The sequence below is a fragment of the Notamacropus eugenii genome, chromosome 1 (assembly GCF_028372415.1).
Source record: "Notamacropus eugenii isolate mMacEug1 chromosome 1, mMacEug1.pri_v2, whole genome shotgun sequence".
NCBI lineage: Eukaryota > Metazoa > Chordata > Mammalia > Diprotodontia > Macropodidae > Notamacropus > Notamacropus eugenii.
This window is the reverse complement of record NC_092872.1, coordinates 199059113-199624373: the sequence shown is the minus strand read 5'-3', so window position 1 is coordinate 199624373 and position 565261 is coordinate 199059113. Positions and strand designations below refer to the sequence as shown.

The 565261-nt window shown below is 39.6% G+C and overlaps 6 protein-coding genes and 2 non-coding genes across 14 annotated transcripts; 5 read left to right on the top strand and 3 right to left on the bottom strand.

The window, feature by feature from the left end:
• Nucleotides 1-79127: 79127 nt before the first annotated feature.
• Nucleotides 79128-379249, bottom strand: GRK5 (G protein-coupled receptor kinase 5). 4 transcript variants are annotated; one of them, XM_072623961.1, is made up of 16 exons: nucleotides 379007-379249; nucleotides 252292-252387; nucleotides 175653-175765; nucleotides 164949-165026; nucleotides 131132-131232; nucleotides 125859-125951; nucleotides 119417-119480; nucleotides 117666-117806; nucleotides 114260-114450; nucleotides 111620-111657; nucleotides 108345-108434; nucleotides 105827-106035; nucleotides 90356-90493; nucleotides 89652-89789; nucleotides 85936-86067; nucleotides 79128-79971 (listed from the first exon to the last, which is right to left on the bottom strand). In XM_072623961.1, exons 1-16 carry the CDS (start codon nucleotides 379056-379058, stop codon nucleotides 79873-79875), a joined length of 1773 nt encoding a protein of 590 aa, XP_072480062.1. In that variant the 5' UTR covers nucleotides 379059-379249; the 3' UTR covers nucleotides 79128-79872. The 4 variants fall into 4 exon arrangements, with proteins under 4 accessions (XP_072480062.1, XP_072480064.1, XP_072480069.1 ...); XM_072623963.1 differs by lacking the exon at nucleotides 125859-125951 and having other exon boundaries at nucleotides 379007-379215; XM_072623968.1 differs by lacking the exon at nucleotides 252292-252387 and having other exon boundaries at nucleotides 379007-379189.
• A 30505-nt stretch (nucleotides 379250-409754) lies between these two features.
• Nucleotides 409755-419013, top strand: PRDX3 (peroxiredoxin 3). Its single transcript, XM_072623952.1, has 7 exons — nucleotides 409755-410130; nucleotides 411406-411535; nucleotides 413182-413323; nucleotides 413871-414006; nucleotides 415035-415138; nucleotides 416958-417123; nucleotides 418082-419013. The coding sequence occupies exons 1-7, from the start codon at nucleotides 410095-410097 to the stop codon at nucleotides 418133-418135; spliced, it is 768 nt and encodes a 255-aa protein (XP_072480053.1). The 5' UTR covers nucleotides 409755-410094; the 3' UTR covers nucleotides 418136-419013.
• A 462-nt stretch (nucleotides 419014-419475) lies between these two features.
• Nucleotides 419476-447889, top strand: SFXN4 (sideroflexin 4). Of its 2 annotated transcripts, none has more exons than XM_072623943.1 (14): nucleotides 419476-419653; nucleotides 420765-420830; nucleotides 423863-423934; nucleotides 425750-425776; nucleotides 425868-425922; nucleotides 429968-429993; nucleotides 431680-431733; nucleotides 431816-431872; nucleotides 431988-432053; nucleotides 433535-433625; nucleotides 437136-437251; nucleotides 438140-438225; nucleotides 440579-440696; nucleotides 445854-447889. In XM_072623943.1, exons 1-14 carry the CDS (start codon nucleotides 419615-419617, stop codon nucleotides 445929-445931), a joined length of 951 nt encoding a protein of 316 aa, XP_072480044.1. In that variant the 5' UTR covers nucleotides 419476-419614; the 3' UTR covers nucleotides 445932-447889. The 2 variants fall into 2 exon arrangements, with proteins under 2 accessions (XP_072480044.1, XP_072480048.1); XM_072623947.1 differs by lacking the exon at nucleotides 445854-447889 and adding an exon at nucleotides 443624-443716.
• Nucleotides 447890-456434: 8545 nt separating this feature from the next.
• DENND10 (DENN domain containing 10) lies at nucleotides 456435-486396 on the bottom strand. Of its 3 annotated transcripts, none has more exons than XM_072623922.1 (9): nucleotides 486373-486396; nucleotides 483659-483855; nucleotides 479835-479914; nucleotides 478516-478664; nucleotides 477394-477505; nucleotides 467613-467713; nucleotides 465711-465818; nucleotides 461835-461929; nucleotides 456435-458044 (listed from the first exon to the last, which is right to left on the bottom strand). In XM_072623922.1, the coding sequence occupies exons 2-9, from the start codon at nucleotides 483785-483787 to the stop codon at nucleotides 457868-457870; spliced, it is 951 nt and encodes a 316-aa protein (XP_072480023.1). In that variant the 5' UTR covers nucleotides 483788-483855; nucleotides 486373-486396; the 3' UTR covers nucleotides 456435-457867. The 3 variants fall into 3 exon arrangements, with proteins under 3 accessions (XP_072480023.1, XP_072480012.1, XP_072480016.1); XM_072623911.1 differs by lacking the exon at nucleotides 486373-486396 and adding an exon at nucleotides 486161-486266; XM_072623915.1 differs by lacking the exon at nucleotides 486373-486396 and adding an exon at nucleotides 486161-486238 and having other exon boundaries at nucleotides 483659-483875.
• Nucleotides 486397-519838: 33442 nt separating this feature from the next.
• Nucleotides 519839-557866, top strand: EIF3A (eukaryotic translation initiation factor 3 subunit A). The gene is made up of 22 exons (XM_072623904.1): nucleotides 519839-519968; nucleotides 530898-531088; nucleotides 531300-531436; nucleotides 533502-533665; nucleotides 535520-535719; nucleotides 536034-536242; nucleotides 537334-537505; nucleotides 541566-541670; nucleotides 542111-542209; nucleotides 542883-542999; nucleotides 543457-543642; nucleotides 545661-546008; nucleotides 546294-546398; nucleotides 546489-546602; nucleotides 547847-547969; nucleotides 549161-549314; nucleotides 549751-549935; nucleotides 552193-552278; nucleotides 553061-553764; nucleotides 554940-555126; nucleotides 555514-555698; nucleotides 556601-557866. Exons 1-22 carry the CDS (start codon nucleotides 519920-519922, stop codon nucleotides 556822-556824), a joined length of 4044 nt encoding a protein of 1347 aa, XP_072480005.1. The 5' UTR covers nucleotides 519839-519919; the 3' UTR covers nucleotides 556825-557866.
• Nucleotides 538364-538493, top strand: LOC140521866 (small nucleolar RNA SNORA19). The gene has a single exon (XR_011973145.1). It is a non-coding gene; the product is annotated as a small nucleolar RNA SNORA19 (small nucleolar RNA).
• Nucleotides 542604-542734, top strand: LOC140521865 (small nucleolar RNA SNORA19). The gene has a single exon (XR_011973144.1). It is a non-coding gene; the product is annotated as a small nucleolar RNA SNORA19 (small nucleolar RNA).
• A 3541-nt stretch (nucleotides 557867-561407) lies between the features above and the next one.
• Nucleotides 561408-563902, bottom strand: NANOS1 (nanos C2HC-type zinc finger 1). The gene is given in 4 exon segments (XM_072623933.1): nucleotides 561408-563233; nucleotides 563236-563403; nucleotides 563406-563513; nucleotides 563516-563902. Coding segments are annotated over 4 exon segments (1257 nt in total). The 5' UTR covers nucleotides 563607-563902; the 3' UTR covers nucleotides 561408-562343.
• Nucleotides 563903-565261: the final 1359 nt, after the last annotated feature.

Here is a 565261-nt window from a genome sequence, read left to right as displayed (position 1 = left end):
ATGATAATTCTGAAAGAGTGCAAGATCCCCACTCATGGAAGAAAAATGCAATTGAAATGATAAAGTCAGGTGAGTACACCAATGCATTTAGAAAAGTAAGGGGTAAGAGCAGAAAGCTTTTGAAAATAACTTTCTTTAGGGTAGGAATTGTTTCTTATTGATCCATTCATACCCAAGGTGCTTAATGAGTGTTTGATAAATCAATGAATGAGAAGAAAAATTAGGTGAACAGTTCTTTTAACAATTAGGTGAACAGTTGATTTCCAGTACATTCCAATCAGTCATGTTTTGAGAGTGATGATACTGGCTGTTTCATAGGGAAAGCCACCAGATCAGTTCTTGCCCATAAGGAGCATGCTGTGCCAGGGTTCTGGGACCACAGGACAAACTTTTAATTTCTCAAAGAAAAATTTTCAGCCATTGTGTGTTTGAGGAGACATAAAAGCTTCCTTGTAATATTTATTTTTAATAGACAATTGAAGTCACAGAATTTTACATAGAATAAGTGTTCAGTACATATCTTATGATTGAATGAATGAGACTATAAAAAATATAAATGTTGGATAAAAATGATGTGTAAAGACCCTTTTAGTAAACAAAATAGAAACATCATGTTGAATAGCATGAATGCACCACAGAGTTTATGCCAGTCCTGAAAATTCTTCCTGTTTTCTCCTTTCCTCATCCATCTTTTTTTTTTTTTTAATACAAACACCATTTTTCATGACCATAGAAAACTTCAGAACTAGAAGAGACCATGGAGTTCTTTTAATCTAAAACCAGTGTTTTAAAGAAATTGTAAAGGATTTGTACAGGAGATTGAGGGTCAGACTTGTTGGCAGCTAGGTGGTGTAGTGGTCAGAGCTTTAGGCCTGGAGTCAAGAAGACTCATCTTTCTGAGTTCAAATCTGGCCTCAGACAATTGCTAGCTGTGTGACCCTGGCCAAGTTGCTTCACCCTCCGTTTCCTCATCTGTAAAATGAACTAGAGAAGGAAATGGCAAACCACTATAGATCTTTACTAAGAAAATCCCATATAGGGTCACGAAGAGTCAAAAATGACTGAACAAAGAGATTACAAACAAATGGCAGAGCTGAGACTTGAATCCATGTCTGCTGACTCCTGAGCCCATGCACTATCCACTATGCCATGGTCCTTCCTAATGAAGCCCCAGGAAGAGTTCCAAGACTTCTAGAAAATGAAGTAATTTGGGTTGAGGTGATAAGGACCAGTCATTCCAGATGAGGTAGTTCCCCTAATGCTTCAGCAAAGTTTCAGCCCTAACAAATGTTAAGTAGGAAATTGAAGCAAAAATTTGTCTCCTGAAACCATCAGGTGAGTAAAAGTTATTTGAGAAACTTGAGTTATTCAGGTAGTTTTCTAGCTATTATTTCTAACCATTAGACTTCTTCTTTCCTTTGCATGTCTCTTTCTCGCACAGTCGCCACCACTGTAAATGGATTGTAATGCTACATCTGTTGTTTTACTGTGGAATTACTTTAACATTTAGCCACTTGCAGCTGAGGAGCTTTTCTTTCCATCACTGGGAGAACGCTTTCAAAACGAGAATTCCTCTTAATAATAATAGCAGCTTTTTATTTGGAGATTTAGGGAGATAAAGGTCTTCATATCCTCAACAACTCCATGAGACAGATACTGCTGGTATCACTGTTGCCATTTTACAGGGAAAGATGCTGAGACATAAAGAGGTTAAATTATTTGGCACCATTCACACAGCTAATGCATATCAGAAACAGGTCTCACCTACTTCCAAGTTCAGCACACTTTCTAATTCACCATGTTGTTTCCTCGTAGGAGGAAGCCAGAGGGAAGTCATGGAATTAATGAGAGTCAGTGTTCATGGACTGAAACAATAGTGGTAATAAGGCAGCCTTACATGGTGGCTTTGAGGACCAAACCATAGCGAAAGGAGAACACTTTACAAGACTTCAAGTGCCACGGAAACCAATGTTAATAGCGAATGTAAATGTAAATCGTTAGCAGTAACAAGTCTATAAAAGCAAGTCTCTAACGTTGGAAGTTGTAGAAGTGGTGAAAATCTAAATTGGCAGGAGCTCCCTTACAGGGACTTCTCTAAGATAATGAAATTTCAGGCCCTGACCCAAACAACAACTCACATTTCCATAGTGTCTGAAGCACGTAGCACAGAACCTTACAAAGGTCATGTTTAATAAATATTTGTTGAATTAAATTTGTTGAAATGAAGATTTACTAAGCACAACTTTTTAAAACTTTTATTTTTTCACTTAAAAATCAATTTTCTCTCCATCTCACCTCCCCCATCCATCCAAATTGAGAAAAGGAAAACTTCTGTGAAAATACGGATAGTCAAGCAAAACAAATTCTTGGATTGGCCATGTCTTAAAATTATATGTATAAAACAGAGGTACATGGTATAATAAATGAGGCCAGTAAGGATTTTTTTAGCACCCCTATGTGCCAGGCATGAGAAAGCTTTTATTATGATCAGGGCAGCTAGGTGGCATAGGAAGCAGAGTGCTGGACCTAGAGTCAAGAAGACTCGTCTTCCAGAGTTCAAATCTTGCCTCAGACACTTACTAGCTGCATATCCCTTGGCAAGTCACTTAACCATATTTGCCTCAGTTTCCTCATCTATAAAATGAGCTGGAGAAGGAAATGGCAAACTACTCCAGTATCTTTGCCAAGAAAACCCCAGTAGGTTCACTAAGAGTCAGATGTGACCTATTGACTAAACAACAACAAATTATGATTTGCCCAAAACTGTGATAACACTGAGTAAGTGAATATAAATTCAAAGACAGTCTCTATTTTTAACTTTCATTCTGAAAGGTGAAGAGAACACATATAGGGAAGTTGTGGCCAGGATGGGGCAGTTTGTTTTGGAAAAGTAGCCAAACAGAACTAATGGAAAATGCAGTAATCTTGGCTGGAAGGAAGGAGTAAAGTCATGGGAGGAAGAAGGGTTGGGGGAAAGGGGAGAGGGAGAAGGAGAAGGGAAGGGAGAAGATCAAGAATTGTGGTCTGGCCCCAGGTTTTTGGCCAGCTGACTGCAAGGGAAGGGTACAGCTATCACAAACTGAACGTAATCATGAGCTGTTGGAGCCTTGTCTGGCCCTGACCCTCTTGAATGGTCTTTCTGGGGAGATTTTGCTCCTACACTAGGACCTGGTGACATTATCCTCTCTCCATTTCCTCCCCCTTCTCTGCCTCCCTGCTTCCTAGCAAAGTAACATTGCCTACCCTTAGGTATTCACTCTCCTCCACCCCCTTTCAGTCATTTTTAGTTGTTGTCTTTACTTTTATAATGTATTTTGTCTCCAGAGAAAGAGAAACTGATTTTGATTGAATGTTTGCTATGAATGAGTAGACTATTCCATGGAAAGGATCAGAGCAACCCCCTAGAACAATAGCCATAGACAACCTCCAGCACCCCTCTCTCTGTGCAACCTTTTCTTTCGCTTCCCCTGCCACAAATTGGAGGCTTCCTAAAGATACAGGTACAGTAAAGACAGGCATAAGGGAGTAGACACACCCTTTTCAGTAGCAATGGCAATATTGTTTTCATTAGGGTTTCAGGATTGAAAAGGGAGCAACAGAAGGCTTTTGGAGTTTCAGAATGGTGGTTGAGGAGGTAGAGAATAAAGTATGCACTATATGTAGTGGATCATGTCACCAATGACAACAATGTGGTGGAGAAGGACCTAGCACTGAAGTTTTGGATTTGAAATTAAGTCCTCCAGAGCATGGCCTTTGTTTCTATGGCAAAGTAGCTGTTGAGACAGTGACTGGAGAATATTTCCATTTTATAGATGAAGAAACTGAAGTACAAAGAGTTGAAGTGATTTGTCCTTGATCATATAGCAAACAAGCAACCATCTAGAGTGCAAACTAGCCTAGATTTGAACTTTTTTGACTCCAAGACCTATGATCTTTCCACCATTTTATGTTGTTGCTACAAAGCGTATGACCAGTCATTTGAGTACATCTCTACCTAGGATTTCTTTTCTCTTCCTATAGAAACAGGGTGCTAGACTTTATAAGCAAACCATTCAAACTGATGATATTTTAAAAAATACAATGAAAATTAGTGTCCTAATTGAAATGATGGACCATTTGCTTGAGTCTTGGGACCTTCATGAAATGAAGAAGATATCAAGTGACTAGGAGAAAGCAAAATGGGGAATTTGACCAGCAGGAACATCTTTGGAAAGTACATGCTTTTTATACAGCATATGTTCTTTGATGTACTATGGATTTTTAAGTGGATTCACTTAAAGTCAGGCTGCCAAATTCTGTTTTTAAGTTGAGGAAAGAATGTTTTATTTACAGACTTTCCAAAGTATAGGCAGGCTAGAGATATGACTCACGTTCTGCCATTATTTACTCTTATCTAAGCTGCCAAGATTCTCCTGCTTGTATCTATGTAAATATTGAGTAATCTTATGTAATTGGCTGTTGAACATTTTCCTCCCCTGTCTCTCCCCCCCCCCCCCCATCCCCATTACTGGAGGTTTTTTAAGCAAAGGCTGCATAACCATATACAGGGGATGTTGTAGAGGGAACATGCTTCATCTAGGGGTTGATCTAGATGACCTCAGATTCCTTCCATTCTGAGATTCCATTATTTTAAAATTGCCTTTCTCTACACGGTCAATTCTGGGTGCTGCAGCATGGTTCTTGAGGATTCTTGTAAAGTAAAGGTATTAGAATTACAAAACCATAGAATGCTAGAGCTGGAAGGCAGAGACCTTAGAAATCCCCGGATCTAACTTTCTCTTTTGGCAGATGAGGAAACGAAGGACCTGAAAGGGAGTAGGCTTTGTCTAAGATCACAGAGTCAATGTCGTGGCAGAGGTAGGATTAGAATCTGGATTTTCCAGCTTTCAAGCCACAGTTTTTCCTACTATACCATGGATGTCTCCTTTTACCATGAAGGACAGAAGTTGGATAAATAGAGTCATAGAATTTTGGAAATGGAAAAGACACCAGAGATGGGTCATTTTTTTATAGGTCAACAAGAAGTAGTGACTAGTTGCTGAAAACTGAAATGAAAGATACCTTGGGGAAAAGTGACAATTAGTGATCAAGAAGGAAAGGAAAGACAGGCCTAGGTTAGTTTGCACTCTAGATTTAAGGAGAATTATTTCGGAATTCAGAGGAAGGCTAGGTCATATCCTGCGGTTTAAATTATGTTGGAGAAATCAGTCCAAGATTTATGAGCAGCTTCTGGAAATAAGATACTGTAACTCAGACACAAAGTGTTTCAATGAGAAAGAAAAGGGGTAGCTAGTTAAAGAAATCACATACAATCTTTATTATCATACCATGTTATAGAAATGCTTGTTTTACCCCATAAATTAAAAATAAAAAGATCAATGTGGATGCACAGGGAACTCATCAACCAATCAGGATTTTTAAAAGACACTTGGCAGGCATAGGATAAGATATGAAAGCATGGAAGAGAGACGTTGTCCTGGAAAAAGAGCACTATAGCATAGATATAGAGTAACAGATTATATTTTTAAAGCAATTTTAAAGAATTTGAGGAATATCTAATAAGGGCAAAACAACTATTTGAAATGGATGGAGTGATGAAAATAGACAATGGAAGTGAAGCAGAACTAAACTCCAATCATTTCCTTTTTTTTTTCCTATGGAGAAAATGTCTTTGGATGGTAAATGGGGAGTAAAAGGAAAGTAGGGTGATTATAAGAGAGAAGCTAGGAAATTTGTCACTAAGGGATGAACACCATTCTTTGCATACCCAAACAACTGAAGAACGTGGTTGCTGAGTTGGAGTTGATTTTTGGGAAATCATAAAGAATGAAAGAGATATCTCAAGATGAGAGAAAAGAAGTTGTGATTTTCAAAAAAGGGAAGAGATTAAAATCTTTTTGACTTCTTGACAAAGCACCTTGGTTTTGAATTCTAAAATTTTAGTACGTATTATTAAAAAATGGTTTGTGATCATGTGGAAGAGGAAAATGGTGCCAGCATGACTTCATCAAGAACACTCACTCCATTCTCTTTACTGACAGGGTTACTAGGTTGGTAAATCAAGAGAATGTCACAGACATGGTATACTTAGATTATCACAAAGCATTTGATAAAGTTTGTTGTGTTATCCTTGTGAATAAAGTAGAGATATAGGCTAGATTCTGTATTGGATGAATGACTGAACCCAAAAAGTAGTTATCAATGAGTTGAAACCAGCTTAGAGAGAAACTCCTCTGGAGGGTCCTGAGGATCAGTCCTTTTGTCTGTACTGTAACATTTTTTTTTCAGTTACTTATCAAATCTGCCAAGGCACAAAGCTGGGAAAGGCAGTGAATAGTTAGAATGTAGGGGTCGGAATCCCAACAGATCACAATAGCCAGAATGATGAACTGAATCTAATTAAATGGAACTTTTAAAAAAGTCCATTGTGCAAGTACAGGATGAGAACACAGTGACTAGACAATAGTCCAAATTCAAAACAGTGTGTTTTGGTTTGTTGGATTGCAAGTTCTTTATGGCAGCAGTGAAACAAATTCAGTAATAGATTGTATAAAAAGGGATGCAACATCCAGAGTAAGGGAAGTGACAGTCCTACTGTATACTGACCAGGTTAGACAACACTCATACACTTTTCTTCAAAATGGCAGAGGGAAGACATTTGGACCAACAGACAAATACTTACAAATGTCATTCTTCCTCTGGAGACCAATAAGAACACAAATTCTTTTTCTGGGAAAAAAAAATAACTCCATGAAGAGGACATCTATTGCTCCTTAGCAATAGTGACTCTTATGTTCAGTTCTGGGCATCACTTTTTAAGGAAGGATGCTGTCAAGTTAATGTATACCCATCCACGATAGAATAGAAGGATGAAGAGACTGGAGCCAGTGGTAAATGGACATGTTTAGCCTGAAGAAAAGAAGACTTCAGGGAAAAAGACACTCATCGTTTATTTTAAGAAGACTATCACAATATATTATTTTATATCATATATTCCTGCTGATATTTATACTACATACGTAAATATTTATATTCATACTTATATATGTTATACATTATTTTAAGAAGACTATCACAAGAGATCAGACTTGACTCCAGAGGAAAGAAGCAGGACCACCAAGTGGAAGATGCAGAAGAATGCCTTTGGGTTCAGGATAGAGCAGAATTTCATCACGATTAATCTGACCAAACACGGAATGAGCTGCGGTGGGAGATAATGGGCTCCTTCTCATAGCGGGTCTTCAGGTGGAGGTTGGATGACCACTCGTTGAGTGGAGAAGATTTTGGGTCATCCTGGGCTTTGGACTAGTTGGCTTCTGAAACCCCTTCCAACTCTGAGATTCTGTTTAGTACTATCTAATAACTAAGTGAATTATAAATGTAAGCCAGTGTTATGCCTGAAGAGTTCTTCTGCATGCATCTGTGAGTCTCAACATAGTCTCCACAGCAGACTCCCTTTAAAATAATTCATTTTGGGAGATGACAGCTCTCACCTCTGTCCCATTGCCTACATTGTTTGTATTTTCAAGATTATTTAAGGAAGATTTTTTTCTTCATCCTAATTCCAGCACAATTTACATATTGTTTTGCAATTCAGGCATGAGGTTTTCTTTTTATTTAGGCTCTGCAACTTTGTTTTTTCAACTGCTATGGAGCTGCTATTGCTGAAGAGTAACAGATGTCCTCTTAATGGAGTTGTCATTTTTTTCCCTGAAAAAGAATTTGTGTTCTTATTGGTCTCCAGAGGAAGAATGACATTTGCAAGTATTTGTCTTTTGGTCCAAATGTCTTCCCTCTGCCATTTTGAAGACAAGCTGGAGAAGATACATAATATTGCTTGAGACCTGATAAATATCTGTGATCACTTTTTTATAGGTGGTCATAGTGAAATGATAAAGAGCTTTAATAGATAGAAGCATGCACAGCCCCTGTCTGGATGATTTTCTATTCAAGGCACAAAGCAAAATAAGAATCTGCCTACATTTTCCCAGGTGAGAGAGGACTAGAACATGAGTTGGGAAAATGGCACAAAATAGGTATTTACCTTTTTCCAAAATTCAAGCGTATGTAGAGAGATCTGACAGGTTTTTTCTAGAAAAATATAATAACTCAATTTCTGTGGTGCTTTAACATTTAAAGGTGTCTTTCTTACAACTTTGTGAAGTAGATAAGGCAAGCTTTCTTTTAAAGTTGCTATTGATACTTTTTACATGATCAGTTTTACTTAACATCCCTCCTCCGTCCCTCCCAGAGAGCCAACCCATATAATAGATAGTACTTTCTAAAGAAAAAGAAACAAGGGGTGGGGGGGGAATCAGCAGAACCAATCCTTGAAAACATGTGTAATGTGCAACACGTGTAGACTTCCTACCTTTAGAAAGGGGTGAGTCAGGAGTGTCCCCTAATATCTCTCCTTTCGAGTCATGCTTGATTCCTAATTTTGCTACATTCATTTCTGTTTTAATCTTTGCTTATGGTTCTTTCCATTTGCATTGTTGTCATCATTGTGGATCATTTCTTGACTCTGCTTCCTTTACAAGTAAGGATATTTACTCTCATTTTACAGATGAGGTAATAGGTACAGAGATGTCAAAGCTACTCAGTGTCCATGTCCCCCAGGTAGTAATGATAAGATCTAGAACTGAAGCTCAAGTTTCCAGAGCACATTCTCCACACGACAGGTTTGAAGGGATCTTAGAAATTATTTAGAATCTTTGAGTTGTATAAGTCAAAGGGTCTTTGTCCGAGAATGATGAGGTTAAAAGTTGGAACTTAGACATTACTTAGCCTAAGTCTTTCATTTTAAAGATGGAGAAGCTGGGTTTCACAAAGACTAAGTGTTTTCCTGATGTTATTCAGGTAATAAGTAAGACATAATGGAACAGTGGATTGAACACTAGATTTGGAAGGCTTAATTTCAGATTCTTCTTCTGTCACTTACTGTGTGACTTTAGGTGAGCACTTATATTCTCAGTTTCCTTATCTGTAAAATTAGAGAATTAGCCCAGATGACCTTTAAGGTCTCTTTCAACTATTGATCTGTGATCTTATTATTCTTATTATCTTATTATTAAGCTGAAGTATCAGGAGTTGAACCCAGGTCCTCTGACTGAGGAGTAACTGGCACAGGGGAAGCATGTTTTCGGCCTAGTCAGAAAGACCTTAGTTCAAATTCAGCCTTAGACACTTAATAGCTATGTGACCTTGGGCAAGTGACTTACCCCTGTTTGTCTCAGTGTCCTCATCTGTAAAATGAGCTGGAGAAGGAAATGGCAAACCATTCCATTATCTTTGCCAAGAAAACCCCCAATAAGGTCATAAAGAGTGAGACACTGCTGAAAAATGACTAAATAACATCCTCTGATTAAATTCTTTATAAAGGACATCAGCCTAACCCTTTCATTTAATACTGGAGGAAGATCAGGACCAGAGAAGTTAGGTGACCTCTCAAGGTTTAAGCTTTTTGCACAGTTGGAACCAAAACCCAGTCCTTCTCACTCCAACCTTCCTCCCAATTGGATCAGTTTCTCGGTGGAAGTGTTTGTAACTGTCCTTTGTGAGAGGGGACAAACTCTTTCTCTGGTCATTTAAGGAATATATTCTCCAGAGAGAAAAACTGTCCTGATGAATGATTAATAGGATGTCAGTCTTCTCTTTCTTTTTCTCACGGAAAGGCCAGAGAAGGGCCCAGAAAGAGAGGAATTCATTCCTGAATTTTCCAGCTGATGCTCGGAGGGGCACTGGTGAGCTTTGGAGGGAATTTCTGCTTGCCAGCTACAGAGGGGAGGGGCCTCACCAGCAGAGTACTCATTTAAAGTCTCCAAGTCCCTTTCTCCTCCACCCACCACAATTTCCATTATATACACCTCAATTTGAGCAGATTGGGCAAATTGTTCACAAACTCCTCCTCTTGCTCTAAAGAAATGTTTGTGTGCTAGTCTCTGAGAGTCTAGGTACCATGGTAATAGAGACGTAAAGAGAGAATGGAAGTGTGTTCCTAGAAACTATGCCCATTCAGTTCACTAGACAGAAAGCAGGTTGGAGCTGAAGAAGAGATAGGAATGCTGGGGATGCCAGTCAAGACAGCAAGCTATCACAGCATGCCTGGAGTTGGAAGACCTGGCTTTGGGTCGTAGTGTTTCCATTTATGAACTCTGTGACCAGTGCCATCCTCTAGGCATCATTTTCTTTGTAAAACAAGGAGGGTGGTCCAGATTATCACAAGGTCCCTTTAAGTTCTACCATTATATGATTCTGAGTTCCTGTCATGTCATTTATCCATGGAAGAGAAAGCAGATGCTCTCTACTTTAACCAAGAAGCTGTCACAAGGAGCAGTGGATGGAAGTGATACACAGATCATTTTGGACTGGATATTTGGAAAAACCTCCCTAAAATAAAAGCAGCACCGTAGTGACAGAAGATGATGGGCTTTGTTGGGCTACGTCGTGGAGTTAATTCTTGGACCTGGTGAACTCTGAGGCCCCTGCAATTCTAAAATTCTATGATTCAGAGACCTTGGACAAGTCACGGATCCCTTCTTAGATGGCACAGTGTAATGGAAAGAGCTACTGCTCCGTAAGCTGGGAGCTGGAAGACCTGGGCTTGGGTCCTAGCTCTTTCACGTAACAGTTGTAGAAATCTGTGAGATGGGTATCATGATACTTTTCCTCTTTAGCAGCTTATCCTCACTATACATATCCTTGTATGTACAAAAAGTATATGCTTACATATATCTCTACTTGATCACCCTGATAATAATAATAGCTAACATTTATATAGCACTGTGCTAAGTGCTTTACAATTATTATCTCATTTAATCTTAACAACAACCCTGAGAGGTTGTTACAGATGAGGACACTGAGTCACCGCAAGGTTAAATTATTTGCCCAGGGTCATGCAGCTAGTAAATACCTAAGGCTAGACTGATTCCAGGCTCAGTGCTCTTGCACCATGCTTCCTAAGGCTGCACAGACTTTGGGGGCAGAATTTCTAAGACTACACTAAGATTTCTATACTAGTAGAAGTGGAAAGAACAGGGAGAGAGCATGAAGATGCTGGGAAAGCCATGTCCTGGATCTAGGGCTGAGCCCAGGACTCAAGGTTAGCATGAACAAGGAGTATCAGATCTCAGTGAGGGCAAGAGCCAATGTTTGCCCTAACTCCTCGAGCAATCTCTCTGTATCTCCCCTCACTTTCAGTCATATTCTAAGAAAGAAGTTGTCTCTTCATGTTGACTCCATTTCCTTTTCTCTCAGCACTTCTCAGTCCCCTGTACTCCAGCTTTTGATCTCGTTACTCAGTTTCTCTGTGTTGATGTTGTTTCCCTCCCAATGTAATGTAAACTTCTTGAAGGCAACAAATGTTCCAGCACCTAGTACAGTACTTGAAACACAGTGGTCACTTCATAAATGCCTGTGAAAAGAAATGAGACAATGTTTCCCTAACTGTCCAATAAAACTACATCAATTTAATACACAAGTTCTCCAAGCTCAGAAAGTTTAAAACACAAACAAACAGCATTTAAACAGGAAAGGAAGTCATTTAGTCCAATGATCTCATTTTACACATGAGGAAACTGAGACTCAGAGAAGACAAGTGACTTGAATAAGGTCCTGCAGTGAGCTAGTGGCAGAGTTAGGAGGTGAAACTGGGGTTACCCAGACCACATCTGAGCCCCTTCAGAAATGCCTCAGATGGTTACCCTCGAATGCTATGCCCTTTGCCTGTAGGAGAGGATTCTTAAAGACTTCTGGTGGAACAGCTGAATCTCTCATCCTTTTGTAAAATGTATTTTGAAAATTTTGTTCTCTGTGTCACTCAAGGTCCTTCATATAAGTACCCACTTTATATAGTCCCTCTTGCATTAAATTCTAGGAAACATTTTATTTCTGAAGATAAATTACTACAAGAGCTACTTTAATTCACTCATTTTTGTCTCAGTTGAAGGAAGACTTTAAGCCAAATTTGTTGCCCGGGAGTTTTATTCAGCTCCACCTAGCTGACTGCAAGATTCCTTCAGATCTCGTCTCTTCCATTTTTTCCTGAAGTGATTTATCATATGCTGCTTTCATCTGTAACTTGCCTCCAGTTCTTTCAGAGGTGCAAACACTCCTGAAGTGATTGTGTGCTTTGCCGTTCTTTAAGGAAAAAAAATTATTGGTATTCTCTTTAAAAAAGGCAGGCATTTCCCAATACTATTCCTCTCTGCCACAACAGACACAGTTGTTGTAAACAACTAGTTTGTAAACTAGTTGTAAACAAAGTTGTAAAATTGTAAACAAAACAAAATTGATAGGTTGAGTAGGTCTGGCAGGATATGCCTCATTCTGCACCCAAGGTCCACCACTTCCCTGCTGAGAGGAAGGAGATGTGTCACTATTTGTCCTCTGAAATTATGGTTCTTGAGATTTCTTTTAGTGTTCCCAGTTCTGATACAGGAGGCAAGGAGACTGAGGTGCCATACTCCTTGCTCTTCCGTTCTACTTCCATATCCACCTTGTCCTCAGCCACTATCCTGCAACAACCTCACCTCCTTTGAGCTCCACTCCATCCCTCTCTGTAACTCAGTTCAGATCTTTCTTGTTGTAATTGATCAAACACTGACTCACTTTCCTTTCTTGCTAATGCCTAGCTTCATTTTCCCCCCAATTCTAGCACCTGCCTTTATTCCTATCTATACTCATCTAGATGTCTCTTTAGACTCCCTAGTCTTGTCAATACCTCAAAGTCAACCCATCTAAAATGGAAGTCATCATCTTCCCTCTAAATCCATTTCTTCTCTAAAATTTCTGTCAAAGACTTCATCGTCCCCTATGTCACCCACGTTTGAAACTTCAAAGGCATCTCTCATTCTTTCTTCTTCCTTCCTGCCAAGGCCTGTTGGTTCTACCTACACACCATCTCTTGCATCTGTATCCTTGTCTCCATTTACATGGCCACTATTCTATGGCTTGTCTTTCATTTCCTCTTGCCTGGACTATTGTAGTGGTCTCCCTGCTTTTAGCTTCTTCCTTCTCCAATTCTTCTTTCACACAGCTACCCAAATAATCTTCCTAGTGCACAAATTTGACTGTGACATTTCCCTGTCAAAAAACTTTTAGTGAGGTCATATTACCTCAGGGATAAAATACAAGTACCTTCAAGGAATCCATGTCCTTAGCCTTGGGGGTACCAATTTCTCTGATCCTCATTTGTAAAATGGGGATTTAATACTTGAATTACCTACCTCACAGGGATGTTGTCAGGAGCCACTATTATTAGTATGAGCCATTACTCTGATTGCATGGGCATTGTTGAAGTCTCCTCTAGATTCCCTAATGGGTAGGTAGGTGTGGAAAAATGGAGCTAAGGATACTGTGGAAGACTTGGTGGGAACCAATGAGATATTTCACTCTTTTACCCAGAACTAAAATATAATTTTATTCATTCATTCAGCTACCTGATAAGTGCTTTCTTTGTGACACCTATACAAAGACAAAACAAAGAAATCATTCTACTGAGGGAGAAACTATGAATACTCAGATAAGTCATTTACAGAATGACTTATTTTTTGGTAAATATTTGCAAAGTAAATAATATTTGCAATGTACTTTCAGAGGGGAGGATGCTACTATCTGCATTAATCTGGAGAGATTTCAGGTAGAGGGAAGCACTTGAGCTGAACCTTGAAAGAGGCTTGAGATGAATGGTACCATAGTCATTCTTTCCATTGTAAACAAAAGAACTTAATTTCCCTCCCTTTCCCACCAACTTAAGAGGACAGGTAGGAATGGACATCAGAAGGGACAAAGAGGTAGAGGCAGGAGGGATTGAATTTCGGGCTTGGGTGTGTGAAGTTATGGAAGGAAAAATAGGAAATGGAATCTTAATAGCAAATAGGTCAACGGCACTGGAGCGTAGAGTGTGTGACTGGGAGTAATGTGAAATTAGGATGATTAGTTGAAGCCAGAAGTCCCTTGGGGGCAGAGGGAAGATCTCTGCTGAACCAACCAGCTCTTCCTTGACTGGAAAGTTATATAAATTGAGATGGTGTTTTCTTAACTTTACTCTGAACTTACTTCTGTAGAGCAAAGGAGAAAGAAGTAACTTTTGGAACACCAGGCACATTGAGCTGATGGTTTGTTTTTCTGCATCTCTTCTCTGCTTGCTGTAGGCACATTTTAAACACCCTTTGAAATTCACAGGAAAATGAATGGCGCATTTGGCAATTTATCAAATGGGTGTTAGTTCTCTGCTCTGTATTCTGTGCAAACAAAGAAATGATGCTACTAATTATATAGCTCTCATCTGATGTACTCTCCTGTTCCCCCTCCTCCCCACACACGTTCCCAAACTCCCCTCAATGGTGTGCTAGAACACAGATACAAATGGTGACATGGTGGAGATGAGGGGGAGGGAAATAGAGCTCTTTTATTTACACGGGTAATAATGACTGCCATAGCATTCGTTCATTCATCAAAGTATCCGATGTATGCAGAGCAGAATCACAGAATTTGAGAGTTGGGAGAGATCTTAGTGACCATCTAATCCAATGCATTTTCTAAAGGAGTCCCCACTATAACATAGTTGTCAAGTGGTCATCCAGTTTCTTCAAGATCCCCAAAGAGGACAATCACATCACATCTTTGGGCAACTCACTCTCTTTTTGGATACCTCTAATTGTGAAGTTGGGATTTGTTGTTGTTTTCTGACAGCAAGCTTCGATTTGGTTCTTTGCAGTTTCTACCTCTTGCCTCTCATTCAGAGGTGGAGCACCTTGTGACCACATGTGGCCTTCTAGGTCTTTTGGCTGAATCCAAGTTTTAGTGAATAAATCCTTTTATTACGGGAATTTGTTCTGTGAAGTTTGGATTTGTTGAAAGGCCACACTTGAGGTCCTAGAGGGCTACATGTGTCCTTGAGTCCCCACCCTCTGCTCTAGTTCTCTTTAATTGTAAATTCTCTCTGGAGCCAAATGGAACCAGTTTAATCCCTCCTTTAAGTGACAGCCCTCCAAATCCTTGAAGACAACTAGCTTGTTCCCTTTGACTCTTCTTATCTCCAGATTAAACACTCCTTATGCCTCCAACTGAGCCTCATAATGACATTGACTCAGAGCCCTCTCTCATCTTGGATGTCCTCCTAGGCAGTCCAAGGACTGGACATTGTGCTCAGTCCCTGGAAGAGATTCAAGTATAAATAACACACAGTTCTTGCTCTCAGGGAACTTACAGTCTAGTAGAGGGAATAAGACACATACAAAATAACTATGATACAAAATAGCAATGAGAGATTTAGTTCATAACAAGTACAAAGTTTTAGAGGAGGGCCAACATGGGAAAGCTTGGATGAGGTCAGTATATTTGGAGCATTATTAAGAGGGGGAGAGAAATTGTCTTTTCAATTTATCATGTCACCCAGTTCCCCAGCCCTACCAGCCTTCATCCTATTGGTCATACCCTCCTTCAGGTAAATCTATGTTATTAGCATTCACTCAGAAATAAGGTTCATACATAAAGAGTTTAACTAGACTAGTAAGAGCATGTTAAAATCATCAAAAAGCAGTCTCAGTAGCAGAAACTGCAGCAAATCTCAATCCCCAAAGCCCAAGATAAAACCTTGTCACTCGAGGCTGCAGTGGTAGAAAACAGGAAATTTGCTTTCTTAATATATTTCTCCAGTCACCTGCCACAGCTGTCCAGGGTTGGAATTTGTTGGGGGTGTAAGCTCAGTTCTCACGTGGACAGTCTCGGGCAGGTAAAGGTGAGAACTTCTAAACCTCAGAGTTCTCATGAGGCCCCCCAAGGAACAGCTGGGAATTGAGGTGTGAGACATGGGCTGTCTCCTGCATTTATGCCTCTTCTCCGTGGGAAACTTGCTGGGGAAAGCATCCCACCCTTGAGATTGGCCCATGGTCTGAGCACACCTGTTGTTGACTAGCTAAGGGCTGAGAGCAGGCACGGTATTCAGGTGTAAACTATGCGGCGGGAGAGCTTAAGTAGGGACAGGAAAGCCTGAAGGTGCTCTTCAGGCTGAGGGGCCCTTAGAGGGCAGAAGGTCCCTCCCCTCTCCCGCTCCCATCCTCTTGCTGTACTATCTTTGCCCCTTGGGAGGAGGAGGATTCCTCTCTCCTGAGGAAGAATTCACCTTATACATGTAACTAAGACCCTGAATAAAGCCTAACCCTTGTTCGACTCTGGAAAGTCTCTTCTCTCAACACATTTATCCGGTTGATCCCCGAAGACCTGGACGACAGGTAAGAAAAGGCTCAGGTAGCCCTTCGCCCTCTAGGCCGAACAGAAATTGATAAGTAATCACTCATGTTTTGCTAGGTAAACAGGTGATCAGTCCCAGGGGACAACCATAGTAGCTGCTTCTCTGGAAGATGGGAGACAATTGCCTAGGTAATGGGCTTATCTGTCTCAGAAAGATGCAGAGATGTCCACTGCTAAACATGCTGACTCCTCATGCTACATAGACCATGACTGCATCCAATCAAGGTTGATCACTCACCCAGAGGAACCTGCCAACTCACAAGTCAAGAGGGATTACTGTCTTCCTGGTCCAGGGTTGGAGTTGGGGTACCAGAGAGCAGGTGCACGGGAACAGTCATACATATCCTCTTTTCTTTCTTGCTACCATCTCTCCCTCCATGTCCTGTTACTTTTTTTGCATCACATTCACAGTCAAGTCAATCTGAGCTATACAGGAATGGATGCCAACCAGGAGGGATCCTAGCATTGGGCACACAAATGTATACTTACATGTTGTCTCCCTCAATAAAACATAACCTTCTCAAGAGCAGAGACTTGTTCGTTTTTGGTTTTGTGCCCCCTGGAGTAATGCCTGGTACATTGTAGGCATTCGATAGTCCTCTTTGGTGGATGAACTAATTACTAGCACTCCTTGTGAAGATACTTCCAAAAGACACACTACTAACCATACACATTTAAAACAATTCTGAACCTGCACCTTTATTTAAAATATAAAACCAAGAAAAAGTTATAATTTAAGGTTTGTTTTTTCATTAAAAAAAACTTTAGTTCATGGGCCAAAAGCCTGTGCTAGTTTTCTTTGCCCTCTGTTTTGAACTGTTTGCTTCATGCCCTTGGTTCCTTCAATTTTTCCTTTCTTCCTCGATTATCATGACTTGCTCTAGAGAAGATGGAAAAAAAAGAGAGAAGGTGCAATAGGATTGGGAAGAGGGGAGAAAAGACAATGAAGGAAAGAGTTCCCTCTCCTAGGGGTGGTGCTTATGCTCTATATAGGAATGGACCTGGGAGGTCAAAACTTCTGGGCTTTCCTGCCAGTGTATTAGAATTATGTGGAATTGTGCTCAGTGTGAGAAATCTAAGGATTGTGGAATCATAGATTCAAATTTGGAAAGGATCTAAGGGATCTGTCTCTTCTTTTCTACCATGCAGCCCCACCTTCCTTCATTCTAGGCTTCCCATAACACTTGGAAGCACAACCTTTTCCTCCATCTTCTATAAACTCACAGAACCTTAGAGTTGTAAAGAAACTTAGAGTTATAAAGAACCTTAGCCCTAACTGAACCCATAAAGAAGCTGAGGCACTAAAAATTGTTTTGACATTAACTGAGGGAAAATACAATACTAAATAAAACAAAAGAAGCTATTGTAGAAAAAGAAAGTAAGGCAAAGGCAAGTGAAATGACTTATCCAGGGTTACGCAAGCTGGCTGAGACAGTTTTGTGGTAGATAAATACTTTTTTAGGCCTCCTCCCAAATAATGAAAAATCAGTTTTCTGAATCCTAGTCTAGGTTAGGGTACCAGAACTCACTTTCTCTAAGATTAGAGAACTTTAGAAACTATATAAGTAACTGGAAAGTACCTGCTTAGTAGATCAATTGTGTGACTCTGGGTGAGTTACTTTACTTCTCTGGGTCTTGGCTTCCTATCCAGCCTGAAAAATTTATGATCCTATTATCTCTATACTGAGGAGCCAGACTAAATGATCTCCAAAAAACCCCTGGAGCTCTAACATTCTACAGACCTATAATTTGGATAGAATGTAAGTTTCTTGAGAATATGGATTCTTTTCCCACATTATTTATTTTATTCTAAACTTAAATAAAACAAGCATTTCTATAACATGGTAGAATAGAAAAAATGATTACACATGAAACTGCAAATCTATTATGTTTCATGTTGCTATTCGTTTAAAATATATAATAAAATTATCATATAATTTTTCTGTCTTCTCTTTGCCCTGCCCTAGAGATAGCTACCATAAGACACAAAAATGTGTATATTACACATATATGTATGTAAAATCATTCTGTACATACTTCTATGTATTATTTCTTTCTCTGATGTAGGTGGCACCTTCCTTCATGGGTCCTTTGTAATTAATTTGGGTATTTATAATAATCAAAATGACATTCACTCAGAGTTGTTCTTAATACAATATTGTCATTACTATGTACAACATTCTTTTAGTTCTGCTCATTTCACTTTTCATTATTTCATGCAAATCTATCCACATTTTTATTATTGCATTCTTTGTTGGGGCAGCTAGGTGATACAGTGGATAGAGCGCCAGTGCAGGAGTCAGGAGGACCTGAGGTCAAATCTCACCTCAGGCACTTGATACTCACTAGCTGTGTGACCTTGGGTAAGTCACTTAACCCCAATTGCCTCATCCTGGGTCATCTCCAGTCATCCTGATGAATATCTGGTCATTGGATTCCGATGACTCTGGAGGAGAAATGAGGCTGGCGACCTGCGCAGCCCTCCCTCATTCAAAACAAAGTCAAGTGCAAGTCATGTCATCATTTCTCTGATGGCATGGTCTTCAGGCAACGAAGGACAAACACACACAATTGCATTCTTTGCACTTAAATCCCCAGCACTCAGCACAGTTCCTGGTACCTGGTGGGTGCTTAATAAATACTTATTAATTGATTGACAAACCCCTGAATCCCTTTAAATGTTCAGGACAATTCATGTAAACACAAACAAATGAGAAAGATTGGACTACTATAGGTAAGTTCCTCCAGGGCTTAGTTTCTTCCTCTGTCAGATAAGAAGGGTGAATTACTACATGGTCTCTGAGATTCCAAAATTTCTGATTCAGTAAACTTCTTTAACAAAATGTTGCTGAGAAGGAATGATTTTGACTAAGCCTCTCTCTTTAGGATCAACTCCAGATAATACCCACTCACCCATTCACCTCTACACACACACACACACACACACACACACACACACACACACACACACACACACACACACACACACACACACATACACACACACACACACACACTTTTATTTAAATAGAAAACTATATAAAGTCTCTATTAAGTATTCGTTATGAACCAGATACTGAGCTAAGTACATAGGACAGAAATACATTTATACTGTTATACATATTTATATTAAATGTAATTATATAGGATATACTTATATATAATAATTATAATATAAATAGCAAGACAATATGAATTACAAAATAAATAAAGGTCGTTCTTTCCCTCATGGAGTTTATATCTGAATAGGGAAGACAATACATAGAGGGGAGCTATTCAGGGGTATGTGGGGAAGGTAAATGGGGAGAGGGGTAGGTATGAGCCTAGCAACATAGATTATAGATAGAAAGGGAATTGGCAGCCTGGTTCCAGGCAAGATATGGTCAAAGTTCACCTATTAGAGTTCTGTGTTCAAGGGGGTCAAGTTCAAGGCTCTGGAGAATGACTGGAATCTACGTGGTGTGGAGATGACTGAGAACTGAGAGAAATGAGGTAGAACAAAAAAAATTTAGGAAAGAATCTTTCTTTTAAAAGAAATCATCCCTTCTCAGTCTTTCATAGGCTCTGAAGGGGACCTCAGAGGCAAGCTAGTCCACTCCCCTCATTTTAGGGATAAGGAAACTAAGCCACTCACTTCAATAATAAGCATGCACGATGGCGTACAAATACAAGCCGTTTAGCTCCTGAGTTAGGGCTCCTTCTATGATATTGTCCTTTGCCCAGCATTTTGGAACTAAAGCAGCAGAAGAGGTAATAGTTGGCCCCTTTCCCCTACATCCTCTTTTCCTCCCCACTGTTTCCCAACATTGGAAGAGTTATCAGTATAATGACTACAGTTTGGTCATCAAAAGTCCCATTGTGAATGCCAGGAAAGGACTTGAGGGATGTTTTGTGAGAGGCTGCCCGGAGTCACCACAGGTATGGAGGGGCAGGGTTATGCCAGTGGTCTCCACTGCAGTCTTCCTTCCGCTCACTACATCATGTTTAAACTGTTTAAGCATTTTCCATTCACTTGGATGAATATTTATGTATCATTTACAAAACATGAACTAAATCTCTCTGAACTGAAGTTTCCAGCCTCAAGATGTCTTGTTATTTTTGGAGTCATCAAGTCCTGGGCAATTGCTGAGGGGAAATTCTTGGCCTTTGTAGCTGGGCCAATAACTCAGTAAACTGAAGGATGCACTGTCCCTTTTAGAGGCCAGCATTGCCCTGTGAATAAAGATCTCTGTGAACGCGCATGGATCCAATGTTTGATGAAACATATGACATTTTTATTGTTTGTTTATTATTTTAACTTTCTACTCTGTGATTGCTTAAAGCTCCCTTTACTATAAAAGAGAGGATTATTATGGGACTGGGTCGGAGGCAGTTTGATTCTCTCTGCATTAATCCGCTTTCAGTTAAATGGGGAACCAAAGAGAGAGCTAGAAATTACAAAGAGGGGCAAGTTTAGAAGTTCCCAGCTTGTTAATGAAGGATGTCTGTGGCGTGGTACCACAGGGGAAACTCAAAGCCACAAAGATGAACATAGCCCAACACCGCTGACTGCAGATGAAAGGGTAGAGCTGATCTTTCTGGTTTCCATTTGGTCCACTCCCATTTGCTGCCAATCACTCCTTCCAGTATATCAGCTTTTGATAGAATTCTAAAGGGAGAAACTTAGACTCTGGATTGAAGTCTTTGTTTCAGGTCACAAATTCATCAAATACAGTGTTCCATACAAATTAAAATGCAGCCTTCCCCAAGACAACCAGATCCATTTAATCACCTTGGCAGAACAGGATGACCTTAGCCCTTTCCTCAAGTTGGGGACTTCATAATTTAGGTCTACTTGGTCGTTTCAGCCTCTTACAACATTCTGGCCTTCTTTGAGCCAACCATAGCAGACTTAAAACCAAGGTGGGTTGGATGAGCTCTTTTGGCTTGGAGAAACCCAAAAAGGCCAATTAACTTCCATTTCAAATCCTGCTGGCTGTGATTCAGCCTGGTCCATTTTTTCCTGTGTCTTCCCTGAGAAGAGGAGCTGTTAGACAAGATGTTCATTTTGTGGAAGGGAGAACCTTTGGGGAGAGGAATGACCTATGGTGGTTTGAGGTTTTTTGTTATTCTTTTTGTTAGCCTTATTTTTTGGTTGTCTCATATGGTTTGTGTTAGAAACAAATCAGTTAAATTGACCAAACAAAAGAGTAGTCAACCAGATGGTTTTCTGCACACTAACCTCTATGCAACCAGCTTAATGTCTCATAATCCTGGATCGGGTTTGGCAGCCTTCTTTTTTTCCCTTTTTTTCTTAAAGTAAGTTTTATTGATGTCTCTTGTTTTTACGTCACTGTCTTTTCTGAACATACCCTTCTCTATCCTGCCCTGTCTCTGGAATTGAATTCTCCATTATAACAAACAGAGCCAAGCAAAAACAGTCACTATAGTAACCACATCTAACAATGTATACAGCACTCCTCCTTCGTAGTCCCCTTTCTCTCTGATAAAAGGAGAGAAGTAGTTTTCATTTTCTGTTATCTGGGACTATGTTTGGTTTTTAAAAATTACTCAGAGATCCATTTTCTTTGTGTGGTATTTTCACATTGTTATGGTCATCTAATTGATCTTTTATTAGATGTTAGTAGACCTTTTAATAAATGTTGCATGTCATAGATCTTGTAGCTCTTCTTATTTTACTGTAATCAGTCCATACACATCTTTCCATGTTTCTCTGAATTCCTCATGTATATACTATACAATAATATTCTATTACATCCACGATTTGTTCATCCACTTTGCAACTTTGCTACCAGATCTTAGTTACCATAAAATGTTCTACTATGAATATTTTGGTATATACGGAAACTTTGTTCTGTCTTTGACCTCCCTGGGCTCAGCAGTGGGCTTGCTGGATCACAGAATAGGGGTCATTTCTCAGTATAATTCCAAATTGTTATCCAGAAGAGGTTAGAACAATTCGCAACTCCACCAACAGTGTTTCAGTGCTTGGCAAGTGTCTTTTCAAAACCACCACTGCTCTGCAAAACTTTTGGCATGGCCTGAATAGCAAAAGGACATATAAACAATTTCATATACAAGAATTAAAAAGGGGCCTGGGAGAATGAAGACTAGGCTAAGATCGTGGCCAAAAAAGTTTGAGGTTTATGCAATTATTGCAATTGCTTTTCGGTCAGGCTCACTGTGTCCAGTGAGGCCACCCAGGAAGAAACTAGACATCCTAAAGATGACCTGGAGGCTTTTTTTCTAAAGTGAAAGAAAATAAATTATGTTATATTTTAAACAAAACCACAAACATTTCAATAATTAATCAGTCAATGAATATTACATGTTTATTATGTGCGTGATTGAATTGATAATTGATTTATGAAATTATGAAATGGCAGCAGGCACTCCCAGTTTATTGGATACTCTCTGGGAAAGACCACAATGGCAGTGGGAAATGGCAATTGTACACTTTAGTAAGGCACAGAGGGTATAGGAGCAAATGATATAGAAAGTACAGAAATAAGTGGCCCAAATGGGATATAGAGGCAGACAGTGTGGTGACAGGGGATGGGATAGTAAAGGAAGGCAGGCAGTGTGAGGAAGAGGATGGGAAGGGGATGAGTCACTTTCATAACTGTGGCAGATTAGAGTTGGGACCCTTAGGAGAAGGAAGAATGTTGGGGGATGGGCAGGAGTTATAGATCTTATTTTTATAGGCTTTTTTTTGGAGGGGAGTGGCAAATAGACTCTTATCTGTACCACCTTGGGGAGTAGTTCATTAACACATCCAAAATCATTTCAGAGTTGTCAGTAAAACTTTAAAATTAACATGTCCATATCATCTGAAAATTATCAGCACCATTTGGTGATCTACTAGTTTTGATGTAGGCTGCCTGGAATTTGTTCAAGATTTACATATCACAGGATCAGAAGGTCCCTACAGCAAACCCTGGATAACCTCCTGACTCAAAACATACTAAAAATTAGTATGGGATTTTTGGTTAATATGTAATACAATTTGTGAATTACGCTCCTTTGGTCTTTGGTACTAAAGTTAGTGCATAACTTCTAGGTTCCCCTTTGCAATCTTACTTCTTGCCATTGTCTTTTTATACTATCTATTATAAACTTACTATACTAGTCAGTGGGACCAGAACAAGATACAGTTTTAATTCACTGGGACATACATATAAGAGCGAGAAGAGAATTTTATATGAAACTATGAGGTTCTATTACATACAACTTATTTTTAAATGTATATTAAAATTGATCAAGGTAGTAATAAGATTGCTCTGTTTGGGTCCCCTTCCGACTCTGGGGTTTTTTCTATCTATTTTTAAATATTTATTGATATTCTTCCCCCCTTTTTTTCTGCATCTCTATCCTATTACCCACTAACTAATCTTCCCACCCTTGGAACAAACTAGTATAGTCAAGTAAAACAGATCAATTCATTGTCAGTGTCTAAAGACATATGCCAAATCCTATACCTCTTGCTCAACTGAAGGAGAGGTTTTGAGGGCCATTAGACTCCTTTCATGTGGTAAAGCACCTGGTTCTGATTCTATTCCAGCTGAGATTTACAAGGTAGGGGGACTATTGCTCATACAAAAACTGACTGAAATTTTCCAGGTTATATGGCAAGAGGAGGTTGTTCACTAGGAGTTCAAGGATGCCTCCATTGTCCATCTCTATAAACATAAAGGAAATAGATTGTCCTGTGACAATCACAGGGGCATCTCTCTCTCTGTCTTAGTCATTGCTGGCAAAATTCTTTCCAGAGTTCTCCTTAATAGTCTGATCTTTCACCTGGAAGATGGTCATCTATCAGTGTGGTTTCAGAAAGGTCTGAGGAACCATTGATATGGTGTTTGCTGCCCGACAACTCCAGGAGAAATGCCAGGAGCAAAACAGAAGTCTGTATACAATGTTTGTGGATCTGACCAAGGCCTTTGGCACTGTTAGTCATGAGGGCTTATGGAAAATTACGTCAAAATTTTTTTTGCCCGAATTAGTTCATCAGTATTGTACGTCAATTTCATGATGGCATATTTTCCCGGGTTCTGGATGGTGGACAATGCTCTCATGCCTTCCCAGTCACCAATGGAGTGAAATAGGGCTTTCTTTGTGCTTGCTCCCATGCTTTTTAGCATGATGTTTTCAGCCATGATGTCAAATGCATTCAATGAGGATTTATACAGCATCAGGGTCAGCTATCACACTGATAGTAAGTTCAATTTGAAAAGACTGTAAGCCAAAACCAAAGTGGAGGAAGTGTTGATGCATAATTTTCTTTTTGCAGATGGTTGTGCACTCAGTGCAGCCTCTGAAGCTGAGATGCAACAAAGCATGGATCAATTCTCTGCTGCCTGTGCTAATTTTGGCCTAATAATTAACACCAAGAAAACACAGGTGTTCCATCAGCCACCACCACACCATCCATATGTGGAACCATCGATTGCAACAAATGGAGAAGTTTTGAATGCTGTGGATAAGTTCACTTACCTTTGTAGTGTACTTTCCAGAGGTTGACACACACATTGCCAAAGCTAGCTCAGTGTTTGGGAGGCTCTGAAGAAAAGTTTGGGAGACAAAAGACAAGAGACTGACTACCAAGCTGAAGGTCTACAGAGCCATTGTGCTTACCTCATTGTTGTATGGCTGTGAAACATGGACAGTTTACCAGTCCCATGCCAGGAAACTGAATTGCTTCCATTTGAACTGTCTTGGGAAGATTCTGAAGATCATCTGGCAGGATAAGGTGCCAGACACTGAAGTCCTTGCTCTAACTGAATTGCCAAACATGCAAACTATGCTTCAGAGAGTGCAACTCTGATGGACTGGCCACATTGCATGCTTGCTAAAAATGTATGCTTGCTAAAAAGACTGTTTTATGGAGAACTCACATGGGGCAGGGGATCACATGGTGGTCAGAAGAAGTGATAGAAAGACACTCTCAAAGTCTCTCTCAAGAACTTTGGATTTGACTGTGCAACATGGGAGACACTGGCACAGGACCTCTCAGCAGGGCGTGCCCACATCAGAAAAGGTGCTGTGCTCTGTGAGCAAAGCAGAATTGAGACAGCACAAAGTAAAGGTAGGATGTGCAAATTTGGAGTATCCACCCCAGGTGTTCACATGGACTATCTATACCTAACCTGTGGTAGAGCATTCTGAGCTAGTATTGATCTGATCAGCCACAGTCAGACACGCTGAAACTTCACTTTATCATGGTGATGTCATTTTGGTCCTCTTTGAGAATGAAGGACAACAACCAACCTCTTGCTCACTACCACTTTTCCAAGTACTGGGAGGCATGTTTCATCATCTATATTTTATTTCAATTAGCCAAGTGGCACAGTGGGCAGAGTGCTGGACCTGGAGTCTGGAAGACCTGACCAGTTCAAATCCTACCTCAGATAGTTAATAACTGTGTGAGCCTGGACAATTCACAACCTCCATCTGCCATGTGAAATTCGGGGATAATAATAGCACCTACCTTCCAGGGTTGTTAAGAGGATAAAATTCAATAATCTTTATAAAGTCCTTTGCCGGTCGTAAAACTCTACACCAATGCTAGCTATCACCATCACCATCACCATCACCATCACCATCACCATCACCATCACCATCATCATCACCAGCATCATCATCGCCTCCTGTCCCCTTTCTTTTCTACTTGAATCTCCTAGAAGGAGGGAAAAGGGAAAATTAAAGTATAATCTGAGGCCCTTATGAAGTAGATGGTATGGTCCCTGTGACATCTCTCCTCCCCTTTTCTCCACCTTCACACCCTGCTCCTTTCCAACGCACAACACATTTTCCTGCTTTCCAGAATGAGGCTACCTATAGTCATCTCCTTGCTTTTCTCTCTTCCTCTTTATTTTATTTTCATCGTTCTTTTATTTAGAGTAGGCTATGTTTACTCTTTCTGTCCTTCAGGGAAACTGGGGAGAGGGCTGCCCAGCTGAGCACTAATGAAGCCCGTCTCCAGGAGAAAGAGACAGTAAAGACAGAGCCCTGGGTGAAATCCAACATTTGTCCCTCCTCTATCCTCCCCAAAACAAGCACAGCACTGTCTGCTTCCCAAGGAGAAGAACCTGGGAGTTTGACCAAATGTCTGCTTCAGTATTTGCTTTGGTCCATCAGGGGGCCTGGGACCTAGGACTTGGGCCTGGACCTGGCTCTTACACCATTGGGAAAGTGGGTCCTTACAGACTGGTAGAATGTCAGAGCTGGAAGGGACCTTGGGACTCCTCCAGTTCAGCCTCTTTATTCCCAAAAGGGAAGTGACTTACCCAGAGTCACATAGCAAATTTATGGTAAAGCTAGGGATGGAGTTTGGATCTCACATCTCCCATCCAGTATGCCATGTGGGCTCATGTAAATACATTTATTTGGTCTCCGTGAGTGTATTATAAGCTTAAAATGATGATGGATTGGATTTTTAGACCTGACCTGTGAGTTCATTGGTATAGGGAACTTGCAGTGAGGAAACTCTCCTCCAATATAGATTGGCCTCTGTACCATAATTAATAATTTTATAGTTATCTGGAAGCAACTGAGAGGTTAAATGAATTTCCCAGGGTCACGCAGCTAGTCTATATTAGAGGCAGGACTTAAAGCCTGGTCTCCCTGACTCAAAGATTGCCTTTCTAACTACCCAACACTGTCTCATTATTAATAATAATAATAATAACTCACATTTCTATGTACTTTAAAGTTTCTTTTACATATATTTTATCATTTGATCCTTTTAACAAATCTGGTTATGTTTTAAACTTGTCATTATTATAAACATTATTATTTTAATTTTATTTTTCTTCAATTAACAAGCATTTATTTTCTTATCCTTTCTACTCTCCCTGATCTTTCAACAAACATACATAGTCAAGCAAAAACAAACCCCACACTGGTTGTGTCCAAAATTGTACATCCATTCTGTATCTGTATCACCTCTCTGATCTTTTGGAATAAAGGTTGGTCATTATTGTATTGATTCAAGATTTATAAGTCTTCTGAGATTTATAAGTCTTTTGAAATTGTGTTGTCTACACTAAATTGTCATTGTATAAACTGCTTTCCTAATTCTGCTCTGTTTTAGTTCATACAAGTCTCTTCATGTTTTTCTTACAGCACAATAGTATTTCATTAACATTCATATACCATAATTTATTCATCCATTTCCCATTTGATGGGCACTCCCTAAGTTTCCAGCTCTTTGCCCCTACAAAAAGAGCTCCTATAAATACTTTTTGGATTTCTGGATCCTTTTCCTCTTTCTGTGATCTTGTGGGGAATAGGGCTAGTAGTGGTGTCATTGGGTCAAAGAGTATGCACAGTTTAACAGTTTTTTAGGCATAGTTTCAAATTGCTTTTCAGAATGGCCAAGACCAATTTGCAGCTTCACCAACAGTGCATTAACGTACCTGTTTTCCCACAACACCCCCAACATTTGTCATTTTTGTATAAGCATCACTTAATCAAAGGAAACTCTATTTCCTCCAAACCACTTACCATATCTCAAAGAACATCAGAAATTTAACTGAGTGATTTTCACTCCTACTTAACCATTCTTAAGAAGACTGCTATGCTTGGGTGACTGTCAATAAGGCCAGTCTTTCTACAAAGGGCAGTCCTACATAAAATGGTGCAGCACAACCTCTATGGCCCTGCTGTTCTGATTAGCAAACACTTTATGACTGTGTCATTTAACCTCGGTTCTTTAGGCAACTCTCTAAAATTATAAATTAAATTGGTAGAGATGGTTTCCTCACTGGAAATTCCCTATATTAATGAAATCAGAAGTCCAGTCAATCCTTATCCCTATTTTCTCTTTTATTATTTTGAACTTCACAAATATCAGCAAATTTGATTGTTTCTACATACACAGGACAGGAGAAAGAGGATGGTATATGAGACTACAAATTCCTATTACATACAATTTATTTTGTGGATTTAGTATCTAATGAATTTAACATGATAGTTCTATAACTCTTCTGCTTGTCTGTATCTCTAAACTCCCTTTGTCTGTGTTCCATGTATTTTAAAAATTCATTGATACTCTTTTCTTTCTTTCCTTCTCCTTTTTGATATCACTATTCCTACCCTTTTTACCCCCTAAAAAATAAAAGTCCTTTCTTATAACATAAAAGTCTCCAGTACTATTTTCATTTTTATATCGTTACATCTCAGAGCATGTTAATGTGTTTCATTGTCTGTTTGGGGATGGGGGAAGCTTCACAGTTTGGGCTTGCTCATTAGAGTAGAAAAATTTTTAGTCTGGGAGGCAGGACACCTGGGACTTAGTATGGACTCCTGCCTCTAACTAACTGTGTGACCTTGGGCAAGTCACTTAATAGTTTCCTTACCTATAAGATGGGGGGTTATTGGTCAAATGACCAATAAAGTCCTTTTTAGCTTTAATGTTCTATGAGTCCATGATTCTAAATGTCTTTTTTTGAAGTCTGTACTCTTTCTACCGACTTACTGTCTCAATCTGCTGGCTTTAGTATCCCACACCTTTCTCTTTAGGGCACTTGGCCTTGTTCTATTCCACAGGATAGGAACCCTTGGGCACTTACATTTCTGAAGCCACTACAGGGAGGAGCATGACAGTTGGTAACAAACTCAAGGCCCTCTCAGCCATGGACCAGGCTCCTGGCATTGGTGAAAAATTGTGTTACCATCTGTTTCACCTTGTAATAGCATTAAGATGTCTGAGAAGGAAAAGAGATGAAGGAAAGTTGGTGTGAGGTGAAAAAAAGCGGGTGGGGGCAGGGATTGTGGATTAGAGGCTCTAGCCCAGTTGGAAAGGGGTTGGTGAAATAAATAGAACAAAATATCCAAAGAATATCTGTGTGTGTCTGTGTGTGTGTATGTGTCTGTGTGTGTGTGTGTGTGTGTGAGTGTGTGTGTGTGTATGTGTGTGTGTCTGTCTGTGAGTGTGTGTGTGTATGTCTGTGTTTGTGTATGTGTGTGTGTGTGTGTATGTGTATGTGCATGAATTTTTTTCCCTATTGAAGGAAGTAGAGGCTTGTGAGGAGAATTAAGCCAGCTCTGTTTTTTGGTAGGAGATGTGTAGTCCTCCTCCATCAAGGCTGGAGAAAGACAAGTTCATCCTTTGAAATTCCATTCTTTCCTTTTTTGCTGATTCTCCAAATACATAGATCTTCACTTACACATGTGGTAGATGGATAGCATAGAATTATGGAACAATCACATGACACTATCTCCCATGAGCCTTTGCATCGGCTGTCTGCCATGCCTAGAATGTGCTTCTTCTTTACTTCCCACTCCGCCTTCTCTGTCTTATTTCAAGATTCAGATCAAATTCTGCTTTCTGTTGGAGGCCTTTTCCAGTCTCCCTAGCTTCTTCTTTTGGATTATCTTCATGTATGTTTGAAAAAAACAGAAATGGGGATGTTCCCCTTTTTAAATCTGTTCCTTCAAATGTAGCAAAAGCATATTGCAAAAGATTGAACACTGCACTAGAGAGAACATCAGTGGTCATCAGCCCTTCATTTTACACCTGAGAAAACTGAAGGTCAGAGAGATGGGGCTCATGAAAACAAAAATATCCATCTCTTGCACGTCAAATCGCACACCCCTCTTTTAGTTATGTTTGTGCTGGAGGGGTGCGTGTATGTAAATGTAGTTCCTCTGTAGTCGCAGGCTAGTGATGGAGAACTTCTCTTGTGAAAGTTCAAATTTGACCCCAAAACACCTGCTTGAGAGCTGGCTGATTTTGTCATTTGAGTGGAAGTAGTGACTTAACCCAAATTCCTTTCCCTGCCATTGCAAACACTCTGATTCATTCTCTCCTTCCTGCTCATCTGGACCAATCTTTTAATTGATCTTTGGTCTCTCCACAACCCCACCCAACTATCATGTAACTGCCAAAGTTGGTTTCCTAACACATTGATCTGCTGATGTCATTCCCATGCTCTGTGTACCAGTAAATCTTCAATGGCTCACCATAGCCTGCTAAAAAATACCCAGCATCCGTAGTCTGGATTCCACCATGCTGATATATACACCGGGCCAAAGTAAACTGCTCTCGTTGTTCTCTGAACTTTTTCCTCCCCTTTCCCATCTCTGTTCATATGATTTCCCACGTCCAGAATCCTTATCCTCCCCCGAATACCAACCTTTTGAAATCTTTCCCATTCTTCCAGACCTATTTTTAACACCGCCTGCTCCATGAAGATTTCCCTAATCATCTGCTCTTGGTGATCTCTTCTTCCTCTACTACCTTCAAACACTCTGTCCGTATTTCTCTTATGTGTGACCTCATTCTGTGTCATATTGGAAGAGGCAGCATAACATAGAGAATTGGACACTGGACTTTGAGTCAGGAATAATAATACTAGTATCATATAATATGTACTAACATATAAATATATGATGGCACATATATAATGGTACATAATAGTATAACAAATACCAACATTCATAATCGCTAGCATTTATACAGTACTCTAAAGTTATATATATATTATCTACATATTATACATTATCTCATTTGATCCTCAAGATAACCTTAGGAGAGAGGTGCTCTTCTTATATCCATTTTACAGAAGAGGAAACTGAACCTGGTTTTGAATCTTACCTCAGATAATTACTAGCTATGAGACCATAGGCAAGTCCTCTAACCACTCTGAGCCTCAGTTTCCTCATAGGTAAATGGAGATATTATTATAATAGCACCTAACTTACAGAGTTGTCCTGAAGATCAAAAGAGGTGATGTGTATAGAGGACTTCATAAACTTTAAAGTGCTCTACACATGTCAGCTTCTTTATAAAGTTCTACTCCCATGCCTCATCATGGTGTAGAGGTAACCTTGGGACCTCAAAGCCTATGCCAGGGGAATGTAAGCGCTGGTAAGTTTTGTCATGATCGTAAGCGTTCATATATGATTCTAGCACCAGTCTGTTTTCTTTTTTTTTTTCTCCTCACTTAGTAGTATTTTATTTTTTCCAATTACATGTAAAGATATTTTTCAACATTCATTTTTAGAAGATTTTGAGTCCAAATTTTTTTCTCTTCTCCCTCCTTCCCTCCCCTTCTCCCTTCCCAAGGCAGCAAGCAATCTGATATAAGCTGTACATGTACAATCATATTAAACATATTTCTGCACTAGTCATGTTGTGAAAAACGAATCAGAACAAAAGGGAAAAAGCTCAAGAAAGAAAAAACAAACAAAAAAGAGAAAATAGTTTGCTTCGATTTGCATTCAGACTCCATAGTTCTTTCTCTGTATGTGAATAACATTTTCCATCATGAGTCTTTTGGAATTGTCTTGGATTGCTGAGAAGAGCTATGTTTATCAATGTTGGTCACCACACAATGCTGCTGTTACTGTGTACAATGTTCTCCGGGTTCTGCTCACTTACCTCAGCACCAGTTCATGTAAGTCACAAAATTTGTTTTCTAAGGACCAACCTAGACAAATATAGAGAGGTAGAGCTCCAGGAAGCTGGGCAGTCACTTGATGCTGTGTTTTTTTGGCCATAGAAACCCATGAGACAAAGATAAATACAAAAGGATCCTATTCCTATGTGCCCCCCCCCGCCAATCACTCCTGCACCAACAGTGCTTGAGGAATGGAAAGGGGAAGAAGTGTTAAGAAACACACAACTTCTAAACCATCAATAAACTTTAATTTGACCATTGATATCCTTTTACAATGAGAAATATTGCCAGAGGTGATGAATTATATCAATCTTAACATTTTTGATAAAATTGAATATAGAAAAAAGGATGAAGTTATAGTTAAATGGGAGAGTAATTCAGAGATTCTCCTTGGAAAGGCAAAGAAAGGAGTTGGCAGCCGAAAGGGACAAGACATATTATTTCATGAGTTATTTGGTCATCATGTATCACAGCAGAAATAATAAGTATTTTCAAAATTTCAAAACAATTTTCAAAATTGCAGTTTACACACAGTTGCTAAGGATTCAGTGGTAGAGAAATCCTACACAGAACTTGATAAGAAATCCAAATTGAATCAATATGGACCCTAATGCTTGGTGATGAAAATTCAAAGATAGGAAAAGTTGAGAGTGGGAAGAAATATATGGGAAAACATGTATCAGGGGAAAGGATGAGAAAGGCCACAAGGTTTGTAGATTACATAGAAACTTCATGCCTTTATTTCATGAGCACTTTCCTTGAGAAAAAAAATTGGAGTTGGACATTAAGAGTTTCGAATAACACCATCAATAATGAAGTAGATTACATCTGAAAAAGCTTATTACTTATGTAGGAGTTATCTCTGATTCAGCTGCATACCATCAACTCATCATAAATAACATGAAAATTAGGAAAAAACAAGAAAACAATAATGGGAAAAATATATGGTTTATAATTGAAAAAATTTAGCTTTAAATATTTAAACAAGTAACTGTCAGTCATAAATGGACAGCAGAAATGACACTGGCATTGACTACAACAATTTTATCCAAACATTCAATCACAATTTAATTGCCATGCCCAAAACCCAAAAGACCCTAGAAAGAAACATAGTCAGCATACACCTGACTTATTTGCCAAATGGAGAAAGATGGTTACCCAAGGCAATATCAAGTTATGAACACATTTGTAAAATCCTACAAAGAAGGGTAATGGACAATCATCTCATAAAAGCATAGAAACAGTGGAATATAAACCCAGTTTAAAGAAAACTTGGCAAGATGGTACAATGGAAAGAACGCTTGTTATAGGATCTGGATTAAAAAACTTGCTTCTGATACTTACTACCTGTGCAAAGAGTCACTTAACTTCCCTTGGGCACATCCCTGGGCCTTAGTCTCTTCATCTGTAAAATGAGATGAACTAGAGGACCAGTAAGGTACATTCTAGCTCTAGATGAATGATTTTATGACAAATGATTTAATAAAGTCATCCTAAGGGCATTTAAGAATGATAACAGGAAAAAAGAAAAAGGAAAAAAATGTATAAAATCATTATAATAAACTCTGGCTTCCTCATAAGCAGAGGAAACACTGTACTTGTATCTTAACATTATAGCCCCAGATGTGTTTATGGAAGAGGAAAGGGAATAAATTTGGGAAAATAGCAGAATTGGACCAAATACAGATAGAGGACACCTGTGTGGGAGGTGACACAATTGTGAAGGTATTGAGGGACTGATATACAAAATATCTGAAGGAGGGGAGACAGTAAAGGTATGGGGAAAAAATCTTGGACCTCATTACTAGTGATAAAAGGTAATTGATAGAACATCAATAACTGCCAAGATATATTTCTACTCTCTCAGTAACACAAAATCTCCAGGACAGACATCAGTATAAATTGATGAGGTTATTAGTGGGTATCATTGATGAGGGAATCAGTAGGGAATAAGCATGATTTTAAAAGCAACATTCAACAGTGGACTACATTTTAACATTTCATAATTAACTTAAAGATGTAGAGAATACAAGACCCCACTATGCTTATTATTTGTTGGTTACAAAACAGCATTTGGTAGAACAAAATGTCACCTTGCAGGCTCTTTTTACAACATCGTGTCTCCCATCTACACATAAAGATCCTTGAAAGGCATTAAAGAGGAAATAGTCCTCTGATAATAAGTATCAGGTGAAGCATAAAACAGAAGGGCATTTGCCCCTGTGATGGAGGAGATCCAGCACAAAATCCAAGTTGAAAGGGGTTTTCTTGTGCATAGGAAGGTCCTTCAGATGTTCCTGTATGCAGAAAAGACCAAGTAGATGAGGAACATCTGTTGCCCAGATTACAAATGCATTTGGAAGGACAATCTATCAAGTTTGCCCATTAGCACATAAAGACGACAGTACAGAATGACAATGATTTGGATCCAGAGATTGAATAGGAGTAGGAGGATGAGCTATTTGCTTTGACTAATTTCAAAGCTCTGTCAATGTCTTCAAGGTTCCCATGATGACAAAGCCCCGACTGCTGAATTTTAACATTCTATTGACATTGCTATATGTTAATGAGATATGGAATGCTTCAGTCTCCAAAAAAAACTAAATCTGAATATCACTGGAAAGGAACATGGTAGATGTGAATGTCCTATGTCATCTAGTCAACAAGGAGTAAAAAAATATCATCAAGAAGATCTATGGATGGGAAAAGAAGATGGGATGCCAGGTGTTCATCCAGAGTGCTCCATTGGTTCCCTCATTGGTACCAATTTGCAGGGTGGACTCTCTGTGATGAACTTATGGGAGAACATGGAAAAGAGTTTCACAGGAAGGGTAGGCATGGATGAGTTGGGGGCTGCATTGTGGGCAGGGAATTTCCAAACTGATGAGATCACAGATTCTTTTGAGTATTAGGAATGCAAATATAAATTATTAGTAGAGAGAGGGCCAGCCTCAGAATCAGAAAGACCTGCATTTAAGCTCAGCCTTTAATGCATATTGGTTATATGATCATGAGAAAGTTCCAGATTCTTCATCTCTAAAATGAGGGGGTTAGAGCTGATGGCTTCTAAGGCCATTCCTACTTTTAGATACAATTGGTCAGTTTCCTCCAGAAAGTCCAGTTTAAGTAAGGGCACAGACCAGTCTCTTTCCTTGCTCTCTGGGCTCCATTTTGACTCCATCATGCTTAGGCTTGGATACCTTCTCTCTCCTCCTTCCTCCTTCCTCCTTCCTTTAATATGTTATTTCCACCTGTTGGAATGTAAGGTTCTTGAGAGCAGAAACTGTCTTTCTTTTTGCTTATATTTTTATTCCAGCATTTAGCACAAAGTAAGTTTTTAATAAATGCTTTTTGACTTGCCCCAGCTACCTCTTTAAGATTATAAGTTACAGATGAGTTTTCAGTCAGCATCACTGGAAGGATTTTTTTTTCCATCCAGTGTTTTCTTACCAATGAAATCACAGATCCAGATTTTTAAAAATGAAAGTTATATGTAGTTGTTTCCCTATTCACCTCCCTATTGAAGGGTTCATTATACTATGATTTCCGTGATTAATTTCATAGTGTTTGGTTTGGAGTCTCTATGACTTTTCTTATGAAGATATTTGTTTCTTAGGAATTCGGTACCGGGAAGTACTATCCTTCATCTGGAGAATTAAAACAAATTGATATTGCTTGCAAGAGAACAGACATACATATATAGCTATATAAATAATGCATATAACTATGTTAATAATTAATGACTTTTCTCTCATGGTAGGATTGTTTATGTTGGATTCTTATTTCCCTTCTCTATATGGAATTGGCATTAGCTTCATATGTAGAATTTCAAGAAAAAACTAAGCTCCTTTATTGAAGCATGTTTGATCTTTACTTGAGAGAATAATCCAAGGCCATCTTGTTGGCAATAACTGGGCAATTAAAAATGGAACTTCCTTTGAAGATACATGGCTATAATAATTCAACACTATGTTGAATATCTCTGTAGTTTGCCTCTTTTGCTTTCAGCCATCTGAGGTCTTCCCTTGTTTTCTCAATTATAACTTCATAGATAAGTATCCCTATGAGCCTAAAAGTTCCCAGAACACTTAGCATCATAGATCAGATGTTTCCCTGACTATCTAGTGTATGTGTGTGTGTGTGTGTGTGTGTGTGTGTGTGTGTGTGTGTGCGCGCGCGCGTGCAAATTGGGGTGGGAGAGGGTCATTCCAATCCTATGCCTCTCAGCACCCTAAGTGCTCAAAGATTCCTAAACATAAGTCTGGAAGCAGAGGGAACAGGTAGCACTTGGCTCCCCAGCAAATCACTATTCTTTAAACTCTGGAAAGTGAAGGAACATCCTTAAACATAGGTGGAAGATGAAGTTTTTCCTGTATATGTCAAGAAAGATAGGCAATCATCTTGGGAGCTTCTGCATTACCACCCCAATTTAGATGAACAGTTAGAGGGCTATATCACATCTCCCTCCCATTTTCAGACTTTGTAAGACTTTGATCAGCTGTTCAAATATCCTTTAATAAGTTTCACTTGGACACATAAGTCTAATGTTCGGGTTTTCTCTGAAATAAGAGTGACCTGGGAACTTCTTAATTTGATGAACTGTGGTATCTGTCATGGAGCTGGCATGTACACTCTGACTGCACGAGGAGGGACACATGTTCTAGTCTCTAGCTAGAGAACATTTGTGAACAATGTCTCCATGTTGGTCCCTTGGTTTCCATGACAGGGTGGAGAGGACAATGTCAGAGATGGTCAGCTACTGAACCAGAAAGCACCACCCCATCTTGGGCCACAAAGAACAAAGAGAGACCTCTTCAGTCCTCTTTGGACATCGTCTCTTTGTTGGTGAGTAGCCAACATCAGCTCTCCCTTGGGTTTCAATTGAGTTAAAAGGATTTATCTACAGTTATCCCTTTGACATCCTGACTTTCCCCATTGTGGTTTAGATATGTTGTGGATGAGTATAAGAAATTAAATGGAATTTTTTGGGGAAAACCACAGATGACTCATGAAAGTCCACAGATGACAGAGAGTCTATGATCAAACACTTAACTCACAATCTACAATAAGGTGCTGTAAGCACCCCATAGAAGGAAAAGAAAAGAATCAGACTTCTTCCCAGATATGAAGAGAGGGTCAAACATTTTAGACACCTCACCCCTCATCCCCATGATGTAGAAGGGATATCTATATACTCTACCTGCCTTCCCAACAGTATGATGGCTATGTGACCATGGTGATAAGAGTATATATTTGCCTACAGGATCCTGAGGCTGGATCTCAAGTCTGCCTCTCTTGCTTTGTGATTTTTTTTTTAACCTTAGCAGTATGTTACTAAACCCTGAGACTGAGAGGCAGCTAGGTGGTATAGTGTCTAGAGCGTGAGACCTGGAGTCAGGAAGATCTGAGTTGCACCCTTACTAGCCATGTAACCTTAGGTAAAGTCAGTTATCCTTGTCTGCCTCAGTTTACTCAACTGTAAGATGGAAGTGGTAATAGCATCTACCTCAGCAGACTGTTGTGAAGCTTGAATGAGATAATATTTGTAAAACACTTAGCACAGTGCCCGGAACATAGTAAGTGCTGAACAAATATTTGTTACCTCCTTCCCTCAGACAAAACAAATTCCTGAAAAGGCCATGTCCGGAACAAGGTGTCTCACTTTGTGCTCTGAGTCCCACTCTGGGCTATGGGAAATATCGCTTTTTCCCTTACCTAGTGTGAATACTGACTACCACAAACTAACTCATTTGCAGAAGTCTCTGCTAACACATGCATGAATTGAAATGGAAAGGAGAAATGCATCAAGTCAACCTCTCATTTTAAAACTAGGACTTGCTCAGAGTTCTCATTCAAATTCCTATAAGGAGTGGCCCCAATTCACTTCCCTATTAGATCTGAAACTCCTTGAGGTCCGGGACCATATCTAAGTGGCCTTTACACTTCTGGCATAGGAGTTCCTATCCTGAGGTCCAAGGTACCCTTCCATGGACAGACTTCAGGGATCTGTGAACTTGGATGGAAAAAAAAATAGGTTTTTTTCACTGACTTCTGAGGTTTCACATTTCTTTTAATTATACAATTTTTAAAAGAATTATTCTGAGAAGGAATCTATAGGATTCACCTGTTTTTTGAAGGGGTCCCTGACACAAAAAGTTAAGAACTCATGGCTTATTGTCTTCTTTCCTCCTAGCCAAAAGTCGCTTCATAGGTCCTCTCGTGTTATAGATTCAAAGACTGTAGATTCTACCTCCTTGATGTCTCTTAGATTTATGACCTCCTCTCTCCAATCACAGTCACACAGCAGGCACTTGCTGACTTGAATTTATGGAATATGCCCATTATAGCATTCAAAGGAAAATTGATGCTTGACAGTTCATCTGGAACACAGTCCTTCCCTACTTGAGTTTACTCTGAAGCGGGCTTAGGTTCACTGTTAGCAGCATGACAGTAGGAACTGAAGGCCATGGCACTATCAATATTAAGGAATAAATACAGTCCACTAAAATTATTGATATCTTCTGATTTTATATCACTTTTATTTCTGCCTATATGCCATCCTCTCCCCTACCCAGCAATATATCCATTGTAAAGAGTAAAAAAACAAAACAAAAAAGAGTAAGGAAAGAGGTAGAAAGCAAATCACCAAAGCTATCACTTCCTCGGTCTGACTCTACGTATAATGTTCCAAGATGATAGTCTACCCCCTACCTCTACAAAGAAGGGAGGTAGATGCATTATATCGTTGCAGAAAATCTATTTAAAATAATAGCTTCATTGACCCTTAGCTGTGGTAACCAACTCATAAAGCCAAGCACTGCAAAGCAAAGTATCTCACAAGTACTTACTAATGGGTATCATTGAACTGCGCTGGTTTCAAGGGCGTGTAATTTCGTACTTGCTTTCCTAATGGCCTTTATCAACAGGGGTGTACTTTCAATTGTGTTGGAAAAGTCTCTTAATATTTTGATAGGGCTGATTGTACTGATTAGCAAACCACCTGGGTTCTGAAGATAGGTTGGAATGGAAAATGTATCTAGCAGGAAATCAAACCCCCAAGTTTTTCCAATCTTATCCTCATAATCATCAGTGACAAATTTTTATTGTAGTCCTAATATTTGGTGGAGTGGTGCTGGCATGGACATCATCTTGAAGCAGCTCCCCAGGTTTAGTCTCAGCTCAATATTGAATGAGTGTGCAGTGGACAAAACACTGGATGTGGAGTCAGATGAATGAATGGATGGATGGATGAATGAATGAAAAAGCATCTAGTAAGCTCTTACCATGTGGAAATGTCATGCTAAGCTCTGGGGGGTTCAGAAAGAAAATTAAGACAATCATTGTTTACGTTCTGATAGGAAACAACACACGTAGAACGTTTTAGCTACAAGCCAGATGGAAAGGTCCCATGGTCCTTAGGGTGCAGCACATCTTTAAAAATGTCATTTCCACTGATAAAATCATAATAGTTTCTGATGTTGTATCATGTGACAATGCCAAGGACTTTACGTGGTAAGAACTTTCTTTTCTGTGTCTTCAGCACCTACTGAAGCAACTTCCAGGCCACATTTTCATGCACCTTGCTTCCCAGGATTGACTTTGAGGGTTGCTCTGGAAGAAAAACAGGCTATTCAGGGATATTGCTTCTCCTCGAGTTCTCCAGTATTCCTGCCTGTTGGGAGAAGCTGCTCAGCAGTTTCTGTTGGTGGCTGGCAAGGAAGGTGGGTTCCCCCTCCAAAATCTTGAGTCAGCTACTTATTACCTGTGTGACCTTCATAAAAAAATGGGAATGGGTTCAGAGCTTAGAAGAGAAGGAGACACAAGATTGGATTCAGTAGTATTGGATTCAGAGATGACCAGCACATATTTCATCCATGTTCAGCCATTATTTGTATTGGGTCTTTAGAAGGAAGCTTTTAGTTTTGAATCAAACACAACCGAGCGGGCTAGTTAGTCTCTTTTCCTGGAAAATGGTGGGAAGAATTCTACAAATGAATATAATCTTTCTCAAGAGCCATCAGTGAGGTGAACATGTGTGGGAAACTGGTAATTTGTCATATTATTTTGCCAGGAGAATTGCTCTTGAGATTTATCAGGAAATATGATTGAGGAGGAAGAATTTTACTTCAGTAAGGGTAGAGGGCAAAGAGAATTTACAATTGTTTGAATAGAGCATCTGAGCAGTGCTGATTTTTGCACCATGGCCCCTACCTAGGTTCAAAGTACAATTTAGTCTCCTTCCTGAAAGAGAAAGGGAAAAGACTAGGGGGAATAATTCTCCACTTTCCAGGTAGTCAGGAAGAATGAAGTATTGTTCTCTGAAAAACTTCTCTTTGATTGTTTCTGAGTCTGTAAAATGAAGGGTTTGGACCACAAAGTCCTATGCTAAGTCAACGAATGTATGACCATCTTGTGAAGAACATGTTGTTGGACAACTGAACTTGAAATAATAGAATACTGTTTAACATGATGAGCCTGGGAATTCTAGATTTGATTAGAGTGGATTTTTTTTCCCCAAAGAGTGCAAAGGAAGGATGATGGGGTCCCATGGCCCCCGATTCTACAGAGAAGTGGTAGAATTCCCTCCAACACAGATCCTCAGTATTCAGATGAGAACTTTGGGGTGTGTTGCAAAGGGAATTTTTGTTCAAGTACCAGTTGGATTGGAAGAGCTCTGAGGTCCCTTCAAATGCTGAGGTGTTATGACTAGAGAAGAGCAAATATTGTTTCAGTTTTCAAAAAAGGGAAGGAGAATCTGCAAATGATTGACTTAGATTACTGGAAAAATTCTAGAATGTCTTATTATAGGGGTGGTTTGTGGACATCTGTAAAGGGAAGTGTGGATGACTAAGAATTACCATGACCTCATTAGGACTACATCATTTTAGAATGACCTTGTTTCCCTCTCTGACAAGGTTGCTTGTCTGGTACATCAAGGGAATACTGTAGTCAGTTTATCTAGGTTTCAGTAAAGCATTTAACAGATTTCCTCATGTTATCCTTGTGGAAAAGAAGGAGAGATGTGGTCTAGACAATATGGTTATATGCATTTGGAATTGGTTGAATGCTCCAACCCAAAGAATAATCATGAATGGTTTGATGTCAACTGAGAAGGATGTGTCTAGTGGAGTGTCCCAAAGCCATGTCTGGCACTGTGTTCCTCAACATTTTTACAAATGATGTGGCTAAAGTAGCACTAAAACTTGTAGTTTCTCACTTCACACATTCTGTCTTTCATCCCATGCCACTTCATAGGTGGTCCCATGCCTGAAATGTCACCTCCTATTTGAGGCCTTTCCTGGTATCTAAAGAGCCCCCTGAAATTACTTTATCTATTTTTTTTTGTATTTATATGTGTGCATGTTGTTTCCCCCAGTAGAAAGGAAGCTCCTCAGGAGCAGGGACAATTACGGTGTATTTTTTTTCTGCATCCCTAGCACCTAGTATAGTGCCTGGCAAATAAATAATAGATGCTTAATATATGCCTATTGAATGAATGAACTGTCTTTTGAACAAATAGCACAAGCATGGGACAGGAAAACAGAGGGATCTTAGAGAGGATCTAATTCAACTCTTTAATTTGACAAAGGAAGAAATTGAGATCTTCAGGGGAGAAGTGATTTCCTCAAGGTCACAGAGAGGTAGACTTAGGACTCGAACCCAGTCAGTCAACAAACATTTATTAAGCACCTACTATGTGCCCACACTGAACAAAAAGAAAAGTTCTTGCCCTTGAGGAGCTTAAAATCTAGTGGGAGAAGATGATACACAAAAGTAAGCTGAAATGGAATGGGAGTGGGGTGGAGAGGAAAGGTATGGGGGGGTAGAATGAAGAAGTTAAAAGGAGTGTAGCCATGTGGGAAATGAATCAAGGGCTAGCTTGGGCACCCACCTTAAATGGGGGTTTGCTCTACCTTTCATTCAGAGGGGACCGAAGAGCAGAGGGGACTGATGAGTGTAAAGTGATCTTCTGTAATGATCAGTCCTCATGACCCCTTATCCAACAGGCCTTCTATAGTGCCATGTTGCCAGCTCCAGTTTCTAGCTAATCTGGTTTTCTTTAGCCCTTCTTAATTTCACCAGCTCCTGGAGTACCAGCAGATATTTTGCGCTGCTCTACCCCTTCCCAAAATGCAGGACGACTTGTCTTTCCTTCACGGACTTGGGGAACTAGAGCTAAATCCAGTCTTTCCCCTCCATTCTCCTTGGCCCTCACCAAGGACATGATGTTGGGCCAGCTGGTCATGGGATTTACAGAAGCAGCTTGTCATTTGAAATTGATCCTTTGGATTGTCCAAAGAAGGCCCAGAATATCTCAAGTCCCAAAGAGCCCTGACCAGGGGTCAGTGATTTCTCACTGGCTCTTTTCCATGCCCAAGGACTGTGTCTTATAGTAGTTTTGACAAACGCCTATGAAATCTCACTCAGATATGGAATTTGCGATAATCATTCTGGGCCTGAAATTTATCCTTATGCTCTTAAAACTGCCATTGAAACCACAAAAATTTTCCCATATAACTCTTCTTCTACTAAACCATCACTTGTAACAAAGAAAAAACAATGAAGCAAAACTTGACAAAATGATCTGTCCCAACAATGCATGCGGCATTCTACACCAGTAGCTTCCTGATCCCCCTCCCCAACATAGGCACACTTTCACTGAGATGAGAAAAGTGTGTTTCATCGCCTGTCCTCTGGAATTTGATCTTTATTTTCTTAATAACAGTAATAACAATAACTGACATTTCCATAATGCTTTAATGTTTATAAAACACAACATTTTCTCATTTGATTCTCAAAATAATGCTATAAGTACTAAAGTTATTATTTTCCCTATTTTCCAGATGAGGAAACAGTCTTAGAAAAGTTCTATGGCTTCATTGTCACCCAGTTGGTGAATATCAGAAACAGAATTTGAACCCAGCTCTCTCTTAACTTCAAGTCCAGCACTCTTTACATTGTGTCATATTGACTCTCTTAATCAATTAACAAGCATTTATTAAGCACCTTCTGTGTGCTTGGAGGGCAGCTAGGTGGCTCAGTGGAGAGAGTGCCTGCCTGGACTTAGGAAGACTCATCTTCCTGAGTTCAAATCTTGCCTCAGACACTTACTAGCTGTGTGACCCTGGACAAATCACTTAACCCTGTTTGCCCCAGTTTCTTCATTGGTAAAATGATCTAGAGAAGGAAATGGCAAACTATTCATTATCTTTACCAAGAAAATCCCAAATGGAGTTATAGAGAACCAGACATGACTGAAATGACTGAAAAACAGCAATATGTGCTTAGCATTAAAGATAAAAATGAATCACTTTCTACCCACAGTGGCTTTTCAAGTACTTAACTTTTACTGGAGTAGAGGAATAAGGAGGATGGTGTGCACATATATAAGGAGATGTAAACCATACATTAATCGGTCCATAGACAAATACTTAAACATCTTACTATGTGTCAGGTACTGTGTTTAGCACTGTGGATACAAGGACAAAAGTGAAAGCCTTGTCCCTCAAACCTAGCCTTTTTCTCAATTTTCCTATTTCTGCTGAAGGCACCTTCACCCTTCCAGTCACCCAGATTTGTCCTCAGTGTCATCCTCAGCTCTTTGCTTTCCTCATTCTGTATATCTAATCAGGTGTCAAACCTTATTTCAACCTCCACAACCTCTCCCTCTCACATATCCCCTTCTCTCCTCTCACACAGCTATCTCCCTAACACAAGCCCTCATTAACTCTTGCCTGGTCCATTAAAATAACCTCCTTAGTTGGTATCCCAGACCCGAGGATCTTCTCCCTGAAAGCAGGCACCAATGAGATTTTTGCAAAGTATCACACCCTTTACAAGGTGCAAAGTGATCCACTTAAAATCTGAAAGTGGAGTATCCTTTATGAGGTACAAATACAACTACTCCAAATCTGAAATGGGCAAAACTTAACTCCTCATCTCTTTATTACCAGCTTCTTGTATCCTGTAATTTCATTGAATGAGACAGGAGAACTCAATTAACTAGAATCCCTTGTTGAATCTTCCTCATCTTTGCTACCTCTGTATTCCCTATGTATATGTGTGTGTATGTATAAATGCTGTCTTCCCTGTAAGCTCCTTGAGGCCAAAGATTGTTTAGCTTTTGTTTCCCTAGCATCAAGAACAATGTTACATAGAAGTTAATTAATAAATGTGTGTTGGTGGACTGATTGATATATAGATCTGGGAGTCATCTGCATAAAGATTATAATTATAGTACAAGGCACAAGCAGTTGGGTAGATATGGGAGTCATCTGCATAAAGATTATAATTATAGTACAAGGCACAAGCAGTTGGGTAGCATTATAAGGGAAATAACCTACCTACAAGGTTAAATTCGCATACAATTGATAAGCTAATTTCAAATCTATTTTTCTCCAGTGTTTATTAAAGCATTTTCCATAAGGAACTTTACTGGAGTGTGTTTAATATTTCTGCTTTTCTGCATTTTTTTACGTCCTAGCACATACTTTTTGTAAAGATGCCATGCAAAACTGAGAAATATGTATACTCCTTACAATTTCTGTTCAATAATGGCCAGAAATCTATCACAGCTAATGCTCTAAAATTTTATTCTTAGCCTTCACTTTTTCCTTATTATTTTGTTAGATTTATCTGTTCCTTTTGTTTGAGACTATTCCTATTTCCTATTCCTATTCTTTTTAAACTCTCAACATTTCCCTTCTGTTTTTCTGCTGTCTTGAATGCATTTCTATTCCAAACTCTGTGATTTACACAATGGTTAGCCTTCCTTTGCCTGATTCAGATAGGAGTAAGGTTCATGGGATGCCTATTGCCCTCACTCCTCCCTCAATGATTTTATACTCTTCTTAGGTTTAACCATGAGAACCTCTTCCCTCTTCTTCCTAATTTTTCCCTAGTATATTCATTTTCCCTCCTCCTTTTCCTTCACATGTTCAAAATAAACAGAACAGAACAAAACCACATGCAGGTCATGAGTTTATCTCTCTTTACTCCTTCTTTGATTCTTGAAGATGATGAGATTATGAAGAGATAATGTTTTTTCCTCCCTACTAAGAGATACATTTTTGATCATCATTGAGTCCCTTCAAATTGCACAGATATATTCACCTTTCTAGGTTTTTCTTGCTTTCAGTGTTTGTTTTTCAAAGATTCTAACTAACTCTAGTTTTCCTAATAGGAATGCTTGAATCTGTTCTATTAAAGGTCCATTTTTTCCCTTCACAGCACTATATTCTGTTTCATAAGTTATTCTTATTTATAAGCTTTTTTATTTTGTCTTTTGATATGTCATATTCCCAATGTTCTTACCTTTATTATAGCTGCTGCTGCATTAAGCATGTGTGATATTAACTGAGTATGTTATAGTGAGCATTTCTTTTCTTCTGTGGATTGGACTAGATGGCTGTTGAGGTTTTTTCCAGCTCTCATGTTCTATTATTTTATGATTCTGGTTCCTTGGTGCTTGCTCTCTTTCTCCTTGGTTGGCTTCTAACAATTTGTGTTTTACATGGAACCTCTGGATTTTTTTGCTATGGCATTTCTGGGTGTATTCAATTTGGAGTTTCTTTTAGGATGTGACTGGTAGATTCTATTTTCACTTTGCTTTCTGGTTATCTTCCTTTTATGATTTATCATATATTGTAGTTTACAGGTGTCTTTGATCATGATTTTCAGAGAATCTGATGGTTCTTAAATTCTCTCTCCTTCTGTCCTATCTCCCAGTTCAATTGTTTTTGATAGAGGATGCCTAAAATGTTCTTTTAATTTTCCAGCCTTTTGTCTTCGTTTTAGTATTTCTTGATTTTTTATGGAATCATTGAATGCTATCTGTTCCATTCTGTTTTTCAGGGTGTCTCCTGGTAGTTTAAGGTTTTCTATTTCTTGTTTTAAATTGTTAATTCTCATTTAAAGTAACTTAATTTCATTTTTAATCTTTAATTTTGACTTTCATTTCCTCATTCTACTCTTTGAGAACTTGTGGCCAATCCGTTTTCACTTCTGAGGTTTTATTTATAATTACTGTGGAGTTGCTTTCTTCTGGGATTTTATCTTGGAATCTCTCAATCCATAGTATTTCTTCACTGTATTAGGAGTTTTCTTTTATTTACTCATGCCTTCCACCTCTATTCCCAGATGGGGATTATGCCAGAACTAAGCTCTGCCATGTCTGGCTATTCTTGGATAGGGTGACTAGGCCCATGTCTTGTTGTTGGGACAATTTCATATGTGTAAGCCATAACTCTTCCTGAAGTGACTGGGTCCTATTTTCCTTTGCTCCCTGAAGTATTGGAGTGGGAGGCTGCTTGGAGTCAAAGCCTGTCAGTAACCTTAGTCTGGGATCCAGAACCAGACCTAGAAATGAGTCTAGGATGTATAGTCCTTGGCTTTTGCCTTATCTCCTGGTATGTCCTCAACATTGGTTTCAAGCACCATCTCCTAGTGAACTCCATGAGCTGGTTTCATTACCCCTCCCCCATCTATCCATACCCATCCCCCCATCTACTGGAAGATCTCTTGGCATCTTTTGTCTTTTATCCTGAGGAGATCCTGGTTTTGGCTTTAGGTCCTGTCTCCAGACAACACTGATGGGTGCCCTGGCTATTGGGACACTCATGATTTCTGTCTCTCCTCCCAGTATGACCCTACTACTGGCTTCTGGCCCTGTCTCCTGGGGGGCACTGAAGCCTGGGCTGGCTTTGGTCCTGTCTCAGGCTCCTTACACAGTCACCTACCGGGAGGTCTGTGGCTTCTGTCTCATCTCCTGGGGAGGAAATTTTCGAGGCAACGTCTTGTTAGCCCAGTTGGAATCACCATCCATGCTAGAGGGTAATAAAATGGAATTTATTTGAAAATATTATATGATTTTTGGATTTTTGTGGTTAAGCTGATACCTCCAATCACTCTAAATTAGAGAACTCTGAGTTTGATTTAGACAAAAAGAAAACCTTTCCTTCTTGTTATTTCCTTCTAGATTATTTCTAGCATGTTTTTTTAGCTCCCACAAAACCCACCTCAAACTACTCTTTGACCAAAGACAAATGAAAACAAATCTAAAACCAGGAGGCCAGTCACATCAGGAGCTCTGGTGGGGCTTTGAGTATTTTACTTAGATACCTCAGCCCCATCTTCATTACATTCCTAGAACTGGTGAAAATATTGAGCTACTGTGGCAGGATGATAAAAATAAATAAATAAATTGTTGAACAATTCAAGACCTTGGAGGAAGCATAGGAAGGGCCAAGGGCACTTTGCCAAAGCTAATATCAAGGTCTTTGTAGGTCATGACAATTCAGGTCAATTCAACCAGGATTTATTACTTGCCTAGTATGAGCAAGGCACTATATTAGGTCCTGGGGAAAAGAGCTGGGATTTATTGTGGTACATATACTAGAAGCATCCATTTTCATGCAAACAAGCTAATCTAAATTCATTTTTACTGTAATTGTTAAAGGAGATCCCTTAAGGAACTTTCCTAGGCAATAGATGTTAGCTTAGTTGGAATGATGACACGTTCTTGGAAGCAATAAAACTCCATTTTTTTTTAGCTACAGAGAATTTAAACACTGGGTCCTGTACACCCCCTATAGGAAACCGATAGCATAAGAGGCCCTCTTCTATTAAACCCTCAGCTCTTGGGAGGCAACATAGTGTTGTGGAATGAGAGCTCAACAGTGAGTCAAAGGACAAGTTCAGTTTCTGAGTCTTCCACTTACAAACTGAATGGACTCAAAGGAATCATGTAATCTCCTTGTGCCTGCTTCCTCATCAGCAAACTGGAGATAATTATAATTGTACTACCGACCTCACAGGAGTGTTGTGAGGATGATAATAGTGACAAAAATAATAATAAGTAACTTTTTTATATAACACTTTAAGATTTATAAGCTACTTTACATACTTTATCCCTAAAGAAGATTGTGGACAAAAGTGTCCCAAAAGAGTCTTATACACACACAAACATGCCTGTAGAAATATCGCTATAGACAGATATAAATACTGATAGATGATAGGCATGTATATGTATATACCCATGTGTATATATGAACTATTTTGTATATACAAGGTACTTATAAATATTCCACTATTGATATTTCCTGTTTCTCCTTCCACCATCCTCTTCTATTATTCTTCCACCTCCTTCTTTTCATTATCATCTTTTTTATCTTCTCCTCCTCCTCTTCATCATCACCACCATCATCTTCTAAAAGATTTATTCCTGTATGCAGATATGACACGGGAAGGATGTGGGGCCAGGATATGGCAAAGGACCAAGTATCTGGTTTTCCATACAGGAACACACATTAGGCAATAGCTATGTTCAGAGCACTCTTCCAGGCAGGAAGACAGAGGGAATAAGAAGCTTAGCCAAGACAAGTTCCATGGAATTCATACTGTAGCACCAGGATATGGACTTATTTTAAGTCAATAAATCAAGACAAAAAGGATCTATAACTGCCTCAGCAAAACATTGACTTAGATTGTAATTCATGTCTAGTAGCAGAGAAGTCTAGGGAGCTGCATAAAGCTCAAGTCATTTAAGTGACTTGTCCAGGGTCACATAGCTAATCAATAACAAGCAGTAATTAATTGTAGGTCATTATATATAATATATGTAAAGATATGTGCATACATACATAATATGCATATACATACACATACATACATAAATACACACACACACACACCTTATATATAAGATCAAACTGAAGATCTACAGAGCTGTTGTGCTGACCTCTTGATTGTATGCCTGTGAACATGGACAGTCTACCAGCACCATGACAGGAAACTGAATCGCTTCCATTTGAACTGTCTTAGGAAGATTCTGAGGATCACTTGGCAGGATAAGGTACCAGACACTGAGGTCCTTGCTGGAGCTGAATTGCCAAGCATTCAAACTATGCTTCAGAGAGCACAACTCCAATGGGCTGGCCACATTGTCTGAATGCAAAATGTAGGCTTGCTAAAAAGACTGTTTTATGGAGAACTCGCATAGTGCAGGGGATCACATGGTGGTCAGAAAAATCAATACAAGGACACTCTTAAGTCTCTCTCAAGAACTTTGGATTTGACTGTGCACCAAGGAAGGCACTGGCACAGAACCGCTCAGCATAGTGTGCCCACATCAGAAAGGTGCTGTGCTCTATGAGCAAAGCAGAATTGAGACAGCACAAAGGAAATGTAGGATGTGCAAATATGGAGTATCCACCCCAAATATTCACAAGGAATATCTGTGCCCAACCTTCCAAGCTTCTATTGATCTGATCAGCCATAGTTGGACACACTGAAACTTCACTTTATCATGGTGAGGTCATTTTGGTCCTCTCTGAGAATGAAGGACAACAACCAATATATAAAGGTAACATTCTATCCAATATGGTAAGAGTGATAATGACGATGATGATAGCCAGCATTTACATGGTGTCTACTATGCCCTAGATGCTGTGCTAAACTCTTTACAGCTATGATTTAATTTGATTCTCAAAACAACTGTGGGACGTCGGCATTATTATTTCCCCTATTTTACAGTTGACTGTAAACTGTGGCAGAGGTTAAGTGACTTACTCAAGATCACACAGTTTAGCATGTATCTGTAAGTGTTTGAAATTGGTTTTGAACTCAGATCTTCCTGACTCCAGTCCCATCACACAATCCAGCAAATATCGAGCTTCCTTTAGCTATTAGTTTGTTGATATGTTGCACGGTCATATACCTACATACAAATAACACTTCAGGAATTCAAAGCTCCTCATTTTTTTGTAAGTTAGTGAGGTTTTTTTTTTTTTGTTAAAGCTGTTTATACAGATTACAATACCACTAAACTCAGCAGATAGTTTTTTTATGCATCATCATGGCTGAAAAATTGATTATCCTGCAACCAGACTTGTCCATGAGCATATCTGAACCTCACTAAGTTAATTTTCAGACAATAAACCCAGCGTCCATCTCATATTTGAAACCTTTCATTTGTACCCCACTGAAATGGCTTTCAAGAAACCAGGGCCATTTCCACACTATAATGAACTAGAGTTACAACTAGGGCAGGGAGTTTGAGGCTTTACCCCAGGTGATAAAATTTAAACGTAGCGAACAACATTTTTTTTCAGCAGGAAAAAACAACTGTATTTAACACAATAAGAATAATCAATTTAAATTGTATGATCTTGCATGAGGATTCCTCCCCTCACTCCTGGCAGGCACGCCAGAGGTGAGCTCCTTTCTGACTCTGCTTGGTCTTCCTCTCTGCCGTAGTAATGATCTCCCCAGTAGGAGCTTCCTGGGATTCTATGTTGTCTTGTATTCTGAGATCTCTCCCCTAGTTCTTTCTTCTACTTTCATTTGACTTTGTCTTTTCAAGTTGGCTCGATTTTGGAGTTTCTTCCATGCTACTTGCAAGTGGAGCACATCTTGCCCTGGTGCCAGATTTGCAAGTCACGACTGTGAAGAAGCACCAGGATAACACTCTAATGCAGGAAAAAAGTGCAATGCAAAAGAGATTATGTACATGTATAAGACAGCTGTGAGCAAAGTGCTATAGAAGATGGGAGGTAATTTCCACATTAGTAAGAGGGAGAGCTTCAGAGAGGAGGTAATATTTCAGTTGGCCCTACAAGGATGGGTCAGATTATATTCCAGGGGTAGGAATTGGGCATTCTAGAAGCTATGGTTACAACTTAGGACCACCAAGTAAACAATTAGACCAGGAGAGGTATAGTTCTAAACGTTTTTTATAAGCACCCAACCTATCCTTGGCAGTTAGGTGGTGCCGTGGACACAGCCCCTGGCCTGGAGTCAGGAGTTCAAATCTGGGCTCAGACACTTACTAGCTATGTGACCCTGGGCAAGTCACTTAACCTAATTTGCCTCAGTTTCCGCATCTGTAAAATGAATTGAAAAAGGAAATTACAAGCCACTCCAGTATCTTTGCCAAGAAAAACTCAAATGGAGTCATGAAGAATCAGATTTAACTGGACAACAACAAAAACGTATCCCTGATTCCTTCCCTAGTGGGTTCAATATCAGTGAATCAGAGCTATAACTTGCAATTTTGGCTTTTAGGGCCAGCTTCATGAAATACACTTGGGGCAAGCAGGAGGATAAGTACTCAAATCAATTTTTAAGGTGAATTCACTGTTTTTGGGAGAGACTCTGAGACACAAGGCTCCATGGTGAGAAACATTCTTAGATCCCAACCCCTGTGAACTGAAACACTAGAACATTGCAAGACCACTGCTACAGAGGCTGCCACAGAGGAAGGAGCAGTAAGGCAAGAGAGTGCTATGCAGGAGTTCATGTGAGGTATGGCCACTAAGTAAAGGGAACATGTCTTCTGGGAACTTTTTATTTTAACTAAAGATTTTTCTCTGAATTTTAATTGCTTCCTAGATGCTGAGTCTAAATGTTTACTGGCAGCACCCCCTAAATGTCTGTGCCTTGCCACACATCTCCATGGCCCCACCCTTGTTACAACTCTGCAGTGGACACTTTGAGTACACTTATTCCACAAGTTACAAGTTTAACCCACATTGCTTCTTCTTATCCTTAGGTCACTCTCTCCTAGTTTCCATCTCAGCACAAACACCCGAGCATGGTAGGCAGAACCCCTGCTTCATCGTACCCAATCCCATTAGTCATTGTCTGGAGGAAAGAGATGATGGTGATGACCAGTTAGGACCTAAATTGATTTCCTGGCTTGGCCGCAAGAGAAGTGGGGCAGCCTTCCAGGTTCCAATGGCCTCCTAACATGGGGCCAGGCAAGGTTCTGACTGCCAGGCCACAGGGTGGGGTATTATATGGGACACAGCTTGTTCTACCTTATAAAGTGGGAGTTCTGCGTTTCTGGGTGGAAGAAAACTAAAAGACAGGGAAAGGGGAAAAACTGAGGTCCCTGAGGAGTTTTTAATCTCTTCTCCTTTGAGTGTTGTTGGGTGAGTTGCTTAACTTCTATGGGCCTCAACTGTCCAGTGGGATTTGGCATTGTGGCATTGTGAAGAATTAATTTTGTTATGGAATTGTAGAATTCTTGAGCTAAAAAGAGATGACCTAGTTCAGCTCCTTATTTTACAATGAGGAACATGAGATTTAGAGAAAAGAAGAGATCGCTCTATGATCACACAATAAGTTAGTGGTCAAACTGGACCTTGGACCCAGATTCCCTGACCCCTGGTCCAGTTCTCTTGACACTGTATCATGATGCCTCTTAGGAAGGTAAAGAAAGAACTTGTTTAAACAGTGTTTCCATGGAGGGCTTTCCATGGAGGGCTTTAGCTCACTTTGCCTAGTGAAATTTTAGTACATTATTTCACAGACACATAATCAGAACTGACATTGGTGAGGTACCTTAAAATTTTTTTGCCAAGCACTTTACATATATTGTCTCATTTAAGTCTCACAAGAAGCAGGAATTACAGGCATTATTGTCCACATTTTACATAAGTGGGAAATGAAGTTAACTTTCCCATGTGCACACAGCTTGTGTTAGAAGTAGGATTTTAACTCATTTTTCCCTGACTCCCAGTCCAGTACTTTTACTGGTAAGATACACCATGTCTCCAAACGTATGGACCATTAGAGGTGGAAGGGGACTCAGAGGTCACCTCGGCTTTGCTTAATGGATAAGCAATGTGGGGACGGTGGGATGATTTTCCCGAGGTCATGGTACTAGTCATGAGAAGGCCAGGATTCAATTCTAGGTCTTTAGACTCTCAGTTCACTGTTTTTTCTATTACATGACTTTCTTCTTATGTGTGTGTGTTCGGTCCTTCATTTTTGAAGAAGACCACGACATCAGAGAAATGATGACGTGACTTGCACTTGACTTTGTTTTGAGTGAGGGAGGGCTGTGCAGGTCACCAGCCTCACTTCTCCTCCAGAGCTATCTGAATCCAGTGACCAGATAGTCATCAGGATGACTGGAGATGACCCAGGATGCAATGGGAGACTTTGGCCTTTTAGGCTAAGGCCTTTTCAGGTACTCACTTAAAGTGAGGCAATGCCCATTCGTTGAATAGGCCTCTTTAAGAAGTAGTCAGGGGGGATGGCCTCTTTAAAAGAAAAGAAAAAAATAGATAAACCACACTGGGAGGAGCAGGAGCCTCAGGGTTGTTGTAACAAGAAAACTGTTATTATTGACATTCACTCTAAGCCAGGAGGGTCCAAAAACAGCCACTGAGTGGAGCTTGGGCAGGGATCCGTTGTTATTCAATCCATGGGCTTCAGAGTGCACTGGGTGTAAGGTTTTAGGGGAGGAAAGACAGAGAGACAGAAAGACAGACAGACAGAGAAAGAAAGACAGGAAGGAAGGAAGGAAGGAAGGAAGGAAGGAAGGAAGGAAGGAAGGAAGAAAGGAAGGAAGGAAGGAAGGAAGGAAGGAAGGAGGGAGGGAGGGAGGAAGAAATCTAGTCAGTGTACCCCAAGTTAATTGGCCTCAGGCTACTGCCCCTCCCAGCATGATTTATCTATTTATTAAGGAGTTCTTCATCTTCTCCAAGGATCTTAATCTCCTGATCAGGAAGAGGCAGGATGAGCTCAAACTGTGGATCATGGTTCCAGTCATCCACATTCTCTGTGGATGTGTTGTGCTCCTCATGAGCTTCCTTGGCAGCGGGCGATGCAGTGGTGGCGGTGATGGTTGGTCCACTCCAGTCAGAGTCTGGTGCTTGTGCCTCCCCACCCTGCGCTTATCTCAGCTCAGCCCCACCCTATATTATTTACTCTGATTGGATCAACAGACGGTATTACTTTCTGAGCACTAGGAGTCTTTTCTAAAACTTTACAAGTTCAGCTCAAATACCAAGTGACCTACTCTTCCCAAATGCTTTGACTGTAATGAACCCAACAAAATAGAATTCTCAAAGTTCTCATCCAACAAGGTATCTCACATGTGTATGTACATATTGTACAGTACCTAAGGTTCTATGAAAGAGGTATAAAACAAGAATACTTGTTCACTTAAAATTTTTACTAGTGTCATGAAGATATCCTGCCCTGAATCCAAACAAAGAATTCCCTACTAATATTGAGATGACATGGAGTCCCATAACACTACAAAGTTTCCTCGATCAACTCTGTAGCAATAGGAATGAGCTTTCTTCTTATAGCCAGCAACAGATAACCAGAGCAGGACATGCTGAATTAGAGTTTGGAGAAAATAAATGAACACCGAATATGTCTATTCTTGATGTGTTAGGCTTAGTAAGCCAATAGCAGTGGATTATAATAAAGGAGAGTAATCTCAATAGTAACAGATACTTACATAGTCCTTTAACATTTGGGAAGCACTTTGCATACAGAATCTCATTTGATCCTGTGAAGGAGGTCTTACTACCTCCAAGATCAGATACGTTAAATGACTTGCCCGCAGTCCCACATCAAGTAAGAATCAGAGACGAGGTTTGAACATAGGTCTTCCTAAGTTTCAATCTAGCACTCTACCCACAGTCATGGGGAGTGAGATGAGTTCCTTTAAGTATCTAGTGTCCGATCATTTCTCATCAGAGTAATTCTAACATAATTTTCTTCCTTCTTAGTCTTGAAAGGTAAAGAGTTCTGACTTTGCTATTGCCAAATTTTGAATGCGCTAATTTCAGGACCTATTGGAAAAGGCTTTCAAATACTCATAGTCTAGGCTATTTCCCTCTTCTAGATGTGAAACATTTCCAAAAGGTGGGATGGCAAGAAATAAGCGTTGTACTCTGAGATAGCCACATTCGGCTCTTCCCCAAATTGACAGTGGGAGCATGGAGAAAAACTTGGAGGTGACCCAGCAGGCCTTCCTCTGCCCCTCCCACAAGGACAGGTACAAATCACTGGCTTTCTGAGACAATCTGTGCCCAAAAGACTAGATAGACTAGATCTTAGACTGGAAGGCACCTCTGAATCTATCTAGTTCAATCTCATCATTTTCAGATGAATTACTAGAGATTAAGTGACTTGCCCAAGCTATACAGATAGAAAAAGTCAGAAATGGGATTTGAACCTAGAGCCTCCAATGACAAAGCTTTTGTCATTGTACACTATAGTCTCCTGTGGAACCAGAGAGGGCAGCTCCTGATACACTGGTTTTGGGGACTGTAGTCCATATTTATACATAACATGGTTAAAGGCTTGAACCAGCAAGCATTCCTGGAATGGGTCACAAAGTTAGGAAGTGCTATTCTCTGAATCAAAATAGAATGTATATGTTAGTGATCAGACTGATGCCAGTATGCTGTTATTTTGGGTTTGATGGTAGGTACTCAAAATGTGTCATTGAACAGTTGACAAAAGCAGGTTGACTTAGCTTTAATACAGCAAGGATATACAGCAAGGATACAGTGGCACTTATCTTTGGTAGGTGCGCTAATCCTCTCCTCCATAGTGAAACCTATGTGTTCATCAGAGCAAAGTATCATGACCCAAGCGATCTTCAGGCATCTACCAACTCTGCAGAGCACCTATCCCATGGGGGGGGGCGGGGTAAGGGAGGGGTTTATGTTTCTAGGTTGACACAGCCAGAAGCTTCCAGTAAGCTGCATAAAGAACAAGGCTTTAGCCTTGCCCTACCCCCGAGACAATTATGCTTTGTGCCTTTTAGGGAAAATCTAAGTTAACTCATGTTGGGGAGGAGAAGGGGAACCCTGGTAGATAGTGGTCCTGTCACAGGATAAAACTGACTATTTTAGAAGTCACCCTCCCAGAGAGATCACTTGTGAATGGATTGTTGAGCAAACTGGAGTTTTTCTCTAACACCCTCAAGGAATTTGAGAACTTTATTTTTCACCAGGATGCCTCCCCCAAACCCATTGCAGAGACACTAATCTAAAATGTAACAAAAATAAAATATACTATAGTTTAACTATAGTATGTCTAATATGAGAAAGGTTGTGGTGTTTGAGTGAAGCCTAGAAAAAGAAAAAATAAAGATTTGTGTTTCAAATTTATCCAGCACTAGCCAGTGCAAAGAGTACCCTGATTCTGATGCTTCCTCCTGGTTATCAGGATCAAATTAGCTCTAGAATGGGTGAGGGGTTCACAAGGCTGCCCCAGATGGATGGAAATGCTTTTAAGAAGTCCAGTTTCCTCTGCTGTAATTCAGGATTTGTATAGCAAACTTCCAATTGATTAATTTGGTCTTCTGAATGGATCTACTCAGCAGAAATGTTCTGTGTAAAACATCTGGTACTAGTTTTCTTGCCATATATATTTTGTGTATGTATTTTTATATGAATGTACATTACATGTATCATATGTGTACATATGCATGTGTTTATATATGTATATGTATGTATTCCAGTACTTCAGTGGATCTGGTATCTCACTGATATGGACAGTGTCTTCATTGATATAGATTACTATCAGTGCCTCCTTATTCTTTTTAACTTCATCATGTTCTTCCATAATTCACAATGGAGGGTCCACTCAACATGCCAGACACCTTATTAAGATCTCCTGCTATTTCCTAGATAACACACAGAATGCTAGTAATCATTGGTTATCACTCACTCTTATTGGTAGCAACCAGCCCATATTTATTTCTGGTGATGCATTTTTGTGACACATCCTTTAGACTACTCCTGTATAATCATCACCAGCTGTTCATGTCCACCTTGCCTCTCTCCATTGCGCTGCGGGTAAACCTCAACTTTGATTCTTGGTAAATTGCAGTATTCCATCTCTCATAGCATTCAAAAATCAGCAGAAGAATATTGGGTTTTTAAAAGATTTATCTCTTTTTCAAGGAGAAGTTTGAGATCATTTAAAGGGCTATGTAATTTCCAAAAGGTAAGTCATCCTGCTCTCCTCCTGTCTTACACTGCTCCTAACTCATTGTTGATTGGTTGTGTTTGTTCAATATATATGTACCAATATATATAGCCCTGTAGGCTAACCATCTTACTGCATATATGTACATACATGCCCCCAAGTTCGTATATCTCTTCAAATCCATCTACAGACCTTAAGGTCTCTGGATTCCATGTAAAGAACAAGACCACAGGTTCTGGCTGTCCCAGTAGATTCTAATGGAATGGCCAATTTAACTGTGGCATAGTTCTATTTGTTTGAAAGTCTTACAGAGAGATGAAATCTCACTAGTGGAGTAATCAGGGGAGTCTCCCTGATCAGTTGAACTGGGATACTTCCCTTGTATCTAAGCCTGCACCCTGGAGTCCTGACCTATGGTCAGATCCCTTGATAAAGACATCTACAACCAGAGACTCTATCTGCTGGGGCTCTGTCAAAGACAGAAAACATAAATATCTGACTGATCAGTAGGTTAAAAGGATAAATCATTTCTGATCTTGCTCTCTCCTCTTTTGAAGATGTGGCTTGGGAATCTACTTTAGGGGACTGCCCCAGTCCAACACATTGAGGGGCAATGGGACTCTCAGTTACACCCAATATATTTTTCTGCATGACAGCCTTTGAAATATATGAAGGCAGTGAGCATATTCCCCAGTCAAAATGTTTTCAGTCCCCCCAATTGTTTCTCATTGGTAAATGTGCCTATGCCCTTTCCCATTTCACTCTCCTGCTAGCCCACATCCTCTTGCCCTTGATTTTACACAGAGCTGGGCAAGGGATCCTGTCTTTTGTTCTTATTGAAGAATTATCTCTCCCATTAGTTAGATTATCAGACCAGGGCATTCCAGTTTATGGCTGGGGTGGAGGGAATGGGGGAAAAGCTGAAACAGAACATCAATAATCCCCATAATTCCACCCATCCTAAGCTCCTTTGACAGGGCTTGAGCTCACTGAATTACCCCAGAGAAGGCAGTCCATTCAGAAGGGTGAGCCTTAGTTAGAACCACAGTTGTTCCCCACCCTAGAGAAGTGACCCTAGTAGACTTCTGTTGGTTTCTTGCTTCACATTAACTCTGAAGGTTCAGACACAGTTGAGTGTGAGGCATTGCCGAAGTCTCTGGCTTGGCCCTTCTGATATCTGCCAAGCAACCATAGGCTTCGAGGGGGTGGCATTTCTCTTCTGATTTAGATCAGCGATGTATAGATTTTTGAGCAACAAGGAAATCAAGAAGCCCAGCTCTGATTCATTTCTCAAGGCTGGGCCAAAATTTTCTTGTTACAGCCAGGATAGCACTGGAGAAGGGAGGCAGATTTACCACCCCAGGAATGGATCTCGAAGGCTGACCTCTCGGAGAAGATCCAACAGTTTTAGTTCATGTACCCTACCCAGCATTCCTGAATACCCAGGTTTCCAGGATGTCAAGGTAGGTGGCTGGGAAGGCTCATTAAGCTGCTGTCTGGATAAGAACCATTCATTCATTCATCTATCAAAAAATGGATTGAACATTCATCATATAAGAGATCCTGCTGTGAGTTTGTAGGTGGTGGCATAGTTCCTGCCTTCAGGAGGTTATAATCTTGAAGGAGGATAAGACCACCCCAGAAATACAAGCAACAACAATTTGAGACAGTAAATGAGTAAATGCCACAGATTATAAGTGCATTAGGAATTCAGAGGAGGAGAGAGAGAGTACTATGGGCTGGGATATTCAGGGAAGGTTTCATAGAGGAGGTTCTGTTTGAATTGAGCCTTGAGAGATAGATAGGATTTGGAAGGTAGTAGTGGAAAACATTGCAGGTAGAGAAAAAAGCATGGACAAAGGCATGGAGGTAGGAAGGGACAAAGCATGGAACATTAAGACTTTTCTCTAATATTTCCCTTCAGTATGATCCTCAAGTTTGGGTCTCTTCTGTTTAAAGTTAGGCAAACCCTTAGATTTCACTGGAAGAAAGTCTTCCTGCTTGCTACTCTTTTCCTTCTTTGCTCACAGTAGGGTCTTAGATGTGGCTCTTTGCTCATCTGGCCTTGGGAGACTTCATGTCACCATGCAGTGCTAGGGTCACATGGCATTAGTGTTTATGCATGAGGTGAGATAGTGGTAGGGAAAAGCACAGGAATGGGCATCCTCCTACCTACCCTGACCAACTATCATCTCTCATCTTTGAAAGAGAGAGACAAAAAGAGACAAAGACAGAGACAGAAGTAGAGAGATAGAAAGGGATATAGGAGAGAAAAAAGAGAGAGCAGATGGAAAGAGCCAAGTTAAGGGGAGAGAGAACCCAGAAGGAGAGGAACATCTCCTTCCTCATTAGACCCCCACAGGCAGCTTTGGGATCCTAGTTCACATGCTGGGCATTGCAGTAGCAGCTGGGTCAGTTGAGGCCACTGGGAGAATTCCACCAAGTATCTTGTTTCATACACTTCAGCCAAATACAGCACAACTTTGGCTGAGAGAAGCCCTAGTTCTTCTGTTCCAAGTACAACTGTTGGACAATTAATATGGAAAAATTAAAGTGAAATGTAATTGAAGATTTTATTGTAAGTTTAATGACACCCAGATATAACGAGTTGATTATTAGGGTGGTAAATTCTCAGCAGCAGCCTTTGGGAGCAGTGAATTAGGAGCCTTGGGAGTTATGAGAGTGAGGGATTTGTAGCTCTGGAGTGATATAGCAGCTTCTTGCATCTTTAAAACACTTTAGGACCATCAACTTAATTAATGTTCACATCATTCCTGCACAAAGGGGTGGAATAGTGTAATAGAAGAGTTGAAGTGAGAGCCTAAAGACCCGGGTTCAAGTCATCCCTTTGTACTTCACTAGATATGAAATCTTAGGTAAAACTGGGAACAGATATCAAAGCATTAACTTCTCAGGATTTCAGTTTTCTCATTTGTAAAAAATGTGAGGATTTAACTAGATTATTTTTAAGGTCTATTTCAGAACTAACACTGTGTGATTCTGGAAAAGTGCACTCCAGTGTATAGCACCCCAAAGAGTATTTTGACTGGAATGCAATGGGGTCATATCCAAAATGGAGTATGCCTCCTCTCCAACAATTCAAACACTATCTTTCTCTGCCTGTCATTCTTCAGAGTAGGGTAGCCTAGTGAAAAGTGTGTTGGTCTTAGAATAGGGAGACTTGGGTTCAAATCTTTACTCTGACACTTGGTGTGTCAAGTGGTCAAGGACAAGTCATGTTACTTCTCTGTTCCTTAGTTTCCTTATCTGTAAACTGGAGACAAAATAACTCGAATGATTCACTTGACAGAATTGTTGTAGGAAACATTAAAGAGCTATGTAAGTATACTATTATTGTTATAGCTGTGGCATAGTAGAGTTGACCTTGGAGCCAAAAAGACCTGGGTTCGGGTCCTTCTTCTGATAGCTATTGGCTCTGTGACCCTGGAGAATTCCCTTAACCTCAAAGTGTTTTAGTCAACTCTGTAAGCCAAGTCAGCGAGCATCTATTAGGCATTTTACTATACGCCAGGCACTACGCCAAGCCCTGTGGATACAAATACAAGGAATAAGAAAGATAGTCCCTCCCATCAAGGACCATACATTCCCCCATCTAATGAGGAAGGACAACATATAAAAGGGAGCTGGGTATGTGTGTGAGAATTCTAATTTCTTTAAGATTATAATTTTCGGAAAAGGGGCTAACTTGCATTGGTAAAAGTTTCCTCATCTGGGTGTTCTCTGTATCAATGATGTCACAAGTCTAATCCTTAACATTATTATCATTGCTATTAACATTCAACTGCTTCCATAAACTTTCCCTGCCATCTCTCTCTTCAGCTCTGTCCTTAGAAATCCCTTCCAACTGCCTTCCTTAGAAGATCCTCCTAGATTGGTGACCCTGCTGATTGTGAAGGTCCCTTTTGTACGTGTATTTTCCCTAGAGCCATAAAATGGAATGACATTCCTTCTACCAAGTAGAGATGGGAAAAGTTAGTGCAAAGCACATACTCCCTCCTGTCCCCCAGGCAGAAGACAAAATGTCCCATCCCTTGCCTCTCTGCAGAGAGGGAGGGAGCTATAGGTGGGAATATTGTCCTTATGTACTCCAGCTCTGTTTCCGTCACTCTTTCCTCTTAGCAACCTCCTTGGCTAGCCTTGCCTATTCTGGTTCTCATGGTTGTTGAACTACTCCCCAGTGGTACATCCAGGTAACTTTCCTGACTAAAGGTAGGAAAGGCTCCCTGGCTTTTATTCCTCTATGTTGGGCATCTCCTTCATTAGAGTATAAGCAACTTAAGAGCAGGAGACTTGTCTTTGCTTTTGTATTTGTATCACCAGAACTTAGTCCAATGCTTGGCATATAGTAAGCTCTTAATAAAGATTAGTAAAGACCCTTTTGTTCATTCATTTTTTCCTCCTTACTTAACAGTACTTTGTTATGAAGAGGGTTCAAGTGGGGGAAGGGGTTGAAGACAGTATGAGGAAGTGATAGAATTGTTAAGAAAAAAAAGCATCTGCAATTTTTTTTTAAAATAAAAAAAGAATGAATGTGGAACAGAAAAGGAAGTCCATATTCTTACCTCTTTAGTAATTTCCTTCTCAGTGAGGGAACACAAAGCTCCACTATGGAAATGCATACGTGCAAATCCTAGACCAGGGGGAGGGAGCCCATGACCTTGAGGCCTCAAGTGTGGCCCTTTGACTGAATTGCAGGTTACCTACCCCTGTCCTATACCAGTGCAAGGGTTATCATAATCCTAGACTGTGATGAGAAGGACACCTTAGTGACAGGAAGTGGGTAATAAACACTACTGACCATTTCTCATCTTCAGTTGGGTCTCACATTAAAGTTTATGCATTATCTTGAAGGGAAGGTAATAAATAAAGCAAGCAATCTTATCCCCTCATAGAACTCTATCTGCTGACTCTGACTTTTCACTGGTAAGGCCGCCATGTTTGGGAAGCTTTCCCTCCTCATCTCCACCCCCTGGCTTCCCTAGCTTACGTCAGGATTCAGCTCAAATTCCACCTTTTGCAGGGGGGCTTATCCTTTCGCTCCCCCACCCCAACTACTAGTCTCTTTCTTTTTAAATTACCTTCTGTCGGCTCTCTATATATCTTGTATGTTCATAGTGGTTTACAGCTGTGAGCTCCCCCGTTACAATGTGGGCTCCTTGAGAGTAGGGACTGATTTTGTCTTTCTTTGTATCTCTAGCACTTTGCATAGTACCTGGCACTAAGACTTAATAAGTGCTTACTGACTGACTCTTGGCCTCTGAGCTTCTCAGAGATGGCTTCTGAGGCTCCCTTCCAACTCTAATTTATTATTTTCTTGACTTAGTCAAATCATATCCTGAGGGACAACTTTTGTTGGATCTGAACCTGAGTTTGAGCCTTATCTCTCATTCATACTAACTATATAACCCTGGACAAGTTACTTAACCTTTTAGTCCCCCAGGCAATTAAGACTATAAATTACAGACAAAATAGAATTAACTCTACAGAGTAAAAGTCTTTTTTGCTGTTGTTAAGTCATATCTGAAGCTTCGAGACCTCATGTGGGGTTTTCTTGGCAAAGATACTGGAGTGGTTTGATATTTCCTTCTCCGGTTCATTTTACAGGTGAAGAAACTGAGGCAAACAGAGTTAAGTGACTTACCCAGAGTCACTTAGCTATTGTCTGAGGCCAGATCTGAACTCAGGAAGATGAGTTTTCCCCTATTCCAAGCCCAGGGCTCTATCCACTGTACCACCTAGTTGTCCTATAAAAAGCCTTTAGAGCAGTCTGTAAGAGTCCTTCCAGTCTCCATTAGTGTTATGTAGTCAATAGCTGACAGCTGAAAGGGGTCTTAAAATATAATTCTGTCCAATCTTTTCTCTTTAAAAATGAGGAAACTGATCCCTGAGAGAGGTGAAGTCACTTATCTAACATCACACAGGTAGTAAGGGATAGAACTGAGATTCAAACCCAGATCCCTTGACTTCAAATTCAACACTCTACACCAGGGGTGGTATTAAAGGGATTTATTTTGTGAAGTTTAGATCCAGTCAAAGGGCTGCACTTGAGGACCTAGAAGGCCACATGTGACCTCAAGGCTACACATTCCCCACGCCTGTTCTACACTGTTTCACATTATCTTTCATAATGGTTTTCATATTTAAGTGGTCTATAGATATATAAAACCCATTTATCATATTATATTGAATATGCCCACTGAATTTAGCTTCTGTCACTTTGGCTCTTACCTCCTGCAGCCAATCTAGTTTTGAATTTAATTAAATTTTTGTTTTTTATTTTTTCTACAACTTCCAAAAGATTTCACCAAATAGCTGCAGAGTGTTGGCCATGAACCAAGATTTCTTGGCTACTGGAAGAAAAGGAAACAGTTCAAGGATGCGGTTATCTCATCATGGTCTAACCCTAGCCCAAGATGCCAGTTACTCTTTGGGGCCCCACTCTACAAGGAGTCAGCCAAACATCAATGGAGACTTTGTGGACCAAAGCCTGGAAGACTACTTCAACCAAAGGCTTGCCGACCTCAGGAACTACAAAGTCAAAGGATCCAACTTGAAGACCCAGGAAAGGGCTGAGGCATCTTCCCAACCATCCCCTCACTTCAGGACCCTAAGAAGAAGAAGCAGTTGTGGTCCTGAATTGTTAGCCAGCCAAGTCAAAGAGCTGACAGAGCCCTACATCATAGAGGCCCAGGCTCCTAATCTTCCACTTAGCTTTGAACCACAGGAAAGTCAAGGGGGCCTAGATTTCCCTAGCAAGAGCAATTACCTGGATATATTGATTTTGAATGCAATTGCCCCATTAGAAATGCTCAAGTAGGTGAATGTCAGGTGTGCCCATTAAGGAGAATTTGATTAGGGAACATTTGTAGGAAGACCCACACCTTTTGTTAATGAGGCACTGGTCCTCAAGGGTTGTGATGCCCTCTGGCTCTGAAAAGTGTATAAAGACTCTCAGGTGAGCTTTTACTTTGGGATTTAGTTTTGGAAGGTTTGTGTGCCAGATGAGATTCTGGGAAGCTGCTAAGCAGCCCCCCAGTTTTGAAAGCCCAGATGTTGGTACTTCTCTCTCTGGTTGCTATGTATGTATGTAATGGTCAGACAGTTGGGTCTGTCTGTTGATCTATGATGTATGTATTACTTATGTCAGACATCTGGATGCACTGTCTGTTGATTTTGATTTCTCTGTATTTTCTCTGATGTTCAGGGTGCTGACTTTTTCCTCTGAACTAAGTAAATGATATATGTGCATGATTAAGGTGATTGTTGACCCCTCAAAAGTTGCCTCTCCTTTTAGAAAAGCAGATCTAAGAACCTATGTAGCATGCCCTCCAATGTGTGCCATGGGCCTTGCTATTACAATAGCCAAGGGTTTTCCCATTGTACTTCATGTTAAGCTGACCATTATTTAAATGGTAAGAGGTCATTTTATATAGGACACTCTTTTTATTCATCAAATTAAAGAAATTAAAATTTTATAATTAATACCTAATTTTGCTTTTAAAATATGTTTTAAAAAGGAGATATATATGTGTATGTGTGTGTATATATATATATATATATATATATATATATATAGTCAAAATACAATAGAGCATGCAAGGAGATACCTAATGCATCCTGTGCATTTAATGCCTCTGACCAAGGCTAAACCATCAGCAGGACCTGAAGACTAGATCTTGTTTTTCAAACTTTTCCTACCACGGATATCTTTGGGGATGTGTAGTTCAGGGATTTGGCAACTTTATGGCCTGGGTTTCACTTAGCGTTCTTCAGATGGACTGTGTATTTTCCAAAATAGCCTTCCTTCTGTTAATTATTTCCTATTAATACTGTATATTTTGCTTCCTGTATAATTGTTTATATGTTGTCTCCTCCAGTAGATTGTAAGGTTTTGAGGCCAGGAACAGTCTTTTGCTTCCTTTTGTATCATTAGTGCTTAGCACAATGCCTGGCACATAGTAGGTCCTTAATAAATCTTTATTGATTGATTGATAATAACAACACTCAACGATTGGAGAATAATTGGGAGGTAGGGAAGTCAACCTGAAAAGTACATACTTGTTACTGACAAGTGTCATACTACTTAGATGTTCTTCAAATCATTGGCTAATGATACATGGCCACAGAGCTGTCCTGGTTTCATGCATAGATGAGTATCAGTTGCTATAAATAGCAAATCACATGCACACTCAAAAATGGTTTGAAAATTGCTCTTTGGCAATGACCCACTCTCAAACCTAGCATCTTACCTGGATTGGAGGTGTAAGGACCTCTATCAGCACCTACTGGTATGCACACTTGAGTCTCCCTATCCTGACAGGGAAGGGAGACGTGAAGACTTGGGATTGGGCTCACTCTTTGTGTATCCATTTTGTCTGCAAGACTGACCTCCCTACCTCTCTGTCCCCTCTCTGATTTCCCAGGGGGAGAGAAGAAGCCTGGATTAGGCTCAGTTTGGTCCACCTATCCCTTTATATTGGACTCTCTGCCTCAGTCCCCATGAGATTCAGATTCATAGTAGCTAAATTTCACTTGGATCTATCCTTGCCCCCATTACACTATTCTCTTGTTTCAAAAAATCCTTGTTTCATAGATAGTATGAATTCACATTGATATAGAACTTCGAGTTTACAAAGTATTTTCCCCCAAACCACCCTGTGACTCAGGTAGCGCAAGTATTATTTCCATTTTACAGATGAAGCAGTTGTGGTTCAGAAAAGTGAAACATCTGTCCAGTCATGTAGTGTATTAATGTCATCCTCATCACAGGGCCTGATTCTCCTACACTACCATTCTCCTATGGTGCCTTCTCTCTAGGACTGAATCATGCGAGCTGAGTCCAGGCTTAGCTGAGCATGATTCCCATACCAGTAGGGTCTCAAAGAATGAATTCCGACTCCATTTCTCAGTGATCTTGCCAGCCACCATCTTTCCTTCCAGTATGTTACCATTGTATTCAGGTCTTTCCTTTTTCCATGTCCTAGGATCTTTAATGGGCAGTACATATAATGTAGAGCTAAAATCACTGACCATGGTGCCAGAGGATCTGGGTTTGTTCCGTCCGCTTTGCCAGCCTTGATGCCTATGGGAAGTCACTCTACTTTTCTGAGCCTCCATTTTCCATTCACAAAATGGGAATAGCAGCATCTGCTCTGTTCACTCAACAGGATTCTTGCGAGGATCAAATGAGATACATGGCCATGAAATGGCTTTATGTCGACCAAGTGCTGAAGATCTTCTAATTCACCAGGTTTTCACATTACCATGGTGAACTAACATTGGGCATTGGAGGGAGAACAGTATCACTGAATCTCAGGGGGATGAGCAGGGAGAAGTTAGTGGCTTGCAAATTCTGCATCCATTGTCATTCACCAACATATGTGGCCTCTGTCATTTAGAATATATTTCAACTACGTGCCATTGGTGGAGATAAGGCTGGCGCAGGGTTGGTGCAGGGCTAGGGACTATTCTATGACTCCAAATTCCTTGAATGTCAAAGAAAGACCATCAAGGCTGGAGCAAATTCCCCCAGACCCCATACTGAGTGGGATCATAAGAAGTGAGGATCATTCTAATCTAATGCTCTCATTTTATAGACAAGGAAACAAAAGCTCATCAATGTAAAATGCCTTGTTCAAGGTCATACAGGAATGAAGGCACAGAGCTGAACTTAGATGTTTCTGTTCTAAATATGATGCTCTTTCCACTATTTGACTTCTCTGCTGCTTAACCTAACCATAGAGAAAGGGCAGCAAAGAGGAGAATGGGGAGTCAGTCCTATCATCCATCTTATAAACAAATGTTTAGGCTAACATACTGGGCCAGAATACATCCTCCTTGGAATCTGGTCTTGAAAACTATTTCTATTGAACACATATTGTTTGTGCTGATGAGACATCGGCAGAAGCTGCTGACAAATGTTCTCAAAAGTTTGTATGAACTCCAAACAACAGGGCTCAGAATAGCTCTTCTTCAAAAGAATAGTAATTAGTCATACCACAATTAGTCATTTTGATGCAGTAATTAGTATTCTGGCTTATAATTGGTTTTTCATTTTCATCCAGGCCTCAGTTTCCCCATTTGTAAAATGAAGGAGTTGGATTAGGCTATCTCTGAAGCTCCTTCCAGCTCTGACAGTCCATGTTCTAAAGTGGTACCTCATGTCTGGTATATGCCCTAAGGTCTACAAAACATTTTTCTCACCACAGTCCCAGGAAGTGGGTATTCAACCACTTTCACCCCTATTTTGCATAATTTTAAAAGCTTTTTTTAAAAAGCCTGACCTGTACTTTCATTGATGCAGGGAACTCTCAATGAAAAAAGGCACTTACTCCACAGAAGTTTTAGGGGATTGTTATGGGCATTGAGAGGGTAAATGTCTTTCTCAGTCACATAGATGTTATATGTCAGAGACTGGACTCCAAACCAGGGCTTCCTGACTGAATTCAGCACTCTAACCATTATATTAAGCTGACTCAACTGATTTTATTGATGAGGAAACTGAGGCTCAGGGAAGTGAAATGACTTGTCCAAGGTCACATCACTAGTAAGCTGTAGAGTCCAGGCTAGAACCCAGGTCTTCCGACTCCAAGTCCAGCGGTCTTTTCACTGCAGCACCTAGCTTTAGCTGTCTCCAGCACTAACTTCCTAGCTTTGCTTTCTGACTAGAATTTTTTTTTGTTCTAAGGTCTGACATTCTACTCTACCTCTGGAGTTAAAGGACCAGGGGTCAAGACCTACCTCAGAGACTTACTACTGGGGTGTCCTTGGGCAAGTCAGTTAACCCTCCTAGCCTTCATTTCTTATCCACAAAATGAAGGGTCTGGATGAGATGACTCTGAAGTTCTCTCTGGCTCTAGACTTATGACACCATGATTCTTTCTAAAATGTTGTCTTTGGGTGAAGAGAACTGGCCCTGAACCAAGCCTGGCTGTGCACTTAGCAGCCAGATCACCTTATGTGCTAACTTTTATTTGTAAAATGGGGATAATAATACTTACACTAACCACCTCACTGTGTTTTTATGAGGAAAACACTTTATAAACCCACTTAGTGCCACAGAAATGGGAGATCTATTAAAAATCTCAACATGGCAGGGTGAGTAGGACAAAGTCAACTGTGATCAGACATCATCTTAGAAACGGATTAGCTTTTTCAGTACGTCTCTTTAGAAGCTGCTTGTTTGGAACTCAGAATTGCATTTTCCCAACAAAACAATGTACTCAGAATAGGAGCTAAATTTACCTTCATGCATACCTGGGTTTCAAAGAGAAAATGTACTTTGAGTCCCAGTGCCTTGTACATGCTAGCCTCATGTGTGTTGAGTTGAATTGAACTGAATTTGCCTGTGTTGCTTAGTCCAGCCCTGCAGGGAGGCCAGGAAAGATGAGAAGAAAACTGGTGATGAGAAAAGTCCTATAGTGTGTCGTATAAACCTGAAGGTCAACGTATGGCTGCAACACAATACAATAAATATTTGTTATAATACAATGCAAAAAATACTTATTAAAGGGTATCTACAGAACACTGTACTAGCAGATTCCAAACTTAGATAAAGTAGTGTTCTGCCCTCAAGTTACTTATAATGTGTGGTGTGGAATCACACAACAATGTGGACAGAAAGTTTTGGTTTTTGGTTTTTTTTTTGCCAAACCCATGACTTCATCAGTGTAGGGAAATCCCAGCACAGAAATTCTCGTCACTGATGCAGGTCAACAATTCCTTTATAATTTATGATCTATGAGAGCTATTTGGGGATACTGAAGATTTAAGTGTTTTACCTATGTAATATTCCAGAAGTGATTTAAAGAGTTATATAAGAGATTTCGAGAGTTATAAAACAGTACACCATGTAAGGGTGTTTGTGCTAGGGGAGGAATCAGGGACATTTTCTTGGAAGGATGGAAGGCAATTTTTAAATTGCTCTTGAAAAGAGGTAAAGCAGTGGTAGATGGAGACCTGGGTTCAAATTCCATTTCTGACACTTAATAGAAGTGTGACTCTTGGCAAGTCACTTAACCAAAATGACAAGGATAGTAGAGAGTGGAGGAACTTCTAGGAAAGGGGGTGGGGTCTGTTAATTCTTGTGTCCTTGGGTAAGTCTTTTCTAGGTCTCTGTTAGCTTTTCTATAAAATGAAGGAGTTGAACAGGATGAACTCTAAAATACCTTCCAGTTCTAAATCTATTTTACGATATTTGCGGAGCTTTAGATAACCCCTTATATCTTAATCTATTAAGCCATCGATGAGTGGTAATGGGGAGTTCTTCACAATGACAAAATCATAGAGCCTTTTTATAGACTCTTCCTTTAATGGATAAACATTTAACAGGCGATGTGAGGGAGAGAAGGCTTTCCAGGCATATAAAACAGATGAGCAAAGGCCCATAGTCTGGTTAATTTCCACTTGTGTTTGAGCACAGAAAGAGTAGACAGGGCTAATATGAGATAAGACTGGAAACATAGGATGGTGCCAAGTTTGGAGGGTCTTTCTTGTTACCAATTGAATCCTTACAGCCTAGGTTTTAATAATAATAAAAATAATAATTAACATTCATATAATGCTTTAAGGTTTATGAAGTGCTTTGCAGATATTATCTCATTTGAGCTTTACTACAATTTGAGATACAAAAATCTAAGATTTTATTATCCCCTCAGAAAACTGAGGTGTAAGTAAGATAAAGGATTTTCCCAGTCATACAGCTAGTATGAGAGATAGAATTTGACCCTAGGTTGTTAGGACTTGGAGCCCAGGACTCCAACCACTATAATAGCAGTTCTAAGGCTTTTTGGTCTCATAATGTCCCTTCACACATTTAAAAATTATTGAAGCCTCAAACAAGTACTTGGTTATGTGGGTTATATCTATCTATATTTAACATATTAGCAGTTAAAAGGGATAAAGTTTCAAAATATTTAGTGGTTGGTTGTTGTCCTTCATTCTAAGGGGACCAAAATGACATCACCATGATAAAGTGAAGTTTCAGTGTGTCCAACTGTGGCTGATCAGACCAATACGAGCTTGGAATGCTCTACCACAGGTTGGGCACAGATAGTCTGTGTGAACATTTGGGGTGGATGCTCCAGATTTGCGCACCCTACATTTTCTTTGTGCTGTCTCAATTCTGCTTTGCTCACAGAGCACAGCACCCTTTCTGATGTGGGCACGCCATGCTGAGCAGTCCTGTACCAGTGTCTCCCATGTTGCACAATCAAATCCACAGTTCTTGAGAGAGACTTGAGAGTGTCCTTGTATTGCTTCTTCTGGCCACCATGTGATTGCCTTCCCCGTGTGAGTTCTCCATAAAACAGTCTTTTTAGCAAGCATACATTTTGCATTCAAACAACATGGCCAGCCCATTGGAGTTGTGTTCTCTGAAGCATAGTTTGAATACTTGACTCGGTTCAAGCAAAGACTTCAATGTCTGGTACCTTATCCTGCCGGGTGATCCTCAGAATCTTTCTAAAGACAGTCCAAATGGAAGTGATTCAGTTTCCTAGCATGGCGCTGGTAGACTGATCATGTTTCACAAGCATATAACAATGAGGTCAGCACAATGGCTCTGTAGACCTTCAGTTTGGTAGTCAGTTTAATACCTCTTCTCTGCCAAACTTTTCTTTGGAGAATTCCAAACACTGAGCTTCTCTGGGCAACCAAATTTTGATATAATTTTCCATAAGCTCTCATATTAAAAATAACAACTATAAACCCACTACATGTTAACATATTTTTAAATTAAAAATAACTATTTCCAAAACAAAAAAAAAATTAGTGAGAAGAATGGAATTGTTTTACATATTTTTTGCAAATCTCTTTAATATCTGGCTTAATAGAAGGCAGAAGGATTCTCATATCTTCTTCTGTATTCAATTTGTTGTGCTTGTTGTTTTGGTTGAAGAAAATTCAGTCTCATACAGATAGGTACACAGGAATATCTTCCTTGGAAAGGAGAGGAGTATTTTAATAGGTTAAATAATTTCAGCATTAGTATGAAAATAATTTTGATCTTGTGAACCCTCTGAAAGAGTTTTTGGGACCTCTATGGACTATAGTTTAAGAACCACTGAACTATTCCATATTGCCTCCATGTTTGACCTGGGAAGCTTCAGCAGTATCTGCCCACAGTTGTTGGGATTCCAGAAACACATTACTTGTATCTTGTGCAGCGAAAGTGGGGATCTGCCTTTTTTCTTCCATTTCCCAGTTAATAGAAGGAGAGATATCCCTAGCCCCAAGTCACCAGTGTGGCTCCACATCCTGTAATAGGGCTAGATCCTTTCAGTCATAGGCTCCAGGCCAGAAGGGTCCTAAAAGAGAATATGGTCCCCTTAGAGGGGAGAAGTGAGCTGCTGAAAGTCAATAAGCTGCTGTTAATAATCAAAGGATCTTAGATTTGAACCAGGTAATCTTACTCAGGTTCCACTGTTCCTTCAATTATTATACAATGAGTGTAGGTAGATGGTTACCACATTGACTTGACTGGAGCAGATGGTACATGCTGGGAAATAGTGGGTAATAATTGTGGGATTTGATTAAAGAAGCTATTGAAAGCTCAGTTCTCTTTTCAAGCCCCACTGGCCAAAATTCACTTACAATTTCATGAACCATGAGGTCTCCAAGGGATTTTAGATTTTCTACAGTTGTTATGATCAGAGCTATAGAGTTCCAAGGAAACTTAGAGATTATCTAGTTCAATTTCTTTATTTTTTAGATAAGAAAATTAGTCTTTCACAATCTAGCCCTGCTCTTGCCTTTCCAGTCTTCTTATACCTTGCTTCTCAACAGTCTTAGATCCAGTGACACAAGTCTTCTGGCTGTTTCTGAACAGACAATTGACCAGATGGAGTAAAAGCCAGTTACAAAATGGAGTTGGTTTGGTGTGGGAATCAAGAACCAGTTAGAATCTACCTCACGAACATTGACTCCATCTTGTGCTGCCATATGGAATCTCCTCCAACTTGTTTTTCTACAAATCATCCATGGGAAATCAGATGGTATAAAGCATCTATAGTTTCATAAGTGCAGATCAATGCAATTGACGAACATCTCTCTACTCTGGGAAAAGACCCCAAAACCTACTTGTCTGTTTCCCCCTTGACTGAAACTCACTCTTCCCCCTCCCAGCTTGGAAAGTCCCAATCTTTCTTCCAAATAGAAATCAGACTATGTAATTTTGTATCCTGGCTTGTATTCTAGTTAATTATTTTCTTATAATTAATTGGTTTCATTTGATTAATTATTTTAACATATAAAAACATGTCTCACTCTCTATTTAGGACCCTTGGACTGACTAGAGAGTTCACTAATGTATTTATTATGCCTGTTTTGCTAATAAATGATATTGCTTGGATGCTTTCCTCTGTTATTATTAATTAACTACCACACATACCATCTCTCAGCTCTAACCATTCTCTCTAGCGTTCTCCGTGCCCAGAATACTCTCCCTCCTCTGACTACTTAATTCTCTGTCTTCCTTTAAGTTCCAACTAAAAACACAATTTCTGTAGGAAACCTGTCCTAACCCCTCTTAATTTCAGTGCCTTGCCTTTGTTAATTAAATCCCCTTTATCTTATATATAGCTTGCTTTGTATTTATATTTTTTGTGTGTTGTCTCTCCCATTATCATGTTACTTGAGGGCAGAGACTGTGTTTTGTCTTATTTTTTGTTTCTCCAGTGTGTAGCACAGTGCCTGGCACATAGTAGGCACTTAATAAATGTTTATTGATGGATTGATTTGCTCAAGCTTATGCAGGTAGTATTCTTTTTACCGATTTTTTCTCTTCATCTTTTTAACTTTACAAAAATTTTGAACTACATTTTATTGATGTGTTTTTTTAATGTCTTCAAAAATTTGCTCAGTATACTTCCCAAATCTCCCAAAGAACTATCCCAAATTAAATTTTTAAAGAAAAAGAAGAGAAAAATCAGCAAAATTGGTCAATACATCGATAAAGTCCCAACATATGGCAATATATCACATCTGCAGATCTCTAACCTTGGGAAAAGATTGGGTCTGCTTTCTCATATCTCTTCTTTATAGCTGAATTTTAAAAAAATTTGTAACATCCACTTTTGATTATTTTGTGGCTACTCTTTCCATTTATATTTTGGTCATTGTATCTAAAGTTTTCTTAGCTCCATTTACTTTGGATCAGTTCATGTAAATCTTTCTATGTTGCTCTGTATTCATCATATTTGTAATTTATTACAATGCAGTAACATTTCATTACATTCATATACCATAATTTGTTTAGTCATTCCCCAAGTAATGAGTATCTACTTTGATTCCAATTCTTTGTCATCACAAAAACTGTTGCCATAAATATTTTGATCTGCATGGGAACTTCCTTCACCAATGACCTCCCTTGGGTATAAGATTAGTAGTGGACTCTCTAGGTCCCCCTAGAGCATGGACATTTTAAGTTACTTTATTTGCACAATTCCAAATTGTTTTCCAAAATGATTGTACCATTTCACAGCTCCACCAATAATGCACTAGTGTGCTGGTCTTCCCAGAACCCCTCTAAAATCAATTATTTCTATCATTTGTCATATCTACCAATTTTTAGGGTACTAGGTTAAGCTTGGGGATTGTTTTGATTTGTGTTTCTCTCATGATTAGTGATTTTTGGAACCTTCTTTCATAAAGCTGTTAATAGTTTAAAATTTTTCTTTTGAGAATTGTTTGTTCATAGCCTGTGACCATTTGTCTACTAGAGAACGGTTTTTGTTCTTAACTATTAATTATCTGTTATTTGTTTATATAACTTGGACACTAAATCCTTATCAGAAAAAAAACTGGATGGGAAGTTTTTTTCCCTATTCAACTGCTTCTTAGGGCATTAATTTTGCTTGTGAGAAGCTTTTTGGTTTAATGTAATCAAGTAATCTATTTTATTTTTGTAATTGTCTTAATACCTTACCTGGTTAGGAATATATCTCCTACCCATAGCAATGAAAGGTATGTGATCTGCTTTTCTTCTATTTTTTAAAAAATGGTGTGGCATTAAATATTAAGATCACATACCAATTTAGGGTGTATTATGGAATATAGTGTTGGTCTAGGCTTAATTTCTGCCAGTCCTTTTCCCAATTTTCCCGTAGTTTTTGTTTTTTTATCAAGAAGGGAGAACTATCCTAGCTAATTTCTGTTTTCTGGTTTATCAACCATTGGTTTATTAAGTTCCATTATTTCTGCTTGTTCCTTGTATTCTGTTTCACTGATCTATTTTTTTAACCAATACCAAATGATTTTGATGATTCGTGCTTGATGTCTGGAAATACAATTTCTCTTTCATCCCTATTTCTTTTCCTCTTTTTCTTTAGTATCCTAGATCTTTTTCCAAATGAATTTTGCTATTTTATCAAGTTCTATAAAGTATTCCTTTGATAATTTGATTGATATAACATTAAAATCAAAAATTAACTTTGGTAGTACTATCATGTTTATTATGTTAGCATAATCTAGCTATGAGCACTGAATATTTCTCTAGCTATATAAATTGTCCTCAATTTCTTTAAGGAACATTTTGTAACTGAATTTATATAAACAATCTGTGTGCTTTATATCATACATTTAAAGCACTATAGATACAAATTACTGGGAAACAGATTGTGGCTTTATATAAAGAAGAACTTCCTAATATAAACAGAGCTCTTCAATAATTAAATGAACTGTCTCAAGAAGTAGAGAATTCCTTGTTACTGAAGATGTTCAGTGAAATTTGAATGATTACTCATTGAGGATTTTTCATATGTAAATTGTGCTTCAGGTAGGACTGGACCTAGTCTAAGTTTTTTATGACCTTGAAGGTAACTTTAACACCAAGATTTTATGATTCTGATTCTGTTCATTTTTGTATCTCTCAGAAGGTAATCCCTCCTGGGGAGAGGGATTCTTTTTACCTTGGCCTTTGTCTGCCGAGCACCAAGCCCAGTATGCTTGCCATGATAGGTACCGAACAAGTGCCTGAATCAATCCCTTTCAATACTGAGCACAGACCCTCGTGGGAACCAGATATTTAACAAACGTTGAACGAAGAAGTAAGCAAATAAAGGTTTAAGCCTTGTCAAGAGCAGTGACCAATGTCAACTGTCAATTGTAAATAATGATTAGTAGCTACAGGTATACATGCAGAACCTATGTGTAGATGATACATAAGCCTACAGAGTGCCTAGGACAAAATGCATGAAATTTCATGTTGTTGTTTTTTTAAATTAAGGAATTTATTTTTCTAAAAACAAAACAAAACAGTGGTTTGATCTAGATACAGCAGCACTGTGACGTTATTAGAATGTACAGAGGATTAGGGCAGCCAAGGAACACAAAAACCACGATCTCCAGAACATCCTCAGAAACAGCTAGTTTTATCAAACAGTGTGAAAATCTTCCAGGAAAAAAGAAAGAGAGACATCTTAAGATGCTGGAAGGATGGTTATTGTTATTATTATCATTATTATTAAAACAAGATCAAAAGCCATGAACTATTAACCAAGAACATTTGCTTTGGAGTGCTTACAAAAATGACTTTCCAACTAACTCATAATAGTCACATCTAAATCCTTTGGAAAAGCCCTTTCCCTCCTGGAGAGAGCACAACATTTCCAAATATGTACATATCTTGACAACAGTAGAGCAGGTTTTGAAAATCAAACTGGAAATATGTCCTTGGGCATGAGTGTGAATCTGCACTGTTGGTGTTTAAATTCGGTGGGCTGACTGGTTGTCTGAGCAGGTGAAGATAGCTTATCTGTCTTGAGAGACGCTTGTGGGCCATGATTTGTGACCTATGTGATGTGAACCTGCACAAAGAAATCTGTGTGCCCTTTACCTTCCTGAGCAAAGACTAAAATGTTAAAAGTCACACCAGGGTGTCCCAGATAAAAATAGAACAGTAACTCAAAGAGGACACATTCAGTTGTTCATCTGACTCCTGAAGTCACTCAGGAGCCATGCAGTAAGGAGGGAGATGTAAGCACAAAGATCACTTGGATGGGATATATTATGTATTTATCATTGGTGGGTGAGGATTTCCTGGGGGACATCTGATTGCCAAGAGGTCTGATGTTTCTCCTAAAATCCAGGGACACCAAGCTCTTGATTGTTCTTGTTCTGCTTGCCAAGGAAGGTTGACTTGGCCCCAACCCAAGACTGATGTTCCTCCAAGGGAAACTGTCCAAGAGGTGTGCTCACTCTGTTGGTTGAGTGACGTGCTAGACCAGTCTTGGCATTGGTGAAACATCTGGCCAACAGCCGGTAAAGGAAAAGAGTTGAAATGATGTGACTTCTTCAGGAAAAGGGGGATGGGAATGCAAGAAGAAGAGTTTCAACACTGTGGATGTTCCTTGATAATCACTCAAGCAAGGCAGAGGAATTTCTGGTCTCTTAAAAGACTGTCTTGACTTCACAGGGGAGGCACTCAAGACAATGGAATTTTAAGGACCTGAGGGCAAATTCTGCTCCCAAGCAGCACCCACTGAAGACAGTGGAGGCAGACATGTGCATGTATCTGGAACACGAGGCAAAATCTGTCCCTGAATTATTACCCTGTAAGGCGTTGATATAATTTAATCAAGCTATTGACTGCTCTTGTTTAAGCAATAGTAGAACCTGGCTCCCCTCCCCCCCCCAAAAAAAACCCCAAAATCAAACAAAACCAGGAATGACTATGTTCCCGTTGGCAAAGAGCAAGACACCTTAGAAGGAAGTTGCATCTTCTTGTTGCCCTTCAAAATGCAGTGGAAGATGGCATGGAGTCAAGGGAGCAGTTGTGGAAATCTGGGCAGAGTTCTATTCTATATTCTCAAATGAGATCATATTTATAAAGCGCTTTAGCACAGTGCTTTGCACATAGTAGGTGCTTAATACATGTAGTCTCTTCTTTTAAGTATTTTTCTTTGATCATTGACACAAAGAGGAAGAATACTCCTGTCTACTATGGGAACTGCCTCCTAGGATGTCAGTTCCTTGAGAACTGTTTGTGTGCGTGTGTGGAGGGGTTTGGGGGAAGCTGTCTCCTCAGTATCTTGGGTGGCCCCCAGAACCACTGAGGAAACTCAATAATGGATCACGATGATGAGTTCAGGGACAACCACTGTCTTACCAAAGACAGAAACAAACGAGAAGATATTTCTGTACAACTCAGGGCCCACTCCTTGGATCTCACCTTAAAGGCACTATGTCAATTGACTAATTGTGCACAAAACCACACCCTTAAAAAGGAATCCTTCCTCATGAAGCTCAAATTAAAAAAAAAAAACCAAACCTCAGATCATCCAAAGATGTCTTCACAAATAACTACTCTTTTTTTTTTTTTTTTGGTCTTAAAACTGATATAGAAAATGAAGCTTGGAGGGGAGGACTTTCTGATGATTGACTCAAGAGGTTGGTGATATAGATGGACAGTCTCTTGGGGGTTACTTTAATGAGGTGCTCTCTTGTAACAGCTGGGCACTGGCCTTTTGGCTCAAATGATTTGGGGGGCTTAGCAGCAAAGTAACCTCAGCTGCGACTCTCATGAACATTTATGGCAGTTACAACAAGAAAAGGATAGCCTCAAGCCTTTCTAGGAATCCATGTTGAGACCTGTGCTTTTGATATAGTCCAAGAGACCCCAGGACTAGAAAGAGAAAAACAGTAGGAGCCCTATTTAAAGTTTTCTTGAATGTTTCCCAGGGGGTTTAAAATCAGCATGGGGTTTCAACACTGAAAACAACGATTACATTTTCCTTGCAGCATGAACATTTTCTCCCAATATTAACTCACCTATAGAGTTATGAATCTCAACAGACTGGGTAAATAGAGAGGAGCCCTTGATGGCAGGTGGTCATTTGGGTTAAAGGCTTCTATAGAATGACCTTCCATTGTGTCACTGAGAACAGAAGATGAGCAAGGTTGTGGGACTTAATACTGCTATTCAAAGGTATTTCCATTTCCTTGGCAAAAATGGCAAAGGTGGATGGTCATATCTACTTCCAATCCAACCCAAGGAAGTGGGATGGCCAATTAGTCCAAGAACTGGTTCAGGAAATTAATACTACAGATTAAAGACATATGAGGGAAATGAAAATATTTCTATTCTCCCGTTTATTTGTAGAACCACCTCAAAATTATACAGTCCAATTTTGTAACTCCCTTTCTAGCATATGCATACTTCCCCAAAGGCACATTCTACCAAAGGGATTCTACCATTTGCTAATGTTGTGACTGGGGCAAGTCACTTTTCATCTCTAGGTCTCAGTTTCCCCATATATAAAATGAAAGGGTTGACTATCTAAAGTCTCTTGTAATTCAAACATTCTATGATTATGAAATTAGGTTGTGAATTTAACTCTTACAAGAAGCTTCTCCCTGAAAACTCAACCCAATTATTATTTTAATTCACCCAAACAAAGTAAGTTCTGAGAGGTCTCCTCCCCAAACAATCCACCAAACTGTAGCCTAGAAGTGCAAAAAAACATGCAAAATGATGGAAGCAACTCCTTGCCTTGCCAATCCTTAAGAGGAGTCAGATTCATCCACTGCTCACTTTACTTTAGGTGGGAGCCCTTGGGGTGCTCGTGTGAGAAGGATAATTTGTTCAACGTCTCTTTGTTAGAAGGGATACTGGGCAACCCAGTGTTAGGGATGAAACTGTTTACATGAAAGCATGACCCTAGATAAGTTACTTAACATTTCTAGATCTCAGTTTCCTCATCTGTAAAACGAGGGGGTGGGACAAGATGACTTCTGAATTTCTTCCAGTTGTACCTATTATCATCTGATCTTCTGACACTGGGATCATCTCCAGAGGTCTTTTACCATTTTGGATCTATTGATCCTGGCTAATTTGTATTTTTTCAGATTCTTGAAAGGGCTTCTTTGTCTCCAACCTCTGGTCTGACTTTGGAAGGGTAGTTGGCACACTTATTTCTTTTTTTAAGTCAGAACTGTCTTTGTTTGGCCTCTCAAGTGCCACCATTTTGGTCACTGGTTCTCTCCATGGGCCAGCCAACTTTTGAACCAGAGAAACCAGGGAAATCCACCCCTGCCTGATATTTGGCTACTTACCAACTTACTCATATCCTAGGTTCTGTAACTAGAGACCCTTTCATTCACTATTCACATAGGAACCAGGAGGAATTTGCATGAGAGGCCTAATTTAATTTCTTTCTGTCCTATATTACTGTGTTCCTTCTCAGAAGGAACATGCATGTTACATGCAGAGGCACCAAAAAGTTTCAGGAAATCTTCCTTCTTGTTTTTATTATTCTCAACCAAACATTAGAACTAATACAGACTTCTCCTATATCTAGGCTTCTTTTTGTCTTCTTAAGACACTTGGAATTTCCTTTATTTCTCATCATTCTTACATTTATCCCTCTTAAAGGAAAACTACAAAAAACCACTAAACCAAACTTTAGGGAAATGCATGGAAACAAGAAGTCAGGACACACTAGGTAGGAAGGACAATATTCTCTGCCCAGGGACCAATGCCCCAAGGTCCTTTGGGACCTGAGCATGCTTCCTCTCCCTGCAGACTTTTTCTAAGGTGAAAAAGGGATGGAGAATGGAAAATAGGATCCTAAATCGCACCACAAATATTTTGATGATCTATGAAAAAAAACCCTGGCACTAAACTCAGTGGTGCCAGCAGGTCCCAGCCTCACATGGAAGAAATTTTCAAATAGGGTTAAGTCACAAGTGTGCCCTTTTTTTCCCTTTTCCTTTTTTTTTTTTTTTAGCATTTAATACAAGATGTTACAAACTAACAGAGACTGTATGCAGTGTTGCTATAAATCAAATATACAAACGAATATAAGTTAGTTAGGAATAAATTGTGCCATCAAATGCATGTATGGAAATATAATCCATTAGTTAATGTGAAATTGGAGTAATTCTCTGCAGTTAATAAAAACAATTTTTCAATTGAGGCTCTGGAAGTCTTGAGTCACATTTTAAAAATCCCCCCCCTTCCCTCCCTTTCCCCCTCAACGTCTTAAAACACATGGCTTTACAACGGCTGCACAGAAAATATACACCCTCAAAGTCTGACTTTCACTTAAATACAAATGTACAAAATGTAAACTGAGACAATAGAGAAATTTACAAAACTTTTCTTTAAAAATAATAAGGACAAAATTCAGTTCTAGGTATGTTGCTATTTAAACACGTGCAAGTTGTCTTATCTGTTGGATTTCTATTGCAATACTCTACAGAGATCAAGTGCCATCACACCAGCTGTCCAAGGGCCCCCTCCAGCAAAACAGACCTGAGTGGGAATTTCTTCAGGAAAATTGGAGGCTCCACTTCCAAGGTTTCGACAGGGCCTCTTTCTGGCTTTCAGAGGGGTGGAAGCATTGACCTAACTCAGTGACGGTGGTGGCGCTTGTTGGCAGGAGCTCTGTTTCTAGAGTGGAAGGACTCGGGCGTGGCCCCATTTAAAACTCCCAGATTTGAGCTGAAACTAGCTGCTTCCAGTAGAGTTTGAACGTACATGGTTGGAGTTGATGTGGTGGTTAAAATTTGCCTTGGAATTAGTAGCACTCTTGGAGTTATTCTGATGCTGGAAGAGAGAAAAACCATGAGACCTACTACAATGACATACAGAGACAGACATCTCATAGCCTAAGCAAACATTTAAAAGGAAGCATCCCCAACTCTCTACAAAGCAGGGGCTCCTTGTTTCTATTTATGGAGAGAAAGGAAGGCAGGCAAGCACAGACTGGGTTACCCTCCCTGTCTCGCCTCTTGCTTGCTCTCCTTTGTTTTATTTTATTTTCTATTTTTATTCATTTTATTTTTAATCTATGGAATCAAACAAGCATTTCTGTAACACAGTATAACAAGAAAAAAAAGATGATTGCCCATGAAACTGCAAATCTATTATGTACAACTTGCAATTCCTTTTAAATATATAATAAAGTTATCATGTAAATTTCTTTTTTTCTTCCTTTCCCTTCTCCCCTCCCTGCCTTCCACCACCATAGATGTGACGGCCATTAGACACCAATATATATGTGTATAATTATGTATATGTACACACATGTGTATGTAAAATAGATGTAAAATCATTCTATACACACTCCTGTTTATCGGTTCTTTCTTTAAATACAGATAACCTCTTCCTTCATATGTCTTTGTGGTTAATTGGAGTATTTATAATAGTGAAAATAATTTATTTGCTCAAAGTTGTTCTTAAAACAATATTGCTGTTACTATATACAACATTGTCTTGGTTCTGCAGCTTTGCTTTTTGTTATTTTATGCAAGTCTATCCACGTTTTCCTGAGATCATGTGCTTTCTCTGTGCAGAATAGGCTTCCAGGAATAATTAGCTCTAACTCAAGTGAGCATTACTTATCGGTGAATGTCTTATGGAGCTTTATAGAATATTCACAACCTGATCCCTGTGACATATAGATTGTTCTTTTAGGAGTCAGAGAGTTTTTCAGGGAATCCAAGCTTTTCAGGGGCTACTTGGGCAGGGACAACATCTCTAGTCTCCAGTAGGGAAGCCACTTGTTTATCAGGTGACTTTATTTATGAATTTTTTCTTAGTGAACTTCTAAGTGAGAACTCTTAGTCACTAACATTTGTCTAATGAGCTCTTGGGTATTGAACACCATAATAGTAATAATAAATAGCAGCTAACCTTTTTATGTAACATGTACTATGTGCTAGGTACTGTGCTATTACATAGTGCTATACAATTATTATGTCATTTTGTCCTCATGAAAACCCTGGGAGGGAGGTGCTATTATGATGCCCATTTTACAGCTGAGGAAACTGAAGCAAACAGAGATTTCAGTGATTTGCTCAGGGTCACACAGCTGAAAAGTATATGAGGCCAGATTTGAACTTGGATCTTCCTGATTCCAGATCTTGCATTCTATCCATTGCACCACCTAGGATTCAGAGCTGAATGGGACCTTGGAGATATCTGGCCCAACCGCCTCATTTTATCAATAAGGAAAGAGATCCAGATAGGCAAAGCAGCCTGTCCAGGGTTATAAAGGGATTAAGTTGGAGAGCTGAGACTTGACCTCATGTCCCATGATTCCAAATCCAGTGCTCTTTCAGTTACACTCCACATAATAGAGAGAAAGAAAGTGGAGCCCAGTGATTGCCTTAAATGTGCTTTTCTAGCCTCCTTGAAGATTTCCACTAGATGACATCCTCCATGGAGAAATTCTAAGGGCTGCAAGGGCATCTGTGTATCAATTTGCTTTCATCAGACTTGTTGAGAAATTGGTGGAGTGAGATTGGAGGTCATCTGATAGACAAAAGGAAGTGGTAGGAAAAAGGGCATAGCAGACCCCTCTGGCTTCCAGCTACTTTGAAAGGGGAGGACCTAGGAAAATGAGTGGCAGCTGTGTTGTCCTGGTGGTGACAACTTGGAACACCTTTAGCTACTAAAGTTTTCTTTTTGTTCAGAATTATTAGCCAAGCATTCATAATATTGTAAGCAGGACCATGATTTCCTTGATGGAAACTCCTGTTCCCCTTTCTTTTAAGGTATTTTCAATGTTCCCCCAACACCTTCTAAGGGATATCTGGTCCAGGCTGATGACTGGAGCCTCCTGGGTGTTAGGAAGTCATCATAATTCCTAACAACTCTTCCATGGAGGGGAGGGTACCTGCTGCTCTGCACTGATAGGACAAACTAGCTTTTCTTGGCTCAAGGAACAGCCGTATCTCCACAGGGGGTGGGGGTAGGGAATGAGCTGCAGGTTTGGCTTCCTTTGGTCAGGTGGGAAAGGAGAGGGAGAAGAGCAATATGAGTGCAAGGGATCGTGGGACTGAGGAGGTAGCCTTCACAGGGATAACAGGAAAGGAAATTTGAAGACCTGCTGCTCCAGTCTCTTCCTTTCTCCTCCCAACTCAATTCAAAAGTTGGTAAATGGCACAAAAGAATTCCATATTACTGGATTTGGGACAAAGAAATATCAGAAGGAATGGAGCAATATCATCTTTTCTAGACCACATCCATGCCCTTGATCTCCATGGCCACTCCCGCATTCTGAAACTCTTCAGGGGTCCTATGTCCCTCAGGGAACCTGAAGCAGGCTGGAGATCTCTGGGCTCTCCCTTTTCTCAGCATCCTCAAAGCAGCTCTCCCCACCCATCTGCCCCATCCCCCAGAAAGTCTTTCCCAAAGCAGCATGGTATCTGTACTCTTTGCTTGGACAGTTAAGCCCTGTACTCTCTGTCTTGTAGTCTACAGTAGCAATGAACAGAAAGGAGAGCTGAGGAGTAAGCAGGAATTGTGGGAAGGGGTCAAAGAATACGAGATAGCTTAGTGCCCCTACCCCCATAAGAGGAATAAACCTTTACATCTGTAATGTACTGTGCTATCCACCATTTCATCTGAGCCCCCCAGCAGTTCTAGGAAGTAGACAGGGCGGGTGCTCATATCCCCACTGTATGTGTGGGAAAGCCTCAGCTTGGAAAGGGTCAACGGACCTCTTTCACATCTCTCCCTCCTCCTTTCGACCCACCAGCATGCAGGCTTTCATTAGTACCTTCCTGGACTATAAGGCGCATTCCTAATTGGGGTCTGCCTCTACTTTCACCCCCCCATCATACCACTTCTCCAAAGATCAGCTTCCTCTTCATCTCTTGAACTCTAGGGAATCTCTTCCTCAAATTTTCTTAAAGCATATGGTCCTGCTTCTTCCCTTGCCCTGCTTACATACTATCTTGTACCCTATCCTTTTATACAAACTCTATACTCTCCTCATCCTCCTAATTACACTGTGAGCTTCTGGGAGTCAAGCATCATGGAGTTTTTCATCTTGTGTCCCCGGTATACTGCACAGTTCACGGCACGTAATACTTGCTTAATCGATGTCTGTTGAATTGAATCAAACACTGCAACCAGACTAATCTTCCTTAGGCCCAGATCCAGTTTATGGCAACACTCATCAAGACCTTCCTGAGACCCTTGATTGCCTAGGACAATGCTCTTCAAAGAATAAGCAGCCATCTTCCTTGAGTTTTACTGGGCATGCCTCAAATCATGTGGAACTCACCCATTCCCTGGCATGTGCATGCATGAATCTCCTGATCCCATCTATGGTAGTGTGATGTGCTGACTACTCACAGCAAAAGATAACACTGTGCTGTGTCTCATCCTACTTCCTTCCATGCATCATGTGCTCCTGCCATTCTGGACCATGTGCCATCGATCCGATATCCCCAACGCTTTCCAGTCTCTGGGCCTTGACTCATCCTCTTCCCTATGTCTGGAATGCCTGATCAGCCTCCTGTTTTGTTTGACAAAATCCTACCCATTCTCCTATTCCTAGTCAGAGCCTTGGAAAGAAAAACGAGGTTTTTGGCTCTTTCGTTTTCCAAAAAGATTGCTCAACTTAAATCTGATTCATCAGACAAAAAAAAAACCCATCCTTCCTGCATTTCTTAACATTTTAAATATCAACTCAGCTCCTTCCAGCCAAGTAAGTCTCCTCAGATTTAGATGAATACTTTGCCTGTGCCTTTTGTGCATTCACGTGCACCATGTATGTGTATTATCTCTTCTCCAGACAGCAGGCTCCACGGGGAGGGAAAGTGCCACATCTAAACTTTGACGCCCCCGAGATCTTGAGCATTGTGTTCTGCTCATAGAACATACTTCATATTTTGCCTGAGATGGAAGTTGACTTGCTCTCTTGCCACTGCCCTCCCACCCACCACCACCAAGGAAAGTCGTGGGGGAGCTAGGTTTAGGACCCAGATCACCTGACCTCCTAATACATTCCCCCCTAGTCCACCTGACTTCAGCTCTTAATTCTATCTCCCCCACCAAGTATTTTCCTGAATGCAAAGTGAGTGAATTCTTGAGGCAGATTATATTGCTGGGTTCTCCTGATTCATGGACTTAGACAGTCAGGACTGGACTAAGGAATCTGAAGAGTCTAAATCAACTCCTGGAGCTTGCTAACCCTCTAACTGCCAGGACTCTTCTGCCCTCCCTGGGACTCTCCCTTTGTGTAGCCCACTGTTTGTCAGGGACAGTCATACGTTATTGGTTTCTTTGATAGTTCTGTTGTACCAATAATCTGGTTTTGCCACTAGCCTGCTCTGTGATCTTGGGCTAGTCACTCCTCAAACTGGTGCCTTCGTTCTACCATTTATAAAATGAGATCCCTTAATCTCAGAGATCCTTCAAGCTCTCACTTTTCTCTATATTTGTTCACATTAGAATTGTCTTTCTTATGCCGTCAACTTCACAAGGTCAGTGGCACATCTGTTTAACTCAGTTGATACAGGGTCTGACCCAGGATCCTAGCAGTTAAGTAGTCCCTAAACCAATTTGTTGTAGGCCACTGGAAGCCTGAAGGAAGGTAGGTGGGTTCGTGGATAAAGCTCTGGGTCTACAGTCAGGAAGACCTGAGTTCAAATTCAGACTCAGACACTTACTAGCTGTGTGACCCTGGGCAAGTCACTTGACTTCTGTTTGCTTTAATACACTGGAGAAGGAAATGGCAAACGACTCCAGCACCTTAGCCAAGAAAACTCCATATAGGGTCATAAAGAGTCAGATATGATTGAATGACAACAAAATTGGAAGCTCATTTATGAAATTATTTCTTCAACTTATTCTGGTACTGGACTCTCCTAGAGAGAGCCTGGGGGATGTCTGAGGAGCCCACTGATCAGTCATGAAGCCCTCCCTGCCCCATCTCTCTGCTTCTAAACACAACAGTCACTCACATATACAGACTGCCTTATGTAAATCATCTGCTATGAACCTCACAAAAACTCTGTGAGATAGACAGCGTGGGTATTGTCAGCATGATGCAGGGGAAAGAATGCTGGATGATTTGATATCACAGGGACTAGGTTTAAATCTTGGTGTTATCACTTCCTCCTTGTGTCTGTCTGAACTTGGGAAAGTCCCTCAGCCTCATCTTAGGTTAGATTAGATGAATTTTAAGGCCTCTTCTAGTGCTGATTCTAGGATACCTCTGTTTTAGAGATCAGAAAGCTTGTTCAAAGTTACACTGTCAGACAGTGGCAAAAGTGGAGTCTAAACTCAGGTCTTCTGTCTCAAATCAACCACACCATGAAGCCTCTCTTGACAAAACACCACCTACACCACCCAATGAACATAGTACCCAAGCAAGTCCTGCACTGTAGGTGAGGGGATGGCACAAAGGAAGTCCTGGGAGGGGATTATTTTCATTTTCACCTCTGGGGCCTCTAAAAATAGCTCAGCTTTTTCCCCCTTGCTTTTTAGATATTATCTCAGTTAATCTGTGACTACTCATAGCAAAGGATAACACTGTGCTTTGTATTTCACTGTGAGAAATTGGTGTTACAGGTGTCATCATATCTAATTTACAGATGGGAAAACTGAGGTTCAGAAGACATAAACTACAGCGATAGAATTTGAACTAAGTTCTTCTTACTCCAAAGCCATCGTTTTTTGTTTTATTTTTACTCTGGCGAGGGAACCAATGACAAAATTTTACTGTGTCTGCTTGAATTCGGGGGTTCCATAGCTGGACTCAGCCAGTCTTACCTGCCGCTTGAATATCCGATGTAGCAAGCCTTTCTTTGGCGGTTCAGGAGGGTAGCTCCGATTCAGGTCAGGTGAAAGAGTACCGTTTGGTCCAAACACATTCAACTCCTTGAAACATTCAGTTTCTATCATCTGGGGAAATGGAGGCAAAACCAGACATACATTAGAGAAGCCACATCCTGTTACTTTTCGCAGGAAGTAGAAAGTTAAAGCAGATAAACTAGCAAGGCCCCTGGCATGTGGAAGAACAAACTGTCTTCTGCAGCCTGGAAGCCTCCTTTCTTCTCTCTTTTTAACTGAAAAGCAACCCCTCACACTAGAGTTCTCAGCCTTAGTTTTTAAGAAATGTTCTTGGCAGGATTGAGGCAGCAGCAGCATGAGGTCTCTGCTAGAGGGAGGATGGGATGCCACCCCACAATGTCTCCTCAATCTTGCTTCATGCTGAGATAGCCAAATCCTGATCGATGGGTGAGAGACAGAAAAATGGGGAAGACAGAAAGCTGTGACTGATGTCAGTGCCCAAGGGGAAATTTTAAAGGAAATTAAAGTAGAAAATTATTATTACAAAGTATTAGTTATATCTTATTATGTATCAGAAAAATTCAACTGGGAGGAAGCCTGATAAAATAGAAAGAAAGGGGAGTTTTGAGTCAGAGCACCTGTGTTCAAATCCTGATTTTTTTTTTTTTCCAGTTGCTATCTGTGTAACATTGGACATAGAAATTGGGTTCTCTGGGCCTCTTTTTACTCATCTGTACTAGTTGGCCTCTAAGGTCTTTCATAACCTTAAGTCTATGATCTTGATGACCTTTATATGGACCTTGTAGGTAATTACTCGATATATATTAGCCTAAACATTTTTCTAAAGGTTAGATGGGTTTTTCCCTAATGAGATGGTACTACTAAAAATAATACTATTGAAAATCACATTTTAGTGCTACAAAAAATAACAAATGCTGACATTAATATAATAGCCTTACCACATACTTTCACTTAATACTTTCACTTGCAATAACGACAACTGATTTAATGCTTTAATGTTTGCCAAGTACCTCACGTGAATCATCCCACTTGAGTCTTACAAGGGCCCTTGGAGGGTCATATTACAACTCTATTATCCTCATTTTACTGAGAAGGAAACTGAGGCCCAGGGATGTCACATGGAGTTGCTTATGTTCAGTTACAGCTAATAATGGTTAGAACTGAGAGGTGTGAACCGAGGTATTCCTGTCTCTGAGCCTAGCACTTTCTCCATTCATTTCATTTGACCTTCACAAGATGGGTAGTGAGATAAAATGAGATATCTGAAAAGCTCTTTTGCAAACTTGAAGAAAGTGCTATAGAAATGCTAGGTATTATTATTACAGACATGCTGGGCTGACTCATGTGGTGGCAGCCTGATTGCTATTAATAGTAGCTTGCCTAGAGCTACAAACCTCTTCTTTCACAGACTGTGAGCCTCAAATTATCCCATGGCTCTTTATAAAGTTTGAGGAGATTGCCAATTAAGGCCGTTCCAGTCACGTTCCATTTTTACAAATGACAGGGATACATTGTGTTAAGTCATTTTTCAGTTGTACCCCATCTCTCTGGAACCCCATTTGGGGTTTTCTTGGCAAAGATACTAGAGGGACTTGCCATTCCCTTCTCCAGCTTATTTTACAGGTGAGGAAGCTGAGGCAAAAAGAGTTAAGTGACTTGCCCAGGGTCACATAGTTAGTAAGTGTCTGAGGCCAGATTTGAACTCAAGTCTTCTGGACTCCAGGATTGGCATTCTATTCACTGCACACCTTGCTTTCCAGTACATTTTGCTGTTATTATTATTTGGGAAAGGAAGGTAAGGGAAAGTCTGAGAACAGTCAGGAAAGCATCTCCCATTTGGACACAAAGAAGTTGGGTTCAAATCTCAGCTCTTTCACTTACTATATGGGTGACTTCGGGTAAATCTATTGACCTCTCTGGACCCTAATTATCTGTAAAAGAGGGGGTTGAACTTGATGCCTCTGAAATCCCTTCTAGCTTTAAATCTATGAACCTAGAAATATTTCTGCCTGAGAAGCTCCAATCTTCCAACAGGGAGGATGAGGAGGAGCTAAGTGTCCATGAGCAAGAAGCCATGTTTCAGGTGGATACTAAAACGGATATTCACCTTCTTTTTCTGGAGTTGGTTAACATTTGTGACAAAGTCTAAACCTTATGGTTAAAGGTGACGATCAAGTCACTGGAGATTGAACACATCCCTCTCTAGTCCCAGTGTTTTGCTTGCTTGGAGGTACACCCTGGCGCCATCTTTGTTCTGGAGATGTTGGAAGCTTACGGGAGTAGAAGATATGGGTGGACTCATTCATAATCATGGGTCTGTGAAGGGAAGTGGAAGAAGAAGAAGAAGGACTGGTGCCAGGACATGCAGCCCACGTTTTCGGAATGCCCAAGACTCATAGTGGGAAGGTGCTGTGACTCAGGCCAGTCTGTTCATCTCAATAGACATCCCAAAGCCATTGGGTGGTTAGAGATTGTCCCTTCCCTCTCGAGTCAAATGCCACATGGCATTCTCAGTGAAGTTAGATTGAGATGCCCTGAATACAGGGGAATTCCCCACAATCCTTTCCCACCCTGTTATGTTTTATCCTAGTTACACTGAGCTTGCTGAGAGACCTGTGAAGGGGAATAGTGATAGCATGGTATATTGTAGAGCACCCTCCAAATGAATGAATCAGACCCAGGTTCAAGTCTATGACTTGCTATTTACTAACTTTCTGACCTGGAGTAAAATTACAGGACCATAGATTTGGAGCTGGAAAGAACCTTTGTTGTGATCAGATCTAACTTCTTTACTTTACAAATGGGGATTTGGAGACCAGAGAAGGTGAAGATGACTTGTCTAAGGTTATACAGGTCAATCGGTCAATAAGCATTTATTAAGTGCCTACTATGTGTTGCGGCAGTGGATAGAGTGCCCAATCTTCCTGAGTTCAAATCTAACCTCAGACACTTACTATGTAACCCCAGACAAGTCACTGTTTGCCTCAGTTTCTTCATATGTAAAATGAGCAGGAGAAGGAAATGGCAAACCACTCCAGCATCTTTCTCAACAAAAGCCCAAAGGGGGTCACAAAGAGTCAGGCATGACTGAACAACAACAAAATTCAATGTGTTAGGCACTATGTTAAGCATCAGGGATACAAAGAAAGAAAAAAGACAGTAGCTGATCTTGAGGAGATAATAAAGAAATTGCACACTTAGAATTCAAATTCAGCTCCTTTGACTTCATTTCTACACCACACTGTTACTTAACTGCTCTATTTCCAGTCTGCCCAGCAGTAAAAACTCCAGCATCCTTCACATGCCAATCCCTAGAGTACAGAATTCAAGACAACTGCCACCAATTTGCTGTACTATAGAGAAGGTTTGGACTATAAGGTTGGAGACCTACACTTTCTATACCTAGTTATAGGGGAGAAGGAGAGTGGATTCCATTTCCCCTTGGCCCCCTTTTCCTTCTCATAAGACACCCACAACCTCTGGAAGTCTGACCCCTATTAGTTTTGTCCAGCAGTTGAAATTCATGGCAATTTGTCCGGTCTTCTGGCTAGAGATTACTGTCCCCAGCTCCCTGTCTCTGTAAAACATAAGGAATGAACACGATCCTCTTTTTCCTCTTCCCTTCCTCCTAGATGGACAGGACTGATAAAGCCCATACCCTAGTTCCCACTCACCTCATTTTGCCATGGAATCGATACAGATCCTGTGGAGAACTTGGAATAGAAATCGTCATCTGTGTGGTCCAGGTTGACACCTTTCACTGTGGAGAACTGCTCAATGTCCAACACATCCTTGCAGTACACGGCCCGGGGCTATGACCCAGGGAGAAACAGAAGGGTAGGGGTTAGTCTCTGATCCCCACTGGCTTGGCTCAGGCTGGGCCCATGGTCCAGTAAAGAGCTGCTGTAGGCTAGCCCACTCCATCTCTGATGTGCACTTAGAATGACAAAGTCACAGACTATCAGAAGTGGGGAAAGGCCCAGAGAAGTCATTTAGTCAGGCCATCACTCAGAGCTGGAAGGGGTATTTTTTCCTCCTCAGAACTCCCCTAGCACGGGCTTAGTAGCAGACTCACAGACAGGACCTTTGAGGCCATCTCATCCAATTGCCTCATTTTACAGATGATGAAACTGAGAGCCTGTAAGATTAAAAGGTCCTGCTGAAGGTAGGATATAAACAGAGTGGAGCCTAGAATCCAAGTTTCCTAGCTTCTGCTACCTGCTCTTTCCACACTACCAGAGTAGGCTCCACACACCTTTACTGCTGAAATGATTTGTGAGAGGAGCGAAGACACTCTCAAGGTGTTGGAGAAGTTGATGTTCCACCAACCTTGGTCTAATCAACCTTGGAAACTGTCAGGGAAGAGGGAGTTACTCACGTCTGGTACAAAGGGAGGGTCCAACATCCCTGCTTCCAATCGCTTGAAATTCATGTTCCTGAAAAACGGGTGTCTCTTCACTTCTGCAGCCCCCTCCTCTCGACAGCCCAGCCTCTGCTTTGCATCTTTGGCTAGTAGCTGAAATCAATAAGGGGAGGGCAATGAAACATTCTGGACCATTCCCTCCAGGAAGGCAGGCCCATGAAGAGGCCTTAGGCATACAGAGCCTCAGAAAGAAATCTCACCAGCTCACAGTTTACCAAGCACTTCCCACACAGCCAAGGAGGGTGACTCTCCCCACCCCTCTTTTATTTTACAAATGAGGAAACTGAGACGTTAGGAGAGAAAGTGACTTGGTCGTAGTTATACCATTAGTTAAGGGACAAAAGCTGAACCTTGAACACAAGTCCTGTGGAAAGATCTGCTGCTTCTAGAAAACACCCCCCTTTTTCTGTTCAGTCGTTTAAATGTGTCTGATTCTGTGACCTCATTCAGGGTTTTCTTGGCAAAGGTGCTGGAGTAGCTTGCCATTTCTTTCTCCAGCTCATTTTACAGATGGGGAAACTGAGGCAAACAGAGTTAAGTGACTTGCCCAGGGTCATACAACTAATAAGTGTCTGAGACCAGATTTGAATGAACCTTACTGACTTCAGGCCTGAGACCCTTATATATTATGCTGCCTGGCTGCCCTGAAAAGAGCCCCCCAAACTACCACGAAAACTGCAAAAGAAATAATCCCAAAGCTGCCTCCTCTGCCGTTCTAGAGCACTTACAGTTTATACCATTCATGTTGTACTTAGACTATCATTTCTGGTATTGTGTGGAGACAGCTAAATGGCTCAGTGGATAAAGTGCTGGGCCTGGAGACAGGAAACACCTGAATTAAAATCTGGCCTCTGACAGGCACTAGCTGTGTGACCCTGGGCAAGTCACTTCACTTCTGTTTGACTTAATCCAAAAAAAAAAAAGATGGATTGGGAAGGAAAGAGACTTAAAGGAGGAAGAAAATAGCAAACCCCTCCCACATCTTTGCCAAGAAAACTCCATACAGGGTCATGAAGAGGGGAATATGACTAAATGACTGAATTACAACAATGATATACATGTCCTAGGTGGGCTTCTGAAGGTAAGGGCACAAGTCGTAAGCATTCATTCATTTATTAGGCATTTATTCAAACCTTTTTTAAGCATCTACTGTATATAAAACATTGGGCTATCTTTGAATCTTCCATAGTACCTGTTACAATAACTAATTTTATTTATTCTCTGTCTCTTTCTCTCCATTTCTGTCAGCTTTTCAGAATTTAGAAATCATGTTTCCTTTCTTTAAACAACTCTGAGAGATACATATCATCATCATCACTGTTATTATTCCCATTTTATAGATGAAGTAGTTGAGTCTCAAGCAGGTGAAGCAAATTACCCAGAGCCACACAGCTGGCAAGGATCAGAGCTGAGACTCAGCTCTCCTGCATCCAAAGCCAATGCTGTTTTACACTGTTACCTTTAGCAGATGTTTGACAAGGATTTACTGATAGACTGTTTATAAAGGCATAATTATGTGAATCTGGGTTTCATGCTCATCTTTTCTTTCATCAGTTTTCCTTCTGCTACATTCTTGGAACACTGAATTACCCCAAATGTGGAAGATATGTTTTTCTTCTCTTGAACCTGACCACATCAGCTTTTTGGTTTCAGGCTCACCTCATGATTTGCCATCATGTTTAGAAAGTAAGGATGCCACATGGCAGAATAGGTGACAGGATTGCGGGAACTGGAATTTAAGTCATTTCCACCATTTTCTTGGGACAGGATATATGTATGCCTATGGAGGCAGAGACTATGCAGTCTAATATCTAAAGAAGAATAGGAAATACCAATCTTTCCAGTCCTAATGGCAACACTGTGGGAAATAGATGTTAATCTAATTGGCCAATTAGAAATACGAGTAGCTGTCAATGGGGAGAAGATCATTGCAACCAAAGCCTACTGGGATTCTTCCTCATTGGGAGGCAAAATGCATTCTACAGTAGGTCTGAGAAAGACTGGTTTACCTTCAGATTTCAATCTACATTTGTTTTCTGATTAATCCAGAAGTGACTTTTTCTGGGAAAGGTTAGATAAAAAGATAGTGTGATGTAGCAAAAAACAATGAGTAGAAACTTGGGTTACTAGTTCCTATCTGTAGGACTATGGGCAAATTATTTAACTTCTCTGAGCTTCATATCTGTAAAATGAGGATAATACTTGACTACTTTCTAGGGATATTGTCAAGAAATCACTTTGCAAATCTTTAAGCATGATATTGTATGAGTTATTATTGGACTGACCTTTCAAGAAATATTATCTCTTCATATTGAAACTTACATAATATTGAGAATATTATTTAATCAAAATTTCCCTGTAAATTAACACATCAATTTAGTCACATATCTAGATTAGTGTGAGGGAGAATATTCCAGATAGAGAAAACCACATTACCAAAGTGGCTATTCCAATTATATTGGAGCAAAGAGAACATGAGGAGGAAAAGTATGAGAAGAAATTAACAAAGTAGGTTGTAGTCAGATTGCAGAGGGCCTTGGATACTAGGAGAAGAAATTCAAACTTAATTCTAAAGGCAATGAGGAGGCAGTGAAGGGCTGTGAGCAAGAGAGAATCATGATCAAAGGATCACTGGGCATTAGAAAGGTTAATTTGTAAGTAACGGATTGGGAACTGATGCGGAGTGAAGGGAACAGAACCGGAAGAACACTGTATACAGTAACAGCCACATTGTGCGATGACCAACTTTGACAGACTTTGCTCTTCTGAGCAATGGAATGATCTAATATAATTCCAGAAGACTCATTATGGAAAATGCTATCCACATCCACAGAAAGAACTATGGAATCTGAATGCAGATACACTAATTTTCTTTCTTTTTTTTTTCCTTTCTCGTGGTTTTCCCCTTTTGTTCTGATTCTTCTTTTACAACATGACTAATGTGGAAATACGTTCAATATGATTATAGATGTATAGCCTATATCAAATTGCTTGCTGTCTTGGGGAGAGGAGAGGGGAGGGAAGGAGGGAGAAAAAAAACTTGGGACTCAAAATTTTATAAAAGTGAATGTTGAAAAAACCCCAAACAAATAAATAAATAAATGAAAGAAAGAAAATTGGGGGGAAAAATAGATTGGAAAGGGAAGAGGGAATCTGGTTAGGAGGCTACTAAAAGTTTCCATGTGAGAGTTAATCGGAGCTCATACTCAATTGGTGCCAATAATAACGGAAAGGAGGAGGACTTAATCAAGAGATAGCTTAGCAAGGATTTAGCAACTAACTGGCTGAGGGTGGGTGATAGGAGCAAAAGGTAGGAGGAGGTCTTTATTCAATTCAATAAATATAGAAAGCACTTTTTAAGCGATTACTATATACAGGACTAACACACTGGGAGAAATACAAGGTTTAACTAAAACACTGTAGCTTATCATGCACAGAAGATAGTCTGGGAGAGATTAGTTTATCTGCAGTTTATGTTTGCCTTCTATGAATCTCGAGGTGACTTTTTAGGGGAGAAGGGAAGATGTAAAGAGAGCGAGTAGGGATGTCCTGTGGAGAGTTTGAGACTTGGGTCTGAAATTCAGGAGAAGCCGGGGGGGGGGCGGGGTGTGTGGTATAGATAGAGACATGGGACTCATTTATGATGATGTGATGATGAAAATTGTGTGAGTGGTGGAGATTGCAATGAAGAGAAAGGAAGATGGCCAAGGTCAGGAACTTGGGAACACATAGCCTAATTTGGGGGTGAGAAGGGTCTAGGAACCAGTGAAAAAGGCAGAGAAGGCATGGACAGGTGGGAGAACTAGAAAAGTACACTCTTCAGGCGGGTGCTGGAGCTGACTTTAACTCACTCATTAAGCCCACAGTTAAAAATTTTCTTTGTGAGCTTTTTACATCTCAGAAACTGGCAAACCATAAGTCAGAGCTTGATTTGTTATTTTGCTAATTGTCTAGCCATAATAAAGTGATCGAGAAAATGTTATTAATGCAGATAAAACTTAAAAAGGTGTCCTATGTGCAGGCTCTTAAACATTTACCAGAGCACACTGACAGAAGCCAAGAGAGTACAGAATATGCTGGAGAAGGAAAGGTTGAGTCTATAGCGCTAAAGGCTGCAGAATTCAAGGAGGCTGAAGACTAAAAAAAGAAAAAGAAAAAGCTGTTGTTGGATAGAGTGATTTTCAGAGAGCACATTTAGTGAGGTGGTTGAGGATGGTAGCCAGACTTCAATGAGTTGAGGTGAATGTAGTTGGTGAGGAAGTAGAGGCCCAGAGTTCAAAGAACTTTTGCCGGAAGTCTGTCTGTGAAGAGGAGGAGAAAAAGAGGACTGCAGCTAAATTCAATTCAACAAACATTCATTAAGAACCTACTATGTGCAAGGTACTCTGTGGGGACACAAAGATAAAACTGAAACATTCTCTATGCTCCTGGAGTTTAGGTTGTTCTGGAGACACACGGGCAAGGAAATACTTGGATAATTTGAAGAGAGAGATCTAGAAAATGGAAGATGGTGGAGAGCAGTACAGAGACAGGGCAAAGCTTAGTGAGAAGGAGGGATCTGAGCTGAACGTGGAAGGCATTTAAGGGTTCTGAGGATGCAGCATGGGGAAAGGCCTCTGTTAAGAGGTGGAGGAAAGAAATGGAATGTTAACTTCAGGGAACAACTAAGAAAAGTCCATTTTGGCTGGAACTTAGAATGAGTGAAAGTGGGCAATATGAACTGACTGCAAAAATGTGTTGAAACCAGACTGTGAAGGGTTTTAAATAGCAGGCTGTAGGGTTTACATGTGATCCCAGACTAGGCTGCTCAAGGTCTTTGAGCAGGGTAATTACATGTGTGAAGCAGAAGGATAAAAAGTTTAATTTTTTTTTAAGACCTGAGGAGTCATGGAAATGTTGGTAGGGGAAGGAAAGGATGGAATAGAGAAGGAAAGGATGAAGAGGCATGGATTAAGATGAATACTGGAGGAAGGACCTGAAGAAGGTAGAAAGAAACGGGTGCAAATAGAAAGCTAGCCTCACTCTTTTTCCTCTTCCTTTGAAAAAAGAGAGCCGGGGAGAATAGGCAGTGAGGCTGAATCAGTTTGAGGAACAGAAGAAGAAAATTTTGGGAGATCCCATCAGGTGGCCTCCACTTTCTCAGTTCATAAAAAAAGCTATCATCTCCTACAAGTATGGAGACACAAGAGTGTGGCTGGAGCTTAAGGAGATGGAGAAAGTTTTGAAACAGTTGCTGTGGGTAATAAAAGAGATAGAAGTATTAGCTTTGGAAATCATGAATTAGAAAATACATTCATTATTCCTTCCCATTCAAAAAAAATTTTAGAACTCTCATGGTCACTTCTCAATAGTTTTTCTGACTTGCTGCTTCCTTAGTCAAAATGTCATGAGCCTGAATCCATGCCCAATCTATAGTGAGGCTTAGCTCCTCAGTAGAATACTGAAAGACTCCTTTGATGATAACAATAATGATAATAATAAAAATTTATATACTGTTCTGTGCCAAACACTTTATCTCATTTGATCCTTGCAATAACCCCGGAAGTGCTATTATTATCCCCGTTTTATAGATGAAGAAACTGAGGCAAACAGAGGTTGAGTGACTTGCCCAGGGTCACATAGCTAGCAAGTGTCTCAGGACAAATATGAATCTAAGTCTTCCTAAGCACTCTATCCACTGTCCATCAATCTGTCTTATTTGATGAGGTTAAATAAATATATCTAGTGAAAGCCCATGTCTTTCCAACAAAACCCACTCCTAGTGAGTCTTTTGTTTTTATTGATTTAGATGAACTGACTGTTTTTTCATTATGGCAGATCAGAGAAGAAAAACGGGGGTGGCGGGGGCGGCTATGCTGATCAAAAAGGGATGCCCAGCAATCTTAGGAGAGAAGAGGCTTTTTAGTCAAATCTCTTCTTTCCAAAATCTGGTGTCTTTTAGCTCCAAACTCCAGCTCCCAAACATTTTTTCAAGGGAAGATTTGACTTTCATGTTCAAACAGTCCTCAGGAAAGCATAAACTTAGTCCCCCAGAAGGAAAGAAAGGAATAAATTAAGGGGATAGGTTTGTTTTTCAGCCTGAGAGGGTGACTACTCAGATACTTTGGAGAAGGGAAGGCAGCAGCCACTGGGATTAACCCAGGACTCTAACGGCCTTCTGTTTCCCAAGAGTCCATGTTAGCCAGCAGGGGGAAGCAGAGGACAATTATGCAGCAGGGGCTCCCAGCTTGGGCCAGTGTAGTTGTATTGTCACACACAAGACCCATGCCTCCAGAGTGAGTCCACTTGTTGAGCAGGGGGGCACTCGAATGCCATTGGGATCTGACAAAAGCATGGGGGCAAAGACTGCAGCGCTACAGGAGGAGCGGTGCTTTCAGATAGTGGATCTTGGCCCAGATCTCAGAAATCTAATCTTGTCACCTAGAGACCTGTACAAACTGCCAAGAGCTCCCCCACCCTCCACCCCCGAGATCACCCAGAGCCCCAGGATCGGGACTCATGAAGAAAGAACTTAGCCACAAGTCAGCAGATGCCCAAATCCCTCTCAGGCCAAGGAGGAGTGATGAGTTGTCTGTGCAGTGTGACCTGACATGCCCTGGCTTGAGCTGCCCTGAGACTCTCCCAGGCAGTGACTCAGGAGATCAACTCAAGAGGGAGAAAGAAGTTGGCTGCTCCCAACTAATGCTTAAAGTTCCCCAGGCTCCTGTCTGCCTATCTCTCTGTAAATCTCTCCATCCATCCCATCAATAAGTCAATTTGTCTTTTTAACATGTTTTATCCCAATTTCATTTGGATATAAAGCTGAGGGTAGAGGATCATATAGGGTGATTCCCCCTGTTATGGGGCATCTTGATTGAAAACATCCCTTCAATATTACCTTACTGCAATTCCTTAAATCCCTACTACTGGTCTCCTTTGAAAGGCTTTCTTAAGCAAATAAAGGTTAGCTGGTCTTTACTCCTGGGTTAACACTGGTTTCAGAGGAGTAACACATTCATTTATCTGATCAACCTGGGATAGGTGGGATAGAGAGTGGGATAGAGACTGGAATGAGGGAGATGCATTTTTAATAGAGAAGAGGTCAGGAGGAAGACATTCTATTTAAATATATACAAGTACATACTGTGTGCAAAGAACGCCAGGGATATGAAATTTAGATAGAACTTCATAGAACTTACACGTTGTTGTCTATGTGGCGACACTGCAGCGAGGTGAAGCCAGAGGGCAGTATGAGGACACTGGGAATTTGTGAAGATAGTGCTAAAAGCAGAGGCATTACCAAAGACTCTCCCTCTATGTGAGATCAGGATGATGCCACTTTACCTTACTTGAAGGCAAAGGTCAGGATCAGATAATCTCTTGAGGTCCCTTCCTGTTCCCTGGCCAATGGACCATTTTACCAAGCCCTGGTCCCAAGATAACTAGGATGAGGTTCTCATCTCCAGCAGGTGTTGGAAAGCAAACAAAAGCCTCCCAGAACTGAAAGTGTGGGGCGTGAGGTGTAGCAAGAGAAGCTTCTGTCTAGCTTTGGGATCTGTGATGCTATGAATTCAGAGAACTCTCTGGGGAAAGGTGAATGGAATGATTGGCCAGAGAAAGAATCTTGATTGGAGACAGAGGGAATGATGGAAAAATTATGCTACTGGATGTTGAAATTACCTTCAATGTAAATTGTTTCTAAGCAAGTTTAATTAGTCATTATTGTTCTATTTTAAGTCTACAATAAATCATTAAAGTAAATAGTGGTACGACTGCTTAAAAAATAAATCTGGTTTTGATTACACAAATAAATAGATGGATCATGCTGTTTTTTGCATTTTTGAAGTTCTGGGCTCTAACTGAGAAGTACAAATACTGTATGGAGGGGGTTTGACACAAGGAAGGAAGAGATGCTTTTTTTGGGTAAAGTAATTTACAAATTCTCATAAGATCATCCCTTTCAGATTTAGTCATCATATAATACCAAAGCCCCTGAACCACTGTGGACCTTGGCCAAATTTTACCTGGGGTCCAGTCTAGCTTGTGCTTTAAGGATACTGGCAGCTCTTTTAATTATCAAATGTTACCCAGCAATATCGCTACTAGGACTATATCCCCAAGAGATCATAAAAATGGGAAAGGGTCCCACATGTACAAAAATATTTATAGCAGCACTCTTTGTAGTGGCCAAAAACTGGAAATCAAAGGGATGCCCATCAATTGGGGAATGGCTGAATAAATTATGGTATATGAATGTAATGGAGTACTATTGTGCCATAAGAAATGATGAACAAGAAGACTTCAGAGAGGCCTGGAAGGACTTATATGACCTGATGCTGAGTGAAAGGAGCAGAACCAGGAGAACTTTGTGCACAGCAACAACCACAGTGTGTGAGAGTTTTTTCTGGTAGACTTGGAATTTTGTAATAACGCAAAAACTTCTTATAAAAAAAAAAAAATCCCAAAGGTGGTTCTCAAGGCAAAATGCCTTCCACACTCAGAGAAAGAAATATGGAAGTCACTCACATATTGTAGCAGATCATGTTTGTGTATGTGTATGTGTTTGTGTATCATGTTCTGATTTGTTATACGATTTCTTTCATTTATTTTAGTCTGACTACATAGCATGACTACAGTGAAAATATACTCAATAGGAAAGTATATGTAGAATCTATACAGAATTGTATGCAGTCGTGGGGAGGGAGGGGGGTAGTGGGGGGTAGGTGGGGGGGGGATAAAATCTCAATTGTATGGCAGTGATTGTTAAACATTAAAAAATAAAAAAAAATTATCAAATGTTTAGGATGGATTATATACCTCTCTGTATTGTATATAAAGTACTATAGAAATTTGTTATAATTCTTTGGCAATCAGCCAAAAAGTGGAGTGTGGAGGGAGTGAGGGCAGGGGAGGGATATTCCTATTGAGAGTTTGCTTGCTTGCTTGATGGTTCAAAACCATCTATCCTCTTGTATATCAAACAAGATTAAGATTAGCCTTTAGCACAGTGCCTGGCACATAGTAAGGGCTTAATAAATGTTTGTTGTTTAACATAAATTGGAGTCACTAAAGGTAGAAAGTCCATTTAAAAATCTCACAGGATTAATCCAATGTCGTGAATGTCACAAAGCAACTTGTGGAGTTATTTTCATAAGATGCTACTGACATTATTTTAAGTTTTGGTTTTTTTTTCAATTATGCATCTGAGGATATAAAAAACTCCCAATTCATTTTTACAGGTGGTCAGAAGGGGTAAATCATTGCATCTTAGATAATGACTTCAAGGAGAGCTTCAAGGAAAGGGGTTTTCTAGCAACTCGGCTTCTGACGGAATCAGTTCCACTGACTGAGAGAATCAATGCATGCTGAATTTTACCCATCCCTCCCTCCCCATTGCCAAGCTATGAGGAATATCGGAAAGGGTCCAGGGATTTCATTAGTGTGGGGAACTCATTAGTATAGGAACCACCTCCAGTGAATGCAAGTTAGCCCCTAATTTGTAGACTTAGAAATTGTCTAGGACACAGGAAGGATTAAGTGATTTGCTAAGTTATACTCTAGGTCAGTGTCAAAGGCATAACTTGAATAGAGGTCTTCCTGATTCAATCCAATATAGACGGCTGCTTTTCTCATCAGGAATCATAGACTTGGAGGGACACATAATCCAGCCCCTTGTCCATTAAAGGCCTACAATGGGGCTGACTTCCCCTGAGCAAGGATGTAGTTATTGAATAATTGCAAATAATATTGTGCTGGCCCTGTCTTAGAACACTTATGAGGTGGCAATGTTACTATTATGTATCTTGTAAATCAGAAGCATTGTGTTGTTAACCATAACATATTAAAAGAACGAAAAGAAGTTCTCCAAAATACTGAGTAGATCTTTTATCAAAAGACATGGAAAGACAAGGATGAGAAGAAATAGTGTGGTCGTGATCTGTATTGGTGGAGTACACTCATGGGTGAGGAGTCAGAAAAAGCAACCATTACCCTCTCTGAATTGACTGCAGAATTGAAGATGCAAGTAGGGTAATAAGCTTTTAGATGAGTCTTAAGTTTCCTGATTCATTCAGTATTTCCACTCACTCTAGATTTCAGAGTGACTGCCACCACCAGAAAATTCTCTCCTCTCTTCTCTCTCCCTCCCCTCATCCTACTTCCATGTGGTTTCAGGGGAAAAGGCTGCCAGATGAATTAAGGTACCATTAGGAGACATCCCCTGCCCTCCATTTGCGCCCAGGAGGCCCTTTCCTTATTTGGATCTATGGTGGACTGTTGTCTGGGGAAGCCATCAGAAGAAATTGTATCAGTTCAGATGTAATGACTACTTCTTGCCATCTTCTCTCCTCTCAAATAACAAAGTAGCATTGGTAGTTCAGAGGCTTGAATAGTCCATTCTCATAATCTGGGAAAGCCATAGCACAAGTGTCATTCTATCTCTAGAGAAAAGTATTTAATAGGAGAGCAAAGGGGTTACTGAGTCTGTCTTCTGAATGCCCAGGCAGAATTCTTATCAAGAAGGATTGGGAGAGCCCAGCTTTCTCCTCTCTTTGCAAACTTTAAAGCACTCTATAAATGTTCGCTACCCTTACGATTATTTCTAAGTCTCTGGCCATTCTGGACAATTAATGCGAATAATCAATGCAGGTAAATTTTCATCTTCAAAAAGGAGAGAGTGGCTTTTTACAGAATTGTAGAAATTAGATATTGGAAGAGATTTCATCTGGTCCTCTGGTTCAGGCTTCTGCTTTCACACAGACAAAGTTTGCAAAGAACCATTCATGCTTTATCTTATTTCATACTTTTTGTGATCTCCTCACAAGCCAATGAAAGAAGCATTATAAATATTACTGTCCCTGTTCTACAGATGAGACAACCAAGGGTCAGATAAGTTCTTTCCTGTCATGCTAGACATGGGGAACTGTGTGTCCCTTCCTTGCAAGCTTACCCAATTAAAGCATCAAGTCTCAGGCCCTGCCTGATATACAACCCTTTCTGAGAGGTTAGGTCTGTGACTACAAGGTCAATGAGAATAGCCTGCATTCATGTGGTTTAATTAACATCTAAATTTTCTCTGATTTTCTCTGTTACAGTCAGATTTTTGAGATGGAATGGACCTTGAGAGGACCTCCCGCATATTACAGATGAAGAAACTGAGGCCCCCGGTGACAAAGGTGCCACCTAGGGCAGAGGAAGGATATGACCTCATGCCCTCTGACTCCTAACTAAGCCAGTACTTTTTCCATTGAACCACTGGGTTTCTCTTATGCTCTGGGAGCAAGTGTCTTCTTTGTGAGTGTGTATCTCTGCATATGCTTATATGTCTGAGTGTGTCAACAGCTATAAAAAAAATTCTTCTACCTCTCTATTCTTACCCCGCAAAACATAGTTCTAGGGATCACTTCAGATTGGGAAGAGTGACCATTTTCTTCAGGGGTCATTGAAATTAATGGGATATAAGAAGCTACCGAATGGACTCATTGATTGAAGTTTTCCAGTTCTTGCATCCACGTCTTTCAAAAGGTCTTCCTTCTCCACAACCTTTATTCTGATTATGGGTTGAAACTTGGGCTGAAGACAACTAGTGGATAGAATGCTAGGCTAGGAGTCAAGAATATCTGAATTCAAATCCAACCTCAAGGCATTTACTAGCTTTGGCCAGTCATTCCACCTGTCAGTCTCGATTTCCTCAACTGTAAAATGGGGATCATAATAGCACCTATTTCCCAGGGTTGTTGTAAAGATCAGATAAGGTAATATTTGAAAGCACTTAGCAAAGTGTCTGGCATATAGTTAGTGCTTAATAAATGCTTATTCTCTTCTTTCCTACCACCCCTTCCCACTCCCTTTCCTGGTTAGGATGCATTTCCTTAAGGATGAAAGCAAATATATTTCATTGAGAATGTGTGAATGTAGGTACCTGCATAAGTTTATATTATTTCTGCATCAGGGAAATATAACCTACTTTTGAGAGGGCTCATTTTCTAAAGCATGTACAATCACTGCCTGCTGCCAATATACATGGAGGCTTGGGGATCTTCCTGAAATTTGGGATGGAGGGGTCTTTTCCCTCCTCAATTCAGAGCATGCTCTGATATCCTGTCTCCTATTAGGTGACTGTATGGGAACAAAAAGCTTCTTAATTAGCTTCTGAGCTGGAACTGGGTGTGCATACCAAAGGTAAAATCAGAAAAAGTACTGCTTTCTTCCACGGTAGTGAGTGAAGTAAGAACTACTGTTAAGTCTCCAGGTGGGAGGTGAAGCAGTAGTAGCAGAAGCAGAAAAAGCAGTGGCTTGCTGCCTGCTGAGTGCTCTCCCCAGCCAGCCCCTATGTGGTCTTTAACACATGATGATGTCTCTGTTTTTTCTTTCCTGATCTGAGGTGGATGAGATCCAGAGATGGAACAGGTCAGGTTTGACCTAGTGAACTTTGAAAAGTCAGAACAGACACCAGACATCCAGCCACTGGGGTACATAACACATAATACCTACAGAGCCCTGAGAGGGATAGAGAGGAGGAGGAGGAGGAGCCTTACTCTGGAGATCTGACTATGCTGGGAGAATGGTTTATAGTTCTGTTGTCAGCTCAAACAATTCGTTTAAGCTGCTTGTGAATGAATGAAACTGTATTTAAACTTCACAGTTATGTGCAAATTCTACATTCCTTGAATATGTAAAAAGGGATCCTGACAGTCAAGATCTTTTCTGATGACATTTGTGATCAAGGCCCAGGCCTCAACAAAGTGAATGAAGAGTGTGCCAGAAAGCAGAGTGGTCAGCAGACCTCTCTCCCTTAAATCTGTTTATCTGTTGGCTGCTTCTGAGGATGCTGACTACCTCTAATAGGTCAGTTCTTGTCTACTCATTTAATACATATTTACTTAGTGCTTATTTTGTGTATTAGATGCTAAGGGTATTACAAACTGTGAATGGAGGGGAATAGCAGGGGGATAATCCAAGCAATGAAGGTTTTAAAAATTGACTTTGATTGTATTTCTTTCGTCAGCTTTCCCTGTATCCATCAGCTTATCTGATTATGTTTCCCTTAGGTTAACTTTAAAATGAAGATGTCTCCATTGAACAGACATATTAAGAGAGAGTAGCCCAAAGGCCTGCTGGTCAGTAGGATGAAACAGGCTAAATTGAAAAAGGTACTAGAGTGGTTCTCCTTTTCCAGCTCATTTTACACATGAGGAAACTGAGGTGAATGGGATTAAGTGACTTGCCCAGGGTCATATAACTAATAAGTGTCTGAGGCTGGATTTGAACTCAGGTCTTCTTGACTCCAGGCCCAGTGCTTTATCTACTGCACTACCTAGCTACAGATAGATAGATAGATAGATAGATAGATAGATAGATAGATAGATAGATAGATAGATAGATGATAGATAGATAGATAGACAGATAGATAGATAGACAGATAGATAGATAGACAGACAGACAGACAGACAGATAAAATGTACTTTCTCTCTCTCCCTCTAGAAAGTTCAGAATTCTCCTTCTAAGCTCTCTCAGAATTTAGGAAACTAAAACAAAAAAGAATGAAAAGAAAAGGCAAAAGGCCCCGCCAAAAGATTTCAGCTTTTTTAAACGTCATTCTTCTCCAGGTGCAGGCAGTTTGGAGGGAAAGGAAGTCTCCCAGGGCAGCACAAACAGGGCTCGGGGCTCTGGCCCTTCCTGCCTCCATGTGGCCCGAGTTAGGGAGCTGCCTGCTGTGGCCAGCTGCCAGCACAGCTGTTCCTGTCACTAGAAAGAGGAAGGCCCAGAGCAGGGCAGCAACGCAAAGATCCCAGGGAGCTGGAGAGCCAGGCGTGGGAAGGAAATGCTAAGCAGTCCAAAGCCACTCACAGACCAGAGCAGGAAGGCACAGGGCTAGGGAACAAGGAACCTGTCCTTTTTATACAGCAGGTTTCCACATTGTCCTTGTGCTGCTTCTAACCTCAAAACATTCCGTGGCTCTCTCCTTCCTTCATGAAATCACAACTCCTCAGCTTGGCCTTCAAGCCTACCCTAGGTCTGACCCCATTCTCCCAAGGTGACCTTATCTTACTGTTCATTAATATGAACCTTGCTTTTTAGTCAGGCTAATTTCCTCACTTCCCCAGGTCTTTAACTAAACTGGGGGCATCTGAGGACATTTTGCTCAGTTGGGGGGGTACTGAAGTCCACTCAGAATTTCTCAGCTCCTACTTCCTGCCTCCATCTTTAAAAGTGGCATGGAGGATTCTGGGGTATCTGCTCTTGTTCTGGGGTTTTTAGAGGATGCATTCTCATATGACTACCTAGGACATCTTTTCATATCAAATCAGCGAGAGGAGAAAGAGGAAAAAAAGACATATCTTCCATTTGCCAGCATTCCCAAGGCTCCTGCCACTGGCTGCGTGAGCTGTCGGTAATATCAAGCCCCCAGTGTAACAAAGCCATTAATTCAAACCATTGCTTGATGGCCTGATACTGACCCACAGATCAGCCTACCTGAGAAGGAGAGAGAAGGAGGAAAAATGAGATGGGGAAGGAAAAGACCTCAAGAGAGCTCTCCTCTGCCTTTAGTGAATTCTAATTTGAGGGTAACTCGGGTAGAAGAAAAGTCCATGAAAAGCAGGCTTTTGACAAAACCGACTGTCTTCTCTCATGAACAAACAGAACAATAGACAATTATCGGTCGTTCCAGATCACCCATGCTTTGTGCTAAATGTTTGTACTTGTCCTATCATTTTTTGGGGTCCCATTGATATCAAGTTCTCATAGCCAGCCCGGTAACTGTTCCCAGAGCACACCATGACATGTTTCTATACCTTCCTTTTAGTTCTCTGCTCACCTGGAATGTCTTCTTGGCTTCCCTTCATCCCTTCCTTCAGGGCCTTTCCCCTCCTCCAGGAAGACTTTCATAACTACCCCAGTCCTCATTAATGTTTTAATTCAATTCAATAAATTTTCAATAAATAAAAAAATTATCAAATGTCTACTATGTGCCAGGCACTGTGTTAAGTATATATTACACAATTTAGGACTTAATTGGGTTTAATCTTCCATCATTCACTCTTATTTCAGGTGTATTTGTCTCTACAAGACTGTAAAGTTTCTTAAGAACTGGGACCGTATTAAATACTTGAAGGAGCATGGGAACCCCCTCTGCCAAACCATAGCTCGCAGTCCCTCTGACTTCATTGAGGAATACAAAGGAGTTACCCAGGCCAAAGGCAAGATGGGAACGCAGGTTTTCCTGACTCCAAGCCCAGCACTTTAGCCACTAATCCAGGTATAAGGGAGCATATATATCTTTTACTTTTCTGTATGTCTCCAACAGTGTCCTACATAGCTTAGGTTTTCAGCAATTATTGTCTGAGTGATCATGGTTCTGGGCCCAGTCTAGATCTTCTCTGCCTTACCCTTTATTTCAGCGTACCTGGCAGGAAGCATTTGAGGAATGAAGGCTTTGGCCCTTACCATTTTACAGATGGACTTGGCTTCATCAGAAAATTTGTGAGAATACACCTCTTCAGCCTCTAGGACTCTCCTGTCCACCTCTTCCCGCTTCACTCTCTCTTTCCTCCCTCGGAAGGGTGACTGTCCGGCAATCATCTCAAAGATGAGGCAGCCCAGGCCCCAGTAGTCTGGACTCAGACCATACCTCTGGTTGTTCAAAACCTCTGGAGCTGAAAGAAGAGGGAGAAAGGATTGGAAAGGATCACTTGATGACGACAAGAGTAAGAGTATGTGTGCCAAAGTGAGGCCAGAACCCTTTCTTGTGTCCAGAGACCTAGCATGGAGGATTAGCACTATTTCCAAACCAGTACATCCTAAAGGATTACTTAGGAAAATACTAGCCTGAGCAGTCCATGACTAAGAGGAGAGGCAGACTCTTTTCTTAAAAGCATACACCCTTACCCCTTTTCCTAATCCTGGCTTGGTCCCTCAAGTTAGCTTGGTTTGTTGTTTTTTTTTCCTATAAGGAGTATCTCATAGATTCATCACAGAGGTGCAAAAAATACAAATCTAGCATGTCATGCTATCCAGGCAAACAGAGACTCACGGATATATACACATGCAAGAACGCAAAGTGGCACATGATGCACTTTCATGGGAACATAGATATCCAGACACAAACATAGATGCACACGTGAGTGCATGCGCATGAAGAGACACTTGTTTGTGTTCACAGATGTGTATATGCTCAAAGGTACAATGTGAAAGTATAGACAAAAACACAAGGGACCAGAAACACAGGCACATACTTGTGAGCAGAGACACAGGTATGCAGACAGACACAGGTGCACATACACACCTGTTCAAATGCAGCCATAGACACTACTCAAATGTGTGTACACATAGGCAAGGCATGGGCGTGTTACTTATTTGTGTGTAAATTAAAAGGCAGTCACCACCATTACATACATGTGTATTCACACAGGAAAGGCATAGACATGTTACACACTTGCATGTAAATGAAGATGCCAATATTAACACCTTCACATATGTGTACACATAGGTATACAAAAACACACAGGCATACACATCAATGAAAGATATGTGGCCATACAGATACAGGTATAAATACATGTGGCACAGGGATGCAGATACTCATCCATGTGAATCCAACCATGTGGGTGTACACACATAGATACATGCATCTATCTATCTATCTATCTATCTATCTATCTATCTATCTATCTATCTGTCTGTGTGTGTGTGTGTGTGTGTGTGTAAGGGTGTGTTGGTAAATGTTTAACCATCAGCTCTCCAGAAAAAAAAATACACAAGACATTTTTAAGTTGGATCTGCATTATTAACATTTTCTCTAACACTTTCTTAAATCAAGAAAACAATAAATCAGACCCTGATTTGCAGCATCTGGCAGCCCTCAATGAATAAATGCTCACCACTGAAAATTTAATACCAGGCTCTCTTCAGTCAGTTTGTGCTAGCGCCAGAAACCTTCTGCATATGTGCATAGACGTACACATAACATCCTCCAATGTGCAGATGGAAAATTGTAGACATACCTACAAGAACATTTCCCAAGTCTGTCTTAGACTACGGATTTTCTGGCCCCAGCATCAAACTGTGAGTTCTGCTAGTCAGAAGCCACACCACTGCAGCAGCCATGAAAGCCTTCTGGGGTCTCATGGGAAGAACACTCCCATTCTCCCACCCAAAGGGGTGGGGAGATGCCAAGTACCTTTCCTCTAATAGTGTTAACCTTGTCTTCAAGACACAGAGCGAGCACATGAAGCCCCAGCTCCTCCTGTAACTCTTGCCCAATCTCTTCCTCCAGACTATAAAGGGCAGTGGTTTGAGGGGTGTGGTCCACAGCAGCCACTGCTGAGTATCCATAGGGTGGTCTTTTGCATTATTAAGGTTTACAAATATGGCTGAGTCAGTGCTTTTGTCTCTAAAACCAATTAATTTCAGATATTAAATTCAAAACAACAACAAACCAACACCCTCTGCTGTCTCACCCATAACAGTGCCAGGGTTTCATACATCTTGGTAAGTGGTGTTGTTATTTTAAACAGCAGGGCTTTCAGGCCTGTGAGGTTTTGGGGGCCTGCCACCTGAGTCCCCAGATGGCTTAGAATTTATGAGGAGGCTGTTCTCTCCCTGTGTCTCCAAAGGTACGAGTTGGCTTGGGACTTCTGGCTCGGGCATGGATGCCCACATAGGGCAAGTCTACTTTTCCTAAAGGCATTAACAAGAGAGGGTGTTCAGTACTATGCGCTTCCAGGAAAACCTCCCTGATTTAATGGCCCAGAGTGACTCATCAGCAATTTCAGGGAAGAGAAAGCTAGGGCAAAGAGGGAGGGGATGGTGGGGGGAGACTGGCTCTAGCCCCAAACCATCTAAAATCCCCGGGGACCCTGATGACCCAATGCTCCCTTCTTACCCAACTGCTTCCTCTGGATGGGGCTCACTGTCTTCCCAAGAAACAGGATGAATAGAAAAAACAGGTGATCAGGATACTTACCCATATAACCTACTGTTCCTACCCTGCCCCGGATCAAGTCTCCTTCAGGAATCTTCACAGCTAGACCCAAATCAGATATTCTGATATGGCCTAAGGAAAAGGAAAAGCATGGGAGAGACTTTATTCGATGACAGATAATTAAAGGGACGAGCTGGTCAATGGTACCTTTTAAAGCAGCACACTCTAATGAATAGAAAATTGTCAGACTGGAAGAAAGGAGACCCAGTCCTATTCCCTGCTCTCTCCCTAATGGACTGTGTGTTCTTGGGTGAGTCACTGTAAAAATCTCTGCACCTAAGTCTTCTTATCTTTAAAATGGGGATGACCACAGGGTCCTAACAACTTCACAGGCTGTGAAGATTTAATGAGGAAATGGGTGTGAGAGCTTTGAAACGCTGAAGCGTTACATAAATGTAAAATTAGTCTTTAAGACCAAAAGGCCTATATATAGTTTGAATGATGCCACTTGCCTCAGGAAAGTTTCGGGCAAGCTAGTTTGAGGACAGAGGAGGTGATATATGGTAGAAAATGCAATGTACTCAGTTTGGGGAGACTTGGTTTCTCATCTCCAGTTCCCTACTTAGTAGTTGTGTGACCTTGGGCATGTGCTAGCCCCTCTAGTCCTCCCTTCTAGAAGTCTTAGTTTCTCTATTTGAAAAAGAAGAGGATGAAAACAGGTGATTTCAAAGATCAATTTCTAGCTTTTACAAAAATGACAGGCTTTCTGGTCTCCAGTTTCCTCATCTGTCAAAGGGGGGAGCGGGCTGGACTGCCTGACTTCTAGGACCTCTTCCTTACCTAATTATGATTCCAAGTTAATTTATATCTGAAAAGGACCCTTTCCTACATCCTCCCCCAAAACTGCTTGACTAGCCCACACCTGAAGACTTCCAGTGTCATGACTTTGCCCAAGGCAGGCCATTCAATTCTGGGATAGATAACTGATCATTTTTCTTTAGAACAGGTATCTCATACAGTGACTTGTACATAACATGTAGCTAACAAATGTTTGTTAAATTTTTTTTGGACCTAGCCAAAATCTGTCTCTCTGGAACTTTTATCCACTGGCCTACAGTTGTCTGCTCTCTGGGTCAAAGCAAAACAAGTTGCATCCTCTTTTGCATGACCAATCCTCAAACATATGAAGCTGTGGGGTAGGGCCCCCCCCGCCGCCCCCGGCCCCTGCTAACATTCTATGATTTGAGGAAGTACTGAACTGATTTTTGGTTTGGCAGATTCCTTCATGGGAAACATGTGAAATTTTCCTGACATTTTATAACAATTTGCTGAAGGGGAAAAATTATAAACTGATCTGAGTAACAACCACCACCCCTGCCCTTTCTGGAGTAGCTGTTTATTTTTTTTCTCTTCAAGAAAGAAGAAAGGAAAATTTGCATCTGGACTGGAAAAGTCTGGGAGATCCAATTAGAAGACCTCATAACCCAGGAATGACCAAAAAACATGGATGAGACCTTGCTCCTGAGAAAGCTCTTTCTCTAGCTCTCCTGCAACCCACTGGGGCCCGCCTGTGTCCTGGCAACAATCTGATCCCAAAGACACGGACACCACCATGGTCAGGGTGAGTTTCCCACATCACACAGGTTTCCGCTTCACAGCCCTGGGTCACCCTCATGGCTTGATTCTGAGAATTCCATCCAAGGTGATGTTTAACCCAGATTAGTCTCTCTTGAAAAGAGCTTCCTGAATTTTCAGAAAAATGCTCAGCCTTCTTCTCAGGCTTCCTCATAAAGGCTGGAAAGCTGGGTTAACAGGTCTGGGAATATTCTCCCAGGCTAGGGATAGGCAGGCAATATCTGGATTAGTAGGGGTCAAGAACAGACCACCCCATGGGTATCACCAGCAAGAGAAGCCCATGTGACCTAAGATTTCTTCCAGCAGATCAGTTCACTGGGACCTTGGCAAATGATAAAGAGGTAACATGGCATAGTAGAAAGAACCCTGGCTTTGGGAACAGAGGACCTGGGTTTAAGTCTTAGCTCCACCATTTACTAAATAACCTTGAAAAGACTACATAACTTGTTTAGAGCCTCAGTTTCCCCACCTTTAAAATGAGGGTGATGGATGAAACAACCACTAGGGTATGAAATAACTGAGGCACGGGGATAATCCTCAGCTGACTGAGGCCAGGAAAAGTCCTTACTCTTTCTACTGCTGATGCTGAAACCTTAGAGTGTACTGCTGATTTTTCAATGGTTTTCCTCCTTCCTTTTCCCTTCTTCCTCTCTTAGGTCCAAGGTCTGATCCTGACATGACTGAACTTTGCCTATTCTTACTGATGGGCAGCAGAGCTGGGTTCTAGGGCTATCTCCAACAGATTCACTGGGTGGCCTCAGTTTCTTCATCTACCAAATAGGGAGAATAATAACTCACCAAAGAGGGCTATTGTTAGGATTGAATGAGGTAATATACCCAAAAAAAGTTTTGAAAATTACAAAGTAAAATTATCAGTCATGATTCCAAAGGAACAAGGAAGACACATGCTGCCCACCCCTTGACAGGAAGGAAAGGGACTCAGAATGAGACAGATTATTGGACATGGCCAATGTCAGAATTTATTTTGCTTGACTATAAATATGTTACAAGGGCTTTTTACCCCCTTTCTGAATGGGTGAAGGTGGGAAGATATAGGGAAAGAAAATAAATGCTTGTTAATTTTTTCTTAAATTAATTTTTTTAAAAAGCCCAGCGTATGATACAGATATAAGGCATTATTTGGTCCTCAGAGACAAAGAGTTTAAATTGTCAACCATCATCATTAATATTAAGGAGCATTACGGTACGGTAGATACAGCTGGAGTTGGAGTCAGAGTCAGGAGGATAAGAATTCAAATCTACCTCTGATACAGGCAAATCAATTACTCTGAGCCTCAGGAACCCTCTGAGACTAAAAGTTATAGATAAATTGTGACCTCAAAAGTAGCAGACATGCCTATACTAATAATATCATAGGTCCTTAACATATTGAGGTGATAGCAAGGGACAAAAAATCAAGAGTGAAATAAGACTAGAAATTTTATATACAAATAAGAATTGGTGTATATGTGTGCAAGAAGGAGAATGGGGGAGAGGAGCTTTTTCCAGGGCTAGTTGCTCATCTAGTACAAGGTGCCCTTGTAGAATTCTAGGATGACAGGTCACCAAAGCCTCTCAATCAGTGTAAGTCAAACCTATGAAAGTTCCTTCTCTCTAAACCTCTTTGGGCCACAAAACTACCAGAGAGGAAAAGAATCTCCCAGAGCCACTCCCTGACTTACCATAATCGTCTAACAGGATATTTTCTGGTTTCAGATCCCTGAAAGGGAAAGATAAGAGTCATTTGAGGGAAGGCATTTTGGAGAGCAGAAGGACGTCACAGACCCAGGCAAGACTGGCTATGCAGGTATGATAACCCAGCCATACCCTATCTGGATCAACCAGGACTTGATGGAGACAAAAGCACTTTCTTTCCTGCTCCCTTGGCTCTAGCCTACTGGTCTCTCTATGTAGCTATCACACCCCAGGTTTATCTTGGTTTTTTGTATTAATTCAGTGAGCAAATATTCCCCTTTGCCAACAGCATCTTTCTGTCCTCAGTCTAGTGACACAGGGTGGGAAGGAGGCTGGTTAAGCACCAGTCTCTGGCTCTAGTCCAAGACCTTGGGTACTTCAGATGATGAGGAGACTTCAACATCAGGTCTACACTGATAGAGATGGAACAAAGTCTACTGGGGTTGATAAAGACTCCTGTTTTCAAAACAGTCTGAGATCAGGACAAGGAAAACTAATAGAGGGATAAAGCATCAGCTTTGCATTGTGGGGAAAATGAAAGTTAGATTGGAGGGGAAAGAATGAATAACATCAAGAATAAAAAAAAAAACATTTTTATTCAAGAGTAAGGACCTAGATAAATAGAGGGGTAGAGAGTTCCAGGTTTAACTTAAAGAAGAAAGGAAGGACAGAAAGGGAACAATGTATATATACCACGTGACCTTTCCTATCTTGAACTTGAAGCTCATGGTTCCTTGATCACTGAAAGAAACTTGACTGGTTATCGGAGCATTGGTAGGGGAGGAGAAATACAGGGCTTCTAATAAAAAGGTTTTTATCTGCTGGTAAATGTATATTAGGGAGACACTGAGGTGTGGTGAATGTGCAGAACTGGGTTCAGGAGGTTTCGGTTCTAGCAGTCCCAGCTCTGCCACTTAAACTGTGGGCCCTGCACTATATTGTCTTCTCTGATTTCCCAAGTTCTCACCTATGACGGGAGATCAATAACACTTATTTTAAAAGTAAACGATTTTGATAGCATTTTGCAGCTGAATCTGGGAACCTGTTAACATCCTACAACCATCTCAATATTCTATCTGCATTGAAACTAATGTTCTTAGCCTAATGGACTGTTTGTTTAACTGAAGCAGCTGTCCTCAAAGGGGGCCGTTAGCACGTTAAACTGTTGTTGTGGAGCCCAGCAAAGCGACCCTTTGGGCCCGTATTTAGGGTTCGTTCTCAAAGGCTATGTGATTTCTCGAAGACAAATAAAATAGCTCCTTGCTGGGCTAAGAACCTTAACAGGGCCAACCACCATTATTTAAAGGTTAGAATGACGTGAGTACATTTTCCTAATTTTCTGATCGATGGTGGATACCAGTCGGGATGTCCCTATGCCAGAAGTACCTCCCCAGCCAACTGCCAGAGGGAGGGTGTGGGTATCATTGTTCTCTCTCACCAGAGTGATCTGTAGGTGGGAATGAGGGTCCCTTCCAGCTCCAGCAGTGTGTGGTTTTGTGGAATGTTTATTTTAAAAGGAATAGGTAAGTGAGCAAGAGTTTCTTCTTTCAACCCTCAGGGAAAATTTTCTGACTGGTTCTCTTTTCACCTCAGTGAAAACAAAGCAAAAACTGAAGAGTGGAGATGGTGCTGGGGGGGAAAGTGTGTGCCTTTGAGAACATTCCTGCTTGTTTTCAAAACTTTCTTGACCCCACAAGATAAACTCCACTCGAGTACACTATTGTGCCGGGCCTCCTTGGTAAACAAACCAGGAGAGTTTACAGGGCTGAGGGCTGCTGGGGGGGGGGGGCAGGATGAGAGTCTGGGAGGGAATGCACCAAGGAAATCAGAGAAGTGATTTGGGTTTGACACCCTCTTGGCTGCTTCTGCCTCCTCTGTAGAAACCCTTCATGGGGTTTTAGTAGCTTGTCATTCTCATTGTGAGAACTAATAAGGCTTGGGTGGGCACTGGGGGAGTGGGCATAGCCAGGAACCGTCCATCCTCATAGAAGGCAGTTTGAGAAATATTGTTTCATGAATTTTGGTTATGTACTTCTCTCTACTCCCTCCCCCCCCCCCCAATACAAACAATAAAAAATAAATTAAAAAAGAAAACTTTAGTGGGCAAGAGCACACACACCACTTAGGGTGCGGACTTATTCTTGTATTTGGGGTAAAATTTTCTGTGAACCTACTGAGCAAACTTTCAGGAATTTGGAAGGATTCTTAGACATAGGCTCTACTGTTGCCAGCCTTCACCAACCTACCTACTTACCCACATACTTACCCACATTTCTGGGTTAACTGAAGGTCCTGGATTAACTTGGTTCATGGGACCACCCAGTTAACAAGGTGGAGAGGAATATATCCCCCCTTGGAAGTGGATGGGGGGAGAGAATGAATTAGAACAACACTTCATCCTACAGTTTCTAGATCACCTGTAGGGAGGCAGTGGGGTAGAAAGATCACTGTCCTGGGGACTAAGCATGGCTAATTTGCCAGGTGACCCTGGGTAATGCATTTCCCTTCTACCAACCTCTCCTCCCCATAAAATGAAGGGGTTGCTTAGGGTGACCTCTAAGAATCTGTCCATCTCTAAATTTCATTCAAGGTCCCACTAGCATCTGGTGGTCCATGTCCTTGCTCACCTGTATACAGTATTTTCTCTGTGAAGATCTTCCAAGCCACAAAGGATCTCTGCCGCATAAAACAAGGCTCTTTCCTCCTCAAAACCAGGATTTCCCATGTTGTAGATGTGGAACTTCAGGTCACCTCCATTCATAATGGTCAGAACTAAGCACAATGCATCCTTTGTTTCATAGGCATAGGCTAAGTTGACCTGGGAATGAATTCATCGGTAACACCATTGTGGCATAAGAAAGACAGACAGTCTTGTTTCCTCTTTTCTTTGGAAAAACCTTAAAGTTGAGGGGGAAAGGGAAGCAGCAGCAACAGCTAAATGATATTCCCTAGAAACCAGCTGGCCTCCCACTGACCCCTGCCATGTTGCTCAGTGACTACAGTCAAATTCTAAGTCTCCAAAAGGTGGAAGTGAGGCAGAATTCCTGGACTCACTAACTTCCTCTCATTCAGTGGATCTCCAAGTGCAAACCACAAGAGTACTGCAGGGGATCTCCAGACTGGGCCCCTGGCACGTTTGCATTTATAACAGGACTATATCTATGCTTTTGTTTCTGGCCTGAAGGAAGCCTTTGCCCAAGAGAGTTAATCAAAACCAGGCACTGTTTCCCTGGCATCTCCTCCAAAGCTGTGCCAGTATTCTTTCTGTGCCTTCCCTTCTGGCGAGGATTTTCACTCATTTTTGCTCTAGCAAGTGCCAGTGGGGGTTAGGGGGCAGTCTTCAGGAGCCTCTCAGACAGTCTATAGGCTGGAGATATTTGAGAACCACTGCTCTAAATAAGCAATTCAGGACTGATCCATTCAGGCTGAGTCTGGCCATTTGGGTCAGCACAAATGCTAGGTGTGCCAGCCAGGGAGGTACAGCCCCTATCTAATTCATTTGAGGTGGATACCAGCAGTGTGTTTGGCCATCTCTTCATCATCTGGGCCATCTGGAGCTGGGCTTGAGGCCTAAGGGCAGGTCACACCATGTGGGATCCTTCCTTTCCTCTCCCTCTAAACATTCTGACACTAGTGACACCTGGTTATAATGAATATCAAAGCAAGCCTTGATCACAAGATGTTATGTTATAACATAAACATCAGGAAAAGAGCACACAGCAGAAGCCTGGGAGGAAAAAGGTATGTGTCACTAAAGGGAAGTGAGAAGGTTGAAGGACTGGGCTTCTACATGCTGAGGCCAGGTGTACTTGAGCAGCTACCTCTTCTCACATGGGTGTCCCCTCCTACCTCCAGAAAAAGGGATGCCCCATAAACTACAGTGAATGGCCTGATTTCCATTCCTCTAGTTGGGATTCCAGTGTAACTCTGTGTCAGCAACACTGGAAAGAGATGGATGTGGCCCTTGGCCACGAACCACTCAGGAACAAGCATGTTTCTACCTAATATAAACCCCTCTCTTCCCTTTCCCAATAGGGCATTCAGAATAAAGTCCCAGGCAATGCATGTAGGAAAGATGGCACTGTGATAGGCATTGTAGGCACTGGTAAGAGTTTATCTTCCAAAGGGAGATTTTATTCACTGAACAAGAGCCTGTGGGGCCAAACAGCCTGCTGGCATCATCTGAATTGTTCCTGTGGGCCCATTCTGGCAGAACAGTCCTCCTTAATGTTCACCATACCGCAGTGGCTTGGTGCCCAATGTCCTCCATGCCTGAAATGCAATCTCTCCTGACCTGGGCAGAATTCCTGACTGCTTTCAAGGTTCAGCTCAAGTATCACCTTCTTTCTACACGATGCTTTTCCAGACCTCCTTTAAAAAATACACTACTTTGTATATATTTAACATTGATTTATTAAAGTACCTATTATCAACACCCCCTCCATCTCATAGAATGGAAGTTCTTTGAGGGTAAAGACATTTTTACTTTTGTCTTCGCATCTCCAACACCAAACAGTGCCTGGCACGTACAATGTATCCAATAAGAGCTTATGAATGAAATGCTTGTTGAACGACACCTCAAGAGCCCCAATTTCTATTTTGTCTTTTCACAAACACCATACAGGCTGTATTTGCCTTTACTGGGTTTAAAGCTATCTCCCCTTCGAGTCTAATTCATATCATGAACTCCTTCTTCAAAGAACAACAGGAGAAACAGTAAATGATGAAGTCCTACTCTCTGACTCTAGAGTGGATCCTGGCCAGAATGCTAGCTCCTAGGTCCATGCTGTGGGACACCTTAAATGAAGTCTCTGGGAGATTTTAATAACCCGTCAGCTTGGTTGAGGTCGGGAAGTACTCCTGAACAAAGAGAATAGCCCTTATAGATTGAGAACCCTCAATCACCCCTTTGGAGATTTCCCCTCTCTTCAACAGACCAGGGAAAAATTCATGACTTTAACAGATTCCAGTTCCTTTGCTGGTCACCAACTTGTATCAATCAATAGAAAGCATGTATCAAGTTCCTGTTATTTGCAGGGGACTGTACTGAGTTCTGGGAATAAAAAGGCAAAAATGAAACATTCCTTACCTTCAAAAAGTTTACACTCTTTTGGGGAGAAAGGGAAGCATCACGTGTGCATGCACACACACACTTATGAGAAGGGCTTTTTTTATGTGCCCCCCATCTCTTCTTGTCCTCCCAAAGGATTTGCTGACAGAAGAAAAGCTGGGGCACAGGGCTTTCTAGCACCATTGGATTGTCCCTAAGTACTTAGAGAAGCTTTAGGTTCTCTACTCACTGTCTGAGCTGGCATACAGCAAGGGTTCATTTACATCTTCAGGTGATAAGGTCCACCCAGGAGGAAGATAGCTAAATGATCCCCTCCTCTCTGGACACATCCCTAAGAAGTCTCCTTTTTACTACCTATATTCATGACAATATTTTAAATAGTCAGTAAAAAGACAACTAATTTTTAGCAACAATAAGAAAAGTGTGTTTTTACTCTAAGGTCCTAAGTGAAAATTTAACATACCAACTCAAGCTCTGTAGAAAGTAGGACTTCAATAAAGTCCTGGGGAATGAGGACAAGAACATGCTTGTTAGGCAAAGTTTGAGACACTTCAATCAAGAATAGTTAGCAAGAGTCTGACATGCAAAGGGCCCATTGTGGATGCTTAATGAATGTTTGTTGATTGCCCAACTGATTTACTGATTGAAAGGAAAGGGAAGATAGTGTTCCAGCCCTCCTGGAGCTTACTGGAAGTATAGTGGATTGGGTGTCCAGTCCCAAGACCACCATTTGCTACCTCTGTGACCTTGGGCAGGTGATTTGCCCTATCTGGGCAGCTGTTTCTTCACCTATAAAACAGAGGGTTTATACTTGTTGATAGGTAAGTTTCCTTCTGGAACCATGACACAATTCTAGATAGGGAGAATAAGACCCAGTTTTATGTTCTCTGAGTGGAGAGGGGGCATAACCTTCTACTACATTCAGTTGTCTCTTCCCAGACTGAATTGTATTCAATACTCACAACAAATTGACTGTTGACTTTTTCTAAAATCTGCTTCTCATTGAGTGCCATGGACTCTCCTTTCCTCTTCTTTATCCTCTTCTTTTCTAGCCGCTTGCAGGCATACATTTTCCCTGTAGCCCGCACCTGACAAGCACAGACCTAGAAGCGAAAGAGAAAAGACAATCAGACTCTGGGGCTTTGCAGAAAGAGCCCTTGAACCGGACGGACAGAGAATTAGCCACTGTTGAGCATGGTCTGATCTAAGATGGTTAGACTTGGATAGAACTCTGAAGAGTCACTGTTGAGCATGGTCTAATCTAAGATTGTTAGACTTGGGTAGAACTCTGAAGATCATCTTATCCAGTCCCACCATTTGACAGAGGAGGAAACTGAGGCCCAGAGGAAGTGACTTGCTCAAGATGGTAAGAAGCAGAAGCAGGATTTAAATCTGGGTCCTCCAGCTGCATATTTAATGCTCTTTTCACTCTTTGAGAATTAAGATATAATCCCCAGCAGACCAAGCATACACAGTAGGACTCATGTTGGATTTGAGAGAGTTTTCCAAGTGGCTTAGATTCAAGGCTTCTTAACCAGTGTTTTGGGATACCCAGGTTGTTACCAATTGAATAAGCAAGCATATCTCAATGTTATACTTCTTGGTCACACAGACTATGGCTGAGCCCCACTGGGCCAGTTTGCTGACAATTAGTGAGATAGACAACATTTATCTTTGGTGTCCCTAGCCTGACTACTTTACTGTTTCCCAATTTGATGGTGCTCTTTAAGTCTTTCCTCCCCATTCCCTCAGCTACTGTTGGTACTTCAGGTCCTTTTCTCCCTTCCCCCAACACCCCCCCTCCCCCAGCCAAACCTATTATCTGGAAAGAGTGATTAGCTACAGCATAAAAGATTGAAAAATTCCCCAAATGTTGTCTATATGCCCAGGGAGCTATAAAGAAGGCTCAAAGCATATAAGCCAAAAGAGCAAAATTCTAACTGTGGAATTTCAGGTATCAGTCAATTTGTAGAAAAGGCATTGAGGAAGGGTTCCTCCCCCTACATCAGCTGCTACATACCTGCTTTGCCCATTTGTAATACTAATTCTGCCTGACTACATGACTTGCATTCTTCTTTTTGTCCTCTTCCTTGCCTTCTCAAATTAGAAACTCCTCCGGTGATCTGATTTATCCTGTTTAGTGGTTTCTGTTGGGTCTGACTCTTCATGAGACTATTGGGGGTTTTCTTGGCAGAGATACTGCAGTGGTTTGCCATTTCCTTCTCCAGTACATTTTACAGATGAAGAAATCGAGGCAAACAGAGTTAAGTGACCTCCTCAGGGTGACATACTAGTAAGTATCTGATTTGAACTTGGGAAGATGAGTCTTCCTGAGTCCAGGACCAGCCCTCCATCCAGTGTGCCCCCTAACTGCCCCCTGATTTATCTAAGGAGACACAAACCTGTGGCTACTGAAAAGACAGCTTTCTTTCTTCTCACCCTCATCATTGATATCATCCTATCTAGGGTTTCCAAAGTCCTCTGCTCCCCTCCCATTCTCTCCCTCAGCAATACTCCCATACCAATACCTGACCCCAAGGAGAGTCACAGCCCATGTGGAAATGGACAAGGGTCTCCTAGAATAAGAATGTTTGAGGAATCCTGGTTGAGAAGCCTACTTGGGGGCAACCCGAGGGAAGAAGGAAATCCAGCCAAAATTATAAATGCTTTAAGTTACAAATATTCTTCATATCAAGTTTTAGAAATCACTCACCTCCCCGAAGCCTCCTTTGCCTAGCACTCGATATTGCCTGAAAGTGTTTTTGGTCACTGGTTGTCTGGAAGAAACCAAGAAGTAAACATTGGCCTTATGGCATTAAGATATTTTTTCCTCCTGTCTTTGAAATAAAAAGGTGAGCCTATAGATTGTAATCTTTGCTGCTGCGGAGGCTATCTAGTATCAGCTCTGCCATAAACAAGTTGTGTGGCTTTGAGCAAAATCACTTGACCTCAATGGCCTTCAGTTTATTCTTCCGTAAATGTGAGAGGCTGGCTGAGATGACTGCTTAGGTCTCTCCATCTCTGTCACCCTAAGGATATATGAACCTCTAGACTGATCACCAATAAAAGGAGAACCACTGCTTCATAGGACACTAGGGAACTATTCCTTTGGGTAGTTTCAGACAAAGGCCAAGAAAGTATGTTGGGGGCTGGGTCTTCCATTCTAACCAGAGACACTGAGCTTTCCTCTTTGTGTGGCAGGCAAGTCACAAACATAGAAGGGAAAAATTGAAAAAGTTTAAAAACTGAATCCAGAAGCTGATTTAAACATACTTTTTTGTATTGTATCCTCTCTCAAATGCAAAGGATAAAACTTGAGCCACTTATTAGCTGGATAACCTTGGGCAGGCTGTTTATTCTCTTGGAACCTCATTTTCCTTATCTGTAAAATGGGGTTAAAAATTACCTAAGCCTCACAGGCTTGTTGTGGGGACCAAATGAGATAATATCCATCAATCTTTTGTAACCTCAAAGCATCATATAAATGTGAGCTACAGGATAATGCTAGGAGTGGTGATAATGATGTATCACAAGGATCACAAGGAAAGGGAAAAGAAAAAAGAAATGAAGTCCAAAGTAGGGCTGGAAATAAAATAAAGGTGATGTTCTGGGGGGATGGCATGGTGCCGAACAGTAGAGTCAAACTGAAATAGAAATGGAGGCTTAATTGTACCTAAGATTCCTGAAGGTTACATGTCAACTTAGAAAATCGTGATGTTAATATAATCTGTGGCATCATCTATCATAAATAATATCTATGTTTTATTGTATTTTTACTTATTTTGTTAAATATCTCTCAACTATATCTTAATTTGATTTGGGTTGTACTCAGAAGTATTGCAAGCTACACGTGGTCCATAAGCTGCATGTTTGAAACCTCTGGTGCAGAGGAAAATAATACTGGAGTTGGAATCTAGAGACCTGGGTTGGAATCCTGGCTCTGCCATAAGGTTACATTGGGAAATTTACTTAACATCTTTGAACCTCCATTCTCTCATCTGTGAAATGGATTTACACTGCCTGCTTCACAAGGAGACCACTTAGGAAACCCTTAAAACCTCACAAATGTGAGTTGTTGACCTAACTACACTTGAGACCAGATTGTCAGAAGAAGGGGAATGCAATGTTTTTTATGCTACCCCCAGTACTAAAGCCCTGGATGACATTTGTGAAAGCAGACAATCTGAGAACACAGGTCTGAAGACTTGAGAATATAGAGATCATTGTTATTCAGTTGTATCTGATTCTTTATGACTCCTTGGACCATGCTGTCAATGAGTTTTTCTTGGTGTGGTTTGCCATTATCTTCTCCAGTGGCTTTAAGGCAAACAGATGTTAAGTGACTTGCCCAGAGTCACACAGCTACTAAGTGTCTGAGGCTGAATTTGAACTCAGGTCTTCCTAAATCCAGGCCCAGCACAATATCCTCTGAACCTTCTAGCTACCCCAATAGATAGATTATGGGTGACAATGATGATATCCCTACCTTTTTAAAAAAAAGCTAAGTGCAGAACTTTTCACTGAAATCACTTTCATAATAAAGTCAAATCTAGTTAGACTTTTACCAATGAACTTAATTCATTATAGTATGATGAGCTGATTAAAGAAATTAGACCAATTCTAGAAAGGCTCAAAATATTCATTTGAATGACACCTACATGGAAAACTAGTCCATACGGGTCAATTTCTCCCTTAAGTAAGCTAAAGGTTAAAGTAAATGTTAATGTTTCCATTTCACTGGAAACCATGCTGTAGGTACATAGCCTATTCCCCTTACAGAACCTCTTTGAGAAACCCAATTTAGTTTCTGGCAGCTCTGTTCAGAATTTATCAAGTTTGACTTAGATGGGATGTCCCAGATGTTCAGAGGGGCATGTGGTGTAATGAAAAGAATACTAGACAAACAGGGAGGAGGCTTGGGTTCTAGTTGTGGGTGAACCACTAATGTATTCCGTGAGTCTTCATCTCCCTGGGCTGCAGTAACTTCCTCTGTAAAAGAAAGGAATTGGATAAGATGACCTCTTAAGGTTGCTCTAATATTCTATGGTTTAAAGATCCTTCCAACTGTAAGAGTATGTGCTTTAGTGATTTATTTGCTGAAGAACTAGAGCTTAATCCTGATAAGTATGAAATAATTGCCTACTCTGCAAGAATCCACACTCCTCTTAATCTTTCTTATGCAAATAAATCAGCTAGAGGGCCTGTTTCATGCCTTAGGAACATACTATCAGCATGTACTCTACACTTAGGCCTTAGAAGCTTTTCCTACTGAGCTCTACTCCAAACCACATCAAGGTCTACCAGCCCTAACAGTTTACGATAGAAGAAGAACAAACAGTAACTCTACATTACCACAGAATCCAACTGCTAGAGGAGGAGTGTAATACAATTTTAGAGGAATTTCTTGGTTAACCTTGGGGGGAGAAGAATCCCTTTAACATTGAAATGGAGAAGCATTAACTGGGCAAGAACCTACAAGTAAAAAGCGGCAAATGATCAAATTCTGAAGATATGTTAACTCTTTAGGAACTGTTTATTCATTTAACAAGCTTTTTTTTTTTTTTCAAAGAAGTTACTATGGATCATGGTTCTAGAAGGGACATTAGAGATTACCTCTTCTAGTGGTCCTCAAACTTTGAGAGTCTGTGACGTCAAATCTATGTCCATAATAATATTAAGTCATGATTTTTCTTTTAAAATATTTCTCTTTTTTCCAACTTCATATCTGTCTGAGGCCAGAATTTCTTCATATACTTCAACCAAAACAACATATCACAACAGATTGAATGCAGAAGCAGATAAGAGAATCCAGCTGTCTTCGATTAAGCCAAGCATTAAAGAGATTTGCAAAAATATGTAATACAATGCCACTCTTCTAACTGTATTTTTTTGTTTTAGGAAATATGGTTGTTTTTCATAAAAGTATCTTATTTATATTAAAATGTAATAGGCTTTTATTTTTAAATGAATTAATAATATTTTAAAAATGATTGATTTTAATTTCTAGTATGGTAAATATCAATAGATACAACCTACATAAATAAAAACTCTTTGGGACTCTCAATAATTTTTAAGAGGGTAAATGATTTGGGGACCAAAGAGTTTGTAATCCAATGCCTTCATTTTATAGAAGAGGAAACTGAGAAGTAGAGACTTGCAAAAGGTTGCTTAGGTAATAGATAACAAAGCTAATGTTCAAATGCAGATCTTCTCTAACTTCAAATCTCTGATGTTCAACTACCCATCACTGCCCCAGTGTAGGTAAGGCACTGTGTTAACCACAAAGGGTACAAAGATGAAATCAGACACCCAACTTTCTAGAAGCTCATCTAGGAGACAGAGAAGACCTGTGTGAATAACAATTACGTAAATTAGAAAATAAATGCAAAGAAGAAGTTGATACCAAGTGTCATGATAAATCTGAGGAGGGATCTTTCAAATTTAATGGAATCCCAGCTGATTCAAGGTAGCAGTTCCCCCAGTTTTCCCCATACTCCCTGCCCCAATCCATGCACACACTAAAAGAAAGAGTTCTTTCCTCCTAACAGTACCACAATGCAATGGGAAATCTTATTTTCACTAATGTCAGCGGATTTTTATGGTGTAATTAAAGCCATCCAGAAAAGATCAAGGTTTTCATAGTTTTTCTTCCCCCTCCCCTTGGCTTCTTTGCATATGGAAATGCTCATATTCATTGATGATTTTCTAGTTCATATTTTTAAAAATTAGAAAGAAAACAACATGCTGCCCAGGAGACCTGGAGACTAAAATTGGATCTGCTATAACAAGGACCCTCTACAATAGAAAAGCTGATTGTTCTAGCACTCTCAATTCAACTTGAATGATAACACTTCCTTTATGAACCCTGTAACATCCAGGTATGGTAATGCTTTATTAATCTGGGTTAATAAAGTCTTTTTATTATTTATTATTTATTAAAGTATTTTTGCCCTGCTTCATCATAGCACTGAGATCCTTGCAAGATATACCAGCATAGCACAGGCTATATCAGCCCCTTCTTAAGTATGGGCCCAATAACACTCTTAGTCTTTAGATCAAAGAACCAGCCTAAATCCAGAGAAACTCTTTCCTAGAAGGCTGACCACCAGGGAAATGATCTTTTCTGGCCATGGCTCCTTAAAAAGATCATTGACTAAGGCACTGGTGGGGTTGGGGTGGAGGTGTGGCTGCTGTTACCTGTGTTAGTAGATGGACTACTCCATAAGTAAGTCATGGGTGTTTTAAAGTATTCAAGGTAGATCACTAAATTATGCAATGAAGGGCTATACAACAGGTGGGTATAAATTACTACTCAGTACCAATCACAGAAGGCAGAATGTAAGAGCTGAAAGGAGCCTTCTATCTAGTGCTGCTGCCTCACATTACAGATAAGGAAATTGAGGCCCAGAATGGGGCAGTGATCAACCCAAAGATACAGTGAGTGAGTGGCAGAGATAAGGAAAGAATTCTAGATTTAGGGTCAGAAGAGACCTAGGAGGTCATCTGGTCCAACTGTCTCATCTTCAGATGAGGAAACTATAATCTAGAGGAGTTAAATGCCCTGTCCAGAGTAACACAAATAATAAATTGCAAAGTCGGGATTTCAAACCCAAGCCTTCCGATTGTGTTTTTAACCACTGCCTTTAAAACCCAGGCCTCCTGACTTTGAGGCCTGGTCTCTTTTGATTAATAGCTTATGTTTGAATAGCAATTTATAATTGGAAAGAATGTTGCTGATAAATTATCTCATTGGATCCTCATAACAACACTGTGAGATAAGTAGTAATGACAGTATTATTATCCCTGTTTTATGAGTGAGAAAATGGTGTATCAGAAAGCTTCGATGACAAGAGGTGGCAGAAGTGGAAATCAAATTCAAGCTTCTGATCCCCACTCACAGGTTCCTTCACACCGCCTTCCTACATCCTGTGGCTTTTCTAAATATTTACTCAGTACGATGTGCCCTCTTGTAGCTACAAAGAAGACTCCACTGAGCCACCCTTGGTTTTTCCTGTAGAAGGGATGGATTGGGGCTGACCCATCAACCATACTCTCAGACTTTCTTGGGATACATTGGCAAGAATATTGGCTGAGGCCAGGCAATGGGAAAAGTAACTTGCCTGATACAGGGATTGAATCTTTGACCATGGCCTCATTGGCACAAGGTCTTATCCACTGAACTAATCAGGCAGAGGCCACATCCTTCAAGGCAACCCAGTAAGGAGGTCACCCTCTCCAGCCCCCAACATGCATTTTCAAGATGGAGACAAAGTTAAAACAGGAACACTCAAAGATAAGAGACTATTGTCTTTAGCATGCTTGAGCAAAGGCAGGGAGAAGAAGGAAGAAGGACTGAAATAAGATTTCACCAGGCGGCAGCTGCCAGTCATCACAGCTTTAGAAGTGTCTCTTCAGAGGAAAGTGGCCAGCTTTGGTGTTTACATAAAACAAGGGGAGGAGGGGAGATGGATCCTGAACTGAGAACATTTGCATCCCCGGCTTCCTTTGCTCCATGATCACAGCAGGTTCAAATTACAGACAGTCTCAGTGGCCTGCAGTGTACGTAAGTCTTTGGGCTTTGTGCAATGAAATAGTTCACCTCAGGAAACCTCTCCTTTGTCCTCTCCTCTGACAAAAGAAGTTCCTGTCATGTTCTTTGCCCTTATACTGCAGGATCACCCTTGTTTGATCCACCAAAGATTTAGCTGTGTATCACATTAACACAAGGACCACACGATATACTGGAAAGGCTACACGTTAGAAGGGATGGCCTGACCTGGCAGCTATATCTAGCCCTAACTCTGCCACTAACTGGTACTGTGGGGTTGTTGGTGAATTCCAATTCCCTGACACTCCTTTATCAGTCACAGAAGTTTGCAACTGGAAATCTAGTCTAGTCATCTAGTCTAGCCCCTCCCTTATAAGGAAGAGTTAAGTGACTTGCCCAAGTCCTCAGTCTCCAGAACCAGCCCTCTTTCCACTGTAGGACAGGTATGACTCATATGCAAAGTACTAACATATCTGTAAGATCAAAGAACTCAAATGACCCACACATGACATGTGTGAGCAAGCCTAAACACCCACACACATACACACCACACCGATACACACCCACACACATACACACCCACACACCACACAGATCTGAGACTTACCTTTCCAACCACTTCCACTGGAGAAACCTGTCAAAATACATGCTATCCAGGTATTCTTGAAATGGTTCTCCACTTAGGTAGTCTAGGACAGATCTATCTCAGATGAAAAAAAGGCACACATTTTATCATCCAGAGCTTGTAAGAAGTCAGGGCCAATTTAAATACTTTAACATGCAGGGGACTTGTCTACTGACACATTTTTGGAGAGCAGAGACAGTGACTTACAGGTGCACAGGACCTTCAAGGTTATCTAGGCCACTCCCCTCATTTTGCAGATGAGAAAACTGAGGTCCAAAGAGATTGAACGTCTTGCCCAAGCTTAAACAGACAGCAAGGGGCAGAGCTAGGTTTCAAATTCAGGTCAACTGATTGTAAATCCAATGCTGTCTTCACTATATCCTGCAGAAACCCTGGCAGCAATATGAGAAGAAAGTGTATCCATGGCTGGTAGTGAAGTTTGCCTGTAACTTGTCAACATGGAGAAATCAGAGGATCACAAACACTGGGGATGGGGAGAATTCTCAGGAATCTCAACACTGCTTTGGGAATAAATTGTTGCAGTCAGAAGAAATACTCATTCTGCAAAGCAGCCCTTAACATTTCTCTCCTAGGATTATGGCCTTCTTTTGAACTGTTTTGCATTTAAAGTTGATGCTTGGTGCTGGTATTGGTGATGGGCTGAAGCAAAATACTCACAAAGCAGTCAAGAGGAAACCTTGAAGACCTTGAGGACACCCTGAAGGCCAACCTCAAACAACATGACCCAGTGGTGGGCAGACAGCTGAGAAAAGATAGGCAGAACAAGATGGCAGTCTTTGAACAAAGATATGGACTTGTCTGAGCTACAGAGGCAGAGTAGCTGCTGGTGGATTTTGCTCAAGGCAGTTGAAGCTGCTGACTTAGGAAGAATTATCAGGGGTATACAGCAGTGTAGAAATGACCATACCAGTATATGATTCTTTTTTGCCACGTCTATGCATCCAGAGAGTAAGTGGCATTTTAAGACAGGGAAAATGGGGATATATATATATATATATATATATATATATATATATATAACATATTAAGAGCCTACTGAGTATAAGATACTGTGTTAGGTATTGGGAGTGATACAAAATTTATATACTAAATAGTTCTTGTCATCATGGACTTTACAGTCTAATAGGGGATGAGAGGAAATAATGTGTAAGAATCCTCTCCTGTCTTTGCTTCTGGTTCTCTGGGCTGTATTACCATGCCTCAGCTGGCTTCCTCCCCTGGAATATTCCTTCACCCCTGCAGTCCCCTTGTCCTATCAGTGAGTTCTTCCTGGAACCTCCATGCTGAAGAAGAGCCCAATCTGGTCATCCTTCATTCCTCCCCAGCTGTGCTTTTCAATCTTCAGGTCTCACCACCGTGATCCCACATGGACACCATTACACACCACCCTCTCTCCCCACCTAGACCCGTTAGATTATATGGTCCTTGGAGGTAGGGTTTCTCTTTCTTTTTGCTTATATTTAGATCACCAGCACTTAGCAGTTTGACTTGCTGATTTTGAAAGCTTTAAAGTGCCGCATGCAAGTCAGCAATCATTATTTTTAAGGAAAATGCATGAACAGCTCTAATAGACAATAGTATAAGAGCATCGGTGAATTACAAATTAAAATTACAAGATAACATACTATGTGGGCTATGAGGGGGAAGATTGTTACATCAGGAAAGGCTTCATAAGAGAGGTAGCATTGGAGTTGGACTTTGAAGGATGGATGACTTAATGGGTGAAAGTGGGGCAAGAAGACATTCCAGGCATAAAAGAAAGCAGAACCAAATGTATAAAAAGAAATTTGAGAGGTTCAAAGGGGAAGAGTAAGAAGTTCAGTTTGGGTAATGATGTTAGAGGTTGGAGGGTGTAGCAAGAGAAGCTGACAATAGTCCAAGCTGAATGTCTGATAGAGAAGACAAGGCAGATGGATGTTTTATACAAAAGGTGGGGCTTTCCATAAAAAAGCTAGGAGAGAAAGCTCTTGCCAATTCTCTAACAACTGTACATGCATACAAATCAGACAGCCATGGAGGTTTCTGAGAAATTCAGAAAATCAAGGAGCTAGGAGTCTAAACTTTACTGTACACTGGGTTCCTCAGCCTGCAAGAGATCCGGGGCAAGCCATGTATTTACTGCATGCTTCTGCCACCCAACTGGGGCAAGGGCAGAGTCTGTCATGCTCTTACAGGAAGATAATTTACATTGGAAAATACTGGTCTGGTGAATTCTGAGGGAAATGATTAGGTTCATACCTTAGACTGACAGTGAAGGGCTACTTCCCTATGAACAAATGCTGATGAAAACAATTTGATGGGCTTAATCCAGGGAAAGAAAGGGAATATTTATTGGGATGTCTCTCTAGGCAATACACGTTGGGTGGTCTGTTTAAGTAGTCAATCCCTTTTAAACAGAATAAACTTTAAATGAGGTCAACCCCAAATGGTACCCTAGAAAAAGAAAGGAACAGTGTGGGTCGCATTTACAAAATAAATATTATACATATATGATACACAGTCTGACCATTACTTCTGTGTGACAATGATCAAGTCACTTGATCACCCTGGGCCTCAGTTTCTTAATCTGCAACATGAGATTGGTTAGATTAAATAGATGATTTTTAAGGTCACTTCTAACTCTAAATCTATGATACTAGTGTGTGTGTGTATATGTGTGTGTGTGCGTGTGCGTGCGTGCGCGAATAATCTTCTACTCAAATATCACAAATATTTGGTGTTCATTTATCTATATCCAGATGCAAGACTTGCACATTTGAGGGTATATTTATAACATTACAAATAATGTAAAAATGCTTTTCTATATATTCAGTCTTTATCCCAAATGTTGAATTATGCTGTTTCAGTCCAGGTGCTCATAAACCAAACTGTACATTTTCTCTCTCTGTCTCTGTCTCTGTCTGTCTGTCTCTGTCTCTGTCTCTGTCTCTGTCTCTGTCTCTCTCTCTCTCTCTTTCTCCAAAGGCAGGATTGTTTCAAACAGACTGGAGGCCTCTGTTTGAGGACATTTTGTTCTGCCCTAGATGATGTAATGGAGATTAGGGAAATGAGCCCTGATGTCATTCTCCATTCTGGCTTGCACTTCAGGCCTCTCTGTGCATTTAGTTATTCTTAACCCTGGTGAGGCTGCAGCTTGTTCAAGGCTTCCAAGAGTACCCTATCTCAAGTCACAAGTTAGTTTTTTGCCACTGGCCCATCTCTTCTAGGGTCCTCGACATCCAGAGATATCATAGTTGACCCTGACCAAGGCAGAGGGAGGGTAAAATGTATAAATATATGCTTATGTTTATATGTATTTATACACACACACACACACACTCACACACACACACACACATATATGTATATATGGATGTACACACATATGTGGAGTGAGAAGAGGGGTAGAGAGGGAGAGATAAAGAGAGTTAAGACACTATGGCAGAGCATGTAGATGTTTTTCTAATGGTGTGTTTCAGAAACACTGACTGCCAAGAATAAACTCATATGATCCTCATTACATACACGTCCATGTGGTTATATTGTAGTGACCACTGCCCTTACCTGCCTGAGGACCTGATTGATTTCATCTCATAGAAACATTCCCCTTTTCACTGCCCAGCCTCTTAAGAGTCAAGACAAAACTTTGCCCCTTGGCTACCCAACCACTTCCACATTCCAAGGCTGTGCGAGCCCTAACGGTTGTCTTTCTCTAGTACCTCACACTTCACTCACCTAATCTGGATTCACAGAAGTGTGATGGCCAACCATCTCAACCAGATGGGAAAAGCTCTCAGCTCATGGCACTGAGAACAGCTGCAGGGTTTGGGGTTTTTTTTCTCTCCTACATGTCTGACCAGTCATTAAGTTCTCCCTACTTAGGGTCAACTTGAGAAGCTGTTCTTGTCTGGGGACTCTATTACATTGTTGTTAGTGTTCTGACTCTGGACCATAGCATGCCAGTACTGTCCATGGGGCTTTCTTGGCAAAGACACTGGAGTGATCCTGTCATTTCCTTCTTCAGTGGATTGAGGCAAACTGACATTAAATAACTTGCCCAAGGTCACACAGTTAGTATCTATGGCTGGATTTGAACTCAGGTCTTCCTGACTCCGGCTCAGCCCTGAGCCACCTAGCTGCCTCTCCCTTTTACATTTGGGCCTCATAACACTGTACATGGAGGAAGGCGAACGGTAGAGTACTAGTGACTGGAGAAAGGCAGCAGGGGGACTTTGAGAGGCAGCAGTCCCACCGGGGTGGAGAGTAGCTGGGTGCACAGACATCTGGAGTGGGAGCCAGAATGGAGAATGACGTCATGGCCTGTCTCTTCCAATCCTATGACATCATCTGAGACAGGACAAAATGTGCTCAAAATGAGGGCATGGGCCCATCTAGGACAATCCTGCCTTTTGGGGAATCAAAGGAATGTGTGTATATGTGTGCACAAGTGAGTGCTCAAGTGTGTGTGGGGAAACACACACACACACATGGTTTATGAACACCCGGCATCAAGCAAGTGAGTTCAGTGTTTGGAATGCAAAATGTTCTTTGGCTCCATCTGGGGAGCAGCTTGGTAGAGCTGCCCTCACTAAGGCAACCTATTTCTCAGCAGACAAAGAGGGAATAAGAAAGAAAGAGCCCCTTCTCCTGCTTTAGGAAAGACTGATGGCTTTTGAAGTGCTCAGGACGGGAAGAGGCTGGGGAAGGGGGAGGGGAAAGAGAAACTCCATCCCATTGAAGGTTTTCTGGAAAAACCAGGCAGAGCAAACTTTGCACATTCCTCTGTCGAAATGGACTGTAGAGCCACTTAATTTTTATTCGCTTTGAAACAGAGATGTTTTCTTTGGACTTGCCTCCTTTGTATCTTTTCACGTAATGTGGAGTCTATGGCTGGTTTGCTTGGCTGGGTGGGACAAGCTGGTGAATACCTGAGACGCCAAGTGCCTGAGTGTGTCCCCTTATAGAATGGAATAGAAATGCTCCTTCCTATTCATACTAATGGAGCAATCTTGACACCCACTTGACATGGCATATCTGAAGCAGCCTGAACTTCGTCTCTTCTCTGGACACAGAATCTCCCTCCTCATCTCTCCACTCATTCTATCCTCTTGCTGTGTGCATAACAATGTACCAGGCTTTGTATCTGAAAGCTGCTGACAATCTTTGGTTTCCCTAGCTACTTAATAGAGGCACATATAATGGAGTGGGGAAGAGGAGCAAAGTCGGTAACAGTGGGATTAACAGGGAGAACTTACTTTGCACAGTGAGAAAACAGTTCTTTGCAGGGTCTCAGTTCAAGTTTCTCCTCCGTTTGGTGGATCAGGTCTTGGCTGACTTCAGTGACATATGCTGGGGACTGTGATAAAGAGAAAATGGAGAAGAGAAGTTGGTGGAGGGAAGCAGCAGGATGAGCAGTCTTTCTGGAGACAAGAATTTCCCATGGTGATCCAAAGTTGACGTCCTCAATAAATCTTGAGTCTGGATCTGGACAAGAAGGCCATGACTCTCAATATTCTTACCCCATGGTGCCTACCTTTCACTGTCTCCTTCCCTTCTTCTTTCCATATTCTAAACTGGGTCTACTTCTAGCCATCAGCTGCCTTGCAAAAGCTTTGGAGGGCATAATGGAAAGATCACGCACCTGTAAGTGATCTCCATTTCCCAGAAACCTTTTCTGTCTTTAAGGCTCATGTCAAATCCTGCCTCCTCTTTGAAATCTTCCCTGATTCTGCCTGTCAACAACTTACCTGGATGATTTTGCCTCATTTCTCCTTTTCTCTGTCCCTACCTCCCTCGTATTGATCATATCTATGTATTTATTTTTATCTCCTCAGTGGAATATAAATTCCTTTAAGGCAGGTACTACTTTCTATCTTTAGCTCCTGCCTTGCGTATAGTAGGAGCTTAATAAGTATCGAAATGAATTCATACAGGGAGACAATATTATAAAGTGGAGCTCTAGCTCTTGTGGCAGAGGACCTTAGTTCAAATTCTGACTTGGCTGCTTACTATCTACGTTACCTTGGGTAGATCAGCTAACTTCCTTCGGTTCAGTTTTCTAAATGGTAAAATGAAGGAGATGGATTAGACAGGGCTTCTTAAACTTTTTCCACCTGTTGCATGACCTGAGGGCATGCGTAGTGCAAAGTGTGCATGCTTTGTGTTCAGAATCAAGGCTGTGGTAAAGTTGTGTGATGTGACACAGGCAAATTCAGCCAGAAGAATTCCTTGGATTCATTACCTGTTTGATTTTTAACTCATTTTTGGTTGTTGCGTGCAGGCACCTTTCACTGCTGCCAATTTTTTGTGACCCCACATGAGGTCACGACCCACAGTTTAAGAAACGCATGACTAGATGACTTCTCAGGTCCCTTCTAATCCTAGATCTGTGATCCTATGAATACATTAACTATAGTCTGTGTTTCTTCAACTCTAAAGTGGAGCCAATAATCTCTGTCCAAGATCCCCTGCAGGGTTGTTGGGAGGCCCAAAGGATACAATGTAACTGCACTTTGAAAGGTTCATGTGTTGGTACAAATGTAAGGAATAATTTTTATCATTATCTTGGGTTGAGTTATCTGGTGTGTGCTTCAAAAAGAAAAATCCATGTGTCTCCCAAAAGAGGAATGGAGTGTCAGTTCAGCTTTCAGATGACAGAGGTAACGTTAGGGAATATTGGAAAGAGCCTTACGCTGATGCTGGGAAAGAGCTGGGAACTGGGAAGTTCTGACTCTGTGGGACCCTTAGTAAGTCCCCCACTTTGCCCTCTAAGTAATCCTTCTTGGGTGCTGCCAATGGCTGATGGAGCCAGGATGGGGGAGAAGAAGTAGGAGTCCCAGTTATTCACTCTCATCCAGATGTTTGGGGAAGCTGACTCATGGCTTATGACATAATCAGCCTTTTTTTTTAAAATAAATTAGAGTGATAATTGGGGTGGGTGGGCGAGGTAGAGACAAATCCCCATTCCCAAAGAATGCTGATTTCATGTGAACAGCTTCCTTGCTATTGAAATGTGAACGTTGTGCTGGTTATAATGTTGAAGCCCACTTGGGGGTTTCATTGGGGAGTTTTAATTTTTGTGTTTACAGAAATAGCCAATTGCATGAACTGAGCATTTTCTCTGTAAATGAAATAAGGGCTCATCTTCCATTTCCCATAGTCCTGAATGAATATCCAGCTCTTCTTTTCCTACTGTCCTTCCTCCCTGGAGCCTTTTCATGATGATGAGCTTCAGCTGCGGCAGCAGAATTACACCCTCCCTCTCTCTCTCACCTCTGAAGATTAGGAGACTAAAATCTATAGGGTGAAGTTACCTGCCCAAGGTCACAGAGTGAATGAGTTTGGGGCTGAGGGAGGAATAGCACCCAAATCTCTTTCCACTTCTCCACATTCTATAGTGAGAAGTTCTGTGGGCAGCAGAGAAGGGACATCAGAGAGAGACCTAATAAGTCACCTGGAGTCTTCCCAGAGGTTTAGTAGATGATCCAGAGGGAAATCTAAGAGAGGAGGAAAGGATGGAGGTGCAGGTTCCTTATCTAATTTCTTTTCTCATTTTATAGTCCCTTTACTTCATGTCCTCCATTCAATCAGGAAATGGCACTGTTGGCTCTAGACCCTATCCACCCAAGGATTAGCCTGAAATGGAGCTCAGATCTTTCAACACTATCACTCCCCCTCAGACCTGAAACTGTTTAGGAAGAAAAAAGCATGTTGCATGCTGTTAACTGAGTTCTCAGCAAGAAGGCTGATGAATGGACACTGCATCTAGGAAAGGATTTGGTGGTTTACCCAGCTTTTGGACTAGCTGAAAATAAAGCTCCCGTAGCTTGGTCACTGGGATGTCACCACCAACCCCTGCTTGACACTCAGCAGAGAGCTCCACATTCCCCTATCCTCAACCTGACTCCAACCTGTCTTCTCAGCATTCTTTCTTGATGGTCACTTCCTTGCAATTCACTCTCTAGATGAGGGGTCTCATTCTTGGCTCTGTGAACTTATCTGTGTTTAAATGTTTTGATAATTACATTTCAGAATAATTGGTTTCCTTTGTAATCCCATGTACTTTATTTTATGCATTTTAAGGCATTATTACTAAAAGAATAAATCCATAGATTTCACCAAACCGCCCAAGAGGTCCATTTAAGGTTAAGAATTTCCTTCTCTAGATGAACTGGGCTACCTGTTGACCTCCTACTAGTTTATCTTGTCCTCTCCCACCTCCAAGCATTTGCATATGGCATCTACCATGCCTAGATTAGACTATTTTCTCAAATATCTGCCTTTGACATCTTTCACTTCCTTAAGATTCAACTTAGGTTTACCTCTTCCAAAGTAGGTTCCTTGACCTGCTCAGCTCAAAAGTGATCCCTACTTTCTTGACTATTTCTTGGTAACTTTTGACACTGTTGACCACCCACTCTTCCTGGATACTATCCTCTCTCTGAGTTTTCATGACTAATGACCTCTCTTGGTTCTCCAACTATTCCTCAGTCTCCTTTGCCTGATCATTATCCATGACCTCATCTACGTCCAGCTCATTCTTGGCTCACTCTCTGGTCTGCTCCACCTACACACTGACTTCCTGGTCCCTTGGGAATGACTCCACCCTGAAGCCTACTCAATGGTGAGTCCTTACCTGGAACCTCCAGGTCATGCGAAGGCTAGCCAAACTGCTTTCAGTTTCACTGGGACCTACTCTACCTCCACCTTGTTGCCTGGCCCCTCATAAGTACCCTCCTTCCTTCCCTTCACCCATTCATAGCTTCATAGGCCTGATAGTGATGCATTCTTGCCTTTTGGCAGAAAGGAAGCAGCTTCCAGGTGCAGAATGAGCCATATACTGTTAGATACACCCAATGTGTTGATTTGTTTTGTTTTAATTGTACTTTTTTTAAAGGAAGAGTTCTATTGATGGGGAGGGAGCAATCATTGGGAAACGACATTGATGTTTTTAAAAAGACATAAAAAGGAACTTCTGATGCCAAGATGGTGGAATAAGGAAGGAACCCTCTGAAGCGCTCTCAAATTCCTTTCCAAACAATTAGAAAATCATCTCAGAATTGATTCAGGAGCAGGGAAGCAGCTAACCAGCCTGGCAGGCAAGTCTGTCTCACTGGGGTAGAAGGGTAGCAAGGTCCAAGAGCAGTAGCAGCAGCCAGTCTCACTATAGGGGGCCATCCATCAGCAAGGGCCCACTCTCCTGCAAGTCAGCAGGCCTCTAGGCAAGTGAACAATCTGTGTAGTGCATCAAAGTCCCAGCCCAGTGACTCTACTCCCAGCACACATCACCAGCCACTCCTTGACCCTGCTGCTGAGCAATAGTGAAGTCCAACCCCAGAGCTAGCCAACAGAGAACCTGTCCCTGGAGCCTACCAGCAGAAAGACCTGTTTCCACAGCAATGCAGCAGCAGGACCCCCACACCTCAGGTCAACCAGTACCAAAATGACTCCTCTAGGGCCAGCCACCAGAAAGACCCAGCAGCGAGGCCCCATCTCAGGAACAGACCAGCAGCTAAACCCCACTCCAGGGGAGGCCAATAGGGAGGTGCCCTTCTCCCCAAACCCAGTACAAGCCAGAAGGGAAGCCTACCCTCCAGAGAAAACAAGCAGGTAAGCCCTGAAGTCCAGTGAAAGTCAGTAGTAAGACCCAGAGTCCCAGAACAAAAAGCTTGGGACACTACAGGACCTGAGTCCAACTCTCACATAAAAACACCAAGTCACAAAAAATGCAGGAAAAAGTGAGCAAAAAAAACAAACAAACAAACAAGCAAACCCCAAAAGAACTTGAATACAGAAAGTTACTATGGTGATAGGTAGGATCAAGGCATAAACTAAGACCAGGACAAGAGTATCAAAACGGCTACATGGGAAGCCTCAGAGAAAAATGTGATTTGGTCTCAGGCCCCCCAAAAATTTCTGGAAGAGCTTAAAAAAGATTTTAAAAAGCAAATTAGATAAGCAGAAGAAAAATTGGGAAAAGAAAATGAGAGTAATACAAGAAAATTATGAAAAAAGAGTCAATAATATGAAAAGAGATATAAAAATTTATAAGGAAAATAACTCCTTAAAAAAATAGAATTGGCCAAATGGAAAAGGAAGTACAAAAGCTCACTGAAGAAAATAATTCCTTAAAATTTAGAACTGAACAAGTGGAAACTCATGACTCTCAATACATCAAGATATGATAAAATGAAATAAAAATGTAAAAAAAAAAATTAGAAGAAAATATGAAATTTCTCATTGGAAAAACAACAGATATAGAATATAGATCCAGGAGAGATAATATAAGAATTAATGGACTACATGAAAGCCATGATAAAAAAAAACAAACCCTGGACAACATCTTTCAAGAAATTATCAAAAACTACCCTGATATATATTAGAACCAGAGGGCAAAATAGAAATTGAAAGAATCCATTAATCACCACCTGAAAGAGATCCCAAAATAAAACTCATGGGCAGGAACATCATTTGTCACATTCCAGAACTCACAGATCAAGGAGAAAGTATTGCAAACAGCAAAAAAGAAATAATTTGAGTGCCATGGAGCTATTACAGTAAGGATTACACAGTTTCCACATTAAAGAACCAGGGGGCTTGGAATATGATATACTGGAAGGAAAAGGAGTTAGGATTACAACCAAAAATCATCTAGCCAGCAAGATTGAATATAATCTTTCAGGGGGGGAAATGGATATTTAATGAAATAGAGAACTTTCAAGCATTTCTAATTAAAAGGCAAGAGCTGAATAAAAAATTTGTTCTCTAAATACAAGACTCAAGGGAAACATGAAAAGGTCAAAAAGAAATAATGAGAAAACATAGCAATAAGGCTAAACTATTTATATTTCTATATGTCAAGATAATGTTTGTAACTCTTAATAACTTTATTAACATAAGAGCAATTAGCAGAAGTATATGTAGACAGAGGGTGTGGATATAAGGTGACTTTAATGGGATGATAACCCTCCTCAAAAAAACAAAATAAAAGGGTGAGAAAGAAATTTGGACTAGAAGGAATAGGGAAACTACATGGGGTAAATCATCTCACATGAAAGAGGCATGAAAAAATTATGATAATTGAGGGCAAGAAGGGGGGGAGGTGTTTGACAAAAACTGCTGGGAAAACTGGAAAACAGTATGGTAGACACTAGGTATAGACCAACATCTTATACTGTATATGAAGATAAAGTAAAAATGGGTACATGTAAATCATAAAGGGTGACCATAAGCAAATTAAGAGAGCATGGAATAGTTTATCTATCAGATTTATGGTTAAGGGAAGAATTTGGGACTAAAAAAGATACAGAGAGCATTACAAAATATAAAATAGATCATTTTGATTATATAAAATTAAAAAGTTTTTGCACAAATAAAGCTAATGCAACCAAGGTCAGAAGGGAAGCAGAAAGCTGGGAAACAATTTTTACAGCCAGTGTTTGTGATAAAGGTTTCATTTCTCAAATATATAGAGAACTGAGTCAAATTTATAAAAATACAAATCATTCCCCAAATGATAAATGGTCAAAGGATATGAACAGGCAGTTTTCAGCCAAAAAAAAGTCAAAGCTATCTATAACCATACAAAAAAGGTTCTAAATCAATATTGATTTGAGAAATGCAAATTAAAACAACTCTGAGGTACCACTTCACACCTATCAGAGTGGTTAATGTAACAAAAAAAGGAAAATGTTGGATGTTAGAGAGGATGTGGAGAAACTGGAACATTAATGCACTGTTGGTGGAGTTGTGAACTGATCCAATCATTCTGGAGAGGAATTTGGAATTATGCCCAAAGAACTATAAAACTGTGCATACCCTTTGATCCAGTAATACCACTACTAGGTCTGCATCCCAAAGAGATCATAAAAATGGGACAAGGACCCACATGTACAAAAATATTTATAGCAGCTCTTTTTGTGATGGCCAAGAATTGAAAATCAAAGGAATGTCCATCCAATAATTGGAGAATGGGCTAAAAAAGCTGTGGTATTATATGTGGAATATTATTGTGCTATATGAAATGACAAGCAAGATGATGCCCAAAAAACTTGGAAAGACTTACATGAACAGATACATAGAGATGTGAACAGAACCAGGAAAATGTTGTACATAGTAACAGTAATATTGTTTGATGAGGAACTGTGAATAACTTAGCTCTTCTCAGTAATACAATGATCCAAGACAATCCCAAAGGACTAATGATGAAGCCTAGTATCTGCCTCCAGAGAAAGAACTGATATTGATTGAATACAGACTGACGCATGCTAGTTTTCACATTCTTTCTTTCATTTTTTTATTTTATTCAAGTTTTCTTGTACAAAATGACTAATATGGAAATAGTTTATGTAATTATACACATATAACCCATATCTGATTGCTTATTGTCTCTGGGAGGGGGAAGGAGGTGGGTAAAATTTGGATCTCAAAACTTTGAATGAAAATATTCTAAAAAATTGGGGGAGAAAAAGCATAAAAAAGCATAGATAAAATGAATACACCTAAGATAAGAAGGGAAGTAGTCAAACGGGAACAAATCTTTGTATCAGATTTCTCTGATAATGGCTTGCTATCTGGGATAGATAAATTGTATATGTGTGTGTGTGTACATGTATACAATGTGTGTATGTGTGTATGTGTGTAGCATACACACACGCATATATAGGACTAATAGTTTTTTTAAGGGTATCAATGATACATTTAAAAAAGGAAAGAGAAGAAAATCAGTTTTAAAGAGAAATGTTCCCTCTATTTAAATATCTTTTACTATGGTGAAGACCATGAGACGTGTACAGGAAATAATTAGAGGACAAGATGTGTCCATACATACTCAGGGGTGATGCTGCTTACAATAGACTCTCAGGATTAGAGGAATTTCAAGAATGGAAAGATAATTGTGGGATAAAGCTAACCAAGTAAGGCTTCCTAGAGGCAGCGGATGATGGATTTGGCCATGAAGGGAGCATAGGTCTTGGGGGAGGGGGGGAGAGAGAGAGAGACAGACAGAGAGAGACAGAGACAGAGACAGAGAGAGACAGAGAGACAGAGAGAGACAGAGAGAGAGAGAGAGAGAGAGAGAGAGAGAGAGAGAGAGAGAGAGAGAGAGAGAGAGAGAGAATTTGTTGAAAATTCCTTTTTGCTTAGGGCCCCAATGAAGAAACTACTCTTTCATTACTGGGAGTGGAAATTGAACGAAGGTATGATTGTATAGTATATAGATGCACATGTGCCCACTATCACAGTTTGCAATGCAGTGTGGTACAGTACAAACGGCACTGTCCTGGTCATCCTAAGCTTGGGTTTCCAGTTCAGACTCAGACACACAGTATCTGAGGGAACTCGGGTACCTTACTTTTCATCTCTGAAAAGCCTGTTTCTTTATCAGGAAATGAGAAGGTTAGATTAAATGATCTCCAGCACACATTCCAGGTTTAACATTGTGTGATTTTATACTATGCTATTGTTGTTTTTGTTTTAAAATTCACAAGAAACACAGTATAATTTAATGGTCAAATTAATTCCAAAAGCATTTATGAAGCACCTACTACATGCCACATGCTAAGTCTTGGTAAAAACATTGAGAACACTCTTGTTCTTTAATTTAGACTTAATATATACAAAAAAAAATCAGACCTACATTATACAAAGTGCTATATCTTAGCTGTTGTCTTCCCCCAACCCCCCATCTCCATTCTACCCTATAATGTAAATTATATATTTACATTACAACCAGGGAAACATTGGTTGATGGAGAGGGACTGTAAACACATCTATCATTCAGGAGAAGTGGGTGGAACCATGCTAGTGTGGCCCCCAGGAGCACTGGTTCCAGAAAACTGCAGAAAGGGCCAAGAGTGGCATGAGCTTTAACCACCAAAGATTTGGTTTTTAGCTGTAGTCAAGAGACAGATGGTTGCCATAGCTTTTGGTAGGCAATATGGTAGCCTCAGCACTTAGCAAAGTGCCTGAACTATAATAGGCTCTTAATTAATGTTTATTAATTGACTAGCAATGTGGGAGCCAGACTGATGGCCAGGAAATTGCAGGAGAGCAAATTCAGGTAAGGAAAGGCTGGACATCCTTAGACCTGATTAGGGCAAAGATACAAAGGCAGAGAGTGTATCAGAGTGCTCTCTAATTTGATGTGTCTATATTCTTTGCAAGCCTAAAATTCTTTTTTTTAAACCTGTTTTACCTTGATTGCTATGAAAACCTTTTGAAAACTCACTTCTGTTTCTGGGTGAGTGGGTGGGATGAGGTGAGGGGGAAGCTGGGAGCATCTCAATTGGGATAACACACATCAAGTGCCTTGAAAATCTTAAACAGCAACGGAAATGTCAGCTCTTTTTATTTTGTGGGATAAGATGTGGTCTGATGGCAGAGATTCAGAGGGGTACATGTGGGTGCACAGTCCACAAAACAGGTGGTTCACAAGTAAAGGTTGAGTTTAGAATACCAGAAAATTTGGGTTTGAGTCTTACTCTATCATCTAAGAGCTGTATGACCACAGATCAGTTTTTAATCTCTCTGAGACTCAATCACTTCTATAAAATGGAACAAATTCTTGCATTGCCATCACAGGGATGCCATGTGGAATGCCCTTTGTAAGCTATAAAGCACTATATTAAAGTGATCTGTTTTATTACCAAAAAAAAAGGAAACAAGTTAAAAAAAATAGCCAATGTGTTGCTGGCATTGTTCTCCAATTGAATTAGAGTCTTATCAGTTTTGTTATTGCTTGAGATATCTTGTTTCTTGATTATCCCTCTTCCCACTTCCAACCTCGAGATTTCAATACTTCAGCTAGTCTTTACTCCTCAGCATCATATTAATTACCAGTACTGCTTTCTAATTCTGGGTTCTAGTGTGTAGACTTCAACAGACATTACTTGTAATGTGACTATTGAGAAAGTCCAGTTTTCTTTCACTCCTCCTCAGCCTCCAATTTGTTTCTAATATGAGGGATGACCCAGGATTAAAGTAGGGAGGCATGCTGTACAGATAAAATCACCAACATAGCACCAGAATCCTGTGAAACCATTCTTGTAACTATGGATCTGGTACATGGCTCCTAAAGGCTCTGCCCACATTAAAGCCCTAATGAGGAGAGTTAACAGGCATAGAAGAATGCATTTGGTTTAATGGCCATTGGGCTAAGCTCAGCCTTTGGCATTACATGAAGTGATTAAGCTGATGGAACCAAGCCCCCTTTCAAGTCAGTCCAGGAAATTACACCTTTGCCAATATCCTGGCTAGCTTGAATAAAAAACTGCTGCCCAGTTTTACATCTGGAACTGAAAAATGTCTCAAACATATGAGAAGGAAAGATGGAGCTGAGACTCAAGAGATTCAAAGGATATTTTCTTTCAAAAACTAATATAGCATTAATTGAACAAGAAAGCGTCAGATTATTTTCCTCAAATACAGCAAAATCGATTATATAAATAGACTACCATAAAAATGCCTTCTTCCACTGAAATGGATGATTCTGCTTAGACAGTGTTAAAGGAGAATTGTCTCCTTTTGGGCTCACAACCCTAGAGAAATAGCCTATATAAAACCATAGGACTTACTGTAGAATTCAAAGCAATCTTATGAAATTTGACATTTGATGGCCAGAAATTGGTAATTGTCTTATGGATCCCAGAATGGTCAAAATTTCTTTATTCCTTTTCCAAGAGGCAAAACGACTTTTGCCCTTCCTCTTTTATTTACCAAGACACAAGAGGCTGTATATGACAGGAAGTTTTCTGTTGAGCCTTTGGTCTCAGGCAATGGGAGAGAAATAGTGGGAAATGTTTCATCTCACTCTACCCTTAAGGCATCAGCTGAGGATATAACAATAACTTGGTTCAGTGGACAGAACACTGGGCTTGGGGTTAGAAGACACGGGTATGTATTCTAATTCTTCTACTTGCTAGCTATGTGACCATAAGCCAAATCAGTGAAGCAGGTGGCCCAGGGAAGTATAAAGAACACTGACCTTGGAATCTCAGGACCTGAGTTTAAATACAGACTATGCCACCTATCCTAGTACCTGGTAGGGACAGGGACAAGTCACTTTACCACTTTAGTCCTCTGATTCCTCATTAGTAAAATGAAGGAGGTGAACAGCTGACCTCTAAGGTCCTTTCCAACTCTAAATCTATGATACTGTGTACCTTTCATTCTAACTATAGGGCTATGAAACTGTCATTTTCCTTGAGCTTCTTCATCTATAAGATGACTGCCTACCTGTCTGGGTTACTATATGATCCAGTGAGGCAATAACATATGTTACATAACCACATGGAAAAAAAATACTCCAGATCACTAATAATAAGAGAAATGCAGATCAAAACAACCCTGAAGTTTCATTTCACAACCTTCTAATTGGTGAAATCAACAGCAAAAAAATGACAACAGTTAATACTGGAGAGACTGTGAAGAGATAGGGACACTAATACATTGTTGGTGGAGCTGGAAATAGTATAGACACTTTGGAAATAAATTTTGAATTATGCAAATAAAGTGAATAAAATGTCTATACCTTTTAAACTAGAATCTCCATTACTGACCTTATATCCCAAAGAAGCCATCAATAAGAAAAAAGTTCCCATCTACTCCAAAATATTTATAGTAGCTCTTTTGGTGATAGCTAAGAATTGGAAACAAAAGTAGATGCCTATCCATTGGGGAATATCTAAACAAACTGTGGTATATGAATATAATGAAATACTGCTGTTCAATAAGAAGTAATGTGTGTTATCAATAGAAAAGCACAGGAAGATACATGTGAACTGATGAAGAATGAAGTGAGCAGAGCCAAGAAAACAGTAACTACCACAAGATAAATGGAACAACACATACACGTGCATGCACACACACATGTATGCACACACACCCCCACACATACATGCATGAACACATGCATGCACACACACATGTGCACACACACACCAAAAGTTAATGTAACATTATCATGGTCAAACAAGGCTCAGAATGAAGAGACACAAAAAGACACTCCCAACCCATCCCTTTGTGGAAGTGAGAGGTCCACATTATACATTATAATTTATATACATATGTAACATTATACATATTTTCGAATTTAAATCTAAATACTGTGTTTTTGTTTGTACCAATTTTCCATTTATACTTTGCATCCAGGGAGATGAAAGAATTAAATTTGAGATAATAAAGTTCTCTTGAATTGGAAAAATAGAATTCTACTTTCATAAATTAACCCAGGTTCTTAGTTCAATAATTATCAGTGCCTCATTTGATTATAGATGTAAGACAGTATAAGTTTTATATGTTTTTTCTTTTTAGCAAGTATTGTTATATAGTAACTAGAATTAACTTTTTTCAAAAAGTAATTATTTAATAATTTGTTGCCTTTTATTTCAAAATTCCAAATTAAGAATTGAACAGTATTGGTGGATTGATTTTCTAGCCCTATAGTGTTCACCGCCAAATACTAACACACTAATTCAACAATATCTTTCACATTATTCATTTTATGTTCAACATATTTGCTGATCACCTACTATGTGCAGCATCCTGTTAAGTGACCTCATTGTTAGTGTCTTCCACCCAGTTTGGAAACTACAGCATTTATAATTTGGGTTGCGGATATGGGAATAAAAACATTTATCCTGCAATTTAGAGCATATAAGACAGTGGTTTAAATTCATTTTAAAGAAAATAAAATGAACAGAAGCTGTGTAGAAGTAACTAAATCAAATCCTTACTATAAATAAATTTTATTTACCATTGTAGACAGTGAAAAATATTTAAAGAAGATTGATTAGGATAAGTATGCACATTTTTTGATAACTTCATAAATACTAAGTTGTATTAATTGTTTTGATGATTAAACGGTATTTATAAATCACCTATATGAAACCTAAAATATGTAGAGTTGAGTCATAAACATAAAGCATACTTTCATAAGCAGGTTATACAACAGCTTGGGGCTTATGAAATGTAGAAAAATGTATTGAAAAAGAGACTTTAAATTAGTATACACTCATCTGGGCTACAAATATGAAGTCAATCTGCTGTCTCAGCAAGAAAATAGAGTTATAAATGCAAGTAGTCTTTTGAATACTGAGTAAATCTACAGAGTAAAACTAATACAGTGAATTTTTGATGAAAGGCTTAGTAATAATACAGTCGATGTTAACGGGACATAAGGTGGTAATCTCTGCATGTTTGCATTTTAGCTACAAAACAGGGACCGTTTAAGAATTTAATATGAATATCAGGAAAAAAGAAAAGTTCAGTTTAAATGCAGCAGTATACCCATTTGGGGTACATCAAAAGCTGATGTTATTTTTCTTGCACTTGAAGATTGTGCTAGAGTGATCAAAATACTACCGCAATTAAGTAAAATTAATGAATCCCAATTTCTTAAAAAAAGCACAGGAACATATGCTTTGTGAAATCATGTCTTAAGGAGTTTGCTTGATACTGTTTCTGTAGCTGAAGGCAAATAAAGATTGTCTGCCTTATCTGTTTTAAAAAAAATACTAGTTGTTATGTGGGATGGATCTTTGGGAGGGGATAAGAGAAGGGATAACTATGATGATGTAAGAAACAGAAAACATCAAAAAACTTATTTTTAAAAAAAAGGATAGCTGAGACACCTGTATTAAGATGTTAACAAGAAGGAGGAAAGATAGCATCCAGAGGGATCTCCTCTGAGCCCTGTGCTCTCAGAAGAAACATCCCTGGGAGGCCAGGTCTGGTTTCTACTGCTTCAGCTAAGGGTTTTTCACTGCCCCCAGCATTCACTTAGATATCTGAGGGAATGTGGAAACCCTGAATACTCTGCGACTGCTATCAGAAAGTTCTTTAACCATTGATTCAAAGGAGAACCTGGGATTATGGAGCTCTGCTAAGAGACTCTGGGAAGAGGCATTAAAGTCCAGTCATGGTCTGAGGCCCACAAATATACTGTTGGAAGGGCAGGAAGTCTTCTTTTTCAATCCTGCCAGATCTTTCTCTCCACCTCCATCATAGGATCATAGATTCAGAGAAACTCAGAGACCATCTAGTCCAACTCTCACATTTTACAGATGAAGAAACTGAGACTGGGTGATGTTAAATGATGAAGTGCTTGGCACATATTATGTTCTAAATAAGTGCTTCTTGACTGACTCCCCAAGGTCATACAAGAAACAGGTATCAGAGATGGGATTTGAACCGCTGACTCCACAGCCAATGCTCTTTATACTCAGAACCTATCTGACTTGTGTCTCATTTCCTCAAGGACAATATAGTGGTATGGTAGAAAAAATGGACAAGATGTTAAGTGACTTGGGCTATAGTCCTGGCTCTGCCACCAACTAGCTGTGTGACCCTGGACAAGTCACTGTTCTCTTGGCTTTCGTTACCTCATCTTTAAAATGAAGAACTTAATCTCTAAGGTCCCTTTTGACATTAGACTGCTGATATTCTTCTGGGGACTCAAATATTAATGGCTAATAATGGCTCAATGTATTTACCCTCTCAGACAAGATTTACATCTAAACAGGGTTTCAATGCCCATAAACAAACAAGGGTGGAGATGGGTATGTGTGTATATCTGTGGAGGTGAGGTGTAAAGGGGTATGGCTAAGTCTGGCATTTCAGACCCTTAGGAAGGCTCCTGGGGTTTAGGAGGTATATTCTTTGAGAGGAGAAGCTTTCCTAAAATTCCAAATAGGTGATAAGTAGATGATTCTCAATGATCTCTCAATGGGCACTTTTGCCCACAGAGAAGGCTGGTCCTGGTTTTAAGCAAAAGCAATCTGTATTTTATTCTGGCTCAGATGCCATAGAGTAGACCACATTGAAGCCCCATTTGAGCGTGTGAAAGAGGATGAGACTTGAAATCAAATTCTGAGTTTCAATCTCAGTTCCATCCTATACTAGCTGTGCGACCCTTAACAAGCCCTGTAGATCCTGATCTGGTAAATGGAGATAAATTTGTACTACCAACCTTAGAGGTCAGTGTGAGGCTACATGAGGTAATGGATATGAAGCCCCATGAAACTGTGAAGGGTTACCCAAATGTGATCTATTACCAGTAGGCCCTAAGGTGATCTGTTTGGAGAAGAAACTGGCAAATCACTCCAGCATCTTTGCCAAGAAAACCCCATGGACAGTACTGGTGTGCTGTGGTCCAGGGGTTACAAAGATTCAGATATGACTGAATAACGAAACGACAACAAACTTGTGTACAAAATGAACTCACACGAAGTGACTGAGAAACAATAAAAGGTTAAATACTCTTAGCAAGTGCAGGTTATCTACAGAATACAGACCAGGAGTTATGGAAAGGAAAAGAACACAGTGTGGTCAGGGAAGGCTTCCTGGAGAAAGTGAAGTTTACAATGAGTTTTGAAGGATGAGGATGATTTGTGGAGGTGTGAGGGATGTGGAAGAGCCGTCATAGGTGGAAGAAGACCAATCTAAATGGAGAATGTGATGCACATCTGGACAAGGGAAACCAAACTTGAAACTCACAGCCCTAGCCAGCTGTAGCCTTGCACTGCTGAAGGGATCCTTCTGCTTTCTTACTCACTGAATTGGACCAACACACAGCTGAAACAATCGATTGCTAAAAAATCAATCAGGAACACTGCCCCCAAACAACCAAGCGATGGTGCTGCAGCCTCTGGGGTAGCATATGTGTGTTCACTGACTGTTTCCTCACTCTCAGCATGATACATTACTGTCAAGAGAAAAAGTAAATAATTTCCTGAATTAGCTAGCATCACTAAGAGCTTTCCTGAGTTTCTGTCTCTGTGGAATCTCTTTGCATATAATTACCAATTTAGCCCACTACTCAAAAGAAGCACACTTTCCGGTGACCTCCTAAGCGAAGGGGAGAATCTTCAGTGGCTCCCCATTGCCTTGAGGATGAAATGAAAACTTCTTAAGCTTGGTGTTTAAGTTTCTTTACAATCTGGCTCCAATCTCCCTCCCCACTGCCTATCACGTCACACCCTTTCACACATTCTACATTCCAATGCATCTACTTGTTGTTCCCCAAACTCAGCATCATCTGCTACTTTCTGCCTCCATGCCCAGGCTTTTCTGAACCCCCTCAGACACTCTCCCTCTTCCTTTCTGCTACTCTAAATCCTTAGCTTCTTTCAAGGCTTAGTTCAGATCCCACGTGTCCTACAACAATTTCCTTTAATCATTAAGTATCTCTCCTTCCTCTAATGATCCTGAAGACTCATGTGTTTGTGTGCTCTCTTTTTGTAGTGAAGTGCAGACTTCTTGAGGTTTGGGATTGTTTCATTTTTCATTTTGAATCCCCAGTGCCTGACACATCATAGGTAATGAAAAAAATGCTTGATGAGTGAAAAAAAAAAAAAAATGAAAGCATTCCAGTCAGGTCAACAAGTACTTAATCAAGGGTTTAATAAGAGATAGGCACTGTGCTAAGCACTGGGGATGCAAAGAAAGGCAAAGACAATTCCTTGGCCTCAAGGAGTTTACAATCTAATGGAGGCGACAACAAGGAAGCAACTGTACAAACAAGATATATAAGGATAAAATGGAGATGACCTCAGAGGAAGACCAGGAAAGGCTTCCTGAAGAAGGTAGGACTTTAGCTGAGAACTGAAGAAAGCCAGGGAAGGTAGGAGGTGGAGACAAGGAAGGGGAAGAGATCATTCCAAACACACTGGACTGTCGGTAAAAATGCATGGAATTGGGGCATAAGAATATTGGATGCCAGGAATAGCATGGAGGCCAGTGTCACTGGATTGTTGAGTATGTGGAAGGGAGTGTGGAGTAAGAATATTAGAAAGGTAGGAAGGGACCAGGTTAGGAGTCCCAAAGAGAGTTTTTATAGTTGATCCTGAAAGTAAGAATGGAGGGACTTGATGATTTGCCTTGTTTCTAGTGTTTCTGGGACCCATCCCCTCCTTTCCTCCATTAAATTCTGGACAATCACAAGTCATGAAATCAACCTACTTTGTTGACTGAAATCTGGGGTTAATACTTTAGCAGCTGAAAGTGCACCCTTACTCTTATTGAACGTGGCTATCAGCCTCTACTTAGCTTGCTCTGGATTAGGGAGAGGACCAAAAACCCCCAAAGACCAACGGATATGAAGGTGGATCCTTCGGCAAGCTTTCAGTCAAGCTGTGAAATGGGAAAAGTCTATCTTCAGGACACCTCACCTCCAGCCTATCTCATCCCATTCCTTCCCAGCATCACTCCAGCAATCAATACTTCTGCTCCTCCTTTCAAGCATCCAATGCAGTCCTGCTCTCTATTACCTTCTTCTTGTGAAACTCATCTGTCAGGAAAGGATATAGACTAGTTTATATATGTGTTCAATTAAATTTGACAAGTTTTTACTAGAATCAACTAAGTGCAAGGCCCTGTACTTCATGTGGGAGCCATGTTCAATTAGAGCAAGGGTGAGCTTTCAGCTGCTACATTATTAACCCCAGAAAGATTGGGCTGGATGACTTCTGAGGTCCCATCTACCTCTAATGAGGCAATTGTCCTCATCTCACCTTCTTTGAGCCCTCAAGCAATGAAGTAAGAACCCTGAGCTTTGCTAGAATTTCTGGAAATAAGTCTTTTCAAATCCCATCATTTTTATAGATGGGGAAACTAGACCTAGAGAGAGCAAATGACCCTGCCTAAGGTCACACAGATTGCTAGTGACAGTCAGAGTCAGAATCTACATCTCCTGAATCAGCAGCCAGTGTTCTATATGTTACATTCCACATGTTCTACTCATGATGCTGCTCAGTTCTGCCTCAGTTCTGGCTTCTGGAGATGACTTTGACTCATTGCGTGTCATTTCCAGTGTTGTTTGGGTAACACATACTCTCACGATCGGCATGTGCTATATTTCAGTTTGCAAAAACATTCCACCAGACAGCTCCACACTAATTAAAAGTGGTTCAGTCGATGGACAAAAGGTCAGGCCCCCAAACTTTCCCCCCTGCTCTATCTCCAGACGCAAGCACTTATGGCTTAATGATGTGTATATTTTCAGATGTGGGCAGCTGACATTCCCTGTATAAACTATTTGCAATTTCTCAATGTGGATTTAGCTTTCAGGAAAAAGTGAGGAGACACCCATGGGTTTTTGAGAACCAAGAAGCTCCCAGGGGGGCCAATGTGGGGCCCCAACGACCGCTGCTGGTTTCACCCCATCTGACCAGCTCTAGGAAATCATTTGATTATATTTAGAATTTTTACAGACACCAGGCAAAAAAGGACTGCACTGCTGGAAACTTCTTTCTGGGGGAGGGAGGGGAGCACGGGAGGGAAGAAGGAAGGGAGGAAAAGAGAGAGGAAGGGAGGACTTGTCCCACAGCTGCATACTCACTACCCTTGACCCTTCCAACACACAGCAAAGGGGAATCTGCGTCAGCCCTGGGAAAACTCTGCACGCGATGTCTCTACAGAAGACATTCCATTCCAGCCCCAGAATTCCATTCCTTAGCTGGGGTTTGGGGGCCTTTAAAGGGAAGCCCAAAACTAAAAGCCACTGATACCCACTAAAGCAGGGGTTCTTAACCTTTATTGTGTCATGGACCCCTACGGCAGTGTAGTGAAGTCTAGGAATACCTCAGAATAATATTTTTCAATGAATATAACAAAACATACAAGATTATCCAGGAAACCAATTATACTGTAATAATTATCAAAAAATGTATTTTATAATAGGGTCCTAGACCCCAGGTTAAGAAGGCTTGCTCTAAATGTTGATGTCAAGCTGACAAGGGATGCCCACTTTCTCCTTCTCCCTCTAACAGGGCAGTGGGTAGGCAGTGCTTTTCATAAGGCAGAAAGGGAGATGGATGGGTGGTACATCGTTTGTTACCATTTTTGCTATAATGGTTTTTGCTATAACATGATTATAATAACTTACACAGGTATAGTACTTAAAAACAATCTATTACCTAATTTCATAAGATCATAGATATAGAAATAGAAGGGTCATTAAGCCCAGCCCCCTCATTTTACAATTGGGGAAAATGAGGCTCAGACAGAAGTGACTTGCCCATGGTCACATAAGGTGTCTGACATAGGATTTGAACCCAGAGCTTACTGACTCCATCCAGCACTATAGCCACTGTACCATGTTATATCTGATTTTACCCATGTCTACCCCCTCCTCCCCCCAACAATATTGGGAATTAGGCAATACAAGTATAATTATCCCTATTTTACAGATAAAAAAACTGAGGCACCAAGATAAATGTGGTGTAATAGGGAAAGGGTTGGATATAAGTCAGAAGACTTGAGTTCTAATCCTGGTTCTTCCATTTACAACCCACATGACCTTGGGTTGGTGCCTCAGTTTCCTCATAAAATGAGATTGGATTAGATGATGTTTAAGGTCCTTTCCAGCTGGAAATTCTATGATCTCTTAATTTCCAAAGCACTGCTAGTTTCATTATCTAACACCCTGTCTTTCAATAAGTGGAATAGGGGATCTGGCTCAGTTTACTCAAATGGAGTGTGACACATCATCCTGAAGGAATGGGATTATTTTACTTCATTCCATTCTACTTCAAGCAAAGAAGGCTGGTGATGGGGGAGGGGTACAGTTCAGGAAGAGGTCCTCTAATTCAGCTCCTAAATCTTTGCAAAGGAGACAAATGAGGCAGGGAAAGACTGGGGAAGTTAACTAAAATTACCGAACTAGAAACTGGATGAACCAGGCAGGCGGAGAACTTGGGTCCTCAACTCAACCATGCACAAACCACACAGTCCAAGTATAAGTAGATAGGGCACAGTTGAAAGCTAGCAAGTCTAACAGAGAATCATGAGTTCTAGAAAGGACTTTGAGAAAATAGAGGGACGAGAAATCTGCCTTCAGATAATGAAAGCATTTATCCTCATTTTAAGGATTTGCAAAGCTCTTGACATCTACTTTCTCTTCTGAGTCCAACTAAAGGCCAGGGAGGCAGGGGTCTATTATTATGGGCATTTTACAGATAAAGACAAGAGAGGTGTGAGAGTTTAAGTGACTTAGCCCTAGTCATTCAGTCAGTGATTGCCTCGGGCAAAGTGTTAACCCTGGTCTTCCAGACTCCAAATCCAGCATTCTATCAGGGAAGTAACTTCCAAGATCCCCTTGTATTGTCTCCTCCAAGAGATTGCCCCTCTGTCATCCCCCCTTTCTCACTTATTTTCGGTCCCTCCTTGTCTACTGGCTAATTTCCTGCTTCCAACCTTAACATTCTACAGAAACTGTTCTCTTCAGTTACTAAAGACTGCAGTGGCCAAATCTTTTCTCAATCCTCATTCTCCTTGACCTCTCTGCAGCCTTTGATGTGGATCACTCTCTCCTAAGTAATTTTTGGGGGCCACCACTGTCTCTCCTGGTTCTTTTCTGACCTATCTGGCCACTCCTCCTCTGTCTTGGTCGCTGGATCTTTCTCCAAGTCATGCACTCTAACTGTAGATGTCTCTCATGATTCTGTCCTGGATAGGAGAAGTCCTCTTCTTCCTCTTGGTGATCTCATCAATTCTCATAGATTTCATTACCTTCCTTACACTGATTCTCAGATCTACCTCTCCTGCCCCTATCTTTCCTCTGATCTCTAACCTCATATCTCCAATTGTCTTTCAGACATCTTACACCACATGGGCTTAGACGTCTTAAACTTAATATGTCCATGATAATATGTCCCCCTTAATCCTTTCCCCCTCCTCCCCCTGTTAGTGTAGAGGCAATACCATCTCCCAGTCCCTCAGGATCTTGACCTAGGAGTCATCCTGGACTCCTCACTACATTTCTCCCCCGACCCCACATCTGATCAATTGCCAAGCCCTGCCAATCACTTTGCGACATCTCCTGAATATACCCCCTTCTCTCCTCTGAGCCTGCCACCACTTTAGGGCAGTCTCTCACACTTCTCATGCCTTGATCACTGCAATAGTCTGCTGATGGGGTCTTCCTGCCTCAAGTCTCTCCCCACTGCAGTCATAAAAGTTATATTCCTAGAATGAAGGTGTGATCCTGTCACCCCTCCTTCTACTCAATGAACTCCAGTGGTTGTTGTTTCCCCCATTAGACTATAAGCTCTTTGAGTTCTTTTTCCTCTTTTGGTATCCCCAGAGCTTAGCATAGTGCCTGACACATAGTAAGCACTTAATTTTTATTGAATTGAATGTTTTAGTTCTGGAACCCAAGCATCCCAACACTCAGCCTAGTTCTCATTCCATTGCATTACAGTGCCTCTAAGGGAGAAAGGAAGTATCACTTAGAGAGCGAGAGGAAGACAGATGCACGGCTACAAATAAGTAGGTATGAAAAGGAGGGGGAAGACCCAGAATAAGAATGGGGGTGGGAGGAAGAAAGCCAATCGGAGTGAGTGGAAGGAGTGGTGCACCAAATAAAATGAGAATGAATCCAATGGGGTTGGGTGAAGAGCTGAAGGGAAGGTGTAAAGGGAACATTATGACTGCCAATAGGTAGGCTTTCTGAAGATTACGGAAACAAGTTCTCAAGAAAACACCCCATATCCTTAGGAATGGAACTGTTCCCTGGGATGGGGCCAGGGGGGTTGGAAAAGGAAAGGAGAGGTATAAATAACCATTTACCTCCTGCCCTTTAATGTGCTCAGTGTGGCTTCTGCTTCTCAATTCCAGATACTTACCCGCTGAGGCTCCTGATGCCCTCTGACTTTACTGGTCAATCTCACATTAATGCTATATGGGACCGAGGCACTTTTGCTCTCATTTGCCAAAGTATAGCCTTGCTTCAGTGGGCAGAAACTCAGTTACAAAATAGGGTAGCAGAATATACTGGGCAGAAGACAGAGTGTGGAGCTAGATGCCATGGGTATCAGTACTAATAATCTTCAGGATTTCTCCAGATTCAAGTTCCTCATTTACAAAATGAAGGGTTTGGATTCTATGATTCTTATGGACATTTGTCACTCTAAAACATAGTTCTAGATGGCCAACGATGTCATTCTTCTTTTTTCCTTACCACCCTGAAAGGGGTGTAAGTGGAAAGCATACTGAATTTAAAGTCAGAGTCATTTGTCACCTTTGTGACCTCATACAAGGCCTCTCTGGGCCTCTGCTTCCATATCTGTAAAAGGAAGGGGTTGGACTAGATGACCTGCTATGGTCCCTAGAGAAGCAATAAGGTACAGGAGAAAGAGCAGTGTATTTGGAATTAGAGGATCTGAGTTCAGATCCTGCCTTTGTCACCACACATATGACTCTGCAAGTCACCTCACCTTTCTGGGACTCAATATCCCCATTTGTAAAATGAGAAGATTGGGAAGAGAGAACCTCTAAGATCCTGTATTTTTTATACTCTGCACCTTCTCAACTCCCTCAGGTGCCTCTCCCCTCTGAATAAGGGGGGCATATTGTTACGGATATATTGGTTGAGGGGTGGAACAATAAACTCCACAACTTTCTGAACTCTTCATGTAACTCTCCATTTTTCATCACTATCCCTGCTTGGTTTTGACTCCATGGAACATCCTATGCCCTGGTGCCAGCTTCCTTTTGTGTGTTGTCTTTTCCTCCTCCTTCAGGACAAGCAATGTTTTTCTTTTTCTTATTTGTATCACCACCACGTAACACAGCGCCTTGCTTATTAGTACGTGATTTATAAATGTTTATTGAATTGAATTTAGTGAATCACTAGATCTATAAGCCTTGGATTCTTCTAGCTCTGAATCTCTGATCCTTCAAGAGCTGGCTGGCTCCAACTGAGGGGACCCTGCTAAGCATACATTTATCTGCAGCCACTGAGACAAGAATCAGGGGAGGGGGGAAGGAACTATTAGATCTTCAGCAAGTCCCTTAATCACCAAGTCTCAATTTCCCAATCTTGAAGATCAAAATAATCATCCCTGCAGTGTTGTCTAGGAAGCACACTCTAAAATGAAAAGTGCTCTCAAAATCCAAGCTATTATCATCGTTATCTCAAAGCTCTGGCTTACTATCAACCGTACTTCTAACAGTATAGCCAAACAGGACAAAGGGACCTTTGGCAAAGGCCAAGCACTAAGAGAATTATTTCCTAACTTGAGGGTTGATTTAAGCTCTGGCTGACAGGGGGAAAAGAACTCCATTCTTCCACCTTCTTAATCAAAACCTTCAGGACCATGTGGAAAAAAAAATCAAACAAACCTTCCGTCAAACTGGCCGTCACAGCCAGTTACGCTGACTGACCGTAAATAGCTATGTCAGAAGACATAATACATGGCTTCCAAACAAAACCAGGACAGAGAGGTGGGGGGGAATGCATGGGGTGTTTGTTGTTGTTGTTATTGTTGGAAAAAAATTCCGGCCATATTTTCACCAACAGAGTACATCAGTGTTTGCATCTCTCCATCTGTTTTGGGGTTTCTTGTGTCAATATTCTGTAGCTCTCTTCAGAAACACCAATCACTTCTCATATGCACATTTTCCCTCCCTCCCCATGGAAAGGCTCTTGCCAAGGGCAACACATCCAGACCAACCTAGGACCAGGATCCAAAAAGCCCTAGGTGTCAACATATACCCAAAGCCATGGTGATTTACAGCTCTAATTAAACCATTTGGAGACACTCGAGGACACCATCAGAATTAACACCAGTGGAAAAGCCCTGACCAACCAATCATGAGCCCTCATTCTTGATTTGAAGTTAGGTAAATGTGTGATCCCTGGCAAAATCATCAAACTGCCCTTCTGGAAACAGGATTGCCATCTGATCCCATTTCCTGAAGGCTAGTACTATCATTTTTAGCCATTAAGTGCCCACCCCCAGTGTAGGCAGGGTTTCCAATAGATTAAAGACTCAACCTCTAAGGGCCTTCGTGTTGTGAAGGGTAATGAGGTAATGGCTAGAAAGTGCTTTTAGATGCTGGGAGAAACACGCTATAGGAAAGTCTATTTCCTGCTGCTCACTACCATTATCCTCATTAGGAAGATGGACCCTGGCTCCAAATCTGTTCCATCTTTGTTTCTCTTGAGGAAAAGTCACGAGGGACTGCAGTTAATGCTGTAGTGTAGGGCATGGCCAAAGAGCAAAGGTGGGCAGAGCCATAACTAAGAGTCTTTACACCTGGAATAAATACCACCAGTCATACCTGGGACAAGCACCCAAAGCACATGCTTAGTTGGGGAGTTGGGGGAGCTATGGAGTTCATCCTGGCTGCTGCCATCTAGGCAGCTTCCTATTTTAATTAATTACACTTGCTAATTAGGCTCTAAGCTCTGAGTTTTTTCTATGTTGCTCAGGAATGGCAAGTGCTTTCAGTCTCCTCTAAATTCATCATTCTCAGACAAAGCTTTAGTCGCCTTACTCTAGTTATGGGGCCAGTCTTGGGGCCACACAGAGCTCTTCAGAGCACATTTAACCCTAACCCTAACCCTAACCCTAAATTCATCGATCATGTGATAAAGAGAACATATTTTCTGAAAAACTGGAAATAATACAATATACAGACTTGTGAGGAAGTTCTAACCAACTGACAGTAGAGAAAGAAAGGCATTTTTTACAATAAGTGTTACAATTTTGATTTGGGGGGAAAAACATGGTACCATTTGTTAATGATGCTAGTAAATCCTGGCTCTTCTCCTTGACCAAATGTTTTGAGAACCACAGCAGGAAGAGACACTGGGTTTAGGATTTGACCTTGTTTGACTCCATAGTGTGAGCTTTGCCACAGGCTGAGGCCCCTGAATGGAATGGGTACAGTTTGGTATTCTTGTTTGGGGTATTTTCTTTCCCTCAGCCCCAACTTCAGCTGTAGGCTCAGCTTGCCCAACTGATCAACCAGCAATATATTTTTAGGGCCTTCTATGTGCCTAACTCTGTGTTAGGTCCTGTAGAGAATATCAAGGTATAAATATAAAGAAATGAACAGGCTTCCTCAAGGGCAAAACTGTTATCAACTCTTGTCTGGTGCCCTCTAGGAGGTTTTAATCATGTTGGGAAAATAAAACGAATACATCTGAAACAATTATCCAAAGCTATAAGAGTTCAATTGTAGTAAAGGGAAGAGAGGAAAATCATTAAGGCCCAGAGAGGACAGGGAAGGCTTCATGAAAGAGGTGAGCTTTAAACTTGATCTTGAACAATGACCAGGATTTGAAGAGACAGAGCTTCCTCTTCGGAGTTCAGGTGTTTTGCATACCTGGAAATCTTTTGAGAACATCACCTTTGCTGATTCTTTGGAAGGAAGGAACGATATAGCTTAGGCTATCCGTAAACCTTTGCCTGACAATTTACCCAGTAGTCTCTTAGAAAAATCAAAGGAAGTCTGGATTAACACCACCACCAACTAACACTTACATAGGGGTTTAAGGTTTGCAAAGCACCTGACGTGTTATCTCATTCGATCCTCACAATAACCATATGAAGTGAGTGCTTTTTAGTATCCTCATTTTACAGATGAGGAAACAGAAGCGGACAGAGGTTAAGTGACTTGCCCACGGTCACATAGCCAGTAGATGTATGAGGTTAGATTTAAACTCAGGTCTTCCTGACTCCAGATTCAGCACTCTTCTCTTACTATTCTACCTAGTTGCTTCATTTTACCAAAAGAAAACGTTGATTTATTGTTTTGTCTTATTGAGGGAGATCAGAAAACACACACACGCACGCACACACGCACTCACGCACACGGGATGAAACTGCTTCTGTCCCAATTCCACTTGTTGTTAGGTGAAACTCTCAGCATCTGAGGCCCAGAGATGGGGAGGTGTGCATGTTCTCTGCACAGCTTGGCCAAAATGAAAGCTTCTAATAGAGAAAAGAAGTACTCCAAAAGGAAGAAAGAATAACTGTTTGCAATCCTTTAAACAAGAGAGAAAGTCAGATTTCAACTTTCAACTTGGCCCAAACCTTTACAACTGAAAAGAGTTTTGTGGAAATCAGGAAATCAGAATTAAGGAAAGGCCAGCAGGTCTTTGAGTTGGGAGAATATTTCAAACATCCAGCAAAGTTTAATGAAGAGCCTCTGGGTTGGGCAATTTTTCATGAGAAGGAAAGGGAAAGAGGGAAGTGACCCAGCCTCCAACTGTCGCCTTCTTGTGGTGTTAGAAGGTGAAAAAGAGAGAAATGTGCACCCCTTGAGCAAGTAGCCTGTCAATTCAAGGATCGCTAGGCATAACCATCCAGACATGATGGAGAAGGGAAAAGTGACACTGTTTACATAGGCACATTCTCTTCTGCTTTATTTGTAGGATAAACAACCGCTGCAGCAGTGGTGAATTCTGATGCTACAAGTTGCTGAACAAAGCCCAGGTGAGATCAAGTCAACGAGGCTCAGGTAATTTACAAGATGAGATTTAGTTCCAAGCTTTCCTCGGTGTTGATTCTCTTTCATTTTGACCTCTTTTCAATTTAAACAGCTGAGTCTTTTCCAAATGAGCATGAAATTGAAATAGCTGTTAGGTGCAATGCACTTTTACACAGGTAAAAATGATACAACCATTCATGCCCTAAACTCCTTCAGAGTCTACTGGGGATTGGGGTAGGTGGCTGGGAAGTTATTACATGTGTCTAAATAAGTATAATCAAAGCTAAAGTGTGATGGGGCAAAGCAGACATCCAAATAAAATGCTCTAGGAACATTCAAGGCCAGAGTGATTACTTCTACCAAGGGAGATCACATAGGGTTTTATGAAGGAGATGTCCCCTGAGCAGAGTCTCAAAGAAAGATAAGGATTTCAAAAGGAAAAAAAAATGAGGAAGGAGTATATTCCTAGCATGAAGGATGGCCTGAACCAATGCACAGAGGCGAGGGAAAGTAGGATCAGACTACAGAAGAGCTGGTCAAGTCTGATTGAATAACACAGCATTCATTAGTATGAAATGAGGCTGAAAACATAGACTTTAGACAGACTGTGGAGTACCAGGGATGGGGAGCCTTCAATTCTTGACTAAAGAATTTGTATTTCAATCCATAGGGCATAGGAGATCATTAAAGACTTTTGAGCCGAGTAGACCTGTGCCTTGAGAAGATCATTTTAGTACCTGTGTGAAGGATAAAGAAAGGAGAAAATGGAGAAAGGAAATCAGTTAAGAGGCTATTATAATAGTCTAGATAAGAGAGGAAGAAGACCTTAGCTTGGATGGTGACAATGGGCATGGATAGCTGAGAACAGAGGCAAGAACTATTATATAGATAGGATCAATGGGACTTGGAGACTAATTGGATAAATGAATAAATAAACTGTGGATCTTCACAAATTACCCTATGTCAGAATGACAAATAGAGTCATTGAAGGGCTGTTACAAAGGTCACATGAATAGAACAGTTATTTCTCTTCTGCAAAGTGCTACTGGGATCCTTTCCCAAAGGTGTGCCCATGATTCCACTATCCTGTGACCTACACAGAGTCATAAAATTATATTTATATTTTCTCAGGAAAAGAAATTCAAATGGCTCTACGGATGAATACTCCAGTGTTGAGGAGATGGGAGTCTCTTCTACTAGACCAGAACCCCTCCCTCCCCACCCTGTGAAAGCCTTTCCTGATCCTCCCCAACTGCTGCTTTCCCCAGCTAAGGAAGGCTAATGTATGTTTATTTTGTTTTATTCTGGTTATATTTATTCTGCATATACTTCTATATATTTATTCTGCATATACTCATATATGTGTATGTTGCCTCCCTCAAGACAATGTAAACTTCAAAGAGCTGGCAACAAAAGAGATCTACATCAATTTAGAAATAGCTAAAAAAATTGTGGCATGTGAATACAATAGAACTTTGCTGTGCTATAAGAAATGACACGATGAATATAGAAAACTATGGAAGAATTTATAGGAACTGTTGCAGAGTGAAGTAAGAAGAGCTAAGAAAACATTATCAACAATGACAACAATTAAATGAAAGAAATGATAACTACAGAACAAATGAACACTGCAGAATTGTAAAGAACAAACAAGACTGCAATGAGAGGGCAGCTCCAGAATAGAATTTCAGAGTTTTTTCAATGGATTGATCAGTTTCATGGATCCTTTTCTCTTCTTCCTCCTCCTTCTCTCTTAAGAAACAGTCTGTGTTATATGGGATGGTTCCCTGGGAAAGGGCATGGAGAAGATGGCAGAGAAATTTAGGTAATATAAAAACAAAAGATACCAATAAAACCTTACTTTGAAACAGAATATAAGGTTCTTTCTTTAGGGCAGGGATTGTTGTATTCTTTATACTTGCATCCCTAGCACTTGACAGAACCTAACACATAGTAGGTACTTAATAAATGCTTGTGGCTTGATTGAGTTACAAGCTAAGGGAATACTTGAGGGAAATGGATGTTTTTTCCCTATCCCTGGCATAGCCCCAAATCCAGATAGATGCCAAAGGCTCACGAGTGTACTAGGAGGATTTCTGATACAACACACTTATCCTAACTGGCCCAAACATTTGAAGACCTCAGGGATTTCACCAAGATGGGGATGGTGCTGGGTTGAATTTCACTAGCATGGCTCAAAAGTGCTGCCTACTGAACAAAATAGCTCAATACCTTTTCCCATTTCATTTTCCTCCCTCCTTACAGAGACATCAGGATAGGCAGGTAGGGAAAAATCTCTAGAGACAAAAGATAATGGCAACAGAGATAAGAGTACAGACCCTTAGCAAAGAGTAAGAATAACATCCTGCTCCTATGTATAACAAATAACTCTTCCTAAATAGATAATGGATATTCCATTTTGAATTTTTTTAAATTCATGATTAAAGATGAATTTAATATTTTCTTACCTGATATCTCCTAGGTGTCTGAACATTTTTCTAGATGACTGTTAAATCAACAGTAGGGAGTTCAATTTGTGGTTGAGAAATAGAGGAAAAAAACAAACTGACAGACAACATATTAGAATGGAGAGCCTTGGACTGGGAATCCAAAGGTCTGGATTCCAGCACTGGCTCAGCCGCTTTCCAGCTATGTGACCTTGGGCAATCTCTTCACTGTTCAGTGCCTCAGGTTTCTCATTTGCAAGATGAAAATGATAATATCAGTTCAACAGGATCACAGAATCTCAAGGTTGGATAGGAACTCAGAGGCCATCTAATCTTCCCCATGCCTGAAAAAAAAATCTTCCCGACAACATAGCCTATTAGAGGCCTCCCAGCTTTTACCTAAAGACTTCTAGGGAGGAGACATACTACTACTGAGACAGCTTATGCCATTTGGAGGTAGCTCGAGCTTGAAAATTCTTCCATAGATGAAACCAATTCTACTCATTTGCATTCTAACCAGCTTATAGGTTTTAGGCTCCATTCCCTTCTCTCTCTGTCTCTCTCTCTTTGTCTCTCTCTCTCTGACTCTCTCTGTCTCTCTGTCTCTCTCTGTCTCCGTCTGTCTCTGTCTCTGTCTGTCTATCTGTCTCTCTCTCTCTGTCTCTGTCTGTCTATCTGTCTCTCTCTGTCTCTCTCTCTATCTCTCTCTCTCTGTCTGTCTCTCTCTGTCTCTGTCTCTCTGTGTCTCTCTCTGTCTGTCTCTGTCTCTGTCTCTCTGTCTCTCTCTCTGTCTCCATCAGGGTATTTACCCCTCTCTGATCCTATGATTCACCACCAATTCTCTTTGTCCTTTCAACGTTCACTGCAAAGAGTAAAACAGTCAAATATGGCAGGTTTTTAGTAGTCAAGGGTATAATTCGTTTGAGCTGTGCCTTGAACTCATTGGGGCAGTTAGATACCCCTTAGCACAGCACTATATACTTATTTTTAACACCAACTTCCCATCCACCATTTTTGTACTGTCTTTTCTAGTTCAAAGTTCATTCTCTTGGGCAGAAAAAAACAGAAACAAAAACAAAGGCCAGCTTCTCTGCCTGTTCTCTGTCATTAGTTATCACCACCCCATCCACTATGGTCTCTTTTTGTTATTCTGAGCTTTCCTTGTCAGGCTTAACTCATTCCAAGCTTTAACACTTCAGTCATTCTCCTTTCAGAACTATCTTATGTTTTTATATTCATTGCTTGTTACCTACCCCTGCATCTATCCTTTGGACATGTCTTTAAAAATCTAATTTAGTTGGTGAGGACAATTCCCCTCGTTCCTCCTCAGAATCGTCTTTACTGACTGTGTTGTGAAGATCAAATGAAATAATGAATGTAACACAGCTCATCAAATCTATGCTCTAACCATTATGAATAAACAAACTGGCCCACTGGAGAGCCTTTACCACTCCTTTCACCCTTTTAGAATCCAGTAAAGTTCCCAGAAGAACTTTTCAGTTTGAACTTGCCTATTGCAAACATTCAGAACATGGTTAGGTGACAGGGAGAAGAGGAAAGGAAGGGGTAGGGAATGAGGGAACTTGCAATTATTATTTCCTTTCATTCAAGTTTTTTTTTTCTTCTGAAAGGTGGATATTTCTCAAAGAGCCAAATAAGAACTTGGAACAGATTTCTTTTGTGCATAAACAGACGGCCCCAGACATGGGCTGATCAGCAATTTCCCCTTTTTCAAGAATAAACTTCCCTGCCTTATCCTATCATTGTTTATAAAAACAAAGGGAAAATCTGAATTTCTAAAGGGAGCTACTGCTCTCCACTCAGTGGAGTACTGAGAACAATATTCAGGCCTGCAAATCTTTGAGAAGAAAATAAACTGAAAGAATACTTCCCTGGCAGCTGTCTTCACTTGGTCTATTTCCTAGCAGCTGAGAGAATGAATGCAGATGAAACCATTTCATTGGAGAAAATTGCTTCAACCAGCCTTTCCATCTTTGTTGGTTCTTGAATGATGCTAACACAGGCCTCATTCAACATCTCAGTTCTGTCTTTATACTGTCCATCTATAATCCATAGAGGACCAAGGACAATATCTTTAAACTTTGTTGAAATCAATACATTTCATGTCCTGAGACACTTTATGTTAGCAGTGGTAGGGATATAGTGTGTGTATGTGTGTGTTAGCCAGGATCTGAGCATGATACGTATTAACTTGTCAACATGGATGACTTGCAAGAGATTCTACATAAAATTAGAACAAAATGGACAGAGAAAGACGAAGGCTTCAAGAGAGTTGAAATCATTCTTCAGGACCACTTGTCAGACTACTCTGGGCTCTAGTATCCTCTCCCTTATTTGAATTCGTATAGAACAAAATCATAGCACTACAAAAGAATCTTAAAACTTTGATTATTGGAATATATGTCAGAGCTGGAAACTCTGGAACTTTAGAATACAGGATGCTTGAAACGGCTTGAGAAAATATCAGAACACAGACTGTTGGAGGAGGAGAACATATTATTGATGGAAGAAACCTCCAGATCTAGTCTTTTGATATAATCTAGTCCAACCCACTCATCTTAGAGAAGAACTTAATCCCTGTACCAGCCATTTGTGAAGTAACTACTCATTCCCTTGTTACAGCTCTTGTATCACCAGACTGATAATCAATGCTTGCTAAGAACCTATGATGTACAAGACTTAGATGCTGGACATACAAAGACAATAACAAAATATTCCTGCCTTCAAGGAGCTTATATTCTACCAGGGGAACCAGTGTGCACTGACAAGTATGATATAAGTTAATTTGTGGAGGGATAATTAGAAGAGACTTCATAGAGGAAGTCTGAGCTGAATATTGAAAGAAGACAGATTATGCAAGGGAGAGATGAAAAATAAATATGTTCCACAGTTAGCTACCTCTTCTACTGGCATTTAATTCCTTATATATTTCTATCTCCTTTCCCCAACTAGATTATAAGCTCAATGAAGCCACAGACCATATTCTTATAGTCCCTTGAGTCTTTCATAATGACTACAATAGTGGGAAAATGGCAGATGATATCCTGAGATGAGTTGATTGGAGAAAAAGGGGAGAAAAGTGAGAGTTTTTCTAATTGGATCCAGATTGAGAGTAATATGTTTCCATGTTGATATAATGAAGACAGAAAGGGACTGACCCAAGGGTGATATTATTTTGGTTCGATATTATTTTAAGACCGTAGGATTATTAGACTATTAAATCCTCATCTGATGCCTCGTCATGGTGTAGAGATGACCCTGGGTTCGCGAATGCTTTGCCAGCAGAGCAGAAGGTCAGTCCTATTCTGCCAAACACTAAAGGCTTTGAGCATAGCCCTGACAACAGATGTCAACCACTTTCCAAGGATCATCTTGGCTAAAGATACAGAGAAACTCATTGCCGGCAAACTGGCCACTAGGAGATGCATTCTTTGTCCACAGTGACTCATTAAGGGGAGGGGGGGGGAAGCTATTTTTTTCCCCATATTGCATGCATGGAGTTGTTAAGGGAGTTCTGATTTCACCTGGTCCAACCTTTCCTCACTGAACAGATAAAGGAACTAGGCCCAGGAAGAATTAACTTATCCAAGGTCACACAGCTCATTAATGACTAAACTAAGGCTTGAACCTCAGTTTCCTGATCCCAGTTCCACACACTTGCAAAATGGAAGAACCTAGTCAATGACAATATATGAAAAAGAATTTTGATAAAATACGATAACGCTATACAAATGTAGATGGTACTATCATCACCATCATTGTTATAATAGACTCCACCAAGGGGACCTATTATCTTTTATTTCATGTTTCATCACTTAGTGTACAGAAATAAGAATTCATGCCCTGAGTCAGTCACTAACTAGAAAGGGTTTAAGACAGCAACCTTTCTTGTCCTACTCATATCTAGGGCCTATTACTCCTGACTAGTTAAGTAAAAATTGGTTCTAAGAGATCCTCAGAAAGGCTTGAAACTGTAGGAAAAAATTTATTGTGGGGACAGAATTAATTAATGAAAAGGCTTAGACCTCCACCCTACTCCTTTCAATTTGACTTGGCCAAAATGTACTATATCACTTCAACAAGAAAGCTGGAGGAGTTATCTAGGCTCCCTGGAGGATGACACACACCACACTTGTAAAATCTTCTAAAGCAGAAGTTTTGGGGCTTGGTTACTGTTATGAGGTTTTAAGCGGCTTTAAGCTGAAGATAATTCATGTGTTTAAAGCCCCACATTTATTGCTTCTTGGCAGTGGCTTCTGCACAGAGGTTAACCCCGGTCAGTGAGGGAAGGAAGCAAATAAAAGAAAGGTTCCAGTGGCAGCTCCTGCCATCAGTCCCAATTCCTTTGCTAGGCTGGAAAGGGGCCACCTTGAACTCCCCTCTGTCCCCAACATTGCAGCAATGACAACACAGGAAAGACTTTTAAGAACATGTGATTCCACCCTCTCTCCCTCCCATCCCTCTCTTTATAGATGAGGGAACTGAAACACCAAGAGGTTAACCAACCGGCATAAGGTCATATAGTTACAGCAGAGAAGGGACTAAACCCAAGTCTCTGGTAGAAAGGAAACTAGGTTTGCATCAGACGACCCTAAGAAGGTTCAAATCCCAGCTCTGAAACTTACTGCTATGTTATGTTGGGCAAACTGTATATCCTTCCTGGGCCTCAATTTCTCCCATCTACAGAATGAGGAAATTAGAGGAGGTGAGCTTTAAAGTATCTTTGAGCTCTAAATCTATGGCTCCTTCCTACCCACCCCCAACCGCAGGTTCAGGGACTTTTTCTTTATACTAGATTCCTTTTTTTTTTTTAATTCCTGGAGATGAACAGAATGGAAGAGCAGGGGCACTAGATCCTTAAACTCCTTTCCCCTGTGCCTCAGCCCATGAATTGGGGCATACCTCAGACAACTATCTCCCAAAGTACCTCTCTGTCCCTTCTACCCCTAGCTTTCTGTGATCCACCCTTAATCACTGAGCTGGTGCTTCCTGAATCACACTCTGCATGTGCTCTTGAAAGATTTGGTTTGTGGGCCCTCTGGGCCAACAAACTCAGTCATATCATGATCCATAGGGGATCTCCTGTCTCCAAAGAGGTGTGACCAGACTCCCAGGCTAACTTCTGGTCCAGGAATCGGCCTCAAGGAGCTGATGACCTCACACCTCTGAAGTCCTTTAGGCCCTCTGAATTCTTTGGGTGAAAAATGATATTTCTGGAGTCTGACTCGCAGTCATGATTCCAGGCTGTTTTCATCCCTGGATTTTGTTCCCTGGGGGTCATTATCTCAGCCTTTCCGAACATGGGCTGTTGGATATTTTTCTGTTCTCTGCTTGGTGGAGTAAGGACTCACATTCTTGTAGTTATGTGTTTTTGGCTGCCCCTTACCTCTGGGGTGAGGTATTTCATCACGATTTCCTTCCCTTTCTCTCCCAGTTTTTCATCTGGTGTAATTTCATACTCTGCCTGGAACAGAAAGAAAAAAAAAATCAATATTTCTGGCTTACATACTTCATAGAAGCATAAGATATTAGATCTGAAAGAGACCTTAGAGGTCAGTCATCTTATCCAACTCCCTTCGTTTTATAGATGAGCAAACTGAGGCACATGAGAAGACAGCTTTCTCAAGGTCACACAGCCACGTAGTGGCAAAGCCAGGCCTAGAAGTAAGGGTGCGCTGGAGCCAGCTCACACAGGCTCTCAAAAGCCAATTATTAACATTTTACTGGGAACATTTACACTGCCGAAATCAGCAAACACGACAAATCTGCCTTTATTTATGTTTCAGTTGATGTCTATACTTAAGAACGTGATGGAGAAAATATTAATAATGCATTTATTTTCTAGAAAGCTAATTGTTGAACATTTACTGATACACTACTGTTTAGAACCCAGGTCTTCTGGCTCCCAGACACTGATATCATGGATATCTATTACTTAAAACTCTTCTACAAGAGGAAAGGGTAGCTTGACATTTAAAGGGGAGGCCAGGAGAATGTCCCATTTAAGGAAAATTCCATAATCCAGATATTCCAAGTTCACAAGAATGGGACTGAAATCCGAAAGAAGACACAGCCTCCTCTGAGGCTCATGCTCCTTGATCCAAGATGGTCTTATTCTCTCATAGCTTAGACATTTGCCAAGGGAAAAAAAAATCAAGAAAATGAGAAGCTTCAGCAGAACTGAGCTTTTGCAACAGCTTCTTTGCTGTGTGTTGGATGAGGGAATTACATTGTTTATAGCTATTAAAAGAAACCCTACCACCCAAAGCCTTGTACTTACTGTGTTAGACATAGTCCAAAAGCATTGCTGTTTAAAAGAAGGTAGGAGAAAATGATCTCAGCAGCAAAGATGAACTGAAGTGCCTTCTCCAGGCACTTCCCTGTAGGTTCTTTATCCCTCCTTCATTCCTTCTTCAAGATAACCTCCCAGTTCTATCCCCTTCTTAGTAAAGTTTTTCCCCGCTCTAGTTCAGTATGCCATCTTGGAAAACAGATGATTTGGGAAGCCTATGGATTTCCCTACAAATACTGGTCAACAACATTAAGAAGTCTGTTTCCTCCTGTCTGAAGATCTTATCCACTGGAATTAGTCAAGATTGAACTACACTCTTTAACATGGGAGACGGACATGAAAAGGGAGGAGGGAAAGAACGTAACTTCGAAAATATTCAGAATCAGGGTAAAGTTGCGGAAAGAGTATCAGATTAGAGACCTGGGATTGAATCCCAGCTTCTCTGGGTCTCATTTTCTTTCTCTGTAAAGTAAGAGAATTGGAGTAGATGATTGGACTCTGATTCTATCTCTGCCCGGGAGACCAAACAAGTACTTAGGGCTAATGAACTAGCCATTTACTAGGACTAGGTGGAGCTTATAGAATTGGTACTTTTAATTGTTTCCAGAGGGCAGAAAGCAGTCTGCTTTCCCTGGATGCTTCACTCTCCCTTTGACTCCTTTCCACCTTATTCCCCCTTCCTCTCTACCAAATGGACAGGTCACATAGTCACACAGTCACACAGAGTCATACAACACACACACACACACACACATACACACACACACACACACACACACACACATACGCCTGATGGCCTGAAGGGTCCTTTGTCCTTTTTTGCATGTTTCCAGGATAAGAGAAGGAAAAACAATGGCTTCCAGAAACTTGTGAAAAGAACAGGATTTACTTTGTGAAATTTAGTAATGAACTATGGATTGGACTGAATAATTTTGATTTTTAAGATAATGAACCAATTGTATATCCCGTTTTTGTTTGATTGCAGGAATTGGGGGTAATATTTAGTTCTTAAGCGATTGAAAGTAATCCAGGGATGTTCAGTAGAATGAGTGCTCACTTGTATATCCAAGTGGGTGAACCTCTCAAACAGTATGACGGTGTTCAGAGAGCAAACACATCGTTCTCATCTCAAGGCCACAGGGGAGCAAGTTATTCCAGACACATAGCAAATCATGACCAAGCTAGGTTGGGTAACAGTAGCAGGACTCACTAGTTTAGTTATTTAGATATCTCCTGGCCTTTTTAATACATTTCAAATTACCCTATCCTGGTATAGCATATCTTAATTTCCATATTCTCTTTTGCTTTGTAAATAAGACCTAGAAAATGCACTCTTATGGTCGGAAGTATGTACAGATAGGGAATGGCAAAGAAAGGGGGAAGTGTATGCTGGAAATGGACTAACACACCATGTTGCAACGGCTGAGAAAGGGCAAGTAATTAGGGAATTATTGCAGATCTATGAATGAAAGGAGTGATATAGACTCAGGGATTCTGAACCCCAGTGTTTCCACTTCACCAGGGAAGTCTGAAAAAACAAAACAAAACAGCAGAAGGTGAAAGCCTCGGGGTCAATATATCTTGTATGTAGCTAGAAGTTTGCTTATTGTTTCCCTGGTCAGAATGTGAACCACTTAAGGACAGAGACTGTTTTTGCCTTTTTTTTTTTTTTTTTTTGGTATCCCCAGCACTTAGCACAGTGAATTAGCTTGTGAATCAACTCTCAAAAGGAAGACCTGGTATGGCACCATGGGAACTGCCCCAGACTACTTTCAAATACTTATTGGAACTTGAGTGGGCAGCTGTTTGAATATCATCGAGGGTAGCTCAGCCCTGCCTGGAACATTGAATGCTCACTATCCTAAAATATTTCTCAAGACCCTTCAACTAAATATAAGTGTGAGGGTCACTGATCAATTTCAATAACTGGCTAAAAATGTTAGTCCTCTGTGTGTGAAACCAAAACCAAATATTTCTTTCAGGTCAGCCACCTCCCAGAGAAAGATCAGCTCAGCAAACCAGCCCTAGTTCCACAGGGGAAGGAACCGGGAGCACATTGGGACACAGAACACCAGCTCTAACATCAAAAGGCCTTTCTTTTCTTTTCATTCAGAGTCCACGTCAGGTCAACAACACTGGAAGAACATTTGCGTTGAAAAACAAGCCAATGGTTTCCAACTTCGTTTTGTAAGTCACTAATGAAGGAACCTATTTCTAAAAGGAAAAATAAAAAAGGACAGACAGAAGAGGGAAAGAAAAAGGTGGAAGATTAGGCCTGAAGGAGAAACTGTAAAGATGCAGAGTAGGGAAAGAGCCAGGCTCTGGGAACAGGAGTAAAAAACATGCAACAGACCCATCCCTTCTCAGGTAAAGCCCTGATGTTTCTACCTAATGTCTTCAAGGTCCATATTTAACTAGTAAATAACAGGATATTCTAACAGCCCTAGAATTAAAATGAGAGCTCACCCTGGTAAACAGTTGTAAGACAATGACCTCAATTAAAGAGAAACTGCGTTTCTGTAAGCAGAGTGAAAAGGAATCTCACTAGCTCTTTTAAGACATAAAAGGAGAGGCTTTGAAACATAGCAGGTAAACAGTTAGCATTGGACTCAGAAAGATCTGGATTCAAGTCCCACCTTTGACCCAAAAGTTGTGTGGCTTTGGGTAAGTAACCTCTAAGTGTCCTCCAGACCACTCTAAAACTATTTGTTGCAGAGGAAAAGGAAGTTAATCACTTGGAGCTCTAGCTTACTTGAAAGAAATCACAGGTTAGATTTTTTTTTTTAAGAAATAATGAGTTGGAGATGAAGGGTTTAAAGTAATTCCTCTACCTAATTTTCTGTTAAAATCTTGCCCCAGAATACGTTTAACTTTTAACAAGCTTGAGGCAGTGAGCTATATAATACAAAGTCTTTGAGGCTTCTTATGTGTGATTTTAGACGTCAGTTCCTTTCTTTTGGCCTCAGTTTCCACATCTGTAAAATGAGGCAGTTGGACGAAATGCTCTCGAAAGCTCTTTCCAGCTCTAACATTCTATGTTCAGCATAGTACCATACTAAGCATATTTTCTTTCAAAAAACTACCTATTAAACATTCAGGTCTGACATTTTTTAGCTATAGAGTCTTTGGGTCATCCTTGCACAATCTACCTCACAGAGTGGTTATGCAGAAAGGTTTTTTAAATCTCAAAGTGCTGTTGTTATAATAATAACAATAGTGAACATTCATATAGTCCTTTAAGGTTTGCAAAGAGCCTCACAAACATTCTCTTAGTTTATCCTCACAACAGCCCTAGGGGCTATTATCCCCATTTTTACATTTAAAACTGAGGTAGTCCCGTGTTAAATGACTTACCCAAGGTCGCACAGCTAATAAATGTCTGAGGTAGAATTTGAATTCTGGTATTCCTGACTCCAGGTCCACTGCTTTATCCAATGGGCCACCTCATTTCTTTGATTACTACTAATATATTCAAGATCTCGTGTAAGGAATGGAGATACAAAGATGCCCTCAGGGAACTTATAGTCTAATAGGGAGAATAAGACAGGCATAGAAATAACTCCACAATAGCAAGAAGCACCACTAATTAATTACCTGGGGATAGCTAGTTGGGAATTTTTCTTCTCCTTCTTTGTCTATCCCCTCCCCACCCCCCACCTCCACTTTTCCACTTGAAAATGAAGCTGTGAATGAAATGGGGTATCTTAAAACTGTTCTCTTATCTTGCCCTTTTACAACATATAGTCAACCCAAGAATAGCCTTGGGGTGGGAAGGGAGGAGGGGGCAGGAGGTGATGCTATTCTGAGATAAGAAGTGAAATCCCAAAGAGCTAGAGAGGGGGAAAGAGCCTTTTCAAATTATTTATGTATACACAGCTGTCAAAGACAAATTTCTGTGTAATGTCTCCATGGAGCAGGCTGTGTGACTAGACGTGTATACTAGAGCCAACATCCTTCATAAACCTAATATTTCATTCTCAAGCTCTCTCTCAACCGACTCTAAACAAATATTGTCATTGTACAGCAGCACCATATAAGATGTTTCTCCATTAAAAAAAAAATCTCTTAAAGATTTTAGCAAATGCAAATGTCCTAAGTTGGTAAAAAACAATTACCTGCCAAGTCTCACCCACCATGTTGATGACTGAAACGGCAGAGGACACTGGGTGGAATGTTTCTTGGCCTTTGACTAACTTTTTATGTCACCTCCTTCACTAGGAGACTTCTTCATACCCTGACAGGAAGATGAAGTCAATCATGTAATGAGGTGTCTTGGTCTCTGACTTTTGTAATCATCAAGCCAGTTAGCTTTTCCTAAGCTCCCACTCAGTGGAGACTCTTCAGTCCATAGATTCTGCTCATTACTATCCCTTTATTTAGAAGAACCCAAGTTTTCATCAACACTGGCTGTGGCTTCCTTCTATAGCCAGACATCTTCAGAGGGAGGCTTACAGATTTAGGGGAGGGAAGGACTTTATAGTTCATCAAGTCGAGTCTCCTAAGCAGGAGGAAACTAAGACTCAAAGAGGTAAAGTGACTTGGCAGGAATGGTAAATAACAAAGACTAGAGTCCCGGTCATCAGATGCCAAATCCAGTGTTATTTTTGCTGAACCAAGTGGGCAGTGAAAATTGAACCAGAGACAGGAGTCCTTAGGGTCTTCATCTATGAAGTGGAAGAGTGGATGATGTAACTGTGTGACACTGGGTAAATCGCTGCTGCTGTTTTTCTATTCTGAAAAATGAAATGGTCATCTGTAATTTCTCTTTTAGATCTAAGATTCTTGGAGAAAGTTTTATGAAAAATCTATGATGTTCAAATCTATAATGTACTTAAAATATCCAAATGTTATCCCCAAGCTGTTTAGTGAAGCAGTACTTCAGCTTTCAAATACCCATAAGTGTCTTCTTGGCATGCTAGGAGGCACCTGGTACATGCCCAGAGAAGGTTCAGATCTAAGGAAAGAGGGCCTGACTCACACGTGTTTGTAGTATCTGGTTGTTGTAATGGGGTAGATGAGAGGATGAAAATTTTGAAATAATTAGCCATAGTACAAAGAGAATTCAACCGGAAGATTTGGGTTTAAACCCCACATACCAGCTATGTGCCAGAGACCAAATTAGATGACTTACTCAACTTGGCAGCTAAGTGGTATAATGGATAAAGCATTGGACCTGAAGTCAGGAAGACCTGAGTTCAAATCCAACCTCATACACTTACTAGTTATATGAGCCTGAGCAAGTCACTTAATCTCTGTCTCAGTTTCCTGAACTACAAATTGAATATAATAATAGAACAGAGCTGTTGTGAGGATAATGTTTATAAGGCACTTAGCACCATAGTAGATGCTTAATAAATTCTGGTTCCCTTCCTGTTTTCTCATCTGTAAAATAGACATAAGTTCATAGAATCATAGATAGAGAGTTGGAAGGAACTCTACTGGTCACCTACCCCAGATCCCTTTCATATTATCATTGAGGAAACTGAAGCCCAAGGAAGTTATGCGATTTGCCCAGTGTCACACTGGTAGTGGGCATCAGAGGTGAATAGAGCAGAAAATGTATTGAACCAGGAGCTGGAGGATCTTGTTTTCACATCAATAGTGTCACCTTAAGCAAACTGTTCAGACTTCAGTTTCCTCAAGGATAAAATGAAAGGACTGAACTTTGTGATCTCTAAAGTCACTTCTAGCTCTATGACTTCCATCCCATTCCAATCTTCGAACAGAATTACAATTTCTAGTCTCAGATAGGTGAAAACTCTTAAAAAGGGAAAGGGGTCATGCCAAGGCAGTAAGAAGGGAGTCATTTCTAAGAGGGACTCATGTCCCTTCTTTCTCATCCTGTTTACACCCCTTCAGATCACCCACCCTTTGAACTGGGCTATTGTATTCCCTTAGGATTCACGACTCCTTCTAGCATCAATTCTTCCTCAGGTTGTTCTCCCAGAGACCAACATAAACATAGGTCATTTTGTCTCATTTTCTAACCCCACAACTATTTTGAGAAGAGATATTTTTGAGATAGCTCTGGCCATGATCTGGCATCCCAGCAGTGACAGTTCAGCTCCTTCTCAAGCAAGAACTGAGACTGAAATGAAATGGTGACAATTCAGTAAAGACAAACTGGGTGTTTTTCATAAATTCACAGAGAAAAGGTAGCACTGCTGTTGTAATGAAAGTTTTACTCAAGACAAGACCTTCCTATGCTCAGGCCAACAACCCAATTGTTGTTTCTAATAATACAACATTCCAGGGAAATGGATAAATGGAGATAAGCCTATAGGCTTGACATCATTGAATCTAACCGGGAGGCAGTTTATAAGTCATTGTCTACCCTGAAAGGTGTCTACTATCAGAGAGTTGCCCATATAGGCGGGGAGAGTGAGGAATAAATCAAGGAAGGCAGTGGTCCAGAATTTCCTGTCAGGGTCTTGTGGCCCCACATTTATTCCAGAGGTTCTCCATTAGATTTGTGAATTCCCAAAAGAATCACCAAAGAGATACTGGCAAAAATATATCCATTTGGAACTTCTTTCATCAAATAGAAATATAGTCCCATGCAGACCTTCTGTTATACCATAAAGGAAAACTTAGTATGCCATTTCTTATCTGTCCCTACCTTACCATAATTCCAAAGTAACATACTGTGTAACACCTTATCCCTAGGTGGGAAAGCAACGAAAATGTCTTCAGAGTCCCTCATGTTCTCATGCTTAGGCTCTGATTACTCAAGTAGTCTGCTTAATGACTTAGAAACAGTATGAGTGGCCATAAAATTACCCAAGCCCTCCTTTTAAAAACAAAACCACAGTACTCTACTTGACTGGAGAAATGCAGTCATTAAGAAAGCCAAGGAAAGTTTCCCTTACCAGGGACTACGTCAGAATCCAAAGAGGACAACTTCTTTTTAAAAAGGCAGACATCATGGAAGTTTCATGGGGAGGTAGTGACTGTGTGAATTATACTTGTTCTGCCAGGAACAGTTCTGGCATCTGCTCATGCTGGGGAGACCCTTTCCCCCACCCATTCACTCCTCATTTCCCATTGGAAAAAAAATTCTTCAAATGAGAAATTGTGCCACCACTGGGAAACTTAATAAATTCTTCATGTGCAAAAGAGGCATTGTAATGGATCTGACGCAAGGTACAGATGAGGAGGACAAGAAAAAGATGCCAATAGTCGATGGGAGGTAGGGTACAAAGTGCCAAAGGGACAGAGTTGGCCTTAGCTCGAGTCACCTTTCCATTCGATACCTTGCATGTGTAAAAATTACTTAGTAAGTCCCTGATGAAAAATAAGCCCTGTCCCACATTTTCAAATGTTGTTGGTGTAGTACCAAAGAAAGGGTTGGTTTGTAGGACAAATGAAAATGGGCATCATTAGATTTTTTTTTTAACCTCATAAATTTTCTCAGTGGGCCGAATAAAGCATGTCACTGGAAAATTCCTCAAGCTTATTTCATATCCGTACTACTCTCATTCAGATAGTCCCCCTCTATGGGTCTCTATACTGCCTCCTCCTCTTAAGAAAGAGGGCTTAAAAAGTAAAATATTGGGTTTCTTTTCTCCAATCCAATAAGAGACAGTTAAGTGGTCTTTTCTTTCTATGACCACAATAAAAAAGGGGGATGAATCCAAGATCCTTTTAATTACCTTTCAGTCGAAGGGTATTTTGAAACCAACTTCTTCCTCATGTCTATAATTTGTGATCTGAGTGGGGTCAGTGCAAAGACTCCTCATAGGACTGCTGTCTCCTCTAGTTATCTTGCTTTCAGAGTACAGGGAGGGTGAAAAGAACAGGAATTGATTAAGTGCCTACTATGTGCCAGGCACTATGCTAAATGTTTTACAAATCTAATCATATTTGATCCTCACAATGATGGGAGGTACGTGCTATTATGATCTCCATTTTACAGTCAAGGAAACTAAGGCAGACAGAGGGTAAGTGATTTTCCCAGGGTCAAATAGTTAGAAAGTGCCTCAGGCTGGATTTGAACTCAGGACTTACTGACTCCAGCCTGGCAGTCTAACCACTGAAGAATCTAGCTGCCAGAGGAGATATACAGGTGCCTTAAACAGAAGCCACCTAGCCTAGTTTTCAGTAAGATCGCAGCAGCAACATCCCTGGTAATAGTAATCTAGCACGGGTAGTAAAGTCCTCTGATTCTTTCCTGTTGTCCACAGAAAGACAAAAGACTAGATTCCTGAGCTAGGAACACAGAGATAAGACATACCTATCTGGAACCATATCAAAATGGGCAAGTTCAAAAAAGATATATCATTTCCTACAACCAGGCAAACTAAGAATCCCAATACTCCACGTGAAGAATTCTCCAGTTCTTTTGATCTTGAGGATATTCCAAATGTGAAAACTGACAGCAGTTCACAAGACAGTAGCCTTGTCTTGCTTAAATGGAAAAAGCAAAAAAATCAATCAGAGCATTAGCATCAGGCAGTCCCTGCTGGTGATTCCTTCCTTTGGAGAAGTAGGAGGAGTGGTGGGGGGAGAAGAGCTTTTCATGTGAAAAAAGGTTTTCTATTGAACCTTGGTAACTCAGTTGGGCAGTATGGTAACCAACAGGAAAACCCACTGGGGATCTCATCTGCATGATAAGATATAGTGTCAGAATGAGCTGGGCAATAGAGCCACTGTTTTCTTCCCTTTCAGAACACATCTGGAGCATTGTGCCCAATTCTGGAAGTTAGATTTTAGGAAGGATGACAAACTATGAATCTATCCAGATGAGGGTGATGGAGATAGTGCCACACAAGATCCAGTGGAAGAAAAATGGTGATCTTTAGCTTGAAGAAAGAAAATGTAGGATGAATGGAAGCTGTCTTCAAGTGTTTGTAGAGGAAGGGTTAAATTTATGCTGTTTGGCTCTGAGAAAGGAGAATTAGGACCAGAGAGAAAAAAATGGGATGCGGCTTGGTGGCACAGCGGATGGAATGCTGGACTTGGAGTTGGGAAGACCTGAATTCTAATTCTGTCTCAGGAACTTACTGGCTGTGTAATCATGAGCAAATTACTTGATTTTTTACAGCCTCACTTTCTTCATCTGTAAATTTGGGTAATAACTGCCTACCTCAAAGGATCCTGAGGATCAAATGAGATATTTGTAAATATATATAGTATTTTAAAAACTTAAAGCACTATATTATTATTTTTATTAAATTAATAAGAAGGAAATTTCAACTAGATAGAAAGAAAAATCTTTCTAATGATTATACTATCCAACAACTGAATTTTTGGCTTTGAAAGGCAGTAGGCTCTCCCTCACTAAGAGACCTTCAAGCAGAAGAAGCTAGATAAATAGTATAGTTACCAAAAGTTGATCAATCAAGTTATCAAAAGGATTCTTGCTTCATATACAGTTGGTTTAAATGGTCTCTGTGGGATCTTCCCATTCCAAGACTCTGTGAGGCAAACCCAGAATCCCAACTACCATGTTGAGGAGAAGATTCACATAATGTAAGAACTAGGGAGACCTTACAAATCATTCAGTGGTTAGTCCAACCCAGTCACTTTAAAGATAAGAAGACTGCAGCACAGAGCAAGGGTGTAACTTTCCTATGCTCACCCTAGTTTATTAGTAGTCCTAGAACTACTACCAAAGCCTTTGAACCAGCAACCCAAGATTCTTTTCACCAAACTAAAAATAGCTAAGCTAGAACTAAGGACTTCTTTCAAAAAAATGATTTATTCTTCGTCCTTTTGAACTTAGAAGATTATGTTGTTATTTTAACATGTTTATCACCAAGGGCTAAAGCCTCAGAAATATCAACAGCATTGACTTACCACAGAGTCAAGGAACCTAATACAGCACTCCAGCTCATGCTGAGTTTCACAGAACTGCCGGAAAAGAAGCCTTCCAATTGGCTGTTTGTCGCACAGACTGAAGTAATCTCTGTCTAGAGATAATAAAAAAAAAGATACATATGGTGAGAAGGGGCATATTTGCATTATGGTGTGTTTTTGAGATCGTTGGATCTTAGCACTACAACCAACTCAGTCCTTGTTCTTTCAGCCCTTGATAATCATCTGGAACAGAAAGAATTTTATGGGATCATGGGATTTAGAGCCAGAGGCTTCAGGGCTGCTTACTCAAGTAGCTTATTTCACAGATGAGAAAATAGAGCTCCTAGATGGAGAACTGACTTGCCCAAGATCATGTAGCTAATATAAAAACTGCATGTTAGAAGAATCAGCTGCCATTAAATCCTTGTGTGACAGAATCATTTAATTCAGTTGAAATTAAACATTTATTAATCACCTCTATTAACAAGGTACTATGCTAGACACTATGGATACAGAAGTAGATATGACATAGAACTTGCTCTCAAGGAGCTAATACTCTAATGGGAGGGAAATGGCATTCTTGCTAGGCTACAAGAGAGGGTATGAGAAATGCAAGGGAGAGGTCCAGGCTGAGTGCTAGGAGAAAAGCAGAGAGATTACTTTCAATGTGTGTGTGTATGGGGGGAGGGGAGCGGGGGAAGGCGCCAGTGAGCCAGTGAGAAAGAGTTATGGAAGGCTTCGTAGAGAAAGTAGTACCTTAAAATAAGATGACTTTAATGGGCAGAAAGGGGGAGGGCAATTCTACTGTAGCCACAGAGAGTAGCAGAGGACCAGATGAAAATAGGGTAGAGACAGTGGTTCAGTTTGATTGGAACACAGAGTAGGTAAAAGTAAATGCTATGAATTAAGCTGGAAAGGTAATTTGGGACCAGACTGTGGGGGACCTTGAATGTCAAGATCTGAAACTGATATTTTTTATTCATTGGGCAAAAAGGAGCCAAAAAAAATCAGGAAAGTTTTTGAATAGAGAAACACCTGGATTAAAGAGATAAATTAAGAAGACTGCTTGAACAACAACGTGAAGAAAAGATTAGAAAGGAAATAGAAGGAAGACAGGATAATCTCCATAGTGAAAGTGCAATGAGATGAGATCAAAACAGAATAAGAATATGAAAAGTCAGGTCAATTTCTGACAAGTGAATTACAGGACTTACTTTCACGCATAGGATTTTGTAACTTATACCAAAAATGCCAGCAATGTTGACAAAACACAGTGTCTACAAATGACATTTTAAAGAGAGTTCTGAAGGAAGTATAGAAAATATTTTTCTTTCATGTCCTGGTTATATATTTCCAATAGAATGGATTTGTCAACTATGTCGAGCAAAACAAAATGTTCAGTGTCTGAACACCAAATTGAAGTTGTTTTTACAGAATTGAGTCATTTTCTCTTTTTATAGGCATCAGCTAACATAGCTGTTTGGAAAGACCTTTCTTCATTCCCCTCCATGTATTCTGCAATACAATGACACTGGACTCTTTCCTCTTCTTCATATAGGATACTCCATGTAACAACTACAAGAATTTTCACTAGGTGCTCCCTGTTTGGAATGCTCTCACTCATTATTTAGACTTTCTGATTCGTGTAGATTTCCACTTTCTGCAAGAAGCCTTTTCCATTCCTTCTTACTCTTAGGGCCTTCCCTCTGAGACTAATCCCAATTTATCCTACATATAGCTTGTTTGTACATGATGATTTGAATGTTGTTTCACCCAGACTGTGAACTCCTTAAAAGCAAGACTATTTTGGGGATTTTATTTTGGCCTTACTTTGTATTCCCAGCACTCAGCACAATGCCCAGCATATAATAGGTGCTTAAAAAATGCTAGTTGATTGACTAACTGACCTATCCTGAACCATTAGAGCTGGAGAGGACCTTAAAACATATAATGCTTACATAAGGTGTTAGGAAAGACTACCAGAGTGTGATCCTAGTCCAAACCTCTCATTTGACAGATAAGGAAACTAAGGTCCAGAAAAGTAAAAGTGAATTTCCCAAAGTCACACAACAGAGCTGACTCTCAGTCTAGTTCTCCTGAATTCAAGTTCAATGTTCTTTTCCTTTCCTGCCATTATTTAAGTCTGCCTGGGCTTTTTCTCCCTTTAGTTACTAAACTTTCTTCCTATTTTATTTTATGATCAATCATTTTTGCAATAAAAATATACAAATAGGTATCCCTATCAGATTATCAGTAATATATTCAATGCCCCTTTCTGATATCCATGGTGTGGATACACACACACGCACACACACACACACACACACACACTCATATTTAAAATGCTGCTATAGTTAAATATATAGCCTACTACTAGTTCATCTTCATTTCTCTATTTTTGATGATTTTGTAAGCTCCCATGGCTTCAATAGTCTTTATGCAGATAAATACCAGATCTATACATCCAGCTCTTATCTATTTCCTGATTCCAGCTACAGGTCTTGTAGGTGTCACAGAGAAAACTGAACTCATTATCTTTCACCCCAAACTTCTTCCTAACTTTCCTTTTTTCTGTTGAGGGTACCATCATTCTTCTAGCCATCCAGTTTCAAAATTTAAGTCATCCTTGATTATCCACTTTCCTTCTTATTTCTCCTTGCTCTAGTTTCCAGATCAGTTGTTTTTCCAATGAGATATTTCACATTTTTCTTTTTTTTCCCCATTTGTTTGGTTTTGTTTTGTTGTTTCTTGAGGTCTCATGGAGTCATTAGCTTCCACTTGCTGAATTCTAACTTTTAAGGAATTATTTTCTTCAATGAGCTTTTGTAACTCCTTATCCATTTGTCCAATTCTACTTTTTAAAGTGTTTTTTTTCTTCAGCACATATTTGTACCTCTTTTCCCATTTGGCCTATTCTGCTTTCTAAGGCGCTATTTTCAGTATTTTTTTGTGCCTCCTTTATCAATCTGTTGACTTTTTCATAATTTTCTTACATCACTCTCATTTCTTTTCCCATTATTTCCTCTACTTCTCTTATCTGACTTTTTAAAAAACCCCTTTTGAGTGCCTCCAGGAATTTTTTTGGGCCTATGACCAATTCACAGTTTTCTTTGAGATTTGGGATATAGCTGTTTTGATACTGTTATCTTTTTCTGATTTTGTGTTTTGATCTTCCCTGTCACTGTAGTAACTTTTTTATGGTCAGGTATTTTTTGTTTGCTCACTTTTCCAACCTATTAACTTTATGTCAAAGTTGGACTCTGCTCCCAGGGTGGAGGGGCATTATTCCAAGTTTTAGGTTTTTAGTGTAGCTATTTTGAGAGCTAGTTCTGGGGGTCTGTAAGTTTTTAGTTCTTGCAAGGTGGTATGACATAAGAACAGACATGGTCAGTACAACTCTCCTGACTTGCGCTCTGGTCTCTGAGGGAACCATAAGCGCTCTTTTTCATCTTGGAACTATGACCAGAACTCCTGTTCCCCTTTGGACAGAAGTGCTTTCACTCCTTATGACCCTAGAATTGTGACTTGAGCTTCTGCTCTCCTGTAGTCACAAGTGTCAGTCCTCCCTTCTGCCTTAGACCTAAGACTAGGGCCCTTGCTCCCTACTCTCTCCCCTCATGAGGACCATAGACTCTCTACTCTGGAATCATGACTACGGCCTCTGCTCTCCTGCAGCTGAAAGGGCTAGTGTTCCTCTCCTCCTTGGAACTGTATGCAACAAGTCCTCAGCCCTGTGTCAACAAAGGGTCCCCTGTAATCTCCTTCTGACCAGCTGTCCAAGTCCCCTACTGTTTGTGGGCCAAGAGCTCAGGAAGTCACAACTGCCACTAATGTATCCTCTCCCAACGTCCTGCACTGTGCTCCAGGACTGACGACCACCCCTGTAAGACAACTTTTCTGCCAACCTCCTAAATTGTCTTGAGCTGGAAGATGGTTTCACCCGCAACCTTTGTGGTTTCTGCTGCTCCAGAATTCAATTTAAGCATTATTTTAAAGCTGTTTGAAGGGGAATCTTAAAGAACTTAGGTAAGTCCCTACCTTTATCCTGCCATCTTGGCTCTGCCCTCCCAAACCACTATTCTTAAAGCACATGTCTAACCACATGACTCCGTTGCTCAAAAAGCTTCTTTGATTCCCTGTTGTCTCTAGGATAAAATAGAATATCTTTCTGTTTAGCATTTAAAACCCTTCACGATCTCTCTTTCTAGACTAAATTCAAATTACTTTCTCTTCAAGCACTCTACATTCCAGCCAAACTGCCTTTATCCAGCAGACAACGTTCCATCTCCTGTCTCTTTCTTTGCCTAGGCTATCCTCCATGTTTAGAACGTGCCCTCCCTTCCTTCTATCTCTTGGAATTCCTAATTCCCTTCAAGTCTCAGCCCAAGTGAACACATATATTACATGGATCCTTTCCTGACCACGCTCTCCCAGATGATCACACTTTCCACCCACCCCCAATAACTCTGCATTTACTTAGTATAAATTTTGTTTATATTTACATGGGTACATGTTGTCTCTCCATGGCAGAATGTAAACTATATAAGAACAAAGGTTGTTTTGTCTTAGCTTTGTATCCTTAGGGCCTAGTAAAGTGCCTGACATATCAATGCTTGTGAATGGTAATTAAATCATATATCCTTCAAACAGAAGCATGAGCATTCAGGACAAGAACACATCACAAGGAGAAAAAACCTGGATCCTTTGGCAATCATTTGACTTTTCCTGTTCCTAACAAGGGAACCAAAATGAATTATTTTGTGTCAAACTTCACTTTCATCAAATTAAAGGGGAAAGGGGAGAAATCAGTGTAGTTTATGTGATTTGAAAAAGAAATTCCTCCTCTCTCCCAGGTCCTAAAAACAAATATGAAATTCCATGTGCCATATTGTGTTTCCTTAAGGGTTCTTCTGACAGACCCTCTTCCTACCATATGGCGGTTGCTGTCAGTATGGAAACAAGTCTGTTCTAAACACATAATACCGTAAACAGACATGTGAGGCCTACGCAAGCTGTCAGTGCCACAATTACATCCATCTCCAAACTGTGGGAACATTCCCATGGAGCAAAATCCTTCAATCAAGGCCATATAATAAATACAGTGATGGATAATCACCAATTAGCACTCTTTTCTTTGCCCCAAATAAAGATAAATGGACCCATCTTTAGGGCCTAAAACATACAAAATGAAAGAAAATCAAGTGAGAAGATCTCAGCTCCTCTGAAATGCTGTTAAACGAGAAGTGTCAAGGGGTTGATTGAGGCCTAGCAGAAGGGGCTGTGAGTCGAGGCCTACAGACACTGTGAGCATCTGCAGGGAAATGAAGCCAACCTCAAGGCACTCTGGGAAGTCAAACTATACTGAATCTCAGGTCTTCTTCTAAAGTGGAGAAAAGGCTTTCCAGTATATCCAAGGAGGGAAAAGGGATCTCCAGAGCTGAAGTCTGTGTACTTGTTTTGGCACAGTAGGGAAGGCAGAACATACCAGAACTGGAGCTGGGTCAGGGTCGGTGCTAGCAGCTCATTCAGGATGGTATAACAGGGTCTAGATTTGTCTGTTTCACTGAAAGAACATTTACTTGATATGCGTGTACATACACACACACACACACACACACACATACACACACACACATACTTTTAAGGTGGGTTTATACATGTTTCTGTGTCCTACATATATCTGTGCACATATAGGTGTCCCATGATCAGGGTTAGACATATGAATAAATGGAATAAACAGATGGCTCCCTACCCCTCTCCCCACTATCTGCTTATACGTCATCGTCTTCAAACAACATTTATTAAGTATCTACAATAATGGTTTTGGCAAAGCAGGAGGTTTTCATGGCAGGTAGGGCATAAAGGAAACTTCCTTCTCCCTTCTCTCTATCTCTGTCTCTCTCTCCCTCTCTCCCTCCCTTCCTTCCTCTCTTTTCCCCTCCCCCTGAAAAGTGCTTCTTCCTTCCCCCTTTACAGGTTCCTGAGATTTAAATAGGTAGTACTAGAGTTGGGGGTCAAGGAATCATGGAGTCCTACACTGGCTCCAATATCACCATAGGCAAGTCACTGCCCTTTCCTCATCTGCAAAATGGGGATACTATTAATAGCTAGCATTGACATAACACTTGAATGCCTGTAAAGAGCTTTGCAAATATTGTCTCATTTTTATCCTCACAACAACCCTGGGAGATAGGTACTAGTATTATCTCCATTTTACAAATGAGGAAATTGAGGCTTTCACTTAATGACTTGCCTTGGGTGACACAATTAGTCCAAGGCTGGATTTGCACTCAGGTCTTACTGACTCCAACACCGGCTCTTCATCCACCTTACTGACTTACTAGCCACCTCACAATAATGATTTCTTTACTTACTCAAGGGGTTGCTGAGAGGTAAACACTTTGCAAAACCATGAAACGCCTTGAAAATGTCAACCATTATTATTACACCGGAGTAATGCATATTTATATTACAGCATCTACCCAACAAGTATCAGTCACTTTTAGATATGTAGACTTGAAGCATGTGGAAGCTGGAGGGGACTTGGGAAATCAAGGTATCCTCCTTATTTGACAAAAGAGTAAACTGAGGCCTAGGGAGGTAAAGGGACTTGTCCCCAAGTGACTTGTCTCTGGGTGACAGCCAGTAAACCACAGAACTTAACATAGCATAATGCCTTGCACACCTGAATTAAATTGCATTGACTAGAACATGTCTCCATCCTGAGGCCAGTGCCATTTCTACTATACTGAAAATTTGTTAATAAAGAACAAATATATGTCAAAGAAAATGTGTTCTCTGCCAATTTTTAAACATAACTCCAAAAATTTCTATTGCTTTATTTAAAGAACAAGAAATTAAGAAAATAACAAGAAACTCAATCTTAGTTAGCAGACCTGAGGCTGTTTCATATGAAAAAAAATGTATGTTACTAAATTGATTTCAGGAAATTGTTTCCATCATCAATTTTCCTCTTGGGAGATAATTAGGATTTCCTGACTTTAGAAAGTAAAGTTCCACATCTGCATATTGATACAATTAAGGGGGTCAGTTTGAGATTGCCCAGCAACACTCCAGATTGGGGAAAGTAGAAAATAAACTGGAAAAAAATGCCAAGAGCATATCACCCCAAGTTGTCCAGAAAAAGACCTAGTGCTCAGGGCTTTAGAGTCTGATTCTGGGGGGGGGTGGGGCCAGTCAAGCTAACAGCAGAACATATTCCACACCAGCTGTGAATATAACACTGTTTGGAAATATGGCTTAACCTCACGAATTCATAGTAGAGTTAAAGAATTAGAACATTATAACTGGCAGGGTTCTTAGAGATCACCCCTTTCAGTTGCGTCTTTTTTATTTATTTCCTAATTTTTGACAGAAGACATCCCAAAACAAACCCTCTTAAAAAATACATTCCTCACCCCAACAAATTATCTACTGTTAAAGTAAAAGGGGTACCCATGACCTTTAACCTTGACAGTATGGTACTAATGTTGGTATTACAATTACCTGGTCTAATTGCTTCTCTACTTTGGTTTATGCTTTCTTCACCCTGCATTTCTTCAGTAAGTCTCCCTACGTTTTTCTGAATTACTCATATTCATCATTTCTTATGGTGTGGTAATATTCCATTGCATGCATAAAGCATGATTTATTAAACTGTTCTGCAGTTATTGGTATGTATTTTGTTCCCAGCTTTTTTGCTTTCATAAATAAGGTTGCTCTAAATATTTTGTACATATGGGTCTCCTATTGATACCAATGAACTCCCTGAAATATATAAGTAAAGGAAGCTCTGGATCAAAGGGTAAAAATAATTTTGGTAACTTTTCCTGAATAATGCCAAACCACCTCCTCATTTTAAAGAGGAGGAAAACTGACTAATTAAGGAGAAAGGTCAGAATAATTATTTAAAGTCTTAACATTTTAAGAGAAATGAAGTTCTTTTTAAACCCCCATGTAACTCTACAGTAACATGACTGCAACAAAACCCATGCCAAATATGTGCCCAAAGAGAATCTGCTTTATTTAATAAGCTATTAAAAAAGATTCATAGTCAGCATTATCAACTGTCTCATCATCACAGAATCATGGAAATTAGAGTTGGACAAGACCTTAGAAGACTAACTTCTAGTTCAATCCTGTGAAAATTTTACAGGTGGAAATACAGACTCAGAAAGAAGTAATTGGCTCAAGGACTCCTACAGCTGGTAGAAGATTCAAACCAATCTTGATCTCCTAACTCCAAGGAGATATATAAATCAAAGTTCTACATACTCAAGTCTGAGGTCTACTATATCACATATCATTGTCATCAACAAACATTTCCTGAGGCCTTATTTATTCAAGAAAATAATCTGTACTATGATGTGTCCTAAAAGATATGGATGGATGATATCCCTTAACTCACGCTATAAGGAATATAATGTGACCTGTGGATACTGGAGTGATTTGCCATTTCTTTTTCCAGTGCACAAGTGACTCATCCAGGGTCACATGGCTAATAAGTGTCTAAGGCTGGGTTTGAACTCCAGTCTTCTTGACTCCAGGCCCAGCGCTCTAACCATTGTGCCACCTGACTGCCTCCTCTTGGTACTTCTATCACGATGCAAACCCAGCAATGGTTTTGTTCTCCTTGAGCCTCATGTAGCACTCTGATTTTTATTTTCCTTGTGCAGTTAACAGGTTCCATTTTGTATTATGGTAATTTATGTATCTAATGTTCCCCTCTCCCTCCTAGATTATGAAATCCATTAATATAGTTGAATTGAATCTACGATGCCTAAAGAAATGGCTTCCTATCAAATCATATTTGTTCAGGGATTTCAATAAAAGCAGGTATTTCCAAATTGTGCTTGAGATTGAGAAAAAATAGCTAATTATTTCAAATACTTTGATTATTGCTTCCTAGGCTTGCTCATTAATTACGCTATTTCCAAAGAAGGCATTTGCTAAGCAAAGTTAAACTTCGTACTAAGCATCTGAGAATAGCTACCAGTTTCACACTGCCATAGTGATCCTGAACTGGAGTCAGAGAGTTTTAAATCTTAAAGAAACGTGATTGCCTTGACCAGTCCTCTTATTTCATGGCGGAAAAAGCTGAAGAAACCCAGAGGGGTAAAGTAGCTTGTCCCAAATCACACAACAAGGCAGTGGAAGAGATGGGGTAGGAACTCACTTCTCCTGATTAGCAGAGCAGTGTCACTTGTTCAAATGTGGCAAATGACCAATAAGCAAAATCTTCCAAACTGAAAACTCATTTAAGGCTGAAATTATTTTGTGTAAACTTTATCACAGAGAATCTGTCTTGTACCAAGAAGGCTTCCAGTAAGAGATAGGATATTCCTCATTAAGAGGATCTGAAACCCAAGCTAGGTAAACAAAGACCCTTTTCATATCTCTTCTCTGGGCTAAACATCATCAGTATAATTTCACAGCATTCAGATTTAATTGATTTCAATTTCAGTGTTCTTTCAATTTATATTGTTAAAGTTATTATATATATATATATTTTTAATTTTCCCTTACTTCACTTTGCACAAATTGAAATAAATCTACCCGTGCTTCTCTGTATATATGATATTCATCATTTCTTACAGCCCAGTATCACATTCATGTACCATAACTTGTTCAGCCATGCCCTAAATGACGGGCATCTATTTTGTTTCCAGTTTTTTGCCACTACAAAAAGTGAGGCCATGAATATTTTAATGTATATGAGGCCTTTCTTTTTTACCATTGACCTCTTTAAGGTGTGACCTTAAAGTGGAATCTCTAGGCCAAAAGATAGGACGTTGTAGTCATTTTCCTCACATAATTTCAAATGGATTCCAGAATGGATGGCCCAATTGAAAGTTCCACTAATAGAGCATTAGTTATGATTGTCTTTCCACAACCCTTCCAAGAGTGAATATTCCTATATTGGATCATTTTTACCTGTTTCCTAGCGTGAGATGAAACCTTAAAGTTGTTTTGATTTGCATTTCCATTCTTAATGATTTGGAACATTTGTTCTTATTGCTGTTTTGCAGTTTTTTTTAATGCTGTTTGTCCATTTCCTATTTGTTCACGTCAAGAGAACGGCTGTTGGTCTTCCATATTTGAAAAAATTCTCTATTTGTCATAAATATTACATCCTTATCAGAAATATTTGATACAAAGATTTTTCCTCCATTTGAGTACTTCCTTTCTTATCCTAAATGAATTAAATTTTTGTGTATGCAAAAGTTTTTCAACTTCATGTAATCAAAATTATTTATTTTATCTTTTGAAGTAACTCTTATCTCCTAGTAAAGAATTCACTGCCCAGTCACAACTGTGAAAGGTATTTAATCTTTTTTCTCTTGTAATTTTTATGGTATAATCTTTAATATTCAGTTTATCTATATGTTTTGAGTTTATCATGATACATGGTATAAATTAATCTAAATCTAATTTATATATACTATTTTCTAGTTTTCTTGGCAATTTTTATCAAATATGGAGTTATTTCCTAGATAATTTATGGCTTTGTCTTTATCATACACTGGCTTGTGGTTTTGACTAATTTTCTTATTTGTCTAGTCTGTTTCACTGATCTACTTTCTCTTTTTTAACTGGTACAAAATGGTTTATATGATTAATATTTTATAATACTTCCATACCTTTGTGTAACCCCTAAACTCCTCTGTATTTAGTATATGGTATTTAGTATTTTAGTAATTGTTTCTCTTTTACCCAAGAACCCTGAGGGTCTTCTCCTCCCAGTTTGATTTTTCTTTTTATTAAAGGTGCCATCCCTTGAGTAACTTAAAGAAGCCTATTCATTGAATGGATATATCTCACTCAAAGTAAGAATGCTATAAGACCTAAGCCTGAAAGGGCCAGGGGCTCCCATTGCATCTTGGGCCATCTCCAGTCATCCTGTTGAATATCAGGCCACTGGACCCAGATGGCTCAGGAGAAGAAAGTGAGGTTGGTGACCTTGCACAGCCCTCCCTCACTCAAATCAAAGTCAACTACAAGTCATATCCTCATCTTGATGTCATGGTCCTCTTTGAGAATTAAGGACAAACACAAACTCCTCTGAGCCTGACACACAGAGAGCGCTGTTTCTCCCTAGGATAGAGTATAATTAATTAGTGAACAAATACCTGTTGATTTCTTACAACGTATGGTATCTTCACTATTCTTATGGCCACAACTCTTGAACAGGCCTTCATTAGTAACCGCCTGGACTACTGGAATAGTGACCTTTCTGCCTTTATCCTCTTACTTTCCCTTCCAAACCACTCTTCATATTCTTGTTGAACTTACCTATGCATAGATCTGGCCATTTCATTTATCAGCTCCAAAGAGGGATGCCCTTCCCTCCTTTCCTCATCCATGTGTTCTGCCATACTCACCTCAGCCAGAAGTGATTTTATTCCTCCTTCATTTGAACTTGACCCTACTAGTTCATCCAGCTTTTTCCCCACTTCATTCCTCTCTTTTACATTCAAACTTCTGGAAAAGTTATCTATGCCCATTGGTTTTCATCACCACCTACTCTCTCTAATTTCTTTTGGGTTGGCTTTTGCCCCCAACATACCATTTAAATTTCCCTCTCAGAGGTTGCTAATGACTTTTAGGATAATGAGATTATAAAGCCAGATGGGGCCTTAGAACTCATTTTGTACAAACTCCTCACTTTATAGAAGAAAAAACTGAGCCCTTGATAGAAGAAATGACTTACTCCAAATCAAACGGTTAATGTTAGAACCGGGACTTGACCCTAGGTTTCTGTCTTCCACTCTGTTTCTCCTCTCAGTACACCATGATGCCTTTATAATGCTTATTCTGCCCTCTCATTCTCTGTGGCTAACACTTTCCTTCCTCCCAACAATGTGTTCTTTAGTCAGTAAACATTTGTTAAGTACCTACTATATGCTAGGCACTATTCTAAGAGTTAGGGATACAAAGAAAGTCAAAAGACAATTCCCATTCTCAGTGAACTCACCACCAACGAAGGAGACAATATGCAAACAGCTCTGTACAAACAAGTTACCTATATACCTATAGGAGAAAATGGGAATAGTCAACCAAGGGAAGGCACTAGAATGAAGGAGGCTCATGAAAGGCTTCCTGTATAAGGTGGGATTTCAGTTGGGACTTGAGGGAAGCCAGGTGTCTAGGTCTTTTCCTCTTTGGTTCAGCTGGAATCTGACTTTATTCATCAGGGTCAGCATTACATACTGAGTATCTCTGAGCACATAGGGCATCAATCACTTAGCATACATATACAGATGCACTATCTTGTCACACCACATAGGCATACACAAATTCTTAGAGTGATGTGGGGGGGCATTCTTTACCACGTGACAACATTTTCATGTAAGCAGTGACAAGGAAGAAGGAATCCCCCTTCTTTGATAGGCTGATTGCTCCCTTTCAGACATGTTTTAGAGAGATTTTTTTTTTTTGCTCAGATTTGGATTGGACTAAATGACCTTTCAACCCAGAGATTTGGGGATGTGGGGAAGAAGGGGGTAGTTTTTCCAAATCAGCACCCAAAATGTTATGGCTTGGCCTGTGAGAATTTGTGTTTCTCCATTTTTCTTATTTAACTTTAAAAAATCCTTTAAAAAATCTGCAATTTCATTGGTGTAGCTCCTCGGCCCACCATGTAGATTCTAACCTCTCAATGCCTCAGCAGGTCATTGGATTGCAGCATTAAAGATGGAAGAGAACTTGAAAGGCATCTAGTACAAGTCTTTCTTTTCACAAATGAGGAAAGTAAAGCTCAATTAAAGTAACTGATTTATCAAAGGATTTGAACTCAAGTCCTCTGTTCAAATCCAGTGTCTTTCCATCACATCATGATAGCTCTCAATAGTTTTAAGTGAGTTGCTATGCAGATATCCTCATTCCCCCTAAGGAAAAAAATCACCCTGTGGCTAGCCTCCTACTGATTAATTCCCCTGATCTAGGGCTAGCTCTTGGATGGCCCCCAGGCCCATCTTCAAAGCCTTGCCAGTTTGGTAGGGTCTATCAGAACTTGAGCTCCAGTGGCATAGCCTTCAAGAACTCAGGATCATCTTCATACTAAGATGAGACATTGGAAGAGGCCTTTGGTCAATGAATAATAAAGACAACTAACACGTTGACATAACCTTTTACAGGAAAGATGCTTTTCTCAAAACCCTATCAGGTAAGTACTGCCACATTTATTATCATTCCCATTTTATAGATGAGGAAGAGAAGTGAAATGAGTTATTTCCCATCACATGGCTAGTACACGATTGGGACAGAACTCAAACTTAGATTTTCTGGCTCCAAGGTCAGCACTCCATGCACTACACAATACTGTCCCTATCTAGATTATAAGCTACTTGAGAGCAATATATAAAATACCGGGTCTACATTGTAGAAATGAGCCAGAAACATTCAGATCCTATTTTTCTAGAGGTTAAAATCTCATAACCTACAGCCAATTCCGCCAAGACTTGTAGTCTCCAGAAGACTTCAAAACTGAGATAATATTGATAGTAAAGATAAACAAATGTCGTCACTGGGTTCATTCTTTTCAAATGACATGAAACAAGAACAGACTTTCTTAATTAAGATCCTGTGGTATGTGGACATTTGGAATCCAACCAAATTTTCCCAACTGAAACTCAATGCATAGTCAGGGGACAGCACAGGACCCAAGAATGACTGAACAACCAAAGCTATGAGTGTCCCAATTACCCCTCACTCTGTGGGCTGTGGGAGCTGGATCAAATTCCCCAGTCTCACTCCTGGATCTATAGGCCTACATGGATGAGAAGGGATCCAAAGACGAGGCTGGATGGGGAAAGAGGCAGAAATCTTCTCAGAACTATTTTTTTCATTGCTTCAATCCCTCCTTGAACCCTGGCCAACAAAAACACACGTTCCATTTCAAAAGTAAGAGCAAAAAAGAAATCGGGTTTTCCTGAGGAAGTGGAAATGTTAAACACTTGAACACTTGGAAACGAAACCACATGTTTATTGTAATAAAATAGAGCTGCCACCATCCCTGGATTCCTATCTCTACTGACCAGCGCTCTTACAAACTCTGAGGGGAGGGGTCACTCACAAGTTCTTGGACGATCACAGAAGAAAGATGAGGTGAGAGGGGAGGCCCAGTGCACAAAGTGCTCCAACTGGAATCAGAGGATGAGGATTCTAATCCTGGCTTTGCTACTTACAATCTGTGTGACTTTGGGAAAATCACTTCACTTTTCTGATTCCCACTTTCCTCATCTGTAAAATGAGTAAAGGGTAGGCTGGATTAACTCTACAATTCCTTCCTGTTCAAAACTTATGATCTTTCAAAGAAGCCTTGAGTCTGTCAACTTTGTTTGCCATAATTTGAATCTAAAACAATAAGCCAACTAGTGAACACATATTTAGCATTGATTAGATATTTACTATGTGCCAAGCACTGTGCTATGTACTGGGGGAAAACAGGAATGAGATTTTAGAATCTCTTTGTCTTAGAACGGCCCCCAGTGGTTGGATTTGGGGGATGAAGGGGGAAAACCAGGTACTGGCTTTGAAAATTGATGACATTTTCAAGTCAAAATATCAAGAAATCAAGGCAGATCTTCAAAACCTATTTCTCTGAAGCTGGGAGAGAAAAAGAGAGAGAGAAACATTTGGATTTTGTTGCCAACATCTGAGCGGGTTCTACTACATAAAGGAACACATTTGTATGTGATCATAAGATGGCACTTTACACCCCAAAAGTGACTCCTATATTTCTAGCTCTTTGCTTCCTCCTTTCCTTTTTGGATGTTGATTTTTGCTGAATGACTTATACTTGTCACATTTCTTTGTGAGATTTTTCAAAAAAAAATTAAGCCAAATTCTTTAGAAGGTCAATGGCACCTAGACAAACCACTTTTATATAAACATTTAATTATGGTGTTGTTTTGGTTCTAGGTTGCCAGGCAGGCAAAGGGAAGGGAGGGGAAGGAAGAAAGGAAGAGGATGAGAATGGGAGGGAAAGAAACTGATATGGATGATGTGGATGGGAAGGGGTTCCATGGAAGTCAGTCCTCTCAGGGGGATGTTTCCAAACAAACCCTTCCACCCACCCCCAATGCTCTGAAAAGAATCTTCACCACAGAATCTCAAAAGTTGGAAAAGACATCAGAGGTCAACTAAATGAGCCTCACCCAGGCAAGAATGCCCTCTGCAACTCATAAATTTGAAGAGGCAGGGTGATGCAGTGTAAAGAATTCTAAATCTGGAGCCAGATTTTGAACCTGGGTTCAAATCCTAATTCAGTACCTTATTAGAACTCTGCAAAGTCATAACTTTTATAAGCCTTCATTTTCTCATCTATCAATGTGGGCAGAGTGGGGTGGAGTAGAGTGAATGACCTCTACAGTCCCTTCCAGCTCTAAATCTACCTTCCTATAATCTTTGGATTTCCAGAGATAGCAAACTCTCTACCTCCTGAGGGGCCCCTTACACTTCTGGACAGAAGATGTAATCCAAGTTATTGCTTATGTGGAGTTGAAATCACCCTCCATACTGCTTCCATTCACTGGTGCCTTTCTGTCCTCTGGATCTGAACAAATTTAAGTCTTCAAATGACATGAAAAATACTCAAAAGGATGAGGATAAAAAAGCTTTTTATGGGATAAACTTTGAGATATTTGAAGATAATTGTCATCTCTCCCAAGTCTCCTCTTCTCTAGGCTAAACAATCCCAGTACATTAAACCACTGCACCCATGTAAAACAGCTTCCAATCATTCTGCTATCCTGATTATCAGCCCCCAAGAATTCTAGCTTGTCACCTCCAATTTGAGACCCCAAAGACACTAGGCATTTTGGGAGCATTATGGGTTAAAAAACACACACATAGACATAGGTGTGTATCTATATCTCTATCTATCTATCTATCTATCTATCTATCTATCTATCTATCTATCTATGTGTGTGTGTGTATGTGTGTGTGTGTCTATATAGGTCTACACATATACATATTATGTATGTGTAAATATATACATGTATATGTATGTGTATGAATATATATGTATACACACACACACACATACACACATAAATGTCAAATTGCTACCAGACTTGGTGCAGACAGCCAATCAGCCCTACTTAACTTAGCTCTTATGCAGCTCTCAAACTCAAGCAATCCCTTAGCCGCAGCCTCCTCAGCATCAGGGACTATAGGAATTTACCACAATGCCCAGCTCTGTTCCTTTATTTGTAGACAGACCAGTGAAAATTTCTCACTGTGAAAAATCAATAATTTGAAGACGGTTTTGCTTTGGGGAGCTCCCTTTGAGATCCCTTTGGACAATCGGGTGTGACACAAGAGTCTTTAGGGACACGTGATTAGCATTAAAGGAACCTCTGACAGTAAAGAAAGCTGTTTTCTGTAAAATCCTGCTCATGCCTCTGAAAAAGGCCTTCAGCTGCTTGGATTACCATGAGATAGAGTGGAGAGTTCTGCAGACTTAAAATATGAGGATTCCAACTCAATGCCTATTCTATTATTAAGAATTTATTACATACAATGCACCACGCTAGATGCTATAATAAGCATTATCTTTGACCTTGAAGAGTTTATTGGGGGAGGGGGGGAGGGAGTCAAAAGAATGTGTAAATAATTAAGTCAATACACAATAATCTGAGGAAGGAAAGGACAGTAAGATCTTCAGGGATCAGGGAAGTCTTCCTAAAGGAGGCAACGCATGAACTGAGCTAGGGATTTTGAGAAGCAGGAGTGAACAGGGAGTGCCTTCTTGGCATCAGTAACAGCTTGTGGAGAGACACGTAGACAGGAGAAGGCATGCCAATTTTGATGGAATAGCAAATAGATCAGTTTAACTGGAACAAAGAGTGCATGAAGGGAAACAGTGCGCGTTGGCTCTGACGCTAAACATGTGTTTATATGTATGTCCTTCGTTGCCAAAAAAGACCATGACATCAGAAAAATGATGACACGACTTGCACTTGACTTTGTTTTGAGTGAGGGAGGGCTGTGCAGGTCACCAGCCTCACTTCTACTCCAGAGCCATCTGAAACCAGTGACCTGATATTCATCAGGATGACCGGAGATGACCCAGGATGAGGCAATTGGGGTTAAGTGACTTGCCCAAGGTCACACAGCTAATGAGTGTCAAGTGTCTGAGGTGAGATTTGAACTCAGGTCCTCCTGACTTCTGCACTGGTGCTCTATCCACTGCACCATCTAGCTGCCCAGACACCAGACACACCACCATGAGGAAGCTTGGTTTTCTAGTTCTTCCTCACCCAGGGGAAATCCTCTCTCATCTGATACCATCACCCTGGTTGTCTCCCATGCCTAGAATGCTCTTCGTCTTCCCTCATCTAATCTGTAAAATGGGGGAGCAGATTAGATGACCTATAAGGTTCCTTCCAGTTTGAAATCTATGATCTTCTCCTCTGTAAAAATGCATTGTCTTCATCTATAAAATTAGGATGATAATACCTGCATACACAAGGGCATTAGTAATTGTTTTTTAGTAATTGTTCTTTAGCACTGTAACACTTTGGGATTTTGTGTAATTGTTCTTTAGTGCTGTATCAATTTGGGATAGCATTATTCATCAAACTGTCCTTAGGATTTGTGGGGTTAAAATTATAATGGTGGCATTCATATCCATCCCAGAATCCTTTGGTCTTTCAAAACTATTTGTAATGGGGGAAATCCTTTGCTTATGCTCTCTCTCTCTCTCTCTCTCTCTCTCTCTCTCTCTCCCTCTCTCTCCCTCTTTCTCCCCTTCTCCTTCTCTCTCCCCCTCTCTCTCTTACTTTGTCTCTGTCTCTCTGTCTGACTGTCTCTCTCTGTCTTTCTGTTTCTCTGTCTGTCTCTCTGTCTCTGTCTCTGTCTCTCTCTCCCTCTTCTACAGAATCAGAGAGCTGTGCCATTGTAATGTCCAAAGGCTATCTTAGAGAACATCTATTCCAGCCACCACTAATCCCATTTCTGAGATCGTGTAGGGATAAAAAATGTCAAGGCTGAAGTCAATAAACCTGGATTGGGGAGTTGACAGGTACAGAACATACCAGAAGACTAAAATTAAACACACACACACACACACACACACACACACACACACACACACACACACACACACACACACACTGCTCTCCCTTACACAAAGTTTATTCAAGAACAGACACAAACAAATTGCTTGTTAAGATAGACTGTAAAAACTATCCGTTTTAGGTACACATAAAGGAAATATAGAACCCAAGAGATAGGTTGAACACTCCTTCCAGTGTTCCTTCAGGTAAGTGGGCTGAGTGGCTCATCTGATGCTGTTGGCTCAGCCAAGACCTGTGCCATACTCTTAAGCAGAGGCACCGATGAGGCCGTGCACATGAAAAGCTGCAAGAAATGGGAACAGGACTAATGAAAGTCAGGATTTAAGCTTGAGAGGAACTGAAGAAACTTGATTTTTTTTTTCTTTTCTAGAGGCAACATGGGGTTATGTAAAGAGCTGGGGACTCAAGGTAAGGAGACTGAGGTCTTAGGTCCAAGTCAGTCCAAGTCACTAGATCTGTGAACATTTGTTCCTATGTAAGACAAGGGGGTTTAGAATATATGGTTTCTAAGGTTCCCTTACATCCTCTTTCTATCTCTCTGAGAATTGTAATCAATTCAATATAACCATTGCCTCTGGAAATAATAAAAATAAATAGCTAGCATTTTCTAGTGCTATAAGGTTTGCAAAGTGCTTTACAAATATTATTTCATTACAGTTACAAATACGAATCTTCACAACAACCCTAGGAGCTATTATTATTTCCATTTTACAGTTGAAGAAACTGTAGCAGAAAAAGATTAAAGTGACTTGCTCCTAAGTTTCTGAGATGAGATTTGAACTCGGGTCTTCCTGACCTTATGCACTCTGTCACCTAGCTGTCAACTGAGTCCCTTACTGATTCATTGATCATAGAGAGGCTCATGGGATCATAGACTCGCAGAAGTCCGTGAGCTCAATTCTTTTGTTTTATGTGCACTTTGGCCAATTAGTGCCATCTGAATGCATTCTTCAGTCCTGGATCAGCAGCCAATCAAAAGGCTTCTCTTCTGCATGTGGTGAACAGACCAGAAACCATACATATGCATGCTCAGAATTGGTGAGCAGGGCTCTTCCTTTGTTCCTTATCATGTTTTTGCAGAAGCAGGCTCCCTGTCATCATTCAAGCCTGGTAGCAGGAGGCAGGGCGCTCTGTGCGTGCTCTGAGATTGGGGCGTTCTTTGCCAGATCCTCTCATTTTAAAAATGAAGAAAATCAGACCCACGGAGGATAAGTGATTTACTCAAGGTTACCCAATTAATGTTGAACCCAAATCCTCTTTCTCCAGAGCCAGATTTTGCAGGCCACAAGTGCCTTCCCAGACCATCACTGTCCTATGTGTGTTGCCTTCCTCTTTAGAATAGAAGCTCCCTGAGGGCAGGGACTACAACTCCCTTTTGCATTAGCACATAGTAAATACATAATAAGTATCTTTCATTCATTCATTCCAGTGCTTAACATTGTCCTTTCTAACATTTTCTATCTAAGGTTTGTTTCCCATGTTCTCTCATTTCCTTTTTTAAGTTTTTTTTTTCTTCTCTTAATGGCCCCTTTTCACATGGGGACTTCACATACTCATTGGCATGTGAAGACCCGCGGGGTCCCCCCTCTTTCCACTATCTAAACCCAGACTTGAAAACATGGATACATTCATCCACTCTGGGGAGAAGGGTCAAATTGATAATAGATTCGTAAGTCAACCTTCCCAAGGGCATTTGCCTTTTAACCAGTTTCTGAATTCTTAATGGCAGAATTTCAAGCAGGCTTGTGGGGGAGACACTTGGAAGAGTCTGCTCCTTTTGTTGGCAGCTCTGAAGGCTGATGTGCTTCTGTTCACAGCTCAAAGCAAAAGAAAGCTGTTAGGATCAGAGCATTTTGAACTAGAAAAGACCATAGTTATCTAGTCCAGCAGTTCTTAACCTGGGATCTGTGACTTTAGGTTTTTAAATATTTTTGATAAGTATTTCAACATAATTTGTTTCCCATGTATTTTATCTTATGTATTTAAAAACTGTTCTGAGGAGTCCATAGGCTTCACCAAGCTGCCAAAGTGGTCCATCTCTCTCTCTCTCTCTCTCTCTGTCTCTCTCTCTCTCTCTCTCTCTCTCTCTCTCTGTCTCTCTCTCTCTCTCTCTCTCTCTCTCTCACACACACACACACACACACACACACACACACACACACACACACACACACACACACACAAACTTTGATCTAGTCTAACCCCTTCATTTTTTTGGATTGGGAAGCTGAAAATCATATAAAAAAGGTGACTTATTTGGGGTTCTACAGGTAGTAAGGTGTAGAGACAGGACTGAATGCCAGGTCAAAATAAACCACTATGCCATTTCTGGGTGGGCACCCCTCAGCTGGCTGCAAAGGGATAGAGTCAGCACAGAGACTATGCCCATCTTACGTTATTCAAGTAGCATTGAATCACCTCCAGCTTCACCTGGAGCCAGTTGCTAGTGAAGCCAAGGCCACAACAGGGCCAGGCCAGGAAGTGGCCCTGGGCAGAGGATGTGGCCAATGCAAACAGTGAGAATGAAAGCAGACCTGGCTCTCCTCCCATTGGAGGGGGCCCCTTCCCTTCTTCCCTCAGCCCCTGGAGCAGCTGGGCATTACTCCTAAATAATTCACTCCCTTTTCAAGCTCAGCCTTAAAGTTGCAGTTGGGACAGGCAGTTTTCATGTGAAAATTCCTAAAGAAATGCTTTATCATCTGTCCTAAAGGAGGGACAACAGAGATACCCTAATTTCTCTGAGAGAGGGTATCTCCTTTCTGAAGATGTAACTTATGCGAAGCCTCAAGGAAATGTTTTACTTGCTATATGCACCAAAACAGACAGCCCCTGTGTAGTGATAAGGGTTCTGGACTGGTCCTTGCCCTGATTCTGGTTCTGGCATGATTTGTGATATCAGCAAAGTCACTTGACTTCTGTCAACAGAAGACTCCTTCGAAGTAGGATTGTTAAGAGTACATCCAGGTCACAAAATTCCAAATTCCAAAGAAACTGGGTTTGAGACATGGGAGCACTTTATCAGGAGAAATTGAGTTTTGAAAGACAAAATCTCCATTGAGAATTCACTTCCCAGAGTTCTATCAGTATGCTATGTGTAAGGCAAGGAAGAAATAAGGAGATAACCTTTTCCTCTGCTGGGAACACCTTCCCTTTTCCTCTCTGCCTAGGGTGCTGGGCAGCCTGGGTTCAGATCTAGTCTCTGTTTCTAGGTATGTGACCAAGAGCACTTATTTTCTATAAATCTGTTTCTTCATCTTCATGCATATAAAATAGGCATAATGATGCCTGGAGAACAGGAAATATCTTTTACCTATTTACATGTCTATAGCTCTTAGTATGGTGCCTGGCACACAGCAGGTATTTAATAAATGTTTACTGCCTGCATGCCTTCCCGAGTGGTGTACCTTTCTTCCCAAGTTATAGTGAGGCTCAAATAAGAGAATACGTGGAAAACACTTTGCAAACTTAAGGGTGCTATCAACATTTCAAGTATTATTATTGTTACCTACTGTCCTTCAAGACCTAGCTCACAATTCCTGCCTCCATGAAGACTCCTTGGACTAATTCCGACTACATTGACATCTTTCTTTTCCCAGCTCCTATGAACTTTAAGTTTATGTCATTCAATTTATTGCTCAGGTTATTAATTATTAATGACAATCGCTCATATTTACATAACACACAGTAGTTTATAAAGAGCTTTCCTTAAAACAACTCTATGAGGTGGATAATATAAAATATAATTATCTCCACTTGGCAGAATAGAAAAATGAGGGCCAACAATGTACAGCAATTTTTATAAGATTTCAAATCTAAGAAATGATTAAAGTAGGGCCCGAACGCAGGTCTTCAGGCTTTAAATACAGTGTTCAAATCACTACATCACACTGCCTCCCTACAAATATTATATTGTACTGTTTGCTAGTATTTCATGTCATTTGATTCAGGCTCCCCTCTTAGATTAATAATAATGACTGATATTCATATTGCCATAAGTTATCTCATTTCTTATTCAATAACTCTGTGAGACAGAGAAAACAAGACATTATTATTCTCATTGACAAAGGATATGTAATAGCCGAGATAATTTTTTTCATTGATCCTCTGACAATCAATATTAAAACAGTGAGGCATAAAAGAAGATTAGGTAACATGCTAAACTCTTTACAAAGCTCTCATTTGAACCTCACATTTGAACTTCACAGCAACCCTACAAGGTAGGTGAGGTTATTAATCCCATTTTGTAACTGAGGAAACTGAGGCAAACAGAGTTTGAATGACTTGTCCACAGTTGCGTAGCTAACTTCTATCTGAGGCCAGATGTGAACCTGGGGCTTCCAGTGCTCTGTCTGTGATATCATCTAGCTGATGCATGTTCACCCAAGATGTATACCATTGTCTTAAGGGAGGTCCAGTTCAAAGTCCAAGTGGAAGAGGGATTCCTTACAGACAATGAGGTCCTCTAGATACCCCTTTTTATGAATGATGCTCTGCTGATTGCTATTATCCCTGGAACACTGAAAAGTCTACAAAATAGAACTTGTAAACTCTCAAAAGAATTTGACCTATTTATACAAGAAAAATCAAATGCATGAACAATGCCTATTTTCCACCCTGTGGAAATGGAGTGGAGGAATACAGAGATGGATGGACAATTCATAGAGCTTGTCCATCAGTATATCATTTCAAGTACTGTGCACACATATAACAGGGTAAGCCTAGAATTGAGTAGAGAATGGAAGGATGGAATGGTTTGCCTTTGGGAAATTACATGGTGGTTTTAATAGCCTCAAGCTTCTCCCTGAAACAAGGATCCATCTTTTAAACATCAATATTCATCCAAGGATGCTATGAAAATAGGACTGTGAATCAGAGAATGAAGGTCTTCAAAGACCCCAAAAGGCAATAAGGTGGGCATGAATAGACTGCAACATATGACCAGTTGTATAGGAGAAGTGATGTAAATTATGTGATTAAGAGATATAAAATCAGAAAAGAAAATTAGTCATTCATGTAGTGAAAGCATGCAACCCACTAGAATCCATTCAATACTACATCAAGATAACTAGGGGAAGGTTTCTAGAAAACTGGGTGGATCCACCAGGTAGTATTTGTGGATAGACATGGAGAAGAGTCACAAGAGATCAGAAGGCATGGATGGAGCATCATCTGTACCTCTGGAAGGAGAACCCACATCAACAAGCTCACATGAGGAAAGTAAGGCTCCATGATGTGAAGTGATTTGCCCAAGAGTGAGTCCGGACTGGGCCTGACACAGATACCCCTCTAGACTTTTTTAAATGTCATCTTAATACTCTTTCCACTTTTGGCCAACCCATAGAGTCTGGATTTTGAAAATCATGGAGTGTATAACTACTTCTGTCAGGCCCAATGGCACATGATCTATGCTACACAGGTGTCTCATATAAATCTGGAAGAACCATTTCTGCATGGAGCAAAGCAGACTCTTTTAATAATCATGTACTAAAAAAGCAAAATGCCCTGCACATTCTCATTTTTATCTAAATAAAACTGAAGTCAATTCATCTTCTGTGCTTTCAAATTGCTTGCCAAATGTCATTTATTTTTGAACTGAAGCAGTTCTCAGTTACACAAATACACACTGAATGGGTGGGGAGAAGGAAGGGAGAAGAGCCTAAAACTCAAAACATACATTTCCTTTTTTTTTTAAGGGCCTGAATAACTGTCTAGACCTTGGAAGTTACATTTGAGCCTGTAGAATTATTTTTGTGCTGGAGCATTCCTCTGTCCCTCTGAATGTCAACTTGGGAAACAGACATTTTGACAGACACTTAACTGACATTGAACAGGCTACATCCTATCTTCAACCACTCTAATTAAAAATAGGACAATGACTGAGATTAAAACAAACAAACAAATCTTATCCCTTAACTAGTTTGAAATTTCTACTCATAAAGCTTGTACTTTTTAGCTGTTTCTCACCGAAGTAATTTTCGAAGGGCTGAATCATTCCATTCCATTTTGAGGGATGATCCAGGCGAGGCCCAAAAAGGAGTGAAAAAATGAATAACACAGTCCTTCTTACCTTCATGGAGCCTATAATCTAATAGAAGGGTATGATAAATACATGAATGAGAATCCAGAACCACTGAAGGCATGAGGTAGAACTCAACAGTCCCCAAACTCAGTTTCACAGACAGGAAAACTGGGGCTTAGAAAGGGCGAGTTATCCATCCAAAGTCACAGTGCTAGTAAGTAGACTGAAACTAGAACCCAGAACGGTGTTACCTTGTGCTGACATCCTATTTTTTCCCCTTTATCAGAGCATTACTTAAATTCAAAGAAATGGAATGCTAATGCTAGGTGTTTAATAAATGTTTGTCAAATTGAATTGGGATTTGTGATGTTTTCTTTCAAATTAGTATGAATGAGTTAATTTGTTAGAGCCCTTTGTCAATAAAACTATGGCAGTGGTATAATGGAAAGAAGACTGTACCTGGAGTCAAAAAATCTGAGGTTGAACATCCCACTGGGTGATTTTGTGTACATGATTCAACCTTTGCATTCTCAAGCATTTTAAAGATGTATCATTAATCCCAACTACATGCTTCATCATCAAGTATGTAACCAGTTGGTTTTATGAGGGGAAGAATATAAGAAAAGGTGGATAATTCTGTGCAAAAAAAATTCATAACTATAAAAAAAACAAAAAAAGATCAATCAAGGCAGCAAGGGAGCAGGTGCCAACTATGACACTAACTAGCTGTGGGATCACGGGCAAGTCACTTAAAGTTCTTGAGTCTTAGTTTCCTAATAGGTGAAACAGGATTAATAATAATTGTATGACTTACCTTGCAGAGTTCTTATGAGAAAAAACACTTTATAAACGTTATAGTGTTCTATAAATACGTGAGCTATTATTATTGCTGATGGTGGGTTGGTGAGTCATAGTGGGTCTTAAAGACCTTTTAAATATGGCTCTTACACATTCATAAAGGGCAAACAATGGAATCGTTTCAATGAAAACAAAGCAATGGTAGGAAAGCTTGTCTGATGAGAGGGATCTGGAACATTTTAAGGGCACAGATAAGCTGGAGAGCATCCAGTGAAGGGCAAATAAGATGGCGTACATTTCTAAGAAGTACAATCTCTAAGAAGTGGAGATGGTTAGCTTGGGGAAAATAGGGTTTGGGGATGATTTGATCACTATCTCCCCATACCTGAGAGTCTGCCAAGTGGAAGAGGGAGTAGACCTGTTCTACTTGGCCCTGGAGTGCAGAATGAGTAACAAGGGTGGACACTGGTTTTGTGTTAGCTTTGACATTTAGTCTCTAAGTAGTGAAAAAAAAATTCTTGACAATTTGGGCCATCCCAAAGTAGAATGTGCTGCTGCTAGAGATAAGTGATTTCCCTACCATTAGAGAACTTCCAAGAAGGTAGGCTGACCCAATTCCTGGAAACTCTGCAGAGAGGATTCTCAGTCATATACAGGGTAGACTTTATGACCTAGGAGGTGTCTTCTATTTCCAAGATTCTGTTGCTCTGTGACCTTTTTCATTTTTGATATAAGTAACTAGATGGAGGTGGTACCTGTAGATATAAGTCACAGATCATTACAACTAGAGAATTCCTAGTCCTTAATTTTTTTTTTATGTGCCATGTACCCCTGTGGCAGTCCAGTGAGGTCTATGGATCCCTTCTAAGACAAATGTTTTTAAACGCAAAAAAGAAAATACATATAATTACAAAGGAAACCAATTATATTGAAAATTCAATTTTAAAAATTTGAAGGAAAAAAAAGAGTTCCCAGACCCCACATTAAGAACCCCTGATCTAGCCTAATCTCCTAATTTTACACATGAAAAAACTGAAGCCATAACTGTCCAGTGGCAGTGCTGGGAATAGAGCTCATGTCTTGTGGTTCCTAGTCCATTGCTTATTCCACCATGCTGCAGCTCATCTTTTTCCCAAGCAACTCACCCAACAGAGGCTAGCATTCACCATATTGCATGGCACAGATAGTAACTTTATTGAAATTACCATTAGGTAGAAGATGTTTGGACTGAATTCAGATGTGCTTGCAAGCTCTCCTTATTTTATGTGGATCTGAAAATGACAGTTCTGCCTTTAAGTCTCCCCTCCATCTTTTACAAAGATGGAGACATGCTGGCTGGGAATAGTCTATAACAAGGTATGGCATCACATCATCACATGGTTCTAAGGCAGGCCCCAAACTGGGGTGAATGTGAGATTTGTTTCTGTGGTGTATGGCAGAATTAAACTGTCCAACCACTAAAGACTCTTGTCAAGTTCTCAAGATGTTGACCTGAAATACAGATCATTTCCCCCCTTCCTGCCGAACGTTATTTAGTCTTCCTTCTCAGTGATATCTTGGGTAATCCACATTGAAAGAATATTTCAGTAAGAGTTGTAATTTGGATGCTGGAAGGTTCTGAAGTCAACAGAACTGTTTCTGTTGTACATTTCACAAAATAAACATCCTGGTTCCAAGAACTCAAGGAGACACGTTGTGAATCGTTTTTGTTGATTTTCCCCCCAAAATGCAAAAGTTTTGCAAAACTGCCCTTGTCTTAACTGCATCTGGTCATTCTGGGATTAAACTGGAGCAAGATCTCCAGTGCCCATATAAAATGGCAACCTCAGGTGGTAAGGGTACCTTTTAATCTCTATGTGAGAGGAAAGAGAATGAAAAGTTCTTATGGCAGTGAGTGTCCAGATAGAACACAGAAAGGGCATCGGGCACCATCTTTGCTTTTTTTTGCCCAAAATGACTAAAAACAAGGTGATGTTAAGGAACTAGAAATGAAGTATAAAATTTTCTCTCAAATATTTTTCATGAAATTTGGTACATAATTTTCCTCTCTATATCATCACCATTGACAAGGGGAGACTGCTCTTTGAGAGCAGAATATTTTTTGCCTTTCTTCATATCCCCAGTGCTTAACACAGTGCCTGGAACATAGCCAGTGTTGAATAAATGCTTGTTGATTTGACTTAGCATAGACTGTATGCATAAAACACAACTAAACCATGGAATTATAGACTTAAGTGACATTTAAAATTTATATATGTTATCTCAGGAGACCTTCACAACAAGTCTATGGTTATAAGGACTGTTGTTAACATTATAGTGCCATAACTTGAGAGAAAGGGACTCTAATTAGAGACTATTTATCCCAACCCCATCATTTTACAAATGAAGAAACTGAGGCCCAGAGAAAGTGCAGCTAGGTGGCTCAGTGGATAGAGTGATGGGCCTGGAGTCAGGAAGACCTGAATTAACATCATGCATCAGACATTTACTGTGTGACCCTTGTCAAGTCACTTAACCCTGTTTGCCTCAGTTTCTTCATCTGTAAAATGAGCTGGAGAAGGAAACGGTAAGCCACTTCAGTATCTTTGCCAAGAAAACCCTAAATGGGGGTCAGAAAAAGTCAGAGGTGACTGAAAACAACATTTAAGGAGCTCACATGGTACATGTGGGAGGGGGGAGTAGACTGAATTTACCTGGAGGAGGAAAGAAATGTTAATAATTAGAAGGACAAAGAAAGGCTTTCCTAAGGAAGTGACACCTGGGTTAAGTTGAAGGAAGCTAAGGATTTGATGGTGAGCACTCCAGCAGCACAGGCAGGACAGTGTAGTGGTGGGAGATAGAAGCTGAATGTGAGGAATGGTAAGTAGACCAGTCTGAAAGAGAATTACATGAAATAAGTTTGGGAAGGTAGGTTAGAGTCAAACTATGAAGGACTGTAAGGGGTCACTGGAGCCTTTTAGATAAGGGAGTAACATGGTCAGAGTTGTACTTTTGAAAGATTATTTTGGCAACTGTGCAGAAAATGGATGAGAGAAAGTAGCAGGAGGGGGGAAAATCAGGAGGCTAGTACCATAGTACAGCCAAAAGCTAATAAGATCCTAAACTAGGATAGTGGCTATGAAAATGGAAATGAGAGGACTGATATGAGAGAAGTGGTGGAGGTAGAATTGACAAGATGTGACAATTGATTATAACTTGGGGTAAGGAAGAGTAAAGGGTTAAAAATGACTCCAAGACTGTAAAAGATGTGCCTGAAAGGATGATGACATTGACAAATAAAATAAAGGCTGAAGGAAAGATGGGTTGGGAAGAAACAGGAAAGGAAACAATAATGAGCTCCATTTTGGCTTTGGACATACTGAATTTAAGATGCCTATGAAACATAAAGGTGGAGAAGACCATCAGGCAGTTGTAGAAATTGAATTGGACCGCATTCATTTAACTTTCAACAAACATTTATTAAGCACCTACTATGTGCCAGGCTGTCAAGCACTGGGCTAGGTATGAGAGATGCAAAAGCAAAAATGAAATAGTCCCTACTGTTATATTATTTCATATGTACGATGTGTCATCTATCATGTATGTAATATAGTTACATAATTTATTATATATTATACATGTAATGCAGTATATTATACATATAGGATGTATAATATTATGTATTATATATGAGAAGGTCATGGATTTTTAGGAAGTTCTTTCTTAGATTGGGCCTTTCCCTGTTGCTTTTACCCACTGGAATTAGCCCTGCCTTCTAAAGCCAAGCAGTATACTTAGAGTCTGCTAAATATCTTTTCAAATATATGAAAATATCATGTCCCACTTAATTCTTCTCTATTCCAGGCTAAACACCCCTTGTTCTGGCAATCAGTCATCACATAGCATGGGTTCAAATCTCCTCACTTGTCCTGTTAATTGCCTCTGAATGTCCTTCAGCTGGTCAATTTCTCTCCTAGAACATGGCATCCACAACTGAGCCCCAGAAGTGATTTGATCAGCGTTTTAACAAACACTTTTTATTAAACCAGACTAAAACCTGATTAGCTTAAACCTCCAAGTCCACCTATAGCCTGTGACTAACATTTCTTTTCAGACTGCCACCTACAATGGGGAACTTCAAATCAAAACAAATTCTGATTAGCTTAGCTTGCTGACTTGCTCAAGGTAGAAGTGACAGGATACAAAGGACATTAATTCCATGTTCATGGAGTGAGCACTGTAAATGCTGGGGGGAAGGGGGGAATGAAGGGAGATAGTGGTGGTACAATGATGGCATTAGGATGCTTAGGAAAAAAATGGGAACTTCTTAGGAAATAAAACAAACTGCCTAAAAGCATTTGCAAGCTGAGAAGATAGGAAGAGTGAATTTATGGGAAGCCCATTTTGTCTTCTTATAACTAGGAGGGAGCAGTGGCTTCAATTACTTTAATTTTTAGTTTCAGGAGGAAATTTCCTACCCAGAGGCATCAATGTTCCAAATGTAATGAGCTCCCACCAAGTCTTATAAACTTGGGCAATCAATCAAGTTGCCAATAAGGATATACAGAAAGGGCACGATGTTCTCAGTCTTTTACTGGTGCTATCAGCAATACAAGGGAGCTTTAAAGAGTATCCCCAAACCTCAAAAAACTTACATTTTAATATCAAAGACAAAACTGGCACATGTCAGATAATTAAAACACCATACAAGACAGACAGAGAGAGAGAAGGAATGGGTGAGCACTCAGGATAAGAGAGCTGACTCCCCCTCTCTACCCCACAAAGTTTAGCACTGCTGTGCTCATGGACATGATCTTTGCCATAGGAAACTTCTGAAAAAACAGTGCTCCATTCCCATCTCCCATCTCTCTTATTCCTCCTTCATGTAACCAATGTCATCCCCAAATCCACTTCACCCAATACCTTATCACCTTCTCTCTTGAACCATTAGACTAAAAGGGAAATTTAAAACTTCCAAAATGGAAGAAGTTCCTTTTCACCATCCACATTCAATGTGTTTGTTCGAGAAGAGAAGGGAAAGAGGGAGAGATTTTTTTTTTAGGGGAAAAAGAAGAGCCAAATGCCTGACGTGAAAGGCAAGTGTGTTTGTACCCATGGTCTAACATTAGAGACATTGTTCAAGAGCAGTTCATCCTTGCAAAAATATTATCCTCGTAAGACTGCCAAGCTCAGTGAAAGCATGGGCTGGAAGCCATGGAAGAAATGGACTTCTGAGTTAAACCTGTCCCAATATTGCTCCTTGCCTAACTTCAGAAAACTTTTAGGGAGATTAGTGCTTTGAGGCCAGTATCGATCTGAGTCCTCTGATATCTATTCTCTCCATCCAGCATTTCTGCTTTAAATAGCTAACTACTTTTTTAAAATCTCTGTTCAGTGTTTCTGCTCCCTGATTTCAGAGGGCCTCTGCCTCCCCATCTCTACCTCTATTCAGTTGGTAGCTTCAATCTGAAGTATCTAGACTCTGGACAAGTCAGCGTATATCTCCCTCAGGTCATAACTATGAAAAAAAAGGAAGTTCAGAGGCAGTAGGTGATTAGAAGTGTCTCAGTATAGTAAGGGGCCAGAACTAATCTTGGGCCACCATGCCTTCTCAAGGATGATGTCAGGTCCTTCTCCTAGTATCCATCTACTAGATTCCTCAAATTCTTCCAAAGACCAACTCACTTTCTGAATTCTCTCTGAAGTTTTCTATGACTGTCAAGGTCTTCAGAGACATCTCCCTCCACTAGCTTGTTTATAATATACTTCCTTATGTTGTTAAGTATCTTTTAAAGGTTATATCCTATCTTCCCAATTAGATGGCAAGTCCCTTGAAGACAAGAGCCAGGACTTTTATGCTTTTGTATCTGTAGCATCTGACCTGGAGCCCTTAAGCACCAAAAAATATTCACGTTGACTTACAATAAGCAACAGCGACTTGGGTGAGGAGCAGGTAGCTAGGCTGATGGTCCTATCTGGAACTCCAAGAACTTTAGCAAATTGGTAAGTCCAATGACTGAGCAATGCAGGCTTTGGGGAGGACCATTCTCCTCATACTAATATCTTATACTTGAGTTATATCTGCCCATTGGATGCCACAGAACAAGTGGCAATGCCCTGTGGCAAATGAGCAACGGTTGACTCTGTAATGGCTTGGGATAGTCCATATGCAACTCAAAGGAATTAGCCAAGTCTCCACCTACTGGCTCGATACTTTTAAAGCCAAAATGAAGGGAATTTTTTTTCTCTCCAATCTCTTAGAAAAAAATTGCTACCCATCAGTCTCTTTCAGCTGTCATCAGAAATAGAGTCTCTGACATAGAGGGGCAAAAAGAAATAGAGGCCACATTTTTATTTAGACAGGAATAGGATTGGATAGAGACACGGTGGAGGGATAAGAGGGGAGAGAAGTTCATTTTCAGAAAAAAAAACACATGAGACCTTGAGCAGAGGGGGCAAACCAGTGTGAACTTGGAGCTGTTATTACTATCATTGAACCTACTTCAGTCAGAATATTACTGGCACCTGGGCACCTCGTACTGGAGACCTGCCGAGCCAAGGACACGATCCAGAATCTAACCCCATCACCCAGGGAGAGAGGAATTCAACATTCAGCAAAAAAAAAAAAAAAAAAAAAAAGTACTCCCAAAGACATTTCCCCCCCAGCATCTCCCAATTGTACCCTCTCTCCCTCTCTCAGGTTTATCACTTCTTTGATGAAGCTCACCTCGGGACAGAGAAGTATGACTTCCAAACAGGCTGCCTCACTATGGCAGCCTTGAGCTTCTAGCTTCCTTGTGATAGACAGATCTGCACTTATTAGTGCAACAGCCCACTTTGAAGGCGACTTCTTTGCTTTAGTGAAGTGATCTTGGGCCCAGACAGAATTTAGCCAGCACCATGAAAAGGCTGCCAGATCCCCTCCAAGGTAGACAACACATCTCCCTGTCTCCTTTTCACTGCTTCGTTTCCAGAGCATAAATAACCCTCACCTGATTCATTCATGGTCAACCTACCATTTTATTACCCAGTCTCACTCTGTCATTTCAACAGGAAAAAAATTATTTACAAATCATTTTCATTGCTTTGGGCAAGTTAAAGCATTTGGAATGACTACTACATAGTTTGGGCTCCCTTTGTCCCATCAGTTTTACTATATCGTCTCTCTCTAGCTGGGAAGCTTTTCTGTTCTATTCTAGTCTAAAGCCTAAGCTATAAGGAGATACTATGATGCAGGCATGTGTTGTCTGAATGTTGCCTTCCTTCTGCAGAAGAAGTTACTTGTCAGTAGGACCCATATTTTCTTTGCTTAGGCCATACAGGTACTCTGTTGAATTGTTGCTTCACTGAAAACTTAACTGTGGCTCCAGAGGAGAAAGTAAGCCTGGTGACTTTGCACAGCCGTCCCTCACCAAATCCATTTCACTTGCCTGTCATGGCATCACCTCCCTGATGTCATGGTCCTCTTTGAGAACAAAGGACAGACAACAACCGCAGAATGAAGTTTTAGAAAGTGAAATTTCTTTTTCTATTAACTTTTACTAAAAAGTTGGAGGTTCCTTCCAACGGTGGAAAAAATCCCCTACCAGACTGTGTTGGAAAAAAAAATCTTTGTGAGGAAGAATATAATTGTGGAAGGCACACTGCGCTTTATGGGATACCAGCAGCACTGTACCTGCCAGGGGCCACAGTCCCCAGTGCTTTTTTCTTTGAAGCATTATCCCTACTCTGGAATCTCCAGATAGTCGTGGGTTGTTGGTTAAGAGTGAGAATAAATCAATCAGCAAACATTTATTGAGCACCTACTATGTGTCAGGCACTGGAGATACAAAGATAAAAATGTAAAAGGACCTGCCTTATAGGAGCATACATTTTATTGGGGGGAAACAACATATGCTTATAGAAGTATACAAAAAATGAATATAAGAATAAATTTTGGGGGAGAGAGATCAAAAAAAGTTTCTAGCAGAAGGTGGATCCTAGGCAGACTTTTGAAGGAAAAAAGAGGTTCTAAGAAAGTAGAAGTGAGTAAAGTGCATTTTTGGAGTAGGGAAAAGCTGTGGCAAATACAAGGAGATGAGAGATGGGAGTGTGATATGGAAGGAATAGCAGGGAAGTCATTTTGGCTGGATAGTAGAGTGCCCAGATGTGAATAATGTATAAGATTGGAAAGTTGTTCTAGGGCTAGGATGTAAAGAGCAATAAAAACCAAACAGAAGACATCACATTGATCTGAGAAGCAACATTGGGAGCCATTGGAATTTATTGAGTAAAGGAATTCTATAGTCATATCTGTCTTTAGAGAAATCACTTTCCCAGATGTGTGTGGGATGGATTGAAGACTAGAGAGACCTGAGACAGAAACATCAACATCCAATAGACTAAAAGAAAGGGATCTGAAGAGTCCAAAGAACACCAGCGTGTGCAGTGTCAATACTAGTCAGACAACACTCAAGAGGCACAAAACAAAGTGGACCTAGAGAGATTTGGGGAGTTGAAGGTATCCAGACCCTTGCCCCTATTTCAGTAGTCTGAAACAGGGAAGAGAAACTGGACTGAAGCCCAACAAAGACTCCAAAAAAAAAAAAGAGAAGAAAAGAAAAGAACACCAAAGGAAGCAAGAAGAAATTGGTTATGAGGGAGATAAAAAGGCAAGTAGTTAACAGCCATCGTATGGAATGCAACCTAATAGTGCCCTCTCCATCACAGATCCCTTCCTAAAAACAAAAACCCAAAGGTAACTTCAGCCATTCACAATTCAAATATTCAAATACATTATAGAAGAGAAAAATCTATTTTTTTAGTCCCTTATTGCTCATGACCATACTTCTAGACCCCAAGTGGTAGGCATTAAGAGCTGCATCAGTCATAGGACCTAGCCCTGTGCTTGGATCACAGGATTCTGCATGGGAAAGAACTCCAGCTTCTGCATGTGTCTACACTCATGGTCTCACAGGCTACTCTAGGATGTACAGCTTGGACTGAAGCTCTCAGCATCCACACTAACTGTGGCTAGGTGGATAGAGCACTAGATCTGGAGTCAAGAAGACCTGAGTTCAAATCCAACCGCACACACCTACCTACTATAAGACCCTGGGCAAGGCATTTAACCTTTGTCTGACTCAGTTTCCTCATCTATAAAATGGAAGGAGGGGATAATGGTACTGTTGTGAGGATAAAATGAGATATTTGTAAACTGCCTTGCAAACCTTACAATGCAGTATAAATGCTAGCTATTATTATCATTTGCCTTCCCCCACCTCCAAAAGATTTTCTTGGACACTCCTTAAACATTCCACATAGAATTCAAGCTCCAGCTCTCACTTTCTCCTGTCAAGCCCCACCCAGAAGACATTTCCCCTACAATCACTAGACTGTTACCTACACAGTTGCCCTGAATGCAAACATGTCAGATTCTCAGCTCTTCTAAACATGGATCAACATTGTGTCTCCTTTCTACCACTCCCAAATGCCCCCGTGGAGCTGGAATCATTTACTTGCCCTATCGCTTCTCCCATGGCAGGTGATGGACAGAGTAGGAAATCTGCTTCTGTTGGTCTCCCCTCTTCCACTCTGTAGCATCCCAAACTCCCAATGCTAAGGGAACTCATGAAAAGTAGGTGTATCTATTGGTATCAAGGAGATCAGATCACTACACCAGTAACGTGTTCCAGCTTCAGCCTTTTATGCGATTCCTGTCAGTGAGGAACCAATCATAGCATAACCGATCTAAACCTTGTCATAAAAGGTAGGATATCAGAAGTACCTCATTGGGATGAGTATGAATGGCAGTCTTGAAAACACTGCCAATCACTCACTATCCACTGGAGCATAAGCATTTCTGCCATGCCTCAAGACTTTCCATTTCCACATTGCTGTAGGACATTTGGGATGTCCATAAGAGCCAGGAAGCAATATTACACTATGCCAGTAGGTGCAATGTCTAACAATGACTAGACTCCAGTCTAGGCACTTTTAAGCACAAGACTGCTGGTTCTATTTCAGATAAAGGCCCTTCCCTATTTTATCAATTCTATCTTAGGCTGAGGAACACCCACATAGAAAAGCCTACTTTTCAGTACTTGTGAATGACTATTTCTCTCCCAGGTAGGTGTTCCTAGAGGGTACAGATCATCAGTACTGGATGGGAGCCATACATGGGAACCCATACAAAGACTAGTCTAGCCTCTTCATTTTAGAGACTTGGAAGCAGGCCTAAAGAACAAAGTTATAGTGAGTGAGTATCATGTTTATTCTGTCATTTTAGGGGAGCTGCTCCTAAATATACATCATTGAGATACACATTACCTTAGGCTATACAAACATCTAAATCAAGTACCTCTCCCCTAAGAGACTCTACTATCTTGCCTTAGTAGCAGATAGGGGTTGGCATTGGATAGAAGGATTGAGTTGGAGTCAAGAAGATGTGTTTAAATTCAGCCTCAGAGACTTTCTAGCTGTATGATCCTGGGTAAGTTATTTCATCTCTGTCTGTCTCACCTTCCTCATCTGTAACATGGAGACAATAACAGTGTCTATTTCACAAAGTTGTTGTGGGGTTAAAAATAAAATTTACAAAGTCCTTAAAATGTTATATTCAGGAGCTGGCTATTATTATCATTACTACTACCTGATGGGAGAAGATATATGAGGTTTTCCAAGTTAGTCTTTTAAAAAGCAGAAAGTAGAAGCTAATAAAGCCTGAAGCTTATTTGTTTATACGAAGCTATACCAAGATGATTAGGTCTTACTAGAAAAAAAATGCTTTATGCTTTGCAAAGTATCTACACAAGGATTATCCTAAATTAATCCCTGTTAAGTCATTTAGGTATTCCAATTTGACAGATGAGGAAACAGGCCCAAGTAAGGAAAGTGACTTGACCAAAGCCATACAGGTAGCAAATAGATATTATAACCCAGATTTATACAGCTTTTCTCTCTTAAAGCCCCAGGTCTACTTTACTATTTCCCCCTTAAACTCTAAAGAAATAAGCTAAGGGTGGGACTTACTGTCTCCATTTTGCTGGTGGGACAAAAAACAAGTCTTAAAGTGGAGATGATGCCTTACTCTCCAACCTTGCAGCTCAGTCACTTAACCTTCTTCTTCTCTACCAAACACTCTTACCGATCTTGGTAAGACATCTGACATTTTATATTCCTATAGGCCCCCTCTCCCTGGATAAAAAGTGAGACAAGGAGAAGAATTTCCTTGACTTCACCTGCATTCCTTCTAAAAATATAACAAGTGGAACGATTTTTTAGGGGCTTATGAGGCCTCTGCTAAAAATAAACCCCCAACTCTAAAATGACATTAACAGGTACCTGGCTATACACTTAACGGGCCTGTACCATCAGCCAATATTTCTGATGAGTTTCATGTTTTCCTAAATGCGTCACTTGTGAACCTCGCCCCTCCAGGACCTTCCTCAGTTCTCTACCAAGAAACTACAGTTAAAAAGAAACAAAGAAAACCTCACTCATGCAAGAAAAACAACCAAAAAAATGGGTAAACCATAGGGAAATCTAAATTATAGAATGTGAAAAGTGCAGACTCAAAATTTCATGTGAAAGAAGGGCTAAAAGAAATATTGGTAGATTTGCTTTAAGGAATAGATAAGTATATAATTATTAACACTCTTTTTTGTGTGTAAATATGATTGCAATGTTCTGTTCATTTGTTTGTCTGTTATACTGAGTTAGAAGTGAAGTAATCTCATTCTGATTGATCTAGAGGGATTAGTCTGTTCTGTTTCTAACCAAGCCAGTTCACCCATCCTCAGGCAGTCTGGTGGCCCCCCATTTCTGGGGGCTAAAATCTGAACATAAAGTCAGACTTAGTGCTGACCTCAGTCAGCTTTCATCCTGCTAAGCTCACAATTCCGGAGCTCAAGTGATTCACCAGCGTGGCCTCCCCAAGATTATAGGCCTTTACCACAAAGTCCAGACTGCTGGGTGTTTGAAAACTAAATTATTAAAATTCAGCTCAATCTTATCTGCTCTGGAGTTTGCTTAGAGGAAGGAAGAAGAGGCAGTTCTGCCACGAACAACGTGTGACCTTGAATAAGTAATTTCTTGTCTCTGAACCTCAGGATCCTCTATAAAATGAGGCTGTCCAACTTGATGAACCTTAGGGCCTTCCCAGCTCTAAGCAGCCACTTTATTATTTTGTATCTAGATTATGTGAAAAATTTGCTTGATTCCAAAATAGTGTAGGCATGAATGAGGTTTTACCATGATGTTGATACGTTTCCCTCGCCAGCTTCGACTCCAGATAGAGGATGGAAAAAACTCTGACCTTTGCTTTCCCTAGCAACCAAGATGTCACTATGTCAGGGACTTGTGATTTTGTCAGGGTGAGAACTCCCCCCACCTCTAGAACTTATGGTCTGAGAGAGTTGCCAGAGGGTTGCTCAAAAAGCTTCTGTGTCTTCTGGTCACAGTAATTCTCTAGAAACCACATGGCTTTTCTTTTTCATCCTGGCGATAATTAAAAATTAAACGAATGCTCCCAAGCCCATGCAAGAACTACTGTCTTCATAACCCTCAGCTACAGACAGTTTGTGAAGCATATTCTTTACAACAGCACAAGTATCAACACCTCCATTTTGCAGAGAGGAAGCAAAGTTTCAGAGTGCTTCAAAGAATCGTAAATTAGGAGATTTTATTTTTGTGTCTCAACCCTAAATAAATAAAATGAATAAATACTCTGGCATCTCAGAATCCATTTATCCCAATTCTCTCATTTTTACAGTTGAGGAAAGTGAGACTTGGAGATTAAATGACCTGTCTTCAGAATCTAGAAACTTAACCAATACAACCCATTGTCTATCCAAACAGACTACACGACATAAGCAGGGCTGAGATGATTATTTTCTATTTTACAAATGAGGAAATTGAAACCCAGGGAAGCGAAGTGACTTTCCCAACATCGCATATCTAGTAAGTGATAGAACTAGGATTAGAAGCCAGATCTCCTAACTCCTCCCTACTATCTCTTAAACATGATCAAGCTAATATATATGCAGAACTAGGTTTTGATTGGCCCTCAGCAAATGGAAGTCTCAGACACTGCGGCTAGTTTTGGTCATAACTGTCTTCAGGGAGAAGAATTAGTCACAAACACCGAACATTGGTGAGGACTTAGAGATCATTTCCCTATTCCCCCAGATGTTCATTTTACAAAATGAGAAAATAGAATCCCAGAAACAAGAAATGAGGATCTCTTCCAAGATCCTAGAGGGTCAGGAGTGAGACTGGGATGTGCAATAAAGACTTCTAGCTCTCAGGCCAATGGGAGCCCACTACACTCTACTGTTTCCCTGTCTTCCCTTTCTCTTAATCTACTTCTGCTTTCCAGACTTTTTTTTTTTTTTTTTGGAAAGCCACATTGCATCATATACACTAAATACAGTGGCAAGAAGTTTCCTGCCCTAAGGTATAGAAACAGTTTTCTCTGCAGATTCATTTCCTTTTGAATCTCTTAGGCCCTGGTTGGTTCACACCTAGACTACTCTGGCCCCTGCCACTGCCAACTCCTCACACCACTGTGGGCTACCAGCAGCATCCTTTCTCCTCTGACTTGGGCCACTGGTCTCCGCCATCCAGGCTTTTCCTTTTGCATACACTGTTTTGTTCCCTTTGCCCCAGCCTCATAGTCCTTTTCTAGGCTGCCCACAAATACTTGAATAATTGCAATCTTCCACTTAACTCCAATCCTATTTGTCTCGGGGCCTCTATCTCTCTGTCTGGTTCCCTCTCTCTCTCCTTTCTCTGTCTCTCCTTCTTTCTCTGTCTCTCTGTCTCTCTCTCTCTCTCTCTTGCTCTTTCTCTCTCTCATATACATACATACACACACGTGCATGCACACGCACGCACACACACACCTCTCAAGACCCAGCTATTCATGGGAACTTCTCCAGATTAATTTCATTCTACAATCTCCATTGGTACAATCCTAAACCTACTCTTTTTCAATTGAATAGGGCAGTTGGCACAGAGTGCTGGGCCTATAGTCAAGAAGACCTGAGTTCAAATCTGGTCTCAGATACTAACTGTTCATCTGTAAAATGAGCTGGAAAAGGAATTGGAAAACTCCATTATTTCCAGTATCTCTGCCAAGAAAATTCCAAATGGGGTCACAAAGAATAGGACATGACTGAAAGTAACTAAACAACAAATTTAATGCATCCAGGTCAGCCTTGGATTATCTATAAGAAATGAAGATCCTTAAGAGCAGATACTATATTCAGTGCTTGTACAATGCCTGACATATAAATGCTAGCCAATTTTTTAATAATAATACTTTCATAGCACTTTAAATTTTTAAAAGCACTTTATATATTATCTGACACTCTAGAAGTATACTGACTACCCTCTTACAGGCAAGTTATTCAGCGTTATGCAACGTATTTGAATTCTGACTGTCATTTACCAGCAACATGACCCTTGGGCAAATCTCTTAACCTCCACAGGCCTTGTTTTCCTTATCTGTAAAATGAGAAGGTTGGACTAAATAACCTTGGAGGTCCCTTCTGGTTCTATGATTCTATGATATTATTCAGCAAAGGACTCAGGGCAGGTGACCCAAGGTAAACCTTGGCTGGAGATTATTTCTTCAAATAAGATAGAGGAGAGAGAAAAGATCTCCTAGTTCCTAGAACCAGTGAGACCGGAGTGAGGAAAGCTGAATGTTAATCCGCAGACCTGCTTCCTAACCCAGCTAACATTCTTTCAGGGGCACCCTGAAGTTTCCGCTGAATATGACAGAATTGGAGTCATACCTTAGGCCTCATTAGACACAAAGCAGTAATGTAATGAACCTAAATTACAGCCTAGAATTAGGTTCCGGGAATGTTGTGTAAATCAACCTGAATACTTCTCTGCTCCTAATTATACTTTAGAGGTAGTACAATGGGAAGCTCTGAACATTTTTATGATACTGCCCAGGATGCCACATTGGCTTTCTGTTTTTATTTTCCCTCTAGCACAGACCCACAGTAACTAGGCAGTACCCTCCTCAAAGAAGATAATTATTTAGAATCAGAGGATGTTAGAGCAGGAAGGGGCCTTAGAACACAGAAGGTTCAAGCTGGAAGGGACATTAGAATGTAGACTGTGACCACTAGAAAGAATCTCAGAAATAATCTAATTCAGCCCTACTATCCTACAGAAGAAGAGACTGAGGACCAGCTAGCTAATGACTGAATTGGCACTAGAGCCAATGACTCCTGAGTTGTAGTTCAGTGTTCTTTCCTCTACAACAGACTACCTCACCCATGCCAATAACCAACACTTCAATTAATCACCTAATGGATATGTTCAATTATTGGGAACAGGTTAAAAAATTTAATGTTACTACACAAAAGCCACTCCCATTCCCATCCAGACAGGATTTCAGCCATACATTTCTTTCCTTCTGTTCCCTGATTGATCCCCAAACTCTTGGGTGATCATCTCTGCAGCTGTACTTTTTACCTTGATGGAACTTTTATTCAATTGTAAGCCATGTAAGGGCAGGCACTCAATCTTCTGCTTCTCTTTTGAGGAGGATTCATACAGTATAAAGAGAACTGCACCTGGGAGATAGAAAGCATGCCTCCTGCCCCCTCCATTTGTTGCTACTTCCTAACTGAGTAACCCTGGGCAAGGAACTCTGCCACTCAGGGCCTCCTGACATGTTCTTCATCAATAAAATGGTAATAATAAATTCCTATTTTATCTCCTTCTCTTTCGGGTTTTTCTGAGGATCAAAAGAGATAATTTAATTCAACATTTACCAAGCAAAGCTGTATACAAAGCACTCAGTAAGGTAATAGGGGAGATAAAAAATTTATTGAAGATATTGTTCCTGAATTCATGAAGGATACAGTTATAGTTTAGTAGGGTTATAAGGCCCATAGGTAGATAACTATGATATACCATAATACGAGATAAGTAGAGTACAGAATTGTGAAACAAAGAGTTGTGAGAGGTCTGAAAGGACATAAGTAAAGTTTTCATGGAGAAGAGAGTACCGAATTAGATTTTAAAAGATAGGTAAGAATTAAACAGGCACAGAAGGAGATGTAGGACATTCTATGCATAATAAATAACATGGGCAACATGAAGCTGGGGAAAGCAAAGAGAATATTTTGGAAACAGAGAGATGGTCAATTTGGCTAGGTTAGAAAACGCAAAGATGTAACAGATACAACGGAAAGAATCCTGGATTTGGAATCAGAAGTCTTTTGTTTAGAATCCCATCTCCGGTGGTTGCCATCTGTATGACCCTGAATCTCTCTCAAACTCTCTGGGCTTCTATTACTTGATCTGGTGGGGGGAAGTTTAAGCAGGGGAGGGTTGGTGTAATGGGGGCTAACCTCAAAACCTCATGACTAGCATATACCCCAAGGAAGTCAAAGACAGAAACAAAGGTCCAGTATTTAGCAATAAAAAACTAGAAATAAAGTTAGTGTCTGTTAAGTGGGGATGATATTTTAAAACTGTGGTATCTGAAAGTAGCAGAATCTCACTGTACAATAAAGAAAAGAACATTAGAAATTCAGAAAAATCTTAGCAGGTGTACCTGAACTAATGCAAATCAAAGTAAATATAGCGACTGCAAGCATGTGAATGAAAAATATAACTAAAAGAAAGTCAAACTCTAAGGTCCTTTTCAGCTCTATATTTATTATCTTGAGATAAGAAATCATAAGAGGCTATAACGTAGTGTGGAGCTGGTCTGTGGCAGGCTTGGAATGCCAAAAAAAGGGATTTAACCTGTAATTGTTAATAAATAGGGAGCCTCAGAAGGTTCTGAGGAGAGAAGAGACGTGATTAGACCAAGATATAAGAGAGACTATATTGGTAACAATATGAAGGTTGGATTGTAGGGACAAGGGCTTGGAGAAGAACACAGCACCTCAGAGTTGGAAGACCCTAGTCTTGGTCAAAGAATACAGGATCAATAATCTTCTCTACAAAATAATCAGACAGTAGTCCTAGGGGCCTTGAAAAACTTCTGATGAAAAGAAACCCACACCTTTTTCCTTACATCAAGCCCAAATTTGTCCCTTAGCAATTTTCACCCTTTGCTCCAAGTTCTGCTTATTAACTACAAGCATAATGAACCCAATGGATAGCCTAGCAAATATCTGAAGGTAACTTTCATGTCTCCCTTAAGTCTTCTCTTTTTCAGGCTAGATACCCCCAGTTCCTTCAACTTATCCTCCTGTGGCATGATCTCAAGGCCCTTTACTCTTCTGATTGCCTTCCTTTTAGACTTCTCACTCCTATCAATTGTCCTTCCTAAAATATACTGCACAGAACTGAACAGAGTATTGTGGTTTAAACCAACGGAGAGTACAGTGGGACCATTATTTCCCAAGTCCTGGACACTCTGCTCCTCTTAATGCAACCCATTATCACATTAGCTTCTTTTGGCTGCCCTATCACACTGCTGATTCATATTGAGCTCACAGTCCCCTAAAACATCCCAGGTATATTTGCAAAGAAATGCTATCTAGCTATACCTCCTCTATATCTTACTTGTAAAGTTGCTTTTTTTCCCCAAAAAATATTTCCATGAGGGAACATAGTAGCAATAGATGTCAACCTTTTGGAAATATTGGACCCCAAATAAAATGTTAACTGTAGCAACAATGCTAGCAGCATCCAGTTTCCATTTCAAATACACTTCTGAGCTATGGAAATGTTTTGATGGAAAATACTACACTTGGCCTGTTAAGAAGTTACCAAGTGAAATGTTTCTTGGCATACTTAGATTGTTTGATTTGGAAAACTCTGGCCCATCCTGATTTGTAAGCAACTCACTTCATTTTTCTGTGGCCACCTGCCCCTATGGAGAAAATGGGGCAGTCCTACTGACCAGATTTCTTGGGGTTTGGGGTAAATTAATATGCTTGAAACTCCTCACAACAAAGATCCCAAAAGACCTGCCTGTTGCTGACAGCAGCTCAGGAAGTGAAATAGAAGGCTGACTGCAGAGAAAGCAAGATTTGAAGTCAGGAAGCTGATTTGGCTAAGGAGGGGATTAAGTTTCCTGTGTATCCAAATCCCTTTATGGATATTTTAATTCTCTCCCAGTCAATCAATCAATCAATCAATTAATCAATCAAATATATATTGAGTAGTTATTCGTAAGTATACCACTGTGTTAGGCACCAGTGGGACAAAGAAGTAGTATAATATAATATAATCATAAGCCCTCAAAAGGCTTACAATCTAGTCAGAGACTTGAGACAACATCTGAGAAACACTTAGGAAAAAAGTATAAGGAGATAATCGTATGGTCTGGTCAATCAGTCAACAAGTAAGTGCCTACTATGTGTCAGACATCATGCTAAGTACCTTCAAAGTGCCTACATTGTATCAGGGAGACAACATATACATTTATAAGTTTATGCAAAACTAAATACATAAACACAAGAAAATTTGGGGGTAAGACACCAGAAGATGTGAAGTAGAGCAATGAAGAAAGACCTCATGTAGAAGTTGGTGCCTGGACTGAGCTTTGCAGATAACTAGAGTTTCTAGAGGTAGAGGTAAAAGTACATTCCAGGCATGTGGCACAGATTGTGTAAAGGTGTGGAGATGGAAGACAGGAAGTAGTGTGTCATGTGTGAGGAGTACCAAGAAAACCAGTTGGGTAGAGTACGTGACTGTAGAGTACTTAAATAAGAGTTACATGTTATTAAGGAGGGAAAGGTAGGATAGAAACAGGTTGTAAAGGACTTCCAATGCCTGAGAGAGGAATTCATACTTGACCTTAGAGGTCCTAGGGAGCCAGTGGTGTTTAATCAGGAGTGTGGCGCAGTGAATAGACTTGCACTTTAGGAAAATCACTTTGGCAGCTTTGTGAAAGATGGACTGGACGGGGAGAGATTTGAGATAGGGAGACTAATTAGGAGAGGCTAAAAATGGTCCTAAGAACTTATCACTTCATTCTTCATTCCTCTCCTGGTTGTGCTTCTGACCCCCTGGTCTTTGCCACCATGCTCAGCTATCTTTTCACCCTGGAACTTTGCTTCACTGCAATATTGTGGTGATTGGCTGGGAACAGGCTATTCTGGATTCTATCAAGTCATTCTCTTTCTCTTTTATCACCAAATAATCATAGAACGTTGAGTTCCAGATCTTTAAAACGGTCTAGTCTAACTCTCATGGTACAAGGGATAGAGCAGCAGGCCTGGAGTCAGGAAGACTCATCTTCCTGATTCCAAATCTGGCCTCAGATACTTACTAGCTGTGTGACCCGGGGCAAGTCACTTAACCCTGTTTGCCTTGATTTCCTTATTTGAAATGAACTAGAGAAGGAAATGGAAAACTACTCTAGTATCTTTACCAAGAAAACCCCAAATGGGGTCATGAAGAGTTGGGCATGACTAAAAAATGATTGAACGAGTCCAGCTCTCATTTTAGGAAGGAGGGAACTGAGAACTGAGAACAGATGAGAATACTATCTAGTCTTCATTGCTAGGGTAGCTCTACTCTACTTAAACTCCTTCTATGTGTTACCTAATTTATTTCTTAGTTGCAAGTGTTAAGGTATTCAAGACAAGCATAATTATTCCCATTAACAGCTAAAAGAAAAATTAAGGCCCAGACAGATAAAGAGACTTTCTTAAGGTCATCATCATACAGCAAGGTTTAACCTGGGAAGTGAGCTCATTTCTCTTGATTCCCATTCCAGTGTTAATACATACTACTCTCACATCCTATCCTGGAAATATGGACTTTGTAAATAGCCACATAAGCCTAGTTGGGACTTTAGATTATACAACCCTTGAGACAGATAAAAAAAAATGACACCCAGGGATACTTAAGTAAATTTCCTTAAGGTAGCAGAACTGGGATTTGAACATAGGTCTTCTGTCTCCAAATCATATACCCTTTCCACTATACCACTCTGAACCCCCCATTCCTGAATATTCTTGTCTCAGACTCAGATACACACACACACACACACACACACACACACACACACAAAAACTCTATAAGAACATAGGATCTTAGAACAGGAGGAAAACTTAAGAGGATATCAAATCTAACCTTCTCATTTTACATAGGAGTGAGCAGAGGCCCAGAGATATGAATGGACCTTCCTGAGGTCACTGAGCCAGTGAGTGTTGTTAATGGTCTTTCCATCAGGAAGAATCTTGCATGCCACTGACTGGATAATTGGAGTTCTACTGAATTCTAGAGAATTATGCTAATTAGTAAGTTCGTGAGGGCACGGTCTATGTCTAATTCATCTTTATATTCCCTTCGCACAGAACTCTACACATAACAGACACTCAGGAAGTATTTGTTGAATTAGAAATGATTCAGCAGAAGTGACATGGTTTCAAAGACCACACTGATGTGAATTCTGAACCACTTCTGGTGATCTTCAAAAGACTGTAGACATAGAGACCCAGACGATAGGACTGGAAAAAGGCCAATGCCATGGTTTCAAGAAAAGGGAAGAAAATGGGATTTACAAACTATAGGCCAGTGAATTGAACTTCTATTCCTGGCAAAATTCTAGTTAGTGAATCTCTAAAGGAAGCACTGATCATAAAGACCCAACATGGTTGCATTAAAACAGCTCAAGAAAGACTAACCATCTTTCCTTTATTTTTTTAAAGGATGAGTAAGTCAGTAGATGAGGGAAATGATGTATAAATAGTTTACTTAAATTTTAGCAAAGCATTTGGTAAAGTCAGTCATGCTATTTTTGTAAACAGGAGAAGAGAAATATGGGTTGCATGGTAGTAGAGTTAGGTTGATTGAAAACTACTCCAAGAGTAGTCATTCATTAATGTTTTATACCAGTTCAGAAGAAGGTTTTCAATGAAATGCCCTAGTAATCTGGGCTGTTTTGCATTTTTATCAGTAACCTGGAGAAAGTCATAGATGGTGTCCTTATCAAATCTGCAGATGGCACAAAATTAAAAAGAAAAAGCTAACAACTTGGGTGACAAAATCAGGATATAAAAAGATCTCAGTAGGCTAGAATGTTGGGTTGAATCTAATAAGAAAACAATTCATAGGAATAAACATTAAATCTTACAGGTAGATTTTTAAAAAAATCAGCTCCACAAGTAAAGACTAGGGGAGGCATGGCTGGATAATAGTTCACCTCAAAAAAAGATCTGGGGGCTTTGGTATACTAAAACTTAAACAGAAATTAGTGGTTAAATATGGCAGCCAAAAGAAGATAACAGAATTTTTGGCTACATTAAGAGAAGTATAATGTCCAGGGCTAGGGACGTGACAGAACCACTGTACTCTTCTCTGCCTACATTCAGTATATTGTATATAGTTCCTGGTACTATATTCTAGCAAAGGCTCTGATAAGCTGAAGGTGTTCAAGAGGAAAGCAACTGGGGATGGTGAAGGGCCATGAGAACATTCCATATGAGGATTATTTGAAAGAACTGTGAATTTTTAGCCTGGAAAAGAGAATATTTAAGAAGGACATGATGGCTATCTTTAAGAATTTCAATGGTTTTTCCATGGAAGAAGAATTTGACTTTTATTCAGCTTAAATTCAGAGGACAGAATGAGGAACAATGGGGTAGAAGTGGCAAGAAGACAAATAAAGTTTTGAGGTAAGAAAAGTTTTCCAACAATGAGGAAATGGCTGCCTGGGTGGAGGTGATTTTCCCCTCTCTGGAAGTCTTCTAGCAAATTACCATTTACCAGGTATTTTGTGGGGGAAGGGGAGAAGGGAAAAAAAGGGGGAAAGATAACATACAATCTCAAACTATTTTCTATGATTCAATGTTGTACATTTCATCCATATGGTAGGTTGTCCCTTTCCACACCACCAATTGGTAGCCAGACTGCCTGCCTGTCCTTCAGGCTCCCTGGCTCACCACCCTCTCCTTAAAATAGCACTTGCTACAAGTGCTAAATGGACAATCCCCATTGGTCTTGACAGTGAGAGCACACAGTCTTTCCACATATGGATGATAAGGATGCTGCGGTGAGATAGGGTTGAGAGGGATCATATGATGTCATTGGCTAGAATCATAGGAGGTCAGAGCTTGAAGAGATCCTTAGGTCATCTAATATGACTTCTTTGTTTTACAGAAGGGAAAAACTAAAGCCAGGAGATAAGTAATGTACTCAAGGTTATGCAGAGAATTAAGAGCAGAGCCAGAATTTGAACCCAGACGATTAGACTCCAAATCCAGCCCCGCACTGCCTGGTCAGCCTTATTCCTCTCCTCTAGAGAACACGCAAAGGGCTGAGCTATCCCCTACTTTCACCAAATCAGGTTACCAAATTCAATAAATATTTAACAAGTGCCCATTTCATGTGACACCCTGTGTTCAGCACAGGGGGAGAGATACAAAAATGACTTAAGATGCAGAATCTGCCACAAGGGGCTTAGAGTTCAGTGCAGGTATCCTAAACTTTTTTTTTTCTCATGGACTCCTTCGGCAGGCTGATACAGCCTGTGATGGTATTGTTTTTAAAGGTATCAAATAAAACACATAGGATTACAAAGGAAATCAATTATATTGAAGTATAGTTATCTAAATATTAAAAATTCCAAGTTCATGTAGCCCTTGAAATCTGTCCATGGACCTCTTGGAGGAGTCTATGGACCTCAGATTAAAAATCCTTGATCTAGTGGGTTAAAACAGATATACGAATAAATACTGGAACTCTAACTGTAGAATCTTAGGATAAGAAGGAACCTTAGAGGTTATGTCCAACCCCCTCATTTTATAAAGGGGGAAGCTGAGACTCATGACTTGTGTGAGCCTGACTTGCTTATCCAATGGCCTTTTCATCATGCCATACACTGAGCAGTTTCAGTCCTAGCATACAAACACTAGGGAGTCAAGCTCCTTGAGGACAGGGATTATATGCTGTTCATCTTCAATCACCCTAGCACTAGCCTCTGCACATCACAGACATTCAGTAAATATTTGCTGAACTGAAAATGATTCAGCAGGATCTATCCAACGTGCAATGTTTGAGACTTTTTGTAAAAACAATTTTTAACATTCGTTTTTAAAACTTTCAGCTCCAAATTCTCTCCCCTCCTCCCTCCCTACCCCTACCCCCCATTCAGAAGTCAAACAATTGACATAGATCCCACGTGTAGTAGAGACTCTTTGAAAGTTCAAACTGCCTTCACATAACATGTATTGACTGCTTCTAATTGTTACGAAGCAGGGACAAAAGAACCCCAAAAATGGTGCCTAGAAACTGCAGACCCAAGTGGGACTAGGTACCTTTAATAGTATTAATTAATACTAGGTTAGTGGTTTAATAGTGGCTTAAAACCACAAATTAACTGCAGATCAAGTCCTTATGGACCAATTTTTCTCTGCTTTTCATTGAGATGAGCAGGCTTTGTTGGTAGCACTGGAGAAAAAGTGCAGAGGAGTTAACTCACCCCTTGAACATGAAACACACACCCTATGCCTTTTTTTTTCATTAGGTTTGAACCCAAGCAGTTTTTTTAAGGGAGATTCACAATGTGCTCCAAACCTAGAGTTAGAGTTTTCATCTTCCCTCCCCAGTATACAGTCAATGGGAGTCAGCAAGCACACCATCAAATACCGGCCTGCTCTAAAGCAGAGGCTCTGTGTGTGCAGTTGGGTGGGGGGGGCAGGTTGGGGGAGGGTATAAAATCCTTCTAACTCCAGCTCACATTTCCCTGAAAGAATTCACCCACCGCAGTTTGGCTGAAGTATTTTCTGATGTGTTTTCTGGTGTTTGCTCTGAAAGGGCTAAATGTTTAATTAGGGCACTCCACGAGTTTTAAATATTATTTTGGCTAGAAAATGTCTATCCTTAACAAACCTGGCCTGGTGTTATCTCCCTCATCCCCTTCTCCCACTTTCCTGTCTTCTCAATGATAAATGTGATCCAGGAGAGTGTGGTCAGTAAATAGCCGGAGCAAACACTACCCAGCTGAAAGCCTTTTCTCCCTGCTCAGATTGTCCAGGAGCATTTTGTCTGGGTCTCTTTTCTGTCTCATTTGTATTGTCCTTATCTCTGTCCATGTCATATCCCACATGCACCACCTCCCAGGGAAACAATAAAAAGCCTAAGCTGCTCCAGGGCCTCCATCATTTTCATTTGCTTTCCCAGCACTTAGCAAAGTGTCTTCCACATAGTAGGGGCTTCATAAATGTTTGCTGTTGAATGAACAAATAAATGAAAGAAAGGCAGACAGAAGAACCCAGTTCTTTACATAAGTCTGGAAGATGGTGGAATAATAAACCAAGGGATGGAAAGGACCTCGGAGGCCATCTTAGTCCAATCCCATTTTACAGGTGAGGAAACTGAGGTCCTAAGTCACTTGCCCAAGGTCACACGGATAAGCATCAGTAGAGAGATGTGAGTTCAGGTGCTCTGACTCCAGAGTCATTGCTTTTGGCAACTTTCTCCAATTTAGTGCCTCCCTTCCAATTCACATGCCATAACTTATTTGGCTTCTCCCCCCACCCCCTCCATTGACAGGCATATACTGTTTTCAGTTTTTGCTTTCTCCATGATTAGGTTGGCATAAATGGATTCTCTTTCTCTGACACTGAGACTGCCCAGTAGGTAAGTGTTCTGGGTGGGGCTTTATATTCAGGCCAGTCCTCTGCTAGCTTAGGTTTGATATTGGAACAAAATAAGACATTTCAACAGCATTCAATGGCAAAAACAGATTTACTTAGTTATCACAAGGAAAGGCTATTATAATAAGGATAGGAATTGAGGACACCTCCAATTGATACAACTGAGTGAAGCTTCCTTGTGGGAGTTACCTATTGTGACCCACCAGCCAAGCATCAGATGGCCTCAGGAGTTCTTTATAACTGAATTGTACATAGGCAATGAGGATGTGAGCTCATAGTTTTTAAAGCCAAGTGCGTCTCAGGAATGGTCTCCACACCTTTTGAGGAAAAATTAGCCTAACTTTCATGGAAGGAGGGGCTAGGATATTACTTCTATCACAGAAAGTGAAGCTGAGAATACTTCTTTAACATTATGGGGGGGGGGGAATCTGAGAAAGTTAAAGGGACCATCCATGGTGATGTAGCCCCTTCATCCATGATTAGTATAACTGACCAAAGAATAAGTGAGATCTACAACTGAACAGGACTTAATATGTCATCCTATCCAATTCATTACCTGGGGTATGACTAGCATTCTGGAAGGAAAAAAGATTCAGTTGGAAAGCAACATTATATTTTATTGGTAAGGGGAGCTCTCTGCATACTTGCTGCTTCTTCCCTATCCTCTTTATGTTCTTGCCACTCTAGAACCTTTCGCCAACACAAAATTCACTTTAAAATTAACTCTTATTGTTTTTCCATCCCAGCAGTTTCCATATTGCTGCGCCATTCTGCCTATGATCACCCTACTTGGTAACAAATAATGACTATTAAACAAGATTGAGGACATAACAATACCATTAGACATCATGTTCAACATTCTTCTCCCACAGTACTTCACATCTTTACCTGAGGAGAGACATGCATTTATTTCATCCTCTTATCTCTGGGGCAGCATGATAAAGGAGTTAGCCAACTTGAGTGTCAAGAAGATCTAGACCTGGATTGAAGTCCTATGTCTGGCAATACAGGCTGTATGATCCCGGGCTTGCATTGTCAAAGAAGTTTCCTCCCAGAGAGTTGCCTATACCAACGAAATAATAGGTGCGGCTGGTCTTCACCCCACAGAAAAGTCTCTGGGGCCAAAACTGGTATTTACAATCATTCAACATTTTATTTATAGTTTAGTGTTCTTATGAGCTCTTTGAGGGCATAAGACTATCTCTTACCTCTTCTTGTATCCCCATTGTTTAGCACTGTGCCTGGCACATACTAGGTGCTTAATAAATGCTTATTAATTGATTAATGGATGTGATATTGTTCTGAATCTACTCACTTTGTTATGTGTCAGTCCCACAAGGCTTCCTGTATTGCTCTGAATTTTTCATCTTTGTCATTTTTAATGATGGACAGGGAGCCAACCTTGAAGCCAGGAATGCCTGGGATCAAATCCCACCTCTGACACCTAACTGGCAGCAGGACCCCAGGTAAGTGACTTAACCTCTTAGTGCCCCAGGCCACTCTCTGAGACTATAAATTGCTGAGAACTGTCTCCCTGTATTTGGTAGATTCTCCTCACCTGGGAGTTCCTTCTAGCACTGAAATCACACGTCTCATCTCTATACCCTACTGGTAAGATAATATTCCAATCCAATTCATATACCACAATTATCTGGCCACTCCCCCAAATAATGAGCATACACTGTTTTCAGCACCACAAAAAGTGGTACTGAATAAAACTGCTATGAATAACAAAATTTCCTGTTGGCAAGAAAAAAAAAAGGAGAGAGTTGAGGGCTATGGAGGAGTCCACATTCTTGCTGTACCCCTTTCATGTCAGACAGCAGGGTCTTGGGCCTGAATAACTCTCTTGGCCTAAGATGCTAAGTAAGAAGGTGTGGGGGAGGACAGAGAGGGGGGAGGAACCTTCAGCATGTGTCCCTGCCATGTGCAATGTGGGCGAGGTGTCTGCAAATGTGACATTCGTTCCCATCTGCCTGCTTCCTCAAGGCCAGAGGGAGGGGGAAAGAAAAAAGAGAGAAAGATAAACCCAGGGATACAGGCAAGAGGACAGGTTTGTAGCCAATTTGCTGGGAAGGAGAGGAAAAATTGAAGGGGGTCATGGTGTCCAACTGAATCATCCTATCCTGCCACCTAGGAGATTTAATGTGATTGCATGGGCTTCATATGAGCAGAAAGCAAGCCAGTTCCAGTGCCAATGAATGAGCTGAGAAAACCTGGGAGAGAAACCTGTTCTTTTTACACACTTGACAGGTGATCTACCCACAAAAATCCACAGGAATCCCAGAGCTCTATTTCATTAGACTGGAAGAATTCTAGGATCTTTTTCAGTTATGACTTTTTATGTTTCCATGGTCTGATGCCATTGGCCCATTGAAGATATAAGTATGCTTTCACCATCCCTCTCACCTTACATTTTTATCATCTTAAGTGCCTTTTGAGTAGATTATCTTTGAGTTAGTGTAATGGCAAGTGAAGTAGGATCTTTTGCTGTTTTTGTTTTAGTGTAATCAAGTGCCTCTGATTGGATAATGTGATTAAAGAAGATCTTCCCCACCCATTAATGGGCCTGGGAAGATTTGTAGGCCCACATCTTTTGTTAATTTCTAATGCACTAGTTCTCAAGGGTTGTAATGTCCTCTGGCTCTAAAAAGTGTATAAAGACTCTAAGGTGCGGTTTTACTTTGGGGCTTAGTTTTTGGAAGAAGGTTTGTGTGCCAGATGAGACTCTGGGAAGATGCTAAGCAGCCCCTTGGCTTTGAAAACCCAGATGTTAGTGCTTCCCTCTCTGGTAACTATGTATGTATATAATGGCCAAATAGTTGGAAGCCTGTCTGTTGGTCTTTATTCCTCTTTTTGTATTTTTCTCTATTGGTGAGTGATACATGTGCTTGATTAAAGGAGATTGTTAACCCCTCAAAAGTTGCCTTTCCTTTTAGAAAAGTAGATCAAAGAACCTGTGATAGTAGGCCCCCCTGTATATGTCAGGGTCCTTGTTTTTATAGTTAGGCAAGAGAGGGTGTTGGGATCCCCATTTTACAGATGATAAAACAGATCCAAGGAGGTTCAATGGTTTGCCTTACGGTCACAAAGCCAATTAGTGGAAGAGTCAAAACTAGACCCCAGGCTTCTTGAACCAGCTAGTCCAGATCTCTTTCCAGTATGCCATGTTGCTTCTCCCTCTGGGCTTCCCATTGGCACACCCCATAGACAACATATCAAAGATAGCTATGCAATTGCTTAATTTCTTGAGGGGTTAATGTTTTCTGGGCTCCTATATATGAAACCTGAACTCTGTCCAATCACTAGTTTTTAGATTTGACTTTACAAAGAAGAAGTATAAAAGTACAAATAGTAGAGACAGCAGAAACATTAAGAAACATGGTCCTTCTTTTCACTTGCTTTCTCCTTTATCCATCTCTAAAAGTTTTTTTTCTATCTCTTAGTCAAGTTAGCAGTGTCCTGGGACAATCTTAAAAAGAAACTACATTAAGGCATTACTTTTACCACTGAAAACCAACTGGGGGAATTGGAATTATATAGCCTAAAGAAGCGAAAGCCAGAAAGTAGGAGGATCAACCTCATTACTTTTTTCTTGAATCTCTAAAGAGCTAATAAAGAGAATGACGACCATTTGTTTCCTTACTCTACAGAGGATGGTGCAAGAAAGAGCCAGGGGCGGTGGGAGGCAGGTCAAATGAAAGGAAGAGCCTAATAATAAATAGGTGTTCAGTCTTGGAAAAGTCAGAGTGAAGAGGGGAAGTGAGTGATGAGATAATCTTTCCCTGAATATGGACTGAATCTTGTCATATTCAGTATGACATACTGTAGATGTACATCTACTTGGATACATAGCAAAGGTTATTATGGACTCATACTTCCTATAGGGTAATTTCCAGTGCCTTACATTCAAGGCTTTCCACAATCTGTCCTCAATCTTAGCTTCTACTATTCTCTATGTGACTTTCCACCCAGACAGATCTAATCTCTGCCCATCAAACATGCTCTATACTTTCATATCTTTGTCCTCATTTGTGTCTGTCCTCAATGCTCCACATGGACAATCCTACATATTCTTCAAGATGCAGCTCAAGCCTTTTCCCCATGAAGCCTTCCTGAATTCCTCCAGCCCTTAATGAATGATCTATCCTCTAGGCTCACAGCACTTATTGCTTCCACTACTCAGTGGATAATCAGGTACTACCTTGTGCCATCTCCTTCAATGTCTTATATTTAAAATTTCATTTTTACATATTTGTGTTTTGACTCTCCAACCAGACTCAAAAGGATCAGACAGTTCTTTCAAGTTAGAGGCCATATTTTCCACTCTTTGTATGACCCAAAGTGCCTTGCACAGAGCCTTAAACGTAGCAGGCACACATTAAGTATCTGTTGATTTGATGTTCTAGAATAGCATACCTTCATGGCTCTGGACTGACAGGTGACTGGCCCTTCCTGAAACAGAGGAATGGATAAAGGAACCTTGAAGATCTTCATCAGCACTGAAAGAAGCAATGGTTATCATCCAGAACCCTAAATTATCCCTCAGTCCCTGTGCTAAGAAAAATAAGCTTTGAGGCAGAGGCGAAGTAGAAAATGGACATATTTGCAATCATAATTGAAACATAGCTTCAGAACCCAACCTCTCTTCATGGGCAGAGAAAAAACTAAATATGGGAGGATGCCACAAAATAGAATGGGACAAGCAAAGATCAGATCTCTGGACTGGAATGGAAATAAGACATCACCAATTCACTTTGCTGTCAATATCCTTCTACAGCCCCGAAGAACGGAAATGACTTGCCCAAGGTTACAAGGAAGTAAATTGCAAAGAGAAGATTTGAACCCAAGTCTTATAACTTTAGATCCGCAGCTGTTTGCACTATCCAACACTAGTGTGAAACTCCTAGAGTTCAACCATGCATGAAAAATCCTCCCTCCTCCTGCCAGAGGGTAGTGGCCCCTCAAATCCTCCTCCTCCTCCAAGGAAACTCTGGGAGGGAATTTTGGAGGGATAGGGGAGGGAGGAGCAAAGTCAGGGAGAATTCAGTTGATTTTGTTTTCCCTCTATAAGCAATTCCAGTAAAAGCAGGTTCTTCAGAACCAATAGATCGAAGGCTATTCTAATCCTTTCTAAGTGGTATTTTATACCACAATTTCCAGCATCTCTTCAAATGACTTGAAAATTTTCTGAAGGAGAAAAACAGGAACCAGCAGCAATTATCCCAGGACTGGAGATTTTGCCCACTGCAGGGAGAGAGAGCGTAACATAAAAAGAAATAAAAAGGAAACGAGATTTCAAAAGAGGTTTCCTGATGATATTTTATGAGTTCTTTTGGAATTCTAGGTTATTCCAAATTTCACCTATGGAACACATTTCTTTAGAAATTTTGGTCAAATGCTAAATTTTAATCCTGGTCAGAGTAGTCAACCCTCCCCTACCCCAAATAACAGCTTGTAACATTCTCCTTTTCAGCATTTTTACTTGCATAAAAGATTTCTGGGTCGGTTCTTGGATGCTTAAGTTCCCAAGTTCCCATTGCCTGAGATACTCTCTGACCCCAGTCAGTTAATACACTTTCACAGAGTGCCTATTATGTATTATGAGGCACTGTGTGGAGTTCAGGGGGTGCAAAGAGAAGCAAAAGACAGTCCCTCAGCCTTCAGGAGCTCATAGTCTAATGGCAGAGACGATATTAAAACAGCTATGGACAAACAAGCTAACACTACCTGTAGTGTTATTGTTGATGTTACGTGCTCCATAAAATAAACAGTGGCTAATGTACATATCAGAGAACAATTACCAAGTGAATGACAGTTCTGCTTATGCTTCTATCAATTATCATAATCACTTTTTAGCTTAAGTTGGGCAGCTAGGTGGAACAATAGATAGAGTGCTAGGTCTGGAGTCAGGAAGACTCATCTTCCCGAGTTCAAATCTAGCCTCAGACACTTAATAACTGTGTGACTCTGGGCACATCACTTAACCCTGTTTCCCTCAGTTTCCTCATCTGTAAAATGAGCAGGAGAAGGAAATGGCAAACCACTCCAGTATCTTTGCCAAGGAAACCCCAAATAGGGTCACAAAGGGTCAGACACAACTAAACAAAGACCCTGGCAGTAATTTCCAAGTTTGGTCTAAGATACTTCAAGGGTTCCTGTGAAATTCTCATAAAATTATCAAAATCAATAACTCTGATGTACCTTCTAGTCCTAAGGTCTTAGGATCTGAAATTAATTGAATAAAGTTTAGTTTAATTAATAATATAGGTTATATAGTATCTATTAAATGGAAATGTTAAAAAAAATCACTTCTAGTATTTTGCAACCACAAGAAAAGTTAGGAATCAATGATTGAAAGTTAGTTGATGCATGGTACCTAATGGGAAATACAATATGGATGACATTCAAACATACTTGTAAAAATTCAAATATTAGTTCATGAGCACTGATGCTTTTAATGAAGAGAGGCAATTTTAATTAAAATAAACATGATTAACATCATCAAAAATGCAAATCGCACCCTAGCTAACATATTTGCTATTTGTTTTTTCCCAGTGAACATATTAGTCCATGTTTTTAGACATGGCAAATTCATATTGGATGCATGTTCTAAAGAGTACTTTGCAGTTCACTAAACTGGGGATATTAGATAAAATCAGGTATTGCCCCAAGTGAATTCTTTGAAAAACATGCCACTATAAATATGTTTTCCTCTTACTCAATGAGCTGAGTTACGTTTAAAGCTTAGATAGATCATTAACTTTGAAGAAGTCATCATCCAAAATATCCAATCATTAAAAATGTCATGTCAGCTGAGACATAGGCACAAATGCATGTGTCACTAGGAATATGATAATAAAAAAATAATAACAATGATAATAATAGCTAGCCTTTAAATAGTGCTTTAAGGTTGACAAAGTACTTGGCAAATATCTCATTTTCTCCGCACAACTCTGTAAGACAGATACTATTAGAGTTCCTATTTTTTAGATGAAGGAATGAAGATAGACAGAGGTTAAATGACTGCCCAAGGTCACACAGTTAGTAGGTACCTGAGGCAAAATTTGAACTCAGGTCTTCCTGATTCCAGGTCTGGCACTCTATCCACTGCACCACCTAGCTGCCCTCAATACCTTCAGGAGCTTTTTGGTGATGATCTTTGGATTAGGAGCAGAATGTAAGAACTAGAAGGAATCAGAAGGTTCATCTAGTCCTCATTTTATAGTGGGGGAAATTAAGGCCTGGGAAAATGAACTGATCTGCCCAAAGTGCCTGAAGTCCTGTCTAATGTACTTTCTACTAAAGCGCAGTAGCTATTTTTCAGTTGAAGTTGAAAACTGACATCCAATGTTCGATTTATTCCATATAACTTTTAGTCTCTCATTCTCTCTAAGTGATAGTTGGGAGGGGGTACTGAAATCATGGTGGAGGGACATATTAAAAAAGTCACACAGAATTCTGACTCTTTCTAAAAGAAGACCACTGTTTTTTCTAAGCCTTGCCTATGTTCTCATTGCTTAATGGACTGAGTCTTATGAAATAAATTCTGTGAATAGAATATGGGCTGAGATGATTTAAAATTATTTCCCCTCTGGCCCTTTATGGTATTGAATGCTGCCAGATCAGGTGACTACAACTTCACTGTTGGCTTTAAGTCTCTATAGATGCATAAAAAGCATATTTCCCCTTTACTGTTAGCAAAAGTCTTTTAAAAAAATACAGAAAACCCCTTCTCATGTTGACTTGTTACAAAGAACTGAATCTGGCAAACCTTCAGGGCACGTTAAGTATGCCAATTTTCTCTAAAACAGCAGCATCTAGTATTGAAAAGTAATGGAAAATTGATAGCAGAAACTGATAGATTTCAGGGAAAGCAGAGGTGGAAAAGAACTGGTTAAGCACTGAAAACTCAATCCTTTATTTGTTTCTTTTTAAACGTCTGACTTTCACATCTTTGAATCAGAACTCCAAAAGGCAGTCCTTGTGTTAAGTGCTACGTTGTTTTTATCTATTTCTAGTACCTAGCATAGTGCCTGGATCAAAATTGGCACCTAGTTCATGATAGTTGAATGAATGAATGAAGGGAAGGAATTGTGTGTGTTTATTGCTGAAGAAGACCATGCCATCAGAGAAATGATGACATGACTTATACTTGACTTTGTTTTGAGTGAGTGAGGGCTGTGCAGGTCACCAGCCTCACTTCTCCTCCAGAACCATCTGAAACCAGTGACCAGATAGTCATCAGGATGACTGGAGATGACCCAGGATGAGGCAATTGGGATTAAGTGACTTGCCCAAGGTCACACAGATAGTGAGTGTCAAGTGTCTGAGGTGAGATTTGAACTCAGGTCCTCCTGACTCCTGCAGTGGTGCTCTATCCACTGCACCACCTAACTGCCCCAAAAAGGGCAGGGGGAAGGAATTAATGAATAGAGGGAGGAAGGGTAGGAAAATGAGGCACTCTGGTCAGGATTGGTGCTTGGCCCTGTATAGTTCAATTTAAAAAAAAAATAAATCAATGGCTTGAATAAAGGTGAAAATGGCATGTTTATCAAACTTGCAGATCAAAAAGTATTGGAGGTTCTGAAAAGGTCTTGACATTCTAGAACATAGGACCTAATCTGACACAATGCCACTTAATAGGAATATATAAAAAGCCTTATACTTGGCTTCAAAATGTCAGATCTGTAAGACCGAATTTCACCACATAATCGTCACCATCGGATAATTGTCACACGCTACTTGTCAGTAGAAAAATTGGTTTATAATCTTTCGTTGCGTAATTGTTGCATGGTATATTTCTGTTCCTCACACTGCTTAAAGGGTAAACAGAGCAGCAATGTATTCACCAGTGGCATATGGATAAGCATTTATCTCTCCCGCATTGTGATCTGGGAGCCTAGAATTCTCAATACACATGCATTGTCAGTATTCAATTTTAGCATACACTCATGAGCATTCCACGCATCCTAATCTTATACCAAAGATAGTTTAGTAATAAACAATTAATAATAAATTTAGTAATAAATTATGTTAAAGTAATGCTGGCACAATTTTTAAAGTTTCACATAATGGTTACACATCACTTTTTTTGCAAAAAAAAAAAATTTTGCCAGAAAATCTATGATTATGCAGTGAAATACAGTAGGGGAATCATGGCTAGACAGCAATTTATCTCAAAAAGATTTCAATGTGTTTAGTGAATTGTAAGCTCAGTATGAACTAGTAATGTGATATGTGGCAGCCAAAAATAATAATAACAACAATGTAGTGTCAGGCTGCTTAGTGCCCAGATCTTGGGAGAGGAGAGTCCCACTGTACTCTGTCCTGGTTAAACTATGTTTTAGTAAGGGCACTGATAAAAATTGGGTGCCTATCAACCAATCAACAAACATTTATTAAGAATCCACTGTGTTCCAAGGACTAAGTTAGGTACCAGGGGTATAAAGACAAACTTTCTTTTTTTTTTAAATTAAATTATTTTATTTGTTTTCAGGGTTCTACCATCACTAAAAGACGAACTTTCTTAAAAGTCTCTGTCCTCAAAAAACTTACATTCTATCAAAAGCCAAAATAACTTGTATTTATTTTGTATCCACATAAAATATTTGTGTAGATACAGAATAAACGCAAAGGCAATTTGGCCAAGAGCAGGAAAGAGCAGTAATAGCTTGGGAATCAGGAAAGGCTTTATTCCCATCCCCTCGTGCATGTTTTCCCTGTCCCAATGATTCTGAACTGCTGACCTTCAATGTCTATACCTTGCTCTCCATTCCCTTACTCCCATTCCACTCAACTCTAACCCAACAATGTCCCACTCCAGATCTGCCTGGTTCTTTTCATTGTGCTCTCTGGAATTCATGCTACATAATTAACAAATTTGCTTTCAAGTCTTTTCCTTTCTCATTCTTTCCATCTTCTGACACTCAGAGAAACCTAACTCTCTCAATGCTTTTCACTCATGTCTCCAAATCACTGGTCTTAGGGAGAGAAGGAATGCTCTTTGGCTCCCAATTACCACTTTCTATCTCCTATTGCTATCACTCAGCAATCTATTCCCAATTGAGTTTCACTCTATCCAAATCTAAAACTCAATCCACATCCTGGTGGCTATTGATACCTACCCCCAGGACATTTTTTTTCTTCCTCAGTGGGTTTGCGTCTGGTCAAAATTTTACTCTCCACAACAGCATACTAGGGGACATCAACATGTGTGTGTGTGTAAATATATGTGTGTGTGTGTATATGTTTGTGTGCATATTCCTTCAACTACCCCAATTTTCTAATTCTTGGCTCTTCCTAGCTCCCATGACCTACTCTTCTACTCCACTTCAGCTACACACAGATGGTCAGACCCTTGATCTTGCTATTACAAGTGTTCTACTTCTATGTTCACAACTATTTTCATCCTATTTCCTCCTAACACCGTTCTTCATACTCACCATGACATCCAATCTCTCTAACCAGTTTCCCTGTCCCATTCTTTCCTAAGATATGATCCCTATAGTGACTACATTTTCCTCTCTTCCCTCTATCAACCTCTTGGTGAATCAGTTCAGCAGTACACTATCTTCAACACTTGAGTCCCTCATGCCATTTTCCTTTTGTTGATCACGCCTCACCAAATCCCAACCCCGACTTACTCGCATCATATTCTTCTTTGCTCCCATTCATGTTCATCTGAATTAGACTTGAGACAATTTACCAAACTGTGTTTATTTATTCCATTACAAATTTATGCTACGTTATCTCAACTGGGCCCTCACTACAGCAAGGCCAACATTCTACTTCTTCCTAATCTATTTGCTATCTCACTCCAGGTATTCCAAATCTCTTTATCCTTGCTCAGGCCTTCCATGGTACACAGCCTTCCTGAAACCTCTCAGCTGAGGACCTTCCTTCATACTTCACCCAAAAAAAAAAGTGAGACTACTGAGCCCTCCCTCTTCCCTCCTCCTTCTCTTCTCATAACACTCAGGCATGTTCTTCTACCATATCCTCTACTCCTGTCTTATATATAAAGATGGCCCTTCTGCTTGCCAAAACAAAGCCTTCTACATGCTTCTTTCATCCCGTCCAGACTTCTCTAGAAGAATGCTCCCATTGTCAGACCTATTCTCTCTGTCTTCCATCTGGCTCCTCCATTGCTACCTACAAACATGCCTCTGTTGCCTCCATTTTTAAAAAGCACTTGCTTGATCCAACACTGCTAATAGTTCTATGTCTCTCTACCCTTCTCATCTAAATACCTTGAAAAGCCATGCCTCCATTCCTATGCTTTCACATACTTCTAAACCCTCTGCAATCTGGCTTCCCATCTCATTATTCAATTGAAATAGCAATCTCCAAAGTCACTAATACTCTCCTAATATCCAATGGACATTTTTTTTCAATCTTAACCCTTCTTGACCTGTGTGAAGTCTTAGACTGCCAGTCAACATTTCCTCTTGAATACATTCTCTGTTTTTGGGTTTCTGTAGCACTCTTCCTCCTGATTCTCCTACACATCCAACCACTCTTTCCTATTCTTTGCTGGGTCTTTATCCAGGTCATGCCCACTAATTATGGGTGTCCCCCAAAGCTTTATCCTGTACTCTTTTCTCCTTTCCTTTTCTAAGATCTGACATGGTAATCTCATCAACTCGCATAAGGTCAACTATAAACTCAATAAAAAAGATTCTCAATCTGCATATATAGTCCTGTTCCCTCCTCTGAGCTCTAGTCTAGTGCCTTTTGGATCTCTCAAATTGGATGTCTCATAAGCATCTCAACCTAAAAATGTCCAAAAGAGAATTCATTATCTTACCCCAAAACCCTTCCCTCCTTCCGGCTTTCCTCTTACTATCTAGAGCAGCACCATCTTCCAAGTCACTGAGGCTAAAAACTTATGTCATCCTTGACTCCTCACTCTTACTCACTTCACTATCCAATTTAATGTTAAAGCTTATTGCTTTTCCCTTCACAACATCTCCTGTTTATGGTCCCTTCTCTGTACTCAGATGGCCACCTCCCTGGTACAGATTTCATTCTGCCACACCTGAATTATTGTAATAACCTTCTCATTGATCCCCCTGCCTCAAATCTCTCTCCACTTCAAACCATCCTCCACTCAGCTGCCAGAGTGATCTTCCTAAAACATAGGTCTAACCATGTCATACACACTCCTCCCCTCCCTTTCAATAAACTCCAGTGGCTCCATATTACCACCAAGATCAAATATAAAATCCTGTTTGGTATTTAAAGCCTTAAATAATCTGGTCCCTTTTATCTTCCCGGTCTTCTTATACTTTAGTCCCCTCAATGCCTTCTAGGATCTAGGTAGCGCAATGGATTGAGTTCTGGGTCAGGAGTCAGGAAGACTCATCTTCATGGGTTCAAATCCAGCCTCACACACTTACTAGCTGGGTGACCCTGGGCATGTCACTTAACCTGTTGGCCTTAGTTTCCTCATCTGTAAAATGAGCTAGAGAAGGAAATGGCGAACCACTCCAGTATCTTTGCCAAGAAAATCCCAAATGGGGTCATAGAGTTAGACACAACTGAAATAACCGAACTACAAAAAAGAAACATGCTACAATCCAGTTGTATTGATCTACTTGCCGCTCCTTGCATATCATCCTCCATCTCCAGACTGCATTGGTATTTGCACTGGTTATCTCTCATGTCTAAATGTTCTCCCTCCTCATATCTATGCCAGAAGCATTTTAACTGAGTTTTGAAGGATGCTACTGGAGGAAACAACAAGAATTCAGGTAAAAATTCAAAATAATTTCTGGACAGTAGGGCACTAGCAATGGGCAGAGGAAGAGTAGGTAGCAGTTGATCTGAGTCTTAAAGGAAGGTAAGGATCCTACGATGTAGAGGTGAGGAGAAAGAACATGCCTGGCATGAGGGACAGCTTAGGCAAAGGAAGAGTAGAGAGAAATGAAATACTGTAAGTCAGAATAGCAAGAAGGCTGTTGGGTTAACATAGTCAGTGAAGGAAAGTAACCAAGATGGTAAAAGACCCAAGTTCATGCCATGTTATCCTGAGCAACAGAATACATAGCAGGTATGTGCCAGATTTCTATGGGTATTTGAAGGATTGTCCCATGGGAGAACAATCCAACTCCACTGGGTCACAGAGAGCAGAATTAGATGCAATAGATAGGAGTCACAAAGAAGCAATTTTAGACTTCATGTGAAAATAAGCTTCTCCAACAATGTCAACTATCCAAAAGTGTCATGGGTCACCTGGGAAAATACGGTGGTTTCCTTCTCCATGGAGGCAACATTTGGAGTCAGAAGACCTGGGTTTGAATCTCAGTGCTATTACTTATTACTTGTGTTACTCTGGGTAAGTCACTTTATTTCTCTGGGCCTCAGCGTCCTTCTCCATAACATCAGGAGGTGGAACTAGATAACCTCTAAGATACTTTCCAAATCTAAATCTAGGCTTAGTAGTCAGGAATGTTGTAGAGGGTCTTCTGGTCCTTATATTATTTAGATTAGATGACCTTTTAAGTACCTTCCAGCTCTGAGTTCTATGACTTAGCCCCTTTTCTCAGGTGGTGGGTAGTGGAGAGAATTGGAGGGAACCTGATAGCAAAAGCTATAGAGGCTGTGCATAAATCCACAGATCTGACCACTAAGTATTAAAGGACCTGTACTAACCATATGGTTGGGTTCATCCTTTCTTGTTGTCGTTCAGTTATTTTCGATCATATTCAACTCTTCATGATCCCATTTGGGATTTTCTTGGCAAAGATACTGAAGTGGTTTACCATTTCCTTCTCCAGCTCATTTTATAGATGAGGAAATTGAGGCAAAGGGACCTCTTGCCCAGGGTCACATAGCTGGTAAGTGTCTAAAACTTATGAAGATTAGTCTTCCTGAGTACAGGTTCAGAACTCTATCCGCTGAATCAACTAACTGCCCCTTGGGTGCACCTTTATCAATCAATAAGCATTTATTAAACACTATTTCCAGGTACAGTACACATTCTTATCTAGTTAACTCATTATTGATTTATTCATTGGTAGATGGGAGCTTCCTTACTCTAGGTTTGGGGCATTTGCAAAATGACCAGTTCTCATTGTTTATTCCTGAGTATATGTTGAGGAGTTATTCACAGAGTTGGCTATCTTCTGGTGGGAGCATTACATATCAGATCTAAAACTGGAAGGGTCCTTATAGACCACATAGTATGGTCCCCTTATTTTGCAGATGGGGAAAACTAACTGATTCAAGGTCTCTCTGGTAGTGAACGGCAGAGGCAGGGTTTGCACACAGGTCCAGGGACATCAACTTGAGCATTCTTTCCGCCATATCATAAACTCATATGATGTGCTATGGTAAGTCCCAGAATCAGGACAAAGAAGATTTGGGTGATTGTATCACAGAATGGCACAGGTCCTTGCTGGTCATTTCTTGTGAATTCCATATATTATAACTAGTTAAGTTCCCCAGAAATATTAGCTGTGCTTTTCTTAAATCCAAAATAGCATAATAGAGATAAAAGTGAGTTTATAGTCTAATAAGTTGGCTAAGAATGGATACAAATTTGAATACGGTAATCAGTATATAAGAATTACACAAAGTGCTGTGAGACTGGCTACAGGAAGAACACTTCTAGCTATTGAAGGGAATGGGGAGTTCAGGAAATGAGGCTGTATGGAAGAGGGGACATTTGAGCAAAGTCTTAAAGGATGAGGAGGCTGTCAGTAGTTGGTCATGGTTTATTATTATTATAAATGGTTTTATTTATTATTATAAATCCTCTCAAAAGCTTCCTCACAAGGTTCTGAACATACATGGATTAACCCTGATGTCGGGCAAGTACAAGAAGGTGATAATTATGGCTCTGGCACTCTCATATGTCCTCACAATCTGCCTCCTGGCCTTATGCTGAACTCTGGTGCTGCTAGCTGTATGACTATGAGCAAGTCAATTCCTCTCTTAAATCTTGGTTTCCTTACCTGTAAAATGGGAGGGTTGATCCAGTTGATCAGTAGGGTCTTTTCTACTCTATGATTCTATCCTTTATATCTTAACTGTGACCCTGACATGCTTCCTATCACCGTCAGTGCCTCAACAAAAAACCAACACCATCAAAAGGAGATTCATCTTCTGGAATAAGAAGTCAATGAGGACTGGAAAGACCACCATCCAAGCAGCAGTTACCCCTGCAGTTTTCTCATCTGTAAGACTTAGATTGCCTCTAAGTCTTTTCTATCTAGGGCTTACTTTGGGCGATTGGTCTAGGAGAGGATGGAAAATCTATAGGGACTTTGTCTCTTAATCTAACTTTATCTTGATGTATTGCCCTCCCTTAGGCCCTAGGGTCTGGGCTATTCGACCCACTCTGTTTGATATAATAAGTGGAAGGATAATAGGATATGAACTCTTTCCCTCCATAGAAGGTAGATGGGTTTCAATGAGCTCTCCATATGCTCTCACCTAGCCTTTGTGGCCAATAAAACATTCAGGAGACAGTTGAGTGGTTTCATGTCCACAGCTAGGAAATAAGAGTTCAACATAAGATAGCTGGGAATTAAATCCAATGACTGACCATGGGAAATAGGAAGGTTAATAAAATGGGAGGCAAAGGGCTTGAGTTCAAATGTTAACTCTACTGCTTTCTATCCACCTAAGTTTGAGCAAGCCACATCACCTCCATTTTTCATCTATAAAATCAGGTGGTTGGACTAAATGACCTCTAAAGGGCCTTGCAGCTCTAAATCCTATGACTGATGACCTCTATTCACCCTGTGAGCATCCTGTGTTCTCCCCAATGGGGAATGACCTACACATTTTGAAAGGGCTCTATTGCTTAGGCCATGATCTTGAGGATGGTACTTGGCTTCTTCGGTGCAGGAACTGATCACACCACGTGTATTTACCAAACATCTGCTACATAGGTATCTAGCACAGTGCTAAGTACTTAGTGGGAAAACAAATCCAAGATGTGATCCCTGTCCTTAAGGCCTTCACATTTTGGTTGGGAAGACAAGACCAATATACCAGAAGCAACTGGAGAACAATATATGCTATTTTCTACTTTCTTAGAACTACAAACAAGTCATCTGACTTTCTGTTATCTAAATATATTTTAAATTCCAAGGCTAGGCAGATGCTTTGCCTTATCAGAATAAGTGAAGTGGTAGAGCATCAGGATTTGAGCAGGCCACAGTGACCCAATGACAGAAGAGACATCAGTAGAAATGAGGGGCCCTGTGCCTTTGGCAATGACTACTAATGAGACAAGTAAACTTTGTTGGCCTTTGTTGGGATGGGCACTGAAGGAGCCTCTATCACAGGTTCCTAGGGGATGGTTTACAAGATATGGCATGATATAAGTCAACCTCTTGTCACACAGACACATGCTCTGTTCTACAGAAAGAAAAAACACAAAAGCCTTCAAGTCAGAAGATTGTGTTTCAAGATTTGGCCCTGCCATTTAGTAACTATCTGACCTTGGCCTGATCTCTCAACCTCTGAGCCTTGGTCTCCTTGTCTTGAAGACAGGATGATCAAACAAGATAATCTCTAAGACACTATACATTCTAAAATTCAAATGCAACCCACATACGAGGATGAATATGAATGTCATGATGCATGAAGCATTTGGAGCTCTATTTGGCCTCAAATCTACAAGACTTCTTCAGTCCTCCCTGACCCCTACTTCAAGCCAGTAAGTGATTCAGGATCTGTTACCGATTTAGGGGAGGGTCAGCTATTAGGTCAAATTCAGGGTCTAGGCAGGAGATAGCTTTGGACAAGACTAAATGATTGTATCTGGTCCAGAGACATAGAGAGAGAGACCATGATATTGATGTGCCCCTGGTCCAGAAAGGAGACGAATGGGAAGGAATGTGGGTCAAGGGCAAGATGGATGTAACAGGAACCCCAGGTTCTGGAATGGAAGTCATCCAAATTCCAAGACATCCAAATGCTATCCAGCAGACCTGCTGAAATGGGATGATAAGGTTGTGTTGATTCCCGCTGGCAAGATACCTAGTTTCTGGCACCAAGCTTTACAAAACACAGGTAATCTCAGCAGGCACAGCTGAAGGATCAAAGACTGCAGACAATCTGGCTACCTCAATTAGTCCATACACCGCGATGTTCTTGTTCTCACTCAAACCGGTCTTTTTATCTGGGCATGGATGACCAATATATCTGCTTTTGAACCTTCTGACATCTACCAATCCTGTCTCCATATGTCTGGCCCAAATTCCTCCACATTTGGGGTCAGGAGGGAGGCAAACTAAGCCTGCTATTTCATCAGCATAGAAAACTCTCAGTGAGAAAACCTCCTCCCCTCCAAAGCAGACAAACATCTTCTTTACAATTAATAAAATGACACAAGTGTTAAATGATTTGTCCATGGTTGCACAGGCAGCATGTATCAGAGGCAGGACATAAACCCAGGTTAGCTGGGAGCAAGACAAGCTCTCACTCTACTGTGCCACAGTGGGACTTTCAACACAGGGATATATTAGATCCCCAAGATCATCGCGATCCTTCCACCAGCATTTCAGAAACCAGAGCTTGAAGTCTGAATAAGATGGGTTCTCTAAAATCAGTCTGATAGGGTGATAATTTGAAACATGTCCTCAAACAACACCCATTCATTCAACTTATCATTCTCATTTCACTGGAATTCCACAGCTGCAGGATATCTGATTAAAATGGGAATACTGAGTTAGTTACAGGGAAGCATATATATGTGTGTGTATGTGTGTATAAATATACATATATAATACATATACACATACATATATACATGTATATATACACACATACACACACACATGTATATAATACACACACACACACACACACACACACACACACACACACACACACACATATATATATACTTCCAAGGAGGAATATTTTCTATCTCTTACCATATGGAGAAAGCAACTCTGATTCTAAATAAAATTATGATCATTAAAGTTTGTCTTTACTGATGGCCTCTTTCCTCCTCTCCAGGTTCTCAGTGTCCTCATGGTCTCCCTTTCCCCCTCATCAAGATTTACTTTTGGGAAAGGATTTGGAACTTATTCAGACAGGTACAAATGCTTGATAGCTCAAAGTCAGAGGAGGGGAGGGAATTTGTAGTTGAATCCTGGTATAATGCATTAAACTGAATGGATGATGTGATAATCCCATAGTGGCGCTTCAGGGATAAGTCATCAATTCATGTGAAAAAACAATGGGGGCTTTTCATAAACTTCAAGCTTAGTGAGTCAATAGTATAACTGTTCTTAGGAAACATTGAGAGAATTATAATCCCTGCAATTGGGAAGTGACAGTCCCACTTTAATCCCCCTGGACAGACTATATCAACAGTACTATGTCCAGGAAGGACTAGAATGTATCCAGAGGAAGATAACCAGGATGGTAAGGGGACGCAAAATCAAGCAACAGTTGAAAGAACTGGGGATGTTTAACCTGGATACGAGATTTAAGATCAACATGAGAGCTGTCTTCAAATATCTAAAGGTCACTAATGGAGAAAAAAGGATTAGACTCTCCGCTGGACTTGCAATAGCCTTCTTTACTGTTCTTTCTGCTTCGAATCTCTCCTCAATGAATATCCGCTAAACTGGTGTAACTAAAAATGCCACTTCTCTGCTCAAAAAGCTTCAGTTACTTCCCATTGCCTCCAGTCTAAAATATTTGTCTTTGCCTTTTGTAATCATAGACTGTAGATTTAGATCTGGAAGAGACATTAGAGGTCGCTTAGTCAAACTCCTCACTTTACAAATGAGAAAACCGAGACCCCAAGTAATTAAGTGACTAAGGGGAAAAGAGGGCAGAGAACGAGTATTTATTAAATGTTTACTATGTGCCAGGCACTGTGCCAAGCATTTTATAAATTTAGCATTATATAAATTTATAAATTTCTTTCAGTCCTTACCACAATCCTTAGAAATAATGCTATTATGGTCCATATTTTACAAGTGAGGAAACTAAGACACACAGAGGTTAAGTGACTTGCCCAAGATCACACAGCTAGTAAATGTCAGAGAGCACATTTGAACTCAGGTCTTCCTGACTTCAGGACCAGCATAGAGAGTATCAGAGGCCACATTTGAACTCAGACTCTAACTCCAAATCCAGCTCTCTTTCCACTGTACAACTGGGAGGACTTCTGACCCCAAACCTTCTTTCTTGACAAATTTTGCATTATTTCTTCTCCTACTTTATATATCCCAGTCCAACTGTCAAATATACCATTTCCCTACATAAGACATTCCACCTGGGCTCCTGGGCCTTTGCACAAGCTGTTCTACATGCTAGAAAAGGATTCCCTCTTCACTTTTGCCTTCTTAGAAATGTCGCTGGCTTCTTTCAATGCTCATGCACTATCATTTATCAAAGCCTTTCTGTCTATTCCAGTTTTAGTTCTTTAATTTCAGTCAAAATGACTTTGTATTTACCTTGTCTCTGTTTTGTACTAGGTTTCTATTCTTTCCCCACAGCAGAATGTAAAGGCAGGAACAATCCACTGTCGCCTACTGTATCCCCAGGATTTTGCATATGATGGAGTTTTAACAAATTTAATCAATGCATTGAATAGTCACTTCATTCATGAGCAAAGGTATAATTACAGGGAAATGACAGAAAAGCAAATTTTATTTCGAGATAAAGAAGAACATTGAGAGCTGTCCAATGACAGGTAACCACTTCCTTTTGATGTAGGAAGCCCTTTTCTGGCCCCCACCCCGAACGATGATGGAATGAATATTTGTTGTAGTATGGTGGAGATGACCCATGCAACAGGTAGAAGTCAGAGCAGATAATGTCTGTTGGCCTGAAAGTCTGGTTAAAGAAAAGGCAACAGGCGAAATTGTATACATTTTATCATTTAATTTCCTTTAAAGTAACGGTTACATAGTACTACGGAGCCAGATATTATCTGACTGCTGATATAAAAATTGGCCAGGCTTAAATCTTGTTTTAGGACAAAGAAGGTGTTCTGTGTCCTTCAGATTTATGGTCTCCATGAGTGCTTAACTAGACCATTAGAAAGGAATTTCTTAACTGCATAAGTTGTAAATACAATAAGATAACAGTTTGACAAAGTTTCAAATGGAAATTACGACCCAAGATGTCTGTGTTTTCTTTATCATTAACATGCCATAACATAGTATATGTCCACAAAATATTAAGATATGGAAAATGTCCCATTATTCAGAAAAGGTGTCTTAGGTTAAAGGTCTCTTAAGGAATGCCAAGTCAGCCCTATTTGGCTTTTGTTGACTTAGGAAGAGGCGCTCTCTGAGTTTGCTTCAGAGGGAACAAAGAGATTATTCCAAAATTTTATATTAAATATTACCTTGTCCAATGCCATGATTATGTGATGAGGGAGTTATCTTTGGGCTAATAGGACCTTCTAGGCAAAAACACAGAATGTATCTCCTCTCCCTACAGGTGTGGGCAGCCCTGGTACCAAGGCAAAATTAAAAGTCACTGTCAATAAAACTAATGGTGGAATTAAAGGGAAGTCCTAGAGTTTTCATCTCAATATTACCCACAGCCCAGAGCTAATTCTCCTTGAAAGAGTTAAGGTTTTTTGCAAATAAGGCTTTCTTACAATGCAAATTAAATCTTTCCCCCATCTCAGAGGGCACAGGGGCAAACACACCAGTGTAATCCAACAAACAGCAGCCACATTCTGTGGCCCAGCCTCCTCATAAACTTCAATCTTTGGGAAAAAACCTTGATTTATTATATAGCTTTTGGACAGTTACTACAGAAAATCTGCCAAACAGCGGAATAATCAACTCTTTCACCCAAGCTGAATTTTTTTCTTTTAATGAAAGAATAAAGTACGCAATCGGTCTGGGCAAAATAAATATAAATTCCACACTTTTAACCAACAGAACTTTCTGCGTCATTGACAAAAATATTTGAAGACATCAACAATATTTTATCATCACAATGACGTTCCAACCTTCAAAATTTGGGTGTTCAAAAAACTCATTTAGGCAATTCACTTATCAACAGTTAATGTAATCTCTTTTTAGACTCTGGCAGGCAGGATTCCCAGAAAAATCCTCCCCCTTCTTCAACATGCTGCCAGCCCATCCCTATGGTGAAGCAAAAATGTAGGAGGGGCAATGGCAAAACAGGCAACAAACATTTATTAAGCTCTCACTGTGTGCCAAGCACTGTGCAAAGTGCTTCCTCCACCTTGGTACACCTCAGTTTACAGGTGTGAGTGTGTGTGTGTGTGGGGGGGAGATGTTGAAATGCTGAGTAGTTTATTCAGTCTAGAGGGCTCACAAAAAGGATAATGTGTAACTTGCAAAGAGTCTCTATCAAAACATTCATTGTTACAGATCATAGCCTTGGAAAGGAGATAAATGAAATGCGTGGCATTCCTTCTTGAAATACTTATCCCTTCAAATACCAAACCATTCTCCATGCTTTAAACACAGGTAGAGTGAGTCTTTCTGTCCAAACCATTTGTTGCCAAATAATAAACATAGAAGGAAATGTGGTTTGGCAGAAAGGACATGTGAACTAAGTATCAGGAGACCTGGATTCTAGTCTGTCCCTTCCTCTCCCCCTACCCCTACTCTGCCATTTAACAACCTTGTGATGGCAGTGGAGAGAGACTAGATTTGGAGTCAAGACTGAGGACTTGAAATCAAACTCTGGCCTCGTCACTAAGTGATCGTGGGCAAGTCACTTAATGTCTTTGAGTTTCAGTTTCTTCACTTGTAAAGGACAGGAGTGGACTAGATGACCTCTAAACACTCTCCCAACTCTAACATCCTGTGATCCTAGACATGTCTGTGGAAAGATTTGACTTCCCTGGGTCTCAGGTGGCCCATCTGAGGTGGGAGAATATAGAAAACAAATTCAAATTATATGTAAGGTCCCCTCCAATGCCACAATTAAATAAGTCTTTAAAATGCTAATATTAATAATAAGCATTAGTAACATGCCTTTTATTATTCTCTTGAGAACTTCATAGAGGACATCCCTAATTCATTTGGGTCATGATGTCAAATAGAATAGGGATAGGAATAGACTGGACCTATAACTTTACTAGCACAGGGAACTTCTAGGAGAGCAAATTCCTCTCCCAATCAGCAGATCAGCACCTTCTCTCTAACTTACAAGCTTAGAGAGTGGCCTAGAAAATTGAGAGCTTAAATGCCCGGGGTCACACATCCAATACATGTCAGAAACAAAATCTGAACCTGGGTCTTCCTAGCTTTGAGGACAACTCTGTATCCACTAAAATAGGAAGTGTCTTTATTTTATGGCTGAGAAGGCTGAATTATGGACTTGTTGGGTGAGGGAGGGTAGAGAAAGACACACAGACAGACAGAGAGAGACAGAGACAGAGACTGCCAGGTATGAAGCAGCATGGTACACTTGAAAAAGCCAAATGTGGAGTCAGAAGACTAGCATTCAGATCCTGGCCCTGCTACTTATTATGTGTATGATCTTAGGCAAATGACTAAACTTCTATAGGCCTGTTTTCTTATCTATAAAATGAGGGGCTTTTATTCAGTGATATTGAAGGTCCTTTTCCAGTTCTAAATCCCATGATGCAGCATTCCATGTGTACATACCATCAAAGCCAAAACTTCAGAAACTACCAGTTATAAGGAAAGAGAGTATTGGAGTAGAGTGCTCTGGAATTGAGATCTGAGTCTGTAATCCAGCTCTTCTTTTTACTACAAAGTCACTTTAATCTCTCTCAGCCTCAGTTTCCTCACCTGTAAAATAGGGATAATGAACTTTGGACTGACTGCTTCACAGAATTATGAAGATCAAGTAAATCAATGGATATGAAAGCCTTGTGTAATACTGTAAAGTACATGAAAACATAAATCACTTTATTGTGCTAACATCAATTCTTAACTACCCGGATTATTTGAGAATTCCCTAAGCTTCTCCTTTCCTTTCACACACAGTGATACTTATTCTATTATTGGGAATAATCCAGAAGAGTAAAAAAAAAATATATAACTCCTCAAATATATAGAAGCATTTGTTGTATTTGAGAAGAACTAGAAGCAACTTCAATGACCAATGCGTTGCGTATGATTAGGCAAACGACAGCGTTATCAGAGTAATGCCATAACAAAAAGTCATTAAAATAATTAATATTATAGTGATAAATATAGGGAACAAATAAATATGGGAAAACTAATACAAAGTGAAAAAAGCAGAATTAGAATAACTATACTTTGACTATGGTTATATAAAAAAAATTTATACAGACACAAAGATGAACAGAGAATGGAAGGAGACACAGAGGGCATCATTAGTAACTGCTATGGATATATACATATGCAGAAATTAAGTGTAAATAGTAAAAACTATTTTTCTGGTTTGGGTTTTGTTTCTGTTTTAAAGTGACTAATATGCTAAGTATAGATACAAAGATGAAATGAAATAGTCCCTGCTCTCAAGGAGCTTACATTATGGGTCTAGAGGAGACAAGGAACAACATGTACCTGCCGTTTAAGTCGATCTTCAACATTTGGGTGTTTAATTTTCTTGACTTCAAGCCTTCATGTCATTTCATTAAGCAACCCTATTTTCACTTTAACGTTCACAACACTGCATATTCCCAGCTATGCACAGTAGAGAAGAAAATCAGAGGCATGCTGCACAAAAGTTTGGGGAGTAGCTGGTATCCTCCTGGGAGTTCCGCTGGTCTTGTTCACCCTACTGCTGTGAAGAGCTCCCCCTGCATTTGTTGTATACTACCATTGTTTGCCTTAAAATTCAATTTTGTGTTGCAGTTATGCCCCCAAAGTACAGTGCAAGTCCTTAGGGCTCTCAGCTCAAGTGTACCAAGTCAGTGAGGTGGCTTAGTGAGAAAATAAAAGTGTTAGATAAGTTTTGTGCTAGAAAATCTGAAGCTGCTGTTAGCTTCCAGTTTGGTGTTCACGATTCATTACATCCACAAAAAAAAGGAAGAAAGCATTCATAAAAGTGTTCGTGAATCTACTCCAGAAAGTGCTAAAAGTGACCTTGAAAGTGCAGGATAAAGGAACAATGCCCTCACACGACCATCTGACACAGTGGAAAGTAAGATTCAGGTTAAAAAAAATGTTTTAGTTTCAAAAATTTTATTTGCCATACCGTATTTATGGTATTGTATATTTCACGTGTTATAAAAAATGAATATTGCCTGAAATCAATGTGGTTGGTTTTTTGTTGTTGTTGAGAGGTTAGCACAGAAGGTCACAGAATTCTAGGGAATTTCTAGTGAGAAAAAAAGTTTTTGCATGTTTCCAGTTCTGTGTGTTGCATTTTATATATCATTTCATGGTTACTGTATTAGGGGAAGTGCACATTATCAGAATTTATAAAGAATTGTATGTGGAAAAGTGTATTTTCAGCAATACCTAGTGAGAGATGACCATTTTTGGTGGTCACAGGAAAATAACCCTCTATTTCCTATAGGCTCAATGTCAACATTCATGTTTCTGACTTTTGCATCATTTTCTAGGACTGACACCCCTATGAAAACTGAGGATTGACTAGATGTACAAAATAAATATAATTTGTTCATCATGTTGAGGCAAAAATGACTGACTTTGAAGGATAAGCTAAGGACTGGGGATCAGGAAAGGCCTCATGTAGGAGGGAGAATTTGATCTGAACCTTGAAAGATTTGAGGCATAAGAAATGGAGATAAGGAAGGTGTGCATTGTAGGCATGGATACACAGAGACAGGAGATGGAGTGTTCTCTGTGAGGAAATGGATGGACCATAAAGTACATGAAGTGAAATGATATGAAATAAGCCTGGAAAGGTGAATGGGGAAAACAATATTTGCCTAACCTATGCCATGAGATTGTTGCAAAAAAAAAAGTGCTTCATAAACCTTGAAGCACTAAAAAATGTGACCTCCCCTCCCTGAGAGCTCTCCCCATGCTTCCCTACACCACTGTGGGGGATAACAGATGGATCCTCCTGACCTCTAAAGACCCTGGATACAATCTTCTTTCAGGGCTTTGCTCTTCTACCAGCTCAGGTACCTTGCACACAATATGAGTCAAAGCACTGCTTTTGGAGAGGGGCCTTCTGGACCAAAATCAAAGAAAAGAGTACATCAGCTTGGCACACAACCTGTCAAATAGCTTCCTCAGTAAATAGCACTTTCTTAAGCAATATCCAAGCTAGGCTCTCTCTCTCTCTCTCTCTCTCTCTCTCTCTCTCTCTCTCTCTCTCTCTGTCTCTCTCTCTCTGTCTCTCTGTCTCTCTGTCTCTCTGTCTCTCTCTGTCTCTCTCTCTCTCTGTCTCTCTGTCTCTCTCTCTCTCTCTCTCTCTCTCTCTCTCTCTCTCTCTCTCTCTCTCTCTCTCACACACACACACACACACACACACATACACCCTCTGTCTTTTTCTCACACATTCTCTCTCTCTGTCTCTCTCTCTGTCTCTCTGTCTCTCTCTCTGTCTCTCTGTCTCTCTCTGTCTCTCTGTCTCTCTCTCTCTCTTTCTCTCTCACATACACACACACACACACACATACACCCTCTGTCTTTTTCTCACACATTCTCTCTCTCTGTCTCTCTGTCTCTCTCTCTGTCTCTATCTCTCTCTCTCTCTCTCTCACACACACACACACACACACACACACCGCTCATCTACTAGTGTTTGGGTTTTGTATCTATTCTGGAAAAAGTGATTTTTTATTAAGAAATCCTTTCCCGGGGACCAGACGATGGATAGTCAAACACAGAGTCCACTGTAAACATGGAGAGAACCGAGAGGCATGAACTGACTCCTAACTGTGCCAACACAAGCTGCAGCCCCTCAGGTTAGTTCAGCCTTCCTGTTTCCTCCGGCTTCTCCTCAGGCCGTACTCCTTGAGACACAGACTCTTTTCAATGCCCCCTGAGGGGAACAGAAAAATTCGAGTTCTTGCCCTGAGTCATGTACGTTTCTCACACATCCACACAGACGAAGGGAAGGCTTGCTTTATGGATCCCGAGGGGAGCCCTAAACTGCTGCACACACACACTTGCCCGCAGCCAGAACCTCAGGGATCTCCAATGAGAAGCCCTGGGGCCCACAAATACCTGGGTTCTAGAAGGGAATGAGGAGCAGGAGGAGAAAGGGGGTTGTAAGGAGGGTAGAAACTCAGAGCCAATGTTTCTCACATTATCACTGTTAAACCATTTTCACCTCGGAGGCTGTGGGAGATAAGATGCTTTCTGCACTTTGGAAAGTCTTGACAAGGAAAAACGGGGATATCTGAGGGAGGCTGTCTGACAACAACTGACATTTATACTCAGAGACTCAAATACCCAAATGGATCTGTGACCCTGTCAATTTAGATGGTCCCTCCACTAATGTCCAACCCTGCCCAGCCTGGGTTGACTTCTCCACGTCTTCCCATAAGTGTGCCCCAGAGAGAGGTTCCCTCAACATGCTAGCAGCCTTTCTCCCTTTCTCCTAATATCAGAGAATATCAGTGAAGCACTCAGGCTATCCATCCATGGTCCATCACCTTTACTTCTCACCTTGTGACATCTTTCTCCAGATCTTTGAGGGTTCATACAGGTTAGAGATGGAAGGGGGATGGGGAAAAAGAAGAACAGGAAGAAGGGGCTGCCTGGCCAGTGGTCTTTCTGCTACACTCTCAGGCTAAGTGTCTATAGATTCGATATCTCAGCTTTGAACACCAGCAGTATTAAGGAATTAACCCCCTTGGTTATGGTAATTAAACTATGTGGTTATTTGGACTCCAAATAAATAGGAATTTATTCTGCTTTCCTATTGAGGTCACATCAATTAAAACACTCTCCATGAAAAGAATGAATGCAATAAACAAATGTTAGAAAAAACTTCAACATATAATTAAATATTATGTAGTAAGCTGATATAAATAAAAAGAACAAAGGAAATATTTTAAACTCTTTCACCCTAGACCACTCTGCCACTCAAGGAAGAACCCAGGGATCTTGTCACAAATGATGGCGTCTAAATTAGGGCAACTACTGTTTTCTCAACAGAGATGACTAGAAATCCCTCCTCCTACAAAGGCAAGTCCTAGGTTTACTAAAACCTCACCAGCTTCTGCCACAGAAACTTCCATCTCCCATAACCAGGTTGAGTGACTAGACCCTGGAACCTTCTCCTTCTCCCTCTCATAGAAACTTCTGGCTCCCTCTTCTTTTCCTGCACAGGAGAGAGCTTACCTATCATCTTCCGGAGATCTTCACACTGGCTAATGTGAGGGAACTTCAAGATTTCCTTCCACTTTTTGCTTTTGCCTTTACGCTTTCCTCCACCCCCTGCAAAGGAAAACAAAAAAAAAGAGAGGGAGCTATTACTCACAGCCTCCAAGAAGGTAGAAACAACCACTCTGCTACAGTCACAGATATGGAAACTGACTCAGGGAGAAGCCTTATCATTTGACCTTCCTCTACACCCTGAAAACATTAGATGTATCATGGGAGGATAAAAAAGAGAATTGTTTTTATAATCACACAAAAATGCCAGACTTGATCAACAAATGCTTATCCACCTTCTAATCTTCCCAAATTCTAGTTATCAGGGAAACAAAGCTGTATTTGAGAGGCAGCATAGGCACTCTCTCAGTGCCCCAGATATCTCTAAGGCTCAAAGTTGCAAAACAGCAGTCAATCTGCATTCATAGAAGGCATTTCCTTACAGGAAGTTTCCTAAATGGATGAAATTAATAAGTCTGAATCAAAAAGATGGTGATTGCCATGATTCTACAAGCATTTGGAATTTCTGTTAACCTATCATTAGTATCGTACACTGGAAAAATCAGCTGGACAAAGAACACCTATCATCCTAACTATGCTATGCTATAGAGATGAATGAGTATTGCACTGAGCTAGTCTATTAGTCTACTGTGTTAGTCCATTTCTTGGACCTGCTTCATGAGTATCACTGATTACGGAGAGACAACGAACTGGCCTGAGAACAGAATAGGAGAAAGAGTGTGGTCCGGCCTACAGGTGGGAAAACTGTGCAGCTATTCCTTGACATTAAAGGATGTCTTTTTAGTAATATTTTTCCAAGGCTGCTTGTTATATGGCTACAAATGAAGAAACATTTTTCTCTCCTAAAAATTAAAATAGCAGGTAACCCAAAGGACAGTGGTGTGAAACATGGTGGGTATAAATAGTGTGCTGGTAAAAGTTTAACACCTGGCTCTTGGGATAGGGGGAAGGGGGAAATGTATGCAAGACACACTTTTAATTTTAATATACATTATTAACATTTTTTCATCTTTCTGAAGTCTAGATAATCCACAAATAATTAATCAAGCCCTGATTTCTAGCATTTCAATTCCGTTGACAAGAGGGAGACAAATTTTCAGCTCATAATGAAAATTTAACAATGGGCTTTCTCAAGTCAGTTTGGGCTTGCCTTAGCATACCTATGATAGGTATAAGCCACATATTACCAACAATGATTTGTGTGCAAGAAGTTGTGTGAAAGATACCATCCAGGAGTGGTAGAATGAGGAAAAGGACTTGGGTTAGTCATGTATCAAGAGTAAGGGAAGACCAATGGGCAGGCTGACTACTGCCGTAGAATTCACAGAATATTAGAAGACCTAGAGAGTAGCCCTAAGTTATTCAGTAGACTGTAGAATAGCAGTGTGGTCTGAAGGACTGAACCTTCGTTTCTGTGTCAGGAGCACTTAGGTCCAATTTTTGCTTCAAACACTTAGTAGATGCATGACCCTGGAGAAATCACTTAACTTTTGTTTCTCAATATCTTCAACAGTAAAATGGGGGAAGGGGATGTTAGATTTGATGGTCTCTTCAGTCACTTTCACATCTAAATCTATCACCAGATTATTAATAGGGCAGTGTGCACAAGAATCACAAAGGACATGGATAGGTTGTGATTGGTACCAGCAGAAAAAAATACCCAGAGAAGTCAAGTAACCTACTGGGAAAATGCCCAGAAAAGGGGAAAAAAATAAGACCATAGAAGGCTACTTTCTTGGTGAACATATATCTCCTCCCTTCCTTTCAGATGAGGAAGAACAATGCTTACCATCAGGGAAAGACATAGAAATCAAGGCTTCTGTATCCCAAACAGGCAAAATAAATATTCAGTGGGCTCAGGACATGGAAGAGCTCAAAAAGGATTTTGAAAATCAAGTTAGAGAGGTGGAGGAAAAACTGGGAAGAGAAATGAGAGAGATGCAAGAAAAGCATGAAAAGCAGGTCAACACCTTGCTGAAGGAGACCCAAAAACATGCTGAAGAAAATTACACCTTGAAAAATAGGCTAACTCAATTGGCAAAAGAAGTCCAAAAAGCCAATGAGGAGAAGAATGCTTTCAAAAGCAGAATTAGCCAAATGGAAAAGGAGGTTCAAAAGCTCACTGAAGAAAATAGTTCTTTCAAAATTAGAATGGAACAGATGGAGGCTAATGACTTTATGAGACACCAAGAAATCACAAAACAAAACCAAAAGAATGAAAAAATGGAACATAATGTGAAATATCTCATTGGAAAAACAACTGACCTGGAAAATAGGTCCAGGAGAGACATTTTAAAAATTATAGGACTACCCGAAAGCCATGATCAAAAAAAGAGCCTAGACATCATCTTTCATGAAATTATCAAGGAAAACTGCCCTGAGATTCTAGAACCAGAGGGCAAAATAAGTATTCAAGGAGAAAAAAGTACCCAGAAAGAAACAGGAATTTATGAATCTATGATTTCGTGATCCACGTCACTGAGATGACAGATTTGTTGAATATTAATGAAATAATTTATTCTTGAAGTCCTACTTGAACTTATCTAAACGCTTCATGAGCATCACTGATGAGATTTACATATCTGATATTTACTGAGAAGACACAGTAATCCTTCCTTCTATTTATTCCAAAGCTTCCAACTTCATGAGGTCTTTGCTAGATCTAATACTCAGGGACTGGTGAAAAATTTCATATCTACCTCACTCATGCCTTATTTGTTTGATTATTTATTTATTTATTGGACTAATATATTTCCTTCCTAAGATAATGGAATCATAGATTTAGGGCCTAAAAGAAACTTAGAAGCCATCTTGTCTAATCTCTTTATTTTACAGATGGGGCTTCTCAGACTTAGAGGGGTTAAGTAATTTGCTGGAGGGCACACGCAATAAGTATTTATTTATGAAGCATCATTCTATTACATACCAGGGCACTGAGGAAACAGACAAAACCAAAGCACTGTCTAACCTCAAGTGCTTTCCAATCTACAAACCCCTTTAATTAGTAGCTCATGTTCATCTAGTAATTTCCAGTTCCAAAGCATCCTTCTCACAACAGTGCCATGAGGTAAGTGATGCAAGTAGTAGCATCTATAAAATGGACATAATAATAGCACCTATCCCTCAGGATTGCTGTGATGATAAAAATCATCAATCAATATTTATTAAGCACCTGGTATGTGTCAGGTACTGTCCTGGGGCACAAAAAGAGGCAAAAGACGGTCCTTTCCCTAAAGGAGCTCACAACTCAATGGAATATCAATGAAATAATAAGAAACTAAAATAATACATAAAATGAGACACTTTATAAAATGCTCTGCCAACTTTAAAACACTATCATGATGATGGCTACTTTCTATTTTAGCTAAATCTATGACTTCATGGATCTAGGGACTTCTTAATGAGGCAACTCCTTCTACAAATGCAGATCATTCGCCCCTTATGGTTTTAAAGAATTATCTGGGGCACTGAGAGATTATGTGACTTTTCCAGAGTCACACAACCAGTCTAAGTTAGGAATAGGACATGAAACCAGGGTTTTAAAACTTTCAGGTTGGCCCTTCTTAACTCTATAGAGATAAAAAAAAAAAAGATGCTAATCCTGGTTGTGAAGGCTCAGGCAAATGATCCCCCATGTCTAGTAGCCAGCCATAAGCCATGGATTCTTTCTTCCCAATTTCTTTTTCATCTATCCCTTCCTTTCTCCTCCCACCATCCTAATTTAGAGCCTTATTATTTCATGCCTAGAACATTTCAATAACCTCCTGTCTGGTATCGCTGCCTCCAGTCTTTTTCCCTCTTACAACCTAACAGCCTACACTGACAAATTACTGTTTCTAATGCCTACCACTAACCACCTCATAACCTTACTCAAGAACTTCAGTGGCTCCCTAATGTCTATAGGACAAGTTTATCATTCAAGGCCTGCCATAATCTAATCCTTGTTGTTTGTCCTTCAGTTTTCTAAGAGGACCAATGACATCATGGGAGTGACATCTTGACTTGTGCATAAACTGGATTTAAGTGACAAAGATGTTAGTCTTGCTCTCTCTTCCAGAGTTATCCAGTGGCAGGACAGAAGTCAAAACAACTGATGATGGCCCAGGATGCAGTGTTGATGCATCCCAGATTGTGTCTTTGATGGCTGACCACACTCTAAGTACTCCACAGCAGTCAGTCGTCCTCAGGGCTGTTGGAGTCATGTTCTCCTCCTCCCGTTGCACCAGGGAAAGTCTTCCTATGCTTGTGGTAAACATTCCCCTAACTTACCAATGTGTCTGAGGCCTGTTGGTCACCCTCAGCCTGATTTAGCCCATCTGCTGCAATGGTTTAGTAGGCTGTGGCCACCATGTATGTTACAGCTTCTCAGAGCCAAGTGAGAGTTGGGTGAAGAGTGGCCACCAAAGGTGGATGAGCAGCCCTCGTACTGAAGGCACTAGTCTTCCTGGAACACCTCCCACACTCCAATTTACTCCTGATTCATATTTCCCACTACTCCCCCATTCATGAAGTCTTTGCTGGAGTCTCACTTGTCTATTTATTGTCTCTTAAAAATATTTTGCATTTCTCTACCTTAATTCACTTGTTCACACCATTCCCCTGACCTAAAATACCCCCTCCTCAACACCTATGCAGATCTCAGTCATCCCAAAGGCCTACTTCAATCGCTACCTCCTCCTTGAAGTTTATGATATCACTTTAATCTGAATTCCTACTTGTTATCTGTCATTTCATTTGACAATTATGCTAAATTGGACTGAGTATTTGCTTATAAATGCTTCCTGAAACGAACAGAATCCCATCCGCATTAATCAATATAATCAATTCTAATCAATTCTTATCAATTCTAATTCTAATACAATCAATTCTATCATTTCTGTGGCAGAAATGACTAAAACAATATAAATGAAAACAGTGCTAAAAGACAAAATTCAGATAATCTGTAGCGTCTAATTTGGGTTCGTTTGTTTGCTGCTGTTCAGGGATTTTTAGCCATGTCTGACTCTTCATGACTCCACTTAGGGTTTTCTTAGCAAAGATACTGGAGTGGTTCTCCATTTCCTCCTCCAACTCATTTTAAAAATGAGGAAATTAAGGCAAACAGGGTTGAGTGACTAGCCCAAGGTCATACAGCTAGTAAGTGTCTGAGGCCAGATTTGAACTCAGGAAGATGTGCCTTTCTACCTTCAGGCCTAGTGATCTGTGCACTATGGTACCACCTAGCTGCTCCCTCACAGTCCCTTACCCTTCTATCCCCCATAGAAAATTAGAAGCTAACTTCTTCAATTCTACTCCACATCTTTTGCATTTTTCTCTCTTTTCTCCACTCACATAACAATCACCCGAATTCAAGCCATAATTCCTGCTTCCAGGCTCTCCTCTCTCTAATCTAGCCTTCCAACAATTGCCCAACTTGCTAAGTCTTCCAGTCTGAAGATGTCACTTCCCCTACTCAAGAGACCTCAGTGGCTTCCTATTACAACTAGGATAAAAATACAAACTCCTCTGCTTGGCGTCAGTCTAGGTCCCAGGCAAAAAAAAAAAAAAAAAAAAAAAGGTGGGGGCAGGGACCCACCAGAAAGGGCAAAAAATATGAAAATATAAATTTAAGTATATAAAAACAAATCAAAAGCATATAGCACATTACTATAATTCACATAAAATGTAATTTTACAAGCTGCAACTTTTTTACAGTACTAGTCAAATGCAAACTATTTAAAAATGACCTACTTACAAATGCAACTGCTTTTTGTTTTCAGTAGAATGTTAAATTTTAGAAAGTTTAGAAAATAAATTGAATTTTTTATAGAATATATGTGCAGGCTATTTAACCTTTTGTAATTAAAGAACAGCCAGAAATTTTAAATATATATTTTATCATAACAAAATAAAAATGTACCCTAAATTGCAACCTTATTCATAGAAAGCTACATATACATATATATATATATGTATATATATATTTAAAAAAACAACAATCAGTTCAGGAAAGTTGCATCTGCATATAGTAAGAAGAGTTTTCTCTGCTCTATTGTCAAAGTGCAGAACTTTATGTTTATATGAAGTAGGTCCTTGGAAATGCTCAGTTCTTGGTAAAAATTAACAAACCATTAATTGAGAATTGTGTGCAATGAATATGAAACATATATGTACATGGTTAAGAATTATTATTAAAATATAATAATATTTTGTTCTTAAAATGTAATTAGTAGCTCTGATTGGTTAAAGCATATAATGTTAATTTCGTATATCATTATTTTCTTTGAAATTCACTGATTTTACAATGGACGAAAAAGATAAAATATCTATGTTGGGTCCTGGGCCCCCTTCTAGAATTCTGAGCCTCAAAGAATTTGTGCTGGCTTACTCACCTTCCCTGCCACAATGGAAGCTCTTTGAAGACCATAATTGTTTCATTTTTTTTGTCTTTGCATTCTCAGAATGTAGCACAGTGTCTAGCAAATAGTAGGCACTTAATAAGTGCTTTATGATTGCCTAACACCTCAGAAAACTACTTGACTATTAGGTCTTTATCACATTCCCTATTCCCAATCAACCTTCACTCCCTTTCCCCTCCCCAAAACATAAATACACAGTCCAACACATATTAATTATACTTGTGCAAACCCCTTTCTTCTGGAACAGTTAGTCTGCAAGTAAAAAAAATGGTAGGGTAGTATTGTAAGTTACTCTTCCTCAAAGACCCAAGAGAGGTAAGATGAGTTCTACTGGAGCTTCTCTTCTACTCCTTCTCTAGCTCCTACTTGGCCCCAATCCCATTTACAGCATGTCATAGAATATTAGAGTAAGAAGGAATTTTTAGAGATTATCTATTCCAAACATCTCATTTTGAGAGGAAAAACTTAGAGCCCAGAGAGTAGAAATGACTTTTCCATAGTCACACAGCTAGGGAGTGATAGAGCCAAACAAAACCCAGGCTTCCTGACGCTGTACCCTATGTTCCTTCCTCTAGCTAGATCAAAATGTGAACTTCTCTGGGAAGGAGGAAGGGGGTGGGGGGGCATAATTACAACCCAAAGCAATTTCAGCCTGTTGGAGATGAGCACACCCCCACTCATAGGACAATCCATTCTAAGCTTCCCAAAACTTTCTCTGGGTAAAACAAACTTAGTTCCTTTATGATTCAATTTGGCTCAAAGGTGGCTTCATATTTTAATAACAAACAAAATAAAGCATGCCTCAAAGAGGTCACAGCTTCCAGACAAATGTTTGGCTTTTAAGCATTTTGTTTGGTTGTTAAATTGCATATTTGATGACTTGAGTGTTGTGACTGTTTATTATTTCAATCTGGAATAATTGTTTCCCAGTATCCTGAGAGCCCGACCAGGAACACTTTGTAAACTCCCTTATAGTAAAACTTTGGACATTGTCTCTCTTAACTTCTTGAGAGTAATTACGTACTTTGAGAGATTGGAGTAGGCCACAGAGGTACTATTGAGAACCTCCAAAAATCTTTATGTGGGTCTAATTAGCAAAAACAAGATGAGGCTGTAAAGTGCCGCTGACACATTATAATTCTAAGGCAATGACCTCTATGAATTAACAAAACGAATAAATCAAACAATAAATCCTTATTGAGCACATACCATATAAAGAACACTGTTAGACATTACGTTGAATGTAATGAACTAGGACATAACTTCCTTGTTCTCCAGAAGCTAGGCGATACCATGATGGAGTTGGAGTCAGAAAGTCTTGAGTTCAAATCCCACCTTAGCAGCGGTGTGACCCTGGACAAGTCACTTAACCTCTCTTGGGCTTGACTTTTACCCTATTTCCTAGTGTAGTTGTTAGGATTAAATGAGATCATTTTTGTAAAGCACTTTGCAGACTTTGACATATCATATAAATGCTAACAATGACTAACTTCTAATGTAGTCAGGAACAGTAAAAGTCAGGAAAAATAATGAACAATTGTACATTGCCCTTATACAATTTCATAAGCTTCATTTTGTGGCAGGGCAACCCCGAGCTGACAAAGACTATGCTATTGGAATAAAAATTGTAGAATTCTTTTTCAACCTAGAAATACATTAAGTATGGATCCAGTGACAGATTGTCCACATGCTAAGTCCAAAGACCAGCCTGGCTAAGTAGGGAAATACCTATCATCAGAAGGCTGGCCATTGGTGGGTTAATTTTTCCAGCTGCAACAACTCAGTAAATGGACAAGATACATGATGGACCCCATTCCTGTGTCCCTCTTCACCTCCTTCTCCATTTCCTCTACTGTTTAATATATGGTTAGCACTTAATAAATGCTGATGGCAGTAGAATAATAGAAGAGGGGAAAAAGGGTCATGGGATCATGTAGTTTTTAAACCATCTACAAATATTAATTTACTCATTGGTATTCTCTGAATGCGTTCTTTGTCCCACAAGTGATAAGTTGACATCACACTAAAATCCTCTCTGCAAATAAAACCAGTAGATAAAAAGAAGTCGCTGCTTAATCACAGGATAGCTCACAGATTCTCCTCAGAGAAGTAAATAAAGGAGTTTGCAGATTGAATTTAATTGCATGCTCTGAAGGACAAGAAACAACATTTCCCAGGGCATCTTATCCAGTAGTGCTCTTGATAAATTTAAACAGAGAGACTGTGACGAACATTGGCGTCTAGTTGTGTATGATCCTTTGTGACGCCAGGGGCCACACATGCCAGGCACTTCTGTCCTCCACTGTCTCCTGAGGTCTGTCCAAGTTCATGTTCATGGCTTCCATGACTTCCATGACATTCAATGTGGACATATCTATCCATCCCATCCTCTGCTATCCCTTTGTCCTTCTGCCTTCAATCTTTCAGGGTCTTTTCCAAAGGGTCCTGTCTTCTCATTAAGTGGTCAAAGTACTTAAGATTGAACATTACTAAAGTTTACTCTTCCAAAAGTTTTTTCAAAGAATGAAAAAGTAGAAAAATGATATGAAGAGCCTTACAAAGTCCTACAAATTAAGTCAAAATATAATTTGATGATCCATGACTTCTTTGTGAAATTGGGCACAGGGAATGATGATAAAAACTTGGAAAATACAGTTAAGGATCATAAAATGGTAGGGTCCAGGGATTTACAGATTACTCTATATTGATGGACATCAGTATAGGATGAATTTTAGAATATTTACTTCATGATGAGAATCAAAGACACTAAATGTGGCGTAGAAAGACTTAAAAAAGAACATAAAAATAAAATTGAGTATATCTTAACAGACAGGAAATGACTAGTTACAGACATAGCAGTCATTTTGGAATCTACTTTATTTGTGCAGTGACCTCACAAATTAGTCAGAACAAAGGTCAAAGCAAAAAACAAGCAAAAAGAAAGAAGATGAAAAGATATCGTATGCAATATAGCAGCTCAAATGAGATCTGTCCAAATAAGGTCATTGCTCTGAAAAATCAAAAAGAGACAAAAGTAAAAGAATTTACTATACCATCATCATGTCTTTGAGACTTTAACCAGTACAATATAGATCTCAAAAGGAGGACTCCAGAAACTGCTGCTAGAAACAAACAATCTTCTTGCCAAGAAAAGATATGGCAATCAGAGGCAAAGTTTAGAATATAAACATATTCACAAAACATTACAGAAGTATAGGATGGAACATTATGAGAATAATAGCAAAACAATATCAAAAAATCCCCCAAAATCTTTTTGATAATAAAATGAGCTAGAGTATCCTGAGTATATTCATACATAGCAATGAAAGTATAACAAATAGGTACACAAATCTACCAGTGTCTTTATAGTAAACTCTTTTCATCTTCAGTAATGATGGATCTATCTTCTTCTGTACTAAGGAAATAACAGAAACACTCAAAAAGATTAAGTAAGGAAAAGTAATTAGACCAGATAAAATACACAGAAGAGAAACGTGGGTGGAGAGGGAGAGTAAGGACAGAAGGACACAATTTTCAAGGCACTCGGTATCAATTTTCAAGGTATCTAAAGTAGGAAGAAATTCCAAAAGAATGGAAAAATTTCAGATAGTTCTTCTTAAAAGAAAAATGACTAAGACATCACCAACTAGTATCTCAAATTTCTATTTCTCATCTCTTCAAACTCTTCAAATGAATTGTTTATACCATTCATAGAATTACAAAATTTCAGAGTTGGAAGGGGTCTAGAAAATGTCTAATAATCCAATCTCTGCCTGAAAAGAAGCCCCTCCCCGTTAATAGCAATGAGTTATGGTCATCCCTCCTCTCCTTTGAAGACCTTCACTGATGGGAAATTCACTCCCTCATGAGGAAGTGCTATTTGGTTGGGAATTTTTTCCTTATATCAAGCTAGAATCTGAGTCACTGAAACTTCTATCAGCTGTTCCAAGTTGTGCTCTTTAAGCTCCAACAGAATAAAATTTTAACTCCATCTTCTTTCTACTCTCATCTAGGAATACCTCTACCATTCTCTATCTGAGTGATTCTTTAAAACTACAATTCAAATGTAGGACTTTTCATTCATCTCTATTAAACTTTATGTTAGCATATTTGTCCCATTAGTTTTATCTGTCAATATTTTTGAATCCCAATTCTATTGGCCAACATTTTACCTATCCCTCCCAGCTTCATACAATCTATACTGTAACCTGAGTCACCAATAAAAACGCTAAATAGAATAAAGCCAAAGACAGATTTTTTTGGAAACTACTACAGATCTCCACCTAGATTAATAACATTCTGCTACTTGCTTCTTTGAGGTTACTCAACTAATCTACTCGATTGTACCTACATCACTTTACAAAGTACGTCCTTGAGGAAAACATGAGAATAAATCAAGCAATCAAAGTCTTTCCATTGATGCAAGGTCGCTTCCAGCTCTTGCACTCTGTGATCTGAATGGGAAAATGGAGGATCATTTGACAGTTTTTTGATATTAAAAGATCCAAAGGAAGGTTTCCAATATGTTGGGTGGATCCTCTGTGTGTGTGTGTGTGTATGTGTGTTAATAAAAAGCCAGGGATACGAATTATACAGAATAAGAAAGTATGAATGAGCTGTGTAGTCTATGAGATGGTGGGCCTACTATGATGAGATCACTGGGACCATCTAAGTACATTCAAGATGCCAGAGGAAGGGCACAGACAGTGGGGTTATACAGGTTCAGAAGAGATTGGGAAGAGGGAAAAAGAGCCAAGAAAAAGCTTTAATGAGATTTAGGTAAGATTTGAGTAGGACTTTGAACAAAGAATATGATTTGGATAAACAAAGAGAAAAGAAGGGAGAACATAATATGGTATAATAGGAAAAGTACTAGCTTTGGAGCCAAAGAATCTGGGTTCAAATCCTGCCTGTGATGTTTGTTACCTGTGTGACCTAAAGCAAGTCACACAATCTCAGTAGGCCTCAGTTTCTTTATCTGAAAAAATGAGGGAGGTTGTACCACATGGCCTCTGAGGTGGGCTATGAACGTTGCACACACTGTACAATGATACTACTTATTAGTTAGTTTTGCTTAACTAGTTTTCTTTGTTATAAAGGGAAGTATATTTAGGACTGGAGATAAGGAGTGGAAGATACATATTTAGAAATAGTTTTGTAGATTAAAAACTGGTAGGGACCTCAGAAGTCCCTTCATTTTTACAATGAGGAATCTAAGGCCAAAGCAGGATAAGTACATTGTGGTATAAATATAAGTCATCGATAGGGCTTATTTTAAGTAAGTAGGTCAATCAATCAATCATGATGATTGGGAGGGGAAAGGGATGAGATTGTGGGATGTTGAACAAATCAATCTGACTACAGGGAACAGAGCATGAAAAGTAATAGTGGGAGATGAGGCTGGAAAGGGAGGTTAAGGCCAAACTATGGAGAGCCCTGAATGGCCAGCTAAAGAATCTGGACTCAGACTTCCAGTGCTCACACCTTTTCTAGGAAGTACAGGCCAAACTGAAAAGTCAACAGCTTTAAAAGCAAATTACTTCACTCCCTATTGAGCTGCCAGGGCTCTGATCCTTTTGGTCTCAAGCCTGGGGAGGAGAAAACCAGGCCAGTAATGGAGAAACATTTCATGAAATCATTGGTCCTGTGACTTGAATTTCATAGGCTATGGGACTGGGTGTAGGGCAGGAATCCTCAGTTAAGCTGGGGACATACAACAATAGCCATTCCCATCCCTCCACCCCCCTCACCCAGCCAAGGGGGAAAAAGGATCCTTATAGTTGGCAATATTCATTCTCTTAGGAAAAAAAGAAGCCATCCAGAATCTGGAAAAAAGGCAGGAAGAGGAAGCAGATTCTAAGCAATATAAGGAGGGTCTCAGAAGGCCTGGTTTTAATCCAAGAAATTCAGTTCTCAATGTAGCTTTGACTTAATGGATACAGAGTTGTTCACAGAAGCAAGAAGGTTTGGGGTTCAAGTTTTGTCTCTAACACACAGGCTGAATGACCCTAAGCAAGTCACTTAAAGTCTAAATGCTCTGGCCAACTCTCTGAGACTATTAGTTGTAAAGAAGGTCTTGACCTGCCTCTCTCATCCAGCGGGTTCTCTCTATCAAGGACGTTGCATCTCCATTCTCTATCCTCATCCCTAAGATTCAGTTTCAACTCAATGCAATAAATTTAACTCAAGAAACACTTACTAAGTACCTTCCCCTTGTAGGTCTTTGTGCTACATGCTATGACGTATATGATGACATATAAGATTAGTTTCTTGCCTTCAAGGAACTTACCATCTAGTAGACAAGAATACAGATTAACTAGGATATGGTATGGGGCAAATGAAAGTATTGCAAAGGGCAAGAGACAAGCGCTACGAGATTCCCAAGCAGAGAGAACATGCATTCATACATTTTATTTTATTTTTTCAAGCAATCTCTCTGTGAACTAGGTAAAGCAAGAATCTGCCTCCTTTTGACAGCTGCGGAAACTGAGGCACAAAATGAAATAACTTGCCCAAAGTCACATCTCAGTTAATGAAATATTTTGGATTAGCACCCAGGTCTCCTAACTCCTTGCTCAGCCCTCTTCTCACAGCACAGGACATGGCACAAATCCTAATACTGATTAAGCCAGACTGTCCATCTCCAGAGCACACTCTAATGAGAGGGAGCCAGCGGAATTCCCCTGCCTGCGTTCCCCCAGAAGCAGCCACAATTAGGTGATGACTCAGAGTAAAGGTTCCCAGGGAAGGAAACCTTTACAAGGGGTTTCTCTTAATGAAACATCTCTTCAAGCAAGAAGGGAGCAACAGCAGCTCCCATGACACATGATGCTCTCATTTGTCACACAGCCTAAAGCAGGAGAGGAAAGAAGTAAAGCCAGGTCCTGAGCTAAGAGAAGGAAAGCTCATATCTTTCATTTGTCTAATGTTTGATCCTTCTCGAACCTTCTTCTTTTGCTTTGGCACAATAACAGCCCTGTAAGGTAGGCAAGGCAATCATGCCTTTTTGGCGACTGAGAAAAGGGAGATTCCAGAGAAGTTAAGGGATTTGCTTGTCACACAGTGATAAACAGGAGAACTCCTTGTTTTGAACTCTCTGTTTATTGTACTATATGCCACAGAATTTTAGAGCTAGAAGGAATGTTTGAGATCATTTTGTTAAAAACTCTTTATTTTACAGATGAGCAAAGTGAGAGGTGATTCTCTCAGGGTCACACAACCGGTTAATGGTAGAAATGGTACTAGAACCCAGAGGTCTTGACTTTCAGGCCATCACACCACAATGACTTTCAAAATCTTCGAGAAGTCTCCAGGTGTTTACCTAACTGGTGGTCTAAAGAGAAAAATGTATAAAACTTATTCAGCTTTCAAAATTGGGATATACAGATGCCAGGTCAAGTGACCAAGTCACCCTGAGGCTCCTGCTTTTAGTGTACATGTTGTATGTATACCACTGTATGTAGTTGTACATGTTGATATGTTTACCACTGCTTTCAAGACCAAATACTAGGCATTGGTCTAGGTTGGTCCACAAGAGAAGAAATAAGTACTACCAATATCTCACCCCCTCTCTTAGCTCTAGAATGGTTGGCCAGGAATGGAGAACAGATTTGGAGAGAGACTAAGGCCCCCCAGGGATTTCCACTGCCACTCCCACCCACTGGCCCTCCCTGATTTCAATGAAGTGGGTAAGCAGTGGCACCTCACTGATTTACTGTTCCAATGATTTCCTTAACCTCTCAACAGCTTTGTAGTTCACAAAAGGACTTCCCACTTGAAAAGGTCTGCACCAAAAAGGGGTTGGGGAGCCAGATTTACTTGAAATCCAAATTATTGTGCTGTGAAAATAGGACTTTTAAAAAAATACATTTTTAAAATTTAAGAAAATCAGTTTCAAATAAATTTCTGTCAAGGTCTCAGGTTTTCTGGTATCCTAGTGACTGCTATTCATGTAGGAAGGAAGGAAGGAGGTGCATTCTGCTCTGAAGGTTCTGTAAATTAGCAATTGTTTCTGTTTTGGCCAGAAACCTTTAGGGTCCTCCCCTCCCAGGTTGATTTTTTTTTTTTGAGAAGGTAAAAGAGGCCATTCTTTGCCTCATATCTTACCTCTGCCTAGGACAAACTGAGACCTGGGAAAGACCTTAGCTGCAAAAGGCCAAGGTCTCCCACTGCATCAGGGCCAAGGCCAGATAATAACAATCCATGTAGGATCTCTCCCTACTCGCCTTCCTCCTGCCCCCAAAGCTTGCGGCAGAGGCATGAGTCATTCGCCTTAGTCAAACAGAAGTGAGTGTGACAATTGTACCCATGATGTAGTTAATGTTAAAGAATTTTTTTCAATTCTTTCTTACCCAGGTGAGCTTTCAGCTTTCAATGTTCAGCTTCCCCCTCAGTGCCCACAGGGCTGGCTTTCTCCAAAGTGTCTCTGTGGGGAGGTGGCAGGCAGCCATGATCAACCAGTAGGATCTGGCAGCAGGGAAGCAAGGTTTTTCTGCTAATCAGAGCCTGGCAGGGGTCCCCATTAGACCTCCTTCTCGGGTTGGCTTCCTCTGTAGTTCCTGCCTCCAGGGCCACCTTTTGCCCAGTCTTCAAATACCAACCCCCATCCCTTCCTTTTCATTTTTTCATAAAAAAACAGTGGAAGCTCCCACCCACTGGCCCTCCCTGATTCCAATGAAGTGGGCAAGCAGTGGCACCTCACTGATTTCAAATCTTCCTTCATCCCACGTCATACAAGGCAGGATCACAATTACTTGGCCTCATCACAACACTGCGGGCGCATCATGACTCAGCCCCATTCAGGAGCCATAACAACAGCATATATTTCTAGAGTTCTTTATCCTTCACAAAACCCTTTGAAGGGGGTAGTCCCTTAGACTAATGCCTCATGGGACTTTATTAGCTGGAACTTAAAGCAAAGGAAGAGAAAAATAGCCACACTGGTCTTGCAAGGGAAGGATGGGATGGTGTCATTAAAAGAGTGCTGGACTACGAATGAGAGGCCTAGGTTCCAGGTCCGGTTCCATCATTTCACTAGCTGAGTTACCCTGGGCCAGTAAGTGGCCTCACTCCTCTCACTGTGAAGCACCACTAAGAAGCCTCTTCAGCTCTAACATTCATTGTGGTGGAGCTAGATTCAACAAATGGTCAGTAGTGCTATGGACAATAGAGTTAAGGCCCCATTAGCCTAAAGATACTTTCCCTTCTACCTTGTAATACTGTCTCAGCTCCTGGGTTAATAGGAAGGGTTCCAGATAAAGAATGCCTTGCAGGGGCAGTATATTAAATTGCTATCATACCTGATACCTAGAATTGGTTTATCCAGATCTCCAGCACAAAGCAGTGCCCTGGAGGAAGGGGACACTAGATAGGGAAGGTTTTGGTGCCAGGGAAGAAAGGGGAAAGAAAGATCCTATAGCTGTAAGAGATCTTAAAGACAATCTAGTCCAATCTCTTCATTTTACATATAGGGAAACTGAGTCTCACTAACAGAGGGATACTAAAGAAACTTTGCCTAGGACACCAACAAGGCTAGGGGTGGGTAGTGTTGTTTCATGACAAGATAATTTCCGTCATTGTCTCCTTGACACCAAACTTTGTAATCTCCATTATGTTGAAATACTTCCCACTCTGGGCCTCAGTACCCACACTTTGTGTCTCTTCTCTCTCTCCTCCTCCCTGTGACAGATATGGAACAAAAGCAGACAGGGTGTGGTCCTTTCTCAGGGCTCTCTGTTTCTAACTTTTAAGGCCTAGGTTCATTCCCAGTGCCAGAGACCATTCTGAGTGAAGACACTTGTTTGGGAGGCTGATCTTCCCTTTCCTGACTCTCTGACCACCCTGGACTGAGAGGCTCTCCCTCCTGAAATGACCATTCAGGGCCAGCTCAAGGACCACCACTTACTGGGCCTTTCCTATTCCTCTGGTTGTTAACGTTCCCTTTCACCCAGATTACTTTGAATGTATTTTATATTTATCTCCATACTTGTTTTCACAAGTAGGAGAGGAGCCCCTTAAGGTCAGAGACTGTCTTGGTTTTTGTCTTTTGTGCCCCTAGCAGGTAGCCAAATGCCTGACACATAGTAGGTGCTTAATAAAGGATTGTTGAGTTAAATTTCTAACCCATGGAAGGTACACCAGGAGGAGGAAGTTTAATCTAAAGAACCACAGAGTCATTCCCAAACTCCAGAGAGATTTATCCAAATATTCCAACACAAAGAGAGGTGAAGAGGACATTTCCTTTCCTCTAGGGAAAAGGCAGGTACCAAAAGGAAATAAAAATTAGAACTAGGGTCTGAGAGTCAGGAGACTTGGGTCCTAGCCCGGCTTCTTCCAGGAATTAGTTGTGTGTCCTTAAACACATCACCTTATCTCTACAGACCTTGGCTTCCACCTCTATAAAATGAATGAAGGAATGAAAAAAAGCTTAAGTACTTCCTATGTGCCAGACTATGCTTTGTATGAAAGATATAAATATCAAAAACCAAGACAGTCCCTGCCTTCAGGAAGCTTCCATTCCTATTGATGAAAACAACACATATTGGGAGAATGGTGGTCAGGGAAAGAGGTTGTTTTGGTATGGGAAGTCACAGAGACAGCCAGTGGAGTTATAGGACTATTGACTGACATATCCATTCTGGTAGAGATGGCAGTGATTACTATTTGCAGAGCAAGAATTAGAAAGAGGGAAGAGGTGTAGCATAATGTGGCAGGTCTAGGGCAGGGGTGGGGAACTTAACTACAGCAAGCCCTCACTGAATGCAAGGTGCAGAGCTGGAGGGGAGGCAAAGGGCAAGCAGATCAAAATTTAGAGTATGAGATGAGAAGTCAAGTTGAATCTCTCCTGGGACAATTCTTCAAACACTTGAAGGTAGCTTTTATATCTCATCAGTATCTTCTCAATTAATCAATCAACAAATATTTATTGAGAGCCTCCTATGTGACAAGCACTGTGCTAGGCACTGGGGACAGAAGTAAAAGAATGAAACAAATCCCTCTCTCAAGGAGCTCACATTCTCAAGGTTAAGCATCTCTTATTCTTTCAAGCAGTATTTATATATTAAAATCCAGAGCAGTGGTGTCAAACTCAAATAGAAATTGAGGCCCCCGACCAAGACATAAGGATCTCTGCAGGCTGCATAATGACTTAGAAAACCACATATGTTTAGCTATTTCTTTTTTTATTAATATCTAAACACATTAAAATCAAATAGGAATTACATTTTAATCTCTTTCAGCTTTTACTTGAGGGTATCATGGGTCACATGTGGCTAGTTGCCATCCTGGTTAGCTTCCTCTGGATGTTCTTGGCTTATCAATAAATGTGGCACCCAGAAATGATCACAATTTTCCTGATCTGGTCTACTCAAAGCACAATACAGCACGACTATAATTTCCTATTCTTGAAAGCTATGTCTCTCTTAACACAGCCAAAAATTGCATTAGCTTTTTCTGGCTGCTGTATCAGCTCTTACTGTGCTTGCAGTCCACTGAGATCTCCAGATCTTTTTCAGAAAATCTACTATCTAGCCATAGCCCCATTTTGTATATGGATCCAGAAGATAATCTTCACAGGTCTAAGACTATATTTATTCTGATTATATTTCATCTGATATGGTTCATATCAAAGTCATAGTCAATTTCATTTTGGTTCCTGACTGCTGTCATCTATCACGTTAGTCAACTCTCCCAACTTTGTGTCCTCTGCAAAGTTGATAATCTGCATTTTAAACTCTTGGGGTTTTCCAAGTCACTGATAGAAATGCTAAGTAGCACAGGGCCCAACCAAGTTGATATTGAACCATTACTTTGGGTCCAGGCATTCAACCAGTTTTTAATTCACCAAACTATATTAGTCTCTACCCCTACATCTCTGCTTCTTCTCCACAGCAGCTCAATGCATAAAAGATTTTGTCAAATGTTTGATGAAATCCAGGTAAATTAAATCTGTAGCAAGTCCCTTATCTATCAGTGTGAAATCACTTGGTCACAAAAGAAAAATAGTCCTAGCTCTGCAAAGAACTAGCTGTATGATCACCTCTCTGGCAGTTTGTTCCTTCATCTTGAAATCTTAGAAGACTGCCTGGGTCATGGAGAGGCAAACTGCTGTTGGTATTATTCATTTGACTCTTGTGGTGACCCCATTTGGGGTTTTCTTGGCAAAGATACTGGAGTGGTATGCCATTTCCTTCCCCAGTTAATTTTACAGATTACAAATTTTACAATTTACCCTGAGGCAAACAGGGTTAAGTTACTTGCTCAGGGTCACAAAGCTAGTAAGTATCTAAGGCCATTTTTGAACTTGGGAAGATGAGTCTTCCTGACTCCAGACCCAGCACTCTATCCAATGAGCCACCTAGTTGCCAAGGTACCTGTCTACAGTCATATAAATCAGAAAGCATTCATATATTTGGCCCAGCGAGGGAATGTATGTCTATTGTCTGAGGAACTTGGCTAAGCAGAGAGACACTTATTACTACCTGATGCAAAATGATGCAATTTTTAGCCACAGCAGCCCTTAAAGACCTATCTGCATGGTTTTAGAGAGGCAGAGATCTGCATCAGTGGTGAGAATGTTGTCAATTTAAAGTTCTAATGTAATTATCTGGTTTGGGGAGTTGGGCAATGGATGGGTCCTATGTTAGATCAGAACACTACTTTAATCCAGTAGTCTTCAAATTACATTCCCCGCAAAGTCTTTTCAAGAATTCCTCAAAAGAAAGTATGGCTATCGTAGAAATAAAGCATTTTGGTTGGATCCATCACCTCCAGGTCCCGCCTCATGACCACACAAGGGTGTGGGTTTCTAAGGCATGGAAACCACAACCAAAAGGATTTTTTTTTTAAACACTGGTTTAGTGAATGAGAAGTCTGGTGGACTTGGCCTTCCCCAAGCATGACAGTAATGCTGGAAGCTGGGCAGGGAGAGGTGGAGAAGGAAGGAAGTTGTGGGGAAGACCAGAAGAGGGCCTGCTTCCAAAGCAACCCAAGACTCCTGACTTTCAGTCCAGTCATCTTTCTACTTTATTACATTTCCTTTTAAGTCCTTCAAGACAGTCAAGGCCAACTCACTGCAAAGAACACAGTGAAGATGGTCCACAGAGTAGATTTGACCCTTCTCTAGAGGTGACTTTGCTTCCAAGATCTATTTCATCAGCCCAATGAATGATCCAGATGGCTGGGTGAACATGTCCCTTCTTTCTCCAACCACAATGAGTCTCAAGGATATTCCAATGTCACTATCTGTCATCCTCTGTGGCCCCCAGAGACTTACATGGAAAAGTATGCATGGAGAAAGAAAAGCATATGTTCCTCCTCCAACCCTAAAACTGATTTTCTTTTAAAATAAGAAGAAGAAGATGAAAGACCTTTCCAAGATGAAATAGGCATCAATTTTTTTCTGATTTAGCTTTTACTCCCAATAGTTTTCACAGCTCAGGAAATACGTCTGGCCACAATAATTAGTATTTCACTGCAAAAATAACCCACTTCTCAGAGCAGAACAAGTTTAGTCCCTTTTATCTTTGTTATTTTCTCTATGTTGAATATGAACAAAGATTGAAGGTGGTGGGTGGGGAAGGCAAGTTGATCACTGAGGAAAATCCACAAACATCTGGAAGTCTGCCCACAGAGCACAAATCTGGCTATTTTGTCAGGGAAACAAACAGGGCAGTTTTGTTCATGAAAAATTCTCCAAGTTTCATTGGGACCATCATAGAGATCCTTACATTTGAATCACCTTTCTTAACAGAGATTGAAAGCACCTTATAAATATTCTCCCTTGGAAAAAAAATTCATATAATATTCCTTTGTAATGAGAGCCAAATGTCCCCATCTTACAGTTCAAAACACTGGAGCATGAGAAAGTTGTCATGGAATCATGGAACTTTTCAGGTAGAAGAGGACTTTGAGAGATCATATAATACAACCCTTTTATGAACAACTTTCTCAAGAGCACAATTTATCCAGGATATTCCTGAAAGAAGACAAAGGCCCACTCACTTCCTGGTGCATAAAGTGAAACCACTAGGATTCATCATCATTTTTATTTATTCCTGAGTTGATCTCCCACAGTGACCCACAATGACTCTGCCTGAACAGAAGGAATCCTTTATCCCACCTTTTCAGACTCCTTTTGTATGTTATCTTATATAAGAACATAAGGTCCTTGAGGGCAGGAGCCTATCAGTGTCTGGAAGAGAGTTAAGAGCTCAATAAATGTTTCCTTCCTTCCTTCCCCTTTATTTTTTTTTTTATAACATTTCACAAGACTCAAGAATGGCAATTCTGCAAAAGGCTACATGGCTGCTGCAAATTCTTTTGATGTTACCAGCTGTCAAGCATCCCTAAGGTGGTATTGATTGAAGATATAAAACAGCCTGGGAATGAAAGCTGATTTATCATACTCAAGAAATTACAATAACAGTCTCTGAAGGATAAGTTTAAATAACTTAGCCTTAGTCACTCGAAATGAAAGTGAAAAAGTCAGGTTTCTGACATCAGACATTAGAACTATTAGACTATATGAAGAAAGAAAAAGAAAAATCCCCAAATTCAATCATGATGAGATTCTGATTGAGTGTTAACATTTACTGCAAAGCTTTGATTTTTCCTACAGTTCAGTGCATTTTGGATTAAGGGCTTGACTATGAATCAACGAAACTCAAGCACTGTTAGAAAAGGAATCTTTTCTCTTAAGAAAGACTTGGACTTTCCCCAGGATCAGTCTACAGCCTTCAAAGTCAACATGGTCATACTGGATGATTAGGTTATAAGAAATGATGAGGAATGAGGAGCTAGAGGGTGCAGTAGATAGTGTTGGACTTGGAGTTAGAAAAACTTGAGTTCAAATCTTTCCTCAGACACGTAATAGCTGTGTGACCTTAGGTAAGTCACTTAACCTCTCTGTCATTCAGTTTCCTCATCTATAAAATAAGAACAATAATAATAGTACCTACCTTATAGGTCTTTTGAGATAACAAAACTTTTGAGATAACTCTGCAAACCTTCAAGTGCTTTAAAAATATTATTGTTATGATTACTGAAAAACAAAGAATAGTTTTGAGAATAGAAAATGTGGGTCATATTTTCAAGTGTGTTTGCTATTGACATACACCAGATATCATAACTGGGAATTGATATAACTGATTTTCAAAAAAAGGCAACATAGATTAAAGCCTTAATGAGCAACACTTTTTTTTTGGTCTCAATCTGCAATTTCATCAGCGTGAGGGAACATCATATGGGGAAACTCCCTCCACTGATGCAGAATGGCAACACACCTAACTTACTATCTTAGAGGATTGAGCAGTTAAGAGAATTTCTCAAGGTCACACAGCTAATATGCCCTGGAGGCAGGATTTGAACCCAAGGTTTCCTAACTCTACTACCAGTCCTCCAGTATTATGTCATACTGCCTCTTTATTAAGTATAGCAAGATTTTGTTTATTTATGATAATCTAATTTGGTCTCCTTGGTTTGGTTTTTTTGATTTGGATTTTTTTGGGGGGAGAGAGGAGAAGGGGAAGACAACTGACATTAAGTGATTTCCCCTGGGCCACACAGCTAGGAAATATCTGAGGCTGGATTTGAATTCAGGGCCTCCTGACTCCTGGACTGGTATTCTATCTACTATGCCACTTAGCTGACCCAGTTTTGTTGATTTTTAATTAAGTCTGAGTAAATTATTAAAGAAATTCACACTGCTTAACTGTAGCACAATGTGTTACAAAGTAGCAAGTACAGAACATACAGCACTAGGCCTGGACTCAGGAAGACATAAGTTCAAATCCAACCTCAGATGCTTACTACCTGTGCAATCCTGGGCAAATCGTTTGTCTCAGTTTCTTCATCTGTAAAATGAGACAGTAACATTTGAAAGGTTGCTGTGAGGGTCAAATAAGATAATATTTGTAAAGCGCTTAATGCAGTTTCTTGCACATAGTAGGCCCTTAATAAACGTTTGTTCCCTGCCTTCCCTTACTATTTATGAGTGATCCTACTCCAGTTGGAATGCTTTGCTCTGTAACTTTGTACAAAGCACTGTGTACATGTGCGTTATAACACGTCAAGGCAAGTATTATGCATCTGCGACTTCCTTGAATTTAGTAACTTCTTATTTCTACCCTATTCCACATTCATCTATCCTTTCTTCAAAGTGCTATAGCATATAATACAGTAGGAAGAACATTTCCATTAAATTAGAGGACCTTGATTCAAATCCCATCTCTGATAGTGTACACGATCTGTGTAACCTTAGACAGGTCTCTTTTGCTGCTCTGGGTCTGTTTCTTCAAACGTAAATTAAGGTGGTTGGACTACATGAGGTCCGAGATCCTTCCTAGCTCTAAATCCTATGAGCTAGATCTGCATCTATATCCCTTCTGTCTTCTGAGACTGATTCTCACATTCCCTAAACCTCCATAAAATATCTCTACCCACGTCTCACCAAATGCACTGCAAATGTAGCACGTATGAAGGTGAGTTTATTTCCTTTTCTCCAAACCCACACCTCTGTCTGAATTCATGACATGTCAGTGGTACCACAACTCCCTTCTTCAACAGTGGAAATGCCCTCTACAACTGTCCCCTTTCACCTCCCATGGCTGATTGGTTACCAAGACTTATGATTCTGTCTCTGTGATCTCTCTCAAATGTATTTCCTCCTTACTAGAAACAAAATGGGTACCTGTTGATTGGGAAATGGTAAGCTCATTGTGGTATGTGAATGTAATGTAATATTATTGTGCCATAACAATAAATATTAGGGATTTTTAAAAAAAACAAGAAAACTTACATGATCTGATGCATGGTAAAATCAGCAGAACCAGGAAAATTTTATATGTATATGTGTAGACATACATATGTAGGTGTGTGTATTTATACATGTGTGTATATGCTTGTAATCATTATAATAACAAAAAAGAAGACAACAAAACTGTGTGCTGTGTAATTATGATTAAGTTTGACCCCAAAAAAGAGATAATGAAATGAACCTCTGTTATTACACTAGAGAAGTAGGGAGCTATGGATGTAGAATGCTGTAGACTTCATTAGACATGACTGATTTTGCCTAATTGTTTAAGAAGGAAAAGTTCATCAGGCAAGAGGAGGGAGTGGGAGAAACTTGGAAATGGTAGTGGTGTAAAGACAGAAGGCAGGGCTATAACTTTTTTTAACACCTCCCCTCCTTTCCCATAGCTATCACTTAATACAAATACTTCTCATCACCTATATGGATTATGCAATAATATCCCAAGAGGTTTTCCTCCAGTCCATTCTTCATATGCTGCCTGGCCAATCTTCCTTATGCAGAGTTCTAATCATATTAGTCTTTTGTCCAGAAATTTTCTAGGGCTCCCTTCAGCAAAGTTTGAGCTCCACTACCTGCTGTTCAAGGCCAGTCACAGTCTGACACTACTTTTCCAGTCTTCTCTCAAATTCCTCTCCTTTCTATCCATTCCCACCAAATTGCACCTCTCACTGCTTTCTATCACACCTTCAGTCTTCCTGCCTAGATCTCTGTGAATATTCTGTGCCCCAGGCCTGAAATGTCCTTCTCCCTCCTCTCACTTTTGAATTCTAACCCATCCTTCATAGCCCAACTCTAATGCTACTTCCTTCCAGAAGCCTTCCCTGACCCTTTGCTCATTTTCTTTCCCCCTTCAGACCTCAGTCTTCGCTTTGTTGTACCTTCCCTTGCATTTTACTTTCTAATTGTTCCATCATTCTCACTTGGCTCTAGCTTCAAGATGCCAAGGATCACTTGTTACATAAACTTTGATTCTCCCCCCCAAACCTAATAGAATGTTTTGCACATAGTAAGCTGTTAATGTTTATCAAATTGAATTTGTTGGACTATGAAGAACATTTTCACAAAGTCAGAGGCCATCCAGTCTCAAAATTGGAATACCGAATAGAGGTGGGAACAGGAAACAAGACTGAAATTCTATTGCTGGACTATGTGCTTTGAGCCTTTGGGTCGGAGTTCCCTATCTGGAGAACAAGAGGAACATTGACGTTCCAGTTGATTAATCCATCAACAAACATTTATTAAACACACACTGCTGGTACCCAGCCAGAGACTGCACTGGGGGCTGGACGTACAATGACAAAAATGAAAAAGTCACTGCCTTCAAAAAAACAATATGGACCAGGATAGAGATATGAGAATTAAGTAGAAGTGAATGGGAGCTGGGCAAGGGGGGTGGAATTCACTAGTATTGAAGGGCAGGGTAGGAAGTCAGGAAAGATTTTATGTAGAAAGTGGAGTTGGAGTTCTGAAGGACATTAGAGATTCTAAGAGGTAAGGAAAGAGTACACTGCGGGCATGGAGGACAGCCTGTACAAAGTCATATCATTGGGAGATGGAATGTTGTCCTAAATAAGGAACAAGAAGGCTGGTTTGTGGGGAACAGAGTTTAAGCAAAGTACGATGAGGCAATCAAGGTGGGTTGGAGCCAGGTTGTAAGACTTTAAATGTCAAAAGAGAAGTTTATTTTTGATTCTAGAAGTAATTGGGACCCACTGGGATTTGTTGAATAGGGAAGTAACATGGTCAGACCTCTGCTTTCAAAGTATCCCTCAGGCAGCTATGGAGAGGTTGGAAGGGAGAAGAAAGAGACTAGAGCAGGGGTGGAGAACCTGGGGTCTTGAGGCCACATGTGGCCCTCTAGGTCCTCAAGTACAAGCTCTGACTGAATCCAATGAAGGCCACATGTGGCCTCAAAGGTCGCAGGTTCCCCACTCCTGAGATAGAGGCAGGAAGACCAATGAGGGGGGCTTTTGCAAGAGTTCAGGTAATGAGTGCATGGACTAGTGAAATGATCATGTAGATGGATAGAGGAACACAGGTATGAAAGATATTGTGAAAGCAGAAATGCTAAGACTTGACAACTCATTGAGTATGAGGGCTGAAGGAGGAAAAGGAATTAAGGCTAACTCAAGGATGCTTCCTAAGCATCAATGACAAATAAGAGCTCATAATCTTAGATTACCTTGTGAATACAAATTAAATTCACTTCCATTTCACTTGAAATCTATCTAGTCATATGGATTATCATATTCAGACCTCACAATTCTGGGTGGGTATCCATTTTACAGTTGAGAAAACTGAGGCTCAGAGAGATTAAGTGACACATAGAATCTTAGAATTTTTGAGCTATTTGACCTTAAAGATCATCGAGTCTAAGCCCATTTGACAGATTAGGAAACTGAAGCCAGAGGAGTGAAAAGAATTGTCTAAGGTCTCATGGCTAATAAATATTAGAGCTGGGACTTGGACCTGGGTCTTGTGACCCAGGACTCTTTCCATTATCTCATGTTATCTCCAAACAGCTACAGAGCACTTTGAAATAAGTCACGTATCATTATTATTTTTTTTAAACCGTCATTATTCTTCCAGTCAGAGGGGAAAAAATATTTCAAGTTCAAGAAGTCCTGTACTTTTTGCCTCTGAATCAACATAGACCAGTATTATGCTCTCCATTTCTCCACCCTTCTTCAGGCACTGTATCTGCTTCCCTGCACCTCTTTAATACAAACAACCCAGTTTCCTCCTCCTCAGGGTCTGAAAGAGGCAGTCCCAATCTTCGGTTTTATAGAGTCAGCATTGATAAAGGTCAGACCCCTGATAACATCTTTGCAGGAAGGAACTGCTTTCTACAAGGACTTTTTAAACTCCTGACCTCCCTTATAAAGTTATTACACCACTACCACCATGTACTCCTGCTGAATCACATGCCAAGTCTGCTTAAAAGGTCAGAAAATTATAGGCATATCTAAGTCTAGAGCTTGAAAGGGCCTAGGCTAGAGCCCATCTCATCATCTTTCCTCATTTTCAGATGAGGAAAACTGAGGCCCAGGGTGTTTGAGTGACTCACCTAAGGTCACTTTGATGCTAAGCATAAGGTTCAGGATTTGAACCCAAGCCCAATTCCAGTTATCTATGTCTTTTTCACTACCCATCTCTTCTTCTCTCCCCATATAATCCGTGAAATTCACTAACACGAGGCTTTTTTTCCATTATGAAATGAAGAGATGATCTTTATGGTCCCTTCTCACTTCCAGATCTATGGATCCCATCCTTCCTTCCACCACCAAGAGAAGAGACACCGACTTACTCTCTGACTTTTAACTCAGCCCTTAAGCAAGTGACATGTGACAAATGTGAAAAGGTAGAGAAACAGAAGGGGAGAGCTCCCATGAACAAAATGCAATGGAACCAAGTCCTCTGTTTCCACAGGGATTTTAGGAAAAATGGGGAGATATTTTAGCAACCCTGACTATCTCCCAAAACGACACCTTCATACCAGTAGGAATTTGTCCATCTGGCTCACATCTGGGAGAGGTCTCAGATGGTGATCCTGGGAACACATTGGACTTGGAGTCAAAGACCCAGCTGTGAATGACTTCCTTCACTAAATTGTCTTGTTAAATATAGATTTTGTATGTATTTCACATGTACATATATGTGTATGTATATGTACACATACATGTTGCCTCCCAGACAGAATGTAAGGTATTGGAAGGCAAGATCTTTGCATCTCAGCACATAGCATAGAACATATGATGCCTGGCACATAATAGGTGATTAATAAATATCTGTTGATTGATTAATTGCTTTACCTCTCTGGGCCTCCTCTGTAAAAGAAAGGGGTTGAAATTAATCATAGTCACCCATTTAGAGATGAAAGAGATCGTAAAGGTCTAACTCTCTCCTTTTACAGTTGAGAAAATTGAGGCTCGGCATCTTATCCAGTTACAGATAGATAGTAAGGGACAGAGCCAGAGTTCAAGCTAGATTCCACACCTAGCATTCTTTCTGCTACATCACTTTACCTAACCAGGACTCTTGAAGGTCTCTGACACTCTGTGGAGTTTTGATGCTCCTCTCTACTGCAGTTACGAACAAAGATTTCCTAGGAGCCAGTTCAGTGTCTGTGGGTAGGTAAACTTCAATTCATTTGGCTGCAGGCTAACTGCTCAGACTCTCTTGTTAGCCTGAGGGGAGGAGGAGAGAGCTCCAGGCAAAAATGGGAAGTAGGTGAAATCAGTCTTCATCTTCTCCAACACTTTTCCCTAATTAAAAGTCAACCCCTTCACATACCCAAGAATTCCTGGGAATCTCCTCCCTTCCCTATTAAAAACAAACAAACAAAAATAAAAACTGAAAACCTGCTGTCAAATCCACTCGATGACTATAACACATAAAAGGTAATAATTCCTCAGGGGAACTGTGTTTTATAAACATCCTTAAAAAATAGAATGCCAGCTGGATGGGAAATTAGAGGTGATCTAGTCCAACTTTCTCATTTTACAGATAAGAAAAGAGAGACGTTCAGTCACTTGCCCAGGGTCCCACAAATAATTTCTGGCAGGGCTGGGATTCTCGTATTTTCATGTTTCTTCAGCCTCTGCAACTAAAGAGATTCTGATAATGTGATTTCAAGCCACAGTCACAGGTGGGAGGGGGAAAGGGCCCTGCCTGGGGAGTAGGGATAGTTGGGTAGGCCTAGTTAAAGAAAGTAAAAATTTCTGCAGATTTGGAACTTTTCCAAAATCTACAGAGGATGCTGGAACACCACAGAGATTTTACATCTGAAACGACATCAATGAACATATGCATACCCTGGGAGTCCATAATGACGCCATTCTGTTCCCCAAAAGAGGGACTTAAAAGAAAAGGACAGAAAGCTTTACCCTGAAGCCATTTAAGGCTTGGGAAAGACTTAGTCCACCCCATTTCCCATCCTCACCTCCCATTTTACCTCTTACCCCAACATTTCATTAGAGCTTTTTACTTCTAAATACAATCTCATTTTATTCTTCAGATAAAGCAGATATGATTGTGCCTATTATGGGGAAAGGGAGGTGAAGAAAAACTGAGATGTGAGATTAACAGACTTGTTCAAGGTCATCCAGATAATTAATTAGTAGCAGACCTGGGACTAGAACTTAGGTCTCCAGGATCCCAACCCGAACCTCTCACTTCTGAATGGAGGCATTATTGTTGCTGCTCACTTGTTTCAGTTGTGTCCAACTCTTCATGATCCCATTTGGGTTTTTCTTAGCAAAGATACTGGAGTGTTTTGCCATTTCCTTCTCCAGCTCATTTTACAGATGAAGAAACAGAAGTAAACAGGGTTGAGTGACTTGCCCAGGGTCACACAGCTAGTAAGTGTCTGAGGTCAGATTTGAACTCAAATCCACCTGACTCTAGAGCCAGCATTCTATCCACTGTGCCACCTAGCTGCCTGCTGGGCAACATAGTCCAGTCCAAGGGAAGGTCCCTGTTGCCCCAAGCTCAAACTCCCAAGTTAGTTGTCTGTGCAATGCTGTGTACAACAGGCTTCGTGTGACTTTTGGTGGCTGCCAAATGACCAGAAAGAAAAAGAGTCGTGAGGGGAAAGCCTCAGCCAAGCTGCCAAAGAGAAGCACCTACATGTGTCCTACTGAACCAGGGTCCAATTTCTTCTCAGTTTATGAATTCTTACCCTACTCTCCAGGAAGAGAATGAACACAACACACACATACACCTTCATAGGATCATAGATTTAGAACTGGAAGGGACCTATAAAGTTATCAAGTCCAACTCCCTCATTTTATAGATGAGGAAACTGAGGTTCAGAGAAGTTAAGTGGCTAAAGGTCACCCAGGAAGTGAGCGTCAGAGGTAGGATTGGAACCCAGATCCTCTGGCTCCAGAGATAGTGCTTTTTGCCTCTCACAGGGACCTGAGAAAGAGAGAACCAAACACAGTCTACAACTTTCCAGGTAGTTGCCAGAAAGATACAGAGATACTTTACACAAGAACATAAATTCTTTTTCTAAGGTGCAAGATGGGTCAGGAACACAGATTTCTGATTTGTAGTTAGAAAACCTGGGTTCAAACAGAGACTCTACCACCATGTAATAGAATAAATAAAATCTATAAAATAATTTTTTAAAAATCTGTAAAGTAACAAGATGGCTCTATGGTCTCAATGCAATGAGACTCCATGATATTAAATACTCCTTCTTTCCTCTGACCATCAAGATTGGGAGCATGCATTCACTCTCTGCTTTGAGCTGGGCAAAGCAATGAAGCAAGTGACATGGGACAACATCCCTAGGCAATGTGTAAAAAGAGCTTGGTACAGAGATGGAGGTGGAAGGAGAGCAGCCCCTACCACATTCGTCAGAACAGAAAAGATCTAAGTCTATGTCAAGAGGCATTTCATAAACACCAAGATCATCCATTGCATCCTGGGTCATCACCAATCATCTTGACTTTTATCCTGCTACTGGACTTCCAATAACTTTGGAAGAGAGAGTAAGGGCGGAGATTTAGGCTGTTGCACCTCACTTAAATCCAATTCACACACAAGTCAAGGCATCACCTGTGATATCATTGGTCCTCTGAAAACAAAGGACGAATAACAGCTTCCCAGTTTGGTTGTCATAGTCACCCAAAGAGCTCAGGGGCACAGGGCTGTCTTGTTAACTCAGTAACAAAGACAATTTTGTGCTACAGAGAGATAAAGTGTAAGAAAACAGTTGGAAAAAATGAGGGTAATTGCCTGGGAAAACGGGATCTCCTGGACAGATCATGGTGAGGGAGGAGGGAGGCAGAGGGGAAGAGAAGCTGCCATCTGAGGAAAAGGCACTGGATTGGGAGTCAGAGGACCTGGAGGCCTGGCTCAGCCAATTACTCTGTGTGAACTGGGACAAATGTCACTAACTTCTCTGGGCCTCTGGTTCCTAATACATAAAATGAAGGGATTGGACTAGGTGACCTCTAGGGTCCATTCCAGCTCTATGATTTTATCATTTCATTCTAGAGCAAAAGTCACACAGGGGCATTTGGGGACTTGGAATTTTTACGTGACCCAGAGCTCCCATAAGGGGCCCTGGATTCCTATCCAGGATCCTCCCTTATTTCCCTCTTTTTCCTTCTCCCAGATATATTTAATGTATATCAATATGGAAAACATGGGTTTAGCTTCTCCAATTAACCCTGTCCTATCCTACCCAACAGTACACTGAGGCCTTGTCACCTCAAGTACACAATTCACCAAAAACAGGCCATACACTAATGGCCTCTTCTGTAGCTGGGCTCATACCCCAACCATACTGTAGCTGTAGAAATGATTGCTGACTCCCTCTATGTGAAGACTCTTTTTCCAGAAGCCAAGTTTCCCTAGGGGGTCTGTCTACAAGTCCAGAGAGACCTCATCATACCACAGTTCTGGTTATTCTATAAGCCAAATCCTGACCCTTGGTAAGTAGTAAGGTGTAATGCTTTCTCCTCACTTGTACTGTAAAAAGACTATAATATAAAAGGCTAATCTGAGTCCCTAGCACAAGCATTAAAGTGATATGAGGGCAATGATTCTCTCATTTTGTTACCCTTGTCTTTGGGATGCTTTCAGAATGGCTGCTTCCTTTGGCATTTACCTATTGGTAAGACTTATAGCACTTTTCCATCCCAAATAGCAAACTGAGTAAAAATAATACGCATTCTCTCTTTTCTCCTAAATTCTTTCCAAAGGTCTCTCTATAGCTATAACAGATTTTCCTCCCCACCCATTATGAGTCAAGTTTAGGATCTCAAGGAGCAGAGATATAACTTCACATTAGGTTAATCTAACTGGAGGATTTACTGACTAATGTATAAACATGAATGTCCTCCCTCATTTAAGGATATAAAGAGATTTGCATCCTAGTCTGCCTCTCTGTGATCGACTTGGTCCTTCTTGTTGCTGTGGAGAAATGACATACATTGGACTACTTCCAGAACCTCAGCTCTATCCAGAGAATAGCCCCACCTCCAAATATCTTGCAGGTGGTGGGGGCCATGTGGTTTTGTCATGAAGTAGACAGGGAGCCGGAGTCTTATACAAATGCATCAATCTTGAGTAGGTCAGATAAAGTTACAACATATAGATTGGTAGAATTCTTTTAGGGTTTACAAGCTGTAGTGATGCATATTAATCATTCATCCTAGTTCTATGTATACCCTCCTCTGATTTAAGGGGTTTAATCAGCCAGCATCACAGGCCAACATCTTTCCAGACCTTAAAATTCCTACATTAAAGCTTATTTTTGGTACTCTCAGAAAAGCAAAGAACTATATTTTACAACCTTTACAACCTCTTAAATTGCTAGGTCACACCAGAGAAGGATGGAAAAAAGTCATCCTCATTCTTTCCACCTCCTCTCATCTCCAACTACACTCGACTGCTCTCACTTTCTCATGTACATTCCCAGTTCTTCTCTATGCAGATAACTCCTAAATCTTCAATTCTACCCCTAACCTCTCCCTAGAATTCCGTTTCAATATTCTTCAACATCCTACTGTATATTTGCCATCAACATGCCTTAAACCAAAATCATTATCTTTCCCTAAAATCTACCGTTCTTTCTAACCTCTATTTTTGTCAAAGGTACTACCATGCTCAGTCACCTTTGACTTTTTGCTCTCCCTAACCCCTCTACATCTAATAAATTGCAAATCTTATCAAATCTCCTTCTGAAATACTTCTAGCATCTTGTCCCAGGGGGTTTTCAATAGGCAAGCCCAAACCAGCAAGCTGACTGTTAAATTTTCAGTGTGAGCATTTATACCTCAAAAAATGTTACAAATCAAGGATTGATTTATATTTTTGTTGATTTTCTAGACTTAAGAAAATAAGGGGAAACTGTTAATAAGGTAGATTGAACTTAAAAGCATATCATGTGTATTCTATTTTTCTGAAGGGCCAGTGTTAAACATTTACCAACATACCCCTGATCTGTCCCCTCCCTTCCTTACCACTGCACATCCTCACTCGGGTCCCCACCTCTTCTTACCTTGACTATTAAAAGTGCCTCCAAAGTGGCCTTCTTACATCTGATATACCCCTTTGCCAATCTAACCTTCATACCAATGCCTACAAAATATTCTTAAAATAGAACTCTCTGGTCATGTCCAAACTTGATAATCCCTAACATCTCTTCCATTCTGTGCTTTCTAAGGAAAAGGGGACAGTCGGGTAAAGGAGTAGAGAAGTTCTGAGCACTGTTCCTACCAGCACAGAGCTCTTTAACCTGGGGTAATTTAACATGATTAGTTTCTTTTGTAATTCCATATATTTTATCTTATTCATTTAAACATGCTATTGTAAGGCAGATCTATAGGCTTCATCAAACTGCCAAAAGGTGTCTTTAAGAACCCTTGCCTTAAAAGAGTAGCAAAATGGTGTTACTGTCCTTTTCTTCATCTCTCCCCCCTCTCTCTCTTTCTCACACACACATACACACACGCACACACGCACGCACACACACACATCATTCTGCTATGGTGATTTTTATCCTTAGGAGTTAATAGTTGAAGGATTTCTTTGAAATTATAAGAATTATGCCAAACAGCTCCAATTTCCAGCAGGTCAAGCAAAAAGTAAATGGGAATTGTGGTTCCATGGTTGAAGTTTGAACAGGTGTGTTTATGTGGCAGCCAGAGGGTGGAGCAGGGAGTGGTGGTTCCGTTCTCCCAGCCAGATGGCTCCCACAGAAGGACGTCTGGAGAAGGAAGGCTGGCAGGGCATCTGCCTATACTATAGAAGTGAAATTTCCTGCACATACTTCCACACCACCACTCCTGAACCAGCCCCAAGGACTTCATCATTTGCAGCAGCACAGAGTTTTCCAAAGTATTACTTTCCACCATATTTTACTGCTAACAAACTGACCCACATTTCAGACTAGCTCACTAGTACCAGAGTTGTTCCCCAAAGTAACTAAAGTTACCAGAACAAACAGACCCATGTTTCAAGCTGAGTTGCCAGCATACACATTGACCTTCGGAGGACAAGGTGGGAGATCAGCTAACTATTGCTGGGCAAGACATTATATGAGAGCTATGGGAGATGCGATGTCCGTCAGTCAATACACATTTAAACGTTTATTAAGTGCCTACTTTGTGCTAGGCAAAGATAGAGCTGTCTAACTGGCGATATAATACACATACCCAAGAAGAGATAACAATATTAGACAATCTATAAACGTCTAATCAGTGTGATATGGTGGAAAACACACAGAACCTCGAGTAAAGAAATGTGTGTTCTCATGTTAGTTCTACTACTTACCACACACACACACGTACACACACACACATACACACACACACATACACACACACACATACACAAAGAGAGAGAGAGAGAGATTCTCACAAAGAATAAAATCTTGCCAAAAATTCTATATCAATGCAAAGAGTATCAGTGCAAGAGTGACACTGCAGACAGTGAAGAATAGAGCACTAACATTCTATGAACTCAGCTTTCTACTGTGAGGCCCTCAGAGCAATAGGAAGAGTCTTTAATTCACTTCTTTTTATCATTTTTCCAAGTCTCAAAGAGATATTTTAGAGACAGAAGACAACACTGAAAAAACTACTCAAGTGTTCCTTTGTTATTAAGATTACAATTTGGAACTCGTTGGGTTAGTCTTTGGTCACATTCACATCCAAGATTCACCTTGCTACCCAAGTTAATTCATAATAAACCATATTAATTTAAAATAGGAAGTCCAAAGAACAATGCCCTTCTAGGCTGCCCCCAAAAATGTATCTTTCCTTTGTTTCCAGTACCTTAAAAGGGAATGATACTGGGAGACACTTTTTTTTTAAAACATGGGATGTGTTGTCATGTCTAGTTCCTCCTCCTACCTCCTTTCCTCACCAACCAAGCCTTTGCCCCTTGACACCAGGCATGTTAGACCACTGATCTGCCAGTGGCTCTCTTACCCAGGTCTTCAGGATAGTTTCAAGTTCTAGAATTTCCATCTCAAGAGAGAGAAACACCTTTTCTTGGAGTTAGAAGAGTTGGGTTTATATCCTGACAAATGTAGCAAAGGTCCATAATGTAGAGATTGCATGATATAATGGAAAATGTATTAGAACCGAATCCAGAAAAACAAATTCAGATCTAAGTTCTTATACATATTAGTTAGGTGTAGGAGGAAAGGTGTGACTTGTCAATGAAGGTTCAGTCCTTAGAGCATGTATGCTATACTCTGTCTAGTATCCACTTTTGTGAAGATTCTTTAAGCCTGCTTCAGAAAACAGCTGACAGAATGGAGGGTCCTTTCCTCTCACCACTTCCAAGCAGTTATCTTTGGTTTCCTCTCCATTTGCTGGATGGTGGTAACTGAGCTGGAACTGAGCATTGATACAAAAGGCAAAAAAAGGTGGCCATGAACATATGATGTTGCTAATGCTTCTGGTTGTGTTGTATTTATTCTTTCCTGATCTGGGATGAATGAGTCTCAGAAACAGAATAAACCAGGTTAGGAGCTTGTGAGTTTTGAAAGGATCATCCAGCAACTGGAGACTATCGCAGAATATGATGGTAGCCAAAGCAACAGAGCCCAATGAGAAGATAACCCTGAGCAGTGGCCTGCTTGTCCCAGCCCAGTGGTGGAATGAGCTGGTAGCTGAAACACCAACCTTGCAAGGATGAGGTGACTTGTCGATTGACTTTGCCACACTCGGGGGAAACATGGTGGGACAAAGAATAGTCATTTCTTTAAGCGTGAATTCATTCTCCCAGGAGACCAAGTGGATGTATGAAGGGGAGAATGTGTCCTGTTTTAAGAACATGTGGTTATTTTTTCATTTCTGCCCTTGCCATACTTTCTCAGTAAATATCCCTTTGTAAAAAGCTAGTGGATATTAGTTGATTAACTGATTTTGAGGAGAGACCAAGTAGTCAAAATGATATTGGTCATTGGTGATCAATATTAAAGAGTAGTAATACAGCAACTGAAAGATTAAGTACTAGAGAAACCACCTCCAACCCCTCAGTGTTACTCCCAGGACCCTGAGAGGAAATATAGTCTGCCATACTTTAAGAATTTAACTTGCTAGTCTGAGTTAGGGGTAGGTTGGGAGAGGAAGCCCAGAGCTCTTATGTACCATATAGATGATAGAGGCAAACCACTTCAAGACAGCTATCACATCTCTCTCAGTCTTCTTTTTTTCCAGGATGAACATACCCAATTCTTTCAACTAATCCAAGTACAATACAGACCCAAGACCCTTCACCATACTGGCTGCCCTTTTCTATACACTCTTCACTTTATCAATGACCTTCTTAAGTCATAGTACCCAGCCCTGAACACAATAGTCAAGATCAAGCTCAATGAGGGCTGAATACAGGAAGATAACTTCCCTACTCCAGAAAGCCCTTGTTCACAGAGCCCACGATTACATGAGTTTTTTGGCTGCCACATCACACAGCTGTTTCACATTGAGCTTGAAGTCCACTAAAACACCAAGAGATCTTTCATGACAACTGTTATCTAGCCATGCCTACCCCATATTATATTTAATAATTTTTTGTGTGCCCAAGTGCAAGACTTTATTTTATACCTATTAAATTTCTTCTTTTTTTAAAGTTTTATTGATGTGTTCTGTTTTTTATATTACAAGCATTTACAGATTACTCCCATTTCATCAGAGGTCTCTTGTAACCACGCATATGCTGTTTAACAGCTGCTCTGGAGGGGGAAAAAAGTATGTATAACACACTTTTGAGTTTAATTTGCATTGTTAGCCTTTTCCCCATCACCTTCTTAAGTCTCTCTAGACAATCGGCAAAGCACTATTCAAGCCCTGATTTTCCAGTTTCCAAGGTGTACATGCTCATAGTCAGAATTTAACAATCAGCTCTCCTGAACCAATTCAAGCTGGTTCCACCACCCTTGCTTTTTTAATGAAGCAAAATGATTCAGTAAAACTAATAATACAGTGACCTCATCTGAAAGTGCATGCAACAGGCCCAAAATAAATCCTCAAACATCAACAGCATTTCTATATTATAATAATAATAGCAACAAAATATGAGAAGTAATAATAGAAAGGGACATCTCATTCCAAATAATAAAAAAATGGATAAAATATCTGGGTATTAACCTCTCAAAGCACACAAAAGACTGGCATAGTTTCAGTTATGAAGTACTCCTCAAAGAGATAGCAACTTAAACAGTTGGGGGAATATTCAGTGCTTATGACTAGGCTATGGCAATAAAAATGACAATGCTAGCTAAATCAGTTTACATCGTAAATGTCATACTAATCACATTACCATGGAAATACTTTATAGAATTTAATGAAACGATAACAAAATTCATTTGGAAAAAGAAAAGATCAAGGTAAATGTTGAGAAGAAGTAAGGATGAAGGGGAAATAGCACTTCCAGACTTCAAACTATATTACAGAGCAACAGTCATTAAAATCATCTGGTACTGATTTAAAAAACAGATCAACGGAATAGATTAAACAAGGGAGAATCGGATACAAAAGAACTCAATAACCCAGTGATCGAAAAAGTGGAAAACATAAATTGTATTGGGAAAAAAATTCCATACTTGATTTTAAAAAAATTTGGGAAAACTGGAAAGCAGTCTGGCAGAAATTAACCTCATACCATATTCCTTAATGTATTCTAAATGGACAGTCAACCTTAATGTTAAAGATTATATTATAAAAAAAAATTTGAAATAGATTACATCCCTTTCACAGTTATATGTAGGAGATATACTTTTTTTAACCAAAAACAAAGATAGAGGCATATGGATCATTTTGATTACATTAAATTAAAAAACTTGTATACAGAAGAAATTATCATACCTAGGATAAGAAGAAAAGTAGTTAAATGGGAGAGGGGGAAGCTTTTTATCAAATTCCTCTGATAAGGATTTGGTATTCAAAATAGGTAATTGTGTGTGTGTGTGTGTGTGCATGTGCGTGTGTGTGTGTACATATGACCAAGAGTCATTCCCCAGTACGTAAATGGTCAAAGGATATGAACAAACCGTTCTCAAAAAAGGACTGCAAAGTATTCACAACCACATGAAGGAACATTCCAAATCCCAAATAGTTTGAGAAATGTCTATCAAAATAATCCTGAGGTTTTACTTCACATCCTGAAAATTGTCAAAAACTGCAAAAAAAAAAAAAAATGGCAATACTCAGCGTTGGAGGTGTTGCATAATGATAGGCACAGTGATAACATTGTTGGTGGAACTGGGAAATGGTACGACCATTTGGAATTATACAAATAAAAGTGATTAAAATGTTCACATCCTTGGCGCCAGAACTTCATTAATGTGTTTGCACCCCAACAAAGCCAACAGTAAGATAAAAGCCTCCATATTTATTTATTTATAGTAGCACTTTTGTGGTAGCAAAGAATTGGAAACAAAGTAAATACTCATTAGTTGTAGAATAGCTAAACAAATTGCAGCATGTAAATGTAATGGAATATTCCTGCACTGAAAGAAATTATATGTGTGATGAATACAGAGAAGCATGGAAAGATGTCTATGAATTGATGCAGAATGAAATAAGCAGAGACAAGAAAATAGTAACTACAACAATGTAAACGAGGAAAAAATGCAACAAGATTACAAAGATAAAGCAGTATTCAAATGAAAAGACTGGAGAGAATACCCCAACCCACCACTGCACATATTCTCAGACTTTTCAATGATCGATCAGTTATGCTCTCCAAAAAAAATGCTATTTGTTACGTAGGGTGGCTCTATGGGAGCGCAAAAAGGAGGGATACTTGAGACAACTATGATGATGTAAGAAACAGAAGACATCAATAAAAATCAATTTTTTAAAAAGTGAATGCAGTCTGTCATATCTATAATACCCCTCTCTATTTAAAAAAATTAAGACATTTATTTTCTCTCCCTCCCATCCCCACTCCCATTCCACTAAAAAAAAAAAAAGAAAAGAAAAACAAAACAGCAAATGTAACGATAGTCAAGAGAGACAAACACATTCAGTAGGTATATTAAAAAAATACACATTTGTCTCATTCTGTACTCTAAATCAATCATCCCTCTGTCATGGATATCATGTTTCATCATTGGTTCTCTGGGATCATGAATGAACATTATATTGATCACAGTTCTTACAGCCTTCAGAGTTGCTTAGCTCCACGCTCAATCTAAGATTAAATTCAATAGAGATGAATGTAAATTTTGCATCTGGGTCCAAAAATCAGCTTCACAAGTTTAAGAGGAGTTCATGCTGAATAGACAGTTCAGAACCAGACTTTGGAGGACCTGGACTGCTAGGCTAAGGCATATGGATTCCATCCTGAAGGCATAAAGGAAGCATTGAAGGATTCTGAGCAAAGAATCAAGTAACTTCAGTGGTATTTTAGCAAGATTAAGCCAGAGGCAATGTGAAGGACAAATTGGAGCTAGGGAGAAGATAACTAGAGACAAGGATTCTAGTCAAGATATTTGTCTGATGAAATGCAGATACCAGAGGGGTGAAGCATAGTGAACATTTGGCTTGACAGATTAACAAAGTCAGAAATAGCAGCAATACTATCATCCAAGCACATTATAGACCACATGGTCATAAAGAAAAATGAGATGTTGGGTTCAGGAAATAGATCATAAATCTAACGTAGTGATATAATATAGTAGTTATGGGGGATTTCAATGATCACTGACAATTGATGGAGTACTCTCTCTCTTTTCTCTTTCTCCCTTTTCTTCCTCCCTCTCTTTTCTCTCTCCACCTTCTCCCCTATCTCACTTTCCTCATCTGTAAAATGGGGGTAGTATTAATAGCATCTATTATCACCCAGGGTTGCTCTGAGGAACAAATGAGATAATAATTTTGAAGTGCTAATAATTTTTTACTTACCTTCATTATAATGAATAATGTCATTCATTCATTCTAATAATGATTCTAGGTTCAGTTTTCAAAAAGATCTTGGCAAACTAGAACACCAAATCAGATCTGATGAGATGAAATTTGACTAGGGTCAAATGCTAAGTCTTACACTTAGGTTTAAAAAAAATCTTACTTCAATCTACAGGATGGGGGAGGTATGGCAAGACAGCCATTGAACTGAAAAAGACCCAAATGTTTGAGTGACATAATGCAAAGTCCATCTAAGCTGACAATCTTGGGCTGCATCAAAAGAGATGCAGCTTCGAAGAACATGGAGGTAATGATACTGTTATACTCAACCCTTGCCAGAAACCCCTTGGAGTACTAGTGTTCAGTTCTGAGAACCACATTTCAAGGAGGGCACTGATGAACTGGAGAGCTGCCAGAGATGGACAACTAGGATAATGAAGAGCCTCAGGTTCATACCAAAAGACTTACCGGAGGACTAGAGCCTAGCAAAGCCTAGCGAAGACTGTGGTGCAGGGAAAGGAGGCATGAAAGCTGTCTTCAAACATCTGAACAGCTTGAAGAGGGAGCTGAAAGGGGGACGGACCAAACATTCTTAGGTTTAACCTAAGTGTGGGACTTCACATTGGACCCTAGTCAAATTTCGTCTCATCAGATTTGATTCGGTGTTCTAGTTTGCCAAGTTCTTTTTGAAAATTGAACCTAGTCATTATTAGAATGAATGAATGATATTATTCATTATAATTAAGGTAAGTAAAAAATTACTTTTCAGCAGAAGTTGCAAAGATATGAATTTAGACTTCATGTAAGTATAACTAGAAGTTGCACAAAGCGTGCACAAAGTAACCTTTTCTGATTCCTGTCAGCTTCATGCGACTAAGTTCTGAAGGACTTGTGCATTTAGATGATGAAGCAACCCCTTTAGTGGCCACTGAAAAGCAAAATTCAGTGACTCAGTGGACCTTTAAAAAGGCAACAACCACCTAGCCTAGCTCACTCTCTCTACTTTCTTCTTTTTGCATCGATAAATTGTATTGGAACTATTGTGAACATCATCCTGTGAAGTACATGAGTTGCCCAGATAAGCCTGAGCCTGGGTTTGGGGTTGCCCCTTCCTTGTTTGACTTTTCTTCATCTTATATGAAAAAAATGATCAATCCCAAGAGGGATGTGAGACTTGGCGGTCACCTAGTGAGATCCAGAAGTCAATAGATCTGGTATTCACTAGGTAAAGCTGACTGGCAGGAGGGGGGACTTCTGCAATGAAGAAGGCCAAGTCCTGGACTGGCTGACTGGTCAGAAGACATGGACTCTGAGCCAGACATGGTAAAACTAAGGTGCAAAGTAATATCTACTGCCTACTGAGCAGTTCCACAAACTGCTCGATGTTCTTAAGAAGTTTATGTACGTCCCTCTTGGAACAGCATAACTGTAGGTATAAATTAAGTTACTGAATCCTGTTTTCAGTCTACTGGTGTATGCTTCCAGTGTTTTGTGCTGAGCATTTCTTTTGTGCACAGCAAATGAACACCTGTCCCATAACTGATTCATTTTGTATCCTGAGTAACATTCTGTTTTCCCCACTGGGGAGACCCTAGACATAAGGCAAAACCTTATGGCTTGAGCAATTTTCCCCTGGGGTACAGGTGTTGTGGACCTAATAAGAAAAAGAGTGTAAACAAGGGATCTGACCCTTCTCCTAGATGGGCTGACTTCCCAGGACTGATCCTCATCTGAACCATGTACATAAGTGCACAGAAGAGGGGTACCTTCCAGAAAAGGGACAGCCATGAATTCCCCAGCACCTTGTACCCGGTAGTAGTTCTTGATCGATAAGGAAAAATTTTCTAACAAGTAGAATGAATGCTTCCTCAGGATATGGTGGCTTCCTTCTCACTGCAGTCAAATAAAAATTGGGTAACTATTAGGTATAGATGTAGGTATACATGTATGAAATGCACATGTGTATGTATATGCATATGAAATCTATATGTGCATATACATATGTGTATGTATCTGTGTCTATCTATAGATCGGAATAAATGGATATGGATACAGATATAGATACAGATGTAGATATTAGAAGGATTCTTTTTTGAGGTATGGATTGAAAGAAATGATCAATAAACAGCACCTTACTGTTCTGAAATTCTAAAGCACCTGCAATAGGGAAATCTCCTCAGAAAAACAAAACACACATTAAAAAAAGGCTAAGAAAAAATGAAAGACTGTTCATGACTAAGAACAAAAATAAGCAGTACAGGATTGTACTACACAAGTTTATCAAAGAAGAGGTGATGGGTTCATTGCTGACAAAAGGTAAGTGCTCTAACTTCAGTGCAGAGAAATGAGCACCAGATCCCAGGCAAGCAACTCAACTCTGAGAGGCCCCTAGTGGGTAACAAACACCCAACTCCTGGAACAACTCAGCTGCCTGCTCTACCTCCAGCTCATCAGAATAGACATTGGATAAATACCATCAGGCCTCTGCTGGCGGAACGGAAGTGAGTTTGACCTTTAGGGCTCAGATAGAAATACCATGAGTTATGAGCACAGTTTGAGGCTGTAACTGAGGGCTGCTGAAGCCTCCCTGGTGACAGATGTCCCATTTAAATTGGAAAAAAAAATTCAGCATCCCAGAATGAATGGAATGTTTCCATACGGCAGTGATTTTGCTAAAGAGTATGTTTTTAAGTGCAGCTGAAAGAGGTTGGCTTTTCTTGCCTTAACTGTGAGCTTTTAAAGGAAAAGGTTGCTTATCAAACAGTCCACAGCCCTTCTTAATGAAAATTCAGGAGCATTCTTTCTCATCCATTATATTCTGGTCTCTACAGAGTGCCTTGCAGACCCCAAAAAGGGATGCCAGCAAAATAAACAAATAAAAAACATCCTTGATCTGATCTTTTCTAACCTCATTCACCACTTGAAGAGCACAGAAAGCTGGAAAAGGACTCTGAAAAAAGCAACAGATGGTTATTGGGCTGGAAAATGGGTGAGGTTAAATAAACTGAGAAAATATAGCCTGAAGGCTGATGGGTAACATCAAGTAGATAGGGAGTTATTATCAAAGCAGAGGTTCCTACTGTTTTTCGCCTCCAGTGGGGGAGAGGGAGCAGAAGTTCACTTAGAGTGCTGTTAGATCTGGGGGATAATGTCCTGATGAATGGCGACTGAGGGAGGGGATAGAAAATTCCCTGTGAAAGGACTGTAAAACAGAATAGATATCCTTGGGTAACTTCTCAAGTGGATTGTTTTTAGCCTTGGGAATCTAGGAAATTATCAATGCCTTACACTCTTCTAGGACTGCACATTTCAATTCCTCTCAGCAAGCCATAACAGAAAGGGCCCCCTCTGGATAGGATTGGGAAGAAAATTTTTTGGAAACAAAGGTACTATTAAAAAAAAGCCAGAAAATTTCAAAAAAAATTTTAGAAGAAAGCACCCCCTGAGAGATAGCATGGTATAGTTGAAAGAATACTAGACACAGAAGCAGGAAATACCTGCGCTCAAATCTGGCCCTGATAGTTTCCAGCTGTGTAATCATTGGTACGTCGCTTGAGTCTCAGTTTCCTTATCTGTAAAATGGAAATAGTAATGCTGACCTAATACTGTGAGGAGTAAAATAAACAATATATGCAAAATACTTTGCAAACCTTTGCAAAATGTACAGATTCTCCCAGAAAGGGACTTGCTCCCCTTTGCAGAGACCTCCAATTCAAGGACCACTTGGGGCACAGCTGTTTCCATGAGTCTTGAAGTTTGTTCCTTCAGGCACTTACCCATCACTGACTCTAGAGAAAGCTCAACTTTGGTGATTCCCTTAGAAAGGCCAAACACCACATTCTACAAATAAACTGAGTGTCAACTTGGTGCCTCACAGAATGTCTTCTCTGTATGTTTTGTTTTAATGAAAAATTAATATCTGATTACAATCTGTTTTTGCTTTGCAGACCTCCAATTCAACTCAAAACTTACCAACCCAAGAATATGTTTTCAGGGCAACAGGGAAGCTTTGAGATGGTGAACATTTTTCCACTATCAATCAAAAATTTCCTTGAGAGAAAAATCACCCTGAAATTTAAAGGAAAAACTAAGATCCGAAGCAACTGATCTGACCTTCCTGGGAGAGCTGAGATTACTATCAGGGGAATACATCTCTGACTGGGGGCAGCTGCTTCTGCTTACCCACATTTTCCCTCATCCATCCCCAAATACTGTGCGAGAGAACAGGGTTTCATGGAAAAAACACTGGACTAGGAAATCCTAGAATCTCATCTGAGCTCTGCCATTAGCAACTTGCACTTGGCACAGGATCTGGCCCATAGTAGGCACTAGACACTTATTTCTAGATATTTATTTCTATCCCTTCTCTGAGTCTCCAATTTCTTATATGTCAGAAAGGTAGGGCAGGTTTCATGACAGCTATCTGACAGAACTTCTGTGAAGATCAAAAGAAATCATAGGGATCTAAAGCATCAGAAAAGTAGAGAGGACTGATAGAACCACAGGGTAATAACAGTATTTATATAGTGCTTCCCAATCATTATCTCATTTGATCCTAGGCAGCTCGGTGGTGCAGTGGATAGAGCACCAGTGCAGGAGTCAGGAGGACCTGAGTTTAAATCTCACCTCAGATACTTGACACTCACTAGCTATGTGACCTTGGGCAAGTCGCTTAACCCCAACTCCCTCATCCTGGATTATCTCCAGTCATCCTGAGGAATATCTGGTCACTGGATTCAGACAGTTCTGGAGGAGAAGTGAGGCTGGTGACCTGCACAGCCCTCCCTCACTCAAAACAAAGTCAAGTGCAAGTCATGTCATCACTTCTCTGATGGCATGGTCTTCTTCGGCAATGAAGGATGAACACATATTTGACCCTCACAACAACTATTGCTATTATCACCCATATTTTACAGATGAGGAAACTGAGGCAAAGAGATTAAGTGACTTGCACAGGATCACACATCTAATAATGGGACTGGATTTGAACTCAGGTCTTCATAACTCCAGGTCTGGCACTCTCTCCGCTGCTCCAGCTAAACTATATGTCAATTTGACTCTGATCTCTTGACATTACAGACCCAAGTAAAATCTTTCACAAGATCTCTTTGGCAAGTGGCACCATTCAAGGTTTCTTATGGCAATACCAGGATTTAGCTCCTGTATCTCTCCGAAAAGGCTCCCAGTTCTCCTACAAGCACTCAGAGGAATCAGACATTTAATAAGGGACAGGCTTTATTTAATCCAACAGAAATAGAATGGACTCATTATAGCCAATTTGCACTCAAGGAAACTCTTCCCCACTTTCCCTCCAGAGACAAACCATTCACATGACTCACAGAACCAATAAAAGGATGGATAGAGGTGTTCATTTGGTTATTTAGGTTCCTTGCTTGTCTCATCTTTATTCACCTTTGGAACCGTGCAGATTATAGAGACTGTAAGCACTGCTTTGTAAGCATGTCTCCCTCTTCTCCTCTATCTCTTTAAAGATCTAAATCTCTTTTCATCTTTTTCTTGTGTTCCTCTAGTACTTGCACATGATGCCATCATGGATGTTCAAGCCTTCCTCAGAGTCTACACATAGCCTCATTTCTCTTTGAAGACTGATGGATCTGTTTGTCTATCTGCTTTCAGCCTTTTTTCTCCATCTTCCAATGATCAACTAAAGAGTTGTTTTGTTGTTCAGTTGTGTCCAACTTTTCCTGACCCCATTTGGGATTTTCTTGGCATAGATACTGGAATGATTTGCCATTTCTTTCTCCAGCTCATTTCACAGAAGAAAAAAGTATGGTAAACAACATGAAGTGACTTGCCCAGGGTCCCACAGCTAGTAAGTGTCTGAAGTCAGATTTGAACTTGAAAGGACAGGTCTTTCTGATTCCAAGCCCAGTGCTCTATCCACCACTACACCACCTAGCTCCCTCAACTAAAGGGTACAAACTATCATCTATCTATTGATCATTCCTCAGGTACCAACTTAATTATCCCCAATACAGCTTCAATGAGTATGCTGCAAACTTGAGCCATAGTCAGACCATCAGGACTGGGACATGTAAAACTCACTCTTTCTCCAGGAGTTGGAAAAGACATGAACTTAGCAATATCTTCTGGTGCGTGCCCAGATATATTTGTTAAAATTATTATTATTACCATTAAAATACAGAACTTGAAACTCCAGGACAATGTAGCAAGTTCCTAATGCCATTTAGACTTTTAGGCTCTTTATCTTTGGAAGAGATTGTTCCAAAGTCAGGAAGCAACAGATATTTAGAGCAATTCAATGAGAGGTGGCAGGACACGGTGGTCAGAAAGCTGGCATCAAAGCTGGACTTGAGTCCCGTCTGTCCCATAATGACTGCATGACCCTGGACACGTCATTTAACAACTAAAATGACCAATCTCTCAATTCAAGAGCCTTCCTTCGGCTGATTATTTGCTATTTATCCTGTCCGTAGCTTGCTTGTATAAGTTTGTCTCCCCCATTAGACTGGAACTGTCTTTTGCCGTCCTTGGCATATCCAGCCCTTAACACAGCGCTTGGCACATGATAGGTGCTTAATAAGTGCTTATTGATAGATTGGGCAACTCTCTAAGATTATAATCAGTTGAAGAGAAGGAGCCAAATGGCATGGGTAGAGGGAGTGTCCTCACCCAGGAGTTTTCTATAGTAAGTAAGGAAATCTATTCTCCACCCTATCCTAAGCAATCAATTGGACAGTGATATTTATCAAGTTTCTACTGTACACCAGGCACTATGCTAGGTACTGAGGTTATAAAGACAAAAACAAACAAGTCCCTGCCCTCAGTGATCTTACATTCAGTTGAGGGAAAACAACATGCACACATATAATTAAGTACAAAATTTATATTATGAAATAATAATAATACATTTACATTATAATATATGGTAATATATCATATTGTATTATGATACAATTTTAGTGAGCAGGTTGGTTGGTTGGTTGTTGTCCTTTGTTTTCAAAAAGGACCAAAATGACATCACCATGATAAAGTGAAACTTCAGTGTGTCGGACTATGGTTGATCAGACCAATACAAGCTCGGAATGCTTTGCCACAGGTTGGGCACAGGTAGTCCGTGTGAATATTTGGGGTGGATACTCCATATTTGCGCATCCTACGTTTCCTTTGTGCTGTCTCAATTCTGCTTTGCTTATAGAGCACAGCACCCTTTCTGATGTGGGCACGCTATGCTGAGTGGTCCTGTGCCAGTATCTCCCATGTCCCACAATCAAATCCAAAGTCCTTGAGAGAGACCTTGAAAGTGTCCCTGTATCGCTTCTTCTGACCACCATGTGATCATCTGTCCCATGTGAGTTCTCCATAAAATAGTCTTTTCTGCAAGCGTACATTTTGCATTCGAACAACGTGGCCAGCCCATTGGAGTTTCACTCTCTGAAGCATAGTTTGAATGCTTGGCAGTTCAGCTCAAGCAAGAACTTTAGTGGGAGGATAGAAAGGTACTAGCAGATATATGGGGATCAGGAAAATCCTTAGGTAGCAGATGGTGCTTGAACAAAGCTCTGAAGGAAGCTAGGGATTCTAAAAGGTAGAAGTGGGGAGGAAATGCATTCTAGGCATGAGATGAGAGGTACAGCCTAGGCAAAGGCAGGAAGACAGGAAATGGAATGTCCTATATCAGGAATAAGAGATAGGCCAGTTTGGCTGGACCAATGTAAGGGGGAACAATTTGTAGGGAGTATGGAAAGTTAGGCTGGAGTCAGACTGTGAAGGACTTTAAATGCTAAACTGAAGAATATTATTTTGCCCTAGAAAGATAATGCCAGGAATGGGAAGACAGACTCATTCATTCATTGATCAAACATTTATATAAAGCATCCACTGTAGATGGTGAGATAATCGTGCAGGCATATGGGAGAGAAAACAGAATCCCTGAACTCCAACAGCCTACTGCCTATTCTAACGTGGGACTACAGGAACAGTCTAAACCTTCCTCCTGGAAAATTTAAGTCCTGCTGTGATTGAAAACTCCTACCAGTGAGAAAACAGGGTCTATAAACAGTTTCTTTTTCCAGACACAGAATACAGCCCCAGATGTTGAATCACAGAGCTTTCTCCGGGTCTTCATAGGAAGGACTCAGATCAAGGGCTGGTGTCTCCTTTAACTCGGAATTCATCCTGCTATTTATCTCCTCTCAAAGCTTCATTCACCTCAGAAGCTGTTCCACACTTGCAGTGCAGTCTTGAAGACGGATGTAATGAGAGGCAATTGGAAGTCACTACCTTGTTGAAGCTCTTTTGTTGGGACATCTCTGAAGGTCAGAATAAAAGCCATTTGGAAAGATTCCTCCCTGGGGTGGGAGGAGAGCCTGGAACTCTGTTTTCTCTCAGCCACTGGGCTCCATTTAGCTTCCAGATAGCTACTGTGCATGTGTAATCCTCCAGCCCCAAAATGGGGCCTGAGAAACATCTGAAGGTCCTCCAGGTCTTGTCTGGAATGCTTCCTCCCTCTGTAGCATCAGTAGCCTTCCTTCCACACTTCAGGGGAGGCAACACAAAAAAGCTTTGCTCATTATACAACAGTGTAGCTATGGGTTTCTATATTCTAATATTATATTCTAATACTGACCTAGCCAGGATGAAATACCAGCCATGCTCTCCTCTAGACATATGTTAGTTTTGTTCAATCATCTTGATCATCCATGGAAAAAAATGAGAAGTTAATACTAATCACCACCATTAAATAATCATATGGGAGGAGGATGAAGTTACATATTAGTCTGCCATTTTATCTGCTGTTGGACTCGCCCAAAAATGAACTTACCTTCCATTTCTTTTATTTAGCCACATAAAAAACAATCTTAGCATCTATCTACATAATAATCTATTAAATATTAAATATGAAAGAGTAGGATAGTGACCTGTCCCAGGGCCACTTCCATTTAAACTTGACCAAATATAAAATGAAAATTAGAATAACAATAACACATCACTGCAGGAAGCAAAAATTTGTCATCTACTGAATATCTAAAAAGGTGTAACCTGATGTCTAGAATTATATATACATTAGAAACTTGTTCTTTCCTGATCTGAAAAAATAGCTGATCCTTAGAATACAAACACAAGCCTCAAAATATCTTTGATTTCTAAAATCCTATCAATATAAAAAAATTCAGTGACTATGATCAAGAAGAGCCCTCCATTTTATGGCACTTAATGGTTTACAAAGTTCTTTTCTCGAAACCCTGTGAGGTAGATAAAACAAAATTTTTGTCACCATTTTACAGATTGGAAAGGTGAGGCTTGGGGCAGGGGGTCATAGGATCATAGAGTGAGTTAAAATGGACCTCAGAAACCATCTAGACCATCAATTACCTCATTTTACAGAGGAGGAAACTGAAGCCAGGAAAAGTAAGTGACTTGCCCAATAGTAAATGTCAGAGGTGGGGAATCTAAATCCAGATTTTTTTTATTCTAAAGCAACTGAATACTCTTTTTAACTAATTATGGTTTGTCGAGGGTTATACAGCTAGCTTTCTTTCTTTTTTTTTAATTGATAGCATTGGGAATCATTCTAGGTCTCCTTACTCCAAGGTATATCCTTTCCTCTATTCCACATTGTCACTCCGATTTAAGTTTTGGGTTCTTCCCCTTGATATCAGGTTTTGATAGTAGAAACAGAGGAATAATTGATAGAAAAAGGAGTGAAAAGATCAAATAAGACAATTTCACAGTTTTACCCAGGGTCCTTTCAACCTGCCCACCTAGTGAGTACCCTACTCATTAAAAAATAATTTATAATTACACCATACCTTTCCTCCCTAAATTCCTGGACCTGACTTCCTCCTTCTTCCTCCCAGGAGAGAGGTAACCAGGGTTAGTTATAATAATAATCACTATTATGTATAATTATAATAATGCAATATATAATTATATTAAATAATATATAATAATTGTTGTTATACACGATCAGAGAGAAATTATGACTAGCCCTAGGTTACACAGTAAGTAGCAGACACTAGAACCCAGATCTTGTGACTTCTAGGCACAAGCTCCTTTCACAACCCCCCCCAAACTGCTTTTCTCACAGCCCATTTTCCCTCTAAGTCTTTCCTTCCAGGCAGGAAGGATTAACAAGAACTAAATGCAGCACCACCCAGAGACAAAAAGCTCTTCTGAAAAGATAACAGACCCAGGAAGTCAGAAGTCATTGGTTTTCCAACTCAGCTTAGCCACCACTCGGTGGTCCTGAGCCAATCGCCAGTTTCCCTATCTCTCTGAAGTCAGGGATAAAAACACTACAGGCTCCCAGACGCCTTAAGGATTAGCAACTTATTGTTGGTAAAGCACTTAAAAAGATGAAGCATGCTACATATTATTATTAAATCACAACAGACTCACACTCTCTTCACCACTTCCAAAGAAGAATCAGGTATCTATTTCGGGCTTAGCATAACAATCAAGTAATTGTTCCTTTTCCCCTAATCTTTTACCACCCAAAGAAGATATTTAAATGATAGATGGGTAAGAACACATTTGACAGCTCTCCTGCTTTTATACATGAAGGAAAAAATACAGTACTAAATATATACCCCGACTGTTCTGGAGGAATCAGGCTGGACTTGGTGGGGTTTGTCAGAAGAATGACTTGTGGACAGAAAAAAATTACATGATCAATCTCACTGAATGGGATGGGGGAGAAAAATAATAGAATCACAAAAATTGACAGCTCCAAGGAACCTTAAAAGAAAGAATGTTAAGAGTTAGAAAACGTCTTAAGACAGAGACAGAGAGAGGAAATAATCTAGCCCCCCAAAACCCTCACTTTAAGGACAAGGAAACTGAAGCCAGTAAGAAGTACCTGGGAAAAATGATACAATTAGTGAGAGTAAGTTTGTGATTTAGAACTCTGATCTCCCTACTTGGTCTGATGTTCTTTTCTGTACAACATTTAAAAAGGCTTATTATACAAAATATTAAATTGGCTGTAGGCTACGTTATATATTGGATAGAGTGTTGGACCTGGAGTAAGGAAAACATAGATTCAGGTTCCACCTCTGATAACTGCTAACTCTGTGACCATAGTCAAGCCCCTTCATCTCTCTGGTCCCCAGATAATTCCTGAAGATTTCTTAAGTTTGCTAAGTTATTAGAAAGCTTTTAGTTTAACTGGATTTAACTGGAAAGAATTCCCAGAAGATCTTTGATGCATTGACATTGTGCCAAGTATTAAAAAGAGCCATTTAAAAAGACCTATTTTGCAAAGAATTTGAAACTAAGAGATTGCCTATAATTTGGGGAATAAATGAATGAATCAAGACAAATTAATGTAATGGAATACTACAGGGCTATAACAAATTATGATGGGGATGGTTTCAAAGAAATTGGCAAAGATTTGTACAGTGATGCAGAGTGAATTGAGTAGAACCAGAAGAATAATTTATACAGTAACAACATTGTAAACACAAATGTTTTAGAAATACTTAATTCTCCCTGGTCAACCAGCACTCCAGAGGACCTGTGGTGAAGCATGCTATCCACCTCCTGACAGAGAAGTTATGGGCTCAGTGTGTATTCTGAAACATCTTATTTTCTGACCAGGACAGTGAAAAAATTTATTTTCCTCATGCAAATTTGCTACAAGGGTTTTGTTTTTTCTTTTAGTGGAGGTAGTGGGAACATGGGAGAAAATAAATTTTTTTGTTAACTGAAAAATATTATATTTAATTTTAGAAATAAGAAAAAAATTGACCTAGTCCCTGCTGTCTATAGTTTACACTCTAACAGTGATAAGGAGTGGGGGAAGGAGCTGTGGAGGTGAGAAAGAATAATATAATTCTATGATGTAGCAAAAGACAAGAGGGCTAGGACTCAATATATATGAGTTCTGATTGCATTTCTTAAAATTACCTCCCTGTGTGACCTTGGGCAAGTCACTTAATCTTTATGGGTCTCAGTTTCCTTATTTGTAAAATGAGGTGGTTAGATTAGATTCGAATATCTTCGAATTCTTACAGTTTCACATGGAAAAACAATACAATTGATATTACATAGAAAAGAAGGGTAAGTCTATCACAGCAAAGTTGCAAACTTTTTGGTTTTGTTTAGTCATTTTTCAGTTATGTCCCACTCTTTGTGATGCCATTTGGGATTTTCTTGGCAAAGATACTGGAGTAATTTGTCATTTCCTTCTCCAGATCATTTTTCCAGATGAGGAAACTGAGGCAAATAAGGTTAAGTGACTTGCCCAGGATCACACAGCTGAATTTGAACTCAGGTATTCCTGACTTCAGGTCTGTCATTCTGTCCACTGTGCCACCCAGCTGCAAGCTTTCCTCTAAAGCAATTTCTCTGGACTGAGTGCAGGCTTGGATGAGGTGATCCCTACAGTGAAATCAAATTCCCATGATTCTAAGCAGAGTTTCCCTACCACTCCTTAGATTTGTACCATGCACAGGTTACCCCAAAGATCACAGGACAAATGCCCTACTGACCTCAGGAGAATACTTATCCCCATTTTCTTCTTCATTTTTCAAGGGAACCAGAATTTCCTCCCTTGCCACACTTCTCAAATGCAAAGAGATGAGATAGGAGCTCATTTTTCTGCCATTACAGCCTCAGAAGCTGAGTCAAGACGAGAAGAAAAACTCCTCAGAAAGTGATCTCACTTCCCAGTAGAAGGCTGCTTGCCTATGTGAACAAGATCCCAGATGTTGTTTTCACAGGTCCCCTACCAGACTCTGGTGCCCTCCTCCCATTTTGGCAGCCCCAGAAGGTGTAAACTGATGTTTGAAGGAAGCTCATTAGAGCAGGTGTTAGTTAAGTGCCTGTTAACATTTCCATTACGAAGTATGCTTTTCAAGGATTTCTCTCTGGGGAATTAAAAAAAAAATCACTTCTGACTGAAAGCTGGCCTAAAAAAGGCATGTGGTTTTAAAAGCCACATGCCAAAACCCTGAGAAAAGAGAAACATATCACTGGTCCAATTTAAGGAAAAAAAATATATATTTTAAAAATCCCACAAAGAATAATTAAAATTAGTTTCAACTATCACCATCATCATCCCTTTTTAAATGTCACTGTGTTTTATGATTTATGAAGAGCTTTCAGCTCCATTTTCTCATTTACCTTCATAACTCTGTAAAGAAGGGGGTACAAATATCCTAATCCCCATTTTGCAGATGAGGATACTGAGGCTCAGTGAGGATAAATGACTTACCCTCAGTCACGCAGATAGTAAATGGCATCATAAGAGTTCAAAGTCTGATGCTCTGGCCCCAGCTCCAATGCCCTTCCCCCTCTGGCTTGTATAAGGTACCAAGGGCACCCAACTGTCAAAAATAAGATTCGTTTGGTGTACCACTTGGGCTTTCATTCCTGTGTCTTTAGAATTTGCTTTTTGTTTGTTTGGTTTTTGAAGGTATGGAGATATGAATCTATTATTTCATTATCATTTCTGGTGTAGAGATTCCACCCCACTGATGTAGATCAGCAAGTTGCCTGTGGCACAGAAATATTTTTATCCCCATTTTGTAGATGAGGGAATGAAGTTTTAGAGACTTTAGGTGACCAGCCCACCTGTTCACACAATTAATGCGAATGGGAGGCAGTATTTGAACTAGGCAGTCATTGGCAGGTCATAGATCTAGAGCTAAAAGACACATCAGAGATCATCTAACACAACCCCTCTCGTTTTACAGATAAGGAAACTGAGGCTTGGAGAGATAAAGTAATCTGCCTAAGGACACTCAGAGGTGGGATTTGAACCCAGCTCATTTGACTACAACCAGTGCTCTTTCCATGGTACTACCCACTTCCCTCAGCATTTGCAGAAACTCCAAAGTGGACCCTCTGTCCACTGCATGAGTCTGTCTCTCCTAATTTTCCTTGAAGCTCCCAAAATAGTGGCCTGGGTGGTAGCAGCCCAATAACAATTAGCGGATGACAGTGGTGGTATCAAACGACACTCTACACTTCAGAAGACCAAAATAGAACATTGTAAAGGTACTGAATCAATTGTGAAATACCACCCAGCGAAGGAGGAGTTCCTTCCTGCTGCCTGCCCTATACAGAGGCTCCAGCCTAAAGCTGAAGATGTCATTGTACTTGGGACTGAGATTCATAGAAGGTGGGCTGAAGTCATACAGCTCCTGACAATTGCAATCAGAAGCATTCAGATGGAAGTACTGAGCAGCTGCCCTTCTAGGGCCTTAAGGTGGAAGCCATGTGTGCAAAGTAGGGACTTGGGGGGTGGGGGTGGGAGGGAAGGTTTCCTGATGCTTTACTAAACAAATTATTATTTCACTGTTTGATTTTGTTTTTTCCTGAAAGGAAACTAGGCTACAGACCAATAGGGCTGAGAGTACTGAACCATAGTAACCAAATTAGTCCAATACATTCATTTTAAAGACCAGGAAACTGAAGCTCAGTAACTCACAGGAATTTGCCCAAGGTCAAGTGACAGGTACATAGGTAAGTGACAGACACATAGCTAAAGCTTGAGTCTTCTGACTTCCCAAGGGATTTTTAACCATTTTTTGTGTGTATCAGGGACACTTTTGGCATTCTGGTGAAACCTATGGACCTCTTCTCCAAATCATTTTTAAATGCACAAAATAAAATACAGAGTATTACAAAGGAAGCCAAGTATACTGAAAAGCAGTTATCAAAATGATTTTATAAACAAGTTCACAGACCTCAGGTTCAGAACCCCTAAGGAATGGAGCATCATTCCCAGGATGCTACATTATCTGCTAAAAGGAACATGGCTTTATTCCAAATAAATGCTGTCTTTATAAAAAAAAACAAACAAACAAACTTTAAAAGTCAGGACTAACTTGCTACTCCAAAAGAGCCTCCAGAAGCCAACTATCTGGGTGACCCAAGGCAAGTAACTTCCTTCCTCTGGCCCTTAAAGTATGAAGGATTTGATGAACTCTAAGTTCCCTTCCAATGCTAAATCTCATCAGTCAAAAAAAATTCTATAAGCATGACCTCTCCAGCTTTGTCTGTCCTGGATTCCCCAGGATCACACCTCATCATACTGTGCCCTGCTCCTCTCTGCCTCCATGACTTTACTCCCTGCCTAGCTGGAATTCCTGACCCAGCTTCCTCTGCCAAACTTCGTCTCACCCATCCTCAAGACTTACCCCCTCTCTAAACCTCTGCTGCCTAATCACATCCTTTGATGACCTTTCCCTTCTAAAAGGAAACATCAGGCTGATGGATGTAATCCATCCTAGTTTATCTTGCATGTGATGACAAACCACCCAAGAAGAGTCTTCCAGTGGTGTATCTTATCTCCCCAATGAAGGTGAGTTTCTGGAAGTCAAGGCCTACATTGGCTATTTTTTTTTGATCCTTGACCATACAACTCTATTTGAAAGGCAATGGGATTCAGAGGTGTGCTTGTTAATATTTAACAGCCAGCTCAGAAAAAAAAATGTACACATGACAGCCTTTACATTTAATCTATATTATTAACATGGTCTTCCTTAAATCTAGGTAATCAACAAAACAATAAAACAAGTCCTCACTTGTAGTGTGGTATAAAAGCTCACACTGAAAATTTAACAATAGGCTCCAGGCAGGGCTAGTTCCATTACACCTCTGGAATAGAAAGAACACTGAACCTGGAGAAGAAAACTTGAGTTTGTCTCAGCTCCACTATTTATTATCTGGGAGATATGCAAGTTGCTTGACCTTCTGAGCCTCAGTTTCTTTGCGTGGAAAATGGGGGTAATTATATTTGCAGCAATCCCACACACATACCTTGCCTCAAGTGATAATATACGTAAAATATCTTGAAAGGACTACAATTGAGACAGCTAAATGATTCAGCCGATAGAGTCCTGGGCCTGGAATCAGGAAGATCTAAATTCAAATCTGGGCTCAGACTCTCAACAACTGTGTGACCCTGGACAAGTCACTCTTTTGCATTAATCCACTGAAGAAGGAAATGGCAAACCACTCCCTTATCTTTGCCAAGAAAACCCCACATGGAGCCACTAGGCATTAAATATGACTAAATGACCGAACAACAAGAAAATCTTAAAACTATAAAGTACTATTTGAAAGTAAACTATGAGCTTATTTTTGTAGGGAAATAAAAACACAGAAGACTCCCTAAAACACATGGAATTTGGCTACCATTCAAATTTATGAACTGCATAACTCTACAAAGAAGTAGAATGTGGTCCTTGTCCTCAGTGAGTTTATAATATAATTGAGAAGATAGGAAATAGATGCAATTATGGGTAAAATATTATTTACATATGTATATATAAAATAAGAGGCTGTCTGTGCTAAGTAGGAAGCAGCCTGGTGCAGTGAATAGAATGCTGGATTTGGGGGTCGAGAAGAAGGGAATTTAAAGCCTTCCTCGGATACTACACCACTCCATTCTAACATTCCAGAGTGCCTAAAGAAGATTAAAATGTCATTGGGAAATATTTAACATAATAAATGAAAATACAAGATATAGATAATGTTAATGTGTGGTTTTCTAAGTCAACATGTGGTCGCAGGGATCCTTACATAGGTTTTAGCATCCTGTTCTATTTGAGTTTGACCCCACTGTATTACACTATCTGTACGTTATATTCTGCTGACCTTTTCCTCTTAACTTAGAGAGACTACCGTGTGTTGGAAATATCAGGGAAGATGTCATGAAACAGTGAGATTAGAACTGGACCTTCAAGGATGGGCAGATTCAGAGAAGCAAAAAAGATGACAAAAAGGTCAAGAGATGGGATGTTAGGAGACAACAAGGAGACAAGCTGGAGCAGAAGTTTATGTAAAGCAGCAGACAGATTCCTAGATTTGGACCTCAGAGGTCATATAAGCCAATCCCCAAAGCAATGCATAAAGTCCCAATTGAAGTTAGATTTCCTTAAATGCCAGGAAGAGGGAAAATACCAAAGATCTTAAAAGGCAGGGACTTTACTCTCTTTTGACCTCTGGAAAGGGTTCCAAAGTTGGAGAGATACAACTGAAGCATCCACTGTTCCTTGGTTAGAATGCCAGGCTTGGAAGTCAGAGACATTAAGCACTTCCTGAAGGGAGGGGGAAAAGAATATTTGTTTACACCCCACAGTCCATACAATTGGGAAGAACTAAAGAGGGGTAGGGGGAAGCTCAGAAATCCTTGACTAAAACAATGGTCTGAAAACATCTGTAAACTCCAAAGGCACACACCTCTCAGAAGAGCTTCCCAGGGAGTGGTATGTGTGTGATTCTGTGTTGGTGCTGAAGACGCTAACCTGAACGACAGATAATCAGCAGCACCAAAAAGCAGGCCTACTTCTAATTTAAAACATCTTGAGAAGAACAGCTTATGAAAAGAAAACATTAGGACCCACTCAGTGTCTCTATTTTCTCATAAAGTTTAAAAATATTAATTTTTCTTAAAATGTCTTCTTTCGCTTAAGGTCATGCAAGGGAGCTGGAGAGGGAATAGGAATGCATAGTTTCTGAAATCTCTGAAAATAAATAGAAGTGAATGGCTGCCTGTTGGAGCTCCAGGAATGTGACCTGATGGTCTCCTTGGGTGTTGGAAACATTTGTTTGGAAAAGTTTAAGAAGATGGTAGACAGCGCTAGTGATGGATGGGATTGGCAATACAAGGGACCCTATATTTCTCCCCAAGGCAGACAGACCACGTTAGTGGTAGGAGTCCAGAGTCATTTGGTAAGTTGGCCGAAGAAAGAAGAGAAATCAAAGACAAGCTAGGCAAGAATCCAAGGAAAGTCAAAGATAAGAGCATAAAACCCCTCAAAAGAAGAAGTTAGAAATCTTTCCAAGTTGACCTTGGAGCCAGAGTAGGGTCAGCTAACAGCTATGAGGAAAGGATCTGGCTACAGGAAGCCCGAGTGAGCTGAGAGAGGCAGGCAGAAGGGACATGTCTGAAGCACAATGTGAAAGCAACCTCAATGGGGGAGCTATGTCAGCAGGAGGCAACCAGCTGGTGAGAAACCATGGGGGCCAGAGGCCCGGCATGAACCCTGGCAATAGGGCTACAGAGAGTGAGCCCAAGTGGCTGCCGTCATCAGTCGAGAAGACAGAGCACGCCCACAGTGCCTGTCACACACACTCCTGCTACACATTGCTTCTTTTGCTGTAAGCACACTGGGCAAAATGCTGATGTCTGTAAGAGGGGTGGGTGTCCTCCAGTCGAGAGCTATAGATGTGAGGGAGCAGTAAGAAGGGGATCCTTGTACTGGAGGCAAAACTGAGATGAATGCTACTTTGAGGATGTACCCTTCTGTCCTCTTGGCACCCCAGCAAAGTACCCAAGGCTCTCAGGAGAGGCAATGTTATAAAGAAGCTACGTAGGATCTGGAAGCACAAGACCCCCCAATCTGAGTTCTTAATCTACCCTTATTTGCTTGTGACTTCAGTCAAGTCAGTTAACCTGAGACTCAGTTTCTTTACTCATGTTGTCTCCGCCCTTAAAGCTAATGTGACCATCAATCAATTAATAAATAAAAATTAAGCCCCTACTATGTGCCAGGCACCATGCTAAGTATTGGGAGTACAAAAAGAGGCAAAAGCCTGTCCCTGCCTTCAAGGAGCATACAATTTAGTAGAGAAGCCAACACAACCAAATAATTTAACAGTAAAACACTATAGAAATCAAAACTGTTATAATTATTATTACATCATAATAATTATTAAGTATAATAAATATAATCTATACAATTTGATATTATTTATTATTGATTTTTATTATGAGATAATAATAATGCACTATGGAAATCTGAGCTATTATTATTCTAAGATCATAGATTTAGGAAGGTACATTAGAGGCCATGGAGTCTAACCACCTCATTTTACAGATGACAGAACCAAGGCCCTGAGACGATACTCAGTCTCTCACTAGAAAATGTCTGTGCTAAAGAGCGTTCTGAATCCCTTTTTCACGCATCTGCAGTCAACACTCTCCAGTGTTCCATTCCTTCACATTCCTGTCTCTGCTAGTGACAGAATCATAACTAGGGAAAGGAGACTGGTGTTTTCTCACAGGGCACTGACATCTGAGGTAAGGATGGGAGTGGGGTCAGCAGGGGGGATGCCATATAACCCTGCTCCTTCATCCAGTTTCAGGCCAGCACCCTCCCAGAGTCCTGTCACTACCATGACTCTCATGAGTCCATCTTCCCCCTCAACCCCAAGACAGCCTTCAGTCTATGCCCTCTACCGATGGGATTATACCCACCACTGAATTATTCTTTGCCCTGCTACCACCAGCTCTGTTCTTACCCTAAGTGAAAGAATTCTGACTTAGAGTTCAGTGGGATGCGAGGACTTTTTAGGTCCCTGTGAGTTCTAAATCTGTGATACTATAACGAGTTGGGCATGAATACTAACAGATATAATCCTTCAAATCAGTTGTGCTATGCACAAAAGTTAAAGTCCCTACCCTCAAGGAGATTATATTCTACTAGGGAAATATAAAATATAAAAAGATAAGTAAATAAAAAGTATAATAAAAAATAAATTCAAAGCAATTTGAAGGGAGAAGAAAGAAAACATGAACAAATAAAAGTTCAGAAAAGGCCTCATGAGGAGGTGGCATCTGAGATGAACCTTAAAGGAGCCAGAGATTCTAAGAGGCAGAAGGGATGAGAGAGAAAGCGACAGAGAGAATTCTAGGAGGTGGAGGATAGAAAGATATGGACAAGATACGACAAACAGCTAAGTTTTGGTTGTAACATGGAGTGTGACAGGTAGGTCTGTAAAATGTCTAGAAAGGCTGGCCTGATGACAGACTTCAGAAAGACTCCTATTTTATCCTAGAGTTGCTTGAGCAAGGGGAGTAATATGGTAAGACCTGTGTTTTAGGAATGTCAATTGGGTAACAGACTAGGGCAGCTGGGTGACACAGTGCATAGAGTGCCAGGCCTGGAATCAGAAAGATTAATCTTCCTAAGTTCAAAGTCAGCCTCAGATACTTACTAGTTGTGTGATCCTGGGCAAGTAACTTAACCCTGTCTGCCTTGGTTTCCTCATTTGTAAAATGAGCTAGAAAGGGATATGGCAAACCACTCCAGTACCTTTGCCAAGAAAACACTAAATGGGGTAACAAAGAATCAGACACAAGTGAACAACACCACCTGTGAAGGATGGATTAGATGAGGGGTAGGGAACCTGCGACCAAGGATTTGTTCGGTAAAATTTAGATTCAGTCAAAAGGCCACACTTAAGGATCTAGAAGGCCACACATAGTTCCCCATCCCTGGATTAGGCAAAAGAGGAACTGATAGCATAGAGATCAATTAGGAAAACAACCTTTTCCAACTTACCAGGGAATAACCTATCCTTTTAATAGAGTCATCTAATAACCTAAAAGTGATACTTTTAGTGTAAATTTTACAATGTGAGGCAAGCCATATGAAGTGAGCCTTTTAAGACTATTCAAAGCATAGCTCATAGAGAGCAGCCTACTTTAGATGAACTAATAAATACTTGTTTATTGATTGACTTCTAGACATTGTTCCAAGACAATAATACATCTAGACTTTAAGACTAGATAAATTAAAACATCATCTCCCAACCTGACTTATGATATGAATAGGAGTACCATGAAAATATGTCAGCGCTAGAGATGCTTTCCCCCAAAAATATTAAGTGTGAAATTATTCCAAAATACTAATTTCATACAGTTATTTTTAAAACTTAAAACAGGTTTGGTTTTCATGAATTGACCCCAAAATTTCCTGTATTGCCCCATTTATCCCAGGGATTTTCCTTCTTCAGAACCCTAGACCACTATTTATGGATTCAAGCAATATATGTCATGTCCCAAAATGATCTCTGGCCAAATTAATTTGGAAAACACAAGACTGAAGGAAATATTTTGTATGGTTAGATCTCCTCTTTAAGTCTATTCCTTCCTAGCTGCCCTACCTACCCTTTCCATAAGAGTTCCTTTAACCAAACAGACCCATGAAGAACATTCATTAGAATGGCTTGGAAAGGGTCCCCTGACATTACCCTAACAGACTGACCAGAGTCAGCAAGACTTCCTGATAATGGTTGGTGTAAGCTCCCTCCTTCACTCCTACAAACTAAAGCTCCCTGACTTTCTCATAGGGCATAATGACATAAGCTTTCTCCCTTCCAATTACAGCAAGTATAAAGCTGAGTTCACAGAGGCCTTCAAGCTCTAGACAGCTGTATTTGTCTTCATGATATCTGCTAGGGACATTTTGCAGGAGCCTTTGCCCAAAATAAAGTAATGACAAAACATGAGCTCCTCAAGGGAAAGGCCCACTCTTGATCTTCTCTTTATATTCCCCTATGCCTAGTATGGTGCCTGCAAAAGAACAGATGCTTGAGAAATGCTTTTTGGATTGGCTAGGGACACTAACATTCCTTCCCCAAAACTTTTCCCAGATGTCTTACGCCATTAAAAGTGATACTGCTGTAGGTATCCTACATACCCTTTCCCAAATAACATCCCAGAAGAGTTAAAAATAATTTCCTTCACAATATCAGAGGCTAAAGGCATGTTAGTCACTATCAAGTGGCATTTTAAACAATGTTATTAAAATATCCCTTTTATCAAAATTGTAGCATCCCTATCTGGGGGAGGGGAAAGAAGAGAGGAGTTGTACAGACAAAGCATTTATTAAGTGCTAGCAAAGAATACCACTGTGCTAAGTACTAGGGATACAAATACAAGCAAACAAGACAGTTCTTGTCCTCTAGGAGCTTATATTTTAATGGGGAAAGACAATGCGCCAGATGTTTGTGTAAAATGAACATGCTTTAAAAAAACATTCATATAGATGCTACATGCAAATGAATTATCCTTTATTTCTTAAACTGTGACCTTGAGAACTATCCATTTCTCCTGCCTATCCTTCAATTTCTTCATTTGTGCAAGTTGACTAGACAATATCTAAGGTTATCTCCAGGTCTGACTCCTATAGCTCTATGAAAGTATTCTATGAATAGATCACCCAGATATGGGTCTCCTATCAAAATAGGGTCCTTTACATGTAGGAGTTTAAAAAAAATTCTTGTTGAGAGTACTGAATTAGGACTCAGAAGAGTTGGAATCTAGTCCTGGATGAGCCAGTGGCTCTTTCTGTAACTCAGTTTTCACATCTGCATTATGAAGGAATCAGACCCAAGGACTTCTAAGCTTCCTTTTAGTTCTCACACTCTATGATTCTGTGATGTCATCTGAATGAGCTCCAATTACAGAAACCTTGCATTTCAGAGCTGGAAGGATCACATTCTTGAAAACACAGACTTCCTTACAAAGAAGAATATGTATCACATCTTAGTTCCCCAAGTCCTGTCTCTATTTCCTCAATTTCCATCCTTCTCCCTAATCAGTCCCCACTCATGAAGGAGGTACATTCCCCTGCACAAAGAGGAAAATCCCCCAAATGGATGTGTGCATGTCCTTCCTTGATATGCCTATCAGGCCAAGTGAAGGATTCCACTATATTTCCTTCATATCCAATCAATTCTTCTCTTGCCCTCACCCATGTTGATCTGTATGTGACAAAGCCCCAAATGTAGCAAGGTCACCGCATCACTCAAAGGAAGGCAGCATAGACATCTCTTGCCTGTTCTTCCCCCAGTCTTCTCCAGAGGAGGCTTTATATTCCTTGCCAGGAGGGGAAGCAAAAGGGCGGAGGTCAGAAGCTTCTACTCTCCTTAGAGAGAGAGGCTACTGGGTTAGAAATACATTTATGTGCTCTATTAAATATTATTAGTCTAGAGTCTAGGAGATGAGGTTTTCAGGTTCAATCTAACTTCTGATCACTGTTTCATTATCTGGGGGAAGCAGGACTCCAAGCTTCATATCCAAGTCCCAATGCCCTTCCCACCAAATATCAGTTCTACAATGAATGCACATAGTGAATAGTCCATTTATTCAAACTGGCAACAAAACAGAAATTAGGGATGCTATACATAGGAGAATATATTCCAGGCAGTATAGAGTGAAAAAACTCTTCCACTGGGAGTGAAGTAATTCAGTTCAATCAAAAGAGAGTCTTAGATCTCCTCAAAAGGGAAGTTCCCCAAAGTGTCTAGTAGGGTGGGGGATAGAGACACGAAGATTTCTATCTCCTCTCCTGTCTTTTCAGTCTTTCTCTTCAGCCACCTGAAGTGGGGTTGGCTTCCTCCACCTTACCTCTCACATAGTTGGAGGCCAGTAGTGACCAGTGCCACTGAAGTGCCTGAAGACATCAGAGCCTGAAAGGGTCCAAAGAATCTTGACAAAGGCTGGAGCTCTTTTACCATTTCCAGCCCCTCCTTCAAACCAGTGCAGGACACTGATCTCCACCAGAAGAGAGAGCTCCATATCAATGGACTTTAGGTCTGCAGTTACATGTATTATTGCTTTTGTCAACAACTGGCACTCTTAAAACTCAGGAAAAATCATTCTTCTATCTCACATTCCCTTCCCATCCCCAAAATGCCTTCCTAAAGGAATGGCAAAAGTCACACAAAAGTAGACATTTATGTTCTCTGAGATAAAGGTGACCACGTTAGTAGAACAGAGAAAGTCCTAAACCAAGAATTAGAAACTCTTAAAAGCCTCACGTTTTCCCTAAACCTTCCTGGACTATTCAGAAGAAAGGCAAACTTGTAACTCTCAGAAACTCTGCCCGCACCCCTTTCATTGCTTCACTTGCCCTTTGTTTAGATGTATATCTATTTAATCTCATATATTTATCTGAAGTTGTGCGCTAGTACTAGAGGAGATCTTGCAGGTCTCTGAGTCACACCAGAGTATAATGCAAGGGGCAATGTCTTTGAAGTCTGAAGACCTGGGTTCAAATCTTAGCTTTTCTACTTACTGCCTCTGTGATTTTTAGCCAATCACTTCCTCTCTTTAGGTTTTAGTTTCATCAAATATAAAATGTGAGGGTTGGACCAGATGACCTTTCTAACTTTAACTTAATGATCCTATAAATGTAACACGCTATGCTGAGGAGGAACTAAGAGCAACACAAAAGGTGAGTAAGATATAGTCTCTGTCCTTAAGGCACTTAGATGAAAGGAACATTTATACATACATATATACATATACACATACATACACACATATACACATATATGCATACACATAAAAATAACTATGCTGCAAAATAAAATTCCATATAAGCACGTATCCACAGCAAAAGCAAAGTGCTATAAGACTTCAGAAGATTGACTCTACTTGTGACAATCAGGGAAGGTTTCATAGAAACATAAGAAATAGACTTTGAAGGATTGTAGCTAATAAAGAGGTAGCTGAAGGAAATCCCTGACAGAAGAAACAGTATGAACATACTTCATGAAATGCAAGTTCCTTAAAGGCAAAGACCGTTTGCTTTTTATCTTTTCATCCCCAATATCTAACGTTATGCTTTGCACATAGTAGGTGCTTAATAGTTAAGTTGAATTAAATGCTACCTCACCAACTAGATTTTATATATTTACCCTACACTTTGTTTCTGCTTTTCAATGTGCTTAAAGCAAAGTCTAGCACATGTTCTGAACTACATTTTTCATTTCTAAACATGAGAAAAGTAGAATTGCAAATTGACACCATTTTGAGATTCTGGAATAAATAAGCCTGTGAAAGCAATAACTGAGAAGCTTTGAGCCTCCCACCAGATAATATTAAGGCTAGGGTAGTAACTCAAGTCATTACTTCGGTTGGTTTTCCACGCAATGAAACAATCCATTAGATGCAGTAGGTCTGGTTTCTGTTGAATCTGTCTACATACCAGCTAATCCACAAAATTCTGTAATTGGCTGTTTTGTTCTCGGTCATTAGTTCAAGTAGAAGGGTTCAGTTCTAATCTTAAACCAACTAAGAGAGATCAAATAGCTTTATGGTTTGATTCATGGGGAAGGCTGAGCTCATAGGCATTTGTTCAAATGGGCTGAATTTTTGGGCACAGACCCAAACAGGATAGATGGTAAATCAGCTACCTCTGGTAACACTTGGAAACCTGCCCAAGAGCCAGATATTCATCTTCATGCCAAAGGCCTGCCCAGGTTCTTCCTCCACACTGAGAAATTCAGACAGATATGTTCCTTTAAAATAAGAAGTCTATATGCCTGTTACAGTGGAAACAGCACTAGATTTAAAATTATTAGACCTGGGATGTCTCAGCTTCACATTCCTGAGCCTTAGTTTCCTCATCTGTAAAATGGGGATAATACTACTTACCTCTCAGGGAGAATTAACATGAGACAATATAAGATAAAACTCAGCAGTAAGAGAATGGGGTGAGGATAGGGGCGTGGACAAGGCCTAGAACATACTTTTCTCCCACTATTCCAACCCTACTAATCTGTGAACCTAGCTGATTCTTAGCATCCCTCTTCTCTGTTCTTATTCCAGAACCCACTACTAGAGAGTCACAAAACCATGCTGACTCAGTCCATGAATTTGCTGCTATCTAACCTCCACTGGGCTCTCACCACTGTATGGTAATGCTTTTAGCATCTCTGAGTGACCATAACATACATCCCTGAGTGAACATAACAGACCACAGGGCCTGTTCCAAATATCTTCTCCCCTCATGTTCCCAAATGAACCTTTACTAATTCTCTAAACCCACCCACCCTTGTCTCCAAATAACTTTTTTGCTTCTGGGCAGTGACTGAACAAATTGTTACACATGAATATAATATAATACTGCCATGCTATAAGGAATGACAGAAATAAATAATTTGGAAAAACATAAGATCACAGTTTTAGAGATAGAAAGGACCTTAGAACATAATTCAGCATTTATTAAGCACCTACTAGGCATTAAGGATACAAAGACAGAAGTGATATGATTCTACAGTCCCTGAACTCAAAAATTTTACATTCTATCAATGGAAACAACATGTGTGTGGAACACACACACACACACACACACGCACAAACCAGTCAGTCAAGTACCTACTATGTGAAAGGGACTATGCGAAGTGCTGGTGGCACAAAGAAATGCAAAATATAGTCTCTGCAAGTTGAAAAGGGGGTTTTAGAAGAAGAGGGAAGGTACCTGATACAGGAGCATGCTGAAATCCAGAGGATTACAACCAGGTGAGAAATGAAATATAAGACAAGTCTTGGCTCCAGCGGCATCAATGGTGTCAAATGTTATACGTAGCATTTCAAATAGATAGTGTAACCACTTCCCTACTGAGAGGATGATAATAAGTTGCAGCAGCAGTCCAGAACTAGTATCTGTGGCTGCATTTGATTTTAGTTGCGTCTGTTAAGATTGTCTTCTTTTACATTATCGTAGTTGTGTGTATTACTAGAGAAAGAAATGGCAAACCACACATCTCTTTGCCAAAACAAATCCCATGGACAGTATAGTCCACAGTGTCACCAAGACTCAGACATGATTGAATGACTGAACAACAATGTTGTGTGTATTTTTCTCCCGGTTGTGCTTTCTTCATCTGCATCAGTTCATGGGAGTCTCTGCTCTGTTTTTTACTATGTCTAAATACATAATAGACATATATATGTATCATGTGTTTATGCATACGTATATTGGCATATATACTCATTTAGAGGCATACATGCACACATATTTGGTAAAGTAGAATTGAGTGGGAAGGCACTACCAGCTAGGGGATCAGGAAAGCCCTCATGTAGAAGGGGATGCTTGAGGTGATTCTTGGAGAAGACTAGCAAGTCTGTAAGACAGAGGGGAGGAGAAAGCACATTCAGGCACGGGGGACAGAAACAGGAAATAAAAGGCTGTGTATGTGGAACAGTAAGAAGACCAGGTCCAGAGAAATTAAATTCCTTGCCTCAAATCATTGGACAGTAATAGGCAAAGATAAGTTGAGGTAAGCAGTTCAGATAGCAGCCTTATGAACTGATGCAGTGAAGAAAACAGGACCAGAAAGAAAATATACACAACTACAATATACAACAATGTAAAAGAATGTGATCTTAAAAGACAATACAACCAAAGTCAAATGCAACGATTAACACTGGTTCTAGACTGATGCTAAAAACCCACTATCTTCCTCTCAGCAGAGATTGGCACACTACACACTTGAAACATTCCTTGTAACATCTGACACCATTGACCACTTTTCCCTTCCTTTCTGGATGGTCTCTCTTCCTTAATTCCAACAATGATTTCTTCCTTCCTGTATGACACCTCCTTCAAGATTTCACTATCCCTCTCCCACCCTCTAGGTATAAGTATCCCCCACCTCTAGCTTCTATACTCTTTTTTCTTTCTACATTCACTTTTTCTCTTAGACAATCTCTTCTAAGCCCATGGCTTTTGCCATCACCTCTTTGCTGATGACTCTCAAACCTAGATCTCTTTTCCCAATCTGTCCTAAAGATCCAGGTATGCATTCCTAACTAGATATCAGAAATCTCACTTCAAATTCCATTAGCACCTCAAATTCAATGTATTCAAACTGAACTTACTTCCCCAAAAAACCTATCCTTTCTCCTCACTTCCAAAATCCTAGTCATTTTTTACTTTTCTCACTCCCTCACCACCACCTCCACAAACATCTAATGTCAGTGTTGTCTCTAAGCCACCAGTTAACATCTGTCTCTTCCTTTCTACTAGCCAGAAGGTTCAGACCCTCATCACCTCTCACCTGGGCTACTGGCCAAGATGCAGTTTGACAATGAATTGGATACATATATGTCAGAAATGAAAGGACACTGAGCAGGATGCATACATAGCTCAGACAGACTCTGATACCACTGTTAGTCTTATCACCTATCTAAGCAAGATCTTTCACCTGCCTCCTCCTCAATTCTCCTCCTATCAATTATACTTTTTCATTCTGGTAATGATTTCTCAAGGATTCTGAGGGACCAACACAAAAATCCTACTGTGATGCATCATTGTAGTATGGAGGTAACCTTGGATTCTCATAGGCAATGTCTGTGGACTGCAAGATCTGTCAAGTTTTGCTGAGAAAGACTTGGAACCAGATGTCTGCACCTAAAGACCACCTAAGCCTAGACAAATGCAGCTGGAGCATTTGACCAGGTTGGCCACTGTGATGGATTCTTGAGCTATGGTGCGCCACAAAACAGATAAAAAGAATTTGAAGGAAACAGTTCTTATTTCTAAGCATCTCTTTGTAGTAATCAGGCAGGTGCACTTATGAAAAAGAGATTATAAAGCAAACCAAAGATTCCTACTACCTTGAATCTGGACTTGGCCCCAGTTCCAAAGAACATCATTAATCATAGAAAGTATAGAGTTCTCTCTATGTTTTTCTTCCCATGTCTCAAATATCCTCACAGTGAAGATAAAATAAATAAAATAGAGAAAGCAAAGGACTAGCTGTCTCCAGGAAGTAGTCACAGAATCTGAAAGTTTTCACCCAGAGGTCACCTTTTCAAATCCTGTCCAAATTTTAAAAGCCCACAAAATGGTTCCTGGTAGAATTAAAATTAGCTTCTAGGAAACTAATACACAAAGCATCCCATTTATTCATTACATAAAGGAAAGAGACCAAGGACTGGGGATAGGAGGCAGGAAGGAAAAGGAAGAGAAGAGAATAAGCATTTACATAGCACCTACTATATACACTGTGCTAAATACTTTACAAATATTATCTCATTTGATCCTTACAACAACCCTGGAAGGTAGGCTGTGTGATTATCCATGAGGCAAATGACTTGCCCAGGGTCACACAGCTTGCAGATGTCTGAATTTGGATTTGAATTCGGTCTTCCTGACTCCAGGCCCGGTGCTCTACCCTACGACATTACCTAGATGTTTTAGATTGAGAGCTTTTTCTAATTTGGGTTTGTTAATTTTCTCTTAATATTTTGTTAGGTGTATTTCCATATAGTTGACTTTATTTGTAACTCTCTATATAATTTTTTATGTATTGGAAAACATTATTCTGAGAAGGGGTCAACAGGCTTTACCAGACTGCCAAGGGAGGATTCCTAACATATAAAAAATGAAGACTCTCTGAACTAAATCAGCTTGCCCTTATCCTTTTCATGCAGGTGGTTCCCCTGCATGGAGGAAAATTTATGAGCACAAATAACTCTATCTTTCTGTATTTAACCAATGCAACCACTCCATCTAGGTTTTCCAAGGTCAAACTGATATTACTATAACCATAATTGTTCATATTTATGTAACCTTTTATATTTGACAAAGGATCTCCTATACACAATTTCATTTGATTCTTATAACAACCCACTTGTTCAGTGGGGGAAATATTCCAAATATCCCATTTTACAGATCTGGAGAGGTAAAGGATTTGCCTTAGCTCACACAGTTATGCAAGGGTAAAGATGGCAACAGAGCTAAGTTCATTTACCTCCTTGTGCTTGGTTATTAGACCCCATGGATCAATTCATGCAGAAATTCAAAAAATAAGGCACTTTCTATGATATCTGAGTTTTATTGTTAACCAAGGTGAATTATTATAGCCATGTCAAGCAAAATAATGAAGTCAAAAGGAGACTGGATTTGTGATCAGAAGACCTGGGTTTGAGTATGGGTTTGAGTCTGGGCTCTGCCACTTACTCAAAGTTTAATCATAGGCAAATTAATTTATGCAGAGCCACACTGGCAATTTTGGAGTCGGAGGCAAACTTTACAAAATACGCCTGAAATAAGCAGTGGAAGCATATGCTCGCATCGACTTCGTAAGACAACTCTAGTAGAAGGATCGGTGGGACAGACCCTGGATACTACTGTGTAGTGGATAGACATGGACCTCGAGAAAAAGGTTCTCCCATGGGGTGAGACTCCAAGACAACAAGGATACTTGCTGGGAAGACTGATGCTGAAGGAAGAGGAAAGAAGACAAAGCTAAACCTAGGAGAAGTTCCCTTATGGTAAAGCCCCTTGTGGAAAATAATTGCCATCTGGTAACTTCTTATTTTAACTAATTATTCTAGCTAACAAGGTGCTAAACTCAATGGTTTCAACACTGATGGAGAAACAGTAGCAGCCACCTTTAAATCTGATTCCCCAGGCATCCTTCCCTACTCATAACTGACTTGCAAAATGAGGGTGACAATCCTCCTACTGAGTGTTTTTTAAACAGAAAGGTGAGAGGAAGTCTGGCACAACAGATAGAAAGCCTCAGAGTTAGGAAGACCAGTCAGTTTAAGATCTGCTTGTGATGTTTACTGTGTAATCCTGGGCAAGTCACTCCACTTTGCAGGACCCAGTCAACTCTCTAAGACTATAAGTTGTAGAATAGATACCAGTTTGCTCACTGAAAGTTCCCTATATTAATGAACTTGCAGGTCTAGACAAAAAAAAAAAAGGATATTATATAAACATGAGCTATTATTACTATTTAGTAATAATGTTATTGTAGGACAGGAACCGTTTCATTTTTCTCTTTGTAGTACTAGCTCCCAGAAGAGTGCCTAGCATGCAGAAAGTACTTAATAAATGCTTGCTCAATTGTTCTTAAATTGAATCCTAATAACCTAACAAGGAATATTTGATCACCTCTCATTGTAGCTAACTTATCTTGAATGGAAAACATACTCCCCTTTAAGCCCATTCACACTACCCAGTAGGTCAGCACAGTCAAAGAAGAGCCCATGAAGGTATTTTTTGCCATATTCTCCCGGGGTTTCAATTACATGCAAATCATTCTAATAGAACAAAGTGACTCAAATTAGGAACTGGCTAATCACCTGCAGCCATGGCCTTCTCCTGAAACCAGCATTTGGGGAAATCAGTTTTCTTCCAAACTCAGAACAAAAACTATGCTTGGAATGTCTCTTGAGCAGGACTGTTCTACTTTGTTTTCTTGAATTTTAAGTCAATTGCTGCTCCACCCCAGACTTTTATCACTCACTCACTCATATTTTCCACCATGGTGGGCGTCAGGCAGCTACAAGATAAAGTGCTATTTGGGTTTCTTCCCCACAAGGAAAATTCCTGTTGCATAATCCCTATGAGGTAACTTTGGACCTCAAAGCTCTAGGGTCCCTACACTTACCCTAGACTCTGACCCTGTGCAAAGCTGAAGCCAAGCCCATGTATAGAAGGTTTTGTGCTGAAATTCAAAGACCAAAAGCCTGAGAGTCAATGGATTCAAATTGTAGTCAAATTGTAATCTGTCTCTACTTTCTCTGCCATGTTGGGGAAACTATTTGTCCTCTCTGGGTCTGTTTCTTTTTATGTAAAATGAAAGGGTTGAATTAGATTATGTCTAAAGTCCCTTCTAGTTTATACATCCTATGGGTTCATGATGCTGAAGGCCTGCTTTCTTCTCTGTCAGCCTAATGATTTGTCCCCATAGGCCCTTTCCACTTTAAATTGGACAGCTTTTATAATTTTGGTTTATCAATGAAAGCCCAAGTCAATAATCACTCCAACACTCCAACACTAAATGTTCCACATGGACAAATTCTGGCCTGAGGTTCATCAGATGGATACCCCTCCTGTGGTACTGTTCCACTGTTTTCACCTTTTGAAAAGAGACACAGTACAAGAGGAGGCAGAAAAGCATGATGGAAAGACAGATAGATTTGGAATTAGAAGACCCGTGTTGGAGCCTCAGCTCTGCCTTGTTGTAAAGTCTTGGTCAAATCCCTTCACTCTCCCCTTCCATAAAAGAAGGTGATAATATTTTTATTGCCTACTTTACTGGGCTTTCAAGAGAATCCTATTAAGTAATGATTGCAAAGCCCTTGGTAACCATAACAAATTATAAAAGTATGAGCTTTGATAATAGTGCTGATGCTACAGAAAACCTATGTAAAGAGCATTGAATGAGGGTTTCAGAAACTAAAGTCCTAATCCTGGCTCTTCCACTAGCTAACCTGTGTGATTTTTGGTTAAGTTTCTTTCTCCCATTGAACTCCAGTTTACTCATATGTTAAGATCTCCTCTACCTCCAATGACCCAATTCTACATTTGTCTCATAAATAACAAAGAACTTACAGGCAGCATGATGTACTGGGAACAGTCAGTAAGATTTAGGTTCAATCAGGAAAATGATAAATGTTGAAGAAGATGTGGGAGAGTTGGAACACTAATTCATTGTTGGTGGAGCTGTGAGTTGATCCAGCAATCTGGAATTATGCCCAAAGGGCTATAAAAATGTGCATACCCTTTGACCAAGCAATACTGCTTCCAGGGCTATATCCTAAGGATCATAAAAATGGGGAAAGGACCCACATGTGTGAAAACATTTATCACAACTTTTTTTGTGGTGGCCAAAGATTGGAAATCGAGAGTATGCCCATCAATTGGGGAATGGCTGAACAAGCAAGCTGTGGTATATGAATGTAATGGAATACTGTTGTGCTACAAGAAATGATGAATAGGAGGACTTCAGAGATGCCTGGAAGGACTTATATGAACTGATGCTGAGTGAAATGAGCCCCTCCACAGCAATGCAAGGATCTAAAACATCCCTAAAGGACTCTTGAGGCAAAATGCCATCTACATCCAGAGAAAGAACTATGGAATTGGAACACAGAATGAAGCAGACTATTTTCTCTTGTGTTATGTTTTGGTTTGGTTTGGTTTTTCTCAGGGTTACTCCCATTCATTTTAATTCTTCCATGCAAAATGACTAAGGTGAAAATGTGTTTAATAAGAATGTAAGTATAAAACCCATGAAAGATTGCATGCTGTCTCGGGGAGGGAGTTGGGAGGGAGGAACAGAAAATTTAAGAATTAGGGAAGTGATTGTTGAAAACTGAAAACAAATAAATTAATCTTTAAAAAAAGAAGAAAAAAAAAGAAATGACAAACAGGCAGACTTCAGAAAAACCTGGAAAGACTTATATGAACTGATGCTGAGTGAAATGAGCAGAACCAGGAGAATACTATACACAGTAACAGCCACAGTGTTCGATCACTGTTTTTGATAGACTTAGTTCTTCATAGCAATGTAAGGACCTAAAACATTTCCAAAGGACTCATGATGCAAAATGCCATCCACATTCAGAGAAAGAACTATGGAGTTGGAATACAGAATGTAATGATTTTTTTCTCCTTTGTTATGTGTTTTGCTTTGTTTTTCTCATGGTTTCTCTCATTCGTTTTAATTCTTCTATGCAACATGACTAATGTGAAAATATGTAGAATCCATATAAGATTGTATGTCATCTTGGGGAGGGAGGGAAAAAGGAGGAAGAGGGGAGCAAATTTGGAATTTATGGAAGCAATTGTTGAAAACTGAAAACAAATAAATTAATAAATTTGTGAAAAAAATTTTAAAAGATTTAGGTTCAAATTCTGCCTCATGCATCTGTTAGCTATGTGACCCTGGGTAAGTCACAAGTTAACCTTGACAAATATCATTTTCCTCATCTGCAAAATAAGGATACTATTTATAAGTACCTCACAGAGTTGTTGTGAGGGTCAGAAGATAAAAATGCATACATATATATGTATGTATATGTGTATATATATGTATTCATATATGTACACACACATATCTTTGTAATCCTTAAAATTGTCTATAAATGTTTTTATTATTATGACACTAAACAAAATTTACCAATACTACAAAGCAAAAAGAAATTTTAAGGACCTAATAGTTCTCTTTTTTCATAATAAGTGCTAAACAAATGGTTGTGGTCACTGAGTTCAGAATCTTAACTATCCACACAAACTGCTTGAGCTGGAACTGGGGTGCATTCACAAGACCAAAGCATTTTACCTCTTTTCTAACTCATTCCTATCCAGCTGCTGCTCAGGTGAAAAAGATGATGCTGTAAACCTTTGAATGATAGGAGGCCTTATTCCCCTACAACCCATCCCAAAGCATCATGTGACCCTTGTTCTTCCTCTCTAAGCTTGTTCTTTCCTGTCTTAGGAAAAGGAACACTGGAGATGGTGATGATCTTGTACTCTTCAAAAGGTCAAAATTGGTTAGCCACAGGGATTAAGTCCATGTTATGATTTACTGGAAGTCAGATGGTAAAGAGCAAAATCCTAAGTGACCTGTTTGAGTTAGTATAGACTGAAGACAACCAAGAGGGAGAGCTAGCATTGGCTACATCAAATTCAAAAGTGAACTTTGTTAGGCAAAAGCTATGCGGAAAGTGCTTTAAATTTGAGCTCATTCTCCCCTAAAAGAGTATGCCCCCAGATGTTGTGGGAGAAATGTTCTGTAACTTTTGTTCTTGCTAAATCTTTGCAGTAAGTATCCCTTTGTAAAAGTTAATTAATGTTAACTGGTTAAATGAAACTGGGGTTTCACTGGCTATTGATACTGGTGACAACACATCAGAATGAAGTCTTGAGCCAATGGCATTAGAGAATAGATACCCCCTGATCCCTTGGGAGTATCCCCTTGAATCCTGAGAGGAAGTTGTAGCTTAGCTTTGCTCAGGCACCTGGATAAGGGTCCCTAGAGTTTATAATCATCATAATCTGAAATATGCTGTGGACAAAAATCAATTCTCACCAATTTTACTTCAGTGACAACCATTTTGTTAATAATTTCAAATAATTTTAAAACTCACTGTTAACTCAAAGTCTGAATAATTTTATTTAAATTAACTTTAACTCAAACTTCCCATCAGATAAATGATTGTGGTTTTACTCCCCCTTCTAGCTGCCCAACTCAAAAATATCTATGGATCTCTAAGAAGAAGGGGAAATGTTTGACATTAATCAACCACCAAGCATTTTTTAAGTACTTACTATATGTCAGACACTACCCTAAGCATTAGTGAGACCAAGAAAAAGTCAAAACAGCCTCTGCTCTTAAGGAGGCGCCAATCTAATGGGAGAGACCAAATATAAATAGATACATACAAGACAAATACAGAGTACATGTAAGATTGATAGATAGCCCTAATGGTACCACAACATAAAACTATAGAAATCCATTCCTGTTTTATTCATATCCTCAGGGAATCCCATTTCCTGTGAAGCAATGACTAAGGTTTTGGTCCTGATTGAGGGGAAGAGGATCCGGAAACAAGTCCATTTCCTTCATACAGTCTCCTCAGACTTCACATTCCAACAAATGAGTAGAATTGACTACCTTCAACCAAATGGATCAGCCTTAGAATGACAGGATATTAGAGCTAAAAAGGCCATCTAGTCCAAGAGTTCTTAACCTTTTCTGGGTCACAGATCTTTGGCAGTCTGGTTAATAATAATATAATATTAATAATAGCAGCTATCATTTGTACAACTCCTTAAGGTTTGCAAAATGCTTTACAAATATCATCTCACTTTATCCTCACAACAACCCTGTGAGGAAGGTGTTATTATTATCCTTATTTGTAGATGAGGAAACTGAGGTAAGCAGAAGTTAAGTGATTTGCCCAGGGTCATATATCTAATAAATGTCTGAGGCTAGATCTGAACTCAGGTCTTCTGACTCCAAGTCTGGTGCTCTATCTGCTGTGCCACATAGCACAGAACAATGCTTTTAAATGTGTAAAATAAAATACATGGAATTACAAAGGAAACTGATGACATTGAAATATGTTATCAACATCTTTTTAAATAAATGTTCATGGTCCATAGATTTAAAAACTCTCTGTCTACTCTAAACCCCCTCATTTTATATATGAGGGACTGAAGCCCAGAGAGATTGAGAAAGTGATAACCAAAGTCAGACAGCTAGTTAATGAATAAATTAGGACTAAAACTAAGGTCTTCTGACACCCAATTTAGTGCTATGTCTACTATGCTACCCCACACTTCCAAGGTCAGAGAGATGAGTTAAAGTAACTTCTTCCATGCCACAATTGAGAGGTCACTAATAGCCTAGAATTTCTGGAGGCTGATGCTATTTCACCTTCTCTAGCTGTCTCTTTTTTGCTAGACTAACAAAATAATCTTGGGTTAATTTAACTGAGTGAGGTAAGGGAAAGAATAGGGAAAGGGACCAAATAATCAATTACCATTTATTAAGCATCTATTAAATACTTAGAAATGAGAAATGATGACATGACTTGCACTTGCCTTTATCATGAGTGAAGGAGGGCTGTGCAAGGTCACCAGCCTCACTTTCCCCTCTTGAGCTATCTGGATCCAGTGACCAGATATTCATCAGGATGACTGGAGATGACCCAGGATGCACTGAGAGACCTTGGCCTATTCAGGTACTCACTTAGAGTGAAGTAATGCAGTTCAGTGAATAAGCTTCTCCAAGAAGTAATTAGGTAATGTCCCCTTTAATGAGCAAAGGAAAAAATAAGTAAATCAAGGTGGGAGGGAAAGAGCAACAGTAAGTATTGATGAGCACTATGCAGGCAGGAAGGTGCTGAAAAGAAGCAATAAGCCGAGTTTGGTTAGTGAGCTATTGTTGTACAATGTATGTGCTTTAGAGTGCACTGGGAAAAAACCTTAAGAGTGCACTGTTAAGGTTTTGGGAGAGGAGAGGAGAGGGAGAGGAGAGGGAGAGGAGAAGAAGAGGAGAGGGAGAGGAGAGGAGAGGAGAGGAGAGGAGAGGAGAGGAGAGGAGAGGAGAGGAGAGAAGAGGAGAGGAGAGGAGAGGGCATCCTCTGGCCATCTTCTTTTGCTCATTAAAGAGGCCATTCCTTAATTACTTCTTAGAGAGGTTTATTCACTGAACCTCATTACCTCATTCTGAGTACTTGAATATACCAAGGTCTCCCATTGCATCCTGGGCCATCTCATTAGCTGTGTGACTTTGGGACCTTAACCCCAATTGCCTCATCCTGGGTCATCTCCAGTCATCCTGATGAATATCTGATCACTGGATCCAGATGGCTCAGGAGGGGAAAGTGAGGTTGGTGACCTGCACAGCCCTCCCTCACTCAAAACAAAGTCAAGTGCAAGTCATGTCATCATTTCTGTGATGTTATGGTCTTCTTCAAAAAAAAGGATGAACACAGACAGATCACATACTTAACTCAAAGACAAAAATTAAAGCCTTTACTCTCAATAAGTTTACATTCCACTGGGGTAGGCAATATGTAAACAGAAGGATATGCAAAACATATACAAAGTCTAATTAGATGAGGAGGTAGGGTAGCATTAAAGATCAAGAAAGGACTCATATAGTTGGTCTACTGTTTGATCTGAGTTTAAAGGAAGTTAGGAATTCTTAAAGGAATTTATCCCCTCTCTTCAGTCTGCTAGTTCCCAAAAAGGAGATAGTCAAGGCACCAACTGATGCCACTTGGCCCACGCCTGGGAAACATAGAAATATAGTGTTCCAGATTCTCAGTGTTCTGAGAATCCCCATTGCCTTCCACCAGGACCCAAAAAGGGAGGAACCTCAAGCACATTGCCTGATTTGCCTAATGGTGAATTGAGCATAGAAGGGTAAGTTGATAGTAACCAGCTGAAATATTCACAGATAACAGGATACATTCAACAAGTCATCTACTCTCCACTGGCCAAACCCAGCATCATGGTATGCAATCTGTAGAAAAAAAGTTGCTTTGATTTTTAACAAAATATGATAACAATATTTCTAAAATAGAGATAAAATATACTTGACAAAGTATACACAAAGAACTTATCTTCCACACTTAGTATCCAGATCAAATATTAAGAGAAGATTATCTTTGGCTGACATTCTATTTCAATTGCTTTATGCTTAAAACATAAGTTACAAAGTAGAAAAAATAAAAAACAACCCACCTTGGCTTGTAGTAGGTCCAGTTGGGGTGGGCTCTCCTGATTATAAAAAACAACTGTATTGTTTCTAAATGTACATTTTTTTAAAAAAATGTAATCTGTTCATTACAACACCCTCTCTCTGCATAAACTTCCCTTAGGCAAATAAGTCACAAATGATTCTGGACAGGATATCCTTTCAAAGATAACCAAAATGCCAGGCTTCAGGGCCCTTTACTGTTCTTAAAGTTGTTTGTTTTTCCTCTGAAAGACATAGGTCCAACCAAAAACACCCTTCTGGTTTGTCCTCTGATTAATCTCTGGGGAATCTTATAAAGAAATGGTCCCTTGCAGAAAGGGGATGATTAATCCACAGTGCCAGCCCCATCTGGGGTTCTTCTTCTCATCCATTCTCTCTGGGTTTGGATGCTTAAGGTCATATCACCACAAGAAACACATAGAATAGTAGGAAAAAAGCACTAGCCTCAGAGTGAGAAAGATTGAATTTGAGATCCCTTTCCTCCTGAATAATTTTGTGACTTTTAACAAGACACTTTACTTCATGGACCTCAGTTTGCTCAGTTGGAAAATGGAAATTGTCATACTTATTCAACCTATCTCACGGAATTATTATGAAGAGGGCATTTTATAAAGTGTCAGCTTCCCTAGAAAAATCAATCCATCCACAAGCATTTATTAAATGCTTAGCATGTGCCAAATGGGAGCTATAATGTGGAAGTATATGACAACCCAAGAAGCTAGCACTGCAGCAGCTCTGGAGGACGGATTCAGTAAAAGCTGAGGAAACAGATAAAGGTCCATGAAACTGGAGTTTAGCAGCAAGAAATAGTGCTGACTTGGGTTATTTCTTCATGAACCCCTAAATTCATGCCTGGATACTTCAGATTGAGTTTGATCCTAGGAATCTAAGAAACTGTACAACTCTAACAGTCCAAGAGACTCTCCATCCCATATATCTAAGTTGAGAGGTGGAGGGGGCAAAGCTCAATAAGTAGCCAGTCAATAAGCATTTATTAAGCACTTGGTATGTGTGCTAAGGAGGGAGTGTTCCTGTCCTCAGGGAGCCCACCCTTTGAGAGACATCTTGCTACAGAGTATAAAGTCCACTGAGCTGGAGTCTAGTCCAGTTCTACCTGGACAAGGCACTTTACCTCTGAGCCTCGGGTTTCATCTCAATACAATGAAGGGACTTGATTATATATTCTCCTTCCAGTTCTAAAGTTCTCTAAATTCTAAGCTTTGGAGCTGTGAATTAGAGGTTTCTGAAGCTGAAAAGTCAACTCTATGTTGGGCAAGCAGTCAGGAAAAGCTGAAATGAATGTGTGAAGTGCTTTTATCTTTGACATTCCTGAAAAGGCATTTTGGGAGGGGGAGATGGAGCAAGGAGAGAGATGGCCTGAACTTGTGATTTAATCCAGAAAATTGGATTGCTATCCTGGAAATTTCCTTCCACTGATAACAGATTGGCAGCTCATCTATAATTTAGAGGCTTAATTAATTTCATAGGGCATTGACAACGACTTGCTCATAATCCCGGAGATGGTTGACGTCAGAGCCTGGAAGGGAACCCAGGTCCAAATTTTATCCAGACTGGCTCTCTACGCACTCACTACACATGATAATTCTCAGCAGCTATGTTTATGATTATATCTGTTCTAAAAACAAGTAACATAAATAGTGCCCATGGAGAACCTCACCCAGAACCTACACTTCTATAAATACAGCTCATTTCCACATGATTTTTGTTTACTGGCTTTCTGAATTTCAAAAAATGTCTAACCTAATTGTATCTGGTGAAGTTACAGGTGACATCCTCCAGGTGCACCTTTTCTTCTCTTTCTCTTTTTGCAAATCACTCACAAGGTAAACTTGGCCAAGTTGCTTCCAGTCTCACTTTCCTCATCTGTAAATTGAGGGGGTTGGATTGGATAGTATCTGAAGTCCCTCCTAGCTCTAACATTCTATGACAATGCTCCTGCTCTCTCTGATTCTCTGTTTTCTTAGTCTGCTCTATCTTCCTTTTTTCTCCTTTTCCTTGTCTATGCTTTGAACCTGTTAATGGTACCCACAGACACTGCTTAGACCTGTTAAGGATCATCAAGGTTTAAACAAGTGTCTGGGTCCTGGCCTGAAGAGTGCTGAGAATTCATTGCAATATATTAGGCTTTAAGAAACTGACAAACTTATTCCTTGTGAATGCTTTCAAACTGGCCTCAACAATTTAACAAGCAGCAACAAGCAGCTGGTCATCTGTGCTGAAATTCAAAAAACCATTCAAGCAAAATAACATGGAAATCGACCAATCAATATTGATTCAATTTGCCAGGCACTGTATTAAGCAAGCGATGCAAAAAGAGGCAAAAGATAGCCCCTGTCCTCAAGAAGCACATTTCAAGAATTGGTAGAAGTACTTTCAATGAATTTACAGACCAGCAGAATCCAAGCCATTTTTCAAAATAATATACTCAATGTCTTTTGAGTATATTAAAAATGAGATTAAAATATCTGACATTTCAGAAGTACTTTCATAAAAAGAAACAACAGACTAATACATACATTACTATATTGATTTATTTGCAGCGTCTAAAATAACTTTGCCTTTAATCTTCAAAATGCCAGTGCAAAAAGACATACACATATTTCTGTCAGAGAGTAGCTTAGCTTTGCAGGAATTAGTCCTGAATAAATGAGAAAGCATGGTCCAAAGAAAGGAATATTGGACTTGATATCAGAATCTGGAGGAGAACCCCCAGCTTTGGCACTTAGTCCCTGTATGACTCTGGGCCAGTAACCCAGTCTTTCTAGGTCTCAGTGTACTCATTTAGAATACGACAGTATTAGATCCAAGGGTCTTTAATGTCTTTCAAGCTTTAATGATCTTTGGTGTACCTTCTGGCTTTAATGAATCTTAGTCATAATTAAACTCCCTTTCCCCCAAGAAACTTCAATCATTTCAGATTTATGGGACAAATGAAAGGACAGATCTCAAAGATTCTACATAGACATTCTCTCTAATCAAGAGAAGTCCAGTGATATCTTCCAATAATCTTGGAAGTGAGCTTAGCCTGGAAGGAGATCATCTGAACTGATGTAAAGTAAAATTGACTAGTGAGAGTGATCTGCTGTGATCATTTTTAAATCTCCTCCCTGCATTGGAAAACCATGTGTACAGCAATAATATAAAGGAAAATAACAATAAAAGATTTCAAGACACTCGGTGAACAAGTATTATTTGAGAGAACTGACAGGGAAACAAGTCACCCTCCTATTGGTGGAGAGATGATGGGCACAAATACAGAACAAAGTATACATTGTCCAACATGGCTAATGTGTTTATTTGTTAATGGTAAGCGACAGCTATATATAAAAAAGAACAGCTTCAATGTCCCCTAAGTCTTCTTGGCTAAACATCTTAATATCTTTCAACCAACAATAATGAATTTAATAATAATAAAACATTTATTTAGATTAATAGTCATAAATATACGTAAATATAGTCAGCCTACTCGAGAAAATATCTTGATTAAAGACCCAGTCCTGCAAATTGACAAATACCAGTAGTGACTGGTGAAATCAAAGAGCTGATAATCTTAGATGAACTCTGGCTACCACCTTGGATCAGAATTCAAAAGCAAAACAACTCTTCATCACACAAGTTTATTTATGCCAAATGAACAAATTAATAAAGTCAGTCAATGAGGAAGAACGAGTTCTCACAAGCAGTGTCAACCATCCTAAAGCCTTCCTATCATCTCAGAAGCAACCATGGGTTAAACAGAGGAAAAAGGGCGATTTACTAGAAAGAGCCTTCTTTGTACTTCATCCCTTCTGAGACAATCTAACCTAAGAAGGAAAAGAAAGTGGGCTAGAGAAAAGCAAATCTGTCCTGTAGAACCCTATAAAAATGATTCAGATAGATCAACTGATTGCAAAACACCAGAGGAAAGAGTGGGATCTCTAAGTGTACACAAGAGAGAAGGTTAATTTACAGAATTATACACTTAGAAGGGAACCCAGAATCCACTCAGAATCCACCAGTCTAATTCTTCCTCTATTTCACAACTGACAAATGGCCATCTAGCCTTTGCTTGAAGGCCTCCAGTAAAGGGGAACCCACTACCGCCTGAGGCAACCCATTCTACTCTGAGGCAGCTCTCATCATTAGGAAATTGTTCCTAATGTCCAACCTCTCTGCAACTTTCACACGTTCAAATTTTGTCCTCGAGGACTAAGCTGAACAGTTTTAATCTCTCTTCATGATAAACCTGCACGTGATTGAAGAGAGCTTTAATGTCCCCTGAGTCTTCTTGGTTAAACATCCTAATATCTTTCAGCCAATCTTTGTAGGATGCCAAGAACTGGTGGTCCTCCTCTGGTCACTCTCCAGCTTATTAACATGCTTCTTTAAATGAGGCAGCCCAAACTGAACACAATACCATACCAATAAATAGTATCTTCTCTAACACAACACTAATTCTGAACAATTTCCCCATGTATCTCGTCAACCATTTTCTCATCTCTCCATCTTGTCCGGAGGCATATCATGAGAGATTATCAAAATGCCTTAGTGAAATCAAGAGGTATAATGTCCATGGCATTGTCCCCATCTATCAGTCTCAACCTGCCAAAAATGAAATATGGTTAATATGATCTATTGATTACTATAATTACTGTTATTATTACTATTCATAATGAGAACAATAACATGGATTTATACACTTCGTTAGGGTTACAAAATGTTTTCCTCACAACAACCCTATGAAATAGATACTGCAAGTATTATTACCTTTGTTTTGCAGACAAAGAAACTGAGGCCATCTGAGGCTATACAACTGGCCCTTAGTCACAAAGCTAATAAGAATCAGAGACAGGGTTGAAAATCAGTATGTTACAGGGACACAGTAACTATAGTCAGAATTAGACAGAGCTTTAGAAATAATTTTATTTTTAATGATCTCATGCTGATTCTTGGTGATTGATTACATCCTTCCCTTTCTGACCACTCACAAATTTTCCGTTAATAACTCCATTTTAGAATTTTTTTCTAGAAATCAGTGTCCATCTTGCTAGTCTATAGTTTAAGGCATCTTTGAAAACACGACAATAACTGCCAATGATAAGCCCTTGAGACTTTCCTATACACCAGGATTTCTTAAAGGTCACTGACAGCAACTTAGCAATGAAATGCAGAAGTCCTTTCAGCTTGAGAGGTGGCTCATCCAGACCCAATGCCCTGAATTCACCACTGGGGGCAGCTCAATGCCCTTATATTTTCTTGTGTTTCTTGTGCGGCAATCCTCTGGCAATCAGTTTCATGCTGTCTTTCCCAGTCTTAAACTGGGAAGATATTTATTTTCCTTGGTGGTTGTTTATTTTTAGAGAAAGAATTTATTATTTGTTGTTAGAGACGATATTTATTATTGAGCAACAAAGAGCAGAAACATTTATTTTCCTTGTTAGAAAAAAAAGAAGTACAAGACTCACTTCCAAATCCAAGGTCCCAGTGTCCCAAATGTCAAGGTTCTGATGAAGATATGATAAAAACAGCCTAAAGCCTGAGTTGGACTGGAAGAATGAGAGTTCTCCTAGGGAATTAGCTTTGCTAAAGGATTATTCCGACACTCAAGCAGGCTAAGAGAAGGGATATGGGAGGAATCCAAAGGGCAGAAAACTTGGAAGTTGCCACTAAGAGTCAAGGCAGAACAAAACATTCATCAAAGCATCATGGATCAATTCCACGACTGTTATAACAAGCATACCCTGCAAAAGGTTATTCCAACCAATATCTTTCATATATAAATACATTACTATCAAAGTCTAGCACAGCCATTAAATGCTAGTGTAAGATCATTCTATTGCCCATTTATAATATCTGTAATTTGGGGGGAGGGAAGGTGTGAGGGGGGGAGAACACAGTTAATAAGAAAATTCCTTAAAAGGAGGTAATCCTTTGCTTAGGACTTTGATTGTATCTCATCAACTGGGAATGAGTTATCTTGGATTATTATAAAGATATTTTGGGTAAGAGTCACCATTTTATGCTAGATCTATAAAAAAAGGGAGAGAGGGTAAGTTGGAGATTCAGCCCTTTCATCATTTTCTAAGCACTGGTGAGGACCAGAGACTTGAGACTTGAGAACTTTGGCATAAACCCTCAACAACTGTAACTATCCACCATTCATCTTATGAGATGGGAGCAGTTGAATAAGTGATAGAATATTGAGAACTCCTCAAATGAGTGCCTGGACCCAGCTCTGAAGAAGCAGCCGCAAAAAATATGTGGAAGTTCCATATTCCTTCAATCATATGATCCCAAGAGAGGGGAACCACACTGACAAATAATGAGAGTTCCTGAGTCATTCCCTTGTAGAGAAAGAAAGGGAATTTCTCAGCAGTTCCCGTCTTGGATTTGTCTCGCTAGGAACCCTAAATCTTAGAGTTCGGGGACAGAGTTCTATAGAGAGAAGAGGAAATTTCCTAAACAATACCAAACTCCTGGAAAGGCCAAAATCTGGGTTTCTAAGATAAGTGGGAATTCCTGGGTAGCATAGGCTTGAGGGTAAAGAGGATTATGCTAATGAACCTCCAAGATGAAGGAATAGCCAAGGGCTACAGCCAAGAAGCAGGAGAACAAAAACAGGAACTTTGTCCACCCCTATTACTAAGACTTATTTAGATGGTGTAAGTCTTTGAGAAGGGGTGGCCTCTCTAGCAACCACCAGTTCATTTTCATTCGATAGGGAATCAAAGGCCTTTATGGTGGTATCATAAGGTTGGGTGCCTATAAATATCCTAGTGCAAGAAAGAAAAATGATGGACAATTGTCTCTCTAGCAACGCCAAGTTGTTTTTTCCTCTTTGAAGAGGAGTTCAAAACATGGGGCAGCATTATGAGTCTGAAGGACTGTGCAGGTCCTAGGGGAAAAGAAGGATTTCACTGGAGAAGAGGAATCATATGAACTTTGTATATTTCCTACTGCAAATTCTTTAGGCTGGGTTTCTGGGATTTTTTTTGTTTTGGGGTTTTTTTTGCATTTTCTATGGGTTGGAATAAAAGTTGTATGTGATTAACTGACAGATGAGTGAAACCTGGATTGCAATCCCAGATCCATGTTACAAAAAGGAAAGTCAGCACTTTAAAACCAACCAGTTGTGTGAACCAAGTTGAGAGACTTGGTTCAACCTCTCTGAGCCTCAGTTTTCTCATCCCTAAAATAAAGAAATTGAACTAGATCATAGCATAGAAGGGATGTTAGAGGTCACCTACTGCACCCCCTTTATTCACACAGGAAACTGAAGCTCAAAGAATTTAAGTGATTTGTCTAAAGTCACACAGGTAAAACTGGGTTGTGAACCCAGCTCCTCTCCTTCCAAATCTGAGTTTAAATTTCAGCACAAGTCTAAGTAAATATGCTGCAGGCAATAAGTACTGTGGGTCCTGATAGGTCATGTCTAACAATATCTGTACCCCAACCTGAGCTGGAAGAAAATATCAACAAATCAATCAACAATTAAGCATATACTATATGTGCTATGCTCTGGGGATGAAAGTAGAAAGAATGAAATAGCATTTACTTACACAAAGCTTACATTCTAATAACAATACAGATGAAGATGAAGAGAGGTGGACCAAACAATGCCCAAGGTCTCTTTACAATTCTAAAAGACTCAATGGCAGAATCTACTCTTTTTCTGTCAATAACTTCAATGGAATGTGACTCAATGTCCAATTAGGTCATTGTGCTTCTAAATGAAATTCCCTGGTCTTTGACCAACAGTTGTCCACCCTCCTTCCTATTCTTTTCCTCTCTCAGACCCTGTCCTTTCCCTACCCACTCACCTGGCCATTCTCCATCTCCTCCCTCAAAGTCACCCTTTAATGGTTGTTTTCTGGCTCAAAAGTTTCTATCTTTGATAAGTAGCATCAATGACTCCAGTAGAGAGTATTAACTCAGCTACATAACAAAGAGTCTTACAGAAAGATTGTTTTTTTCTTTTGCACCCCAACAGCCTTAGTCTCTGCCTCACAAACCCAGTGAATGCTGGACTCAAAGGCAAATGAAGAACCTGGGCCTGGGAGTCTGAAAGAAAGAGAACTAATATTAATATATTAAATAACCAATAATATATTAAATGAACAATATTTCCATCAATAATCACTTCTTAAGTACCTACTATGTTCCAAGCACTATGCTAGGCACTGGAGATTCAAAAACAAAAAGGAAACATTCCTGTCCTCAAGGAACTTAAATTTTATCTGTAATCAGATTTCCATGAGCACCAAAAGATGGAAAGAATGTGAGATAAAATGGTGGGTGAAGGTGAGTTTCTTAACAATAGAGCAAAAGTTCCAGGAGGGTAGTAGAGGTATAATAGGACTATCTAGGAGTTAGTATGAAGTGAATAAGGGTGAGATGAAGGGGTGTTCTGGAAAATGTTTAACAATTGACTCTACAAAAAAAATTATACATAACACTTTTACATTTAACCTGCTTTGTTAATATTTTCTCCATAACTTTCTTCAGTCAGGACAGTCAAAGAAACCATAAAACAAGCCTTAATTTATATTGTTTGCCAATTTTCCAAGGTATAAATGCTCACACTGAAAATCTGACAATTAAATTTGACAAGTGGGCTCCAACAAATCACTGAATAAGACTACAAAGAGAGGAAATAGGATGAAAGAATCTTTACCTATATAGCCATTCAATGGTATGAACACCAGGAGAGTCCAAGTCACAGAATGAGAGAACAAGTAGACTGGAGCCCCTCCCCTACAGAGTACTGCCATTACTGAACATAGTGATGGTAAGAGGGGACATGGTCTCATTCCAAACACTTCAGTACAGGCAGCAGATAGATGTGGCAGGAATTCTAGGTCAGTGAATAACTGGTGTTTGGATCCCTAGACTGAAACTACTCTTCTCCAATATGGTGGGTGTGGGAAGTAAAGTTCTGTTGTCCACATTCCTAGGTGATGGAAGTTGTAACCTAGCATGGACAGGTTAGAGGTCAGAAACTAATGTGCAGGCCCAAGGAGCTGTGTGAGGAAGGGTCTATCAGAGAGGAGAACATGGAGTCACATGGCAGGGGATGGTGTCGAGGGAGAGCCAAAGTTCAGAAAACAGTGTAAGAAGCCCTATCTTCCTGCATGTGTTGTAGTCTTCCTATAGTCTTCCTGTAACCTTACTGGGCGAGGCTACCTGTCCATAATAGACGTAAAGATTAATAAAGGCCTTCCTGATTTCACAACAAGTATTATTCTTTATTTAAGGTGAGCATGTTTCTCACTGTTGGGGGTTTTTAGACAGGCTCACTTCTAACAGTGGGGAATAACAAACAGGCTATTTTGCTACATCATATTTCTCTGCATTTCCTGGACTTTCTTCTAACTTCCTCCAGGAAGCAAAAGAAGGCTCTCTGATTCAGGGAATCCAAAGAGCACAACAGAGACAGAGAGACAGAGGAGGGGAGGAAGAGGGAGGGAAGAAGGGAAACAGAAGAAGGAGAAGAGAGGAGAGATAAACAGAGAGAGAAAAGAAGAGAGGGAGAGAAGGAGGGAAAGAGAGAATGTGTGTGTGTGTGTTAATACATCCAGGCTCAGCTTGCTTTCCCGAGGCATCAAGCCAAGACGTTTGTCAGCGAGATGGTGCATTTTTCATGCATTGTGTCATCATTCATAAAGAAGTTTGCTCTTTGGATGAACATCCTCGCCCACATTTTAGTTGCAGCAGCAGTGATCTTACTTCTCACACAGTTTTCATATCAAGCCCTAGTCTAAAAATGAATTGAATGTGGGGAGAGGATGGTTATTGGACTTGCTATTGCAATTCTCAAAAGTTACATCCCCCAAACACACATCCAGGGAACATAACAATGGAGGCGTTTAACTAGGCTGATTAGCATATGTAAATAAGGACACCAACTAGCGAGGAGCCCAAAATGCTTTACAAAAACCACATTCATTCATCTCCATAGGCCAGAAGGGGAGAGCACAGAAAAGCCTCCTCTACTATCTTTGTTTAAAAGCTGAGGTTTTCTTCTCTGAGCTGGAAGTGAACTTTCTAGTCCAACCCCTTCGGGCCTCAGAGAAGTGAAGTGACGTGAGAGACAGGATCCAAACCCAAGTTTTCCTATTTTAAACCCAATACTCCTTCTAATGTTACCACCTTCAGCACACAAGCATCCACTATTGCTCTGGCTTTTCGACAGCACCTGTGGACACACTTTCTCTTCAGGTTGTAATCCATCACTTTCCTTTTATGGTGAATCAGCAGATGGGAGAGGGGAGAAAAGGAAAATTCTCCTGTCTTCAGATATTCCCTTGTTCACCATCATAAGCTGCCTGCCTTGCCAATCAATAAGCCAATCAGCAGCTAAAGAGCCATCATTCAAAGCTATCTGGCCTATTGCTCCAATGATGAGGGTCACTGGTATACCCATTAACTATTTCTGCGGCCCCAATACTACAGAACTCCTGCATGGCAGTGTTAAGTAAGCACCTACTATGTGCCAGAGTAGGGCAGGTAGGTGGTACAATGGATAAAGTGCTAGACCTGGAGTCTGGAAGATTCATCTTCCTGAGTTCATATCTGGCCTCAGACACTAGGTATGTGACTCTAAGCAAGTTACTTAACCCTCTTTGCCTCAGTTTTCTCATTGTAAAATGAGCCAGAGAAGGAAATGGCAATCCATTCTAGTATCTTTGACAAGAAAAGAACCACAAAGAGCAAGACCTGACTGAAAGGACTGAGAATACAAAAAATGCCAGTGAAAAGCAACCCCGGTTCTCAGGAAGCTCACTATTTACTGTGCAAATGACCATGTACAAACAAGATATATACAGAATGAACTGGGGGTAGTCTCAGGAGGAAGACACTTAGACTAAGAGAACTAGGAAAGGCTCCTTGGAGAAGGTGGGATTAAGAGAAGACTTGCAGGCATGGGGGAGGGGAAGCAAGGAGAAGGAGAAAGCTCCCCACAGTACCAGACCCCATTTTCTATTTAATTTAAGGCCCAGCATAATATGTGATTTGATGGGTTCCCCAATCTACCAACTCTTCCTTAAGGATTCTGGAATTTGCATAGAGAGCCATTCCATTTCCACTCTGTCAGAGCTGGGCTACAGGACTGTGGTGTTCTCTTGAAGTGCCCATGTCATTTCCATTAGGGAAGGGAATGGGGGCCATCTCAAGTCGTCCTGATGTGTATCTGGCCACTGCACCCAGATGGCTCAGGAGGAGAAAGTGAGGCTGGTGACTTTGCACAGCCCTCCCTCACTTAAATCCAATTCACTTGCATTTCATGGCATCCCCTAGTCCTCTTTGAGAATGAGGGACAAATAACAAGGGAAGGGAATAAGCATTTAGATAATACCTATTATGTGCCAAGGACTGTGCTATGTGCTTTACAAATATCTCATTTGATCCTCACAACAACGCTGGGAAGTAGCTGGTATTCTAATCCCCATTTTATGGTGGAGGAAACTGGGGCAAACAGAGGTTAAGTGACTTGCTCAGGGACACACAGCTAGTATCTGAGGCTGGATTAGAACTCAGGTCTTCCTGTCCCCAGGTCCAGTGCTGCCTTTCCACAGTGCTACCCAGTTAACTTTTTTTAACCCACAGAATCAACAGCAACTGTATCTGGCTGCTGGACTGAGTCTGGATTCCAAAGAATAAAGTGACAAAGCTTGCCACCAACAGTTTAGTCTAGAGGTAATGGGGCAAAGGAGGTATGGAACAAGCCTTGAGCTGATTCATGAGAAACTTCCATGATGGTCTCAGAGAAAATATGTCTGGGCAAGGACAAACCTCTCCCTTTCCCTCCTCCAGACACAATCTTTCATTATAAAAAGTGTATCTGTGGGGCCTCAGAGATGGTTAGATAATATAAAAGAAGCAAAAAAACAGCAGCCATTCCCTCTTCCCACCAATGCTACTGGCGATGAACAGGACTATAACAAGGCTAAGTAAGCCTTCATACACAAGGTCCCAGGCTATCAGTCAGTCACTAAGGAGCTAGAGGCCCTTCTGAGTGATGGGACTCCTTTGGGACCACCCAGGAAATCAGTGGGAGATCCAGGTCTCCCAATAGTCTTAAAACAATGGCCCTTCCACAGCTCCCAACCATTCCCCAAGCTTGCTGATAGATATGCAGTCTCAGTGGCTCAAAACAGGAAATTTGCTTGTTTTATTCTAGTCAATAGACTTCATTTCCTTTAACTAGACTGGGAGGCTTTTCCTGCACACCCAGATGTGGAAGTACCTTGCTGCAATAGGAAGAAAAATAAAATAAATACCTTAGTTAAAAGAAATGACACAAAAGCATCTGGGAAGTAAACTATTGCCTTGTCTCTGTGGCAAAGCAGGCCGGATGCACTTTGCCAGGTTGCTACGGGAATTCTTAACAATTCGCCATATCTCAGAATTCTACCTCCAAGAAAAGCTTTTGTCCATTCTCGCCCCTCCTCACCCCAGCATCTTCTTCTGAGTGTGACAGGATATCACAGGAAAGATAAAAATCAAATTGAATTATCCGGAAATTTGAGGAACCAAAACTGAGCAGGAAATTTTACTTCCAAAAACCTTACAAGCTGTCAAAGCAAGAGCTTCAGACTAGCCTCTTCTCCTTCATAAGGTCCATTAGAAACTATTGTAGAAAGAAAGGTCAGCACTTAAAAAAAATGTTAGTGGTTTAAAAGAAAGAAAGAAAAGCTTAAGAGGAAGCTCTGAGAGTGTTATTGTAAAGTTAAAGCATCGCAGAAAAACCACTGTGTTGTCAGTAAACATCCAACTATTGCTGACTTTTTAATTTGATTAAATGAGGAACAGCATTTACAGGGTCTTGGGGATCTGGTCAGGTTCTGCTTTAGTGTGGTTTTAATCAGTAATTCACATGAATAAAAGAGCTCATTCCTTATTTTTTCAAGTGCTGTCAAACTTTTGGATTCCTCATTGACTACTCCTGTCTCAGCATGTTAGGCTTACATTTTTTTTACATTTGTTTGTTTTTTTACCTCAAGCAGTTGCTTCAGGGTCTGTATTAAAAATAAGAGTAAAAATGAGGATAAAAGAAAAGAATAAATCAATATAAGGGAGGAGGAAGTACAAGAGGGATGAGAATAAATAAACTAAAGCTTCATTTTTAAAAATTCCACACGAAACCAAAATCCTTCTCCTCTTCACCACCATTACAAACACGCATGTGCATATGCACACACACACACATGCCAAGATTATCTCTTCACATTTCCTTCAGATTTCCTATACTCATTTATTCCTTGGCTGGTGGGAAAGAATAAAAAGTTCCCCTCCAAGGGGACTTTAATAATGGGGGTCAAAGTCCTAAAAAAATGAGTATTGCATCCCAATTGATAATTCCATAGACTGCCCTTTTTTTTGTCGGTTTTAATAATAAACACTTATGTAGCATTTAAAAATTTACAAAGGACTTTATGTACATTTTCTCATTTGAACCTGAAAATAGTCCTATAAATATTACCATGACTTTTCTGGATGAGGAAACAGACTGAGAGAAATTACATGACTTGTCCAGGGTCACAGAGCTAATCAGTAGATGGGAGGAGCCAGGTCTTATAGATATCAAATCCAGCACCTAAGACATTATACCACTGGTGCCCTTCAAAGACAAAGGTATTAAAGAGTCAGATCAACAAGTGCTTACTGTATGCCAGACACTATCCTAAGTTCTAAAGATGCAAATACTAGTTTTACCATCTCACATGGGGTATATATTTTGACTTTGCAAACAGTTACTAAAAAGAAACACTTTTCAGTCTAGCAGAGGAAAGTTTCTATGCTACCAAATCCAAAAGTAAGTCAGTTACTAGTAGATTTAATGAAGCAGGACAAAGACATACTTTCCTGGGGAAGAAAAAAAAAACCACTTTAATTGTCCCACAAACCTAGGGCCAATAAACACAGACATGCCTCTTGCTTGCTACCAAAATTCATTTTTTTAAAATTGCATATGTGTATAGTCTAACCTTCAATAAACACTATTAACCTTCAAGACTAAGGATGTCAATTGTAAACCCAGCCTGTGAGGTTTTCAGCCATGGTGCAATATTTTAGAAATATCATTCTTGACTGCATAAACTTTAATTTATGAAGTTATTTTTATTTGCTCCATTGGCATGAGTATACTTCAGAGGAAAGTCATTTACTGTGGAAATAGAATTTCTTTTAGTGCCAACCTAAAAATCTCGCCTCCAGGTCATCTTATGTTTTGAACACTTCCAATTCACTTTTTTTCCCCCAAAGCAAAGGAATGCGTTCCCTTTCTACCAAGCCAGCTCTGCCATGTTCCATTTCAGCTGTTAAATGAATCTTAACTCAGATATAATAGCCTCAGTTCCTTGCCAATTCCCATGTCAACATCTGTATAACTGGGGGTATGGGCCACATTCATAAATATCAAAATAACTAGACCACAAAACAACAGCCTCAATGGTTTCATCATTCTTAACCACCAAACATAGGGATAGTTAGGCGGTTCAGTGGATAGGGTATTGGACTTGGAGTTAGGAAGAATTCAGTTCAGATCCTGCCTCAGACACTTTCTAGCTGTGTGACCCTGGGCAAGTCATTTAACTTCTCTGTGCCTCAGTTTTATCATCTGTAAAATGGAGTTAACAATAATACCTACCTCACAAGGTCCTTCAAATTGGTTAACGTGTTCAATGCACTTTGCAAGCCCTGAAATGCCATATAAATGCTAGCTACTATTATTATTAGCTATTACTATGTTGCAAGATGATAAAACAGCTCTTTTGATGAAGTGGTTGGTGACTTAGAAGTAATTTAATTTCCTCAAAATGGACAGACGAGGTTGACAATATGGATATTATTATCCTGATCTTTCAGATAAAGAAAAGCATAGCTCAGCTAGGTCAAGTATTTTGCCTGTGTTTAAATAGCTAGGATTAGTACCCAGGCCTTCTGAATGTAATCCCAAGACTTGTTCCATTGTACCATGTGCTGCATGCTTAGATTCAAATACTCGAAAATGCCACCCCCACCATGCCAAGATCAATAATGTGAGTCTTGTATACTCTTGGACTCATACAGAGACCTGGAACAGTCCTTTCAGGAGGTCATCTGGGTCCTTCTCTGTGTGCCAATCATAACAATAATTTGCTTAGGCATAAGTCTGATGATCTATAAAGCATGCTTGGAAGGAGAAAGCTGACTACCCTAGGATTTCTACAAAGCATTCCTTTAGAGTCAAGGAGCAGCCCTATTGAATAAACAATGTATGTTTTCCATTTCCTACAGCACCTGGTAGGTGGAGATTGGGACCTCAAATATTCATGTCTCTTAATTCCCTCTGAATAAAATATATGTATGATAAGCAAAATATTGACCAATAAGTATTCAATAAGCAGCTAAATCCAGCCCCCTTTTATTTTTTATACTCTCTTAACATTTGGTTGTTTTTTTTTTAATTCCTTAAAAATCTCTTGGAGTCACAAATAAGAACAATTCACACTCACAGAGTACTTTAAGGTTTGCAAAATGCTTCCATCACAACTACCCAGAGAGGTGAGGTAACACATGCATTTTACAGATTAGAAAATCGGCCCCTCAGAGAGACTCTAACTTGTTCAAGGTCGTATAGTCAGTCAGTGTCAGAGATGAGACTCCAATTCAGGCCTCCTGGTTCCAAGTCCAGTGTGCCTTCTGCCACGCTGACTTGCAAAGATTTCAGTAACCTCTCAGTCAACTGCCAAAAAGTATATCTGCTTGGGGACCTGTCAGAAAAGGGTTCAATGACACTGATTTTGATGAGCTTGATTTGGAAAAGAGATGGTCCCACAGGAACCATCTGTGAGACATAGTGTGAGACAGACATTCAAAGTCATTTCTGTCAGGGTTACTTGATTATGATCATCAAGAAAATGATGATGAGAGAGACTTCAACATTTGTATCTGTTGGGCCCCAACAGAGTTTGATAAGACAAAGAAAAAAGGGGAAGAGGGTGGGGAGATTAGAAGGGAAAAGAGCTCTCCTCAATGCAACTTTGCCCTTTGGAGAAAAATTACCTTCTTGGCAGTGGGCAAAGCAAAGAGAATGTAGGGTTGATGAAAGTGTCCTTAGAGAGGGTATTATGTGATATGAAATACAAGGCATCAATAAAAGTTATTAAAGGAAAAAAAAGAGAGAGATGGAATCAGGCTGAAACTCATACATGAGAGCCCTTCTTGCATTTTCCACTCCCACCAAATACTAATTCTCAGTTTTTAGAGCATGGGGATTTCCCAGCACATAAAATTAGAGTCCCAAGTTTCTGGATTTTGCTTTTCCTCTCATATTAGTCAGCAATAAATATTTGTTCAATACCTACTATGTGCCAGGTATTAACAATACAGAGATAAAAATGAAACAGCCCCTGCCCTGGTGGAGATTTCATACTATATCTTGCATCCCAGTAAGGTAACCCAAAGGCCAGGGCACTGAAAGCACTCTCTGTGAAAAGGCCCTGCAGCAACCTCCATCCAGACTGCAAGGGTTTCTATTGGAGCTCCGCTGCAGTTAGCAGCATTGAAGTTTCTGTGGCTTGGGGAAAGCCCAGTCATTTTAATTTTAATTTTTTTAAAAAATAAGCTTCCTAATAACACAGTTTCTTTCCCCCCACCCCCCCACTTCTCCCCAGCAAAAAGACAAGCTTTGAAGGGTGTAAGTCAGCATTTGGGGTGAAAGAAAAAAATAGAGTGGTTTAAACAGAAAACAACATTTCTGAAATACCCTGGTTTTTAACCCCCCCAGAAGGAGCTACTGTGCTTTTTCCTGCCCTTTCATGGTCTCTGTTATTTGCTAGAGGCCAGGATAATGTGGCTAACCACTTCCAAACAACAAATTAGGATATATTAATTTCAGGGCTTGAAATACTCAACAGTCCCTGCAGTCCACTTTTCAATAATATCAAGATTTTCATCCATACCCCCCCACTTCCAAATATGAACAAAAAACAGGACGCCCTTTAGATAGCAAATAGTCTACCAAAAACACATTTCATGGCAGGTCTTTAATCCATCTTTAATTTTTATTTTCTGAAACTAGAAAAATTCCAAAGTTAGAGATTTATCTTGGCTGGAAAAGGGGCTTGGATGAGGGAAGTGACTCTTCTCTGCCAAAGAATGATAGAACAAAAGGGACAGTGAAAGGTCATTTACACCATTCCCCGGTCCTCATGCAGGCCTACCACACAAACCATTCAAGACAGAAGAAGATCTATCCTACCAGTGTTGTGTGTGTGTGTGCATGTGTGTGTTTTAACCTCCAGAGGAAATTCCACAACCTCCCTTGGTGACCTATTTCAATGTTTAATTGAGACCTCACTGTAAGGAATCTCTTCTTTATAGCTAACCTAAATCCTACCAGCTTCAGTGAAAAACCTTATTCCTCTTGATCTATTCTCAGTGCAAATGGAGGATTGTGTGACCTTCCTCTTTCTGGGTCTCAATTCCCTCTCATCTATAAAATAAGAGGGACTAGACAGTTTCTTCCAGTTCTAACAATTGACTGTCTTCCTCTGTGTAAGGCAGGGGTTCTTAACCTTTTTGATGTCACGGGTCCCTTTTTAGGCTGATGAAGGTCATGGAACCCTTTTCAAAATAATGTATTTAAATAATTGAAGGAAATGCTAAATGTCAGAAGTTAGAGAAAATAAAGATGAGCTTTTTTTTCTTCATCTAAGTTCATGAACCCCCCCCCCCAAAATCCATCTACGAACCTAATAAAGAACCACTGGTGTAAGGGGGTCTTCATACATTCAAAGACCTTTATTTAAGCTCCTCTTCCCAACCCAAACTCCAATCTCAAGCCTTTCCTCTAAACTGAAAAATCTCATTTACCTTAATTTTTCCTTTTTACATAGAAAATTAAGAAAATTGAATAAAGGAACATAAAAAGAATTTTCTTCCTCATCACCCCTTTCCCTCCCTCCCACAGGTCAGTAATTACTACGGCAGATTTTAAATGGAAAGGCAGGAAATGCAGAAGCCAAGTCTCATAGCTATTTCAATCATTTAACCCGCCCCCCCCCCCCCCAACTACAGCTCTCTCATGAAGCACTTCTTCTGACAGATAGATAGCCATTAAGAGCTATCCCTTAATAGTTTTTCCAGTAAGAACAAGTAAACACCACAGTAAGAGCTTAAACTTTGGTATTTCCCAACTTACTTCTTCTTCTTCTTTTTTTTTTTTTTATCATGGGAAATTAGGGCTGAATGGAGCCTTAGGGAACATCTTGTTCAACCTTCTCATTTTACACAAAACACTGAGGCACAGAGAGGTGAAATCACTTGCCCATAGTTAGAGAGCATGTTTGTGATGGGATTGGGCCTAGAATCCAGGTCTCCTGATCCATGCTCTTTCCATGACATTGTAACACCAATGTGATACCCACAACAGCCACTATAGATATGCATGCATATTTCCAGGGTAAATTCGCAAAATATAAACTTTCTTCCTCAAAGACAAAACCAAGATATTTATTCAGCTACCAGAAAGCCAATTCCACCATGGTAACAACAAAGTTTGTACACATTATCAATGCAGGGAGTACAGCCATCCCTAAGCCTTCCCTCTGTCAGGTCTCCCAACAAACAAGCTCCCTTAGGCAAAAAACATTCCCTCTCTCACTCATGCTAGCTGCTCTGCTCTGCTCTGCCTGCTCTCTCTCTCAGCTCCACCTCACTCTCTCTTTCTGCTGCACCATTCCTACTCTACCCATTCAAGTTCCTTCCACCATCAGCTCCATGTGACTCAGGCGGTAGGTTGGGCTAAATCTCAAAGCAGGTCACATGGGCCTATTAAGGGACAGGGAAGATCTTCAGATTTCCTTACCATTACAGACACCAGGCAGCCACCTCCTCCATACTTTGTTGGCTTTTTTTTTAACAGACTAAATGATATTTATTCCTAACTCAACTAGCAAACAAACTTGATGCCCTTTGACTCGGTGTGCGTTCTTTAAACTGAAAAATAATATTAGCTCACATTTAGGTGGCACTTTACAGTTTATGTTACAAGTTCTCTTCAACCCTACATTAAGATGAAGAGAAAATAAGCCTTACTTGCCAGAGATAAACCTGCAGTTTGCAGGAAATGATATGGCTTGTCCACGATCACAAGGACACAAAGACAGTAAGGGAAGAAGTCAGCCCTTGAAGGAATAGCTTTGGATAGAGATAACTCTAGTAGGAAGCCCCAGGATAGACCAAAATCTATACTAAGCAATGTCTACCAACACCTTCATTCCAAAAAATCACTATTGTTAAGTTCTGGGGAGGGTTTTCTGTCTGTCTTTACCAATAACTAAAAGAATAAGTAAGACAAGCTGATATTTTTGATATATAATTTAGTATATATTATATATAACATTTTATATATAATATATTGTAATACACAACAGATATGTTATATATTAACAATACATAACATTTATATATAATATTCATAAAATATTATATACATTATATAACATATATGTAACATATATAATATAATATATAATGAGTTCCTACAATAATTTAAGCAAATCTTTCCCTGAACTATGATGGAAACATGGGTTGGCCAAGCGCAAGAGATGGCCGGGCAATTCTGCCAATCGGAGTTCTTGTAGAACTATATGGCCATAGGAGACATGTGTCCCAAGAGGATAGTTCACAGATGATAGTCCTGAACTCCAATATTCTGCATGTTTAAGTGTAGCAGGAGAAGGAAAAGGGCATTTCCTAGGTGGCATAACCTAGGAGACTAACATTATAGACAGAAAAGAGAGATGTACTGCTTAGCATCAGCATCAGCCTTGGAGGTTGCCTCAGGTTTGAGAGTCCCTCCTTCCTATACTTATCTTGACAGCAAAATCAGTGTAAACCAGTTTTAAAAAACTAGAGAAGTGTTCCCTCCATTCTGACCCTCTTCCTCATCAACCTGGGTCACCAGACTCTGATAAGTGAGCTTTTACCTTAGCTTGCTTGAGATACAGACATATACAGAACTTCATGGCCATCTCCTCACTAGGCCACAGTGAAGACATCCTCTTCTCATTTTGAGCACCCCTTTATGTGTTGTCTTCTTCCATTAGAGTTAAGCTCCTTGTGGACAGAGCCTGTCTTTCTAACTTGCAATTTTTTTGATAAATAGAATTTTATTTTTTCCCATTACATGTAAAGATAGTTTTCAATATTCATTTTTATAAGAATTTGAGTTTCAAAATTTTCCTCTCTTACTCCTTCCCATTCCCACTCCCCAAGATGGCAAGCAATCTGATATGTTATACATATGAAATCATGGAAATATATTTTCACATTAGTCATGTTGTGAAAGAAGAAACAGAACAAAAGGGAAAAGCCACACACACACACACACACACACACACACACACACACACAACGAAAATAGAATGCTTGTATCTGCATTCAGACTCCATAGTTCTTTCTCTGTATGTGAATAGAATTTTCTATCATGAGCCTTTTTGAATTGTCTTGGATCATTGTACTGCTGAGAAGAGCATGGTCAATCATAGTTGAATGTGGCACAATGTTGCTGTTATTGTGTACAATGTTCTCCTGGTTCCACTCACTTTACTTTGCATCAGTTCATACAAGTCTTTCTAGGTTTTTCTGAAATTTGCCTGCTCATCATTTCTTATGAAACAACAGCATTCCATGACATTCACATACCACAGTTTGTTCAGCCATTCCCCGAGTGATGAGCATCCCCTCAGTTTCCAAAAAAAAAAAAAAAATTTTTTTTCTACATGTGGGTCCTTTTCCCTTTTATATGATGTCTTTGGGATACAAACCTAGCAGTATTGCTGGATCAAATGATATGCATAATTTTATAGCCTTTGGAGCATATCCAACTTGCATTTTTAATTAAAAGTTTACATCTTGTTTTGATTTTGCCTAAATTTCCCACTTTGTTCTCTCTACCTTCCCCCCAAAAAGTCATTCTATATAAACAAAATCTAGCTTGTATATGAAGTGATTAAAAAAAGTTCTAAGTAAACAATACAGTGAATCTGCAAAGTGGTATAGTGGATTGAGTGTTGAATTTGTAGTCAGGAAGATCTGAGTTTAAATCTAGCTGTGTGACTGGGGCAAGTCACTTAACCTCCCTCAGCCTTAGCTTCCCCACCTGTAAAAAGAGGATAAATAATAGAGCTAGAGTTAAACCTCACAGGGTTGTTGTGAAATCAAATGAGATAATATATTGTCAAACCTTAAAGTGCTACATAAATGCTATTATTATTGCGATTCACATTTGGAAGGGACCTCAAAAGTTACCTGACCCAATCACAGACCCTCAGAGTTAGAAGAGACATAAGGAAGTATCAAGTTCAACCTCTACTTAAACAAGAGCCCTACCTCCCTCTACAACAAAGCCAACAAGTCCTCATCTAGATTCTGTTTGGAGACCTCCAGTGAGAGGCGAACCACCACCTCTCAAGGTAACCCATTCAACTTTTGAATACTTTTTATCATAGAAAATTTTCCTTTATATCAAGCTTAAATCTGCGTCTCTACACCTTCCACTCATTGCTCCTGGCTCTGTGCTCTGGAATCAAGCCAAATAAGTCCAACTGCTCTTCCATAAGTCATTTGTGTTCTGGTCAGAAGCTCTGAGGGTCCTCCACTCCCAGACTGATTTTTTTTAAGTACGTAAACGAGGCTATTTTTTGCCTCATTTCTTACCTAGCCTTAATCACTGAATGAATGTTGCATCAGTTAAACTGAGACCTGGGAAATACCTTAGCTTAAAAAGTCCAAGGTCTCCCACTCCATCCAGGGCCATCTCCCATTGTCTTAATCTATATCTCACCTCTGTACCCAGATGGCTCCAGAGGAGAAAGTGAGGCTGGTGACTTTGCACAGCCCTGCCTCACTTAAATCCAATTCACTTACAAGTCAATATATCACCTTCAAATTATTTGAAAATAACTATCCTGTCTCATCTCCCCCACAAGTCTTCTTTTCTCCAAGTTAGACAGACCTAGTTCGTTCTATCAGCATTCATAGCTGAAACACAAGCCCCTTCATTAGCATCCCCAGAAACCTATGTCTGACCTCTACCTGAAGACCTCTAATGACAGAGAAATCAATCTTTCCCTAATTGCCTACTCTCTGTTGAACCACTGTAGCATCTGCCACATGAAAGTATGAATGTACCTAAGATACTGCTCTTTAACTCTTTCTTTCATTCTTAACAGAATGGAAGTTCTATGCTGGTTCTGGAGTCAGGAAGACCTAAGTTCAAATCTGGCCTCAGACACTTACTAGTTGTGAGACCCTGAGCAAATCACTTAACCCTGCTTACTTCAGTTTCCTCATCTCTAAAATAAGCTGGAGAAGGAAATGGAATACCAGTCCAGTACCTTTGTCAAGAAACCCCTAAATGGGGTCACAAAGAATCAAACATGACTGAAAATGACTGGATAACAAACACAAAGGATGGAACCTATATCCCTGGACAGGGGCCTCAACTTACTATGATCTTAGAATGTCATCTCCAAATGCCCTACTACAACAGGAGCATAACTATAGCACCAGAAGGGACATTACAGGTTATATTATATAAGCCTCTCTTTTGAATGATGGAGTGTCAGAGCTCAGATTCAAACCCAGGTCATCTGACTCCAAATCCAGCACAATTTCTACTGAACCATGCTACTTCTCTTCTGGGGAAGAGAAATCCAATGGGAAAATTCCAAGCATAGGAAAGAACATGCCATACAGACTTCTTGGGAGTACCATATAATGAAAAAGGAATACACTAGAAAAAGAACTGAGCAGTCAGGACCTCTTCTTCCCCACTGGGCATTTAGTGACCGAGGAAGCAAAAGTAGGAAGTTTGTGGTGGGAAGGAAAAGGCAACATTAACTGTTGTTTTTTTTTAAAGATGAAATAAGAGGTATTATAATAATTATTTTAGCAAAATTAGAGTATTTTTACATTTTTAAGCACCAGAATTTTTTTTTCTCAAATAACAAATGAAACAGAGCCCTTTAAGGTTTATAAAATGCTTTACATAAATTATCTCATTTGATTCTCGTAACTCTGTGAGGCAAGTGTCACAAATGTCCCCATTTTAAAGTCGGAAACTAAGGCTTAGAAAGTTTAAGGGACTTCCCTAAACTTACACAGCTACTAAGTGTCACAGGCACAATTCGAACTAAGTATCTCCTAACTCCAAGGTCGACACTATTTCTATTATCATATTTAAGAATATTAGCCAACATTCCTATAATTTCAAGCTATAATTTCAAAACTAATAGGAGGAGTCATTCTATAACTTTCAGTTTTCAAGATAATGTTGGTTACCAGAGGCTAGATACCTATGCCCACTAGAAGGCTATAACTCAATTCTATTGGATATATTGCACATACTTGGACAAGGGAAGAAGTGGGCATTGAAGAAAGTTCTGAGCCCTGTAAAAATGTGGTCAGAAGATATCTAGCCATGGGATAAGTTCCTAGAGCTTGAAGTGAGTTGAGAAGGGAGAGGCTTGAGGGTCCAATGGAAGATGCCAGAATCGCTTCATTGCAGATATAAATCCTAGCAAATACTTCAGTGCTGGCATCTCACAATGTCAGTGTGGCACAAATATTTCTTCTATATTAATTCTTTCTCACCAAAAACTTTCTTTCAACTACTAGGGATTTTGCTTCCCCAATTTAAAATTGAAGTCAATAGGAAAATAAGGTTTACCTCCAAGATATTCACTTTATAGTAAATTGAGACAGATAGAAGTAATGAACGGTTAGAGCGCTAGACTTAGATTCAGGAAAACCTGAATACAAATTCTGCCTCACACACTTACTAGCTGTGTGACTCTAGATGAGTTACCTAACCTCTGTTTGCCTCAATTTCCCCATCTGTAAGAGAAGGATAAGGTAATAATAGCATCTACCTCCCAAGGATGTTGGGAGGATTAAAGAAATAATATATGTAAAAGCAATTTACAAACCTTAATAAATATTATTATTGTCATTATCATTGTCATTTTGCTAAAATTGTACTTGGGAATTCCAGTGTACTAGAAATGACCTATTCCATAAATTAAGGATTATCTTGACTGCAGAAGAGAAGGCAAGCAAGCAGTCAATAATCATTTCTTCAGCACTATTATGTGCCAGGCACTGTGCTAGGTAACAGTAGTCCTTTGGTGACAGCCAAGTGTAGGGAACACAGTTACAGACCCTTGGCTTTGAGTAAGCTAAGTTTCTGTCCATAAAAGGAACACCATACCTGTTCCCTCACAAACTTAAAGGGTTTTATCAAAACAACTCTCTCTTCCCCAGCGGTGCTTTTTCCATAATCTGGGAAGAGTGATCGGGAAATGGAGTGGCATAGTAAGGAGCAAAAAATAGGACATTTCAGTCAGATATACTGCTTTGCAGAGGGCTTAATAGAAATAGAAGGAAAAAGATACATAGGCATAGGATAAGTTCCTAGAGCTTGAAGTGAATTGAAAATGGAGAGGTTTAAGGGTTCAGTGGTTGATGCCAGAATGACGTAAGTGCAGATATGAATCCTAGCATTATGGTATTCGTAATAATGAATCTTCATTATCCACAAGCTTCTAGCCATCCACGCTGTTCATTTTCTTGCCATCCATCCTATGACAGCACCCTCCAGACTACCAGATTTCTTCAGATCCACCCAAACACACTTAACACACTCAGCTTTGGTACTCTAGCCCTGGAGTCTTAGCTGTCCTAACTGAGGAGTCAAGAAGTCCAAATTCCTATAGCCTAGTACTTGCTCTGAGAACTATAGTCAAATCAATACTATCCTGGCTTCTGGGAAAGGAGTGTCAGTCCTGGTGCCCCACCATCCTTATGGCTTTCCAGACCAAGACAAAACACAATTCCTAGGTCATTCCACCCTTAAATGTATTGTTTCTCCCCCATTAGAATAGGTATTCTTAACCTGGGTCATTGGATAGATTTCAGAGGGTCCATGAACTTGAATGGGGGGGGGGGGGAAGTTCCAGCATTATTTTCACTAAACTTTGACTTAAATTTAGCATTTCCTTCAATTATCTAATTGAATTATTTATTTAAGCTCACTAGACTTCATCAGATTGCCAAAGGTGGCATGACACAAAAAAAAGTTAAGAACTCCTACATTAGAATGCAATCTCTTTGAAGGCAGTGGTTATCTCACTTTTGTATTTGGATCTCAAATAAAAAGTCATGTACTTGACACATAGTGAGTACTCCATAAATGTTTTACATTGATTCATTCCTTACCTCTTTGGAGATCCTCAATAACCCAGTAGGAAATGAAAGGATGATTATCTCAACTTTATTGATGAGGAATTAGGCTCAGAAAAGTGAGAGGAATTGCCCCAAATCACCCAAGTTAGTGGCAGATCTGGGATTTTAGCCCAGGCTCATCAAGTCTAATGTGGTAACATGCTGGGATTTTATGTTCTATGGCTCTTTGATGTTGAGAAGGTTCCCGTTCTCTCTCTCTTTGAACAAATGCCATTTATTTTGGGGATCAAGGGAGTCCAAACTTAAGTACTACAATTGACAAATAAAGGAAAGTTTTCTCACATTCTCCTTCCCCTCCCCCAAAGCATTTATCACACATAGGACTAGTCTACAAGCCTCACAGTGGACTTTGTCTTAAATAAAGAACTAATTTACATAGACTTAATAGTGTGTAATAGTGATTCTTAAAAAAAAAACTCTCACCACCTTCCTTCCTCTCATTGAACATTTTCCAGTTCCTGCCATGTTGCTGAACAAGACATGATTTTCACAAAATCCCAGAGAAACTTACTATGAATCTCTGAACAAAATATATGTATTCCCAATCTGTTCCTTTAATATAATTGCCAATAACAATAATAAAGATTCCTGACACTTATAAAATGTTTTATAGGCACTACATTATTTGCACCTAACAATGACTTAGGATGATGATACAAAAGTACCAGAGGTATTACTGAGTCTCAAGAGGGAGAGAGAGATTGGACTCGTGATTTTGTGAGTATGGGGAACTCCCAGGTGAGGAAATTTGCTCTACAATGCAGGTCAACAACTTCTCAAAAGTCTATTCTTAGAGAAAATGCCTAGAGCACTGAGAAATGACAGACAGTAAGTGTCCACATTGAGAGATGAGCCACAGTCTCTCTAGCTCTGAGCCTGACTAGCTATCCTCTATGCCATGCTGTATCTCTTAAGATTTCAGAATGGTAATTTCAGATTGTCCAGAACCACGGTCAGTTCTTGACAGAAAAAGAACAAGTCTCTTGGCCACCTAGACAGGGTTCTCTTTCCTTCATCTCATGGATGATTAAGAAAACTGGACAACTCCTTTTATATTCAACATCTTTATAAATTGAGTTGGAACTAGAATTCAATTATCCTGATTTTATTCCTTACCATATCTTCCAACTTAGAATTCAGGCACAAAGAGATTTTAAAACGATCCCCTAAACAACTCCAACTGTGGAAATAATTTTCACTCTTACTTGGATGGTCAGAAAATAAATTGGGAGTAAATAAATGGAGAACATAGGGAATGGCTCCCAAAATGGGATCATGGTACATTCCAGGGAACAGAGATTGGTACACAACATATGAGCAGTCATGTACAAGAGTAGAATCAGAATACACTCACACATACACACATACACACACACACACACACACACACAAGTAGATACAGATAGCTTTTAATGTAGATCCATATTACTATGATGACTAGTTTTTTCCTTGTTTAATAGACCTTTTATTGATAACATTGGATCATTGCTTGGCCAGCTGTGTTAGTAATTACATGTGTTTGACACACTTAAAAGAAACCTGGCAGTCTGCTTCATTTCCCACCAGGTTGCTCTCCTTTGGACTCCTCCATCATGTCCCTTTTCTGAGTACCTTCCCTCTCCTTCTCATCACCTTTTTTCAGCTCCTTTTTATCACTGTCTTCCCCATTAGAATGTAACCTCCTTGAGGGAGTTTTTATCTTTCCTTTTGCTTGAATTTATATCAATACTTAGTGCAATTCCTGGTATATAGTAAGCATTTAATACATGTCTGTTGACTTGGTAACAGCACACACTTTCTAAAGTACTGCTCCCAAGCCCAGCCAAATACCTGTAAAAAATGGCTCTAAACAAATTCTGGAGCTGCAGAACCCACAGAATGACTGAGTGAAACAAATCTCCAGCTCAAGACATACTGGGAAGTGTCTATCATGCAGAGCACAGTCCAGTGTGGGCCACACCAGCACAGACAGGGTCTGAGCAGGCCTTGGGGAGACTGAATCTCTAGCACCTGTGACAGTTTCCAGACCTCAGGACCCCAAAATGCTGAGGACAAATTGGAAGGTCAGTGGAAACAGCCTGTGGGACCAGTGTGGGAGAGTGGAGTGGTCCAGTCCCAGCCCCAGGGAGGCAGAAGGGAAAAGAGGCAGAGGAATCCACAGCAGCCACAGTAGCTGCAGGGACAGAGACAGTAACTGTTTCTGGAGCTCTAGACCCACAGATTGTGGGGGGATCAAGCGGCTGATAGTATACCCCCCAACCCCACTGGAAGCAGAGAACTACCTTGACAAAGAGCTCAAAAGTCAAGTAAATGGCTGCGAAAATGAGCAAAAATTGAAAGAAGAATTAGACTATAGAATCTTACTTTGGTGACAAGGAAGACCAAAACATGCAAACAGAAGACAATAAAGTCAAAGCTCCTCCATCCAAAGCCTCCAAGAAAAATATGAATTGGTCTCAGGCCATAGAAGAGCTAAATGTGTGTTAACTGACTGCCCAGAAAGTTATGAACCAAGTACTCATAAATGACCTTCCTTTTCACAGATCTTGAACTGAGGATACAAAGGCATCGAATAACAGTAGCTTGGATTCTAAACTCAAACAGGCAATACAGTGTTGGAGAAATCACAGTCAATCACCATGGTACCTACTTTATTAGGTACCTACTATATGCCAGGCACTGTGCTGGGTATATAAAGATAAAAATGAAATGAGCAAACCTTTTCCTCAAGGAGCTTAGACTCTATAGGAAACATAAATGATCTACCTATGTATGTCACACATACACTTACATTTGTGATATGCTAAAGTACATGCCAGCAAGCATACTCTAAAGTACTAGTGATCCTCTAGGACAGAGAACCTTCCCAGCAGCCAAAGTCCATGGGGGTAGGGGTGGAGGGTGGTTACTACAGCTACTCCCACTTCCTCTGCTTTCCACTTTCATCCCCTCAGTAGCTCCTGTGAGACTCTAGTGCAGGAGAAAGGAGGCATGTCTAGTGACTTGGTCCCTGAAGGGTCATCCCCACTATAATGGTCTCTGTTTATTGGAGTCCGATTCTTGTTGGGAGTCAGGATTGCTGTCTCACCTCCTCCTTTCCTCCTCCAAGAAACCTGCTTCTGCCTGATGATTCCAGCATAGTCAAGAAGAAAATCACCTAGGCATTTTTTTGTCCTCTGAATCCTCTGTATACTTTGTTTTCATGGTTCAATCCATAGTATGTGACTGTGAGGCTGTGGTTGATACAAACAAGAGAAAAAATTTTAAAAGAATGTGCCTAATCCTTTATGGTAAAGTACAGAGCTAGGGAAGTAGGATCTGGTTGAAAAAAATGCTTTTTTTGGCAAGGAGTTAAGGCTATAAAGATTGCTCTGTAGTTTAGGGTAAAACTGATTAAAAAGAGCTTGTGCAATGTCTGTATCCTTAAGTAAAACTTCATTGTTAATTTTTCAAAATTGTTTAGTTCTACTTTCTTTAGTTTGATAATACAAATAATATCTGTTATGACTGAATATTCAGTAAATGTTCCTCTTTTTTTAAGAAATAAGAAATAATAAAAATAATGAAATGTGTTCTCTGTGTGTGTGCCTATAGTATCAGTTCCCCAGTCTGTAAAATGGGAACAATTGCATCTGCTTGACATCTCCTTCCAGGGATAACATAAAAAAATGGCAATAAAGTAATGAGACCAACCAAGAGAATTCCACAAGTAGTAAGCACCTACTGTGTGCTAGGAGCTGGTGGAGATCCATTCAAATTACTGTTGACTTCTTCAGAGGTCATATTTATGTATTCCATATACAGAGCTTCCATTGCTACACATCAGGAATATTTCTTTGGGAATGGTCCTCAGAGCTACATAAGAGATTTGACCTTATCACTTTCTAGTTACACCTCCCTTTTTTATAAGAAAAATCATATTACCTAAGATTTGCTTTGAATGACTTATTTGCTTCCAAAAGTCCACCCACAAAGGATGAAATGTACTAGTGCTAAGGTTATTCAAAAAGATTTCTATTTAATTTCAATTTGACAAGCATTTGTTAAGCACCTACTATGTGAAAAGTGAGGGAATATTAGGTGAGAGGAATATTAATACAAAATGAAAAACAGTCCCAGTTTTTAGGGGCTTTCATTCTACAACTTGGAATGGAAGGTCAATCCCAGAGACCTTTGAAGGTTTTTCCTTAAGAGTAGTTAAATGGCTAAAGCTTTGAGGTCAACAAATATGTTTTAAGTGCCTACTATGTTTTAGGAACTGTGCTAAGTTCTAGGAATACAAAGAAGGGGGGGCAGGGAGAAAGGTCCCTGTGCTCAGAGAGTTCAAATATCATGGGGGAAACAATATGCAAACAATTATGTAAAAACAAGACAAATACATGATATATTTGAGATAATCAAAAGAAGGAAGGCACTAGTATCAAGGGGAGTTGGGAAAGGTTTCTTGTAGGAAGTTGGGTTTTATCTGGGATTTGAAGGAAGGCAAGGAGGTCAAGAGATGGAGATGGGAGAACAGCAGTAAAAATGTATGAAGTAAGGAGGCCAGGGCCACTAGAATTCAGAGTAATGATTATTAGGAAAAGAGGTGGAACGTGGATGAGGTCTGGGAAAGTCTGGGAAGGGGCCAAGTTATGAAGGGCTTTGAACATCAATCCAAAGCAAGTATTCCCAAGAGGATAACACTAAGTTAGATTATTAGGTCTACTGGAGTATCTAATGAATACTCTCCTTATTCCAGAGTCATGTGCTTTACAGTGGAATGAACCCTGGACTTGGAATTTAATCACCTTCTATTTCTCTGAACCTTTCTCTGAATCTTCAGATATAAAATATGATATATATTCTTTTTTAAAAGGATAATAATGCTGACACTATTTAGCCCATAGGTTTTATATGATCATACATTTAGAGCTGAAAAGGACCTCAAGAGGTTATTTATCCAATCCCCTCGATTTACAGGTGAGGAAACTGAAGAACATATAAATGATGTAACTTGCACCAAGTGCCCCAGGTAAGAAATAGCATTGTTTGGATTTAAACTCAGGTCTTTTTAGTCCAAATGCAAAACCACACCTCCGTCCCATACCAGACTGCTTCAAATCATAAAGAAAATGTTTTGTAAACCTCAAAGCAGTAAAGATATGTGATATGTTGTGAGTGGCAGTAGTAGTAATTTCTATTTGCACTAAGAACTTTTCAAAACTATTTCACATTCACCTTATTTTCTCCTCACAATGACCATCTGATGACCAGGGATTTATTAATCCCATTAGACAGTTGAGGAAACCCTCAGCAGATACCAGGAGGGTCCCAAGGTCATACAAAGTGTTGGTTATAGAATCAGGACTAGAATTTGGGTCACCTGACTAAGCTTTGTGATTTTTTTTTTCCCACCTGTGGGAGGGTTAAGCACAAAGACATCCTGTACCATTCCCAGAAGCCCCTCTGAATGTTAGCAAATATTCAGGACTGTCAGTTATAGGAGAATAAGCCTAACTGACATAAAACCACCAGAGGTCTGAGGAATGGTTTTAACATCTCCAATTCATTTGTCCACACTTCATACCATGTGCAATTCCAGTATCTAAATGTCATTCTATGGAAATGCTTTTCAAACAAACAAGTAACTAAATAAATCATGCAGATTCCTTGATAGGCATGACAAAGAAATAATGGCAGCTAATCTTTAGAGAGTACTTTATGATTACAAAACACTTTTACAAATTACAAAATACGATTGCAAAATCTTTTTTGGACTTTTCACAACAGCCCTGAGAGATTGTCAATATAAGTATTATTATGACTATTTTACAGATGAAGCAAAGTGAGGCTTACCTAAATCAAGAGAAATGCCCAAAGGTCACAAACTAACAGAATTGTAAAGTTAGAGAAGATCTCAATGTCCTTCTAGCCCAGGGGTTCCTAATCTTTGGTCCATGAACTTTTTTTTAATTTCATAATTGTATTTCAATATAATTGGTTTCCTAAGTAATTTCACTTTTATGAATTTAAAAACATTATTTTATGGAATATTATTGTGCTATAAAAAATGATGAACAGGCAGACTTCAGGAAAACCTGGAAAGACTTATATGAACTGATGCTGAGTGAAAGAAGCAGAACCAGGAGAACATTGTTCACAGTGATAGTCACATTGTGCAACGTCTGATTTTGAAAGATTTAACCTTTCTCAGCAATGCAAGAACCTAAAGCAATTCCAAAGGACTCACGATGGAAAACACCATCGACATCCAAAGAAAGAACTACAGAGTCCGAATGCAGAGAAAAGAAGACCATTTTCTTTTTTTGTTTTGTTTTTTTCTTTCTCAAGTTTCCTCCAATTCGTTTCGGTTCTTCTACAGAACATGACTAATGTGAAAGTAAAAAAAAAACAAAAAACATTATTTTGAGAAAGGGTCCATAGGCTTCACCATAGTCAAAGGGGTCTGTGAAACAAAAAAAAATTATAAACCTTCTAGTTCAATTCACACCTAAAAAGAATTCCCACCATAATATACATGATAAGTGTTCATCCTGCCTCTGCTTGAAGACCTCCAGTGATGGAAAATGCATTACTTCCTAAAGCAGCCCATTTCATTTTGGGGCAGCTCTGTAAAAAAAAAATCCTTACATCAAGGAAACTTGCCGAAATTTGTTTGTTTGTACTTTCTACTCAATGATCCTGATTCTTCCCTTTAGAACAAGGGTTCTAAAACTGGGATGTACTGACCCCCAACAAGTTCATGGATAGAATTCAGGAGGTTTATGAATTTGGATGGGAATAGATACATATATATATACATATATATATATAAGTATATATGTGTGTGTGTATATGCGTTTGTGTATATGCGTTTGTGTGTATTTATATCCTTATTTTCAGTAACCTCTAACTGAAATACTTCATTTCCTCCAAATGTAGGCAACAAATATTATTCTGAGATGGGGTCTCAGAAGAAAATCATGCATTTTACCAAACTGCCAAAGGTGCCTATGACAAACAAAAAGTTTAAGAACCCATATTCTAGAGCAAAAAAGAGCATGGCTCATGACTCTTCCATGTAACATCCCTTCAAATACTTGAAGGAAGAAGCTATCATGTCTCCACCCCACTCCACAGAGTCTTTTTTTCTCTGGGCTAAATATCCCAAATTCCTTGAACAGATCCTCACAGACACAGACCTTACAAAGCATAAAGACCAGGTTAGACCTAAGCCTTCTGGCAACAACTCCTGGGTGCCTCTCACCAATCTACATTGCCTCCCCCCTGCTAGAAGGCAGGCTGCATAGTTGTTTTTACCAAACAGATGAGACGATTTTGAATTTTCTTAGCAGTCTCGATTTCCTTGCTTTGCTTGGTCAGACAAAGTGCCGTGTATTTTTAAACCTTCCAGGAAAAAACACTCATAAAGATAATCCAGCAAAGAGCAATAAAACTGTGTTTATTTTTGACTTTTTATTTAATTTCACTTTCTCTAATTCACTAAGGAAAGACTAAAAGCATAGATGTGTGTGACTTAGATTGCACGCATCAATAAAATTAGCAGTAGCAGGTTTTTATTCCCCTTCATTTCTATTCAGCAAACAAACAGGGTTAATTCTTTCTTTGTGGTATTTCTTATGTTAATGTGCAATGCTTCCTCATCAAATTAACATAAAATCTGATTACAAGGCACCCACAAGAGAATTACCACCCAGGGAGAAAAAAAAATAAACAGAAAAGTCATTGAACTTGAAAGCTCCAAGAAACCTTAGAGATCTGCCCCTCAGCCCCAACCCCTCATTTTACAGACATAGAAACTGAGGCCCAAGGAGGAAAAGTATGTAGTCCAAGACCACAATAGGAGTTAGTGGGAAATTTTCACTTCACCTTGCAACCTTCCCTGGATAGTAACCACAGGATTGCAAAGACTAGTTTCATGCCTTAAGCAGAGGAGAATTTACCTAGAAAAGAGTCAGACTAGTTCTCTGATCCCAGCAAAATAAGCTGAAAAAATACCAGCAATGGGTCATGATGGAAAGAACATTAGACCTGAAACCAAAATGCACTAAATTTCAAAACCAACTCTGCTAACTTTCTAGTTCCATGACCTTAAGCAAGTCACCTCTCCAAGGTTTGGTTTCTTCATCTGTGAAATGGAGGATCTACTATTTATGCTACTTACCTACCAGGGTTGTGGTGAAGATCACATAAAGTGGATTTCAAATGCCTTCTAACTGTAAAGCACCACAGAAACATCACCTTTATTATGATGATTTAATTCATATGTTCTTTGACTTAAGCCTCTGTCATTATCATCAGCTAATATCCACTAACAGAGGAAACTCACAATCAAAAGACATGGGATCTAGTTTGGACTCTTTCATTAAATTACTGTATAACCTTGGGCAAGTTTCTTCATTACTCTGTGCCTCAGTCTTCTTTTGTGTAAAATAGAAGAGTTTGCAACTAAATGATTACCAAGGTCTTTTTACAATTCTGAGATCCTAATGGCACATTAAAGACAGATACAACTCACCATAAAGGGATGTAAAAAAACATGAAAAGATTTTCCCCAGTTAATCTGTTCTATCTCTCTCCTGCTTCAAGACAGAAAGGCAATAAGCCATCCTGAAAACATGGCTAAGTTATTTTTATGTGCTTCCAGGGAAGAAACTTGCACAACTTTCCTTAGTAAGCCATTCCATTGTTGAAGATTTAAGAACAAAAAAAAAACAAATTTTGATGAAATACTATAGATTTGGAGCTGGAAGAGATGTTAGAGAGGATCTAATCCAATCCTCTCATTTTACAGGAAACTAAGACCCCCAAGAGGAAAAATGATCAACTCAAGACTACATAAGTAGAACCTTTTTGAGAATTTGGGATGTTATGGACTGGATCAAGAAAATCACAGAATATTCCAGATATACAGACAAAATATACTTGCACATGGGATTTCCCAGAGATAGGTGTAAAAGCTAAATAGCTATTCCCTGGTCCCACATCAACTTAAAGAAATTCTGTATTTCCCATTAGGAAAGAGATCTTGTAACTCTAGCCTAGGTAAACCACATGTAAATCTTTAGTCAAAATAGTTACAGATGGAAGAACCCATATAACTCTGTGACAGCTGAATGCACGGCTGCCAAGACAAAGCCGACCCCACTGACAAAATGGCAAAGGCTGTAGTCTCTTCCCTAATTGGCATATAAAAGTATAGACCTGATTAAAACTTAAAGACCAAGTAATGATTAGAATGGCTTTTATTTGCACCTGTACTTTACTGAAGGAAATTCTTTGTTTGAATTCAGCCTTGATTTCATTAGTCTAATTTCTGAAAAATACAAACATGACTTGGCACAGAAACAGGCATATGGAATAGGCCAAATTTCAATGGCTTCCCAAGAAATTAAATCCTAATTCTTAGTCTGCTTTCAAAAACTTTGTGCCATGAGTGTGCCTGCATATCATGCTCATTTCCACATAATTTTAAAGTAGCCCCTAGGGGGATTGCACTCTGTTCTGGAAAATATTTCTCTGTCCCATTGTACTGTTAATTTGTCAGCAAAGAGGAAACAACAAGACACAAAATATTAAGCATAAAAATCACTTAGATACATTCTCATTGGTCATATTGACAATCAGTTCTTCAGAGTCTGTCATTTAGTTAATTAAACTCTAACAGCTGAGGTCTGTTTGGGTTTTCAGTTAAACACTTGTTATTGTTCAGTAGTTCAGTCATGTCCAACTCTTCATGACCTTGTGGACTATACTGTCCATGAGGTTTTCTTGGCAAAGATGCTAAAGTGGTTTGCCATTTCCTTCTCCAGTGGATTAAGGCAAACAAAGGTTAAATGACTTGCCCAGGGTCACACAGCTAGGAAGTAGTATAAGGCCAGATCTGAACTCAAATCTTCCTGACTCCAGGCCCAGCACTCTACTCGCTGGATCCCCTAGCTGCCTCTCAGTTAGACTCAAAGGTAGTCCATATCTTATACCTTTTCCTATATCCTCCACAGTTCATACCACAGGGCAGTTGGACACACAAAAATATCCCAACAAATATCCATAGATTGATATCAGGTAGGAAGAAGCCAACCTATGGACTGATCTCAGAAGGATTTTCATAAAATCTGATTGTCACCCAATGAGGCTTGAAAGGTAAAACGATTGAATTGACACACAGCGGTAAAGTCAGTCTCTGGGTTCTCTGTGTTAGAGGCCTTCCTGCTCTCTATCAGGACACTTTTGCTAAGATTCCTGGGAGAAAGAAGGTTTGATATCAAAAAGGCCAAAGCCTGGGGAAGAGTGGCCACTTTGGATAAGACAGAAATTATCACCAAATACAGATGCTCTTCTATGGGAATAAAACAAAACCATTCTAATAAGGTCTCTGCTGCACCCACTCATTCTTGCAGTGCTTTTCAACTACCAAGGTTAAAAACCCAGCCAAAAACAATAGCATAAAATAATTAGCAACCCAACAGTTATTTAAATGTAAACTTAATGCAGTGCTTTGGGCTGTACCAAAAGAATCACCCTCCCATTGAGAATGGATGGACCCATCTGAGGAAATCAATGTTTTCTTTCTCTAACATATATTTTGTTATATGTTGGAAGGAAGGAAGGTTCGCTGAACTCCAGTGACACTCACAGGGAGATGTTTGGGGCAAATACCTCTGCAGGGTGCATTCCCTTCAGAGCAATCATTAGTGGTTTAGAGGAAAAGCAAATGTGGATAGAGAACTAGTAGTTACTAATTAGTATATATCATAGGGCTTGGCATCCTCTAGACAGCCCCATCATCTCTTCCCCTTCAGAGGACATCAGGATGACTTCTTTTTTCTTTTTAAGCTGAGATTCCCTATCTCATTCAGGCTAGAAGCGTAATGGAATCTCCCTGATAGAACCCAATATTGATTGGCATGGAATCTTTAACCTGCTCTATTTTTTGGACACAGGCTGGTAGGTCCCTCCTTGGGCAGTCTGGCTATCCTCCACTGCTGTGGAGTTCACCATACTGTTATTAGGGCACCCAAAGTAGACAGTGTAAACCACCCAAATTTGGGGGCTACCATAGTTCAGAACCCCCAAACCCATGCAACACACCAGCCTTGACTCTGAATAGCAGATTACAAGTATCCACCACTACACTTTTATTTAGAAACTTCTAAGTCACTGAGAATTAAAAGCAGAGTGATAAGATGGAAAGTGTCAGACTTAAACTAGGAAACTTGGCCTTGAATCCTGCCTCCTACATTTAATTGGCTGTGTCACTATGGACAAATCACCTCATCCATCTCAGCCTAAGAGCTCTTGCGTAAAATGAAGATAATGCTTGCACTGCCTGACTCACTAGATTCTGAGAGGAAGGTTCTGTTTTAAGCCTTAGAGCACTATTGAAACAGGAACAGTAATTTTCCTTGTCCCACTTGAATTCAGCCTCTCTACTAATAACCCCACACTTGGGAGGAAAAAAAAAAACCTTCCTAACTAATTACCCTCTTAGGGGAGCTAAGTGGTCCAGCACCTAGAGTGCCAGAACTAGAGTTAGGAAGACCCAAGTTCAAATCCAGCCTCAGGTACTTACTAGCTGTATGACTCTGGGCAAGTCACTTCACTCAGTTTACCTCAGTTTCCTCATCTGTAAGATGGGCTGGAGAAGGCAATAGCAAATCACTCCAGTATCTTTGCCAAGAAAACCCCAAATGAGGTCATGAAGAGTCGGTCACAACTGAAATGACTGAACAAGTCACACTCCAGTATTTACCAGACCAGTCAACCCTTCTGGTTATTCAATTACCATTTCTGGGCTTTGCAGGTAACTCCTTTAGTTTTTCAACCTAACTCTAGGAGATGAGAAACAATTGAAGGCTTTATCCCAACTGCAAAAAGTCTTTGCCGAAAAGGCAGTTGTCTTATCTGCACAAACATTTGCACCAAAGTAATAGGTACTTGAATAGCTCTCAAATATTTGTTTCTACCAAAAATGTCGGGCGGAAAAAACCACCAACATTTGCAAAATGCAAAAAAAAAAAAAAAAAAAAAAAAAATTACTCCATAATCTCAAAAATCCCTGAAAAGTGAACTTGCCAAATTAATGCAATCAAAACAATTTCTTAGATCTTTATGATTTCCAAGCAAACACTCCCATGTGGAAAGAACCTGAATATTCTTGGGGAAAGGGACAAAATATGTCACAGAAAATCACTTAGTTTTTTACCTAACCATCACTCATATTTGTATAGTGATGTACAATATACCCAGCACTTTCCCATACATGTGGTTCTTTGATTCCCATAACAAAACTGTTATGCAGAGCATAAATTTTCATTTTATGTGGAAGGAAAATGAGGTTCAGAGAAATTGACTTTCTCAAGCTCACACAAATACAAAATCAGTACTTGAACCAAAGTTTCCTGACTCCAAGTACAATGTGAGAAGTCCCCTTCCTTATATTTGTTATGCTACCCCCTCTTTAACATTGTTAGAAAGTGAGACACCTTTATATCTCCTCCCAGTGATGGGGACCTTAGAGATTCCCTTTTCTCAATCACTCAATCACAGAGGAGAAACTTTGTCTAACATTGTTACACCAGTGAAATCAAGTTACAATGAATATGAGTACAGGATTTAAGAGGTAGACAGGAATACCTAAATTAATTGATCCATACCCTTTTTTCCCAAATTAAGAAGGAAATGGAGGCCCAAGGAGAGGTGACTTGTCTAATATTGGATAGGCAGAAAGAATTATAAAGCCAAGATTCAAAACAAGGTGCTCGATCTCCAAATTCTGTGCTCTTTTGACTTCATCACTTTCTCCATTGTTCTGGGAGAAAGGACATTAGTCTAACATAATTGTAACCAATTTTAACCCACATTCATGTTATAGAGCACTTTTATATAGTTTATTATGGTTTGAGCTTCACAACTCCTCTGTGGAGTCAGGGAGGCCAAGAATCTCCACTTTTCAGATGAGGAAACTGAGGAACAGATGTCCATCAGTGCCATCTTTGATCTGGGAAACCTAAAGCAAAAGAAAAAAGTCAGTAATGGCCTTCAGTGGGTATAGTCAGGTAGGTTAGAGTTATCACTAAAGAGACACAAATACACAAAAGAACTGGATGTTGTAAGCTGACATTAATTGCATTTTGCATGCTGATATTGACTGTATTTTAGCTGCTAGCTGACTAGGAAGGCTGTGGCTAATGCTACTGGAATATTACTACACAAGCCAAGATTTTTGTGTTACCAGTAGAGTTGACCCTTGGCAAAGCTGTGAATTTGATGGAGTTTTTCTTCATCACTGCACCTCTCCTTTCTGTCTTCCACCCCCCTCTTCTGGCATGATTTTCTCCATCCTATGTGCTTAGTGCCTTCATCTCATAATTCCCTGGTAGCTTAGCACATGTACTAAAAACATACATAAACACACACAATCCAGCAGCATCCCATGCTCTAGGCCAGGGATTGGCAACACCTGAGAACAAGAGTATGTGGTGGCCCCTCCCAGGCAAGAGGCACAGGAGCACTGTACAGTCAAAATAGTGCTAGGTTTGTAGCCAGAGAACTTCTGCCATGACCTGGAGTGAATCCCTTGAACTCTACCAATTTTCTCATATGTAAAATGAGAGACTTGAACCAGTTGAGTCCTAAGATCTGGAGTCAGAAATACCTCTCCAGTATCTCCCACTAATTAGAAAACTCATGTGGCTTAGGAAGGTCTCCAATACTTTACCATAAATTACTTTAATTGAATAGCCAAGTATTGAAGGAGACAGGGGAATGGGGCAATAGTGTGGTACAGTGGAGAGAGTGATGAATTTGAAGTTAGAGACTAGGGTTCAAATCCAGACATTTCATTTGTGACTTTGGGAAAGTTATTTAAGCTCTCGGGGTCTCAGTTTCTGAAAATGTAAAACAAGGTGGTGGAACAAGATGATTTTAAGGTTCCTTCCAGCTTTAAATCTATGATACTATGATTCATTCTGGTTAAAATAAACTATACAGAGAGAAATAGATCTTTAATTAAAGTTATAAGCAAGAATAGGAAAGGATGAAAAATTTTGATGTAGTAACAGCTTTAGGGAAAGGTAGACCTACATTTGGGCTTCGATAAGCTAGGATACATCTAAGTCTCTGTGGGACAAAAGAGAGGGGGCATTAAAAAGTAAAAAAAAATACAGAAAGGGAATTCAGATGGTACCAAAGTTGAATTTCATCTGCTTTGCAATTTCCCAAGTGGATGCTGACCCTAACTCCCAGCTTACCCACAATTTTAAGTGATTGAAGCTTAACACTGCAATAAGACTTTTTGAGGAACCCAGTCCAATCATTCCATCAAGATCCTGGCTTAGTCCAGGCAAATGTCTGACCCATTAGCACAGATTAGTGTGTGTATCACTGGTTCCAAGGAACACATTAGCAACTACTCTTTAATAGGGAATTTCTGGAGACAATGTCATAATATGAATGAGTGACTCCAGCCTAGGAAGTGCTGGGACTTTCAGGTATTGAGACAATCTATTAAGAAATGTACATCTTGTTAAGAAGGTCTTTCAGTCTCATCTTCCCCCTCCCCCAGAATTGTACCGCATCTCTAGAGGTCCAGATTAGATGGCATTATAACCTAAGGATATGAAAGTTTGCTTCTCCATTTACTTCATCTTCAGTCTTCTAGCCATATCCTTGGCAGAGGGAGGGTGGGGAAGGGGGGATTCCACTTCATTGTGGGGGTTTTTATGTTGAAAATTTCACTATTAACACATATTATAATACTAATCAATAAATGACCATGGTAAAATTTAGGTCTTAGGTACTTACAACTTTCTAGCCTTTGGATATCAACAGCATCTTCTTCCTCATTTGTTAAGTCAAAGGCTTATTATCAACATAAACTATGAGTCAATAACCTTTCCAAAGACAGGTGGCAGGTGGATGATCCATTTCTCCTTGCATGTTAGTAGACAGGCATGGACATGAGCCTGAGCATAAACCAGTTCCACACACCATCTCATACAAAGGGCAGATAGATCAGCTAAAACTAGAAATGGGCAAATTAACCTTTGCCCCAGGACACCAATAGGGTACTTACATGATTCTTCCCTTAGCAACTGCCATCTTCACAACTTACCACACAGTCCTCCAGAGGTGAAACTGCCCCCAGCTGCCTTCACCAGAGTCCTATCACTACAAAGTCCCTCTCTCAGGACTTCCTTTCCCCCAACTCTTGTTAGGGGAAGACTCTTGGAGAAATAGGCAAATGAGTCCTGGGAATATGCTTGTGGGGGCACTGTCCTCTGCATTGCTGCTTCTCCCTTCCTCCACATGAATTTGCCCCAAACATAGTTTCAGCTAGTTATAGCTCTGGTGGATAATGGATGTCTACACCAAGAAGGAAAGGAACCAAAGCAGTGAGCAACTAGCCTGTGAGTCACCAAAAAAAAATCAACACAAATGCTGTCAGTATGTGACCCATAAGTTGCCAACTCCCACACCAGAGCCTGAGCTGAAAGCCCAAGTCACAGAAGTATACTATAGGTAAGGTTGTGCTATAAGCTGTGAAAATTTCCCTTCTTAAATCACCTTGGTGGAGATCCATGGGAGATAAGTGATTAGGATTACTGGTCTAGACTGAAGCAGGCATCTGGGCAGCATGGCCCAGTGGAAAGATGACAAGAACCTAAGTTAAAATACATGTTCCAACACTTCTAGGAACCTCAGAGATGTCTAAGGTCGTTTATTTTCTTCTGTAAAGTGGAGATGTCAACACCCGAAATATCGAATTGTGAGAAAAACACTTTGTGCTATACTGGAAAAAGACTAGATAAGAGTTAGGAAAGGCCTGAGTTCAAGCCTTTCATCTGATGCTTGTGTGCCCTTGAGCAAGCCACCTAACCACTCCAAGTCCTCATCTTTAGGAGGAATAACACCTATGGAACGTAGCTCCTAAGGCTGAGATGAGGACCAAATAAGATAACATAATGGAGAGCAGCATATAAATGTCAGCTATTCCTCTTAATAAATCTTACAGTGCTCTGTGAATTCAACAGTAATTCCACAAGCATTTATTAAATGTCTATAGTGACTAAAATAAAAAGAGTCTCTGTCCTCAAAAAGCTTATATTCTACTAGGGGGAGGGGTGGAGAACAATATACGCAAAGAAAACCCAACATGAAATTTATAGAAAACTAAACACAAATAAAGAAGGGGAAAGGGAGACCACTAACGAAAGGAAAGTCCGTGTGTAGAAGATAGCACTTGAGCTGAGCCTTGAAATGCCAAGAAATTTAGGTGAGGAAGGAGAATATTTTAGGCCTGGGCAAAGGCATGGAATGTCATTTAATAGAAATAGCAATTATTATCATTATTGGATGGGACCTGGAGGCTAGGTGGCATCATAGTGTGCAGACTGCTGGGTCTGGAGTCAGGAAGACTCATCTTCCTGAGTTCAAATCTGGCCTCAGATAGTTACTAGCTACGTGACCCTGGGCAAGTCTGTTTGCCTCAGTTTCCTCATCTGTAAAATGAGCTGAAGAAGGAAATGGCAAACCGCTCCAGTATCTTTGCCAAGAAAACCCCAAACAGGCTTACAAAAAGTCACACATTACTGAAAACAACTGAACAACAATAACATATAGGTTGTAGCAAATGCTATAGTATGTCATGTCACATCAGCAAAGCTCTGTTACAGTTCCACCAAAGTCAACAATAGCACATTCTATACTTTCCACAGTTTAAGTAAATGAGCGACAAAATCAATGCCGCCCCCTCCAAGTTGCTAGGGGGCATAATGTGCCCTTCCAGTACTGGTTCAATTTATTACTGGGTTCTCTTATCGAGGGAATGCTACCATTGCTTCTCTAGCCAAACTTCATATAAATTTTTATACCATCACTAACTGAAGAAAGAAAATCTAATTTTCTTATTTGCTTCAATAACAGGCTGATATGTAACTGCTCCCTAACTGGATTACCATGAAAATGTTAAAAATCTCTTAGGATAAAGTTCCTAAAGGAAAAATCATTTGAAGTTTCTAAGGGAGTAAGCTCTTTTTAAATTATCTTTTAAAGTAAAAAAAAAAAAAGCTGTACCCTCATTCTTCATTATGCTACTTCGATGCATCATTCTTCAGAGGAGGTCTGGATTGAACTTATTTTTTCTATTTCACTCTAGTTTTACAGCAGGATTTTGACATCTGCAGGAAGATTCCCCCCAACTCCCATCTTGTGATTTTACTATACTTATACAACTCTAAAATTTTCCTTAATACAATGTTTGTTTTTAAATATTCCACATCATGAGCTTTGAAGTAGAACTCAGGGTATTGCATGAACCTAGAACCAAGACATGATTGCAGCCAGGATAGTCACTTTCTCTTTCAGCCTGAGTCTCCATAAAGGTCTAAGACCTGTGGGTGCTATCATCCAGGATCTATGGATCTTTGACCCTGAGACTAAGTTTTTCTCTTAGGTCTTGTTTTCTCCTTTTTGGTTTGGTTTTGTTTTCATTTCTCATGTTAGGGGGTCAGCTTATTGGTACTAATATAGTCAGCTTTCCTGAAACTCACTGGGCCTCAAAATCATTCCCTGGTAGTGGATTAATTTGGGAGGGTCATTAACTCTTACAAACTACTAAAAATAAAGGGCTGTGAAGTTTCAACACTAAAACAGTCTGTCCCCAGGAGAGGGCATGAATCACTGCTAGAAGCATTTTTGAGTAAGGCTGAAATCTGACATGATGGGACAGGCAAGCTGCATATAATTTGACCTTTAAAGCTTGGGGCAGGGGCACCCTCAGACAAACACTGCAGGGTCCTTCAGGACAGAGCCTCCTTTTTAGTTAGGGTGATCAAAGGCTGTGCTTGGGTGGCATAATTAAGTATAAGTTTTCTTCTAGTATCCTGTCATACCTAAAACAAAAGGTTCTTATTTCAGTCCTGTTTTTAGTGGTTTTCATTTTTACAAGTCTCAGCTTTGATTAAGTCTGTGTGCAATCCTCCTTTGAAAACACCATGTTCCAGAAAATTAACAGTTTCTCTTCCAGGTTTGGGTCCTTTCTCCAAAGGATGGTTTTTAAAAATTATCCCTAAAACTTTTTGCAGGTTGTTAGCAGCTAGGACCATGGTGCAAAACAGTAATCCTCCAAGCCTAAGATAGAGTCAAAATCACAAATACAAAGCTCAGGATCTTGGATAATATATGGGAGGAGGTAGGAGTAGGAAGGCTTTCATTGGTACAGAGCTCTTCCACAATTTTATGGTTGCAATTGAAAACCTGGAAATACTGGAAATTGCCCTCATTTTAATTCCTACTTTTCTATAACACACGTCTGGATTATTTACTACATACACCAATTAATTTCTAAAACTAATACGCTCTCTGCAAAACCGGCAATAAACAAGTCAGGAATTGCTGCCTTGTTTAAAAAGTTGGATAAGAAAAGCTTAAATTTCAAATCTTTTCCCCTTTGTGCAACACTGAAACTCTCAGCATTCGTTGATCACTCCCCAACACGGTAAATTTTTCATTGGTTTAATTTCCTCATGCAAATACTTCATATCTCTCGGGATATAGATTTTAAGGAGAAACCATTTCAAGTGATTAAGGGAATCATCTCGACTTTTTCATTTGCTTTTCATCATTATCTTTTAAAATATACAAGGCGGTCTTTTTCTTCTTCCCTGGCTTCCTTTAATTCCCAACTAAAATCCTAGCCTCGGGAAGACTTTTCCAATCGCTCTTCATTCCAGTGCCCTCCTTCTCTCAACTATTTCCTATTTGTCCTGTAAATAGCTTGCTAAGTATATATTTATTTGTTTGCTGTCTTCTCTCATTATATTGTGAGCTCCAGGACCCCAGTGACTTTCTTTTGCATCTTTTTGCATCCCCAGTGCCTGGTACACAGTAGGAGATTACTAAGTGTTTAAAGACTGTCTGATTTCCTCAGTGAAATAAGTCCTAGACTTGGCATGAGATCAAATCCTGATTCTACCTACTATCTATTCGTTATATCACATCACTGGGCCTTAAGTGATGTCAACTACAGGATGGGGATAAAATGTGCACCACCTACCTCAGCTGTAAGGAGAAGTTGAGACAACATGTGGAAAAGTGCTTCAATAATAAATTATTTTGTAAATATACTGTGTTCTTATCATTATTATTGCACATCTTATTTTGGAACTTTTTTTTTGGCTGAAGAATTTCTTGGTTCCTTTTTCTGCATTTCATACAACTTGAATGATTAAAATGACATTGTCCTTCTCTTTTGTTCCTTTCCTGTGCCCACTTCTGATTTACCCTCTTTGTGTACTAGCATACCTCTGATAAAATCACATTCCACCCTAAATCAACAAAAATCTGTTATAGCATTGTTCAGGCAATCAACTATCATATTATTTTAAATATTTTTCTTATGGAATTATCTGCCCCCTATAGACTATGTTCTCCAAATATTATGCTTTCATGGAACTGAATGATGATATTACACTCATGATAACAATCCCCTACGTGTATTTTACAACTGTGTATCTGCTTATGGTTTACAAAGTATTTTCACATTATTTCTTTTTAGTCTAACAACAACAATGTAAAGCAAACCGGGCAAGTCTCTCTATTTTTCAAATAAGGAATCAAAGGCTCAGGGAGAGGTTAAGTGATTTGCCCAGAGTCACAAAGCAAATAAGTGGCAGAGCTGGGACTAGATCCCAAGACTTCTGATTCCCAGTCCAATATACTATCCATTACACCAAACTCTCCTTCCATTACAATGGTACTTGGAAATAGTTGTACTCCTGACCCTTGGAGAGGCTCTTTATGTTCATTCACAATTTCTAAGTCGTCTAATCTTGAACTCAACACCAAATAGACTGATCCTACACATTGAATTTAAATACTGTCCATATCCTTGGGAATTTTTATAATGATGTGATTTCCCATGGCTGGAGTGAATAGCTGTTGGTATAAAGTCTCTAAATTTGGCCAGATACTCTATCAAGTCAGTTCCTAAACTTTGGTATTTCCTGGGAGTCAGTGAGGCATCCCTGGAAGCTTCATTTCAAATCCACAGCAGGGTACCATTCAGTAAGTTACAGCAAGAATTATAGCAGCTGCCAGAGATGTCCAATTTACATGGGGATTAGTTTGGACCTTCGAAGAGTCTAGCACTTTGGATTTTAGAGACTGAGTCAGAGCAGATGCATAATGTGACACAGCTCTGGGATACTGCCACAGAAAAATACATTGAAAGTTCTCCAGCAGCTTTTTTATGATTTAAAAAAAAAAAAGAGTATCTAAGATAAACTAAAATCATTTTTAAAATAATTTTTCTGGGAGAAAAGCAGTTCTGAAAAACCCCTGTTTTCTGTTCATCTATTTCTAGCTTTCTAATAGAGAAAAGACAATTTACAAAAAAAAAAAGGTGGGAGGGAGGTGGGTTGTACTAAATAGGCAAAACTGCTTTGAAACTCCATCGCCTTTGCCAGTTCGATTCCGTCCAGCACGTCTGAATGAATATTTTAAAGTTTGGATATTAACTATACTTTGTGGTATCACTAAAATAGATGCAACCCCATTAATGTAGCATTTCAAAGACATTCCATTGCTTTAATAGCCAAAACACACAGATGTTTGTGTTCAATTATCATCATTATCTTTCATCAAAAGTATATAGCCTAGGGATGTGGGGAAAGAGGGTAAAAGGGAGAGAGCCGCTGCTTAAAAGAAGACATCCCCCTGCCTATTTCCCGGTTGCTCTCCTATCCTTTCACTTTCCCTTTTAGGATAAACTTCTCTAACCCCTCATTTTGAGCCTAAGAACTATGCAGACCTATGAAACCAGTCAAGTAGCCAAGAAAGTACTGCCACAATGCTTTCTTTCCTACTGTCAGGACATAAATGGCAGTGATCGGATAGAGTTCTAACATCTTTCTTTGTTCATGCTTCTTAGTACTTGTCTCATGTTATTAGGTAGGGCTAGTGGTGATGGGAATAATCATAGAGCTGGGAAGAATCTGAGAGATCAACTAGTCCAACTTCATTTTAGAGATGGGGCAATTTGGGCCAAAGGGAAAAAAATGACTTAGCCAAGGTCACATGGTAAGCTAGCCGCAAAGCCTGGATAAAAACTTGGGTCTCAGCACTCTCAGTTCTGTAACTTTTCCCCCACGAAAAACTACCTTTTAGCCTTGTGTTGTAAATCTTCAATAACCTTTATTGATCCAATTCAAAATGATGCTTTAGTTTGTAATAAAGTTTAGATACTTGTAGTGCCTCTTTCTTTGTATATGAGTTTTTACTTGGAAATCAGGTGGTAGGATGGCCACATTCCTTACTTTCCTATATGTATACACATATATGAATATAATAAAAATAGTTACTGCACAGTTTTTAAATAATTAAAGAACATTGGGACTACTCTCTTTAAAGTTATTCCCACTTTAGCCTTTTGATTTTGGGGGACTTTAAACCAAGTTGTACGTATTACGGTTCTTTTGCCACTGAACAGTCATTGTCCTCTATTTCATACATTGGTAGAAACGAATATTTATGGTAGCTCAGGAAAACAGTCTTAAGAGCCTTGAGTATTTAATTGATGTTGAACTCTTCTAAGCCAAGACAAGCAAATGGGAGGGGAGGGTAGAAAGAGATAAGGGGAGAGGGTAGGAGAGAGACAGAGACAGAGAGAGAGAGAGGATCATTTTTATAGTTTTAACTTATGAATTCATGTTTTTAAATTCATTAATTCCAAAATGATTGTGGTGAATTTTAGAGCTAGTCACTGTTTCCCAGTTATTAATACCCAAAAAATCTCTATATTGTTTATCATGATACTTTTGAAAAATGGCATCCTAATCTCATTCTTTCCTCCAGTTATTTCCCTCTTCCCTTGTCTGCCTTTTTTTTAAAAAATGGTAAGCCTGACTTTATAATGTATTTAGGGAGAAAAAAGAAGTCAACTATCCATCTTTAAGGATATATACTAATGACGAAAGATAGGCCCCAAATTTACCCACCAATGTGGATCATTATAAAATCCTTTATAGCATTTAGAAAATGCGTCTGTCTTTCTTCAAAAGTCTGTTTTTCTATTGTTGGGGACAACAGGGCTCGTACTTTAAAGCCACATTTTAAATTGTTTAGGATGTACTTGTTAAGTTACTGGATTAAATTATATACTCCCTAATCACATTTCTCATCTGGAACCATTCACAAGAATACTTAAGAAAGGACCAGTTGTAGTGGGGATTTTTACATGTACCCTGAATCTCATGATTCTCCTCTTAATACTTAAGTGAGAGAGAAAACACAATCACCGGGAAAGAGTTTCATTGCAAATCACTCATTTTTCTCCTAACTTATGTGAATCTCTCCATTTCCCCTACTAGGGAGCTTATCTCCATTTCAAAGGCATCATTTGGTGGTCATTCTCTCACTGTTGAAAAACAACCAAAATTTTAAGGCAAACTGAGAAGTCTAAGAAAGAAGAAGTTTAAGATATATTCTTGAATTGTTCAAATTGTTGCAATTCTTCCCCTAGAATATGGATGGTTTGGTCATCCCCGGGGGAAATCCGTCATTCAACATAAATGCCCAGCTGAAACTTTTGCTTTCAGGGAGTCTAATTTATTAGCCTGACAAACAGAAGTAACTGGTACTAAATTAATCTCAGTGAGAACACTTTTAGTAAATGGAAAAAAAACATTTCTATCTCACTCCTTTTCCCCAGTGATATAGAGCAACAAATCCTCTAAGGATAAGAATCAGAATGAATTTAACAGAAATTGATTTTAAGCTGAGAACTATGTACAAGAGGAGTTTCTATGGGTAGTATGCACAATTCAACACAAGAGAAACTTGCTTTCCATTACATCACCTAGAGGCCCACAACACCTACAGACATGGGTTCTCGAGAAATTATTTCCGAGTAAAGAAAGAATAAAAACTTTTGCAACCCTTGTAACACACAATGATTTTCCACCACTAACTGGCTTACCACAGAGGTTACAATGTTATATTATTATTAACAATAATAATAATAAATAGTAGCAATAGTAGTGGTAGTGGTGCTGGTGCTGGCGCTGGTGCTGGTGCTGGTAGTAGTGGTAGTGACAGTAATAGTAATATGCCTCCAGATCTGTGAGTTATCATGGGACAACATTGCATCTACTTCCCAGTGGTCACAGAACCTCTGCCAGAAGGAATTTCTTATCTGCAAAGCTACAGTGACAGTTTTTAAAATCTAGCTCTCTCAAATTCCAAAATGTCAAAGTCCTGTCATCTCCTTTTTAAAGGCTTTTAAAAACAAAAGATGAGCTATGACTAGTGAAGGGGGAAGGGAGTAGGAGAAAGAGACCATAAACTAATTAGAATGTGTGTCCTGTCTCTTGTTTTTTTCAAAGAGAACCCTCCAGGGAGTGTGAGAGAAACCTAAGTTGAAGAAAGAAATACCTAAATACCATCTCAAAGTTCCTAAGTACAGCCCATTTTGGGGCTGTTCCTCACCCTCCTACCAGAGCTGGTACACAGATGGAACCACAAGGTAATGGAAAAGACTGAATAAATAGGAATCATTTTATTTCTGGTCAGAGATTCTCCATCCATTCATCAAAATTAGTGAATGAAAATATTAAAAACTGGGTAAGACAGGTATTGGTATCCTTTTAAAAGCCAGGATCTTACATAGGAGACTGTCTACATTTGGTTTTAAATAAACCCAGGTTACATGAAGCGGAAAACCACTTCCCCTCTTATGAAGATGTTACACACCTGGCTTGGAACTCGTTGGAAAAAGAGATGTTCTATAAATCCCAGGTATTGTGTATAGGAATACATAACTAACCATTTGAGGAAGTATGTAAATTTCTTGAAGCTATAGGTTACATTTTTTCTTATGAAAAGATAGTCAAGGTATTTGGTCATAGGTATGTACTGCCTGGGGATCTCACCCATTCACTTTATACATCTAGGCACACTAATTCTAATAAGCCTAATAAAATTCACTTCGCCAAACACATAACACCCAGCGGAACACTCATTCTTCTTTCCAAAACTGAGCCAGAAAACAAATAGTTTAAAGTTTCGTTGTTGATGTTTTTTTTAAATATAAGCATCTTCTAAATCTGTATTCTTTTTCAAGCAATGTAATCTACCGCCCTTTCAGCATTCTGTGCACAGGCTAATTACTGAGCATCTCAGTTTGCACTTACATGGTTTTCCTTCACGGAACTGGATTTTCTTAAGAAATATTAACAATGGATAATTTACATCACTAACCTTGTCCTGCCCGTGCAAAAACTAGCTTTTTGCTCATACTTCCTTACACACCATCTACTCACACACACCCCGTTCCTACAACACACACACACAAACACACACACACACACACACACACACACCATGCAAAGTAAATGCTATTTTATCCTCACATTTGCTAACCTCTGCTTGAATGAATGCATTTTCATCTGACCTTTTAATAATAGCTACTGAAACAGCCGGGTCGGCAGGATTCGAGTTGAAAACTGGTGAATATTTTATTCAACCTGCAACCTCTGCATTTCTTCCTCAGAGATGAGTCAAATTTCTTTGGTCAAAGCCAAAATCTGGCTATACATATGAAGCAGCATTTGCAGGGCAGAATTGAGATGCCCCGGTAGAAACCTACGATATGCGGGCACCGTTTACACATTTTATCTCACTCAGTTCATCGTAAACCAACGAACGCGACAGGGATGCACCAGCCCTCTCGGTCTTACCTTCCCTGGCTTTTAGCAAGACAGTGTTGGCAACAATGTTTTCCAGCTCCATTGACAGAAGCAGTCTTTGCAAGGTAGCAGCTCGGCAGTGGGATGTCAATTTCTAAAGGTGCTGCTGAGAATGGGAAGCCTTCTTTGCCTACCGCATGATTCCTTTCATCCCTTTGAGTTTTTCTCCTCAATAAAGAAGAGCCGCGGCTTCTTCCTCCCTCTGTTTCCCCCCTCCCCCCCTCCCTCAACAATTTCCCCCCCCACCCCCCACCCTCCGTATTTCTCGGTCACTCCATTCTCCTCCCCTCCGGCTCTCTGATGGTTTAATGTTTCAGATGCGTCTGCCTCCACTCTGTCCCTCCCGGGGGTGTGGTGGCGGGTTCCGCAGCAATGCGCAGGCGCCATCCTGGGAGTTTGTTCATTCCATAGCGCTAGTAGGGATAGGGAATCCTGGGATTTGTAGTCTCCCTTCCCTCCTTCCCTGTGCCCCTCCTCCCCTCTCCCCATCCTTGATCTGACCGCTGATTTCTCCAGTGCCAAGAGCGTGTGTCTGTGTGTGTGTGATGGTGTTTGATGTATTTGTGTGTGTGATGGTGTTTGTGTGTGTATGTGTGATGGAAAGGGGATTCCCCTTCTCCTAATTACTGATCGAATACTGCTCCTGTGATTTCCGAGGAGTGCAACCCATACCAAGCTAATGACTTTCTTAACTTCAAAGTCTATAGGAAGGAGAAGGCGGAGGCGGGGAGGGGAGAAGGGGGTGAAGGCAGAGGTATTAGGCAAATAAAGCTCTTTTTTAAATCACAAAACTTTCTCTCTCTCTCTCTCTCTCTCTCTCTCTCTCTCTCTCTCTCTCTCTCTCTCTCTCTCTCCTCCTACTCCTCCTCCTCCTCCTCTTCCTCCTCCTCCTCCTCCTCCTCCTCCTCTTCCTCCTCCTCCTCCTCCTCCTCCTCCTTTCTCCTCCTCCTCCTCCTCCTCCGCCCCCCCCGTCCCCATGTCCCTTCCCAACGCCCCTTTCAAACAGTGTAGAACTTTTTCAGGTCCCTGCTTTTCTCATTTCGAGATCTGATGAGAGAAGCAGGGGCCGTTGAAAGGTGGGGAAGCAGAGTTAACCAAATACGCTCACAGGCCAAACCCCATCAGCCTTTGCCAAAAGCCGTTTGCAAACTATGTTCCAGCACTTGAAGTTTCTTTGGGGTAGGAGGAAGGTCAAACCGTACCAGCTAACATTTATTAATCGTGCGTGTGAAACACTGGACTTTGGGTGGCTCTTGAATTCAGGCTTTCGGTTTTTAATTTCCCACTGTCTACGAGGGGTCTGGAGTGAGCTGCACAGTGGGAAATGCAGGTGTCTGCGTGTCTACAAAGGAGGAAGGAAGGAAGGCGCTGCATTCCACTCCCCATCCCCCAGATCTCCGGCTCTTAGTACTACTGCAAACGAACTGTGCGTGCGACCGACCCCTCCAGATCATGCAAGAAGCGATCCAGTAAACCTGGCTGGGAAACCAGGCAGGCAGCCCAGCCGTCCTGGGTTCTGCGCAAGATGCCGCCTAATTATTTTTTCAGATGTTTTCACACACACACACACACACACACACACACACACACACACACACACATATACACACACACGCACACACACATCCTATTGCAGATCCGCTCTTAGTGGCGCACAGCTGACAAAAGCGCGCAGTACTTTGTTTCCTGTCACTGTGTGTTGATGCTTGATGGAAAGAAGAAAGAAAGGAGAGGGGGAAAGGTCTATAAATACGTCGTGAGAAAGGTGACAGCCTCGCGGTTATCTCTAATTTGGCTGGGGCGAGAATTGCCGGCGTTTTCCGTTCTCACTGGTGGTTAAAGTGACTCCCACCCGGGGAGCCAGCCGAGCTCCTTTAGGAGCTGAGCTCATAGCCTGCAGCGTCTATGGCCCGGCCAGGATTGGCCTCCCAGCGCCATCCAGTGGCGCAAAGGGAACTTAGTGAGCCTGGGTCCGCTGCCATTAAAACTTCTTGGCTGAATTACGATTCTCACTTTTTGCAATGGATTCCTTAGCAGCACTGGGCTTGCAAAAAAACGCCCACGGTCATTTTTAAGAACTAACCTAGTGTTTCTGTGACGCAGGTTATATACTTGTTTTAATGCCTCCAAGCAGCCAGAGTTAGTTCTAATAAATACCTCTTTACAATCCAATTTATTACTTTGTTCATTCATTCACTTGTTCGACAAATATTTATAAATCTCCTACCATGTATAGAGAGGACTTTGCTAGGCGCTGAGAGAATGCAAAATTCAGATGAGATGCTCTCTGTTTTCAGAGTCTAGTAAGAGAAATGAGACACAGATAACTGATACAATCAATTAACAAGAACTTATTATGCCTTTCTCTCTGCCAGATACTTCCACACTCCAGAGAAGAAGAAAGAATACAAACTGTCCCTGTCCTGAAGGGAACCTTCGTGAAAAGGGCCTTTGGAGGGTACAAAATAAAATGCTCAGTGGAAGATTTACCTATCGAAAAGGAGGTCAGAGAAGGCTTCAGCAAAGAGGTAACATTTAGAATTGGGGAGTAAAAGGAACATGGGAATTCAAAAGGTGAGGATCAGGAGGAAAGACATTGCAAAGAATCCCAGGAAATAGAGGGTAATGTGTGTTGGGGCAGACGGTAGTTCAGTTTTACTGAAGTATCAACTTTATGGAGAGTTAAGTAAAAAAGCTTTTGGAATTAAAATAGAATGAATCAAACAAGTTAGAACTTCAGAGGTGATCCAGCAAAACCCATACTTTAGCCTAGCATGTAGCCTTCCAAAATCCAGAACTGCCCTGTCACTCACCTTATCTACCGCACTACTACCTTTCATGCATTCTCTGCTTCTGCTGCACTAAACTATTAATGTATGTGGATACATCAGAGCACTTGTGTTACCCACCTTTATTCATTCCATTAGGCAGTGTGCTAGAGAATTGGCCTGGAAATGAATGACCTGGGTTCAAGTCCTGCCTCTGATAAATACTGGCTATGTGACCCTAAGCACATCACAACTTCTCCGCACTCTGGGAAGCTCTGCACACTATAAATTACAGAAAGTTGCTATCTGTATTGTTAGAGGGAGTTTCTCACCCCAGAATTCCCTATACCAGTGAGATCACAGGTCCAGGCTCTCTTCTTATTTACGTCTATAATGATGTCTATTATTCCCCAATGTCTATAATTATGTCTTTTGAAATCCTACAAATCCTTTAAGGCCCAGGTCAAATGACCTATTTCAAGAATTCTTACCTGATGCCTATGTCCTAAATGACCTTTTCGTCTCCTTACTCTGCATTTACTCATTTATTCATATGACAAATACTTATAAACACTTTGGAAGATGGCAGAGTAAAAGCATGAACTTGACTGAGCTCTCCCAAATTCCCCTCCAAACAACTTTAAAATAATTCCTCAAAATGAATTTTGGAGTGGCTGAACCAACAAAAGGAAGGGCGAAACAATATTCCAGTTCAAGACAACTTAGAAAGGCACCATGAAAGGTCTATCTAACTGGTATCCAACAAAGGCCAAGCCAGCAAGCTAGGTCTTTGGGGAACTGAATTGGCAGCAGCAGCAGCTGCTTCCAGAGATCTCAGATCATAGACAGTCAAATAGTCAGAAGGAGATTACAGGGGGACCTTTGTTGGCACTGAGTGCAGGACTCTGTTGCCTTGCCAAAACAAGCTTCCCAGTCCCAGGGCCAGAGTGAGAATGAGCACTAGCACACTAGAGCATGAAGCCACAGAAGAGCAGGGACCCTGATCACAGTTCCAGGGTTGAAAAGAATACTTGTAGTCATTGAAAGTCCAGAGCACAGGTCAGGAGAGCAGTAATCACACCTCTCCTTAGATCACATCACACTGCAAGAAATGGAAACTTATAGACCCCTCTCTCCCCCAGAACTAGTTCTGAAAATAGCAGCACAAAAAAAAATCCAAGACTTGGGACAATGCTCCTTCTACCCTAGGAGCACAGTCCAACTTCAACATAAAGTTAAAAGTCAAAAAATAGGCTAGAAGAATAAGCAAGTAATAAAAAAAGCGCATCATCAAAAGTTACCATGGTGGCTGCAAAGAAAAAAATATAAACTCAGAAGTCAGCAAAATCAAAACAGCTACATCCAAAGCCTCGAAAAAAAAAAATGTGAATTTATATCAAGCTCAAAAAGAATTCCTGGAAAAACCTCCAAAGGGTTTTTTTAAATCAAGTAAATAGAATAGAGGAAAAAAACAGGGGAAGAAATGAGAGTGATGCAAAAAAATCATGAAAAAAAGGTCAACAGCTTAGTAAAGGAGACACAAAAATATTGAAGGAAATAACACCTTAAAAAACAGAATAGGCCAAATGGTAAAAGAGGCACAAAAATCCACTGAAGAGAAGAACTCTTTAAAAAGCAAAATGGGTCAAACGGAAAACAATATGCAAAATTTTGCTGGTGAAAAGAATCCCTAAAAGCAAAATTGGCCAAATGGAAAAGGAGGTACAAAAACTCACTGAAGAAAATAATTCCTTAAAAATTAGATTTGTGCAAGTGAAAGCTAATGATTCCATGGGACATCAAGAAATAATAAAACAAAGTCAAAAGAATGAAAAAATAGAAAAAAAATGTGAAATATCTCATTAGAAAAGCAACTGATCAGGAAAATAGATGGAGAGTTCATTTAAGAATTATTGGACTAACTAAAAGCCATCATCACATAAAAAGAGCCTAGACATCATTTTTTCCCAGAAATTATTAAGTACTGCCCTGACGTCCTAGAACAAAAGGGTAAAAGAGAAATTGAAAGAATACACTGATCACATCCTGAATGAGATCCCAAAATGAAAACTCCCAGGAATATTATAGCCAAATTCCAGAGCTCCCAGGTCAAGGAGAAAATACTGTAAGTAGCCAGGAAAAGAACAATTCCAATACTGAAGAGTCACAGTCAGGACAACACAGGATTTAGAAATTTCTGCATTAAAAATTGAAGGGTCTGAAATATGATTTTCTGGAGGGCAAAGGAGGTAGAAATACAACCAAAAATCACCTACTCAGAAAAACTGGGTATTATCCTTGAGGGGGAAAAATGGATATTTAATGAAATAGAGGACTTTCAAGCATTCCTGATGAAAAGACCAGAGATTAACAGAAAATCTGATTTTCAAATACAAGATTCAAGAGAAGCATAAAAAGGTAAACAAGAAAGAGAAATCATAAGGGATTCAATAAAGTTAAACTGTTTGCATTCCTCTATGAGAAAATTATACTTGTAACTCCTAAGAATTTTATCAATATTAGGGCAGTTTGAAGGAGTGTACATAGAGAGAGGGCACAGGTGTGAGATGGCTATGATGGGATAATATCTAAAAATAAAAAATTAAGAGGTAAGAAAGAGAGATGCACTGGGGGGAGAGGTAGAAATGGGGTAAATTATTTCACATAAAAAGGTATGAAGGAATTTTTACAGTAGAGAAGACAACATTTGAAACTCACTTTCATCAGAATTGGCATTGGATATAGAAATCTATTGTTCCTTACAAGAAAGTAAGAAGGGAAGGGGATAAGAGAAAGTGGCGGGGGTGGGGGGGTGTTAATAGAAAGAACAGCACACTGGGGAAAGCAGTGGTCGGAAGCAAAACACTTTTGAGGAGGGATAGGGTAAAAAGAAAGAGAGGGAAGGATAAATAGGAGAAAATAGTAACAGGGAAATATACAATTAGTAATCTTAACTGTAGAAAAAATTTTACTGCCAATTGTCTCTGATAAAGGCTTCATTTCTGAAATATACAGAAAACTGAGTAAAATTTGTAAGAATACATGTCATTCCCCAACTGATAAATGGTTAAAGAACATGACCAGACATGTCAGATGAAGAAACCAAAACTATCTATAGTCATATGAAAAAAATGCTCTAAATCACTATTAATTAGAAAAATGCAAATTAAAACAACTCTGAAGTACCACCTTATGCCTATCAAATTGGCTAATATGACAGAAAAGCAAATTGAGAAATTTGGAGGGGATGTGGAAAAATTGGGACACTACGGTGCTGTTGGTGAAGTTGTGAACTGATCCAACCATTCTGGAGAATAATTTGGAACTATGCCCAAAGGGCTACAAAAATGTGCATATCCTTTGACCCAGCAATACTGCTTCTAGGACTATTTCCCAAAGAAGTCATAAAAATGGGAAAGTGTCTCACATGTACAAAAATATTTATAGCAGCTCTCTTTGTGGTGGCCAAAAACGAGAAATCAAGGGGATGCCCATCAATTGGGGAATGGCTGATGAAGTTGTGGTATATGAATGTAATGAAATACTATTGTGCTACAAGAAAAGATGAACAGGAAGCTTCAGAGAGGCCTGGAAAGACTTTTATGAACCAATGCTGAGTGAAAGGAGCAGACCTAGGAGAACTTTGTATACAGCAACAACCACAGTGTGTGAGGAATTTTTTTCTGGCAGACTTAGTCCTTCACTGCAATGCAAAGACCTAAAAAATTCCCCATGGACTCTTGAGGCAAAACACCTTCCATATCCAGAGAAAGAACTGTGGAACTGAATTGCAGAATGAAGCAGACCATTTTGTCTTGTGTTATGTTTTGTTTTGTTTTGTGATTTCTCCCACTCATTTTACTTCATCTATATAACATGACTAAGGTAAAAATGTATTTAATAAGAATGTGTGGAACCTAAAAAAGATTGCACACCATCTCAGGGAGGGAGTGGGGAGGGAGGGGAAGAAAATCTAAGATATATGGAAGTGATTGTACAAAATGGAAAACAAATAAAATGATTTTTTAAAATAAATAAGATTACTCTCCCTAGCAAGACCAGTCTCGGAGATTCTCTTGTCAAGATTAGCCTTCTATTAACATTGTCAATATTCTGGCTTGGATGATGTCTGAACTTGCCTTGCCCTAGGTATTCATTAGCCCTTTAATATTTCATTTAAGGAATACTGCTGGATTCCTGACCAGTTTATATACCCCTGAGCTACACTTGGACTTGCCATTAAAAGGAAAGCTGGAGATCAGGCTAAGGTGGACAAAGAGAAGCCAGTCAGTCACAAACATACTTTGGTTTTCTGTATCAAAGTCCATACATTTATATCTCCTGCAACTGGCTCCCAGAAAGCATAATGCCCAAAGGAACCATAGTCCCCAATAAATCTGAGGGCTCCAAGAAGGTTTGGTTCCTAAGTCAAGGCAAGAGTGGCAAGGATTGACAGACCCCACCATAGCAAAGTCAAGCAGTAAGCCCCGAGCAACCTGAAGCAGCAGCAGCACTGCAGCATCTCAAACATATCAGCTAGGATGAGAGTCCAGTGGAACTGAGCAAGAGAGAACCACAGTACTCCAGACAAGTGCAGCAACTGCTCCTGAGATTATCAGTCCACATATTAAATTCCTGTAAATCACCTACTTGAACTTCTGGGAGCCAAGATGGTGGAGTGATCTGTAAATGCTCTACCCCTCCCCTTGTTGACCTTGAAAAACTCAGAATATTTCCCCAGGGAAAATCCTGGAACAGTAGGATCAGCCTAAGGAGGAAATAGTCTCTTAGTCCATGAGGCTAGGAAAATTGTAAAGGGGGGTGCCTCTTGCTATGGCAGAAAGGGACCAGTGCAGGACTAGAGCTGCTCCCAGAAAGGAGACCTTCTGTGACCAGACTACCCCTCCCTCACACTTAACACAGCCAGCTGCAGGGTAACTCCAGGGAAACTCAGAAACAATTCATCTGGCCTCTGCTTGGCACATCAGTCAGCTCAGCACCAGGTAAGCTACAGAATTCTAGCTTCTAGCTGAAAGAACCAGAGACCACAGCACATAAAGCCTCAATTTCTAAGCACAAGAATGGTGTAACAGAGCCCCCTGTACTCCAGAAGCAGAGATCCACTTTAAAAGCCAGGAAAAGGGCAAACATCATGAGAAAGAAGCAAACCAGAAAAGATAAGACCATAGGACAAGGATCAAAACACAAATATGAAAGAGGTCAGCATTGAGATTGTACTTCCATCTGAAACTTCAGAAGGGAACATGAACTGGTCTCAAATCCAAAGAGCATTCTTGAAAGAGCTCAAGAAGGATTTTATTTATTTTTTAAGAAGAATTTTAAAAGCCAAATTAGGGAAGTTGAAGAAAAGCTGGCCAATGGTTTCAAAAATATGAAAAAAGAAATCATGGAAGAATTTAAAAGGAAAATTGGACTGATGGAAATGGAAGTACAAAAACTAACTGGAGAAAATAACTCCTTAAAAAGGACAAATTGGACAAATGGAAAATGAGATGCAAAAATTAAATGAAGAAAACAATTTGATAAAAATTAAAATTGGGCAAGTAGAAGCTAATGACTCTGTGAGACATCAAGAATCAATCAAACAGAATTTATAGAATGAAAAGATACAAGAAAATGTAAAATATCTCATTGGAAAAACAACTCACCTGGAAAATGGATCCAGAAGAGAAAAATTTAAGAATTATTGGTCTACCAGAAAGCCATGATGAAAAAAAGAACCTGGACAATATCATCCAAGAAATCATCAAGGAAAACTTCCCAAAAGTCCTAGATCCAGAGGGAAAAATAGTCATCAAAAGAATCCACTACTCACCTCCTGAAAAGGATCCCAAATTAAAAACACCAAGGAATATCATTGCCAAATTCCAGAACTATCAAGTGAAGGAGAAAATACTTCAGAAAGCCAGAAAGAAACAATTCAAATATAAAGGAGCTACACAGGATCACACAGGCCCTTGCAGCTTCTACCTTAAAAGATCAAGGAACTGGAATACAATATTCTTTAAGGGAAAGGACCTGGGACTACAACCAAGGATCAATTACCCAGCAAAGCTGAGCATAATATTTCAGGCAAGAAGATGAACGCTCAGTGAAATAAGGGATTTCCAGACCTTCCTGATAAAAAGGCCAGAGCTCGATAGAAAATTCGATCTTCAAACACAAGTCTCAAAAGAGGCATAAAAAGGTAAACAGGGGAGAAAAAAACTTGTTATTCAATATGGGTAAATTGTTTACATCACTATAAGGGAAGATGATACTTGTTAATCTTACGAACTGTATATTTATTATGATATATAAAAGAGATATACATATATAGAGGGAGTGGGTATAAAGTAAATAATGTGATGATAAAAATGTGATTTAAGGATATGAAGGGATTGTAATGGGAGATGTGAAAAGGAAGAGGCAGAAAAAAGTAAATTACATCATAGGAAGAGGCACAAAAATATATTACAGTAGAGGGAAAGAGGGATGGAAGATGAGTATTGTTTGAGATTTACTCTGATCTGATTTGGTTCAAGGAGGGAACAACAAACTCAATTAACTACAGATATCTAACTAGCTTTAGAGGTAGTAGGAGGGGAAAGGAGAAAGAAAAGGGAAAGGAGGCTAAAAGGGAGGGAAGAAGTAGTAAGAGAAAAGGGGAGTAAAAGGGAGGGGGGCTGAAAGAAGGGAAGGAAGACTGAGGGAGGTGGTGGTCAAAAATTATAACTATCATAGAGGGGAAGAGAGAAGGGAGAAGTAAAAATATAAATGGGGGAAAGAGGACAGAGGGAAAGACAGATACTAATCATAACTGTAAATGTAAATGGAATGAACTCTCATAAAACAGAGACAGCATAATGGATTAAAAACCATAATCCAACAATATGTTGTTTACAAGAAACACATTTGAAATGGGAGCGTACACACAGGGTAAAAGTAAAAGGTTGGAGTAGAATATATTGTGCTTCAACTGATGTAAAAAAAGTAGGGGTAGCAATCCTAATCTCAGACAAAGCAAAAGCAGAAATAGATCTAATCAAAAGAGATAAGGAAGGAAACTATATCCTGATAAAAGGCACCATAGACAACGAAGCAATATCATTACTAAACATGTATGCTCCAAGTAGTATAGCATCCAAATAATTCTTACAGGAGAAGTTAAGGGAGTTACAGGAAAAAACAAACAGCAAAACCATACTGCTGGGGGACCTCAACCTCCCCCTCTCTGAACTTGAGAAATCTAACCTCAAAATAAACAACAAAGAAGTTACGGAGGTGAATAAAATTCTGAATAAGGTAGATATGATAGATCTCTGGAGAAAACTAAATGAGGATAGAAAGGAATATACCTTTTTTCTCAGTGGCATATGGCACATATACAAAAATTGACCATGTGCTAAGCCATAAAAACCTCACAGTCCAGTGCAGAAAGGCAGAGATAGTCAATGCATCCTTCTCAGATCATAATGCAATAAAAATTATATGTAGTCAAAGGCCATGGAAAAATAAACCAGAAATTAATTGGAAACTAAACAATCTAATCCTGAAGAATGAGTGAGTTAAACAACAAATTATAGAAATAATCAACAACTTCATTCAAGAGAAATGACAATAATGAGACAACCTACCAAATCTTGTGGGATACTGCAAAAGCAGTTCTTAGGTGAAGTTTTATATCTTGGAATGCCTACATGAATAAAACAGAGAAACAGGAGATCAATGAATTGGGCATGCAGCTGGAAAAGCTAGAAAAAGAACAAATTGAAAGTCTCCAAATAAATACCAAATTAGAAATACTGAAAACCAAAGGAGAGGTTAATAAAATTGAAATTAAGAAAACTATTGAACTAATAAATAAAACTAAAAGTTGGTTTTATGAAGAAGCCAATAAACTTGACAAACCTTTGGTCAATTTGATTTAAAAAAAAAAGAAAACCAAATTACCAATATCAAAAATGAAAAGGGTGAACTCACCTCCAGTGAGGGGGAAATTAAAACAATAATTAGAAATTACTTTCTCCAACTGTATGCCCATAAATTCAACAATCTAAATGAGATGGATGAATATTTTTTAAAATATAAATTGCCCAGATTAACAGAAGAGGAAGTTGAATACTTAAATAACCCCATCTCAGAAAAAGAAATTGAACAAGCCATCAATGAAGTCCCTAGGAAAAAATTTCCAGGGCCAGATGGATTTACAAGTGAATTCTATCACACATTTAAAGAACAGTTAATTCCAATACTATATAGATTATTTGGGAAAATTGGTGGAGTCCTACCAAATTCTTTTTATGATACAAATATGGTTCTGATACCTAAACCAGGAAGAGCCAAAACAGAGAAAGAAAATTATAGACCAATTTCTCTAATGAATATAGAAGTAAAAATTTTAAATAAGATATTAGCAAAAAGAATACAGCAACTTATCACAAGACTAATACAGTATGATTAGGTAGGATTTATACCAGGAATGCAGGGCTGGTTCAATATTAGGAAAACTATCAGTATTATTGATCATATCAAAAATAAAACTAACAGAAACCACATGATTATCTCAATAGATGCAGAAAAAGCTTTTGACAAAATACCACACCCATTCCCATTGAAAACATTGGAGGGCATAACAATAAATGAAATTTTCCATAAGATAATAAACAGTATCTACCTAAAACCATCAGCAAGCATTATATGCAATGGGGATATAAGCTAGATGCATTTCCAATAAGATCAGGGGTGAAACAAGGATGTCCATCATTACCACTGTTATTCAACATGGTGCTAGAAATGTTAACTTTAGCAATAAGAGAAGAAAAAGAAATTGAAGGAATTAGAATAGGCAAAGAAGAAACTAAGTTATCATTCTTTGCAGATGATATGATGACATACTTAGAGAATTCCAGAGAATCAAGTAAAAAACTACTTGAAATAATAAATAACTTTGGCAAAGTTGCAGGTTACAAAAAAAATAAATCCAGATAAATCACCTGCATTTCCATATATTACTAACAAAGCCCAACAGCAAGAAATAGGAAGAGAAATTCCATTTAAAGCTATGGTAGACACTATAAAATATCTGGTAGTCTACCTGCCAAAACAAACCCAGGGACTATATAAGCACAATCACAAAACACTTTTCTCACAAATAAAGTCAAATCTAACTAAGTGGAAAAACGTCAGCTGCTCGTCGGTAGGCCCAGCTAATATGATAAAAATGACAATTCTATCTAAATTAATTTACTTATTCAGTGCCATACCAATCAGACTACCAGATAATTATTGTCTAGAGCTAGAAAAAACATCAAAATTCATCTGAAAGAACAAAAGGTCCAGAATACCAGGGGAACTAATGAAAAGAAATGCTAGGGAAGACAGCCCAGCCCTACCAGATCTCAAATTGTATTATAAAGCAGCAATCATCAGAACCACTTGGTACTGGCTAAAAAACAGAGGGATAGACCAGTGGAATAGGTTAGATACTCAAGACACAGTAGTCAATGAATATAGCAATCTACTGTTTGATAAACCCAAGGACCCCAGCTTCTGCGACAAGAACTCACTGTTTGACAAAAATTGCTGGAGAAATTGGATAACAGTGTGGTGGAAACTGGGCATAGATCAAAACCTGATACCATACACAAGAATAAAGTCCAAATGAATAAATGATCTAGGTATAAAGATTGATACTATAAACAAATTAGGGGAATAAGGAATAGTGTAGTTGTCAGATTTATGGAGAATGGAGAAATTTTTGACCAAACAAGAGATAGAGAATATTATGAAGTGCAAAATGGATAATTTTGATTACATTAAATTGAAAAGTTTTTGCACAAACAAACCCAATGCAGCCAAGATTAGTAGGGAAGCAGAACACTGGGAAAGAATTTTTGCAACTAGTGTCTGTGATAAAGACCTCATTTCTATAAAATATATAGAGAACTGAGTCAAATGGACAAGAATACAAGTCATTCCTCAACTGATAAATGGTCAAAGCATATGAACAGGCAGTTTTCAGAGGAAGAAATTAAAGCTATCTATAGTCATATGAAAAAGTGCTCTAAATTACTATTGATTAGAGAGATGCAAATCAAAACAACTCAGAGGTACCACATCACACCTATCAGATTGGCTAACATGACAAAACAGGAAGATGATAAATGTTGGAGAAGATGTGGCAGAGTTAGAACACTAATTCATTGTTGGTGGAGCTGGGAGCTGATCCAACCATTCTGGAGAGCAATTTGGAACTATGCCCAAAGGGCTACAAAAATGTGTATACCCTTTGACCCAGCAATACTGCTTCTAGGACTGTATCCCAAAGAAGTCATAAAAATGGGAAAGGGTCCCACATGTACAAAAATATTTATAGCAGCTCTCTTTGTCGTAGCCAAAAACAAGAAATCAAGGGGATGCCCATCAATTGGGGAATGGCTGATCAAGTTGTGGGATATGAATGTAATGGAATACTATTGTGCTACAAGAAATGATGAACAGGAAGACTTCAGAGAGACCTGGAAAGAATGATATGAACTGATGTTGAGTGAAAGGAGCAGAACTGGGAGAACTTTGTACACAGCAACAAGCACAGTGTGCGAGGAATTTTTCTGGTAGACTTAGTCCTTCACAGCAATACAAGGACCTAAAAAATTCCCCATGGACTCTTGAGGCAAAATGCCTTCCATCCAGAGAAAGAACTATGGAATTGAATTGCAGAATGAAGCAAACCATTCTCTCTTGTGTTATGTTTTGTTTTGTTTTGTGATTTCTCCTAATCATTTTAATTCTTCTATGCAATATGACTAAGGTGAAAATGTATTTAATAGAAATGTATGTATAGAACCTATATAAAATTGCACGTCATCTTGGGGAGGGAGTGAAGAGGAGGAAGAAAGGAGGAGGAGGGAGGAAAAAAAATCTAAGATATATGAAAGTGATTGTAGAAAACTGAAAACAAATAAAATAATTTTTTTTAAAAGAGTGGCAAGGGTCTAAGCTGATAGAATTCTAAAGGCAACAACAGAAGTAGTTCCACACTTCCTGAACCCAGGGGAATAATTCCTGGGAGATGTCAAGGAGATCCTGAACTAAGTGGAAGCCAAAGCTGCACAGCAGAAGAAAGGGACAGATTGAAAACAGTAATATGTACAGAATGCTTTAAAATTCCCAAATGTGCCTCACATACGTTATCTCATTTGAGATTCATAATAACCTTGGGAAGTAAACACCATTTTACGTAAAAGAAACCTCATGCTCAGAGATATTAAGAGACTTGTCCATTTTACACAACCTAATTTGAAAAGGAGGGTTTAAATATGGTCCTCCTGTCTAGCATGCCAGAGTGAGGAAAGGGTGAAAGGCATTTACTGACCCTAACCCAGTTAGAAGTTAGGATCGAGGACTTTTCTCTGAGAAGGGATGATGGATAAGTAAGGAAAGATCAGACAGCCGCTTAAACAACCCTTTTATCTATTAGCTCCATGCAGCCTAACAAGAGTTGAAAAAGTGGAGACTAACCCCCCTAACAGGTTGTCCCTGAACAATCTTATAAAAAGCCGTAAAATTAATGCAAGAGCAGATGACAGATACTGAGTAAAATGGGAGTAAATATCAGGGATAATTCTGGGACCATTCTAAGCGCATATGAGAGAGAGTTAAAAGCCAGGAGAAAGGGCTGTGAAACATATTCTATCTCAATTCAAACTTCCCTCAACTTTGAAGCATCATTTGTCCAGTTTTCCTTTCACTTCCAGCTTGGGATTTGGTGGACAATTCTATCCATGTTGTGTACAGAGACTGAGAACAATTTTATTGCTTGATTTTTTTTTCTCCTCTTCTTATTTATTTTGATAATCTTTCTCAGTTAGATAATTGCTATTTGATTTATGATTTCTAACTGCTCTGCTGGTAGAGAAGGCATTGGATTCTGGTTCAGGAAACATTTGCATAATTATTATTTCAAATTAAAACAAAATGTGCTGAAACTGAACATGAGTAGCAATGGATTCCAGAGTTGAAGAAAATCTATGTTTACACTTGCAACAATCCTGTGAGATAGAGAGAATAAAGCTAGCATTTATATATAATGCTTTAAGATTTGCAAAGCACTTAACAAACACAATTATCCCTTCCACATCCTGACTTTCCCCATTGAGGTTTTGATGTATCTCAGATCAGCATAATAAATAAAATGGGAATTTGAGGGGAGTTTTTCAGAAGCCGAAAATGACACTCTCAAAGGCCAACAGATAACACAGAAGCTATGACCAAATCTTTAACCCAAATTTTACAATAAAGTATTGTAAATACTACATAAAAGAAAAAAAATTAGACTTCTTCTCTGGTACAAAAAATTTTAAGCAGATTTTACAGATCTCAGTGTCACATCCCTAACCCCTCAGATGTAGAAATGATAACTGTATCACATTTTCCCCCCACAACAACCCTCAGAGAAAGGTTCCATTATTATCCTCCTTTTACAGATGAGACAGACAGGAGTTAAGTGACTTGCCCAGGGTCACATAGCTAGTAAATATCTGAGGCAGGATTTGAACCTTATTCTTCCTAATTCTAGGTCCAATGTTCTTTCTACTCTACCATACTGTTTCTCTTTATTACCCCTTATTTAGATTGATTTTTTTTAAATTACTTTCTTTAGAAGTTCCTACATTGTTCCTAATTCTGACCTCTGGAACAAGTGCAAAAAGAAAGCCTCAGTCATATGACATCCTTTCAAATATTTGGGGGAAATATTATCAGTCCCCAGGCAGTACATTTTTGGAACAGCAATTCTTAAAGTCTAAAGGTCAACAGTAAAGTTGAATCTTCTGGAGAGCAAGTCCCCATAAACTCTAGCCATTTTCTAGATTCATGAACCTGGAAAGGATCTTAGAGTTCATCTAGATTTATTTAATAGATGAGGAAAGGGAGATCCAGAAAGTGAAGTGGCATAATTAAGGTTATACAGTAAATAAATGGCAAAGCTGACACTGGAATCCATATGTTCTTACTGCAATGGCCCTTTCAATGCCTCTAACTGCCATGGACTCAAACTAGACCCGTTAATGATCAAAATGCTCTCACTTTTGTTACACTGAACACAAAAGGAAAAGTAGGGAAATCAGAGGTTGCTTGTGGTAGAAGCTGACACTGGTGGAATCTGAGAATACTCTTCAAGGGTCTAATTGTGCTTCTGAATGCAGCTTCTCCTTCTAAACCTGCCTCATCCCTTCATTCAACCTACTTGTTAAACTAATCACAGACCCAAAGTGGAAATTAAGTAGACCATGCAAGATTCAACATTTATCAGTCATCCTTCTTTACATCCCCCCTCCTAGTCCTCAACTTATGAAATCTGCAATCCTTCCTTTTCCACTGGCCCCCTCTTTGGTGGCAAAAAATATGTTCAAATCCATCTAATTCTAGAAGAGCCTTCCTTTTATTCTTCTGTCCCATCCAATAACCATCAATCAATCAACAAGCATTTATTGAAGCCCTTCTTTTGTGCCAGGCATTGTCCTGGGCACTGGAGATACAAAGACCAAGAATGCAACAATCTCCCGTCAAATGCTTGAAGCTTAGCATACTTTTCTTTTTCCCTTTCACTTTAAACTTCACGAGAAGGCAACTTGCTCCTTATTCTGATTTCACTTCTGTCTGTGGCACCTCTATTCACCCCTTTTCTTAAGTTCATTACATAGGGTTGGTCTAGATGGCTTTTGAGGTGCCTTCCAGCTCTGAAATTCTGTGATCTCATGATTCCTTTGAGGATTCAAGGCCCTTCACAGTGTTGAATCAATGTACCTTTTTAGCTTTAGGCTGTTCCTCATGCCTGGAATGCCCTTCTTATTCAGCCTCACTTTCACCTGCTAAAGTTCTGCCCTTCCATTAAAGCCCATTTCAAATTCCATCTCCTCCATAAATCTTTCCACAACCCACCTCAACTCTGATTGATGACAACCTTCCCTCTTGGACCTCATGCAACACTTGAATTAACAAGTGTCTAATATAATTACTATTTAATATTTTGTGTTCTAGTTACCTGTGTTGGTATCTTGCTCCTCTGTCTATTCTATCAACTCTATGAGAGCAGGGGCATATGTTATCTAAACTTTGTAATGTCGTTCGATGCCCACAACAACACTCTACACAGATTTGGCATTTTTAAATGTTGAATGAATGAATCTACTATCCAGGCTGAATAAGTGAAATGCAAAAAATAAATAAACAAAATACTCCAAAGAAATTATACAAGTAAGATGTTGTATATACAGTATGATATAGTAAAAGACAAAACAAACAAAAAAATAACGGTCTGGGACTGAGAGTTAGGAGAAGTGAATTCTAGCCCTAGCTCAGTTACTAAGAAAAGCTACATTAAAGTAGTCATGGCGTTCAAAACAACGGAAGCAGAAGTCCTGATGTACTTTGCTAGGATCAGACCATCTGGAGAGCAGTGTTCAGTTACAGGCACCGTGTTTAATAATGACAAAAATGGTAACAATAACAGCTAACATTTATATAGTGACTTAAGGTTTGCAAAGTGCTTTTCCAATATTAACTCATTTTACTCTCACAACAACCCTGGGAGTAAGGAACTATTATTATCCCCATTTTACAGGTGGGGAAACCTAGACTGACAAACAGACATTGAGTAACCTGTCCAAGATTACATAGCTAGTAAGTGTCTAAGGATGAACTCAGGTCTTCCTGACTCCCACTACTACACCTAGTTACCTCCATTTAGGAAGGATATTGATAAAAATCGAAAATGACAAGAGGATAACTAGGAAGGTCTTGAGATTATGTCAGGAAAGTTTCATTTGAAGAAAATGGAGATATTTGAAAAAGAGAAAATATGGGAAATAAGATAGCTGTCTTCAAGTACTTGAAAGGTTGTCTTTTAAAAAAGGGAATAGATTTGTTTTACTTGGTCCCAGAGCAAAGGATGAAAGTTGTTGGAGAGGGGAGTCTCATAGGATATTGGAAGGGGAAGGAAGCCTATTCTGGGAAACCATAAAGTTTCTCTACTATTCTCCAACCAATTGTTGGAGGATCTGTAAGCATAGCAGGAATTAGGGTAGGAAGCATGCACCAGGACTGTGCTGTTGATACCATCTAAATTTTCTACCCTGGGATGATGTCCCAGATCTAGTTATAGCTCTTGTAAAAGCTTCCTAACAATGGAATGGAAAGGATTGTTTCTGGAGGTCCTCAAATTCCCCTTACCAAAGGTCTTCAAAAGAACTCGTCCAATGTGTCATACAGGTGATTCTTGTTCAGTTATATCAAGGGGATGAAATACCCCTTGAGTCCTCCTTCAAACGCTAAGAGTCTGTAATTCTGTAAATTATATTGTGGAGATTTCTCTTTTTCTAAACACTAATTAGTTTTGTGATCAAGACCATAAACATTACAGTATTGGGGATCATTGCCTTATTTCAAGATGTCTGAGTTTCCCTACAGAATATTCTCTTCTTATCCTTTCTTTGACTTACAATTTATGTGTCCTTTTACCAGTTTCTGGTTTCTCATTAATATTCAATTTTAGCATACCCTTCTGTGTGTGACCTTGAGTGAACTACTTCATGATTTTGGACTTTGGTTTATTCAGCTATAAAATGAGGGGCTTAGACTAGTCTTTAAATCCTTCTCAATTCTTAAAAAAAAATCTAATTTGATAAATCGTTTAGAGGAAGAAGGGATCTTTGAGACAAAAGATCCTCATTTTATAATTGAGGAAATTGAGAACTAGAAAAATTAAATAACTTGTCCAAGGTGGCGTAAGTAGTAAATGGCAAGGCCAGGACCTAAACTAGAACCCTTTCCACTGTACTACACTATCCTGAATTGTAGTTTCAAAATTGATAGAATTTGATTGAGGGGAAAAAAATTACCAGACTTGTAATTACACAGCAAGAATCAGAAAATACATTTTGTCATTTCGGAGACAACAAAACTATTTTCAGCAGTCTTCTTAAGCAAAATATTTCCAGGAAAGGAAGATTAAGAAGGTAACCAAGTCCTCATTTATGTTTTATTTTGATGATTGCTGTTATCAAATGATGACAAAAATCAATTTTCATTTCTATGAAGATGGACACATAATAGAAATGTTGCTTATTATCCTAATAAGAAAGGAATAATCACATCACAATGGAAAGAGAAGGCCAGATGTACTCTCACCCTACTCTCTAATGCAGGTCTCTACAACCTATGGTCCAACCTACAGCCATCCAAAATCCTTTGGTATTCCGCTTGCCAGTGACAAACAGCCCGCAGGCTAGCTGCAAATTGTGCAGGCCTATTCTAAGAATTCATTGTAACTGGGTGACTCACTGATGAACTGGACATGTAGCAAGAGGCCTCACCGATCATTAAGTAAGATTCACATATCCAGCCTTCTTGATCCCTACATGTGTTAAGTGTAACACCCTTTCAAATCCCAGAATAAGGTTTCCAGCATCACAGAATATTCTCTTAAGAGGGGTCACTCTATTTATAATGCTATTGAACATACAAATGAGCCAACCAGAATAGAATGCATTTGCTTTCTGATTCATTTCTGAGCTAGTTAATTGCATGTTCGCTGTGAGATTACATTTGGAATTCTAGACATGTAATGTTTTGCTGATTGCTCTTTTTTTTTGACAACTGTATAAAACACCATATGGTGTAAAATTTATCTTACTGTATGATGAAATACTCATCTCCAGAAGGCTGGAAACCAGGTGATCATTTTTTTTGTCTACCACAGCAACTCAGGAAGACAGAGCGAAGGATAGGGATGATGAAAATCATGAGTTCTGAAAGAACAGGAGAAATGTTTTGGATAGTTTTCTTCAACATCATCATCATCGTCAAAGTTAGCATTTATATAGATAGCTCTTTAAGTTTAGTAAAGCACTGTATAGATGGTGTCTCATTTATTAGGATCTTTTCACTAAAGCTTAAAGTCTCCATCTTATTGTGTTCCAGGGTAATGTGTCATCAGAATGAGTTCTTGCTGGTTTACACAGAAGCAGTTCACCAAAATATTCCATTCAGTATTTGTAAATTTGCTTTTGTATAGACTGCCACCTAGCCACAACAGTGAGTTGTTACACTAAATTCTGATAGCAAAGACAAGCTCTACATATGCACTGGCATGTATTTGTGCTGGGAGAGGTCTTGAATCAGTTACATGGGAAATTACAAATAACGGAACATATGGTTAATTACCAAAATACAAATTAATCCAATCCACTATGTTCAAGGTTGTGTTCTAGATGTTGTGGGTTCTTTCTTCCCTCTCAGATCTACCAGATTAGTTGAAAAGACAAAAGATAGACACAAGAAATAGTTAATGAACAATACAATGAGATAGTTGTTTTTTTTTTAAGATTTGTTCTCCCTATCTTGCCCAAACGGGACGTGCAGGGGCCACTCATGGGTCTAACCCTATTCTGATCAGCACAGGACCTTTAACTTGCTCTGTTTCCACCCAGGGTTTGTACACATCTCCTTAAGCAATCTGGTGGTTCCCAGTCCTGGGGTTCAACCTGCTAGTACTAAATAATCGAAACCTGGCTGCTCAGGTAAGTAGCTGCTTTAGCTTCTGAGCTCAAGGGATCCACCAGCCTCAGCCCTGCTAGTAAAAGGATAGCAGGTATGTGCTACACTTGGCTATAATGAGATTTAAATATTAGTTCAAGACAACTGAAGAAGAAATATCTTAGGTATCTATATGAGAAGAGCTGCATGAGTGTTACAAACAGTTAAATGCTCTCAAGATCTAGAAGAGGAGAACTCTGATCTATGATGATGAGGAAGAAAATTTCATGGAAGAAAAAGTTCTTCAGCTGAGTCTTTATGGACAAAATGTGGGTAGAAAGAGGCCAACCCAGAGAGAATTGGCATGAACAAAAGTACAGATCTACAAAACACAAAGTTTTGTAGATATGAGAACATGATGAGTAGATATCAGTTTAGCTAAGGGTTCATATTGTAAAGAATAATGTGGAAGAAGCCAGCTGAAGCCGCTTTTGAAAGGCCTTGAGGTCCAGAATGAGGAATGTGGATGTTATCCTGTAAGCAGCGGGAATCATTAAATATTCCTCTCCTTTTACCCATCAATTCTCTTCTGTGTAGAAAGGCAGTTGGTGCTTATATACCTCTGGTACTCCTTCATGTAAAGAACAGAGTTAAATGCTTTTTGAGGCAGAAAAAAATTGAAGAACTTAGTGAAAACTCTGATTTACCAATTCTTACGGCATTCCCAACCACCAGTCAGTCAACAAGCTTTTATGGTATGTACCAGGCACTATGATAAGTGCTGGGATACAAAAGTGAAAAATATGGTCCCTGCCTTCAAGAAACTCACATTCTAACAGGGGAACCAACAAGCAACCAACTACACAAACAAGAGGGAAAGCACTTTTGGTGGAGAGGGGGTGAAAAAACACCTTTTGCAGAAGGTAGCATTTAAGCAGGCTCATTGTTGTTCCTGCTTTTTGTCCTTCTTTCTCAAAGAGGACCAGTCTTAAAGAAGCCAGAAAGTGGAGGTGAGGAAGGAAAATATTCCAAAGCATGGAGGACAGGTGTAAAAAGACACGAAATTGGGAGATAAAATGTCATGTACAAAACAAGAAGGCCAAGAGTGCTGGATCATAGAGTACCGAGTGGGAACTAAAAAGTAAGCCTGGAAAAGCATGAAGAGGCCAGGTTTTGAAAGGCTTTAAATGCCAAACAGAGGATTTTATATTTGATTGTGGAGGCAATAGGGAGCCATAGGAATTTATTGAGTAAGAGATGATTATGTCACCTTTAGGAAGATCACGATGGCAGCTGGATAGAAGATAGATCAGGATGAGGAAAGACTTGATGCAGGAAGACAAACCCCAAACACTACTGCAGTAGTCCAATGTGACATGATGTCCTGCACTCGCATGGTGGTAATGTGAGTGGGAGTGGAAGGTGAAGGAGATATGCATTAGAGATGTTATAAAAGTGGAAATTAAAGAGATTTGACAATGAATTAGATATCTGGGATCAGTGAAAGCTAAAAACTGAGGATGATACCTAGGTTTTGAGCTTGATGACTAGGCAGATGATAGTGGTGCCTTTGACTGTAATAAGGTAGTTAGTCTGGAAGAGGGGAATTTGGGGAGGGGGGAAGGGAATGAGTTGTTTTGGATATGTGGAGCTTGCAGTGTCTATGTGAGAGAAATGATTATTAATAACCAAAGATTTGGGGAGATCTAGAGTTCCCTTTTTTCTAAAGTCCTTATTTTAAAAATCCAGTCTCTGAAGGTTTAATTAACTTTCTCCTCAATCTTAATCAGATCCCACCCAACCTCACAAGGAATCTAAGGAGAATTCCTGCCCATTGTGTTCTACTCAGGTTTGGGTGGGGATAAATTCTTTGATTAGATTGCCCTAGGCTGGGGGGTAATTAAGAAGTAAATGAAAAAATCAAAGTTCATTAGACTAGGCCCAAACACTCACTGTAATATTCATTCTATCTCATTATTTGTTAACCAATCAGAGTTGATTACCATCCTCTGGAACATCCATTTTTCCAAGGGCATATAAGCCATGAGCCCACCTCCATGATTGTCTTTGGGAGTGCCACTGACCTCTTTTATTAATAGAATTTTAGCATTATTAATAAGATGATTAATTACACAAAAACTACGTCTCTCAAACTTTTTAAACATCACAGATGGAACATCCAGTTTGAGGGGTTCAAGAAGCCGTTTGGTATGGGGTGACTGGAACTCAAGAGAGAAGGGCTGAATAAGTGGATCTAAGAATCATCTTTATGGAGATGATAAATGAATCCATCAAGCAAAATAGTATGGCCAAAGAAGAGAAGGCCTGAGAGAGAGCCTCTGATGATTGGTCAGTATGACCTGGATAAAGATCAAGTAAAGGAAGTAGAGAAGAAGAGGTCAGACAGGTAGGAGGAGAATCACAAAAATCTGCAGAGGAGAAAATATCCAGAAGAAAGTGATTGACAGGTCAAAGTCTGCTGGGAGGTCAAGAAGGATGATTGAGAAAAAGTCATTCAATTTGCAATTACAAAAGTACTTCATATGAAAAGAAACATATAGACTAGTAACATCTTTCCATTTGTCTTTCTATTTAATTCTCTCAGAAAAAAAGAGAAAGAGGATTCAGACATTTTTCTGCTTTTCTGGTAAATGGGGACAAGGTCAGTGTTTCTTTTATTTATGCTGGGGAAACATTTGCCTTGAAGGTTGCAGGAAGTCAGATTTTTTAAGATCCTTTTTCATTTTGGAATGAGTTTTGATCTCCTTTTCAGTTACAAGGAAAAATGTCAGTCATTGCTGGCTATGTTTTTTAAAGCTTGATGCTGATTTTTAATGACCAGTAATTCCATTAATCACCTCGTAGGACTGGGTAATGTAGGACAAGCCCAGGGTTGTGTTTTTGTTTTGTTTTTTTCAGAGAAAGGCTTCAAGTTTAGTTTGGATGGGTAACCATTCAGTTTACAATTAGGAACAGGACATTGTGACCCATCGAGAAAGGTCCTTGTAAGGTTTCTTCTAGGTTCTGAGCCTGGGACTCTGTAGTAGTCCATTTTGTTTGTAAACAAGTGGCGCAGATTAGTAGTCTGAGCAAATAAAGAACAGCGCTTTGGTTCTCTCAATCCTAACCTGGGATCAGATATTGAGTCATTGCGGGACCTTGGATAAGTTATTATCCAGCCTGGATGGTAGAGGAATAGAAACTATACCACAGTAGGTATTAGCTAAAAAAACTAGAGTTTTTTAGACCAGAGAAGAAGGCGTGAGGGGAAAAAAGAAGACAGCATTATTCTGTCTTCAAACGTTTGAAGGGCTTTCATCGAAGACTTGTCCAACTTAATCTGTTTGGCTCCAAGTGGTAGAACTAGACCAATTGGTAGAAATTACAGGAATGTTTATTTTGTTTCAAGATAGGGGAAAATGTCCTAACAAGGAGGGCTGTTCACAAATGGAATAGGTTGGCCTAAGAAAACAGGGAGTTCCAGGTCACTGGAGGTATTCAAATGGAGGTGGGATAAGTCACTTTACAAGATTCTCCTTCAGGTACAGGTTGGCCTAGAAGGACTGTTAAGGTCACTCTGAACTTTGGAATTCCATGAATTCACAACAACCCTTTGGTCTCAGAGCTCTGTCATTAATAGAGATAACCAGTAAGAGCTCATCCTCATGTTACTAGAGAAAAAAACCACAATGATTTTGGAGTCAAAGGGCCAGGCTTCAAATGCTTGTTTTGCTACTTGGGACTTTGACTGTATCACTTAAATTCACACAGTCTTACTTTCTTCATATATAAAGAGAGGAAATTTGCCCAAATGGCCACTAAGATCTCTTCTAGCTCTAAATTTATGGTCTCGGGTTTTACTGGTAATCTAGCTTCAGGAGCTGACTGACCTATTTGGCTTCCTCACTTGGCTTAAGACTCATAATTTAATGCCTCATTGAAGATGATGAGAATGCCTGTAACCAAGAAGAACTAGTTTATTTGCCTGAGATTTATTGAATTTTTTTTGAATCACAGAATGTTCTAACTTTATTTATATTAAGGGAGAAAGCAAGAAATAGAGTAGATAAATAAAGGCAATCCATGTTTAAGATAGAAGTGAAGCCATAAATTAGACCGAAATCTCAAAAACACAAGGGACAGATTTAAGAGGTGGAATTTAACTGTTTTCCATTTGACAGAGAACAGTGCCTAAACAAAAGCAACCAGCTCTATTAGGCTATGTCCTCCCCTTCCCCTAAAAATCCCTGAAATCTTCATCCACGTCAGTAATAGCCAAAATCAACTTACAGAGTTTATCTTCCCCACAAAGATAATGTCTGATGACAGTCATCTATCTTATAATGCATTAGTCTTGTTCATGTCACTCTCCTCTTTTAAAATTCTCTGGGAGTTCCCTAATGTCTATTGATTAAAGCACAAAATTTGTGCTTACTGCAATAAAGCCTGACCTATCACTCCATCCTTTTTTTTTGTCATGTCATTCTCCTTCTTGGATTCTACAATTTAATAAATGGTCTTTAAGTGGGTGCTAAAGCTGAAAAATTCATCACCCTGAGTCCAACTAGATAAACCAACCTGCTTAGCCTTTCTGAATTTAGTTAAGCTAATCCTCAGGCAACAGACATAAGGTCCATCATGGGACCTGTACTGCAGATCTTTTCAGCACAGTAGCTAGTACCTGCCAGACTTTGTGCCCTGGTAGACAGAATACAGGTGTATATCATCATCCACACCAGGATGATGAACCAGAGTAGAATTTCAGTGAAGAAAAGGCAGGAATATGGGTTCATAAATAAGTCTGATACACTTATATGATGAGGGTGGAACAAAAGATATGCTAATAAAAATCTGAGGAGGCACAGTTCTCCATCTAGAGAGATCAGGAAAGGATAGGTGGAAAAGTAATACTTTAACTGAGCCTTGAAGAAAGAATCTGAGAAACAGAGATTTGGAAAGACTTCAGGCATGGGTGACAGTGCATAATAGTGGTTGAAGATGAGATGTGGGGACACAGTTGATTGTTGTACTAAAATGACCAAAATGACATCACTGTGCTAAAGTTGTTTCATTGTATCTGTGTCTGATCAGACCAATAAGAGCTTGGAATGCTCTAGCACAGGTCAGGCACAAATAGTCCATGTGAACATTTGGGGGTGGATACACTAAATTTGCACATTCTGCTTTGCTCACAGAGCACAGGACCCTTTCTGATGTGGGCACACCATGATGAGTGGTCCTGTGCCAGTGTCTCCCATGTCACATAATCAATACCAAAGTTCTTGAGACACTTTGAGAGTGTCCCTGTATCACTTCTTCTGACCACCATGTGGACACTTGCCCTGTATGAGTACTCCATAAAATAGTCTTTTTGGCAGGCATACATTTTGCATTCAAACAATGGTGGCCAGACCGTTGGAGTTGTGCTCTCTGAAGCATAGTTTGAATGCTTGGCAGTCCAGCTAGAGAAAGGACCTCAGTGTCTAGTATCTTATCCTGCCAGGCAATCTTCAGAATCTTCTTAAGACAATTCAAATGGAAGAGATGCAGTTTCCTGACACGGCACTGGTAGTCTGTCCAGGCATACAACAATGAGGTGAGCACAATGGCTCTGTAGACTTTCAATTTGGTAGTCAGTCTAATATCTCTTCTCTCCCATACTTTTCTTTGGAGCCTCCTAAACACTGATCTAGCTCTGGCAGTGCATGCGCCAACCTCATTATCAATGTGTACATCACTGGAAAGTTCACTTCCAAGGTAGGTGAACTTATCCACAGCATTCAAAACTTCTCCATTTGCTGTAACTGATGGTTCCACATACGGATGGTGTGGTGGTGGCTGATGGAGCACCTGTGTTTTTTTGGTGTTAATTGTTATGCCGAAATTGGCACAAGCAGCAGAGAATTGATCCATACTTTGTTGCATCTCAGCTTCGGAGGCTGCATTCACGCACTATCACTCCCTCCATTTTAGTCTTGGCTTATAGCCTTATCAAATTGAAGAATTTACTATCAGTGTGGTAGCTGACCTTGATGCCATGTTCATCCTCATTGAAAGCATTTGACAATTTGGCTGAAAACATCATGCTAAATAGCATGGGAGCAAGCACACAGCCTTGTTTCACTCCACTGGTGACTGGGAAAGCATGAGAGCATTGTCTACTACCCAGAACCCAAGCGAGCATGCCATCATGAAACTGATGTACAATGTTGATGAACTTCTCTGGGCAACCAAATTTTGCCATAATTTTCCATAAGACCTCACAACTGATGGTATAAAAGACCTTGGTCAGATCTACAAAGGGTGTGTACTGATCTCTATTCTGCTCCTAGCGTTTCTCCTGGAGTTGTCGAGCAGCAAATACCATATCAACTGTTTCTTGGTCCTTTCTGAAGCCACACTGGCTCTCAGGTAAATGACCATCTGTATTGTGATTTCAAAAGGGGTTCGGATTCGTCCAATTATGTATGTTTAAGGAAATTTATGGCTCAGATTCGCACCTACAATAAGACACATTTGAGAAGAAGAAGCTGGATATTTTATTGATTTACAGAAAAGGCAAATGCATGAACAGTTTAGAGCTACAGCAGAAATAATTAATATAGCCTAATACTAATATAATTATAGCAATATTAATATAGATATAAGAGGAAATAGAAAAACATCACCAATTCGAGGAGCACCAACACCCGAATTACATCAGCTGGGGAATCCCGGGATACAGCGTTCAGGGTCCGAATTGGGAGCAAAGAGGTCCCAGGCAGAGCGTCCTCTCCATGGGTGAGATTCTGAGGACTTGCACTAAGCGAGGGGAGTTTATAGGGACCTAGACAAAGAAGGCTTTTTGCCAACGGCTCCACACACTGTTCTAAGCTGGTCAGGCACATGGCCATGGGAATGCAGGTGTTTGTTCGTCAAGGACATATCATACGGGGGCCACAAGATATAAGCTAATTAATCATATACTGGGAGGACTAGCCAGATCCTCCAAGTATTATCTATGTGTTCCGGGAGTGGCTAGTTCCCAAAACATTAAGGCATGGCCAACTCGCGCATGTTATGTTCCTTGAGAGGTCACCAAAAGGACAGAGTGAACTTACTTTATTCAAGGGATATGAAATATTCCTTCACCATCTTCCAGGTTGATTTACCTGTACTCCAGATCTTTTCATCTACCAGGGTGTGTCAGGTATGTTCAGGGAAGACTAGTACCTCTGGTGTAGTGGCTGCCAAGCCCTTTTTGGGACTGCTTTCCACATTTGGTGTCTACCTGTTCCACCTTAATTCTTACCTGCAGCTTCAAGAAACTGTAGTATGAGCAGTGGTCATATACCAGGAAACCTTTTTGGTAGAGAGGCTAAACCCACTGGTGAGTTAGGAGGTTGTCTACTCCAAGTATGTGAACACTTCCCCTGGTGGAAGGGGCAGATGAGAACAACCTATTCCAACAGTCATGAAGGGAGCTGAAGCAGGCGCTGTGGAGTGCTTAGAGCTTGGTTAGACATCAAAGACACTAAAGTCATCCACTGCATCTTGAGCCATCTTGATTCTCTCCTGCCACCAGACCATGATGACTCTGGAGGAAAGAGTGAGGCTGATGACTTCATGCAACTCTGTCTCACTTAAATCCAAGTTATGCATGAATCAAAAGATGTCACACATACCATTTTACCTATGCCAAAGTCCTGTGGCAACAGGCAAGTGAAGAAGCAGCAGGTGTGGATACACTGGGAGCTGAAGTCACAACCCTGCACACAGGCAGCCCAGGACATACAGTAATTCCTCACTGGAAGCAACTGTGGGATTCAGCAGCCCCTTGGGTGCCTGAGCAGCCTTTTAAACAGCCCGCTGCTCACCTCCTGGTGTGAGAAACGGGCTAGAAAAGGTGCCCTAAAAATTGTCTGCTTACCCAACCGAGGCCTGATTACCATGGCATGTGGGGAAGCCCACTCTGCAATCGAAACACACAAAAAAATTGTACAAAAATATTGACAAAGAAGATTCCACTCACCACTGGCACATGGAATGTGCGCACACTTAAAGACAACACAAAATCCAGTAGACCTGAAAGACGAACAGCTCTTGTTGCAAGAGAACTCAGCAAGTATTGCATACAAGTGGGAACACAGTACAAGAACAGGAACAGAACATCTTCAGCAAGGAACAGATAGACCAGATTATGCAAGATGATTCACAGGCCAGGGAGAAACTGGAAAACCACATTCCTTCCTCGCTTAGCTAAAAAGTCATTTCCTCCTCTCAATTCCCATAATACTTTGTATCTTTTGAGAGGATCTAGGAAATATCTTAAAACTCTTATAAGTACACCCAATGGCCCTACCTCCCTATCATTTATATTATATCTATTCTTGTATAATCCTATATCCCCTGATAAAGGCAAACAAAATAAAAATTTACAAAAAAGGAGGTGGGGAGAGACACACAATATGACATCAGTAAAAAGCAAACTAGCTTCTATAATAAACTGCTAACCAAGCTGGTCAAACATTAATGCACTGAAGTTCCACTTCACATCCATTAGATTGGCAAAGTTGACAAAAAAGGAAAATAGCAAATGCTGGTGGTGCTGTAGGAAAACAGGCCCTATTGTTGGAGCTATGAACTGGTCCTGCCATTCTGGAAAACAATATGGAAGTATGCCCCAGAAGTTATTAAATGGTGCATGACCTTGACCCAGCAATAGCATGACTAGGTCTATACCCCAAATGGACTGAAGAAAGAGGAAAAGGAACCATAAGAAAAGAGGGGGAAAGGGAAGGGAATAAGTATTTAGAGAGTACCTGTGATGTCACGCACTGTCCTAAGTACAACCCAGTGAGGGAGGTGCTATTATTATCCCTATTTTACAGTTGAAGCAGACAGAGATTCTGTGACTTGTTATATTACACAGCTAGTTGGTTTCTGAGGCTGGACTGAACTCAGATCTTCTGACTCCAGCTCAACACTCTACCTACTGTGCTAGCCAGCTGTCTTTACAAAATGAGCTCTGTTTTGGAGGTAGGAAAGAAAAACAGGAAAATGATGGTGTACCCATAAATTGAGGTTTAGGTAAAGAAGTTATGGTATTTGAATGGGATGGAATCCTATTGCTGCTGTAAGAAATAATGAAAAAGAGTGGTTTCTGAGAAACCTGGGAAGACTTGTATGAACTGATACAGACTGAAGTGAGCAAAAACAGGAGAACAATTTTTACAATAACAATATTATAAAGACAAACAACTTTGAAACTCTAATCAACACAATAACCAACCAAGATTCCATTGGACTTGTGATGAAACAAGCTGTCTCCTTTACAGAGAAGTGACAGACTAGAGTGTAGATTGAGACATGTACGTATATACACACACATATACACAGAGATAGAGGAGAGAGGGAGGAAGAGGGGAGCTAATTCAGGTATTTGTTGTGCTTGACTACATACATATGTATGTATGTATATATACATATATATGTTACAAGGACTTTATTCTTCTTTCCTTTTCAGTATAGGAGGAAGGTAGGAGGGAGAGAAAGTGAATTCTGGTTAACTGGAAAATAAATTTAATTTTTAAAAACTTTGGGAAAAAATAATCGTATCAAAATCTTGCAAACTCAGTGCCAAATCACTTAAAATAAGGTATTGCTGCAAAAGGACAAACTATATTAAAAGGTTTTTTCTTGTTTTTAAAAAGGCAATAGATTAGTCATCCTAATTCCTATTTGCAGCCCCCACAGCACCTAGCACAAGGACTTGTATATAACAGGTGCTTAATAAATGTTTGTTGAATTAAATTTTGATGCAAAGGCACAGCACATTACAGTTTAAGAATGGGACCTTTGACATCTGTCTACCTCAGAGAACTGCTAAAAAACTGTGGACAATGTAAATACCGATTTTTTTGTTAACTATTATCTAGTCCTGTGAAGATCCTGAACCCCAGAGCGGGGAAGAGACTGGATGAAGATTACTGTCCAGATCTGAGTCTGGCAACCACGTGGAACTGAATGACACTTTCGTAATTACACTTTGTATACTTTGTATCCCTTGGCCGCGCTTACTGGCTTACTTTACTGCTTACTTGACAGGCCGACTTTACAATCACCTTGGCAGACAAAATTCACTGTTGGGAATTATAAAAGGCGATGTAATACGATTCAGCTTGCCAAACATTGACTACCTACTGTGGGCGAGGGTCAGCAGTTCAGGAAGTCGTAAAAAATGTGGGAGGTGGGTAGGGCTGTGGCCTGGCAAGTCGGGAAAAGGAGAGATAAGGGTGGCCTCCAGCCTTGGGGCAGGGAAGGGGATTTAAGATAAGGGGAGGCCAGTTGAAAGGGAAGCTAAAAAAAAAAAAAAAGGCGGGAAACAGCCTCTTTCCCCCGCCCTCCTCCCCCTCCAGGGCTAGGTTCGCCCAGTTACCTTCAACCCAGTCCCAGGATTCCGGTCCCGCCCCCCAGCCCTGGGCTCCCTTTCTGCTCCTGGGGCTCGTAGCCACCGTGCCCCTCCTCCCGCCCTCCCGCCCCGGGCCTGCTCCTTGGCCCCGCCCTGGCTCTCTCGGTGCCCTTTAGTCCAGGGTCCTGTCCGTAGCCCCTCCAACCTGCTCCACTCTCGGACCCCCGGGCCCTCCTCCAGCCCTGAACTAGCGGCCCGGCCTCCGCGGATCTGAGCACGCCCCGCAGCTTCCCTTGGCCCCGCCCCGGACCCCCAGGCCACGCCCTTGGCCCCGCCCCTCCTAGATTTGCCCGCTAGTCGCCGGCCCTCCCCACGCTTGGAAGATGGCGGCTTCCTTGGGAAGGTTACTTCGGGCTTCGGTGAGTGGCCGGGGCGGCGTGGGGCCAGGAGACGCTCTCTCCTGCTAAATGTCCAGCCCCGGGGCCTGGCTGCGGAACAGGGCTGAGCGGGTGCTGCGGGCCCCGTGCCCCTAGATAGAGATCCCCTGCCTGCATGCCAGGATCAGAGAGCGGCCCTCTGCCAAGGCAGTGCCAGACCCCCTCCTTCCTATTCCGTCCCCTTTCCCCCGTTCTCCCCAACCCCTGTGCCATTCCTCTAGCGCCCAGAGCAATGACTGTCCTCTTTATTCCTCCAGCCCTCAAAATAGTGCCCCTCCCCCGGTGCCACTTCTTTCCTCCCCATGCGGCAGGGCAGTACTTGTGCTCTTACCCCAATATTGGATTACCTCTGTTCTCCTAGTCCAGTTGACGACCTCTTACCTACCTTGCCCCTCCCCCTTCCATTTCTCTCATGATACAACGTACAGCTGCTGCTCTCTCTATTTTCTCTCCTTTTTTGTTGCTAGTGGTCCTTTTGCAAGGGACTACCCAGATAGGTCTACGTGACCTTTTCTTTTCTGTTGGTAGGGTTCAGTTCCACAGGCACTGTGCACCTGGCACTGTGCTAGATTCCTGGGACACAATATGACAATTTCTGCCCTCAAGGGAATTTTGGAAGGGTTTTATTTTCCTAATTAAAACTATTGTTTGTATAGAAATAGGCCTTTGTTCAGAATATAAAGCCTAGAAGTCTGCCTAAATAAATAAAATACTCTGACCTAGAGTGCTGGATTAGCTGGTACTGCCCTATTGGTAATGCTGTACCCTTTTTGTTAGGGACATCTAGATGGCACAGTGGCTAGAGCTAGGGGTCTGGAGGTAGAGAGACTTATCCTCCTGAGTTCAAATCCAGCCTGGGACACTTAATAGCTGTGTGACCCTGGGTGAGTCATTTAACCTTGTTTGCCTCAGTTTCTGCATCTGTAAAATGAGCTGGAAAAGGAAATGGCAAACCTCTCCAGTATCTTTGCCAAGAAAACTCCAAATGGGATCAGGAAGAGTGGAACATTACTGAACAACAAAAGTCCCTTTTGTAACAAGTCTCTTTCCTCTCCCTCTTGTATGGCAGAAAGATGTTAAAAGTTTGGAGAATTGAAAAATATTAAACTCTTCTTTACTAATTAGAATTGGGTCACTGGGGCTGGGGGCATTTAGACATGTTAGGTTCCCTATAATCACTTTTCTCTCTAGTTTACTCCTGGTTTCCTGATTCTAGAATTGTGTGTGCAATGAGAAAAATAATGTTTCACTTAACAGGTTGCTCGCCATGTGAACTCCTTTCCTTTGGGCATTTCTGCAGCCTTTAGACCTGTTGCTGCTAAAAACACATTCCCAGCCAATGTAATGCCTACAAGTGCTAACCATTCAAAATTTTCCTTCAGCACCAGTAAGTCCTTCTCTCTGTTATGTTCCATTGTTGAGACAAAAGTAGAAAATGACACATTTCTAAATGCCAGTTTTCTTGGGTGGATTTTACAAGTTCTTTTGTAGAGGGCAGCTGAGCCCTCTTAATATTTTTTGGTTCAAAAGTTTGTTATTTATATTGTAAATATTTGCAAACATTTATCATATTCAAGATAAAATAGAAATTCATTTTGAGATTCATATTGTAGGCCATAGGCTATGAACTTTGCTACAATCAAAATTCTAAAATATAAAGAATTTTTAAATGACTTTGAAAATATGTGTATATAAGAATAAAATATAGGTGAATCTACTTATCTTGTGCAGGAGCAGGTTACTAAGTTTAGTCTTTATATAGAAAGTTCTTTTTTTTGTTTGTTTTTATATTGAATCTTTAATTAATTAATTTATTTAACTTTTAACATTCATTTTCACAAAATTTTGGGTTCCAAATTTTCTCCCCTTTTGTCCCCTCCCCCCCCCAAACACCGAGCATTCTAATTGCCCCTATCACCAATCTGCTCTCTCTTCTATCATCCCCCTCTGCCCTTGTCTCCATCTTCTCTTTTGTCCTGTAGGGCCAGATAACTTTCTATATCCCTTTACCTGTATTTCTTGTTTCCTAGTGGCAAGAACAGTACTCAAGAGTTGTTCCTAAAACTTTGAGTTCCAACTTCTCTTCCTCCCTGCCTCCCCACCCCTTCCCTTTGGAAGGCAAGCAATTCAATATAGGCCAAATCTTTGTAGTTTTGCAAATGACTTCCATAATAGTTGTGTTGTATAAGACTAACTATATTTCCCTCCATCCTATCCTGTCCCCCATTCCTTCTATTCTCTCTTTTGATCCTGTCCCTCCCCATGAGTGTCGACCTCAAATTGCTCCCTCCTCCCCATGCCCTCCCTTCCATCATCCCCCCCCACCCTGCTTATCCCCTTGTCCCCCACTTTCCTGTATTGTAAGATAGGTTTTCATACCAAAATGAGTGTGCATTTTATTCCTTCCTTTAGTGGAATGTGATGAGAGTAAACTTCATGTTTTTCTCTCAGCTCCCCTCTTCTTCCCTCCACTAATAAGTCTTTTGCTTGCCTCTTTTATGAGAGATAATTTGCCCCATTCCATTTCTCCCTTTCCTCCCAATATATTTCTCTCTCACTGCTTGATTTCATTTTTTTAAGATATGATCCCATCCTCTTCAGTTCAGTCTGTGCACTCTGTCTCTATGTGTGTGTGTGTGTGCGCGTGTGTGCGTGTAATCCCACCCAGTACCCAGATACTGAATAGTTTCAAGAGTTACAAATATTGTCTTTCCATGTAGGAATGTAAACAGTTCAGCTTTAGTAAGTCTAGAAAGTTCTTAAAGTGAGACTTTAAATACCTCGAAAAATCTTTTGAAAGTTTTGTCTAGTAACATATATGCATGTATGTATTTATGGAAGGAAGAGTTGTCCTGAGCTGAAACTTTTGATTAACATCTGTATTAATTATTAATGAATGGTTTCCTTAAGCACAGAGAGGATAAGTGACTTTTGAGTTCACAACCAGTATGTGTCTAAAGTGGAACTTGAACTGAGATCTCGAATAGTAATTTTTTTATATATGTGTGTGTGTGTGTGTATTTTTTTTTTAAGGTTCTTCAACTTATGTGCCTGCTGTAACCCAACATGCTCCATATTTTAAGGGTACAGCTGTTGTCAAAGGAGAATTCAAAGAAATCAGCCTTGATGACTTTAAAGGCAAATATTTGGTGCTTTTCTTCTATCCTCTTGATTTGTAAGTATAATTTCCATAATGCTTTTATGTTACGCTTTGGTCAGGCAGAGAGTCCCCTCTATCCTTTTGGAGGCTTTTTATATTTTCCAGAGTGAGAAATTCCTTATGAGTTTTTATCTTGAATGTCCTTGACTACAGCTTCAGTCCGTTACTAGTTAAGAAGTAATAACACTTAGGAATAAGAATCATTCCATATAATGACTATGGTTTTAAAGTCGTTGAACTTGTATATGCCAAAGTATCATTGTAAAAGTTCCTATTTCTAGCTAGTTCTAAAACTTAAGTACTTTTCTTATTTTTGCAGAATTTATCCATGTAATGTCTTCATTACTTCAAACGATCCATCATTTCATTCACAACTCCATAACCCCTTCATAAATGCTCTTTATGAATTGCTGTGGCCAAGTAAATCACAAAATAGTGGAAAACCTAGAAGCTTCTCCAAATTTTAGGGGACAATATAATGTGTCAGATAACCAGTGTTCAAATTCTGACTTAGCGGAGGTACATATTAGATTGTCCTAATCACCTTTTTTTCCCCTTCTAGCACTTTTGTGTGTCCGACGGAAATTGTTGCTTTTAGTGACAAAGCTAACGAATTTCATGATGTGAATTGTGAAGTCGTTGCAGTTTCAGTGGATTCCCACTTTAGCCATCTGGCCTGGATAAATACACCAAGAAAGGTATAACATTGAACCATACGTAGATTTAAAAACTACCCAAATAGTCCTCCAAAGACTTGGATACAAATAAAGTTAAAGGGCCCATGAGACTACCATAAGCAATGCCACTACAGTTTTTTTTAACTTAGAGTATGTTGACAGTCTTAAGATGTTACTTATTGAATTTTAAGAAATCTCCCATATTTTATAAAATATTACATGAATATTTAGGAACCTTTTCTATTAAATCCAAAGGCCTTTAATCTGCATAGAAAAAAAAAAGAACAAGAAAGCAAGAAAAAGGTAAATTAAGGAGGAAATCTCACCTATCATCTATTTTCTTTCTCTCTTTTCAAAGGTACAAATACCCAAGGTAACTTCGGTATTGTAAGGTGTTAAAGACTTTTTTGTAAATTCAAAAAAATAATAGAACCTTACTCAGAATTTACTTAGAGCACCAAATTCCAGCTCAGCTATTAGATTTGAATTATTGCTTTTTTCTTACAATTACTAATAACTATAAGATGCTACTTCATTATTCCTTCTGTTTTATCTTTTGCATACTAAGTCTTCAATTAGAGGAGAATTTAAAGAGTGGGGAAAATGCTATATAATAATTTCAGCTATGCAACAATATTTTAATAATTTTAAATTGTTTCCTACTGACTGTTGAATAACCATAAGGGCATTATGACCTTGGTTATTTGGGATTTCTTTTCCTGTAAATTTAAATAGATGAGTTCATCATTATCTTTTTGTGGTCATGTGTTTTCCAAGGTCAGGTAGTTTTATCCTACGCCTTCTAAATCACAGTATTACCCAATAATATTTTGACAAGGAAGGTTATACATAGAGGTGAACTGGAAAGAATTTCCTTATATAAACATTAATTAATAATTGGCATCTGAGAAGGAGGGAGCACTTACTTTGTGTTTGGAATTCCCCTTAAAATTGTAAATGTATTTGTTTATAATCTATAAATTTTATATTCTAGCACTGAGTGTTGGTTAAGGCATTCAGTAATGCTGATTTTTAAAATTTTTAATTAGAGTGGTGGTTTAGGCCATATGAATATTCCGCTCCTGTCAGATTTAACCAAACAAATTTCCCGGGACTATGGTGTTCTGCTTGAAGGACCTGGCGTTGCATTAAGGTAATCATCTGTTACTTGTTAACCTTAATTTGCCCATATGACTTGTTACCACAATAAGTCTTCTGGTATAAAATTTGGCAAAACAATTTAAAATATTTATTATTATTATTATTGCCAATAATCACAATAGTTAGCTTTCATATAATGCTTTAAGATTCATGAAGCACTTTACAAATTTTATCTCATTTTATCCTTGCAATAACCCTGGGACATAGGTGCTTATCTTTCAAAAACTTTTTTTCAATAGCGCCAAATGCGAGGGAGAATAAAAAGATTAGTTTGCTTGCTTACTAGGAAAAAATAAGAACCATTAGCTATAGTAAGAGATCGAATGGGATGAATGCTATAAATGAGTGCTATCAAGATTCAGAGATCTCCCTGTTTAACCAGATGTCACTTGTATTGAGAAAAAATTCCTAAAGGAGGTAGTCTTTATGGTGGGTCTTGAACCCATGAAATTATTTGGGACTTGTAACAATATTTGTGAAAGTACTAGGAAAACTACTAGATAAGTGCAAGGTGGTGGTATTGTTACAGCTCCATAATAATAGCTCATCTTATATACTGCTTTGTAGTTTGCAATAAAAATAACAGTTATTTATAAAGCACTTCAAGGTTTATAAAGTACTTTACAAACATTTTCTTATTTAATCCTCACAACAACCCTGGAAGGGAGGTGCTGTTACTTTCCCCATTTTAACAGTTGAGGAAACAAGCTGAGAGAGGTTAAGTGATTTACCCAGGTTACACAGCTAGTAAATGTCTGCGAGAGAACTGGAACTCAGGTCTTCCTGACTCCAAATCAAGGGTTCTGTTCACAGGCACCACGGCCTCTCATGAGGAAAATGCTCTCTTCATAACAATCTCATGAGATAGGTAGTGCCAATATTATTTTCATTTTATAGATAAGGAAACTGAGGGTCCAGTACAAGAGAATGTTCTTGAGGGGAGAGACTTTTTCATTTTGTTTGTATTCTCCCTCAATATGCATTGGTAGGCAATTAATACATTTGGATTGAATTGAATACATGTTAAATGACATGTCCAAGGTCACAGAATAATAATAATAGCTAGAGCCGAGATTCCAGTCCAAGAGTATGGATAACTCCAGTGCTCTTTCCATTCTACTATGCTTCCTTCTGTTCTGTGAATTCCCTTAGTTCTCCTCTCTCCGTTCCAGTGACTGACCTGTTCATTAAATAAAGGTATTCCCCCAAGGTTGTTCTTGGTCTTCTCCCCTTTTGCCATATTCTTTCCTTTTGTAATTTCATCCACTTCCCTGGTTTCTCTGTTGTCTTTGTAGTTGACTCCCAACCTCTTCTGTAGCCATCCATTCTCATTTCCTGCTAGAAGCATGTCCTGCATATATATTGTGTTTGTCCTTTGTTGCCGAAGAAGACCATGCCATCAGAGAAATAATGACATGACTTGCACTTGACTTTGTTTTGAGTGAGGCAGGGCTGTGCAGGTCACCAGCCTCACTTCTCTTCCAGAGTCATCTGAATCCGGTGACCAGATATTCATCAGGATGACTGAAGATGACCCAGGATGAGGCAGTTGGGGTTAAGTGACTTGCCAAAAGTCACACAGCTAGTGAGTGTCAAGTGTCTGAGGTGACATTTGTACTCAAGTCCTTCTGGTTCCAGGACTGGAGCTCTATCCACTGCGTCACCTAGCTGCCCCTGCATATATATTAGCCACGAAACAAATACTTATTAATAGACTGAGAACTGCAGGCATCAAAAGTACAGGGAAAATTCATTTCTGAGAGACCAGTTCTTCTCTGCCCAAATACTAATAGGTAATTCTTTCAATGCAGAGGTCTCTTCTTAATTGACCCTAATGGAGTTATCAAACACATGAGTATCAATGATCTCCCTGTGGGCCGAAGTGTGGAAGAAACTCTTCGTTTGGTGAAGGCGTTCCAGTTTGTGGAAGTACATGGAGAGGTCTGTCCGGCAAATTGGACACCAAATTCGCCTACGGTATGTCCAGTTTTAAAATTCATTTTGGCATTCAGAAATATGATTGGAATTCATTGATCTCTTTGCTGCCAGGAGCCCTGGCCTGAAAAGTCTGTAAGGTCAAGAAAAGTGAGGCTATAGAATAAATACTCAGAGTGGAAATTAAGATTGTATATAAGTTACTGAATTTAGTCATAGATTATGTTGTGGAATCCAGGATTTCCTACTATGGTCTTGAAAAATATTGATGTAATTTTCATTATGTTAAGCTGTATTTTCTCTTTTATTTTTATATTTTATATCATTTTTATGTAATAAAAATATTTTTATGAAACAAAATTTATTTTTAAGGGGTTTTTAAAATTTTTTTTAACTAAGTTTAAAAAATTAATCTGCCCTTCCCACTTATCTCCCCGACCCCAACTCCCATTAAGCATATTTTCAAAAATCCCTCAATACATATCTACATAGTCTGGCAAAATAAAGTCCCACATTAGTTATGTGCAAAAATGTGTGTCCCTCTCTGCATTTTAAGTGTTTCATCTTGGACTCACGGTTTATCGTTGCATTAGACAAAGTAAGTTTTTGAAGGGCTTTTTTTCCCCAATAATATTATATCATTGTATAAATTGTTCTATCAGGGGTGGGGAACCCATGGCCTCAAAGCCATACATGGCCTTCTAGGTCCTCGGGTGCCACCCTTTGACTGAGGCCAAGTTTTATAGTACAAATCCTTTTATTAAGGTATTTGTTCTATGAAATTGGATTCAGCCCTTCCAACAGTTTGCTTTTTTGTAGATCTGCCAGGTAGGAGGCATTTCTTTTATTTTTCTTGCTTTTTGAGTCACTTTTTAAAGGTTTGATATTTTTTTTCTTGCTTTTTGAATCACTTTTTAAAGGTTTGAAATTAGAAATCGAATCTTTGATGACATGTCATCAATAAGTTCTAATTGTACAACAAAAACTTGTGTATTTTCAGATCAAGCCATCTCCGAATGCTTCCAAAGAATACTTTGAGAAAGTGAATAAATAAACAATACGAAGTATTGAAGACCCGTGTGGCTTTTTAAATTATGAAGAAACCGCAAATTGGAATCTACAATAATATGTAAAAAATTACTGCATATAGAAGAGTAGAATATATGGCAGTTATGCCTGTTTCTGTAAATTTCACCCCCAAATGCTCAGTTTTCATCAAATTGCCCCCGCAAAAAAACTATGTACCCTTGATAGTTGTTGCTAGTTCAGAGTATCATTTAGTACCAAATCCTTGCTTTTCCCATAGGTCTCCTTTACACGTTGCACTTAACATATATTCGATGTCTTCATCGGAACCAGAGGTTCCCTTCCTGAATTTATAGGCTAAAGAAATCGCTTGTTGTCTTTCTATGCGTAAGAAACAGGTGTAGCAAACATTTAATCAGAATGCTCTGAGGGGCTTGAGTTATAGGTAAACAGGTGTAACTGCTTTGCCTTAACTGATTATCCATTTGCAGATTTTTATTATTATTAAACCAGAGTCATTTGTCTCCATAAAGTGAATGTCCCGTAACTAAAGATAGTAACTTCAGAGGTCTAATTTGGATCATGGCACATTTGAGTATAAGACAAGTATGAAGTATATTTACTTTTTTAAAAAAATCCAACACTTAACAGTAGTAAATTAAAGTGGTTAATCATGGGCAGACCAGAGATTTTTAATTCAGGGGTTCATTTACCATTATTTGAAGTCTGAGTGAACTTGATGCCTTGATACATTTGAAATACTATTTAATTTGGTTGTAAAAGATACCTGTTGAACCCCAGAGTTATGTATAATGCAGCTTTGGAAATTACTGCACATTTATTTTTTGTAGCTGGTGAATGGCTAAGTGTACATGCTTTAATCAAGAATAAAGAAGTTTTAAAGTATCTTATTGTATCTTTTTACCGCCTGGGAGAGGAAGAAGTGGGAGGGGGCCGTGCAGGAGCCAGGGTCCGGGTGGATGAGCCCCCAACAGCTTCCAGAGCCCGAAGAAGAGGAGGCACTCCCTTTTAGGAAGGTCCTGCCCCGCTCCCTTAGAATGGACCATCCTGGCAGCGGGGAGCGGACGGAGCCCAGCGTCCCTCCTTCTCAGACCGGGAGCCGAGTCTAAGCAGAGGCTGCACAAGCGCTGCTGCGTATTCTAGGGGCACGGAGAAGGGGAAGCCAGGGGCTCCCCCAGCCCGGTGACCGGGCACATCTGAGTAGAAGAGCCATGACCAGGCGTGGAAGGGTACGGGCTGTAGGACGAAGAGCACGCGGGTGTTATCGGGGTTCAGCATCTGCCCCGAGGCAGAGAGGTGGCGAGTGGCTCCTTCCAAAAGGAGCGGCGCCCCGAAGCCCTGGGCAGCGATGCGGGCCACACCTCCTCCTCCGAGGGAAGGGAAGGGGCCGGGCTTCGTGGGCAGCCCGACCTCCCCGACGCACACCGCCGTGGCTTCCGGCGCCTGCTGCCTGCGATCCAGCTAGCTAGCAGTCCGGGGATCGCACATGGAGCCGAATCTGCACTTCTGGGTCCGAGAAAGCCAAGTACGGAGCAGATTCCGAGCCGGGACAGGGTGGGACTGGCGGTGGGACAGTGGTGCATGCAGAGGGACTGGCACCCCAGCACCCGGGCAGCTGGCATTAGACATGGGACCCACAGGGGGCCAGCCTCAAGGGCACCGCCGCAGCCTCCCTTGCTCACCGTGACCCGACACTAGCACAAGTCTGCGGCTTGTGGGGGGTAGGGAGGGACTGCCTAACTCCCTAAGTGTGCAAGACAGGCTAAGGCCTTGGCCAGCCCATTTGGACAGAGGGACAGTAAATGTTTTGGAAGCCCCTCTCCCAGGCCCGGTTCAGTGCAAAGAGTACTCAATTTGAAGCAGAAGATCCTGGGTTTGATCCCTGGCTTTGTCATTCATCAGATAGTTTAATCAAATATATATCAATTTAAGGCAACTTAGAGCCTTCTCTCTGGACCTCAGTTACCTCATCTGTAAAATGAGAAGATTGGACCAGGGGGCTTTAAACCTCACAATGTCCAGTTCTGAATCTGTCATTTGTGACAGATTGCGCCTGTCCTGGACTCAGCTGGGTACAAGATCACCCTTCTCTAGCAAATCCTTCATCTTAAGGTGTTGGGGGATTTCCTCTTTTTCCACTCCCTTAGGGTTTACTCCCAGATGCCACCTTCTGTGAAGTAAATTTAGCATTAGCTTTGAGATTAAGGAGGTAGGAGAAAATTTCTCCTTTTCTTCCAGACTTCCACTGGGATCCTTGAGACTCTCTCAGACCTCCAGGCATTTCAGTGTAGACATTTGACAGTAATCAAGAAATATCTCCAACTGCTCATTTGGTAATGCCATCTGGTCAGCAAGGTGATACAGTGGACAGAGCTCTGGGCTTGGAGTCAGGACCACTTGAGTTCAAATCCAGCCTCAGACACTCATTAGCTTTATGACTAAGGGACAAATTACTTAACCCATTTGCCTCAGTTTTTTTCATCTGTAAAATAGGATTATGATAGCAACTACCTCCCAGAGTTGTTGTGAGGATCAGATGAGCTACTATTTGTAAAGTGCTTGGCCTGTAATAGGCATATAAATGTTGGGTATTACTATTAACTTTTTTCTTATCTTTTTGTTTTGTTTGTTTTTAGTCTTTTGTCCAAAGATTTCTTCACTGGCTTGACATACTCGACCCAACAAATGTACTGCTCTCTCATGTAAGTATTATCTTAACTCAAAATTATACCTTTATATTAGGACTTGATAATTATTTTTTATCTTCAGGCCCAGCTGAAACCACAGGATGCATTTGTTTCTAATTTTAAAAATACTTTTATTGTACTTTTATTTCTTTTAGCATTAGCTTGCCAGACTAAGAGGCTATTTAGATTTTTGGACAAAAAACCCAGAAGTAACAACTGAAAACCTTTTCTATTTTATCCATTGGGGAAGAGGAAGAAGGAAATTGAATGCATGTATACACCAAATCAGGTGCCATAGAGACTAGATACGATTTAGTAAGAGTAGCTGTTGAGACACCCAGACGATTGAAAGAGGCAAATTCTAAGAAAGGAGCCAGTGGTTAAATCCATAGCTTCAAATGTCTATATGCAGTCGCCGAAAGTTTAGACAACAAGAAAGATGAGCTAGAGGTCCTAATGCAAATTGGCAAATTGACTTCATGTATCACCAAGATTTGATAGGATGAAACTCATGCTTGGAACATTTCTAAAGGGATATACCTTATTGAAAAAACAAAACCTCCACCTTAGGGAGGGAGGGGAGAGAGAGAGGGAGAAAATCTAAGACTTATGGAAGTGATTGTAGAAAAATGAAAACAAATAAATTAATAATAATAAAAAATAAAAATAAGTTTTTTTAAAAACCCAAACAATGTAGGTAAAAAGGGGATGGCCTGGGTATATTAATAAGGCATATTGATTTCTTTTGTTTTTACATCTTTTTATTTTCCAAATATATCCTCCCTCAATGCCCAGCAAGACATCTCTTATAACAAAGAAAAAAAAGCCACTTCAGCAAAACTAAATAACATATCAACTGAGTCTGAAAGAATATGAAATGTGGCTGATCTATAGACCTTCATCTCTGAAGAAGAAAGGGCAGTGAATTTTCTCTTCTGTAGAAACAATAGTGGCCATAAGTATATTCAGTTTGGGGTTTTTGTTCTTTCTGTGTAAATTGTTACAGTTGTGTGTTTTCCTGGTTCTGCTTGCTTCATTCTGCATCAGTTCATAGAAGTATTCCCATGCTTCTTTGATGTTTTCATGTTTATTTTTCCATGTAACAAATTAATATTCCAGTCTACATATAATAATTTGTTTAGCCATTTCGCAGATCAATTGATCTACTTTATTCCCAGTTATGTACTGCCAAAAAATGTACTGCTATTAATATTTTGTTGTACACGATACCTTTCTACCAGAAAGATGTATGTGCATATCAGTGGTACCACTGGATCCACAAGCATTTATTAATTGCCTGGTATGTGCCAGCCACAGTATTAGGCATTGAGAAATACCTTCTCTCCAAGAAATGGAAATAGTCCCTTTCCTCAAGGAGTTTTACAACCAGGCTTAGAGATCGGGGGGCAGGAGGGAGCAGGAATGCACATGTGACATGGAGAAAAAAATGTGCACAAATAAATGACCACAAGATATATACAAAGTAAATTCAAAAGAATTGATGGAGAAAAGGTAACAACTGGGGAGAACAAGAAAGGTTTTGTGTAGGAGGTAACATGAGCTAAGGCTTAAAGGGGATCCTGTGAGATCATCATGAGAATGGAGATCATTATAGGCATAGGAAGATCAGCCTGTGAAGGAGATGGAATGTTGTCCATGGGCAACACCAAGCAGACTAGTTTGGCCAGAGCATAGTATGTTTAAGGAGTTATAATGTAAGAGCACACTGTATATGAGGAGTTATAATGTAAAAGAGGTCTGGGCTTCAGATAGACAATGCTTTCCTTTCATCCCAGAGGAAATAGGAAGCCATCGAAACTTTGTGAACAAGAGAGTGGCATGGTCCAACCCATACATTACTAATATCAGTTTGGCAACTATGCAACACTGCTAATAAGTTTGTATCCCAAAGAGACCAAATAAAAAGGAAAAGAAATTATTTATACAAAAAGTATTTATGGTGGCTGTTTTTGTGTTGGCATAGAAGTAGAAGTTGAGGGGATGCCCATCAATTGGGGAATGGCTGAGCAAGTTGTGGCATAGGATTGTAATGGAAAACTATTAGTGTGCTGTAGGAAATAATGATCAGGATGGCTCCAGAAAAACCTTGGAAGTCTTCTGTGAACTGGTGCACAGTGAAGTAAGCAGAAGCAGGAAAATATCGTACACAGTAACAGCAACATTGCAAGGATGTTCATCTTTGAAAGACTTAGCTCCTCGAATCAAGACAAAGATCCAAAATAATTCCACGGGACCCATCATGAAAAATGTAATCTACCTCCAGAGAGAGAATTTATGAACTCTGACCGCAGACTGAAGCATACTTTTTTCAGTTCATTTTTCTTGGGGGTTTTGTGTGAATGTTTTCTTTTACAACATGGCTAATATGAAAATATGTTTTGCATGACTTCACATGTATGATTGATATATTGCTTGCCTTCTCAAAGGGTAGGGAAGGAGTGGGGAGGAGGGAGAGAATTTGAACTCAAAATTTTTAGAAATGAATGTTGAAAAATTTTTACACATAATTGGGAAATATTTAACAAAATAAAATATATTACAAAATGGGAAATATTTGATGAAATAAAAATTTATTTAAAAATTAAAATGGCAGCTGTGTGGATGATGGATTGGTGAGGAAAGGACAATTAAAGTATATTGCAGTAGTCTGGGTGAGAGTTGCTGAGGGTCTGTATTCGGATGCTGATCATGTGACTGGAGAGAAGGGGCTGGATTCAAGTGATAATATTGGGAATGGAACCAGTATATTGGGAGTAAGGAAGAATTGAAGAGAATTCTGAGTTTGAGAAGCTAGGTAAAAACAAATGGGATTGCCCTCCATAGAAATAAGAAAGTTAGGAAAGGGAGTGGATCTGGGGGGTAAGATAATAAAGTTGTGTTTGGGACATATTAAATCTGAGCTACCCTGGGACAGCTAGGTGATCCCTAACCACCCTTCCAGTTTTAACTATCTGTGAGCCTATGATGTTTGAAATTTATGGAATATAATGGACATAATTGTTTGATATTGTTATTTCTTAAATTAGGAAAAAATAAAGGCTGCAAGAGAACTGTTAAGGAGTGAACAGATACCTAAAGATCACACAGAAGACCAAAAGGTGTGTAGCCTATATGTAAAAAACTTGGAAATCACTGGGTCAAGGCAACCATGGGCATCTCTCCTGAAGCCTATATCTGGTTGAGGTTTGTTCTATAGACAGGGACGAAGGCGTTATTTTTTTAATGTCTTCTTTATTATGCAAGGTAGTAAGGGAGAGAAGCCACTAGCATTTGGGGAGGAAGGAACGAGGAAAGGCTTCATGTGTAAGGTGATACTTGAGTTGCATCTTAAAGGAGGTGAGAGATTCAGTGAGGTGGAGGTGAGGAGGGCGTATATTCCAAGCATGGGGAATGGCCAGTGCAAATGCGTACAGGTGGGAGATTAAGTGCCATGTGTAAGAAATAGAAAGCCAGTGCATGAAGGGGAATGGTATATGATAAGGCTGGAAATATAGGCCAGGTTGTAAAGGGCTTTAAAATTCAAGCAGAGGAATTTATATTTCATCCTAGATGCAATAGATAGCCAGTGTAGTTTACTGAGTAATGACATGGTCAGACTTGTATTTGAAGAAAGCCACTTTGGCAGCAGTGGAGAGGATGGATTAGAGAAATGTGAGGTGAAATTTGAGGGAGGGAGACCAATAAAGAGGCCACTGTAATCATAGGTTCCAAAGGTAGGCAATATTGCCTCCTGACAAGTACTGGAATAATCGGGGGTAGGGGGCACAGAGCAGGGAGGTAGTAGCCTCTGGTGCTATTTGGGGACATTGAATAAAAATAAGGGGGTGTAGCATAAGGAAAGAAGAAAATTTTGAAAAACCATTCCTACATGTTTCATCTATTGTATAACAGAGTTAAAGTTGTAGTAATCACATTATTTTCCAAATAAACACACAAAATGCAAGTTATAACCAATCAGTGCTCAAGTCCACCAACAGGTCTTAATAAGCAAGTATTGGTAGGCAAGAATGTAGCACATTATTGGGAGGTCCATCATGCATCAGCAGAAATATGTGCATGTAATGACTTGTTTACAATACAATATTATACAGTTACATGACACAATATTGTGTCATCAAAATTTCAATGCAAGAAAAACCCCACAAATTTACAATAAATTATTAAACTTAAGATGCATCATTTAAAATATATATATTTTATATTTTTTTGAAATGTGGTAAATTTTTTTAAGCCGTTAAAGAAAGTAGATTTCCAGAGGGGTGCTGAGTAATTTTTTTTTTAAGTAATTCTTTTGTTTTTGAAAAGGGGGTAGTAGGCCAGATAAATCTGGGAACCTCTGGTCTAGGTGCAAAGTAATGAGGTCTCTAGGACTCTAGTGAACTATTGTGGTAACCATGTGAGTTGACAAGAAGAGATGAATGTGAGAGATATGATCTGTAGGCTTCCTATCGGCTAAAAATCTTTTATGTAGCCTGGTTAATGCCAAAAGTATTTCTTCTGTTTGTTTGAGAAATTCAAAGCACGCTGTTTAGATACCTATCATTATACTGTATACTCTCATATACAGTATACAAGAAGTATTACCTTCTAGTAATTGACTTTGCAGTTCCCCCCTTACCAACTGAATTGGAACTGGCCTGAAGAATTATTAGCTGTAGCTTTTCCCTTTGTCCTTGGAAAGAATGATTTATTACATTCCTATCCTGCTGCTTTACTCAAGCTATGCATTTTGCCTTTCATTTTGAATCCTTTGAATGCAACAGAAAACAAATATTCCTTTCTTATCTCTGAGGAGGGCAAAAAGGCAGCCAGTTGTTGAGACTGTAGCAAAAATGCCAAGAAAGAAGGCTGGGAAGGAACTACAAGCCTGTCTTTAAAAAGATAAGACTAATTTTCTTTTCTCATTGACTTAGATACAAAAAGCCTGGATACAGAGCCTGGTAAGTTTCAGAAAAGCTTTTTTGGCATAATCTTTGTGATCGTTATAACTTCTTTCAGAGAAAAAGAGTTTAATTGTTTGTTCTCTTACAGGCAACAGTGCATCCTGATACTGGGAGTGTGATTCCGAGGCTATTTAGGCCTGCAGGTGAGCTGGTTAGAGTTCCTCAGCAGGTGTCAAAAGTCTTGTTGCCAGCACTGAATCGTATGTAAAATTTAAAACAAAAACTTGGCCCACCTAATTTTCATTTCATTCTTATGAAGGATTTATGAGGAAGGGACTAGTAAACATGCATATACTTGGGGGGATCTAGGGATATTTGGCACTCTGTGTGTGTGCGTGTGTGTGTGTGTGTGTGTACACACTAAAATGTTCAATGAGAATCTGCATTTGGTTTTGATACATTAATGTAATTAAGACTCAATAAGAAATGATGTAATAATGACATAGATACATTATGTAATATATTACTATAATATCATATATTAATAACACCAAATACTCTTACTGAATATTTTTGTATATCTTTATAACTTTTTGGGAATAATCTGCACCGATCTTAGGCCTTTGTCTAAAACATTTTATTAATAAGAGTCTCATCTCATTCATCCCAGAATTGCCTTCTCAAAACCAACAATTTAACATTGCAATGAACTTTTCTTTTAAGTCTGGACCATAATTTAAGTTAAACCTTTAGACTTAGGCAGCTTAAGATACATTCTGGCACCTTTACAAAAATATAAAATTAAACTTTTACTGAGTTTGGTTATTCTAGGATATTTATACATAAGTAAATAATCAAGGGATTTTTTTTTTCATATTTTTTCTGTCACTAGATGACAAAAGATTTATTATTCCTCTATATCAGTTTCTCTAAGAATATCCTAAAAAGCAATATTTTTCAATAAAATTCTGTTAAATTATAATATTTTCATTAAAAGCATTAAGAGCATCAGCTTGTTTGTTGTGATTAACTTACTTGTTCTCATAAACAATAATAGCAATAATGATAGTAATTATATGAGCATACATTCTAATACTTTTATCCAGTTTAGAAAAAAATAATTTTTTAACCCACATGTGTAATAGTCCACAGGATATTACATATTTTTAAAGTAATATATCACCTTGTTTCTCAACTATAATGAAAAAGATGAGAATGAGATAAATAACCAAAACCAATGAAAGATTCAGGGAACCTGCATTAGATAATAAACCCACGTACTACAAATACAAACCCAAAAATATCCTGGAAAACTCAACCAGTAACCTGTACTGGGCACAGACCTTTATCACAAACTGAAGAGTTGCTAACAATTGCCCAGACATCTCATTGATCAATAAAAACTTAGGAACATTGTTTTAGTGCATATCAGCATAGCAGATCCCAAGCTACATGGGACAAAAAGCTTTCAAACCATAGTAACCTGGCATAACATTAAAATCACGTGAGAACAAACAAAGTGCATTTCATCCCTGTTACTGAAATTGTACCAGCAACACTTTTGGTGAGCCTAATAAGTTACAAGAATCACCTCTCTTATCTGCCTGTACAATAATCTATAGAATATTAAATAGAAAAGAATAGTAGTAGGATAGTGACCTGTCCAAGGACTGTTTCTGCTTGAGCCCCATCAAAACCAGTGAGAAGAATAAGATAAAAATAGCTTACTTCTAGAAGGTCTTTTAAAATTTGTAAAGCCCTTTTCTCACACCCATCATGCAGGGTCAGTTCAGAATGATAATCATGAGGCACTGCCAGATCCTGAATCATCAGAATAATTCCATTGTTTTCATACACTGGGCATAGTTAGGAAAATGAAAGTGGACTCCTGTTTGTCCAAAGGCAGCAGGGTATAATAACAATGTTATTAATACCTTTCCTATGTATAGCACTTTAATGCTTACAAAGTACTTTGTGTCTACTATCACATAATATTCTTTAAAATAGACTGAGTAGGCATCATCATCCTCATTTAACAGATGAGAAATCAGATGTAAAGATGTGAAATGATATGTAATACCAAAAATTACTTTGGAGAGCTAGAAAAAAAGAATAATAAAATTTATATGAAGGAGCAAAAGGTAAAGGATTTCAAGGACATAACAAAAAGAAAGAAAAAGTCAGGGGGAACTGTTTAGCATTACCAAATCTAAAACTATAAAACAGTAATTGTCAAAACTATTTGGTACTGATGATTTACATGATGTACTGATACAAGTGAACACAGTAGTACAGTGTTCAGTAAAACCAAAGATTCTAACTGGGGTAAGGACTCAATAATTAACAAAAACTACTGGGAAAATTGGGCAGCAAGATGTCAGAAATTAAGTTAGATCCACATCTCATATCATATACCACAATAAGTTCCAAATGGATACATGGTGTAGATAATCCTAAAAATCAGAGAAACAGGGAAGAAGTTCTTCAACTGTGGATAGGAGAGATGTTCTTGGCCAAATAAGAGACAGAGAGAATAACAGGAGATAACATGGACAATTTTAATCATATATAATTGGTAAGCTTTGAAAATTCCACTTAGTCAAAATCAGAAGGGAAACAATTAACTTGGGAAAAAATCTTTGCAGCAGATTTCTTTGATATTCTTTAGGTTTGCTATCCAGGATATAGAGTGACTTGTTTCAAATATAAAAAAGCAAAAACTATTCACCCAGTAGATAGTCAAAGGATATGAAAAGGAAGTTCTCAAGGAAAGAAATCATAGCCATATTAAAAAATGCCTCCAATCACTAATAATCATAAATGCAAACTAAAAGAACTCTGAGTTCCAACAGTGCTGTGTGCAGCTGAGAACTGTTCCAATCATTTCTGGAGAACAGTTGGGAACTAGAACCCAAGAGTCACTAATCTGTTTCATACCTTTGACCTAGCAGCACTAGGAGCAGCACTCCCCCATAGAGATCAAAGAAAGAGGAGTAGAGCCCAGATATGCAAAAATACTTAGAGCAACACTTTGTGTGGTAGCAAAAATTTGGAAACTAAAAGATGTCCATCAGTTAGGAATGGCTGAACAAATTATGGTATGTGAATATAATATTGTCATACCTTAAAAAGTGATGGATGAAAAGAAAGCTGGAAAGACTTGTGTGAACTGATGAAGAGTGAAGTGAGCAGATCCAAGAGAACAGTTTACACAATGACTATAATATTATAAAAAAAAAAACAATTTTAAAAGACTTCAGAATTCTGATCAATGCAATGATCAGTCACAGCTCTGAATGATTAGTAATGAAGTACACTGCCCTCTCCATGACAGAGATAATGAACTAGAAGTACAAAATGAGAAATACAGCTTTGACCGTGACCTGTATGTGGATTTGCTTTTATTGGTCATGCTTATTTTTTTTAGAAGTTATTATTGGCTTTGTTTCATTTAATTGAAGGTTGAAGGGGACTAGTGATAGTGATGCTCCACTAGAAGAAAAGGAAGAAAAGAGGGTCAAGGAAAGCATTTTTTGAAGTGTACAGCAAAAAATAGAAGGGAACACAAATAGGACAACTTTAAAACATGATTTTATTATGTACTTTTAAAAAAGGAAGCTCTATAATAGAGGCTCGTAGTTTCATATTTAATAATTTTTATTTGTATATGGAAATATTTGTCAAGCTCAGAATAATAAAAAGTAAAATTAGTTATATTACATATAATATATAATTATTATAATGTTATATAATTAAATATTAATATGATGTATTAATTTATTATTTATATTGTGTTAATAAGAAATAATGTGTTGTGTACATTATCTATTTAAAATATAATTCAATATATTATGTAGTAATTATATATTATATTATTAAAATATGATCATTGACTTACCCAAAGTCACATGACTAATAAATAGATGAACCCCTGGACTCAGAACCCAGTGAGAAACTGATGACCTAGCTTCTAGTCTTTGTCATTAATTTGCGGTGTGACATTGGATGTGTCATTTCACCTCAGTTTCCTTATCTGTAAATTGAAAGCATCGAACTAAATTATCCCCAATGATCATTCCATCTCCAAAATTCTCTAGTTCAGTGATTTTAGAAAAAAAAATTGTCACCAAGATAGAAATAAAAGATTTTTTTTTTAGGTTAATTATCCTTTCCCACACCTTTCCTTTATATGAGCAATTAATTACAAAATATTTGGCCTACACTAATGATCCTTTTCTTCTTCATTAGCTTTTTTGCCTATTACTGGACCTCTGGTAAGTAGCCAAAAAATAGACTTTTTAAAGATATCATTGTGCATGATTTTTTCATTATTTCCACATACTATTTATTTTCACATTGGAAAACAGAAACAACATATGTCCTGGTCCGATCATTCAGGAGCAGAATTTGGAACTATGCCCAAAAGATTATAAAACTTTGCATGCCCTTTGACCCAGCAGTATCCCTATGAGGTTTGTATCCCAAAAAGATAAAAGTAAAGGAAAAGAACCTGTATGTACAAAATTAGTTATAGCAGCTGTATTTGTGGTGGTAAAGAATTGGAAATTGAGAGGATGCCCATCAATTGAGGAGTGACTGAATAAGTTGTGGTATATGAATGTGATGGAGTACTATTGTGCTATAAGAAATAATAACCATCTTGGGAAATCTTATATGAACTGATGCAAAGTGAAGTGGGCAGAACCAGCAGACAGACAATACACAGTCACAGCAAAACTGTTGAGGATGATCAGTTGTGAAACACTTAAATACTGTGATCAGGACAGTGATCCAGAACAATTCCAAAGGACCCATGAGGAAAAATGCTATCTACTTCCAGAGAGAGAACTGGTGAATTCTAAATGCAGATTGAAGCATACTTTTTTCACTTTATTTTTCTTGCTTTTTTTTTTTCAACATGTCTGATATGGAAATATATTTTACATAACTTCATATGCATAATCAATATCTCATTGCTTGTCTTTTTGGCAGATGGAGGAGGGGAGGGAGGAAGGGAATTTGAAATTTTAAAAAAGTGAATGTTAAAAATAAATTTTAAAAATATATAGGAAAAAATGACTAGTTATCTAAAGTCTGGTCATTTCTAAGAGGCAATATGGTATAATGGAAAGAAGCTTAGCTTAGGACTAAGGAGACCTGGGGTCTGAGACCTGCCTCTGCTGTTGTCTCTTTGTTCTTGTATATGTCACAGTCTCTCAGGGACCACAGTTTCCTCGTGTGTTAAAAGGTTCCTTCCAACTCTCACTTTATACGATATGTTGCTGGTTATCTTTTGTATTTATGTAATCAACATTGTGCTTAGCACAGTTACTTGCACATAGTAGGTGCATAATAAATGTTTATCAATTATTGATTAACATTTCTTCAACCAGACCTAAATACCTTGAGGGCAGAGATAGTTTTGTTCATTTTCTTTCTACAGTGCCTAACACTACCTTTCGAATAAGAGATGCTTAATAAATACCATTTGTTGGTTAGTCTTCCACTCCATCTTATTGACCTTGTCTTGTCATCCAAGTGCTCTTCCGAATCTACTCAGCCACATCAAGGTAGAGACTGATCATAGAATGCAGGGCTAAAAATAGACTGTAAGTCCCAAAGGGCAGGGACTATTTTAGTTTTGCTTTTAAACCCCTAACACTAGTTTGGTTCCTAGAACATAGACACTATGCTTGTCTAATGGAATTGCTGAAGGAACTGAAGGTCATCCACTCCATTCCCTCATTTTACAGATGAGGAAACTAAGACCAGAGAAGTTAAAGTCACACAAGTAGTAAAATCCTATGCCTCGGTCTTCTGACTACAAATCAACACTTTGTTCTTTCCAGTACAACACAGTGTCCATCCATGAACTCCTTACTGTATCATTCATGTACCAGTTGAGGTAAGCAGGGTTTGGTAAAAGAAACTCACTTTTCCATTTGTTTCCCTCATGCAAGGTATTCCTATTTCTGCAAAAATATAAAGGAATAAAGGCTGCTCTTTTCCCTCAGGTAACAGCTGTTTCTATTTTATGATCAGTAAATTATTTCATGCTTGAATTAAAAAATAATACCTCCACATTATTTCTTGCAGTTTTTCATCCATGCATATAATACTGAATTCAGCATAACAAATGGAAATGCAATCCATGTAAGTAAGCAATTAACCTTTTATTTTTGCATCATCCCTTAGAGAATTTATTATAATCCTCAAATAATGAATAAGTGATTCACTAAATATGTAATTTGATTTTTTTCCCCCTTAGGCAAAATATTCTCTTGAACGACAACTTCTCGGGATAACTACAATTATTTCTACAACATTTTTTGGAGTAGGTATTTTTTAAGACCCATTGAATCACATTCTGATTTCTCAAACCAGATGCTTATGCAAAACTGACACAATGCTTCATATTTTTCGTGATGTTTATCTTCATACAGCTTAAATAATATTCTTACATTATGCCAGAGTTACAAGAGGTAATGAAGTCCAGAAGACTTGACTCACACGTACGCTAGCTTTGGGGCAAGTCTTTTAATCAGATGCCAGTGTACATCAGGGGAAAAAGATTTCACATGGAAAATTCCCTACACCAATGAAATCACTGATCTGGGCTCCTAAAAAAAATCATGGTTAGGGAAAATATCACCTTTGGGATTGATTTGGTACCTTCCTTATTACTTGGGGGATGTTGTCGTCAGTTGGGAAACTGGGTTCATTTAATTCATTTGAAAACTATAATAATAAAAATTAAAATACTTAGTCATAATTGAACAATGGGGAGACAACTTTTTACAGAAATGTTTGATCCTTATTTTCTATGCACACATAAAATCATAATTGTAACTTTTCTATTTACTGTATGAGAATATTCTAGACATCCCTACCTAGGTAAGATTAATTTATTTTTTCCTCTGTGATCATTAACATAGGGAACTCCCTAGATGCAAACTCCCTCTATTAATGTATTTCAGCAACTGTTAGGCAATTTATAATCTCTGAAATATTACAAGAGAGAGACAAGAACATAAGGGACAAAGAATTGGCCTTGAAGGCAGGAAGAACCGATCCTGCTTCTGACGCATGCTGACTGTGTGACCCTGGGAAAGGAATTTAAAATTAAATTATGCAACAGAATTTTAATTCCAAATCTGCATTGACACTAGAAAAACAAACCCAGTGTCATTGTTACCATTTCTCAGAACTTCTAAAGCCATTAATCACAATAAATATTAATAACTCATTTCTCTAGTACTTTACTACTATATCCATTGTCTTGTTTGAAATCTTGAACTTTACATATAATTCAGTAGTTTAATTATAGGATAATCACATTATAATTCTATTTCCACCTGTAATGTAACCAGCTAGCTTCATACATGACTTATATGTTGAAATAGGCTATCTAAGTTTTTAGCTAAATCCCTTGCTAAGTGTACAGTTGATTTTTAGTGCTACTTGAATATAACCTCTAGTAGCAACTTCAGCTCCTCTACCACATATATGTAAGACCATACTATGCTAATTTCTACTTGTTATTTACCAAGATGAACTTTCTTTCTGCAGATCTCATATAGCACTATGTTTTACTTCTCCATTTATCAGCTTCTGTTTTGTATTATAATTATTTGTGTACGTGCTAAATTCCTTCCCCAGCCCCATCTCCACCGGACCTGTGAGGTCCCTGAGAGCAGAGACTGTATATTATTCAACTTTGTAACTTAGTGCTTAGCACTAATACCTCTACAGAGAAGAGGTACATTATAAATATAGGTCAAATTACAGTGAATTGATACTTCTCTGATTTCCTAGATTTCCCCTCTTTTGATGATGAATCGATACACATTAAAAGGACCTACTGTTCAGAATGTTGTTACCAAAATCTTGCCTATCCCTCTTCTGGGTAAGTAGATGAGAACTGGAAACGTACAGTAGTGGGCTGGTTTTTACCTACTTTGGGTAATCATGGAAAGAGACACATCTTTCTCCCTATTCCTTTGCATAGATAGATTGTTCCTTTTCTAACTATATTGTGAGGATCTCAGCACAAAACTATCTTTTATAGCCTGCCTGTTCAGGTCCCAGATTGTATTCATTTCCTTCTTTCAAATTATAAATATTTTATGAGCTATTTCTCTTTCACCACTATGTTTAACATCGTGATAGAGAGAAAATATCTTAGTTCTCTAACCCAACTCCCACTTTTTGATCACGTAAATTTTAAATGCAATGACCAAGCAAATCTCAGCCCTGCTACTTATCACCTATCTAATTTTGGGCATATCATCTAAGCCTTAGTTTTCACATCGACAAAATGAGGCTGTTGAACTGATTGATGTTTCTAAGGTCCATCCCAGCTCTATGTCTATGATCCTGTAATCTTGGTTTCAGAGAATAGGTGAAACAACACTTCCTTCCTGGGAATACTGGAGCAGAATGTCACATAGACTACTACTTATAGTGACTGTGTTGGTTAGTTTCGCTAAATAGGATTTCATTGTTAAAAGGGAGGTTCTTTGGATGGGTGGCAATATATTGGGAAATAACTGGTATAAAAAACATATGCCTCAAAACAATTTTAAATTTTTTTTTTTTGGTAAATTTTATTATTTACTTTAAACTTAAAAATCAAAACAAGGAAAAAAACATTGCCACGTACACAACACAAAGGATTCAATGTAAAATTGTAATTTTCCATTTCAAGAAAAGCTATAAAATAAATACTACACATTGTTTTCAGAGCTGCCCAGCTTTTCTTTGCCTCCTTGTAGGTTTTCTTTTTTTTTTTTGCTGTGCACTTTTTACTTACTATTTCCCCTCCCTCCCCACCACCTTTCCACACCCTTCCTGCATCCTAAACAAGGCAACAATTAAGTGCAGATATATATATATATTTATATACACATGGGTATCTATGAACATACACATATATACACTTATGCACATATATGTAAGACTATACTCTACTCATTTCCTCCTACCATCTGTTTTTTGAAGGTGGATAACATCCTACTTTATAAGTCCAAGTCTTTCCATGTTTTTCTAAATCAACCAGCTCATCCTTTCCTACATTACAGCAATATTCTAACCCTGTATATCCTATATAGAACCCTATATATTGCATGTATCCAATATCCTATCTGAGAAATTGTGTATTATTTTCCCAGTTTTCTGCATTCCTTCTATTCTTAGCTGCATAGGTTTTATTTATACAAAAATATTTTAATTTAAAATAATTAAAATTATCTATTTTATACTTCAACAATGCTCTCACTTTATAATATAGGTTAAGATCTAATATTGCTGAATCTACTTCCTTTACATCTTTTTTCCCTGTTTTTTTTGAAGTCCCTGACCTTTTGTTCTTCCATATGAACTTCGATGTTATTTTTTTCTAACTCAGTAAGATAATTTTTTAGTAAATTAATTGGGATGACTTTAAATAAATAGATTAAATGAGTAAAATTGTCATTTTATTGGCTTTACCTACCCATGAATAATAAATATTATTTCACTTATTTAGATCTGACTTTATTTGTGTAAAAAAGGTTTTATGTTTATGTTCACATGTGTCCGTTTTGGCATGTACTCTCAAGTATTTTATATTGTCTAGCTATTTTAAATAGTCTAAAACAATATTAAATAATATTGCTGACACATAGTGTAGTTTCCCTATTTTTCCCTTTTGATTAAATCTATTTTAACTTTAACTTTGTCTGAGATCAGGATTATTGCTCCTGCATTTTTTACATAAGCTCCACTCCTGACCTTTATTTTATCTTTGTCTCTCATTTTTATAGCATTTCTTGAAAGCAACATAATGTTGAATTCAAATTCTTAATCAGTTTTCATTTTATAGGTAAATTAATCCCATTCACATTACTTGTGTATTTTCCTCCTTCCTATTTTTAGAATGTTATTAGCTTCCTTTTGCTTAATTCTAATTTTCAAGGAATTATTTTCTTTTTTAAGTTTTGGTTCTCTATTTCAAGTTATTCTTTTCATAATTTTCTTGGATTTCTTGTAATTTTTTTTCTAATTTTTCCTCAATCTCCCTTATTCAATTTCTAAAGTCCTTTTTAAGTTCCTCCAGGAACTGTTTTTGTGCTTGGGGCCATTTGGCATTTCTCATTGAAAAAGGAGTGGCTTTTTTTTGCTTCATTATCTTCCTCTGAATGTGAACCCAGATCATCTCTATCCCCATAGTAACTATCCTTTCTCCTTTGCTCACTCATTTTATTTTGTTTTTGTTTTGTTTTTTAGCAGCTATTAGTGTGATCAAGTTATAGTCCCAAGGTATGGAGAATGATGCCCCAAGCCTCAGATCCTTCTTACGATTATTTTCTGAGGTCTGTCCCAGGGCCCAACCTTAGATTCTCCTCTCCATTCCTAAGCCATGGCTAGGGTGCCCCTAGCCACACTGTCCTGACAAATGATCTTGCTCCTTGCCTTCCCTCTGGTAGCTATAAACCACAGCTGTCCTCTCTGCCTTGGAACTGAAACCAGGGACTCTGCTCTCCTGCTAGTACCCATAGCCAGCAGCTACTGCTGCTATACTCACCAGGTATGTGCTAGCTCCTTCTCCCATGCAGTGGGGGCCTAGGACGTGTCTGTTCAGCACAGCTATGTTGGCTATCCCTCAACAGTGGAAGGTCTGTCTTCTGCTCAGCCATCAAACACCCTTCCCTCCCCCACTGCATGAGATAACAATTTCTAAGGCTGAAGCTGCCACCCGACCCAGCTGCCCGCAGGGTTTGTTGTTTGTTGATTCTGCCATCAGCCTGGAGATGTTTGCACTCACTCAGGCTAAACCTCCTTCCCTGGAGGGTCACATCTTGGAGGTGAGGGGAAGGGAGGTTGTCTCTGAAAATGGAGAACTGCTTAACCCTAACTTTTCTTTATGTCTGCTGCTCTACATTCTGTCTCAGGTGATGTTCTATCTTTTTTTTAATCTAGGAAATTTAGAGAGTTGAATGTTTTCCGACCTATTCTGCCATCTTCCCAGAATCCTCTCTAAATTCATATTTTTTTTAAAGAAATTCCATGGATTTCTCATGGGAGGGAGAGGACAGATAACATTCAGCCTCCCTCATATCGTAGCTGTTGTGATCTGCCAATCCTTCAGAGATTTTCCTTTTTCTTTAGTAATAACTTAATTTGCAGCGTATCTAAGATTGATTTAAAAAAATGATCAAATATTTCAGTTGGCTGGAAACACAGGTAACATAAGAAAATTAATTACTTATTTCACTGAATTCTTAGGTTGCCAGAGTGCAGATTCAGTTATTTCTGCTGCAAATCTCTGAAGCATTTTGACATTAAGTTCTGGGAGTGACACAGTTATGCCTGAGGTAAATTTAGCTGACTAGAAAGCAATCTCCATGTTTTGTTTTGCTTTTGAATCATACTACAGCCTTTTTGAGTACATTTAATGTGGTGGTGAGCAGAAGCCATGAATACCAGAATGGAATTCGGGTCATGGACAAGAATGGGAACGTTGTAGGACTGTCACAGGAAGCTGGGGCAAAGGTAGGTGGGCCACGGTAGAGCTGTCCTATCTGCTAACTCTTCAGGGAAAGGACTGAATATTCTGTTTGAAGAAGAGAGAGGAAGTCCATCTCCTCCCCTTCCCCTCTCCCTCCAGTACGTTACTTTGCATTTTGTGTTCTGATATTTGGTTGATGTGAATTATAATTGTTGTTTATCTCTGTAAGTGCAAGATTTTGTTTTTCAAATACATTTGGCATTATGCAAGGCTGTAGTCGATCAGGCAGTGCTGATCTAGGTGGCCAACACAAGGAGTGGGGAGCAATAAAGCATTTCTCTTCCTGTTCTGTTTTAGACTTTAAATGGAGAGGATTTGTCTCTATCCCACTAGAAGCTTTTTGGACCTTAAATGATCTCAGCCTTCCATTCTAATTAAATCTTTTAGAAAGAAGTTCCTAAGACAAGTGACCATGGGGGGTTTTCTTACTGTTTCTTAGGTAGAAATCTGTGGTTGTGTTTGTGTTGAAAAAGTTTTAGTGAAAAGAGAAGGCTAGGGGTAGCTAGGTGGCGCAGGGATTAGAGCACCAACCCTGGAGTCAGGAGGACCTGAGTTCAAATCCAGATTCAGACCCTTGACACTTATTAGCTGTGTGACTCTGGGCAAGTCACTTAACCCCAATTGCCTCACCAAAAAAAGAAGAAAGAAAAGAGAAGGCTTTGAGCTTTAACCACCATAGTTAAACTTTTAATGTTTATGTGCAGTTCCTTTGTTCACTTAAATGAGGCCATTTTATTTTTCACACTTGAAGGTTACAATTAGTAATTATAACCAAAAGTTCTTAGATGAAGAAAAAAGGTAAAGGGTCTGATACATTTTAGAATAGTGTTAAAATTATGTAGCTTCCTGACTTTACTTTGGGCTTTCTTTAGGCAGTTGGAGAAACAGCATTGTCTAGAGGTTTGCTCTTTGGGACTTCAACACTTCTTTCAAGTGTCTTTGCATATTTTTTTGAAAGGTAAGAGCTAACTCAATGTTGTGTAAGTAAGACTGTCATTTCAAAAAAAGTAGAAATCTTATATCCCAATTTTTATAGAAAAAACAAATACTGCTTTTAAAAAAAACTATTTTCAATACCCTCCTCCTTTCCTTCCCCCCCCCCCCCAGTTCCTCAGTATAACCAGTTAAAACCAGTTAAAATTGGGGTGAATAAGTTGGAGGGTGCGGAGGTTGTGAATATATAGAACCCTGGATTTCCAGGCTGAGCACCTGGGTTTGGATCCTGGCTCTATCACTTTCCTGCCTCTGGCACACTTAGATGTCTTATCAAATAACCCCCTTTCTCTGACTTTACTTCCCTCATTGTAAAATGGTAAGGTGATTATATCAATGTTCTCCAGACTTTTTACATGATTATACATCCCTACTAGTATAAAAATTTTTGAGTATGCACTCCAATGTGTGTGTATGTGAGTGGAAATATATACATAAAATTTATAAATTACATACATTTGCTACTATAGTACTAATTGTGTGTATTATAAAACTTACACAAAAAATTACTAAGGATAAGGTAAAGATGATATCACGTTTGATCTTAGAGTCAGTAGAACACTGAAGTTTATTGAGTAGGGAGACAATATGGTAAGATGTGCATTTTAAGAGAATAATTTTAACAGCTGTGTGAAGGATAATTTGGAATGAGGAGAGACTTGAAGCAAGGTGACCAATTAGGAAGCTTTTGGAATAGTCCAGAAATGACCCTGATCTAGGATGATGGTTAAGTGAATAGAGAGAAGAGGACATATGCAAGAGATGTTATGGAAGTAGAAACAACAAAAACTGGCAACTGATTAGCTATGTGGCATGAGGGAGAGTGAGAAATTGTGGATGACATGAAGATTGTAAACCTGGTGAATGGAAGGATGGAGGTGCCTTCAGCAAAAATAAAGAAGTCTGGAAGAGTGATGGCTCTGGGAGAAAGATAATGTAATGAATTCTATTATGAAAACCACAACCCCTCCATAACAGATTATCCTGTATGATTTACTTTGTCCCACTCAAGATGAAAAGAGTTAGGGGCTTTTACTCTCTTTGAGAGGTACTTACTGCAGCCATGAGGTGATTGGTGAGGGTAGGAAAATGTGTATATTAGGGGAGTTGGGGTGTGTGGGTGTGTGTGTGGGTGTGGGTGTGTGTAATTTTCCCAATGGCATCTGTACCACCTACCGCTGTGGATATCTGTGTAGTGGTTACATTAGAATTGCCTTCATGAGCTGATGTCTGATTCAGGAGAGGAAATTTGGGGTGTTTGTACAATAAAACAAGGGGCAGAGTGGGAGAAGAGCTGGGGAATAAAGGTAGATGTTTTTTTGTTGGAAACAACAACCAATAAACAAGCATTTATTAAGTGCCTACTATGTACTAGGCACTATGCTAGGAAGTGGGGATAAGAATATAAAGGATAAATAATCCCTAGCCACAAGAAGGTTGAATTTTAATGAAGAAAACATGCATAAACATATATGCATATATATCTATACATACATGTTTATAGATACATATAAGTATATAACATGTCTATGTACATAAATAGAATACGAGATGAATATAAGTAGAATAAATACAAAATAAATGCAAGGTAGTTTAGGCAGGAGCCATCAGCAGTTGGAGGCGGGATCAGGAATCATGCCACATACCCATACTATCTCATAGTCCTCACTTTGGAGACCACATGATGCCCAATGTCTAAATCCTATCAAGGCCACTGTTCAACATGGCTCTGTATTTTTCATCTTGACCCAAGGTCTTCTATTTGTTAAACCCGGAGGAGTAATAACAGAAGATAGCAGATTCAATGGGCTAACTTCTCTCATCAGAAACAAGTATGAGAAAAAGGCCTTCTTGACACTTTGACTACTCAACTTTGGCCCTGAAAAATGTAGCTAGAAATGAGTCACATCAGTGCCTACCTTGACTACTCTCCCCTGCCTTTATAATGAGCCTATAAACAGCCAACGTACTGGTTCTCATTATTTGGAGCTCCGCCCTGTGCATCCTTCCTCCTCACCTTCAGGGTGGGCTTTGGTGGGTTTCTAGATAGCTGAGAAAGTTGTTCCCCATCAACTGCTAGATGAGCAAGGGGAAGGCAGCAGGTCAGAACATGGGGTTACCTAATAGAACTCTAGAGCCACAGTATACATCATTTGGTGGGGCTTTGTGGGGCTGTGGGAATAGACACATAAAATAGCCATGAAAGTGATAAACTGGTGACCGATGTTATTGTTAAATCATGAGATTGCAAAGTGCCTGCTTCAGAAGCTAGTATAATTTTGTAGCAGAGTTTAGGAGGTGTAACTTTCTTTCCTTAGGACCAACCTTGTCCATCAAAATCCAAAGTTTCTGATGGTCATGAAGTTAAACGCGACTCTTCTGGTGACGGCATTGATGGTGCCAGTTTCGTTCTGTCTGTTTCCACAGACAGGGCAGGTAAGTTCCCTTTTGAATGTTTACTGAGAATCACTTAAGTTCAGCCTTTATTGAGTCCTGCCTCAGGAGAGCAGAGATTATCTTATTTCATTATTGTCTCCCGAGCAATTAACTCGGGACCTTCTACACGCCAAGAGCTTGACAAATGTTTACTGATTTGAATTGAAGGAATCAGAAACTTTAAAATGAATAACTGTGTGGTATGTCAAATTCCTTTGACTTTCCCAGATATCCCTCCTTCCATTTCTATCTCTTTCTACACCTGCAAGTCATTGTTTCATGTTGTTTAGTTGTTTCAGTCATGTCCAACTTTTCATGATCCATTTGGGGTTTTCTTGGCAAAGATAATAAACCACTGGAATGGTTTACTGTTTCCTTTTCCAGCTCATTTTACAAATGAGGAAACATAGGCAAACAGGGCCCAGGGTCACATAGCTGGTAAGTGTCTAAGGCCAGATTTGAACTCAGGAAGATGAGTCTTCCAGACTCCAAGCCCAGCGCTCTATCCACTGTGCCACGTAGCTCCCCTTAATCATTATTACATTAATAATTCCCTAAGGCCACAATAGAGGCTTGATATAGCAACTGTTCCAGAGAGGAACCCCCTGCAAACCATATTATAGTGATCCTGAATTTTATGTCATCGCTACCATCAAAGTTAAGTTGGGGATGAGGGATAAGAGGAAAGTCAGAATTTATTAATACTCTTGGAATGAGCATGCATTCACAGCACTCCTGGGATCTTTTTAGGGGATGGGTGTAGGCATAAGAGGCTTTTTAAATATAACATTACTGGGAGATCGTATGGCATAGTGAAGAGTTGGGACCAGAAGAAACTTGGGTTTGACTCCAATCTATGACACATACTATGTGTTTAACCGTAAGCAAGTCATAGTAACTTCTCTCAGCCTGTTGCATTTTTTTTCTTTGAATCCCCAGCACTTATCTGCAGTTCCTGGCACATAGTAGGTGCCTAATGAATGTTTATTGATTGAGCCTCTGTTTCCTCATCTGTAAAATCAGGATGAAGATATCTGTAGTGCTTATTGTTGACTGTTGAGAATCAAATGAGATAATGTATGTAAAATGTTTTGAAAACTTAAAAGTGCTATATAAAGTACATTTATAGATAATACATTTAATATATAATGCATTAGTATAAATACATTTGTATGTATTTAGTATATATATACAGACTATGTGTATACATACATATATACATACATGCATGACCATTAGGGAGAAAAAGAGAAGGGCAGCTATAGTGTAGAGGACAGAGAGGTCTCAGAGCCAGGAAGACTTGAGTTCAAGTCTTGCCTCCACTATAAATTAGACATGGCACTTAAGTAAGTCAGTCTCCTCTTGTTGCATAAGGATGCCTGTGGACAACATATTGACTTAGAAAACTATATGTTTACAAGTTTTTTTAATTAATACCTCCAGCATACAAAAACCAGATCATTTTAATCTGGTTCAGGTTGCACTGGGGAGTGTAGTCGGCCACATGCAGCCCAGGGCCACAGGTGTGACCCCCTTGCTCTAGGTTATTCTCTGATATCTGAGTTGCTGAGAAAAAGCCAGCCTTCCTCGTTAGAGGGTCTCCTTACCTGCAAAGTTTCCTCTACCAATGAAATGCAGTTCCTATCTCTTATCCCTGTAAATGTCAGTGATTATTAACTGACAAAGAAAGGTGGCATCCAGTACTTTTTGCCATAAGAATAGTTCAGACTTACATAGCACCTTAAGGTATACAAAGTGTTTAACTTACACTATACCTGTAGCTTTAATAGCTTTGAATTGCAACAAGACATTTTGGGACACCCCATAGTATCTCATTTGATCCTCACAACAATTCTGTGAATTAGATGCTTTAATTATCCCCATTTTACAGATGAGGAAACAGATTGAGAAAGATTGGAGTGGTTTGCAAAGAGTAGCTAATAAGTGTCTGAGACAGGATTTGAATTCAGACCTTCCTGTCTCCAAGTCTAGCACACTGTACACTATGTTACCTAACTGCCTGTGGGTATAAAAGCCTCTTTGCAAGGTGGGTATTTCTGCATTTCATATATTGACTTCTTTAGAATCTAGTCCTTGACATAGGATGACAGTTCTTACCTTCTTTCTATCATGGATCCCTTTGGCAGTTTGGTGAAACCCATGGATCTCTTCTCAGAATAAAGTGTTTAAATACATATGATTACAAAGGAAACCAATTATATTGAAATACAGTTATCAAAATAATTCCTTAAAATCAGGTTTCTGACCCAGATGACAAACCCCAAATGGGTGGGCTTCCCCAAACATTGTGGTGTTCATCTCCTGTTAAGATGGTTGCACATTCCCTAGTTTCATTTGGCATAATATTTAGTAAATTGCACAGAACCCACCAAGTATTGGTTGTCCTGCCTTTGCTGACTCCTCAGCCAGAATGTACTATCATTTTTTTGCTCCTGCACAATTTCTAGTTATGGGGAAGCTGGGGTCATATTACTGTGTCAATGACAGGAAGAGGAGCTGTGCGGGTGTCAGAATCTGACTCACAGAGGTTGATGACTTTATTCCTCTCCCTCCATTTTTATCCTATGTCACTACATGTCATTGACTGCTTCTTGAGCAGTTCTCCTCAATGACAGCCTCTAACAAACATGCCACTGATTTTATGGACCCTCCAAAATTTTTTCAGTCTAGAACATGGGGCAACCCCTGCAATGAATGCAAGGATTATTTCATGGCAACTCTACATTTTAGAGAGGCACATAAAGGTAGTTGTGCTCGGGTTGGGAGGGACATAAGCCCACCACTGTCATTGTTGTCCCATAACAATACCCCAAACCATGGGCACCCAGACTTATTCTGCTTCACTGTGGGATTATGTAGGGATTCACTGGCCTCTGCCAGTGGCTTAAACTGCTTTCCCCTTGTAGGTAAACTGACTTTTCCAAGATCCTGGATGGCTACAGCAAGGGAAGCTACATGCAGGTTGCCATCCTACTGGTGAACCCTTGTTTGGAACATGAAAAATAAATGTATAATATAATACACACTTATTTATATATAAATACATAAAATAAATTTATGTGGACAAGAAAAAAAGCCAAAAAGTTTTAACAAGTTTTAGAAGCGTGTTCATTACTAAAGAAGGCCATGCCATCAGAGAAATGACGACACGACTTGCACTTGACTTTGTTTTGAGTGAGGGAGGGCTGTGCAGGTCACCAGCCTCACTTCTCCTCCAGAGCCATCTGGATCCAGTGACCAGATATCCATCAGGATGACCAGAGATGACCCAGGATGAGGCAATTGGGGTTAAGTGACCTGCCCAAGGTCACACAGCTAGTGAGTGTCAGGTATCTGAGGTGAGATTTGAACTCAGGTCCTCCTGACTCCTGCACTGGTACTCTATCCACTGCACCACCTAACTGCCCACAGACACTGTATAGAGTCCAAAGAGGGAAGAAGTGTAGTTGAAACAGTCAGAAATTTACAGGAAACAAAGTCCAAGAAAGGAGTAAATAGTACAATGCATGACTTCCCCTATCTATGCACAAACTCTCAAAGTTTAAGCAACGAACAAAAGGAACTAGGTTGTAACAAAAAGGAGAAATCTGGCATACAGGTATTACTGAGACCTCTGGGTGAAATCTCTTAACTGGATCCTCCCATGGAAACACCTATCTTTGCTCTGCCTCATAGTCCCTTTATTCCTCTAAGGTGCAGCTGAAGTGCTATTTCATCAACTCTTTCCCGAGGACTCCAGCTGCTTCTGTCTTGCCTCCCTAACTACCTTCTATATATTGGAATTTATGCTATATGTATTTAATATGTACTTGTTATCTTCTCCATTAAAACATAAGATCACTGAGAGTATGTACCACCCAGTTCTCTCCCAATCCCCCCTCCCCACAACAGATATACTCTCCTTTCCTCATCTTAACCCCTTGGTGAACCAGTTCAACTCTATAGGGTCTTCTTCTCGAGTCATTTATTCTCTTATAATATTGCCAACTGTACTTCACCAAGCCTCAGTCTTGGACCATGACCATTCCCACCATCTACTGCCTTTGCTCCTATATACATGAAGGTAAAATGAAGGTGGAAAAAAATCATGCATTTATCTTGACTGGGTCCACTACAGATTTATGCTCCATAACCTCAACTGGGCCTTAATTGATGTTAAATAATCCTTTTCCATCTCCCTAATTAATTATCCCACTCACTACAGTGACTCTTTCCAACTTTTTTATCCCTCTTCAAACCTCCCATGACTCCCTCTCTGCTCACCCTCTCAGATGAGAACCTTGCCTACTATTTTACAGAAAAAACCGAAACCTTTTGCCTAACACTCATTCAGTTCTCCTCCACATATCACATTACTAAGATGCCTTCTGAAACTACTTCTTCCTTTACCCTCTCTCTGAAGTGACCCTTCTCACCCCAGCAAAAACCTCTATATGCACTAGTGATCTCTGTCTCCTCCAATAGACTGCACCCATATTGTCCCCATACTCACTTCCCTTCAATTTCTCCCTGCCTACTTCCTAACTGCTCACAAATATGTCCACATATCTCTATCCCCAAAAAACTAATCTGATTCATCCATCCTTATCTTTCCTGCATTTTATGGCTAAGCTTGAGAAGGCCATCCATGACAGATGCCTCTACTTATCCTTCTCTCATTCTCAACTCTCTGCACTCTGGCTTCAGTCGTCTTTAGAAGTATGAATTACACACACACACACACACACACACACACACACACACACACAAGAAAACATATAAGTAAAGATACGTTTTTAAAACAACCTTGCTCTTTATAGCAATACTTTATTTTGGGTTTAGTATTTCACAGTGATGAATGCTCTTTCTCAAAAACACTGTGACATTTTAAAATATACTAGTTGAAAATATGGAATACTATCAAATAGGCATGAAAAAGTTTAATATAGCTTTAAGATGGACTTTTTTCATGTACATCTTAATTAGTATATTTTAAAACACTGTCATGGTGTCTTTGTGAGACTTGTAAAAGGCTAAGCTTGAAATAAAAGTATCATTATAAAGAACAAGGTTGTTTTTGCTTTGTTTTGTTTACTTAGATTTCTAGGGCAACAGAAACTATATTGTGAATCTTACCAATTTGTCTTTGTTTTTCAGATACAGCGGACCTCACTAGAACCAGAAATCCAGTCCTTGACAGAGGAAACAGATCTTTTTTATAATAGAGGACTTTAAAGACCAGTTTGAAATTTCAACATGGCTTGTCTTCTCTCGACATTTACTCAGAGAGACTTAGAATTAGAAGGAATCTAGAGTAGGCCAACCCTGTACCTGAGTACCAAAATAGTCCTTCCCTTAAAATATTATTTTCTCAAGATTTCAGGCTTATATGTTTATGTCTTTTCTCTCTTTGTGAAGTTGATGACAGTGAAGCTTTAGGGTCTTTGTGTCACAAACATCTTTTTTGATGTATGGATGAACCTCAAGGGTTGCTGACTGAAGTCACTGTTCATTCACTCTCTGGAGACCTAGCTGATCAAGATTCTACACCAATAGATTAAACCTTAATCACTGAGATGGTGGAGTGATCGGTAATTGCTGTCTCCCTTCCCTTGTTGACCTTCATGAGCCCAGAGATTATTTCCCTGGAAAAAACCCTGGAACAGTGGGAGCAGCAGAAGGGGTAAACAATCTCTTAGCCCATGAGGCTAGGAAGATCGCTAAAGAGGGTTCCTCTTGCTGTGGCTGAACAGGACCTGTGCGGGATCAGAGCTGTCCCTGACAGCCCCACTTCAGCAAACCAGGAGAAGATCCTGAGCCCCAGGGGTTGAAGCGCGCAACTGCCAACACTAGGATCCCAGGCATGCCTCAGCACCCCAAGGGAATCAGAAAGACACTAGTGCAGATGGGATCACCAATTGCTGAGCTTGCCTGTGCTCCAGCTCAGCAGAAGAGCCCTCTCGTGGCCAGTACACCCCTCCCCCACACTTAACACAGCTAGCTCAAGAGTATCTAAGGGGAAACGAAAAAGACCTCACCTGGCCTCTGCTTTCTGAAGCACAAAGAGCCTTCTTGGAAGAGCTCAGGAAGGATTTTAAAAGCCAAATTAGAGAAACAGAAGAAAAACTAACCAGTGACTTTAAAAATATGAAAAAAGTTTCACAGAAGAATTTAAAAGGACAATTGGCCAAATGGAAAAGGAAGTAACTGTAGAAAATAACTCCTTAAAAGGAACAATTGGACAGATGGAAAAGGAAATGCAAAAGTTAACTGAAGAAAACAATTTGATAAAAACTAGAATCAGGCAAATAGAAGCTAATGAATATGAGACATCAAGAATCAGTCAAACAGAATCTAAAAAATGAAAAGATAGAAGAAAATGTAAAATATCTAACTGCAAAAATAATTAACCTGGAAAATAGATCCAGGAGAAAAAAAAAAAAATCTAAGGATTATTGGTATACCAGAAAGCCATGATGAAAAAAAGGTCCTGGACAATATTATCCAAGAAATCATCAAGGAAAATTGCCCAGAAGTCCTAGATCCAGAGGGCAAAATACTCATCAAAAGAATCCACCATTCACCTCCTGAAAGGGATCCCAAACTAAAAACACTAAGGAATATCATTGTCAAATTCCAGAACTATCAAGTGAAGGAGAAAATACTGCAGGCAGCCAGAAAGAAACAATTCAAATATTGAGGAGCTACAGTCAGGATCACACAGGACCATATAGCTTCTACATTAAAAGATCGAAGGAATTGGAATACAATATTTTGTAAGGGAAAGGAGCGGGGACTACAACCAAGGATTAATTACCCAGGAAAGCTGATCATAGTATTTCAGGCAAGGAGATGGACATTCAGTGAAATAAGGAATTTCCAGACCTTCCTGATGAAAAGTCCAGAACTCAATAGAAAATTCAGTCTTCAAATGCAGGACTCAAGAGAGGCATAAAAAGATAAACAGGAGAAAAAAAAAACTTGTTGCTCATTATGGGCAAACTGGGGAAGATGATACTTGTTAATCTTGAGACTTGTATATTTATTATGATTATAAAAGGGATATACATAGATAGAGGGAAAGGGCATAAATTAATTGATGTGATGATAACAAATGTGATTTAAGGTTGTGAAGGGATTGTAATGGGAGATGTGAAAAGGAGGCAGAAAAAAAATAAATTCTATCACATGAAGAGGCACAAAAATATATTACAGTAGAGGGAAATAGGGGAGGGAGATGAGCATTGTTTGAGAAGTACTCTCATCTGATTGGATTCAAGGAGGGAACAGCAAACTCGCTTAAGTATAGAAATACAATTAACTCTGTAGGCAGTAGGAGGGGAAGGGGGAAAGAGAGGTAGAGAAGGCTAAAAGGGAGGGAAGAAGTAGTAAGGGGAAAGGGGATTAAAAGGGGGGGTTGAAAAAAGGAAGGGAAGACTGAAGGAGCTGGTGGTCAAAAATTAAAACTTGAGGAGAAGGGAGATCTAAAAGCATAAACGAGGGGAAGGGTGGGGTAAGGGGATGGAAGGAAAGACACAGATAGTAATCATACTGTAAATGGGATGAACTCTCCCATAAAACGGAGACAGATAGCAGAATGGATTAAAAACCATAATCCAACAATATATTGTTTACAAGAAACACATTTGAAACAGGAGCATACACACAGGGTAAAGGTAAAAGGTTGGAGCAGAATATATTGTGCTTCAGCTGATGAAAAAAAAGTAGGGGTAGTAATCCTAATCTCAGACAAAGCAAAAGCAGAAATAGACCCAATCAAAAGTGATAAGGAAGGAAATTATATCCTGCTAAAAGGCACCATAGATAACGAAGTAGTATCGTTACTAAACATATATGCTTCAGGTGGTACAGCATCCAAATAAGTCTTACAGGAGAAGTTAAGAGAGTTACAGGAATAAACAGACAGCAAAATTATACTAGTGGGGGAACTCAACCTTGCCCTTTCTGAACTTGATAAATCTAACCTCAAAATAAACAAGAAGTTAAGGAGGTGAATAAAACTCTGGATAAGGTAGATATGATAGATCTCTGGAGAAAACTGAATGGAGATAGAAAGGAATGTACCTTTTCCTCAGTGGTACATGGCACATGAAAACCTCACAATTCAGTGCAGAAAGGCAGAGATAGTCAATACATCCTTCTCAGATCATAATGCAATAAAAATTATATGTAGTCAAAGGCCATGGAAAGATAAACCAAAAATTAATTGGAAACTAAACAATCTAATCCTGAAGAATGAGTGGGTTAAACAATAAATTATAGAAACAATCAACAACTTCATTCAAGAGAATGACAATAACGAGACAACCTACCAAATCTTATGGATACTGCAAAAGCAGTTCTTAGGGGATGTTTTATATCTTTGAATGCCTGCATGAATAAAACAGAGAAGGAGGAGATCAATGAACTGGGCATGCAGCTGAAAAAGCTAGAAAAAGAGGAAACTGAAAATCCTCAAGTAAATACCAAATTAGAAATACTGAAAACCAAAGGAGAGGTTAATCAAATTGAAATTAAGAAAACTATTGAACTAATAAATGATACTGAGTTGGTTTTATGAAAAAACCAATAAAATTGATAAACCTTTGGTCAATTTGACTAAAAAAAAGAAAACCAAACTTCCAATATCAAAAATGAAAAGGGTGAACTCACTTCCAATGAGGAGGAAATTAAAACAATAATTAGAAATTACTTTGCCCAACTTTATGGCCATAAATTCGACAATTTAAATGAGATGAATGATTATTTTAAAAAATATGAATTGCCCAGATTAACAGAAGAGGAAGTTGAATACTTAAATAACCCCATCTCAGAAAAAGAAATTGAACAAGCCATCAGTAAAGTCCCTAGGGAAAAAAATCTCCACAGCCAGATGAATTTACAAGGGAGTTCTATCAAACATTTAAAGAACAGTTAATTCCAATACTATATAGACTATTTGGGAAAATTAGTGAAGAACAAGTCCTACCAAATTCTTTTTATGATACAAATATGGTTCTGATATCTAAACCAGGAAGAGCCAAAACAGAGAAAGAAAATTATAGACCAATCTCTCTAATGAATATATAGATGAAAAATTTTAAATAAGATATTAGCAAAAAGAATACATCTTCTCATGAGAATAACACATTATGACCAGGTAGGATTTATACCAGAAATGCAGGGCTGGTTCAATATTAAAAAAAACTATTAGCATTCATATCAACAACAAAACTAACAAGCCACGTTATTATCTCAATAGATGCAGAAAAAAGCCTTTTACAAAATACAACATCCATTCTATTGAAAACACTGGAAAGCATAGGAATAAATGGAGCTTTCCATAAAATAATAAGCAGTATCTACCTAAAACCATCAGCAAGCATTATATGCAATGGGGATAAGCTAGATGCATTTCCAGTAAGATCAGGGGTGAAACAAGGATGTCCATTATTACCACTGTTATTCAATAGGGTATTAGAAATGCTAGCTGTAGCAATAAGAGAAGAAAAAGAAATTGAAGGCATTAAAATAAGCAAAGAAAAAAACTAAGTTACCACTCTTTGCAGATATGATGATATAATTAGAGAATCAAGTAAAAAACTACTTGAAATAATAAATAACTTTGGCAAAGTTGCAGGTTACAAAAAAAAATAAACTCAGATATATCATCTGCATTTCAATATATTACTAACAAAGCCCAACAGCAAGAGATAGAAAGAGAAATTCCATTTAAAGCTATGGTAGACACTATAAAAATATCTGGTAGTCTACCTGTCAAAACAAACCCAGGGACTATATAAACACAATTACAAAGCTTTTCACACGAATAAAGTCAGATGTAAATAAGTGGAAAGACATCAGTGGCTCATGGGTAGACTGAGCCAATATAATAAAAATGACAATTCTACCTAAATTAATTTACTTATGTAGTGCCATAACAATTAAACTATCAGATAATTATTTTCTAGAGTTGGAAAAAATAGTATCAGAATTCATCTGGAAGAACAAAAGGTCCAGAATATCAAGGGAACTAATGAAAAGAAATGCTAGGGAAGGTGGCCTAGCCCTACCAGATCTCAAATTGTATTATAAAGCAGCAATTATCAAAACCATTTGGTACTGGCTAAGAAATAGAGGGATAGATCAGTGGAATATGCTAGGTACTCAAGACACAGTAGTCAATGAATATAGCAATCTACTGTTTGATAAAACCAAGGACCCCAGCTTCTGGGATAAAAACTCACTGACAAAAATTGCTGGGAAAATTGGACAACAGTGAGGCAGAAACTTGGCATAGACCAAAGCCTGACACTATACGCAAGAATAAAGTCCAAATAGATAAATGATCTAGGTATAAAGACTGATACTATAAACAAATTAGGGGAGCAAGGAATAGTGTAGTTGTCAGATTTATGTAGAATGAAGAAAATTTATGACCAAACAAGAGATAGAGAACATTATGAAATACAGAGTGGATAATTTTGATTACATTAAATTGAAAAGTTTTTGCACAAACAAACCCAATGCAACCAAGATTAGGAGGGAAGCAGAACACTGGGAAAGAATTTTTGCAACTAGTGTCTGTGATAAAGGCCTCATTTCTAAAATATATAGGGAACCGAGTCAAATGTACAAGAATATAAGTCATCCCCCAATTGATAAATGGTCAAAGGACATGAACAGTTTTCAGAGGAAGAAATTAAAGCTATCTATAATATATGAAAAAATGCTCTAAATCACTATTGATTAGAGAGATACAAATCAAAACAACTGAGGTACTGCATCACACCTATCACATTGGCTAACGGAAAGATGATAAATGTTGGAGATGTGGGAGAGTTGGAACACTAATTCATTGTTGGTGGATCTGGGAGCTGATCCAACCATTGTGAGAGCAATTTGGATCTATGCCCAAAGGGATACAAAAATGTGCATACCCTTTGACCCAGCAGTAACACTTCTAGGACTCTATCCCAAAGAGATCACAGAAATGGGAAAGGGTCCCACATGTACAAAAATATTTATAGCACCTCTCTTTGTGGTAGCCAAAACCTGGAAATCAAGGGGATGCCCATCAATTGGGGAATGACTGAACAAGTTGTGGTATATGAATGTAATAGAATACTATTGTGCTATGAGAAACAATGAGGAGGAAGACTTCAGAGAAGCCTGGAAAGACTTATATGAACTGATGCTGAGTGAAAGAAGCAGAACCAGGAGAACTTTGTACATAGCAACAACCACAGTGTGCAAGGAATTTTTCTGGTAGACCTAGTACTTCATTGAAATGCATGGACTTAATATTTCCAATGGACTCGAGGCAAAATGCCTTCCACATCCAGAGAAAGAACTATGGAATTGGATCACGGATAGAAACAGATAATTTTCTTTTGTGTTATGTTTTGTTTTGTTTTATTTTATGGCTTTTTCCATTCATTTTAATTCTTCTATGCAACACATATTTAATAGGAAAGTATGTGTAGAACCTATATAAGATTGCACACTGTCTCAGAGAGGGAGTGGAGAGGGAAGGGAAAACAATCTAAGACATATAGAAATGATTGTTGAACATTGAAAACAAATAAAATAATTTAATTTTAAAAAATAAAAATAAACCTTAACCACTGAAAAAGAAAAAGATTCTAAACCAATAGCCTGAAAGAAAGAATAACATTGTTCTGCCTTAGATGGATCCAGTCAGGACTTAGTATGATTTTTTGACTCTAGCACAATGTCCACTTATTGGGAGTCTGGAATCAGAATCAGATCACAAAATCAGTATATTTTTGCCATTGGGAGGAGGATGTATGTGTGTTTGTATGTGTGTATGTATATTTTTTTAAAAAAAAACAAGGTTGAGGAGGGGAGAGAATTTGTTCAGTTTTGCACGTTCAACCTCCACGAAGTTGTACCTGTCCTGAGAAGCAATTTTTATGTATATACTATTCTGAAATTACCATTTATTAAAATTTGTATAAAACCTATCGTTTGTGCTCGATATCCCTAACATAGTTAATGGCATAAATTTCCTTTTTATAAATTATGGTTTTGTTTGACTTGAGGTTAGATATAATAATATGCTTAAGCACCAAACACCCACCATGATGATAACCAAACAAATTTTCTTCTCTCTGGGAAAGACAGGTACTCAATTCATGTAAAATCATGTAAGAGAAACCTTGTCAAACTGATGGACTCTATTTAAATCAGTATTTTAAAGACAGAATTGATGAGCCAGAGGGATAATTTTCACCATAGCTAGAATAGTTTAACATGGGTAACAAGAGACACTGCAAAAAGTTTTCCATTATATAAAAAAGATCTAGAGCTACAGTTACACTGGGTAAAAAAAAAAATCAGTTCAGTGCTATACACACACCCACACACAATACATAAGTGTGTGTGTATATATATATATATATATGTATATGTATATATATATATACATGTATACATATATATATATATATACATATATATATATATATATATATATATATATATATATATATATATATATATATATATATATATAGTTCAGTTTTTATACTTAATTGGATCAATGATCTTGCCAGTGTTGAGATTCACACAATGGTGCAGATTATAAGCCTTCTGTGTTTTCTTATCCTGTTTGATTTTTGTCCACGTTTTTCCATAGAGCTTTCAGAGAGATGTGCTCACTGTGCTGGAGATCATCTTTTAGTTCTATCTATTGGCTACCAATATAGCACTTGAGCTGTTTGGTATCCTTCGCTCGTCCTACGGAACCAGCCCATGTTCATTTCAGATCACACATTCTTTGGATAAGTTCCCTTATACTTCTTAAACTAGATTATCACCAGAACTAGTCTACAGCCCATTTATTCTTAACATGTATCTTTGGTCCACCTGCAAACTGATCCTTCCAAAGATTTCCAATCATACAGCATCACCAGGAGAACATGGATTGATTTTGTACGTGTTTTAAAGCGGGCTTTCTCCTCATGCAATTCAAAGTTAAAAAAGAGGGTAAAAGATGGAATTAATCAGTTTCGGGGGGTGAGGAGATATATATAAGATAAGCCTGTGAATTACTGCTCTTGGTGGAACTGTGAATTGATTTAATGTTTAAGAAAAATATTTTGAAATTAGGTGAGAGAAATCACTACACTGTTCATATACCTTTTGATCTAGCAATTCCACTGTTGTACATATACCTTCTCCCCAAAGGAGCCAAAGATTGAGAGAAGTGTCCCATGTATCAAAGTATTTATGAGTATTTTTTATAATAGTAAAAAACTGGAAACAGGTTTCCCATTGATGGAGAATAGCTGAACAAACTTTGGTACATGAATGAAGCAGACTATTACCACACCACAAGAAAAAATGAATGTCAAGGAATTCAGAGAAAAAAGGGAATACTTAGGAGTCAACATTTACATGGTGCTTTAAGTTTTATGAAGTTCAGGGAGAACAATATACTGTACAGTGTCTAGATATTGTTTTATGCATACACATATATGTAAAACACTGAAAAATGATCAAGCTCTAATCATAATAAGTAACCTCTGTCCTGGAGAACTGATGATGAAACCTATCTTACTTCTTAAGTAGATAAATGAAGAATGACAGATGTAGAATATGGGACAGACACATTCTTGGTATGTCAGTTGATTTTTCTTAAATTTTTTTCTCTGTTATAAGCAAGAGTTCAAGAAAGAGAGAAGTTAAGGTAAAAATAACGTGGAGTACAAAAGGCAACACTGCAAAAATTTTATTTTTAAATAAATGAGATTTTGTGTCAAGGAATGACTTAAAACCATTTAAAGTACTGTACAGATACCAGAGCCATGCCCATACCATATTGCCACCATTCCACCCATCATTCTCATCTCCCCACCTCCTGCCCTGCTTTACAATGTTTAAAGCTATCTAAATGGGATCTTGCATTCTTTGAGCCTTTAAGTCAACTGAGTGAAGACCAGTCTCACAAAGATTTTATAAAGATGAAAAAGTACATAGGTCAGCAACTACTGATGTCCTTTCAATCATCATTTTCTGGGCAGTAATACTATCCATGAAGATTTCCATTCTTTGGTATCCCTGACAGATCTGGCAAATGATCCTTCAGTGTTTTCAAATCAGTCTCTCTTCCAGCATAGATATTTTTCTCTGAGTACTTAGTTTAGCCCAGCTAATCTTCTCATAAGGCACGCTTTTAGTCCAAATGTGAAACCAAATGGTTTCATTGTTTTTGATGACTGATCAAACAGGCATTTATTAAGTGCCTACTGTCAGGTACTATGCTAGCCACTGGGGATGCAAGATGAAATGGCTCCTGTCCTCAAGGTGAAATTCTAATCTTCAACGCATTTAATTGTATGGAAAATCAGCACAAAGTATTAAGGGAAGAGGATGCACTAGCACCTAGGGCCGCTGGGACCCCCATGTAGGAGATTTGTTATATAAATGTTAACCAATCTATTCCATCACCTCTCCTCCTGCAGATTTAATATATATTCTGAATATGATATAAATTAGTTGAATCCCATTGTCAAGCTCTTTATTAACTCATTTTTGCTTCTACTGTTCTTTGCTTTTACTGCTCTCAACTATGTTTTAACTACTGTCTATCAATTTCAACTATACTCAACTATCCAGTATAAGGACTGGATTTAATTGGTGATTTTACTTATATGGTAACTCCAAGATAAGTAAATTTTCTCAGCAAATACAGCACAGCACCTTAATCTGCAACTTAGTCTTTTAGAATTGCTGAGAGAACCTGACAGGTGAAGTGACTTGCCAATATGTGTCAGAAGCAGGATCTGAATACAGGTCTCCAAGACCAGCTCTCTCCCCAGTATACCATGCTATCACAGTGTTTCATAAATGTGTTTGAAACTGGTGTTGCTCTAGGCTGCCACTTCCCTCTGAATGTTGTCGACTGAGTGTGTGCTGGCTTTCATTTTATTAACTGTATTCCCTGTGCTTAGCACATAGTAGGTGGTTAATAAATGTTTATTGGATTGAGTTGACTTGGCTGTGGTGGTTTCCTTGCCCTTTTGGTCTTCTCATGGTGGCTTTTCACTGCATAAATTTCTACCAAAAATGGTTATTATACCTCTTTCTACCTTTCACTTTTGGACATTGATGGCTTCTTTGAATAGATTTGCTTTAATAATTCACAGCACCTTTTCATATTTACCTTTCTTCTAATTCCCCAGAGGTTTTGTCCTTGTCTCTAATTAGCTGATCTGACTGCACAAAAACAGCTGATTCTAATATGCCTTCCATGTGATACGGTCAAAAGAATTCATCACTCATTGGCCAACCTATTCGTGATGAGTCTTTCTAAACTTACCTCGGAATATCCCTGGGTAGCCGTCTGTCTCCAAGACCATCCCTGAAGCCTTTATAGCCTGCTGGAACCCACCAGAGTTTACAGCATGGCCTAGCATCATTGGTCTGACTTTTGAGAAACCAGCATCATCCGGTTTCCTTATACTTCATTAAGACATTGGAATATGATACTGTGATGACTAAAAACTAAAAACGGTTAATATTTTAGCACTATGAATATAGATAATGTTCAAATAATGTAGGTTTTGGCTGATGAGAAGGTGAATGTGTGGAAACATTAACACTTTGCTGCTATTGTTTCGGAAAGAGAAACGGTCTGATCTGAAATTGCAGTGGAGACTTCTGGGAAAAGTTATCCCACGTATAATTTACAGAATAAAATTACAAAACAAGCCAAGAGATAAGGTTTTAATTGCCCAATTTAAATTTTTTTTGCTCAGTGGTTTGTGTTTTTCAATAATTCTGCTCATGATGCCACATTTGGTCAGTTAATAAGAAATGAAAGGGAGGACAGATTTTAACCACCCAAATCTTTGTCAAGTATCAAAAATAATTGCATTTAATAATATCATAATGAATCTGTGATTTTAAAAACTGGTAAGTAGCAAATTGGACTCAGAACAAAACAGACACAAAATAAACATGTTATACATGCTATTCATTTTTATAAAGTGCAGATTTAGTTTTCACTTGGTTCCCCTTAGTAAACATCCTCTCAATTTAAAGACCAAAATGAAAAACAAAGAAATGTTTGATTAAGAGCCTTCTAACACTGAGAAGAAAGTGACAGAAGCTTTGAACTCAATTCCGTACTGACTCTATTTCTTGGCAAGGATTCTTAAGATGTCAGTGCTATATTAAGAAAAAGCAAATTTATAACTACATTAAACAAAATAGCTGGCACACATAGTCTGAACATTCATGCTAACTTTCCAATTATTAAAAAAAATTATAGTATGTGAACAAGAATAGTTGCTTTGCCATATAACCAAATTACCTTTAACGAAAATGGTTCCTTAAGTTTTGGCTCTAGCAAAGAGGTGATTCTCACACTCCTTTATTGACTCTAAAAGGGATTTCTGACACACAGACTTCTATGTATGATATACAGATAATCTCTTCCTCCATTCCCAAGGAGTATTTCTAGTACACGGTTACTTGAAGTAGTATATTGATGGCTTCAGGAAGCCAGATGCTTAATTCTGTAACAGTATAAATATGAACTATTAAAGTTGTCTACTCCTAAATATAAAATCTCTGCCAACCCAATATCACAGGCAAAATGTTCAAAGGCCAAGAAAATGAACTGTTTTATACAAGGAAGGGATCCTGCAGTGTCTTTTAATGATCTTTGAGATAATTCTGCAGAATTTCTGTTGTCTGGCTCAGAAAGTAGAGTTCCTCATGAGGAAGTCAAGTTCTTCGCAGAAGATTACAAAGCAAAATTTTAGGCTGCTTACTGAAAATAACCATTATTACTATTATGGCTATGTAATGAGATAAACTGGACTGTTTCTGTATTACTGAATTGAAGGCTTTCTGGTTTTCTGTAACTGAAAAGCATCTGTTCATTTTGTTCTTATGCTAGGATCCAAGTTGTAACAACATTCATGGTAGTTCATCATTTTGTTCAACTCTACTGACTTTACAAAACTGTGAGAAAATGAGAAGTGTTTCCAGAGGTGCATCAGTGTATTACAAATCAAACGTCAAAACTTTCAAATAAATCATTAAAAATAGAACGCTTTTCTTTGCTACTTTTAAAATTGGACGTTAGTGGATCATCACAGTAAAGAAGACCACCAGCTCTACAATCCATCATGAAATCAGACTTTAAGCATTTGTTCAGCAGCTGCAAGATGACACAGAAAATTTTCTGTAGCTGGTGGAAATCGTTTTTGTTTTAGCGCCTCAAAGCTGAGTTTTGGTTTCTCTCCATCATCAGAAACTTCTGCAAATGATGCCAGATTGGCCAAGATTTCTCTTGTTTTAAGTGAAATATCCTTTAACAGAAGAAAGAAATTTGTACATTAGACATGAAAAAACTTGAGGCCCAAATTCTTTACCAAAGTTAATAGCTGGGACGCAACTTTGGAGCATAGGGGGTATGTGTATGTGCTTGGTCTGTGTATGTGTGTATGCACACACGTCTGAGCATGTGTTCTTGAGGTATGTGTGTATGCATGCACCTGTATGTGTGTGTGTGTGTGTGTGTGTGTGTGTATGGAGCGCATCTGTGCATGTGTTCTTTAGGTGTGTATCTGCATGCACCTGTGTGTGTTGATTGGGATATATGTGTGTGCATGTGCTTGTGTGTGCACTTGTTGGGGAGGTGTGCTTGTGCTATATGTGTATGGGTGCTTGGGAATATGCACACAAGTATGTGCACTTAGGGTTTGTATGTGGGTTCATGTGTGTACTTGGGGTGTGGGGATGTGTACATGTATACATGCATGCGAAGAATTAAGTGTATTTAGAGTGACTTATTGATTTGTGACCAGCACTGAACAGAATAAGGAAGTTTTCTTTTCAGACTGTGGACCAGCTTGGGGTTCTATATAGTCAAGTTCCAGGTCCTGTGACTTGAGCAATTCCACCAGTATGTATTAAATACTTCCAGTGGTTTAGGTGCTGGGATACAAAGGAAAACATCATGAAATGGTTTATACCCTCCAGGGAGTTTAGACATATACACAGGCAAGTGAATCTGCAGAGGATAATGTGGAGAGGCATTAAGGATGGTGCAAAGAATGCTGGAGTGAGGAGTCAGACAACATGTGGATCCCCATGCAACCTTCAAGACCTACCAGTGTAGGACCTTGGTTAGGTAAGATGCTCAGCCCTTCCCAGCCTCATTTTCCTCTTCTATAAAATGAACAGCCAGTTCTACTTTCTTTCTTCTTCCTCATCTACTTTTTTAAGTGAATCATAAAGTAATCAGCCAATCGGGGAGGGAAGGTTGGGAATAGGCAACGAAGAAGAAAAGGATGCTGGTAACTTCTAGATTCACCAAAGGTTGACTATTTAAGCACATCTTCTGTAACATGACCTTGACCATTACTTTGTAACAATGTTACTAACACATAACACTCTCACTGTAATGGGATGAAACATGACTTTTAATACATCTGGGTCAACTGCCCAATAAGCAAGTTTCCTATGGAACTGGTCCTCTTTAAAGGTGTTGTGCTTCAAAGAGTGGATAATTCTATTTCAAGATACTTTACTGAAGTAGCAGGGCCTAACTGCAATCCTCCCTCAAAAAACTCCCCTTTTCTGAACTTTCTTTTTTTTTATTCTAAACTTAAATAAAACAAGCATTTCCATAACAAAGCAGAATAGAAAAAAAGAGGATTGCATTTGAAATCTATTATGTACAACTTGTTATTCCTTTTAAATATACAACAAACTCATCATGTAATTTTCTTTTCCTTTTTCTCCACCCTCCATTCTCTCACTAGGTGGCTACCATTAGACACAAGTGAGTGTGAGTGTGTGTGTGTGTGTGTGTGTGTGTGTGTGTGTGTGCGCGCGTGTGTATCATAAAATCTTTGCAGTTAATTTGGGTATTTATAATAGAATGACTTGGTCACTCAAAATTGTTCTCAAAACAATGTTGCTTACCACTCCCAGGTCTGTATCACAAAGAGATCATAAAAAAGGGAAAAGGACCCACATGTACAAAAATATTTATAGCAGTTCTTTTTGTGGTGGCCAAGAACTGGAAATCGAGGGGATGCCCATCCATTGGGGAATGGCTGAACACGTTGTGGCATGTGAATGTAATGGAATAATATTCCCTAAGAAATGATGAACAGGCGGATTCCAGAAAAATCTGGGAAGAGTTAAATGAACTATGAGTTCAGCTAGCTTAGTGAAGCCAACAGAAGCAGGAGAACATTGTACACGGAGCAGCAACATTGTGTGGTGATTAACTGTGACAGACCTGGCTCTTCTCAGCCACACCATGATCCAAGACAATTCCAAAAGACTCGTATTGGAAATGCTATCTGCCTCTGGAGAAAGAACTAGGGAGTCTGAAGGCAGATCAAAGCAAACTATTTTCACCTTCTTTTCCTCTTCGTTTTTCCCTTTCGTTCTGATTCTTTCACAACGTGACTAACGTAGAAATGTGTTTAACATGACTGCACGTGTATAATGCGTATCACACTGCTTGCTGTCTTGAGGAGGGAGAAAAACCTGGAACTCACAATTTTACAAAAACCAATGTTGAAAACTATCTTTACATGTAATTGGAAAAAAATAAAAACAATTACAGAAAAAACCTCAGTCCTGCTGCTACTGTACAGTGTTCTCTTGATTCTGATCATTTCGCCCCTCATTATCTCATCCAAGTCTTCCCATGCTTTCCTTTCATCACTTCTTACAGCACAGTAATACTCCGTCACAAACATACACCACAATTTGTTTAGCCATTCCTCGGCTAATAGGCATCCCCACAATTTCCAGTTTTGACCTTCCTTGTCACTGTGGAGGGTACCACCATTCTCCTCCTAGTCACCCAAAGCCAAACTTAAATCTTCTCCCTGACTCACCACACGGGGCCAACCTTACTATATCAATAAGCTCTGCCATGACAGGATATCTCTTCCACGTGTCCCTGTCCCTGTCACAGAGCTGCTGCCCTGGTACAGGTTTCCATGGCTTCACACCTGGTCTCCTTCTTTTAGGTTTCTCCCCACTCTCACCCATCCTCATCACAACTGTCCAAGTGTTTTTATTTTTCCAGAAGCACAGTGCTAACAAGGTCACTCCTGCTATCCACGTGCTCAACAAACCAGGCCCAAAGGCCTTCTTGCTCTTCCTTGAACACAACACTCTACCTCCCAATCCCATGTCTGCTCTTCATGCCTGGGATGCTCTCCTTCATCTCTACCTCCTGGCTTCCTTCCAGACTCGGTTCAAATCCCAGCTTTTGCAAGAAGCCTTTCGTAGGCTCCTCTCCCTGACCTCAGCTATAACCTTCCCTCTGAGATTGTCTTCCATTTTCACCATCTAGCTTATATGGACAATGGCTGCATGTTGCTTCTCCCGTTAGAAGATAAGCTCATTGAAGACACATTGCCTAGCACACAGCAAGCATTTATGACAAATGTTTGTTGACTGCCTTCTCTATCCTACTCTCCACAATGGCTGTTTCAAACCTTTCATCTTTTCTCAAACAGGATACCTTCCTCCAACCCTCTCACCTGAGGCCCTTGCCTCATTCTTTGCTGAGGGAAAAAAAAAAACCCAAGGCTATCAAGAACTACTTTTTTCCCCTTTTCTCACCTGTCCAATCCTTCTCCTCACAATCCCCAACTTCATTCCTTACTATTTCATGCCTTATCCCAAGCTACACAATCACCTCCATCTTCAAAGTTCCTCATCAGATCCCCCATCCCTGTTATCATCCTGCATCTCCTGTCTTCTTAACCAAGTTCACCAAGAAGGCCATCTACTTACAGTGCCTCTACTTCCTTTCCTACACACCACCCCCCCAGCACAGGTTCCAACCCCATCATTCCTCTGAAATTACTCCTTCCCAATTACCAATGACCTTTATAAATCCCCTATCTGATGGCCTTGTCTCAACCATTATCCTCCTTTCTACTCTGCACTGTTAACCACTCTCTCTCCTTTGAGATTCTCAGTACTCTCTCCTACTCTCTCCTAATTCTCTTTCTACCTGTCTCACCATCCCTTCCTCCTCCTCTGCTTCTGCATTGCCTAGCATCAGAGGCACTTTAAAAATGTTTGTGAATTGACTGATTTAGAGAATCAAAGAATTACCTTAATCACTTGGCTGTCTGACTTTTCTGGGTCTTCTGCAGACTGCACAATCAGTTGACCGATTTCTTTGTGTAGTTTCCCCATTGTCATGGCTTCTGTGATATACCAAGAATATTAACGTCAGATAGATATTTGGAAATTTACAGAATAAGATTCCTTAACTACTTGTTATGTTTGCAAAAATATGTGAAATAATTATCCTTTAGGTCTACAAACATAACAAATAGTTAAGGAGACTTTCAAAATACAAATAACAACCACAAAGACTTGTGCTGTGACAGCAAAATAATACCATGCTAGGAAGTAATGCATGTGCTCCATATCAAAATTAAAGGGAAAACAAAATCCAAATTAATTGCTCTTTTAAAATATGCTTGCTTCAAACCCTGGGACTATATGAATGCAATTTCAAAACACTTTTCATACAAATAAAGGCAGATTTAAACAATTTGAGAAATATTAATTACTCATGAGTAGGCTCAGCCAATATAATAAAAATGACAATTCTAACTAAGTTAATTTATTTATTCAGTGCCATACCCATCCAGCTACCAAAGAATTATTTTATAGGCCTAGAAAAAACAATTTTAAAAATTGCCTGGAGGAACAAAATGTCAAGAATATCAAGGTAATCAATGAAAAAAAATGTGAAGGAAACCAGCCTAGCATACCAAGATTTTAGACTATATTAGACAATGGTAATCACGAAAATAATTGGGTACTAGCTAAGAAATAATGCTGGAACAGTGGAATAGATTAGGTATACAATAGGCAGTAGAAAATGACCACAGTAATCTAATGTTTGATAAAACAAAAGATCTAAGTTTTGGTGGCAAGAACTCACTATTTGACAAAAAGTTGCTTGGAAAACTGGAAAGTAGTTTGGCAGAAACCGGGCAAAGACCATTGTCTCACAGTGTGTACCAAGAGAGATAAATGACTTAGACATAAAGAGTGATATCATAAGTAAATGAGAGGAACATAGAAAACTTTACCTGTCAGATCTATGGGTAAGGTAAGAGTTTGTGACCAAACAAGAGACAGAGAGGATCACAGGAGGTAAACTGGATAATTTTAATTACATGAAATTAAAAAGGTTTTGCACAAAGAAAATCCATGAAGCCAAAATTACAAGGAAATCAAGAAACTGGAGGAAAAAATCAATAGCAAGTTTCTCTGATAAAGTCTTCATTTCTCAACTAAGTGAGGAACTGAGTTAAATTTATAAAAAACAGCCATTCCTCAATTAATAAGGCATATGACATGAAGAGGCAGTTTTCAGAAGAAGAAATCAAAGCTATCAGTAGTGACATGAATATAAGTGAACAAATCACTAATTAGAGAAATGAAAATTAAAACAATTCTGATATAATACCTCATATTCAGCAGATTAGCGAACATGATAGAAAAGGAAATGACAAATATTGAAGGGATGTGGAAAAATAGGTACACTAATGCACTGTTAGTAGAGTTGTGAACTACTCCAAACATTCTGGAGAACAATTTGGAACCATACCCAAAGGGTTATAAAATTGTGCATGTCCTTTGGACCCAGCAATTCTACTACTAGTAGGTCTGTATCGCAAAGGGATCAAAGAAAAATGAAAAGGACCTATATAGACAAAATTATTTACAGGAGCTGTTTTTGTAGTGGCAAGCATTGGAAATCGAGAGGATACCCACCAATTGTGGAATGACTGAATAAACTGTGGTATATGATTGTAACAGAATACTGTCATGCTACAAAAAATCATGAGCAGGATGGTTTCCTCTTGGGAAGTCTTAAATGAGCTGATGCAAAGTGAAGTGGGCAGAACCAGGAGACCACTGTATACAGTGACAGCAAAGCTGGAAGGAAGGTCAACTAGGAGAGCCTCAGCTACTCTGATCAAGACAACAGTCCAAGACAACTCCAAAGAATCCGGGAACAAAGCTTTCTACTTCCAGAGAGAGAAAACTGATGAACTCTGAGAGTAGATTAAGGCATGTCTTTTTACTTTATTTGTGTGTGTGTGTGTTTTCTTTTGTGATATGGCTAACATGAAAATTTTTTTGCATGACTTACCATGTATAATCAAAGGAAAAAATGTGCTTCTGTCAGTAGAGCCCCTTTTATTTCTGTTTCTTAAAATAAAACCTAAGCTAAGGTTCTCTAATATGACTATATGGAGCATGGCTCTAAAACGAGACACTGTTCTTGGGCTCCTTGTGGAATCAGTCTTGTTACCTTATAAGCACAATTTATGCTATTAAAATCTGTCTTGCTGGCAAGAGTGTTATGAAAGACACATTTCTTCTCAGCCCTGTAGAGGTCACACTGTACCATCAATGCACAAAAGCCCCCTAAAAACAGGAGGTAACAATCAACAGGAACCAGTTCAGTTATATACATTCTTGCCTTCTAACTATGAAATATTAATATTTCACTCCAAATACAACAAAATACTGCTCTGTTGACTCTGACTGGGATAATACACTGACAGAACCAGAGGGCTGCAAGTAAATGGGACAATCCTGGGTGTTATACTTCAGCAACTCAAGTGGTCTCAAGTATTTTAATGACTTTCAATTAGTCATGATTTTCTGAGAAGAAATAACTTAAAAGGCTGTGATTCTCATACCTAGAAGTTGTCAAAGTAAAACTTTAACCAAAACCAGAAAACCAAAACCTTTATTTTATTAGAAATTTCTACCTCATCCTCAGGTAACCAGAAAATTTGATGAGCCTCAATTTATAATTCATTCTAAGGGAAGTGTACTTAATCTCTGGGTTCCTGCATTCACATTCATTGAGCATCATCCTACTAACTAGGCTAAAGTATTGAAGAAGAAATATTCTGGAATATAATAATGCCATGAATACACTGAGCTTGCCTGCCAGAAGTCTCCCACCACATGGGTTCTGTCAGCGTCCTGTAACTCTGGGCCTTCCCATGTCCAGTGAGGGAAGGTTGGCCCTTCTCCACCCTGTTATCAAGTTGGGGAACTCAGTCAGGGGAGCTTAAGTCTGGGCCTCTGGCTACTTTGTGTTCCTTCACTTGATCATACATAGTTCTTGAGATGACCAAGTCCCAGCTTTTAGGTAACCTTGTGAGTTTAATGGCCTAGTGGTTTCTGGGTCATCAGTGGTTGCCAGCTGTGCTTTGGAAGGAGTCCCTTGTAACTACCACAGCACTCACAGAAAAGATGATCTCTAGTTGGATAACGAGCCCCAGCCTGGCCTGGCTTGCCAGAAAACACCTACTGTGAGGGGCTGGTGAGAGTCTGGGTGAAATCTGAATTCCTAATCCAGGGGCCTTGGGGTCACATGTGGATAATCCTGGCAACTCAATTGTGTCTTTATGGTCTTAAGTTTCAACCTCTCAACACAGTAAAACAGCAGTTACTGCCATCACTCATGTAAGATTCTGTCAATGCACAATGAGCATGACAACAGTTACCAAACCTTAATCTAAACCTTTCTATTAACACAAACTGATGAGAGCTCTTGTGGGGAGACATTAGATATGAGCCAAACAAGAAGTTTCAAATAAACTTTCCAAGGATGTATAAAGAGCCAGACATTTGGATGAAAGGTTTCTTAACCCCTCTCAATAGAGGCCAGGCTTCCACCAGGACTGGACCCTGTACAGAGAGTAGGCATTGATCCAGAGCTGAGGGACCTCCTTAATAGAGAATGAAAAGACAAAACACAACAGCTTGAGTCTAACCACAGTTACTAGTTAGATAGACAACATGCTATAGGAAATCTCTCCAGCACCTACAAAGCAGGTCATACACTTCCCAAAGTACTGTTTCTTGAAGAACCAACCTGAAAGAGACAGTTGTTCTTGGCATGTGTCCTATGTTAACAAAGTTACAAAATAAAGAACTAACCTTTTGCAGGTTGAGAAACTGTAATCTCACTATCTGCCAGATTCACAAATACATCATACAGATCAGGTCTGCTGCTCACCTCAGAGTCCACAAATCCAGCAACATAACCTGTGTAACAAAGAACGAGGTTACTCAGGGACTGGAAACAGGCAAGGACAACAGTCTGATTATGAACAAGTCAGAAGGAACAATGTCTAAAATCGCTGCAACTGCTACAGGACTGCTTTATGCACTAAGGGAATCATATTAGAATGCCCCACCATGCTTTTACAAATTCATACCACTCAAACCGTTCCAACTTCAGGATTTACTAGGGGAACTTAAAGATGTTCCCTTAATTCACGGCTATTCAGTTTGGAACTGTGCCCAAAGAGATGTTAAACTGTGTATACCTTTTGACTCAGGAATACCTCTACCAGGTTTCTACCCCCAAAGACATCAAAGAAAGAGGAAAAAGCCCCACATGTGCAAAAATATGTACAGGAGCTCTTTCTGTGGTGGCAAAGAATAGGAAATCAAGGGGATGCCCATAAATCGAGGAACAGCTGAACAAGTTGTGGTACGTGAATGTAATGAAATACTACTGTGCCATAAGAAGTGATGAAAAGTCTGGTTTCAGAGAAACCTGGGAAGACTTCAATCAACTGATCCAGAGTGAAGAGGGGAGGACCAAGGGAACAGCTTGTAAAGCAACAACAATACGGCAAACATGAACAACTCTGAAAGATTTAGAGACTCTGACCATTGGGATTTCACCATAATTTCAAAGAATTCACGAAGATGTGTGCTGCCCACCTCTTGAGAGAAACAATGAACTGAATGTGCAGATTTAGACATTTTTTTTTTACATAATCAGTATGTGAATTGTTTGTAACTAAGGTTTAGTTTTTCTTGCTCTCTCAGTAGGGAAGGGATAAGGGAAAGAAGGTAGAATTTTGTGAAAGCAGAATAAAATGTAATTTAGAAAACAATTTAAAATAAAGCACAGCTCTTCGTATCAAGAATTATGACAGCAGAAAGAAGAAACAAAGTTTTTGTTTGTTTTGAATTTTCTTTTTGGGGACAGTTACTTTCTTGAAATCATATACAAATGATTAGCTCTCTCCAGAGCAGGTGTTTTAATCAGCTAACCCAGACATGAACAGGCTTTTGGATTTTGAAATTCAATATTTTTTTATTAGTCACCTAATATTATTTTACGCAGAGTGTCACCAGAAAACATGGTGGACAGAAGATTAGCCCCAGAGTCAGAAGGAGCTGGGTTCATGCCATGCTTCCGACACACACTGGCAGAATAAATTGGGATAAGTCATAACCTCCTGATGCCCCAGGCCTCTAAGACTAACAACTGCAAAAAAAAGTTGAAGATTTGCATCAGGAGCGGGTATTTCTTAACCAAGAATTCCATATAGGGATGAAATAACATGTTGGGGGAGGGGTAAAGCCAGCAGAACCACAGAATCATGGTGAAATGGCTACTTCGTAGGGCTGCCATGAGAACAGAGCTCTGTAAACCTCTCTTATACAAATGTAAGCTGTTACACAATATTGTAATAATAACAATCATGTGGCAGGCAATCATGTAGTTAGTAGTGGTCACACATGCCTAATATCCTTCTCTTAAAGAGAAAGTTTAATTCTTTTCTGGAATAAAAGAATATGATAGGGAACATAAAGATTATTAAATAACCTAAGACAAATGTACATGGCATCTTTTACATCTGCCTAAAACAAAATAACAATAATGGCCAAAGGAACTAAATAGTCTCTGATAAAATTCTTACCCGCATGCACAAGTGAAAATCCTTAACACACGGAACTTAACAGTAAAAGACTCTCTATGTTACAATCCCTTGGTTCTAGTTTAAACATCTGTCTTATCACTGTAAACATCATTGCTACCTGTGCAAATCTTCAGTGCTTCCAATTCATCAGTATTAAGGTGTACATAGGAATGTAGAATTGACCAGTCCTGTCGATGCCATACCAAGGCAGGCAGAGTCCTGCAGGAATTAGATCAAGAGTTTATATAATAAAGTTAGCTGAACTAATTAAAAACCCTGATACCAAGCAAAAGGAGATCTGGAAGAGTCCTTAGGGACCATCTCAAAAGTACCCAGCTTTAGAGTAGAAAAGCCCTTAGAAGTCATCTAGGCCAACTCCCTTATTTATAGACTCAGAAAGCAGTGTTTCTTCTGTCCTAGAAATTAAAATATTTATTTTTCAACATTCAGTCTTTTATAGTCACAAAACCATAACATTTAAATCTTCCATTTAGTAATTTAAGTCAATAAGACTATGATATCAATGTGGTCACAGCTGCAGGTTCAGTTCCTTTCTAAGCCTCTGTTGCAGGCTCAGGATGCTTCCTTAAATACCATTCCCAATCCTCTCCTGTTCCTTTTGCTATTTTCCGTCAAAATAACTAGTGAATGACAGAACCAATGCAAACTGATCATCAATTAGAATTACATAAAGGAACAAGATCAAGGGGCAGTAACATCAATTTCATATTTGAAGTCAATTTCATTTATAAAAGGGCTGAAATTGGCATTTTAAAATAGCAGAAGGACATTTTTTTAAATTGTGCTATCACGTCCCTTTTTAAAAAAATACTGAAAAAAAATCTCCATCAGCCAATAAGACGGACGACAGGCCTGATATATTTATATACAACCTGTATTGAGTTCAACTGCTTTATGTCTCAAAAGTATTTTGAAATTAACAGATTTTTAAAAAAATATATACAGTATAAAAATACTCAATTGACTTGAAGGGACCAAATTTAACAAACATTCAGAAGACTCTGGAAAAATACACAGTATAGCCCTCTCAAAGAACTTCAAAAAGGGAGAAAATCTTTAAAAAAAAAGTGTAAAGCAAAATTGAATGTGATATTGGTTAAAAAAAGAAACCTAGACAAAGAGTTGTAAGAAAATAGAGTGAGATGTTGCTTTGCTGAAGGTAGAAGGCTAATTACAATGTCTTGGGTTTGGGGAGGAATACAGATTATTTTGGCTGCTCTGTGAAGGACCTATCCCTCTCCTAGAATAATATCCTATAATCAGTTTAAGGACACAAACTCTGCAAATAGGGGGAAAGAGCACTCATATGACAGACAGAAGGAATCTAGGGTGACAACAGTGTGAATCAACTAATAAGTACTTATTAAGCACCTACCATGTGCCAGGCACTTTGCTAAGCATTAGAGATAGGAAGGCAAATATGAGATGGCTCTTACCCTGCAGAAGCTTCAGTTATACTGGGGCAGGGGAGAAACGGTATAAACACAGATCAATGGTGAGGAGGGAGCCATTAACCATGGGGCAAGTGGAGAAAGGCCCTGGGAAGGAAATTGGGAAATTTCAAAGTGAAATTGTGGCACTGGGAGAAGCAATTACATTTCAGATATGGAGAAGAGCATGAACAAAGACAAGGACAAGGAGAGCTGAGTTTTGAAGAGAGCTAAAGGTTCCATGCTCTGGAAGTCAAGATGAAGGACATTCCAGGCCTAAGAAAACATTCTGAAAAGGAATGGAGGCTGAATCTGAAGGTCATTTACAGGGAACAGACGTGACCTAGAAGTCAGGAAAACTAAGTTTTAGTTTAGGTTCTACAACTAATTATTTGCATCAGATCAGGCAGGTCACTTTCTACCTCTCAGTATAGTCAAATTTCCTCACTTCTAGATTAGAAAACGGAAGCATAGAGAGGATAAGAAATTCACCCTAACTTACACAGCAGGCTGGTAGAAGAACTGTGTAGTATCACAAATAGCTCTGGCCATATCGCTCTTCAAAAATCTTCAGCAAATTCCTATTATTTACTAGGTAAAGTAAAAATTCCCAGGTCTAGCATTAAAGGCACACCATGATTTGGCTCAACGTCCCCTTCATGGCTTATTTCAAATTATTTCATGTCATGTACTCTATGCTAAGTAACTGGATTGCTCTTTGCCCCCCATACAGACCCTATGCTCTCATAGTTTCAGTTTTCATTTACGTTGGTCCCTATGTCTGGAATGTAATTGCTTCTCCCAGCTCCACAATTTCCCCTTGATCCATCCTTTAAATACCAAAATATAGGGCACCACTTCAGGGTCACCCTCCAAAATCTCCCCTCCCCCAATCTATAATAATCTTTCCCCCTGGACCTTACATAGCACTTTGTCTTAGAAGTCTCTGATATGCCTGTCAGGGCAGCTAGCTGGTTCAGTAGATAAGTGAGCTAGGCCTAGAGTTCAGGGAGACTCATCTTCCTGAGTTCAAATCTGGCTTCAGACGCTAGCTGTGTGACCCTTGGCGAGTCACTTAGCCCTGTCTGTCTCAGGTCCTCATCTGTAAAATAAGCTGAAGAAGAATCTTTGCCTCAAAACCCCCAAATGGGGTCACAAAGAGTCATAGACAACTGAAACAACTGAACAACAACAAAAATATGCCTATCATGCAATATTGAGCATCATAGCTCTCTGTTTTGGTGTTTTGCCTTCCCCAAGGGCAAGAAATGGGTCTTATTTAAACTCTGCATACCACCCTCAGTCCAGGGCTTAGCATAGTGTTTTTTGGCACAACGCAGGTGATTAATAAACATTTGCTGAATAAATGATAAATAAACAACGCTAAATGAACAAAGTGAGACCAAAACTTAGCTCGCCTGACTCCTCCTTTGCCTCTAATTAAAACCACATAAGATTTCCAACTTCTCTGTTCAGTCAGATTTGCTATAGGTAACTCAAGTTGAATTTTCATTTCTGTGGTAAAAGCCTGGAGTAACACAGCTTATCTTGTTTACTATGGCAGGCCTTAAAAAAAAAGTATGAAGGCAGAGCCAAGATGGTAGAATAGCTGGAAGAATTACAGCAGAGATCCCCACCCCCTCAAACAGATCCAGACCAAGTCTGGATCAGGAAATCCAAGGAAAAATAAAATCAGCAAGTCATTTTCAAGCCTAGATAGGCTTTCAGGAGACAGAGAGCGATGGAGACGCTAGGGATGGGGTCTAGTGAGGAACGGCCTCATCGAGTGTTCCAGCACAAGGACAAAAAGCAGTCCCAAATTTAGCCAAGTGGGGCCCAACCTTGTATACAGTACAGGAACAGAAGACAAGTCGGGGCTGGGCAGCTTATTGCCCTGTTCTGGTCCACAGATCCAGGGATGAGAAGAGTACCTAGGCCTACGGGTGGCTATTTATGATATGGATGAGGTTGGGCTATATATTAGAGCAAGAAGCAAGTTCAGAAGCAAAGAGCAGCTATAAAAAATACTGCAAGCAACCAGAAAGAAAGAATTCAAGTCCCAAGGAGCAAGTCAGAATCACACAAGATTTAGCAGCCACTACGTAAACAAGTGAAGAGCCTGGAATACTGGAATACAATATTACAGAAGTCAAAGGATAAAGGCTTACAGGCAAGAATAACTTAGCCCAAGAAAAATATAAATAAACAAACACCCAAACAAACAAATAAGTGAATAAAATCCTATAGAGCAGGGGGAGGGGAATTTACTTCAGGACTTCCAAGAATTCCTGATGAAAAGACAAGAGTGTCATAGAATCCTACTGCCATCCCCCTTTCTGCCCAAAAAGCAAAGAAAGGTTTCAGTTTCAGGCTTCAGGTTAGGCTGAAGCCTGTAGTAGAAAAACCAGGTCAGGAATCTCGGACCAACGGGAAGCCCTGCAGTTATGACTCTGGCTGAAAGTGGCCAGTTCTAGTGGTAAATCAACAGAAGCAAGCCCACAGCTATGTTACTAAGCCTTAGATCCAGGTCAGCAGCTTACAGAGTTCAGACCAGGAGCAAGAGAGCAGAAATGAGACCGTACCCTGGAGCAAAGCATCTGGGAGCACTAAAAGTGCCCAGGCTAAGCTGTCTCTGAGATCCCTGAGTAACACAACACTCGACATCCCCAAGAAAGTAGCAGTGGCCCAAACATTCCTTCAGAAGTACAGAGAACCGGGGGTGGGGGGGTGGGGGTGCCAAGATGGTGGCGTAGAAACACAGACTTGCTAGAGCTCTCCCTCCAAGACCAGCCAAAGACCTGTAAAAAAACAACTCAACAAATTCTGGGGCCGCAGAACCCACAGAATAACGGAGTGAAGCAAATCTCCGGCCCAAGACAGCTTGGAAGGTCAAGAGGAAGTGTCTATTGTGCCACGCTGGGAGCAGAGCACAGTCCAGCGTGGGTCTCACTGGCACAGATAGGACCTTAGCAGGCCTGGGGTGGGGAGGAATGAATTGCTGACACCTGTGGCAATTTCCAGATTTCACAACCCCCAAACCCCGAAGACAAATTAGAAGAGGACAAATCAGTGGGGAAAAAAAAAAATCTGTCAAACCTGTGTGCAAGAGTAGAGTGGTCTGGCCTCCGTCCCAGGGTGGCAGAGGTGGTAGAAGGGTCCTTGGCAGCCACAGCAGGAGCCACAGCAGGAGCTGCTGTTTGTGGAGCTCTAGGCTCACAGATTGTGGGTGGATAGAGTGGCTGACAGCACACCCTCCCACTGGAAGCAGAAAACTACTCTCAAGAGTCAAAGTCAAGTAAATGGCTGGAGAAATGAGCAAAAACTGGAAAAAGAATCAGAGTATAGAATTTTACTTTGGTGACAAGGAAGACCAAAATATACAAACAGAAGTAGACAACAAAGTCAAAGCTCCTACAACCAAAGCCTCCAAGGAAAACATGAATTGGTCTCAGGCCATGGAAGAGCTCAAAAGGGAGTTTGAAAATCAAATAAGAGAAGCAGAGCAAAAATTGGGAAGAGAAATGAGCGTGATGCAAGAAAATAATGAAAAAAGAGTCAACAGCTTGCTAAAAGAGCCCCCAAAAAATAATGAAGAAAATAACACCTTAAAAAATAGACTAACCCAAATGGCAAAAGAGATTCAAAAAGCCAATGAGGAGAAGAATGCCCTAAAAAGCAGAAGTGGCCTGATGGAAAAGAAGATCCAAAAGCTCACTGAAGAAAATAATTCCTTAAAGATTAGAATGGAGCTAATGACTTTATGGAAAATCAAGAAATTATAAAACAAAACCAAAGGATCAAAAAAATAGCAGAAGTACACAGAAGCCAGTCCTAACATCAAGTCTGAAGTCAGAGAGCAGGTCAGAAGGATGAACAAACAAAAAAAGAAGCCCACCGTAAAGAGTTATAATGATGACAAGGAAGCTGAAGACACAAATGCAGAAGGAAACATCTCCAAAAGGCCTATAAAAAAAAGACTCAAAGCAAAACAGTATGGCTACAAGTTTAACTAGAAGAGATAAAGCAAGAGTTTAAAAGTGTTTTTATAAGTAAATGAGAATGTTAGAAGGGAAAAAATGAAAAAGATCCACAGAAGAAAGAATTGGAAAGGGAATCAACAGCTTGGCACAAGAGATACAAAGATTTACCAAAGTAGCATACTCCCTAAAAATCAGAATGGACCAAACAGCAATTCACGATTCCATAAAACAAGAGATTTTTTTTTTGAAGTCAAAAGACTGAAAAAAATTGAAGAAAATGTAAAGGTATCTAAAAAATTAAGACTCATCAGACTACTTGAAAGTTATGACAAAAAAAGAGCCTAGGCATTGAATTTTGTAAAATCTTAAGAGAAAATCACCCAGATCTCTTAGAACCAGAGGGAAGTATAGAAATAGAAAGAATCACCAGTCACCTTCTGAAAGAAACCGCAAAATAAAAATGCCCGGGAACATGACAGTCCAAATCCAAAGTTCCAGGGTCAACTGCAAGTAGCCAGAAAGAAAGAATTCAAGTCCCAAAGAGTAAGTCAGGAACACACAAGATTTAGCAGCCACCACAAAAAGAAGCAGAGAGCCTGGAATACAATATAACAGAAGTCAAAGGGTACAGGCTTACAGTCAAGAATAATTTAACCTAAAAAAAATAAGTAGGGGAAAATGTACTTTTAATGAAATACAGGACTTCCAAGAATTCCTGAAGAAAAGACAAGAGTTTAATAGAGTTCTGTGGTCATTCCTCTTTTGATTATTTCTTGTTTATCCTATATATAGCCTGTTTGTACACATTTGTTTCTTGTCTCTCCCATTAACTAGTGAGCTCCTTGAGAGCAGAGACTGCCTTTTGCCTCTTTTTGTATTCTTAGCACTAAGCACAGTACCTGACACATAGTAAGGGCTTAATAAATGTTTGGCTGGCTGGCTGAAAGTAAATACACAGGACTCAAGAGAAGCACAAGAAGGTAAACTGAGTAAGCAATCATAAGGTACTAAACAAAGATAAACTGTTTACATGCTAATGCAGGGAGATGATAGCTGGGTCACCTATGAATCCTGTCATTATCAGCGTCATAAAGAGGAGTTTAACTGATAGGAGGCCTGGAAGTTGTTGTGTTATGTTTGATGATCCTAAAAGAAAAGGAAGATAGGAAGGGAGAAGAAGAGGAATGTACTGGAAAGGGTTGGGGGAAAGAAGGGAGAGGAATGATAGGATAAGAAAAATTATCTTATATAATGAAGTTCACAAATAGAAGTCTATACATAAAAGGAGGAAGACAGAGGGAAGGTGTTAGTCATTGAACCTTACTGTGATCTAAACTAGTTAAATGAGGAAAAAATATACACACATATACATGCACATAGAAATAAATTTCAACAAACAGTGAAACAGGAGGGAAAGAAAAGAGAGAGGGGTTGGTAACAAGAGAAAGGGTAAACCAAGAGAGGAATTAGTCCTAAGCAAAACAAACTCTAAGAATGTATGAAAATATATACGGTGATTCTTTTTGCAGTGGCAAAGAACTGGAAATTGAAGGAGTGTCCATCGACTGGGGAATGGCTGAACACGTTACAGCATATAAATGTGATGGAATCTTGCGCTCTAAGAAATGATAAGGGGGGTGGTTTCACAGAAACTTGGGAATACTTTTATGAACTGATCCAGAGTGAAGTGAACAGAAAGAAGAAAATAATTTTTACAGTGACAACAATATTGTAATGACAACTTTGAAAGACTTAGGAACTTCTGATCAATGCAATGACTAACCACCATTCCAGAAGACTCATGATGAAATATGCTAAACAAGTCCAGTAACATAGAGCGACTTAGCGTGATGGAATGGTGCAGATTAAGACATTTTTTTTTGACATGGCCAAAGTAAATATCTGTTTTGCTTAACTATGCATGTTTATAATAGGGGTTTTATTTTTCTTTCTCAAGAGAGAAGGCATTGCTTCTAGGACTGTATCCCAAAGAGATCATAAAAATGGGAAAGGGTCCCACATGTACACAAATATTTATAGCAACTCTCTTTGCGGTGGCCAAAAACTGGAAATCAAGGGGACGCCCATCAATTGGGGAATGGCTGAACAAGTTGTGGTATATGAATGTAATGGAATACTATTGTGCTATAAGAAATGAGGAACAAGAGGCCTGGAAGGACCTATATGAACTGATGCTGACTGAAAGGAGCAGAACCAGAAGAACTTTGTACACAGCAACAACCACAATGTGTGAGGAATTTTTCTGGTAGACTTAGTGCTTCACACCAATGCAAGGACCTAAAAAATTTCCAATGGACTCGAGGCAAATCCAGAGAAAGAACCATGGAATTGGATCATAGAATGAAGCAGACCATTTTCTTTGTGTTATGTTTTGTTTTGTTTTATGGTTACTCTCATTCATTTTAATTCTTCTATGCAACATGACTAATGTGAAAATGTATTTGACAGGAATGTATGTGTAGAACCTACATAAGATTGCATGCTCTCTTGCGGAGGGAGTAGGAAGGGGTGGGGAAAGAGGGTAAGGGAGGGGTAAAAATCTAAGATCTATAGAAGTGATTGTAGAAAACTGAAAACAAAATAATTAATAAAAAAAAGAAAAAAGTAGAGAAGGTAGATTTTGTTGATTAAAAAAATTTTTTTAAATTATAAAAGCTATAATCTTGAATGTAAATGTTATAAAAGAAAATTGAAATTGATTAAATTTTTTTAAAAATTTAAATACAATCATAACTTACTCTATGCTAGTTATTTGAAAATTTTTTCTTCTCAAATTTAGTCAGTGGATTTAAGGGATTTTTATTACTGTCATTTCCCTTTAAATATAGTACTGAAATACATCCCTTTCATGCAATCACTTTTAAAGCTATTTCCTTTGCTTAAGATCACCAAAGGCTCTCATCATTTATGTCTAAGGCAAATACAAACATGATTTTTTTCATCTGAAGGAATAAAATTTTAAAAGTTCATAACTGCATCTTTAAAAAAATTTTTTTTACATAACTACATCTTCAAAGGGCCTGAGAGAAGAAACAGCATTTTCTTCAGAAGAATATGTGAATTAGGCAGTTTATGCATTACAATTATCTCCATTTTATAATTAAGGAAACTGAGGCTCAGAGGAGTTAAATGACTTGATGGCATTCATTTAGCTGGTGGGTAGCAAAACTTAGATTCAAATGTTAATTTCTTGACTCCAAATTTACTGTTCTTTCCACTAAATCATGCTATCCTACTTCCCCTCTCTAAACCACGGTTTATTCAGCCATAAAATAAGAATGTGCGAGAAATATTATTTCTCTCTTGTATTTAATAACCATTGTATTAGGATCAAGGTTTTTCCCCTTTACTACTTCCTCAACCAGAAATCAACCAGTGCAGGAAATCTTAGGAAGAGATTTGCCCAGGCCAAGATCTAATCAGACCATGAAAAAAATTCTAAATTTGGACTAATGGATGCATTCCTGCTCATTTTGTTTGCTCAGACAAGTCTGGGAAAATATGGATCCTTCCTTTGGTCAGACAGGTGATATGGAAATTGGTAAGCCCCTTGGACCAAGATTTAGATGACCCAAGTCAAGTACCCCAAGACCCTCATTGTAATATAGCCCACTCTCTCATTGTAATATTCATTTTCTCATTGATTGTTGACCAGAGTTAATTTTCATCCTGAGAAATAGGCTGTGTTTGTGGTTTGTCCTTCATTTCCAAAGACATCAGGGAGATGGTGACATGACTTGCAATTGAATTTGATTTGATGAAGAGAGGCTTGAAAAGTCACCAGCCTCACTTTCTCCTCCAGAGCTATCTGGGTCCAGTGACCAGATATAGATCAGGAGGAATTGAAATGGCCCAGGATGCAGTGGGAGACCTTGGCCTTTTTAAACTAAGGTCCTTCTGAATTCTCACTTTGAATGAAGCAACACCCATTCAATGAACAGGGCTGCTGAATTGAAGCTACACTCACTCTGAGCCAGGAGGGCCCAAAAAGTAACCATTAAGTGATGCTTGGGCAGGAATCTATTGTTCAATCAATGGGATCCAGAGTGAATTGTCTTTAAGGCAGGGTCTTTTGAGAAAGAAATCTAGCCAATAAATCCTGATTCACTCAAACCCTGAGGAACACCTACTCTTCCAAGAGCATATAAACATGTCAGCCCACGGCCACAAGGGGTCTTTGGTCTAAGAAAGATGGTAAAATACTGGCATTATTAATAAAATTATTAAATTACCTAGAAATTATGTCTCTTGAACTTTTTTAAACATCAAAAAATGTCCCTCTAATGTCCCTTCCAACTCTATGTCTCCATAAAGATCTTTCAAACACTATTCCATACATTGCATTTACTCCAAACATTCACCAAAAACACAGTAGAAGGCCCCAGGCAATATTCTGAACAATACTACCATCAATCTGTTTTAAAATGTTGAATCATGGGTACAGTACCTTGTAAACTCCTGGACAGCTTCTATTCGAGGGTGGTAGACCACAATTCTCTTCTTCAGCATCAGAGCAGTATATAAGATGACAGTTTCCATTCCAAATTGAGATACAACATCTTAAAAAAAAAATTTAATTTATTATATTAAAATAACATAAGGACATAAAATTTTTACTAGGAAAAAACCATCCTTGTTAAAAAAAAATACACCTAGAGGTATTCTATTTTTTAATACAGAGAACAAATTATTAAGTAAAATTGCAATTATATGAATATCCAAACATTCATACATACATCTGTACCAGATAAACATAATGATACAACCAACTTATAACTCCATACTACAGGATCAGCTTGAGCAGGCAAACACATAATATGATATGATTCGAAAGGGAGTCCAGACAGGATCTCCTGTGTAAAAATATCATCTCCACTGGCTGTCACAACAGTCCCAAAGCTTCATTCTTTTCAATCTTGCAAAAGTTAGGTGTTAAGCATTCTTTCTAAAACACTAATACCTCTGAAAGATGGCCCACCTCAGACACACAGCATTAACATTTTGGCAGGGAACAGCAGAAATGGAACACAGGGTATTATAATAATATGCACAAGAGAGGTGAGTTAAGGCAAAAGGTGTCTAGGAGAGGTGAGACAGAGTAGCAAGAATCTTCATCAACTCAAAAGTTTTACGTAGAACTGATCTTGTAGGAAGATTTTGGCCACCAGAGACTTCCATAGTCAAATGTTCTTGGTCCTCTGATTCCCTGAAGTTTTAAACCCCATCATTTAATGGTTCTCTATCAATCTAGAGTTCTGCCAGCACAGACAGCAAGGATAGGGAACTAGGTTAGAAAGTTTGGGCAGGAGATCATAGAGGCCCTAGGCAGGATACAGAACCACAGGGTTGAAAGAGATAATGGAATTCTAAATGATAATGGATTTGGGGTATCTGAGGAGACCCTGGATAGGATAATGAGGAGATTAAAAAATTTTTTCAAATAAAAGAGATAAAGATTCTGGGCTATAGCCACTAGTAGCCAAAAGCCAAGAAATTCATGAATTGGTGAAGGTATATTCAGTTAATAAAAGAGCCACAATAAGTAGACAAAATTTTCCATTTTACTTACCTTTGATGGAACCTGCAAGGTATGCCTTTCGGGCATCAAAATCTTTGCTAAGAAAAGAGCCATTTTCTTCACTCTGACATATCCCCTTTGTAAGAACTGCAATATAACTTTCCATCATTTTAACAGGACTCCCATGTTTTAAGTACATTCTATAAGAAAAAAGAAAGAATAACTGTCCCTTAATTGAGAATAAACCATGCAAAGAACAAACTAGTATCTGTCCTGGGTACCATCCAATATCTCATTGAAGACTTTAACACCTGTTTTAATTGAATTTTATCCTCATACATGAGGTGGTTTGAGTTCAGGCAGACGAATGAATGGGAACTCACTAAGGTATTTGAAAGCCCTACAAAACAACATTAATTCCATGCTCTGAGACCCTTCTCTCCGACCTCCTTTCATGTCTTACATTCATAAGTCTGTTTTCTTATAAACAATAACTACTTCCCCCATTATCTCTGGGCTCTCTTCAGGGCCCAGCTTAAACTTCATCTCTACTTGAAATCTTCTCCTATCTCTTAACCAGATGAGGCAAGGAGACAGAGATCTGGTCTTACACTCAGGAAGACCTGTGTTTGAATAGAGGGATGGTGAAAAGATTGCTGGAATCTGGAGTAAGGAGTGATCCCACCTCTCACATGTTTTAGCTATGTGACCAAGGGCAAATCAGCTTCCTTCTCCGATCTTCACTTTCCCTGTAAAATGGGTATAATATTACCTGCAGTAAGGATTCAATAAGGTAATGTATGAAAAGTGCTTGGTTAACAAAATGCCATATTAATGTCAACTATTATTATTTCAGTCCTAGGGGTTGGAAAATTTTTCTTCACTGTTAGTCCACTTTCTTGTAAATATGGGATAACGAACATAACTGGCTCTTTCTTAAATGATTGAGAATTATGTGATTCCTTGGGGTCATCATTAAGAAGCCCTGTGTTTGCATCATACTACAGATCTGGAATATGCAGGAGATTGGGCTAAATGTACCAACTCCAGCCAAAACTTGATTTTTTTGTTAAGATCCTGCTATGAGGTGGTTCTCTTTGCCTCTTTCTCTTAAAAGTGGGTGGGGTGAGGGAACTTGAATCAGATTCTCTCTACTTTCCCTTCCAATTCTACCTTAAGGGAATTCCATCATATTGTAGACCACAGATATTCTCCTAAAAATAGGACAAAGCAAGATTATTGAAGGACAGACATGGAAGATGACCTGAAACTGGCTTCTTCGCTACTAACATTTGCTGTGCTACCAAGAGTAATTTCCTACAATCTGTACATATTTGTAAATTAGCATTAAATGCAAGTTTCATACACACCTGCACAATATCCTAGTAAAGGCAGCATACTTCTCAGGATGAAAATCTTTGGCAGTCAGAACAATAGAAAAATGAGTCACCTATCCAAATGAAAAAGAGAAATAGACTTTTTAAAATAAAACAAAGAAACAATAAGAAATATAAAGAAACAGACAAAAACCGTAAACACTCTACTGAATGTATCTTAGGTTTAACATTCAAAAACTTCACCCTCTAAGAAAAATCACCAAAAAGTCTCACTTGGATACAACAGATACACAGAGTCAGATCTAACCTCAACCACACTCAATAAAGCAAACGTGATAATGTCAAGCAAAAACAAGATTTCATTATGATGTTCACCAATATGTCTACTTTTTTTTTACCAAAACCATGAAACATCAAGCAAAATTCTCAAATGTGCTGAATGAAGCCTACATCCTTGCCATACTTTAGATAAGGACACTCAGATGATGGCACTGTATCATCAAACACACTTTAATAAGTTTCATGAACCTGCATGTTACAACCACCTAGACTTGTTAAACTTTCTTCAAAGCTATAGTTCATCCACTGACATGAAGTACAAATAAAATCCAACTTTCCATTCAAAGTAAAGCATTCTACACTCTAAGAAGGAAAGAAAATATAGATGCAAACATATCTATAACAGTTTTTGTGGTGAGAAAGAACTGGAAACTAAGGACATACCCGGCAAGTGGGGAATGACGGATTAACAAATTATGGTACGTGACTGTGATGGTACATTTGCTATTATGCCATAAAAAATGAAAGAGAGAGTTTCAGAGAAACACAGGAAGACATACAGGTTTTAAGTGATTAGAGCTCTAACTTTTACAACATTATAAAGAAAGTAATTCTGAAAAGATTGATGAATGCAATGATCAAAACCACAATTTCAGGGGACAGATGACGAAATATGTTGTTCATCTCTTAACAGAAAGACAATGGACCCAAGAAGTGGAGCAAGATGTGCATTTTGTGAACCCAGTCGACATGGGCATTTCTTTTGCTTGATTATGCATTATCTGTTGGTGAGAGTTTTGCTTTTCTCTTTTTTCCAGTAGGCCAGAAAGAAAGGCAGCTAAGCAACATAGTGGATACAGCACCGGCCTGGAGTCAGGAAGACTCATCTTCCTGAGTTCAAATCTGGCCTCAGATATTTCCTAGCTCTGTGACCCTGGGCAAGTCACTTAACCCTGTTTGCCTCAGTTTCCTCCTCTGTAAAATGAACTGGAGAAGGAAATGGCAAATCACTCTAGTATCTCTGCCACAAAAAACCCAAATGGGATTACAGAGTCAGACATAACTTAACAGCAAGAACAGGCCAGAAAGAGAGGTGGGAGGTACAAAAAATGCTTGATGAGTTGAAAAAAATTAATTTAAAATTTTTAAAAAATATATTTCCCCATGAATATCTCAGCCAGTTTCCATACTGATTTTGGATTCTAATTGGATATGTAGATAGCCCCTGGATACGTGTATCTATATTATAATCCTAGACTATGTATGTTTAAATTAACTTTTTATCAAATTGACTATATACATGGGTCTATTTCTGACATTATGCATGGTCCTTTTAGATCACATGAAGTTTGATTGGTAGACATTTCTAGACTAACTTGTACATGTGGCTGTCTCCTTAATAAACAACCTGGCCATTAAAAAAAAAGTTTTCCAAAAACCCCAAGCAAAGTATAACATATCAGCTTCTGAATTATAAGAATAACCTTCAAACTATGGGTTTTGCATGTGGAGTCTGTAAACTTTTTAAAAATATATTTTTGATAGCAACATGTCAAATAATTGATTTCCTGGGCAATCCTATGTATTTTACTTTATATATTTATGAACATTATGCTGAGAAAGGTTTCCCTGGATTGCCAAAGGGATACATGATTCAAAAAAAAAAAAAGATTAAGAACCCCTATCCTAAACCTTACCATTTTCTAATTTGAGAAACATAAATTTCCCATATTTTTTAACTTGGAAGATTTTATGCCTATATTTTTTAACTTGGCAGATTTTACTGCAACTTGAAAGCCTGAACAAATGAAATATTTAATATAAACTTATTTAAGACAGTATCATCTGTTCCTTAAAAAGGGCTTTGAGAGATCTCAATCTATGGTTTTTACAGTGAAATTCCTTCATTTAAAAACAAAAATACACAAAACTCCATAATCTATAGCAACTGGGTGTAGGAAGGAGACGATACCCAAAAAGTAATTTGTACCTTTAGAGACTGCATATCAATGTAGCAAAAGTCCAGAACACCTTGGTTCAAACCCAGGCTCAGATATGTGTGTGATTCTGGCCAGGTCAATGACCTCTCTGGGCCTCAGTTTCCTCATTTATAAAATAAGAGGGCTGGATTTGACCTATAAAGTCCCCTCCAACATAATGCTATGCTCCTATCATCCCACACTGATGCTCAACTTCACTTTAAAGGCAGCCAACTAACATTATTGCCTCTCAAAAGATTAAAGTCTGTAATGACTACTTACTGTTTTCAAACTCCTTTATTACTACTGTTAGCATAAAAGTTTAAAACAAGATATCCTAAGTAATTTAATACCGTTCTCATGTATGCATGGGATCATGGAGAAATATTACAAACCGGAATTTTGCAAATAGGAACGTGTGAAATAATGAGGTTTTCTTGTATTTGAAATAATGACCAGATCTCATTATTTCTAAAAAGAAAAATGTCCTTATTATACAGGACATAAACATTTTTACCTTTCCTTAAAACTACCTTTGGCAACAGAAATGGGGAAAAAAACTATACAAATTTTAAATCAATATCAGGGTTCCTTGATATAAAAGTGAAAATGCGTAATAAAGAAAATGCTAATTTTTTCAAACAGGCACCATGCACAATAAAATAATATGACTAATGAGAAAAGGAGAAAGGGCATAAGCATTCATATGATGCTTACTATGTACCAGGTACTGCGCTAAATGCTTTACAATTGTTATCTCATTGTATCCTCACAACAACCATAAAAGGTAGATGCTCTTATTATCCCCATTTTACAAATGAGTAAATTAAGGCAAAGAGATATAAAATGACTTGCCCAGGGTCACATAGCTTCTAAGTACCTGAAGCTGGATTTGAACTCAAGTCTTTCTGATTCCAGGGCCCTCGCTCTATTCACTGTACTCCTTAGCTGTCTCTGAAAACTAAATCTCATGAAAATAAATGATTTTCATCTCCAAGTCAGCTGACTTCCATTACATAATAGCTGTATGACTCCGGACAAGTCACTGTACCTTTCAACCCATTAAGACTGAGGTTACAAATCAGCTGCCCAGGTGCACTGGAGGAGGAAGCTTACACACTAAGAGTTCTTCACACCAATAAAATCACAGATTCATACAAAAAAGAAAAATAGTCATTATTATGACTATTATTATTATTATTATGAATCTTTCCTACTCATCCAGAAGTACTCAGTTTCTTTGATTTAAGGTGGTGGCAATATTATTGTTGATGAAATACTTACAGGTTTTATATTTACCTTACTTATGAAGATAGAATATTGGAACTGGCTGGAATCAGGAAAATTTGAGTTTGAAACCTGTGACAGACACTACCTATATGACCCTGGGCAAGTCACCTAACCTGCGGGCCTCACTTTCCTCATCTCTTAAAAGGGGATAATAGTAGCACCTACCTTGAAAGGTAAAGATCAAGGAAGATAATATCTGTAAAGTGCTCTGCAAACCTGAAAGTGTTACAAAATGACTAGCAATCATTATCACTATTATTACAAGAAAATATAAAAGACTTTTGGTTTCTACATGCATTTCAATTTTACCTTTTGTAAAACAGAAGAATCTGGAACTTCAGTTGTTGTGACATAGAACCATGATCTTCTATACTGGCCATATACAAAGGTGTGAAGCTGTTGATTTTCATCTGTGAGGCAGCATTTTCTCAAAAGCATGTCCCTTAATTCAGCTGTGGTGGAAGGATAACACCAGACCCACAGAGTGTCTCCATTTGTGTCTTTTTCTATGGTGGAAAGATGTTCACTGTGAGAATGTCAAACAGCATTGAGGAAGTGAATTGATTGGTTAATTAAGACCAGTTTACCCGAATAGTCTGCTATCCACTTAACACAAAAATCATGAACATACAAAAGCAAGTCATTTCTGGCCTGGGTTTCAGTTTACCCACTGGTTAAAATGAAGGGGCTGGACTCAGGGGTTCAGAAGCTGCAGCACTGGGCCACATGTGGCCCTCTGACTGAATCCAAACTTCAGAGAACAGTTTGAAAGGGCTGAACTTGACCTACAGGGGCATACATTCCTCAAGGCCACAGGTTCTCCATCCCTGGCCTAGGTACTTTCTAATGATCTTTTCCAGCTCTGACAGTGAATGGTTCTATTTAAAAGCATCCATTCATACCTCTATTATTAAAGTAACATTTTTATAAAAATCTATTTTCTGGCATTCCAGTATTTGGCATACAAGTTTTCTCTCCCCACTCCGTCCCCCAATCCCCCCCACTTATACATCCTGTACTTCATTTGAAAAGCTGGGAGTACTATTTTTTTTTAATCAATCACCATTTTAATTTCCCATCTAAATAGGACAATCCTTCTTAGGATCACTGATTCAGTAACAAAAGGTAACTTGGAGGTCACCCAGTCCAACTTTCTGTTCAACAGAAACAATACAGAGAAGTTAAATGATTTGCCCCCAAACTCACAGATAGTAAAGGGCAGTCAGGTTAAGAAACTAACTCCCCAATTCCAAATTAAGCACTCCTTCCAATTTAAAACTGTTTTTCAAGACAGCATAAAAGCTGATTTCAGTGCCTATTCATAAAAATAGTAATAGAAAGTAGCAATACATTTTTAAAGACTAGATACAGAAGACAATAAATAGGTGAATTTATTTTTAAATTAATTTTTACTTTCAGGCATGTCAACAAATAATAAAAGACTCCTATAGTCCACATACAGAATCATATTCATACTTCAGAGACAAATCAAACAATTTCCTACTAAAATCAAAGAAATACCATATCTAAAATAAAAACTTCTGGGGAGTATGAGATAGGAAACTTGTTGCATTTATGCAACAAAAAAAGGCTTCAAGATGATCCCCAAATGAACTTTTAAGTGCAATCTTTGATACATTGTTTCAGTGAAGAGCAGATTTCAACACATGCTACTAACAATACATTTCCCCCAAGTGGTTTGGCGCTAAGCTTGAGAAATCAACGTTAGGCATCTGGCAGAGGTGGGTTCCAGCGGAAAGCTCATAGCGGGTCACAGAAAACCACTGCCTTCAGGGCTCGGGCACCGTAGACCCCCACCCCCCAAGAAGAGCCCTCAGTATCCCCAAGGTCCAGAGATTAGAGGAGTCCCTTTCTAGTCACATGACTGCTTCTTTCTCTATACAAGGACAATGTATGTCAATATCCACTTCACCGGGGCCGGACTATGTAAATGCCGGTTAGGAAAATGGAAACATTTTCTCCTGCTCGACTTCAGTACGACTCAGGAGAGGTGTCCTCAAGCCCAATTCTAAAACTCCACGTTTTGGGGGGGAGGGGCTTCAGGGAACACGAGTGGGTTAACATCCCAGCGGGGGTCCCAGCTGACAGCAGGCTGCAGAGAATTCCACGTATTCCTAGCGATTATAAATCGCAGCCTATCCAACGGGGGTGGGAAGAAATCTTCCGGGAAGGAACCTCCGAGGCCACCGGGCTCAAGCGCCCAGGGCCTCAGGTGCCGAAGAAAGGAACCCAGGCCAGAATCGGGAGGGTGACTTGCCCAAGGTCATGTATCCCAGTAAATAGTTTTATAATAGAAATTATATTGATAAAAAATGATCACTATTTCCTCCATCATATATGGGGCGGGGGAGAGGTTGGGGGTGGAGGGTCGGGATAAATGAAATCATTCCAAAGACCTAATGCGAAAAGCACATCCATTCAAGCCACGACCGTGCCTAGACTGGGAGATGAAAGGGGGGAGGGGGCCTCGCAAAGCGACGAACACGTTCCTCCTACTTAAATCTGGGCTGGATGTGACCGCCCCCAGGCCCGGAGATCTCAAAGCGCTTCACCCGCCCAGCTCCTCTCGCACCGACCCCTCCCGGCAGCGGAGAGCCAGGCGGCGGCTCAGACCCTGCGCTGAGCGGGGTCGGGGGAGAGCGCCGGGCCTGGACGGGGCGGGGAGGGGGGCCTCCTCCCCCCGGGACACCTCACTGGGAGGGCAGAGGAGAGCCGGGGCCCGGGGAGGGGGAGGGAGGGGGAGGGAGGGTGGGGAGCCCGTGGTGGGCGGGCGGGGCGCGCGGCGCTCACCGATCAGACCCACTCCCAGCATCAGCTGAGTCTCCGCCGCCTCCGCCGCGGCCATGTTTCCCCGCCGCCTCCGCCCGCAGAGTCGGAGCCCCGCCCCTAGGAGCCCCGCCCTTCTCCGCCTTCCTCCCCCCCTTCTTCACCTCCTCCCTCTTACTCTTCTCTATTCCCCCTCCCTGTCTCCGTCGCTCTTCCCCTTCCCTCTTGTTAATTACCTGAAATAAAAGAAACTGACAAAGCGCAAACGCTTCCAGGAATATGGATTTACTGACGAGTTGTACAACTGCCAATAAAGCAAAGTCAGTGATTAATGACCCAAAAAGAGTTTACAGAACGTTCTTCTTGGTGTAAATGAGGAACGCCAGAAAAGAAGCTGATTGGTTGGAGTATTTGGGGACTTTCGTTGTTATTTCAGAAGTCACGACCAGGGAACGTGCACAGGAATGGGGCGCTTTGACGGGTGAGTAACGCTCAAGGTGTGGAGATTTTCCAGCCACTTGTAGTCCCTATGACTTACAAGTTATAGGTTTGCTTTTAGTGGAAAGGAGGATCTTAGCCTGATCTCTGCAAGAAATATGTAAAAGGAGAAGTTAGCTAAGAGGCAGGCTGGCTAGAGTCACCATCCGATCAGCCTGAGCAGAGTCTCCTACGTACTTACTCGGATTTATAACATATATATTTCCTACATCTTAATAATTAATTATGCAATATATGTAATTTTGTAAATATGTAATCATAATTACCTACATATGTAATTAAAGAATGTGATTAAAAATAAATTGTTAATAATTGAGTCATATTTCACAATTTCCTTGAGTCTTGAGAAATTTTACATATACATATATATATAGAGAGAGAGAGAGAGAGAGAGAATCACTTTACCTAAAACCTAAACTATATTGGCAGAAAGCATGATCACAAAAGCAGAAGGGCAAAGTTAGAAATCATAGAATTTAGCATATTCTTGTTCCTGGGGTGCATCATTTCGAAGTAACACATCAACTCTAACTACCATAACATATTTAGGAATCAAATTTGAGCATGCTTTATCATCATAGTTAGCACAGAGTTGAACACAGGGAGGGAGAATGATAATGACAAAATAGCAACAAGCTACTTATTTAGAGGGACAAATATGCCACTTTCCGGAAACCAGGAAAATAGCAAAGAATGATATCCTCAAAAAAGCATAGTGAGAAAGGGTTTGTTGTGGGACTGGACCTGTTTTGGCAATTCTAGAGATGATAACCCAAAATTTATGAGACCTAATATGAATGGCAAGGAGAAAAGTATACATCTACCCAAAAATTGCAGACTCCATTTTCAGAAGAACTTAGTTGTACTTGGGATAGTAATAAAACTAAAGTACCTATAGCTATGGTGTAAGTTTTATGTGTGAACAAGGTATTCAAGAGTCCTTTAATCTTAATTGCATTTGCCAGAAGCACTTGGCAAGGGTTTTCCCAGGCAGATTGAACCCCACTGGTTCATTTGAAATTCTTGATATGAAAGTCCAAAAGTCTAATTTGTCCAGCAGCTCCCATGCTGTGAAGTTCTTTCAGCAGGTTTTGTAATTCTTGGATATAGGAAGGAACAGATGTGCATTTCTGGAACAAGCCAAGTTCTCAGAACAGTTCTGAAGGGGTTTCTTCCTTCCAGACCTTCTCAGATTCCAAGAGCATAGAAAGACAATACAAACTCAATATAATTTAATACAACTTTCTAGCTAAAGCCTTATGCTTCTGATTTCGTTAACAGACATATAAGAACATCAAATTAAGAACACATCGTTCACCTGAAATATCAGGGAATTTCAATTGCTAAATCATGAGGACTGGAATTGGAAAATGAACCTTTCTCTTAAAATAAATAATCAGGTAGACGGAGAAACTGTGCAACTAGAACCCTTGTAGATAAACAGACTGACCATTTTATCTTAATGGTCTAGCAGTTCCCAAGGGAAAAGAATACTGCTTTTGCAATCCCATTTTCTTATGTTCTCCCTCCCTTTTTTTGTCTTTCTCTTTCCATTCAGGAGGGTATTAATCCTTTCCCCATACCTATTGTTTTTTTCCTCCTCCCATGCCCCTCCCATTTTGAAGGGAAATGTCATAAATAGGCAAGCTTCTGTTGGGATTGTGAACTTCTTGGACCTGCATAGGAGTTCCACATGCATATTAATTTCCCTGTAATAAATTCAGTTGCAAGTCATGTCTCATGGACTTGTGATACTTTCGTTGGTTAACATTCCTTAAGCTGCAGCACTTCTGCGTTTTATAATACACTGTCAGCAGGGTTGGTAAGATCTCATACCTTTGCTCAAGATCTCCCAAGAGGACTTTGCTATGCTTTTCTCACAACTGGAAGTTGCTATTATTATTATTTTCCTAATTTAAACCAAAAATTACCTCATTAAAAATGAAGTTTTCAAACATGTTTTTCATATTCTATATCAGATACATTTCTAATGTCATTTAAATCAAAAGGAACAGTTGCCAGGCCTAGAGGCCTGAGGGCTACCCGAGTCTTTCTTACCTCACCTCCCGAGGTCTTCGGCTGGCCACGCCAGCTGCGCATATGAGAGAAAGGACGTTCCAGAGTCGAACAAGGGTTGAGCTTTATTACAGGGTTCTGGTTACAAGTGCAGGGGAATTCTTCCTTAGGAGGGAAAGAGAATCTCCCAAGGAGGCAAAGATCTTACAATAAGAGATTGGAAGTAGAAGTGTAAGTGGGGAGAGAGGGGGAGGGGAGAGAAGGAGAAGAGGAAAAGTGGAGCCTTGTGTCCTCTTTGGCTCCTCACGTGCTAAGAGAGCTTTCAGGCTTCCCTGATCCTACTTAACTCTCCAGCAGCATAGTTTGCACTAAATACCGTGCTGTTAGATAACTAGGTGTGCTCCAATCCGGGACAATCTCGAGGGCGGGGAGATCTCTCTCCCATCACGTTTCTCACGGGAAGAGGCGGAAATACACGAGATAGCTCAGTTCACCTCGATTCCCAGCCGTTTCCTGGGGGGGTCTCGTGAGAGCTCTAAGATTTAGAAGTTCCCACCTTTACCCGCCCGAGACTGTCCACACGGAATTGAGCTTCCAACCCCAACAAACAGTAACCTGCCTTAACAACTTTTTAAAAAATTATAATACAAGAGAAAAACAGTTCAATAGAATGCATTTTTAAAAATTATGTTACAGAGAAAATCATCCATCTTGTCTCCTTTAGTATTTTATGTATCCTATCCAATGACATCTAAAACTCAGTAGAAAGATATTCAATGTGGTGTAATTGCAGCCAATTAAAAAGTAACAATACTGGAAAATAGATGTAGGAGAGACAATTTAAAAATTATGGGACTACCTGAAAGCCATGATCAAAAAAAGAGCCTAGACATTATATTTCATGAAATTATCAAGGAAAACTGCCCTGATATTCTAGAACCAGAGAGTAAAATAAATATTGAAAGAATCCACTGATCACCTCCTGAAAGAGACCTGAAAAGAGAAACTCCTAGGAATATTTTAGCCAAACTTCAGAGTTTCCAGGTCAAGGAGAAAATATTGCAAGCAACTAGAAAGAAACAATTCAAGTACTGTGGAAGTACAATCAGGATAACACAAGATATAGCAGTTTCTGCATTAAGGTATTAAAGGGCTTGGAATAGGATATTCCAGAATTCAAAGGAACTGGGATCAAAACCAAGAATCACCTACCCAGCAAAACTGAGTATAATACTTCAAGGGAATAAATAAGTCATTCAATGATATAGAGAATTTTCAAGCATTCATGATGAAAAGACCAGAACTGAAGAGAAAATTTGACTTTCAAACACAAGAATCAAGAGAAGCATGAAAAGGTAAAGAGGAAAGAGAAATCATAAAGGATTTTCTAAAGCTGAACTGTTTACAATCTTATAGTGGTAATTCTTGAGACTTTTCTCAGTATTTGGGTAGGTGGAGGGATTTTATACACACACATACACACACACACAACTGCAGACAGAGAGTACAGGTTGAGTTGAATCAGAAGAAATGATATCCATAAAAAAAATAAAATTAAGGGGTGAGAGAGGATAATACTGGGAGGAGAAAGGGAGAAATGGAATGAGGCAGGCTGTCACTCATAAAAGAGATAAGAAATATCTTATTCAATGGAGGAGAAAAGGGAGGAGGTGAGAGGGGAAAAGTTAAGCTTACTCTCTTCACATATGGCTTAAGGAGGAAATAACATGCTCACTCAATTTAATATAAAAATCTATCTTACACTACAAGAAAGTAGGGGAGAAGGGGAAAAGTGGGGTGAGGGGGATGATAAGGGAGGGAAAATGGAAGAAGGGAATAATTAGAAGTAAACACTTTTGGGGAGGGACAAGGTCAAATGAGAATAGAAAAAAAAGGGGGTGACAGGGTAGGATAGAGGGCAACATAGTAAGTCTTACACAATGTGACTGCTGTGGAAGTCTTTTGCAAAATGACACATATATAACCTGTATTGAATTGCTTGCCTTCTCAGTGGGGATGGGCAGGGAGGGAGAGAGGGAGAGAAGTTGGAATTCAAAGTATTAGAAATGAATGTTGAGAATTATTATTGCATATAACTGGGAAATAAGAAATACAGGTAATAGGGTATAGAAATTTATCTTGCCCTACAAGAAAAGAAAGAAGATGGGGATAAGGGAATGGTGGGGTGTGATACAAGGGAGGGTACATTGAGGGAAGGGGTAATAAGAATGCAAAGTGTTGTGGGTGGGGGGAGGGAAGAGATGGGGAGAAAAATGGGAACTCAAAATTTTGTGGAAATGAATGTTAAAATCTAAAAATAAATAAATAAATAGATAGATAAATAAAGTAACAATAGTTCATTTACATAGAGCTTACCATATGCCAACCTTTTTTTCCATTTCTTAAAGATTAAAGAATTTCAGAGGCCTGCTTTCAGAGGTACTGAAGAATGTTTAGCTTTTGATTTCTCAGTTATTACTTGAACCACTTGCTAATTTGCATTATAGGACAGTAATAAATAGCAACATGGAAGTCTTTTCCTTTAGAAGACTGCTTTAGAAGAAAATATCACAATCAGGGGCAGAGCCAAGATGGTGGAGTAGAAAGATACATACTCTAGCTCTTCCACCATAGCCCATAAAATACCTATAAAAAGATGACTCTCAACAAATTCTAGAGCAACAGAAGCCACAGAACACCAGAGTGAAAGAGATTTCCAGCCAAAGGTAACCTGGAAGGCCGACAGGAAAGGTCTATCACATTGGATGCAGAGTGGAGCCCAGACCTGACTGTGCAGCACTGGGAGGAACAGGACTGGAACAGGCCTCCAGGGCAGAATCCTCTGCAGCAGTGGAGGGTTTCAGATCCCTCAACCCACAAGCACCAAAGAAAGCTTCAAAGGTCAGTGAGAGGGCTCTCCCAGCTGGGTGAGAAGGGAGTAGGGTCCCCCCCCCCAGCACTGGCCCCATGCAGCAGTATCCATTTGTGAAGCACTGCCTAAAGCCCCTGGGAGAATTGAGCAGCTGATCTGAATCTCAGCCCTGAGCATGGTCGTGGGGTAACGAGGAGCACTAGGACCCTCCTCTTGCCAAAGGATTCAGAAGTCAAGTAACTGGCTGGGAAAATGCCCAAAAAAGGGGAAAAAAATAAGACCATAGAAGGTTACTTTCTTGGTGAACAGGTATTTCCTTCCATCCTTTCAGATGTGGAAGAATAATGCCTACCATCAGAGGAAGTCAAGGCTTCTGCATGCAGTACCTCCAAAATAAATATGCAGTGGTCTCAGGCCATGGAAGAGCTGGAAAAGCAAATCAACAGCTTGCTAAAGAAGACACAAAAAAATGCTGAAGAAATAACAATTTAAAAAATAGACTAACTCAAGTGGCAAAAGAGATCCAAAAAGCCAATGAGGAGAAGAATGCCCTAAAAAGCAGAATTAGCCAGATGGAAAAGGAGATCCAAGAGCTCACTGAAGAAAATAATTCTTTAAAGATTAGAATGGAGCAGATGGAAGATAATGGCTTTATGAAAAATCAAGAAATTATAAAACAAAACTAAAGGAATGAAAAAATAGCAGACAATGTGAAATATCTCATAGGGGAAAAAACTGACCTGGAAAATAAATCCAGGAGAGACAATTTAAAATGTATGGGACTACCTGAAAGCCATGATCAAAATAAACACCATCTTTCATGAAATTATCAAGGAAAACTGCCCTGATATTCTAGAATCAGAGGGTAAAATAAATATTGAAAGAATCCACCAATCACTCCCTGAAAGAGATTCAAAAAGAGAAAGTCCTAGGAATATTGTGGCCAAATTCTAGAGTTCCCAGGTCAAGGAGAAAATATTGCAAGCAGCCAAAAAGAAACAATTTGAGTATTGTGGAAATACAATCGGGATAATACAGGATCTGGCAGTTTCTACATTAAGGGATTGAAGGGCTTGGAATAGGATATTCCAAAAGACAAAGGAACTAGGATTAAAACCAAGAATCACCTACTCAGCAAAACTGAGTATAATATTTCAAGGGAATAAAGGACTGTTCAATGATATAGAGGACTTTCAAGCATTCATGATGAAAAGACCAGAGCTGAATAGAAAATTTGAGTTTCAAACACAGGAATCAAGAGAAGCATGAAAAGGTAAACAGGAAAGAGAAATCATAAAGACTTACTAAAGTTGAACTGTTAACATTCGTACATAGAAAAATAACATTTGTAACTCTTGAAACTTTTCTCTGTATTTGGGTAGGTGGAGGGATTATACACACACACACACACACACACATATACATATATACAGAGAACACAGGTTTAGTTGAATCAGAAGGGATTATATCTATAAAACTTAAATTAAGGGGTGAGAGAGGAATATATTGGGAGGAGAAAGCGAGAAATGGAATGAGGCAGGCTATCACTCATAAAAGAGATAAGAAAAATCTTTTTCAATGGAGGGGAAAAGGGGAGAGGTGAGAGGGAAAAAGTGAAGCTTACTTTCATCACATTTGGCTTAAGGAAGGAATAACATATGCACTCAATTTGGTATGAAAATCTGTCTTACACTACAGGAAAGTAGGGGAGAAGGGGACAAGTGGGGTGAGGGGAATGAAAAAAGGGAGGAAGAAGGGAATAATTAGAAGTTAACACTTTTGGGGAGGGACAAAGTCAAATAGGTCAAATGAGAGAATAGAATAAATGGGGGACAGGATAGGATGGAGGGAAATATAATTAGTCTTACACAACATGACTATTATGGAAGTCTTTTGCAAAATGACACTTATATAGCCTGTATTGAATTGCTTGCCTTCTCAGTGGGGATGGTAGGGAGGGAGGGAGGGAGAGTTTTGGAATTCAAAGTATTAGAAACGAATGTTGAGAATTATTATTGCATGTAACTGGGAAATAAGAAATACAGGTAAAGGGGTATAGAAATCTATCTTGCCCTACAAGAAAAGAGAGAAGATGGGGATAAGGGAAGGGTAGGGTTTGATAGAAGGGAGGGCACATTGAGGGAAGGGGTAATCAGAATGCAAGGTATTATGAGGTGGGGGGAGGGAAGAGATGGGGAGAAAAATTGGAACTCAAGATTTTGTGGAAATGAATGTCAAAATCTACAAATAAACATTAAAAAAAGGAAAAAAAAGGAAACATCACCCCACTGAATACTTCTAGTTTTAAAAAAAAAAATCTTGCTATCTTTTAGCAGTCCAGTTCATAAGATACTAAAATTACTTTAGCCAAATGACATCAATTTAATGCATAAATGTAATTTTACCCAAACACAGTTACAAATGTAGATCACAGCTCTGGTTGGGGAGTGGTTCTCACACCTCTTATTAAATCATAAGAATTTAAGATGGGGACAGAGCCAAGTTGGCAGAGTAATAACACAGACTTTGTAGAGTGCTCCCACCAAGCCCAGCCAAATACCTGTAAAAAAAAAAAAATGGCTCTAAACAAATTCTGGAGCTGAAGACTCCAGAGAATGATGGAGTGAAGCAAATTGAATTCCAAAAAAATGGTGAAGAAAATAACAATTTAAAAAATAGACTAACTCAAATGGCAAAAGAGATCCAAAAAGCCAACGAGGAGAAGAATGCCCTAAAAAGCAGAATTGGCCAGATGGAAAAGGAGATCCAAGAGCTCACTGAAGAAAATAATTCTTTAAAGATTAGAATGGAGCAGATGGAAGATAATGACTTTATGAAAAATCAAGAAATTATAAAACAAAACTAAAGGAATGAAAAAGTAGCAGACAATGTGAAATATCTCATAGGGGAAAAAACTGACCTGGAAAATAAATCCAGGAGAGACAATTTGAAATGTATGGGACTACCTGAAAGCTATGATCAAAAGAAGAGCCCAAATACTATCTTTCACGAAATTATCAAGGAAAATTGCCCTGATATTCTAGAACCAGAGGATAAAATAAATATTGAAAGAATCCACCAATCACCTCCTGAAAGAGATTTGAAAAGAGAAACTCCTAGGAATATTTTAGCCAAATTTCAGAGTTCTGAGGTCAAGGAGAAAATATTGCAAGCAGCCAGAAAGAAACAGTTTTGAGTATTGTGGAAGTACAATCAGGATAACACAAGATCTAGCAGCTTCTACATTAAGGGATTGAAAGGCTTGGAACAGAATATTCCAGAAGTCAAAGGAGCTAGGACTAAAACCAACAGTCACCTACCCAGCAAAACTGAGTATAACACTTCAGGGGAAAAAATGGTTATTCAATGAAATAGAGGACTTTCAAGCATTCATGATGAAAAGACCAGAGCTGAATAGAAAATTTGACTTTCAAACACAAGAATCAAGAGAGGCATGAAAAGGTGAACAGGAAAGAAAAATCATAAGGAACTTACTAAAGTTGAAGTATTTACATTCCTACATGGAAAGATAATATTTGTAACTCTTGAGACTTTTCTCAGTATTTGGTTAGTTGGAGGGATTATATACATATAGACAGAGGGCACAGAATGAGTTGAATAGGAAGGGATGATATCTAAAAAAATAAAATTAAGGAGTGAGAGGAATATATTGAGAGGAGAAAGGGAGAAATGACATGGGGCAAATTTAAGAGGCAAGAAAAAACTTTTTCAATAGAGGGGAAAAGGGAGGAGGTGAGAAGGAAAAAGTAAAGCTTGCTCTCATCACATTTGGCTTAAGGAGGGAATAACATGCACACTCAATTTGGTATGAAAATCTATCTTACTCTACAGGAAAGTAGGGGAGAAGGGAATAAGTAGGGTATGGAGGGGATGATAGAAGGGAGGGCAGATTGGGGGAAAGGGTAATCAGAATGCACAGTATCTTGGGGTGAGGAGAGAGGAGAGATGGGAGAAAATTTGGAACTCAAAATCTTGTGAAAATGAATGTTGAAAACTAAAAATAAATAAATTTAGAAAAATAATTTAAGGCAAAAGGCACTTCATTATTATGATTTTTTCAAAGACATATTACATTCACCTTAATAACTCAGTAGGGAAGTAGTTTCTATAATAGCATTTTGCAATATTTTGGAAAAATTGCATATAACACTATTTTTTTAAAAGCGTTTTCTCCTAATTAAAAGAATTCACATTTCTTATCTTATGTCTCATATCCTTCCAAATTCCAAAATGCAAGAAAAACTAGAAGCCTAAAGAATATCTATTCAGTCAGATAAAACTTAACTTCTTAATCATTCACGTTCTTATCTTTCAGGACAACAATGACAGGTACTACATTATTTACTCTAAAATCCAATAATAATAGTTAACATTTATACTTTGTTCATTATGCTAAGCACTTTAGAATCATTTAATTTCTCCTCTGCGTGGTGGATTTATTATTTATTATCCTCATTACATATAAAGAGACTGATTACATTTTCTAATATAATACAATGTAGCTTCAAAAGAAAATTTTCAAACAAGTCAGTTTTTGATTTATAGTTACTAGTGGCAATAACTAAACTTCATTTTTCACAAGGGTTCATTTTTTTAATTAGCTCATAGTAAAAAATTGCATGGTGACTTCCCTGAGCCCCCATAACTGATTCTTTTATTTCTTCAAATCACGCAGAGCCGAATCAATTCTTTTTCTTTTTCTAACTAAACCCTACCAGTGTACCTTAAGAAATTTTTCAACAAATTCCCCAAATCCTTTTTTCCTTTTTTTAATAGTATCAAAACCATTCTTCATATATCCTTTTTCAAAATTTTGACCCTCCTTTCTTTCAAGCCCTGCATTCACACTGTGTCAATGCAGACAGAAACTTTTTAAAAATCTCTACTCATTCATCTCTCATCCCTATTTGCTTAAACTGTCATCCTTTCATTTTATAAAAACTCTTCAAAACTGGATTTGTCTTGTTACTTTATCCAATACTTCTTTTACTTTTTTCTACTTGCTTAATTATTCTAGTCTTTATTTTCCAATCATATCCAAGATTGCCTACAGATTTAATCTTTGTCTTTTATACTTTAGTGCAGGTTTTCATTACACAAAACCAATTCATGGTAATACATTTACCCTTTTTTGGTTCCTTAGGGTTTAGAAATGCACAGTTAATTCCGGTTTCTTTAGGGCTTGTGGTTTTGGGGTTTTATTTAGTGATAGTCAAGTAAACCCAAATATAACTTACTGAGTACAACTGCAAAGTTTAAGGTCACTCCTACTTCCTCATTATAGAACTTGGAGAAGTCATCTATCTCCATCCTAAAGATGGAAAAGTATTTATCTACCCTTTTCATGGCCAAGTCCTAAATCTGGCACAGGAATGTTATATATATTGATATCTTAAAAGTTCTCTGATTTTTCTCTCACAACAGAAAATTATTCCTTTTTTTAAAAAATTACCTACCTTATTACATCATTAGGAGAGCTAAAAGGATCTTATCTGTTTCCTCTATTACATTTACTACTTACGATAGTCTGGTGACTGAGGTCCTGCTCTTTACCTAAGATTAATCATTCTGTTTACTAGTTATAACAATGTATTTGCAATTTTATCAACAACAAGGTACAGTTTAGTGACCATATCAAATTTCTTTAGCCTAATTTGCTAATTGGGTTCCTCCATCTAAAGTGCACTTTACATGTTTTTTTAAGACAGATACACTTTAGTAAAATCTTCCTCCCTGTTCTTTTTCAGGGAAGACCCTGTTAAAAAACAGAATTCAATAAGTGGAAAAATATCAGTTGCTCATAGGTAGGCCAAGCCAATATAATAAAAATGACAATTCTACCTAAATTAATTTACTTCTTTAGTGCCATACCAATTAAACTGTCAGATAATTATTTTCTAGAGTTGGAAAAAATAGTATCAAAATTCATCTGGAAGAACAAAAGGTCCAGAATATCAAGGGGACTAATGAAAAGAAATGCTAGGGAAGGTGGCCTAGTGCTACCAGATCTCAAATTATATTATAAAGCAGCAATTATCAAAACCATTTAGTACTGGCCAAGAAACAGAGGGGTAGACAAGTGGAATATACCCGGTACTCAAGACACAGTAGACAGTGAATATAGCAATCTACTGTTTGATAAACCCAAGGACCCCAACTTCTGGGATAAGAACTCACTGTTCAACAAAAATTGCTGGGAAAACTGGATAAAAGTGTGGCACAAACTAGGCATAGACCAATGCCTGACACCATACACAAGAATAAAATCCAAATGGTACACGATCTAGGTATAAAGATTGATACTATGGGCAAATTGGTGGAGCAAGGAATAGTGTATTTATCAGTTTTATGAAGAAGGGAAGAATTTTTGACTAAAGAAGAGATGGCATTATGAAGTGCAAGAAGGATAATTTTGATTACATTAAACTGAAAAGTTTTTGCACAACCAAACCCAATGCAACCAAAATTCAGAGGTATGTAGTATATTGGGAAAGAGTTTTTACAGCTAATCTCGGGGATAAAGGCCTTAGTTCAGGAATATATAGAGAACTGAGTCAAATGTACAAAAATACAAGTCATTCCCCAATTGATAAATAGTCAAAGGATATGAACAGGCAATTTTCAGAGGAAGCAATTAAAGATATCTATAGTCATATGAAAAAATGCTCTAAATCACTATTGATTAGAGAGATGCAAATCAAAACAACTCTGAGGTACCACATCATATCTATCAGATTTGCAAACATGGCAGAACAGGAAGATGATAAATGTTGAAGAGGATATGGGAGAGTTGAAACACTAATATATTGTTGGTGGAACTGTGAGCTGATCCAACCATTCTGGAGAGCAATTTGGAACTATGCCCAAAGGGCTACAAAAATGTGCATACCCTTTGACTCAGCAATATCTCTTCTAGAACTGTATCCCCAAGAGATCATAAAAATGGGAAAGGGTCCCACATGTACAAAAATATTTATAGTAGCACTCTTTATGGTGGCCCAAAACTGGAAATCAAGGGGATGCCCATCAATTGGGCAATGGCTGAATAAATTATGGTATATGAATGTGATGGAATACTATTGTGCTATAAGAAATGATGAACAGGAAGACTTCAGAGAGGCCTGGAAAGACTTGTATGAGCTGATGCTGAGTGAAAGGAGCAGAACCAGGAGAACTTTGTGCACAGCAACGACCACAGTATGTAAGAGTTTTTCTGGTGGACTTGGAACTTCGTAGCAATGCAAGGACTTAAAAAAAATTCCCAATGGTCTCCTAAGGCAAAATGCCTTCCACATCCAGAGGAAGATCTATGGAATTCAATCGCAGAATGTAACATCATTTTGTGTGTGTGTGTGTATTGCATTTTGGTTTGTTAGCTGATTTCTCCCATTCATTTTAATTCTCCTACACAGCATGACCATAGTGAAAATGTATTTAATAGGAATGTATGTGTATGTGTATGTGTATGTGTATGTAGGGAGGGAGGAGAAAAATAATAATCTATGTTATACGGTAGTGATTGTGGAATACTGAAAATAAATAAAATTAATTTAAAAAAAAATGAGAAGGGGACACTGTATTGACAAAGAATGAAGAAATGAATATTGTTACGGGATTAAAATTTGAACAAGACATTGAAAAAATAAAATAATAAAAAACAGAATTCATGAAATTCCACTTTTCTAGACTCTTAATAAAGCACACAGATTTTAAAAGAGAAATACCCATTTTACTTCTTTAAAAATCTTTTATTCCTGTAAGACAGATAACACTAGCACACAGGTTCACCCTTAATCTGGTCAGATAGGAAGACAGCTTCAGAAGGGTTGATAATCTTATTTTATTCTAGTCTAGTCTTTTCAAAAGGGTTGCTGATAATGGGAGCACCAACTCCTACAGCATTCCCTAATTACCCTTCTCAAAGAGGCAGGTGAAAAGATGGGGCAACCGTCCCTATGTCTTTAAGGGGTCAATAGAGATAGGCCCAGCTTGTGCACTCCCCTAGGTCCTTCAAGTCCCAAGGGGCCAGTTGAGGCAAACATGAGCCTTGATGGAGGTTGATCAAGGCACACACAGCATTCCAGCTTGTGAATTTAATCCTAAGGATTCCCCACTCACTGACCAGTGCCCATCTGCTTTATAGGGCAACAGACAAAGAAGGTATATTGCCAACAATAGCCTCACAAATTTATATTATCTCACTGTTGTATCTATTTGTACAGTTGGGGTGGATATTTACAATTTAAGTGCAAGTGTTTATATCATTTATTATTATATAACACTGTGCATACATGGTGGAGATGTTTTGAACTATGAGCCTTGGAAATAGAGATTGTTATAGCCATGGATCCTGGGAAACTAAATTCTAGAAAGAATAACAAAAATTCACCTTATACACACCAAAATCCACCTTACTTTTACTTCGCCAGGGGATAACTACTCAAATAAAAATGCTTTTTCTAAAAAGCCCTTTTCTTCTCCACTAATTTGGAGGATAACTTGTCTAATTTTTTAAAAAGTCCAGAATGTAGTGATTGAACTTGGGCTTTCTAAATTAAGATCTTTCCCAGGTCTCAGTTTCTCTGAGGCCACACCCATTCAATAACTAAGGACTAGATAAGAGTTGACATAAAAGATGGCTCAATTTACCATGGTAAAGCTATCAGAATGGTAGGGGAAAACTCTCTAGAGTTTCTGTCAGGAACAGAAAACAATTGCTATTTATACTCATTCTAAGCCATCAAAAGCTAAATAATGAGCCACAGAGGCTTGAAAGCCAGAGTGATTTAGGTTTTTTTGTTTTTTTCCAAATTTACTCCTTTATTTGTTTTCAGTTTTCAACAATCACTTCCATGAGTTTTAAATTTTCTCCCCTTGTCTCCCTTACCTGCCCCAAGACAGCATGCAATCTTATGTGAAACCATGGGGAAAAAAAACCCAAAGCAAAATCTAACATAACAAAAGAGAAAATAGTCCCTTCATTCTGCGTTTTGATTCTATAGTTCTTTCTCTGGATGTGGATGGCATTTTACATCATGAGTCCTTTGGAAATTTTTTAGGTGCTTGCATTGCTGTGAAGAGCTAACTCTAGTAAAACAGTCCTCCGACACTGTGGTTGTTACTGTATGTAATGTTATCCTGGTTCTGTTCAATTCACTCAGCATCAGTTCACATATCTTTTCAGGTTTTTCTGAAATTTGCCTGTTCATCATTTCTCATAGCATAATAGTGTTCCACTACATTCATATACCACAACTTGTTCAGCTATGCCCTAATTCAGGGGTGTCTCCTTGATTTGCAGTTCTTGGTCACAACAAAAAGAATTGCTATAAATATTTTTGTACATGTGGGTCTGTTGAAGTTCAGGGTGATGGGGACACTGAAATATCAACACTCCGGGTCCTGCTTGAATGAATTCGAACAAGTGGGCCAGATATAATCTTAGCTAGACAGTAGTCTGAGCTGGATTGAATCTGAGGCACTTGTTAGCGTTACAAATGCTTAGGTTCCTTAAGAGTCAACCCAATGTGGCAGATCTTTAATAAACTTTGTTTTTCTTTGGTTATAAGAAGGCTTATGTCAAATTCATTTGAGCAGGATCTAGCATGTCAGTATTTCAGGGTCCCCATCACCTTGCACCTCAACATTTTGGTTCCCTGAGTGGGAAGAACTGCTAATCTCAAGTTCTTCTGCCAAGACTGGAAGGTATGTAAACTTACCTCTCTCCCCGTTTCCTTTTTGCTCTCCAAGCTCCTTGGAAGCCATTTTCAGACCTGACCTCCTCTGGGGTCCCAGTAAGTCAGGCAGCTAGAAGGCTGTCTTGCATTCAGGTTTGGGTCCAGTTTGAGGCCGTGGACCTGCCACATGTTTCAAAGCATAGAGGACACCCTATTGGGAACTGTGTGCCCAATTCTCTCAATTCCCTTGGTGCTAGAGAATTAGGAAAACTTCAGTTACTTTTTTTCTTTTGTTTTTTTCAAGGCTTACTCCTACATCCTCCTTTACCAAGGGAGAGACTTCTAGCCCCATGCCTGTAATGGGTCAATCCTCCTCAATCCCCAGATGTTTGCCTTTGGGTTGTCTTTTATAAAACCAGAAAAAATTTAACTTCCCTAGAGAACTTAAAAAGAAAATGTTGGTGTTCTTTTGCAACACAGTTTGGCTTCAGTATCACCTGGAAGACCATGAAGTGTGGCCCATTTTTCGGACCTTACAATGTCATTCTCTTTTATAATTAAAGTTATATTGTCATCAAGAAGGAAAATGGCTAGACATACCCTATATAATGTCCTTCATCAAGCTCTCTCAGGACCCCATTCTCAGAAAAGATTGTAGGATGCTTATAGCTAGAGCTGCCCCACAAAAGGGCAATGTTGGTGAACTGGACATTTTGCATGACCTCCATTTTTATGACCCCAGGGTTTCAGCCCCTTCTCTGTCCCTACCTCCGTTCCCTCCATCCCAACTGCTATCCCCACTCCAATCTCCCCCAACCCCTCCTGCTGCTCCCTATCCTCCCTCAACTCTCCTAGTTTCCCATGCTTCCTCCTCCTTGACTACCCCTTCTTTCCCTTGGTTTCCCTTCCCTTTTCCTCTACCCCAACCCCTCTCAATTCCTGCCTCATTTGCCTTCCACATCTCCTACCCTGTATCTGCTCCCATGGCACCTCCCCACCTTGACCACCCCTGCTCAGTTAGTTCCCAGCCTTGAGTTTTGCTGAGGTGCCTCCCTCTGCAGCCATTCTCCTTGAGGTGACAGACCCTCAGACCTCAGGCCCCACCCCCTTGGCAGTGTCTGGGATATCTTCCCCTCTGATCCCTTCCCTTCCTCAGGTACCAGCTGATCTTTCCCCCTGCCAGCCCGATCCCTTGACCTTATAGCCCAATCTCATTCAGTCAGCATTCTTCAGCCCCTCCCTCATAAGAAGTGAGACTTTCTATCTCTCTAAATGAGCCCCTGGCCCCACATCACCTTCAAGGCATTTTCTCCCTAGAGAAGTGTCTGCCTCTAGTGGGACTATTAAAGTACATGTCCCTCATTCAGGTTAAAGAGAAACTAGGGAGATACTTGGAAGACCCCTCTAGATTTACTGAGGGTTTTAGGGACATATCCCTACGATTTGAACTTTCTTGGAATGATCTGCATATTCTTTTTTGCCTGCTGTACCACTGAGGAGAAGAGGAGAATATGGGAACATGCCCAAAAGTTTGGGGATTGTTTAGCTAGCAATGATCCCATTAAATACTCCCCAGGAGCAGCTGCTGTTCCCACTAGTGACCCAGGATGGGATTATCAAAAGAGTGAGGATAGAGGAAAGAGAGATCATATGGTACTTTGCCTGTTAGAAGGCCTAAAAACTGCATTTTAAAAACAAGTAAATTTTCAAAAGTAGGGAAATTACTCAGGGAGAAAAGGAAAACCCTGCCCTTTTTCAAGACCGGCTAGTAGAAGCTATTAAAAAGCATACAAATTTGTATCCTGACTCTATAGAAGGGGCAGCAATCCTTAGCATGTATTTCATTAATCAGTCTGCCCCAGATATTAGGAGGAAACTACAGAAATTGGCAATGGGACCCCAAACACCTCAGGCCCAATTATTGGAGACGGCTTTAGGAGTCTTTAACAAAAGAATTGCAACAGAGGAAAGAGAATGCAGGGGAAGGGCTAGGGACAGGAGGCATGCTCAATTCTTGGCTGCTGCCATGACCAGGAAAATATCCAGGGAGTACCCCTCCAGGGTTCCCCCCCAAGAGGGAGCCTCAGGGACCAACGCCAGTGGAACCGTGACCATGTGACCAGGAGGGACATTGGAGGAAAGATTGTACCTCAGGTTGGAAAAGTGGTGGAGCTGCCCCCCAGTACCCTGTCCTCCAATCTTCTCAAGACTTGGAACAACGGGAAAGCCTGCTGGCAGTGCTTCCACTTTCTCCACTTCTCTTGCCAAGTCCTAGGAAAAACGGAGGCTGAAGGTAAGGTTACCCACTTTAACACATCTAAGTTCTGTGCTTCATCCAGTTACTCTGGCCCTACCCACCCACTGACCCATTGGGTCATGGGCATGGAAGGGGATATTAAGGGATGTTTCCAGACATATCCCCTCCCCCACCTAGTTGAGAATCTGTTGTTTAAATGCCCCTTCCTTATGATCTCCTCTTGCCCTACCCCCTTGTTGGGAAGGGACCTGATGGTGAAATTGGGGAGCCAGTTTTCTCTAGTCAAACCTCCCATTTCCATTTTTCCTCTGTCTACCAGACCTCCCCATGTTCCCTTGAAAGTCTGGGAGACAGTCGGACCAATTGTTTGGGATCTGGGAATTCCTAGGCTAGCTACTTCTGCCACCCCAGTCTTGTGTTTGGCTCCCAGACCCTAAAGTGTTCCCCCCCCCATCTCAGCCAGTATCTGATTAAGCCTGAGGCCTAGGAAGGACTACAACCTTTAATTGAAAAATTCCTGAAGTATAAAATCCTTGCCCCATGCAACACTGCCATCCTTCCCGCAAAAAAAAAGCCTAATGGAGAACACTCACAATTTATTTTTGCCTTTGAATGGACTCTTCCTGGGGAATCAAGTCCAAGTCAGCTAACATGGACAGTCTTGCCCCAAGGGTTTCGAGATAACCTTCACTTATTTGTCCAGGCTTCAGGAAGGGATTTAAAGAACCTGAAGCTAGCAGATAGTAGCTTAATTCAATATGTGGATGATATTTGTAGCCCCACCTGGGAGGCTTCTTTGGCTGCTGCTACAGAAGCCCTTAATTTCTTGGGCACTCAAGGCTACAGGGTCTCTTTGAATAAAGTCCAGATGGCATGCCAGTCTGTAAAGTATCTGGGCCATGAACTCATGCCCACCTCGCTCTCCTTAACCTCGGAGAGCAAAAGCACTATCCCTGTTGCAACCACTAAGAAACAGCTTGGAGTTTTTTTAGGCATAGCAGGATTTTGTAGACTGGATTCCTGATTTTGGTTTTATTGCTAAATCACTTTATGACTCTACTCAAGGCCCTGACTTACTCCCTCTAGAATGGGGTCCAGATCAGGCTGAAGTTTTTGAGACTTTGAAAACTAAATTGACCACCACTCCAATATTAACTCTACTCAATTTAGAAAAACCTTTCACTCATGAAAGGAGAGGACAGGCTTTGGGAGTCTTAACCCATTCCCTGGGACCCGACCCCAAACCAGTTGAGGTTTTTATTTACTCAAAATATGCTTTCCTTGTTCTATATGCCCATGGAACAATCTGGAAAGAAAGGGGATATCTGACAGGGAAAAACTCCCCTATCAAACATGTCCTTCTATGCTTTCTTTTTGATATAATCACCTTAAATTCTCTCCAGAGAAATTGTCTTTTATGCCAGGGAAATTGTCTTTTCTTTATACTCCTTTTGTGTCTGTTTGGTCTGCATTTGCCTAACCTCCTTGCCAGGTTTGTCTTTTCCAGAGTGCAAGCCATCAACTTCCAGATGACTGCTCAGGCTACATACCCCTTGAACAGGGCTCCTCGAGACAGAGACAGCTCTATGCCCCTTGCCAACAGGAAGCAGTTTCAGAAGCTAGACTTTTGCCCTTTACCCCAAAAGAATTTGGGTCTCATCTGTTTGAGGGGGGAGTGATGGGGTTCAGACTCTGGGAACCTTCCTGAACTCCCCTTGAATCTCCCCACTTAACCTGGCCTTTCATACTCAAATCTGTTGCCCTTGGCCTAGCCTGGCCTTTCATCGTCTGTTACATCTTGATTGTCCCACCTAATTCCCACCCAAGCCCTCCACTGTCTGATACCTGTCACCCCAGTCCCATTGAGATCCTCCTTGGACTTCTCCTCAAGACCCTCCCTAAACCCCTCCTCACCCTAGACTACCAGACCACCCCCAGAAACCTCCTACAGTTTTTTTCTGTATTTAAGTTCCATCTTGCCTCCATGAAAGCACTCAGATTCAAACCAGCTCAGACTCTGTCTAGCAGAGATTCTATCTGGCCTGCTTGTTACAAATGCTTAGGCTCCTTAAGAGTCAACCCAATATGACAAATCTTCAATAAACTTTGTTTTTCTTTGGCTTTAAGAAGGCTTGTAGAATTCATTTGAGCAGGACCCGGCCTGTCTGTATTTCAGGGTCCCCATCACCCTGAACCTCAACAGGTCCTTTTCCCATTTTTATGCAGAAGGATTTAGGTTTAAAGCCTTAGTCAAGTAGCTCCATTTAAAACTCAATGAGCTTTTTAGAAGCCTGTCTTTTCAGAGCTATATTTAAAGAAATCAAAAATGAAAACTGTTCAGAACAAAAAATAAATTGTCCCAGCTTTTGGGGGGGAAAAAGATGAAGGAAAAGGAGAAGAAACAGTGGCATCCCCCAGTTTCTGTTTGAATTGACAGATTAGGTTCCCCAGAAGGCAGGTAATACTATTCCCAGACAACATGGTAAAAAACAGTCAATACAAAATATTCTCCTAAAAACCTGGTTCACACCTTGCCACAAATACACACAGCATCCATGGAATGAGTAAGCTTAAACTTAGACTATAATTGTAATGAGGCACACCTGTAAGAGATATGTGTGACAAGGTTTAACTCACAACACTTGATCTGGAAGTCCTCCTTTCTGTGTAGATACTTCATGCAGAACCCTTAGTGGTTATGGTGGCTGTTCATCCATTTTTCTCGAAGAGGACCAGTGACAATAAGGGTGATTTCTTGACTTGTGCACGAATTGGATATGAGTGAGGCACAGCTGCACAAAGTAGTCTCCTCCTTTAGAGTTCCTTGAGAGCTGGGACAGGGTTTGGTTTTGGTTTTGTCTTTATTTGTATCCCCAGAGTTTATGTGAGTGCCTGGCATCTTTTAGGCATTTAATAAATGCTTGCTGACTTGACTGCCTCTCCCTACTCCACTTACCCTCCTGGGGTTCCCCCTCCCTCTCCTACTATAATCTGTGGGAAGGCCTTGAAAGCCTTTGATTAAGAGAGCTACTTACTGGTCCCTCCTGTGGGAGGGAAGGAAGTGCAGCTGTAAAAAGGAATAAAAGCACTGAGCTTCTAATTGCCACCCTGAGAGCTGTTGCCTAGAGGCCAACCCCCACCTAGGGAGAGATTGCAGACATAGGGTCACTTCTAGAAAAGGAGATGGGAGAGGATTATATTTAATGCAGAAATAGAGTCCTAGGCTAGAAGCGTCATCTCGTCCTTAAAGACCCAGAGTAAAGAAGAATTAATGAAGATGTAGACAGACTAGCCTCTGTAACTTTGAGAGTTCAGTACTTGGCCACCTCTGTGCAGGCAGTATTGTTCCCACTCTGTTCTGGATCCCGAACTCAGTTCTTAAGAAGTTCACTTCTAAGGAAGCTTGCTTCTAATGAGAGGGGTTGTGCTTAACTCATTAAGCCCCCACCCAATGTCCTGGAAGGGGATGGTTTTATTTATAGTTTACAGACTACGGCAAGTACCAGAAAGGAAAGAGTTAAAAAAAAAAAGGTACTCAAAATTTCATTTGCATCTAAACAGGAAATTTATTCCTACTCATAAAACTACTGCTAAACATAGGACACTCACAAAGCATGTATCTGACAGAAAAAACAAACCAGTATTCAAAAACTTAACTATTAATACCATCTTCTGAGAGGCTGATAATTAAACTTCATCAGAATATAAAGCCATGTACAGACCAATTAATTGAATTTTGCCTAAGCATTGCACTGTCCAAACCACTTCTGGTACAAATGGCTTGAGCCAATCTCATTTTTGGTGGTCCCCTTCTTCAGTGCAGAAGCTTTTCCTGCTACCATCCCACTCTTCCTTTCATTGAACCCAGGACCTCCAAACCAATCTCAAACTCCCAAGGTCATCTGACAGCCTGGATACCTCACCTTGAGAACTGTGTTCAGTTACCTACTCAGGAAAAGAAGCACAAGGAGGAAAATACCATCAGTTTCTGGCCCAAGCATATCTAGTAGAGTCTGAGCTCTTTGTGGGCCTGGGATGGGAGAGGGGGAAGAAAGGGCACCATAGGTCTCTCCAGCTCTCTGTAAAAGAGAGTAAAAACACATTTGGGAGAACAATCAAAGGATTTCTCAGGGTTTACTACTTCAAATTGAAATGCAAAATCCTTTCTGAGCTGGGCCATCTCATGACCACAAACAATACCCCAAAACTCCATGTGATCCTGGGAACCAGGAGTGGCCACTCTGAGCATTCTCCATGTGGGAGGATGGCCCTGCTACATCATCAGAGCAGGCCAAAGAGGACAAGGGACTCAAATGTGGAGGACAATGTAGGCTTGAATTGGTCTGTAATAACGGTCTAGTTGGAGTGCAATTTATTGGTCGAATTTTCTTCGATATTTTGAAGTTCAGTACTTGTATTGCAAGTACTTTTGTATAAAAAATAGCAACATCCTAATGTATTATTCTAGTCACACAATTCTAGGTCATGTCTTACTAGATATTCCACCGGAGTTAAATTTCTGTAGCTGGTACAGATGTGTAGCAGTTTGTATCAGTTCTTTGCATAATCACCAAGTCCAAATTCCTTCTGTGTCACTCAGTGGAACAACGAGGTATCACTGTGGAGAGACCACAGGGCCTGGAGTCATAAAGACCTGAGTTTAAGTCCAGCCTCAGAAATTTAATACCTGTGTGACCCTAGGCAGGTCACTTATTTTCTGTCTGCCTCAGTTTCCTAAATCAGCATGGTGGTTGTCAGGAACAAATAAGATAACATTTATAAAAAGCACTTAGCACAGTGCCAGGCACATAGTAGGTGCTTAATAAATGCTGGTTCTCCTATGTCCAAGGGGCTATAACACCATGCATACCCTTTGACCAAGCACCACTCCTAGGTCTGTACCCCAAAGAGATAAAAAACAAAAAGGAAAAGGACCTATATATTCAAAAATATGACTAGCAGCTTTTTTAGTGGTTGCAAAGAATTAGAAATTGAGGGAATGCCCATCAATTGGGGAATGACTGAACAAGTTGTTGTCTATGATTATGATGGAACATTGTTGCGCTATAAAGCATGATGAAGAAAATACTTTCAGAGAAACCTGAAAAGACTTACATAAACTGATACAAAGTGAAGTGAGCAGAACCAGGAAAACACTGCACTAACAACAACAACATTGTGTGACCATCAGTTATGAATGACTTAGCGATTCTCAGCAACACAAAGATCCAAGACAATTCTGAAGGACCTATGATGAAAAATGCTCTAGTCATATTGTTGAATTCAAATTTTTAATCCATTATCTGTTTCTATCTTATGGGTAAATTCATCCCACTCACATTCTAAGCTACAATTACTTGTTGAATATTTTCCTCCTTCCTGTTTTTCTTCATTTCACCTTTTTACCCTATCCCTCCTCACTCCTCTGCTTTACTTCTACCCACTACTTTATTCTTCTATTCCTTAACCTACCTACCTCTCTAAGAGTCCCTCCCTTATCCTTTCCCCCTTCCCTATGCCCTTTTATTTCTTTCTGAATTTAGGAGACTTTTACATATATGTTGTTCCATCTTTAACCTATTCTCATGAAGAGTAAGGTTCTAGCACTACCCACCCTATGCCCTACAAGCTTCTTCTATATCAGTTTTTCCTTTTATACCTCCTCGTTTGTATGAGGTAATTAATCCTTTTTAGAATCACCTCATTATACTCAGCTCATCCCACACCTTTCTTTCAAACTACCCAAATAATGATGACAATCATGAGTACTGCTAATATTTTTCACATATAAGAAGTAAACAATTTAGCCTTATTGAGTCCTTTATAATTGGTCTTTAATGTTTACCATATATTTTTTCTGGACATGCCGAATTTTCCCCATAAGTTCTGAAGGTTTTGTTATATAAATCTGAAAATCTTTAAGTTTGTTAAATGTCCATTTCTTTTCATTCAGGATTATACTTTACTGGCTAAGTTATGCTTGGTTGTAACCCCAGTTCTTTTGCTCTACAAAATATAGTATCCCAAGATACTTCAATGTAATAAACAGCCATCAACTGGTTTTTACAAAAGGAAAAATGCTAATAAGGTATGTTGAGGATCTAAGTAACAAAAACATCTCTTAAACCAAGAGGCGCACATTTCTCTCTATTTGGTCCCTAGAGAGAATGGGAAGAAACTTAAAGTGGTTGATAGAAAGCACTCTCTCCCCAACCCCTACCCCAAAGCTGGGTCTGGAAATCCTTTTTCCCTATGAGGAATCCCCACCAAATTCATTTCTGGGTGTGACAAAGCTGATGGATGAATTGATGATCCCTTGCCTGCAGGACACAATGTCTTGGCTGCTGGATCAATTCTCTACTGTGCTGGGTCAAGTAGGTCATTCCTTATGGCTGACTGGTCACAAGATTTGGCAATAGCTCCTTTGGCTCTGGTTGCTAAGAGGAACTTGGATGGTTCTTCTGCTCTTTCAGACCTCCCTCACTTAAATCATGTCATCATCAGTTTCCTGATGTGAAGGTCCTCTTAAAAATGAAGGACAAACACAACAACAATATGTACAGCAAAAGGTTACTCATGCCACTACCTTTCCTCCAATCCAGAAACCCACAACATTTTTTCTTCTTCACTCAAAAACCACTAGAGAAGAGATCATTCATTGGCTCAACCTTATTGAATGCATACTCAGTTCTAGCTCAGCAGTCAGTCAGTTAAAAGGCTTATACTTGCCACGTAGCAGGTCACAGGATCTCTGAAATAGAGAGCAGGGATCTATCTGTTGCAGTGGTACCAGGCAGAGCCTGGTATTTGTGCTATAAGGAGAGGACCCTAATTGGCCAATTCCTCTTCTTACCACCACCCCCTCCCCATTACACATGACTCTAATTATGTAGTATGTAGTCAATCTAAAATACTGTAAGCTATTAACATCAAACACAGAAATCTAAGGTGGGCTTTAGCATTTCCTAGTTAATACCTTTTTTTAAAAAAATCATGTTTTATGGGTTACAAAATACTTTCTACCCAACAGTCCTATAGTACAGGTTAAAAGTACTAAAGTATTATTCCCACTTTTCAGATACAGAAGTTGAAGCATGCAGAAGATGGACTGAGTTGTCTAAGGCCATCTAGCTATAGAGACTTAACTCATACCTTGCTCATCTGATTCCAAGGCTAGTATTCTTAATTTTGTTCCCTCTCTTTCTCTGCTTTATTTTTTTCAAGTAGCAGGCATGAACAAATTAAAACAAGCAAACCCCTAAAACAAATCCCTTGATATGTATCTACATAGTCTGGCAAAAACAAATTTTTGCATTAGCCTTTTCTGAAAATGTGGAGAACATATCTTTATAACCTGGAGTGAAATGTTACATTATATCTACCAGTTCCTTGGTATCATAACTTTGGATACAGCAGAAAGTAAGGGGTAGGCAAGTTGCCTAAAGATACATTTTTAAATGATTTTTAAAAATTAAGTATGCATATTTTAATGCCAAAAAAATCTGTTTTTCACGCTCCTTAAATATTTTGTGATAAATCAAGTCAGATGTACTATACGAAGTGCTTCTAGCAGATAGTAAGACACAGGAACATCATTTTTAAACTCAGGAGAGAATAAATTTCAAACCTTGCCTAGAGCACACACATGACTTGTACCAGTTATGTCCTTGGGTGCTAAAAAATTCAGTGATAATCAGCAGAGAATAGTTTTACTATCTGATATGTTAAAAAGTTGCCAGGTTTATACATGTTAACCTTAACAGCTTTAATTATTTGGCCAATGTTATTATGTCAACAGTAACCTTTTGAATGGCTAAAAGGGATACAGAGAACATACCAAATGTCATCTCATCCTCATTATATCCAAAAGTGATCTCATTTTCCTCACAAACTTGTTCTTCCTAATTTCTCTCTCTTCAGAGACTTTTACTTTCATAAAACTTAGTCATTTTAATTCATGATTTCTGACATTTATATAAATCTTTAACGTTTGCAAAACACATCTTATTTTCCTCACAATACTCTGTGAAGTAAGGCATTATCTCAGTTTTACTAATGAGGAAACTGAGGCTCCAAGAGAATCCCACCTTTTATAGGAAGTCTTTCCCAATTCCCGATAATGGTAGTGCCTTCCCTTAATTGATCATCTCCCATTTGTCCGGTATATAGTTTGTTTGTACATAGTTGTATGTTGTCTTTCCTATCAGCTCCTTGAGGGCAGGAATTGCCTTTTGCCTTTCTTTGCATGCCCAGCACTTAGTATACAGTGCCTGGCACATAGTAGGTGCTTAATAAATGTTTACTGACTGACTGACACAGCTACTAAACGTTAGGGATAGTTTTCAACCCAGATCTTCCTGATTCCAAATCTATCACTCTATTCTACTCTTTTATCCCCCAAGTTGAGGAAATAGCAAAATTCTGTTGATTTTTCCTTTGAAATATCTTTCTCTTTTTTCTACTTCCACCTCCTTAATTCACATCCTAATTGCAACATTCCAGGATTCTCGCAACAGCCACCTAGATAATTCCCTGATTCAAGTCTCTGCCCATCTCTAAAACATCATAGATATTGTTATCAGATATTATTCTTGAATACAATTGCATCATTCTTTTCCCCACAATCTTTAATGGCTGCCTAATTTCTTCAGTTTAAAGTTTATATTTTTACATTTAGCCAGCATTCCAGGTCTCCTAAGGCTAAGCCTCCATCCCACTTCAACAAACTGATTTCTGACTCATCCCTAAAGTACGCCTTCTGCTCTATGCTTCATATAATCTGGTATGGTTGATCGAGATATCTTACAAACATACTGCACACTGTATTAATTTTTAGTTGTATACAATAGAATTTTAGATTCAGGAGGGAATTTTGCCTTTATTCATGTTGTTCCTCTTTGGTGGATTTTCCCCCCTAATTCCCTTTCACCTATATAGGTATTACCCATCACTCAAGAATCAGATCAAATTGTGTTTCCTCCATTGGGCCTCTCCTGACTTATTACATGGATACCACAATAGCTCAAGTTGGGGTAAGGAAGGTAATAGCTGTGAGTGTTAAGGGAGAGCATAGATTCAAAGACAACACTGAGATTTTGAATATGAGAGATTGGGTAAATAATGGTGCCATGGATGGAAATTGTGAAACCAGAGGAAGAGAATAAAATGGTTATTTTTGAAAGATAATGCATTCATTTTGACACAGGTTGGGTTTGAGGTGTCAGTAGGATTCTCCTTGAATAGTCACATTTGACATGGTCAAATCTTATTTCATCCTTCTTTCGTGTCATAAGAATAATTTCGTATATATGCAAGTGTCATTAAAGTCTTAGGTAGCAACAGATTAGTTTACCCTTATTTTCATGAAGGCTTACAGGATTTAGAACTGTAAGTGATCTTAAATATAATTTAGGCCAAACTGTTAATTTTAGAGATGAATAAACTAAAGGCTAGAGGGGTTATGGTTTATCCAAAGTCCCATAGGCATTAAGTTGTAGGACTAGGATTTGAATCCGAGTCTTCTGGCCCCTCTCCCACTATACCACACTGTCTCCTGTAGTATAATGAAAATTGTCCTTGTGCCTCTTGAAGAACTTTCTCCAGTTTTGAATATCTCTTATCTCTAGTTCCTGCTGATTCAAATGTGCCCTTCATTGCTTCAAGGATCTGTGATTTCATCAATGTGAGTACTCTCTCCATGGACTTAGATCAAAGCTCTGTTATATTGTAGTAGATAGTATTCAAAAAGTGCCTTTGGCCTAAGTAACCATCATTTGGAACTTAACATCTTGATGAACTCCTCCAAATTTAGCTAGGGTGGTTCTTGGACAACACACATGCAACCCTTTGCCAGGCATGTACTCAAAATTTTTCTAGCTTGAGTGGTCCTGCTAGAGTTTATACTCTACTTACATAGGCAGAACACAGGTTACATAGGTTGCCTTCATAGCATGATAAATAGGCACTGGAATAAGACTTGAGTGAAGGTGAGCACATTCACAGAATCATAAAAAACCTTTTAAAAATGGAAGGGGCCCTTAGAAATCATTGAGTCCAAGGCATAATTCCTTGAAAACATACCTGAAAAACAGCCATCCAGCTTCATTTCAAGCACCTCTAATCATGGGGGATTCACTCTCTTCCACTGTAGCCCACTCTTTAGCAGTAGCCTTAATTGTGGTGAAGGTGTACTAGGGGTGAGGAGCTTGTGCAAGAGCTGGAGAAAGCTCGAATGGCAAGACTGTGATTTGAGTGGTAGAAGGAACTCCCACGCAAGGAAACACTTTCTACAAATACAATTTGGCATCCCCTCTGCAAGTTAAGAATCTTGGACATTTGATCATGGTGGTGACACACCAAGTGACTTGCTCAGGTTCACTCAGTCAGAATGTGTCAGAGACAGGACCCAAATTCAGATTTTCCTGGCAACAAGGCCAGCTCTATGCTGCACTGCTTTCTAGGATTAGAATTTCTTATACTGTACTAAGTTAAAACCTTTCTTTCTAGAAATTCTACCTATTGCTCCTGACTCTATCCTCTGACCCCACATGGAATAAGTCTAGTAAGTGTTGATGAAATCCAGAGGATGCTAGGCCTAAGCATTTTCCTGAGCTACCTATCTAATAGCCCTGTCAGAAAAGAGTTCCTTGTTAATCATGTTTAAGATCTTTAACTGAAGCTTTAACTTATAAACCACACCCAAAGCCACAGTGCATGTCATCATGTTTATTCTGCTTGCCAGGTAATAGCTGGTTGCCTATCTTTGGTTATAACCTCCTAAAATCTAAAATAGAATTGGGCAATCCATGGCACATATACTGTAGAGGAGATGCCTTCATATATTCTGTGAAACCCAGGCCAATTGCTGCTGACATTCCCCTCTTCTTGTTTAGAGTTTTATGTCTGCTTGAGAGATGTACCCTTGCATCTCCATTCTCCCCTCACTTCTTGTCCCAGCCCTCCCCCCCCCGCTCCAGGAATGTGTGGTTGCAACTCCCTTTTCTGAGGTTGAACCATCGTTATATCAAAAGTATATGAGCATTCTATCTCTTTGCAACGTCTTCAGAAAATAATCAACAGACTAAAGGAGTATGGTGCTTCAAGCAAATGAAATTGTTTCTTTGACTATGTTTTATTTTCTTATTTTTGTTCTGTTTTTAGACAAGTAATTTTCCTTCTTTTATTGTTCTTAAATGTAATGAAATATTTATATCATGCCCATCTCTTTAATCTTGACTTAGTCATCACAGGCACACTGCTCTTGATCTTGTCCTATAAAACAGTTCCTACAGCCTCTTATTACTTCCTGGTGCTTTTATCTAAACTTCTCATTTATTTTTCTCAGGGTTGGGGGTGCCCACAAATACAAAATTATGGGTTCAGTTTTGGGAATTCTGTGAAGTCTGTCATATATGGCAGGAAAGACATCACATAAAATAAAGGTGAAGAAACCATACATAGTTCAATGGATTCTTGCTGTGATCCGTGTAGATCTCAACCCATTTGTGTCTTCTCACTGTGTGAGTCTTGCCTCCCAGCTTTCCACAAATATTCCACAAAGGCGCATCCCAATGAACTGAAAGTCTTCTCCTCCCTCATTCATGGGTGACAGTGCAGTGCCCTAGCTGTCCAAATATTCTTCCTTGTTCTCACATGACCAGTCTACCACTTTTGCAGTCATACATGCCTCTGGTGAGGTCTTTTAGGCTTTACAATATGCAAGTCGTTGGTCATATGCTGCACCCTACTTATAACAACCACCAAGCATCTTTCCATATTACCTGCAATTTTTATTCTTCTAAGACTGTGGTGTTTCATGATTCACAGCCATATTGCATCATGAAGAAAGTGCTGTCTTCGTTTGGAGCTGCAAGAACTGCAACATCAGAAGAGTTTTCAGAAATAGAAATTACAGGAGCAAAGAATTTGATCTGGAAACCCTTAGAAATCATCTATTCCAGTGGATTCCTGTTTGGTGGTTTGTAAACCCTTTTGGGGTTTGTGACAATAGTCCAAGAGGATCACACTTAACATTCGATAGTGGCACCTTAAGCAGTAAATAATCATTAAGCAGAATATCATATGTAGCATATTGAATGACCCTGGGGGTTCATAACATAATTTCATTGTTGTTGAAAGGGGTTCTTGGAATAAAACACTTTGGGAATCTAGTCCAATCCCTCTGTTTTACAGATGAGTTACAGTTTTAACTCTAAATCTGGTGCTGTCACAGGGGTCAGGAAACCGTACCCCTTGCATCTTGCAAGAAGTTCCCTTTCTCCAATTCCATTATGAATCATAGTTATTTCTCACAGTCTGGTGTGTTTTCTTCTCCAGCATGCAGGTGGAGAACCTTCCATAACTCTAAAACTCCCATAATTCTAGAGGATCAAAAGAGCAGCCACTTTTTCTCCCATTGTCTCAGGTCACTTTCATTTCCCTTTCAGACAACTGGTTGAGGTTATAAAAATTACCTGATATCGATTCCATAAACATAGAAGGAAGAGGGGGAGGAGTAAACCACATACTTCCTGAGAATTACTGTATACGAAGGAGAGAAAGACCAGTCAGTATTTCCTGGTACATTAGAACTCATTTAAATTTATTCATAACACATATAGTTGAAATAAACAAAACTTGGTTTGGAGTTGGAATTCAATTGAAACCAGCTCAGGTACCTATTTTCCCCTGGGTTTTGTGCCTGTTAGATTCCACTCTTTTAGAGTAATTCAACAAGCATTTAAGTCTGCTACATGCAAGGCACATAGATAAAAAAAGGAAAACAATACCTTTCTTCAAGAAATGTACATCATACTGCAGGATGTCAGGTAAATTAATTAAGTGCCTAGGAGAAAATTTGAGGGAGAGAGCAGGCACTCACTCATTGAACCTTTCCTAAGGTGGAGTGCTTGATTGGAACTTTGAAGGAAACTAGGGATTCCAAGAGGTGGAGGAACAAAGGATGTGCATTTTAGACATGGCGGACAGTTGGTGAAAAGGTGAGGTCTGACTATAATGTGTTGTATGACATTTAACAACCCATGTAATCTGTCTGAGCCTCAGTTGCCTCCTATGTAAGAGGAAGTTAATACTTATACAACTTACTTCACAGGGGAATTGCTTTTAGGAAAACACTTTGTAAACTGTCTATGAGCTATGATTACTATTTGTTTTTATCTCTCTAACACCAGCATATCACGTTCCTTTGTGACAGTTAGGTGACATGGTGAATAGAGAGCTAGATCTGGAATCAGGAAAACCTGAGTTCAAATCCTACCTCAGAAACATACCAGCTAGGTGAACCTGGGTAGACCATCTAATCTCTGTCTCACTTTCCTCATCTATAAAATGGGGCTGATAACAGCAACTGCTTCTCAGGGTTATTGTGAGGATCAAATGAGATAGTGTTTGTAAAGTATTTTGCAAATCTTAAGTCCTATAAAAAGCCACCTATTATTATTCATTAAACATAGATTGTAGTTTGCTAAACGAGATTGATATTATTTCCCAATCTGAATTGGAAAGGTTTCATTGTACCTTAGTTCTCTTGTTTCAATTACTTTGTATTTTGTTCAATGCAACAAACATCTAATGAATATCTCATTTGCCTCTCTAAGGGCATATGCTAGGTGTTTAGGAGGACATTCAAATTTAATTCAATTAATATTTATTAAGTATATGCAAAGCACTACTATACTATTCATTGGGGATAGAAAGATAACTAAAAAATAGCTCTTTCTCTCAAGGACCTTACAAGACTTCTATGGGATGTAATTTGTAAAAAGATAAGTAATAACAAACAAGGTAATTTGAGGAGAGAGCACTAAGAAGTAGGATCAGGAAAGCCTCCTGGGTAGGAGGGTTTGTAGCAGTCAACCCCAGAAGGAAGCTAAGGATCTTAAGAGGTACAGAAAAAGAAACAGTAATTCCCTTTTGTTTTTGTATCCCAAGCGCTTAGCTCTGTCTTTGTTCTATTCAGGTATTTAAGAAATGCTGATTAATTTCAGAAAGAAGAGAGCAGTGCAAAGGTTTGGAGGTGAGAGATGAAATACTAAGTTGGAAGAATCAATAAACTGTTGAACTGTAGCAGCATCCTTGATGGGAAGTAATGTGAAGTAGGTCTGGAAAATTAAGCTAGACCTAGACACACACACACACGCACACGCACGCACGCACGCACACACACACAGCAAAGGTCTTTCAACTCAAATTAAAGAGTCTGTATTTATCGTAAGCAGCTAAATAGGTGATTCAGTGGATACAGTGCTGGGCCTAGAGTCAGGAAGATTTCTCTTCCTGGGTTCAAATATGGCCTCAGAAACTTATTTGCTCTGTAACTCTGGGTAAGTCACAAGTCATAACATTACCTCTTCCTAAGTGAGTATCTGAATAGGCTTTGGCCTGAAGGAGCCAAGGTCTCCCATTGCATCCTGGGCCATCGCCAGTCATCCTGATGAACATCTGGTCACTGGATTCAGATGGCTCTGGAGAAGTGAGGCTGGTGATCTGCACAGCCCTCCCTCACTCAAAACAAAGTCAAGTGCAAGTCATGTCATCATTTCTCTGATGGCATGGCCTTCTTCAACAGTGAAGGACGAACACAACAACCACAAGCCTTAATCCACTGGAGAAGAAACTGGCAGACTATTTCAGTATCTTTGCCACGAAAACCCCAACAGCAGCAACATTTTATCCTAGAGCAGTGTTGTCAAATTCAAACAGAAATGGATCCCTGGCAGCATAATGACTTAGAAAACCACAGATTAAATTTTATCTCTGTGGTACTGTAATTTGATTTATCTTTGTTAAACATTTCCCAATTTCATTTTAATCTGCGTTTGGGCTGCTGGGGAGTTCCACCTCTGTAATTTCTAGAGCTAGAAGCAAGCTACTGAAGAATCTTGAGGAAATAAATAACACAATCATACCTGTGCTTTAGGAAAATTATTTAGCAGCTTTATGAAGAACTGAGAGGTGAGACTAGAAGCAGGAGATCAACTGGGAGGTTATTTCCAACTATACAAATGGAAAGAAAGGGATGGATATAAAAAAGATGCAGAAACAGAACCAACAATTGCAAACTCTGTGAATCAGTAGATGGTCTTGGAGATTTCCTGTGACAGAAAAACTAATCATTCTACCACCAGTTTGATGACGGCCTCTTCAAATTGAGCTGGCTGGGCCTCCAAACACATGTAGGCTGTTCCTCTAAATTCAGTGCCTTTCCAGCTTGGTAGGATCTTTCAGGAAAGGAATGATGGGCCATTCTTTTCTCTCTGCTTTCCACTGCTTCACAGTCACATCTCTAACTCTAAAGGCAACACTGAAGGAGGATGTTAGTGAAGGTCACCCAATATCACCTTTGATTTTTATTCAGGTACTTTAAAAAAAAGAGAATATTTTTATATTTCGTTATTTCACTCGTCCTTCATAATGTCCTTATTTAGCGCACAGGGCCAATATTATCACTCTCCCTTATTGGTGAGGAAAGAGAGACTGAGAATATGTAAAGCATAAGGGGCAGAGCCAGGTTAGAAACAAACGTTATCCAACACAGTCTAGTACTATTAAAAAAAAATTTTTTTAATTACCAATTTTTTTAAATTTTGAACTTATCAATGACCAAATAAAATAAGCATTGTTATACAATCTGGGACAGGGGAGAATTGAGAATGTAGCTACTTTCTGGCCACCGTTACTCACTATTTGGATATGGGCTTATTCACTCTCCCTGGGGAGCGGCTTCTACTGAAAAAAGGACTTGATTTCTTAGATTGGGGTAACAGAACCCGCCCCCTACAGGGGTATCACGGCCAGACCGTGAGGGGCAGGTGGCTGTCCCGACAAGGCCCTGGGGGAGCCTCGCACCGTTCCAGGAGACATAATAAGGCACCGTGGGCTTTCACAAGGGCACCCAAACGTACCAGTCTGAGCGGAAGCGCCACCTCCATCCACTTAATTGTTTAAAACAAGTTTCTCGGTGAATGGCGGCCTACGATCTTTTAAAGTGTCACAAAACCGAAAGCCCGCGCTTCCGCAGCCTGAGATCCATCCACGCTCACCCAGTCCCACGTGAAGCCGTCTGAGCCCGTCGGCCACGTAAGCAGAGGCGCATGACGCCATCACGTCAGCACGCAGCGCGGCGCGGGGATGGGGTCGGGCGTCCAACACTGCGGGCGCGCCGGCACATCCGGGGCCTGGGAGGCGGTGGCGCCCGGCGGGGGTCACGTGGGCCATTCCTTTCCGTCTCTGGCAGGCTGGGGCGCTGGCGGAGCGCGTGTTGCTCACCGACTCGTCTTCCCTTATCTCCGCCACCCCCCTCACCCGACCCTGCGCCCGTGGAGTCGGTGAAGAGGTCGCGGACGCGTACCCCGTCCAGGTCCGGCACAAGGAGCACCTCGTTGCCGCCGCCGAACGCCGCGTGAGCTGACCCCGCCGCCAAGATGCCGGCCTATTTCCAGAGGCCGGAAAACGCCCTCAAACGAGCCAACGGTGAGTGAGCCCGGGGCTGGCCGGGGAGAGTGAGGGGTTGTGCCAGGGTGCTAGGGACGTGCCGTCGTGCTCCGGGAGCTGAGCGGTTGCGGGCCTCGCCGCCGTCGCCTTGGGCCCCGGCGGGAGGCCCATCCGCGCCGGCCCCCCTCGCAACCTCTCCGGGCCTGGCGGGGCCCTGGGATTCCCCAGACCACGGGCGGTTGAAGTCCGGTGAACCGTCGCCTCCGTGTCCCCGCGGAGGTCCGACCTTGTGCTCGCCTCCCCCCCACCCCCCCATCACTGGGGCCTCCCCGCCCGCGTCTCCCAGCGCGGGCCGCCGCTTCCTCGGCCCTGCCCGCAGGCCTCGCCCCTCCCCCAGCCGCCTGCCCCGTCCCACGTCGAGGGAGCGCTGCCGGCCCGACCGGCTCCTTCCCTCGCCCGGGCCGAGCCTGCCTTCCGCGCGCTCCCTCGGGGCGGCCTTCCCTTCCAGCAGCCGCTCTCCCCTAACGCCGGCCTCCTCCGCGGGGCCGCCATCTGGGCCAGCCGGGCAGGAAGGAACATGGCTCCCGGGGACAATGCACGCGGGGACCGAGGCTCCACCTCCCGCGGGGGCCCCGACGCTGACAGCTGCCTTCTCCCCGGGTCTCGTGGAGACCCCCCCCCGAACCCTTGGGGCCTTTCCTCCTCCGGAATCCCCTTTTCTGTTCTTGGGGCCCAGTTGGTTTCAGGCCGTCCCCCTTACCTTCCGGACCCCCGCACTTGTTCCGTATGGAGGGTACTCGGCCTGCTTTATTTCCTAATTCTTTCCAAGCACTTGGGTGAACCTTCTCGCACACCTGTGGCTTGGCCCTTCTTTCACTGAAGGTCAGTAGAGTGTTAACAGTTGGAAGGACCTTTAGTAGTCCCCTAGTTCAAAGCTTATTTGACAGAGGAGGAAGCCGATTCCGAGAGGTGAGTCTCCTTACCCCGCACAATGAGTTCGTGGGAGAAGCTGATTCTAGAACTCAAGCTTCCGGACTGGGAGTGCGAAGCGCTCCCTTTATCATGCCGCTTCCCTCGTTCCCTGCCGCCCATGTGTGTCTTTCTTTCCATAGGAGAGTTGAAGAATTTATATTTGTTCTCCAAGGACAAGGATTTGGGGAAGGGTGTGGGACAGACACATCCCTTATTCAACTGTCAAAATAATCCTGCTTGCACACAGATCACTCTTTGGCTTAAAAACCTTTCACTGCCTGCAGTCTGGCATTGGAGGCCCCTTCATAACCTAGTTTCAGTTTACCTTTTGAGCTTTATTTAATATCTCATCGCAAACCATGAAGCTTCCTTGTCATCTTCCTCTGCATTTGTACAGATGGTTCCTCACATCTGGAATGTGTCTTCCATATGGCCACCTTGCTTGCAATAGCTCCTTTGTCTTCAGGGTCTATGCTTGAGGTGTCATCGCTTCCACATAAACTTCCTGACAGTAAACTGTCTATTTTTTAGTTTTCATATGCAAATTCTTTATTTCCTATACCAATTTCACATTCTACTTTGTATGATATTTTTCTGATCTTTATCTTTGCATCTCTGGGACTTCTGTCTCTGTCCTCCAGTCTTTCAGAATATTCTCCTCCTATATGTGTATTTTTAAAAGAAAAACACTTTGATTTAAAAATATTTGAAATGCAAAGCCTTCGGTATAATCCATGTTAATGAGCAAACTGGACCTGTTGTCAAGTGTAGTTAACTGATGGAGATGTTCTATAATTTTTGTAAGTTTTTTTTTAAAAGAAATCTGGCATAATTTAGTTCATCAATTTCTTTAAAGAGTTTCATATCCTTTGTGAATTGAAAATTGATGTTACTGACCTTTGATCATGTACTTTTGAGTAGTTTCAGTTGAACCTTGTGATGATCCAGTTTTTCTGACTGAAAGTGGTTGGGGAGTAGTAAGTCAGTAAACATAAGGTCTGTGATTGGGAATGCAGAAAGGAAAAAGGCAGTCCTTACCTTCAAAGAACTCATAATCTAATGGGGGAGGTAAGGAAACAAATATGTGCCAACTATATACAGGATAAATAGAAAATAATTAGAAGAGGGAAGGCACTAGAATAGAAGGAGGGTTTGGAATGGCTTCCTTACTGTATTGAATTTTCATTGGAACTGAAGGAAAGCCAGTAGTAGGCTGAGATGAGAGCAGGCCTAGGGGACAGCCAGAGAAAATTCTTGGAGCTGAGAGTTGGGGAGTGTCAGGGTGCACTATGGAAGGAAGAGTAAGGTTCAAGAAGACTGGAAAGGTAGGAGGGTTATAAAGGATTTTGAAGACTTGTCAGGATTTTGTATTTCAGCTGTTGAATAGGAGAGTACTTAGAAGTGTAGTCTATATCTGGAACACGTTTATTAAGGAATTGAACTCATCACTGATTTTATTAGCACCATACCATGGCCAACAACTGATAAATTATAGCAATTTTTGTGATGGTCCAAAAACAACCTTGATGAAATAATGTTTTAATTTATAATACAGAATAAAGGTTTTCTTATTTGTAAAATGAGGAGATTGATTAGATAAATTCAAAGACCCCTTTCTGTTCTTAAGCTTATGATTCTAAGATAAATTTAAATAGTTACCTTTTTAAAAGATTGTTAATTTTCTAACCTAATGAACCTGGTGCAGTCTCAGTTATGCAAAATACTGTTGTGCAAAATTCATGGTTGCTGTAAAACATTTGTCATTTACAAGGCTTTACAAATTTTTAAATATTTTGATTAATATATATGTGCTTCCCATGTGCTTAAAGGATACATTCATGATTTATGTGACCTGAATGCCAAACATTTGGTTTTCTTAGACTTTTTACTGATATCAGTTCTGTTGGTTACATAAAAATAGTTATTACAATATTCTTCTAAATATTAAGTGGTGGTTACATTGGTGGTCTTTGGAATTTTTTATTTGATGAAACTACTTTGAAATTATGTTTTACAGTACTTGAATGTGGATGCCACAAACTTAATTCTAGTTAATGTCAAAATTAAGAAATCTTGAATAAGAATATTAAGAGGGGGCATTTAAAAACTAATTTTGTGACTCCATTTGAAGAAATATGCAGTGGTGACAAGGTTACCTGAGGCAGCTCTATATACAGTAAGGATCACTGAATTATTAGAATAACTAAGCTTGTATTTTATTGTTAGTGAGCTTTCAAGTAACTAGAATTTAATGGAAAATAGGGAATTATAAAATACTGTTACTGCTATGCCCTTGATGTATTTTGACCCCTTGTCAAATAGAGAACAAAATAGTGACCCCTTGTCAAATAGAGAACAAAATAGTGTCATTACTGTATGTGTATAAGAAACTCATGTTGCATAGTTTGAAGACTGTGAATAAGATAATTTATTGAATATGTCCTTCAATTTCATGTAGTGAATTTGTGTAATGATTAACCTTTTTCAACATTTTGATTCCTGAATTAACAAACCATTGACAGTATCTTAATGTTTCCTAAAATTTCAGATGTTCATCTCTTTTACTTCTGCTTTATTTTGAATTTGGTAAATTTATAATAATGTAAATCTAGAATGAGATAATCAAACAAAAATCAGTAACACACTTGTAATTGCACTTTTTTTGATCATTTGTTCAGTGTAAAGCACCAACCAAGTTTTTTTCATGAACTTGTAAAAGCCATTTAAATTATGCAGAGACTTTTAAAATAATTAAGTGGTTGTGGTGAACCCACAACTTGAGCAACACTGTAACTCGGTCTGATCCATAAAAGAGCCTGTAAAAATGACACTTAAAAGTCCAAACTTAAAAGACTCAGAAAGCTAGATACAGTTTCAATGTTCTGATGACTGTGTTGTTTCAATAGAGAGCATAATAGTCAACTATTATTCCAATAAAGGTAGTCGAAAGTTAATATTAAAATATTTTAATTAAAATAGATTTAAAGGTATAAAAATAATGTTAAGATGTCTATGTCTATATTGTTTGTAGAGTCCAGTGTTTTTCAAACATCTTGTCATTTAATGTGATTTAGGAGATTCAGGAATGTTTTGTTGCTGTTGAATGCATTGCTTAGGATATCCTGCCTTTTACTCTGTGGTCTTCTAGCCTTGACTTCACTGTTTACAGACAGTATGGCTTGCATGACTTTAGGCAAGTCATTTAATAGCTTTGGATCTCAGTTTCCTCTTCTCTGAAATGCAGAGATTGAACTAGATGACTTCTCCAGTTGTAAAATTTTGTCTTTTTTCCCCGTCTCAACTAGATTGCAGGCTCTTTGATGGTGAATACTGTGCCTTCCTTATCTTAAATTCCCTGAAGTATTGCCATGCACTTAATATGTTTACTTGTATTGAATTAATCCCAAATGAAAGTTGGTGATTTGTAGTCTTTCCTTGCCTAATCAGGATACTTAGGATAGGAAGCTTGTGGGAACAAAATCATCTCAGTTAATTAAAGACAGGCAGTTATTATAGTTGTTTAAAGTTCAACTTAAGGAGATTTCTTTTTCAATTTAACAATAGCAGACATTTCTGTAGCTTAACAATAATAAGTCTTCATAAATTGATTAAAATTGGATTCTTTTCCAGGTTAATGCACTGGTTGCCTTAATTGGTCAGTTACTGAAAGAAAACATCTTGACAAGATATATTTCTTGTCTTTGCTTTTATCTTACTCTTTGCTAATCTTTCTGTTGCCCTATTTATCTGGAAATTCTGGTCTCATTAAAAAGCGTTTTTAAAGAGAACTTGACTTGCTTTATCTATCTTTGAGTTTAAAAGTGTGGTAAGAAATATGAAAGTTTTAAAAACTGAAGCAGTTATATGCTGGTGTGTTTTCTGAACAAGATTTCTTGAGAGAGTTAAAAAATAGGTTCTTATGGGACAATCTCTTGAGTTGATTCAAGTTTTTCCAAATTTTTTTCCCAATTACACTTGAGCCTTAGATTAAAAAAAACAAGTTTTTTTGTTTTATTTTGAAAGGAAATTATCCTTTTGAAAAGTATATTACCTGAGGTATATGTGTGTATACATTTGTATGAACAATATTTAGCAAATCTTAACTCACTAAATGTTAAAAAGTTTCTATATTAAATTCATGCATGGCAGTCTTTAGTTTTAGGTGTCTTCCGTGAAACTTGTTACATAATGGGACTAAGATAAGTGACCTTCACTGTCGGCACTTTGATCTCTTTGTGGTTAAAATGATTTTACAAGTACAATTGTATTTTGCTCATAGGATAGAGTAGTTTAGGATTGGATTAGATGATTTTTGTCTAAGGTTACTTTTAACTGTGATATTCTTTTAATTATGAATTTAGTTGAATTCAATGGATACCAGTTCATTTAAGAAAATAAACCATTTAACTCAAGGTACAGGTAGATATGGCAGTTTAACTGAACTGTTGTGAATGGGGTTTAAATGAGTACTGTGTTGAGGATAATGATAGTTTTGCTTTGTTCAGATAAAAAGCTACCATATAAAGTACCAACTTGGATTTTTTTTTGTCAAAGTGATTTGGATTTAGTTGGGAGTTTGAAATGGGAAAGTTACATCACAGAGGAGACATAGAATGATAGGTTATAGTGTGGCTGTCAAATCGATATTCCTAAATGGGAGAAAGTTGATAAGAAATGGGAGAAAGTTGATAAGAACTGTTGAAAGTCTGTTTAAATAAGAATTTTCTAAATTAAAAGTTGTCAGTTTCCCCTAGACAGAATTGGTGGGTGTTTATATATATGTGTGTGTGTATGTATATATATAATATATATATATAATGTTTAATTCTCTGAAATGCTGAAGTTGGGAGGTATGCCACTTTTGGGATGTAGTAATATTGGTTGTGAGCTTTTGAAACCAAGATTTGATATTCTTCCTATACAGTGTTACATGAAATGTTGGGGAAAAAAGAACATGATTGTCTGCACTTCACTGGAACTTCTTCTTACTATCTAGGCTCTTGTGATTTCAGTTTGTCCCTAAGAATTCTTTGTTTTCATAGTTTTCCAAAAGAAAGAATTAGGCATGAAGAATAAAAGAATTTGGGGAAGGAAATGAAAAAAAGATGGTGAAGAAGAGTGGAATAAAAGTCATGTTGAACAGATAAATTTTAAGTTTCCCAGGACACGAGGACCTGATATATGCTTTATAGAAAGTAGTTTATAGTGGAATGAACCTTGGTTTTGTAAAGAGAAAACCTCATTTAAAATACTGGTTCTGGCAATCATTAGCTGTGTTAATTCTGGGCAACATCATTTATTGTATCTAAGCTTCTCATCAGTCAGCAAGTATTAAGTGTCACTTGTCACTATGTGCCAGACACCTTGTTAAGCACTAGGGATACAAGTACAATGAATGAAACAATTTTACCCACAGTGAATTTATATCCTGATGGGGAGGAGACAAGTACATAAATAGGTACCTCTTAACTATAAAGTTAATCAAGATATATACAGAGTAGTTAAATACAAGGTAATTGAGAAGGCAGGGCACCAGCAGGTATGATGGGGGGGAGGGGGGCGGCGCAGGAAGAAGTTGAATCCTGAAAGGCTTTATGGAAAAGGACTCTAAGAAAAGGTAAGGAAGTTGTGATTTGTAGCCAAGGGAGAAAGCCTGGGCAAAGTGTTGTGTGTGAAGGAGACCTGATCAGTTTGTTTTCCAAAGTGTGGGAGGAAGAATGATGCCCAAGGAGAAATGAAAGATAAGTTGGGAACAGGTTGTATGGAGCTTTAAAAGCTTAAAGAGAGGGGTTTATATTTGATCTTAGAGCTAACAGGAAGCCATTAGTGTTGAGTAGGGGAGAGACATGATCAGATCTGTCTTTTGAGGGAGATTATTTTGGTTGCAATGTTAGGTTGGACTTGAGTGGGGAAAGATGAAACAGTGATACCAATGAAGAGGTTTTTGAAAAAATAATCTAGGTGAGAGGTGATAAGGACCTTGAACTAAGGTGAAAACTAGATTTTGAAAAATGATTTTGATTTATAAGATGGTACTGATTTATGATTTGTAAAGGTAGAAAGAACAGTATTTGACAATTGATTGGATATATGGGATGAAGGAGAGTGAGGAGTTGAGGATAATGATTAGGTTAAAACCTGAGAGATAGGAATGGATGGTGGTACCTTCAACAGACAGAGGGAAATTTGGAAGAGTGGAGTGTTTAGAGTAAAAGATAATTAATTTAGTTGTAGACAGGTTGAATTTAAGATTGAGATCTCCAGTTTGAAATGTTCAGTAGGCAGTTTGTTGATGAAAGACTGAAGCTCAGAGGAAAGACTGGGGCTGGATATAAAGAGGAGAGTCATTTTCATAGACATAGTAGTTAAGCCCAAAGCCCAGGAGAGTGTAGAGGGAAAAGAGTACCTAGGATAGAACCTTATGGAATACCTGAAACTAGGGGGGATGATATAATGGGTGATGAACAGCCAAGACCAAAAAAGAGGAGAGGAAGTAGCTAAACCGGGAAAGAGTAGAGTAGGAAAAAACCCATCATGTAGTATCTAGAAGAGGGTAATCAGTAGTTTCAAATATAGCAGGTTTTGAGATGGATGAGAGCTAAAAAGACCATCTGATTGACAATCAAAAGATTGTTGGACATTTGAGCAGGGGGCAGATCATGAAGGACTTTGAATGACAAACAGGATTTTATATTTGTTCCTGGAGTTGATAGGAAGTTTATTGGAAATCCTGGGTTTTAAGGGTATGAAATGGTCAGACCTGCATGTTGTGCTTTAGGAATAGCGATTTGACAGCCACACTATAACCTATCATTCTATGTCTCCTCTGTGCTATAACTTTCCTCCATCTTCTTGCCCTGAGACCACGGTTCTACTCCTCTATACTTTCCCAAGCCATTATGCTGTCTCTTATTTTCTTCTTTTTCTAAATATTTAGCTAGTTGCAATTCTATATTTAACATCTTTTCGCTTGCTTGTCATATTGCTGCCTTTCTCTTGCCAAATGTCAGCTTCAGGATTAGCCCTGCCATCTATGTCTATGGAAGGCATCTAACAATCATTTTGACTGGGTATGTTACAAATTTGTGTTACCTGATCTCATCGGACTCTTACTGGAGTAAGGCAGTCAGTCCCCTTTTATTCCTTCCTAACTGATATTCTGTCTTGTTCCCTACGGAAGCTATTCCAAACCTTTTCTTCCTTTCTTAACCCACCATCCCCCACTTCTCTCCTTTTTAAACTGAGAAACTTGCGTCTTTGCTGAAAAAAATTGAAGCCATGCAATGTGAGCTTCCTCGTCATTCTCTTAATCTCAAAACCTCTTCACATTATTTCTCGTTCTCTCCTTTTCTGCAGAGTCCAACAGAAGTAATCCTTATCACCACCCGCACCCGCTCACCCCTATTGTGAAATTGATCCCATCTCTCCTCCCATCTTCTCTAGCTGGTTACATCTTTGATTATTCCCTTTCACAAATCTTCAGCCTCTCTCTATTACTGATTCCTTCCTTGCTGTTTTTAAACATGTTTCAAGTATCACCTATCCTTTTAAAAAAATTTCACTAGATCCTATCATCCCTTCAAAACTCTTCCCTGGTCAGTTAGTTCAGCAACTTATTAGCTGTGTGATCTTTTCATGTTATTTTACCTCTCAGACATCTGTAAAATGGGGAGAATTATATTATCTACTTCACAGAACTGTGTTGAACAAACACAATAATATGAGTTAACTGTAAACTTTAAAGCACAATATAAGTGCTAATTCTCTGTCCTCTTCTCATTTTAAACCAAGTACTTTGAAAAAAGTTGCCATTTTTCACTACGACACCTTTGAGTTCATTCAATCCATATCTACCCTCCAATCAAAATCTGGTAGTTGTATAGACTTTCAGGGCACTCCCTTTTCTTTAAAGAGATTGGTGCCTGGCTCAGTGTTTGTTTTCTTATCAACAACTTCCCTCATACATATTGATGCACCTCAAAGATCCTAACATCCCAGTTCCTCAACTTTTTTATGATCTGACTCCTTCAATCCATATCCTAAATACAGAAATGATCATACTATCCTTTCTATTACTCACAAATGTACTTCTACCATGAACTTTGAAATTTCCTTATCTGATCGCAATCTATTGATATTCTACCTCCCTCTGCTCTGCAACCACTAAGTCTATTCTTTGCCCTTATGATCACCAGGCCCTTGACCTTTTAGCTCTTTTCCAGGCCATCACCTGTGGACTCGTTATATTTACCCTCTTTTCCATCTTGATCCTTGAGTGAACCAGAGCTTTGGGATGGTAGCAAGAATGATGGAGCAACTGAGGGTTTTTTGAAAGTGAGGGAGATGTGAGAATGTGGTAATAGTGAAGCAGTGAGAAGATAGAGAGAGATTGAAGATAAATGAGAGAATGAATAAGGTAGAGGATACAGTCAGAGAAGTTGAGAGAGAAGGGGAAAAGTTGTGCTTGTAGGTTGCCTTGGTTTTCATTGCTAAAAACTAATTAGAAAAATATTTCTTCTATACCATTTTAAGAACACTCACTTTTAGCACAAGCTTAACAAAGTTAGTATTAAATTACATAGCAACTTTGCTACTATGACTTTGGAGTAAATTTATTACTCACTTCAGCAAGTTATTGAACACCCACCAGCCAGTTCAACTCTTCATTGTCCTCTTGAGTCCCTTGCCACCTTATCCTGTCATCCATTTCAGCCTGCTAAGCTTTAGCCCCTTGGACTACACTCATATGATCCGATACCTTTGCTTCTTTCTATTCATGCTGCTGGATGAAACTAGAGAAAATCATGAAACTGAACTGATTGGATCCCTTACAAATTTGTTACATAATCCCAATCAGACTCTTAATTGTAGCAAGGCAGTCCTTTTATTATACTTCTCTAATTCACAATCCCACTCACCAGTAGCTTTTTCCAAATTTCTTTCAAAATTCCCAAGACTCTCATCTGCTTAGCTAGGAACTTTGCCTCATATTTCAGTGAAGAAATTAAGGCCATTTGTTGAAGGCCCCCCTTTTCTCCCCTATTCATCTGACATCACCCATATGTTTTCTCCTATTATATGCTTTTGCTTTTATCTCCTACTGTCTTAAAACTTAGAAGAAGGAATTTTTGAGAATAAACTTTATTATAAAATTAGGAAGAGATGTTTTATATTTTACCCTTGATAAAACCATAAATAATGAATGGAAAGGACTAAAATCCAGACTTCCTGATACCTGCATACAAGTCTGAATTCTTCTACTATGCCTCTTTCATTATTATGAGCAAGCCAAGGTATACACTTAGTTTAAGGGATCGGATAATACCCACTTTTTCCTGATTTAAAAATTTTCAGGAGGTCTTTGTCCTCTAATGGGGTTGTTTTTTTTTTTTTAAAGATATTGCTTTGATTTAGATATACATACTACATCTTTGTCCTAACTTCATAATCATATATCTGAACTGTTTGGATAGTTAGTAATTGACATTTGCATAGCATTTAACTTTTGTAATATGCTTTTAAATACATGATCTCATTTGAACCTCACAATGCTGCAGAGTTTACTATCACCATTTTCCCTTTCAGGAAACTGAGTCTCTGACAGGCTAAATGCTTACCCCTGGTTCCATAGGTAGTAATGAGGAGCAGGCTTTGCAGCTGTTTTTTTCTTGATGGCAGGACCAGCTTTTTTTATCTACTATAACCTGCACTTCAGAGTCACTTTCTGATTGGTAACAAGTTCAGAAGTGGTTTTTAAAAAATGAATACTTAAGAGGATGGGAGTGGGTACAGGTGTGAAAGGTTTTATATCCTGTCAAATCTCATTCATTGTCACCCTCTTTGACTTCCTGAGAAAGGAGGGTTCATGGGTTGGGAGCTCTGAATGTATCTAAAAATGACTGATGTTAAAAAGAAAAGAATCAATAAATCTTTTAAAATGAAGTTTGGAATTTGATGTTTATGTAACTGATTCTGATCTTCTGAATTAACTTTCAGAATTTCTTGAAGTTGGCAAGAAGCAACCTGCCCTTGATGTTCTCTACGATGTTATGAAAAGTAAAAAACATCGGACATGGCAAAAAATACATGAGCCTATTATGCTGAAATACCTGGAACTGTGTGTGGACCTCCGTAAAAGTCACCTGGCTAAGGAAGGATTATATCAGTATAAAAATATTTGTCAGCAGGTAAGACTTGTGAAAGGCAGGTACTTTACTATTCATTCATAAGAATTTTTATACTCTCTTAGTGATTTGCAGGAGTTTGCTTTTTCTTAAAATTTGCAATTGCTGTCACTCAGCATGAGCCTGTGCTTTATAATTATTATTAATTTTAGAATTTGTGTTTCAGAAGTATTGTGAAACTAATTTCATTTGCTCTGGCTATGCATACCTGTAGGTGAACATCAAATCCTTAGAGGATGTAGTTAGGGCGTACTTGAAGTTGGCTGAAGAAAAAACTGAAGCTGCTAAGGAAGAATCACAACAAATGGTCTTAGATATAGAAGATTTGGATAATATTCAAACTCCTGAGAGGTGAGTGCCATTGACTAATACTGAACCAAGTGACAACCGCTGGCCATCCTTCCCCTCCTTGTCACCCGTTTGCACAGTACCCACATAACAGAGGCCAGGTTTCTTTATGAAGTTTTGTTTAAAAAAACAAAACAAATCCCCAAACAACAAAACCTTTGTACATAGTACTTAATATCTGAGAGTACTGAAGACTGAACATTACAAATGTAGAATAAGCCTTTGTAGATAAGACTAATGCAGGCCTGTGCCATTTTAGCTACACATTCCTCTTATTCTATCATCAAGCTAGGGAAAAAAATCTGGCCAGCATGAAAGCTATTTGTCACATAATCAGTGTCACTTTTTGGCATGTGCATTTGTGTAATTTAAGTATCCACATTTTATACAGTTAACTTTCCTATTCTCCCAGGTCAGACTTTTTGAAGAGGAAAGATTGAGGCCGCCTCACTGTACCCAAAATGTCATTAATAGATCTATTTCAAGGAAATTTGCTAGTGGAAAGCTCTAGTGAAATATTGCTAAGTTTTGATGAAGACAAAGAAGGGATGCTTATCAGTTTTCTCATGTTACTTATCTAAGACTTGATATGGATAATAGAATCCACTAAAGATCTCAATAGGCTAGGATGTTGGGCTGAATTTGATAAGAAAAAATTTAATATGGACCAATGTAAAGACTTGGGTTGAAGAAATAACTAGCACAAATGTAGGATTGAGGAGAGATTTATTTAAGGATGACAGTTTATGTGACTGGGAAAAGATTTGGGGTTTTTTAGTAGATTGAAAGGGCACTGCAAATTTAGTATGATTTTTACAGTCAAAATAGTTAAGGGCCATCTTAGGCTCCAATAAAAGAGGCATATTCTCAAGAAAAAAGGAGGTGACAGTGCTGCCATATTCTCCCCTGAGACTGTATTGAGAGTACAGTTATCTTTTCCATATTGTGTTTTTTGCTTGTTGCAGTTTTAATATATCACAGATTGGCACAAGAAATTAAATGGGAATTTTTTGGGAGCTTTGCAGAAGATACACAAAGGCCAGTAGATGACACAGAAAACATTTAGAAACTCAGAAATGCATAAAATATATGTTGGTACTATAAATACCCAATAAAAGAAACAATTCAGACTTCTTAAAAGAAAAAGAAACAATTCAGACTTCTCTGGTACAAAGGGAGGACCAACAATTTTTATGCAAATTTTCTAGATAATGGGGTGTATGCCCCTAACAGCCATGATGTGGAAGGGATAAGTGTTTTGTGTTCAGCTTTGGGAGCTTCTTAGGAAGGACAAACTGGAGTGTGTTCTGAGAAAGGTAATTGGGAACTTGCCCACTTGAGATTTGGTTGAAAGAACTGTGTGCAGATATTTAGCCTAAGGGAGAAGTCATAGGTAGGTATGATAGCTAGATTTAAGTATTCGAACCTTTGTTGTTTGGAAGGGTAATAAAATTTCTTCTTTGCCCCAGATGGCAGAATTAGGGAATTAAGAAAGAAGCAGATTTTGACCCTGATAGAAGGGGGAAGTTCCTACTTATCAGATGTGCCCCAGAAGGAAACGGTTTCTTTTGGTTCCCAATTCCTAGAGTTATTCGAGGTTGGATTTGTCAGGGATGTTGTAGCACGGATTTCTTTTTGGGTCCAGGTTGAACTAGGTGATCTTTGAGGTACTTTCCAATCGTAAGGGTCAGTGATTCTAAACTACATTGTGACCAATATGGTAAGATTTTAGTAATAGACATTTATTTTTCCTATGAATAAAAAAAATTACCGTAAGAGACATACACAGGTAATAAAATCTGAAAATATAATTTATTTCGGCTCTCAAGTGTTTGAGCTGCTTATTTAATTTGTATTGCCAATGGTTGGAAAATATTCTGATCTTTGTACTAGTATATTGGTTAAGATTAGGAGTAAATGTTTTTCATAACTAACAGAAGCATAGCTTTCTATGATTGATTTATACCATTATGTCTTCTTTTAATGGCAGTCATTGATGATTTTAGTTTTTTGATTCAGATAGTGATGTGAAAAATTGTTTACACTCAGTATTTCTTCCCACTTGTAGTGTTCTCCTAAGTGCTGTAAGTGGCGAAGATACTCAGGATCGTACTGACAGATTACTTTTAACTCCCTGGGTTAAATTTCTTTGGGAATCATATCGACAGTGTTTGGACCTTCTACGAAATAACTCTAGAGTAGAGCGTCTCTACCATGATATCGCCCAGCAAGGTAAAATAAAGACATAGAATGTGGATGAAGGGACTTGAAAATTTTATTTTAAACTATATTATCTTACAGATAATTTTGAATTTCAAATGATTAAACTCCTTATCTTGAAAGTGGCCTAATTAGTTACATTTGTTTGCTGGTCTTTTAAGCTGTAATGAAAAATGACTGGTATAAATTTATTTTGAAGTGTAAGGATTAGATTGAGCTGAGTTTAGATAAATTTATGGCTGAAAATGTTGTACATAAGAGTAGGGTCTTTAAGAAAATGTGCTGATAAATGTTTAGAAAACAAAGTAGTCCTGAGAAGCTGCTAAAACATTTCATTTTATCTAACATGGTGGATTTTCTTGGTACCTGAATCTTAGCTTCTTAAAAGGCAGAAATTTATTTTATACATTTTATAGTGGAATCCTAAAAATACTATATACTTAAAGTTTATTAAATTCTACATAACCTTGCTGTGATCATTATAAACGTTATTTATGTGCTGTGCAGTGAAAATCTCAAGCTTTGTGAGATGTGTAGGATTATTTGCTGTCTTACTGCCCCTTTTAGTTTATCAGTGTTTTATGTAGCTATAATACACTGCCTTTTATCTATGCTTGACCAGATGTCAAAAGGTGACCCTAACTTTCCTACAGAGTGCAGAGCAAGGAATTTGGGCAGCTATTTTCCACTCAGAAACATTTTCCCACCTTGAGCTTCACTAGAACATGACTAGACTTGCTGCAAGTTTTGCCTTTAGATAAGTAGGTTGTTACTTCCTTACTAAACTTTAGTATGGCAGCCCTTGGGAATAATGTTTATTATGCACCATACCATAATGTACTGCTTCTTCTGTCAGTAAGTTTTTGTTAAAATTATTATTTTCAAAACCAGGACTGTAAAGTTAAAACTATTCTTCATAGTAAATGAACTTGTATAAATCTTATTTTATTTACTTAGTAACTCTTACTTGGCACTTTATTGATAATGAATTTCATTAAATCAGTGTTTTGCTTTGACTTAAACATTCATGATAAGCCTAATGCTTATTAATAAGTTCTGCTTGTGAGTGAGCTACATAGGAAAACATGTAGTACATCGCAGATATATATCTTGTTGCTTATGTAATTGTGAATTATGTTTTTCAGTTATTGACTTATATGATAGGCTGTTAGAGCTAAATTGTAACTTTGACTCAAACCACATTGAACCATATATTTTTCTTAAGATTATTGATACTAACCTCCATTGAGATGAGAAATACTATCATTTCACTTGCTTACATTAATTTTGGCCTTTATATGAAATATTTGCATTTTTTAAGGTATTTGAGAAAATAAGTTATAATTTTAAAAACCGTGGCACTGTTTTATTACTGTGTACTTAAATAACTTTTGAATTATATTTAAAAGGAGCAAGAAATTTATATTTCCATGTGCTCAATTAAATACTAGTGTTCCTGAACATGTAGTTTTTGTGAAAATGAAATTACAATGCTTGCATGATGTTAGTTGAATGATATATTCTCTATTGGTAATTCTCTGTTATTGAATTATAACCTATTGAGAGTAGAAAATTTTATTTTTCATAGACTTCAAAACTAGGAAGCTTGACAATTAGCTTTTAATTATAGATATCTCTTTTGAAAGATCTTGTTTTGGAATTTGATTAACTAAGTATTTTCTAGAGGTTTGGGATACCTTAAAGCATGATAGCTGATGATGGTGATGACTTTGGTGCCAAGACAGTTGTGATAACTTGATATATCTCTTAGATATAATTAAGCCTCCTCAAATGTTGGTAAAATTCATCCTGCAAAACTTGTGAGCTATGGAAAAATATTAATAAATTTAACATTTCTATCCATAGCCTTCAAATTTTGCCTCCAGTATACTCGTAAGGCTGAGTTCCGTAAGCTGTGTGACAATTTAAGGATGCACTTGTCACAGATCCAACGCCACCACAACCAAAGTACAGCAATCAATCTTAATAATCCTGAGAGCCAGTCTATGCATCTGGAAACGAGGCTTGTACAATTGGACAGTGCTATTAGTATGGAACTGTGGCAGGTATGCTTTTGATCAAAAACTCTAAGTCTTCATAGTAACTGAACCTGTTTAGATCTTATTTTGTTTACTTAGTGAGTGAATCTTACTGGGCACTTTATTGATAATGCATTCCATTTGACTTAATCATACATGAAGAACATCATCTACAGAGTATTCTAATGCTTATTAGCTTTGCATGTGAGTGAGCCCCATTTGAAAACATGTAGTACATCTGAGATATATAACATGTTACTTGTACATGTGTATTTTTTAGTCATTGAGTCGTGTGTTGTGTTTTATGCATGCTGAATTTGAGGTTTATCTTGATTTTTCAGGAAGCATTCAAAGCAGTAGAAGACATTCATGGCTTATTTTCATTATCTAAAAAGCCACCTAAGCCTCAGCTGATGGCAAATTACTATAACAAAGTTTCAACTGTGTTCTGGAAGTCTGGGAATGCTCTTTTTCATGCATCCACTCTCCACCGACTTTACCATCTGTCTAGAGAAATGAGAAAGAATCTTACCCAAGAAGAGATGCAGAGGTAAAGTGAGAGTTAATTTGTTTAAACTTTCCTAATTTGTTTGAATGTTCGTATTTTAGGATTGAGAGTGCATTATTCATAATGAACTGAGTCCTATTTAAACATAAACACAGCCTTTCATCTGAGTGTTTTTACCTTTCAAAGAATATTCTTTGATATTTTGAATTTGACAAGATAAGGGAAACTCTGAAGAATTTCTTTAGAAAGGAGAACTGCTCTCACTACTGAGCCCTGTGTTCTCTACCACAGCTTTTCCTGATTTCCTGATAGTGCCCTGTTTTTTACTGCTTTCACTAGCATGTACAACTTCTAAGGGATTACTATATTCCCCTTAGTTTCCTAGGGCTGAGTGACCTAGTCATTTCCTATTTAGATCAACTGAGACAAAGGTTGAGTTTTTTTTAAGTTTCTTTATTAGGTACCTGAAAGCAAAGTAAAATCAAATGAATAAATTTACTGTAGAAAGGTCTGTAAAACAAAAGAAAGCCCATTCTATTTGTTGCCTCGGCCTTGTCTAAAGAATTCTGAGGGTGACCCTTAATGTTACATATCCTAGATTTTGCCTGATCCTTTTAGACTCTGTAATCTGTATCCTGTTCTCTCCTTTCCCGATTTGGTAGGGTTGAGTCCCTAGATGTTAAGATGGGGTATACGCTTTAGTTTGGAGGTGGAATTAACCACATTACCTTTTTTTTTTTTTCCTGTTATGTCACGATGCATGAAGAATTCCCTATGGATAATTACAAGCTAACTAAGTAATACATTTCACATGTTCTTGTTTACAATTCTTGATTGTGTGATGTGATAGCATCACAGATTTCTGATTTTCCTATACTAAGTGGTCTAAATTTCAGTTCTAAGTCCTTAGACAAAAATTGGAAGTTTGGCATTTCCTTTTTGTTACCTACAGAAGAATCATCTACCAGAAAAGTATCTCTTCCCCCATATATTCACTCTACAGGGTGAAACTACTTTTAAATTTGTCATAATGAAAACATTGAATTCAACTTGAATAGATTGTCAGATTAGTAATTGGGATTGCTGTGTGAATATCAAGTTAAAAGATTCTTTTGTAACTTTGTTTTCAACAGAATGTCAACTAGAGTTCTTTTAGCCACACTTTCCATTCCTATTACTCCAGAGCGTACTGATATTGCTCGGCTTCTGGATATGGACGGTATCATAGTTGAAAAGCAACGTCGCCTTGCAACACTATTAGGTCTCCAGGCTCCACCAACACGCATTGTTCTTATTAATGATATGGTAGGTAAAAATTTGAGCAGTCTGCACCCTGTAACTACCATCAAGTTTCTTTTTTATTTCTAAGGAGTAAATCCATTCAGAATCATGCTAGGATTACAAAGGGGAAAATGATTCCGCTGGTTAACTAGAAACATTTCAGAAAGCTTTGATACAAGTATAGGACAAAAGTCCCTTTTAAAATTTTGTGATTAGAGAAATTGTAAGAATTAGTTTGTAATACTTCCTAATGGATTTTGGTATTTAATAATGGCAAGGGAAATGCACAGTATCTAACAGGGCTAAAGAGTTGTGAGAGGAATTTCCTCCAGGACAGTCCTAATAGTGAATTTTAGTCCCTGGTAACTAAATGTGGTATAAATAAGTATGATGCTGTAGTTCTGACATAGGAAACATAATTTTCTTCATATCTATTAAGATTATTTACATAGTAAATGTAATTTAAGCAATCTCAAGGCAATTATCAAGTGCTAACTATGTGCCAGACACTTTGCTAAGCACTGAGATCACAGAGAGAGACAAAAATATGGACCTCAAAGAGCTCACATTCGAATAAGGGAGCCATGATATACATACAACCTATGTACAGTGAAAATGGAATGTAATAGAGGGAAGATAGTACAGGTAATTCTATGTGGGGAGAGAGCTATGGGATTGGGAAAGACTTTCTGCAGAAGGTGGAATTGAAATTGAGTTTTAAATTTAGAGGAAAAAGTGAAGAGGGCAAACATTCTAACCATGGGGAAACAGATGTAAAAAGTCCACCATTGTCCAGATTGAATATTATGTTTTTTTACGTGATTTGAATGGGTTTTTTTGGTAAATTTCCAAGCTGTCATTTTATTTTCCACAGGTATGCTTGTGCACATTTCATTGACCTGCTTTCATTGTATTGTGAGCAGTGTTATTTCTGATGTGCTATATAATTTATAGAAGGTTAATTAGCAGCATAACTTGGAATAGTACTGCTGCCAGTCCCTTTCAAACAAGTAGTAGTTTGGAGAAAAATATAATGATAAACATGAGGTGCTTTGAAAAAACTCTGAATTTCTTTTTTGTTTTTATTATTTGACCTTTTTGTCATCCTTTTAAAATGTTTATTTAAAAAAATGTTTTAGTTTTCAACATTCACATCCATAAGATTTTAAGTTCCAAATTTTTCTCCCCACTCCAAGATATCATGTAATCTGATATAGGCTCTACATATACATTCATATTAAACATATAAAATGTCTATTTTTTAAAATACGTTTTCCCACAATTACATGTAAAAAACAATTTTTAGCATTTTTAAGTTTTGAATTCCAAATTTTATCCCTCCCTGTCTGCACTCCCCTCTGCCTAAGACAGTAAGTAATCAAATATAGGTTGTAAATGTGCAGTCGTGTAAATTTTATTTCCGTATTACTCATTTTGTGGAAGAAAACGAACCAGGAAAGAAAAATAATATGCTTTGGTCTGTGTTCAGACACCTTCAGTTCGTTCTCTGGAGGTGGGTAGCATTTTTCATCATCAGTCCTTTAGGTTTGTCTTGTGTTGTTACAATATTGCTGAGAATTGCTAACTCATGTTGTTCATCATATGGTATTGCTATTACTGTTAACCATGTTCTCCTGGTTCTGTTGCTTTCGCTGTGCATCAGTTCATGTCTTTGGAGAGTTTTCTGAAATCATCCTGCTTGTCATTTCTTATAGCAATAATTCATTACAGCCATGTCCCACAACTTGTTCAACCATTCCCTAATTGATGGGTATCCTGTCATTTTCCAGTTCTTAGCCACTGCAAAAAGAGGTTCCTTAAATACTTATAAACATCTATAAGTATCTTGATTATGAAAGAATTCTGATCATTTGTGATGCTAAAGTAAAACCTATGGAGCTTTAAGGAAATTGTCAACAAAAATGACTACAGTTAGTGGATCTTCCAGAAATGCTGATGTTCTGGGTAGTCAAGATTAGGCACAATTTAGTAGAAGAGGCAATGTAAATCAAGGTGAGCGTTGTGAGAGGTCATAGGGAAAAGAGATGTCCAAGTAAGGATAACTATATGATTGGCTGTAGGAGGGCACATATCAGCCCTTTGTGGCAAAGTCACTTTTTGAAACTCTGTTCTTGCTTATCTGAGAGAAATAATTAATACTCCAAATATTACTTTCTCCTGCTTAAGAGATAGGCACTATCTGGAACCAACATACTGCAGCCTGAGAATGACATATCTTTCCTAAGAAGCCGTGTAGTCATGACCTCAAGAAAGGAGCAATGAAGGGAAGAAAAGTTAGCAACTGATTGGACAAGTCTCTTTTGAGAAGTGTTACTGTTGTTTTTGTTTGTCCTTCATTCTCAAAGAGGACCATGATGTTGGGAAGATGATGCCATGACTTGCAAATGAATTGGATATAAGTAAGGGAGGGCTGTGCAAGGTCACCAGCCTCACTTTCTCCTCCAGGGCCATCTGGGTCCAGTGACCAGATACACAACAGGATGATCAGAAATGGCCCCCCTTGGGAAGTTACTTAGCTTACAACAATCCTGAGAAGGGTTTATAGTGAAAGCCTGATAGGTACTTAACTATCAAAGAATTTTTTTTTCTAGAGAACAATTTTTAAGAGCTTCATTAAACATGGGTGGTAAACATCCCTTCCCCCCTGCCTTCCAACATGATTTTATTCAGACATTAAAGACTTTCTTTTAGAGATCCAAAAATGTGTCTCGCTTTAAGCCTTAATTTCCCTGCCACTGCACCCATTTTAATAAAGCAGTAGTGGTTTTTTCTTTCATCATGTTCCATTAATTGTTTATTCTTTTGTCACTTCAGTTTTATATTAACAAGCATAACTGGCTCTTTTCACTTGCTGTATACAGAAAATTTAGAAATATTAGTTATAGCTTTTAGGTGATTTATTTTTATCAGGATACACCTAGTATTGTTGAATACTGTACGTTTTATGTGTACTGTAATGCTAAAAGCACTAGGAAGAATAAGACTTGAACCTGATTCTTACTTTGTTCTCAAGGAACTTAGGAGGAATCTAAGATTTATGAGTATTATAGACAGATGCAATAATATGTTAGGAGAGATGGTACTTAATTGTTAGTTCAAGTTGTTTCCAGGACTTGTAGGGGACAGAGAAGTAGGAAAGAGACTTCAGGCAGAGCAAATAATTTAAAGTTGGGGACCAAGCAGGGTCTGTGTTGGACGCTGCATAGACTACTCTCACCTGTTGCATACTAAAAGTGTTGGGTAGGAATAGATTAAGAAGAACATTGCTTAAGGAGTTTAGAATTAATTCTGTATGTGGTGACGAGGGGAGATTTTGAACAGAGAAGAGATGGGTTTTTGGGATGAGTATTATAGCTTGTGTTCTTGATTGATGATTTATTGGATGTTGTTGGGCCAAGTATAGTGGCTCAGGGTGGGAGGAATAGCTCAGGGAAGCTATTGCAGTGATCAAAGCTTAAGGTAAGAAAAGGAATTAGGTGAATCCTGGAAGGCATTAATAAACGAATAACTGACAAAAAGGATGTTAAATTTTAGCAGAGCCACTAACACTTGTGACTTGAGCTAGTGTTCTAGAAGTGAATGTCAAGAAATATAAGTTTATTTATAAAGGAAGAAATTTTAAGTGGTAAAGAGAATTGTTTTTGGCTTGTTGCCTGAAGTTTGTTTCTTTTTGCTTAGACTAGCTAAGTTAAGAGTCAGTAAGCAAATATAAGCCAGAAGAGTATTGCAAAACTATTTCTTTGAATTTTTTTCAATTGTCTTAATTTGTAGTTAATTTAAATGAATGATCATTAATAGGAAATATATTTTCTGAGAGAAAAATCTCTAATTTTAAAATGGAAGTTAATGAGAAGATAACAAATTGTGAATATTGACCTATATAGTCAGCTTTTCAAGATTGCGTTCATTCTGTATAGTGAATTACAGCTGTAGATGTCTAAAACCTTTTCAGCTTTCCAGTCCTGTGAGTCTGGTTTTGGTTTACAGCCAGTATAAAGTCAATTACCTTTATATGTTAATAGTAAACTATAATGTTTATGCCTATTTTAACTGTTTACTTTAGGTTAGATTCAACGTATTACAATATGTTGTTCCAGAAGTAAAGGATCTTTATAATTGGCTGGAGGTGGAATTCAACCCACTAAAGCTCTGTGATCGGGTTACAAAGGTAAGTGTTCGTGTTGTGAAAATTTTTAGTTACATTACGAGAGTAAAGAAATAGCTGACTTGAGCCTCTTCTTTCCTGGAGTTTGGGCTAGAATTAACTGTCTGAGAAGAACAGAAACTTCTTCCCAAGAAGTATGCCATTTTAAAATGATGTTTCAGTGAACTTTGTGCAAATTTCATTGATTTTCTTGTCATTTTTTTAAAGAGAAAAGATGCTTCTCATATGCTAAATAAACTTTTGTAGGTAAATTAAAAACATGATCAATATCTAGTTTGTTCCTTCAGGAAAGATGAGCAAATTGGTATTCTTGTCAAAACTTTTAGCATTCATAAAAGTTTCCTGACATTTATTCCATGGTTTTACTGTGGTTCCATAATTACTGTATTTTCAGTATCATTTAAGGATAATATAACTGAATTTTTTGCTTAATGTCTTTGTAGGTTCTAAATTGGGTGCGAGATCAAGCTGAAAAAGAACCTGAACTGCAACAATATGTCCCACAATTGCAGAACAATACTATTCTCCGACTTCTGCAGCAGGTATAAATGCAAAATGAATATTTTATATTAGGAAGGTAAAAACATTAAGTCCAGAGTTACCTTGATATTAAATGTTATGTTTTTGGGGTGTGTTGATGGCCTTATTTTCCTTACCTTCTTTTTCCCTTGTCGTTTGTTTTTGGGCTTCCATGATTTGGTTGTTGGAGGCAGCATGATCCCTGGAATCTGGGGACCTAGGTTTGAGCCCTGGTGCTTAAAGACTTAAAAGCTGTTGGTGAATCATTTAGCTCCTCTCAGGATGTTTGCTCACCTGTGAAGCACAGATAGTTTGCTTGGAGCTACCTCCTTCATGGAGTTTGTGTGGGTAGCAAAATGGTTGGTAAACTTCGAAGCAATATGTAGATGAGTTTGTTAGTACTCTTACTGTATCCTTGTGCACATTTCATTGGCCTGCTTTCATTATTCAAGGGAGCAGTGTTATTTCTGATGTGCTATACAATTTGTAGAAGGTTAATTAGCAGCATAACTCAATATAGTAATGCTGCCAGTCTCCTTCAAACAAACATAAAACTTAGAACTAGGGGAAAAGATCCCAAACAACATTTCTTAACCTAGTTTTTCTAAAACAGGTGATAATGCAACCATAAAGGTTTCTTGTATTAATGCTTTGTAGAGTCAGAAAGGAAAAAAATAATAATGTGTTCTCATGCAGGTGGCACAAATATATCAGAGCATTGAGTTTTCCCGCCTGACTTCTCTGGTTCCTTTTGTTGATGCTTTCCAACTGGAACGTGCTATTGTAGATGCAGCCAGACACTGTGATTTGCAAGTGAGTGCTATTGGAAAAAAATAAATGGGGAAAGAAGAAAGTCATTGGAAGTATTTTATATGGTTTTACTATTACACTATTAGTATGGTAGCAATGTTATAAAGGAATCCTAAGTTGTTTCATGTAACTTAAATCATGATTTTTAAACTTAAAGTATTCTTTACCTTGTAAACCAAACCTTCTATTCATTTTACCCTTCTATCAAACAAGGATTTTTAAGGGTCTATGCTGGGTACTTCTTAAAAGCTCATGTTATAGCTAACTATGTAGAGCAAAGGCCAAAATAAGACTCTTGTTTATTTCTGCTCATTTTTTAGAATTCCTTTTAGGTTAACATTTCAGAGTTGTCATATCTGTTCAACTTAGGTTGATATTTGGGCCTCACGGTTTATAGGTTTAAGTGCCAGCTGGTTTTTAAAAACTTTTTTTTTTGCTAACAATAATTTAATTTGTAAAGGTTCGTATCGATCATACTTCAAGAACATTAAGTTTTGGATCGGATTTGAATTATTCTACTCGAGAAGATGCCCCGATTGGTCCTCACCTTCAGAGTATGCCGTCTGAGCAGATAAGGAATCAGCTGACTGCCATGTCTTCTGTGCTTGCCAAGGCACTGGAAGTTATTAAGCCTGCTCATGTTCTGGTATGTATCTTTAAACTCTCTAGGAGAACATGAACTATATATGTTACTAAAGAATAGGATTATTAACTTTATTTAAACTACTTGAGAAAGGTTCATCTGAGAGCTGTTCCAATCTCCTCCCCTTTGTAGCCCCCTCTTTTATACACCAAATTAGGGGAAAGGAAAATGCGTTCCACCCCTTTTTTCTCCTTTCTACACTAGCGTATTCCTTTTACTCTTTCTCCTCTTCAAAACTTCAGAATATCCACTCTGCCCTTTCAGGGCCTTTATTTTTCTTATTTAACTTCCTCAACACTATTTGAAGACAGATTCTTGTTTCTTCTCCCCCAAGGCAAGATTAGCATTGTGTCACAGTTCCTTTAAATTTCTAGGTTTTGGGGGGACTTGTTCAAAGTAGTTTCACAGTTTACTTGACTTTTGTCTTTTCATCAGAAATGTTGGAAATTCTTTTTATTTCATTAAAGGTCTGTTTTCTTCCTATGGGATTATATCCACCTTTGTAGGGTAATGTTCTTGGTTTAAGACTAATTTTTGTATGGTATTATCCTTCTTGGATTTTGTTTGTTTTTTAGTAAAAGATGCTGGGTCTGGAGTGATTATAACTCTGTTTTCTGGTACTTAAACTTTGCAGTATTGCAGAATTTTTCTTTGACATGAGAGCACTGGATTGGCTAAAATATTCCTGGGACTTTTCCTTGGCAGGTTTCTTTGAAGAGGTAATTGGTAGATCTGCCTTCTGGTTCTAATAAATTTTGGTAGTTTCACTTAGGATTTCTTGAAATAATAGCATCCAGGCTTTTTTATTTTCAATCATCTTTTTTTATGGAGTCTAATCTTTTGAATTTGTTGGAGTCATGATTTCTGTTTAGACTATTTTAGTTTTCAGGAGTAGGTTACTTGGGATACATTTACCACTTAATTTTCTGAGATATTCTTCCAGTTTTCTCCTTTGGAGCCTCTGTTCCATTTTTTAAAAAAATTCTTTATTTCTTCTAGGTATATATTCTTGTAGTCCTTGTGGAAAATCTATTTTTGCTTTGAGTCTCTGCAGCTATAATGAAGTTACTCTCTCTTTGAGAGATCTCTAAATTTGCGCTACTGTTTTAATGTTAATTGGTGTTTTCTTTGACTTGATTGGTGTTTTTTCTCTGGTTTACTTATCTTTCCAGCTTTGTTTCCTGTACTGGGGCTTTGTACCAGAGCCAGGACTGTTTCCCCCTTTTAGGTGGAATAATGAGACCTCCTTAGTTTCTTCCTGCATGTCCTGTGTTGACCTCTTATTCCCAAGGTTTTTAATTCCCTACCCCCATCCCTAGGTCTTCAAAATTTAAGGTGCTCTCTGGTGTTTCAGGTAAGAATGTTAGAGACCCCAGAATTCCTGAGCCTTGAAGTGTGAAAGTCACTGGGTTGATGCTGCCATACTACTCTGGTCACTGCCTATTGTGCTACAATTCCCCAGTGCTTTCAGGGTCGATATACTGGAGCTTTTTTAGGTGAGCTTTCCACTCTTGTTGCTAGTAGACACAGAGTCTTGAGTGCTCTAGGTATCTCTGGTGGTGATAGGGTGCTGCCCTGCACAGTTTCTTTATCCATGCTCTAGTGTCTTACTGGATTTCTTGACCATTATTCATTTTATGTCTACTTAACACTTGGCTAGAGTAGATATGTGGGAGTTGAGTGGTCTGCCTCCTTATAAGGCAGCTATCTTAGAAATTCCTCAGAGAAAATTAGGTAAGAGCTAAATTTTAACAGAAACGTTTTAGAAAGCTTTGAAATTTAGAAAATCCTATCAAAATCTGGAGAGAGATGTTATTGTGGTTGGAAGGCTGACCTTGGAGTTAGGCAGACCTGAGTTTAGATTCTGCCTCAAAACACTAAGTGTGGCTGGCCATTGGCAAGTCACTTGGCCTCTGTAAAACAGGGCTGATAGCACTTGTCCTACCAGGTCGTTGTTGGACTCTTTGCAGGCCTTGAAGAACTATACTGACTTCTGTTTTCTCTTATTTCTTTTATAATAGCAAGAGAAGGAAGAACAGCACCAGTTGGCTGTCACTGCTTATATTAAAAATTCAAGGAAAGAGCATCAGCGCATCCTGGCTCGCCGGCAGACCATCGAGGAGAGGAAGGAGCGTCTGGAGAGCCTGAATATTCAGCGTGAGAAGGAAGAGTTGGAGCAGCGGGAAGCAGAGCTACAGAAAGTTCGGAAAGCTGAGGAAGAGCGACTCCGCCAGGAAGCCAAGGAGAGGGAGAAAGAACGAATCTTACAGGAACATGAACAAATCAAAAAGAAAACTGTCCGTGAGCGACTTGAGCAAATTAAGAAAACTGAACTTGGTGCCAAAGCTTTCAAAGATATTGATATTGAGGTGTGTGTCTTGTAAATCAGATTTGTAGTTCTTGAGCTGATCCAATTCTTTTGATAGCAAAATTAGTAGCTAAATATTTTTTCCAGAATTTTCTTTTTTCATTTAAAAAAATGCTTTTCCGATTTTAAAGGAATAGAAATAAAATTACCTAAATACATTTGTTGTAAAAAAACAAAACAAAACTGTGAAACTCGTTGCTAAAATTGACACCTTTGCATCTGATAGAATTGTTTCTATACACATTCTTAGGTAAGTGAATAATTCATGTGTATTTATTTCTATTAGGACCTTGAAGAATTGGATCCAGATTTCATTATGGCCAAGCAGGTTGAACAACTAGAGAAAGAAAAGAAAGAACTTCAAGAACGTCTGAAAAACCAGGAGAAGAAGGTGGCAAAAGAGGAGGGGGGAGGTTACATTAATATGGCAACTTTGAAGTATTTATTTCATATATTCTACAGCAATTCTTATTTTATTTAGATTGACTACTTTGAAAGAGCAAAGCGATTAGAAGAGATACCTCTTATAAAGAGTGCCTATGAAGAACAGAGAGTCAAAGATATGGACCTTTGGGAACAGCAGGAAGAAGAAAGAGTAAGCGTTTTACACTATTGTTTTATTTTCTGCTCTTATGTAACTACGGTGTTAAGGGCCAAGGTTGCAGAACCCTGACACAACTCCAGGACAATTGCATTTCTTTATAATTCTTTAGACTTTACTACAGAAATGCTCTGAAAATACTCCTATAGAAACATTTATGTTTAAAGATCTTGGTCACCCTTTCGGTTCTAGGCTGAGGTCTCAAATGTTGGAACTTGAAAACACAGGCAACTCTGCTCTGCCTTTGCTGCCCTGGTCCATAGGCCACTTTACCTATTTATCTAAAGCCTGGGGATCATAGCCTTTCTTCATGGGCTTTTTTTTGTGGCAGTATAGTAAAGACCATGGGCCTGAAATCCCTTTTTGAATAATGCTTTTAAGTGCATAAAATAAATTAGGGTACAGTGGAAACTATTGAAATGCAACTTAGAAAATATTTTGAAAAACATTAACAACAAGTTTATGGATCCAGGTTAAGAACTCTTGCTCTAAATTGAAGCCTTTCTTTGATACTCACCAAGTATGTGAATCTTCATATTCTCTTATTCTTTTTCTCTTATTCTTTGTTTGTTTTGTTCTTAAAATATTTTTCTCTCTCTTGCTTTTGACCTTTTTTTAAAACTTATTTATCTTGGTGTTATTGAGCATTTTAAGGAGGAAAATCCAATATTCAGAATTTTTAGTCACCAGTTTGCCACATAGAAATAACCCTTTCATGGGTATTCTTCAGGTATTCATTAATCCCTTTGATCTTTTCAAAGGCAAAGTCTTCATCTGTTGACTTGTAGTTTCTACAAAGTTGGAGTGTAGCAATGTAGGACTTACTATAAATGATGTTGCCCTAATAAAATTGTGGGGATCAAGAGAATTGAAAAATAAAAGGTCCTTGATTCTTGGATACTGCAAAAATTAGCTAATAAAACCACCATAGAAGTTCTCTTAGTTTGCAGTTTGGCATTATTGTACAAACCTTTTAATTGAGAAAAATACCTAATCCACTAGATTATAACAGAATGATCTCTAACAAAAGTTCTGGTAGGTCAAGAAGAAAATTGTAGAAATACTGCTATAATGACTCTACTAAATTTATATTGATTAAATGTTTAGTTAACCGTAAGGTCTATGGAAACTACTTCTAGTTTTTAGAGAATCAACTTAGCTTGCATTTGTTTTAACATTAAAATTAGTTTGAGGTTTGTTTTTTTTTTTTTAACTGAGTGGATGTATTTTTTTTACAGATTACAACTATGCAACTGGAACGTGAAAAAGCCCTTGAACATAAGAATAGAATGTCAAGAATGCTGGAAGATAGAGATTTATTTGTAGAGAGACTCAAAGCAGCACGACAGTCTGTTTATGAGGTAACATCTTAATGGTTCTCTCATTGAAGAGTCCTTAGGAGGGCTTCTCTGCTATATCAATAGATTCATGATTTTATTCACATGTGTACTTCCCACACTGGTACAGATTGCCAGCCATCAGCTATTCCATATCTTCTTATCTTACTCATTACTTATACCTGTCATATAAATCTTCCATAGAACATTTTGTCACTAGAGGCTGTCCTCTGGGCTTCTTGAACATTTTGTGAGTACTGCTTCAATGCTTCTAGCTGCCAGTTTAGCTTCTTATCTATTGTTAAATGACCAATCCACTTTGTTTTCAGATTAGTTGTTTCTTAGATTCTCTCATGCTACTTTTCGTGAACCAAGTTATTGTTAGTAATGTGCAGTAGTTGATTTCAGCCTGTGATGAGTCCTTGTTACCCTTTGAGTCACCTAAAATCATCACCAAAACATTAGTGGCAAAAAATGACTTTTTATGTCAGGAAGTAGCTTGGCATCATTGATATTGCCATGTAGGTTTCCCAAATATAGTTTGCCTCATTTTCCAATTCTCAGACCCAGCCACAGTGCTTCTGTAAGATATATGTATTAATGAATTAACATCTAAATGTATTAATGGATTAGCATCTAAACTAATTCATTATTTCAGCAGTATGCATTATTCATCCTGTATGTGGATTGTTGGATTGATCTCTTTGGTGGCCATGGATCTCATTAAGGGGGCCTGGTATTAATCTTCTCCTTGATGGAATTAGCAGCATGGTGTTGCCAACAAACAAATATTTTGAGGACCTGGATATGATTAGAGAATCTTTTCTAGTTGTACTCTTTAGAATAGCCTCACTGATAGTATCCTTTCAGCATAAACCTCTTCCCTTTTCTGGTAATGTTTATGAGTCTATGAAATGATGGATTTCAACACTACCTACATTCCTGCTATCCACTGATTTTTGCAGGGAAGGGGAGAGGAACTTAAACTGTTGGATGTTAATAGTATTGTCAGCAATTTCTGTTTAATATTAGAACTCAGCATTCATACTTACATGCATATTACTACGTATTATTTACAAATATACAGTGTAAGCAAAAGGAAAAAAGGTTAAAGTGTTGCTTAATTCAAAATATAGCTCTCTACTGGTCTAGAGCACCATCCTGTTTTTCAGGCTCTTCTAGAAAGAGGTGTTCATTTTTTTTCATGCATTGCAGGAAAAACTTAAACAGTTTGAAGAAAGACTTGCTGAAGAAAGGCGCAGTCGATTGGAAGAAAGGAAGAAACAGCGCAAGGAAGAGCGCCGTGTGACTTACTACCGGGAAAAGGAGGAGGAAGAACAGCGACTAGCTGAGGAGCAGATGCTTAAAGGTGGGGATGTGGGGGTGAGCTAGGTCAGTGACTAATGTGGAGAGCCTATTTTATTATGGAGTTATTCAGATTGTTGTTTTTATTAAAAACTTTTACTTGGGTATTCCATGTACATAAAGGAATAACATAAGTTTTCCAGAATTTGGCACAGCAGATGCCAAGTGATTGTTTAATCTTGGTTTTCCTCTCATTTGAGAAAGTGCTTATGATCTTTAGGAAGAACAAATGTCGCTTCTCCTCTTAACTTTTTTATACTGGTTTCAAAGATGTGTATTCCTTATGAGAATTCTATGGCATCTATTGCCCTCTTGAATCCTTGGAGCAGTTTGTAATAGAAATATACAGCAGAGCTTGTGTCAGACTTAGAAAGTCAGAGGAAAATGTGGTGAAAGAAGGGTGAATTTCAAACAACTTATAATTCCACAAATTGTTGCAGAACGTGAAGAGAGGGAGCGCGCTGAGCGTGAAAAACGTGAGGAAGAACAACGAGAATATCAGGAACATGTCAAGAAACTAGAAGAAGTTGAAAGGAAAAAACGTCAGAGAGAAATGGAAATTGAAGAAAGAGAACGTCGTAGAGAAGAAGAGAGACGGATAGCTGATGATTCACTTTCTAGAAAGGTTAGCACGAAAATATCATTTTTTTCCCATCTCAGTGTTCTTGTTGACCAGAGTTTGCTTACATTTTATCAAAAATGTTTATGTGTTGGTTTGACCTCTTAATTCATCAGAACAGTCAGGCATTCCTTGAAAGACAAATATATTAAATTTGATGGGTATTACTGTAGATGAAAAATACAGTTGTAGCTATCAATTGCTGATACAATTAATTTATACCTGTAATTGTCTTGGGTTAAAAATGAACCGTTAGCTCATTTAACTGCATCAATCTGTAGAAGTCATTCACAATATGAAGGTTTTTCTAGAGTTTGTGAAAGGAATCATTTTAATCTATGGCTCTCTCCTTTTCGAAGCAAGTCCCCTCTACATGCGCAAATGATCTCATTCCATCCTATCTTCTTCCACCAGACTCTATCATCCCCGTCCTCTCACACTAATCTTTAATGGTTTACCGTCTACTGGCTCCTTCCCTACTGCCTATACACTTTACTATTTCTCCCCTATCCTTGCACCTTTGCTTCACTCTGTCACCATTAGCCATTATTCTTTGTCTCCTCCTTCCTTTTGTGGCTAAACTTCTTGAGATTGCTAAGTTTTTATCACTTTTCCTCCCTCTTAACTGCAGTCTGTCTTCCAACCAACTTGATCATTCAGTTGAAACTCTCTCCCCCAAGTTGTCTCCTACTTGACAAATACAATGGCCTTTTCTTAAATCCTTATTCTTTTTAATCTCTCTGCCACCCTTTGACACTCTGGGCCACCCTCTTTCTTACCCTTTTTTATTCTTAAGTTTTTATGACAATGCTCTCATGCTCTTTCTTAGTCCTGGGCTCTCTTCTTTTTCTTTGATTTGTTCATCTCCTCATCTCCTGTGGTTTCAATTATTATCTCTTTGCAGATGACTCTCACTATGTCACCAGCTGTATCCTCACTGCTGACCTTCAGAGTCAAATCTCCAAATCTGCTTGTTTAAGATATTTTTAGACGACTCAAAACATGTCCAAAACTGACCTCATGATCTTTCCTCTCCCTTATTTTACTGTTTCTGTTGAGGGTACTACCATCCTCCTAGTTACCCAGGCTCAAAATCCATAGATCATACTTGACTCATCATTCCCACTCATCACACTCATCTGTTGTTTATAACACTTTGTCTCTCATAACCTGGTACAGCCCTCTTCCCTCTCTTCATGCAAGGACTGCATGGTGGGTCTCCCTCTCTCCACTCCATTCCATCCTCCACTCGCCTGCCAAAGTGATCTTCCTAAAGTGAAAGTCTGACCATGTCACCCGTCATTTGATAAACTGCAGTGGCTTCCTGTGGCCTTCAGATGCTGTGTTTGAGTCAACATGCTTCATATCAACTTACCCCTTTGTGGAGGTGTTAGGTCCAGTTGCATACTTTGGACTTTTTGCGTGTACGTGTGTAACAAAAAATTTTTTTTGAAAATGTTATTGGATGATTCTTTGGGAGGGGGAAAGATACTGGGGAAAAACCAGCGTCATAACAAACAAAAGACATCAACAAAAGCTTACTGAAAAAGAATTTTATAATCTGTCCCTCTCCAACATACCTTATCATTCTCTATGTATTCTGGGATCCAGTGACACTGGCCTCATTGCTTTTCCTCCTATAATACACTCTCCTTGTATTTTTACTGGCTTGTCGGTATGAATGATTCCCCTCCTCAGCTCTGCGTCATAGCTTCCTTAGCTTTCCTCAAGTCTTACCTAAATTCCCACCTTCTTCAAGAAGTCCTTCCTAATCTTCCTTCATCTTAGTGCCTTTTGCCTAAAACCACCTGCAATATATTCTCTCTTTATATCTTGTTTGTACATAATTGTTTGTATGTTGTCTGTATCTGTAGAATGGTACCTTGTTGAAGGCAGAGACTGTTTTTTTTGCTTTGCCTTATATTCCGCAGTGCTTCACATTGCCTGGGACAGAGTAAGTGCCTAATAATGCTAGTAGATTGAAATTTTGTACCTGAAAGTAAGATGAAAATTTAAAAGGATATAAATTACTTTCGTAGGTGCTTTAATACTTAAAGGTATTTTTTCTTTAAAGTTTCTAAAGTTGTAAAGCTACTTCATAAAGAAAACTGATTTTAAAGACTTGTAATTTTATAATATCCTCACATAATTTTAGGATTTTTAAAGAATACTTTTGTTAAATGTAATTGTTCTTAACGTGAATAAATAATGTAAAAAAAAACCTTACATACGTCTTCCTGATATTTTACTTTGGTTGGTATAGGATACTCGTTGGGGTGATAGAGACTCTGAGAGCACTTGGAGAAGAGGTCCCGAGGTAGAATCAGAATGGAGACGTCCACCAGAAAAGTAAGTGTGACAGAGGAAAATTAAATTGACTAGTAGTCTTTTTTTTTTTTTTAACAGTATTTGAAAGTAATGACATGATTTTTTTTTTTAGATTCCATACTGAGAAGTATGCATATAGTGATGACATCCAATTTGGCATTATGCTTAGTGCTTGCTATTACCTTTCTAATTCTTTCTGACATCTTGATAATTCTGAATTTTTTTCTGTAACGAATAGTAACCCAGGCACTGTAAGCTTGGTAGAATTAATAGTTCCGTTCTTTTTTTTTTTTTTTTTAAACATTGCCTTAATGGTTAAAAAAAAAGTTGCTTTACAAAGCAAGTAATTGATCACATTTTTTTGTTCGGTTGTTTCAGTTCTGTCCAACTCTCTATGACTCCATTTGGGGTTTTCTTAGCAAAGATATTGAAGTAGTTTACCATTTCCTTTTCCAGTTCATTTTACAGATAAGGAATGGAGGTAAGAAAGGGTTAAGTGACTTGCCCAGGATCATACAGATAGTAAGTTTCTGATGCTGGAATTGAAATCAGGGTTTCCTGACTCCAGGCCCAGCACTCTGTCCACTGCTATTTGATCAGAGACCCCTTCTAATTTAAAGTTGGTGTCTTCATCTTGTTTTATAAATAAAACACTTAATTCACTAGCATTTTACTATTACATTATAGTTCCAAATTGAAACTGGGCATTTGGAAAAGTAACGTTTTCTGGAACGATCTTATGCAGATGTCTTTGATCCAGTATTTTAATGAATTCTGAAGAATTGTAACTTGTAATTTCATAGGGAATGGCGGCGTGTAGAAGGTCGTGATGAGGAGAGGTCTCTTCGAAGAGATGAGGACCGACCACGACGTGCAGGAGATGATGAAGAAAGAGACTCCTTAAGAACAGATGAAGACCGAATACCCCGACGTAGTATGGATGATGATAGGCCCCTTAGACGTGTTGATGAAGACAGATTCCCTCGTCGTGGGGCTGACGATGACCGACTTTGGCGAAATACAGATGATGATCGACCTCCCAGACGGAGTGTAGATGAAGACAGGGGAACATGGCGTTCTACAGATGATGATAGACCACCTAGGCGAGGAGTAGATGATGACAGAGGAAATTGGCGAACATCTGATGAGGACAGAGGTTCCAGGCGTGGAATTGATGATGATAGAGGACCTAGGCGTGGTGTTGATGAGGAAAAGTCATCTTGGCGCAACACAGATGATGACAGGGGTCCTAGGCGTGGCATGGATGATGATAGGGGTCCTAGGCGTAGCATGGATGATGATAGGGGTCCAAGGCGTGGCTTAGATGATGATAGAGGACCTCGGAGAAACACAGATGATGATAGAATTTCCAGGCGTGGAGATGATGATAGGGGAACTTGGCGCAATTTGGATGATGATAGACTCTCTAGACGTAGTGAAGATGACCGAATTTCCAGGCGTGGTGATGATTCAAGACCTGGTCTTTGGAGACCAGTTGGCAAACCAGGTAAAATGCAGTTCTCTTAAACACCTTGGTCTGGTTGCTTCTTTTCTGGGTGTGGGGAGGAAGTTACAGTGTGTATAAAAGATAACGGGGGTTATCTGGATTTCATTACTCATTCTATTGCTAAGCATGATTTAAACAGAGTAGTCATATTCCTTATCCCTTCTTTGATGTACCCATAGCTATTGGATGTATGCTTTATGTGAAGCACTGTGCTTGCTAGATACTTTCTGTCTTCAAGGTATTTATAATATAATTACCAGTGAAATAATTTGAGAGAATCATAGATTTAGAGCTGGAAAAGAGCTTAAGAGGCCATCTCGTTGAAGTCCCCACCCCCACCTTTTTTTTTGTTTTAACAACTTAGTTCCTGAAGTCCAGGAACTCGGTAAATGATTTGCCCAGAGTCACACAGGTTGTGAAAGAATCCCATGATTTGAGACCATTTACTTCTAAACTGTAAGATTATAAACAATACAAGACTTTCAAACTCTGGAAGTTAAAAATGAATTTAATAGTAAGATTTGAATGCTGACTAAATGTTGATACTACTATTCTCAAGTGAATTATTAGGTTTGTTGAATTAAATTTTATTAATGTGCAATAAAAAGACAAAGCTCTAGATAAGGCAGGTAGAATCCCTAATTATGAGGGGAAAAAATCCATTATGAGGCAGGGCAGGAATTAGGAGTATAGGAGTATGTTGAAGAAATCCCATAGTTGAAAAATTGCTGAAATGTTGGAAAAGATGTGAGCTGCTTGACTGGATCATGCATGGGGTTATATTCTGCTTTAACTCTTTTCACCAAAAGTTTTTAACTTAGAAGTACACTCCCTACCCTCTCAAGTGTGTTTGTGGGGGGGTGTTAAGAGGATTATGCCTGTTAAACAGGCCGATAACTTATTTTGTAACAGTATGAAGTATCATGAAAAGAGCTTAAATTTTCCTAAGAGTGGTTATTCTGACAATGTAAATATTAATTTTAAAACTGCCAATGATTTGAGAACTTTTTTGTTTTCATTTTTCAGAATGCTAAGCATTCTGAATTTAGTATTTGAGTTACTGTTCAATTAGCAATTATGAGAATTAACAATTATGTAGCACTTACAGAATAAAGTATTTGTAATACTTTTAGTAAAACTATTAGAAATATACTTCATTTCATATTTTAAAATAGGTGGATGGAGAGAGAGAGAGAAAGCAAGAGAGGAAAGCTGGGCTCCACCTCGGGAGTCTAGGCCATCAGAGGACCGTGAATGGGATCGAGACAAAGAAAGGGATAGAGATCAAGATCGGGAAGAAAATGACAAAGAACATGAAAGAGAGAGAGATGGAGATCGTGAAGATCGTTTCAGGCGATCTAGGTTTGACTGTCTGTACTGTTGTGAAGAAAGGGTGGGGGGGTGGGCTGCACTCTTTAAAACCTTACTGCATTTGGGGAGATAGAGGACTTTTTTAGACTCAAGAGTGGTAATGCTAAGTTTCTGTTAATAATGTGTATGAGAAGATGAAAACTTAATGTCTTCTTTTTTCTGTTAGTGGGTATGGTTTTTACATTGCTATTTCCAGATATTGTTAACTGGAACATTTTGTTTCCATGATATACTTTTGCCAGATGAATGACTGAAGTTTAAGAGTAATGTCACTAATTTTCAATGTGGGTAAATGTTGGCCTTTTTTTATATGCTCATACTTACTAGTATGATTTCCAAAAACAAATTGGTTACCTTTTAATTTTTAAATTTCGACAGAGATGAGGCTGGATGGAGAAGACCAGCTGAGGAAGCCTCGAGTTGGAGAGATTCAAATCGCCGTGATGAATGGGATAGAGATGACCGTCGTGGTCGTGACAGAGATGATCGAGGAGGAAGAGACTTGAGAGATCGACGAGATGATAGAGACAGAAGAGGGCCCCTAAGGAGTGAGCGTGAAGAAAGTAAGGACCTCTGATGTAGGACCTGTGAACTTGGATGGGGGAAAGTAATTGTGTTTATTTACACTAATTTTTAACTGAAACTTAGCATTTCCTTCCGTGATTACATTCTGAAATGATATCTGTAGGCAGCACCAGGGAAGGTCTGTCAGGTATCTCAATTGTATTGAAACTTGGGGTTTTGTTCAGCTATTATTTGATTGGGTTTTTACAGAAATAACAAGTTAATAGCTGTTTATTCAGTGTTATAAACATGTTATTGTTATTCAAACATTTGTAGATTATAGTGAATTTTAACTTGAACATAACCAGTAAAAAGCATGTATTTAGGAGAAAGGTGATTCAGTTTAATAAAAATGTGCTGAGAAGCAATTTACCAATATAGTGCTCACAACAAGATGTTTAGATCGATAAGCAAAATTAAGAGTTTACATTTTTCCCATTAAACCCTCCCATCTGAGGGCAATAAAATACTCATTGCTTTTTGCCAGTTTGTATGATGAGGTAAATCACAGGTATTATGCCAGTGTTTAGAAACTGTTTAGAAAAAAGCTTTGGAGATGTACTTTAAGTGACAGAGAACTTTTGAGTTCTTCAGGAACAGGATGGTCCCTGGTTATAAAGGTTCACCTTTGTATGTATACTCAAGGGTCTCGTGCACCAGGGGGTGGGTGCAGATTTTTGCCTGTTTTGCTTTTTTTAGTCTTAAGTATAACCTAATTATTTCTTTTGTACAGACTAGAATAGCAAACACACTATTCTGTTCACTAGTTAAAGACAGGGGTGGGTGGATGAGAAGGGGAAGACTTCTCTTGTGTTCTGGATAATTTGAAGTTTTGCTTTTTTTAGAACCCTGAGTGCCAAGGAAACAGCGTGTTACTAATCATTTTTCTTGTGTATTTCAGCAAGTTCCTGGAGACGCACAGAAGAAAGGAAAGATGAGCGGGCTGAAGAACGTGAAACTCCTCGTAGAATTCCTCCTCCTGCTCTTTCAAGAGATCGAGAAAGAGAAGGTGAAAAGGAGAGGGGGGGCTCATGGAGAACAGAAAAAGATCGAGAATCCCGAGAATCTCTTCGTCGAACCAAAAATGAGACTGACGAAGATGGATGGACCACTGTACGGCGTTAAATCTCAAGAGAAACACGGTCTAAACTGGTGTTTTATCATAGGTTTGGTCACATTCAAGGATTATTATATTTGTGCTTAAACCATTCTAAATTGGATTTCTTTAACTAATGTTGTTTCACCATAACATGAAAAGCATGAACTTGTATTAATCCTATATAGATTGATCATGCATTGTATCTGCAGCAGGAAGTTGGAAAACTGAATGCCATTTTCTGAAATTTAAAGTGTTGCATTATTTCACCGATCATTTGTTTACAAGAAAAATTTTTTAAAGCCCACAAAATTTAAAATGTGAATCCTTCAGGTATTGAGTAGCACATATATCTCAGTATAAAACTGATCTCTTTTCTTTTCAATTTCAAAATATCTAGTCTTATTTTGGAATGAGGTAAAGTTCTGTCATAGAAAAATGTATTTGAGTATCTTTAAAGCAGTGGTATCGAAAAAACAGCTGAAGCAATTTTCATTTACACTAGAGCTGTTGAAACATACCTCTTTAGGTATTTTGAGGCAAGGCTTTTGGAGGTATTTATTTGAATTTAGAAAAGGTTTTAGGTTCACATTAAACGCAGTAAACATGAACATTGGATACAGTGGAATTGTCTGTAGGTTTTACTTGAATGCTGGTGGATTTAGAACAATTTGAAGTCATTGTTCTAATAAAATATGAGTACTGCTGATGTGTGAAACCAGAAAAGTACAGCTTTTAAATGGAAAGCATTGGGTGAATCTAGTGCTGAGTTTTTTCTGTTGCCAATTGCAAACTGCTTTTCCATTAATGGAGAATTCATGCCTTTCAAGCATTTTAAATATGACAATATTTATAAATGTGTGGTTTTGGAGGAATTGTTTAAATTCTTTTCCTAATTTCCTTTGTCTTCAGGATAGATTCTTTCAGCAAGTACTTTGTAGTAATGACTGTGTTGACTTCAATTTTGAAGTGTCGTAGCCATGTTAATTATTAACTCTTTGGTCTTATTGAAGCCAACACAGTACTTGCTGCTGTGTTTTTTCTTCAATGATAAATAAAATACTTACAGAATTTGCTTGTCTTGATTTTAATCTCTTACCATGGTACTTTACTCCAAAAAGTGGTAGCTCTTATGATTAATTTATGCTGCTTCAGCCCCTTTTCCCTATTTTGGTTTCAAGAATTTTATCTTTTCAGTTTAATATCACTTATTATTTTTCAGTATTTTAGATTTCAGCATTGTAGAAAATGAGCCAAAATTACCAAGAAAAGCTAATGAAACTTGTCATCACTTTATTCATAATTACATAGGAAGTTCCTTAGTTTTCAGTCTTACAACGTCTGTGATTTGTCCTTCCTATAGTGCCAGTTTATGGGTTTATTTTTGCCTCAGATGTTTTCAGGGAAAACTAAAAACATCCCTATTAATGATTATTTTATATTTCCACCTTAGTGATGTTGTGAACAAATGTTTTTAAGTGCTGTTGTAATACAGACTTAAGACCAGAAGAGGGAGTATTATAACTTTAGAAACTGGAAAGTGAAAGCAGTTGTCAGATTTATACATTTTAAGTCAGTGATAGAAAAAAACTTAAAAACTGGTTGTCATATCTAATTATTTAAAGTGCAGAGTCTTTACCAAATGCTATATCAGTTTCTGTATTGAAAGCTACATGTACTCAAAATCTGTTATTTTCTATTTGGATTAGTACCCTGGAAATTTTATCCCTAATTCTTTAAGAGCTCCATAAACTTTATGTGCTTTATGAGTTAAATTAGCTTGTGACCATACGGTCCCTAACTTTATGAATAGGTCATATTAACATGATTTTTAAGAATTTTGAAGTCATTTCACGTAAAAATAATTACAAATGGTGGTAAAAGTTCTTGAGGCTTTTGCAACCAAAATAGTACACAACTTAGTCTCCCTCAGTTCTGGGTGTGAGGAGAAAGAAAATTCTTTCCCTTCTTTAATGTGTCCTTCTTTAGTGTGTCTTCTTGGCAGAAGAGGTCCATCCTACTTCTCCTTTTCAATCAAAGGTCTCATTCCCTTATATTCAGTTCCATTAGATTACTTTTGGTCTAATTCACCTGTGAAAGGCTAGTAATGACTTACCTTCCCACAAATATGTCCATTTTTTAAGAGAAAGATAACTTTTCCATCCTAATAAAGTGATGTGGCAGATAGGGTCAATTCCTTTAAGCTTTCTAATTAAGCTTTTCTTCTTTGGAATCCCACCATTTCTTCTGAAGCCTTGGAGCTTTCACAGTGTTCTGGATGTGACAGGATCTTTTGAAAGTTGGTACTTGGTCATTTAGTAAAGAGCTTATTGATACCATTGGAAGGTCACAACTAATTAGGTACTTCAGGTTTCCATCTACAGATGGAAAAATGAGGCTCTGAGAGGGTGTAACTTGCTCATAGTCACTTAAATAACAGATTTCATGCTAGCCCTAGTCAAGTCTTTATGCAAGTTAACTTCTATACCATGCTGACATTCTGCTTCAACAAGTGTCAGCTGAAATTTCATAGACTGTACTTTTGAAATGCAGATTTTTTTTTTTTAAGGAGAATGCCAATACCAATATCCCTTCCAATCAATCTTAATGGATTAATAGCAGAAGCAAGAATTACATTGTTTTGCCTTTAAAAAGCAATTGGCAAATTTAAGTTACACCTAATTCTTTGGTCTGAGTTAATTTGCTAACTATACATTTAAATTTACTCTCTGTGGTTGGAGCACCTTGCCTACAACTGTTTACTTGTAAACGCTAAAAGACATAGTTGGGCAGTGTAAACATGGTGGGTGTACCCTAGTCCTAGATCTACCATTAATTAGTCAAGTAATGTTTGGAAAAGATAAGACCCTATGTGGAGCTGAGTTTTTGTAAGCTGCTAAAATGAGTGGATTGAATTAATATTTAAGGTCTTTTCCTACTGTTCCTGCCTCCAATTATGTCAGGACAGTATTGTAGGAAGTATCAGCATCCTTTTGTGGAAGCCCATGAGGACACTGTAACAGGTAGAAGAGGAAATAACTCTGGGTAAGAAAGTGTTAGTACCTCAAATAAAAGCATGGCCTTAATTAACAACTGGCATTAGTCTGACCACTATTACATGCTGTTTTCCAACCTCCCTAGCAATGCACCTGTGAAACTTTCAAGCACTTAGAAATGAGCCCAAAAAGTGTTGTCAGACTCCCTATTTAAGAGATTTATTTTGGGTCTTTACCAGCTTTGGTTAAAGATCAGGCTTTTTAAGTTAAAACTTGACTTTTTGGTGGAGGGAGGTAGAGTATTCTTTAGGGTCTGACAAGAATTCTTAACAAAAGCGATGCTAACAGAGTCAGTTGCTTTCCTAGTAAAAGTTTTTTTTTTTAACTTTTGAACTAAAAAAACTAAACAAGTGAAAAACTTTACTTGAACATTTACATTTTTTAAACCCATGGTCTTCAGAAACCCTTGTCACAACTACTGCCCAGGTCCCAGGTTAGTGTGGAAGCAAATTTTTGAAAAATCAGCAACTTGTGGCTCAAAATCTTAATACTTTAAAAATCCCATGTCTTTTTTAAAGGAGGGAGGGAGAGCATGTATGTGTTATTATAGTTTAGAAGACACTCGTACTGGCCAAATTATTTTTGAGTTCCTGTGTAAAACTCCCAATAGCAAAGATAATTTCAGTACAAAGATTTGACAAGTTAATTGTACTATAAACCTGTATTGTCTAAATCGTCCCAGTAGTGAAATGGACAGCATCATTACGTCTAACCAACTTAACTTCTGCCCCTTTTAAGTTAGCGGCTGTGAATGCAGGTGCAAAATATATACCCACTGATTAAAGTGAGGAAACAAGCAACTACTCCATACCCATATACCCATTCATCCTCAGAAGTCTCAAAGTGCTCATTTACCTTAGATTAAATAATTAATGGTGTTTACACAGTAATATGTTTCTATCCTTCAGATTATAGCTCATCTGCCCTATTTTTTACTCAAGCCCCTTGACTTTCTGATACTGTTATGTAAGAACTTACATAGAAGCACTGCTAAGTGTGGCTCTTAACATTCAAAGACAAGAAAGGCACAGACTGGAGAAAAGTGAACTGATCTGAAGTGATCCAGCCTAAAAAGCCATACTTTTAAGAGATGAGGAATTGATTTTCTGAGGTAGGCAAATGTATTATACTATCAGCTTCTCCCTTTTAAAGAAAGATAACATTCATCAGGTGTGAGGTAGTCCTGTCTCTCCTCCAAGGCTGATGCTGCAGTCAAAGTGCTAACATAAGGAAAGCTCCAAGAGTCACAAAGAGTGATAGATACAAGCTGAATGCAGGGTCTACACTTCTAGTAACCTCTTCCACAAGCCCTAAATGTTTCCAGGACAGTCTTGAGAAAGATTTCCTCTGTTACCATGTCTGAAAGCAAGCCGGACAGTGTCTTACTGTCTTACTTCATTGTTGAGTAGGCAAAGATGAAGGGCCACATATAACCCGCCCAACAAAACTAGCCCTTTACCTCCTCCCTTCCTCCCAAGTTTCGTAGCCAGATCAGCCCCATAATTTAGAGAAGAAAAAAATAGTTACAAGAAATGAGAGTCCAGGGAAGAAAGATCTGAGCAAGAATAATAAATTCATACGCTATTACCGTATAAACACACAACCAAGTTTCAAACAGCACCATTTCCAAGTGTATACACAATATGATATGCAACTTGGCACAGTTTCTAGGGGAAGGGGAAAAAAAAGCTAGTTTCTAATTTGGCAATAGACGATCTGATATAGAACAATAAACTGTCTTCAGCTTAAGTGCAATTCAGTTTGTGTACTTTACCTCTCCAGCTACAGTGTAAATAAGCAATCTCAAGTCAACAGTCAAAATTAACATGAGAAAGTAAACCATCACTTCCCATCATCAAACACTGCTTCCGTCAGGTTCTTCAGCTGGCCTCAAGGTAACAGAAAGGAATGTCAAGAAACATTATTTGCCACGGATAGGTTCTCTCAGTCCCTCTGGGAGAACAACGTACTCCCTAGTAAACACCACGAAGTAGTCTTCATTTTGTGGACACACCATAAAACCTACGTACAATTCTTTTAGCCCAATTTAGAGGCTTTTAAAAAATATGTGACTTAAAGTGCCTCCATAATCTGATTCATTCATAAAAGTGAAACACCCAAGATTAAACAATATTTCATAGTGACGTCCATCTAAAATTAGATAACTGTACACAGTAAACAAATACAGTGCATCTAAGCCGTGATATAACTGAATCGGGAATTCGCACCCAGGCACCACCGAGCTCCAGGTGCGTACAAACTAGCCTTCATACACAGACCAGTTTTCTTCTTCCTCTGTCCTCCATCGGCGCCCCATCCATGTGCATATAAATAGGGACGGATATATACACATGTACGTAGAGGAAAGGACAGGCCCAGACTCCAAACACAAACGAGACATCCCAAGCTGACGACCGCTCATCCCACTGTCCGACGCCCACAGGAAGAGGGGGCGACCACCCCCAGGCTTCCGCAGGACCCAGTCCGACCCCTCAGCGGATCTTCTTGCCCAGCACGTTGTTCCTGGCGGTTTTGATCTGTTTGCTGGCGGGCGCCTGCATTTTGGACAGGGGGCAGTACTTGATGGTGTGGGCATTGTCCCCGCTGGCCCCGCACAGGGGGCACGTGTACCTCCGCAGCACCGGGCACAGCACGCGCCCGTCGGGTCCCTTCAGGATGTGGGTCGTGTAGAGAGCCACCGCCTCCTTGTTGTTCCTGCAGAAGACACAGACCTGCAGGTCGGGCTTCAGCAGCCGCCCGCCCGGCTTCGGCCCGCTCTGCAGCCGGGGCTCGGCCGGCCCTGCCCACGCCGCGGCCCGCTCCCTCTCCAAGGGCTCCGGGGCGCAATCGAAGAGAACCGCGGCGGCCGCCGGCGCGGCACCGCCCGAGAAGGGGCTGAAGTCGGCGAAGCGCTCCTCCAGCAGGCCGGCGGCGGGGTGGCCTGCGCACAGCTCCAGGTCCCGCAGATCCAGGGCGCTGCCGAAGTACGGGGTGGCGGCCGCCTCCTCGTCGTCCTCGTCGTCGTCGTCGGGCGGCTCCAGCGCCGCCGCCGCCACCACCATCCCTCCGGCGGCCCCGGCGTGGGGCGAGCAGCAGGACGAGGACGACGACGAGGACGGGGAGGCGGGGTCCGCGCCGAAGCCCTTCTCTTCGCCCACCGCCTTGGTGATGAGCGTGGCCAGCCCCAGGTAGTCGTTCCACGAGTTGAAGGCGCTCCCGGCCCCGTGGGGATGGTGGCTCTGAGCGGTCACGTAGCGAGCGCTCTGCAGAAAAGCCATGGGCGGGGGGTGCTGGCGCTGGCGGGGGTGACGGGGCGGCGGCGGGAGCTTGCTGGCCACCGCCTGGAAAGCCTCCATCGGAGACTGCGCGCACGTCTCCCCGCGCAGCCCGCTGGCTCGGCCCGGGAGCGGGGCAGAGGGGGGCCAGCCGAGCCGGAGGAGGGGGTGGGGCCGGCCGGGCAGATCTTATCGCCCACCCACCATCCCCCTTCTTCTTCCTCCTCCTCGATGTCGTCGTCGTCGTCCCTTCCCCGCCCCCTGCGCGTTCCCCCGCCCCACACAAGTTCGCCAGCGCCCCCGGGGCCGCTCCCGCTCGCTTTTCTGCAGCTGGGGCTCCAGGGCGGCTGCGAGGAGGCGGACCGCGGGCCCGAGGAGGAGGGGGAGGGTCGCCTGGGCTTCCCCCCCGCCGCTCGGCCTCCACGCCCCACGTGCAGCCGCGGCCGCCCAGCTCTGAGGCAGCTGCGGGGAGGGTTTCATTCTAGGGACCCGGCTGGGGGTGGGGGGGGGAGGCCCAGCCCGGGGCTGGCGCTGATTGGCTGGAAGCCAGAACTCCCCCCACGCCGGGGCCGCCGCTCCGGACGCGGATTGGTAGACGCCGTGGAAGGGGCTGCGCCGTCTCCGCAGATGCTCGGGAGCAGGAGGGCGGGGTGCGGAGGAGAAGGAGGGGAAGGGCGGTGGGCGGCGCAGCGACTTCGAGTCCCGCCTCGGCCCTCGAGCCGGGCTGTGGGAGCAGGTGAAGAGGCCTGGCGTCTTTCCTGGCCCCGGGAGCGTGCTCCTGCGCTGGCAGACTCAGGTCTGCGGCCCAGCAGGGGCCTACTTCCTCGCGCGCGCGGACACACTCACACGCACACACCCCACACCTGCCAGTTTGAGATCACTCTGAGCGCGCCGGGGCTGGGCGGGGCTGGGCTGGGCTGGGCTGGGGGAGGAGGGCTGAGGATGCGCGTTTCCAGCGAAGGTGGACGAGGAGCCCCCGATTTCCTTGGGCCACGGAAGGAGACAGGAAGAGTCGCTCCTTAGCCCTGGGATAGCTGGCAGGGACCCCGGTCTGTGGGGGCAGAGGTTCTGGCGTTCCTCGGTGTCATCGCCAGCCCCTCAGCCCCTGGAGTCGGCCCCGCAGGCTGCGCGCTGTCCCGGCCTCCGCTTAGCCTGGCAGCCCTGCGGGGGGTCCGGAGCCGGGCTGGGATCGGAATCAAGACGTTCCATCTCCAGGGGGACCCCAAGGGAGCAACCCTGGCCCGCGTGGGGGCCGTGAGCCGTGCCCTGCCCATGCCCTGGGGTCTGGAGGCAGGAGCCCTTGCGTTGGGTCGTGGATCTGCTCTCTTTTTTATCCTCTCTTTGCTCTGAGCCTCCTTCCCTCATCTTGTACAGCAAAGCGGTTCAGGCTAAGGGATGCCTCCGGTTCTGCCATGAATTGGTCCTTGCCTTCCCATTAAGGCGAAATACCTGACCCAAGGCAGGACGAGTGCTCTTCCTCCTACAAGGTCACCACTACGGACATGGCAGCATTTCGACAACTTAGGTTGTCAGCTGAGCATACATCTTTCATCAAATTCCTTTCCTTACACCAAATATATATATATGTATATGTATATATATGTATGTATGTGTATATATTGATAAGCCTGAAAGAATTAGAACTTTGTCAAAAGTGTTTCATCTTTAAGTTTATATCGGAAATGCATTTAAAAGTTATTTTCTTTTTCTTTTAAAAAAGGAATAATTCCCACATTCTGTCATCAGTCCCCTTCCCCTCCCTCCAAAGAAATTAAAATAAGACAAACCTGTGGCAGAGTTGAGCAGGGATGGAGATTTGCTGGCACTGAATTCTGTGATCTCCATCAGAATGCTAGTACCTTAAGTGGTATGAAGATTGCTATTTAAAGCTAGAAGATCCCATTCTGCTCACCAATAGTGTAGTCTGAATGCATTCAAAGGAGAACTACGTGCCCATTCTCTCTGAGGGAAAAAAAACGTGAAACGACAAAGTTCTTTAAAAGCCAGCTCCAATTTCTTATCTCCTTCCTATCTACTGGATGGATCCATCAACCTACGGGGTGTGTGGTTCTTAAGATTCACAGAAGCCCTCCACCCTCCACTTTGAGTTCCTGGGTTTTTCACACTGTAAAGTT

What these genes read in the sequence shown, in the direction of transcription:
- GRK5 (XM_072623961.1), bottom strand. Translation starts at nt 379,058, where the DNA reads ATGGAGCTGGAAAACATTGTTGCCAACACTGTCTTGCTAAAAGCCAGG. An exon ending in TTAGGTTCCTTGACTCTGTG is followed by an intron (nt 165,027 to 175,652) that starts GTAAGTCAATGC and finishes TTTCTGTTCCAG; the next exon opens with GCAGAGTATGAAATTACACC. An exon ending in CAGTGGAAGTGGTTGGAAAG is followed by an intron (nt 119,481 to 125,858) that starts GTAAGTCTCAGA and finishes GGTTTCTTCCAG; the next exon opens with ACAACCAGTGACCAAAAACA.
- PRDX3 (XM_072623952.1), top strand. Translation starts at nt 410,095, where the DNA reads ATGGCGGCTTCCTTGGGAAGGTTACTTCGGGCTTCG. An exon ending in GGACCTGGCGTTGCATTAAG is followed by an intron (nt 415,139 to 416,957) that starts GTAATCATCTGT and finishes CTTTCAATGCAG; the next exon opens with AGGTCTCTTCTTAATTGACC. An exon ending in GGACACCAAATTCGCCTACG is followed by an intron (nt 417,124 to 418,081) that starts GTATGTCCAGTT and finishes GTGTATTTTCAG; the next exon opens with ATCAAGCCATCTCCGAATGC.
- SFXN4 (XM_072623943.1), top strand. Translation starts at nt 419,615, where the DNA reads ATGGAGCCGAATCTGCACTTCTGGGTCCGAGAAAGCCAA. An exon ending in TTTCTACAACATTTTTTGGA is followed by an intron (nt 432,054 to 433,534) that starts GTAGGTATTTTT and finishes CTGATTTCCTAG; the next exon opens with ATTTCCCCTCTTTTGATGAT. An exon ending in CACAGGAAGCTGGGGCAAAG is followed by an intron (nt 437,252 to 438,139) that starts GTAGGTGGGCCA and finishes GGCTTTCTTTAG; the next exon opens with GCAGTTGGAGAAACAGCATT.
- DENND10 (XM_072623911.1), bottom strand. Translation starts at nt 486,215, where the DNA reads ATGGCCGCGGCGGAGGCGGCGGAGACTCAGCTGATGCTGGGAGTGGGT. An exon ending in GCTGGGAGTGGGTCTGATCG is followed by an intron (nt 483,856 to 486,160) that starts GTGAGCGCCGCG and finishes TTTCCACCATAG; the next exon opens with AAAAAGACACAAATGGAGAC. An exon ending in GCTGTCCAGGAGTTTACAAG is followed by an intron (nt 467,714 to 477,393) that starts GTACTGTACCCA and finishes TAATTCCTGCAG; the next exon opens with GACTCTGCCTGCCTTGGTAT.
- EIF3A (XM_072623904.1), top strand. Translation starts at nt 519,920, where the DNA reads ATGCCGGCCTATTTCCAGAGGCCGGAAAACGCCCTCAAACGAGCCAAC. An exon ending in TCAAAGATATTGATATTGAG is followed by an intron (nt 546,009 to 546,293) that starts GTGTGTGTCTTG and finishes TATTTCTATTAG; the next exon opens with GACCTTGAAGAATTGGATCC. An exon ending in AAGGAGTGAGCGTGAAGAAA is followed by an intron (nt 555,699 to 556,600) that starts GTAAGGACCTCT and finishes TGTGTATTTCAG; the next exon opens with CAAGTTCCTGGAGACGCACA.